General features: G+C 36.6%; 9 protein-coding genes and 2 long non-coding RNA genes across 23 annotated transcripts; 6 read left to right on the forward strand and 5 right to left on the reverse strand.

The window, feature by feature from the left end:
* Positions 1–29,315: 29,315 nt before the first annotated feature.
* On the forward strand, positions 29,316–181,378 carry LOC106051406 (uncharacterized). Of its 4 annotated transcripts, none has more exons than XM_056019782.1 (7): positions 29,316–29,474; positions 29,694–30,329; positions 174,678–174,743; positions 174,945–175,022; positions 178,086–178,195; positions 178,757–178,907; positions 179,853–181,378. In XM_056019782.1, exons 2-7 carry the CDS (start codon positions 29,816–29,818, stop codon positions 179,966–179,968), a joined length of 1,035 nt encoding a protein of 344 aa, XP_055875757.1. In that variant the 5' UTR covers positions 29,316–29,474; positions 29,694–29,815; the 3' UTR covers positions 179,969–181,378. The 4 variants fall into 4 exon arrangements, with proteins under 4 accessions (XP_055875757.1, XP_055875758.1, XP_055875759.1 ...); XM_056019783.1 differs by having other exon boundaries at positions 29,330–29,474; positions 29,978–30,329; XM_056019784.1 differs by lacking the exon at positions 29,694–30,329 and having other exon boundaries at positions 29,337–29,474; positions 174,971–175,022.
* Position 181,379: 1 nt separating this feature from the next.
* LOC106051407 (uncharacterized) lies at positions 181,380–195,639 on the reverse strand. Of its 2 annotated transcripts, XR_008776509.1 has the most exons (4): positions 195,532–195,639; positions 188,758–188,821; positions 183,476–183,611; positions 181,380–183,294 (listed from the first exon to the last, which is right to left on the reverse strand). It is a non-coding gene; the product is annotated as an uncharacterized LOC106051407 (long non-coding RNA). The 2 variants fall into 2 exon arrangements; XR_008776508.1 differs by lacking the exons at positions 188,758–188,821; positions 195,532–195,639 and adding an exon at positions 184,917–185,037.
* Positions 195,640–197,572: 1,933 nt separating this feature from the next.
* LOC106057999 (uncharacterized) lies at positions 197,573–206,555 on the forward strand. The gene is made up of 3 exons (XR_008776510.1): positions 197,573–198,159; positions 203,727–203,888; positions 205,661–206,555. It is a non-coding gene; the product is annotated as an uncharacterized LOC106057999 (long non-coding RNA).
* Positions 206,556–219,600: 13,045 nt separating this feature from the next.
* Positions 219,601–243,509, reverse strand: LOC106056028 (calpain-9-like). Of its 2 annotated transcripts, none has more exons than XM_056019786.1 (20): positions 243,269–243,509; positions 234,320–234,389; positions 231,829–231,936; positions 231,567–231,720; positions 230,348–230,522; positions 229,850–229,939; positions 229,502–229,587; positions 229,231–229,305; positions 228,762–228,855; positions 228,408–228,638; positions 228,208–228,308; positions 227,587–227,709; positions 227,370–227,421; positions 225,204–225,312; positions 225,033–225,091; positions 224,256–224,327; positions 224,011–224,089; positions 222,730–222,846; positions 220,769–220,821; positions 219,601–220,629 (listed from the first exon to the last, which is right to left on the reverse strand). In XM_056019786.1, exons 1-20 carry the CDS (start codon positions 243,404–243,406, stop codon positions 220,582–220,584), a joined length of 2,034 nt encoding a protein of 677 aa, XP_055875761.1. In that variant the 5' UTR covers positions 243,407–243,509; the 3' UTR covers positions 219,601–220,581. The 2 variants fall into 2 exon arrangements, with proteins under 2 accessions (XP_055875761.1, XP_013068036.1); XM_013212582.2 differs by having other exon boundaries at positions 219,601–220,608; positions 243,269–243,505.
* A 15,727-nt stretch (positions 243,510–259,236) lies between these two features.
* Positions 259,237–290,812, forward strand: LOC106050889 (transient receptor potential cation channel subfamily M member-like 2). Of its 3 annotated transcripts, XM_056019790.1 has the most exons (30): positions 259,237–259,520; positions 261,835–261,951; positions 264,335–264,383; positions 268,020–268,099; positions 269,205–269,611; positions 269,763–269,830; positions 270,077–270,245; positions 270,562–270,742; positions 271,509–271,675; positions 271,765–271,966; positions 272,690–272,855; positions 273,156–273,267; positions 273,380–273,461; positions 273,645–273,751; positions 273,847–273,981; positions 274,308–274,385; positions 275,551–275,677; positions 275,823–275,903; positions 278,664–278,705; positions 279,360–279,512; positions 279,609–279,708; positions 280,330–280,555; positions 282,147–282,386; positions 283,152–283,295; positions 283,572–283,826; positions 285,924–286,098; positions 287,101–287,260; positions 287,579–287,754; positions 288,245–288,377; positions 288,475–290,812. In XM_056019790.1, the coding sequence occupies exons 5-30, from the start codon at positions 269,291–269,293 to the stop codon at positions 288,530–288,532; spliced, it is 3,858 nt and encodes a 1,285-aa protein (XP_055875765.1). In that variant the 5' UTR covers positions 259,237–259,520; positions 261,835–261,951; positions 264,335–264,383; positions 268,020–268,099; positions 269,205–269,290; the 3' UTR covers positions 288,533–290,812. The 3 variants fall into 3 exon arrangements, with proteins under 3 accessions (XP_055875765.1, XP_055875763.1, XP_055875764.1); XM_056019788.1 differs by lacking the exons at positions 259,237–259,520; positions 261,835–261,951; positions 264,335–264,383 and adding an exon at positions 266,522–266,788; XM_056019789.1 differs by lacking the exons at positions 259,237–259,520; positions 261,835–261,951; positions 264,335–264,383; positions 268,020–268,099 and adding an exon at positions 266,522–266,788.
* Positions 290,813–294,550: 3,738 nt separating this feature from the next.
* Positions 294,551–329,200, forward strand: LOC106050894 (transient receptor potential cation channel subfamily M member-like 2). 3 transcript variants are annotated; one of them, XM_013205946.2, is made up of 28 exons: positions 294,551–294,593; positions 300,994–301,586; positions 302,384–302,466; positions 302,647–302,818; positions 302,935–303,115; positions 303,297–303,466; positions 303,988–304,192; positions 305,427–305,595; positions 307,669–307,822; positions 308,092–308,167; positions 308,271–308,377; positions 308,499–308,633; positions 308,813–308,875; positions 309,076–309,208; positions 309,745–309,873; positions 310,344–310,397; positions 310,538–310,702; positions 310,905–311,004; positions 312,238–312,463; positions 313,246–313,572; positions 314,048–314,191; positions 314,389–314,646; positions 315,492–315,666; positions 316,558–316,714; positions 319,517–319,704; positions 324,384–324,516; positions 325,040–325,219; positions 326,255–329,200. In XM_013205946.2, the coding sequence occupies exons 2-28, from the start codon at positions 301,062–301,064 to the stop codon at positions 326,391–326,393; spliced, it is 4,548 nt and encodes a 1,515-aa protein (XP_013061400.2). In that variant the 5' UTR covers positions 294,551–294,593; positions 300,994–301,061; the 3' UTR covers positions 326,394–329,200. The 3 variants fall into 3 exon arrangements, with proteins under 3 accessions (XP_013061400.2, XP_013061401.2, XP_055875766.1); XM_013205947.2 differs by having other exon boundaries at positions 294,572–294,685; XM_056019791.1 differs by lacking the exon at positions 294,551–294,593 and adding an exon at positions 297,383–297,401.
* Positions 329,201–335,787: 6,587 nt separating this feature from the next.
* Positions 335,788–368,739, reverse strand: LOC106050893 (uncharacterized). Of its 4 annotated transcripts, none has more exons than XM_056019795.1 (4): positions 368,722–368,739; positions 341,263–341,689; positions 340,126–340,269; positions 335,788–339,434 (listed from the first exon to the last, which is right to left on the reverse strand). In XM_056019795.1, the coding sequence occupies exons 2-4, from the start codon at positions 341,462–341,464 to the stop codon at positions 338,863–338,865; spliced, it is 918 nt and encodes a 305-aa protein (XP_055875770.1). In that variant the 5' UTR covers positions 341,465–341,689; positions 368,722–368,739; the 3' UTR covers positions 335,788–338,862. The 4 variants fall into 4 exon arrangements, with proteins under 4 accessions (XP_055875770.1, XP_055875767.1, XP_055875769.1 ...); XM_056019792.1 differs by lacking the exon at positions 368,722–368,739 and adding an exon at positions 368,024–368,633 and having other exon boundaries at positions 341,263–341,685; XM_056019794.1 differs by lacking the exon at positions 368,722–368,739 and adding an exon at positions 367,948–368,633 and having other exon boundaries at positions 341,263–341,685.
* On the reverse strand, positions 351,118–352,005 carry LOC129924664 (uncharacterized). Its single transcript, XM_056021137.1, has 2 exons — positions 351,731–352,005; positions 351,118–351,673 (listed from the first exon to the last, which is right to left on the reverse strand). The coding sequence occupies exons 1-2, from the start codon at positions 352,003–352,005 to the stop codon at positions 351,118–351,120; spliced, it is 831 nt and encodes a 276-aa protein (XP_055877112.1).
* Positions 368,740–481,360: 112,621 nt separating the features above from the next.
* LOC106051848 (adhesion G protein-coupled receptor E4-like) lies at positions 481,361–518,938 on the reverse strand. The gene is made up of 6 exons (XM_056019796.1): positions 518,818–518,938; positions 511,997–512,179; positions 499,647–500,530; positions 498,938–499,233; positions 498,596–498,818; positions 481,361–481,631 (listed from the first exon to the last, which is right to left on the reverse strand). Exons 3-6 carry the CDS (start codon positions 500,423–500,425, stop codon positions 481,484–481,486), a joined length of 1,446 nt encoding a protein of 481 aa, XP_055875771.1. The 5' UTR covers positions 500,426–500,530; positions 511,997–512,179; positions 518,818–518,938; the 3' UTR covers positions 481,361–481,483.
* Positions 518,939–554,326: 35,388 nt separating this feature from the next.
* Positions 554,327–555,274, forward strand: LOC129924665 (serine/arginine repetitive matrix protein 5-like). The gene has a single exon (XM_056021138.1). It carries the CDS (start codon positions 554,327–554,329, stop codon positions 555,272–555,274), a length of 948 nt encoding a protein of 315 aa, XP_055877113.1.
* Positions 555,275–555,874: 600 nt separating this feature from the next.
* On the forward strand, positions 555,875–556,972 carry LOC129924666 (serine/arginine repetitive matrix protein 5-like). Its single transcript, XM_056021140.1, has one exon. The coding sequence runs from the start codon at positions 555,875–555,877 to the stop codon at positions 556,970–556,972; it is 1,098 nt and encodes a 365-aa protein (XP_055877115.1).
* Positions 556,973–576,716: the final 19,744 nt, after the last annotated feature.

Below are 576,716 nucleotides of genomic sequence, written 5' to 3' on the forward strand. Positions count from 1 at the left end.
GTGCAAAACTAAAAGTAGATTTTAAACCTAAAATCTAAAATGTCATTGTGTTGGACAGCCAAAGCAATGCAATGGCATTTATTCATAAAGATTTCTAAAATTAGATTTAATACATAAATTAAAAAAAAAATTAAGGAAAATATGCATAAATTTAAATAAAATCTCCCCCCCCCCCCCTACTCACGCACAAACACATAAAAAGCAATCTATAGTTTAATCTAAATGTAAACCTAATCTAAACTTATTAGACAAAGTAGGAACTAAAATTGTAAAACTTGCATAAAAATAATTGTAATGTCCTGACACATGACGTCAAACTGTACTCATGTTTGGCACTTTGGAGCTTAAAAGTGCCCATCTTTTTTTCTATCATCATGTCTGCCTTTAACTTTCTATTAATAATTACATAAAACATAGTGCAAAGCTAAAAGTAGATTTTAAACCTAAAATCTAAAATGTCATTGTGTTGGACAGCCAAAGCAATGCAATGGCATTTTATTCATAAAGATTTCTAATATTAATTTTTTTTTAAATGTATGTATAAAATCTAACAAAAATATGCATAAATTTAAATAAAATTCCCCCCCCCCCACCCTACACACGCAAAAACACATAAAAAGCAATCTATAGTTTAATCTAAATGTAAATGTAATCTAAACTTATTAGATAAAGTAAGAAATAAAATAAAAACAAATAAATAAACTTAAACATTAATAACTTACTTTTTTAAGCAAAATGTAGAGACTAAATTTAATGATTGATTATAACTCTTTAATTCTAAATAGCCATAAAATTCTATTAAAACTGTACATTAGACTTACATGTCAAAATTAAAACAAAAAAATTTAGTTTGATCCTTTTAGATTAGTTTTTGTTGAAATGCTTTAGAGAAAAATTGTAAATCTTTTAGTTTGAAAGTATATTTTGCAGAGGTTTCCTGTTCAAGACATTCTTATATGGAAGTGAAATAGCTAGGTGAGATATTTTTGCTATTTCTTTTTTTTTATTTTAGAATTAATATATTTAAATATTTGTTGACACTAGTTAAAGGTTAAGGATTTGGTGGCTGAGTGGTTAAGCCCTTGACTTCTTAACCTAGTATATTGTGTTCAAATCTTATTGCACATTAGGATTTTAAATTGCAGTATTTTTTAGTGTTCCCCTGAGTCCACCTAACTCTAATGGGTAACTTACTTTAGTTTGGGAAAGTAAAGGCAGTTGTTCGTTGTGCTAACCACATAATACCCTGATCAAAAACATTAGCCAAATAAAAAAGATGAACTTAACATTACAGGTCTGAAAGGGGGACCTTTTTTTTTTAGACTATAGTTAGCCCCTTAATTTCACAACAAATTTTTTGAGATAAAATTATTCTCTAAGTGCAAATAAATATCTTTATATTGTTTTTAACACAATAACTTGTCTTTTCTTTTTCAGATGAAGAAACAAGAAAGTGAAGAGAGCTCTTCAGAACTCTACACGTCACTGTGATGTTACCATTAAAGGGAAGTTATTGAAACATAATTCAACAATTGTAAAATTTCTTGTTTTGCCTGTGAATTGTTTTTCGTAATATCTTTTTAATGTATGCCTATTTTATTGCTTTTTTTAAAATAGTTTTTTAAAGTTTTGTTTGATCTTTTCAGTTTTGTTTATGTTTTAATTTTTTGGAGAAAATGTCTAATTCTTTTCAGTTCGAAAGTATTTTTTCAGAGGTTTAAGGTCCAAGATATTTTTATTTGGAAGTGAAACAGGTGAGTTCTTTTTGTTATTTCTTTTTTTTTTTATTTTAGAAATTATATATTTAAATAATTTTAGACACTATTTAGCCCCATGATTCAACTAAAATTATTTTGAGATAAAATTATTCTATAATGATTTATTTTAAACTTAATAACTAGTCATTTCTGTTTCAGATCAAGAAGTGAAGTGGTATTCTGCAAAACTGAACCTGTCAGTGTGGCATTACCTTTAAGGTAAAGTTATTTTAACATTGTTAAACATTTGTAAAATGTCTTGTTTTTTTTTTTAATTGTTCTGTCTCGACTGCCCGCCCATCTGACAAAGATAGCAGTGATCAGGGTTCTAAATGACTTACTACATAATTCTGACATAGGCCACATATAATTTTTTCTATGCTGGAATTGGCTCAGCCTTCTGTATGCTAGACCATGAGATTCTCTGCCTCTTTTGGTTTAGAAGGAATTGCTTGGATCCTACATGAATGAACACACCCAAAGTGTCGTGGATCTTATACTACTTCTTAAGAGTTTTTTTTGAATCAATACTATATCTTTCACCCACACATACGTCAACTGCGCAGATTTAGCCAGATCTGACCATTTTTGACAACCAAGTCAACTAAAAAACTAGTTGTGACATTCCTTGACTACTGCAATGCTGTGCAAGCAGGTATACCTGATTATGAATCGCCAAATGCAGAATTCAGAATAATGCACGAATAGCCCTATTTAAAACAAGGCGAGATTCTACTACTGCTCTCTTGTGCGCACTCCATTGGCTTCCTGTGAAAGGAAAAATTGACTACAAGGTGACCACATTTTGTCATCAGTGCATCTTTGATAAAGAAGGGCCCCTGTACCTTATTGAGCTGATCACTCTATATATTCCTCAGAGAGCACTGTCCTCCAGGTACTCAACCTTTCTAGCGATGCCAAGTTTTTTCCTCAAAAAATTGTTTTTTTTTCAGTACTCGGACCAAAGGTTTGGAACTCATTACCCATTGATCTCAGACAGACAACATACTTCACTACACTAGAACATTAAGACCTATCTGTTTAAAAACATTTTTAGATTAGTTTGTCATTTTGCTCTCATGTTTATGTTTGTAATGTTGTCACAGTGCTTTTAGCTTACATCATGTTTGTTAACAGCACTTTATAATTATGATTATTATTTAAATATGTGTATGTAATTGTTGAGTGTTTAAATGCTTGGCCTCTAAACCAAGAGGGCTCGGGTTTAAATCCTGATGTAGAGTAGGATTTTGAATTTCGGATTTTTTATGCCCATGAGTCCACTCTAATGTGTACTTGACTTGGGAAAATAAAGGAGCTTGATCATTGTGCTGGCAACATGACACCATCTTTAACCTTTGCCCATAGAAACTACCATACTCGTGCTTTCATACAGATATTCTGTGTTCTCAAAAAATAAATTTTAATTTGGTTTTAAAAATGTTTATTTAGTTGCCAACTGTGATCTTTTTTTTTTGGACATTTTGACATAATTTATTTGAAAATCTCTCTTGTTTTCATTTTGTTACTTTTTCTGGCAGATTTATGGTTTTTATTTGGTTTCCATTTCTTAACACCACATTAAATCATATTGCTTTTTATTTTTTATCTCTTACTGAGCAAGATTTTTTAAATCTTGTCCACAAATCTCCACATAGATTAATTTATATTCATCGATTTTATAGTACTTGTATTCTCTTTTAATTTTACTGTTCTTTGACTGACCACAAGAACTTGCTAACCTTACTGATTTGTAAACCTCTTTAATTACTGTGTACATAGAAGATTAAACAAATTAATCACAAAATTAATCTTAATATTTCATATTTCAGATGTTTTGGGAACTTTTTGATGAGTTGTTAGCCTGCCTACCCAAGCTGATAGGAATTTAATGACAAGACGTTGATCTACCCAAGTTGATAGGAAGTTGATAACAAGATGATCTATCCAAGTTGAGAGGAACTTTTTAAAAGAGGTTTGAAGAAGTGCTGAAAACTAAAGGTCATGTTAAACATTTTCTATATAATATTAAAGCTAATTTTAGAATGAGTCTGCTAATCTTTGCTTTGTCTGCTTTTCTTCTTTTAAGATTGCTACATCTTGGCACACATTTGTTTGTCAAACTGATCAAACTATTTTGCCTGTTTCAATCTGTTTGCTATATCTACTATACCTCTGACACAGGTTTAGGTGGTTGCATGAATTAGGTTTATTGTGCTAACTTTTAGTGTTTAGGGTAGTAGCACTAACTGCTAGTGTTTAGGGTTAGTGCAACAACCCTAGTACTATGTGTTAGTGCAACAACCCTAGACACTATGTGTTAGTGCAGCAACCCTAAACACTGTGTGTTAGTGCAGCAACCCTAAACACTGTGTTTAGGGTTGTTGCAATAACACAGTGTCTAGGGTTGTTGCACTAACACACAGTGTTAGGGTTGTTGCACTAACACACAGTGTCTAGGGTTGTTGCACTAACACACAGTGTCTAGGGTTGCTGCACTAACACATAGTGTCTAGGGTTGTTGCACTAACACATAGTGTCTAGGGTTGTTCAACTAACACACAGTGTCTAGGGTTGTTGCACTAACACACAGTGTCTAGGGTTGTTGCACTAACACACAGTGTCTAGGGTTGTTGCACTAACACACAGTGTCTAGGGTAGTTGCACTAACACACAGTGTCTAGGGTAGTTGCACTAACACACAGTGTCTAGGGTAGTTGCACTAACACACAGTGTCTAGGGTTGTTGCACTAACACACAGTGTCTAGGGTAGTTGCACTAACACACAGTGTTTAGGGTTGTTGCACTAACACATAGTGTTTAGGGTTGTTGCACTAACACATAGTGTCTAGGGTTGTTGCACTAACACATAGTGTCTAGGGTAGTTGCACTAACACACAGTGTCTAGGGTAGTTGCACTAACACACAGTGTCTAGGGTAGTTGCACTAACACACAGTGTCTAGGGTAGTTGCACTAACACACAGTGTCTAGGGTAGTTGCACTAACACACAGTGTCTAGGGTAGTTGCACTAACACACAGTTTTTAGGCAATTTTAGGGTTGTTGCGCTAACACATAGTATCTAGGGTTGTTTCACCAGCAGATAGTGTCTAGAGTTGTTTCACTAGCAGATAGTGTACAGGGTTGTTAACACTAATTGCTCTAGTGTTTGGGGTCATTTCACTAACTTCTAGTGTTTGGGTTGTTGTACTAACACATAGTATTTAGGGTTGTTAACATTAATTTCATTAGTGTTAAGCGTTGTACTAACTATCTTCCATTTAATTCTTCATTAGTCATTCTTTTCTATCACTCGTCATTTGCCTTTTCTTTGTTCTCAAGTTTGATCAGGTAGAGACTCACTTAATATTTGTCTTATCTTTTTGGGTGTTTTTTCATAATCTGATTGGAGGGAACCATCCTCAATGCTGGTAGCATATAGTGGCTTTATCAGTAAGGGTCTTTACCCTCTGTGGGTATTGATGAACCTGCAGTGGCTGACTAGATGGGAGCCAACCCTTCAAAGATCATCAGTATTTTTTTCTTGATGAAGGTGGTAGTACATTTTGTACTCGGTGACTATTGTCATAGTTGCTCTTGGATAAGGATTGAAAGCATGCTGTCAACATCTCTGTTTTGGATATCAAGTCTTGTTACCTGTTGCTGAGCTAGTGGTGGGTACATATAGGGTGCAGTGTATTTAGAGTCTGGTTTTCTTCTCCTGAGCTGCTGTCAGTGGCGTAGCTAGGAATTCACCATCATTTGGGTGCACAGGGGGGAGGGGGGCTTGACCTCTTTAGGGGGCCCCTGAATAATATTTAATGTAAAAAAACTCATTTGGCAGCCCACCTCAAGTTATGGCCCACCTCAAGTTGGGGCTCCCTCTCAAGTTAAGGCTCCCTCATGTTTGGGCCCCTTCAAATTGTGACCCCCCCCCTCAAGTTGGGCCCCCCCTCAAGTTGGGGCCTGAGGGGGATTTTCAAATTTTCCCCCTTCCTCCCCCCACTCTAGCTACGCCTCTGAAACCAGTTTCTCAGTTTATTAGAGAGCAATATTTCATATGGCTAGACTGACCCAGTTAGGACTTGATCCTAGGCTTTATTGAACAAGAATGACAAAACAGTTTAAAATAACGCAGTACACACACACACACAAGCTTACCCTAACCAGGACATGCATATGCAAAAGGAAACCTTGAGTTCTCATCAATAATTGTCAATAAATATTTATTTTTAGTGGTAGAAGGGAGTGGTCCCTTAAGTCTCTCGAATGTTGATGTGGCATTTACTAAGCTGTCGGCAGATGGTTTATATCGGCAGATGGTTGATATAAACGAGGTTTTATCTCTGCACAGATGGGGCAATTGTTTGTTACAGTTCTTATTTCTTCAACTGCATACGGGAGATTCTTTGACCGGACGAAATGGAGCATTCGCACTATGCCAGGGTGGCAAAGTGTGTTTTGAAGTTCTTCCAAAGACCTAGGGGGGTGGTGGTTGTACTTGCACAGAAACCACAAGAAAGAGCATCGGCGGCCATGTTGTCAGCCCCCGGCCGGTAACATACATCAAAACTGTACATTGATAGTTCTATTCTCCACCTATGAATTTAGTCATTTTTAATCTTACCGTGGTGACGAGGGTTAAGCATGAAGGAAACGGACCTTTGATCCGTGGTGAGTTTGAAATGCGACCCTAACAGAAAATTTCTCCATTTCTTAATTGATTTAATGATAGCCATTGCTTCTTTCTCTACGGAGGGTTAGGGCAACTGGTCTTTTGTTCTGTGATAAGGTAGCGGATATAGCGATATCCGATGCATCTGTTTCAACCTCCAGCGGCGTTTTGTGACAACAGACATTTCTTGTTCTTTCAACGCTTGAAATGTTTGACTCTCTCAGGGAGTGGGAAAGTTTTGTTGTGTACCAAAGGATGGATCTTATCTGAGAAATGTCCTATCCAGTTGGCATAGTAGGAGAATAGACCTACAGCTCGCCTTTGTGCATTTAGGTTCTCGGAAGCTGACGCAAGGGCAATAGTCTGTTGGGGTCTGGCTTCATCTCATTATGATATCATACCCTAGTAATCTTATACTTGAAGAAGTGTATGCACACTTTTCTTCATTAAGAGTTAGTCCATATTTTTATAGCTCCAAGAAAGTTAAGAAGATTTTTATCATGCTCTTCTCTGTCCTTACCACTCTTGTTCTATGATCTTGTCGATTGTCCGTTGAAAACAGGCTACTCCGTTAGTTACTTTTTAAATGGTATCCTACAGAATTGGTATAACTTTCCTCCAGCTTCAAAGGCAGTATAAGGGCGATCAGTCTTCCTTAGAGGGATCTGGTGGTATGCAATGCGAAGATCAAGTGTTCTAAATATTTCGTATTTAGCTATTTGAGAGACCATATCATCAATGCGAGGTAAGGGATAAGCATCCCGAAGTGTGAACCGATTAACAGTTTGGCTGTAATCCACTACCATTCTTCGTTTGTGTCATTCGTTATTTGTTATTAAGACATGAGCCCGCCATGGAGATGACGAGGGCTCAATGATGCCATATTTCAAGAGTCTGTCAACCTCTAAATTGATGATTAGAGTGTCATTTGCAGAATAACGTCTGGATTTTGTGGCGATAGGTCGACACTCTTTAAGCATATTGTTACGACTTTGGAGTAGGCTAAAGATAGTTAACTCACCGATTGTCAGGTCGCCGATATCCTTCTGGTTGCAGAAGCACAATCTACTACGAATAGTCAATAATCCAAGTAATCGAAATAATTCCACAGTCCACCTAATCGAAATGTACATACAACTATTCACAAAACCGATTTAAGAAAAAAACAATCCTCCGTTGAAGAATCCACGATCATAACTCCAGTTCCTTTTTTACCTCAACACACTCGCTCAGGTCCGTTTCGCCTCCAAACATAAACAATTCAAAAAGTTCTCACGTGGGGGAAAATGGTCAGTCGGGGGGGGGGGAAGAACAAGTTTACAACACTGCCCCCTCCCTAGGTCTGTGCGTCCCGAACAGACTCTCCATCGTCTCCACAATAACGGTGCAACCGATCTAGGTGCACCACTTTGCATTTGGTTCGAGGGCCCTTCTGGATCCGGTACACAACGTCGTTGATCCTTTTCACAATCCGATATGGGCCTTCCCAGTCTTTCTGTAATTTCGGCGATCTTCCCTTCTTTCTCTTGGGGTTGTATAGCCAGACAAGATCATGTTCTTCAAACCCCGTAGAATTGGCTCCTCTATCGTATCTGGTCTTCATAAGGTCGCTACTGTCTTTTATCCTACTCCTTGCAACTGCATGAACCTCTTCTAGTCTCCTTCGAAGTCCTGTTACATATTCGCTTGCCGTTGTTGGTTGGTCTCCTGGCTGTCCAAATAAGAGGTCCGCTGGCATCCTAAGTTCTCGACCAAACAATAATTTGGCTGGTGTGTAACCTGTAGTTGCATGAACTGCTCCTCTATAAGACAGAAGGAATAGGAAAATGTAATCGTCCCAATCATTTTGCTGTTCTGCTGACATTTTAGCCAGGTGCTGTACCAGCGTACGATTGAAGCGTTCTACCATCCCATCTGATTGAGGGCGTAGTGGTGTGGTTCGCGTCTTCTCGGTATTCAGGATTTTACATATCTCCTGGAACAGATTAGATTCAAAGTTGCGTCCTTGATCTGAATGTAATTCCATTGGGACACCAAACCGACTAATCCAATGTCCTACCAAAATATCGACTATTGTTGTGGTTTCCTGGTTGGGCATCGCGAAAGCTTCTGGCCATTTACTAAAATAGTCCATTATCACGAGAATGTATTTGTTCCCTTTGTTAGTCTCAGGAAAAGGTCCAGCTACGTCCAGTGCGATTCTCTCAAATGGGACACCTACGTTGTACTGTTGCAAGGGTCCTCTAGTTCGACGTTGCGGGCCTTTAGTTGCCGCACACCGGTCACATTTCCTGCACCAATCTTCTACGTCTTCCTTGTACCGACACCAATAAAACCTTTGCCTGACTTTTTCTAACGTTTTGTTAACGCCTAAGTGACCACCTGTGGAGCCGTTGTGCATTTCATGTAGCACTTCTGGGATTCTAATCTTTGGTAAAACTAGTTGTACTCGTGTCGAGGTCCCATCGGTGGATTCCCAAATCCGTTTTAGGACGTCGTTGTCTATCACCAGAGAGTCCCATTGTGCCCAGTAAGCCTTGGTAATCTCTCCCGTACTAGAAATTTGATGCCAATCAGGGCGTTGTCCAACTTCCTTCCATTGCAAAATTGGGGCAATATCTTTGTCATCCTTTTGTTCTCTGCTTAGCGTCTCCTCAGACCAAGATGCTGACGCACTTAGCTCCAACCGCATACAATCCAGGGCATTTGTTTTCCCTTCTACTTTTGTGCAATGCTTGCACTCCTGCTTACAAGGTCGTCGTGATAAAGCGTCAGCATTCGAATGGGCGTGTCCCTTCCTGTGTTGTGTTTCGAAATCATAAGTTTGTAACCTTTCTAACCATCTAGCTACTTGTCCTTCCGGATTCTTGAAGGAAAGTAGCCATTGGAGGGCCGCATGGTCTGTTCTCAAATTAAATCTTTGTCCATACAGATATTTGTGGAAATGTTTAATGGAGTCCACCACAGCTAGCAGCTCACGTCTAGTCACACAATAATTTCGTTCAGCTTTTGACAAACTTCTGCTAAAGTAGGCTACCACTCTCTCGCTACCATTCACTTCCTGTGATAAAACAGCACCGATCCCTGTATTGCTAGCATCCGTATCAAGTTGAAACACATTACCTGGTAGGGGATAAGACAACATGGGCGATGAGACGAGAGCCTCTTTCAATCTCTCAAAAGCTTCTTGACAATCTGGCGTCCATTGAAATTGCGTCTTCCTCTCAGTCAATTGGTGAAGGGCTCTAGCGATACTGGAAAAACTGGGTACAAAGCGTCTGTAATAGCTGCAAAGACCCAAGAAGCTTCTGAGCTCATGAAGATAGTAGGTGTAGGCCAGTGCTTGACGACTTCCGTTTTTTCTGGGTCTGTGCTTACCCCATCTTTGGATACAATATGTCCCAGATATTTGACTTCCCTCTGAAAGAATGAGCACTTCTTCGGATTTAGTTTTATTCCCGCACTTCGAATACGCTGCATCACTTCCCTCAAGTTATGTATGTGTTCATCAAATGTCTTTCCGAAGACTATAATGTCATCTAGGTAGACCAGGCAAGCATTCCAATTTAAGCCCCGCAAACTTGTTCCATCAGTCTCTCAAAAGTTGCCGGTGCATTACAGAGCCCGAAAGGCATAACCGTAAACTGCCATAGTCCTTTTCCCGTGGAGAACGCTGTTTTCTGTTTGTCATCAGGGTGTAAACCTACTTGCCAGTAGCCGCTTTTGAGATCTAGGGTTGAAAATATATGAGCTCCAGAAAGAGTGTCTAATGTGTCATCGATACGCGGCAGTGGATAGCTGTCTTTTTGTGTGACGTTATTTAAAGCCCTGTAGTCAACGCAAAAACGCAGAGAGCCATCTTTTTTTTTGAACCAGAACAACAGGCGAGCACCATGGGCTGTTAGACGGCTCTATAATTCCTTGTTCCTTCATTTGTTCCAACATGTGAGCGGCCTCTTGTTGCTTTGCTAATGGTAGTCGCCGTGGTGTTTGCCGGATTGGTCTAGTGTTACCTGTATCTATCCTATGGGTTAGCATATTAGTCCGACCACCTTCATTTTCACTGTCGGGCATGATGTCTTTAAACTCTAGCAACAGTTGTTTAGCTTTATTGTACTCTTCTTCTGACAGATTCTCGCCCACATCTCCAAGCATTAGATCAACTCGAGAGTCACATAACGATGCACTAGCTACAGGGGCCACCGCACCACACGTTGCAATAAGCTCCACTGGGCAACAGGTGGCGATAACATTATTCTTTTGTAGGTTGCAAGCTTGAGTGTCAACGTTCATAACGCGAACAGGTACTCTCCTGTCTTCTCTGTTAACAACCAATATTCTCCCAACAGGCTACCTTCTGTATGCTTCCTTTGACTGCTCTACGAGGCTTGTGATAGACATGGGATCGTTGCCTTCTATTGTTCCCCATATAATGGCTTCAGACTGTGGGGGTATGATGGTGTCTTCTGTTACCAAAACCCTCTTAATCTGTTCTTCTTCCATGTTGTCCCCCAGCAAGGGAATTTCTAGATTTCCATATTGTACTGTGCCACCCCCAATGTTCAACGTGAATCCAAATAATTGCATAAAGTCTAGTCCCAGAATACACTCATCCATGATATGGGCGACCAAGAATTCGTGACTAAAACGTTGGTTAGCTATCTCAAAATTTTCAAAGGTTTGTCCTAGCTCACCACTAGCTGTTTTTAGTGAATAGCCACTTGTTTCGTGAATCACGTGGTTTTCTACGAGACTAGGGTGAATGATTGATCTTGATGCGCCAGTATCTAAGAGAAATCTGCAGAAACGAACTCCTACTTTCCCCTGTACACTCAGACTTCTATTTTTACCTAACACAGCCACTGGGATGATAAGTCTAGGGCTTCCTGTGAATCTCGCTGCCTGTCTCCGCCCCACGAGACCAGCAGAATCTAGTTTTCCTGGTTCTGAGATTGGGCGGTGGCTGCTTGCTGGTTACCCAATCCATCTCTTCCTCTCAGACGGCCTGCATTTCTTCGAGTACAGTTCCTTTGAATATGGCCAGGGGCATCGCAATTCCAGCAGCGAAAGACCGACCTGTTCTGCCTGGGCATCTGCTGTGACCGCCGGTCCTCTATCGTGTCCACCACCTGTCTGATAATATGCGTGAGGTCCTCCTCCTGCACATGGAGCCCCCGACTGAAATAAGTCGTTTTCGCTGTGCCTTTAGCTGCCTCAAAAGATAAGGCGTATATCAAAGCATCGCTCGCCTCTCGTTTCCCACTCAATCGGATGGCCTTCTTCAATTCGGGGTCATGAACACCATCGATAAACGCGTCCGTGACGAGAACGTCTAAGATCTCTTGGGTCAGGGTCGGATAAGCCAAGCGTGCCAGTCGTTCGATGTCTGCCATCAACTCTTGTAGTGTCTCTCCTGGTTTTTGCTGCCGAGTCTTCAATTGCACCCTATAAACCTCCTTAATGTGTTCGTCCCCGAATCGCAATTCCATAGTTCTAACAAGTGCCTCATAATCTTGCTGGTCGCTTACTATCTGGAGCAATTCAGTGGCCTTTCCTCGTAACGCAAGCATTAATCCAGTGGCTTTTTCTTCGTTTGTTCTCCAGTTGTTCACTTTTGCAGCCGCCTCAAATTGACTTTTATAAACTGTCCACGAAACCGTACCATCAAAGATAGGTGGCTTGACTTTTCCAGTTGCCTCGCTTGACCCTAAATTTACTTTTGTGCCTTTAACCTTGCCCAGCTCAACTCTGACTGCCTGGACCTCGTCGCTAAGGACTTGAATCTTTTGCTCCATCTGCACTGTGAGCTCCGACTTCACTGCAGCGATTTCATCCCTTAGCTTACTTCTGAATTCCTCCATATCTGTTTTCTGGCTAGTCGCAATTGTTTGCATTGACCCCTAGAAGCTCTTTTTTCATTTCACTCAATATTCCGCCGAGATCAGTCTTCACTTCGAACTCGTGAGTGTCCGGGTCGAACCCATCTTCTTTCAAGGCCTCTCTCAGACGGCTAACAAGGGCATCTTTGTTTCCTGACGCTACGATGTCTCGCCTCTTTAGCTCCTTTCGGATTTCATTAATCTGGAGCTCGTGAAGGCGTTTAGAAGTAGACATTGTAAGTAGAGTGGGCGGGGTCCCACTTGTGACACCAGTTGTTACGACTTTGGAGTAGGCTAAAGATAGTTAACTCACCGATTGTCAGGTCGCCGATATCCTTCTGGTTGCAGAAGCACAATCTACTACGAATAGTCAATAATCCAAGTAATCGAAATAATTCCAGTCCTCCTAATCAAAATGTCCATACAACTATTCACAAAACCGATTTAAGAAAAAAACAATCCTCCGTTGAAGAATCCACGATCATAACTCCAGTTCCTTTTTTACCTCAACACACTCGCTCAGGCCAGTTTCGCCTCCAAACATAAACAATTCAAAAAGTTCTCACGTGGGGGAAAATGGTCAGTCGGGGGGGGGGGGGAAGAACAAGTTTACAACAATATTTTGGAAAAGAGGAGCGGGTTCAACATTAGCAGCTTTCATTCCATTTAAGACCATTGTTGGTTTAGGTCCTTAAAAAAAAAAGTGATCTGTACACTCTCATGTTGTTCAAGGAAGTCGTGGCCTACAATAACATCCTCACAGAGTTTGTCAGGTATGTGTAGCTTGAAGTCTTTATAAGTGGACTCTTTACTCTTAATGTCAGCATTAACATGGCTGGTATTGTATACCCTGCTGAATCAGAGTTAGGTCTGTAAACTGTAGAAAGTTTTGATTTGGATACCTTTTTGTAGTGTCCCTTTTTTATTTTATTTATTACATATTGCATTTTTAGCGGGGCATTTGCTATGAGAGTGGATAGCACCTCCACAAAAGTAGCACTTGCCTTGAGCTGCTGCTATGGTAATGGGTGCCGAATCAATCGTGTCCTCTACAGCAGTGCAAAGCGGCCATTCCGACGTAGTAGATTGTTGTGCTTTTGGTGTTTGAAAAGTAGTGGCTTGTTGCCAGTTATGTCAGAATGTTTCTGTGCCATCTCCAGAGATCTAGCTACCTCCAATGACTTTGCGAGGTACAGAGATGAGTAGGGTACTCTAAAAGTCTCTGCCTAATCTCTGGTGAGGACATCTTTTAATTTACAAAGGTCTGTCCCGTTTCCTCATTGGTTTGTTTGACATAGTCTGTTTAATGTAGTTACAGCAGTTTCAAAATTAGTACAGTCAGATATCAAATAAATACACACCGTGTGAGATAAAGTTACATAGTAGATCGAACTTCTCACCTTCTGATTAATTTTAATGCGAATTTTTCAAATGTGTGAAGCCAGTGCTTCCAGATCCTTTGAGTGTCTGGATCAATCATTCAACGTTCCATACTTGAAGTTTGAAGCACAATTAATCCACAAGATTCTTGTTCAATAAATTGTAGTAACCTAATGAAACACTACAAGAAGACATGTCAACATGTCTTAATCCTACACACACGCTGACCTGGACACCAAGATGTTTTGACACACTAGAATAGATTAGTTCACAACACACAACAAGTAACATAAATGCATAACAGTATTCAAAAAATTAAATCAAAATAAACATCCTTTCGAAAGTAGTCCATGTTCCATGTGGTATAGTGGTAGAACAGATACCAAACAGTTTTATGGAACAGTTGCTACCACCACCCCCATTAGGTTATCAGGGGAAGAAAACCAGATCATGCAGAGCCATATGATACGGCTCTTGGTTAGCCCTCTATTTAACAACTTTAATCTATGTTCTAAGTAATCAAAAAATTTAATCAAAATATACATCCTTTCAAAAGTAGTTCATGTGGTATAGTGGTAGAAGAGATACTAAAACAGTTTTATGGATCAATTGCTACCCTCCCCCATTAGGTTATCAGGAGACGAAAACCAGATCATATATATTTTAACTGCAGAGCCTTTTGATAAGGCTCTTGGTTAGCTCTCTATTTAATAACTTTAATCTACGCTTGAAGTAATGAAAAACTTAAATCAAAATAAACATCCTTTCAAAAGTAGTTCTTGTGGTAGAGTGGTAGAACAGATACAAAACAGGCAGGTCTTATCACCCCCATCTATCAAGCTGACTTGTCTGCAGCCTTTGTACATGCATCCATTCATTTTTGTTAGACCATTTCTTCAAGATCAACTCCTGTCTGTACAATATCTCCTTCAAATGTCTACTAACTCACCATTGCAATTACACATAGGGTTCCTGACCAGGGCTGTTGTAAGAGAGGATTTAAACTTCTCAAGCCCATACTCAAAAGGTGTTGATTGATTATGAAGATGACTAGCAACCAATATATATGGGAATGAAATGATTAAATTCAGAACAAGTGGTGTTAATGTATGAAATCTGCTACCAAACAGACTCAATCATGTGCCTCCATAAAGTGCTCAGTTTCCAAACCATTGAAGGCTGAGATTTTGAGGTTCTGAGGTTTTAGGATGCTCCAGAGTCCACCTAAATCTGATATTAGACTGTAGCATCCTAATTTTCAATATAATTCTTTGATTCAACTGTCAATATAATTCTTTGATTCAACCATGTCCTTTAAAAATCATTTTATTCACTTCTTTGGTGCCTCTTGTAATTAAGAATGATTTGTTTGGCTACCTCATAAACTGTAAGGCCACAAGCATTGCTCAAACTCACCATATGCTTTCACCATCTACCTGGAACCTTTTTTCTTTCATTCTCATGGTGACAATGATTTGTTTCTTCCATTGTTACTGTTCATGTGAACTATCAGCATTTCATACTTAATTATATCAAAACTGGATGGCCCAGACACATCTCATCTAACTATTTAGATTTCATTTGCCAAAGCAATGACAAAATGTATTTGTAGATTAAAGTCACTTGTCTTCCTCCGGTGAAAGAGGATGAAAAAAGCCACAGACTAAATGCTTGTGGCTGTCGAGTTTTTTGTGTATGTCAGAAGGTGTGAAACAAGCTTGATCATTCTCATTTTATGCATTTTACCAAGGAAAATTTTTTTTTTTTCTCAAATGTCTTCAAAACATTCTGTCTTCCTTATTGTAGACTTGAACCACAAATGTATCTTGAAGCGAGTGTCCAGATTACTCATGAATACAAGGTCCCAGTTCTCTATACAGATAAGATTCATATAGAATTTTTTTTTCATTCACCGCTGTCCTTAACATGTTGCCTGAAATGGCAACTAATGTTTGGAACTTGCTCCCAAACAAGCTCAGGCCAACCAAATTGCTTTACAAATGTACCTTGGATATAATAGTATATATTTTTTTCTATGGTACCAAAGATTTTTTTCTCTCATCTTTGAAATCCCTAAGATGTTTTAGCTATTAAGAATTAATAAGAACTAATGCTTTATTATTCAAGAGAAAAAAATTCTTCAACTTTTGTATTTTGTCAGTAAGGGCTATTATTTAATAATTTAAAGCTTTACAATATTGTTAATGATGAAAAAAATAATTGCTCGAGGAGTAGAGCCATTAGGTTTGAGACTGAATACCTCAAGTTTGAATCCTAATAATTTGTTCATTTTTGGCTAAAAACTAAAATGTGAATTATTTGAATCATTATTTAAGAGCATGAAATGAGCTATACAAACTAGGTCAAACACCTTATCTGTTTCTCTTTCATTTTTTCTGTAACTTGGTTCTGTATCTTTTTTTTTTAATGAAGTGGTAAATGATCTTTGTATCATTTCAGAAGGGTGTTCTGACCAACTCACCTTCACCTATCCATTAGTATGGTGGTCATGGAAATACACACCACAACATCATCTGACAACTACCTCTCTCCTTTCCTCTTTGTCTTTTGCCAGGTTTAAAGTCACTTCCATAGACAGGCCCATCACTTCTTCTGCCTGCCTTTCCTTCTTTTTTCTCTGCAGAAAAGTCTTGGCAAGCCCTGAGGGTCTCTTAATTCTCATACAGTTATTTGACAGTGATCATAATGTCACCAGGCAGCGAAATTGTTACTTTTCTAACCCAAATCAGACTACAGAAGTTGAAAGGATGCCTTGAAAGGGTTATTAACTTTAGTTTGAATTATTTTGGTCTAATACTTTATTATATGAACAAGCTATTAATTTTTTTTAAAGGCAACTTAAAGAGTACAATTTTGAAAGCATCAAATGAACTATCAGACTTAAATTAAGTCCCTTAAAAACAAGAATTTATTAGATATAGAGGATTTAATAACATGGTTTACTATATCCTAGAATTTTCTATTACATTTATCTGTATTTAGTTCTTTGAAAAACAAAGTAAAAGAATTTGAATTTTTTTTCTGAGGATTATTAAAAGAACTTAAACAGTTCTCTAGTGTGTCTTGAAAGAAAATGGGTTCATACCCATAATTGATTTGCTGTGCTGATTGCCTCTCCTATGCTGTGACCAAACAAACCAAATTTGGTGTGGCTAATATTTTCTTCAGTTCATACAAAATGCTGACTTTGTCTCCAGGTTATAAGATAGTGCTGCTTACTTTTTCCTCTTGTCTATGACTGCCTCAGTTCATTTGCTTGCAGTCAGTTCTAACTATAAACTCTTAAATAAGAAATCTGTTTAACATGAAAAATTGTTCTTTTATTCTGAATTGCAGTATTCAGCTCTCAGAATTGCATATGTTTGATGGTAAACTTTTTTCTTGATGGATTAAAACCTTTCAGTATTTCAGTATCTGTGTTGACTCTTGTCTTTAAACCCAGATTAGATCATTGATATATGTGAATTTTAATCTATTTCTTCTTCTTGATCTTTTCTTGTAAGTGGTTTATGTTTCTGTGCCTTAAACCATATTCCAAAACTTGATTTATTATTACTAATTATATCATTTCTTTTATTATTTGTCCTCTTTGATTCTTTGATGATCTTTTCTACTCTTGGGGAGGAGTGGTTCTGACCAACGTAGACTCTAATTTCAATCTATTCATTTTTCTCAATGCTTTGTTGTAGGTGAAATGGCCTATTTTCTATAGATGTGCCATAAACCATATTCCAAAACTAAACTTACTATTCCATTTTTTACAACAGCTAAATATGTCTTTTTTTTTCTTTTTTTTTTACTTTGACAGATTCTTTGTTGATCTTTTCTTCTCTTGGGCAGGAGCAGTCCTGACCAACTTAGACTCTTAAAAAAACATTATTGCTTTTTAGGATTATTTCTGATGATTAAGACAACTTTCCATAAAGATGTAACATGATGTAACATCATAACTTCACAACAGGTTTTTGTTAGCTTTGTCTTAAATGATATGTTGGCTACATCTCTTTATGAAGAGTAGAATAATCTAGACAACTATAGAAGTTAAACAGGTCCTTATGAGGGCTCAACATAAAGCTGATCAAGATAAAATAAAGACTGAGAAAATAAATTGAAATATATTTATTACCAACCACAGAAGTCAAACAGGTCCTTTTGAGGGCTCAATGCATTTGAAGCTGATCAAGATAAAATAAAGAATGAGAAAATAAATTGAAATATATTTATTAACAACTATGGAAATTAAAAGGGCCCTTTTCAGGGCCAAAAGAAAACCATTTACTGTGATCCAACTATAACCAGAATAGGTTATAAAAATTCCAAAAGAAAGGTTCTTTTCAGAGCCAAAACTAAAAACTTATAGAGGTTTATGCAAGGATCAAGTAATTCTTTTTTTCTAAAACAAAGAAAATTGTGAAACAGAATACTGTATCATGATATATATTTCAAAACCCACACATCTTACCGGGATGATCAGTTTATTCAATACATTTTTAATAGTTTAGCCTTAGTATCCACCTAATCATGTACTTTCTTAAAGCCTTTCATCCTTACTTGTGTATCTTCTTTGTTTGATTTACTCTTTGAAAAACATTTGCTGTTTTCAATGTTTCCATTATTTTCATGATATTTTCTTCCAACATTAATTTCTTTTTTCTAAATTCTGAAATTCTGTTTTTGTCATGCTGAGCACTTCTCAAGTGAAAGATGGTCTTCAACATTTTAAATTGTAGCCTATCTACTAAAAGACATTTACTTCCTAGGTCTATCCTACTAGAACTTGAACTTGGTTCTTCTTGATTCAATTTTTCTTATTTGCTGATACTTTTAGTGTTTCTGATATTTTCAAGACATTCCCTTTCATTATCTATTCTATACATTTTACTTTGTTATGCTGGAAAGTGGAAACGTTTCAGATGAAAAAAAAAATTGTCTTTCGCATTTTCATCTTATACTTCTATTTTTTTAATTTTTTTTTTGTTTTTCTTACAGTGAGACCTTAGTGTGAATGGTCTAAAACTCTAAATCATAGTAATAAATACATGTTTTATGTCATAGAAAGAGTCAATAGAAACCATTATTATTAAATCATGTGCAGTAACCTGCAGAATTTTAGGGATTTACTAAAAAAGCCAAACATTATCAAATAAATATCTTATGGTTCATTTAAAAAACAACTTTCAATTCAATATTCTTTTAATTCAAAAATGTATTTTAAGGACTTAATAAAAATTCCAGAAGCTAGATCTCGCTGCTTGCTCTCATTGTCCAGTCTGTTTTTTTTAATTTAAATTTTTCTTTTGCACTGCAAGCCTTCACTCTTTTATAGCTTATAATGTGAGTTCTGACCGAATCTCTTAAACATTCTAGTTGAAAGGAAAACCTGTGAGAAATTTCCTGCTGAATTTAAATGCTGAAAAACATCTTAACTTCAATCATGAATAAAAATTTCTAGCCACCATTAGGATTCAAACTTGAGAATTCATATTTTAGCATCCAGATAATTTTATCCAATTAATGAAAAATAAATCAAAGATTTAATGGAATATTGCAACTAAAAGGCTGGCAATAAAAAAATGCTTAAAAAACATCTTAAGTCATGAATTAAAATTTCTAGCCACCGTTAGGATTCAAGCTTGAGAATTCTTATTTCAGCAGTCAGATATTAATTTATACCAATATTGTAACTAAAATGGCTGGTAATGGAAACAGAAATGAACGTGCCTTCAGATTTTGTGATTTAATTACAAAAAAACAACAGAAGGGCATGAATGTTGAACAACAAAATCAAAATATATTTCACCTGACATGTGCCCACCACATCCTCAGTGCCAGGTGACAATTCAAGATGTCCAAAATTAGGTTGTCCTCAGCACGTAATCAATCCTCACCCATCAGTGGCCATTGTAAGTGTTGTGTGCAGTGCATGATGTATGAACTTATACTTTCTCAAGAAGATGACCATTGATTGGCTGGTGCCTGACCATCTGGCTGAGCACTGCTTTAGGTTTATCAATATCTAATAGAGGGTTTAAGATTCCTGCTGGTAAAGTTACTTATGCACCAGTATTTTGGATGGGGACCTCTGAAGGTTATGAAAAAACACAGAATAGATAAGAACGCTTAAGTGTTTCTCAATTTCCTCAACATTTGTGTGTCATTCTGTATTCCAATCTTCCTGTTGATTTCTCTGAGCTTTATCCTATTTAATTAAGATTAGATTAAATATTAAATTAGTAAATTTAGAGTTGCATTAAAAAATCTAATAATAAGCACATTTTTTAAAGTATTTTTCAGTTTCCCTTCAAGACAAGAGTCAAGGATAAAAGATCAAGTGGTAACCTTAGTAACCTAACTAGTTTGCATATCACTTTAAGTAAATTGTTCTAATTTTGATTTAGAAAGTTTGTTTTCAGCCAGTCTAATTCACACATAGTATTAATTTCAGATGGTTCCACCTTCAAATAAGAACATGGATGACATCTAAAGAGTACTTAACATATCACAGAGATTAAGGTGGAATTGTTTAAACTTATTAATTGATTTATGAAACCATTGTTTAATGTCTATTATATGAGTCTTGTTTGTGGATGATAGAATGTTGTTCATCTTGTCTGTGCCTGTTTGAAAATTTATTAAGTTGTCTCCGTTTAGTTTAGTTCTTTAATCTATTGTAGTTTTTTTGGTACAAATCTCAATGATAATAGTTCTAATTCTTTAAACTTGAAAGTTTAATTTCAGATGAGGTTGTTCCCATTTCAAGTGTTAGCAAGAACACTGATGAACTCAACGTGTCACTGGGATGTTTTGATGAAGATGGAGTTATTTTTAAGTTATTAGACTGTGTTTAAAATTCATTTATGTTGTCTTGTTTATGTCTAGTTTTGTTTTTGTTCTTCTTGTTCTATTCATGTTTATGGACCTGTCCAAAGTTTTGTTTTGTGGATGTCTGACTGACTCAAAAGTATAATTTCAGATGATGTTGTTCCCATTCCAAGTCTTAGCAAGAAGATTGATGAAGACATTACTGGGATGCTGTGATTAAGGTGGAGTTAGTTTTAAATTATTAGACCATATTTTATGTCATCTGGTTTGTGTCTAGTTTTGTTTGTGTTCATCTTGTTCTGTTAATGTTTGTGGACGTGTCCAAAGACTTGTTTTTATCTTGTCTTTGTTTGTCAGACAGCTTAGTCTGTTAATGTTTTGATCTGACAATACACTTCCGCCGTGACTTATTCTATGTTGACCTGACAAAACATTTCCGCCGTGACTTTTTCTATGTTGACCTGACAATACATTTCTGACGTGACTTTTTCTATGTTGACCTGACAATACATTTCTGACGTGACTTATTGATTGTTGACCTGACAATACATTTTTGCCGTGACTTATTCTATGTTGACCTGTCAATACACTTCCGTCGTGACTTATTCTATGTTGACCTGACAATAAACTTTCGTCACATTTAGGGAGACAGACTGTTTGTGACATGGGGTGTAGGGTGATGGGAAAAGTGAATTGACAGCCATATTCTTTAGAATAGTCAGAAGCCTTAAAGGTGATTTGACAACAATATTCTTTAGAATAGTCAAAAGCTTAAAATTCCCATCTACCTAGCTCATGTATGGCTCCTCGTGCCACACCCCGGACAACAGTCTTGGCTGACTGTCAAAATACATGAGCGAAATCTGTTTTTTACTAATCAAAATGTTCAGTGTCAAATTTACTACCTTTTTTTTTTAAAGGACATATTTTTTTTTAAATGATGATTTATGTTTTTATTTGTATAAAAGAAGGAAATGTAAAGATCAACTTTACAATTTTAATTTCTAATTTTACAATCTGTCTTCATTTTTGTAATTCTATGCTTATTTTATTTAATATCAATTAATCTTGATATAAAATGCTTTCTATTGGCATACATCTCTAATAGCCTTTGTTCTTGTGTGGGTCGGATATTGGGACTGGCAGAACTGTTATCATTAACATGAGTAGCTTAAACCAGTAAAGCTTCTTGCAGGAGAGGGTCATTAACTTTGAAAAACTTTGAATCCAAACTTCTGTTACCTTTCAAACATACCCCAACATAAGAATTTGGAGTCCTATCTGAAGAAAAATCAGGAGCTGGTGACCCATAGGCAATTTGGAGCACAGAGTGCAATAATTTTTTTTTTCCTCTGGCCATAGTGTTATTAAGGAATAGAAAGAAATGAAATCAGTAATTTAACACTAAAATGAATTGTGATTTCTTGACCACTCATATTTTCTTGTTTTGATAAAACATTGTCATGTATCAAGGCCAAGTTGTAATTTAAAATATTAAATAAAATTCTGTTCAAGGTTGCCAGGTTTTCCAATGACGTTGCAAACATCCAGTGATCACGCATGTAACGTGTGATAGAAAAGTATTTGATTGGTTAGGCAATTATGTTAATGACATGAGGGCAGAACAAAGAAGTGGAATCTAATATCGTCAGTCGTGGATTGAATCTGGCAAGATGTATATTTTTCTTGAGTTATAATTACTAGAGAACAGTTTTATACCTATACTAAATCTATTAGTTAATTTAAATATTTAGTATTCTTGATACAGTTCACTTTGTAAAAGCTGTATTATATGTTCCTGTTTTCAAGTTAGGAATTAAAGTTTCTGTGTTTGAATCAAAAGGATCTTCTTCATTGAATCTAACAGTTAACATTTAGATCTAGACATTATATAGAATCTCTGGCATGTCACAGTAACTCATCCTATCAGCTGACATCAAGCAAAGCTTAGCAGTCAGCTGACAACTTCAAGTAAAAATAAACCTCCTGTTACATGTTCAGGCATCTATAGCTGTGACAATTAGATATTAAATTTTTTGAAAATTTCTACAAATGTATTAGATATTAAATGGTTTTGAAAATTTCTATAAATGTATTAGATATTAAATTGTTTTAAAAATTTTTACAAAAGTATTAGATATTAAATTAATAAAATGATCCTTCTTTTGTTGTCATTTAATTATATTGTATTAGTTTTTATTATATTGTATAATATAAAACATATTGCAAACATGTATTTGGATTTAAATAATAATATTACACACACAAAAAGAAAGTAAAACATTAGATATTAAATTTTTTGGAAATTTCTACAAATGTATTAGATATTAAATTGTTTTGAAAATTTCTACAAATGGATGGCTGCCTGGTCATGCGGTTTGCGCACTGGACTGTCTTTCAGATTTATCGGTGGTCCAGGGTTCAAACCCTGCCCGCTCCCATCTCCTGTCGTCCAGCGGGAGGTTTGGACTAGGAAGTAATTATCTTCAACTCTGAAGGAACCTCTGAAACATGTAAAACATTTTACAAACATATTAAATTGTTTGAGAATTTCTACAAATGTATTAGATATTAAATTGTTTTGAAAATTTCTACAATTGTATTACATATTAAAAAGAGATATTAAATTAATAAAATGATCCTTCTTTTGTTTGTCATTTAATTATATTGTATTAGTTTTTATTATAATATATAATATAAAACATATTGCAAACATATAGTTGGATTAAAAAAAATATTTTTTGTTACACACACACAAAGAAAGTAAAACATTACTTTAAAATTTTTTAACATATCATTTGTTAATCATTTTGCCATCATAAATAATTGTTACAAAAAAATAACAAAATGATCAGTCAATACATTCACAAATATACAGTACACAATGAAAGTTCAATATTAATCAATATTAATTACAAAGATGCCTCTAGGTAGGTTAAATAAAATACAAATCAAATAAATTAACCAAAATAAAATCATCCTCCCCCCCCTCCAAAAAAAATAAAAGTGGGAGGAAAGTAAATAAAAAACTACTGTTGTCTACAAGCTATTAGCTTTGTTATTAAAATTAACCAATTTTAAGGAAAAACCAAGAAAATAATATACAAAACCATAATAAGACCAGGACACTGTAAGACATCTGAAAATTTACTAAATTCTTGGGAACGGATAATTCTTAGGAAAATCTATGGTGCCATACAGAATGAAACAGGGTGGAGGATACACACTAACCAAGAGATATTAAAAATTAAAATCCCAGGATTCGAACCTGCGACCCCCATATCAGAAGCCAAGCACCTTACTGCTCAGCCATGGCACCACAACCACAAAATTTAAGAAAAAAAATAGATATATTTAAAAAGAAATGCATTGTAAGCCTATATTGGGGATTTTGAATTTCATGATTTGTAGGGCACTCAACTCTAATTGGTACCTGCCTTTATTTGGGAAAAGTAAAGGCGGGTGGTCTTTGTGCTGGTCACATAACATCCTGCTCTTTAACCGTTGGCCAAAGAAACCCTATAGAAATGTAACTAACCTTTTATTTCGACGTGCGAAGTAGGGTGATTTTTGTTTTGTAGTGTGTGCATGTGTTAAGATTAGGATTATGGTAAAAGTGTTGTTGTTTTTTACTGGGAGTATTGACTGATTATAGTTGGATTGTGATTCTTCTATCAGAACTCAGCGACCTGAGAATAGGTGAGTTATTTTCTTTAGTACACTCCCACGTTGTCACAATATTGAAGGCCTATATGTGTTTAATAATAATAATACTAATAATAAATAATAATCTTTATTATCCTATAGTAAAGTTGTTCTATGATTTCTGCACTGCACCAAAAAAACAACAACATTATAACTATAGAAAACCAAAATATACATTCACACCAGTGATGGTAAAATTAAGAAGCTGTATACATATACGTGCACACACAACTCACACATGGGAAGGCTCCCCGTACAGAAGTCGTTTGGGAAGGCGATTGACTGGCATGTGGACTACATGTCCCACCCATCGAAATTGGGACCTTTTTACGGTTGCTTTGATACTGTTCATGTTGAACATTTGTAGGATTCCAGTATTTGGTATGTGGTCAGACATATGAGTTAGGCAGCGTGGGTGGAAGGAGTTGATTTTTGATGTGGCGGGAATATAAGGTCCAGGACTCTGAGTGAGTGAAGGAAGAACTATAGTACTGTGATGCATATAAGAGTGAAGGAAGAACTATAGTACTGTGATGCATATAAGAGTGAAGGAAGAACTATATAGTACTGTAGACCTTCAGTTTTGTTTTGACCTCTCCGTTGCCACACTTGACTTTGAAGTCTGCCAAAATCAACAGTGTCGCGTGCAACACGAAAGTCTACGTCATCATCTAGGTTGGCGTTTGACTGATATGCTGATATCTTCCAAGATCTTCTTGTTCTGTAAAGCATTTGTGTATAATAATAATAATAATAATAATAATAAGTCTTGTCTTCGAATCCTAAGATTGAGGAATGCAGTATTTCCCGTGGTTTTGAGTATAAATACCCCCATACAAAGAGTTTTGAGGTTTTATTCAATTTTATTCTAAAACAAACTACAGTCACCAAATTCTAGGAGCGTAGGTAAGGGGGTTTTGAATTAAAAAAAAAAAAATCCACAGATTTTGACGATAAAACTTCTCTTTTCGATATACAATCTAAAGTAAACTACAGCCACCTAATTCCAAGAGCGTAGCCAAGAGAGGTTAGAAATTTCTACCAGTGGCTGGCTCCATTAATAAAGTGCAGTGAATTGAAAAAGACTTAATGTGACTCAACAAAGATGGCTAAGACGGATTTAAGGAGTCAGTTATAGAAATCGGGTCTCAATCAAGGAAATCCTATGCCAAACTGGGAGTTGACCCCTTAGTAAGGTTGTGACAGAACGTCGGTTGAGGTTTGCCGGACATGTTCTCCGACAAAATGAATTACGCATAATAAGAGTTGTGATGACATGGAGGCTATTACTAGGAAAGCGCAAAGAGGGACATCCTAGTACAATTTGGCGCCACACTCTCATGGAGGTCCTCAGAGCAGGTGGGAAGAGGCTTCTGACATTGCCAGCGACAGATTTTTGTGGAAACATTTTGTCGCCCTATGCGCCGAACGACGCGGGAGGGTCTAAGTCAGTAAGAATAGCACATGCAGTTTTAAAATAAAACGTTTTATTAGCTGGATAATGCACTGTAGATACCTCAGAAAATGCATTTTGTAGGCTTTCAATACCGGAAACAGTGCTTGGCGGCGGGGCTATATATATATATATATATATATATATATATATATATATATATATATATATATATATATATATATATATATATGCATACATAGCCTATATATATACACATATGTAGGTATATATTGTGAGACACATAGTCGTGACGTCACTAAAAATCGCGTTCAAAGTCCGTCAACTGTGGTGCGTCTCTATACAAACTAATAATACTATGTGTTGGGTTAAAGATTAATTATGTAAATATTTTTGTTAGGAACTTAGGACTTCATACAGATGGGCGTAACGGGGGGGGGGGGGGGTTTCTTACGAAATGAAATGAAATCCCCCCGCAGGGGGGGGGCGGTAGAATTTTGTGACTGATTTTCAGCTTTGATTTTGTTTATTTTAGGTGAGATTTTAATATTAAACCAGCACTTGCCCCAGCACAGCCAAAAGGGGGGGGGGGGGTGGTTACGTTTTAAATCCCTTACCAGGTGGTTTTGCGATTAGTAGACTGCAAATCCGCCAAAAGAAAAGTCCCAAACCTTTTTTTTTTAGTGACGCTGTAGTAGAAATATATTACCCCATAAACGTTATTAAATGATATAATTTGGAAAAAAAGTAACGCTACTCATCTCAGATCTAGAGGATTAGATTGATTATATATGACAACAGAGCTGTATGTGACAATATGAATGATAATTGTTTGATATTCCAGGTAACGAATCAAGACAACATTTTGCTCAGATCTACGTCCACTTGTCTCACCCTGTTCCCAAGCAGAAAAAGCGAGGAGACAAGAAGAAACCTAAATTTCCTTAAAAATAAAAAAATATATTAATAATTAAAAATGCTCGTAAATGTGCACAGCACATTCTTCATTCCCATGTGCATCACCCAGTTGCTCAATCGGTCACTCCCATTCACGTGCACCTCTAAGTGCACATACGCAACCTGCACTCCCCACCTATACGATCCTCACATGTACATTTCTCACAATGTCTCACAATGGTCATCACTACACCCTCGTGTAGTCCATCACTCCAATGCACACAGGTATTCTTTATCCTCTACATAATCCTAACCTATAGAATGGGCATCCTCACATTTTGCTAACGCTGTATCAACTAAGCTATACATCCATGTATGAAGTGGTAGAACAACTACTTAAAAAGAAACAGACTTTGGATCAAATAAATAATGAACTGGTGACAGACTACGACAAAATAGTTGCCGTTAAAAGTTTTGCACATTTATTTAAAGCAAATATACATGTATTTTAAAATATTCATAAATTACGATTCCACGGAAATTAAGAATTTGAATTCAATTTAATTAGTAAATTTGAAAACAAAAATACGGGATTTTTCGAGATAATAATTGACAGAGAATGTCAAGATGGCATCCAAAACTTCTAGGCCTAAACTCTACAATACAGTTGCCTACACATCGTGCTGGTTGTACAATTATTTAATAGTTTTAAATCAACAAAACAACAAGATATGACAACCTGCACTCTTAATACATTGTATGGTTTTTATAGGATTAGACTATTGGAATGTTACAAAATTTCAGTTGGACCTACATCTATTTATACATATACAACTCGGATTTAGACTTCATAGGCCCAAATACGTTTTTCACATATTTTTAAATGCTTAACTTATTTTTAAAGGGTTAACCATCACTTGCCCCAACGCATCCATGGGGGTATTGAGTTTAAAATCCCCCCCCCCGAGACAGTTACCAAATTCCATGAGCGTTGCCAATGGGGGTTTTGAGTTTAAACCCCCTCCAGAGGACTTTAAATTTAAAACTCCTCCAGATGGTTTTGAGTTTTAAAAACTCCTACAGATAGTTCTGAGGTTGAAAACTCTTTCTTTAATATTATTATAAGCAAACAGTCATCTAATTGTATGAATATATTTACAGTTTTTTTTTTAAATGTTAAAACCCCCAACAGATGGTTTTAAAGATAAAACTTCGATATACCCCAATTTCCCTTCCTGGCTACGCCCATGTTCATAGTAGCCTACATTGAATACACTCGTACAAGAAACCCAGACATCTGCAGAGTAATCTATCGAGGTCAGACAGCCATTAACAACAAGGGCAAGGCGTATCACAATGTATATATATAGGGTTAGGGTTATTTATAGTCCGATTTGTGATGTAACGTAAGTGTTTAATGCATCAGTCATAGTTCACAAGTCAAGTGTCTATTTCTCAAGCCTTTCTATATACTTGTCGGAACTAAATTAAGATAACCCGAATTTGAAAAAAAACAAAAAAACTGCAATAATAGATTGACAACTAGGAGAGTTTTTATGTACATAACAATTAAGGTGGCTATTTACATGAAAAAAATAATAAGATGAAAAAAAAATATAGAACACAATAATAATAAAGGAAGAATTATACAGAGTAGTACACTAGAACTTCAATGAAACCTGCCCCCCCCCCCCCGATGTCCTTTTGATGACGTACAAAACCAAGTCTCTATACAGTAAGGTTACACAACTCGCTACTTGAAAATAACACTTGGAATGGGGGATCTTTAATTCCTGATACTATAATATACATTATTACTTGACATTGATATTCAAACGAAATAATTGTTTATGCTTCAGTTCTACTTCTTGACGTTTTTGTAGGCGTATGGACTTCAATGTACAAATACAACTCTTCATCCTTAATTATTGAACTGCCCAACTAAAAGGTCATGAGGGCTTAGTGGCAGAGTGGTTAAGTGCTTGGCTTCCGAACATAGACCCTGGGTTAGAATGTTTGTGAAGAAATCTAACAGTTACCTGATTAGAGTTGGGGGAAGTAAAGGCGCTTGGTCTTTGTGCAGACCACATGACACCCTGCACGTTAACCATAGACCAAGGAAACAGATGACCTTAACATCATCTGCCCTATAAATCTGAAAGAGAAACTTTACTTTACTCACAAGGTCATATACTGCTTTCTAAATAACTTGGAAACCTAGTTTGAAATGTCTTCAACTTCTTTTGCATTTTGATTCCAATCAACGCATTGGTGCACTGTTCCCCTAATCAATAAGAATTCGTATGCATCTGGACATGTCTTTATAGAACTTGGAAAGTTGTTGTTTGTCCCTTTATAGATTCATCCGAATATATTCACATTAACGTCGATCACTATAAGAAAGAAAGGCCTTAAGTTTCTTGTTGATCGTTTAGCATTGACGTCTTCTAGAAATACTCAATACGGATGTTACGACAATGCTTTAGATTAGTGTTAGACTTTGAAGATGGTTTGGTTTTAAAATCACAACGCTCAAAATGTTGCTTTTAAAGAAACTATTATAAAATCTTAATACAATTTATTAGCAATCAATCGGCCCTTTTGGTGGTCATATCGGCCCAGTTGGGTACCGGACCACAGGGCATTAGCCCTTATAGCAAGTCCGCACCTGTTTATGAGACGTCTTTTGGGATCAAAGGAGACAGGCTACTGATAACTTTAGGGAGCACAAAGTGTGTCAATCCTTGACCCAATTTACAGCCAGTGTGTCTCATAGTAGTGTTTGTTTTTACAAGGACATTAATTATAGCAGGGTTTTTTTTTCTTTCAGTTTCGTTAGGGTTAACGTGTTTGGTATGTTAGAGTGAATGCGTACAGTGGAAACACATAAGCGATATGGTCATTCAAACAATAAGATTTCACAGGTAACTCTCTATATAGATATATAGTAGAACTATTTTTTTTATTTTCAAAATATTTTAACATTTCAACAACAATTCCTATACTTTAAAAAAATATGTTTACTGTACATATCAACAACGTTCAATCGTCCATTTCCCACCTGTTCATACGTAAGTTACATATTGATGCGTTATGGTATTGGCAAACATTTGATATACACTGTGCTATTGTTTTCTTATCAGAGTCCAAAATAATGTTTCAAAAAGAATCTGTCATGGAGTTTATACAAAGGCTTGAAAAAATAAATGTACCCAGCTTTTAGACATTTGCTGAACAACTGCACAAGATAGTGACTCAAAGAAAAATGTTTGTAGACAAAAAAGAACGAGAGGAGAAAACCACAAATTACCAGGATTGGTCATCTAGAGATAAAACATATGTCCACTCTACAACAGTGAAATTATTGTTTCATCTAGTCCTAGTTTTGTTAGTAACAGTTGTTATTTTTGCAGTATGTCTGTTTCAGCAAAACTATCGATTGCGTTCTTTGGAAACGTATTTACTTGACCAAGATCATAGAAATGTTCTAGCCGTAGCCAGAAAGAATTTAGATCTAAATCTAGCAGCAGACCAGTCAGTACAGGAGGGAGAAGTCATTAAACATATAAAAAACATTGAACCCGGACAAAGATTGTCCGAAAGTCAATTCAATTCTAAGAGTGGGAAGACTAAATCTCGAGACACAACACAGGTCACTGAAAAGTTCTTTCATAAATTAACCAGAAATGTAAGAAACGCACAAAGTACTAACTGCAAAATAAATATTCACGATGTATTACAAAACTACTGTTACTACAAAAGGAAAGTCTCTCCTAAAAGTAAGTCCAAAATAACTTTTACAAATAGAAACATTTATATTAGCATAGACTTGTGCTATACTATTTACATTAAAAACAGCTTGTTGACAAACTATTTATAATCATTCAATTCATTAATCTATCCATCTATTCTTCCTTCCGTCTCTCCATCTATTCTTCCTTCCATCTATCCATCTATTCTTCCTTCCATCTATCCATCTATTCTTCCTTCCATCTATCCATCTATTCTTCCTTCCGTCTCTCCATTTATTCTTCCTTCCATCTATCCATCTATTCTTCCTTTCATCTCTCCATCTATTCTTCCTTCCATCTCCCCATCTATTCTTTCTTCCGTCTATCCATCTATTCTTCCTTCCATTTATCCATCTATTCTTCCTTCCGTCTCTCCATTTATTCTTTCTTCCATCTCTCCATCTATTCTTTCTTCCATCTCTCCATCTATTCTTCCTTCCATCTTTCCATCTTTTCTTTCTTCCATCTCTCCATCAATTTTTCATTCCGTCCCTCCATCTATTCTTCCTTCCGTCTCTCCATCTATTCTTCCTTCCGTCTATCCATCTATTCTTCCTTCCATCTCCCCATCTATTCTTTCTTCCGTCTATCCATCTATTCTTCCTTCCGTTTATCCATATTTTCTTTCTTCCATCTCCCCATCTATTCTTTTTTCCGTCTATCCATCTATTCTTCCTTCCATCTATCCATCTATTCTTCCTTCCAGCTCTCCATCTATTCTTCCTTCCGTCTATCCATCTATTTTTTCTTTCCGTCTATCCATCTATTCTTCCTTCCGTCTCTCCATTTATTCTTTCTTCCATCTCTCCATCTATTCTTTCTTCCATCTCTCCATCTATTCTTCCTTCCGTCTATCCATCTATTCTTCCTTCCGTCTCTCAATTTATTCTTCCTTCCATCTTTCCATCTTTTCTTTCTTCCATCTCTCCATCTATTCTTCCTTCCGTCTATACATCTATTCTTCCTTCCGTCTATCCATCTATTCTTCCTTCCGTCTATTCATCTATTCTTCCTTCCAGCTCTCCATCTATTCCTTCTTCCGTCTCTCCATCTATTCTTCCTTCCATCTCTCCATCTATTCTTCCTTCCGTCTCTCCATTTATTCTTCCTTCCATCTCTCCATCTATTCTTTCTTCCATCTCTCCATCTATTCTTCCTTCCGTCTATCCATCTATTCTTCCTTCCATCTCTCCATCTATTCTTCCTTCCATCTCTCCATCTATTCTTCCTTCCGTCTCTCCATTTATTCTTCCTTTCATCTTTCCATCTATTCTTTCTTCCATCTCTCCATCCATTCTTCCTTCCGTCTATACATTCTTCCTTCCGTCCATCCATCTATTCTTCCTTCCAGCTCTCCATCTATTCTTCCTTCCGTCTATCCATCTATTCTTCCTTCCGTCTATCCATCTATTCTTCCTTCCGTCTATTTATCTATTCTTCCTTTCATCTCTCCATCTATTCTTCCTTCCGTATATCCATCTATTCTTCCTTCCGTCTATCCATCTATTCTTCCTTCCGTCTCTCCATCTATTCTTCCTTCCTTCTATCCATCTATTCTTCCTTCCATCTCCCCATCTATTCTTTCTTCCGTCTATCTATCTATTCTTCCTTCCATCTATCCATCTATTCTTCCTTTCATCTCTCCATCTATTCTTCCTTCCATCTCCCCATCTATTCTTTCTTCCGTCTATCCATCTATTCTTCATTCCATCTCTCCATCTATTCTTCCTTCCGTCTATCCATCTATTATTCCTTCCGTCTATCCATCTATTCTTCCTTCCGTCTCTCCATCTATTCTTCCTTCCGTCTATCCATCTATTCTTCCTTCCATCTCCCCATCTATTCTTTCTTCCGTCTATCCATCTATTCTTCCTTCCATCTATCCATCTATTCTTCCTTTCATCTCTCCATCTTTTCTTCCTTCCATCTCCCCATCTATTCTTTCTTCCGTCTATCCATCTATTCTTCCTTCCATCTCTCCATCTATTCTTTCTTCCATCTCTCCATCTTTTCTTCCTTCCGTCTCTCCATCTATTCTTCCTTCCGTCTATCCATCTATTCTTCCTTCCGTCTATCCATCTTTTCTTTCTTCCATCTCCCCATCTATTCTTTCTTCCGTCTATCCATTTATTCTTCCTTCCGTCTATCCATCTATTCTTCCTTCCAGCTCTCCATCTAGTCTTCCTTCTGTCTATCTATCTATTCTTCCTTCTGTCTATTCATCTATTCTTCCTTCCGTCTCTCCATTTATTCTTTCTTCCATCTCTCCATTTATTCTTTCTTCCATCTCTCCATCTATTCTTTCTTCCATCTCTCCATCTATTCTTCCTTCCGTCTATCCATCTATTCTTCCTTCCATCTCTCCATCTATTCTTCCTTCCATCTCTCCATCTATTCTTCCTTCCGTCTCTCCATTTATTCTTCTTTTCATCTTTCCATCTATTCTTTCTTCCATCTCTCCATCTATTCTTCCTTCCGTCTATACATTCTTCCTTCCGTCTATCCATCTATTCTTCCTTCCAGCTCTCCATCTATTCTTCCTTCCAGCTCTCCATCTATTCTTCCTTCCGTCTATCCATCTATTCTTCCTTCCGTCTATCCATCTATTCTTCCTTCCGTCTATCCATCTATTCTTCCTTCCGTCTCTCCATCTATTCTTCCTTCCTTCTATCCATCTATTCTTCCTTCCATCTCCCCATCTATTCTTTCTTCCGTCTATCTATCTATTCTTCCTTCCATCTCCCCATCTATTCTTTCTTCCGTCTATCTATCTATTCTTCCTTCCATCTATCCATCTATTCTTCCTTTCATCTCTCCATCTATTCTTACTTCCATCTCCCCATCTATTCATTCTTCCGTCTATCCATCTATTCTTCCTTCCATCTATCCATCTATTCTTCCTTCCGTCTCTCCATTTATTCTTTCTTCCATCTCTCCATCTATTCTTTCTTCCATCTCTCCATCTATTCTTCCTTCCATCTTTCCATCTTTTCTTTCTTCCATCTCTCCATCAATTTTTCATTCCGTCTCTCCATCTATTCTTCCTTCCGTCTCTCCATCTATTCTTCCTTCCGTCTATCCATCTATTCTTCCTTCCATCTCCCCATCTATTCTTTCTTCCGTCTTTCCATCTATTCTTCCTTCCATCTATCCATCTATTCTTCCTTTCATCTCTCCATCTATTCTTCCTTCCATCTCCCCATCTATTCTTTCTTCCGTCTATCCATCTATTCTTTCTTCCGTCTATCCATCTATTCTTCCTTCCGTCTATCCATCTATTCTTCCTTCATCTCTCCATCTATTCTTCCTTTCATCTCTCCATCTTTTCTTCCTTCCGTCTCTCCATCTATTCTTCCTTCCGTCTATCCATCTATTCTTCCTTCCGTTTATCCATCTTTTCTTTCTTTCATCTCCCCATCTATTCTTTCTTCCGTCTATCCATCTATTCTTCCTTCCGTCTATCCATCTATTCTTCCTTCCGTCTCTCAATTTATTCTTCCTTCCATCTTTCCATCTTTTCTTTCTTCCATCTCTCCATCTATTCTTCCTTCCGTCTATACATCTATTCTTCCTTCCGTCTATCCATCTATTCTTCCTTCCGTCTATCCATCTATTCTTACTTCCGTCTATCCATCTATTCTTCCTTCCGTCTATCCATCTATTCTTCCTTCCGTCTATTCATCTATTCTTCCTTCCGTCTATTCATCTATTCTTCCTTCCATCTATCCATCTATTCTTCCTTCCGTCTATCCATCTATTTTTTCTTTCCGTCTATCCATCTATTCTTCCTTCCGTCTCTCCATTTATTCTTTCTTCCATCTATTCTTTCTTCCATCTCTTCATCTATTCTTCCTTCCGTCTATCCATCTATTCTTCCTTCCGTCTCTCAATTTATTCTTCCTTACATCTTTCCATCTTTTCTTTCTTCCATCTGTCCATCTATTCTTCCTTCCGTCTATACATCTGTTCTTCCTTTACTCTATCCATCTATTCTTCCTTCCGTCTATTCATCAATTCTTCCTTCCAGCTCTCCATCTATTCCTTCTTCCGTCTCTCCATATATTCTTCCTTCCATTACTCCATCTTTTCTTTTTTCCATCTTTCCATCTATTCTTCCTTCCGTCTCTCCATTTATTCTTCCTTCCATCTCTCCATCTATTCTTTCTTCCATCTCTCCATCAATTCTTCATTCCGTCTATCCATCTATTCTTCCTTCCATCTCTCCATCTATTCTTCCTTCCGTCTCTCCATTTATTCTTCCTTCCATCTTTCCATCTATTCTTTCTTCCATCTCTCCATCTATTCTTCCTTCCGTCTATACATCTCTTCTTCCTTCCGTCTTTTTATCTATTTTTCCTTCCGTCTATCCATCTATTCTTCCTTCCAGCTCTCCATCTATTCTTCCTTCCGTCTATCCATCTATTCTTCCTTCCGTCTTTTTATCTATTCTTCCTTCCATCTCTTCATCTATTCTTCCTTCCGTCTATCCATCTATTCTTCCTTCCGTCTATCCATCTATTCTTCCTTCCGTCTCTCCATCTATTCTTCCACCCGTCTATCCATCTATTCTTCCTTCCATCAGCCCATCTATTCTTTCTTCCGTCTATCCATCTATTCTTCCTTCCATCTATCCATCTATTCTTCCTTCCATCTCTCCATCTATTCTTCCTTCCATCTCCCCATCTATTCTTTCTTCCGTCTATCCATCTATTCTTCCTTCCATTTATCCATCTATTCTTCCTTCCATCTCTCCATCTATTCTTCCTTCCATCTCCCCATCTATTCTTTCTTCTGTCTATCCATCTATTCTTCCTTCCATCTCTCCATCTATTCTTCCTTCCATCTCCCCATCTATTCTTTCTTCCGTCTATCCATCTATTCTTCTATCCATCTATCCATCTATTCTTCCTTCCATCTTTCCATCTATTCTTCCTTCCGTCTCTCCATCTATTCTTTCTTCCGTCTATCCATTTATTCTTCCTTCCGTCTATCCATCTATTCTTCCTTCCATCTCTCCATCTATTCTTCCTTCCATCTCTCCATCTATTCTTTCTTCCGTCTATCCATCTATTCTTCCTTCCATCTATCCATCTATTCTTCCTTCCATCTCTCCATCTATTCTTCCTTCCATCTCCCCATCTATTCTTTCTTCCGTCTATCCATCTATTCTTCCTTCCATCTCTCCATCTATTCTTCCTTCCATCTCTCCATCTATTCTTCCTTCCGTCTATCCATGTATTCTTCCTTCCGTCTATACATCTATTCTTCCTTCCGTCTATACATCTATTCTTCCTTCCGTCTATCCATCTATTCTTCCTTCCATCTATCCATCTATTATTCCTTCCATCTCTCCATCTATTCTTCCTTCCATCTCCCCATCTATTCTTTCTTCCGTCTATCCATCTATTCTTCCTTCCATCTATCCATCTATTCTTCCTTCCATCTCTCCATCTATTCTTTCTTCCGTCTATCCATCTATTCTTCCTTCCATATCTCCATCTATTTTTCCTTCCATCTCTCCATCTATTCTTCCTTCCATCTCCCCATCTATTCTTTCTTTCGTCTATCCATCTATTCTTCCTTCCATCTATCCATCTATTCTTCCTTTCGTCTCTCCATCTATTCTTTCTTCCATCTCTTCATCTATTCTTCCTTCCGTCTATACATCTATTCTTCCTTCCGTCTATACATCTACTCTTCCTTCCGTCTATCCATCTTTTCTTCCTTCCATCTCTCCATCTATTCTTCCTTCCGTCTATCCATCTATTCTTCCTTCCATCTATCCATCTATTCTTCCTTCCATCTCTCCATCTATTCTTCCTTCCATCTCTCCATCTATTCTTCCTTCCATCTCTCCATCTATTCTTCCTTCCGTCTATCCATGTATTCTTCCTTCCGTCTATACATCTATTCTTCCTTCCGTCTATACATCTATTCTTCCTTCCGTCTATCCATCTATTCTTCCTTCCATCTATCCATCTATTCTTCCTTCCTTCTATCCATCTATTCTTCTTTCCATCTCTCCATCTATTTTTCCTTCCTTCTATCCATCTATTCTTCCTTCCGTCTATCCATCTATTCTTCCTTCCGTCTATCCATCTATTCTTCCTTCCGTCTATACATCTATTCTTTCTTCCGTCTATCCATCTATTTTTCCTTCCGTCTATCCATCTATTCTTCCTTCCATCTATCCATCTATTCTTCCTTCCGTCTATTCATCTATTCTTCCTTCCGTCTATCCATCTATTCTTCCTTCCGTCTATCCATCTATTCTTCCTTCCGTCTATTCATCTATTCTTCCTTCCGTCTATTCATCTATTCTTCCTTCCATCTATCCATCTATTCTTCCTTCCGTCTATCCATCTATTTTTTCTTTCCGTCTATCCATCTATTCTTCCTTCCGTCTCTCCATTTATTCTTTCTTCCATCTATTCTTTCTTCCATCTCTTCATCTATTCTTCCTTCCGTCTATCCATCTATTCTTCCTTCCGTCTCTCAATTTATTCTTCCTTCCATCTCCCCATCTATTCTTTCTTCTGTCTATCCATCTATTCTTCCTTCCATCTCTCCATCTATTCTTCCTTCCATCTCCCCATCTATTCTTTCTTCCGTCTATCCATCTATTCTTCTATCCATCTATCCATCTATTCTTCCTTCCATCTTTCCATCTATTCTTCCTTCCGTCTCTCCATCTATTATTTCTTCCGTCTATCCATTTATTCTTCCTTCCGTCTATCCATCTATTCTTCCTTCCATCTCTCCATCTATTCTTCCTTCCATCTCTCCATCTATTCTTTCTTCCGTCTATCCATCTATTCTTCCTTCCATCTATCCATCTATTCTTCCTTCCATCTCTCCATCTATTCTTCCTTCCATCTCCCCGTCTATTCTTTCTTCCGTCTATCCATCTATTCTTCCTTCCATCTCTCCATCTATTCTTCCTTCCATCTCTCCATCTATTCTTCCTTCCGTCTATCCATGTATTCTTCCTTCCGTCTATACATCTATTCTTCCTTCCGTCTATACATCTATTCTTCCTTCCGTCTATCCATCTATTCTTCCTTCCATCTATCCATCTATTATTCCTTCCATCTCTCCATCTATTCTTCCTTCCATCTCCCCATCTATTCTTTCTTCCGTCTATCCATCTATTCTTCCTTCCATCTATCCATCTATTCTTCCTTCCATCTCTCCATCTATTCTTTCTTCCGTCTATCCATCTATTCTTCCTTCCATATCTCCATCTATTTTTCCTTCCATCTCTCCATCTATTCTTCCTTCCATCTCCCCATCTATTCTTTCTTTCGTCTATCCATCTATTCTTCCTTCCATCTATCCATCTATTCTTCCTTTCGTCTCTCCATCTATTCTTTCTTCCATCTCTTCATCTATTCTTCCTTCCGTCTATACATCTATTCTTCCTTCCGTCTATACATCTACTCTTCCTTCCGTCTATCCATCTTTTCTTCCTTCCATCTCTCCATCTATTCTTCCTTCCGTCTATCCATCTATTCTTCCTTCCATCTATCCATCTATTCTTCCTTTCATCTCTCCATCTATTCTTCCTTCCATCTCTCCATCTATTCTTCCTTCCGTCTATCCATGTATTCTTCCTTCCGTCTATACATCTATTCTTCCTTCCGTCTATACATCTATTCTTCCTTCCGTCTATTCATCTATTCTTCCTTCCGTCTATTCATCTATTCTTCCTTCCATCTATCCATCTATTCTTCCTTCCGTCTATCCATCTATTCTTCCTTCCGTCTATCCATCTATTCTTCCTTCCATCTCTCCATCTATTCTTCCTTCCATCTCCCCATCTATTCTTTCTTCTGTCTATCTATCTATTCTTCCTTCCATCTCTCCATCTATTCTTCCTTCCATCTCCCCATCTATTCTTTCTTTCGTCTATCCATCTATTCTTCCTTCCATCTCTCCATCTATTCTTCCTTCCGTCTCTCCATCTATTCTTCCTTCCATCTATCCATTTATTCTTCCTTCCGTCTATCCATCTATTCTTCCTTCCATCTCTCCATCTATTCTTCCTTCCATCTCTCCATCTATTCTTCCTTTCGTCTATCCATCTATTCTTCCTTCCATCTCTCCATCTATTCTTCCTTCCATCTCTCCATCTATTCTTCCTTCCGTCTATCCATCTTTTCTTTCTTCCATCTCCCCATCTATTCTTTCTTCCGTCTATCCATCTATTCTTCCTTCCATCTATCCATCTATTCTTCCTTCCATCTCTCCATCTATTCTTCCTTCCATCTCCCCATCTATTCTTTCTTCCGTCTATCCATCTATTCTTCCTTCCATCTATCCATCTATTCTTCCTTCCATCTCCCCATCTATTCTTTCTTTCGTCTATCCATCTATTCTACCTTCTATCTCTCCATCTATTCTTCCTTTCATCTCTCCATCTATTCTTTCTTCCATCTCTTCATCTATTCTTCCTTCCGTCTATACATCTAATCTTCCTTCCGTCTATACATCTATTCTTCCTTCCGTCTATCCATCTTTTCTTCCTTCCATCTCTCTATCTATTCTTCCTTCCGTCTATCCATCTTTTCTTCCTTCCATCTATCCATCTATTCTTCCTTCCATCTCTCCATCTATTCTTCCTTCCATCTCTCCATCTATTCTTCCTTCCATCTCTCCATCTATTCTTCCTTCCGTCTATCCATCTATTCTTCTTTCCGTCTATACATCTATTCTTCCTTCCGTCTATCCATCTATTCTTCCTTCCGTCTTTTTATCTATTCTTCCTTCCATCTCTTCATCTATTCTTCCTTCCGTCTATCCATCTATTCTTCCTTCCGTCTATCCATCTATTCTTCCTTCCGTCTCTCCATCTATTCTTCCACCCGTCTATCCATCTATTCTTCCTTCCATCACCCCATCTATTCTTTCTTCCGTCTATCCATCTATTCTTCCTTCCATCTATCCATCTATTCTTCCTTCCATCTCTCCATCTATTCTTCCTTCCATCTCCCCATCTATTCTTTCTTCCGTCTATCCATCTATTCTTCCTTCCATTTATCCATCTATTCTTCCTTCCATCTCTCCATCTATTCTTCCTTCCATCTCCCCATCTATTCTTTCTTCTGTCTATCCATCTATTCTTCCTTCCATCTCTCCATCTATTCTTCCTTCCATCTCCCCATCTATTCTTTCTTCCGTCTATCCATCTATTCTTCTATCCATCTATCCATCTATTCTTCCTTCCATCTTTCCATCTATTCTTCCTTCCGTCTCTCCATCTATTCTTTCTTCCGTCTATCCATTTATTCTTCCTTCCGTCTATCCATCTATTCTTCCTTCCATCTCTCCATCTATTCTTCCTTCCATCTCTCCATCTATTCTTTCTTCCGTCTATCCATCTATTCTTCCTTCCATCTATCCATCTATTCTTCCTTCCATCTCTCCATCTATTCTTCCTTCCATCTCCCCATCTATTCTTTCTTCCGTCTATCCATCTATTCTTCCTTCCATCTCTCCATCTATTCTTCCTTCCATCTCTCCATCTATTCTTCCTTCCGTCTATCCATGTATTCTTCCTTCCGTCTATACATCTATTCTTCCTTCCGTCTATACATCTATTCTTCCTTCCGTCTATCCATCTATTCTTCCTTCCATCTATCCATCTATTATTCCTTCCATCTCTCCATCTATTCTTCCTTCCATCTCCCCATCTATTCTTTCTTCCGTCTATCCATCTATTCTTCCTTCCATCTATCCATCTATTCTTCCTTCCATCTCTCCATCTATTCTTTCTTCCGTCTATCCATCTATTCTTCCTTCCATATCTCCATCTATTTTTCCTTCCATCTCTCCATCTATTCTTCCTTCCATCTCCCCATCTATTCTTTCTTTCGTCTATCCATCTATTCTTCCTTCCATCTATCCATCTATTCTTCCTTTCGTCTCTCCATCTATTCTTTCTTCCATCTCTTCATCTATTCTTCCTTCCGTCTATACATCTATTCTTCCTTCCGTCTATACATCTACTCTTCCTTCCGTCTATCCATCTTTTCTTCCTTCCATCTCTCCATCTATTCTTCCTTCCGTCTATCCATCTATTCTTCCTTCCATCTATCCATCTATTCTTCCTTCCATCTCTCCATCTATTCTTCCTTCCATCTCTCCATCTATTCTTCCTTCCATCTCTCCATCTATTCTTCCTTCCGTCTATCCATGTATTCTTCCTTCCGTCTATACATCTATTCTTCCTTCCGTCTATACATCTATTCTTCCTTCCGTCTATCCATCTATTCTTCCTTCCATCTATCCATCTATTCTTCCTTCCTTCTATCCATCTATTCTTCTTTCCATCTCTCCATCTATTTTTCCTTCCTTCTATCCATCTATTCTTCTTTCCGTCTATCCATCTATTCTTCCTTCCGTCTATCCATCTATTCTTCCTTCCGTCTATACATCTATTCTTTCTTCCGTCTATCCATCTATTTTTCCTTCCGTCTATCCATCTATTCTTCCTTCCATCTATCCATCTATTCTTCCTTCCGTCTATTCATCTATTCTTCCTTCCGTCTATCCATCTATTCTTCCTTCCGTCTATCCATCTATTCTTCCTTCCGTCTATTCATCTATTCTTCCTTCCGTCTATTCATCTATTCTTCCTTCCATCTATCCATCTATTCTTCCTTCCGTCTATCCATCTATTTTTTCTTTCCGTCTATCCATCTATTCTTCCTTCCGTCTCTCCATTTATTCTTTCTTCCATCTATTCTTTCTTCCATCTCTTCATCTATTCTTCCTTCCGTCTATCCATCTATTCTTCCTTCCGTCTCTCAATTTATTCTTCCTTCCATCTCCCCATCTATTCTTTCTTCTGTCTATCCATCTATTCTTCCTTCCATCTCTCCATCTATTCTTCCTTCCATCTCCCCATCTATTCTTTCTTCCGTCTATCCATCTATTCTTCTATCCATCTATCCATCTATTCTTCCTTCCATCTTTCCATCTATTCTTCCTTCCGTCTCTCCATCTATTATTTCTTCCGTCTATCCATTTATTCTTCCTTCCGTCTATCCATCTATTCTTCCTTCCATCTCTCCATCTATTCTTCCTTCCATCTCTCCATCTATTCTTTCTTCCGTCTATCCATCTATTCTTCCTTCCATCTATCCATCTATTCTTCCTTCCATCTCTCCATCTATTCTTCCTTCCATCTCCCCGTCTATTCTTTCTTCCGTCTATCCATCTATTCTTCCTTCCATCTCTCCATCTATTCTTCCTTCCATCTCTCCATCTATTCTTCCTTCCGTCTATCCATGTATTCTTCCTTCCGTCTATACATCTATTCTTCCTTCCGTCTATACATCTATTCTTCCTTCCGTCTATCCATCTATTCTTCCTTCCATCTATCCATCTATTATTCCTTCCATCTCTCCATCTATTCTTCCTTCCATCTCCCCATCTATTCTTTCTTCCGTCTATCCATCTATTCTTCCTTCCATCTATCCATCTATTCTTCCTTCCATCTCTCCATCTATTCTTTCTTCCGTCTATCCATCTATTCTTCCTTCCATATCTCCATCTATTTTTCCTTCCATCTCTCCATCTATTCTTCCTTCCATCTCCCCATCTATTCTTTCTTTCGTCTATCCATCTATTCTTCCTTCCATCTATCCATCTATTCTTCCTTTCGTCTCTCCATCTATTCTTTCTTCCATCTCTTCATCTATTCTTCCTTCCGTCTATACATCTATTCTTCCTTCCGTCTATACATCTACTCTTCCTTCCGTCTATCCATCTTTTCTTCCTTCCATCTCTCCATCTATTCTTCCTTCCGTCTATCCATCTATTCTTCCTTCCATCTATCCATCTATTCTTCCTTTCATCTCTCCATCTATTCTTCCTTCCATCTCTCCATCTATTCTTCCTTCCGTCTATCCATGTATTCTTCCTTCCGTCTATACATCTATTCTTCCTTCCGTCTATACATCTATTCTTCCTTCCGTCTATTCATCTATTCTTCCTTCCGTCTATTCATCTATTCTTCCTTCCATCTATCCATCTATTCTTCCTTCCGTCTATCCATCTATTCTTCCTTCCGTCTATCCATCTATTCTTCCTTCCATCTCTCCATCTATTCTTCCTTCCATCTCCCCATCTATTCTTTCTTCTGTCTATCTATCTATTCTTCCTTCCATCTCTCCATCTATTCTTCCTTCCATCTCCCCATCTATTCTTTCTTTCGTCTATCCATCTATTCTTCCTTCCATCTCTCCATCTATTCTTCCTTCCGTCTCTCCATCTATTCTTCCTTCCATCTATCCATTTATTCTTCCTTCCGTCTATCCATCTATTCTTCCTTCCATCTCTCCATCTATTCTTCCTTCCATCTCTCCATCTATTCTTCCTTTCGTCTATCCATCTATTCTTCCTTCCATCTCTCCATCTATTCTTCCTTCCATCTCTCCATCTATTCTTCCTTCCGTCTATCCATCTTTTCTTTCTTCCATCTCCCCATCTATTCTTTCTTCCGTCTATCCATCTATTCTTCCTTCCATCTATCCATCTATTCTTCCTTCCATCTCTCCATCTATTCTTCCTTCCATCTCCCCATCTATTCTTTCTTCCGTCTATCCATCTATTCTTCCTTCCATCTATCCATCTATTCTTCCTTCCATCTCCCCATCTATTCTTTCTTTCGTCTATCCATCTATTCTACCTTCTATCTCTCCATCTATTCTTCCTTTCATCTCTCCATCTATTCTTTCTTCCATCTCTTCATCTATTCTTCCTTCCGTCTATACATCTAATCTTCCTTCCGTCTATACATCTATTCTTCCTTCCGTCTATCCATCTTTTCTTCCTTCCATCTCTCTATCTATTCTTCCTTCCGTCTATCCATCTTTTCTTCCTTCCATCTATCCATCTATTCTTCCTTCCATCTCTCCATCTATTCTTCCTTCCATCTCTCCATCTATTCTTCCTTCCATCTCTCCATCTATTCTTCCTTCCGTCTATCCATCTATTCTTCTTTCCGTCTATACATCTATTATTCCTTCCGTCTATACTTCTATTCTTCCTTCCGTCTATCCATCTATTCTTCCTTCCGTCTATCCATCTATTCTTCCTTCCGTCTATCCATTTTTCCTTCCGTCTATCCATCTATTCTTCCTTCCGTCTATACATCTATTCTTCCTTCCGTCTATTCATCTATTCTTCCTTCCGTCTATTCATCTATTCTTCCTTCCGTCTATTCATCTATTCTTCCTTCCATCTATCCATCTATTCTTCCTTCCGTCTATCCATCTATTCTTCCTTCCGTCTATCCATCTATTCTTCCTTCCATCTCTCCATCTATTCTTCCTTCCATCTCCCCATCTATTCTTTCTTCTGTCTATCCATCTATTCTTCCTTCCATCTCTCCATCTATTCTTCCTTCCATCTCTCCATCTATTCTTCCTTCCGTCTCTCCATCTATTCTTTCTTCCATCTCTCCATCTATTCTTCCTTCCATCTCCCCATCTATTCTTTCTTCCGTCTATCCATCTATTCTTCCTTCCATCTATCCATCTATTCTTCCTTCCATCTCTCCATCTATTCTTTCTTCCGTCTATCCATCTATTCTTCCTTCCATATCTCCATCTATTCTTCCTTCCATCTCTCCATCTATTCTTCCTTCCATCTCCCCATCTATTCTTTCTTTCGTCTATCCATCTATTCTTCCTTCCATCTATCCATCTATTCTTCATTTCATCTCTCCATCTATTCTTTCTTCCATCTCTTCATCTATTCTTCCTTCCGTCTATACATCTATTCTTCCTTCCGTTTATACATCTATTCTTCCTTCCGTCTATCCATCTTTTCTTCCTTTCATCTCTCCATCTATTCTTCCTTCCGTCTATCCATCTATTCTTCCTTCCATCTATCCATCTATTCTTCCTTCCATCTCTCCATCTATTTTTCCTTCCATCTCTCCATCTATTCTTCCTTCCATCTCTCCATCTATTCTTCCTTCCATCTCTCCATCTATTCTTCCTTCCGTCTATCCATGTATTCTTCCTTCCGTCTATACATCTATTCTTCCTTCCGTCTATACATCTATTCTTCCTTCCGTCTATACATCTATTCTTCCTTCCATCTATCCATCTATTCTTCCTTCCTTCTATCCATCTATTCTTCTTTCCATCTCTCCATCTATTTTTCCTTCCGTCTATCCATCTATTCTTCCTTCCGTCTATCCATCTATTCTTCCTTCCGTCTATCCATCTATTCTTCCTTCCGTCTATCCATCTATTCTTTCTTCCGTCTATCCATCTATTTTTCCTTCCGTCTATCCATCTATTCTTCCTTCCATCTATCCATCTATTCTTCCTTCCGTCTATTCATCTATTCTTCCTTCCGTCTATCCATCTATTCTTACTTCCGTCTATCCTCTATTCTTCCTTCCGTCTATCCATCTATTCTTCCTTCCGTCTATACATCTATTCTTCCTTCCGTCTATTCATCTATTCTTCCTTCCGTCTATTCATCTATTCTTCCTTCCATCTATCCATCTATTCTTCCTTCCGTCTATCCATCTATTTTTTCTTTCCGTCTATCCATCTATTCTTCCTTCCGTCTCTCCATTTATTCTTTCTTCCATCTATTCTTTCTTCCATCTCTTCATCTATACTTCCTTCCGTCTATCCATCTATTCTTCCTTCCGTCTCTCAATTTATTCTTCCTTACATTTTTCCATCTTTTCTTTCTTTCATCTCTCCATCTGTTCTTCCTTCCGTCTATACATCTATTCTTCCTTCCGTCTATCCATCTATTCTTCCTTCCGTCTATTCATCTATTCTTCCTTCCAGCTCTCCATCTATTCCTTCTTCCGTCTTTCCATTTATTCTTCCTTCCATTACTCCATCTTTTCTTTTTTCCATCTTTCCATCTATTCTTCCTTCCGTCTCTCCATTTATTCTTCCTTCCATCTCTCCATCTATTCTTTCTTCCATCTCTCCATCTATTCTTCATTCCGTCTATCCATCTATTCTTCCTTCCATCTCTCCATCTATTCTTCCTTCCGTCTCTCCATTTATTCTTCCTTCCATCTTTCCATCTATTCTTTCTTTCATCTCTCCATCTATTCTTCCTTCCGTCTATACATCTCTTCTTCCTTCCGTCTTTTTATCTATTCTTCCTTCCGTCTATCCATCTATTCTTCCTTCCAGCTCTCCATCTATTCTTCCTTCCGTCTATCCATCTATTCTTCCTTCCGTCTTTTTATCTATTCTTCCTTCCATCTCTCCATCTATTCTTCCTTCCGTCTATCCATCTATTCTTCCTTTCGTCTATCCATCTATTCTTCCTTCCGTCTCTCCATCTATTCTTCCACCCGTCTATCCATCTATTCTTCCTTCCATCTCCCCATCTATTCTTTCTTCCGTCTATCCATCTATTCTTCCTTCCATTTATCCATCTATTCTTCCTTCCATCTCTCCATCTATTCTTCCTTCCATCTCCCCATCTATTCTTTCTTCTGTCTATCCATCTATTCTTCCTTCCATCTCTCCATCTATTCTTCCTTCCATCTCCCCATCTATTCTTTCTTCCGTCTATCCATCTATTCTTCTATCCATCTATCCATCTATTCTTCCTTCCATCTTTCCATCTATTCTTCCTTCCGTCTCTCCATCTATTCTTTCTTCCGTCTATCCATTTATTCTTCCTTCCGTCTATCCATCTATTCTTCCTTCAATCTCTCCATCTATTCTTCCTTCCATCTCTCCATCTATTCTTCCTTTCATCTCCACATCTATTCTTTCTTTCGTCTATCCATCTATTCTTCCTTCTATCTATCCATCTATTCTTCCTTTCATCTCTCCATCTATTCTTTCTTCCATCTCTTCATCTATTCTTCCTTCCGTCTATACATCTATTCTTCCTTCCGTCTATACATCTATTCTTCCTTCCGTCTACCCATCTTTTCTTCCTTCCATCTCTCCATGTATTCTTCCTTCCGTCTATCCATCTATTCTTCCTTCCATCTATCCAACTATTCTTCCTTCCATCCCTCCATCTATTCTTCCTTCCATCTCTCCATCTATTCTTCCTTCCATCTCTCCATCTATTCTTCCTTCCGTCTATACATCTATTCTTCCTTCCGTCTATACATCTATTCTTCCTTCCGTCTATCCATCTATTCTTCCTTCCATCTATCCATCTATTCTTCCTTCCTTCTATCCATCTATTCTTCTTTCCATCTCTCCATCTATTTTTCCTTCCGTCTATCCATCTATTCTTCCTTCCGTCTATCCATCTATTCTTCCTTCCGTCTATCCATCTATTCTTTCTTCCGTGTATCCATCTATTTTTCCTTCCGTCTTTCCATCTATTCTTCCTTCCATCTATCCATCTATTCTTCCTTCCGTCTATTCATCTATTCTTCCTTCCGTCTATCCATCTATTCTTACTTCCGTCTATCCATCTATTCTTACTTCCATCTATCCATTTATTCTTCCTTTCATCTCTCCATCTATTCTTTCTTCCATCTCTTCATCTATTCTTCCTTCCGTCTATACATCTATTCTTCCTTCCGTCTATACATCTATTCTTCCTTCCGTCTACCCATCTTTTCTTCCTTCCATCTCTCCATGTATTCTTCCTTCCGTCTATCCATCTATTCTTCCTTCCATCTATCCAACTATTCTTCCTTCCATCTCTCCATCTATTCTTCCTTCCATCTCCCCATCTATTCTTTCTTTCGTCTATCCATCTATTCTTCCTTCCATCTCTCCATCTATTCTTCCTTCCGTCTCTCCATCTATTCTTCCTTCCATCTATCCATTTATTCTTCCTTCCGTCTATCCATCTATTCTTCCTTCCATCTCTCCATCTATTCTTCCTTCCATCTCTCCATCTATTCTTCCTTTCGTCTATCCATCTATTCTTCCTTCCATCTCTCCATCTATTCTTCCTTCCATCTCTCCATCTATTCTTCCTTCCGTCTATCCATCTTTTCTTTCTTCCATCTCCCCATCTATTCTTTCTTCCGTCTATCCATCTATTCTTCCTTCCATCTATCCATCTATTCTTCCTTCCATCTCTCCATCTATTCTTCCTTCCATCTCCCCATCTATTCTTTCTTCCGTCTATCCATCTATTCTTCCTTCCATCTATCCATCTATTCTTCCTTCCATCTCCCCATCTATTCTTTCTTTCGTCTATCCATCTATTCTACCTTCTATCTCTCCATCTATTCTTCCTTTCATCTCTCCATCTATTCTTTCTTCCATCTCTTCATCTATTCTTCCTTCCGTCTATACATCTAATCTTCCTTCCGTCTATACATCTATTCTTCCTTCCGTCTATCCATCTTTTCTTCCTTCCATCTCTCTATCTATTCTTCCTTCCGTCTATCCATCTTTTCTTCCTTCCATCTATCCATCTATTCTTCCTTCCATCTCTCCATCTATTCTTCCTTCCATCTCTCCATCTATTCTTCCTTCCATCTCTCCATCTATTCTTCCTTCCGTCTATCCATCTATTCTTCTTTCCGTCTATACATCTATTCTTCCTTCCGTCTATACTTCTATTCTTCCTTCCGTCTATCCATCTATTCTTCCTTCCGTCTATCCATCTATTCTTCCTTCCGTCTATCCATTTTTCCTTCCGTCTATCCATCTATTCTTCCTTCCGTCTATACATCTATTCTTCCTTCCGTCTATTCATCTATTCTTCCTTCCGTCTATTCATCTATTCTTCCTTCCGTCTATTCATCTATTCTTCCTTCCATCTATCCATCTATTCTTCCTTCCGTCTATCCATCTATTCTTCCTTCCGTCTATCCATCTATTCTTCCTTCCATCTCTCCATCTATTCTTCCTTCCATCTCCCCATCTATTCTTTCTTCTGTCTATCCATCTATTCTTCCTTCCATCTCTCCATCTATTCTTCCTTCCATCTCTCCATCTATTCTTCCTTCCGTCTCTCCATCTATTCTTTCTTCCATCTCTCCATCTATTCTTCCTTCCATCTCCCCATCTATTCTTTCTTCCGTCTATCCATCTATTCTTCCTTCCATCTATCCATCTATTCTTCCTTCCATCTCTCCATCTATTCTTTCTTCCGTCTATCCATCTATTCTTCCTTCCATATCTCCATCTATTCTTCCTTCCATCTCTCCATCTATTCTTCCTTCCATCTCCCCATCTATTCTTTCTTTCGTCTATCCATCTATTCTTCCTTCCATCTATCCATCTATTCTTCATTTCATCTCTCCATCTATTCTTTCTTCCATCTCTTCATCTATTCTTCCTTCCGTCTATACATCTATTCTTCCTTCCGTTTATACATCTATTCTTCCTTCCGTCTATCCATCTTTTCTTCCTTTCATCTCTCCATCTATTCTTCCTTCCGTCTATCCATCTATTCTTCCTTCCATCTATCCATCTATTCTTCCTTCCATCTCTCCATCTATTTTTCCTTCCATCTCTCCATCTATTCTTCCTTCCATCTCTCCATCTATTCTTCCTTCCGTCTATCCATGTATTCTTCCTTCCGTCTATACATCTATTCTTCCTTCCGTCTATACATCTATTCTTCCTTCCGTCTATACATCTATTCTTCCTTCCATCTATCCATCTATTCTTCCTTCCTTCTATCCATCTATTCTTCTTTCCATCTCTCCATCTATTTTTCCTTCCGTCTATCCATCTATTCTTCCTTCCGTCTATCCATCTATTCTTCCTTCCGTCTATCCATCTATTCTTCCTTCCGTCTATCCATCTATTCTTTCTTCCGTCTATCCATCTATTTTTCCTTCCGTCTATCCATCTATTCTTCCTTCCATCTATCCATCTATTCTTCCTTCCGTCTATTCATCTATTCTTCCTTCCGTCTATCCATCTATTCTTACTTCCGTCTATCCATCTATTCTTCCTTCCGTCTATCCATCTATTCTTCCTTCCGTCTATACATCTATTCTTCCTTCCGTCTATTCATCTATTCTTCCTTCCGTCTATTCATCTATTCTTCCTTCCATCTATCCATCTATTCTTCCTTCCGTCTATCCATCTATTTTTTCTTTCCGTCTATCCATCTATTCTTCCTTCCGTCTCTCCATTTATTCTTTCTTCCATCTATTCTTTCTTCCATCTCTTCATCTATACTTCCTTCCGTCTATCCATCTATTCTTCCTTCCGTCTCTCAATTTATTCTTCCTTACATTTTTCCATCTTTTCTTTCTTTCATCTCTCCATCTGTTCTTCCTTCCGTCTATACATCTATTCTTCCTTCCGTCTATCCATCTATTCTTCCTTCCGTCTATTCATCTATTCTTCCTTCCAGCTCTCCATCTATTCCTTCTTCCGTCTTTCCATTTATTCTTCCTTCCATTACTCCATCTTTTCTTTTTTCCATCTTTCCATCTATTCTTCCTTCCGTCTCTCCATTTATTCTTCCTTCCATCTCTCCATCTATTCTTTCTTCCATCTCTCCATCTATTCTTCATTCCGTCTATCCATCTATTCTTCCTTCCATCTCTCCATCTATTGTTCCTTCCGTCTCTCCATTTATTCTTCCTTCCATCTTTCCATCTATTCTTTCTTTCATCTCTCCATCTATTCTTCCTTCCGTCTATACATCTCTTCTTCCTTCCGTCTTTTTATCTATTCTTCCTTCCGTCTATCCATCTATTCTTCCTTCCAGCTCTCCATCTATTCTTCCTTCCGTCTATCCATCTATTCTTCCTTCCGTCTTTTTATCTATTCTTCCTTCCATCTTTCCATCTATTCTTCCTTCCGTCTATCCATCTATTCTTCCTTTCGTCTATCCATCTATTCTTCCTTCCGTCTCTCCATCTATTCTTCCACCCGTCTATCCATCTATTCTTCCTTCCATCTCCCCATCTATTCTTTCTTCCGTTTATCCATCTATTCTTCCTTACATCTATCCATCTATTCTTCCTTCCATCTCTCCATCTATTCTTCCTTCCATCTCCCCATCTATTCTTTCTTCCGTCTATCCATCTATTCTTCCTTCCATTTATCCATCTATTCTTCCTTCCATCTCTCCATCTATTCTTCCTTCCATCTCCCCATCTATTCTTTCTTCTGTCTATCCATCTATTCTTCCTTCCATCTCTCCATCTATTCTTCCTTCCATCTCCCCATCTATTCTTTCTTCCGTCTATCCATCTATTCTTCTATCCATCTATCCATCTATTCTTCCTTCCATCTTTCCATCTATTCTTCCTTCCGTCTCTCCATCTATTCTTTCTTCCGTCTATCCATTTATTCTTCCTTCCGTCTATCCATCTATTCTTCCTTCAATCTCTCCATCTATTCTTCCTTCCATCTCTCCATCTATTCTTCCTTTCATCTCCACATCTATTCTTTCTTTCGTCTATCCATCTATTCTTCCTTCTATCTATCCATCTATTCTTCCTTTCATCTCTCCATCTATTCTTTCTTCCATCTCTTCATCTATTCTTCCTTCCGTCTATACATCTATTCTTCCTTCCGTCTATACATCTATTCTTCCTTCCGTCTACCCATCTTTTCTTCCTTCCATCTCTCCATGTATTCTTCCTTCCGTCTATCCATCTATTCTTCCTTCCATCTATCCAACTATTCTTCCTTCCATCCCTCCATCTATTCTTCCTTCCATCTCTCCATCTATTCTTCCTTCCATCTCTCCATCTATTCTTCCTTCCGTCTATACATCTATTCTTCCTTCCGTCTATACATCTATTCTTCCTTCCGTCTATCCATCTATTCTTCCTTCCATCTATCCATCTATTCTTCCTTCCTTCTATCCATCTATTCTTCTTTCCATCTCTCCATCTATTTTTCCTTCCGTCTATCCATCTATTCTTCCTTCCGTCTATCCATCTATTCTTCCTTCCGTCTATCCATCTATTCTTTCTTCCGTGTATCCATCTATTTTTCCTTCCGTCTTTCCATCTATTCTTCCTTCCATCTATCCATCTATTCTTCCTTCCGTCTATTCATCTATTCTTCCTTCCGTCTATCCATCTATTCTTACTTCCGTCTATCCATCTATTCTTACTTCCATCTATCCATTTATTCTTCCTTCCGTCTATCCATCTATTCTTCCTTCCGTCTTTTTATCTATTCTTCCTTCCATCTCTCCATCTATTCTTCCTTCCGTCTATCCATCTATTCTTCCTTCCGTCTATCCATCTATTTTTCCTTCCGTCTCTCCATCTATTCTTCCACCCGTCTATCCATCTATTCTTCCTTCCATCTCCCCATCTATTCTTTCTTCCGTTTATCCATCTATTCTTCCTTACATCTATCCATCTATTCTTCCTTCCATCTCTCCATCTATTCTTCCTTCCATCTCCCCATCTATTCTTTCTTCCGTCTATCCATCTATTCTTCCTTCCATTTATCCATCTATTCTTCCTTCCATCTCTCCATCTATTCTTCCTTCCATCTCCCCATCTATTCTTTCTTCTGTCTATCCATCTATTCTTCCTTCCATCTCTCCATCTATTCTTCCTTCCATCTCCCCATCTATTCTTTCTTCCGTCTATCCATCTATTCTTCTATCCATCTATCCATCTATTCTTCCTTCCATCTTTCCATCTATTCTTCCTTCCGTCTCTCCATCTATTCTTTCTTCCGTCTATCCATTTATTCTTCCTTCCGTCTATCCATCTATTCTTCCTTCAATCTCTCCATCTATTCTTCCTTCCATCTCTCCATCTATTCTTCCTTTCATCTCCACATCTATTCTTTCTTTCGTCTATCCATCTATTCTTCCTTCTATCTATCCATCTATTCTTCCTTTCATCTCTCCATCTATTCTTTCTTCCATCTCTTCATCTATTCTTCCTTCCGTCTATACATCTATTCTTCCTTCCGTCTATACATCTATTCTTCCTTCCGTCTACCCATCTTTTCTTCCTTCCATCTCTCCATGTATTCTTCCTTCCGTCTATCCATCTATTCTTCCTTCCATCTATCCAACTATTCTTCCTTCCATCCCTCCATCTATTCTTCCTTCCATCTCTCCATCTATTCTTCCTTCCATCTCTCCATCTATTCTTCCTTCCGTCTATACATCTATTCTTCCTTCCGTCTATACATCTATTCTTCCTTCCGTCTATCCATCTATTCTTCCTTCCATCTATCCATCTATTCTTCCTTCCTTCTATCCATCTATTCTTCTTTCCATCTCTCCATCTATTTTTCCTTCCGTCTATCCATCTATTCTTCCTTCCGTCTATCCATCTATTCTTCCTTCCGTCTATCCATCTATTCTTTCTTCCGTGTATCCATCTATTTTTCCTTCCGTCTTTCCATCTATTCTTCCTTCCATCTATCCATCTATTCTTCCTTCCGTCTATTCATCTATTCTTCCTTCCGTCTATCCATCTATTCTTACTTCCGTCTATCCATCTATTCTTACTTCCATCTATCCATTTATTCTTCCTTCCGTCTATCCATCTATTCTTCCTTCCGTCTATCTATCTATTCTTCCTTCCATCTCTCCATCTATTCTTCCTTCCATCTCCCCATCTATTCTTTCTTCCGTCTATCCATCTATTCTTCCTTCCATCTATCCATCTATTCTTCCTTCCATCTCTCCATCTATTCTTCCTTCCGTCTCTCCATCTATTCTTCCTTCCATCTATCCATTTATTCTTCCTTCCGTCTATCCATCTATTCTTCCTTCCATCTCTCCATCTATTCTTCCTTCCATCTCTCCATCTATTCTTCCTTTCGTCTATCCATCTATTCTTCCTTCCATCTCTCCATCTATTCTTCCTTCCATCTCTCCATCTATTCTTCCTTCCGTCTATCCATCTATTCTTCCTTCCATCTCCCCATCTATTCTTTCTTCCGTCTATCCATCTATTCTTCCTTCCATCTATCCATCTATTCTTCCTTCCATCTCTCCATCTATTCTTCCTTCCATCTCCCCATCTATTCTTTCTTCCGTCTATCCATCTATTCTTCCTTCCATCTATCCATCTATTCTTCCTTCCATCACCCCATCTATTCTTTCTTTCGTCTATCCATCTATTCTTCCTTCCATCTATCCATCTATTCTTCCTTTCATCTCTCCATCTATTCTTTCTTCCATCTCTTCATCTATTCTTCCTTCCGTCTATACATCTAATCTTCCTTCCGTCTATACATCTATTCTTCCTTCCGTCTTTCCATCTTTTCTTCCTTCCATCTCTCCATCTATTCTTCCTTCCGTCTATCCATCTATTCTTCCTTCCATCTATCCATCTATTCTTCCTTCCATCTCTCCATCTATTCTTCCTTCCATCTCTCCATCTATTGTTCCTTCCATCTCTCCCTCTATTCTTCCTTTTGTCTATCCATCTATTCTTCTTTCCGTCTATACATCTATTCTTCCTTCCGTCTATACATCTATTCTTCCTTCCGTCTATCCATCTATTCTTCCTTCCATCTCTCCATCTATTTTTCCTTCCGTCTATCCATCTATTCTTCCTTCCGTCTATAAATCTATTCTTCCTTCCGTCTATCCATCTATTCTTCCTTCCGTCTATCCATTTTTCCTTCCGTCTATCCATCTATTCTTCCTTCCATCTATCCATTTATTCTTTCTTCCGTCTATTCATCTATTCTTCCTTCCGTCTATCCATCTATTCTTCCTTCCGTCTATCCATCTTTTCTTCCTTCCGTCTATCCATCTATTCTTCCTTCCATCTCTCCATCTATTCTTTCTTCCGTCTATCCATCTATTCTTCCTTCCATCTATCCATCTATTCTTCCTTCCATCACCCCATCTATTCTTTCTTTCGTCTCTCCATCTATTCTTCCTTCCATCTCCCCATCTATTCTTTCTTCTGTCTATCCATCTATTCTTCCTTCCATCTCTCCATCTATTCTTCCTTCCATCTCCCCATCTATTCTTTCTTCCGTCTATCCATCTATTCTTCCTTCCATCTATACATCTATTCTTCCTTCCATCTCTCCATCTATTCTTCCTTCCGTCTCTCCATCTATTCTTCCTTCCATCTATCCATTTATTCTTCCTTCCGTCTATCCATCTATTCTTCCTTCCATCTCTCCATCTATTCTTCCTTCCATCTCTCCATCTATTCTTCCTTCCGTCTATCCATCTATTCTTCCTTCCATCTCTCCATCTATTCTTCCTTCCATCTCTCCATTTATTCTTCTCTCCGTCTATCCATCTATTCTTCCTACCATCTCCCCATCTATTCTTTCTTCCGTCTATCCATCTATTCTTCCTTCCATCTATCCATCTATTCTTCCTTCCATCTCTCCATCTATTCTTCCTTCCATCTCCCCATCTATTCTTTCTTCCGTCTATCCATCTATTCTTCCTTCCATCTATCCATCTATTCTTCCTTCCATCTCCCCATCTATTCTTTCTTTCGTCTATCCATCTATTCTTCCTTCCATCTATCCATCTATTCTTCCTTTCATCTCTCCATCTATTCTTTCTTCCATCTCTTCATCTATTCTTCCTTCCGTCTATACATCTAATCTTCCTTCCGTCTATACATCTATTCTTCCTTCCGTCTATCCATCTTTTCTTCCTTCCATCTCTCCATCTATTCTTCCCTCCGTCTATCCATCTATTCTTCCTTCCATCTATCCATCTATTCTTCCTCCATCTCTCCATCTATTCTTCCTTCCGTCTATCCATCTTTTCTTCCTTCCATCTCCCCATCTATTCTTTCTTCCGTCTATCCATCTTTTCTTCCTTCCATCTATCCATCTATTCTTCCTTCCATCTCTCCATCTATTCTTTCTTCCGTCTATCCATCTATTCTTCCTTCCATCTATCCATCTATTCTTCCTTCCATCACCCCATCTATTCTTTCTTTCGTCTATCCATCTATTCTTCCTTCCATCTATCCATCTATTCTTCCTTTCATCTCTCCATCTATTCTTTCTTCCATCTCTTCATCTATTCTTCCTTCCGTCTATACATCTAATCTTCCTTCCGTCTATACATCTATTCTTCCTTCCGTCTATCCATCTTTTCTTCCTTCCATCTCTCCATCTATTCTTCCTTCCGTCTATCCATCTATTCTTCCTTCCATCTCTCCATCTATTCTTCCTTCCATCTCTCCATCTATTCTTCCTTTTGTCTATCCATCTATTCTTCTTTCCGTCTATACATCTATTTTTCCTTCCGTCTATACATCTATTCTTCCTTCCGTCTATCCATCTATTCTTCCTTCCATCTATCCATCTATTCTTCCTTCCTTCTATCCATCTATTCTTCCTTCCATCTCTCCATCTATTTTTCCTTCCGTCTATCCATCTATTCTTCCTTCCGTCTATCCATCTATTCTTCCTTCCGTCTATCCATCTATTCTTCCTTCCGTCTATCCATCTATTCTTCCTTCCGTCTATCCATTTTTCCTTCCGTCTATCCATCTATTCTTCCTTCCATCTATCCATTTATTCTTTCTTCCGTCTATTCATCTATTCTTCCTTCCGTCTATCCATCTATTCTTCCTTCCGTCTATCCATCTTTTCTTCCTTCCGTCTATCCATCTATTCTTCCTTCCGTCTATACATCTATTCTTCCTTCCGTCTATTCATCTATTCTTCCTTCCATCTATTCATCTATTCTTCCTTCCATCTATCCATCTATTCTTCCTTCCGTCTATCCATCTATTGATCCTTCCGTCTATCCATCTATTCTTCCTTCCAACTCTCCATCTATTCTTCCTTCCATCTCCCCATCTATTCTTTCTTCTGTCTATCCATCTATTCTTCTTTCCATCTATACATCTATTCTTCTTTCCGTCTATTCATCTATTCTTCCTTCCGTCTATTCATCTATTCTTCCTTCCATCTATCCATCTATTCTTCCTTCCGTCTATCCATCTATTCTTCCTTCCATCTCTCCATCTATTCTTCCTTCCATCTCCCCATCTATTCTTTCTTCTGTCTATCCATCTATTCTTCCTTCCATCTCTCCATCTATTCTTCCTTCCATCTCCCCATCTATTCTTTCTTCCGTCTATCCATCTATTCTTCCTTCCATCTATCCATCTATTCTTCCTTCCATCTCTCCATCTATTCTTCCTTCCGTCTCTCCATCTATTCTTCCTTCCATCTATCCATTTATTCTTCCTTCCGTCTATCCATCTATTCTTCCTTCCATCTCTCCATCTATTCTTCCTTCCATCTCTCCATCTATTCTTCCTTCCGTCTATCCATCTATTCTTCCTTCCATCTCTCCATCTATTCTTCCTTCCATCTCTCCATCTATTCTTCCTTCCGTCTATCCATCTATTCTTCCTACCATCTCCCCATCTATTCTTTCTTCCGTCTATCCATCTATTCTTCCTTCCATCTATCCATCTATTCTTCCTTCCATCTCTCCATCTATTCTTCCTTCCATCTCCCCATCTATTCTTTCTTCCGTCTATCCATCTATTCTTCCTTCCATCTATCCATCTATTCTTCCTTCCATCTCTCCATCTATTCTTCCTTCCGTCTATCCATCTATTCTTCCTTCCATCTCTCCATCTATTCTTCCTTCCATCTCTCCATCTATTCTTCCTTCCGTCTATCCATCTATTCTTCCTACCATCTCCCCATCTATTCTTTCTTCCGTCTATCCATCTATTCTTCCTTCCATCTATCCATCTATTCTTCCTTCCATCTCTCCATCTATTCTTCCTTCCATCTCCCCATCTATTCTTTCTTCCGTCTATCCATCTATTCTTCCTTTCCATCTATCCATCTATTCTTCCTTCCATCTCCCCATCTATTCTTTCTTTCGTCTATCCATCTATTCTTCCTTCCATCTATCCATCTATTCTTCCTTTCATCTCTCCATCTATTCTTCCTTCCATCTCTCCATCTATTCTTTCTTCCGTCTATCCATCTATTCTTCCTTCCATATCTCCATCTATTCTTCCTTCCATCTCTCCATCTATTCTTCCTTTCATCTCCCCATCTATTCTTTCTTTCGTCTATCCATCTATTCTTCCTTCCATCTATCCATCTATTCTTCCTTTCATCTCTCCATCTCTTCTTTCTTCCATCTCTTCATCTATTCTTCCTTCCGTCTATACATCTATTCCTTCATCCGTCTATACATCTATTCTTCCTTCCGTCTACCCATCTTTTCTTCCTTCCATCTCTCCATCTATTCTTCCTTCCGTCTATCCATCTATTCTTTCTTCCATCTATCCATCTATTCTTCCTTCCATCCCTCCATCTATTCTTCCTTCCATCTCTCCATCTATTCTTCCTTCCATCTCTCCATCTATTCTTCCTTCCGTCTATACATCTATTCTTCCTTCCGTCTATACATCTATTCTTCCTTCCGTCTATCCATCTATTCTTCCTTCCATCTATCCATCTATTCTTCCTTCCTTCTATCCATCTATTCTTCTTTCCATCTCTCCATCTATTTTTCCTTCCGTCTATCCATCTATTCTTCCTTTAGTCTATCCATCTTTTCTTCCTTCCGTCTATCCATCTATTCTTCCTTTCGTCTATCCATCTATTCTTTCTTCCGTGTATCCATCTATTTTTCCTTCCGTCTATCCATCTATTCTTCCTTCCATCTATCCATCTATTCTTCCTTCCGTCTATCCATCTATTCTTCCTTCCATCTATCTATTTATTCTTCCTTCCGTCTATCCATCTATTCTTCCTTTCGTCTATCCATCTATTCTTCCTTCCATCTCTCCATCTATTCTTCCTTCCATCTCCCCATCTATTCTTTCTTCCGTCTATCCATCTATTCTTCCTTCCATCTATCCATCTATTCTTCCTTCCATCTCTCCATCTATTCTTTCTTCCGTCTCTCCATCTATTCTTCCTTCCATCTATCCATTTATTCTTCCTTCCGTCTATCCATCTATTCTTCCTTCCATCTCTCCATCTATTCTTCCTTCCATCTCTCCATCTATTCTTCCTTTCGTCTATCCATCTATTCTTCCTTCCGTCTATCCATCTATTCTTCCTTCCATCTCCCCATCTATTCTTTCTTCCGTCTATCCATCTATTCTTCCTTCCATCTATCCATCTATTCTTCCTTCCATCTCTCCATCTATTCTTCCTTCCATCTCCCCATCTATTCTTTCTTCCGTCTATCCATCTATTCTTCCTTCCATCTATCCATCTATTCTTCCTTTCATCTCTCCATCTATTCTTCCTTCCATCTCTCCATCTATTCTTCCTTCCATCTCTCCATCTATTCTTCCTTCCATCTCTCCATCTATTCTTCCTTCCATCTCTCCATCTATTCTTCCTTTTGTCTATCCATCTATTCTTCTTTCCGTCTATACATCTATTCTTCCTTCCGTCTATACATCTATTCTTCCTTCCGTCTATCCATCTATTCTTCCTTCCATCTATCCATCTATTCTTCCTTCCTTCTATCCATCTATTCTTCCTTCCATCTCTCCATCTATTTTTCCTTCCGTCTATCCATCTATTCTTCCTTCCGTCTATCCATCTATTCTTCCTTCCGTCTATCCATCTATTCTTCCTTCCGTCTATCCATCTATTCTTCCTTCCGTCTATCCATTTTTCCTTCCGTCTATCCATCTATTCTTCCTTCCATCTATCCATTTATTCTTTCTTCCGTCTATTCATCTATTCTTCCTTCCGTCTATCCATCTATTCTTCCTTCCGTCTATCCATCTTTTCTTCCTTCCGTCTATCCATCTATTCTTCCTTCCGTCTATACATCTATTCTTCCTTCCGTCTATTCATCTATTCTTCCTTTTGTCTATTCATCTTCTCTTCCTTCCATCTATCCATCTATTCTTCCTTCCGTCTATCCATCTATTCTTCCTTCCGTCTATCCATCTATTCTTCCTTCCATCTCTCCATCTATTCTTCCTTCCATCTCCCCATCTATTCTTTCTTCTGTCTATCCATCTATTCTTCCTTCCATCTATACATCTATTCTTCCTTCCGTCTATTCATCTATTCTTCCTTCCGTCTATTCATCTATTCTTCCTTCCATCTATCCATCTATTCTTCCTTCCGTCTATCCATCTATTCTTCCTTCCGTCTATCCATCTCTTCTTCCTTCCATCTCTCCATCTATTCTTCCTTCCATGTCCCCATCTATTCTTTCTTCTGTCTATCCATCTATTCTTCCTTCCATCTCTCCATCTATTCTTCCTTCCATCTCCCCATCTATTCTTTCTTCCGTCTATCCATCTATTCTTCCTTCCATCTATCCATCTATTCTTCCTTCCATCTCTCCATCTATTCTTCCTTCCGTCTCTCCATCTATTCTTCCTTCCATCTATCCATTTATTCTTCCTTCCGTCTATCCATCTATTCTTCCTTCCATCTCTCCATCTATTCTTCCTTCCATCTCTCCATCTATTCTTCCTTCCGTCTATCCATCTATTCTTCCTTCCATCTCTCCATCTATTCTTCCTTCCGTCTATCCATCTATTCTTCCTACCATCTCCCCATCTATTCTTTCTTCCGTCTATCCATCTATTCTTCCTTCCATCTATCCATCTATTCTTCCTTACATCTCTCCATCTATTCTTCCTTCCATCTCCCCATCTATTCTTTCTTCCGTCTATCCATCTATTCTTCCTTCCATCTATCCATCTATTCTTCCTTCCATCTCTCCATCTATTCTTCCTTCCGTCTATCCATCTATTCTTCCTTCCATCTCTCCATCTATTCTTCCTTCCATCTCTCCATCTATTCTTCCTTCCGTCTATCCATCTGTTCTTCCTACCATCTCCCCATCTATTCTTTCTTCCGTCTATCCATCTATTTTTCCTTCCATCTATCCATCTATTCTTCCTTCCATCTCTCCATCTATTCTTCCTTCCATCTCCCCATCTATTCTTTCTTCCGTCTATCCATCTATTCTTCCTTCCATCTATCCATCTATTCTTCCTTCCATCTCCCCATCTATTCTTTCTTTCGTCTATCCATCTATTCTTCCTTCCATCTATCCATCTATTCTTCCTTTCATCTCTCCATCTATTCTTCCTTCCATCTCTCCATCTATTCTTTCTTCCGTCTATCCATCTAGTCTTCCTTCCATATCTCCATCTATTCTTCCTTCCATCTCTCCATCTATTCTTCCTTTCATCTCCCCATCTATTCTTTCTTTCGTCTATCCATCTATTCTTCCTTCCATCTATCCATCTATTCTTCCTTTCATCTCTCCATCTCTTCTTTCTTCCATCTCTTCATCTATTCTTCCTTCCGTCTATCCATCTATTCTTCCTTCCATCTATCCATCTATTCTTCCTTCCATCTATCCATCTATTCTTCCTTCCATCTCTCCATCTATTCTTTCTTCCGTCTCTCCATCTATTCTTCCTTCCATCTATCCATTTATTCTTCCTTCCGTCTATCCATCTATTCTTCCTTCCATCTCTCCATCTATTCTTCCTTCCATCTCTCCATCTATTCTTCCTTTCGTCTATCCATCTATTCTTCCTTCCGTCTATCCATCTATTCTTCCTTCCATCTCCCCATCTATTCTTTCTTCCGTCTATCCATCTATTCTTCCTTCCATCTATCCATCTATTCTTCCTTCCATCTCTCCATCTATTCTTCCTTCCATCTCCCCATCTATTCTTTCTTCCGTCTATCCATCTATTCTTCCTTCCATCTATCCATCTATTCTTCCTTCCATCTCTCCATCTATTCTTCCTTCCATCTCCCCATCTATTCTTTCTTCCGTCTATCCATCTTTTCTTCCTTCCATCTATCCATCTATTCTTCCTTCCATCACCCCATCTATTCTTTCTTTCGTCTATCCATCTATTCTTCCTTCCTTCTATCCATCTATTCTTCCTTTCATCTCTCCATCTATTCTTTCTTCCATCTCTTCATCTATTCTTCCTTCCGTCTATACATCTAATCTTCCTTCCGTCTATACATCTATTCTTCCTTCCGTCTATCCATCTTTTCTTCCTTCCATCTCTCCATCTATTCTTCCTTCCGTCTATCCATCTATTCTTCCTTCCATCTATCCATCTATTCTTCCTTCCATCTCTCCATCTATTCTTCCTTCCATCTCTCCATCTATTCTTCCTACCATCTCTCCATCTATTCTTCCTTTTGTCTATCCATCTATTCTTCTTTCCGTCTATACATCTATTCTTCCTTCCGTCTATACATCTATTCTTCCTTCCGTCTATCCATCTATTCTTCCTTCCATCTATCCATCTATTCTTCCTTCCTTCTATCCATCTATTCTTCCTTCCATCTCTCCATCTATTTTTCCTTCCGTCTATCCATCTATTCTTCCTTCCGTCTATCCATCTATTCTTCCTTCCGTCTATCCATCTATTCTTCCTTCCGTCTATCCATCTATTCTTCCTTCCATCTCTCCATCTATTCTTCCTTCCATCTCCCCATCTATTCTTTCTTCTGTCTATCCATCTATTCTTCCTTCCATCTATACATCTATTCTTCCTTCCGTCTATTCATCTATTCTTCCTTCCGTCTATTCATCTATTCTTCCTTCCATCTATCCATCTATTCTTCCTTCCGTCTATCCATCTATTCTTCCTTCCGTCTATCCATCTATTCTTCCTTCTATCTCTCCATCTATTCTTCCTTCCATCTCCCCATCTATTCTTTGTTCTGTCTATCCATCTATTCTTCCTTCCATCTCTCCATCTATTCTTCCTTCCATCTCCCCATCTATTCTTTCTTCCGTCTATCCATCTATTCTTCCTTCCATCTATCCATCTATTCTTCCTTCCATCTCTCCATCTATTCTTTCTTCCGTCTCTCCATCTATTCTTCCTTCCATCTATCCATTTATTCTTCCTTCCGTCTATCCATCTTTTCTTCCTTCCATCTCTCCATCTATTCTTCCTTCCATCTCTCCATCTATTCTTCCTTCCGTCTATCCATCTATTCTTCCTTCCATCTCTCCATCTATTCTTCCTTCCATCTCTCCATCTATTCTTCCTTCCGTCTATCCATCTATTCTTCCTACCATCTCCCCATCTATTCTTTCTTCCGTCTATCCATCTATTCTTCCTTCCATCTATCCATCTATTCTTCCTTCCATCTCTCCATCTATTCTTCCTTCCATCTCCTCATCTTTTCTTTCTTCCGTCTATCCATCTATTCTTCCTTCCATCTATCCATCTATTCTTCCTTCCATCTCCCCATCTATTCTTTCTTTCGTCTATCCATCTATTCTTCCTTCCATCTATCCATCTATTCTTCCTTTCATCTCTCCATCTATTCTTTCTTCCATCTCTTCATCTATTCTTCCTTCCGTCTATACATCTAATCTTCCTTCCGTCTATACATCTATTCTTCCTTCCGTCTATCCATCTTTTCTTCCTTCCATCTCTCCATCTATTCTTCCTTCCGTCTATCCATCTATTCTTCCTTCCATCTATCCATCTATTCTTCCTTCCATCTCTCCATCTATTCTTCCTTCCATCTCTCCATCTATTCTTCCTTCCATCTCTCCATCTATTCTTCCTTCCGTCTATCCATCTATTCTTCTTTCCGTCTATACATCTATTCTTCCTTCCGTCTATACATCTATTCTTCCTTCCGTCTATCCATCTATTCTTCCTTCCATCTATCCATCTATTCTTCCTTCCTTCTATCCATCTATTCTTCCTTCCATCTCTCCATCTATTTTTCCTTCCGTCTATCCATCTATTCTTCCTTCCGTCTATCCATCTATTCTTTCTTCCGTCTATCCATCTATTCTTCCTTCCATCTATCCATCTATTCTTCCTTCCATCTCTCCATCTATTCTTCCTTCCATCTCCCCATCTATTCTTTCTTCCGTCTATCCATCTATTCTTCCTTCCATCTATCCATCTATTCTTCCTTCCATCACCCCATCTATTCTTTCTTTCGTCTATCCATCTATTCTTCCTTCCGTCTATCCATCTATTCTTCCTTCCGTCTATCCATTTTTCCTTCCGTCTATCCATCTATTCTTCCTTCCATCTATCCATTTATACTTTCTTACGTCTATTCATCTATTCTTCCTTCCGTCTATCCATCTATTCTTCCTTCCGTCTATCCATCTTTTCTTCCTTCCGTCTATCCATCTATTCTTCCTTCCGTCTATACATCTATTCTTCCTTCCGTCTATTCATCTATTCTTCCTTTTGTCTATTCATCTATTCTTCCTTCCATCTATCCATCTATTCTTCCTTCCTTCTATCCATCTATTCTTCCTTCCGTCTATCCATCTATTCTTCCTTCCATCTCTCCATCTATTCTTCCTTCCATCTCCCCATCTATTCTTTCTTCTGTCTATCCATCTATTCTTCCTTCCATCTATACATCTATTCTTCCTTCCGTCTATTCATCTATTCTTCCTTCTGTCTATTCATCTATTCTTCCTTCCATCTATACATCTATTCTTCCTTCCGTCTATCCATCTATTCTTCCTTCCGTCTATCCATCTATTCTTCCTTCTATCTCTCCATCTATTCTTCCTTCCATCTCCCCATCTATTCTTTGTTCTGTCCATCCATCTATTCTTCCTTCCATTTCTCCATCTATTCTTCCTTCCATCTCCCCATCTATTCTTTCTTCCGTCTATCCATCTATTCTTCCTTCCATCTATCCATCTATTCTTCCTTCCATCTCTCCATCTATTCTTCCTTCCGTCTCTCCATCTATTCTTCCTTCCATCTATCCATTTATTCTTCCTTCCGTCTATCCATCTATTCTTCCTTCCATCTCTCCATCTATTCTTCCTTCCATCTCTCCATCTATTCTTCCTTCCGTCTATCCATCTATTCTTCCTTCCATCTCTCCATCTATTCTTCCTTCCATCTCTCCATCTATTCTTCCTTCCGTCTATCCATCTATTCTTCCTACCATCTCCCCATCTATTCTTTCTTCCGTCTATCCATCTATTCTTCCTTCCATCTATCCATCTATTCTTCCTTCCATCTCTCCATCTATTCTTCCTTCCGTCTCTCCATCTATTCTTCCTTCCATCTATCCATTTATTCTTCCTTCCGTCTATCCATCTATTCTTCCTTCCATCTCTCCATCTATTCTTCCTTCCATCTCTCCATCTATTCTTCCTTCCGTCTATCCATCTATTCTTCCTTCCATCTCTCCATCTATTCTTCCTTCCATCTCTCCATCTATTCTTCCTTCCGTCTATCCATCTATTCTTCCTACCATCTCCCCATCTATTCTTTCTTCCGTCTATCCATCTATTCTTCCTTCCATCTATCCATCTATTCTTCCTTCCATCTCTCCATCTATTCTTCCTTCCATCTCCCCATCTTTTCTTTCTTCCGTCTATCCATCTATTCTTCCTTCCATCTATCCATCTATTCTTCCTTCCATCTCCCCATCTATTCTTCCTTCCGTCTATCCATCTATTCTTCTTTCCGTCTATACATCTATTCTTCCTTCCGTCTATACATCTATTCTTCATTCCGTCTATCCATCTATTCTTCCTTCCATCTATCCATCTATTCTTCCTTCCTTCTATCCATCTATTCTTCCTTCCATCTCTCCATCTATTTTTCCTTCCGTCTATCCATCTATTCTTCCTTCCGTCTATCCATCTATTCTTTTTTCCGTCTATCCATCTATTCTTCCTTCAATCTATCCATCTATTCTTCCTTCCATCTCTCCATCTATTCTTTCTTCCATCTTCCCATCTATTCTTTCTTCCGTCTATCCATCTATTCTTCCTTCCATCTATCCATCTATTCTTCCTTCCATCACCCCATCTATTCTTTCTTTCGTCTATCCATCTATTCTTCCTTCCATCTATCCATCTATTCTTCCTTTCATCTCTAGATCTATTCTTTCTTCCATCTCTTCATCTATTCTTCCTTCCGTCTATACATCTAATCTTCCTTCCGTCTATACATCTTTTCTTCCTTCCATCTCTCCATCTATTCTTCCTTCCGTCTATCCATCTATTCTTCCTTCCATCTATCCATCTATTCTTCCTTCCATCTCTCCATCTATTCTTCCTTCCATCTCTCCATCTATTCTTCCTTCCATCTCTCCATCTATTCTTCCTTTTGTCTATCCATCTATTCTTCTTTCCGTCGATACATCTATTCTTCCTTCCGTCTATACATCTATTCTTCCTTCCGTCTATCCATCTATTCTTCCTTCCATCTATCCATCTATTCTTCCTTCCTTCTATCCATCTATTCTTCCTTCCATCTCTCCATCTATTTTTCCTTCCGTCTATCCATCTATTCTTCCTTCCGTCTATCCATCTATTCTTCCTTCCGTCTATCCATCTATTCTTCCTTCCGTCTATCCATCTATTCTTCCTTCCGTCTATCCATTTTTCCTTCCGTCTATCCATCTATTCTTCCTTCCATCTATCCATTTATTCTTTCTTCCGTGTATTCATCTATTCTTCCTTCCGTCTATCCATCTATTCTTCCTTCCGTCTATCCATCTTTTCTTCCTTCCGTCTATCCATCTATTCTTCCTTCCGTCTATACATCTATTCTTCCTTCCGTCTATTCATCTATTCTTCCTTCCGTCTATTCATCTATTCTTCCTTCCATCTATCCATCTATTCTTCCTTCCGTCTATCCATCTATTCTTCCTTCCGTCTATCCATCTATTCTTCCTTCCATCTCTCCATCTATTCTTCCTTCCATCTCCCCATCTATTCTTTCTTCTGTCTATCCATCTATTCTTCCTTCCATCTATACATCTATTCTTCCTTCCGTCTATTCATCTATTCTTCCTTCCGTCTATTCATCTATTCTTCCTTCCATCTATCCATCTATTCTTCCTTCCGTCTATCCATCTATTCTTCCTTCCGTCTATCCATCTATTCTTCCTTCTATCTCTCCATCTATTCTTCCTTCCATCTCCCCATCTATTCTTTGTTCTGTCTATCCATCTATTCTTCCTTCCATCTCTCCATCTATTCTTCCTTCCATCTCCCCATCTATTCTTTCTTCCGTCTATCCATCTATTCTTCCTTCCATCTATCCATCTATTCTTCCTTCCATCTCTCCATCTATTCTTCCTTCCGTCTCTCCATCTATTCTTCCTTCCATCTATCCATTTATTCTTCCTTCCGTCTATCCATCTATTCTTCCTTCCATCTCTCCATCTATTCTTCCTTCCATCTCTCCATCTATTCTTCCTTCCGTCTATCCATCTATTCTTCCTTCCATCTCTCCATCTATTCTTCCTTCCATCTCTCCATCTATTCTTCCTTCCGTCTATCCATCTATTCTTCCTACCATCTCCCCATCTATTCTTTCTTCCGTCTATCCATCTATTCTTCCTTCCATCTCTCCATCTATTCTTCCTTCCATCTCTCCATCTATTCTTCCTTCCATCTCCCCATCTTTTCTTTCTTCCGTCTATCCATATATTCTTCCTTCCATCTATCCATCTATTCTTCCTTCCATCTCTCCATCTATTCTTTCTTCCGTCTATCCATCTATTCTTCCTTCCATATCTCCATCTATTTTTCCTTCCATCTCTCCATCTATTCTTCCTTCCATCTCCCCATCTATTCTTTCTTTCGTCTATCCATCTATTCTTCCTTCCATCTATCCATCTATTCTTCCTTTCGTCTCTCCATCTATTCTTTCTTCCATCTCTTCATCTATTCTTCCTTCCGTCTATACATCTATTCTTCCTTCCGTCTATACATCTACTCTTCCTTCCGTCTATCCATCTTTTCTTCCTTCCATCTCTCCATCTATTCTTCCTTCCGTCTATCCATCTATTCTTCCTTCCATCTATCCATCTATTCTTCCTTCCATCTCTCCATCTATTCTTCCTTCCATCTCTCCATCTATTCTTCCTTCCGTCTATCCATGTATTCTTCCTTCCGTCTATACATCTATTCTTCCTTCCGTCTATACATCTATTCTTCCTTCTGTCTATCCATCTATTCTTCCTTCCGTCTATACATCTATTCTTTCTTCCGTCTATCCATCTATTTTTCCTTCCGTCTATCCATCTATTCTTCCTTCCATCTATCCATCTATTCTTCCTTCCGTCTATTCATCTATTCTTCCTTCCGTCTATCCATCTATTCTTACTTCCGTCTATCCATCTATTCTTCCTTCCGTCTATCCATCTATTCTTCCTTCCGTCTATTCATCTATTCTTCCTTCCGTCTATTCATCTATTCTTCCTTCCATCTATCCATCTATTCTTCCTTCCGTCTATCCATCTATTTTTTCTTTCCGTCTATCCATCTATTCTTCCTTCCGTCTCTCCATTTATTCTTTCTTCCATCTATTCTTTCTTCCATCTCTTCATCTATTCTTCCTTCCGTCTATCAGTCTATTCTTCCTTCCGTCTCTCAATTTATTCTTCCTTACATCTTTCCATCTTTTCTTTCTTCCATCTCTCCATCTATTCTTCCTTCCGTCTATACATCTGTTCTTCCTTTAGTCTATCCATCTATTCTTCCTTCCGTCTATTCATCTATTCTTCCTTCCAGCTCTCAATCTATTCCTTCTTCCGTCTCTCCATTTATTCTTCCTTCCATTACTCCATCTTTTCTTTTTTCCATCTTTCCATCTATTCTTCCTTCCGTCTCTCCATTTATTCTTCCTTCCATCTCTCCATCTAATCTTTCTTCCATCTCTCCATCAATTCTTCATTCCGTCTATCCATCTATTCTTCCTTCCATCTCTCCATCTATTCTTCCTTCCGTCTATCCATCTATTCTTCCTTCCGTCTTTTTATCTATTCTTCCTTCCATCTCTTCATCTATTCTTCCTTCCGTCTATCCATCTATTCTTCCTTCCGTCTATCCATCTATTCTTCCTTCCGTCTCTCCATCTATTCTTCCACCCGTCTATCCATCTATTCTTTCTTCCATCACCCCATCTATTCTTTCTTCCGTCTATCCATCTATTCTTCCTTCCATCTATCCATCTATTCTTCCTTCCATCTCTCCATCTATTCTTCCTTCCATCTCCCCATCTATTCTTTCTTCCGTCTATCCATCTATTCTTCCTTCCATTTATCCATCTATTCTTCCTTCCATCTCTCCATCTATTCTTCCTTCCATCTCCCCATCTATTCTTTCTTCTGTCTATCCATCTATTCTTCCTTCCATCTCTCAATCTATTCTTCCTTCCATCTCCCCATCTATTCTTTCTTCCGTCTATCCATCTATTCTTCTATCCATCTATCCATCTATTCTTCCTTCCATCTTTCCATCTATTCTTCCTTCCGTCTCTCCATCTATTCTTTCTTCCGTTTTTCCATTTATTCTTCCTTCCGTCTATCCATCTATTCTTCCTTCCATCTCTCCATCTATTCTTCCTTCCATCTCTCCATCTATTCTTTCTTCCGTCTATCCATCTATTCTTCCTTCCATCTATCCATCTATTCTTCCTTCCTTCTATCCATCTATTCTTCTTTCCATCTCTCCATTTATTTTTCCTTCCGTCTATCCATCTATTCTTCCTTCCGTCTATCCATCTATTCTTCCTTCCGTCTATCCATCTATTCTTCCTTCCGTCTATCCATCTATTCTTTCATCCGTGTATCCATCTATTTTTCCTTCCGTCTATCCATCTATTCTTCCTTCCATCTATCCATCTATTCTTCCTTCCGTCTATTCATCTATTCTTCCTTCCGTCTATCCATCTATTCTTACTTCCGTCTATCCATCTATTCTTCCTTCCGTCTATCCATCTATTCTTCCTTCCGTCTATACATCTATTCTTCCTTCCGTCTATTCATCTATTCTTCCTTCCGTCTATTCATCTATTCTTCCTTCCATCTATCCATCTATTCTTCCTTCCGTCTATCCATCTATTCTTCCTTCCGTCTATCCATCTATTCTTCCTTCCATCTCTCCATCTATTCTTCCTTCCATCTCCCCATCTATTCTTTCTTCTGTCTATCTATCTATTCTTCCTTCCATCTCTCCATCTATTCTTCCTTCCATCTCCCCATCTATTCTTTCTTTCGTCTATCCATCTATTCTTCCTTCCATCTCTCCATCTATTCTTCCTTCCGTCTCTCCATCTATTCTTCCTTCCATCTATCCATTTATTCTTCCTTCCGTCTATCCATCTATTCTTCCTTCCATCTCTCCATCTATTCTTCCTTCCATCTCTCCATCTATTCTTCCTTTCGTCTATCCATCTATTCTTCCTTCCATCTCTCCATCTATTCTTCCTTCCATCTCTCCATCTATTCTTCCTTCCGTCTATCCATCTTTTCTTTCTTCCATCTCCCCATCTATTCTTTCTTCCGTCTATCCATCTATTCTTCCTTCCATCTATCCATCTATTCTTCCTTCCATCTCTCCATCTATTCTTCCTTCCATCTCCCCATCTATTCTTTCTTCCGTCTATCCATCTATTCTTCCTTCCATCTATCCATCTATTCTTCCTTCCATCTCCCCATCTATTCTTTCTTTCGTCTATCCATCTATTCTACCTTCTATCTCTCCATCTATTCTTCCTTTCATCTCTCCATCTATTCTTTCTTCCATCTCTTCATCTATTCTTCCTTCCGTCTATACATCTAATCTTCCTTCCGTCTATACATCTATTCTTCCTTCCGTCTATCCATCTTTTCTTCCTTCCATCTCTCTATCTATTCTTCCTTCCGTCTATCCATCTTTTCTTCCTTCCATCTATCCATCTATTCTTCCTTCCATCTCTCCATCTATTCTTCCTTCCATCTCTCCATCTATTCTTCCTTCCATCTCTCCATCTATTCTTCCTTCCGTCTATCCATCTATTCTTCTTTCCGTCTATACATCTATTCTTCCTTCCGTCTATACTTCTATTCTTCCTTCCGTCTATCCATCTATTCTTCCTTCCGTCTATACTTCTATTCTTCCTTCCGTCTATCCATCTATTCTTCCTTCCGTCTATCCATCTATTCTTCCTTCCGTCTATCCATTTTTCCTTCCGTCTATTCATCTATTCTTCCTTCCGTCTATTCATCTATTCTTCCTTCCGTCTATTCATCTATTCTTCCTTCCATCTATCCATCTATTCTTCCTTCCGTCTATCCATCTATTCTTCCTTCCGTCTATCCATCTATTCTTCCTTCCATCTCTCCATCTATTCTTCCTTCCATCTCCCCATCTATTCTTTCTTCTGTCTATCCATCTATTCTTCCTTCCATCTCTCCATCTATTCTTCCTTCCATCTCTCCATCTATTCTTCCTTCCGTCTCTCCATCTATTCTTTCTTCCATCTCTCCATCTATTCTTCCTTCCATCTCCCCATCTATTCTTTCTTCCGTCTATCCATCTATTCTTCCTTCCATCTATCCATCTATTCTTCCTTCCATCTCTCCATCTATTCTTTCTTCCGTCTATCCATCTATTCTTCCTTCCATATCTCCATCTATTCTTCCTTCCATCTCTCCATCTATTCTTCCTTCCATCTCCCCATCTATTCTTTCTTTCGTCTATCCATCTATTCTTCCTTCCATCTATCCATCTATTCTTCATTTCATCTCTCCATCTATTCTTTCTTCCATCTCTTCATCTATTCTTCCTTCCGTCTATACATCTATTCTTCCTTCCGTTTATACATCTATTCTTCCTTCCGTCTATCCATCTTTTCTTCCTTTCATCTCTCCATCTATTCTTCCTTCCGTCTATCCATCTATTCTTCCTTCCATCTATCCATCTATTCTTCCTTCCATCTCTCCATCTATTTTTCCTTCCATCTCTCCATCTATTCTTCCTTCCATCTCTCCATCTATTCTTCCTTCCGTCTATCCATGTATTCTTCCTTCCGTCTATACATCTATTCTTCCTTCCGTCTATACATCTATTCTTCCTTCCGTCTATACATCTATTCTTCCTTCCATCTATCCATCTATTCTTCCTTCCTTCTATCCATCTATTCTTCTTTCCATCTCTCCATCTATTTTTCCTTCCGTCTATCCATCTATTCTTCCTTCCGTCTATCCATCTATTCTTCCTTCCGTCTATCCATCTATTCTTCCTTCCGTCTATCCATCTATTCTTTCTTCCGTCTATCCATCTATTTTTCCTTCCGTCTATCCATCTATTCTTCCTTCCATCTCTCCATCTATTTTTCCTTCCGTCTATCCATCTATTCTTCCTTCCGTCTATTCATCTATTCTTCCTTCCGTCTATCCATCTATTCTTCCTTCCGTCTATCCATCTATTCTTTCTTCCGTCTATCCATCTATTTTTCCTTCCGTCTTTCCATCTATTCTTTCTTCCATCTATCCATCTATTCTTCCTTCCGTCTATTCATCTATTCTTCCTTCCGTCTATCCATCTAGTCTTCCTTCCGTCTATTCATCTATTCTTCCTTCCGTCTATCCATCTATTCTTTCTTCCGTCTATACATCTATTCTTCCTTCCGTCTATTCATCTATTCTTCCTTCCGTCTATTCATCTATTGTTACTTCCATCTATCCATCTATTCTTTTTTCCGTCTATCCATCTATTCTTCCTTCCGTCTATCCATCTATTCATCCTTCCATCTCTCAATCTATTCTTCCTTCCATCTCCCCATCTATTCTTTCTTCTGTCTATACATCTATTCTTCCTTCCATCTCTCCATCTATTCTTCCTTCCATCTCCCCATCTATTCTTTCTTCCGTCTATACATCTATTCTTCCTTCCATCTATCCATTTATTCTTCCTTCCATCTCTCCATCTATTCTTCCTTCCGTATCTCCATCTATTCTTCCTTCCATCTATCCATTTATTCTTCCTTCCGTCTATCCATCTATTCTTCCTTCCATCTCTCCATCTATTCTTCCTTCCATCTCTCTATCTATTCTTTCTTCCGTCTATCCATCTATTCTTCCTTCCATCTATCCATCTATTCTTCCTTCCATCTCTCCATCTATTCTTTCTTCCGTCTATCCATCTATTCTTCCTTCCATATCTCCATCTATTCTTCCTTCCATCTCTCCATCTATTCTTCCTTCCATCTCCCCATCTATTCTTTCTTTCGTCTATCCATCTATTCTTCCTTCCATCTATCCATCTATTCTTCCTTTCATCTCTCCATCTATTCTTTCTTCCATCTCTTCATATATTCTTCCTTCCGTCTATACATCTATTCTTCCTTCCGTCTATACATCTATTCTTCCTTTCGTCTATCCATCTTTTCTTCCTTCCATCTCTCCATCTATTCTTCCTTCCATCTCTCCATCTATTCTTCCTTCCGTCTATCCATGTATTCTTCCTTCCGTCTATACATCTATTCTTCCTTCCGTCTATACATCTATTCTTCCTTCCGTCTATCCATCTATTCTTCCTTCCGTCTATCCATCTATTCTTCCTTCCGTCTATCCATCTATTCTTCCTTCCGTCTATCCATCTATTCTTTCTTCCGTGTATCCATCTATTTTTCCTTCCGTCTATCCATCTATTCTTCCTTCCATCTATCCATCTGTTCTTCCTTCCGTCTATTCATCTATTCTTCCTTCCGTCTATCCATCTATTCTTACTTCCGTCTATCCGCCTATTCTTCCTTCTATCTATCCATCTATTCTTCCTTCCGTCTATACATCTATTCTTCCTTCCGTCTATCCATCTATTCTTCCTTCCGTCTATCCATCTTTTCTTCCTTCCGTCTATCCATCTATTCTTCCTTCCGTCTATATATCTATTCTTCCTTCCGTATCTCCATCTATTCTTCCTTCCATCTATCCATTTATTCTTCCTTCCGTCTATCCATCTATTCTTCCTTCCATCTCTCCATCTATTCTTCCTTCCATCTCTCTATCTATTCTTTCTTCCGTCTATCCATCTATTCTTCCTTCCATCTATCCATCTATTCTTCCTTCCATCTCTCCATCTATTCTTTCTTCCGTCTATCCATCTATTCTTCCTTCCATATCTCCATCTATTCTTCCTTCCATCTCTCCATCTATTCTTCCTTCCATCTCCCCATCTATTCTTTCTTTCGTCTATCCATCTATTCTTCCTTCCATCTATCCATCTATTCTTCCTTTCATCTCTCCATCTATTCTTTCTTCCATCTCTTCATATATTCTTCCTTCCGTCTATACATCTATTCTTCCTTCCGTCTATACATCTATTCTTCCTTTCGTCTATCCATCTTTTCTTCCTTCCATCTCTCCATCTATTCTTCCTTCCATCTCTCCATCTATTCTTCCTTCCGTCTATCCATGTATTCTTCCTTCCGTCTATACATCTATTCTTCCTTCCGTCTATACATCTATTCTTCCTTCCGTCTATCCATCTATTCTTCCTTCCGTCTATCCATCTATTCTTCCTTCCGTCTATCCATCTATTCTTCCTTCCGTCTATCCATCTATTCTTTCTTCCGTGTATCCATCTATTTTTCCTTCCGTCTATCCATCTATTCTTCCTTCCATCTATCCATCTGTTCTTCCTTCCGTCTATTCATCTATTCTTCCTTCCGTCTATCCATCTATTCTTACTTCCGTCTATCCGCCTATTCTTCCTTCTATCTATCCATCTATTCTTCCTTCCGTCTATACATCTATTCTTCCTTCCGTCTATCCATCTATTCTTCCTTCCGTCTATCCATCTTTTCTTCCTTCCGTCTATCCATCTATTCTTCCTTCCGTCTATATATCTATTCTTCCTTCCGTCTATTCATCTATTCTTCCTTCCGTCTATTCATCTATTCTTCCTTCCATCTATCCATCTATTCTTCCTTCCGTCTATCCATCTATTGATCCTTCCGTCTATCCATCTATTCTTCCTTCCATCTCTCCATCTATTCTTCCTTCCATCTCCCCATCTATTCTTTCTTCTGTCTATCCATCTATTCTTCTTTCCATCTATACATCTATTCTTCCTTCCGTCTATTCATCTATTCTTCCTTCCGTCTATTCATCTATTCTTCCTTCCATCTATCCATCTATTCTTCCTTCCGTCTATCCATCTATTCTTCCTTCCGTCTATCCATCTCTTCTTCCTTCCATCTCTCCATCTATTCTTCCTTCCATCTCCCCATCTATTCTTTCTTCTGTCTATCCATCTATTCTTCCTTCCATCTCTCCATCTATTCTTCCTTCCATCTCCCCATCTATTCTTTCTTCCGTCTATCCATCTATTCTTCCTTCCATCTATCCATCTATTCTTCCTTCCATCTCTCCATCTATTCTTCCTTCCGTCTCTCCATCTATTCTTCCTTCCATCTATCCATTTATTCTTCCTTCCGTCTATTCATCTATTCTTCCTTCCATCTCTCCATCTATTCTTCCTTCCATCTCTCCATCTATTCTTCCTTCCGTCTATCCATCTATTCTTCCTTCCATCTCTCCATCTATTCTTCCTTCCATCTCTCCATCTATTCTTCCTTCCGTCTATCCATCTATTCTTCCTACCATCTCCCCATCTATTCTTTCTTCCGTCTATCCATCTATTCTTCCTTCCATCTATCCATCTATTTTTCTTTCCATCTCTCCATCTATTCTTCCTTCCATCTCCCCATCTATTCTTTCTTCCGTCTATCCATCTATTCTTCCTTCCATCTATCCATCTATTCTTCCTTCCATCTCTCCATCTATTCTTCCTTCCGTCTATCCATCTATTCTTCCTTCCATCTCTCCATCTATTCTTCCTTCCATCTCTCCATCTATTCTTCCTTCCGTCTATCCATCTATTCTTCCTACCATCTCCCCATCTATTCTTTCTTCCGTCTATCCATCTATTCTTCCTTCCATCTATCCATCTATTCTTCCTTCCATCTCTCCATCTATTCTTCCTTCCATCTCCCCATCTATTCTTTCTTCCGTCTATCCATCTATTCTTCCTTCCATCTATCCATCTATTCTTCCTTCCATCTCCCCATCTATTCTTTCTTTCGTCTATCCATCTATTCTTCCTTCCATCTCCCCATCTATTCTTTCTTCCGTCTATCCATCTATTCTTCCTTCCGTCTATCCATCTTTTCTTCCTTCCGTCTATCCATCTATTCTTCCTTCCGTCTATATATCTATTCTTCCTTCCGTCTATTCATCTATTCTTCCTTCCGTCTATTCATCTATTCTTCCTTCCATCTATCCATCTATTCTTCCTTCCGTCTATCCATCTATTGATCCTTCCGTCTATCCATCTATTCTTCCTTCCATCTATCCATTTATTCTTCCTTCCATCTCTCCATCTATTCTTCCTTCCGTATCTCCATCTATTCTTCCTTCCATCTATCCATTTATTCTTCCTTCCGTCTATCCATCTATTCTTCCTTCCATCTCTCCATCTATTCTTCCTTCCATCTCTCCATCTATTCTTTCTTCCATCTCCCCATCTATTCTTTCTTCCGTCTATCCATCTATTCTTCCTTCCATCTATCCATCTATTCTTCCTTCCATCTCTCCATCTATTCTTCCTTCCGTCTATCCATCTATTCTTCCTTCCATCTCTCCATCTATTCTTCCTTCCATCTCTCCATCTATTCTTCCTTCCGTCTATCCATCTATTCTTCCTACCATCTCCCCATCTATTCTTTCTTCCGTCTATCCATCTATTCTTCCTTCCATCTATCCATCTATTTTTCTTTCCATCTCTCCATCTATTCTTCCTTCCATCTCCCCATCTATTCTTTCTTCCGTCTATCCATCTATTCTTCCTTCCATCTATCCATCTATTCTTCCTTCCATCTCTCCATCTATTCTTCCTTCCGTCTATCCATCTATTCTTCCTTCCATCTCTCCATCTATTCTTCCTTCCATCTCTCCATCTATTCTTCCTTCCGTCTATCCATCTATTCTTCCTTCCGTCTATCCATCTATTCTTCCTTCCGTCTATCCATCTATTCTTCCTTCCGTCTATCCATCTATTCTTTCTTCCGTGTATCCATCTATTTTTCCTTCCGTCTATCCATCTATTCTTCCTTCCATCTATCCATCTGTTCTTCCTTCCGTCTATTCATCTATTCTTCCTTCCGTCTATCCATCTATTCTTACTTCCGTCTATCCGCCTATTCTTCCTTCTATCTATCCATCTATTCTTCCTTCCGTCTATACATCTATTCTTCCTTCCGTCTATCCATCTATTCTTCCTTCCGTCTATCCATCTTTTCTTCCTTCCGTCTATCCATCTATTCTTCCTTCCGTCTATATATCTATTCTTCCTTCCGTATCTCCATCTATTCTTCCTTCCATCTATCCATTTATTCTTCCTTCCGTCTATCCATCTATTCTTCCTTCCATCTCTCCATCTATTCTTCCTTCCATCTCTCTATCTATTCTTTCTTCCGTCTATCCATCTATTCTTCCTTCCATCTATCCATCTATTCTTCCTTCCATCTCTCCATCTATTCTTTCTTCCGTCTATCCATCTATTCTTCCTTCCATATCTCCATCTATTCTTCCTTCCATCTCTCCATCTATTCTTCCTTCCATCTCCCCATCTATTCTTTCTTTCGTCTATCCATCTATTCTTCCTTCCATCTATCCATCTATTCTTCCTTTCATCTCTCCATCTATTCTTTCTTCCATCTCTTCATATATTCTTCCTTCCGTCTATACATCTATTCTTCCTTCCGTCTATACATCTATTCTTCCTTTCGTCTATCCATCTTTTCTTCCTTCCATCTCTCCATCTATTCTTCCTTCCATCTCTCCATCTATTCTTCCTTCCGTCTATCCATGTATTCTTCCTTCCGTCTATACATCTATTCTTCCTTCCGTCTATACATCTATTCTTCCTTCCGTCTATCCATCTATTCTTCCTTCCGTCTATCCATCTATTCTTCCTTCCGTCTATCCATCTATTCTTCCTTCCGTCTATCCATCTATTCTTTCTTCCGTGTATCCATCTATTTTTCCTTCCGTCTATCCATCTATTCTTCCTTCCATCTATCCATCTGTTCTTTCTTCCGTCTATTCATCTATTCTTCCTTCCGTCTATCCATCTATTCTTACTTCCGTCTATCCGCCTATTCTTCCTTCTATCTATCCATCTATTCTTCCTTCCGTCTATACATCTATTCTTCCTTCCGTCTATCCATCTATTCTTCCTTCCGTCTATCCATCTTTTCTTCCTTCCGTCTATCCATCTATTCTTCCTTCCGTCTATATATCTATTCTTCCTTCCGTCTATTCATCTATTCTTCCTTCCGTCTATTCATCTATTCTTCCTTCCATCTATCCATCTATTCTTCCTTCCGTCTATCCATCTATTGATCCTTCCGTCTATCCATCTATTCTTCCTTCCATCTCTCCATCTATTCTTCCTTCCATCTCCCCATCTATTCTTTCTTCTGTCTATCCATCTATTCTTCTTTCCATCTATACATCTATTCTTCCTTCCGTCTATTCATCTATTCTTCCTTCCGTCTATTCATCTATTCTTCCTTCCATCTATCCATCTATTCTTCCTTCCGTCTATCCATCTATTCTTCCTTCCGTCTATCCATCTCTTCTTCCTTCCATCTCTCCATCTATTCTTCCTTCCATCTCCCCATCTATTCTTTCTTCTGTCTATCCATCTATTCTTCCTTCCATCTCTCCATCTATTCTTCCTTCCATCTCCCCATCTATTCTTTCTTCCGTCTATCCATCTATTCTTCCTTCCATCTATCCATCTATTCTTCCTTCCATCTCTCCATCTATTCTTCCTTCCGTCTCTCCATCTATTCTTCCTTCCATCTATCCATTTATTCTTCCTTCCGTCTATTCATCTATTCTTCCTTCCATCTCTCCATCTATTCTTCCTTCCATCTCTCCATCTATTCTTCCTTCCGTCTATCCATCTATTCTTCCTTCCATCTCTCCATCTATTCTTCCTTCCATCTCTCCATCTATTCTTCCTTCCGTCTATCCATCTATTCTTCCTACCATCTCCCCATCTATTCTTTCTTCCGTCTATCCATCTATTCTTCCTTCCATCTATCCATCTATTTTTCTTTCCATCTCTCCATCTATTCTTCCTTCCATCTCCCCATCTATTCTTTCTTCCGTCTATCCATCTATTCTTCCTTCCATCTATCCATCTATTCTTCCTTCCATCTCTCCATCTATTCTTCCTTCCGTCTATCCATCTATTCTTCCTTCCATCTCTCCATCTATTCTTCCTTCCATCTCTCCATCTATTCTTCCTTCCGTCTATCCATCTATTCTTCCTTCCGTCTATCCATCTATTCTTCCTTCCTTCTATCCATCTATTCTTCTTTCCATCTCTCCATCTATTTTTCCTTCAGTCTATCCATCTATTCTTCCTTCCGTCTATTCATCTATTCTTCCTTCCGTCTATCCATCTATTCTTCCTTCCGTCTATCCATCTATTCTTTCTTCCGTCTATCCATCTATTTTTCCTTCCGTCTTTCCATCTATTCTTTCTTCCATCTATCCATCTATTCTTCCTTCCGTCTATTCATCTATTCTTCCTTCCGTCTATCCATCTAGTCTTCCTTCCGTCTATTCATCTATTCTTCCTTCCGTCTATCCATCTATTCTTCCTTCCATCTCTTCATCTATTCTTCCTTCCGTCTATACATCTATTCTTCCTTCCGTCTATCCATCTATTCTTTCTTCCGTGTATCCATCTATTTTTCCTTCCGTCTATCCATCTATTCTTCCTTCCATCTATCCATCTGTTCTTCCTTCCGTCTATTCATCTATTCTTCCTTCCGTCTATCCATCTATTCTTACTTCCGTCTATCCGCCTATTCTTCCTTCTATCTATCCATCTATTCTTCCTTCCGTCTATACATCTATTCTTCCTTCCGTCTATCCATCTATTCTTCCTTCCGTCTATCCATTTTTCCTTCCGTCTATCCATCTATTCTTCCTTCCATCTATCCATTTATTCTTTCTTCCGTCTATTCATCTATTCTTCCTTCCGTCTATCCATCTATTCTTCCTTCCGTCTATCCATCTTTTCTTCCTTCCGTCTATCCATCTATTCTTCCTTCCGTCTATATATCTATTCTTCCTTCCGTCTATTCATCTATTCTTCCTTCCGTCTATCCATCTATTCTTCCTTCCGTCTATCCATCTCTTCTTCCTTCCATCTCTCCATCTATTCTTCCTTCCATCTCCCCATCTATTCTTTCTTCTGTCTATCCATCTATTCTTCCTTCCATCTCTCCATCTATTCTTCCTTCCATCTCCCCATCTATTCTTTCTTCCGTCTATCCATCTATTCTTCCTTCCATCTATCCATCTATTCTTCCTTCCATCTCTCCATCTATTCTTCCTTCCGTCTCTCCATCTATTCTTCCTTCCATCTATCCATTTATTCTTCCTTCCGTCTATCCATCTATTCTTCCTTCCATCTCTCCATCTATTCTTCCTTCCATCTCTCCATCTATTCTTCCTTCCGTCTATCCATCTATTCTTCCTTCCATCTCTCCATCTATTCTTCCTTCCATCTCTCCATCTATTCTTCCTTCCGTCTATCCATCTATTCTTCCTACCATCTCCCCATCTATTCTTTCTTCCGTCTATCCATCTATTCTTCCTTCCTACTATCCATCTATTTTTCTTTCCATCTCTCCATCTATTCTTCCTTCCATCTCCCCATCTATTCTTTCTTCCGTCTATCCATCTATTCTTCCTTCCATCTATCCATCTATTCTTCCTTCCATCTCTCCATCTATTCTTCCTTCCGTCTATCCATCTATTCTTCCTTCCATCTCTCCATCTATTCTTCCTTCCATCTCTCCATCTATTCTTCCTTCCGTCTATCCATCTATTCTTCCTACCATCTCCCCATCTATTCTTTCTTCCGTCTATCCATCTATTCTTCCTTCCATCTATCCATCTATTCTTCCTTCCATCTCTCCATCTATTCTTCCTTCCATCTCCCCATCTATTCTTTCTTCCGTCTATCCATCTATTCTTCCTTCCATCTATCCATCTATTCTTCCTTCCATCTCCCCATCTATTCTTTCTTTCGTCTATCCATCTATTCTTCCTTCCATCTATCCATCTATTCTTCCTTTCATCTCTCTATCTATTCTTCCTTCCATCTCTCCATCTATTCTTTCTTCCGTCTATCCATCTATTCTTCCTTCCATATCTCCATCTATTCTTCCTTCCATCTCTCCATCTATTCTTCCTTTCATCTCCCCATCTATTCTTTCTTTCGTCTATCCATCTATTCTTCCTTCCATCTATCCATCTATTCTTCCTTTCATCTCTCCATCTCTTCTTTCTTCCATCTCTTCATCTATTCTTCCTTCCGTCTATACATCTATTGTTTCATCCGTCTATACATCTATTCTTCCTTCCGTCTACCCATCTTTTCTTCCTTCCATCTCTCCATCTATTCTTCCTTCCGTCTATCCATCTATTCTTCCTTCCATCTATCCATCTATTCTTCCTTCCATCCCTCCATCTATTCTTCCTTCCATCTCTCCATCTATTCTTCCTTCCATCTCCCCATCTATTTTTTCTTCCGTCTATCCATCTATTCTTCCTTCCATCTATCCATCTATTCTTCCTTCCATCTCTCCATCTATTCTTTCTTCCGTCTATCCATCTATTCTTCCTTCCATATCTCCATCTATTCTTCCTTCCATCTCTCCATCTATTCTTCCTTCCATCTCCCCATCTTTTCTTTCTTTCGTCTATCCATCTATTCTTCCTTCCATCTATCCATCTATTCTTCCTTTCATCTCTCCATCTATTCTTTCTTTCATCTCTTCATCTATTCTTCCTTCCGTCTATACATCTATTCTTCCTTCCGTCTATACATCTATTCTTCCTTCCGTCTATCCATCTTTTCTTCCTTCCATCTCTCCATCTATTCTTCCTTCCGTCTATCCATCTATTCTTCCTTCCATCTATCCATCTATTCTTCCATCCATCTCTCCATCTATTCTTCCTTCCGTCTATCCATCTATTCTTCCTTCCATCTCTCCATCTATTCTTCCATCCATCTCTCCATCTATTCTTCCTTCCATTTCTCCATCTATTCTTCCTTCCATCTCTCCATCTATTCTTCCTTCCGTCTATCCATGTATTCTTCCTTCCGTCTATACATCTATTCTTCCTTCCGTCTATACATCTATTCTTCCTTCCGTCTATCCATCTATTCTTCCTTCCATCTATCCATCTATTCTTCCTTCCTTCTATCCATCTATTCTTCTTTCCATCTCTCCATCTATTTTTCCTTCCGTCTATCCATCTATTCTTCCTTCCGTCTATTCATCTATTCTTCCTTCCGTCTATCCATCTATTCTTTCTTCCATCTATCCATCTATTCTTTCTTCCATCTATCCATCTATTCTTCCTTCCGTCTATTCATCTATTCTTCCTTCCGTCTATCCATCTATTCTTCCTTCCGTCTATTCATCTATTCTTCCTTCCGTCTATACATCTATTCTTCCTTCCGTCTATTCATCTATTCTTCCTTCCGTCTATTCATCTATTGTTACTTCCATCTATCCATCTATTCTTCCTTCCGTCTATCCATCTATTCTTCCTTCCGTCTATCCATCTATTCATCCTTCCATCTCTCAATCTATTCTTCCTTCCATCTCCCCATCTATTCTTTCTTCTGTCTATCCATCTATTCTTCCTTCCATCTCTCCATCTATTCTTCCTTCCATCTCCCCATCTATTCTTTCTTCCGTCTATACATCTATTCTTCCTTCCATCTATCCATTTATTCTTCCTTCCATCTCTCCATCTATTCTTCCTTCCATCTCCCCATCTATTCTTTCTTCCGTCTATCCATCAATTCTTCCTTCCATCTATCCATCTATTCTTCCTTCCATCTCCCCATCTATTCTTTCTTCCGTCTATCCATCTATTCTTCCTTCCATCTATCCATCTATTCTTCCTTCCATCTCTCCATCTATTCTTTCTTCCGTCTATCCATCTATTCTTCCTTCCATATCTCCATCTATTCTTCCTTCCATCTCTCCATCTATTCTTCCTTCCATCTCCCCATCTATTCTTTCTTTCGTCTATCCATCTATTCTTCCTTCCATCTATCCATCTATTCTTCCTTTCATCTCTTCATCTATTCTTCCTTCCGTCTATACATCTATTCTTCCTTCCGTCTATACATCTGTTCTTCCTTCCGTCTATCCATCTTTTCTTCCTTCCATCTCTCCATCTATTTTTCCTTCCGTCTATCCATCTATTCTTCCTTCCGTCTATCCATCTATTCTTCCTTCCGTCTAACCATCTATTCTTCCTTCTGTCTATCCATCTATTCTTCCTTCCGTCTATCCATCTATTTTTCCTTCCGTCTATCCATCTATTCTTCCTTCCATCTATCCATTTATTCTTTCTTCCGTCTATTCATCTATTCTTCCTTCCGTCTATCCATCTATTCTTCCTTCCGTCTATCCATCTATTCTTTCTTCCGTCTATCCATCTATTCTTCCTTCCGTCTATACATCTATTCTTCCTTCCGTCTATTCATCTATTCTTTCTTCCGTCTATTCATCTATTCTTCCTTCCATCTCTCCATCTATTCTTCCTTTCGTCTATCCATCTATTCTTCCTTCCGTCTATCCATCTATTCTTCCTTCCATCTATCCATCTATTCTTCCTTCCATCTCTCCATCTATTCTTCCTTCCGTCTCTCCATCTATTCTTCCTTCCGTCTATCCATTTATTCTTCCTTCCGTCTATCCATCTATTCTTCCTTTCATCTCTCCATCTATTCTTCCTTCCATCTCTCCATCTATTCTTCCTTCCGTCTATCCATCTATTCTTCCTTCCATCTCTCCATCTATTCTTCCTTCCATCTCCCCATCTATTCTTCCTTCCGTCTATCCATCTATTCTTCCTTCCATCTCCCCATCTATTCTTTATTCCGTCTATCCATCTATTCTTCCTTCCATCTATCCATCTATTCTTCCTTCCATCTCTCCATCTATTCTTCCTTCCATCTCTCCATCTATTCTTCCTTCCATCTCTCCATCTATTCTTCCTTCCGTCTATCCATCTATTCTTCCTTCCATCTCTCCATCTATTCTTCCTTCCATCTCTCCATCTATTCTTCCTTCCGTCTATCCATCTATTCTTCCTACCATCTCCCCATCTATTCTTTCTTCCGTCTATCCATCTATTCTTCCTTCCATCTATCCATCTATTTTTCTTTCCATCTCTCCATCTATTCTTCCTTCCATCTCCCCATCTATTCTTTCTTCCGTCTATCCATCTATTCTTCCTTCCATCTATCCATCTATTCTTCCTTCCATCTCTCCATCTATTCTTCCTTCCGTCTATCCATCTATTCTTCCTTCCATCTCTCCATCTATTCTTCCTTCCATCTCTCCATCTATTCTTCCTTCCGTCTATCCATCTATTCTTCCTACCATCTCCCCATCTATTCTTTCTTCCGTCTATCCATCTATTCTTCCTTCCATCTATCCATCTATTCTTCCTTCCATCTCTCCATCTATTCTTCCTTCCATCTCCCCATCTATTCTTTCTTCCGTCTATCCATCTATTCTTCCTTCCATCTATCCATCTATTCTTCCTTCCATCTCCCCATCTATTCTTTCTTTCGTCTATCCATCTATTCTTCCTTCCATCTATCCATCTATTCTTCCTTTCATCTCTCTATCTATTCTTCCTTCCATCTCTCCATCTATTCTTTCTTCCGTCTATCCATCTATTCTTCCTTCCATATCTCCATCTATTCTTCCTTCCATCTCTCCATCTATTCTTCCTTTCATCTCCCCATCTATTCTTTCTTTCGTCTATCCATCTATTCTTCCTTCCATCTATCCATCTATTCTTCCTTTCATCTCTCCATCTCTTCTTTCTTCCATCTCTTCATCTATTCTTCCTTCCGTCTATACATCTATTGTTTCATCCGTCTATACATCTATTCTTCCTTCCGTCTACCCATCTTTTCTTCCTTCCATCTCTCCATCTATTCTTCCTTCCGTCTATACATCTATTCTTCCTTCCGTCTATACATCTATTCTTCCTTCCGTCTATCCATCTTTTCTTCCTTCCATCTCTCCATCTATTCTTCCTTCCGTCTATCCATCTATTCTTCCTTCCATCTATCCATCTATTCTTCCATCCATCTCTCCATCTATTCTTCCTTCCGTCTATCCATCTATTCTTCCTTCCATCTCTCCATCTATTCTTCCATCCATCTCTCCATCTATTCTTCCTTCCATTTCTCCATCTATTCTTCCTTCCATCTCTCCATCTATTCTTCCTTCCGTCTATCCATGTATTCTTCCTTCCGTCTATACATCTATTCTTCCTTCCGTCTATACATCTATTCTTCCTTCCGTCTATCCATCTATTCTTCCTTCCATCTATCCATCTATTCTTCCTTCCTTCTATCCATCTATTCTTCTTTCCATCTCTCCATCTATTTTTCCTTCCGTCTATCCATCTATTCTTCCTTCCGTCTATTCATCTATTCTTCCTTCCGTCTATCCATCTATTCTTTCTTCCATCTATCCATCTATTCTTTCTTCCATCTATCCATCTATTCTTCCTTCCGTCTATTCATCTATTCTTCCTTCCGTCTATCCATCTATTCTTCCTTCCGTCTATTCATCTATTCTTCCTTCCGTCTATACATCTATTCTTCCTTCCGTCTATTCATCTATTCTTCCTTCCGTCTATTCATCTATTGTTACTTCCATCTATCCATCTATTCTTCCTTCCGTCTATCCATCTATTCTTCCTTCCGTCTATCCATCTATTCATCCTTCCATCTCTCAATCTATTCTTCCTTCCATCTCCCCATCTATTCTTTCTTCTGTCTATCCATCTATTCTTCCTTCCATCTCTCCATCTATTCTTCCTTCCATCTCCCCATCTATTCTTTCTTCCGTCTATACATCTATTCTTCCTTCCATCTATCCATTTATTCTTCCTTCCATCTCTCCATCTATTCTTCCTTCCGTCTCTCCATCTATTCTTCCTTCCATCTATCCATTTATTCTTCCTTCCGTCTATCCATCTATTCTTCCTTCCATCTCTCCATCTATTCTTCCTTCCATCTCTCTATCTATTCTTCCTTCCGTCTATCCATCTTTTCTTCCTTCCATCTCCCCATCTATTCTTTCTTCCGTCTATCCATCTATTCTTCCTTCCATCTATCCATCTATTCTTCCTTCCATCTCCCCATCTATTCTTTCTTCCGTCTATCCATCAATTCTTCCTTCCATCTATCCATCTATTCTTCCTTCCATCTCCCCATCTATTCTTTCTTCCGTCTATCCATCTATTCTTCCTTCCATCTATCCATCTATTCTTCCTTCCATCTCTCCATCTATTCTTTCTTCCGTCTATCCATCTATTCTTCCTTCCATATCTCCATCTATTCTTCCTTCCATCTCTCCATCTATTCTTCCTTCCATCTCCCCATCTATTCTTTCTTTCGTCTATCCATCTATTCTTCCTTCCATCTATCCATCTATTCTTCCTTTCATCTCTTCATCTATTCTTCCTTCCGTCTATACATCTATTCTTCCTTCCGTCTATACATCTGTTCTTCCTTCCGTCTATCCATCTTTTCTTCCTTCCATCTCTCCATCTATTTTTCCTTCCGTCTATCCATCTATTCTTCCTTCCGTCTATCCATCTATTCTTCCTTCCGTCTAACCATCTATTCTTCCTTCTGTCTATCCATCTATTCTTCCTTCCGTCTATCCATCTATTTTTCCTTCCGTCTATCCATCTATTCTTCCTTCCATCTATCCATTTATTCTTTCTTCCGTCTATTCATCTATTCTTCCTTCCGTCTATCCATCTATTCTTCCTTCCGTCTATCCATCTATTCTTTCTTCCGTCTATCCATCTATTCTTCCTTCCGTCTATACATCTATTCTTCCTTCCGTCTATTCATCTATTCTTTCTTCCGTCTATTCATCTATTCTTCCTTCCATCTCTCCATCTATTCTTCCTTTCGTCTATCCATCTATTCTTCCTTCCGTCTATCCATCTATTCTTCCTTCCATCTATCCATCTATTCTTCCTTCCATCTCTCCATCTATTCTTCCTTCCGTCTCTCCATCTATTCTTCCTTCCGTCTATCCATTTATTCTTCCTTCCGTCTATCCATCTATTCTTCCTTTCATCTCTCCATCTATTCTTCCTTCCATCTCTCCATCTATTCTTCCTTCCGTCTATCCATCTATTCTTCCTTCCATCTCTCCATCTATTCTTCCTTCCATCTCCCCATCTATTCTTCCTTCCGTCTATCCATCTATTCTTCCTTCCATCTCCCCATCTATTCTTTATTCCGTCTATCCATCTATTCTTCCTTCCATCTATCCATCTATTCTTCCTTCCATCTCTCCATCTATTCTTTCTTTCGTCTATCCATCTATTCTTCCTTCCATATCTCCATCTATTCTTCCTTCCATCTCTCCATCTATTCTTCCTTCCATCTCCCCATCTATTCTTTCTTTCGTCTATCCATCTATTCTTCCTTCCATCTATCCATCTATTCTTCCTTTCATCTCTCCATCTTTTCTTTCTTCCATCTCTTCATCTATTCTTCCTTCCGTCTATACATCTATTCTTCCTTCCGTCTTTATATCTATTCTTCCTTCCGTCTATCCATCTTTTCTTCCGTCCATCTCTCCATCTATTCTTCCTTCCGTCTATCCATCTATTCTTCCTTTCATCTCTCCATCTATTCTTTCTTCCATCTCTTCATCTATTCTTCCTTCCGTCTATACATCTATTCTTCCTTCCGTCTATACATCTATTCTTCCTTCCGTCTATCCATCTTTTCTTCCGTCCATCTCTCCATCTATTCTTCCTTCCGTCTATCCATCTATTCTTCCTTCCATCTATCCATCTATTCTTCCTTCCATCTCTCCATCTATTCTTCCTTCCATCTCTCCATCTATTCTTCCTTCCGTCTATCCATCTATTCTTCCTTCCGTCTATACATCTATTCTTCCTTTCGTCTATTCATCTATTCTTCCGTCTATTCATCTATTCTTCCTTCCATCTATCCATCTATTCTTCCTTCCGTCTATCCATCTATTCTTCCTTCCGTCTATCCACCTATTCTTCTTCTTTCCATCTCTCCATCTATTCTTACTTCAATCTCCCCATCTATTCTTTCTTCTGTCTATCCATCTATTCTTCCTTCCATCTCTCCATCTATTCTTCCTTCCATCTCCCCATCTATTCTTTCTTCCGTCTATCCATCTTTTCTTCCTTCCATCTATCCATCTATTTTTCCTTCCATCTCTCCATTTATTCTTCCTTCCGTCTATCCATCTATTCTTCCTTCCATCTCTCCATCTATTCTTCCTTCCATCTCTCCATCTATTCTTCCTTCCGTCTATCCATCTATTCTTCCTTCCATCTCTCCATCTATTCTTCCTTCCATCTCCCCATCTATTCTTTCTTCCGTCTATCCATCTATTCTTCCTTCCATCTATCCATCTATTCTTCCTTCCATCTCTCCATCTATTCTTTCTTCCGTCTATCCATCTATTCTTCCTTCCATATCTCCATCTATTCTTCCTTCCATCTCTCCATCTATTCTTCCTTCCATCTCCCCATCTTTTCTTTCTTTCGTCTATCCATCTATTCTTCCTTCCATCTATCCATCTATTCTTCCTTTCATCTCTCCATCTATTCTTTCTTTCATCTCTTCATCTATTCTTCCTTCCGTCTATACATCTATTCTTCCTTCCGTCTATACATCTATTCTTCCTTCCGTCTATCCATCTTTTCTTCCTTCCATCTCTCCATCTATTCTTCCTTCCGTCTATCCATCTATTCTTCCTTCCATCTATCCATCTATTCTTCCTTCCATCTCTCCATCTATTCTTCCTTCCGTCTATCCATCTATTCTTCCTTCCATCTCTCCATCTATTCTTCCTTCCATCTCTCCATCTATTCTTCCTTCCATCTCTCCATCTATTCTTCCTTCCGTCTATCCATGTATTCTTCCTTCCGTCTATACATCTATTCTTCCTTCCGTCTATACATCTATTCTTCCTTCCGTCTATCCATCTATTCTTCCTTCCGTCTATCCATCTTTTCTTCCTTCCATCTCCCCATCTATTCTTTCTTCCGTCTATCCATCTATTCTTCCTTCCATCTATCCATCTATTCTTCCTTCCATCTCCCCATCTATTCTTTCTTCCGTCTATCCATCAATTCTTCCTTCCATCTATCCATCTATTCTTCCTTCCATCTCCCCATCTATTCTTTCTTCCGTCTATCCATCTATTCTTCCTTCCATCTATCCATCTATTCTTCCTTCCATCTCTCCATCTATTCTTTCTTCCGTCTATCCATCTATTCTTCCTTCCATATCTCCATCTATTCTTCCTTCCATCTCTCCATCTATTCTTCCTTTCATCTCCCCATCTATTCTTTCTTTCGTCTATCCATCTATTCTTCCTTCCATCTATCCATCTATTCTTCCTTTCATCTCTTCATCTATTCTTCCTTCCGTCTATACATCTATTCTTCCTTCCGTCTATACATCTGTTCTTCCTTCCGTCTATCCATCTTTTCTTCCTTCCATCTCTCCATCTATTTTTCCTTCCGTCTATCCATCTATTCTTCCTTCCGTCTATCCATCTATTCTTCCTTCCGTCTAACCATCTATTCTTCCTTCTGTCTATCCATCTATTCTTCCTTCCGTCTATCCATCTATTTTTCCTTCCGTCTATCCATCTATTCTTCCTTCCATCTATCCATTTATTCTTTCTTCCGTCTATTCATCTATTCTTCCTTCCGTCTATCCATCTATTCTTCCTTCCGTCTATCCATCTATTCTTTCTTCCGTCTATCCATCTATTCTTCCTTCCGTCTATACATCTATTCTTCCTTCCGTCTATTCATCTATTCTTCCTTCCATCTCTCCATCTATTCTTCCTTCCGTCTATCCATCTATTCTTCCTTCCATCTCTCCATCTATTCTTCCTTCCATCTCTCCATCTATTCTTCCTTCCATCTATCCATCTATTCTTCCTTCCATCTCTCCATCTATTCTTCCTTCCGTCTCTCCATCTATTCTTCCTTCCGTCTATCCATTTATTCTTCCTTCCGTCTATCCATCTATTCTTCCTTTCATCTCTCCATCTATTCTTCCTTCCATCTCTCCATCTATTCTTCCTTCCGTCTATCCATCTATTCTTCCTTCCATCTCTCCATCTATTCTTCCTTCCATCTCCCCATCTATTCTTCCTTCCGTCTATCCATCTATTCTTCCTTCCATCTCCCCATCTATTCTTTATTCCGTCTATCCATCTATTCTTCCTTCCATCTATCCATCTATTCTTCCTTCCATCTCTCCATCTATTCTTTCTTTCGTCTATCCATCTATTCTTCCTTCCATATCTCCATCTATTCTTCCTTCCATCTCTCCATCTATTCTTCCTTCCATCTCCCCATCTATTCTTTCTTTCGTCTATCCATCTATTCTTCCTTCCATCTATCCATCTATTCTTCCTTTCATCTCTCCATCTTTTCTTTCTTCCATCTCTTCATCTATTCTTCCTTCCGTCTATACATCTATTCTTCCTTCCGTCTTTATATCTATTCTTCCTTCCGTCTATCCATCTTTTCTTCCGTCCATCTCTCCATCTATTCTTCCTTCCGTCTATCCATCTATTCTTCCTTTCATCTCTCCATCTATTCTTTCTTCCATCTCTTCATCTATTCTTCCTTCCGTCTATACATCTATTCTTCCTTCCGTCTATACATCTATTCTTCCTTCCGTCTATCCATCTTTTCTTCCGTCCATCTCTCCATCTATTCTTCCTTCCGTCTATCCATCTATTCTTCCTTCCATCTATCCATCTATTCTTCCTTCCATCTCTCCATCTATTCTTCCTTCCATCTCTCCATCTATTCTTCCTTCCATCTATCCATCTATTCTTCCTTCCGTCTATACATCTATTCTTCCTTTCGTCTATTCATCTATTCTTCCGTCTATTCATCTATTCTTCCTTCCATCTATCCATCTATTCTTCCTTCCGTCTATCCATCTATTCTTCCTTCCGTCTATCCATCTATTCTTCCTTCCATCTCTCCATCTATTCTTACTTCAATCTCCCCATCTATTCTTTCTTCTGTCTATCCATCTATTCTTCCTTCCATCTCTCCATCTATTCTTCCTTCCATCTCCCCATCTATTCTTTCTTCCGTCTATCCATCTTTTCTTCCTTCCATCTATCCATCTATTTTTCCTTCCATCTCTCCATTTATTCTTCCTTCCGTCTATCCATCTATTCTTCCTTCCATCTCTCCATCTATTCTTCCTTCCATCTCTCCATCTATTCTTCCTTCCGTCTATCCATCTATTCTTCCTTCCATCTCTCCATCTATTCTTCCTTCCATCTCTCCATCTATTCTTCCTTCCGTCTATCCATCTATTCTTCCTTCCATCTCCCCATCTATTCTTTCTTCCGTCTATCCATCTATTCTTCCTTCCATCTATCCATCTATTCTTCCTTCCATCTCTCCATCTATTCTTCCTTCCATCTCTCCATCTATTCTTCCTTCCATCTCTCCATCTATTCTTCCTTCCGTCTATCCATCTATTCTTCCTTCCATCTCCCCATCTATTCTTTCTTCCGTCTATCCATCTATTCTTCCTTCCATCTATCAATCTATTCTTCCTTCCATCTCTCCATCTATTCTTCCTTCCATCTCCCCATCTATTCTTCCTTCCGTCTATCCATCTATTCTTCCTTCCATCTCTCCATCTATTCTTCCTTCCATCTCCCCATCTATTCTTCCTTCCGTCTATCCATCTATTCTTTCTTCCATCTCTCCATCTATTCTTCCTTCCATCTCCCCATCTATTCTTTCTTCCGTCTATCCATCTATTCTTCCTTCCATCTATCCATCTATTCTTCCTTCCATCTCTCCATCTATTCTTTCTTCCGTCTATCCATCTATTCTTCCTTCCATATCTCCATCTATTCTTCCTTCCATCTCTCCATCTATTCTTCCTTCCATCTCCCCATCTATTCTTTCTTTCGTCTATCCATCTATTCTTCCTTCCGTCTATATATCTATTCTTCCTTCCGTCTATCCATCTATTCTTCCTTCCGTCTATCCATCTATTCTTCCTTCCGTCTTTATATCTATTCTTCCTTCCGTCTATCCATCTATTCTTCCTTCCATCTATCCATCTCTTCTTCCTTCCGTCTATTCATCTATTCTTCCTTCCGTCTATCCATCTATTCTTACTTCCGTCTATCCGCCTATTCTTCCTTCTATCTATCCATCTATTCTTCCTTCCGTCTATACATCTATTTTTCCTTCCGTCTATCCATCTATTCTTCCTTCCGTCTATCCATTTTTCCTTCCGTCTATCCATCTATTCTTCCTTCCATCTATCCATTTATTCTTTCTTCCGTCTATTCATCTATTCTTCCTTCCGTCTATCCATCTATTCTTCCTTCCGTCTATCCATCTTTTCTTCCTTCCGTCTATCCATCTATTCTTCCTTCCGTCTATATATCTATTCTTCCTTCCGTCTATTCATCTATTCTTCCTTCCGTCTATTCATCTATTCTTCCTTCCATCTATCCATCTATTCTTCCTTCCGTCTATCCATCTATTGATCCTTCCGTCTATCCATCTATTCTTCCTTCCATCTCTCCATCTATTCTTCCTTCCATCTCCCCATCTATTCTTTCTTCTGTCTATCCATCTATTCTTCTTTCCATCTATACATCTATTCTTCCTTCCGTCTATTCATCTATTCTTCCTTCCGTCTATTCATCTATTCTTCCTTCCATCTATCCATCTATTCTTCCTTCCGTCTATCCATCTATTCTTCCTTCCGTCTATCCATCTCTTCTTCCTTCCATCTCTCCATCTATTCTTCCTTCCATCTCCCCATCTATTCTTTCTTCTGTCTATCCATCTATTCTTCCTTCCATCTCTCCATCTATTCTTCCTTCCATCTCCCCATCTATTCTTTCTTCCGTCTATCCATCTATTCTTCCTTCCATCTATCCATCTATTCTTCCTTCCATCTCTCCATCTATTCTTCCTTCCGTCTCTCCATCTATTCTTCCTTCCATCTATCCATTTATTCTTCCTTCCGTCTATCCATCTATTCTTCCTTCCATCTCTCCATCTATTCTTCCTTCCATCTCTCCATCTATTCTTCCTTCCGTCTATCCATCTATTCTTCCTTCCATCTCTCCATCTATTCTTCCTTCCATCTCTCCATCTATTCTTCCTTCCGTCTATCCATCTATTCTTCCTACCATCTCCCCATCTATTCTTTCTTCCGTCTATCCATCTATTCTTCCTTCCATCTATCCATCTATTTTTCTTTCCATCTCTCCATCTATTCTTCCTTCCATCTCCCCATCTATTCTTTCTTCCGTCTATCCATCTATTCTTCCTTCCATCTATCCATCTATTCTTCCTTCCATCTCTCCATCTATTCTTCCTTCCGTCTATCCATCTATTCTTCCTTCCATCTCTCCATCTATTCTTCCTTCCATCTCTCCATCTATTCTTCCTTCCGTCTATCCATCTATTCTTCCTACCATCTCCCCATCTATTCTTTCTTCCGTCTATCCATCTATTCTTCCTTCCATCTATCCATCTATTCTTCCTTCCATCTCTCCATCTATTCTTCCTTCCATCTCCCCATCTATTCTTTCTTCCGTCTATCCATCTATTCTTCCTTCCATCTATCCATCTATTCTTCCTTCCATCTCCCCATCTATTCTTTCTTTCGTCTATCCATCTATTCTTCCTTCCATCTATCCATCTATTCTTCCTTTCATCTCTCCATCTATTCTTCCTTCCATCTCTCCATCTATTCTTTCTTCCATCTATCCATCTATTCTTCCTTCCATCTATCCATCTATTCTTCCTTTCATCTCTCCATCTCTTCTTTCTTCCATCTCTTCATCTATTCTTCCTTCCGTCTATACATCTATTCCTTCATCCGTCTATACATCTATTCTTCCTTCCGTCTACCCATCTTTTCTTCCTTCCATCTCTCCATCTATTCTTCCTTCCGTCTATTCATCTATTTTTCCTTCCATCTATCCATCTATTCTTCCTTCCATCCCTCCATCTATTCTTCCTTCCATCTCTCCATCTATTCTTCCTTCCATCTCCCCATCTATTCTTTCTTCCGTCTATCCATCTATTCTTCCTTCCATCTATCCATCTATTCTTCCTTCCATCTCTCCATCTATTCTTTCTTCCGTCTATCCATCTATTCTTCCTTCCATATCTCCATCTATTCTTCCTTCCATCTCTCCATCTATTCTTCCTTCCATCTCCCCATCTTTTCTTTCTTTCGTCTATCCATCTATTCTTCCTTCCATCTATCCATCTATTCTTCCTTTCATCTCTCCATCTATTCTTTCTTTCATCTCTTCATCTATTCTTCCTTCCGTCTATACATCTATTCTTCCTTCCGTCTATACATCTATTCTTCCTTCCGTCTATCCATCTATTCTTCCTTCCATCTCTCCATCTATTCTTCCTTCCGTCTATCCATCTATTCTTCCTTCCATCTATCCATCTATTCTTCCTTCCATCTCTCCATCTATTCTTCCTTCCGTCTATCCATCTATTCTTCCTTCCATCTCTCCATCTATTCTTCCTTCCATCTCTCCATCTATTCTTCCTTCCATCTCTCCATCTATTCTTCCTTCCATCTCTCCATCTATTCTTCCTTCCGTCTATCCATGTATTCTTCCTTCCGTCTATACATCTATTCTTCCTTCCGTCTATACATCTATTCTTCCTTCCGTCTATCCATCTATTCTTCCTTCCATCTATCCATCTATTCTTCCTTCCTTCTATCCATCTATTCTTCTTTCCATCTCTCCATCTATTTTTCCTTCCGTCTATCCATCTATTCTTCCTTCCGTCTATTCATCTATTCTTCCTTCCGTGTATCCATCTATTCTTCCTTCGGTCTATCCATCTATTCTTTCTTCCGTCTATCCATCTATTTTTCCTTCCGTCTTTCAATCTATTCTTCCTTCCATCTCTCCATCTATTCTTCCTTCCATCTCTCTATCTATTCTTCCTTCCGTCTATCCATCTATTCTTCCTTCCATCTCCCCATCTATTCTTTCTTCCGTCTATCCATCTATTCTTCCTTCCATCTATCCATCTATTCTTCCTTCCATCTCCCCATCTATTCTTTCTTCCGTCTATCCATCAATTCTTCCTTCCATCTATCCATCTATTCTTCCTTCCATCTCCCCATCTATTCTTTCTTCCGTCTATCCATCTATTCTTCCTTCCATCTATCCATCTATTCTTCCTTCCATCTCTCCATCTATTCTTTCTTCCGTCTATCCATCTATTTTTCCTTCCATATCTCCATCTATTCTTCCTTCCATCTCTCCATCTATTCTTCCTTCCATCTCCCCATCTATTCTTTCTTTCGTCTATCCATCTATTCTTCCTTCCATCTATCCATCTATTCTTCCTTTCATCTCTTCATCTATTCTTCCTTCCGTCTATACATCTATTCTTCCTTCCGTCTATACATCTGTTCTTCCTTCCGTCTATCCATCTTTTCTTCCTTCCATCTCTCCATCTATTTTTCCTTCCGTCTATCCATCTATTCTTCCTTCCGTCTATCCATCTATTCTTCCTTCCGTCTAACCATCTATTCTTCCTTCTGTCTATCCATCTATTCTTCCTTCCGTCTGTCCATCTATTTTTCCTTCCGTCTATCCATCTAATTTTCCTTCCATCTATCCATTTATTCTTTCTTTCGTCTATTCATCTATTCTTCCTTCCGTCTATCCATCTATTCTTCCTTCCGTCTATCCATCTATTCTTTCTTCCGTCTATCCATCTATTCTTCCTTCCGTCTATACATCTATTCTTCCTTCCGTCTATTCATCTATTCTTTCTTCCGTCTATTCATCTATTCTTCCTTCCATCTCTCCATCTAATCTTCCTTTCGTCTATCCATCTATTCTTCCTTCCGTCTATCCATCTATTCTTCCTTCCATCTATCCATCTATTCTTCCTTCCATCTCTCCATCTATTCTTCCTTCCGTCTCTCCATCTATTCTTCCTTCCATCTCTCCATCTATTCTTCCTTCCATCTCCCCATCTATTCTTCCTTCCGTCTATCCATCTATTCTTCCTTCTATCTCCCCATCTATTCTTTATTCCGTCTATCCATCTATTCTTCCTTCCATCTATCCATCTATTCTTCCTTCCATCTCTCCATCTATTCTTTCTTCCGTCTATCCATCTATTCTTCCTTCCATATCTCCATCTATTCTTCCTTCCATCTCTCCATCTATTCTTCCTTCCATCTCCCCATCTATTCTTCCTTTCATCTCTCCATCTATTCTTTCTTCCATCTCTTCATCTATTCTTCCTTCCGTCTATACATCTATTCTTCCTTCCGTCTTTATATCTATTCTTCCTTCCTTCTATCCATCTTTTCTTCCGTCCATCTCTCCATCTATTCTTCCTTCCGTCTATCCATCTATTCTTCCTTTCATCTCTCCATCTATTCTTTCTTCCATCTCTTCATCTATTCTTCCTTCCGTCTATACATCTATTCTTCCTTCTGTCTATACATCTATTCTTCCTTCCGTCTATCCATCTTTTCTTCCGTCCATCTCTCCATCTATTCTTCCTTCCGTCTATCCATCTATTCTTCCTTCCATCTATCCATCTATTCTTCCTTCCATCTATCCATCTATTCTTCCTTCCGTCTATCCATCTATTCTTCCTTCCATCTCTCCATCTATTCTTCCTTCCATCTCTCCATCTATTCTTCCTTCCATCTCTCCATCTATTCTTCCTTCCATCTCTCCATCTATTCTTCCTTCCGTCTATCCATGTATTCTTCCTTCCGTCTATACATCTATTCTTCCTTCCGTCTATACATCTATTCTTCCTTCCGTCTATCCATCTATTCTTCCTTCCATCTATCCATCTATTCTTCCTTCCTTCTATCCATCTATTCTTCTTTCCATCTCTCCATCTATTTTTCCTTCCGTCTATCCATCTATTCTTCCTTCCGTCTATTCATCTATTCTTCCTTCCGTCTATCCATCTATTCTTCCTTCCGTCTATCCATCTATTCTTTCTTCCGTCTATCCATCTATTTTTCCTTCCGTCTTTCCATCTATTCTTTCTTCCATCTATCCATCTATTCTTCCTTCCGTCTATTCATCTATTCTTCCTTCCGTCTATCCATCTATTCTTCCTTCCGTCTATTCATCTATTCTTCCTTCCGTCTATCCATCTATTCTTCCTTCCATCTCTTCATCTATTCTTCCTTCCGTCTATACATCTATTCTTCCTTCCGTCTATACATCTATTCTTCCTTCCGTCTATCCATCTTTTCTTCCTTCCATCTCTCCATCTATTCTTCCTTCCATCTCTCCATCTATTCTTCCTTCCGTCTATCCATGTATTCTTCCTTCCGTCTATCCATGTATTCTTCCTTCCGTCTATACATCTATTCTTCCTTCCGTCTATCCATCTATTCTTCCTTCCGTCTATCCATCTATTCTTCCTTCCGTCTATCCATCTATTCTTCCTTCCGTCTATCCATCTATTCTTTCTTCCGTGTATCCATCTATTTTTCCTTCCGTCTATCCATCTATTCTTCCTTCCATCTATCCATCTGTTCTTCCTTCCGTCTATTCATCTATTCTTCCTTCCGTCTATCCATCTATTCTTACTTCCGTCTATCCGCCTATTCTTCCTTCTATCTATCCATCTATTCTTCCTTCCGTCTATACATCTATTCTTCCTTCCGTCTATCCATCTATTCTTCCTTCCGTCTATCCATTTTTCCTTCCGTCTATCCATCTATTCTTCCTTCCATCTATCCATTTATTCTTTCTTCCGTCTATTCATCTATTCTTCCTTCCGTCTATCCATCTATTCTTCCTTCCGTCTATCCATCTTTTCTTCCTTCCGTCTATCCATCTATTCTTCCTTCCGTCTATATATCTATTCTTCCTTCCGTCTATTCATCTATTCTTCCTTCCGTCTATTCATCTATTCTTCCTTCCATCTATCCATCTATTCTTCCTTCCGTCTATCCATCTATTGATCCTTCCGTCTATCCATCTATTCTTCCTTCCATCTCTCCATCTATTCTTCCTTCCATCTCCCCATCTATTCTTTCTTCTGTCTATCCATCTATTCTTCTTTCCATCTATACATCTATTCTTCCTTCCGTCTATTCATCTATTCTTCCTTCCGTCTATTCATCTAGTCTTCCTTCCATCTATCCATCTATTCTTCCTTCCGTCTATCCATCTATTCTTCCTTCCGTCTATCCATCTCTTCTTCCTTCCATCTCTCCATCTATTCTTCCTTCCATCTCCCATCTATTCTTTCTTCTGTCTATCCATCTATTCTTCCTTCCATCTCTCCATCTATTCTTCCTTCCATCTCCCCATCTATTCTTTCTTCCGTCTATCCATCTATTCTTCCTTTCATCTATCCATCTATTCTTCCTTCCATCTCTCCATCTATTCTTCCTTCCGTCTCTCCATCTATTCTTCCTTCCATCTATCCATTTATTCTTCCTTCCGTCTATCCATCTATTCTTCCTTCCATCTCTCCATCTATTCTTCCTTCCATCTCTCCATCTATTCTTTCTTCCGTCTCTCCATCTATTCTTCCTTCCATCTCTCCATCTATTCTTCCTTCCGTCTATCCATCTATTCTTCCTACCATCTCCCCATCTATTCTTTCTTCCGTCTATCCATCTATTCTTCCTTCCATCTATCCATCTATTTTTCTTTCCATCTCTCCATCTATTCTTCCTTCCATCTCCCCATCTATTCTTTCTTCCGTCTATCCATCTATTCTTCCTTCCATCTATCCATCTATTCTTCCTTCCATCTCTCCATCTATTCTTCCTTCCGTCTATCCATCTATTCTTCCTTCCATCTCTCCATCTATTCTTCCTTCCATCTCTCCATCTATTCTTCCTTCCGTCTATCCATCTATTCTTCCTACCATCTCCCCATCTATTCTTTCTTCCGTCTATCCATCTATTCTTCCTTCCATCTATCCATCTATTCTTCCTTCCATCTCTCCATCTATTCTTCCTTCCATCTCCCCATCTATTCTTTCTTCCGTCTATCCATCTATTTTTCCTTCCGTCTATCCATCTATTCTTCCTTCCATCTCTCCATCTATTCTTCCTTTCATCTCCCCATCTATTCTTTCTTTCGTCTATCCATCTATTCTTCCTTCCATCTATCCATCTATTCTTCCTTTCATCTCTCCATCTCTTCTTTCTTCCATCTCTTCATCTATTCTTCCTTCCGTCTATACATCTATTCCTTCATCCGTCTATACATCTATTCTTCCTTCCGTCTACCCATCTTTTCTTCCTTCCATCTCTCCATCTATTCTTCCTTCCGTCTATCCATCTATTCTTCCTTCCATCTATCCATCTATTCTTCCTTTCATCCCTCCATCTATTCTTCCTTCCATCTCTCCATCTATTCTTCCTTCCATCTCCCCATCTATTCTTTCTTCCGTCTATCCATCTATTCTTCCTTCCATCTATCCATCTATTCTTCCTTCCATCTCTCCATCTATTCTTTCTTCCGTCTATCCATCTATTCTTCCTTCCATATCTCCATCTATTCTTCCTTCCATCTCTCCATCTATTCTTCCTTCCATCTCCCCATCTTTTCTTTCTTTCGTCTATCCATCTATTCTTCCTTCCATCTATCCATCTATTCTTCCTTTCATCTCTCCATCTATTCTTTCTTTCATCTCTTCATCTATTCTTCCTTCCGTCTATACATCTATTCTTCCTTCCGTCTATACATCTATTCTTCCTTCCGTCTATCCATCTTTTCTTCCTTCCATCTCTCCATCTATTCTTCCTTCCGTCTATCCATCTATTCTTCCTTCCATCTATCCATCTATTCTTCCTTCCATCTCTCCATCTATTCTTCCTTCCGTCTATCCATCTATTCTTCCTTCCATCTCTCCATCTATTCTTCCTTCCATCTCTCCATCTATTCTTCCTTCCATCTCTCCATCTATTCTTCCTTCCATCTCTCCATCTATTCTTCCTTCCGTCTATCCATGTATTCTTCCTTCCGTCTATACATCTATTCTTCCTTCCGTCTATACATCTATTCTTCCTTCCGTCTATCCATCTATTCTTCCTTCCATCTATCCATCTATTCTTCCTTCCTTCTATCCATCTATTCTTCTTTCCATCTCTCCATCTATTTTTCCTTCCGTCTATCCATCTATTCTTCCTTCCGTCTATTCATCTATTCTTCCTTCCGTCTATCCATCTATTCTTCCTTCCGTCTATCAATCTATTCTTTCTTCCGTCTATCCATCTATTCTTTCTTCCGTCTTTCCATCTATTCTTTCTTCCATCTATCCATCTATTCTTCCTTCCGTCTATTCATCTATTCTTCCTTCCGTCTATCCATCTATTCTTCCTTCCGTCTATTCATCTATTCTTCCTTCCGTCTATCCATCTATTCTTCCTTCCGTCTATACATCTATTCTTCCTTCCGTCTATTCATCTATTCTTCCTTCCGTCTATTCATCTATTGTTACTTCCATCTATCCATCTATTCTTCCTTCCGTCTATCCATCTATTCTTCCTTCCGTCTATCCATCTATTCATCCTTCCATCTCTCAATCTATTCTTCCTTCCATCTCCCCATCTATTCTTTCTTCTGTCTATCCATCTATTCTTCCTTCCATCTCTCCATCTATTCTTCCTTCCATCTCCCCATCTATTCTTTCTTCCGTCTATACATCTATTCTTCCTTCCATCTATCCATTTATTCTTCCTTCCATCTCTCCATCTATTCTTCCTTCCGTCTCTCCATCTATTCTTCCTTCCATTTATCCATTTATTCTTCCTTCCGTCTATCCATCTATTCTTCCTTCCATCTCTCCATCTATTCTTCCTTCCATCTCTCTATCTATTCTTCCTTCCGTCTATCCATCTTTTCTTCCTTCCATCTCCCCATCTATTCTTTCTTCCGTCTATCCATCTATTCTTCCTTCCATCTATCCATCTATTCTTCCTTCCATCTCCCCATCTATTCTTTCTTCCGTCTATCCATCAATTCTTCCTTCCATCTATCCATCTATTCTTCCTTCCATCTCCCCATCTATTCTTTCTTTCGTCTATCCATCTATTCTTCCTTCCATCTATCCATCTATTCTTCCTTCCATCTCTCCATCTATTCTTTCTTCCGTCTATCCATCTATTCTTCCTTCCATATCTCCATCTATTCTTCCTTCCATCTCTCCATCTATTCTTCCTTCCATCTCCCCATCTATTCTTTCTTTCGTCTATCCATCTATTCTTCCTTCCATCTATCCATCTATTCTTCCTTTCATCTCTTCATCTATTCTTCCTTCCGTCTATCCATCTATTCTTCCTTCCGTCTCCCCATCTATTCTTTCTTCCATCTCCCCATCTATTCTTCCTTCCATCTATCCATCTATTCTTCCTTCCATCTATCCATCTATTCTTCCTTCCATCTCCCCATCTATTCTTCCTTCCATCTATCCATCTATTCTTCCTTCCATCTCCCCATCTATTCTTCCTTCCATCTCTCCATCTATTCTTCCTTCCATCTATCCATCTATTCTTCCTTCCATCTCTCCATCTATTCTTTCTTCCGTCTATCCATCTATTCTTCCTTCCATATCTCCATCTATTCTTCCTTCCATCTCTCCATCTATTCTTCCTTCCATCTCCCCATCTATTCTTTCTTTCGTCTATCCATCTATTCTTCCTTCCATCTATCCATCTATTCTTCCTTTCATCTCTCCATCTATTCTTTCTTCCATCTCTTCATCTATTCTTCCTTCCGTCTATACATCTATTCTTCCTTCCGTCTATCCATCTATTTTTCCTTCCGTCTATCCATCTATTCTTCCTTCCGTCTATCCATCTATTCTTCCTTCCGTCTATACATCTATTCTTTCTTTCATCTCTTCATCTATTCTTCCTTCCGTCTATACATCTATTCTTCCTTCCGTCTATACATCTATTCTTCCTTCCGTCTATCCATCTTTTCTTCCTTCCATCTCTCCATCTATTCTTCCTTCCGTCTATCCATCTATTCTTCCTTCCATCTATCCATCTATTCTTCCTTCCATCTCTCCATCTATTCTTCCTTCCGTCTATCCATCTATTCTTCCTTCCATCTCTCCATCTATTCTTCCTTCCATCTCTCCATCTATTCTTCCTTCCATCTCTCCATCTATTCTTCCTTCCATCTCTCCATCTATTCTTCCTTCCGTCTATCCATGTATTCTTCCTTCCGTCTATACATCTATTCTTCCTTCCGTCTATACATCTATTCTTCCTTCCGTCTATCCATCTATTCTTCCTTCCATCTATCCATCTATTCTTCCTTCCTTCTATCCATCTATTCTTCTTTCCATCTCTCCATCTATTTTTCCTTCCGTCTATCCATCTATTCTTCCTTCCGTCTATTCATCTATTCTTCCTTCCGTCTATCCATCTATTCTTCCTTCCGTCTATCAATCTATTCTTTCTTCCGTCTATCCATCTATTTTTCCTTCCGTCTTTCCATCTATTCTTTCTTCCATCTATCCATCTATTCTTCCTTCCGTCTATTCATCTATTCTTCCTTCCGTCTATCCATCTATTCTTCCTTCCGTCTATTCATCTATTCTTCCTTCCGTCTATCCATCTATTCTTCCTTCCGTCTATACATCTATTCTTCCTTCCGTCTATTCATCTATTCTTCCTTCCGTCTATTCATCTATTGTTACTTCCATCTATCCATCTATTCTTCCTTCCGTCTATCCATCTATTCTTCCTTCCGTCTATCCATCTTTTCATCCTTCCATCTCTCAATCTATTCTTCCTTCCATCTCTCCATCTATTCTTTCTTCTGTCTATCCATCTATTCTTCCTTCCATCTCTCCATCTATTCTTCCTTCCATCTCCCCATCTATTCTTTCTTCCGTCTATACATCTATTCTTCCTTCCATCTATCCATTTATTCTTCCTTCCATCTCTCCATCTATTCTTCCTTCCGTCTCTCCATCTATTCTTCCTTCCATTTATCCATTTATTCTTCCTTCCGTCTATCCATCTATTCTTCCTTCCATCTCTCCATCTATTCTTCCTTCCATCTCTCTATCTATTCTTCCTTCCGTCTATCCATCTTTTCTTCCTTCCATCTCCCCATCTATTCTTTCTTCCGTCTATCCATCTATTCTTCCTTCCATCTATCCATCTATTCTTCCTTCCATCTCCCCATCTATTCTTTCTTCCGTCTATCCATCAATTCTTCCTTCCATCTATCCATCTATTCTTCCTTCCATCTCCCCATCTATTCTTTCTTTCGTCTATCCATCTATTCTTCCTTCCATCTATCCATCTATTCTTCCTTCCATCTCTCCATCTATTCTTTCTTCCGTCTATCCATCTATTCTTCCTTCCATATCTCCATCTATTCTTCCTTCCATCTCTCCATCTATTCTTCCTTCCATCTCCCCATCTATTCTTTCTTTCGTCTATCCATCTATTCTTCCTTCCATCTATCCATCTATTCTTCCTTTCATCTCTTCATCTATTCTTCCTTCCGTCTATACATCTATTCTTCCTTCCGTCTATACATCTGTTCTTCCTTCCGTCTATCCATCTTTTCTTCCTTCCATCTCTCCATCTATTTTTCCTTCCGTCTATCCATCTATTCTTCCTTCCGTCTATCCATCTATTCTTCCTTCCGTCTAACCATCTATTCTTCCTTCTGTCTATCCATCTATTCTTCCTTCCGTCTATCCATCTATTTTTCCTTCCGTCTATCCATCTATTCTTCCTTCCATCTATCCATTTATTCTTTCTTCCGTCTATTCATCTATTCTTCCTTCCGTCTATCCATCTATTCTTCCTTCCGTCTATCCATCTATTCTTTCTTCCGTCTATCCATCTATTCTTCCTTCCGTCTATACATCTATTCTTCCTTCCGTCTATTCATCTATTCTTCCTTCCGTCTATTCATCTATTCTTCCTTCCATCTATCCATCTATTCTTCCTTCCGTCTATCCATCTATTCTTCCTTCCGTCTATCCATCTCTTCTTCCTTCCATCTCTCCATCTATTCTTCCTTCCATCTCCCCATCTATTCTTTCTTCTGTCTATCCATCTATTCTTCCTTCCATCTCTCCATCTATTCTTCCTTCCATCTCCCCATCTATTCTTTCTTCCGTCTATCCATCTATTCTTCCTTCCATCTATCCATCTATTCTTCCTTCCATCTCTCCATCTATTCTTCCTTCCGTCTCTCCATCTATTCTTCCTTCCATCTATCCATTTATTCTTCCTTCCGTCTATCCATCTATTCTTCCTTCCATCTCTCCATCTATTCTTCCTTCCATCTCTCCATCTATTCTTCCTTCCGTCTATCCATCTATTCTTCCTTCCATCTCTCCATCTATTCTTCCTTCCATCTCTCCATCTATTCTTCCTTCCGTCTATCCATCTATTCTTCCTACCATCTCCCCATCTATTCTTTCTTCCGTCTATCCATCTATTCTTCCTTCCATCTATCCATCTCTTTTTCTTTCCATCTCTCCATCTATTCTTCCTTCCATCTCCCCATCTATTCTTTCTTCCGTCTATCCATCTATTCTTCCTTCCATCTATCCATCTATTCTTCCTTCCATCTCTCCATCTATTCTTCCTTCCGTCTATCCATCTATTCTTCCTTCCATCTCTCCATCTATTCTTCCTTCCATCTCTCCATCTATTCTTCCTTCCGTCTATCCATCTATTCTTCCTACCATCTCCCCATCTATTCTTTCTTCCGTCTATCCATCTATTCTTCCTTCCATCTATCCATCTATTCTTCCTTCCATCTCTCCATCTATTCTTCCTTCCATCTCCCCATCTATTCTTTCTTCCGTCTATCCATCTATTCTTCCTTCCATCTATCCATCTATTCTTCCTTCCATCTCCCCATCTATTCTTTCTTTCGTCTATCCATCTATTCTTCCTTCCATCTATCCATCTATTCTTCCTTTCATCTCTCTATCTATTCTTCCTTCCATCTCTCCATCTATTCTTTCTTCCGTCTATCCATCTATTCTTCCTTCCATATCTCCATCTATTCTTCCTTCCATCTCTCCATCTATTCTTCCTTTCATCTCCCCATCTATTCTTTCTTTCGTCTATCCATCTATTCTTCCTTCCATCTATCCATCTATTCTTCCTTTCATCTCTCCATCTCTTCTTTCTTCCATCTCTTCATCTATTCTTCCTTCCGTCTATACATCTATTCCTTCATCCGTCTATACATCTATTCTTCCTTCCGTCTACCCATCTTTTCTTCCTTCCATCTCTCCATCTATTCTTCCTTCCGTCTATCCATCTATTCTTCCTTTCATCCCTCCATCTATTCTTCCTTCCATCTCTCCATCTATTCTTCCTTCCATCTCCCCATCTATTCTTTCTTCCGTCTATCCATCTATTCTTCCTTCCATCTATCCATCTATTCTTCCTTCCATCTCTCCATCTATTCTTTCTTCCGTCTATCCATCTATTCTTCCTTCCATATCTCCATCTATTCTTCCTTCCATCTCTCCATCTATTCTTCCTTCCATCTCCCCATCTTTTCTTTCTTTCGTCTATCCATCTATTCTTCCTTCCATCTATCCATCTATTCTTCCTTTCATCTCTCCATCTATTCTTTCTTTCATCTCTTCATCTATTCTTCCTTCCGTCTATACATCTATTCTTCCTTCCGTCTATACATCTATTCTTCCTTCCGTCTATCCATCTTTTCTTCCTTCCATCTCTCCATCTATTCTTCCTTCCGTCTATCCATCTATTCTTCCTTCCATCTATCCATCTATTCTTCCTTCCATCTCTCCATCTATTCTTCCTTCCGTCTATCCATCTATTCTTCCTTCCATCTCTCCATCTATTCTTCCTTCCATCTCTCCATCTATTCTTCCTTCCATCTCTCCATCTATTCTTCCTTCCATCTCTCCATCTATTCTTCCTTCCGTCTATCCATGTATTCTTCCTTCCGTCTATACATCTATTCTTCCTTCCGTCTATACATCTATTCTTCCTTCCGTCTATCCATCTATTCTTCCTTCCATCTATCCATCTATTCTTCCTTCCTTCTATCCATCTATTCTTCTTTCCATCTCTCCATCTATTTTTCCTTCCGTCTATCCATCTATTCTTCCTTCCGTCTATTCATCTATTCTTCCTTCCGTCTATCCATCTATTCTTCCTTCCGTCTATCAATCTATTCTTTCTTCCGTCTATCCATCTATTTTTCCTTCCGTCTTTCCATCTATTCTTTCTTCCATCTATCCATCTATTCTTCCTTCCGTCTATTCATCTATTCTTCCTTCCGTCTATCCATCTATTCTTCCTTCCGTCTATTCATCTATTCTTCCTTCCGTCTATCCATCTATTCTTCCTTCCGTCTATACATCTATTCTTCCTTCCGTCTATTCATCTATTCTTCCTTCCGTCTATTCATCTATTGTTACTTCCATCTATCCATCTATTCTTCCTTCCGTCTATCCATCTATTCTTCCTTCCGTCTATCCATCTATTCATCCTTCCATCTCTCAATCTATTCTTCCTTCCATCTCCCCATCTATTCTTTCTTCTGTCTATCCATCTATTCTTCCTTCCATCTCTCCATCTATTCTTCCTTCCATCTCCCCATCTATTCTTTCTTCCGTCTATACATCTATTCTTCCTTCCATCTATCCATTTATTCTTCCTTCCATCTCTCCATCTATTCTTCCTTCCGTCTCTCCATCTATTCTTCCTTCCATTTATCCATTTATTCTTCCTTCCGTCTATCCATCTATTCTTCCTTCCATCTCTCCATCTATTCTTCCTTCCATCTCTCTATCTATTCTTCCTTCCGTCTATCCATCTTTTCTTCCTTCCATCTCCCCATCTATTCTTTCTTCCGTCTATCCATCTATTCTTCCTTCCATCTATCCATCTATTCTTCCTTCCATCTCCCCATCTATTCTTTCTTCCGTCTATCCATCAATTCTTCCTTCCATCTATCCATCTATTCTTCCTTCCATCTCCCCATCTATTCTTTCTTTCGTCTATCCATCTATTCTTCCTTCCATCTATCCATCTATTCTTCCTTCCATCTCTCCATCTATTCTTTCTTCCGTCTATCCATCTATTCTTCCTTCCATATCTCCATCTATTCTTCCTTCCATCTCTCCATCTATTCTTCCTTCCATCTCCCCATCTATTCTTTCTTTCGTCTATCCATCTATTCTTCCTTCCATCTATCCATCTATTCTTCCTTTCATCTCTTCATCTATTCTTCCTTCCGTCTATACATCTATTCTTCCTTCCGTCTATACATCTGTTCTTCCTTCCGTCTATCCATCTTTTCTTCCTTCCATCTCTCCATCTATTTTTCCTTCCGTCTATCCATCTATTCTTCCTTCCGTCTATCCATCTATTCTTCCTTCCGTCTAACCATCTATTCTTCCTTCTGTCTATCCATCTATTCTTCCTTCCGTCTATCCATCTATTTTTCCTTCCGTCTATCCATCTATTCTTCCTTCCATCTATCCATTTATTCTTTCTTCCGTCTATTCATCTATTCTTCCTTCCGTCTATCCATCTATTCTTCCTTCCGTCTATCCATCTATTCTTTCTTCCGTCTATCCATCTATTCTTCCTTCCGTCTATACATCTATTCTTCCTTCCGTCTATTCATCTATTCTTTCTTCCGTCTATTCATCTATTCTTCCTTCCATCTCTCCATCTATTCTTCCTTTCGTCTATCCATCTATTCTTCCTTCCGTCTATCCATCTATTCTTCCTTCCATCTATCCATCTATTCTTCCTTCCATCTCTCCATCTATTCTTCCTTCCGTCTCCCCATCTATTCTTTCTTCCGTCTATCCATCTATTCTTCCTTCCATCTATCCATCTATTCTTCCTTCCATCTCTCCATCTATTCTTTCTTCCGTCTATCCATCTATTCTTCCTTCCATATCTCCATCTATTCTTCCTTCCATCTCTCCATCTATTCTTCCTTCCATCTCCCCATCTTTTCTTTCTTTCGTCTATCCATCTATTCTTCCTTCCATCTATCCATCTATTCTTCCTTTCATCTCTCCATCTATTCTTTCTTTCATCTCTTCATCTATTCTTCCTTCCGTCTATACATCTATTCTTCCTTCCGTCTATACATCTATTCTTCCTTCCGTCTATCCATCTTTTCTTCCTTCCATCTCTCCATCTATTCTTCCTTCCGTCTATCCATCTATTCTTCCTTCCATCTATCCATCTATTCTTCCTTCCATCTCTCCATCTATTCTTCCTTCCGTCTATCCATCTATTCTTCCTTCCATCTCTCCATCTATTCTTCCTTCCATCTCTCCATCTATTCTTCCTTCCATCTCTCCATCTATTCTTCCTTCCATCTCTCCATCTATTCTTCCTTCCGTCTATCCATGTATTCTTCCTTCCGTCTATACATCTATTCTTCCTTCCGTCTATACATCTATTCTTCCTTCCGTCTATCCATCTATTCTTCCTTCCATCTATCCATCTATTCTTCCTTCCTTCTATCCATCTATTCTTCTTTCCATCTCTCCATCTATTTTTCCTTCCGTCTATCCATCTATTCTTCCTTCCGTCTATTCATCTATTCTTCCTTCCGTCTATCCATCTATTCTTCCTTCCGTCTATCAATCTATTCTTTCTTCCGTCTATCCATCTATTTTTCCTTCCGTCTTTCCATCTATTCTTTCTTCCATCTATCCATCTATTCTTCCTTCCGTCTATTCATCTATTCTTCCTTCCGTCTATCCATCTATTCTTCCTTCCGTCTATTCATCTATTCTTCCTTCCGTCTATCCATCTATTCTTCCTTCCGTCTATACATCTATTCTTCCTTCCGTCTATTCATCTATTCTTCCTTCCGTCTATTCATCTATTGTTACTTCCATCTATCCATCTATTCTTCCTTCCGTCTATCCATCTATTCTTCCTTCCGTCTATCCATCTATTCATCCTTCCATCTCTCAATCTATTCTTCCTTCCATCTCCCCATCTATTCTTTCTTCTGTCTATCCATCTTTTCTTCCTTCCATCTCTCCATCTATTCTTCCTTCCATCTCCCCATCTATTCTTTCTTCCGTCTATACATCTATTCTTCCTTCCATCTATCCATTTATTCTTCCTTCCATCTCTCCATCTATTCTTCCTTCCGTCTCTCCATCTATTCTTCCTTCCATTTATCCATTTATTCTTCCTTCCGTCTATCCATCTATTCTTCCTTCCATCTCTCCATCTATTCTTCCTTCCATCTCTCTATCTATTCTTCCTTCCGTCTATCCATCTTTTCTTCCTTCCATCTCCCCATCTATTCTTTCTTCCGTCTATCCATCTATTCTTCCTTCCATCTATCCATCTATTCTTCCTTCCATCTCCCCATCTATTCTTTCTTCCGTCTATCCATCAATTCTTCCTTCCATCTATCCATCTATTCTTCCTTCCATCTCCCCATCTATTCTTTCTTTCGTCTATCCATCTATTCTTCCTTCCATCTATCCATCTATTCTTCCTTCCATCTCTCCATCTATTCTTTCTTCCGTCTATCCATCTATTCTTCCTTCCATATCTCCATCTATTCTTCCTTCCATCTCTCCATCTATTCTTCCTTCCATCTCCCCATCTATTCTTTCTTTCGTCTATCCATCTATTCTTCCTTCCATCTATCCATCTATTCTTCCTTTCATCTCTTCATCTATTCTTCCTTCCGTCTATACATCTATTCTTCCTTCCGTCTATACATCTGTTCTTCCTTCCGTCTATCCATCTTTTCTTCCTTCCATCTCTCCATCTATTTTTCCTTCCGTCTATCCATCTATTCTTCCTTCCGTCTATCCATCTATTCTTCCTTCCGTCTAACCATCTATTCTTCCTTCTGTCTATCCATCTATTCTTCCTTCCGTCTATCCATCTATTTTTCCTTCCGTCTATCCATCTATTCTTCCTTCCATCTATCCATTTATTCTTTCTTCCGTCTATTCATCTATTCTTCCTTCCGTCTATCCATCTATTCTTCCTTCCGTCTATCCATCTATTCTTTCTTCCGCCTATCCATCTATTCTTCCTTCCGTCTATACATCTATTCTTCCTTCCGTCTATTCATCTATTCTTTCTTCCGTCTATTCATCTATTCTTCCTTCCATCTCTCCATCTATTCTTCCTTTCGTCTATCCATCTATTCTTCCTTCCGTCTATCCATCTATTCTTCCTTCCATCTATCCATCTATTCTTCCTTCCATCTCTCCATCTATTCTTCCTTCCGTCTCTCCATCTATTCTTCCTTCCGTCTATCCATTTATTCTTCCTTCCGTCTTTCCATCTATTCTTCCTTTCATCTCTCCATCTATTCTTCCTTCCATCTCTCCATCTATTCTTCCTTCCGTCTATCCATCTATTCTTCCTTCCATCTCTCCATCTATTCTTCCTTCCATCTCTCCATCTATTCTTCCTTCCATCTCCCCATCTATTCTTTCTTCCGTCTATCCATCTATTCTTCCTTCCATCTATCCATCTATTCTTCCTTCCATCTCTCCATCTATTCTTCCTTCCATCTCTCCATCTATTCTTCCTTCCATCTCTCCATCTATTCTTCCTTCCGTCTATCCATCTATTCTTCCTTCCATCTCCCCATCTATTCTTTCTTCCTTCTATCCATCTATTCTTCCTTCCATCTATCCATCTATTCTTCCTTCCGTCTATTCATCTATTATTCCTTCCGTCTATCCATCTATTCTTCCTTCCGTCTATCCATCTATTCTTCCTTCCATCTCTCCATCTATTCTTCCTTCCATCTCCCCATCTATTCTTCCTTCCGTCTATCCATCTATTCTTCCTTCCATCTCCGCATCTATTCTTTATTCCGTCTATCCATCTATTCTTCCTTCCATCTATCCATCTATTCTTCCTTCCATCTCTCCATCTATTCTTTCTTCCGTCTATCCATCTATTCTTCCTTCCATATCTCCATCTATTCTTCCTTCCATCTCTCCATCTATTCTTCCTTCCATCTCCCCATCTATTCTTTCTTTCGTCTATCCATCTATTCTTCCTTCCATCTATCCATCTATTCTTCCTTTCATCTCTCCATCTATTCTTTCTTCCATCTCTTCATCTATTCTTCCTTCCGTCTATACATCTATTCTTCCTTCCGTCTTTATATCTATTCTTCCTTCCTTCTATCCATCTTTTCTTCCGTCCATCTCTCCATCTATTCTTCCTTCCGTCTATCCATCTATTCTTCCTTTCATCTCTCCATCTATTCTTTCTTCCATCTCTTCATCTATTCTTCCTTCCGTCTATACATCTATTCTTCCTTCTGTCTATACATCTATTCTTCCTTCCGTCTATCCATCTTTTCTTCCGTCCATCTCTCCATCTATTCTTCCTTCCGTCTATCCATCTATTCTTCCTTCCATCTATCCATCTATTCTTCCTTCCATCTCTCCATCTATTCTTCCTTCCATCTCTCCATCTATTCTTCCTTCCGTCTATCCATCTATTCTTCCTTCCGTCTATACATCTATTCTTCCTTTCGTCTATTCATCTATTCTTCCGTCTATTCATCTATTCTTCCTTCCATCTATCCATCTATTCTTCCTTCCGTCTATCCATCTATTCTTCCTTCCGTCTATCCATCTATTCTTCCTTCCATCTCTCCATCTATTCTTACTTCCATCTCCCCATCTATTCTTTCTTCTGTCTATCCATCTATTCTTCCTTCCATCTCTCCATCTATTCTTCCTTCCATCTCCCCATCTATTCTTTCTTCCGTCTATCCATCTTTTCTTCCTTTCATCTATCCATCTATTCTTCCTTCCATCTCTCCATTTATTCTTCCTTCCGTCTATCCATCTATTCTTCCTTCCATCTCTCCATCTATTCTTCCTTCCATCTCTCCATCTATTCTTCCTTCCGTCTATCCATCTATTCTTCCTTCCATCTCTCCATCTATTCTTCCTTCCATCTCTCCATCTATTCTTCCTTCCGTCTATCCATCTATTCTTCCTTCCATCTCCCCATCTATTCTTTCTTCCGTCTATCCATCTATTCTTCCTTCCATCTATCCATCTATTCTTCCTTCCATCTCTCCATCTATTCTTCCTTCCATCTCTCCATCTATTCTTCCTTCCATCTCTCCATCTATTCTTCCTTCCGTCTATCCATCTATTCTTCCTTCCATCTCCCCATCTATTCTTTCTTCCGTCTATCCATCTATTCTTCCTTCCATCTATCAATCTATTCTTCCTTCCATCTCTCCATCTATTCTTCCTTCCATCTCCCCATCTATTCTTCCTTCCGTCTATCCATCTATTCTTCCTTCCATCTCTCCATCTATTTCTTCTTCCATCTCCCCATCTATTCTTCCTTCCGTCTATCCATCTATTCTTCCTTCCATCTCTCCATCTATTCTTCCTTCCATCTCCCCATCTATTCTTTCTTCCGTCTATCCATCTACTCTTCCTTTCCAATCTATCCATCTATTCTCCTTCCATCTCTCCATCTATTCTTTCTTCCGTCTATCCATCTATTCTTCCTTCCATATCTCCATCTATTCTTCCTTCCATCTCTCCATCTATTCTTCCTTCCATCTCCCATCTATTCTTTCTTTCGTCTATCCATCTATTCTTCCTTCCATCTATCCATCTATTCTTCCTTTCATCTCTCCATCTATTCTTTCTTCCATCTCTTCATCTATTCTTCCTTCCGTCTATACATCTATTCTTCCTTCCGTCTATACATCTATTCTTCCTTCCGTCTATCCATCTTTTCTTCCTTCCATCTCTCCATCTATTCTTCCTTCCATCTCTCCATCTATTCTTCCTTCCGTCTATCCATGTATTCTTCCTTCCGTCTATACATCTATTCTTCCTTCCGTCTATACATCTATTCTTCCTTCCGTCTATCCATCTATTCTTCCTTCCATCTATCCATCTATTCTTCCTTCCTTCTATCCATCTATTCTTCTTTCCATCTCTCCATCTATTTTTCCTTCCGTCTATCCATCTATTCTTCCTTCCGTCTATCCATCTATTCTTCCTTCCGTCTATCCATCTATTCTTCCTTCCGTCTATCCATCTATTCTTTCTTCCGTGTATCCATCTATTTTTCCTTCCGTCTATCCATCTATTCTTCCTTCCATCTATCCATCTGTTCTTCCTTCCGTCTATTCATCTATTCTTCCTTCCGTCTATCCATCTATTCTTACTTCCGTCTATCCGCCTATTCTTCCTTCTATCTATCCATCTATTCTTCCTTCCGTCTATACATCTATTCTTCCTTCCGTCTATTCATCTATTCTTCCTTCCGTCTATTCATCTATTCTTCCTTCCATCTATCCATCTATTCTTCCTTCCGTCTATCCATCTATTCTTCCTTCCGTCTATCCATCTATTCTTCCTTCCATCTCTCCATCTATTCTTCCTTCCATCTCCCCATCTATTCTTTCTTCTGTCTATCCATCTATTCTTCCTTCCATCTCTCCATCTATTCTTCCTTCCATCTCCCCATCTATCCTTCTTCCGTCTATCCATCTATTCTTCCTTCCATCTCTCCATCTATTCTTCCTTCCATCTCTCCATCTATTCTTCCTTCCGTCTCTCCATCTATTTTTCCTTCCATCTTTCCATTTATTCTTCCTTCCGTCTATCCATCTATTCTTCCTTCCATCTCTCCATCTATTCTTCCTTCCATCTCTCCATCTATTCTTCCTTCCGTCTATCCATCTATTCTTCCTTCCATCTCTCCATCTATTCTTCCTTCCGTCTATCCATCTATTCTTCCTTCCATCTCTCCATCTATTCTTCCTTCCATCTCTCCATCTATTCTTCCTTCCGTCTATCCATCTATTCTTCCTTCCATCTCCCCATCTATTCTTTCTTTCGTCTATCCATCTATTCTTCCTTCCATCTATCCATCTATTCTTCCTTCCTTTTATCCATCTATTCTTCCTTCCATCTCTCCATCTATTTTTCCTTCCGTCTATCCATCTATTCTTCCTTCCGTCTATCCATCTATTCTTCCTTCCGTCTATCCATCTATTCTTCCTTCCGTCTATCCATCTATTCTTCCTTCCGTCTATCCATCTATTCTTCCTTCCGTCTATCCATTTATTCTTCCTTCCGTCTATTCTTCTATTCTTCCTTCCATCTCTCCATCTATTCTTCCTTCCATCTATCCATCTATTCTTCCTTCCATCTCTCCATCCATTCTTCCTTCAATCTCTCCATCTATTATTCCTTCCATCTCCCCATCTATTCTTTCTTCCGTCTATCCATCTATTCTTCCTTCCATCTATCCATCTATTCTTCCTTCCATCTCTCCATCTATTCTTCCTTCCATCTCCCCATCTATTCTTTCTTCCGTCTATCCATCTATTCTTCCTTCCATATCTCCATCTATTCTTCCTTCCATCTCTCCATCTATTCTTCCTTCCATCTCCCCATCTTTTCTTTCTTTCGTCTATCCATCTATTTTTCCTTCCGTCTATCCATCTATTCTTCCTTCCATCTATCCATTTATTCTTTCTTCCGTCTATTCATCTATTCTTCCTTCCGTCTATCCATCTATTCTTCCTTCCGTCTATCCATCTATTCTTTCTTCCGTCTATCCATCTATTCTTCCTTCCGTCTATACATCTATTCTTCCTTCCGTCTATTCATCTATTCTTTCTTCCGTCTATTCATCTATTCTTCCTTCCATCTCTCCATCTATTCTTCCTTTCGTCTATCCATCTATTCTTCCTTCCGTCTATCCATCTATTCTTCCTTCCATCTATCCATCTATTCTTCCTTCCATCTCTCCATCTATTCTTCCTTCCGTCTCCCCATCTATTCTTTCTTCCGTCTATCCATCTATTCTTCCTTCCATCTATCCATCTATTCTTCCTTCCATCTCTCCATCTATTCTTTCTTCCGTCTATCCATCTATTCTTCCTTCCATATCTCCATCTATTCTTCCTTCCATCTCTCCATCTATTCTTCCTTCCATCTCCCCATCTTTTCTTTCTTTCGTCTATCCATCTATTCTTCCTTCCATCTATCCATCTATTCTTCCTTTCATCTCTCCATCTATTCTTTCTTTCATCTCTTCATCTATTCTTCCTTCCGTCTATACATCTATTCTTCCTTCCGTCTATACATCTATTCTTCCTTCCGTCTATCCATCTTTTCTTCCTTCCATCTCTCCATCTATTCTTCCTTCCGTCTATCCATCTATTCTTCCTTCCATCTATCCATCTATTCTTCCTTCCATCTCTCCATCTATTCTTCCTTCCGTCTATCCATCTATTCTTCCTTCCATCTCTCCATCTATTCTTCCTTCCATCTCTCCATCTATTCTTCCTTCCATCTCTCCATCTATTCTTCCTTCCATCTCTCCATCTATTCTTCCTTCCGTCTATCCATGTATTCTTCCTTCCGTCTATACATCTATTCTTCCTTCCGTCTATACATCTATTCTTCCTTCCGTCTATCCATCTATTCTTCCTTCCATCTATCCATCTATTCTTCCTTCCTTCTATCCATCTATTCTTCTTTCCATCTCTCCATCTATTTTTCCTTCCGTCTATCCATCTATTCTTCCTTCCGTCTATTCATCTATTCTTCCTTCCGTCTATCCATCTATTCTTCCTTCCGTCTATCAATCTATTCTTTCTTCCGTCTATCCATCTATTTTTCCTTCCGTCTTTCCATCTATTCTTTCTTCCATCTATCCATCTATTCTTCCTTCCGTCTATTCATCTATTCTTCCTTCCGTCTATCCATCTATTCTTCCTTCCGTCTATTCATCTATTCTTCCTTCCGTCTATCCATCTATTCTTCCTTCCGTCTATACATCTATTCTTCCTTCCGTCTATTCATCTATTCTTCCTTCCGTCTATTCATCTATTGTTACTTCCATCTATCCATCTATTCTTCCTTCCGTCTATCCATCTATTCTTCCTTCCGTCTATCCATCTATTCATCCTTCCATCTCTCAATCTATTCTTCCTTCCATCTCCCCATCTATTCTTTCTTCTGTCTATCCATCTTTTCTTCCTTCCATCTCTCCATCTATTCTTCCTTCCATCTCCCCATCTATTCTTTCTTCCGTCTATACATCTATTCTTCCTTCCATCTATCCATTTATTCTTCCTTCCATCTCTCCATCTATTCTTCCTTCCGTCTCTCCATCTATTCTTCCTTCCATTTATCCATTTATTCTTCCTTCCGTCTATCCATCTATTCTTCCTTCCATCTCTCCATCTATTCTTCCTTCCATCTCTCTATCTATTCTTCCTTCCGTCTATCCATCTTTTCTTCCTTCCATCTCCCCATCTATTCTTTCTTCCGTCTATCCATCTATTCTTCCTTCCATCTATCCATCTATTCTTCCTTCCATCTCCCCATCTATTCTTTCTTCCGTCTATCCATCAATTCTTCCTTCCATCTATCCATCTATTCTTCCTTCCATCTCCCCATCTATTCTTTCTTTCGTCTATCCATCTATTCTTCCTTCCATCTATCCATCTATTCTTCCTTCCATCTCTCCATCTATTCTTTCTTCCGTCTATCCATCTATTCTTCCTTCCATATCTCCATCTATTCTTCCTTCCATCTCTCCATCTATTCTTCCTTCCATCTCCCCATCTATTCTTTCTTTCGTCTATCCATCTATTCTTCCTTCCATCTATCCATCTATTCTTCCTTTCATCTCTTCATCTATTCTTCCTTCCGTCTATACATCTATTCTTCCTTCCGTCTATACATCTGTTCTTCCTTCCGTCTATCCATCTTTTCTTCCTTCCATCTCTCCATCTATTTTTCCTTCCGTCTATCCATCTATTCTTCCTTCCGTCTATCCATCTATTCTTCCTTCCGTCTAACCATCTATTCTTCCTTCTGTCTATCCATCTATTCTTCCTTCCGTCTATCCATCTATTTTTCCTTCCGTCTATCCATCTATTCTTCCTTCCATCTATCCATTTATTCTTTCTTCCGTCTATTCATCTATTCTTCCTTCCGTCTATCCATCTATTCTTCCTTCCGTCTATCCATCTATTCTTTCTTCCGCCTATCCATCTATTCTTCCTTCCGTCTATACATCTATTCTTCCTTCCGTCTATTCATCTATTCTTTCTTCCGTCTATTCATCTATTCTTCCTTCCATCTCTCCATCTATTCTTCCTTTCGTCTATCCATCTATTCTTCCTTCCGTCTATCCATCTATTCTTCCTTCCATCTATCCATCTATTCTTCCTTCCATCTCTCCATCTATTCTTCCTTCCGTCTCTCCATCTATTCTTCCTTCCGTCTATCCATTTATTCTTCCTTCCGTCTTTCCATCTATTCTTCCTTTCATCTCTCCATCTATTCTTCCTTCCATCTCTCCATCTATTCTTCCTTCCGTCTATCCATCTATTCTTCCTTCCATCTCTCCATCTATTCTTCCTTCCATCTCTCCATCTATTCTTCCTTCCATCTCCCCATCTATTCTTTCTTCCGTCTATCCATCTATTCTTCCTTCCATCTATCCATCTATTCTTCCTTCCATCTCTCCATCTATTCTTCCTTCCATCTCTCCATCTATTCTTCCTTCCATCTCTCCATCTATTCTTCCTTCCGTCTATCCATCTATTCTTCCTTCCATCTCCCCATCTATTCTTTCTTCCTTCTATCCATCTATTCTTCCTTCCATCTATCCATCTATTCTTCCTTCCGTCTATTCATCTATTATTCCTTCCGTCTATCCATCTATTCTTCCTTCCGTCTATCCATCTATTCTTCCTTCCATCTCTCCATCTATTCTTCCTTCCATCTCCCCATCTATTCTTCCTTCCGTCTATCCATCTATTCTTCCTTCCATCTCCGCATCTATTCTTTATTCCGTCTATCCATCTATTCTTCCTTCCATCTATCCATCTATTCTTCCTTCCATCTCTCCATCTATTCTTTCTTCCGTCTATCCATCTATTCTTCCTTCCATATCTCCATCTATTCTTCCTTCCATCTCTCCATCTATTCTTCCTTCCATCTCCCCATCTATTCTTTCTTTCGTCTATCCATCTATTCTTCCTTCCATCTATCCATCTATTCTTCCTTTCATCTCTCCATCTATTCTTTCTTCCATCTCTTCATCTATTCTTCCTTCCGTCTATACATCTATTCTTCCTTCCGTCTTTATATCTATTCTTCCTTCCTTCTATCCATCTTTTCTTCCGTCCATCTCTCCATCTATTCTTCCTTCCGTCTATCCATCTATTCTTCCTTTCATCTCTCCATCTATTCTTTCTTCCATCTCTTCATCTATTCTTCCTTCCGTCTATACATCTATTCTTCCTTCTGTCTATACATCTATTCTTCCTTCCGTCTATCCATCTTTTCTTCCGTCCATCTCTCCATCTATTCTTCCTTCCGTCTATCCATCTATTCTTCCTTCCATCTATCCATCTATTCTTCCTTCCATCTCTCCATCTATTCTTCCTTCCATCTCTCCATCTATTCTTCCTTCCGTCTATCCATCTATTCTTCCTTCCGTCTATACATCTATTCTTCCTTTCGTCTATTCATCTATTCTTCCGTCTATTCATCTATTCTTCCTTCCATCTATCCATCTATTCTTCCTTCCGTCTATCCATCTATTCTTCCTTCCGTCTATCCATCTATTCTTCCTTCCATCTCTCCATCTATTCTTACTTCCATCTCCCCATCTATTCTTTCTTCTGTCTATCCATCTATTCTTCCTTCCATCTCTCCATCTATTCTTCCTTCCATCTCCCCATCTATTCTTTCTTCCGTCTATCCATCTTTTCTTCCTTTCATCTATCCATCTATTCTTCCTTCCATCTCTCCATTTATTCTTCCTTCCGTCTATCCATCTATTCTTCCTTCCATCTCTCCATCTATTCTTCCTTCCATCTCTCCATCTATTCTTCCTTCCGTCTATCCATCTATTCTTCCTTCCATCTCTCCATCTATTCTTCCTTCCATCTCTCCATCTATTCTTCCTTCCGTCTATCCATCTATTCTTCCTTCCATCTCCCCATCTATTCTTTCTTCCGTCTATCCATCTATTCTTCCTTCCATCTATCCATCTATTCTTCCTTCCATCTCTCCATCTATTCTTCCTTCCATCTCTCCATCTATTCTTCCTTCCATCTCTCCATCTATTCTTCCTTCCGTCTATCCATCTATTCTTCCTTCCATCTCCCCATCTATTCTTTCTTCCGTCTATCCATCTATTCTTCCTTCCATCTATCAATCTATTCTTCCTTCCATCTCTCCATCTATTCTTCCTTCCATCTCCCCATCTATTCTTCCTTCCGTCTATCCATCTATTCTTCCTTCCATCTCTCCATCTATTCTTCCTTCCATCTCCCCATCTATTCTTCCTTCCGTCTATCCATCTATTCTTCCTTCCATCTCTCCATCTATTCTTCCTTCCATCTCCCCATCTATTCTTTCTTCCGTCTATCCATCTACTCTTCCTTCCATCTATCCATCTATTCTTCCTTCCATCTCTCCATCTATTCTTTCTTCCGTCTATCCATCTATTCTTCCTTCCATATCTCCATCTATTCTTCCTTCCATCTCTCCATCTATTCTTCCTTCCATCTCCCCATCTATTCTTTCTTTCGTCTATCCATCTATTCTTCCTTCCATCTATCCATCTATTCTTCCTTTCATCTCTCCATCTATTCTTTCTTCCATCTCTTCATCTATTCTTCCTTCCGTCTATACATCTATTCTTCCTTCCGTCTATACATCTATTCTTCCTTCCGTCTATCCATCTTTTCTTCCTTCCATCTCTCCATCTATTCTTCCTTCCATCTCTCCATCTATTCTTCCTTCCGTCTATCCATGTATTCTTCCTTCCGTCTATACATCTATTCTTCCTTCCGTCTATACATCTATTCTTCCTTCCGTCTATCCATCTATTCTTCCTTCCATCTATCCATCTATTCTTCCTTCCTTCTATCCATCTATTCTTCTTTCCATCTCTCCATCTATTTTTCCTTCCGTCTATCCATCTATTCTTCCTTCCGTCTATCCATCTATTCTTCCTTCCGTCTATCCATCTATTCTTCCTTCCGTCTATCCATCTATTCTTTCTTCCGTGTATCCATCTATTTTTCCTTCCGTCTATCCATCTATTCTTCCTTCCATCTATCCATCTGTTCTTCCTTCCGTCTATTCATCTATTCTTCCTTCCGTCTATCCATCTATTCTTACTTCCGTCTATCCGCCTATTCTTCCTTCTATCTATCCATCTATTCTTCCTTCCGTCTATACATCTATTCTTCCTTCCGTCTATTCATCTATTCTTCCTTCCGTCTATTCATCTATTCTTCCTTCCATCTATCCATCTATTCTTCCTTCCGTCTATCCATCTATTCTTCCTTCCGTCTATCCATCTATTCTTCCTTCCATCTCTCCATCTATTCTTCCTTCCATCTCCCCATCTATTCTTTCTTCTGTCTATCCATCTATTCTTCCTTCCATCTCTCCATCTATTCTTCCTTCCATCTCCCCATCTATCCTTCTTCCGTCTATCCATCTATTCTTCCTTCCATCTCTCCATCTATTCTTCCTTCCATCTCTCCATCTATTCTTCCTTCCGTCTCTCCATCTATTTTTCCTTCCATCTTTCCATTTATTCTTCCTTCCGTCTATCCATCTATTCTTCCTTCCATCTCTCCATCTATTCTTCCTTCCATCTCTCCATCTATTCTTCCTTCCGTCTATCCATCTATTCTTCCTTCCATCTCTCCATCTATTCTTCCTTCCGTCTATCCATCTATTCTTCCTTCCATCTCTCCATCTATTCTTCCTTCCATCTCTCCATCTATTCTTCCTTCCGTCTATCCATCTATTCTTCCTTCCATCTCCCCATCTATTCTTTCTTTCGTCTATCCATCTATTCTTCCTTCCATCTATCCATCTATTCTTCCTTCCTTTTATCCATCTATTCTTCCTTCCATCTCTCCATCTATTTTTCCTTCCGTCTATCCATCTATTCTTCCTTCCGTCTATCCATCTATTCTTCCTTCCGTCTATCCATCTATTCTTCCTTCCGTCTATCCATCTATTCTTCCTTCCGTCTATCCATCTATTCTTCCTTCCGTCTATCCATTTATTCTTCCTTCCGTCTATTCTTCTATTCTTCCTTCCATCTCTCCATCTATTCTTCCTTCCATCTATCCATCTATTCTTCCTTCCATCTCTCCATCCATTCTTCCTTCAATCTCTCCATCTATTATTCCTTCCATCTCCCCATCTATTCTTTCTTCCGTCTATCCATCTATTCTTCCTTCCATCTATCCATCTATTCTTCCTTCCATCTCTCCATCTATTCTTCCTTCCATCTCCCCATCTATTCTTTCTTCCGTCTATCCATCTATTCTTCCTTCCATATCTCCATCTATTCTTCCTTCCATCTCTCCATCTATTCTTCCTTCCATCTCCCCATCTTTTCTTTCTTTCGTCTATCCATCTATTCTTCCTTCCATCTATCTATTTATTCTTCCTTTCATCTCTCCATCTATTCTTTCTTCCCTCTCTTCATCTATTCTTCCTTCCGTCTATACATCTATTCTTCCTTCCGTCTATACATCTATTCTTCCTTCCGTCTATCCATCTTTTCTTCCTTCCATCTCTCCATCTATTCTTCCTTCCGTCTATCCATCTATTCTTCCTTCCATCTATCCATCTATTCTTCCTTCCATCTCTCCATCTATTCTTCCTTCCGTCTATCCATCTATTCTTCCTTCCATCTCTCCATCTATTCTTCCTTCCATCTCTCCATCTATTCTTCCTTCCATCTCTCCATCTATTCTTCCTTCCATCTCTCCATCTATTCTTCCTTCCGTCTATCCATGTATTCTTCCTTCCGTCTATACATCTATTCTTCCTTCCGTCTATACATCTATTCTTCCTTCCGTCTATCCATCTATTCTTCCTTCCATCTATCCATCTATTCTTCCTTCCTTCTATCCATCTATTCTTCTTTCCATCTCTCCATCTATTTTTCCTTCCGTCTATCCATCTATTCTTCCTTCCGTCTATTCATCTATTCTTCCTTCCGTCTATCCATCTATTCTTCCTTCCGTCTATCCATCTATTCTTTCTTCCGTCTATCCATCTATTTTTCCTTCCGTCTTTCCATCTATTCTTTCTTCCATCTATCCATCTATTCTTCCTTCCGTCTATTCATCTATTCTTCCTTCCGTCTATCCATCTATTCTTCCTTCCATCTATTCATCTATTCTTCCTTCCGTCTATCCATCTATTCTTCCTTCCGTCTATAGATCTATTCTTCCTTCCGTCTATTCATCTATTCTTCCTTCCGTCTATTCATCTATTGTTACTTCCATCTATCCATATATTCTTCCTTCCGTCTATCCATCTATTCTTCCTTCCGTCTATCCATCTATTCATCCTTCCATCTCTCAATCTATTCTTCCTTCCATCTCCCCATCTATTCTTTCTTCTGTCTTTCCATCTATTCTTCCTTCCATCTCTCCATCTATTCTTCCTTCCATCTCCCCATCTATTCTTTCTTCCGTCTATACATCTATTCTTCCTTCCATCTATCCATTTATTCTTCCTTCCATCTCTCCATCTATTCTTCCTTCCGTCTCTCCATCTATTCTTCCTTCCATCTATCCATTTATTCTTCCTTCCGTCTATCCATCTATTCTTCCTTCCATCTCTCCATCTATTCTTCCTTCCATCTCTCCATCTATTCTTCCTTCCGTCTATCCATCTATTCTTCCTTCCATCTCTCCATCTATTCTTCCTTCCATCTCTCTATCTATTCTTCCTTCCGTCTATCCATCTATTCTTCCTTCCGTCTCCCCATCTATTCTTTCTTCCATCTCCCCATCTATTCTTCCTTCCATCTATCCATCTATTCTTCCTTCCATCTATCCATCTATTCTTCCTTCCATCTCCCCATCTATTCTTCCTTCCATCTATCCATCTATTCTTCCTTCCATCTCCCCATCTATTCTTCCTTCCATCTCTCCATCTATTCTTCCTTCCATCTATCCATCTATTCTTCCTTCCATCTCTCCATCTATTCTTTCTTCCGTCTATCCATCTATTCTTCCTTCCATATCTCCATCTATTCTTCCTTCCATCTCTCCATCTATTCTTCCTTCCATCTCCCCATCTATTCTTTCTTTCGTCTATCCATCTATTCTTCCTTCCATCTATCCATCTATTCTTCCTTTCATCTCTCCATCTATTCTTTCTTCCATCTCTTCATCTATTCTTCCTTCCGTCTATACATCTATTCTTCCTTCCGTCTTTATATCTATTCTTCCTTCCGTCTATACATCTTTTCTTCCGTCCATCTCTCCATCTATTCTTCCTTCCGTCTATCCATCTATTCTTCCTTTCATCTCTCCATCTATTCTTTCTTCCATCTCTTCATCTATTCTTCCTTCCGTCTATACATCTATTCTTCCTTCCGTCTATACATCTATTCTTCCTTCCGTCTATCCATCTTTTCTTCCGTCCATCTCTCCATCTATTCTTCCTTCCGTCTATCCATCTATTCTTCCTTCCATCTATCCATCTATTCTTCCTTCCATCTCTCCATCTATTCTTCCTTCCATCTCTCCATCTATTCTTCCTTCCGTCTATCCATCTATTCTTCCTTCCGTCTATACATCTATTCTTCCTTTCGTCTATTCATCTATTCTTCCTTCCGTCTATTCATCTATTCTTCCTTCCATCTATCCATCTATTCTTCCTTCCGTCTATCCATCTATTCTTCCTTCCGTCTATCCATCTATTCTTCCTTCCATCTCTCCATCTATTCTTACTTCCATCTCCCCATCTATTCTTTCTTCTGTCTATCCATCTATTCTTCCTTCCATCTCTCCATCTATTCTTCCTTCCATCTCCCCATCTATTTTTTCTTCCGTCTATCCATCTTTTCTTCCTTCCATCTATCCATCTATTCTTCCTTCCATCTCTCCATCTATTCTTCCTTCCGTCTCTCCATCTATTCTTCCTTCCGTCTATCCATTTATTCTTCCTTCCGTCTATCCATCTATTCTTCCTTCCATCTTTCCATCTATTCTTCCCTCCTTCTCTCCATCTATTCTTCCTTCCGTCTATTCATCTATTCTTCCTTCCATCTCTCCATCTATTCTTCCTTCCATCTCTCCATCTATTCTTCCTTCCATCTCTCCATCTATTCTTCCTTCCGTCTATCCATCTATTCTTCCTTCCATCTCCCCATCTATTCTTTCTTCCGTCTATCCATCTATTCTTCCTTCCATCTATCCATCTATTCTTCCTTCCATCTCTCCATCTATTCTTCCTTCCATCTCTCCATCTATTCTTCCTTCCATCTCTCCATCTATTCTTCCTTCCGTCTATCCATCTATTCTTCCTTCCATCTCCCCATCTATTCTTTCTTCCGTCTATCCATCTATTCTTCCTTCCATCTATCAATCTATTCTTCCTTCCATCTCTCCATCTATTCTTCCTTCCATCTCCCCATCTATTCTTCCTTCCGTCTATCCATCTATTCTTCCTTCCATCTCTCCATCTATTCTTCCTTCCATCTCCCCATCTATTCTTCCTTCCGTCTATCCATCTATTCTTCCTTCCATCTCTCCATCTATTCTTCCTTCCATCTCCCCATCTATTCTTTCTTCCGTCTATCCATCTATTCTTCCTTCCATCTATCCATCTATTCTTCCTTCCATCTCTCCATCTATTCTTTCTTCCGTCTATCCATCTATTCTTCCTTCCATATCTCCATCTATTCTTCCTTCCATCTCTCCATCTATTCTTCCTTCCATCTCCCCATCTATTCTTTCTTTCGTCTATCCATCTATTCTTCCTTCCATCTATCCATCTATTCTTCCTTTCATCTCTCCATCTATTCTTTCTTGCATCTCTTCATCTATTCTTCCTTCCGTCTATACATCTATTCTTCCTTCCGTCTATACATCTATTCTTCCTTCCGTCTATCCATCTTTTCTTCCGTCCATCTCTCCATCTATTCTTCCTTCCGTCTATCCATCTATTCTTCCTTCCATCTATCCATCTATTCTTCCTTCCATCTCTCCATCTATTCTTCCTTCCATCTCTCCATCTATTCTTCCTTCCATCTATCCATTTATTCTTTCTTCCGTCTATTCATCTATTCTTCCTTCCGTCTATCCATCTATTCTTCCTTCCGTCTATCCATCTATTCTTTCTTCCGTCTATCCATCTATTCTTCCTTCCGTCTATACATCTATTCTTCCTTCCGTCTATTCATCTATTCTTTCTTCCGTCTATTCATCTATTCTTCCTTCCATCTCTCCATCTATTCTTCCTTCCGTCTATCCATCTATTCTTCCTTCCGTCTATCCATCTATTCTTCCTTCCATCTATCCATCTATTCTTCCTTCCATCTCTCCATCTATTCTTCCTTCCGTCTCTCCATCTATTCTTCCTTCCGTCTATCCATTTATTCTTCCTTCCGTCTATCCATCTATTCTTCCTTCCATCTCTCCATCTATTCTTCCTTCCATCTCTCCATCTATTCTTCCTTCCGTCTATCCATCTATTCTTCCTTCCATCTCTCCATCTATTCTTCCTTCCATCTCTCCATCTATTCTTCCTTCCGTCTATCCATCTATTATTCCTTCCATCTCCCCATCTATTCTTTCTTCCGTCTATCCATCTATTCTTCCTTCCATCTATCCATCTATTCTTCCTTCCATCTCTCCATCTATTCTTCCTTCCATCTCTCCATCTATTCTTCCTTCCATCTCTCCATCTATTCTTCCTTCCGTCTATCCATCTATTCTTCCTTCCATCTCCCCATCTATTCTTTCTTCCTTCTATCCATCTATTCTTCCTTCCATCTATCCATCTATTCTTCCTTCCATCTCTCCATCTATTCTTCCTTTCATCTCCCCATCTATTCTTCCTTCCGTCTATCCATCTATTCTTCCTTCCATCTCTCCATCTATTCTTCCTTCCATCTCCCCAACTATTCTTCCTTCCGTCTATCCATCTATTCTTCCTTCCATCTCCCCATCTATTCTTTATTCCGTCTATCCATCTATTCTTCCTTCCATCTATCCATCTATTCTTCCTTCCATCTCTCCATCTATTCTTTCTTCCGTCTATCCATCTATTCTTCCTTCCATATCTCCATCTATTCTTCCTTCCATCTCTCCATCTATTCTTCCTTCCATCTCCCCATCTATTCTTTCTTTCGTCTATCCATCTATTCTTCCTTCCATCTATCCATCTATTCTTCCTTCCATCTCTCCATCTATTCTTCCTTCCATCTCCCCATCTATTCTTCCTTCCGTCTATACATCTATTCTTCCTTCCGTCTTTATATATATTCTTCCTTCCGTCTATCCATCTTTTCTTCCTTCCATCTCTCCATCTATTCTTCCTTCCGTCTATCCATCTATTCTTCCTTTCATCTCTCCATCTATTCTTTCTTCCATCTCTTCATCTATTCTTCCTTCCGTCTATACATCTATTCTTCCTTCCGTCTATACATCTATTCTTCTTCCGTCTATCCATCTTTTCTTCCGTCCATCTCTCCATCTATTCTTCCTTCCGTCTATCCATCTATTCTTCCTTCCATCTATCCATCTATTCTTCCTTCCATCTCTCCATCTATTCTTCCTTCCATCTCTCCATCTATTCTTCCTTCCGTCTATCCATCTATTCTTCCTTCCGTCTATACATCTATTCTTCCTTTCGTCTATTCATCTATTCTTCCTTCCGTCTATTCATCTATTCTTCCTTCCATCTATCCATCTATTCTTCCTTCCGTCTATCCATCTATTCTTCCTTCCGTCTATCCATCTATTCTTCCTTCCATCTCTCCATCTATTCTTACTTCCATCTCCCCATCTATTGTTTCTTCTGTCTATCCATCTATTCTTCCTTCCATCTCTCCATCTATTCTTCCTTCCATCTCCCCATCTATTCTTTCTTCCGTCTATCCATCTTTTCTTCCTTCCATCTATCCATCTATTCTTCCTTCCATCTCTCCATCTATTCTTCCTTCCGTCTCTCCATCTATTCTTCCTTCCGTCTATCCATTTATTCTTCCTTCCGTCTATCCATCTATTCTTCCTTCCATCTTTCCATCTATTCTTCCTTCCATCTCTCCATCTATTCTTCCTTCCGTCTATCCATCTATTCTTCCTTCCATCTCTCCATCTATTCTTCCTTCCATCTCTCCATCTATTCTTCCTTCCGTCTATCCATCTATTCTTCCTTCCATCTCCCCATCTATTCTTTCTTCCGTCTATCCATCTATTCTTCCTTCCATCTATCCATCTATTCTTCCTTCCATCTCTCCATCTATTCTTCCTTCCATCTCTCCATCTATTCTTCCTTCCATCTCTCCATCTATTCTTCCTTCCGTCTATCCATCTATTCTTCCTTCCATCTCCCCATCTATTCTTTCTTCCGTCTATCCATCTATTCTTCCTTCCATCTATCAATCTATTCTTCCTTCCATCTCTCCATCTATTCTTCCTTCCATCTCCCCATCTATTCTTCCTTCCGTCTATCCATCTATTCTTCCTTCCATCTCTCCATCTATTCTTCCTTCCATCTCCCCATCTATTCTTCCTTCCGTCTATCCATCTATTCTTCCTTCCATCTCTCCATCTATTCTTCCTTCCATCTCCCCATCTATTCTTTCTTCCGTCTATCCATCTATTCTTCCTTCCATCTATCCATCTATTCTTCCTTCCATCTCTCCATCTATTCTTTCTTCCGTCTATCCATCTATTCTTCCTTCCATATCTCCATCTATTCTTCCATCTCTCCATCTATTCTTCCTTCCATCTCCCCATCTATTCTTTCTTTCGTCTATCCATCTATTCTTCCTTCCATCTATCCATCTATTCTTCCTTTCATCTCTCCATCTATTCTTTCTTCCATCTCTTCATCTATTCTTCCTTCCGTCTATACATCTATTCTTCCTTCCGTCTATACATCTATTCTTCCTTCCGTCTATCCATCTTTTCTTCCGTCCATCTCTCCATCTATTCTTCCTTCCGTCTATCCATCTATTCTTCCTTCCATCTATCCATCTATTCTTCCTTCCATCTCTCCATCTATTCTTCCTTCCATCTCTCCATCTATTCTTCCTTCCATCTCTCCATCTATTCTTCCTTCTGTCTATACATCTATTCTTCCTTCCGTCTATACATCTATTCTTCCTTCCGTCTATACATCTATTCTTCCTTCCGTCTATCCATCTATTCTTCCTTCCATCTATCCATCTATTCTTCCTTCCTTCTATCCATCTATTCTTCCTTCCATCTCTCCATCTATTCTTCCTTCCGTCTATCCATCTATTCTTCCTTCCATCTCTCCATCTATTCTTCCTTCCGTCTATCCATCTATTCTTCCTTCCATCTATCCATCTATTCTTCCTTTCATCTCTTCATCTATTCTTCCTTCCGTCTATACATCTATTCTTCCTTCCGTCTATACATCTGTTCTTCCTTCCGTCTATCCATCTTTTCTTCCTTCCATCTCTCCATCTATTTTTCCTTCCGTCTATCCATCTATTCTTCCTTCCGTCTATCCATCTATTCTTCCTTCCGTCTAACCATCTATTCTTCCTTCTGTCTATCCATCTATTCTTCCTTCCGTCTATCCATCTATTTTTCCTTCCGTCTATCCATCTATTCTTCCTTCCATCTATCCATTTATTCTTTCTTCCGTCTATTCATCTATTCTTCCTTCCGTCTATCCATCTATTCTTCCTTCCGTCTATCCATCTATTCTTTCTTCCGTCTATCCATCTATTCTTCCTTCCGTCTATACATCTATTCTTCCTTCCGTCTATTCATCTATTCTTCCTTCCGTCTATTCATCTATTCTTCCTTCCATCTATCCATCTATTCTTCCTTCCGTCTATCCATCTATTCTTCCTTCCGTCTATCCATCTCTTCTTCCTTCCATCTCTCCATCTATTCTTCCTTCCATCTCCCCATCTATTCTTTCTTCTGTCTATCCATCTATTCTTCCTTCCATCTCTCCATCTATTCTTCCTTCCATCTCCCCATCTATTCTTTCTTCCGTCTATCCATCTATTCTTCCTTCCATCTATCCATCTATTCTTCCTTCCATCTCTCCATCTATTCTTCCTTCCGTCTCTCCATCTATTCTTCCTTCCATCTATCCATTTATTCTTCCTTCCGTCTATCCATCTATTCTTCCTTCCATCTCTCCATCTATTCTTCCTTCCATCTCTCCATCTATTCTTCCTTCCGTCTTTCCATCTATTCTTCCTTCCATCTCTCCATCTATTCTTCCTTCCATCTCTCCATCTATTCTTCCTTCCGTCTATCCATCTATTCTTCCTACCATCTCCCCATCTATTCTTTCTTCCGTCTATCCATCTATTCTTCCTTCCATCTATCCATCTCTTTTTCTTTCCATCTCTCCATCTATTCTTCCTTCCATCTCCCCATCTATTCTTTCTTCCGTCTATCCATCTATTCTTCCTTCCATCTATCCATCTATTCTTCCTTCCATCTCTCCATCTATTCTTCCTTCCGTCTATCCATCTATTCTTCCTTCCATCTCTCCATCTATTCTTCCTTCCATCTCTCCATCTATTCTTCCTTCCGTCTATCCATCTATTCTTCCTACCATCTCCCCATCTATTCTTTCTTCCGTCTATCCATCTATTCTTCCTTCCATCTATCCATCTATTCTTCCTTCCATCTCTCCATCTATTCTTCCTTCCATCTCCCCATCTATTCTTTCTTCCGTCTATCCATCTATTCTTCCTTCCATCTATCCATCTATTCTTCCTTCCATCTCCCCATCTATTCTTTCTTTCGTCTATCCATCTATTCTTCCTTCCATCTATCCATCTATTCTTCCTTTCATCTCTCTATCTATTCTTCCTTCCATCTCTCCATCTATTCTTTCTTCCGTCTATCCATCTATTCTTCCTTCCATATCTCCATCTATTCTTCCTTCCATCTCTCCATCTATTCTTCCTTTCATCTCCCCATCTATTCTTTCTTTCGTCTATCCATCTATTCTTCCTTCCATCTATCCATCTATTCTTCCTTTCATCTCTCCATCTCTTCTTTCTTCCATCTCTTCATCTATTCTTCCTTCCGTCTATACATCTATTCCTTCATCCGTCTATACATCTATTCTTCCTTCCGTCTACCCATCTTTTCTTCCTTCCATCTCTCCATCTATTCTTCCTTCCGTCTATCCATCTATTCTTCCTTTCATCCCTCCATCTATTCTTCCTTCCATCTCTCCATCTATTCTTCCTTCCATCTCCCCATCTATTCTTTCTTCCGTCTATCCATCTATTCTTCCTTCCATCTATCCATCTATTCTTCCTTCCATCTCTCCATCTATTCTTTCTTCCGTCTATCCATCTATTCTTCCTTCCATATCTCCATCTATTCTTCCTTCCATCTCTCCATCTATTCTTCCTTCCATCTCCCCATCTTTTCTTTCTTTCGTCTATCCATCTATTCTTCCTTCCATCTATCCATCTATTCTTCCTTTCATCTCTCCATCTATTCTTTCTTTCATCTCTTCATCTATTCTTCCTTCCGTCTATACATCTATTCTTCCTTCCGTCTATACATCTATTCTTCCTTCCGTCTATCCATCTTTTCTTCCTTCCATCTCTCCATCTATTCTTCCTTCCGTCTATCCATCTATTCTTCCTTCCATCTATCCATCTATTCTTCCTTCCATCTCTCCATCTATTCTTCCTTCCGTCTATCCATCTATTCTTCCTTCCATCTCTCCATCTATTCTTCCTTCCATCTCTCCATCTATTCTTCCTTCCATCTCTCCATCTATTCTTCCTTCCATCTCTCCATCTATTCTTCCTTCCGTCTATCCATGTATTCTTCCTTCCGTCTATACATCTATTCTTCCTTCCGTCTATACATCTATTCTTCCTTCCGTCTATCCATCTATTCTTCCTTCCATCTATCCATCTATTCTTCCTTCCTTCTATCCATCTATTCTTCTTTTCATCTCTCCATCTATTTTTCCTTCCGTCTATCCATCTATTCTTCCTTCCGTCTATTCATCTATTCTTCCTTCCGTCTATCCATCTATTCTTCCTTCCGTCTATCAATCTATTCTTTCTTCCGTCTATCCATCTATTTTTCCTTCCGTCTTTCCATCTATTCTTTCTTCCATCTATCCATCTATTCTTCCTTCCGTCTATTCATCTATTCTTCCTTCCGTCTATCCATCTATTCTTCCTTCCGTCTATTCATCTATTCTTCCTTCCGTCTATCCATCTATTCTTCCTTCCGTCTATACATCTATTCTTCCTTCCGTCTATTCATCTATTCTTCCTTCCGTCTATTCATCTATTGTTACTTCCATCTATCCATCTATTCTTCCTTCCGTCTATCCATCTATTCTTCCTTCCGTCTATCCATCTATTCATCCTTCCATCTCTCAATCTATTCTTCCTTCCATCTCCCCATCTATTCTTTCTTCTGTCTATCCATCTATTCTTCCTTCCATCTCTCCATCTATTCTTCCTTCCATCTCCCCATCTATTCTTTCTTCCGTCTATACATCTATTCTTCCTTCCATCTATCCATTTATTCTTCCTTCCATCTCTCCATCTATTCTTCCTTCCGTCTCTCCATCTATTCTTCCTTCCATTTATCCATTTATTCTTCCTTCCGTCTATCCATCTATTCTTCCTTCCATCTCTCCATCTATTCTTCCTTCCATCTCTCTATCTATTCTTCCTTCCGTCTATCCATCTTTTCTTCCTTCCATCTCCCCATCTATTCTTTCTTCCGTCTATCCATCTATTCTTCCTTCCATCTATCCATCTATTCTTCCTTCCATCTCCCCATCTATTCTTTCTTCCGTCTATCCATCAATTCTTCCTTCCATCTATCCATCTATTCTTCCTTCCATCTCCCCATCTATTCTTTCTTTCGTCTATCCATCTATTCTTCCTTCCATCTATCCATCTATTCTTCCTTCCATCTCTCCATCTATTCTTTCTTCCGTCTATCCATCTATTCTTCCTTCCATATCTCCATCTATTCTTCCTTCCATCTCTCCATCTATTCTTCCTTCCATCTCCCCATCTATTCTTTCTTTCGTCTATCCATCTATTCTTCCTTCCATCTATCCATCTATTCTTCCTTTCATCTCTTCATCTATTCTTCCTTCCGTCTATACATCTATTCTTCCTTCCGTCTATACATCTGTTCTTCCTTCCGTCTATCCATCTTTTCTTCCTTCCATCTCTCCATCTATTTTTCCTTCCGTCTATCCATCTATTCTTCCTTCCGTCTATCCATCTATTCTTCCTTCCGTCTAACCATCTATTCTTCCTTCTGTCTATCCATCTATTCTTCCTTCCGTCTATCCATCTATTTTTCCTTCCGTCTATCCATCTATTCTTCCTTCCATCTATCCATTTATTCTTTCTTCCGTCTATTCATCTATTCTTCCTTCCGTCTATCCATCTATTCTTCCTTCCGTCTATCCATCTATTCTTTCTTCCGTCTATCCATCTATTCTTCCTTCCGTCTATACATCTATTCTTCCTTCCGTCTATTCATCTATTCTTTCTTCCGTCTATTCATCTATTCTTCCTTCCATCTCTCCATCTATTCTTCCTTTCGTCTATCCATCTATTCTTCCTTCCGTCTATCCATCTATTCTTCCTTCCATCTATCCATCTATTCTTCCTTCCATCTCTCCATCTATTCTTCCTTCCGTCTCTCCATCTATTCTTCCTTCCGTCTATCCATTTATTCTTCCTTCCGTCTTTCCATCTATTCTTCCTTTCATCTCTCCATCTATTCTTCCTTCCATCTCTCCATCTATTCTTCCTTCCGTCTATCCATCTATTCTTCCTTCCATCTCTCCATCTATTCTTCCTTCCATCTCTCCATCTATTCTTCCTTCCGTCTATCCATCTATTCTTCCTTCCATCTCCCCATCTATTCTTTCTTCCGTCTATCCATCTATTCTTCCTTCCATCTATCCATCTATTCTTCCTTCCATCTCTCCATCTATTCTTCCTTCCATCTCTCCATCTATTCTTCCTTCCATCTCTCCATCTATTCTTCCTTCCGTCTATCCATCTATTCTTCCTTCCATCTCCCCATCTATTCTTTCTTCCTTCTATCCATCTATTCTTCCTTCCATCTATCCATCTATTCTTCCTTCCGTCTATTCATCTATTATTCCTTCCGTCTATCCATCTATTCTTCCTTCCGTCTATCCATCTATTCTTCCTTCCATCTCTCCATCTATTCTTCCTTCCATCTCCCCATCTATTCTTCCTTCCGTCTATCCATCTATTCTTCCTTCCATCTCCCCATCTATTCTTTATTCCGTCTATCCATCTATTCTTCCTTCCATCTATCCATCTATTCTTCCTTCCATCTCTCCATCTATTCTTTCTTCCGTCTATCCATCTATTCTTCCTTCCATATCTCCATCTATTCTTCCTTCCATCTCTCCATCTATTCTTCCTTCCATCTCCCCATCTATTCTTTCTTTCGTCTATCCATCTATTCTTCCTTCCATCTATCCATCTATTCTTCCTTTCATCTCTCCATCTATTCTTTCTTCCATCTCTTCATCTATTCTTCCTTCCGTCTATGCATCTATTCTTCCTTCCGTCTTTATATCTATTCTTCCTTCCTTCTATCCATCTTTTCTTCCGTCCATCTCTCCATCTATTCTTCCTTCCGTCTATCCATCTATTCTTCCTTTCATCTCTCCATCTATTCTTTCTTCCATCTCTTCATCTATTCTTCCTTCCGTCTATATATCTATTCTTCCTTCTGTCTATACATCTATTCTTCCTTCCGTCTATCCATCTTTTCTTCCGTCCATCTCTCCATCTATTCTTCCTTCCGTCTATCCATCTATTCTTCCTTCCATCTATCCATCTATTCTTCCTTCCATCTCTCCATCTATTCTTCCTTCCATCTCTCCATCTATTCTTCCTTCCGTCTATCCATCTATTCTTCCTTCCGTCTATACATCTATTCTTCCTTTCGTCTATTCATCTATTCTTCCGTCTATTCATCTATTCTTCCTTCCATCTATCCATCTATTCTTCCTTCCGTCTATCCATCTATTCTTCCTTCCGTCTATCCATCTATTCTTCCTTCCATCTCTCCATCTATTCTTACTTCCATCTCCCCATCTATTCTTTCTTCTGTCTATCCATCTATTCTTCCTTCCATCTCTCCATCTATTCTTCCTTCCATCTCCCCATCTATTCTTTCTTCCGTCTATCCATCTTTTCTTCCTTTCATCTATCCATCTATTCTTCCTTCCATCTCTCCATTTATTCTTCCTTCCGTCTATCCATCTATTCTTCCTTCCATCTCTCCATCTATTCTTCCTTCCATCTCTCCATCTATTCTTCCTTCCGTCTATCCATCTATTCTTCCTTCCATCTCTCCATCTATTCTTCCTTCCATCTCTCCATCTATTCTTCCTTCCGTCTATCCATCTATTCTTCCTTCCATCTCCCCATCTATTCTTTCTTCCGTCTATCCATCTATTCTTCCTTCCATCTATCCATCTATTCTTCCTTCCATCTCTCCATCTATTCTTCCTTCCATCTCTCCATCTATTCTTCCTTCCATCTCTCCATCTATTCTTCCTTCCGTCTATCCATCTATTCTTCCTTCCATCTCCCCATCTATTCTTTCTTCCGTCTATCCATCTATTCTTCCTTCCATCTATCAATCTATTCTTCCTTCCATCTCTCCATCTATTCTTCCTTCCATCTCCCCATCTATTCTTCCTTCCGTCTATCCATCTATTCTTCCTTCCATCTCTCCATCTATTCTTCCTTCCATCTCCCCATCTATTCTTCCTTCCGTCTATCCATCTATTCTTCCTTCCATCTCTCCATCTATTCTTCCTTCCATCTCCCCATCTATTCTTTCTTCCGTCTATCCATCTACTCTTCCTTCCATCTATCCATCTATTCTTCCTTCCATCTCTCCATCTATTCTTTCTTCCGTCTATCCATCTATTCTTCCTTCCATATCTCCATCTATTCTTCCTTCCATCTCTCCATCTATTCTTCCTTCCATCTCCCCATCTATTCTTTCTTTCGTCTATCCATCTATTCTTCCTTCCATCTATCCATCTATTCTTCCTTTCATCTCTCCATCTATTCTTCCTTCCGTCTATCCATGTATTCTTCCTTCCGTCTATACATCTATTCTTCCTTCCGTCTATACATCTATTCTTCCTTCCGTCTATCCATCTATTCTTCCTTCCATCTATCCATCTATTCTTCCTTCCTTCTATCCATCTATTCTTCTTTCCATCTCTCCATCTATTTTTCCTTCCGTCTATCCATCTATTCTTCCTTCCGTCTATCCATCTATTCTTCCTTCCGTCTATCCATCTATTCTTCCTTCCGTCTATCCATCTATTCTTTCTTCCGTGTATCCATCTATTTTTCCTTCCGTCTATCCATCTATTCTTCCTTCCATCTATCCATCTGTTCTTCCTTCCGTCTATTCATCTATTCTTCCTTCCGTCTATCCATCTATTCTTACTTCCGTCTATCCGCCTATTCTTCCTTCTATCTATCCATCTATTCTTCCTTCCGTCTATACATCTATTCTTCCTTCCGTCTATTCATCTATTCTTCCTTCCGTCTATTCATCTATTCTTCCTTCCATCTATCCATCTATTCTTCCTTCCGTCTATCCATCTATTCTTCCTTCCGTCTATCCATCTATTCTTCCTTCCATCTCTCCATCTATTCTTCCTTCCATCTCCCCATCTATTCTTTCTTCCGTCTATCCATCTATTCTTCCTTCCATCTCTCCATCTATTCTTCCTTCCATCTCCCCATCTATCCTTCTTCCGTCTATCCATCTATTCTTCCTTCCATCTCTCCATCTATTCTTCCTTCCATCTATCCATCTATTCTTCCTTCCGTCTCTCCATCTATTTTTCCTTCCATCTTTCCATTTATTCTTCCTTCCGTCTATCCATCTATTCTTCCTTCCATCTCTCCATCTATTCTTCCTTCCATCTCTCCATCTATTCTTCCTTCCGTCTATCCATCTATTCTTCCTTCCATCTCTCCATCTATTCTTCCTTCCGTCTATCCATCTATTCTTCCTTCCATCTCTCCATCTATTCTTCCTTCCATCTCTCCATCTATTCTTCCTTCCGTCTATCCATCTATTCTTCCTTCCATCTCCCCATCTATTCTTTCTTTCGTCTATCCATCTATTCTTCCTTCCATCTATCCATCTATTCTTCCTTCCTTTTATCCATCTATTCTTCCTTCCATCTCTCCATCTATTTTTCCTTCCGTCTATCCATCTATTCTTCCTTCCGTCTATCCATCTATTCTTCCTTCCGTCTATCCATCTATTCTTCCTTCCGTCTATCCATCTATTCTTCCTTCCGTCTATCCATCTATTCTTCCTTCCGTCTATCCATTTATTCTTCCTTCCGTCTATTCTTCTATTCTTCCTTCCATCTCTCCATCTATTCTTCCTTCCATCTATCCATCTATTCTTCCTTCCATCTCTCCATCCATTCTTCCTTCAATCTCTCCATCTATTATTCCTTCCATCTCCCCATCTATTCTTTCTTCCGTCTATCCATCTATTCTTCCTTCCATCTATCCATCTATTCTTCCTTCCATCTCTCCATCTATTCTTCCTTCCATCTCCCCATCTATTCTTTCTTCCGTCTATCCATCTATTCTTCCTTCCATATCTCCATCTATTCTTCCTTCCATCTCTCCATCTATTCTTCCTTCCATCTCCCCATCTTTTCTTTCTTTCGTCTATCCATCTATTCTTCCTTCCATCTATCTATTTATTCTTCCTTTCATCTCTCCATCTATTCTTTCTTCCCTCTCTTCATCTATTCTTCCTTCCGTCTATACATCTATTCTTCCTTCCGTCTATACATCTATTCTTCCTTCCGTCTATCCATCTTTTCTTCCTTCCATTCTCCATCTATTCGTCCTTCCGTCTATCCATCTATTCTTCCTTCCATCTATCCATCTATTCTTCCTTCCATCTCTCCATCTATTCTTCCTTCCGTCTATCCATCTATTCTTCCTTCCATCTCTCCATCTATTCTTCCTTCCATCTCTCCATCTATTCTTCCTTCCATCTCTCCATCTATTCTTCCTTCCATCTCTCCATCTATTCTTCCTTCCGTCTATCCATGTATTCTTCCTTCCGTCTATACATCTATTCTTCCTTCCGTCTATACATCTATTCTTCCTTCCGTCTATCCATCTATTCTTCCTTCCATCTATCCATCTATTCTTCCTTCCTTCTATCCATCTATTCTTCTTTCCATCTCTCCATCTATTTTTCCTTCCGTCTATCCATCTATTCTTCCTTCCGTCTATTCATCTATTCTTCCTTCCGTCTATCCATCTATTCTTCCTTCCGTCTATCCATCTATTCTTTCTTCCGTCTATCCATCTATTTTTCCTTCCGTCTTTCCATCTATTCTTTCTTCCATCTATCCATCTATTCTTCCTTCCGTCTATTCATCTATTCTTCCTTCCGTCTATCCATCTATTCTTCCTTCCGTCTATTCATCTATTCTTCCTTCCGTCTATCCATCTATTCTTCCTTCCGTCTATACATCTATTCTTCCTTCCGTCTATTCATCTATTCTTCCTTCCGTCTATTCATCTATTGTTACTTCCATCTATCCATATATTCTTCCTTCCGTCTATCCATCTATTCTTCCTTCCGTCTATCCATCTATTCATCCTTCCATCTCTCAATCTATTCTTCCTTCCATCTCCCCATCTATTCTTTCTTCTGTCTTTCCATCTATTCTTCCTTCCATCTCTCCATCTATTCTTCCTTCCATCTCCCCATCTATTCTTTCTTCCGTCTATACATCTATTCTTCCTTCCATCTATCCATTTATTCTTCCTTCCATCTCTCCATCTATTCTTCCTTCCGTCTCTCCATCTATTCTTCCTTCCATCTATCCATTTATTCTTCCTTCCGTCTATCCATCTATTCTTCCTTCCATCTCTCCATCTATTCTTCCTTCCATCTCTCCATCTATTCTTCCTTCCGTCTATCCATCTATTCTTCCTTCCATCTCTCCATCTATTCTTCCTTCCATCTCTCTATCTATTCTTCCTTCCGTCTATCCATCTATTCTTCCTTCCGTCTCCCCATCTATTCTTTCTTCCATCTCCCCATCTATTCTTCCTTCCATCTATCCATCTATTCTTCCTTCCATCTATCCATCTATTCTTCCTTCCATCTCCCCATCTATTCTTCCTTCCATCTATCCATCTATTCTTCCTTCCATCTCCCCATCTATTCTTCCTTCCATCTCTCCATCTATTCTTCCTTCCATCTATCCATCTATTCTTCCTTCCATCTCTCCATCTATTCTTTCTTCCGTCTATCCATCTATTCTTCCTTCCATATCTCCATCTATTCTTCCTTCCATCTCTCCATCTATTCTTCCTTCCATCTCCCCATCTATTCTTTCTTTCGTCTATCCATCTATTCTTCCTTCCATCTATCCATCTATTCTTCCTTTCATCTCTCCATCTATTCTTTCTTCCATCTCTTCATCTATTCTTCCTTCCGTCTATACATCTATTCTTCCTTCCGTCTTTATATCTATTCTTCCTTCCGTCTATACATCTTTTCTTCCGTCCATCTCTCCATCTATTCTTCCTTCCGTCTATCCATCTATTCTTCCTTTCATCTCTCCATCTATTCTTTCTTCCATCTCTTCATCTATTCTTCCTTCCGTCTATACATCTATTCTTCCTTCCGTCTATACATCTATTCTTCCTTCCGTCTATCCATCTTTTCTTCCGTCCATCTCTCCATCTATTCTTCCTTCCGTCTATCCATCTATTCTTCCTTCCATCTATCCATCTATTCTTCCTTCCATCTCTCCATCTATTCTTCCTTCCATCTCTCCATCTATTCTTCCTTCCGTCTATCCATCTATTCTTCCTTCCGTCTATACATCTATTCTTCCTTTCGTCTATTCATCTATTCTTCCTTCCGTCTATTCATCTATTCTTCCTTCCATCTATCCATCTATTCTTCCTTCCGTCTATCCATCTATTCTTCCTTCCGTCTATCCATCTATTCTTCCTTCCATCTCTCCATCTATTCTTACTTCCATCTCCCCATCTATTCTTTCTTCTGTCTATCCATCTATTCTTCCTTCCATCTCTCCATCTATTCTTCCTTCCATCTCCCCATCTATTCTTTCTTCCATCTATCCATCTTTTCTTCCTTCCATCTATCCATCTATTCTTCCTTCCATCTCTCCATCTATTCTTCCTTCCGTCTCTCCATCTATTCTTCCTTCCGTCTATCCATTTATTCTTCCTTCCGTCTATCCATCTATTCTTCCTTCCATCTTTCCATCTATTCTTCCCTCCTTCTCTCCATCTATTCTTCCTTCCGTCTATCCATCTATTCTTCCTTCCATCTCTCCATCTATTCTTCCTTCCATCTCTCCATCTATTCTTCCTTCCGTCTATCCATCTATTCTTCCTTCCATCTCCCCATCTATTCTTTCTTCCGTCTATCCATCTATTCTTCCTTCCATCTATCCATCTATTCTTCCTTCCATCTCTCCATCTATTCTTCCTTCCATCTCTCCATCTATTCTTCCTTCCATCTCTCCATCTATTCTTCCTTCCGTCTATCCATCTATTCTTCCTTCCATCTCCCCATCTATTCTTTCTTCCGTCTATCCATCTATTCTTCCTTCCATCTATCAATCTATTCTTCCTTCCATCTCTCCATCTATTCTTCCTTCCATCTCCCCATCTATTCTTCCTTCCGTCTATCCATCTATTCTTCCTTCCATCTCTCCATCTATTCTTCCTTCCATCTCCCCATCTATTCTTCCTTCCGTCTATCCATCTATTCTTCCTTCCATCTCTCCATCTATTCTTCCTTCCATCTCCCCATCTATTCTTTCTTCCGTCTATCCATCTATTCTTCCTTCCATCTATCCATCTATTCTTCCTTCCATCTCTCCATCTATTCTTTCTTCCGTCTATCCATCTATTCTTCCTTCCATATCTCCATCTATTCTTCCTTCCATCTCTCCATCTATTCTTCCTTCCATCTCCCCATCTATTCTTTCTTTCGTCTATCCATCTATTCTTCCTTCCATCTATCCATCTATTCTTCCTTTCATCTCTCCATCTATTCTTTCTTGCATCTCTTCATCTATTCTTCCTTCCGTCTATACATCTATTCTTCCTTCCGTCTATACATCTATTCTTCCTTCCGTCTATCCATCTTTTCTTCCGTCCATCTCTCCATCTATTCTTCCTTCCGTCTATCCATCTATTCTTCCTTCCATCTATCCATCTATTCTTCCTTCCATCTCTCCATCTATTCTTCCTTCCATCTCTCCATCTATTCTTCCTTCCATCTATCCATTTATTCTTTCTTCCGTCTATTCATCTATTCTTCCTTCCGTCTATCCATCTATTCTTCCTTCCGTCTATCCATCTATTCTTTCTTCCGTCTATCCATCTATTCTTCCTTCCGTCTATACATCTATTCTTCCTTCCGTCTATTCATCTATTCTTTCTTCCGTCTATTCATCTATTCTTCCTTCCATCTCTCCATCTATTCTTCCTTCCGTCTATCCATCTATTCTTCCTTCCGTCTATCCATCTATTCTTCCTTCCATCTATCCATCTATTCTTCCTTCCATCTCTCCATCTATTCTTCCTTCCGTCTCTCCATCTATTCTTCCTTCCGTCTATCCATTTATTCTTCCTTCCGTCTATCCATCTATTCTTCCTTCCATCTCTCCATCTATTCTTCCTTCCATCTCTCCATCTATTCTTCCTTCCGTCTATCCATCTATTCTTCCTTCCATCTCTCCATCTATTCTTCCTTCCATCTCTCCATCTATTCTTCCTTCCGTCTATCCATCTATTATTCCTTCCATCTCCCCATCTATTCTTTCTTCCGTCTATCCATCTATTCTTCCTTCCATCTATCCATCTATTCTTCCTTCCATCTCTCCATCTATTCTTCCTTCCATCTCTCCATCTATTCTTCCTTCCATCTCTCCATCTATTCTTCCTTCCGTCTATCCATCTATTCTTCCTTCCATCTCCCCATCTATTCTTTCTTCCTTCTATCCATCTATTCTTCCTTCCATCTATCCATCTATTCTTCCTTCCATCTCTCCATCTATTCTTCCTTTCATCTCCCCATCTATTCTTCCTTCCGTCTATCCATCTATTCTTCCTTCCATCTCTCCATCTATTCTTCCTTCCATCTCCCCATCTATTCTTCCTTCCGTCTATCCATCTATTCTTCCTTCCATCTCCCCATCTATTCTTTATTCCGTCTATCCATCTATTCTTCCTTCCATCTATCCATCTATTCTTCCTTCCATCTCTCCATCTATTCTTTCTTCCGTCTATCCATCTATTCTTCCTTCCATATCTCCATCTATTCTTCCTTCCATCTCTCCATCTATTCTTCCTTCCATCTCCCCATCTATTCTTTCTTTCGTCTATCCATCTATTCTTCCTTCCATCTATCCATCTATTCTTCCTTCCATCTCTCCATCTATTCTTCCTTCCATCTCCCCATCTATTCTTCCTTCCGTCTATACATCTATTCTTCCTTCCGTCTTTATATATATTCTTCCTTCCGTCTATCCATCTTTTCTTCCGTCCATCTCTCCATCTATTCTTCCTTCCGTCTATCCATCTATTCTTCCTTTCATCTCTCCATCTATTCTTTCTTCCATCTCTTCATCTATTCTTCCTTCCGTCTATACATCTATTCTTCCTTCCGTCTATACATCTATTCTTCCTTCCGTCTATTCATCTATTCTTCCTTCCGTCTATTCATCTATTGTTACTTCCATCTATCCATCTATTCTTTTTTCCGTCTATCCATCTATTCTTCCTTCCGTCTATCCATCTATTCATCCTTCCATCTCTCAATCTATTCTTCCTTCCATCTCCCCATCTATTCTTTCTTCTGTCTATACATCTATTCTTCCTTCCATCTCTCCATCTATTCTTACTTCCATCTCCCCATCTATTGTTTCTTCTGTCTATCCATCTATTCTTCCTTCCATCTCTCCATCTATTCTTCCTTCCATCTCCCCATCTATTCTTTCTTCCGTCTATCCATCTTTTCTTCCTTCCATCTATCCATCTATTCTTCCTTCCATCTCTCCATCTATTCTTCCTTCCGTCTCTCCATCTATTCTTCCTTCCGTCTATCCATTTATTCTTCCTTCCATCTATCCATCTATTCTTCCTTCCATCTTTCCATCTATTCTTCCTTCCATCTCTCCATCTATTCTTCCTTCCGTCTATCCATCTATTCTTCCTTCCATCTCTCCATCTATTCTTCCTTCCATCTCTCCATCTATTCTTCCTTCCGTCTATCCATCTATTCTTCCTTCCATCTCCCCATCTATTCTTTCTTCCGTCTATCCATCTATTCTTCCTTCCATCTATCCATCTATTCTTCCTTCCATCTCTCCATCTATTCTTCCTTCCATCTCTCCATCTATTCTTCCTTCCATCTCTCCATCTATTCTTCCTTCCGTCTATCCATCTATTCTTCCTTCCATCTCCCCATCTATTCTTTCTTCCGTCTATCCATCTATTCTTCCTTCCATCTATCAATCTATTCTTCCTTCCATCTCTCCATCTATTCTTCCTTCCATCTCCCCATCTATTCTTCCTTCCGTCTATCCATCTATTCTTCCTTCCATCTCTCCATCTATTCTTCCTTCCATCTCCCCATCTATTCTTCCTTCCGTCTATCCATCTATTCTTCCTTCCATCTCTCCATCTATTCTTCCTTCCATCTCCCCATCTATTCTTCCTTCCGTCTATCCATCTATTCTTCCTTCCATCTCTCCATCTATTCTTCCTTCCATCTCTCCATCTATTCTTCCTTCCGTCTCTCCATCTATTTTTCCTTCCATCTTTCCATTTATTCTTCCTTCCGTCTATCCATCTATTCTTCCTTCCATCTCTCCATCTATTCTTCCTTCCATCTCTCCATCTATTCTTCCTTCCGTCTATCCATCTATTCTTCCTTCCATCTCTCCATCTATTCTTCCTTCCGTCTATCCATCTATTCTTCCTTCCATCTCTCCATCTATTCTTCCTTCCATCTCTCCATCTATTCTTCCTTCCGTCTATCCATCTATTCTTCCTTCCATCTCCCCATCTATTCTTTCTTTCGTCTATCCATCTATTCTTCCTTCCATCTATCCATCTATTCTTCCTTCCTTTTATCCATCTATTCTTCCTTCCATCTCTCCATCTATTTTTCCTTCCGTCTATCCATCTATTCTTCCTTCCGTCTATCCATCTATTCTTCCTTCCGTCTATCCATCTATTCTTCCTTCCGTCTATCCATCTATTCTTCCTTCCGTCTATCCATCTATTCTTCCTTCCGTCTATCCATTTATTCTTCCTTCCGTCTATTCTTCTATTCTTCCTTCCATCTCTCCATCTATTCTTCCTTCCATCTATCCATCTATTCTTCCTTCCATCTCTCCATCCATTCTTCCTTCAATCTCTCCATCTATTATTCCTTCCATCTCCCCATCTATTCTTTCTTCCGTCTATCCATCTATTCTTCCTTCCATCTATCCATCTATTCTTCCTTCCATCTCTCCATCTATTCTTCCTTCCATCTCCCCATCTATTCTTTCTTCCGTCTATCCATCTATTCTTCCTTCCATATCTCCATCTATTCTTCCTTCCATCTCTCCATCTATTCTTCCTTCCATCTCCCCATCTTTTCTTTCTTTCGTCTATCCATCTATTCTTCCTTCCATCTATCTATTTATTCTTCCTTTCATCTCTCCATCTATTCTTTCTTCCCTCTCTTCATCTATTCTTCCTTCCGTCTATACATCTATTCTTCCTTCCGTCTATACATCTATTCTTCCTTCCGTCTATCCATCTTTTCTTCCTTCCATCTCTCCATCTATTCTTCCTTCCGTCTATCCATCTATTCTTCCTTCCATCTATCCATCTATTCTTCCTTCCATCTCTCCATCTATTCTTCCTTCCGTCTATCCATCTATTCTTCCTTCCATCTCTCCATCTATTCTTCCTTCCATCTCTCCATCTATTCTTCCTTCCATCTCTCCATCTATTCTTCCTTCCATCTCTCCATCTATTCTTCCTTCCGTCTATCCATGTATTCTTCCTTCCGTCTATACATCTATTCTTCCTTCCGTCTATACATCTATTCTTCCTTCCGTCTATCCATCTATTCTTCCTTCCATCTATCCATCTATTCTTCCTTCCTTCTATCCATCTATTCTTCTTTCCATCTCTCCATCTATTTTTCCTTCCGTCTATCCATCTATTCTTCCTTCCGTCTATTCATCTATTCTTCCTTCCGTCTATCCATCTATTCTTCCTTCCGTCTATCCATCTATTCTTTCTTCCGTCTATCCATCTATTTTTCCTTCCGTCTTTCCATCTATTCTTTCTTCCATCTATCCATCTATTCTTCCTTCCGTCTATTCATCTATTCTTCCTTCCGTCTATCCATCTATTCTTCCTTCCGTCTATTCATCTATTCTTCCTTCCGTCTATCCATCTATTCTTCCTTCCGTCTATACATCTATTCTTCCTTCCGTCTATTCATCTATTCTTCCTTCCGTCTATTCATCTATTGTTACTTCCATCTATCCATATATTCTTCCTTCCGTCTATCCATCTATTCTTCCTTCCGTCTATCCATCTATTCATCCTTCCATCTCTCAATCTATTCTTCCTTCCATCTCCCCATCTATTCTTTCTTCTGTCTTTCCATCTATTCTTCCTTCCATCTCTCCATCTATTCTTCCTTCCATCTCCCCATCTATTCTTTCTTCCGTCTATACATCTATTCTTCCTTCCATCTATCCATTTATTCTTCCTTCCATCTCTCCATCTATTCTTCCTTCCGTCTCTCCATCTATTCTTCCTTCCATCTATCCATTTATTCTTCCTTCCGTCTATCCATCTATTCTTCCTTCCATCTCTCCATCTATTCTTCCTTCCATCTCTCCATCTATTCTTCCTTCCGTCTATCCATCTATTCTTCCTTCCATCTCTCCATCTATTCTTCCTTCCATCTCTCTATCTATTCTTCCTTCCGTCTATCCATCTATTCTTCCTTCCGTCTCCCCATCTATTCTTTCTTCCATCTCCCCATCTATTCTTCCTTCCATCTATCCATCTATTCTTCCTTCCATCTATCCATCTATTCTTCCTTCCATCTCCCCATCTATTCTTCCTTCCATCTATCCATCTATTCTTCCTTCCATCTCCCCATCTATTCTTCCTTCCATCTCTCCATCTATTCTTCCTTCCATCTATCCATCTATTCTTCCTTCCATCTCTCCATCTATTCTTTCTTCCGTCTATCCATCTATTCTTCCTTCCATATCTCCATCTATTCTTCCTTCCATCTCTCCATCTATTCTTCCTTCCATCTCCCCATCTATTCTTTCTTTCGTCTATCCATCTATTCTTCCTTCCATCTATCCATCTATTCTTCCTTTCATCTCTCCATCTATTCTTTCTTCCATCTCTTCATCTATTCTTCCTTCCGTCTATACATCTATTCTTCCTTCCGTCTTTATATCTATTCTTCCTTCCGTCTATACATCTTTTCTTCCGTCCATCTCTCCATCTATTCTTCCTTCCGTCTATCCATCTATTCTTCCTTTCATCTCTCCATCTATTCTTTCTTCCATCTCTTCATCTATTCTTCCTTCCGTCTATACATCTATTCTTCCTTCCGTCTATACATCTATTCTTCCTTCCGTCTATCCATCTTTTCTTCCGTCCATCTCTCCATCTATTCTTCCTTCCGTCTATCCATCTATTCTTCCTTCCATCTATCCATCTATTCTTCCTTCCATCTCTCCATCTATTCTTCCTTCCATCTCTCCATCTATTCTTCCTTCCGTCTATCCATCTATTCTTCCTTCCGTCTATACATCTATTCTTCCTTTCGTCTATTCATCTATTCTTCCTTCCGTCTATTCATCTATTCTTCCTTCCATCTATCCATCTATTCTTCCTTCCGTCTATCCATCTATTCTTCCTTCCGTCTATCCATCTATTCTTCCTTCCATCTCTCCATCTATTCTTACTTCCATCTCCCCATCTATTCTTTCTTCTGTCTATCCATCTATTCTTCCTTCCATCTCTCCATCTATTCTTCCTTCCATCTCCCCATCTATTCTTTCTTCCATCTATCCATCTTTTCTTCCTTCCATCTATCCATCTATTCTTCCTTCCATCTCTCCATCTATTCTTCCTTCCGTCTCTCCATCTATTCTTCCTTCCGTCTATCCATTTATTCTTCCTTCCGTCTATCCATCTATTCTTCCTTCCATCTTTCCATCTATTCTTCCCTCCTTCTCTCCATCTATTCTTCCTTCCGTCTATCCATCTATTCTTCCTTCCATCTCTCCATCTATTCTTCCTTCCATCTCTCCATCTATTCTTCCTTCCGTCTATCCATCTATTCTTCCTTCCATCTCCCCATCTATTCTTTCTTCCGTCTATCCATCTATTCTTCCTTCCATCTATCCATCTATTCTTCCTTCCATCTCTCCATCTATTCTTCCTTCCATCTCTCCATCTATTCTTCCTTCCATCTCTCCATCTATTCTTCCTTCCGTCTATCCATCTATTCTTCCTTCCATCTCCCCATCTATTCTTTCTTCCGTCTATCCATCTATTCTTCCTTCCATCTATCAATCTATTGTTCCTTCCATCTCTCCATCTATTCTTCCTTCCATCTCCCCATCTATTCTTCCTTCCGTCTATCCATCTATTCTTCCTTCCATCTCTCCATCTATTCTTCCTTCCATCTCCCCATCTATTCTTCCTTCCGTCTATCCATCTATTCTTCCTTCCATCTCTCCATCTATTCTTCCTTCCATCTCCCCATCTATTCTTTCTTCCGTCTATCCATCTATTCTTCCTTCCATCTATCCATCTATTCTTCCTTCCATCTCTCCATCTATTCTTTCTTCCGTCTATCCATCTATTCTTCCTTCCATATCTCCATCTATTCTTCCTTCCATCTCTCCATCTATTCTTCCTTCCATCTCCCCATCTATTCTTTCTTTCGTCTATCCATCTATTCTTCCTTCCATCTATCCATCTATTCTTCCTTTCATCTCTCCATCTATTCTTTCTTGCATCTCTTCATCTATTCTTCCTTCCGTCTATACATCTATTCTTCCTTCCGTCTATACATCTATTCTTCCTTCCGTCTATCCATCTTTTCTTCCGTCCATCTCTCCATCTATTCTTCCTTCCGTCTATCCATCTATTCTTCCTTCCATCTATCCATCTATTCTTCCTTCCATCTCTCCATCTATTCTTCCTTCCATCTCTCCATCTATTCTTCCTTCCATCTATCCATTTATTCTTTCTTCCGTCTATTCATCTATTCTTCCTTCCGTCTATCCATCTATTCTTCCTTCCGTCTATCCATCTATTCTTTCTTCCGTCTATCCATCTATTCTTCCTTCCGTCTATACATCTATTCTTCCTTCCGTCTATTCATCTATTCTTTCTTCCGTCTATTCATCTATTCTTCCTTCCATCTCTCCATCTATTCTTCCTTCCGTCTATCCATCTATTCTTCCTTCCGTCTATCCATCTATTCTTCCTTCCATCTATCCATCTATTCTTCCTTCCATCTCTCCATCTATTCTTCCTTCCGTCTCTCCATCTATTCTTCCTTCCGTCTATCCATTTATTCTTCCTTCCGTCTATCCATCTATTCTTCCTTCCATCTCTCCATCTATTCTTCCTTCCATCTCTCCATCTATTCTTCCTTCCGTCTATCCATCTATTCTTCCTTCCATCTCTCCATCTATTCTTCCTTCCATCTCTCCATCTATTCTTCCTTCCGTCTATCCATCTATTATTCCTTCCATCTCCCCATCTATTCTTTCTTCCGTCTATCCATCTATTCTTCCTTCCATCTATCCATCTATTCTTCCTTCCATCTCTCCATCTATTCTTCCTTCCATCTCTCCATCTATTCTTCCTTCCATCTCTCCATCTATTCTTCCTTCCGTCTATCCATCTATTCTTCCTTCCATCTCCCCATCTATTCTTTCTTCCTTCTATCCATCTATTCTTCCTTCCATCTATCCATCTATTCTTCCTTCCATCTCTCCATCTATTCTTCCTTTCATCTCCCCATCTATTCTTCCTTCCGTCTATCCATCTATTCTTCCTTCCATCTCTCCATCTATTCTTCCTTCCATCTCCCCATCTATTCTTCCTTCCGTCTATCCATCTATTCTTCCTTCCATCTCCCCATCTATTCTTTATTCCGTCTATCCATCTATTCTTCCTTCCATCTATCCATCTATTCTTCCTTCCATCTCTCCATCTATTCTTTCTTCCGTCTATCCATCTATTCTTCCTTCCATATCTCCATCTATTCTTCCTTCCATCTCTCCATCTATTCTTCCTTCCATCTCCCCATCTATTCTTTCTTTCGTCTATCCATCTATTCTTCCTTCCATCTATCCATCTATTCTTCCTTCCATCTCTCCATCTATTCTTCCTTCCATCTCCCCATCTATTCTTCCTTCCGTCTATACATCTATTCTTCCTTCCGTCTTTATATATATTCTTCCTTCCGTCTATCCATCTTTTCTTCCGTCCATCTCTCCATCTATTCTTCCTTCCGTCTATCCATCTATTCTTCCTTTCATCTCTCCATCTATTCTTTCTTCCATCTCTTCATCTATTCTTCCTTCCGTCTATACATCTATTCTTCCTTCCGTCTATACATCTATTCTTCCTTCCGTCTATTCATCTATTCTTCCTTCCGTCTATTCATCTATTGTTACTTCCATCTATCCATCTATTCTTTTTTCCGTCTATCCATCTATTCTTCCTTCCGTCTATCCATCTATTCATCCTTCCATCTCTCAATCTATTCTTCCTTCCATCTCCCCATCTATTCTTTCTTCTGTCTATACATCTATTCTTCCTTCCATCTCTCCATCTATTCTTACTTCCATCTCCCCATCTATTGTTTCTTCTGTCTATCCATCTATTCTTCCTTCCATCTCTCCATCTATTCTTCCTTCCATCTCCCCATCTATTCTTTCTTCCGTCTATCCATCTTTTCTTCCTTCCATCTATCCATCTATTCTTCCTTCCATCTCTCCATCTATTCTTCCTTCCGTCTCTCCATCTATTCTTCCTTCCGTCTATCCATTTATTCTTCCTTCCGTCTATCCATCTATTCTTCCTTCCATCTTTCCATCTATTCTTCCTTCCATCTCTCCATCTATTCTTCCTTCCGTCTATCCATCTATTCTTCCTTCCATCTCTCCATCTATTCTTCCTTCCATCTCTCCATCTATTCTTCCTTCCGTCTATCCATCTATTCTTCCTTCCATCTCCCCATCTATTCTTTCTTCCGTCTATCCATCTATTCTTCCTTCCATCTATCCATCTATTCTTCCTTCCATCTCTCCATCTATTCTTCCTTCCATCTCTCCATCTATTCTTCCTTCCATCTCTCCATCTATTCTTCCTTCCGTCTATCCATCTATTCTTCCTTCCATCTCCCCATCTATTCTTTCTTCCGTCTATCCATCTATTCTTCCTTCCATCTATCAATCTATTCTTCCTTCCATCTCTCCATCTATTCTTCCTTCCATCTCCCCATCTATTCTTCCTTCCGTCTATCCATCTATTCTTCCTTCCATCTCTCCATCTATTCTTCCTTCCATCTCCCCATCTATTCTTCCTTCCGTCTATCCATCTATTCTTCCTTCCATCTCTCCATCTATTCTTCCTTCCATCTCCCCATCTATTCTTTCTTCCGTCTATCCATCTATTCTTCCTTCCATCTATCCATCTATTCTTCCTTCCATCTCTCCATCTATTCTTTCTTCCGTCTATCCATCTATTCTTCCTTCCATATCTCCATCTATTCTTCCATCTCTCCATCTATTCTTCCTTCCATCTCCCCATCTATTCTTTCTTTCGTCTATCCATCTATTCTTCCTTCCATCTATCCATCTATTCTTCCTTTCATCTCTCCATCTATTCTTTCTTCCATCTCTTCATCTATTCTTCCTTCCGTCTATACATCTATTCTTCCTTCCGTCTATACATCTATTCTTCCTTCCGTCTATCCATCTTTTCTTCCGTCCATCTCTCCATCTATTCTTCCTTCCGTCTATCCATCTATTCTTCCTTCCATCTATCCATCTATTCTTCCTTCCATCTCTCCATCTATTCTTCCTTCCATCTCTCCATCTATTCTTCCTTCCATCTCTCCATCTATTCTTCTTTCTGTCTATACATCTATTCTTCCTTCCGTCTATACATCTATTCTTCCTTCCGTCTATACATCTATTCTTCCTTCCGTCTATCCATCTATTCTTCCTTCCATCTATCCATCTATTCTTCCTTCCTTCTATCCATCTATTCTTCCTTCCATCTCTCCATCTATTCTTCCTTCCGTCTATCCATCTATTCTTCCTTCCATCTCTCCATCTATTCTTCCTTCCGTCTATCCATCTATTCTTCCTTCCATCTATCCATCTATTCTTCCTTCCGTCTATCCATCTATTCTTCCTTCCGTCTATCCATCTATTCTTCCTTCCGTCTATCCATCTATTCTTCCTTCCGTCTATACATCTATTCTTCCTTCCGTCTATACATCTATTCTTCCTTCCGTCTATACATCTATTCTTCCTTCAGTCTATCCATCTATTCTTCCTTCCATCTATCCATCTATTCTTCCTTCCTTCTATCCATCTATTCTTCCTTCCATCTCTCCATCTATTCTTCCTTCCGTCTATCCATCTATTCTTCCTTCCGTCTATCCATCTATTCTTCCTTCCGTCTATCCATCTATTCTTCCTTCCGTCTATCCATCTATTCTTCCTTCCGTCTATCCATCTATTCTTCCTTCCGTCTATCCATCTATTCTTCCTTCCGTCTATCCATCTATTCTTCCTTCCGTCTATCCATCTATTCTTCCTTCCGTCTATCCATCTATTTTTCCTTCCGTCTATCCATCTATTCTTCCTTCCATCTATCCATCTATTCTTCCTTCCATCTCTCCATCTATTCTTCCTTCCATCTCTCCATCTATTCTTCCTTCCATCTCTCCATCTATTCTTCCTTCTGTCTATACATCTATTCTTCCTTCCGTCTATACATCTATTCTTCCTTCCGTCTATACATCTATTCTTCCTTCCGTCTATCCATCTATTCTTCCTTCCGTCTATACATCTATTCTTCCTTCCGTCTATTCATCTATTCTTTCTTCCGTCTATTCATCTATTCTTCCTTCCATCTCTCCATCTATTCTTCCTTCCGTCTATCCATCTATTCTTCCTTCCGTCTATCCATCTATTCTTCCTTCCATCTATCCATCTATTCTTCCTTCCATCTCTCCATCTATTCTTCCTTCCGTCTCTCCATCTATTCTTCCTTCCGTCTATCCATTTATTCTTCCTTCCGTCTATCCATCTATTCTTCCTTCCATCTCTCCATCTATTCTTCCTTCCATCTCTCCATCTATTCTTCCTTCCGTCTATCCATCTATTCTTCCTTCCATCTCTCCATCTATTCTTCCTTCCATCTCTCCATCTATTCTTCCTTCCGTCTATCCATCTATTATTCCTTCCATCTCCCCATCTATTCTTTCTTCCGTCTATCCATCTATTCTTCCTTCCATCTATCCATCTATTCTTCCTTCCATCTCTCCATCTATTCTTCCTTCCATCTCTCCATCTATTCTTCCTTCCATCTCTCCATCTATTCTTCCTTCCGTCTATCCATCTATTCTTCCTTCCATCTCCCCATCTATTCTTTCTTCCTTCTATCCATCTATTCTTCCTTCCATCTATCCATCTATTCTTCCTTCCATCTCTCCATCTATTCTTCCTTTCATCTCCCCATCTATTCTTCCTTCCGTCTATCCATCTATTCTTCCTTCCATCTCTCCATCTATTCTTCCTTCCATCTCCCCAACTATTCTTCCTTCCGTCTATCCATCTATTCTTCCTTCCATCTCCCCATCTATTCTTTATTCCGTCTATCCATCTATTCTTCCTTCCATCTATCCATCTATTCTTCCTTCCATCTCTCCATCTATTCTTTCTTCCGTCTATCCATCTATTCTTCCTTCCATATCTCCATCTATTCTTCCTTCCATCTCTCCATCTATTCTTCCTTCCATCTCCCCATCTATTCTTTCTTTCGTCTATCCATCTATTCTTCCTTCCATCTATCCATCTATTCTTCCTTCCATCTCTCCATCTATTCTTCCTTCCATCTCCCCATCTATTCTTCCTTCCGTCTATACATCTATTCTTCCTTCCGTCTTTATATATATTCTTCCTTCCGTCTATCCATCTTTTCTTCCGTCCATCTCTCCATCTATTCTTCCTTCCGTCTATCCATCTATTCTTCCTTTCATCTCTCCATCTATTCTTTCTTCCATCTCTTCATCTATTCTTCCTTCCGTCTATACATCTATTCTTCCTTCCGTCTATACATCTATTCTTCTTCCGTCTATCCATCTTTTCTTCCGTCCATCTCTCCATCTATTCTTCCTTCCGTCTATCCATCTATTCTTCCTTCCATCTATCCATCTATTCTTCCTTCCATCTCTCCATCTATTCTTCCTTCCATCTCTCCATCTATTCTTCCTTCCGTCTATCCATCTATTCTTCCTTCCGTCTATACATCTATTCTTCCTTTCGTCTATTCATCTATTCTTCCTTCCGTCTATTCATCTATTCTTCCTTCCATCTATCCATCTATTCTTCCTTCCGTCTATCCATCTATTCTTCCTTCCGTCTATCCATCTATTCTTCCTTCCATCTCTCCATCTATTCTTACTTCCATCTCCCCATCTATTGTTTCTTCTGTCTATCCATCTATTCTTCCTTCCATCTCTCCATCTATTCTTCCTTCCATCTCCCCATCTATTCTTTCTTCCGTCTATCCATCTTTTCTTCCTTCCATCTATCCATCTATTCTTCCTTCCATCTCTCCATCTATTCTTCCTTCCGTCTCTCCATCTATTCTTCCTTCCGTCTATCCATTTATTCTTCCTTCCGTCTATCCATCTATTCTTCCTTCCATCTTTCCATCTATTCTTCCTTCCATCTCTCCATCTATTCTTCCTTCCGTCTATCCATCTATTCTTCCTTCCATCTCTCCATCTATTCTTCCTTCCATCTCTCCATCTATTCTTCCTTCCGTCTATCCATCTATTCTTCCTTCCATCTCCCCATCTATTCTTTCTTCCGTCTATCCATCTATTCTTCCTTCCATCTATCCATCTATTCTTCCTTCCATCTCTCCATCTATTCTTCCTTCCATCTCTCCATCTATTCTTCCTTCCATCTCTCCATCTATTCTTCCTTCCGTCTATCCATCTATTCTTCCTTCCATCTCCCCATCTATTCTTTCTTCCGTCTATCCATCTATTCTTCCTTCCATCTATCAATCTATTCTTCCTTCCATCTCTCCATCTATTCTTCCTTCCATCTCCCCATCTATTCTTCCTTCCGTCTATCCATCTATTCTTCCTTCCATCTCTCCATCTATTCTTCCTTCCATCTCCCCATCTATTCTTCCTTCCGTCTATCCATCTATTCTTCCTTCCATCTCTCCATCTATTCTTCCTTCCATCTCCCCATCTATTCTTTCTTCCGTCTATCCATCTATTCTTCCTTCCATCTATCCATCTATTCTTCCTTCCATCTCTCCATCTATTCTTTCTTCCGTCTATCCATCTATTCTTCCTTCCATATCTCCATCTATTCTTCCATCTCTCCATCTATTCTTCCTTCCATCTCCCCATCTATTCTTTCTTTCGTCTATCCATCTATTCTTCCTTCCATCTATCCATCTATTCTTCCTTTCATCTCTCCATCTATTCTTTCTTCCATCTCTTCATCTATTCTTCCTTCCGTCTATACATCTATTCTTCCTTCCGTCTATACATCTATTCTTCCTTCCGTCTATCCATCTTTTCTTCCGTCCATCTCTCCATCTATTCTTCCTTCCGTCTATCCATCTATTCTTCCTTCCATCTATCCATCTATTCTTCCTTCCATCTCTCCATCTATTCTTCCTTCCATCTCTCCATCTATTCTTCCTTCCATCTCTCCATCTATTCTTCCTTCTGTCTATACATCTATTCTTCCTTCCGTCTATACATCTATTCTTCCTTCCGTCTATACATCTATTCTTCCTTCCGTCTATCCATCTATTCTTCCTTCCATCTATCCATCTATTCTTCCTTCCTTCTATCCATCTATTCTTCCTTCCATCTCTCCATCTATTCTTCCTTCCGTCTATCCATCTATTCTTCCTTCCATCTCTCCATCTATTCTTCCTTCCGTCTATCCATCTATTCTTCCTTCCATCTATCCATCTATTCTTCCTTTCATCTCTTCATCTATTCTTCCTTCCGTCTATACATCTATTCTTCCTTCCGTCTATACATCTGTTCTTCCTTCCGTCTATCCATCTTTTCTTCCTTCCATCTCTCCATCTATTTTTCCTTCCGTCTATCCATCTATTCTTCCTTCCGTCTATCCATCTATTCTTCCTTCCGTCTAACCATCTATTCTTCCTTCTGTCTATCCATCTATTCTTCCTTCCGTCTATCCATCTATTTTTCCTTCCGTCTATCCATCTATTCTTCCTTCCATCTATCCATTTATTCTTTCTTCCGTCTATTCATCTATTCTTCCTTCCGTCTATCCATCTATTCTTCCTTCCGTCTATCCATCTATTCTTTCTTCCGTCTATCCATCTATTCTTCCTTCCGTCTATACATCTATTCTTCCTTCCGTCTATTCATCTATTCTTCCTTCCGTCTATTCATCTATTCTTCCTTCCATCTATCCATCTATTCTTCCTTCCGTCTATCCATCTATTCTTCCTTCCGTCTATCCATCTCTTCTTCCTTCCATCTCTCCATCTATTCTTCCTTCCATCTCCCCATCTATTCTTTCTTCTGTCTATCCATCTATTCTTCCTTCCATCTCTCCATCTATTCTTCCTTCCATCTCCCCATCTATTCTTTCTTCCGTCTATCCATCTATTCTTCCTTCCATCTATCCATCTATTCTTCCTTCCATCTCTCCATCTATTCTTCCTTCCGTCTCTCCATCTATTCTTCCTTCCATCTATCCATTTATTCTTCCTTCCGTCTATCCATCTATTCTTCCTTCCATCTCTCCATCTATTCTTCCTTCCATCTCTCCATCTATTCTTCCTTCCGTCTATCCATCTATTCTTCCTTCCATCTCTCCATCTATTCTTCCTTCCATCTCTCCATCTATTCTTCCTTCCGTCTATCCATCTATTCTTCCTACCATCTCCCCATCTATTCTTTCTTCCGTCTATCCATCTATTCTTCCTTCCATCTATCCATCTCTTTTTCTTTCCATCTCTCCATCTATTCTTCCTTCCATCTCCCCATCTATTCTTTCTTCCGTCTATCCATCTATTCTTCCTTCCATCTATCCATCTATTCTTCCTTCCATCTCTCCATCTATTCTTCCTTCCGTCTATCCATCTATTCTTCCTTCCATCTCTCCATCTATTCTTCCTTCCATCTCTCCATCTATTCTTCCTTCCGTCTCTCCATCTATTCTTCCTTCCGTCTATCCATTTATTCTTCCTTCCGTCTATCCATCTATTCTTCCTTCCATCTCTCCATCTATTCTTCCTTCCATCTCTCCATCTATTCTTCCTTCCGTCTATCCATCTATTCTTCCTTCCATCTCTCCATCTATTCTTCCTTCCATCTCTCCATCTATTCTTCCTTCCGTCTATCCATCTATTATTCCTTCCATCTCCCCATCTATTCTTTCTTCCGTCTATCCATCTATTCTTCCTTCCATCTATCCATCTATTCTTCCTTCCATCTCTCCATCTATTCTTCCTTCCATCTCTCCATCTATTCTTCCTTCCATCTCTCCATCTATTCTTCCTTCCGTCTATCCATCTATTCTTCCTTCCATCTCCCCATCTATTCTTTCTTCCTTCTATCCATCTATTCTTCCTTCCATCTATCCATCTATTCTTCCTTCCATCTCTCCATCTATTCTTCCTTTCATCTCCCCATCTATTCTTCCTTCCGTCTATCCATCTATTCTTCCTTCCATCTCTCCATCTATTCTTCCTTCCATCTCCCCAACTATTCTTCCTTCCGTCTATCCATCTATTCTTCCTTCCATCTCCCCATCTATTCTTTATTCCGTCTATCCATCTATTCTTCCTTCCATCTATCCATCTATTCTTCCTTCCATCTCTCCATCTATTCTTTCTTCTGTCTATCCATCTATTCTTCCTTCCATATCTCCATCTATTCTTCCTTCCATCTCTCCATCTATTCTTCCTTCCATCTCCCCATCTATTCTTTCTTTCGTCTATCCATCTATTCTTCCTTCCATCTATCCATCTATTCTTCCTTCCATCTCTCCATCTATTCTTCCTTCCATCTCCCCATCTATTCTTCCTTCCGTCTATACATCTATTCTTCCTTCCGTCTTTATATATATTCTTCCTTCCGTCTATCCATCTTTTCTTCCGTCCATCTCTCCATCTATTCTTCCTTCCGTCTATCCATCTATTCTTCCTTTCATCTCTCCATCTATTCTTTCTTCCATCTCTTCATCTATTCTTCCTTCCGTCTATACATCTATTCTTCCTTCCGTCTATACATCTATTCTTCTTCCGTCTATCCATCTTTTCTTCCGTCCATCTCTCCATCTATTCTTCCTTCCGTCTATCCATCTATTCTTCCTTCCATCTATCCATCTATTCTTCCTTCCATCTCTCCATCTATTCTTCCTTCCATCTCTCCATCTATTCTTCCTTCCGTCTATCCATCTATTCTTCCTTCCGTCTATACATCTATTCTTCCTTTCGTCTATTCATCTATTCTTCCTTCCGTCTATTCATCTATTCTTCCTTCCATCTATCCATCTATTCTTCCTTCCGTCTATCCATCTATTCTTCCTTCCGTCTATCCATCTATTCTTCCTTCCATCTCTCCATCTATTCTTACTTCCATCTCCCCATCTATTGTTTCTTCTGTCTATCCATCTATTCTTCCTTCCATCTCTCCATCTATTCTTCCTTCCATCTCCCCATCTATTCTTTCTTCCGTCTATCCATCTTTTCTTCCTTCCATCTATCCATCTATTCTTCCTTCCATCTCTCCATCTATTCTTCCTTCCGTCTCTCCATCTATTCTTCCTTCCGTCTATCCATTTATTCTTCCTTCCGTCTATCCATCTATTCTTCCTTCCATCTTTCCATCTATTCTTCCTTCCATCTCTCCATCTATTCTTCCTTCCGTCTATCCATCTATTCTTCCTTCCATCTCTCCATCTATTCTTCCTTCCATCTCTCCATCTATTCTTCCTTCCGTCTATCCATCTATTCTTCCTTCCATCTCCCCATCTATTCTTTCTTCCGTCTATCCATCTATTCTTCCTTCCATCTATCCATCTATTCTTCCTTCCATCTCTCCATCTATTCTTCCTTCCATCTCTCCATCTATTCTTCCTTCCATCTCTCCATCTATTCTTCCTTCCGTCTATCCATCTATTCTTCCTTCCATCTCCCCATCTATTCTTTCTTCCGTCTATCCATCTATTCTTCCTTCCATCTATCAATCTATTCTTCCTTCCATCTCTCCATCTATTCTTCCTTCCATCTCCCCATCTATTCTTCCTTCCGTCTATCCATCTATTCTTCCTTCCATCTCTCCATCTATTCTTCCTTCCATCTCCCCATCTATTCTTCCTTCCGTCTATCCATCTATTCTTCCTTCCATCTCTCCATCTATTCTTCCTTCCATCTCCCCATCTATTCTTTCTTCCGTCTATCCATCTATTCTTCCTTCCATCTATCCATCTATTCTTCCTTCCATCTCTCCATCTATTCTTTCTTCCGTCTATCCATCTATTCTTCCTTCCATATCTCCATCTATTCTTCCATCTCTCCATCTATTCTTCCTTCCATCTCCCCATCTATTCTTTCTTTCGTCTATCCATCTATTCTTCCTTCCATCTATCCATCTATTCTTCCTTTCATCTCTCCATCTATTCTTTCTTCCATCTCTTCATCTATTCTTCCTTCCGTCTATACATCTATTCTTCCTTCCGTCTATACATCTATTCTTCCTTCCGTCTATCCATCTTTTCTTCCGTCCATCTCTCCATCTATTCTTCCTTCCGTCTATCCATCTATTCTTCCTTCCATCTATCCATCTATTCTTCCTTCCATCTCTCCATCTATTCTTCCTTCCATCTCTCCATCTATTCTTCCTTCCATCTCTCCATCTATTCTTCCTTCTGTCTATACATCTATTCTTCCTTCCGTCTATACATCTATTCTTCCTTCCGTCTATACATCTATTCTTCCTTCCGTCTATCCATCTATTCTTCCTTCCATCTATCCATCTATTCTTCCTTCCTTCTATCCATCTATTCTTCCTTCCATCTCTCCATCTATTCTTCCTTCCGTCTATCCATCTATTCTTCCTTCCATCTCTCCATCTATTCTTCCTTCCGTCTATCCATCTATTCTTCCTTCCATCTATCCATCTATTCTTCCTTTCATCTCTTCATCTATTCTTCCTTCCGTCTATACATCTATTCTTCCTTCCGTCTATACATCTGTTCTTCCTTCCGTCTATCCATCTTTTCTTCCTTCCATCTCTCCATCTATTTTTCCTTCCGTCTATCCATCTATTCTTCCTTCCGTCTATCCATCTATTCTTCCTTCCGTCTAACCATCTATTCTTCCTTCTGTCTATCCATCTATTCTTCCTTCCGTCTATCCATCTATTTTTCCTTCCGTCTATCCATCTATTCTTCCTTCCATCTATCCATTTATTCTTTCTTCCGTCTATTCATCTATTCTTCCTTCCGTCTATCCATCTATTCTTCCTTCCGTCTATCCATCTATTCTTTCTTCCGTCTATCCATCTATTCTTCCTTCCGTCTATACATCTATTCTTCCTTCCGTCTATTCATCTATTCTTCCTTCCGTCTATTCATCTATTCTTCCTTCCATCTATCCATCTATTCTTCCTTCCGTCTATCCATCTATTCTTCCTTCCGTCTATCCATCTCTTCTTCCTTCCATCTCTCCATCTATTCTTCCTTCCATCTCCCCATCTATTCTTTCTTCTGTCTATCCATCTATTCTTCCTTCCATCTCTCCATCTATTCTTCCTTCCATCTCCCCATCTATTCTTTCTTCCGTCTATCCATCTATTCTTCCTTCCATCTATCCATCTATTCTTCCTTCCATCTCTCCATCTATTCTTCCTTCCGTCTCTCCATCTATTCTTCCTTCCATCTATCCATTTATTCTTCCTTCCGTCTATCCATCTATTCTTCCTTCCATCTCTCCATCTATTCTTCCTTCCATCTCTCCATCTATTCTTCCTTCCGTCTATCCATCTATTCTTCCTTCCATCTCTCCATCTATTCTTCCTTCCATCTCTCCATCTATTCTTCCTTCCGTCTATCCATCTATTCTTCCTACCATCTCCCCATCTATTCTTTCTTCCGTCTATCCATCTATTCTTCCTTCCATCTATCCATCTCTTTTTCTTTCCATCTCTCCATCTATTCTTCCTTCCATCTCCCCATCTATTCTTTCTTCCGTCTATCCATCTATTCTTCCTTCCATCTATCCATCTATTCTTCCTTCCATCTCTCCATCTATTCTTCCTTCCGTCTATCCATCTATTCTTCCTTCCATCTCTCCATCTATTCTTCCTTCCATCTCTCCATCTATTCTTCCTTCCGTCTATCCATCTATTCTTCCTACCATCTCCCCATCTATTCTTTCTTCCGTCTATCCATCTATTCTTCCTTCCATCTATCCATCTATTCTTCCTTCCATCTCTCCATCTATTCTTCCTTCCATCTCCCCATCTATTCTTTCTTCCGTCTATCCATCTATTCTTCCTTCCATCTATCCATCTATTCTTCCTTCCATCTCCCCATCTATTCTTTCTTTCGTCTATCCATCTATTCTTCCTTCCATCTATCCATCTATTCTTCCTTTCATCTCTCTATCTATTCTTCCTTCCATCTCTCCATCTATTCTTTCTTCCGTCTATCCATCTATTCTTCCTTCCATATCTCCATCTATTCTTCCTTCCATCTCTCCATCTATTCTTCCTTTCATCTCCCCATCTATTCTTTCTTTCGTCTATCCATCTATTCTTCCTTCCATCTATCCATCTATTCTTCCTTTCATCTCTCCATCTCTTCTTTCTTCCATCTCTTCATCTATTCTTCCTTCCGTCTATACATCTATTCCTTCATCCGTCTATACATCTATTCTTCCTTCCGTCTACCCATCTTTTCTTCCTTTCATCTCTCCATCTATTCTTCCTTCCGTCTATCCATCTATTCTTCCTTTCATCCCTCCATCTATTCTTCCTTCCATCTCTCCATCTATTCTTCCTTCCATCTCCCCATCTATTCTTTCTTCCGTCTATCCATCTATTCTTCCTTCCATCTATCCATCTATTCTTCCTTCCATCTCTCCATCTATTCTTTCTTCCGTCTATCCATCTATTCTTCCTTCCATATCTCCATCTATTCTTCCTTCCATCTCTCCATCTATTCTTCCTTCCATCTCCCCATCTTTTCTTTCTTTCGTCTATCCATCTATTCTTCCTTCCATCTATCCATCTATTCTTCCTTTCATCTCTCCATCTATTCTTTCTTTCATCTCTTCATCTATTCTTCCTTCCGTCTATACATCTATTCTTCCTTCCGTCTATACATCTATTCTTCCTTCCGTCTATCCATCTTTTCTTCCTTCCATCTCTCCATCTATTCTTCCTTCCGTCTATCCATCTATTCTTCCTTCCATCTATCCATCTATTCTTCCTTCCATCTCTCCATCTATTCTTCCTTCCGTCTATCCATCTATTCTTCCTTCCATCTCTCCATCTATTCTTCCTTCCATCTCTCCATCTATTCTTCCTTCCATCTCTCCATCTATTCTTCCTTCCATCTCTCCATCTATTCTTCCTTCCGTCTATCCATGTATTCTTCCTTCCGTCTATACATCTATTCTTCCTTCCGTCTATACATCTATTCTTCCTTCCGTCTATCCATCTATTCTTCCTTCCATCTATCCATCTATTCTTCCTTCCTTCTATCCATCTATTCTTCTTTCCATCTCTCCATCTATTTTTCCTTCCGTCTATCCATCTATTCTTCCTTCCGTCTATTCATCTATTCTTCCTTCCGTCTATCCATCTATTCTTCCTTCCCTCTATCAATCTATTCTTTCTTCCGTCTATCCATCTATTTTTCCTTCCGTCTTTCCATCTATTCTTTCTTCCATCTATCCATCTATTCTTCCTTCCGTCTATTCATCTATTCTTCCTTCCGTCTATCCATCTATTCTTCCTTCCGTCTATTCATCTATTCTTCCTTCCGTCTATCCATCTATTCTTCCTTCCGTCTATACATCTATTCTTCCTTCCGTCTATTCATCTATTCTTCCTTCCGTCTATTCATCTATTGTTACTTCCATCTATCCATCTATTCTTCCTTCCGTCTATCCATCTATTCTTCCTTCCGTCTATCCATCTATTCATCCTTCCATCTCTCAATCTATTCTTCCTTCCATCTCCCCATCTATTCTTTCTTCTGTCTATCCATCTATTCTTCCTTCCATCTCTCCATCTATTCTTCCTTCCATCTCCCCATCTATTCTTTCTTCCGTCTATACATCTATTCTTCCTTCCATCTATCCATTTATTCTTCCTTCCATCTCTCCATCTATTCTTCCTTCCGTCTCTCCATCTATTCTTCCTTCCATTTATCCATTTATTCTTCCTTCCGTCTATCCATCTATTCTTCCTTCCATCTCTCCATCTATTCTTCCTTCCATCTCTCTATCTATTCTTCCTTCCGTCTATCCATCTTTTCTTCCTTCCATCTCCCCATCTATTCTTTCTTCCGTCTATCCATCTATTCTTCCTTCCATCTATCCATCTATTCTTCCTTCCATCTCCCCATCTATTCTTTCTTCCGTCTATCCATCAATTCTTCCTTCCATCTATCCATCTATTCTTCCTTCCATCTCCCCATCTATTCTTTCTTTCGTCTATCCATCTATTCTTCCTTCCATCTATCCATCTATTCTTCCTTCCATCTCTCCATCTATTCTTTCTTCCGTCTATCCATCTATTCTTCCTTCCATATCTCCATCTATTCTTCCTTCCATCTCTCCATCTATTCTTCCTTCCATCTCCCCATCTATTCTTTCTTTCGTCTATCCATCTATTCTTCCTTCCATCTATCCATCTATTCTTCCTTTCATCTCTTCATCTATTCTTCCTTCCGTCTATACATCTATTCTTCCTTCCGTCTATACATCTGTTCTTCCTTCCGTCTATCCATCTTTTCTTCCTTCCATCTCTCCATCTATTTTTCCTTCCGTCTATCCATCTATTCTTCCTTCCGTCTATCCATCTATTCTTCCTTCCGTCTAACCATCTATTCTTCCTTCTGTCTATCCATCTATTCTTCCTTCCGTCTATCCATCTATTTTTCCTTCCGTCTATCCATCTATTCTTCCTTCCATCTATCCATTTATTCTTTCTTCCGTCTATTCATCTATTCTTCCTTCCGTCTATCCATCTATTCTTCCTTCCGTCTATCCATCTATTCTTTCTTCCGTCTATCCATCTATTCTTCCTTCCGTCTATACATCTATTCTTCCTTCCGTCTATTCATCTATTCTTTCTTCCGTCTATTCATCTATTCTTCCTTCCATCTCTCCATCTATTCTTCCTTTCGTCTATCCATCTATTCTTCCTTCCGTCTATCCATCTATTCTTCCTTCCATCTATCCATCTATTCTTCCTTCCATCTCTCCATCTATTCTTCCTTCCGTCTCTCCATCTATTCTTCCTTCCGTCTATCCATTTATTCTTCCTTCCGTCTTTCCATCTATTCTTCCTTTCATCTCTCCATCTATTCTTCCTTCCATCTCTCCATCTATTCTTCCTTCCGTCTATCCATCTATTCTTCCTTCCATCTCTCCATCTATTCTTCCTTCCATCTCTCCATCTATTCTTCCTTCCGTCTATCCATCTATTCTTCCTTCCATCTCCCCATCTATTCTTTCTTCCGTCTATCCATCTATTCTTCCTTCCATCTATCCATCTATTCTTCCTTCCATCTCTCCATCTATTCTTCCTTCCATCTCTCCATCTATTCTTCCTTCCATCTCTCCATCTATTCTTCCTTCCGTCTATCCATCTATTCTTCCTTCCATCTCCCCATCTATTCTTTCTTCCTTCTATCCATCTATTCTTCCTTCCATCTATCCATCTATTCTTCCTTCCGTCTATTCATCTATTATTCCTTCCGTCTATCCATCTATTCTTCCTTCCGTCTATCCATCTATTCTTCCTTCCATCTCTCCATCTATTCTTCCTTCCATCTCCCCATCTATTCTTCCTTCCGTCTATCCATCTATTCTTCCTTCCATCTCCCCATCTATTCTTTATTCCGTCTATCCATCTATTCTTCCTTCCATCTATCCATCTATTCTTCCTTCCATCTCTCCATCTATTCTTTCTTCCGTCTATCCATCTATTCTTCCTTCCATATCTCCATCTATTCTTCCTTCCATCTCTCCATCTATTCTTCCTTCCATCTCCCCATCTATTCTTTCTTTCGTCTATCCATCTATTCTTCCTTCCATCTATCCATCTATTCTTCCTTTCATCTCTCCATCTATTCTTTCTTCCATCTCTTCATCTATTCTTCCTTCCGTCTATACATCTATTCTTCCTTCCGTCTTTATATCTATTCTTCCTTCCTTCTATCCATCTTTTCTTCCGTCCATCTCTCCATCTATTCTTCCTTCCGTCTATCCATCTATTCTTCCTTTCATCTCTCCATCTATTCTTTCTTCCATCTCTTCATCTATTCTTCCTTCCGTCTATACATCTATTCTTCCTTCTGTCTATACATCTATTCTTCCTTCCGTCTATCCATCTTTTCTTCCGTCCATCTCTCCATCTATTCTTCCTTCCGTCTATCCATCTATTCTTCCTTCCATCTATCCATCTATTCTTCCTTCCATCTCTCCATCTATTCTTCCTTCCATCTCTCCATCTATTCTTCCTTCCGTCTATCCATCTATTCTTCCTTCCGTCTATACATCTATTCTTCCTTTCGTCTATTCATCTATTCTTCCGTCTATTCATCTATTCTTCCTTCCATCTATCCATCTATTCTTCCTTCCGTCTATCCATCTATTCTTCCTTCCGTCTATCCATCTATTCTTCCTTCCATCTCTCCATCTATTCTTACTTCCATCTCCCCATCTATTCTTTCTTCTGTCTATCCATCTATTCTTCCTTCCATCTCTCCATCTATTCTTCCTTCCATCTCCCCATCTATTCTTTCTTCCGTCTATCCATCTTTTCTTCCTTTCATCTATCCATCTATTCTTCCTTCCATCTCTCCATTTATTCTTCCTTCCGTCTATCCATCTATTCTTCCTTCCATCTCTCCATCTATTCTTCCTTCCATCTCTCCATCTATTCTTCCTTCCGTCTATCCATCTATTCTTCCTTCCATCTCTCCATCTATTCTTCCTTCCATCTCTCCATCTATTCTTCCTTCCGTCTATCCATCTATTCTTCCTTCCATCTCCCCATCTATTCTTTCTTCCGTCTATCCATCTATTCTTCCTTCCATCTATCCATCTATTCTTCCTTCCATCTCTCCATCTATTCTTCCTTCCATCTCTCCATCTATTCTTCCTTCCATCTCTCCATCTATTCTTCCTTCCGTCTATCCATCTATTCTTCCTTCCATCTCCCCATCTATTCTTTCTTCCGTCTATCCATCTATTCTTCCTTCCATCTATCAATCTATTCTTCCTTCCATCTCTCCATCTATTCTTCCTTCCATCTCCCCATCTATTCTTCCTTCCGTCTATCCATCTATTCTTCCTTCCATCTCTCCATCTATTCTTCCTTCCATCTCCCCATCTATTCTTCCTTCCGTCTATCCATCTATTCTTCCTTCCATCTCTCCATCTATTCTTCCTTCCATCTCCCCATCTATTCTTTCTTCCGTCTATCCATCTACTCTTCCTTCCATCTATCCATCTATTCTTCCTTCCATCTCTCCATCTATTCTTTCTTCCGTCTATCCATCTATTCTTCCTTCCATATCTCCATCTATTCTTCCTTCCATCTCTCCATCTATTCTTCCTTCCATCTCCCCATCTATTCTTTCTTTCGTCTATCCATCTATTCTTCCTTCCATCTATCCATCTATTCTTCCTTTCATCTCTCCATCTATTCTTTCTTCCATCTCTTCATCTATTCTTCCTTCCGTCTATACATCTATTCTTCCTTCCGTCTATACATCTATTCTTCCTTCCGTCTATCCATCTTTTCTTCCTTCCATCTCTCCATCTATTCTTCCTTCCATCTCTCCATCTATTCTTCCTTCCGTCTATCCATGTATTCTTCCTTCCGTCTATACATCTATTCTTCCTTCCGTCTATACATCTATTCTTCCTTCCGTCTATCCATCTATTCTTCCTTCCATCTATCCATCTATTCTTCCTTCCTTCTATCCATCTATTCTTCTTTCCATCTCTCCATCTATTTTTCCTTCCGTCTATCCATCTATTCTTCCTTCCGTCTATCCATCTATTCTTCCTTCCGTCTATCCATCTATTCTTCCTTCCGTCTATCCATCTATTCTTTCTTCCGTGTATCCATCTATTTTTCCTTCCGTCTATCCATCTATTCTTCCTTCCATCTATCCATCTGTTCTTCCTTCCGTCTATTCATCTATTCTTCCTTCCGTCTATCCATCTATTCTTACTTCCGTCTATCCGCCTATTCTTCCTTCTATCTATCCATCTATTCTTCCTTCCGTCTATACATCTATTCTTCCTTCCGTCTATTCATCTATTCTTCCTTCCGTCTATTCATCTATTCTTCCTTCCATCTATCCATCTATTCTTCCTTCCGTCTATCCATCTATTCTTCCTTCCGTCTATCCATCTATTCTTCCTTCCATCTCTCCATCTATTCTTCCTTCCATCTCCCCATCTATTCTTTCTTCTGTCTATCCATCTATTCTTCCTTCCATCTCTCCATCTATTCTTCCTTCCATCTCCCCATCTATCCTTCTTCCGTCTATCCATCTATTCTTCCTTCCATCTCTCCATCTATTCTTCCTTCCATCTCTCCATCTATTCTTCCTTCCGTCTCTCCATCTATTTTTCCTTCCATCTTTCCATTTATTCTTCCTTCCGTCTATCCATCTATTCTTCCTTCCATCTCTCCATCTATTCTTCCTTCCATCTCTCCATCTATTCTTCCTTCCGTCTATCCATCTATTCTTCCTTCCATCTCTCCATCTATTCTTCCTTCCGTCTATCCATCTATTCTTCCTTCCATCTCTCCATCTATTCTTCCTTCCATCTCTCCATCTATTCTTCCTTCCGTCTATCCATCTATTCTTCCTTCCATCTCCCCATCTATTCTTTCTTTCGTCTATCCATCTATTCTTCCTTCCATCTATCCATCTATTCTTCCTTCCTTTTATCCATCTATTCTTCCTTCCATCTCTCCATCTATTTTTCCTTCCGTCTATCCATCTATTCTTCCTTCCGTCTATCCATCTATTCTTCCTTCCGTCTATCCATCTATTCTTCCTTCCGTCTATCCATCTATTCTTCCTTCCGTCTATCCATCTATTCTTCCTTCCGTCTATCCATTTATTCTTCCTTCCGTCTATTCTTCTATTCTTCCTTCCATCTCTCCATCTATTCTTCCTTCCATCTATCCATCTATTCTTCCTTCCATCTCTCCATCCATTCTTCCTTCAATCTCTCCATCTATTATTCCTTCCATCTCCCCATCTATTCTTTCTTCCGTCTATCCATCTATTCTTCCTTCCATCTATCCATCTATTCTTCCTTCCATCTCTCCATCTATTCTTCCTTCCATCTCCCCATCTATTCTTTCTTCCGTCTATCCATCTATTCTTCCTTCCATATCTCCATCTATTCTTCCTTCCATCTCTCCATCTATTCTTCCTTCCATCTCCCCATCTTTTCTTTCTTTCGTCTATCCATCTATTCTTCCTTCCATCTATCTATTTATTCTTCCTTTCATCTCTCCATCTATTCTTTCTTCCCTCTCTTCATCTATTCTTCCTTCCGTCTATACATCTATTCTTCCTTCCGTCTATACATCTATTCTTCCTTCCGTCTATCCATCTTTTCTTCCTTCCATCTCTCCATCTATTCTTCCTTCCGTCTATCCATCTATTCTTCCTTCCATCTATCCATCTATTCTTCCTTCCATCTCTCCATCTATTCTTCCTTCCGTCTATCCATCTATTCTTCCTTCCATCTCTCCATCTATTCTTCCTTCCATCTCTCCATCTATTCTTCCTTCCATCTCTCCATCTATTCTTCCTTCCATCTCTCCATCTATTCTTCCTTCCGTCTATCCATGTATTCTTCCTTCCGTCTATACATCTATTCTTCCTTCCGTCTATACATCTATTCTTCCTTCCGTCTATCCATCTATTCTTCCTTCCATCTATCCATCTATTCTTCCTTCCTTCTATCCATCTATTCTTCTTTCCATCTCTCCATCTATTTTTCCTTCCGTCTATCCATCTATTCTTCCTTCCGTCTATTCATCTATTCTTCCTTCCGTCTATCCATCTATTCTTCCTTCCGTCTATCCATCTATTCTTTCTTCCGTCTATCCATCTATTTTTCCTTCCGTCTTTCCATCTATTCTTTCTTCCATCTATCCATCTATTCTTCCTTCCGTCTATTCATCTATTCTTCCTTCCGTCTATCCATCTATTCTTCCTTCCGTCTATTCATCTATTCTTCCTTCCGTCTATCCATCTATTCTTCCTTCCGTCTATACATCTATTCTTCCTTCCGTCTATTCATCTATTCTTCCTTCCGTCTATTCATCTATTGTTACTTCCATCTATCCATATATTCTTCCTTCCGTCTATCCATCTATTCTTCCTTCCGTCTATCCATCTATTCATCCTTCCATCTCTCAATCTATTCTTCCTTCCATCTCCCCATCTATTCTTTCTTCTGTCTTTCCATCTATTCTTCCTTCCATCTCTCCATCTATTCTTCCTTCCATCTCCCCATCTATTCTTTCTTCCGTCTATACATCTATTCTTCCTTCCATCTATCCATTTATTCTTCCTTCCATCTCTCCATCTATTCTTCCTTCCGTCTCTCCATCTATTCTTCCTTCCATCTATCCATTTATTCTTCCTTCCGTCTATCCATCTATTCTTCCTTCCATCTCTCCATCTATTCTTCCTTCCATCTCTCCATCTATTCTTCCTTCCGTCTATCCATCTATTCTTCCTTCCATCTCTCCATCTATTCTTCCTTCCATCTCTCTATCTATTCTTCCTTCCGTCTATCCATCTATTCTTCCTTCCGTCTCCCCATCTATTCTTTCTTCCATCTCCCCATCTATTCTTCCTTCCATCTATCCATCTATTCTTCCTTCCATCTATCCATCTATTCTTCCTTCCATCTCCCCATCTATTCTTCCTTCCATCTATCCATCTATTCTTCCTTCCATCTCCCCATCTATTCTTCCTTCCATCTCTCCATCTATTCTTCCTTCCATCTATCCATCTATTCTTCCTTCCATCTCTCCATCTATTCTTTCTTCCGTCTATCCATCTATTCTTCCTTCCATATCTCCATCTATTCTTCCTTCCATCTCTCCATCTATTCTTCCTTCCATCTCCCCATCTATTCTTTCTTTCGTCTATCCATCTATTCTTCCTTCCATCTATCCATCTATTCTTCCTTTCATCTCTCCATCTATTCTTTCTTCCATCTCTTCATCTATTCTTCCTTCCGTCTATACATCTATTCTTCCTTCCGTCTTTATATCTATTCTTCCTTCCGTCTATACATCTTTTCTTCCGTCCATCTCTCCATCTATTCTTCCTTCCGTCTATCCATCTATTCTTCCTTTCATCTCTCCATCTATTCTTTCTTCCATCTCTTCATCTATTCTTCCTTCCGTCTATACATCTATTCTTCCTTCCGTCTATACATCTATTCTTCCTTCCGTCTATCCATCTTTTCTTCCGTCCATCTCTCCATCTATTCTTCCTTCCGTCTATCCATCTATTCTTCCTTCCATCTATCCATCTATTCTTCCTTCCATCTCTCCATCTATTCTTCCTTCCATCTCTCCATCTATTCTTCCTTCCGTCTATCCATCTATTCTTCCTTCCGTCTATACATCTATTCTTCCTTTCGTCTATTCATCTATTCTTCCTTCCGTCTATTCATCTATTCTTCCTTCCATCTATCCATCTATTCTTCCTTCCGTCTATCCATCTATTCTTCCTTCCGTCTATCCATCTATTCTTCCTTCCATCTCTCCATCTATTCTTACTTCCATCTCCCCATCTATTCTTTCTTCTGTCTATCCATCTATTCTTCCTTCCATCTCTCCATCTATTCTTCCTTCCATCTCCCCATCTATTCTTTCTTCCATCTATCCATCTTTTCTTCCTTCCATCTATCCATCTATTCTTCCTTCCATCTCTCCATCTATTCTTCCTTCCGTCTCTCCATCTATTCTTCCTTCCGTCTATCCATTTATTCTTCCTTCCGTCTATCCATCTATTCTTCCTTCCATCTTTCCATCTATTCTTCCCTCCTTCTCTCCATCTATTCTTCCTTCCGTCTATCCATCTATTCTTCCTTCCATCTCTCCATCTATTCTTCCTTCCATCTCTCCATCTATTCTTCCTTCCGTCTATCCATCTATTCTTCCTTCCATCTCCCCATCTATTCTTTCTTCCGTCTATCCATCTATTCTTCCTTCCATCTATCCATCTATTCTTCCTTCCATCTCTCCATCTATTCTTCCTTCCATCTCTCCATCTATTCTTCCTTCCATCTCTCCATCTATTCTTCCTTCCGTCTATCCATCTATTCTTCCTTCCATCTCCCCATCTATTCTTTCTTCCGTCTATCCATCTATTCTTCCTTCCATCTATCAATCTATTCTTCCTTCCATCTCTCCATCTATTCTTCCTTCCATCTCCCCATCTATTCTTCCTTCCGTCTATCCATCTATTCTTCCTTCCATCTCTCCATCTATTCTTCCTTCCATCTCCCCATTTATTCTTCCTTCCGTCTATCCATCTATTCTTCCTTCCATCTCTCCATCTATTCTTCCTTCCATCTCCCCATCTATTCTTTCTTCCGTCTATCCATCTATTCTTCCTTCCATCTATCCATCTATTCTTCCTTCCATCTCTCCATCTATTCTTTCTTCCGTCTATCCATCTATTCTTCCTTCCATATCTCCATCTATTCTTCCTTCCATCTCTCCATCTATTCTTCCTTCCATCTCCCCATCTATTCTTTCTTTCGTCTATCCATCTATTCTTCCTTCCATCTATCCATCTATTCTTCCTTTCATCTCTCCATCTATTCTTTCTTGCATCTCTTCATCTATTCTTCCTTCCGTCTATACATCTATTCTTCCTTCCGTCTATACATCTATTCTTCCTTCCGTCTATCCATCTTTTCTTCCGTCCATCTCTCCATCTATTCTTCCTTCCGTCTATCCATCTATTCTTCCTTCCATCTATCCATCTATTCTTCCTTCCATCTCTCCATCTATTCTTCCTTCCATCTCTCCATCTATTCTTCCTTCCATCTATCCATTTATTCTTTCTTCCGTCTATTCATCTATTCTTCCTTCCGTCTATCCATCTATTCTTCCTTCCGTCTATCCATCTATTCTTTCTTCCGTCTATCCATCTATTCTTCCTTCCGTCTATACATCTATTCTTCCTTCCGTCTATTCATCTATTCTTTCTTCCGTCTATTCATCTATTCTTCCTTCCATCTCTCCATCTATTCTTCCTTCCGTCTATCCATCTATTCTTCCTTCCGTCTATCCATCTATTCTTCCTTCCATCTATCCATCTATTCTTCCTTCCATCTCTCCATCTATTCTTCCTTCCGTCTCTCCATCTATTCTTCCTTCCGTCTATCCATTTATTCTTCCTTCCGTCTATCCATCTATTCTTCCTTCCATCTCTCCATCTATTCTTCCTTCCATCTCTCCATCTATTCTTCCTTCCGTCTATCCATCTATTCTTCCTTCCATCTCTCCATCTATTCTTCCTTCCATCTCTCCATCTATTCTTCCTTCCGTCTATCCATCTATTATTCCTTCCATCTCCCCATCTATTCTTTCTTCCGTCTATCCATCTATTCTTCCTTCCATCTATCCATCTATTCTTCCTTCCATCTCTCCATCTATTCTTCCTTCCATCTCTCCATCTATTCTTCCTTCCATCTCTCCATCTATTCTTCCTTCCGTCTATCCATCTATTCTTCCTTCCATCTCCCCATCTATTCTTTCTTCCTTCTATCCATCTATTCTTCCTTCCATCTATCCATCTATTCTTCCTTCCATCTCTCCATCTATTCTTCCTTTCATCTCCCCATCTATTCTTCCTTCCGTCTATCCATCTATTCTTCCTTCCATCTCTCCATCTATTCTTCCTTCCATCTCCCCATCTATTCTTCCTTCCGTCTATCCATCTATTCTTCCTTCCATCTCCCCATCTATTCTTTATTCCGTCTATCCATCTATTCTTCCTTCCATCTATCCATCTATTCTTCCTTCCATCTCTCCATCTATTCTTTCTTCCGTCTATCCATCTATTCTTCCTTCCATATCTCCATCTATTCTTCCTTCCATCTCTCCATCTATTCTTCCTTCCATCTCCCCATCTATTCTTTCTTTCGTCTATCCATCTATTCTTCCTTCCATCTATCCATCTATTCTTCCTTCCATCTCTCCATCTATTCTTCCTTCCATCTCCCCATCTATTCTTCCTTCCGTCTATACATCTATTCTTCCTTCCGTCTTTATATATATTCTTCCTTCCGTCTATCCATCTTTTCTTCCGTCCATCTCTCCATCTATTCTTCCTTCCGTCTATCCATCTATTCTTCCTTTCATCTCTCCATCTATTCTTTCTTCCATCTCTTCATCTATTCTTCCTTCCGTCTATACATCTATTCTTCCTTCCGTCTATACATCTATTCTTCTTCCGTCTATCCATCTTTTCTTCCGTCCATCTCTCCATCTATTCTTCCTTCCGTCTATCCATCTATTCTTCCTTCCATCTATCCATCTATTCTTCCTTCCATCTCTCCATCTATTCTTCCTTCCATCTCTCCATCTATTCTTCCTTCCGTCTATCCATCTATTCTTCCTTCCGTCTATACATCTATTCTTCCTTTCGTCTATTCATCTATTCTTCCTTCCGTCTATTCATCTATTCTTCCTTCCATCTATCCATCTATTCTTCCTTCCGTCTATCCATCTATTCTTCCTTCCGTCTATCCATCTATTCTTCCTTCCATCTCTCCATCTATTCTTACTTCCATCTCCCCATCTATTGTTTCTTCTGTCTATCCATCTATTCTTCCTTCCATCTCTCCATCTATTCTTCCTTCCATCTCCCCATCTATTCTTTCTTCCGTCTATCCATCTTTTCTTCCTTCCATCTATCCATCTATTCTTCCTTCCATCTCTCCATCTATTCTTCCTTCCGTCTCTCCATCTATTCTTCCTTCCGTCTATCCATTTATTCTTCCTTCCGTCTATCCATCTATTCTTCCTTCCATCTTTCCATCTATTCTTCCTTCCATCTCTCCATCTATTCTTCCTTCCGTCTATCCATCTATTCTTCCTTCCATCTCTCCATCTATTCTTCCTTCCATCTCTCCATCTATTCTTCCTTCCGTCTATCCATCTATTCTTCCTTCCATCTCCCCATCTATTCTTTCTTCCGTCTATCCATCTATTCTTCCTTCCATCTATCCATCTATTCTTCCTTCCATCTCTCCATCTATTCTTCCTTCCATCTCTCCATCTATTCTTCCTTCCATCTCTCCATCTATTCTTCCTTCCGTCTATCCATCTATTCTTCCTTCCATCTCCCCATCTATTCTTTCTTCCGTCTATCCATCTATTCTTCCTTCCATCTATCAATCTATTCTTCCTTCCATCTCTCCATCTATTCTTCCTTCCATCTCCCCATCTATTCTTCCTTCCGTCTATCCATCTATTCTTCCTTCCATCTCTCCATCTATTCTTCCTTCCATCTCCCCATCTATTCTTCCTTCCGTCTATCCATCTATTCTTCCTTCCATCTCTCCATCTATTCTTCCTTCCATCTCCCCATCTATTCTTTCTTCCGTCTATCCATCTATTCTTCCTTCCATCTATCCATCTATTCTTCCTTCCATCTCTCCATCTATTCTTTCTTCCGTCTATCCATCTATTCTTCCTTCCATATCTCCATCTATTCTTCCATCTCTCCATCTATTCTTCCTTCCATCTCCCCATCTATTCTTTCTTTCGTCTATCCATCTATTCTTCCTTCCATCTATCCATCTATTCTTCCTTTCATCTCTCCATCTATTCTTTCTTCCATCTCTTCATCTATTCTTCCTTCCGTCTATACATCTATTCTTCCTTCCGTCTATACATCTATTCTTCCTTCCGTCTATCCATCTTTTCTTCCGTCCATCTCTCCATCTATTCTTCCTTCCGTCTATCCATCTATTCTTCCTTCCATCTATCCATCTATTCTTCCTTCCATCTCTCCATCTATTCTTCCTTCCATCTCTCCATCTATTCTTCCTTCCATCTCTCCATCTATTCTTCCTTCTGTCTATACATCTATTCTTCCTTCCGTCTATACATCTATTCTTCCTTCCGTCTATACATCTATTCTTCCTTCCGTCTATCCATCTATTCTTCCTTCCATCTATCCATCTATTCTTCCTTCCTTCTATCCATCTATTCTTCCTTCCATCTCTCCATCTATTCTTCCTTCCGTCTATCCATCTATTCTTCCTTCCATCTCTCCATCTATTCTTCCTTCCGTCTATCCATCTATTCTTCCTTCCATCTATCCATCTATTCTTCCTTCCGTCTATCCATCTATTCTTCCTTCCGTCTATCCATCTATTCTTCCTTCCGTCTATCCATCTATTCTTCCTTCCGTCTATACATCTATTCTTCCTTCCGTCTATACATCTATTCTTCCTTCCGTCTATACATCTATTCTTCCTTCAGTCTATCCATCTATTCTTCCTTCCATCTATCCATCTATTCTTCCTTCCTTCTATCCATCTATTCTTCCTTCCATCTCTCCATCTATTCTTCCTTCCGTCTATCCATCTTTTCTTCCTTCCGTCTATCCATCTATTCTTCCTTCCGTCTATCCATCTATTCTTCCTTCCGTCTATCCATCTATTCTTCCTTCCGTCTATCCATCTATTCTTCCTTCCGTCTATCCATCTATTCTTCCTTCCGTCTATCCATCTATTCTTCCTTCCGTCTATCCATCTATTCTTCCTTCCGTCTATCCATCTATTTTTCCTTCCGTCTATCCATCTATTCTTCCTTCCGTCTATCCATCTATTCTTCCTTCCGTCTATACATCTATTCTTCCTTCCGTCTATACATCTATTCTTCCTTCCGTCTATACATCTATTCTTCCTTCCGTCTATCCATCTATTCTTCCTTCCGTCTATCCATCTATTCTTCCTTCCTTCTATCCATCTATTCTTCCTTCCATCTCTCCATCTATTCTTCCTTCCGTCTATCCATCTATTCTTCCTTCCGTCTATCCATCTATTCTTCCTTCCGTCTATCCATCTATTCTTCCTTCCGTCTATCCATCTATTCTTCCTTCCGTCTATCTATCTATTCTTCCTTCCGTCTATCCATCTATTCTTCCTTCCGTCTATCCATCTATTCTTCCATCCTTCTATCCATCTATTCTTCCTTCCATCTCTCCATCTATTCTTCCTTCCGTCTATCCATCTATTCTTCCTTCCGTCTATCCATCTATTCTTCCTTCCGTCTATCCATCTATTCTTCCTTCCATCTATCCATCTATTCTTACTTCCGTCTATTCATCTATTCTTCCTTCCGTCTATCCATCTATTCTTCCTTCCGTCTATCCATCTATTCTTCCTTCCGTCTATCCATCTATTCTTCCTTCCGTCTATACATCTATTCTTCCTTCCGTCTATTCATCTATTCTTCCTTCCGTCTATTCATCTATTCTTCCTTCCGTCTATCCATCTATTCTTCCTTTCATCTATCCATATATTCTTCCTTCCATCTATCCATCTATTCTCCCTTCCATCTATCCATCTATTCTTCCTTCCATCTATCCATTTATTTTTATTTTTTAAACTAGTTTAGCTAGCTTGCCTGCTAAATTCATTATTGAATAAATTGAAAATGGCGAATGTTAATAAATGATTGTCAATTACTAACAGATACTGCAGTTACATTTGCCACCGTGTTTGACGAACAGCTATATCAGAAGATCAACATTACAGAAGGTTAGACTTTGCATATCAGAGAACAATTTTAATTAAGTTTTTCAAAGGAGACGGTCAACTTTTTTTTTTTTTTGAAGCCTTAAAAAGTTTGTCTTTATTCTTTCATATTTATATTATTTATTTATATTTAAGATAAAGTAAAAATAATTGTATATTTATATTTCTACAATTCATTGTTGGATTTCCAAATTCCATAACTAGATCCAAACTGTGTTCTTTATGAACAGACGTTTCCTGAAAAATGGTGTATCTTCCGAACGATAGAGTTTCTAAAACAAGGTAGGCAAAATACCAAAATGAATATATGCAAATATGCCTTTTTTTGTTTTCCTTGAATCATTAATAAATCTTTGATACAGGAACTGATTTAGACTTGCCAAATTTCTACATTTTATTTTTGGATACTCAGAGGGTTAAACGGATATACAATTACGAAGTATAAGTATATAGATTTAAATGGTAAAATAAATAAAAAAAGTCGTAGATATTTATCTAGGCGTGGTATTCTGTCTCTTGTCATTGTGTCTAGGCTTGTATTTTTTGTTTAGTGTCTGGCATTGTATTTTGACGTTGTTATTAGGCCTTGTGTGAACGCACACATGAACGCACATAACGCTGTATGAATGCCTAACATAAATGCTAAACATCTAAGGCTCTGTTAAATAAATGTGATAACTGTCTCATTTCTCCCAATGCACCACATATTTATATTGAATCTACGGTTTAGTCTAAATTCTTAATTAGTGTATTTATTTTCTTATGAATACTTCGCTAAGGTGGCTAATTCAATACGAGTATCAGAGTTAATGTAACGCGAGTCTCAAAACCAGTCTCAGCGCTATTGTAACACCATTCTTAAAGCTATTGTAACACCCGTCTCAAAGTTAATGTAACACCCGTCTCAAAGTTAATATAACACCAGTCTCAAATTAATGTAATAGCAGTCTCAAACTATTGTAACACCAGTCTCTAAGCTAATGTAACACCAGCCTTAAAATTAATGTAACACCAGTCTTAAAGTTAATATAAAACAAGGTTACAAAGACAGTTTGTGTGAAAACACAAACTCAAAATCGGCCCTCGAAGTGGTACACCCAGGCAGCTAAAAAGACAGGTATCAATATTTTCAGAAAGAACATAAGATTTAAATTCTATCAAAGACAAATGACAGACAAGAATGGATAAAGAAGTTTGACAGATCTAGAGTGGTGCCAGCAGACCAAAGGATAGGTGAGAGTGAATGTGAAGTTACACATGAACATGAATATTCTTACAATGAACATCTAATTGATCTAATTGTTTTGTAAAGGGTCAATCAATTCAGGTCCTCAAAAAAAAAAACAACAACATTTCCTTAAAAAAAAAAGGTCCATAAGTGTAGCACTGCAGTTAACGCGATAATATGAAAACCTACTTATCAATTATTGATTTAAATTAAGTCCAACTTATATGCATACTAAATAGATTTTTTTTCTCTTAAAAAAAGTGAACATTATTTTTGGGAAATGTAGTAGTTTGTAGGACAGAACTTACATAACCCAAACCCTTACAGTTACATTAGAAATGTAAAAAAAAATAATTTTTTAACAAAAAGTCTAAAACCATTTGCCTAAATGTGTTAAAATGTTTATTTCAACCTATTTTTTAGATTATTTCGCCCCCCTCCCCTCTTGTGTTGGGATGGGGAGGTGGCGATGTCATCAATCCCGCCCCCGCCCACCCCCCCACTTTCGAGCGGTTCAATCTATTTGTAGAAATAATAGCTTGTTAACAGAATCAATTAAATATCTATATAATTAAAACTTGTTATTGTTATTTTAACCGATCTTTATATAATGTCGTTCCCCCGTTAGCCGATTGGGTGGTGGGGGGGGGAGGGAGGGGCGAATACTGCCATTCCAACCTAAACCTTTTGAGTGGGTGGGGGGGGCGGTCCTACTTTTATTTAGAAATCATAATTTGTGAACAAGTTGAATTACTATATAATTTTTATATCATGTCGTACACTTCTGGTATCTTAGCCGATTCGGCGAGGATTAGGGGGGGGGGGCGATTGCTTCTACTGCCCTCCTCACTCTTGTCCTCTGAATTGGGAGTTTGTCCTATTTTTGTTGAGAATCATAGTTGTTGTTGAATATCTATATAATATAAGGTACATATTGATGTTTTAACCCATTTGCACACTATGCAACATATCCGCTATGATCTCAAATTTTATCATTGGTAAAATATAAAATGAAAAAGGGTGGGAGGGGCGATGCATGCAATCGCCTTCCACCCATCGGACAAACCAATACTTTTTTTTCTTTTTGTATTTTAGTTAAGAAATTACAAATTAAAAAATGTCACTAATTAAATTTATATATGCTATAAATTAAATTCTTATATCGAGTCGCCTCATCCCTTATTCTTTAATGCCAAATGCAATCATTACCAGAAAATATAAAAAGGAGCTAGGATTAATCGTTTTCACTCTACTGCCCCTCCCCTTTCCAGACGACAAAGTGACGTTTTAAAACAGAAAAGTCAAATATGGCGACAGAGTAATTTCTGTCATACTAACTATTACATTTACAAAGTTTACTTTTTGAAGAGAAAAAAAATAGAATGCGTTTATGTGGACTATAATTTAAAACAACAACTATTAATTAGGGTTAGGGTTAGCCATCGGGCTATTCACAACCTGACAACTGTCTTTCTCCATTTCTGTCTGTCCTTGGTCTTTCACTCACTGACTGGCCTGTCCATTCTTTGATTTTGTCTTCCCATCGCTTTCTCTGTCTTCCACTTCATCTTCTTTCTGGTACTGTTCCCTGAAGGAAGGACTTTCCGAGCCATGAGGACTTTGTGATGTGACTATAAAGTTTGAGTCTACGTTTTTTGACAGTGGTTAACAGGCGATCGTGGGATCCTGTTTCAACATTAATAAATCTCCGTATACATCAGTATCGGCAACACTTTCGACGCGAGAACGTCTCTTATTTTTTGTATCGACGGGGATAGTGCTGTAGTTGGTAGTTTGTAATTCATAGTTTCTGATATTTTTTCTGAAAATTGTGAAACCTGTCTTTTTAACTGCCTGAGCTGACCACTTCGGGGGCTGATTTTGAGTTTGTGTTTCCATACAAACTGTCCTTGTAACCTTGTAATGTTTCAGGACAAACTAAAAATAATAAGTATCAACATTTCTCATTGACTTGGTTAAATAACACATACTAAGTAAGGCTAAGTACACCAACTCTTGTCTGGTGACTCCACATTTCGTGCATATGCGGCGCTAGTTTTTATTAGATTCTAAATATAAATCATAGATTGATGTAACTCTATCCTTTTCCTACGAAGGTTCGCCAGTCAAAGTGTTTAGTGACTCTCCCAACTCTAGGATCAGTTTCAATAGCTCTTCTGGGATATTTACAGTAAACAAAGCTGGAACATATCTAGTCTTTGGTTCCGTAAGTTGCCTTGTTACTGTACTTATAGAGTGGTCTTTGAGCTTGTCACTTGACACCCTAGTCAAACTTTGGCATCACTAACTGATGTTCTTTATAAACATAGTAATATTAATATATTATTATGAGTGATCTAATTTCCTTATCTTATATATTACAGACGTTACTTCAAAAAAAAAAGAAGAATGATCTAAATAATTTTAGGCTTAAAAGTTTACTTTGATCCTATATAAAGTAATACACTTGTAAAAAAAACACCTTTAAAAAAAGAATAAACAATGGGAAATATGCTATCCGCAATTAGGATAATTCCATTAAAATCATTAAACACAAATTTGAAACTCGATCACATGATAAGCTTTTAGTTGCACTGAAATGATCTTTCATCTGGATGCATTTGCTTTATGATGTGTAATTTAGTTTCAGATTATACATATTGTTTTGATCTAGTTACCAAAAGGCAGTTTATGTATAATCAACAAACCTAATTCAAGACTTCTCTTTTTTTCTTCACTGTACTGATCTATAAATATGTAACTAACCGTACAATATATATAATGGCAGATATCAATCATCAGTATCAACCAGGGTATTCAACTGCTGGGTCTACATCGTGACAACACGGCTCTAGTGACTTGTCCATCCGATGGGCTTGGAATTGTCCGTGCAGATAATGTTGAAAAAAGCCAAAAAAAACGATACTGTAACATGAATGGTAAGTTCCTTCATCTAGTACTTATGCTATCCGAACCAAACACTATTAAAAAATATGAGCTTTTAGATTCTTGAAAGACGTGTCTTAAGTCAGATTATCTCCCATTATATATGATGTGTTTGAAAAATATAATTGGGTCACAGCTTGCATTTGCCACTATGTGGAGGGGAAAGGGAGAAACGCACTTATCTTTGTCCCATCTCGTCAGTGACACGATCTTTCTTGGACAGGGTCTGAGGCATGATTTAAACATTATAACAATCAAAACCATGCGTTTAAACGAGAGATGCCTAAGGCTAAGTAGATCTACATTGAAACTGGACCCAAACGAACTAAACTTTTATTAAATTAAATATTCAATTCAATTTACCTTTCGTAATTATAGCTCTTAACACAACTATAAAATAATAACTATTAAAATATTAAAGAGCATTCAAAAAATATAAAAAAGGGGGAAATGTATATATATATTCGGGTTAGGGTTATTATATCTTTTCCATCCATTAATCCGTTGAACCGTTGAAGCCCTAAACAGCATACAAAAAAAAAAGTCAATAAATGGTTTATCGTTGGTATAGAATGACTACCATGTTTGATGTCGTGGAGCTCTACTCTGAACACGCCCACTTAAATCACCAAAGCCACCTACATCTCGTAACTCACCTAAATCAAGTGGCGGTCGTTCGCGTATTAGAGTTATTCTCAAATTCGTTTCTCATTTAGAGCGAATTTATCTTTATAAACATCTTGCCAGCCAGGGCTATGTTAATTAAGTCATTGGTTAACATGCATGACTAGATGCATGACGCGTAGGACGTAATCATCTTCTTTTTTGAAGTAACGTCTGCATTTATAAGATAAGATAAAATTTAACTTGTATGTTCATTGTTTACAATGTATTTCCAGTGTACGTGTTAACCTTTAGTATTGTCTTTCTTCTTGCAGGTGTGCTGAAACTTGAACTGGGAGACCAACTTCAACTCAAAACAATGGTACCAAACTTACAGCTTCTACTGGACCTTCCTGAGAGTATTTCATGGCTACTGCTGACAGAGATTTGACAAGAACAAGCCTTTTAACAGACATCTTTTTACAAAGCTTATATCAGCTCATTCTTTCTGAATGTCTGGTAAAAAGTGTGTATACGTAATTTCTCCCACACCCATTTCCGGATCAAGCTGAAACTTCGCATACTTATTCATTGACATAGACAAGACATGAATCAATAAAAAAACGTAACCAATTAGAAAATTAATTATTGGTAATTCCTTATTTTATTTAAAAGCAACAAAGGAAACTAATACTTTAGTATAGTATTCACATACATAATTTGTTGGGTTTAGTCCCCTTAAATAACTGTTAACGCTATTTTTCCCCCATCCGTTCATGAATCAAGTTGATACTTTAAACAATTATTTATTGTACCAAACAAATCATGACTAAATAAATAAAAACACTCTACCATTTGTAATAATTTAGGCTATTCTGTTTGATATCGAATAAAGGGAAAAATTGTATTGTTATAAGGTGATGTGATATATTTGTGAATGAATGACACATGATATACGCCTGAAAACATTATCCATCACATTGCTAGTTCAAACTTCAATATGGTATCATCTTTAAGTAACTAATTTTGTCTTCATTGTAAATTAAACGCATAGTTCCATTTTTAGTCTGAACGAATGTCAGTTCAGGTTGTGTCCCCTGAATAATTTTATAACAGTTCTGGATGAAGCCTAAAATATTTTTTTATGATTTGTCGTTTATGAACTGTTGCATAGTGTTATAAAAATCCTTCTAATAGATTTATTTAGCACAACAAATTTTTAATGATGATAAAATAAGCCTATATATTATTGCTATTTATAAACACAGTTAAATAACAATATTCTATCCAATGTAGGCCTATAAATTGTAAGGAGATAATTGCTATAATGTACAGTACAGAATTCTCCATAGATGAAAAATGGAATATCTGCAATAGTAACGATGATTAATAATCCTATGCAAAGATGAATTGTCATTTTATGAATAAATAATATCTCAAATATTAGATTGCAGTTGTATAGATTCAAAACTTTTGACTCTTCGATTGATGCTTCGATTGTTTCCCCTAATTAACTCGATTGTTTCCCCTAATTAACTCGATTGTTTCCCTAATTAACTCGATTGTTTCCCCTAATTTGTAAACGCTATTATATTTTAAGCTACACTATTTGTTTCTAACATAACATTCTTTTCTTTACATTATAACTAACAAAATGGCAAGAAAATAAAGAGAATAAAAGAATTCTAAACAAATACTGGAAGAGTATATTCCATTAATTATAATTATTAATGTTTGTAGTACGTGAATTATGAATGAAATTGAATGAGGTTTCATTTTGCGTTTCTTTCATACTGTTTATGGTTGTATTAATATGAAACTAAATGCTTCTTATCTTGAAATAAACAACATAACATTGCCACCAGAATGTCTGTATTTTATTTCACAAATGAAAAATAACTGTACACATTTACAATAAAATATAAAGTTCATTATTTACACACACACACACACACAGAATTTACAGAATAAATTAAAAACAGAAAATAATGAATATACAATGTTGAGAAAAGGTTTGAAGTATTAACATGGATACACATTGTTATGTAAGAACAAGTCCAGCAAGAATTGTATCCAAATTTATGTGCAATTATTATTCTATTGCTTTCCCTCTTTGTATAAAGAAAAACATTATAAAAAAGCTTATATTTAGCGTACTTGTATCAATTAGTTTAGATCAGTCATGTAACTAAATTTTGTAACAATAAAAAGAGCATTTATAAAAATAAATTTTAAAAAAGAGCACGACATGAAATCTAACTTGTTGACTTAAACTTTCTCAGCTCCTCGAGCCAACGCGGTAGCCACTCTGCTAGCAAAAAGTCTATGAACTTGAAGATTGTATTACATTGTATTGTTTCTATTTAACGTTTGTGTTCACTATGCCTTGGACGGCAGCATAATATAAAGGGGACTAATTCAGCTTATAACACCGCTTCATTTAAATACTATTACCAATTATTTTATATTTTTGTATTTACTCGTGCGTTGTCAGGTAAAAAGAAATAATTGTGTACATTTTCAGCGTGATCCGAGATTGGGTGTAAGAGAAACAACGTGTACACACTTGTGGTCAGACAGACAGACATGATATAAGCGTTGTAAAAAAAAGGTAGGCCTACTCTTTTCAGACCTTACAACCTATAGGGGCTAATGCTGTAAAATGCATCGGTGGTTAACTAGCGTGTCATGTGGCCAGCACAAAGAAAGCGACCAAGCACCTTTACATTTAGTTTCTCACGTACTTATTAAAGTTGTGTGGACTCAAGGGGGTCCTAAAAAGGTCTTTCAAAAGAGCGTTAAACCTATCAGCCACTTCAAAATAAAGAGACGCTTATAAATTGTCAATGACTACATGATGAGTTAATACAATACAGAAAAGAACAAAGATAAAATACAGGCCTAGATACAATGCAATGGAAGTATATAAAAAAAACAGAGAGGGTCCTACATTTGAAAATAAAAAAAAAAAGGAATCTAAAGATCTAGCATACAGTTCATTACAGGAACATGTTGCCGACAAGATACTACTCATTAGAATATAAAATAATGAGAAAAATAGCCAGCTTCAAAAGAAAAATGCTCGGAGACACACAAAAATCTATACAAATTTACAAAACTTCAAGTTTTTGCAAGCAGAGACTTCGATCATTTAATTAAGAATTTGTTGACAAAGCTTTGGGAACTTTTGTTGTTGGTTTTACTAGAGGGGCTAAACAAGAACTGTGGGGGAGGATTCTCATAAAAAAAACTATGACATATATATTTAAAACACTATTGAGAGCATGGACATTTCCATGACAGTTCTTTTTTTAAATATATCTTACTATCTACTCAATTATCAGACCAGTAATGTTTTATTTTAAAAAAAACAACATTTTCTTAATTCAAAATATAAGAAGGATTTATTTCATTGCCACTCTCCAGTCATTAAAAAGTTTGTTTTCACATTTAATTTTTACACTCATTAGAAGTTTAAATTCAATTTGTTCTCTCTCTATCTCTGAGAGTCTCTTTCTCTTGTTTTTTATTTTATTTAATTTCTAGCGTTATCTCCTCTTTCTTCACAAGCGGAAATGTGTGTTGCTATGCAATGTTTACAAACAAACTTCTAACGACTGAGGAGCCTGAGTATATTACGCCTGTTCTGAAGATCTTCTTAGTTTGTAGCATGCAACAAAACCATTTTAAATAGTGACACCTGATGTAATCTGACTGTCATGTTCTCCTCCATTGTATGGATCTGAATAGAGTCTCCAGTCTTTACATTCACAACGCCTGAATTTAAAAAATAGATAATTGTTTAATATTTACATAAACGAGATCGATACATCCATGTAATCCATCTATGTATCTATCAGTCCACATCAATCAATCAATCAGTCGATCCATCAATCAATCCATAACCCTATCTATCTATCTATCTATCTATCTATCTATCTATCATCTATCGACTCACCGTCTATGCTACACAGTCTATATCTTTTTACTGGCTCGTATGGAAGCAATAATCCTCCTTTAGGGCAAGCTAGAACAGCGTTTGAGTTGACGAGTATACCGACCGAAAGATTATTATGTTCTCCAATCATTACAATCTGGTGAGAGATGTCAAAGTAATGCTTTCATGGTGGAGTATTCGTTAGCCAACTCTACGCACAGCAATTCAATGTTGATCAACTAATTTTATCAAAAACCTACAAGCCTTTCTCTATTCTTGGTCTACAAGTCTACACTCTACGCAGTACTTATTGAACTCAGTGAGTGTCCATTAAGGGTCTAGCTTGCACCTTGACCAAAGGGAAGAATTTTACCTAGAGACCAGGAATAGAGTACGGGCTGCACCTCTGTCCTGAGGTTTCACAATAACTAAATGATCATTTTATCACATCCGTTGAGCATAGGCCTGTGTTAACACCATCCCTGTGAGGGTGGAGTGGTCCCTATCTGTTCCTATACGCTACCACCACTTATGAAATGGTGTCGTCTTTAACCTATCTAATAAATACTTTTTAGGCTCACAATGAAACTCTTAAGTCTTAAAAATGATGGTTTTGTCTGGTCAAGCTAACAAAAATATGTAAGACTTTTTCGCACTGAGTTTCATTGTAAGCCTAAAAATTTTGCTTAGTTATCCTAAAGCACTCTGACGCAGTTTTCCCTGGATCCTTCTCGTGATGTTATTTTTATTGTTTATAATTTTGGTTCATTTTTCATTATTGTTGTGTAAACATTGGTTGTCATTTGGTCCGTCTTAATAAACGTCAAAGGAGAACAATCAAAGTCAATACAGACAGAATGTTCCAATGTATGAGCAGTCTTTGAATGTCTCAAAAGCTTAAAGCTTTCTTTCTGGCATTTATCCTCAAGCTGTTTGTCCTTCTCATTATGTTGCATTTAATAGCAGCCTTGTGATGTATACTTACTTACAAAGTACCTATCCAGCTTTAACAAGGTCGATCATATCGTAGTAGTTGGACCTAGGAAGACCAATTGTTATCAAAGGCCTGAACACTGAATAGCAACGTCACAACCTCACTGTGGGCAGTGTCACAAGTCACAAGTCTATAACGAATGGTCTCGATCCGATATCCGATATTCTTCTAAGAAACTTCATCAATTCTTTGACATACTCGGCCCTCAGAACCATAGTCTGAACTAATGGCTGTTTTTTTTAGTAAGATAAATAGTCTTTATACCCAAGTATATTTCCGTTCTTAAAGGTTGCAGCAATACAGTAAGTCTTGTGTTTGCAGTGGGGCACGAAAGCGAAAACATTTAGAATATTAATAATCTTGACAAAATTCTAAACAGCAAAAGTTGTCTAAAATGCTTATCGATTTATTCATAAATTACTGTAAACATCTAATTTATCAAATTTATAATTAGAAAAAAAAAGTTACATTTAAATGTAGTAAGTATGACCCTGAAGTGACTGTCTCAAATGTTGTCTTGTTCACCATCTTAATCAGTTTGTCTGAGTAGTTGGCTTTCTTTTGATAAAAGTGAAGAGGCGAATATGGCAGTGACATAGTGACATGAGAAAGAAATCTATTACAACTTAATTGTGTACAAATAACCCATCTTGAGACATTGATTACCGGTCTTTATAATTTTATGAAATAATTATAATAAAGTAAATGTTAAAATACATTTTATAATGATAAACAAAAATATATTTGCATGGAGTCATAGGAAGCTTCATTAATGTATAGAGTAGTGTATAGAAAAGTGTATAGGGTTTTGCCAACCAACAGAGTGCTCAAAAAGCTTGTTCTATCCCAGACTAAGGATAGAACTAAATGCAGAGAGTTGTTCGCCATTAACTGCTCGTGTTTCCTGTGTACAGAGTCAAGGTTTGGCTTCCTAATTGCGAGTCCCAAGTTATTAATATACTTCTAGTTCCAAGTTATTAATATACTTCTAGTTCCAAGTTATTAATATACTTCTAGTTCCAAGTTATTAATATACTTCTAGTTCCAAGTTTTTAATAAACTTCTAGTTCCAAACTATTAATATACTTATAGTCACAAGTTATTAATATAATTCTAGTCCCAAGTTATTAGTATACTTCTAGTCCCAAGTTATTAATATACTTCTAGTTCCAAGTTATTAATATACTTCTACTTCCAAGCTATTAATATACTTCTAGTCCCAAGTTATTAATATACTTCTAGTCCCAAGTTATTAATATACTTCTAGTCCCAAGTTATTAATATACTTCTAGTCCCAAGTTATTAATATACTTCTAGTCCCAAGTTATTAATATACTTCTAGTCCCAAGTTATTAATATACTTCTAGTCCTAAGTTATTAATATACTTCTAGTTCCAAGTTTTTAATATACTTCTAGTTCCAAGTTTTTAATATACTTCTAGTTCCAAGCTATTAATATACTTCTAGTCCCAAGTTATTAATATACTTCTAGTCCCAAGTTATTAATATACTTCTAGTCCCAAGTTATTAATATACTTCTAGTTCCAAGTTTTTAATATACTTCTAGTTCCAAGTTATTAATATACTTCTAGTTCCAAGTTATTAATATACTTCTAGTTCCAAGTTATTAATATACTTCTAGTCCCAAGTTATTAATATACTTCTAGTTCCAAGTTATTAATATACTTCTAGTTCCAAGTTATTAATATACTTCTAGTTCCAAGTTTTTAATATACTTCTAGTTCCAAACTATTAATATACTTATAGTCACAAGCTATTAATATAATTCTAGTCCCAAGTTATTAATATACTTCTAGTCCCAAGTTATTAATATAAGGTCTACCGGACCTGTGTGTTGAGCACCTTGCTGTACGGAAGTGAAACATGGTCAACCTACTCATGGCAGGAAAAAAAGCTGAATGTCTTCCACCTCCGATGCCTAAGGCGGATCTTTAAAATAAGGTGGCAAGATAAGATAACCAATGAGGAAGTGCTACATAGAGCATGATGCCAGGACATCCGCTCTGTTATCAGCAGTAGACGCCTTGGTTGGCTTGGCCACGTTCGTAGAATGCCAGTAGGTCGACTTCCACAGGACATCCTGTATGGTGATCTAATAGAAGGCAGGAGAGCCGCTGGTCGCCCACTTTTACGTTATACGGATGTATGCAAACGCGACATGAAGCTCTTCAAAATCGACACTGGCAACTGGGAAGAGGTGGCACTGGACAGATCCACATGGAGAGAGAGCATAAAGGAAGGGTCACGGATTGCAGATGTCATACACAACAGAAGCAGAAAGAAGGGTGAAAATGCAACGGCGCCTGGTGGTTATTTATGCCCAACCTGCGATCGCAGCTGTGTATCAAGGATTGGCCTCTTTAGTCACACAAAAAGTTGCAAAGGGAAAAGATCGTCTCTCGAGACGTAAAATGCCACAGAGTTCCAAGTTATTAATATACTTCTAGTTCCAAGTTATTAATATACTTCTAGTTCCAAGTTATTAATATGCTTCTAGTTCCAAGTTATTAATATACTTCTTGTTCCAAGTTATTAATGTACTTCTAGTTCCAAGTTATTAATATACTTCTAGTTCCAAGTTATTAATATACTTCTAGTTCCAAATTATTAATATACTTCTAGTTCCAAGTTATTAATATACTTCTAGTTCCAAGTTATTAATGTACTTCTAGTTCCAAGTTTTTAATATACTTCTAGTTCCAAGTTATTAATATACTTCTAGTTCCAAGTTATTAATATACTTGTAGTTCCAAGTTATTAATATACTTCTAGCTCCAAGTTATTAATATACTTCTAGTTCCAAGTTATTAATGTACTTCTAGTTCCAAGTTTTTAATATACTTCTAGTTCCAAGTTATTAATATACTTCTAGTTCCAAGTTATTAATATACTTGTAGTTCCAAGTTATTAATATACTTCTAGTTCCAAGTTATTAATATACTTCTAGTTCCAAGTTATTAATATACTTCTAATTCCAAGTTATTAATATACTTCTAGTCCCAAGTTATTAATATACTTCTAGTTCCAAGTTATTAATATACTTCTAGTCCCAAGTTATTAATATACTTCTAGTTCCAAGTTTTTAATATACTTCTAGTTCCAAGCTATTAATATACTTCTAGTCCCAAGTTATTAATATACTTCTAGTTCCAAGTTATTAATATACTTCTAGTCCCAAGTTATTAATATACTTATAGTTCCAAGTTATTAATATGCTTCTAGTTCCAAGTTATACTTCTATTTTTAAGTTCTAGTTAAAAAGTATTTTTGGCGTCAGAATTTTTTTAAAATCTTCGGCTTCATAAACTAAATTGTCATTAATTAACGCTTGGCTTAAAGAAGAAAAAAAAACCTTATTTTCTTAGTTAAATGATAATTTTTATAATTTTTTTTCAGCAAAGCAGAATCACATTTTTAAGCTCTTCTGTTTGCAGCTTTGATTTAGTTGAAACATTTAAGTTTAATTTAGAGTCCTTAACGTTGTGTAGTTTATATTGAACGAACATAGTGGGTCTTCTTAGATCAAATAATCAGTCACTATCTCAAGACTTACATTTGTGAGGATATCGAATGGTTGTCACTTTACAAACTTCACACGAGTACTCTGTATCGTTGTAACACTCTTCTGCTTTCAAAACCAAAATGAAACACACACACACACAAATATTTTTTTTTCCAAAAACAAATTAATGTAAAAAAATTATTCAAATTCACTCTAGTAAAAAAAAAAAACAACAATAACATTTGCATTCAAATATATAACAATATGTAGCAATAGTAACATGAACTAATTAGCCTACACCTTTACGCCCCTACCCCAATTCAAAACTATCACCAGCAATAAAAACAAAACAAAAAGTCGATGACATCATGGTTAGTTACATGTCTGATTCAAACTTATTGATACACTTAATATAAGTTGTATCTTTTTCTAAAATGTAGTTGTGTGTGTGTGTGTGTGTGTGTGTTTTGCTTATTACAAAATAGGAACAAAAAGTTTAGGAGCAGCTAACACGACGGAGTCAAACAAAAAGTGTAGGAGCAGCTAACATGACGGAGTCAAACAAAAAGTTTAGGAGCAGCTAACATGACGGAATCAAACAAAAAGTGTAGGAGCAGCTAACATGACGGAGTCAAACAAAAAGTGTAGGAGCAGCTAACATGACGGAGTCAAACAAAAAGAATCACTACCAAAAAATGTGTGTGTGTCCTGTTTGTGCGCGCCTGTTCGTTATGTCACTAAGACTACTAATAAAAACACACACTCACACACACGATTTCAACCTACTTTTTGTAAAATTATTGTAGCTGTAGTACTTGTAAAAGTCCCCCACAAACTCCACTGTCTCCAGCTGAAAAAAAAAGTCGTTACATTCAAACATACAATAATTTCATAAGCATTTCTCTGGTACAGTTTGTATGGATTTGAGAAAGCTAGAGCCCTTGAACTTTTAACCTTTTTTTTTGTGTATAAAGACATTTTAAAAAACTGTAATATTAACTCAGATATCCCCTTCTTTCTCCCTCGAACCCTTTCCCAACTGGTCCAAATAAGTGATAGGATCTTAAAGCATTGAAAAAACTAAAAGCATGAAATTGTGCTAAACAAAAACAATTGGTAAAAATTTTTATAAATCGCACAGATTTATTATTATTAGATCTATAACAAATTGAATAAGACGACTGATCCAAACTTATAGATAAAACCACTTTTAATTTAGGCTTTGTTTTTTTTTAAAGTACTTTTTGTACATTTTCTTTTATTTTAATTCTATTCTCAAAACATCCCAGGTTGCACTGTTGAAACCTACAGCGTTACTCCAGGGACCCAGCTGGTTAGGGGAACGCGAACAAAAGTTTTATCATTTCGAGGGCACCACAAGTAAAAGTTTGAGAAACTGAAATAGTTGGATTTGAGTGAAATGTCACATTCTAATGAAATCATACTCGACTAAGCAAACCCAGTTGCGACCTGGATATTTTACTTCATCTCTCCCAAATAGATGCTGCAGACTGAGATATAAATGGATGCTTAAGACTGAGATATAAATAGATGCTGCAGACTGAGATATAAATAGATGCTGCAGACTGAGATATAAATAGATGCTGCAGACTGAGATATAAATAGATGCTGCAGACTGAGATATAAATAGATACTGCAGACTGAGATATAAATAGATGCTGCAGACTGAGATATAAATAGATGCTGCAGACTGAGGTATAAATAGATCTACAGACTGAGATATAAATAGATGCTGCAGACTGAGATATAAATAGATCTACAGACTGAGATATAAATAGATGCTGCAGACTGAGATATAAATAGATACTGCAGACTGAGATATAAATAGATACTGCAGACTGAGATATAAATAGATCTACAGACTGAGATATAAATAGATACTGCAGACTGAGATATAAATAGATACTGCAGACTGAGATATAAATAGATACTGCAGACTGAGATATAAATAGATACTGCAGACTGAGATATAAATAGATACTGCAGACTGAGATATAAATAGATGCTGCAGACTGAGATATAAATAGATGTACAGACTGAGATATAAATAGATGCTACAGACTGAGATATAAATAGATGCTGCAGACTGAGATATAAATAGATCCTGCAGACTGAGATATAAATAGATCCTGCAGACTGAGATATAAATAGATCTACAGACTGAGATATAAATAGATGCTGCAGACTGAGATATAAATAGATGCTGCAGACTGAGATATAAATAGATGCTGCAGACTGAGATATAAATAGATGCTGCAGACTGAGATATAAATAGATGCTGCAGACTGAGATATAAATAGATACTGCAGACTGAGATATAAATAGATGCTGCAGACTGAGATATAAATAGATGCTGCAGACTGAGATATAAATAGATGTTGCAGATTGAGATATAAATAGATACTGCAGACTGAGATATAAATAGATACTGCAGACTGAGATATAAATAGATGTTGCAGACTGAGATATAAATAGATGCTGCAGACTGAGATATAAATAAATGCTGCAGACTGAGATATAAATAGATGCTGCAGACTGAGATATGATTAGATGCTGCAGACTGAGATATGATTAGATGCTGCAGACTGAGATATAAATAGATGCTGCAGACTGAGATATAAATAGATGCTGCAGACTGAGATATAAATAGATGCTGCAGACTGAGATATAAATAGATGCTGCAGACTGAGATATAAATAGATGCTGCAGACTGAGATATAAATAGATATTACACAATTTTTAAATAGAACTAAATAAATGACCTATTAAAAAGGGTTGCTAATGTTAAATTTTTAAAACAGAACTTGTTTAAAAATAAAATGGAACTTAATTGTTTACCTGTTCAAAAATGAAAAGAAAAAAAAAGTTAACATATGTTAACAAATTTGGGCGTAGCCAGGATTTTTTTGGGGGGGGAGGGGGGGTTGGGGGGTTTTGAATTTACCCCCTCCCTTTTTTTTCAGCGGGGTTTGAAGCTGAACAATACCTCTTCAATATAAAAAAAGAAATTACGCACTCAATATTCTATGAGCATAGCGAAAAGGGGTTTTGAGTTTAAACCCCTCTTCAGCGGGGTTTGAAGCTAAATATACCTCTTCAATATAAAAAAAAAAGCAAATTACACACTCAAAATGAGCATAGCCATGCTAAGGGGGGTTTTGAGTTTAAACCCCCCTCCTTCAGAGGGCTTTAAAACCCCTCCAGATGGTTTTGAGTTCAAAATCTCAAATACAGAGAGTTTTGAGATTGTAATTTGCTTTAGAATAAAATTAAAGAGAGAGGTTTTCAGTCACCAAATTATATAAGCGTAGCTAAGGAGGTTTTGAATTTGATAAAAAAAAAAACTCTAGAAATTTTTTAGTTTAGCTTAACCTCTCCCCCAACAGATAATTTTACGATAAAACTTCCTAAAGCAAACAACAATCAGTTAATTCCAATTATAGAGATCGGGTCTCAAAAAGGAAATCCTATGCCGAACTGGGAGTTGACCCCTTCGCGTCGCATATATTTGCTGGGGAGGGTTTAAACTCATAACTCCTTAGCTGCGTTGTGGCAAGCGATGGTTTAGTATTAAAATCTCAGTTATGGAGGGGGGGGGTAGGAATTTCATTTCGGGGGGGGGGGGGGGGAGGGGAACCCCAAACCCACCTGGCTACGCCCATTCAAAATCCCCATGGAATTTGAAAACTGTTATTTGCATTATTTTTTTTATTTATAGAAGAGGGGGATTGTTAGTATAAGTGATGGTTAACCCTTTAAAAATAAGTAGAACCCTTAAAAATTTACAACATATTTTTAAAGTCTAAATCCAGCCTTATATAAATAGATGTAGGTCCAACTGAGATTTCGTAACATTCCGATATGCTATACGATTTATTGAGTATGCAGGTTGATATTAAACATCTTGATGTTGATTTCAAACTATTAGCACAAGCTATAGCTATACAAATGTATAGTAGAGTTTAGGCCTAGAAGTTTTGGGCGCCATCTTAGCATTCTCTGTCCATTATTAGACCATCCACCTCATAGAATCCCGTATTTTTTGTTTTTAAATTTACTATTAAAAACTGAATTCAAATGTAATTTATGAATGTTTTAAAATACATGTATTTTGGCCTTATAAATGTGCACAACTTTTAACCCAAACTTTTTTGTCTTAGTTTGTCACCGGTTCATTATTTCTTTGATGCTAAGTTTCTTCTTAAGTAGTTGTTCTGTCTATTGTTATATGGATGTGTGGCTTAGTGGATACAGCGTTTGTCTCTTAATCAAATCTCATTCTGGGGTACGAGTACGAATCACGATAAGGGTAGAATGATTTTAAAAAAAAAATTAAAATAAATGATAGTTTAATACAACTAATGGTTTATGATAATGTTAAAATATATCGAGTTAATGTATGATTTGCTACTGATCCCTGTTGGATAGCATCTGCAGAATGGTGTGAATAGGCATAAATAGATATAGATATATGTAGATAAATGTGCACATACTTATTCTCTGTAGGTTAGGATGGGGGTGGATAAGATATGGATGCATGTATGTGTTGAGAGAATGTGCAAATGGGTCCTGTAGCAAATGGGGTGAATAGGCATGGGTTAGGGATGTACATGGGATGTGCACTTATGCGGGCTCTGTAAATTAGGGATGCACATGGATAGCACGTGCATGTGAGAGCCCTGTAGGATAGAGATAGAGGGCTTGGGGATAAGCATCTGCACGGGGTGGGGGATGTAGGATAAGGATGCACAGAATAGCATGGGAAAGGGATGGATATGCTGTAGGAAAAAGATGCACATGGATGTATAGGCATGTGCACATGGGCCCTGTAGAATAGAGATGCACATGGGGTGAAGTAGAATTAGTATGCATATGGCCCTGACATATAGAATAGATAAATGGGCTTGGATGTGCTTGGATGTAGATAAATGTGCACATAGGCCCTGTAGGATTAGTTCAGATGAATGGGATGTGCACTTAGGCTCTGTAGGTTAGGATGGGGGTGGATAAGCATGTGCACATAGGCCCTGTATGTGTTGAGAGCATGTGCATATGGGTAGTATAGGGATGTACATGGGATGTGATGGATAGCATGTGCATGTGAGCCCTGTAGGATAGAGATGCACAAGGGCTCGGATAAGAATGGGCGGACCCTGTAGAATACATGGGAGTGATGGGAGGGAAGTACAGGTGGGTGATACACTCATGTAGGATAGCGTTGCACATGGATAGCCCAACCCTGCCTGTAGAATACATGGGAGTGATGCACATGGGAGGGAAGTACATCGAATGGATAGGAATGGATAGGCATGTGCATATGGGCTCTGTAGGATAGGGATGCACATGGGCGGGCCCTGTTGGATAGTGTGACAAGTCAAAAGCTCGCTGTCAGAATCACTCATACTTATTATCACAGCATTAATTATTATTTATCTTTATTTATTTATTTTATTTTAATTATTTCCCCATCCTACCCCCAAATTCTTCACGCCACCTTTTCCTCTTCAGCTTCAGCAGGCTAGACTTAGTTGACCACATTGGAGATAGCTAGGCCGCGTCTTTCGACTTATCTCATCTTGATCGGGGAAAAATAAAAACAGTCTCTTTGATCTTACCCACCGGATGTCTGAATGACGGTCGCGGTTGACACCGTCTTGGGTGGAATGCAAACCATTCTTCCCACCTCCCCCTTTTTCCACGTCTCTCTATGATCAAAGAGATTACTCTGGTCAACACGCCGCGTGACGCTCCAAGGTGCGACTCTTGTCGGACTTCACCCACGTGTAAGATAATTCTAAGCCTAGGACATTTCCTGTTTCCGCTCACATTTTCCAGGCCTATATAAAGTAGACCCAAATTAAATCAGACCCTCTTATTTCTCATTCTCGTTGAAAAGTCGAATCTGGACTATATCACTTATTCTTTCTCTTAGAGGAATACCTGGTGGTAAGCCGAACTTAATCACAAGTTCCATCTTAATTACTTTTGTGCTATTTCCACTGGATATTATCATGTGTATTTTATTATTTCATTTATATTTAATTAGTGCATTGTGTATTTCTCACTGTCGTAAGTAGAAAACATAAACATGTCATATGTATTTATTTATGTATTGCATTGAGCTATTAATGCTACGTTGCTCAATTGATCGTTGATGCAACCATGTATATATTTGTACATCTTATTTTATTTCCTTTATCTAGGCTGATCGCCTTGATAATTTTGCTAGCGCACTAATACGGCGTTTAGAAAAGAGATATGAATTATCTCCCCCTTTAGTCATTCTACTCTGACTAGAGTTGCGCACCTTCAACGGACACCCTCTCCATTCAAGCGCGCTCCATTGTTCTCGGCCGACGGTCTCATGTAAGCAAACCGTCTTGGTCGCTGACCACCGCCCATTCCCCACCCCCTTTTTCTCTCTTCCAACTTGTGTTGTTTATTTGAGATTATTAGTTATATGTACATTGTTATATTATTATTTCCCCTTTATGTACATTTTCATATTGCTACTATCAGCCATCTGTTTTCCAAATCCCATTTGTCATCATCTCCCCATTGTGCTCTAAAGCAATTTTACCAATCTGACGAATGCACCTCAGTCGAGGGCATCGATAAGATGCATGGGAGACATGTCCTAACTTGTCTTTATTTATCCGAATCCTCCCTCAAGTGTCTGCCTATTTATGTGCTTAGTGCTATTCAGCACTGCACTTGCCTATTTGCTGTTCAGTGTCTACACGACACTACTCAACTCTACTACTTGGCGCTATCGACCTTGCCCGCCTATTCGACAGTCCACATGTCAACTTGTTAGGTGCGACGTCCCTATAGACCCAGATCTGTGTGAGACGTCATAGCTACGCCAGACCCTCTGCAACTCACTGGACTAATTCTGTCAACTACGCTGCCCACGGCAGATCAGCTCTGCCCGCTGTACACTTGTGCCCACGGTAGCCGGCCACCCGCCCTACTGTGCCCACTACAGATATCAGAACTTTGGATTGAGACTCCACAAGGACTATATCACCGGCGTCCCTCAACCCGCTAGAGCGCCACCTCCAGCTGCAGAACCTCAAGCCAGGATCACAGCCAGCTGCGACACCACAGGACAACCAGCTAAGTTCGGAAGACAAAGTGACATAGTCTCATATTAAGTGCAAGAGTGATGATCAAAATTAATATCAATTAAAGATAGATGCAAACCCTCCCCCTTTTAATTATTCTATGTAAGTATTTATGTAAATAAATATTCTTTTATTTTAACTTTGTATCTATCTTTCATCGCTTGTCTCGTTGCGTGCCTGCTCCCGATTTATATGCTGACGGGTTGGTGTGTGATAGCTTTAAAGATAATCATCCCCTAGACATCAAACGCGCCAAACACAGGTCACATTTCCCCACCTGTCACAGATAGGGAAGTACAGGTGAGTGATGCACATGTAGGATAGGCATTCACATGGGATGGATAGGCATGTGCACACGGCGTCCTTGTAGAATACATGGGAATTGTGCACATGTATTTATATTAAATCGTACCAGTACTTAAATGATTTCAGCCCTGACTGTATTTTTCTTCATTAACATCTGTCTTTTCTCTCTTGTCCTTATACTTCAGAAAGTATCTCTTCACTCTATACACTTTCAATGGATTCAACAAGATCTACATGTCCTGCATTGGGATGTGGCTTGCATTGGAATGTGACCTGCATTGGGATGTGGCCTGCATTGGGATGTGGCTTGCATTGGGATGTGACCTGCATTGGGATGTGGCCTGCATTGGGATGTGGCCTGCATTGGGATGTGGCTTGCATTGGGATGTGACCTGCATTGGGATGTGGCCTGCATTGGGATGTGGCCTGCATTGGGATGTGGCCTGCATTGGGATGTGGCCTGCATTGGGATGTGACCTGCATTGGGATGTGACCTGCATTGGGATGTGGCCTGCATTGGGATGTGGCCTGCATTGGGATGTGACCTGCATTGGGATGTGGCCTGCATTGGGATGTGGCCTGCATTGGGATGTGACCTGCATTGGGATGTGGCCTGCATTGGGATGTGGCCTGCATTGGGATGTGACCTGCATTGGGATGTGGCCTGCATTGGGATGTGGCCTGCATTGGGATGTGGCCTGCATTGAGATGTGGCTTGCATTGGGATGTGGCCTGCATTGGGATGTGGCCTGCATTGGGATGTGGCTTGCATTGGGATGTGGCTTGCATTGGGATGTGGCCTGCATTGGGATGTGGCTTGCAAGATGCTAAGGAAGAGAAATAAAAACTCTGTTGAAAAATATCTGACAATGAAAGGGTTTAGGTTGAAACGATTCAATGGCAATATCTCGAGCATGGAGTAAAGAGTATGGAGTAAAGAGCATGGAGTAAAGAGTATGGAGTAAAGAGTATGGAGTAAAGAGCATGGAGTAAAGAGTATGGAGTAAAGAGTATGGAGTAAAGAGCATGGAGTAAAGAGTATGGAGTAAAGAGTATGGAGTAAAGAGCATGGAGTAAAGAGCATGGAGTAAAGAGTATGGAGTAAAGAGTATGGAGTAAAGAGCATGGAGTAAAGAGCATGGAGTAAAGAGTATGGAGTTGAACCTGCTCCGTCATTTGTAGTTAGTTGTTTTTTAAAATGAAATCGAGTCGTTATTTCTATATGTGCTGAGAGTGCCTGAGACCCTCGTTAACCTCGGCTAAAGAATCAGATGGCATTTAATCGTCTGCCCTGTAGGTCTGATATTTAACTAAATTACATAATGAATGGCATGGGACTGCTTGATAAGTTTTGTGTTCCATTATATAGGCTACGGTACTACATCATGCTAGTGCCATTTATCTATTAAATGCACCAAATGTCTTTTAACAGCGATATACAAATTAAATTAAATTATTATAATATTATTACATTTTACTCAATCGATTGGCTATTTAGTTTTAGTTTTTATTTAATAATAAAATCATTCATTTTTAGTCCAAAGATTTTACAATATCTTAAAAATAATGAACAAACACATTGAACACATAACATGTGTTCATAAAAATAGCCAATATGTGAAATGAAACGACACCGTCATTATCTCTCTCAAATCTAGGCTTTACAGCATTACGAAGTCGGGGCACCATACTTGTCTGAGTTTACTTTTTTCAACATGTTTAGAATAACATTTAAGGAAAAATTTCATTTAAAAATCATTTTCATTTCTAGTTAAGATCTGTACTAAGTTCGGCTACAATTTAAACACACACACACATTTCAAGAAACTCTGATACCTAGGAATTTCTTTTTATTTGATGTTCTAAATACATGTAGATAATGTTAATCGTACTGATATGGTCTTAGACTGGTATTTCTAAACGGTTAACTTTCTTAATGTCCTAGACTCTAACCGATGTGTACATGGTCAAAGTAAACAAAAACTTACCACTGCCCATTCCAATCTAACTGACCACTAACTTGGCATAATGGTTGAACCAATCACTCCATTCTTAAACCTACATAAACAAGGGGAGGGAACTCTACTGAAACCGCAACATAGCTAGCGGCATCGCCTAGCCACCGCCAGTTGATATATAGGTAGTTGACACCTGTTTCTAGTTTACCATTTATTGCATTGGTTGATTCGGACAGTATGGTTGAAGTCTGCTTCGTTGAAACTAGCACAGGTATATTCCAAGAAATTGTATTTACCTTTTAACGCCACATCATCGGATTGATTGTTCTTTAGCTTCCCCTATCATGATTCTCCTACTAAACGTCTGTTGACAGTGTTACAGTGGCTGTGTTATTGTTTGTTTCTCATAAGATACGAAACCAACATCGATCTAGGGCAAAGATTTCGTTGGCAAACAATAACATATAAATGACTAACTAGCCCTGGTTATAACACAGGTGTGATGACGTCACTGTCTCTGATTTAGGTAGTTTTTTTTTATTTTTATTGCCAGGAAGTTGGGTTACTAAACTGCAGTTTTGTTTGTTGTGAAATAGTAGTTGATTGACCAGATTAAGTTTTTTTTCCTTGTTTAAGAATTATTTCAATGTCCGTTTATCTCTCCTTGGCTCGCAACTTGATTGTCTAGACATTGTATAAAATAGTTTTTGTCATACGAAGCCGAAACTTACTACGTGTTTTATGTGTCAGCATTGATTTGAAACCATTTAGTGTAGGTGTCACAACATTCTGGTGGTGAGATGTCACGATGTGTTGTGATGCCGGGGATTTTATTTGAATTCAATAGTTAACAAAAAATGAAGATCTAGAATCACAATTGACAATTCTTTGATAAAACAAAACTCTGGAACTTTATTAAATACAACGTAAGTACAGTTTATGTACAAATTACAAATCAATGAGCATGGAACATATTACAAAGGCTTTTCAAACAGAGCTCTTAGAAACGTGACTAGCTACAAGGACTTAATATTATCGACTGACTTTTCTTTCTTACTACCGCCAATTCTCTGGCGCTAACTCTTTTCAAAAATGTCTTTGTTTAAATTCAAATCAACCAATAGATTTCAAACATACTAATTAAGTCCCTTGGGTAAATCCTGACTTGAATGACAAGTGTCTAAATTTGAGGATTAAATCCCGAGACTCATGTCGAGGGCTTATATTACTTTCAAAAGTGAAATGTACAAACAATTCTATAATGTAATCTGTGACATATTACCCCCCTCTCCATTTAGCATTTGTATGGTAATAGAAATGCTCATATGTATTAAAATTATTTAAATATACACAAAATACCATACATGAAATTATAGAAAAATGGTTGAGGTAACATATGACAAAATAAAGTCAACTTGGAGATAAAAAATATGTAAATGCAGTGAACACTTGTTTCACTATACAAGTGGTTATGAAAATGAGACAATGCTTGTCATGAACAATATCAAAAGTTGTACAAAGCATAAATCTTGAATTGAATAAGTTATGAAGCTTCATGATGAAATTAAAATATGACATTATAACTCATTTGTGAAAATGTGTACATGGAAAAAAATATATTGCATATGAAAAATTGACATAGAAAAAATTGATGTATACATGACAATCTTCTGAAAAAATAATACTCAATGTGAAATAAATCTCAACATGTGTGAAGCAATGAAAAATTCCAATTGTCTGTCATGTATCTGTACTATTATAATAGGATATATGCAATAATATTCGACCTGAAATAAAATACTCATGATTTAAAAATTAAAATGTCTGATGCATGTCATATGCAAAGATGCTGAAACATAATAAACAAAGTATCTTGAATGAGTGACTTTCCTCAGTGGGTTGCTTGGTGCTGAAATAAATATAACATCTGATATAGAACTCCTGTGGAAAAAGTGAGTAAACAAATTAATTTATTAATTAAATATAACTGGATAATGTTCTTCCTTGACGAGTATGAATGATAATGGATCAAGTGACACTAAATATGGTATAGTACATATATAAAATGTAAGTGTGAAGTTCAGAATCCTTCTGAATTGCCGTCATGGATGTGTGTACGCTTTTTCTAAACTTGAAGAAAAGGTCTTTCAGTTTATGAAGCTGTTGACTCCATGTCATAATGATCTCACAGATAATGTCTGATTGAACCGCGTTTGAGTTTGGTGAAAATAAGAACTGTCCGAAACCAAAACTCAATTTTCTGGTTGATGAACTTTGACGCTGTAGAACAATGGTAGCAGAATGTTTTGCATTAGAATGTTCAATAGAGCAATGACTGAACATGTCTGAGTTCAATCGGTCAATACAGCAATGTTGAAGAAGTTCATTTGTTCCTTTCTGAAGAAAAGTTGCCCCTTGAGTGGACGGAGGATGAAACTTGGTGTTGTCAATGTTATTGCTTTCTGAGTTTCTTTCAAATTGCAGTACTGGAAATGTCTCAGAAACACTGGTAAAGAAATCTGCATGGTCTGGAAACACTTTAATGTTCTTCACTGTTTGTAGTGCTATGTCATTCAGAGTGATGACCTTGGGAATGTCAATTTGATTTGATGCTGGTAATGAAACATCTATCTCAGGAATGGGTGTTGATGATGTTTCTTCTTCTTCCTCAGGAATAGTTGCTAAGCTTGTAAAATGTTCAACTTCTGCTTTGATGTCTTCATTATCTGTTTCATGGTAATGTTCAAACATATGAACATGAAATACTTTGGTTGACTTGTTGACATTGATTTCATAAAGCAGGTTGGAAATCTTTCTGGTGATGGTAAATGGACCTTGCCATTTGTAAAACAGTTTGTTACTGAAATCTGGTAACAGTAAATTGACTTGATCTCCTTGAGCAAAATATCTTGATTTCATGTGTTCATGTAATATTCTTTGACTTCCAATGTTCTTGGTTGTAATGGCTTCTTTAGTTGACTCATATTCTTTCAAATGAGGAATACTTGTATGAGTGATAGAGTCAGATTGCATAGTTTTTCTTTTGTCTGGTATAGCCAAAGTTGATTGAATAAAAATTTCTTTGTTATCTGCTTCTGGTTCATGAGACTTGTCTTGATTGACTTCAGTTTGACCAGTTAGAGTTCTTGTATCATTGCTAGAGACTCTGGGCATGTCGTCTTGTTCTTCAAAGTTCAACAATGGACATTCGGGAATTGGAGGTGGACTTATGACCGGTAGGGATGGGCTTGATGTAACTGGGGGTGTCCATGTTGAGTGTTCTTGATTGTTGCTGGCTACTGGACTAGTAAATGGTTCTGTTGCATTTTGCATAACTTGAGTAACTGAGGTAGCCATGTGATTATTTTGGCTAACTTGTTCAGGTGCCAAATGTTCTTGTTGTCTGGACATGGATCTTGTCATTACTGCCAAACATTTTTGACCTTGCTCTATGGCATTTGTACATTCAGTAAGTTCTTGAGGAGTGCATTCTTTAACTCCTTCTATGTTTCCAATGATTAGGTCCACTGGTAGATTGGGTGTTACTAATGCTTTTGTTTGACCACTGAAGAATGGTGTAGTAACATAAATGATGGCTTCAGGTAACTTGCTGACAGTTCCGTTGAATGCAGTGACTTGGACGTGGTTGCCTGTGAAACGGTTTGCGTGTACGAAGCGTTCATGTACTAATGTGGACGTGCTTCCGGTGTCACGAAGAACTTCCACCTTCTTGTCTCCTACAAAGCCTGGATAAAATTTGAGACCATTGGACTTTGCAATGACTGTCATAGTTGAGTGCTCATTGTAATAGCTTCTGTTATATGAGCTTCTGTTTGGCATATATTGTGGTCTGGAGTCCTGTGAATGACTTCTGTAGCGAGGTTTGTTGTTATCTGGTTTATTGTTTCCAGGTGCTTTGTTGAGATTGTATTGCTCTCTATTGTTGTATCTTTGAGTTGGTGATGTGGGTCTATCAAAATTTTGATTTTTAGAGACTGCTTGTTTTTTCCAACATTCATGATTTTGGTGACCCTTTTTATGGCAAAATGAACATTCTGTGGTTCTGCTGCGGCATTGAGACGTGAAATGCCCTAGTTTATGACATTTGTTGCATTTGACTTTGTCATCTGACTTATATCTTGCATTTTTGTCTTGAGCAAAGCAGACAAAATTTTCTTCAACAGATGGTTTGACTGACTTGTTTGGATAGGCTGCTCTATATTGTCTGATGATCTTGGTTAATGTCTGTATATCAGTAGGATTTCTCTCTATAATGTAGGATTGAATATCTTCTGAGTGAGCATGGGTGATGTTGTCGATAATAATATGTTGACGAAGAGCTTGGTAACTTTCTTCTATTTTTGCCATGGATACCCATCTATCAAACCACATTGACATATTAGCTACAAAAATTTGAGGATCATCATTTTGCTGTGGCCTTTCATTATAGAATTTCTTTCTATAGTTGGCTGAAGTTGCTCCGTATTGGCGCAGTAGAGCTTCCTTGATATCAGAGTAAGTGCTGCGTTCATTGATGGACAGTTGTGAGCAAATGTTGACAGCTTTGCCAGTCAAAAGGGTGAGGAGTGAGCTCGACCAATGTGCTTCAGGTAGACCGGATGTTGTAGCTATTTCTTCAAATCTTATGAGATACGAGTCCATATTGTCAATGTTTTCGTTGAAAGCCGATATTTTGTTCATTAATCTGTATTTGTCAAACATACTTGAGTGACCTTGAATTGGAATGCTTTCTTTATTTTCTTTATTTTGCCTTTCGAATTCCATTTTTTCTTTTTCGTGTTGCCTTTGTTTCTCGGCGTCTTGCCTTTGTTTCTCGGCGTCTTGCAATTTTTTTTCTTCTAATTGCATGCGTTTTTCAGATTCTTGTAATTTTTTTTCTTCTAATTGTATGCGTTTTTCAGAATCTTGCCTTTGTTTTTCAGATTCTTGCTCTTGATATTCTTTCTCTTCTTGTTTCTCTGCCCACTGGTCTGGCTTTGAAATTTGCTTTTCTTTGGCAAATTCTATCAATTCGAAGAATCGTTGTGTTCTAGAACTGGAAGCCATATTTAATTTTCTTGTTAGTTTCTTGTATTGGAGCAGAATGTTCGATATCTGGATTTTGGCTTTATCTCAGATATAATAATAATATAGATCTAGTGACAAAGTTCTTGAAGCCTCAATTGGCTAATAAATTCTTGACAGTAGACTTGTAGTTACTGGAGTCGTATGATTGATATATAGATCTATTGAGCCGATGTACTTTTTACTGGTTTAACAGTTGGTTAAATCTGGTCTTCTGTTTACTTTGTGCTGCACATATGATTATTTACTGGTCTTCTTTATAACGCCAGTTATTTGATTTACTGGTCTTTTATATTGCCAGTTATTTGCTTTACTGGTCTTTTTTATAATGCCAGTTATTTACTTTACTGGTCTTTTTTATAATGCCAGTTATTTGATTTACTGGTCTTTTATATTGCCAGTTATTTGCTTTACTGGTCTTTTTTATAATGCCAGTTATTTACTTTACTGGTCTTTTTTATAATGCCAGTTATTTGATTTACTGGTCTTTTAATAATGCCAGTTATTATGTATATTGGTCTTATTCCTTTTGCCAATTACATATAATAATAGATTTCGTGAGTTAGACGTAACTCTAACGAAAATCTTTATAAAAGAATTATCGATAACCAACTGACCTGTTAAACACAGAAATTCTGTCCTCCGTTAAATAAGAATGAAGTTCCTTTGAAGAGTTTTAGAAATTGGTCCTAGATCTTGAATAAATTTCGTTAAAAGTTGTCCGCGAACTTTTATTTGTCGGAGAGTGCCAAATATGTCACAACATTCTGGTGGTGAGATGTCACGATGTGTTGTGATGCCGGGGATTTTATTTGAATTCAATAGTTAACAAAAAATGAAGATCTAGAATCACAATTGACAATTCTTTGATAAAACAAAACTCTGGAACTTTATTAAATACAACGTAAGTACAGTTTATGTACAAATTACAAATCAATGAGCATGGAACATATTACAAAGGCTTTTCAAACAGAGCTCTTAGAAACGTGACTAGCTACAAGGACTTAATATTATCGACTGACTTTTCTTTCTTACTACCGCCAATTCTCTGGCGCTAACTCTTTTCAAAAATGTCTTTGTTTAAATTCAAATCAACCAATAGATTTCAAACATACTAATTAAGTCCCTTGGGTAAATCCTGACTTGAATGACAAGTGTCTAAATTTGAGGATTAAATCCCGAGACTCATGTCGAGGGCTTATATTACTTTCAAAAGTGAAATGTACAAACAATTCTATAATGTAATCTGTGACAGTAGGTATGACTTTATTATTTCAGGCTGGAGGTAGAAACAAAAAGATAATAGAATTTTGGGTGACAGAGCATTGCAACGCCAACTTGATAACAAAGAAAGGGATTCAACAAAAAGCTTAGGAAATGCTGAAATGTTGAATTTAGAAGCTGGAGAAAGTCAATGATTGTATGTCCAATTAGTTATTTTTTTACGGGAGGTATCGGGGAAAGCGAAAAAAGTGAAACTAGAATTCTCAGGCCAGAAGCATGTGTTTGTGTGTGGAAGGTTGATATAAGCAGGGCCGTTCTAATTCAACGTGACAAACTAGAAATCATGGGTCAAAATTATGCTAGAGGACAGTTAAAATGGAGGGGGGGGGATGGTTGACGAAACAATTATGTGAGCGTTTGATGATGCGCAGGATGTATTATTTATAAAATGATGTAGCCGATAAAGAGTTTTTGAAATAGTTTGATATAGACCTGAAAAGTCGATGAATGCTCAGAGATTCTATGTAGGACTATTTTCTAGGGCGTACGGTTGGAAATTGGGGGGAGGGGGGGGGATAAGTGATAACGGTAATCAAATTTACGAATAAAAAAGTAGAGGGGTAGCATTATAAAAGGGGGAGGGGCGGAGTACGATGTAAAAAGTAAAAATAAGTGTAGGCCCAAAAAAATATCCTAGAGGCTTTCAAATATTTCAAAATAACCTAAAAGCAGAAGTATAGTCAGTGTAAAAAAAAGACTTGCTAAGGCGGAGCGTTGGAGGGGGGGGGGAGTGAGCCGGTCCTACTTAGAAGTAAGCGAAAAAAAGAGGGGAGGGGAGACCATGTCATAGTAAACATTATGTAGCCATATGACCAAATCAACGAGCGTAGCCGGTGGGTAATTTACAATTCTCGCTCACACAATCTATGCTTACACAACCTCAAATCAATATTTATTCTATATTACCTAAAACTCAAACCAATATTAACTCTATATTACCTAAAACTCAAATCAATATTAACTCTATCTTACCTAAAGCTCAATCAATATTAATTCTATCTTACCTTAAGCTCAAAACAATATTAACTTTATCTTACCTAAAACTCGAAACGATATTAACGTTACCTTACCTAAAGTGCCCTGTGTAAAGTCATTGTAGCTAGTTGTACTAACAATAAACCGTGGGTCACTCACTAATTCCTATGGCAACAAATAAATGGCACATTTCTAGTGCTGCTGTTTCATACTTTTTAAATTGTTTTTAAAATCTAATAATCATATTTGGTTCCTAACAAAAAGACTGTTGCAACATTCTCCACTGATTTCCTCTAGGGCTTAGAATAATAATTGTGTCCTATGTTTGTCTTGTCTACCTAGAAAATGATTACTAGACATGTGCATGTATGAAAAATAGGACGCCTTAAAGTGGATAAATAAAAAGACAAAGTAAACTTTCAAGACTAGGATAGCCAGTGGCGTAGCAAAGTACTCGTGGGCCCGTGCTCAAGAATATAGACCCTCCCCAAGATTATGACAAAAACAAATCTAATCATCACGTAGGCCTATGCATTCGTACATTTTTTTTAAAAAGGCATTCCTATGTAGTAACCATGTAGGTAGGTGTAATTAATATTAATTCAGGCTCTGAAATTTCACTGACGTCAAGTTGTAGCTCCTGCTCGGTGTGTGTAAGAAGGGCGCAATCCTCCGCATGGCAAAGCCCCATGCAATCATCTCTTTTATTTTAGTTCAGGGGAGTAAACCTCAAGTTCAATTCCTGCCTTCGGTGCAGAACTTGATGTTGATGCCCGCCGCCTCAAATTATTTAGTAGACCTATAGCTCCGAAAAATACTGCGATTAGTTTTGGGGCAAGCACACGCCCTTGCTTAACACCATTCTCTACAGAAAAAATAGCAGATATGTCCCCATTTTACCTGGGTTGACCTTTTTTTTTTACCCCTATGAAGATGTTTGAGAATATTGATGAAAGTTGGAGGGCATCTGAGCCGAGATGAAAATCTTTCCCAAGCCATCGCGACTCACTGTGTCAAATGGTTTGGCTAGATCGATGAAGGTAAGTGTACAAGTCATGTTCTGTTCCCTGCATTTTAATCATTACATGTAACACTTTTGTTTTCGATTTTTCGTTAGTGCCTTTTGGGCCCCTATTTGTCATGTTCACTGAACCTTATCGTGCTACGCTACTAAGGCTAGCAATGTATTTGATGAAAGTATTCTCAGGTTGTATTTAGAACTACTATACCTCTACTACTAGATCGATATCTCATGTTCAACGGATGAAAAAAGATGTGGAACGGTATGCAAGACTTTTGTCTCAAATTGTACATTGTAAGAAGACTTTAGATTTGTCTACAACAGTGTTTTCCAAAGTGAGGTACGCCCACCCACCAAGGATACGGGAAGACTTTGGAGGGGGTACGCTTTGCACTTCATTAACTATGCTGATTTTCTTTAGTACTCATTTGTATTATAAAACTAGCGCGCTGTATATTGTGCTTGTCCATTTTCCAATGATTCTAACCCAATTTCCTTCCCTTTAGCTGTCTTTTTATGTAAGAAAAACGAATTTCAAATTTGTTAGTCAGGTTGTTGTTTTTTCCTATGTTACCCGGATGACTTAATATTTACCTCTTCCTAGAGTTAAGACTATATTTTTTGATTGGCTAAGTCTATACTAATGAGCCCCGCAATATTTATTCTGTTTTTGGAGCTAATTTATTTGATTCATAAGCCAAGTTTTCTAATTCCATACCAAAACAAAAATTAATACGGTGTCCGAATTAAATTACGATTTTCTTACCAAAATGTATTTCGGACAGCCAGTTTTGGACATCAATTAAAATGATCTTATATTATATTTGTTCTTTTGTTGTTGTTTTTTTTAATAGAGAATAAATGGGCAAATGTTTGGAGTGAGCTTGGTACATTGAATGAAGTTAAATGCTTAGATCTAGACCTACTAGATAGATCTAGATTTATATAGAGAGAATATAGAGGATTCAGTTAGGCAAGAATGGCTATCGTAACCTGTATGGGCCTACTATACTACAAAAGATCATCAGTATTAGAAATTTATTAAATTAATAAACAAAAAAAAACACAAACATTCAACACACATCTAATCATGCAAACCCCAAACATTCAACACAAATAAAATAAACAAACATAAAATAAGTCTAAAAGTCGGTGCAGAAATCACTATCACAGTGACCTAATTTTGGTAGAATAAGTGTGTTCATATTTTTATTTTTTGTGTTCGTATTTATGCATAGTTTGAAAACATCGTAATGATTTCATGTGAGGGGCTATGCCTGGGGATCTTAAAATTTAAATAAAGTTAATATAGAATTAAAATCTGAGTTTATTGATGCCTAAATATAGAGACTGTCCGAAATAAATTATGGTGTCCGGAATCAAATAATGTGGGTCAAATGTGTCCGAATTAAATGAAAACACACGGCCTCTTTGACCTTAAATATTGCTGTAACTCTGCCTACAGCGAGCCCAAAGAACATCAACGAAAGTGATAGGTAAAAACAGCAATTTAATAATAGACTAATAGTCGGATAACAATTACACATTCGAATAATAACAACACTTGTTTACATCAGCCATCTTTTGACTTCCTCTGTTCTCTATCGTATCCTCTGGTACACAATGTCGCGCCAAATGACAGTGCGCAATGTAGAGTCATAACACTGCCCCCTCCTTAGTTATGTTCGTCCCGAACATGACCAGATTTTCGACAGGGCAGTGGAATTGTCAGTGCAGATGAAGTTCTGGCAAGAAAGTTATAGTTCCACTGGAGGCCAGGCTATAAAACACACAGTCATTTCCCGCTATCTCCAGAAGGTAGGCCTTTCTACACATGTCCATTAACCACATTATCAGTGTCCAGTTTCCGCTGAAATTGATTCATCTTTTACTCTGCTTTGTGAAGGCAGACGTACACACGTTTGTCAAGTACAGACCTGTTGATGGTTTTTCTGGTATTTGTATTGTTCATTCGAGGTGCCGCCCGTACAGTTCTTATTAAATTTCTGTCTGCAGTTAGTACTGGTAGCCAAACAGGAGTATTGGATGCAGACCCAACGTTGTCTGATTTGGTCATGCCCATTGAAGCACTCATATCAAGGACATCGAAAGCAATAGTTTCACTCTGCTTATATGTCACTCTAGTTTCTTCATCTAGCGTTTTCTTTTCGGGTCTGCGCTTATCGTTAAAAAGGTTGCCACTTTCTTTATCTTGAAAGCTAGACGCATCTGATTTGTCATTATGATCATCGACGGCGCTGCCACCACCAACACTTTCCTTGTAACTACCCGTATAGCCACAACAATGATTGGTTGATGTTGCAATCTCCGCTCTTCTAGGATGTAGCTGGCCTTCCAGTTTGTTTCACTTCAGTTTGTCCCTTTTATGATACCTGTTTACTGACAGATTAGACCATTTTGGTATGGTCGTATGTTCGATTCGTTTCACCTGAATGCCTTCCACACCATCATCAAGCAATGGGAACTCTATGTGTCCATATTGTACAGTTCCACTTCCAATGTTTAGAGATAAACCGAATTCCTGCATAAAATCCAGACCAAGGATGCAGTCGTCGACAACATTGGCGATCAGAAAATCATGACTAAATGGTTGACTTCCTATTTCAAAATTAAGCCGTACCTGTCCTAGTATAGGTAACAGTTCGCCACCTGCCGTTTTAAGAGTGTAGCCATTCACTCGTATTATTTCCTGATCTCCGATCAGACTGGGTCTAACTATCGACCGCGTAGCTCCTGTGTCCAAGAGGAACCTATAAGAACCAGCGCCAATCTTTCCCTGCACTCTCAAGGTTCTGCTTTGCTCTAACACTCTGAAAGGAGTCTTCATTCTAGGAGTTCCGATTTCCTTGGCTGCCCGTTCTTGCTCCCTAAACCCGTGGAATCGTAGCGTTTGACGTTCTGATGTACGGCCTTGGCCTTGGAACAACATGTTACAATTCCTCCGTACATGACCTGGAGTGTTACAATTCCAACAACGAAAAGTCTTTTTACTACGCCTTGAGGTCTGATAATGTTCCCGTTCATTTAAAGCCTTCTCCACCATTCTTCGAATCAGCCTCGGCAGATCCTCCTCTTCCGCCACATTTAACGTCCGACAATAGTGTATGTTCCTCGCTGAAACTTCGGCCGCCTCGTAGGACATGGCATAGATGAGGGCTTCGTTGATTTTCCGTTTTCCGCTTATTCGGACGGCCTTCTTAAGTTCCGAATCTCGCATTCCATCTATGAAAGCATCTGTGATCAGAACATCCAAAAGTTCCTGTGTTGCCGATGGATAAGCAAGATGGGCGAGACGTTCTATGTCTGCTGCTAATTCCTGTAATGTCTCTCTGCTCTTCTGTTGTCGATTCTTTAATTGCATCCTGAAAACTTCCTGCAGGTGTTCATTGCCGTATCGTAGTTCCATTGTTTTGACCATGGCATCGTAGTTCGTCCGATCCGTCATAGTCTGTAACAATTCGGCTGCCTTTCCTCTGAGTGCCAACATAAGACCAGTTGCTTTCTCTGCTTGAGTATCCCATCTGTTGATTTGCGCCACCGCCTCGAATTGTAATCGATACACCGACCAAGACACAGAGCCGTCAAACACCGGTGGTTTAATCTTCCCCGTCATTTCAGTCACAGTGGCACCCGCATCTTGTTTCTTTTGCAGCTCCGCCTTCATTTCATTTCGTAATTGTTGAATTTTAGAATCAACATCTTCTACCATCCGCGACCGGGGCTCAGTTATCTCATCTCTTAATTGTTGTTTGTAATCGTCCATATCCTTTTTCAATCCAAACACAACGGATTCTATAGAGCTAAGTTTATTACCTAATTCATTTTTAAGTTCATCCTTCACCAATTTCAGATCTTCCTTTATATGCTCTTTCATCGATATCCAAATCTCCGCCGTATCGGGTTCTATTTCAAATAAATAGGTGTCCGGATCCTGTTCATCATCTATGATGCTTTGCTTCAGACGCTCCGTGAGCGCCTCTTTGTTGCCGCTTACCTTCAGCTCTCTGCATCTGAGTTCTCGTCTAAGTTCTATCAATGAAAGCTGACCAAGTGTTTTCGTTGACGCCATCCCGTATCTTTCTTACGTTGGCCTACCAAAACTTACGTTGGGTTATCCGAGAAAAAAAATGTTGTAACGGTCTTGTATAAAGACCTTGTTCCCACTTTCGTTGAGAATCCCACTTCTGACACCAATTGCTGTAACTCTGCCTACAGCGAGCCCAAAGAACCTCAACGAAAGTGATAGGTAAAAACAGCAATTTAATAATAGACTAATAGTCGGATAACAATTACACATTCGAATAATAACAACACTTGTTTACATCAGCCATCTTTTGACTTCCTCTGTTCTCTATCGTATCCTCTGGTACACAATGTCGCGCCAAATGACAGTGCGCAATGTAGAGTCATAACAATATAATAACAAATATAGGTTAGGGGAACAAATATAAGTAGTCATCCTTATTCTCCTTTAACTAAAGAAGATTTTGATACGTCATTTTCTTTTCTATGTCAAACCATGGAACTATACTAATGGAACAACAGCTCCTAGTTTTTACTAGGGGAGTGCCGTCGAGCATCTTTTTTTCGCGCATGGTGCAATATGGAGAAATTCAGGAGGATGCAAAAGAAGAAATTTACTCCTCCAGTCACTTGGACTGACCTTCAATGAGAGTAAAACTTTCTTACGCTTTATTTTATTAGATCTCTAAAAACTTCATCCATTTTCTCATAATGTTTTGTGATTTATAAAATTTTCCTGAATAAGGGATCGTCACAAAAGTTAATTTTTTAAGGCCACCCCATTAAAATAGCTGTTTTCAGTACTTTCACATTTGGGTATTTTACACAAAATCTGGATTTTTTTTTATGTACATGAAATCATTATCATCTGTCCCGCGTAACCAAATCCTCCACATTTCCCGGTCACCAATGTTCTTAACAAGATATCAAAAGAGAGAGGCTGGTCCATAATTTGCGTAGTCCAGCCAGCTTTTCTTCTGACAAACCTTTTTTCGTTTATTCTCTTGAAGGATATTTTTTTAAAGTTAGTCTTACAAAATACAATTCCAAACCAACTCATGCAGTTATCGTCTTTTCACAGTATTGGAGAGTCATCCTTTTTGCCAGCCAGATTGTTAATTGGCAAAAGTAAAAAATTCATTAGTTTAATTTTTTTAGTAAATATTCATAACTATATCTTTTATATAATAATATATTTTTTAAATAATATTATCTTTTATATAGACATGCTTTAATAGATCTAATAAATGATTAACGCGGACCTACCAATATGGGTATATTAATACTTAAATCTGGGTATTTAAACTTTCGAATGCAAATTTAAAAAAAACGAACTTATCTATAGATCTCTTATATCTAGAATAATCTAGATCTACAACACCCAGACTTAGACTATGGATCTAGATCTAGATCTATTTAAAGATATTTTTTAAAAACTACTCAATAGATCTAATAAAGTCATGAGATCCAATAAAAACCTCAGAACAGCACTTACAAAGCTCAACAAAAACAGAAAAAAAAACTGTTATTCAATGGATACCAGCTCACATACAACTAGCAGGAAATGAGAAGACTGACACACTCGCCAAGAGTGGGAGAACAAACTCACAAGTAAACTCTGCACTCCATCTAGAAGAAATAAAGAAATTAATTGTAGATAAAATAAATGAGAAATGGACGAGCTCCCATCCAAATCACAAGAAAGACGACGCTTACTATAAGCTATCCCGACAAGACCAACGTCTAATCTTTCGACTCAGGACCGGACACAACAGAATGCGACAACACATGTTCCGAAGCTCAAAATTGGAACCAGTGAAATCTGCCCATGTGGAGTATCACCAGAAAATGCCGACCACGTCTTCCAAAACTGCTCTCTCTACCAAGAGGCCCGTATAAGACATTGGCCCCAAATCACCCCAATAGAAAGAAAACTATATGGAGGGCTCCCTGATTTGGAAACCACTACGCAGTTCATCTCATGTATTGGTCTAGTCATATGAACACTCCAACATAACAATGAGAACGATGATGAAGAAGAAGAAGAAATGAGATCCAATCTATTTTCTCTAGATCTAGACCATACATGAGATCAATATGAATGTTTATAGATCTAGTCCACTCTACGTCTAGATCTATCGATCATCTATAGTCTATCCCCTGCCCTATCCTACCAAGCCTATAGTGGCTATAGTAGGCTATAGCTGTATTGTGTATTGCCTGTAGTTAGTGTAGTACCTGTACTAATATTAGTAGATGAAGATCTAGATCTATAATAATAATACTTTTTACTAGTAGAAAGTAGATTTATAATCTATCAATTCTATCTAATCTAAATCTAGACTTCACTTTCACATCACACGATTATTGATACAGACAGTGAATGAAACGAATGCAGTGATTATACTTAGTGATGGGAACTAAACTAATTTTTTTTAGTTAAACTAAAACTAAGTTTGAACTAAAAAAAAAGTAATTAAACTTTTAGTTAATCACAAATTGAAAAAATTAGTTAAACTAAACTAAGAAACTTTAGTTAAACTTTTACAAACTATTTTGACCTTTTTTAAGGACGAAACAGCCAAACATGAAAAATATAAAGCACAACCAATCTCTTTAGCAAAATGTAATAAACATTTATTTGTGCACATGAAACAAGATTTAAATGTCTTTATGGTATAGATGTAGATCTTAATAGAATTACTAGAATTAGAATACTATTATAGAAAGAAATTAGAAGTAATTGTCCAAGTTCTAATATAAGTTACCTTTAGAAGTAATGATAAAACTGCACTCTAACTCGACCTAGATTCTAGAATATTCTGGATCTAGATCTAATATCTTCTGCAAACGAAATGATCAGAAAGATAATCTGGATCTAGAATTAAATCTAGTTACTAGACCTAGATCAAATAATCAATATTTTAATCAAAAAATAATCTAAGAAATAGGGGAAGGTGGGGTTAGTTGTCACAGTTTTCAGATTTTGATGTTTTAAATATATTTAGAATTCATTGATTCTCACCAAACTTAACATGCTGCAACTTAAACATTCAGACAACAATTAGAATAAATGAAATAAACTTTATCTCTTTATTTATCAAAGTTATACAACAAAAAAGTGGCTGGGTTGAGGTTGTGACAATTTGCCCCACACCGGGGTTAGTTGACACAGGCATGGGGTAAAATGTCACACATTTAAAAAATCACCATATCTTTCTATGTCTAAAAGAAATAGCATATTAAGTCAAGACTTTGTTCTTGTAGTAGTTTCCTTGACTGGCCGTCGTGAAAGAATGATATATATGTGAAGGTTCTGAAAAGTTTTGGACCTAACAAGGAAAGCTGTAGGTTTTTCTTCAAAATAATGTTTATTTTTTCTATATAATATTTGTAAAATATCTGTTCACTTCTTCCAGCAAAGCACCCACTTCCAACCTATCTAAATAGTAGGACTAGGTAACTTCTTTCCTAAAATAAATGTTGCGCTAGGAGAACATCTTTTCTGTATGTTGATGCTGGCATAACCTTTGTAAACAGCATTATTTAAAGAGAAAGTCGCTTAATACTATTTAGGTATCTATTTAGGTCTCACCATAAAAAGGAATCAATAAAACAAATAATTATTAATAAACAAATATTAATATTAAAATTTGTTTTCAAAATGCTTAATCTTCATTGGGGTAAGTTGTCACAACTGTGACAAATTACCCCAACCTGTGTGACAACTTGCCCCACAACAATTTTCAGAACATTTATTTTAATAACATTTTATTGGGTCGAGCTTTAAGAAAAAAACTAATTTCAATGTGTAACTAATACACAGAGATATGAAACAGTGTAATGTTAGACAATCATCTCAAAATTATAAGTGTTTTTCAACAAAATTACACAAAAATAAAATTCCACTTTCCGAACAGTCAAAAACAATGAATCATGATAATTTTAAAATGTGAAAAGGTATGGACTTCATTTTATAACTATTTGTAAATGTTTCCGTAAACATCTCAGCTGTAGTTTCACATTTTTGATAGCGCATCACATTATATCGATATAGTGTTTGTGACAACTTACCCTTGTGACATTTCACCCCACCTTCCCCTACTAGTTAGGCCTACTACTACTATATCTAAAATCTAGTAGATATCTTAGTAACTCTAGATCTAGCTAGAGATTTTAGATTATTATAATTATGATAATTATGATTATAACTAGATATGGGTATTTATGTCTGTATACTCTATAGTAGTTAATACTAGATCTAGTCTAATAGATCTAGTTAGTAGATATAAGTATAATTATAATAGAAGTAGATGTAGATCTAGTCTAGAACTCTAGATTTAGTTAATTTAGTATTAGAGCTAGTAATAGTATAGTGACGACTATTATTAGTTAGTTAGATACAGTTAGTCTAGTATTATAGTCATTATAGATCTATCATCTATGCATCTTAGGTCTTAGTAGCCTATAATAAGTAATTAGATATAATATATCTAGAACTAATAATCAAATCTAGACTCTAATTCTAGAATAGTAGAATCTCTAAACTAATAGTTCTAGTCTAGTCTAATAAAGTAAAGTAATATAGATTTCAATTAATAGATCTATATTATTGACTTATAATTTTAAATTTACATCTAGATATAAGACTACTAAGAGTTAGACTCTACTTAAGACTAAAATAATTAAATATAGACTATTATGACTATAGTAGTCTAGACTAATTCTAATACTAATAGACTAGACGTCACTAGACTCTAACTCTAGATCTATCTACTAGTAAAAAGTTTTAAAATAAAATAGAAAGAGTCGACATTTCTTTTAGATCTATAGTAAAGCAAAATTCTTTGTCTGCAGCTATACAGGAACACACTGGTGTTTTTTTAAAAAAAGCAACAAAATGTTGATCAATAGAAGCAAGGAATTATCAGGATTTATCAAGCAGCGAAACTTGCTAGAATATAATGAACACGTTTATTTTTCTCGCCTTTCAAATACATTGAATTGGCGGGGTAAAGGTCAAAAGGCTTTCTAGTGACCTGTGCACCCTCTAGTTATTTCTCCTCTCTATTATTTATTACATATATTCTCCAAATTACATAGATCTAAATATTTATTGGTATGTCTGTTAAAAAAGTTTGTAAAATTTGTAATTAAACTTTTAGTTTGTAACTAAAAAAAAATTAATTAAACTAGGATTTTAACTAAACTTTTTTTTTTTAATTAAACTTTGGCCTTAACTAATTTTTTTTAGTTAAACTAAAAGTTAGCAACTTTTTAGTTAACTTTTGCCCATCACTAGGCATCATCATGGATTTCTCCACATTGCACCATGCGCGAAAAAAGATGCGCGACGGCACTTCGACTCTCTTTGGCTTTGTAAAAAACTCGAAGCTGGTGTTCCATTAGTAGGGGATAGTTCCATTGTCAAACCATTGTAAAATAATGCGCTGTCAAAGTCAAACTTTCAAATTTGGGCCTATAGGTGTCCGAATAGCATAAACTACTCTAGATCTAGAGCTACAGACTAGATGTCAATAAATCACTAGATATCTAAATCTAGATCTAATTCGTACCTTGGGTCTCAACCACTGCACGCCTACACGTTGTGCGCCTTTAAAAAGAAGATTAATATTGGGTACAAAATTGGGGTCCATGTATAAAGATTTTGTACGCAAACATTCTCTTTTTATATCATCATAAGATTTAGTCATAATGGATGAGTGAGTGATGGTTAAGATGATCTCGTTTTCAGTTTAAGATTTAAATCTAGACCTCACAAATTAATCTTTTTCAATGTAAATCTAAGTCTAGTTCAAAGCTGTATGATGTGCTAGGAACCTGAGTTCGAGTCGAATTATTATCAGAAAAGGGTGGGGGCCACTTAGTTAACTTAGTAGCCCTACATATGTGCACTAAATTAATATCACTTCCTTTCTACCAATAGTCTTTTCTGCTAATTGCTAACTTTACATAGGTTTGTGTATGTATTACAACATACACTAACCTATACAAAGACACTTTATTCTTTTATTAGCGTCCACCCTAATCTTGTTTGTTTTGCTTTTGTCTCATAAATGGATGTTATCTTTCTGAATATTACTGATGGTTTAGATATAGTGAACGTTTTGTAAAAATTTAGATGTCCTCCAAAGTTCTCTTCCACTCACAAGCAGCTTCATTGTGAACGAAAAATAAAGCAACATAGACATATATTGACCTGTCTTATCACTTTCAAACAAAATCTAATAAAATACTGAGAAAGAGCAAAGATAAAAGCACATTCCTCCTTCCATATGCGAGGACAAATCTGTACAAATACTCCTTCTTCCCTAGTGCTATTAGAGCATGAAATGGGTTGCCTGAGCCAGCCAAGAAAACCAATGACTTGCAGAATTTAAGTCATGCATGGCTAGATTATGGCGCGTAGGACGTAATCATCTTATTTGAGTAACGTTTGTATTTTATAAGATAAGATAAGAATGCCCCTACTATGTATGGTATCTTCTTTGGCTTAATACTGGGTAAAATGAGGCAGCATGCGGAGTTATGTCCCATTGGCTCCATAACAGAGGGGCCTCCAGAAAAAAAAAGATAAAAAGTAATCGAATCAGAAATTTTAAAGTTAATTTTTTTTTCGCATTTTTACCGACAATAATTAATATTTGGCGGATGACAACTGTCACGATTAGTTTGGACAAGTGTCTTGCTTTCTCCCAACTCTGTTAAGTTTGTTTTGCCTCTACTCGTCATCCTTGTACGTGGCGAGAGCGCCTTGTATTTTTTATTTTTGAATTGTTTTCTTCGTAACGAAGTCCGGTGACATTTATTGGTCATTCTTTGTCATGTGGCAGTTCACCCTCTGAAGTTGGTTGAAACGGACGGTGTGTTGCGGTTTAACCCCCTCCTCCAGAGGACTTTAAGTTTAATTTCCTCCAGAAAGTTTTAAGTTTAAAATCCCCCGACAGATAGTTTTGAGGTTAAAATCCCCCGACAGATAGTTTTGAGGTTGAAATCCCCCGACAGATAGTTTTGAGGTTGAAATCTTCCGACAGATAGTTTTGAGGTTGAAATCCCCCGACAGATAGTTTTGAGGTTGAAATCCCCCGACAGATAGTTTTGAGGTTGAAATCCCCCGACAGATAGTTTTGAGGTTGAAATCTTCCGACAGATAGTTTTGAGGTTGAAATCTTCCGACAGATAGTTTTGAGGTTGAAATCCCCCGACAGATAGTTTTGAGGTTGAAATCCCCCGACAGATAGTTTTGAGGTTGAAATCCCCCGACAGATAGTTTTGAGGTTGAAATCTTCCGACAGATAGTTTTGACCTCTTTAATATTATTCTCAAGCAAACTACCCCCAATGCCCCCAACACCCCACCCCCCTCGAAAAAAATCCTGGCTACGCCCATGATATACATGTTATCTATTCATCATTCTATAATATCATTATCATTGTATATTTAGGCCTACATATATTATCATATTATTAAATTCATAATTTAGTTATTTATATCATCTACCTTGTTGGTTACCTGTGTGTGAATGATTTTCTTGTCAGGTTGAATCTCGGGACCTTAATTTTAAGCTATTGAACAACCTAAATAACTCAGAAACCTGACACGTGGTGGCTCGTACAGGATCACATTTTACTTGATCTAAGATTTTAAAAAAATAAGATAGACAGACAGAGTGAGTTGATATATAAGCTTTGTAAAAAGAAAAAAAAAACTACTATCCCAATTTTTTAAACAAACAAAAAATCTAGATAGATCTATTTATTTCAATAGTGGCTAAGACAAACTCATGAAGAACACTGTAAAAGTGCTATTTCAGAATATTTTCTTTTTATTTTATAAAGTACAGACGTTACTTCAAAAAAGAAGATGATTACGTCCTAGGCGTCATGCATTCAGTCATGCATATTAACTAATGACTTAAATTCTGCCAAATCACTGGTTTTCCTGGCTAGCTTAGGCAACCCATTCCATGCTCTAATAGCATTAGGGAAGGAGTAGGCCTATTTGTACAAATTTGTCCTAGCATATGGGACGAGGAATGTGCCTTTATCTTTGTGTCTTTCATAGTATTTTATTAAATTTTGTTTTTGTATTTGAAGATTATGTTTCAGCGTTTTATGTATAAATGCTACTTTACTTTTGAGTCTTCTGTCCTGAAGTCTTTCTAAATTTAGTGATTTTACTAAAGGTGTTACTCTAGTCAAATGTGAATATTCCTTTGTTATGAATCTCACTGCTCTATTTTGTGTCTGTTCCAGTTTCTTAATGTTTTCTTGAGTTGAGGGGTCCCAAACAGAGGATGTATATTCTATTATTGGCTTAAGTCATTGATTAACATGCATGAGTAGTGTCACATACACTGTATCGATATTTAGCCAAGGTCTGCCGGCAAGGTCAATCACCTCGGGAAAAACCAGCCTTGTATTACTTTCATTTTCGAAATGAATTTCATTGGTTTCAAAATATTAATTATTATGTTGGGCTGCATTTATTGGTTGGTCTTGCAAGAGAAGGTTGTTGATCACGTGATGACGCTCTAAAGCCCGGATGAAGCTCTGTAGCTCCAAGTCAGTCTTGTACGGAATGTGTTAGTGTAAAGATGTACTAAAGTCGTGTGTGTAGATTTGTAGAGATAAGATCTAACTTGTATGTATTTAAGAATATATATTTTATTCGTATCAAGACTCAGATATATTATTGAATAGATCAGTTATTCAAGTACATTTAAGCATTGTAACTATTTGTGAATAGTGTTTTCAAGTTATTAATTAAAGTAATTGTTTTTGAACGAAGAGAAGTTTCTTCATTGAATTTAGATCGTACTTAGATCATATTTGTCAAGTTGTAGCTCCTAGACCTAGATGATCCTCTTATCAATTGGCAACATTCTGTATGATCGTATTATCAGCATAGATCTGTCTACTTCTATATGATCGTATTATCGAAAGATCATTTCAAGATCCTCGGCAATCACGATCATTGATGGTGCAATATAGTTCAAGTCTGATCGTGACAGTAGCATTATCTTAGATTGTGACATCAACACCATTGATGATCGTGACAAGTAGATTGACCTAGGAAAATGGGTAGGACGTAAACATCTTTTTTGAAGTAACACGTCTGTATTTTATAAGATAACAAGAAGTAAGGATCGAAGAGACTCAATAGTAATAAGAACAACTAAACTACCACGTTAATATATTTATTTTTAAAAATGATATGTAGATGTAGATAATGGTTTGCACCCTTAAATAAATAAAGAAAGCAATTGGAAGACAACCCAATAACAAAGATAGGCCTTTCACTGAAAGAAAATCTACTTAAGGCAAAGAGGAATGGAGGAAGACAGTTGACAGATCATTCATGGTGCCTCAACCTTTTAACAAACTAATGGATAGGTGAAAGTGGTGAGAGTCTTCATTGGGATTTGAACTACAGACCTTAGAATTCTAAACGGCTTATAGGCCTATGCCTGGTCGTGCAGTTTTCGCGCTGAACTGTCGTTTGGATTTATCGATGGTCCCGGGTTCAAACCATGCCCGCTCCCATACCCTGTCGTCCTGCGGGAGGTTTGGACTAGGAGGTAAATTATCTTCAGCTCTGAAGGAACATCTGAAACATGTCAAACAAACAACATTTTACAAACAGGGGAAGTTGCAAGCTTCAAACATGATGGAAGTATGTCTTTAAAACAAACTTTAAGACTTAGGTAAGTGAAAAATGCACATTTCTTGCTTTTAGTCAATGACATCTTGTAAATACACAAAACATGTAACAATTAACCAATGAAAAAAGTATTGAATAGAATATTTTATTAAAAGCTATACAATTTTAAATCTATAGTGTTATACAAAGTGCTGAATTTCTCTCTTAACAACACATTCAGATGTTTTAAAATAAAGCGTCAGCTTTTATCATTCAACAGAATTCACTCATGAAACTGTAAATTCTCAATTTAACTAATTTAATTATAATAATGAACAAATCATTACAATATTGATTAGCACCACAGGAATTTAACAATAAAATGATATTAGGACTAAACATTTAGTTTGCTAATTCACAACACAAATCATGTAATATACAATTTTCTATATCTATAACACACTTCTATATAGTAACTATCTGCAACTACACATGTGTCAATATACATAAGTACAAGATAATCAATACCTGTGCCTGAAAAGTTTGACACAGATGATGCCAGGAAAATTGATGTGGTTCTTGGATCCTCCCCCCCCCCCAACATCATACCTGTTAGAGCTACAACTTAAAGCTAGGATTTCATACTCAGGTAAAATCATGCAATCTCACCTGATGAGCCCCACCCCTTCCTTCGTTTTGAAGATAAGGTGTTATAAATAAGTGATGATTTCCAGACTAATACATGAAATAAACATTTTAAATAATACATATATACAAAAATGATACTTAGACAGTGGAGCTGTAACACCAAGTTATATATTAAATACAATACAAGGTTTATTCAAAGTTGTTTCTACTTCTGAAAGTGTATTTTTAATTTAAAAAAAAAGAAATAAAAATACCATTAAATTTGATTGACAATTTTTTTAAAAATACATGCGAAATAGTTTACAAAATGTTGAAAGATCAACATATACATACATACAAATAGAAGTGATTGTTTTGAATTGAGCAGGTCTTTAGGAGCCAAGGTTAACATCCAAAATAGAAAATTTTATTATCAAAACAAAGAAAAAACATAACTGAAATGTATATTAGAAAAAATATTTTCCAAGAGTGTCTGTGATTATGTTCTCAATCCAACAGATATCCACTGTAAAAAATAAAAAGAAATCTGTTGAAAATGATTACAAAATAATTATCTGTAATAGCTGAATCTAAAGGCTGAGTCAAATTACATTTTAGTTTATCTATTAGCATTAACAGAAAATGATAAAGAAAGAAAATTCTATAGTTATTATCTTTTAACTCACTTGGTTTAAGCTCATGGTGATTTTCCCACCTGTGCTCAACTCTTTGTAAGTTCCTGTGGATAGTAAACATTTATAAAAAAAATGGTTTTCTACAGAGTGTATGATCATTTGGACGTGCAGTATCACATATGCTTTCATATAGATATAAAAACAAATTTGATAGTCCCACTGATCTAAAGATCTCACCAAATGAAATCTTAAAGTTCTAGTACAACATGTGAGACCAGGACACATTGTCCTGATGTTCCATGTGGCCAGTCGCATGACAGGAATTTTCTTTTAATTTTTCTTCTTTTGTAGCTTGGTGTAAGTTTTCAGCCTACTTGTCGTTTTAAACTAAGCTCTAAGCACCCATTAGAGCAAGCAGGCTGTGGCGGATCAGCACCTAACTGTCTGTGGGCTGCCTAGGTTGAGGCGGGCGGTAGCTGATCAGTGAGGCGCGAAGACCTCTCCCACCATCAGAGACAACCCGTGGCATCCATACATTATGCCAATCAAGTTGGACTTATAACCCGTAACTGTAGTCTCTCTTGTTGTTTTAGCCACTTTGCAGCAGCACCAGAGTTTTAACCTGGCACGCCATAAAGCCAAAACAAAGAGACGGCGTATCTTGATTAGGGAACTGCTGTTCGCCGATGATGTGGCACTCATATCTCATTCACAAGAAGGATTGCAGAGGCTTGTGAATGCTCTGGCAGCTGCTTGTCTAAAGTTTAGCCTTACAATAAGCCTCTCCAAGACCAAAATCCTAGCACAAGATGTCATAGAAATACCAGCAATACATATTGGAAATAACACACCTATGGTGGTGCAAGAATTCAAATACTTGAGAACAACAATAGCAAAACCTAAATTTAGACACTGAGCTGACAAAAGAATAAGAAAGGCTTCTGCAGCAATGGCAAAACTCTCCAAGCCTGTCTGAGAAAATACCAAATTGACCACAGCAACCAAAATCCTAGTCTACAATGCCTGTGTTCTGAGCACACTTCTTTATAGCAGAGAGAGCTGGGCAACTTACATGAATCAAGAGAATAGATTAAATAGTTTCCACTTAAAATGCATGTGATGCATAATGTGCATCTCCTGGAGGGATCATGTCTCCAACCAGGACATTTTGAAATGGGCCAATATGCACAGCATCTATGCTCTTCTGATTCAGAGAAGTCTAGGCTGGCTTGGACATGTCACTCACATGCCAGATGGAAGAATCCCTAAAGACATCCTATACGCTGAAGTTGCGGAGGGAGTCAGACCCAAGGGCCACCCAAGACTAACCTATAGAGATGTCTGCAAGTGAAACATAAGAACCACAGGCATCAACCAAAGTATGTGGGAGAAGATAGCCCAAGACTGGGCAGCATGGATACAGACTGTATGAACTTCGCCGAGAGCAAAAGAAATGAAGAGAAAGAAAAAGAAAGCTGCCCTGTCAGCTAGCCTTAGGACAGATGCATATATATGCAGGAACTGTGGCAAACTCTGCCGCTCCAGAATTGGCTTGATCAGTCACTCAGATCTGACCCGTCTCAAGACAAAACCAAAGTCAGAGACTCATCTGGGCGCATCCATTGTCTTCTGAGACAGAAGAAGCCATATAATATAAAGTACAACATGATATTAAGTAGATTTCCAAATCAAATAACCAAATCCTGGTACCATAATAATATTATGCAGATTTCCAAATCAAATATTTTTATCCTGGTACAAGAGAAGACAACCAAGAAAGGACCAAACTAACCAAGTCTTGAATGTGCAGTCCCTTGTTTGCAGCTCTTAGCTTTACAATGTTATTTGTAGAGAAGAAGGTAAACTATCATTTAGACTGCCAAACTTTTAGGGTCACTTTGCTGGTCTAATGTTACTATGTGATCTCAAGACCAATCTATAAACATGTAATGCAAATACTTGAATCAAGTTTCAATGAAAATTCATGTTTCAAAATGAGTTGACAAACTTACTAAAAAGATGCATAGTTTTACAGAAACATTGTAAAAAGTCTTCCTCTGAGATTTTCCCATTTTTCCCCCCATATCTTTTCATGATGGCAGCCACTGCTTCAGGTCCAGCATTGAAATCTGTAATAAACAAGAAAATAGGACATTTTTCAGATTGTAACACAGGAGGTAGAGCAGTGAATTTTTTTTTTTTTTACAAATAGCTAAATACTCACTAGCTGTATACCTATGCTACACTATGGTTGAAATAGTTGGTATATATTTTTCTTTTGCATGGAACACTCTTAAACCCATCAATAAAATGGCCAGCATTACAATGCTCCCTCACCCCCAACAATTTTCTAGCCCTCATGTCCTTTTTTTTGTCTCTTTCATCCTTAAAACAAAAGGCCCACAACCCTCTATTATAGATTATGCAGTTCAACTTCATCAGTTGTAGCCCTCCATCTCCCCGCACTATAATGCCCCCCTCCCCCATTTATACACAATATTTTCAAAGAAATGCTACTCCCCCAACAAAACACATTTTGGCCATTGTATCATTTAATGAAGCAGCTGTCCTTAAATTCTAAAAGCATAACTGATACCAGGTGCTATGCTACAGGTTAAATAGATGGTATATGGGCATATCTCCTGGAACACTTTTAAATCCATCCTACCTGCCTTACCATGTTTTAAACACAGCTAACACAAAAATATTACATAATTTTTTATCATCTTTAAAAGAAAGCCCTCATTCCCAACCTCCAACTTTAAATCCGCCCCAATTTTTTTTCTTCCTTCCAATGAAATGCTAGTGCACCTGCACTACACACATTTAATATTAGAAGTAGTGTTAAATAATTTATTGAAGCTTTTTTCTTCCCACAGAGCAATTTGAAAGTTAGTCCACTCTTTATCTTTACATATATTCATTTTTGTTTAGTCATTCACAGACCTAGATCTAGAGATTTACTTTATTTAGAATAACCCAAATTCACAAATCGTATTTACCCCCCCTCCCCCCCCCCCCCCCCCCCAAAAAAAAACACACTCGTACACTCACACTTTTAATAAGCCTTCATATTCACTGTGACAATTTTAAGAACTTTTATTAATTTTTAATTTAGGATAGAGGCCTGCTACTTGTATATATCTAGATCTAATCCTTTTAAAATTGTGCTACACATTATCATTAATTGTAGTCTTTACATTTCACATTGTAGTAATTTTGTCCATACACACACACACTTTCATACAGATATAAAAACACATCTGAAAATCAGACTGATCTAAAGATCTCACCAATTGTTTCAAATAGTTTCTGTAATTCATTTGCATCAACTGCATTGTTTTTGTCAGTATCTATCAATCTGAAAGCTTTCTGGGGAATTGGATTGAAACAGAAAAACCTTTACTTTACTCAACAAAATGGGTGAGAAATTGAAAAATCTATTAATATTTTAAACTTAATTGCTCAATATAACTAATATCGTCAAAAAGCTCAATATCCAGAACAAAGGTGAATGGTTTTTAAAAAAATTACTTACTCGCCAGTTCTGTAAATCTGACCAGACTTTTCTGACTCCTTCTTTATCGATGAGTCCTTTAGAAGATTGGATCTACAGCATCCATTTAGGAAATAACTTTACAAGAGGAGTGCTTAATTCATTAAGCAAAAAACTCTGTTAAGCTTATAGCCTAGAGCTACTTCTTGCAATTAAGACATTTTGATCAGAACATGCCAAAATTATAGTCAAAAAATGAAACCAATTATCCAAAAGTATAACAAGACATTCACAACAAAACTGCTTAAGATGTAATAATTTGTTTTCAAGGAATATCTCCAGAAAATTAAAACAAATTATTTTTTTTATCTGACATAATGGATTTTCTTATTGTAAGTATGGTATCTCTATTAAATGAATCCTATTGTTAACTGTGGATAACTAACCTAAACAAAATTATTGGCTGGTTCTTGTTCCATAATAAAATTTATTAATAAGTTTATTTTATCTGTTTCACCTTTTATTTTAGATAATAAACTTAATTCTAAAGCTTAGTTAATTTCAGAAATTAGATCAGTACATAATCTACCTCTAGCCATACATTGTGCTACAATATAGAGAATACACTCTAGGCCTACATAAGTCTGTATTAAATTGTCAGTATGTTGTGCACATCAAATAGTGACATACATTGATATCATATGATCAGCAAAGAAAAGCATTAATATAATTGACTCCATATGTATTCTGCTTCTTTCAAGATATTCTTGAGACAATAATCTGTCACTAAAAAGTGCAGCTGATCATGTGTAAGGATACATCAGACAAACCAGTAATACAACGACAAGTCTCTATATTAAAACCTTTGCCTTCACCAGCTGCAAAATTGAATAAAAATAAGAATTTGTAAAAGAATTAAAAATTACCAAAAAATGAAATAGTTGATTTCTAATTGGACAAAGAAAAATAAAATAATGATATTAACTTTACCAGCTTCTAATCCAGCCTGGAACACTATAACAAGATCTGCTGCATCTATGAAACCGTCTCGTCCAACTATGCCATCGAATGCTTTCATTATAGCATATTCTGAGGTATCCTACAAAAACAATGATAAATGTTTTAATTTTAAAATAACTATAAAAGTGTAAAACTTTTTAATTTTAATCTTCAAGTCCAGAAACAAATGTTTTTTTTTAAAGGCATGAATTTAGAGTCATGTTGAAGAGTTTGGAAGTTATTAAAAAAAATTAATTATAATGCAATTAGTTTATGTCATTTAAATCTTAACACAACAGCTGCTATTGGGATAGAATTATGTGTTTAGAGTATACTACTTATGTGGCACATTGCAACAGAAAATTACCAGCCATTATTTTGTATTAAACATGAAATAAAGTGGCAAACTAATCTTAATCATTAAAAAACAGGCAGATGTTTATAGTCTTCCTTAATGTAGTGAAGCATGTGGTTTGTTTTAGCTCAATTGGGGAGAAAGCCCAAACCTTTGGGTTATGCACTGAAAGCCAGCAGACCATAACTTTTGAGGGAAAAATGTCAAACAACTAGAAGTGTTGAGTCCATGGAATGCAAGGTGCTCCGAGGGACATAAAAAGTAATATGTTCACTAAGGTACAAGGTCATGTGGATGCACTGTTGACAAAATGTGGCCACCTCCATAGAGTGCATGCAAAAGAGCAACAGAATAATAGCATCTTGTTTTGTGTAGAACTATCTGTGCAGCATACTTCTGAATTTGCTGCAGCTTAGTAATCAGCTATACCTGCTAGCATGGCATGGCAGTAGATAAGGGGAGAGAGAATGAATGTCACAGCTAGCTTTTTTGTTGACTCCATTGTCTACACAGTTACATATAGAGACCCTTGCAGACTTATCTTTGACTCAAAAGACAAATTGAGTCTAAGAAAATTTCAAGATTAGAAACTACCTGGCAAAGAGAAACTGGCAGTTTGTGAAAAGTTAATCTGTAACTCTCCACTTTTGTAAGACTGTTTTGAGTGCCACTTTTAATTCTTTCTGTCATGTTTTCATTCATTTTAAGTTTATACTCAACGATCCAGTTGTTTGTCCTTCCAATAGTTCCACTGATTTTGGTTGCCAGACATGATACCTATCAGGGTACTAAGAAATCTTTGGCAGTGTGATATGGAGAGTATGTGTGTGTTTCCAAGGTAACAAGGAAGAAACTTTAGTGGTTGATTTTAGGGGTGTAGGATGATGAAACCACAAGCTGGTCTGTCATAATTAATGATAATAGAAGTCATGTGTTTAAGAGCTGAAGGGCATTTTTTAAGAGTCGCAAGACAGAAAGGATCTGTATTTGTAGTGAGTTATGTATTAATTATCATTTCATTTGTTTCTAAATACATCTATGTATATTTGTTCATAAAAGTTCTATTGGAGTTTCTTTTTTAAAAAAAGTCTGTTCTCATAAAAAATGTAATACACCTTATCAGTTTAGTTTTACTAGTGTGTTTGTTCAAACCAAAATCAGAGGAACAATACTGTGCAAAGACATGGTATAAAATGCCAGTTGGTATAAGTGTACATATAGGAACTCTTCATGTCTTGTTCAGAGAACTTATAAAGCCAAACCCTGAATATAACCTATTTTTATTTGATCATTTTTTTTAAATAGACTTATTGTAACTTTATATTTTTTATTTTGTTTTAAAGTTTAAAAATATTATTTTTAAAATTATGATTAACAGTTATCTTTCTTTCCCTTGAAGTTCAACATCACTTAAACAACTGGAAAGAGTAGTTTGATATAAAGGAACAATTAGGATATATAACAAAATGAATATGATTGGTAAATAAAAAAATTAGATTTCTAATTTTTGCTAAAAATGTTCTAGAGTCATAAAGTATTTAAGTATTTTCAAGCATCAAGTATTTTTATCTCTCTAAACTTCTGATGAGGACATTGAAAGCTTGAATATTTCTCTATTGTAGCATCTGAGTTCAATGGCAACACATAAATAACTTATTTGAAAAGAAAATGGTACAACATATTTTAAGGATTCCCTAACTTAAGGGTACAAAGTGATTCAGCGCAGTTACATTTGAATAAGATAATTAGGATTTAAAGCAAAATTTATAAAAATCAATTGAAAAATACTATAAATTTTCTACCTTTGGTGATGACGGGACAATGTCAGCATTATTTTTGGGAACATTCACTGGCCTGAAAAAAAAATAAAAATTATCAATTTAAAAGTAATATACTTGTACAATTGTGTTTATTTAAAGAAAAACTAAAGTTATTTCCTCTACCTTACAAATTATGTTACTTTATGATAAAATACAAATATCTACAATACGCTTGTATGAGAACTGTCATAAAACTTACTGAGAATCTATTGGTGTCTCAGCAAATACCCTCAGGTAAAATTCAGCTTCAAGACCAGCTTTAAATGTACAAGGAATAATGATATGTTCTCCTGGTTCTAAAAGGTATCTTTTAGTTCGCTCTCTGAAATATGAGGACATTTTTAGTTTACATATATGTTAGTTCAATGAATGAAAACTAAAAAATCTTTGATACTCTATGCATTACATTAAGATCAAAGTTTAAAGAATATGATGCTGATATTGATTAATTGCTTAACATTTCTAACTTAAAGGTTTTTTTTCTTTGATGAGCACTTACAATTGAAAAAAAATGAAAATATTTATGCAAAGCACATCATTTATGCTTTAGCATGCTCAGTATCTTATGGTCCAATCTTTTTTGTGGGCATATGGGGGAAGGGGAATCTTGGAAAGGCTGACTTAAGCCGCACTACATAAACCTCTTAGCTTAATTCGGGATTCAAAATCACCCCCTTGATATGTAACCAAGATATTTTATGCTAGTTAACCATATGCTAATCAGCCATACATCCTTATAGAACATAAACACATATAAATGTGTACCAGTCTGTCTCTTCTAAATTTAGGTTCTGATTGATATTTATTCTATTCAGATTACCTGTAAGGCCAATATTTTCCAGATGTTTCTACAAGACGAGGGGCATATTCTGAAAAGTTCTCTGCAGTTATTCTGCTTGGTTTACTACGCACTCGATTGTGCTGCCATGAAAAAGAAAAGGAAGAATTTTTTATTTTAAATCTACTATTCATATATTTTTCAATTTTCCTTAGGGTGGCATTAAATCCAGCCTATAATACCTTCAATATGACAAAGCCAATACTAATGTCTTCAGCAGCTCTTCTAAGTAGATCATCTACTTCAAACAGGGATATGATCACAGTTGTGGGTTTGTTAGCATGTGACAGGCTTAATTCAAACTGTGGGTTGATCCAAAACTTTCTAGATGTGAAACTCAGAGGTGGTCCACCAGCAGAAACTCCACTGACCCATGATCCATAATGCTCAGTCACTGCCCACTGAGAGCGATCCTAGAACAAAACCCAAGACCAAAAAAATTAACCATATGTTTCATTTTCATTTTTCAAAAATATAAATGCCTTAAATACTTTTTTATTAAATGTTAGTGAGAATAGTTCTAATAAAAAAAATACCAAGTTATGGGATATTTCCTCTGTAAAGGCATCAGGAGTCAAATGACAAATTTCCAATTCATCAAAGTTTGTTCTGAAGTCTGTTAAACTAATCCTAGAAGAAAGTTAAATCAATTTGGTTGTGTATTATAACATGTTTGAAACAACACATTACAAAAAAAAAAATATAAAGTGGATTTTGAAATATTTGATTGTTTAGTCCATTATTTAATGTCATGTACTTTTATATTTAAACCTTTTTTTCATTTTCACAATGCAATTCACTTTTTTTTATATCACTCTGGGCATTTGTAGACATGATTTTTAGGTGTTAATGGGTTAATAATTGTATTTTACTAGATTCTAAATTATTTCCTTTTGGCTAATTTATTTAATTTAATCTGTGACTATTTACATGTATAAACATTTACATTTATAAAAGTTCCAAAAAATTTCTATTTACAAAAAAAATATTACTATCTGATTTTACCAAAATTCACCATCATCTTTAGTTTTTAATGTGGCGTCTTTATCAGCTTGACTAAGCAGATTCCATTCAGGTGATCTAAAAAATAAAAACAAATATACAAAATATTTAGGGATACATTTTGAATATAAAAAAAAAATTTAAAAAAAACAAGAATTGTTTAATTCTTTAGACAATGAGTAATTAACATCAAGTCTTCTAAACAGCTGATTGCAGTTATTCAAGAAAATTGATTATCAGTAGGTGTAAATTATTAAATGTATAAATGCTTTACTTGTCACTAAATGGTCCATTCCATTCACCATGACCCCAAGGATTTCTCAAATGCAATAATGTGACTGTAGAATGCTTTATGTTTACCTAGTAGAAAGTAGAAATAAAATTTTTATTTATTCAAAATACAAACTTCATAATTCCTTAAGAAGTGAAGCATATTTTATTAGCATATATTTCCAAATTAATGTTGACATTAATGGACAAACAGTTTCACATTACTATCATTCAATAATTTTGTTGTTTTTCTATTGTGGATCTACCTTGCTATAATTTTAATAAATTATTTTACAATTACATTTTGAATATTTATTGCAATCAGAAAAACTAAACAAAAATGTTCTTATACCTCTTTAATATTTATAATTGCATATGCATGACCTTCATACAGCCCTGTATCTCTTTTTAACTCTCTTTCACCTGGAACAGCCAATTGATTCTGTTGAGAATAACAAAGCTCTGTTAGTAAATTGATGATTTTAATTTTCTTAATTGAACCAAAACAGTTAACTAATATGCAAGACATTAATAAAGTAGATTTGAATCTATTTCATGGTAGAGTGATGAAGGATGCCTAAGACTACAATCAATTCACATACGCAAAAAAAACTTCTTAGCAATTATCTAAATAATCAAATTTTATAAATGCACTGTGAAAAAAAGAGTAAATAATTTTATCTCAAAATAGAAATATGAACAACATCTATATATGTATCACTGGTGTTCATTTTCCTTTAGTCAAATTTTAAATTTCATTTTTTAATAAAATTATTGTGCTTAAATCAAAAGATAGCCTATAATTTAAGTGCACTGTATTATTTCATCTAGACCCAAGTCAAATTCTTACAAAGATTGCAGCTCCCATGATGCTGTTCATCTTAGAGCAATTAACTAAAATATTCCTCAAATCTCTATCAGCTATTTCCTGCCTGAGTGGCACCATTTCACCAATACCTCCAGTCAGGTCCACCAGTGAGGAATGAATCCTTCCTCCATCAATAACATCATAGTTTCCATGAAGTCTATACAGATATATTTGGATTTTTATTGACACATTTTCATTAATTTTACATGTTACTTTTTAATAAAATAATAAAACATTTAAGAATAAATATTCTTAATGTACACAAATGTATAAAATTACAAAGTCTAATTAATTTGGCGTTTAATAATTTATATTACTGTAAATGTTTCCCAATTAAGTCATAGAGGCTATATCTTTTAAACACAATCAAATGGCAAAAAAAAAGTTAGTGAGTTAAAATACAATTCTAAATAGAATATAAGGACATAGAACATAAGTACATTGAGGTGCTCTAGAAGCCAATGAATTTAGAATGATAATTAACATAAGCAATTATATTGAAGCTTGCTGGAGGAAAACATCCAATTATTAATTAATGGCCCATATTATAAGAGGTAGGATAGTAAAGTAAAAAAAAAAAGGTCGCCTTTCAGACCTTGTGATCTATAGGGCAGATGATGTTAAGGTCATCTGTTTCTTTGGCCAACGATTAATGAGCAGGATGTCATAGGCCAGCAAAATGACAAACTGCCTTTACTTTCCCCAACTTGAGTCAGATATCCATTAGAGTTGGGTGGACTCAGGGGCACCCTAAAAATCCCGATATTAAAACTCTTTACCAAAATTCGAACCAAAATAAAATACTTTTGTCTTTTAAATTCTATAACATTTGTAATCTTAAGGGCTACAAATGATAAGTCAAACAAGTGTGAGAGGTATACTATAAATAAATGTAAGGGTTGCTCAATGGACTGTCCATGACTTCCAATGGAGGATGCTTAGTAAATGCATTATGCCTTTTTGCTTTTTTTTGGTCCTAAATGATCGGCCAACAAACATGTAAAAATGCTGATGGAGGTGGGGAGACTATAAATTGTGGAATAAAAGTACATTTCAAACTGTTTGGAGAAAAAGGTATTTAGTCCTTGTGAGCTAGAATTTATAAGCCAAATAGGATTAAAACTTGGATATTAGCTAGCATTATAAATTACCTTCTAGAACCTGATATAAATTTACATAAAATAATACTTCATTAACCAACTTGGCAAATGCTTTTTCCAGAAGAGAGCACCAAAATTCATTTGGATTCTTCTTGTTGCATCCATAGATGAGTTTACCATTGTAAGTAGGCAGTCTATCATCCACAACAATTTCCACCCACTTGCCATATTGCCAAAAGTTAAATCTGAAAGCTCCTGGCAAAATTAGATACAGAAATGTATTAAATTAAGCCAATTTGTTTTTTAAATCTATAAGGCACCCACTAAATAAATTACTTCTACATATTTGCATTAAAAGCTTACCAAAATAATCTTTGTCAAAGTTTTGATCTGCTGGTACAATTCGTTTTAAAATTTCTTTATGATCTGAAGCTGACAAACAGGCAACTGATGCTATAAACCAACAATTACCTAAAATACAAATTAAATGATCAAATCATCTACATTTTATTTTAGCTTACCTAAATTCTTCTATGCCCCTTTTTTTTATGATATTTCTTAAAATATAAGCAAAGAAAATATATTGCTAATTTGTTGATAAAAGGGATATGTTACCCTTACAAACAAAAATAAATGAATAAACATTTTTTATTTATAAGATGGAATAGTAAAAAAAAAAAAATGGACATAAACCTAGCAGTAACACTGAGATACAGTTATAGCTCACATGACCACCAAAAATAAATAAATAATTAGTGTTTCAAATCAATATTTTCTGATAGGGAGAGAACAAACTGTAATAATAAATGGCTCTAAATCAACACCGATAACAGTAAACTCAGGTATACCTCAAGGAACAGTCTTGGGTCCACTACTATTTTTAATTTACATAATGATTTACCCAATTGTATTACTTCAGGAACAAAAGTCAGATTATTAGCAGACGATTGCATAATATATAGAACAATAAAAACAACACAAGACACAGATATTTTACAAAGAGAATTAGATGAATTACAGAAATGGGAATCAAATTGGATCATGTCTTTCCACCCAGAAAAATGTCAGTTAAGAGTAACAAAAAAACTAAAACAAATTAATTCCACTTATCTTATTCATGGCAAACCAGTAACACAGACTAAAAACGCAAAATACCTAGGTGTTGTAATAAATGAAAAACTGTCATGAAATCCACATATTGATGAAACTACAAAAAAATCAAACAAAGCATTAGGATTTATTAACAGAAATTTCTATAAATCAAAAAAGAACATAAAACTAAAATGTTATTTAACCTTGGTTCGACCAATAATAGAATATGCATCCTCCGTTTGGGACCCCTCAACTCAAGAAAACATTAAGAAACTGGAACAGACACACAATAGAGCAGTGAGATTCATAACAAACGAATATTCACATTTGACTATAGTGTAACACCTTTAGTAAAATCACTCAATTTAGAAAGCCTTCAGGACAGAAGGCTCAAAAGTAAAGTAGCAATCATACATAAAACACTGAACCATAATCTTCAAATACAAAAACAAAATTTAATTAAATACTCTGAGAGACACAAAGATAAAGGCACATTCCTCATCCCATTTGCTAGGACAAATTTGTACAAATACTCCTTCTTCCCTTGTGCTATTAGAGCATGGAATGGTTTGCCTGAGCTAGCCAGGAAAACCAGTGACTTGGCAGAATTTAAGTCATTTGTTAATATGCATGACTAAATGCATGACGCGTAGGATATAATCATCTTCTTTTTTGAAGTAACGTCTGTGTTATATAAGATAAGATAAGATAATATTGTAAACTATATAGTCCAGTACCTGCCACCCAGAGGTCAATCAGGATCCACCCAAACCCTGCCTACACACTGAAACACTCACTTCATCACAAATCTTAACAAGACCATATATGAAATCACAAGTTTCTTTTATTACAAAAAAAAAAAAAAAAGACCCTGCTTAAAGAGCAATTCTCTCCACAGTACAGCGTGACAGGATGAAATAAAGGCAAGACTTGATCAGGGCAAATTAAACAACAAACCTTTCTCTCAATAAAAAAAATGGTATCCATTGCTGCCAATAATTTATATGTAATTTATTTAACAAATTTATCATTTCATCCCTCAGTTACACATTAATTTTCTAAATATTTTTTTGCAAACTGTTGCTACCTGTGGTGCAGGCCTATTTATGTTGAACAACAGGATTTATAAACTCATTATTAGTGGGTTTTCTTTTACTTTACCATCGTTTTGATAAAAATATGTTTCAAACGTAGACCATTAAATCAAATGAAATAAGGGTCAGAGGGAGGGGAGCTTCAAACTAAACAAAAAACATCTTGAGGGAGGTTTTAAATTCAAACCACTACGCTCAAGGATTTTGGTGACTTTTTAAATTTTAGTTTTTCATTGAAGAGGGAAGATCTAGAGTATTCTAGAGGCTACTTCCATTGAGGAAGTGCTACGAAGAGCAGGGTGCCAGGACATCCGCTCTGTTATCAGCAGCAGACGCCTTGGCTGGCTTGGCCACGTTCGTAAAATGCCAGTAGGTCGACTTCCACAGGACACTGTATGGCGATCTAATAGAAGGCAGGAGAGCCGCTGGTCGCCCAACTAATTTTACGTTATAGGATGTATGCAAACACGACATGAAGCTCTTCAAGGATTGGCCTCTTTAGTCACACAAGAAGTTGCAAAGGGAAAAGATCGTCTCTCGAGACGTAAAATGCCACAGACTTATTGAAATAAGTCTAGACATAGATTATCCATCAAACTTGCCAACTTTGGTGAAATTAAAAAATGACCATTTCTTTATTTTAGCTTTCAACGTGTAGGCCTTCTTACCTAATCCACCTTGATCAAAGTCATTGTAAGCGAAACCGTCTGCAATAAACTGGGGATTCTTGACCAATTCCTGCCATGGAAAACAAACAAATGTATATATATATATATATATATATATATATATATATATATATATATATATATATATATATATATATATATACATATATATATATATATATATATATATATAATATATATATATATATATATATATATATATATATATATATATATATATATATATATATATATATATATATATATGCGTGTGTGTGTGTGTGTATTAAAGCGACTAAATAATAAGATTATTGAGCCCCATGGTCACATGCTGCTGCTTTAGTTTTTACGGAAGAAGGAGGTATAATAACAAATCTCCTGGAGGGGAGCTTCAAACTAAACAAAAAACATCTTGAGGGAGGTTTTAAATTCAAACCACTACGCTCAAGGATTTTGGTGACTTTTTAAATTTTAGTTTTTCATTGAAGAGGGAAGTTTTCAATTTAAAACCTCCTGGAGGGAGGGGGTTTAAACACAAAACCCTCTGGTGGGGTTTTCAATTCCAATTTTGATGAATGAAGTTTGGTTTGTTTATTTTTTTTAAATTTAAAATGGGGTTTTAACCTCAAAACCCCTTGGAAGGGGTTTTAGACTTAGAAACCCTTTGGCTACGCTCATGGAATTTGTTGACCTTACTTTGCTTTAAAGATTTTTTATTGAAAAGGGGGTTTTAACCTTTAACCCCTTAAACAACGCTGGGACAAGTGATGGTTTAACATAAAAATCCGCACCCCCCTACCCAATAAAAAATAATAATTAAAGCAAAACAATAGTCACAAAATTACACCCCGCATCCACCCCTGCGGGAGGGATTTCTTTTCAGGGTGGGCAGTTTAAACCCCGAAACCCCTTTGCTACGCCAATGCTACACACTAATACATTCTAGCTGACCTATACTTGTAAGACTACATACAGTTAGTACGTTTGTCCAGAATCTTTCATAAATGTAAGTCAAGGAACGTTGAGTCTACAACTTAATCTACACACGAATTGTTTGAACATGACACACTTGTACAAACAATCGTTTGTTAATAAATGTTTAAACTGCTTCTTTTTTAGCTGTCATATTATTCTAACCTATTTTCTTTCCTTTTTTTCTTGACTAAAAATGGAAATATGAAGATCTTACGACCTCCTTTATAGACTAATTAGAAAGGAGCTTTTTACTTCAGTTAATGATATAATGAAAATTGTATGGCTTTATATGGATGAACTGGAAGGTAAACTCCAAGATTCGAACCTGTTGCTTTAAGACGAGCACAGATCTGCATCAAGTTCAGGATGCATACAAATGTAAAAAAAATAATTAAAAACTTAAAAACGATTCCAGTAGATTTGCAGGGAGAGAGAGAAAATAATTAAAGGTATATTTGGGACTTTTTTTCTAATTAAAACCTAACCCTGTGCACGGAAAGCAGGCACTAAAGGACACTACTGACTGCCGTACTAAACACAACTCTAACTGGCAATTACAAGATAGTGTAGTGTCGAGCGATGAGTTAAAGAGCAAGAACTGTTTGGGACTAGGACAAGTAGGCCTAACAAGAACTGTTTGGGACTAGGACAAGTATGCCTAACAAGAACTGTTTGGGACTAGGACAAGTAGGCCTAACAAGAACTGTTTGGGACTAGGACAAGTATGCCTAACAAGAACTGTTTGGGACTAGGACAAGTATGCCTAACAAGACCTGTTTGGGACTAGGACAAGTATGCCTAACAAGACCTGTTTGGGACTAGGACAAGTATGCCTAACAAGAACTGTTTGGGACTAGGACAAGTATGCCTAACAAGACCTGTTTGGGACTAGGACAAGTATGCCTAACAAGACCTGTTTGGGACTAGGACAAGTATGCCTAACAAGAACTGTTTGGGACTAGGACAAGTATGCCTAACAAGACCTGTTTGGGACTAGGACAAGTATGCCTAACAAGACCTGTTTGGGACTAGGACAAGTATGCCTAACAAGAACTGTTTGGGACTAGGACAAGTATGCCTAACAAGAACTGTTTGGGACTAGGACAAGTAGGCCTCTAACAAGACAGAAGAGAGAACAGGTAAAGAAAAATAAAGACGGAAAGAAAGATGTTCAGCAAAGTAAGACTACATACAACTCTCAAGCTCGTCTCAGCGTGGAAGGTTTGAACACAAGTAGAGACGTTTCTACTAACTTGCGTTTCGCGGATGACACAGATGGCCTAGCAGAGACAGAAGAATTAGCTGACTTGGTAATGCGCATAGACAGACAAGACTTCCTATAATATGCAAATAAATCCCGAAAAAACAAATTATGACCAAAAGCCAAGATGTCAGCAGTGTAGGTGAAAAGCTGACAAGTGTCAGTAGTTACAAATACCTCGGAGCTGTCATCTCAGATGAGGGAGCGAAACTTGAACTATTGGCCCGAATTGCACAGTCCACAGCAGAACTTGCAAAACTCAAAAAAATATGGAAAGACAAAGGCATATCCCTCGACACCAAATTCAAACTGATGCGCTCCCTGAACATGGCCTCATTCTTATATGCCAGCGAATCTTGGACGCTGACTGAGCTAGAGAGAGGATCCTAACAATGGAATTGAGATGCTACAGAAGAATCCTAGGTCTCACATTTAAAGACCGCATCACAAACGAAGAGACTAGAGACAGGGTTACTCTAGCGATTGGACCCGACGTTGACCTGAAAACTAGTGTAAGAAAAAAAATGCAAACTAAAGCTCTATGGCCATACTACAAGGTCTTCGGGGCTCGCAAAGGGAACAGTACCAGGAAAAAGAAGAGGAGGCAGACAGAGAAAGCGATGGGAAGACATCAAAGAATGGACGGATCTGCCATTGAAAGAGGTTCTATCCAAGGCAAAGTACAGTGAGGAACGGAGAAAGATGGTCGACAAATCTTGCGTGGTACCCCAACGGCACAACAAAGGGATTGGTGAAGGTGAAATAACCTACATTTATATGACGAAAGACTCTTCACGTTGAGACTTAACCAGTTGATATGTAAATAAGATTTATAGCCGAAGAAAAGCTCAACGGTTAATGTGGTTTCTGTAAAGGTCTTCTAAAAATACTTTTAAACATGATCAAGGCGCATTATGAAGATTTAATATTTCAGTTCGTAAATCGTAGCCTATTGATTATTATCACTATTTCTGTTTAATTTCATTGTTTGGCTTTATATTTTACTCAGTGGATTTAGTTTTAAATGATTAACCTTCAATTAAAAATCTGTTCCATTATAACAACATATGCACCTTTTTAATTTATAATTTAACAAATTAGCATGTGAGGTGTGGAATTGAGAAATAATAAGGAGACAACCATTTAAATAAAATAGCTCTCAAAGAAAACTCACGCCAAAATTCTCGATAAGAGTCAATTTGCAGTCTGAAAAATCTGACAGAGCTAAGCACATTTTAGCAGGGAATATTTATAACAAAATAACACAAGAAAAAAAATTCCGAAGAGAATTGAGATAGAGCAGTTGGTTTTCTTTTTTTTAATAAGATAAAAAAAAATATAGGTCAGGCTAGCAGTTTTTAACAGGTGTGAACACTTTCAAATATTGGCAGCTTTTTTTTAAGTTTTCCATTTCCATTCAGTAAAAATTCAAATGGAGAAGGCAAAAAATGCGCCTAAGTGTCTGGACTAAGAAAATCTTTCTTTTTTCCCCACAGAAAAACTTGAATCCTAGACTGAACTCTTTGGCGGCTGTTTTGTTTCTCTACACTTCTCTCTGACTTCCATTTCCTTGAGCTGTGCAAGCAAACACACGAGCCCCTGCAGCACATACCTGGCCAAGTGAAGTCTAACAGCTATAGACCTATCTATCTATCTATCTATCTATCTATCTATCTATCTATCTATCTATCTATCTATCTATCTATCTATCTGTCTGTCTGTCTGTCTGTCTGTCTGTCTATCTATCTATCTATCTATCTATCTATCTATCTATCTATCTGTCTGTCTGTCTATCTATCTATCTATCTATCTATCTGTCTGTCTGTCTGTCTGTCTATCTATCTATCTATCTGTCTGTCTGTCTGTCTGTCTATCTGTCTATCTGTCTATCTGTCTGTCTGTTTGTCTATCTATCTATCTATCTATCTATCTATCTATCTATCTATCTATCTGTCTGTCTGTCTGTCTGTCTGTCTGTCTATCTATCTATCTATCTATCTATCTATCTATCTCTATCTATCAATCTATCAATCTATCAATCTATCAATCTATCTATCTATCTATCTATCTATCTATCTATCTGTCTGTCTGTCTGTCTATCTATCTATCTATCTATCTATCTATCTCTATCTATCTATCTATCTATCTATCTATCTATCTATCTATCTATCTATCTATCTATCTATCTATCTATCTATCTATCTATCTATCTATCTATCTGTCTGTCTGTCTGTCTGTCTGTATCTCTTTATCTCTCTCCAACTCATGCAGGTGATTGTAAATACCAAATAGCTGTATCAACCTGGGACTGTGTATTAAAAAATGAAAGGGAAGTATTGAAGGCTAAATCTGCATCTAGATAAGGAGGAGCCAGACTCAGGGAGTTACTGTGAAAACAAAACTCAGAAGCGGCCCCCGATGTGTCTACCCAGGCAGGTAAAAAGGCAGGTTTCAATATTTTCGACAAGACTATCAGAAGCTATGAACTTCAAAATATCAACAACCAGAACTCTATCTCCTTTAATACGAAAGAGAAACTTCGTTTGCAATTTTTAGATGTTACTATGTAAATGCTAGCGAATGCTCCCTCCGCTCCACCCTTATGAGAGAATGTCTCAACATTTAACAACTTTTTCTCCGTTCTGAAATACTTGCACGCAGGGGCGGACTGGCTATATGGGCATTCGGGCAATGCCCGGTGGGCCGGTACCGAATGGGCCGGTCTGGTCGTGACCAGAGAATGTTTTTTTCAATTAAGACAACTTTAAAAAAAAAAAAAGTGACAGCAGCAAAAAAGAGATTTTCAAGTTTTTTTTTTTTGGACAATTAATTTTGTTCAAAATTCAACTAGAATATGAAAAACTTTACACTATACTTATTATCATTTGCAAAACGTCAGACCGTAATTTTTTGTTATGTACGAGCGCCATGGACTTCAGCACTGCTTTGACGTCTTCGAGGTTGTGTTTGGTCTGATCATTTTGCTGGTCGACATGTACAAACTTCTGCTTAGTTCAAAGTCATTAAAGACGTAAATTCTTATACTAATGAACTGGTTTTATATAGCGCTGTTACATCCGCTATTTAATGAATGTAGATTTATATTTTAAATAATCAGGGCCGGAATTAAGGGAGGGCATGCGGGGCTACATCCCCGAGGAAATATATATGTCGGTAGTTCGACGTCTCTAAAACTTTTAATTATCTTTTTTTTTTAATTTTTAACGCTAACACTTTAAAACTTAGGTCGGCTGGCAACGCTGTCGTTAAGTGTCCGCTTGTGGCATGCTCGTAATATATGAATGCAGCTCGGAATTACGGCAGCACATCTACCAAGGGCCTTACCGGCCCTTACCCTCCACAAACTCAAAAAATTATACACTTCTTAAAACTAAAATTTGCATATTAAATGTTTTAAAAAATGCAAAGTGAGACTAAATTTAGCATGTTTTTAGATATAAGTATTTTTATTCCTAAGTGGAATTTCATGAAAGCTTTTGAAAAACTGTAGGGGGCCTCCACAAAACCCTGCCCGGGGTCACTACATACTTAAATCAGGCCCTATAAATAATGGGTCATGGTACATTCTTATAAAATTCGCGTTTTTTGAGAAAGTACTAAGACGAAGCAAGAACTTTTCACATTAAGAGGTATTTGTTTTACAAGATATTAGACGATCACAACATAAAAGTCTTATGAGTTCATTTAGCTGCTCTGGCCTGCAGGGTTCACTGGCTCCGCCACTGCCTTCCACTAACATACACCGTTCACTGCTGCCGCCTATGTCTTAACGTTCCAACAGGGCTCTCTATCTTGCCACTAACACAGGTCACATTACGTGTCTCAGGAACAAATGCAATAGTATACATACACTAACAGGAATGACCCTTTCCAGTTTCCTCACAAGACTTCTTCCTGACCAGACAAACTACATTGCTTCTGACCTGCTTACCACACTGGCAATGATCCCTTCTACAACTCAGGCGGTTCTAAGCTTCTAACCTATCTCTATTCTGTCTCTCTATCTACTTGGCTGGAATCAACAGTCCACCATCTTGTTTCTACCCACTCACTCGTCTTTAACAGTGCCCTGGTGCGCACCATACGCTTCAATGTAGGAGCAGAGATATAACAATATATTTATTTCAAACTTATTAAGACTGCTATTGTACTGTTAATAGTTTTCAGACTACATACATGTATAAATAAAATACAGTATGTAATCCTACGCAAGCATACACCCAGTATATAATGCATTATCAAACTTTATCTACATATATTACACACATATAATATGACAAGTCACTTGTGGGCTGGGTTATATGGTAATGCCCGGGCCGATTTTGACACCCAGTCCGCCCCTGCTTGCACGACTGCCTCAACCAACAAGTTGAAATAGTCCTTACATTTCATAATCTGTTACAGCCTTACACATATTATGAACACTTCAGTTTAATGACACTTCCAGGTGTGCACTTTGAGAAAACCTCAGTTTGAAATACGTCCCATGGAATATAGAAGACTAGAACGAGACACTAAACAAGACACATTTTTTTTAGCCTGAGATGAGTCTCGAGTTAATGCAGCCTAACCCTAACCCTAACCCTAACCCTAACCCTGTGTACTTTATGAGAACAATTGCACCATGATTCAAAAGAGTTTTTACCCAAACCGTGTCTTTAAACCAGTGGTTCATAATCTCTTTGGATAACTTGTCTGGTGTCTTGTAGGACTTTATCTTTAAATACAATGTAGACCTTTTAAAGACCGAGGTTTATGATAAGCATTGATTAAAAAATAGCTTTAATATTAAATTAATATTTTGCATGAAGTCGCGATGTAATAGTCGTGCAGGTAAGAAATGTATCAAGTACATTTTTTTATATGTTCTATGCCGTATGGAGATGAACACAAGCCAAGGGCGATCTTTATAGTGAGTTTAGACGTGGAAGACGTTCCGGAAACGTTATAAGGATCAACACAGTAGCCATTTTGCCCTGCTGGCATAGAGGAAAGCAGCTAGCAGCAAATGGTCTTTGAAAGAGACAGCTAAAAAGCCCCTGCTAGGGTCTCGGAACAAATTTGAGACCCTAATAAAAGCCCTTGCCGAAGACGCAGGCAAGGAAGAAAATAAAACTTATATCCCGGTGGACAATGACTTTGTCTGAATAATGCGTAGCAAAATATGCAGGTTGAACATTCATTTTCGTGATCATGTGAAATACTGCACTCAGCATTAGCCTCCGGAATTGAAGCCATTGCATTATTTAAATGTTGTATCTAAGCAATTCATTTATTGTAGTTTAAAATGCTGAGACATTAACGCTGTATTGTTCTAGAATCTAGATCTAGATCCGGAAATTACATAGAAACATGAAGTAAAAAAAAAAGTAAGGCCTTGGTTCTCATTAAGGTGAAGTGTGTATACTTGCTAGCACTAGGCGACAGTTGTTTGTAGTGCTAAATGACACATGATGTCTTTACGGTTCATTATGCTGAACTAATGTGCCCTTTCTACTTAGATCTTCTACTCACGAATACTTGTATTTGCTCAGTGGCAGTCCAAATCATGCAAGCTACTAGATCTACCTTGACCTACACATGCAGCAGGACATAGGCCTACACATTGTCAGGATACACTTGTATGCAAGTCATTAAATATAAACAATAGGCAGCCATTTTGTTAGAAACTCCAGTGAAAATAATCTGTTTATGCTCTTTGCTTTGCCATCTGTAACAACATTAGTCAGTGGCAACAGGGCAAGGAGTGTTACGTTTTATAGGAAAACCAAGTTAATAGTGTAGAGTTGTTTTTTTTAACTTAAAACAAACTCTAAATATTTGTTACTGGCAGAAGTACTCGAATTCTCTCCCTTTGCTAATTTCCACCATCTGTGTTTATACTACAGGTATCGATCGATTTTGTTACGTGGGGCATTTGTTCTATTTCAGTTACGGACGTGTTAACTAAAACTAGACATAAGCTAGGTTCTCTCTAACATCATAGAACTATCAGATGGCCTACAGGGCAGGGCTAAGATAATTGGAGGCCCTTGGTGAAGTGAATTTTGTAGCCCCCAAATGAAATTTAAATAAATAAATAGCGAACAAATAAAATTACGCAATTAATTTAGAACCTTCTCCTCCAGCAATAATATTGTGCACAAGTTTCGCTATTGCCTCTATAAAAAATTGAGAGTCCTGTACGAGAAGGCTCCCGCCAATCGGAGGCCCTAGGCGGCTGTCTAAAAATGGACAATGAATATTTATAAATAGGTTTACGAAAATGTAAGGATTTGTCACACAAATAGGAATATGTCTACACTTGATCTGTTGAGGATGTTTATTACATGGCCCTTAAATCCTTTCTATTCCCCCACAATAGATCTACATTTTAACTCTTAATATAAAGTTGACCAAAAGGTCAGAAATTAAACCCACTGAGGTGGGCGAGGGGTGGACTAAAGAGAGACGTAGTGAAAGATAGGCCAAGAGAATGCGCAGTCAGACATTATAGATGTTAGGGCGACAAAAGGATGCATTGGGGCGAGTGAGAGAAAGAAACCGAAAGCGATGTAATACTCTTAATAAGAATAACATTTGCTAGTTTGCTAGAGAGAGAAACCAACTAGACTTTTGTGTTATCAAGCATCTAGATCTATAAAATAAACTAGAGATTCAAACACTAACTCTATAAACAATGTCCTAATTACCTTTGGTCTCAGCCACTTGACACCAAAACGCGGGCCTCCTTTAAACAGAAACGTAGAGTTGGTCAGAAACTTGGGATCCTCGTACAGTTTGTTACTTTTCAAATATTGTTTTTTTAACTCTTCGTACACGCTAGCCATGTTTTCTGAAGCGGTCTCCTGTACGGTTGTTACCTGTCTGACTCATGTAGCGGGCAGACAACTCTGTAGTGTGAGGTTACCACTAGTCTGTCTTTTGGCTTTGCGTCATTTAATATGTGACTTCCCACTCCCCGCACTCTTTTTTTTTTAATAGTAGGCTATTGTGGTAATCTGAATGAACATTGGTGTCAAACATACCGGAAGGAGATTTGACAAAAGTTAAACTAATTCTAAAAAAAAAAAAAAAAAAGGTTGGGAAGGTATGAAAAGAGAATGGTAAGTCAGCGATGCATGACGATTAGACTACAGGCAAACTGGTGAGCGTATTTATGGCGCCACGTGAAAGTGGGTGCAAAATAAAAGCACAAAGAATGTTTTGTGCCCAGATCAGACAAAATATTGGGCATCGAAAAAAGGTCTATGTTCAAATGATGAACCCAGTTCCATGATGAACCTAAATAAAAAGAGATCTCCTGAACTTTACAGCAGCGCCAAGAATGTGAGAGCACACTTGGATCATTTTCCTGAACACTTCGACTGAACTCTGATCTCTAACGAAATAGAGGCGAGATTGATTCCTAGGCCATATTATATCAAGATTTTCCAAGAAAATCCAGTGAAAATAATCTGTTTATGCCGTCTCAGGGAAATGTCGCTTGCATTCAAAGTGACCTGAATCGAATAAGCTCGAAGAAGATATTAATGACAAACAGAGCAATACAATTAGTTAAAGCTTCAATGTCTAGTGTTGTTGTTTTATTGAATCTTAGTGTTGTGAAGACTTGTCGAACACGTCAATGTCTTGGGATAAACATTAAACAGAATGCAGTAACCGTTCTATTCGTTTCAAATATAAACATCTTAATATTTGTACTGTTCCTGTAGAAAAGATTATTTGAAACATTGCATAAACCCTCCAAGACAGCAGGTAGCTGCAGGTAGCGGCAAGGTTCAAACTCTGGCTAATCTTGACGATAGTTCGGAATGTCTAACATACTACCAGGTGACCTTGGCTGCTACAAACACACAGAGGGAATAAAACATTATCAGCAGAAGCAGTTACATTTATTTTTAAAATCTGAATTTACAATTCCTGCTACTAGCTAGCACATTCTTTATAGGTTCAAAAAGGACACTGTGTGGAAATTACTGCAAACCAGAGTGGAGGTATTCAGTTAGGCTGTCACAGTATCCCTACGAGGAAAGTTATTGGGCAGATGAGATGAGTTTTTCAATATTTACGTATTCCGTACCCCGTATACCCAAAAAAAAAGTTGCTATTTTTACTACTTATGATATACTTCTCCATTTTAAGAAAATGACCATAACCACTGCATAAGCATACTTTTAAAGTATGTCTATGTCATCAAATGTAACAAGACAAGCACAAGGACAATTAGCGTAGGAATCGAGATCGACAGGTTGGGCATAGGAAATCACACACACACGCACACACACACACACCAAATGGAACGAAAGTAAGTTGAGCACCAAAAAAGTGTTAAGTGCATAAAGCGGAAGGAAATATATTTGAGTGCTTGAGACATTTAAATGTCGACTTTTAAACCATATTGGGTCCACATTGCAAATAAAAAAATCGTTTTTGGTATAACTGTATGCCGCTGCGATTTCGATCGGGATAATAGCTTAGTAAAACTTTATTATTTTATCGACCATGACAGATGGGATAATAAGTGATTACCAGTGAGTGAGTCATCCGGATCAATAATTTTATATCGTAGAAGTCAGTAGAAGACTATTATAAAAATGTATTACTAATACTTATTTATAATTTATTTAATTACTGTTTTTTCCATATACTTGGATCAAGGGAAATCACTGCATCGCATCTACATGTATTTTGTAAGCGTAGTAGATTCCCTTTAGCTGGCCTACATCCTAAATGTGTACATTTTCATAACAAAACCTTTGGGTCAGGATTTTGTGATTTTACCATCACAAAAGAAATACAAGACACCGATAGCAAAGACAAGCAGACACAAACACTCTTTTGTTCCCCTGGCAATCAAATCATTAAATAGAAACAATCTGATATAAACTTTTCACATGTAAATTATGAGTGAGTCTGGTGTGAATGTACACTTTGTTTTTCTATAGTTATAATGTTTTGTTTGGTGTAATGCACAAATTGTAAGACAAATTTTCATACGGACAATAAAGATTATTATTATTATTATTATTATTATTATTATTATTATTATTATTATTATAAATATATTCACACTGACAATACTGAACTAGACTGTAACTAAACATGTTTCTCTCCAACATTCCTTCCTTGAAATAGACCCTGCTTTCTATTGAACCTGTTAAAATAAAAATGGGAACGAAGAGAATTTGAATGGATTTAGAAAGAGCTATTTTTAACTAATCAGGAATATCTTCTGAGCTGGGGTAAGTGATGATAAAATATTAAATTCTCACCTACAATAAAAAAAAAATTAATTTAAAAAAAAAAGTCACATAATTCCCTCCCCCTTCTGAGATTTCATTTCGGAGGTGGCTTTAATCCCGAAACTCCCCCTGGTTACACCCTTGTAAGATTAGAGTGTGTGTGTGTGTGTTGTATGAGAAGAGCACTAGCACGTTGATTCTTTATTGGTCAGCAACCACAACATTACTGAATACCCGACATCATTACAATAATTTTAATTTAAAATACCAGTTTCAATGTTACACCGAATAAATTGAATCCTATTGGAACGTCAGATAGACAGACAGATAGATAGATAGATAGATTAGATAGATAGATTAGAAAGATAGATAGATAGATAGATTAGAAAGATAGATAGATGATGGATTGATTGATCTAGAAAATAAGTTTAACAGCGTCAAGTCCTGCTTTGAACACAGAAACAAGTGCTGCAGCGTCAACAGTTCCATTGAGACTCACTTTTTTGAACTTGTTGGTAATAGCAGCAACTACTGGATTCTGGGCTCAAACATGACAGAATGAACAACTTTTCACATGTAAATTATGAGTGAGTCTGGTGTGAATGTACATTTTGTTTTTTTTTTATAGTTATAATGTTTTGTTTGGTGTAATGCACAAATTGTAAGACAAATTTCCTTACGGACAATAAAGATTATTATTATTATTATTGATCTAGAATGTTCAAATGATGAACCCAGTTCCATGATGAACCTAAATAAAAAGATATCTCCTGAACTTTACAGAAGCGCCAAGAATGTGAGAGCACACTTGGATCATTTTCCTGAACACTTCGACTGAACTCTGATCTCTAACGAAATAGAGGCGAGATTGATTCCTAGGCCATATTATATCAAGATTGTCCAGGAAATGATCAACAAAAATAGACTGAGTGCAAAGAAATGAATTAAAACTGCTTTTTATACAAAATTTCTTTTGCATAACGAAAATATCTCTTTTATAGCATGCTCAGAGACTCAGTGCGTAATGGTTAAATCTCTTTTGTGGATCCATGGGTGAAGGGGTATCTGGGAGAAGGCTTCCGTTCTGGCGCTCACCAAACACAATTCTGCTCGAGTCAAGATTCTAACTCAAGCCCCCATGCGTGTTTTTTTTTTTTTACCCAGCCACACATCTTAAAAGATTTTTTTGTAGTATTTTGTAGTACCACTAATTCATTCGTAATCACTAGATCTCCCACTTTCCCTGGACCACACAGTACGAAAAATTAACATACTCTTGACTTAACTTAAATAAATGTATACTAAAGCCACTTTCAAGATTGAAATAGAAGCCATTACATTTACAAAAAAAAAATTATTCGCAGTTTCTACCAAATATGTCTTTAAAAGTTGACATTCTAATGTCTAAAGTACAAAACTATAATTTAATAATAATATATACGCTTTCAGTAGACCAACCATGGAATTAGTATAGTTCCATGGACGAACTTATTAACAATTTTTTGATGCGTAACTTTCTTTAGTTTCTTTTTTTTTCCCTTTTTGTTTATTTCTTCACAGATCTAGATCTTAACTCTAATTTTAATCTAGGTGTAGATAATTGTCTACGGGATTATCAAATGGGTTTTTACATCTTTAAGAAAGCGTGTTTGTGTGGAGAAAATTACTCCAGTTAGAAATGTAAAGACTGTAGTTAATGATAAAAAGTAGCACAATTTTAAAACGACAAGATCTACATCTACAAGTAGGCCACTATTCTTAATCAAAAATTTAAAGTCCTAAAATTTATCCATTGAATATAGATTTAGGGTTTTATTTAAAGTGTCAGTGTGTGTGTGTGTATGTGTGTGTGTTGAGATATAGAAAAAGGTTTGTAAAGATGGGTATTCTAAATACGGTTCCTCTCTAGATCTCAATCTAAGACTGACAAATAAAAATGTAATCAAGAAAACTGTGACAAGTCAAAAATTCGCTGTCAGAGTCACTCAAATTTATCACAGCATTAATTATTATTTTTCATTATTTATTTATTTTATTTTGATTATTTCACCATCCTACCCCTAAATTCTCCACCCGCCCCACCTTTTCCTCTATACCAGGCTAGACTTAGTCCACCACCTTGGAGAAAACTAGGCCAGTCCTTTCATTTATCTGCCCTTGATCGGGGAAAGATAATCACACTATCTCCTTTGTCTTATCCGCCGGATGTCTGACTGACGGTCGCGGTTGACACCACCTTGGTTTGAATGCAAGCTAATCCTTCTCCCCCCCTTTCTCTCACGTCTCTCTTTGATCTAAGAGATTACCCTGGTCAACACACCGCGTGATATTCCAAGGTGCGACTCCCACCTCGAGTCAAATCCACCCACGTGTAAGATAAAACTTAGCCTAGGGCATTTCCTGTGTCCGCCCGCACTTTCCAGGCTTATATAAAGTAAACCAACTCTAGCCAGACCCTTTTTCATTTCTCATTCGAGCTGAGCTATCGAGTCTGGACTATATCACTTATTCTCCCTCCTAGAGGAATACCTGGTGGTAAGCCGAACTTAATCACAAGTTCCATCTTAATTACTTTTGTGCTATTTCCATTGGATATCATCATGTGTATTTTGCTTAGTTCATTTATATTTAATTAGTGCATTGTGTATTTCTCACTGGCGTAAGTAGAAAACATAAACATGTGCTATGTATTTATTTATGTATTGCATTAATCTATTAATGCTACGGTGCTCAATTGAGCATTGATGCAACTATGTATATATTTGTACACCTTATTTTATTTCCTTTATCTCGGTTGACAGCCTTGATAATTTCACTATCGCACTAATACTGCGCTTAGAAAGGAGATATGAGTTATCTCCCCTGTAATGAATTATCTCCCCTTTACTCATTTTACTCTAATGAGAGTTGCGCCGCTTGAACGGACACACCATTCAAGCGCGCTCCATTGTTCTCGACCCACGGTCATATGTAAAAAAATCGTCTGGGTCGCTGACCACCGCCCATTCCCCCCCTCTCTTTCTCTATCCACCTGTGTTATTTATGTACATTCCCTTCTATGTACATTTCTATATTGCTACTATCTGCCACCTATTCTCCAAATCCCATTTGTCATCATCTCCCCTTTTGTGCTCTAAAGCAATTTCACCAATCTGACGAATGCACCTCAGTCGAGGGCATCAATAAGATGCATGAGAGACATGTCCTAACTTGTCTTTATTTATCCGCAGCCTCCCTCAGGTGTCTGCCTATTGCCTATTTACCTGCCTATTTATTGGATCAACTATTTGTTTGATATCAAGAATCACCTACTATCTTTGTGCTTAGTGCTATTCAGCACTGCACTAGCTCACTGACCTGCCCCTATTTATTCATTGGATCAACGATCTATTTACCTGCATTTGTGCTTAGTGCTATTCAGCGCTGCACTTGCCTACTGAGATCTACTCAACTCTACTACTTGGCGCTATCGGCATTGCCCGCCTATTCGACAGCCCACCTGTTAAGCTATTAGGTGCGACGTCCCTATGGACTCAGGTCTGTGCGAGACGTCATAGCTACGCCAACCCTCTGCAACTCACTGGACATATCCTGTCAACTACGCTGCCCACGGCAGATCAGCTCTGCCCGCAGTAACCTTGTGCCCACGGTAGCCGGCCACCCGCCCTACTGTGCCCACTACAGATATTAGATTTTGGGGATTGAGACTCCACAAGAACTATATCACCGGCGTCCCTCTATCCGCTAGAGCGCCACCTCCAGCTGCAGAACCTCAAGCCAGGACACAGCCAGCCGCGACATCAACAGGACAACCAGCTAAGTCAGAGGACAAAGTGACATGCTCTCTCATTAAGTGCTAGAGTGATGATCAAAATACCTTACTAATTAGAGATAGATGCAAACCCTCCCCCTTTTTATTCTTATATGTATATTTATGTAAATAAATATTCTTTATTTTAACTTTTGTATCTATCTTTCATTGCTTCGTCTCGTTGCGTGTCTGCTCCCGATTCATATGCTGATAGGTTGGTGTGTGATAGCTTTAAAAATAATCATCCCCTAGACATAAAACGTGCCAAACACACGTCACATTTCCCCACCTGTCACAAAAAAACATAAAAATACTTTTAAAAAAAGCTTATACGAAGTGTAGTTGTATCAAATAGTTTTGTTAAGTCATGTAATTAAGTTTGTAATAGACCTAGACCAAGACCAACAACAATAAATCTGTGGGATTAGAAATATTGTTACCAATTGTTTTAGTTTAGCGCTATTTCATGCCTTTAGCTTTCTCATTACGCTATGATCCTATATCACTTATCTGGACCAGTTGGGACAATGGGGAGGGGAGAAAGAAAGAGAGATCTGGGTGACTTTTACAGTAATCGTTTTTCAAAAGCATACAAAAATGGGGGGGGGGGGTAAACGCCCTGAATTCAAATTCATGATTTAACTCTTTCTCTCCGTAATTATTTACCACATTCTGGTGGTATCAACGCTGGTATCATCAGTTAGGAGAGAAAGAGTTAAGCTTCCTCAAGCCGACATTCTAACTACTCTGCTAGTGAGGTGCGTATGAAAATACAAGGTTGAATAGTTATGCATTGTTTGTTTGAAACATTCTTTAAAGCGACGACCTACAAAGGGGACTATTTCAGCTTTGACCACCTCAGTCAAGTACAGTTTCTTTCCTTTGTTCGAGATATCTAATAAATAATTAATTATCAATAGTAATTTTTTTTTATTTAATACTTGTGTTTTCAGCTTAAAGAAATAATTGTACAAAATTTCAGATTGATCCTAGGTAGGGTGTCGGAGAAAAAACGTGTACACACTTTTTACCAGACAGACAAACAGACAGACAGACAAAGTGAGCTGATATAAGCTTGGTAAGAAAGGACTAAGAGAAGAAATGATACTTTGTAGCATTCAAAAGAGGTTACATAAACGATTACATTGATATCTTATATTTAGAGGACACATTACAAAATAAATGTAGTGTGGGTTACAAGAAAGAGGCATTTAATTATGGCCTTTGGATGATACTTTTTTTTCCTTCTTGGCCTGAAACTGATCTCTAAAGAAATATTTGCGGTGCCACCGTAATTTGCTTGCCTTGTGATTAAAGGGTGAAAAAATAGAGAAAGAAAAACTAACCAAAGGTGCTTCAGGTTGAATTCAAAAGCTAACAAGCATAATATAAAAAAAAAACTTTTTTTTATAAAAAAGGTTATCTGAAGGGGAAGAACATCCATAAACTATATCTACCAATAATGTACAAGTTATTTCCCTTATTCGAAAATTACAAAGTAATTAATTACCAATAATTAATTGACTAATTGAATATTTTTGTTTATTCGTTCATGTTTTGTCAGGTACAATATATAATTGATTAAAGTATCAACTTGATCGGAGAATGCGTGAGGGAGAAATAGCGTTAACAATTATTTAGGGAGACTTAACCCAACAAATTTAGCCATATCTGTAAATACTGAAGTATTAGTTTCACTTGTTGCTATTTTAAACAACAATGAATTACCAGTAATTAATTGTCCAATTGGTTACTTTTTAAAAATTAGTATTCATGTCTTTGTGAGCTTGTGCTCCCAGAGCTATATTTTTATATATTTTATTTTTATAGGCTAGTGCCAAACTTATTATTTCTACTTCCGCTTTTTGTGTATAAAAAGTGATGCCACGCTGTTTTAAAACAGTTCAGTGTACAGTTGACCAGTGGTCAGTACCATATCGGTCTGTGTGACAGCTGAAGATATTTGTGGTCTGTCGTCTAATTATATTTTTATTCCTGTACTTGGGACGGCCTGCTGTGTAACTGCTGTGTAACTGCTGTGTTACTGCTTTTAACTGCTGCTGTTGAATATTACTGTTTATAACTGCTGTTGTTAGATCTATTCTAGTTCTAGGGAAGCTTAAGCTAGTGTTATTTTGTTTCTTTATTATCGCCTTAGTAAACTTAGTTATATTTATAGTCTGTTTCTCAGTTCTGTTCTTAGTGAATAGTAAGGTACTGAGCCTAAGGATAAGATATTCTTGTTTTAGTGTTAGTGTTATGAGTGTAATAGTAGGATATTGTAGATCTAGACTAGTTTATTGTAGTGTGTTGGTGTAGGTCTAGGTCTAGTGTAGTAGTTGTAGTGATTTTGTTAGATAGTTGGTTTGATCAGTTTGTGTTAGTTAGTTTGGTTAGTTTGTTAGTGTTTGTAGTGGTGTCGATTTAGAGGGTAGTTTATAGTGGTTAGTGTATATATATATATATTATATTTTATTATTATTTGATTCCATGTAAATAAAGTTTCATTTTGTTTATTTATACTAAACTAAAGTTTGTTATCTTGTTTCCGATTAGTTTAGTATGTCTGGTTACTTAGGTGACTCTAGCCCCTTGGTCGTAGACTGAGGTGTCACAGATGAGCCCACCCAGTAGCGCAAACATCTGCCTACTGTTAGGTAAATTTTAATGTCGAGCAGCAGAGAATAGGTCCCCTCTCTATCCCACTCGCGCCTGCCTGGCCTGCCCACATTTTTGGTGTCAGAAGTGGGATCTGTGCTTGAGTGACCAGACTTGTATTTTTTATTGGGATAGATTAGGTTTTTGTACGAGTTTAGGCAGTGATAGGAAGTAGTGATAGTGTATAGTTCAGTTTTCTTTGGGCGTTTGTTAGAGAGGTTATTAGGCTTTAGTTTTGTTGAGTAGTTGCGTAGATGAACAGCGAGGCAGCAGCAGCAGCAAGAATGCAGCCGTCTCAGACAGTGATCTTGGTGCCTAGGACAGAGATGAGTATCCGGCGCTTCCATGGTGATGGTCCTGCCAGGGAAATTGAAGAGTTCCTTCAAAATGTTGAGAGAACTTGGAAGTCTCAACACATGGTGCATCCAGAGGAGAAATGTGACTTCCTCTTTGCACATCTAGGTGAGGCAGTGAAGGCCGAACTTAGGTGTCACCCTCAGACGACAAGGACATGTCCAGATGCCCTTGTACAAGTTCTACGCTCCACTTATGGAGAAAGGCGGAGCATCAACTGTCTGATTGGGCAACTGTTCAGAATAAGCCAGCACCAGTATGAGTCTGTCCGCACCTACTCACACCGTCTCCTTCAGGCATTTGAAGCACTCACAGACAGACAGAGAGCTCTATCTGAAACTCCCTTCAGCGAGTCTATCCTGAGGGACCAGTTTGTAGAAAACCTCAGTGACAGGACCCTAAGGAGAGACCTGCGAGAGAGACTACTTGACAGGCCAGAAACTGAATTCCTGACGTTAAGAGACATGGCCATCAGGTGGGCACAGGATGAGGATGTCGCACCGCAAGTCAACGTCACATGCAGTGAGATAAAGATTGAAGGCCAGCTAGCTGCGCTCTCCAAGCAAGTGGAGGAGCTTACAGCCCAGATTGTGCTCCTACAACTTTCGGGACAACAGAACTCTAACTGTCCCCACTGCAACCACCATCAACCTGATCACATTAGCGGCAAGGTGAGACAGATTGCCTCACAACCAAAGCGCACTCTTAACCATAAGAGGCCAACGATGAAGAACAGGAAATGCTACACATGTGGCAAACCTGGCCATCTTGCAAGAAATTGCAGGCTGCAGAACAGGTTCCAAGGTCAGCGAAAGAAGCCAGGGAACCGGGCTCACCAGCAACACCCTTCTAGAAGCAACTGCTCGAATTGTGGAAGCCGGGACCATTTCACCCGAGCTTGCCCTGATGTCACTGCAGCAGTGAATCACGTTCGGGTTGCCTCAGTGGAACAACCACAGGCAGTACAACTGCAACCTGCCCCCAAGCCAACAGAATTGTTGGTTGAGGTGCCACAGAATCCTAGGCGATCCAACACTGCTCCTGATTCAATTGTTCGCAGAAACCAACCCGCAGTGGCAGAAATGATGTCGATCCATTCAGAAGTTGCCTCACCTGACACTTCCAGTAATCATGCAGAAGGAGGTAGGGAAACAAATCCTTTCCTACAGTTTCATCCGGTCCAACTAGAATCCACCTTGCTTTCCCATGAGGTTCCTGAGTTGCAGAAAAAAAGGAACGACCTTCTGAACATTGGGTGCAGAGTTCTTGTGGAACAGAGAGTCAGAGGCCAGGGAAGAATGTTCATGCAGTATGAACCCTCTTGTTTCGTAATTACTGCAGTACCCAAGTATGCTTCTGGCTGGTACATGGTGGAGGCAGAAGACGGCAGTACTTACCGATATGTAAGAGAGGAGGAAATGAAGTTTGTTTCCTCACCATACTAGCACAATTCTTCATTTGTATATTTGTAATTTTTATTTAATATGTTGGTTGCATTCCTATGTAACAATATGTATTAGTTGTAGTAACTCGAGTACATGTTATCTACATGTGTATTTAAAAGCTTTTTTTAAAGCTTAGTAGTTGCTATACCTATTTGAGAATGTACAGAATCAAGAGTATTTTCTTGTGTTTTTAGCTGATGAAGTGTATATATATATTTTTTTGCTTTTGTCCTTGTAAAGCAATGTAATTTAAGTCATGTCATGGAGATGTATATTTTTGTGTGAAATAGATTTTAGTGTGTATTTTCTTTGATGGTATAATATGTCAGCAGTATGTATGTAATGCATTTTAAGTAGTTATTTAGTATTTTGTTTTGCGAGGACGCAAAAAATTTAAGGCGGGATGAATGTGAGCTTGTGCTCCCAGAGCTATATTTTTATATATTTTATTTTTATAGGCTAGTGCCAAACTTATTATTTCTACTTCCGCTTTTTGTGTATAAAAAGTGATGCCACGCTGTTTTAAAACAGTTCAGTGTACAGTTGACCAGTGGTCAGTACCATATCGGTCTGTGTGACAGCTGAAGATATTTGTGGTCTGTCGTCTAATTATATTTTTATTCCTGTACTTGGGACGGCCTGCTGTGTAACTGCTGTGTAACTGCTGTGTTACTGCTTTTAACTGCTGCTGTTGAATATTACTGTTTATAACTGCTGTTGTTAGATCTATTCTAGTTCTAGGGAAGCTTAAGCTAGTGTTATTTTGTTTCTTTATTATCGCCTTAGTAAACTTAGTTATATTTATAGTCTGTTTCTCAGTTCTGTTCTTAGTGAATAGTAAGGTACTGAGCCTAAGGATAAGATATTCTTGTTTTAGTGTTAGTGTTATGAGTGTAATAGTAGGATATTGTAGATCTAGACTAGTTTATTGTAGTGTGTTGGTGTAGGTCTAGGTCTAGTGTAGTAGTTGTAGTGATTTTGTTAGATAGTTGGTTTGATCAGTTTGTGTTAGTTAGTTTGGTTAGTTTGTTAGTGTTTGTAGTGGTGTCGATTTAGAGGGTAGTTTATAGTGGTTAGTGTATATATATATATATTATATTTTATTATTATTTGATTCCATGTAAATAAAGTTTCATTTTGTTTATTTATACTAAACTAAAGTTTGTTATCTTGTTTCCGATTAGTTTAGTATGTCTGGTTACTTAGGTGACTCTAGCCCCTTGGTCGTAGACTGAGGTGTCACAGATGAGCCCACCCAGTAGCGCAAACATCTGCCTACTGTTAGGTAAATTTTAATGTCGAGCAGCAGAGAATAGGTCCCCTCTCTATCCCACTCGCGCCTGCCTGGCCTGCTCACATCTTGTCTATGTCAATGAATTATTGTGCTTGATCCGCGAATGGGTGTTGGAGAAAATACATGTACACACTTTGTACCAGACAGACAGAGTTAGTTGATATAAGCTTTGTAAAAAGTGTGTGGTGAAGGGTCATTCAATGCTTGCTAAAAAAAATGTTAGTTGTCGTCATCGTAATAAAAAAGGGCCCAAACTTTTAAAGCAGGTTGTGTTTGTGTTGGGCTTGGTTACGGTCGAAAAGCAACAGAGGTTCTATTTAATGTTGTATTGAGAGGCCGAAGTTAAGTCAGAGATTGTACGTAGGACAAAAGTTTGTATTGAGAGGCCGAAGTTAAGTCAGAGATTGTACGTAGGACAAAAGTTTGTATTGAGAGGCCGAAGTTAAGTCAGAGATTGTACGTAGGACAAAAGTTTGTGTTGAGAGGCCGAAGTTAAGTCAGAGATTGTACGTAGGACAAAAGTTTGTGTTGAGAGGCCGAAGTTAAGTCAGAGATTGTACGTAGGACAAAAGTTTATGTTGAGAGGCCGAAGTTAAGTCAGAGATTGTACGTAGGACAAAAGTTTGTGTTGAGAGGCCGAAGTTAAGTCAGAGATTGTACGTAGGACAAAAGTTTGTGTTGAGGGCATGATGGAGGCGAGTGAAAGTAATTCATGGGCCAAAAGCATGTGTGTCTTTTGAGGGGGGGGTGGGTGTTATGAAGGGGGTCGTTCCAAACCAAATCAAAAGTTATGATGCACAGGGGGAAAAAAAAACTAAGATAGGTTCCAGAAAGAGAGAGAGAGGGAAAGAGGAAAACAATAATTCAAGGGCTAAAAGGTATGTTTAGGGGGATCGTTAAAATGTGGCCCATTTACTAAAATTTCAACAGAAGTTAAGGAAGGGATGTTTCCGTCATAATAAACCTTGTAAAGCCTGGGAACAAATCACTCAGCATAGCCGGGTTATATTGCTAGTATATAATATGTAAGCCAGCTTAGGGAAGTCACTTCTGCATTCTGTATGGTTTTCATCCACACAGAGTAGATCACCTGACAGTGTGGTGGCTATATATCGAGCTGGCTCCTATTCCAAGCCCTGCCTTTATTTGTGAAGAAAAAAAACAACTCTCGACGTAGTGTGTTTAAACATTGTGCAAGAACATAACACATCGTGCTGGGCCTAATAGATCTATCAATGAACAAGAGGTCGATTATAATGATATTGATAAAGGGGAAGTGGGAACGGTAGTTATAGTAAATACCTTCTTATAGTATTTGATATCTAGGCATATATGTCTATAGAAGGTCTTTTTTTTTTAAAGTTGTACTAGATCTATGTAAACCAATCGATAATCTTCCTCACCGATATTCTCTGCAGATTTGAGTTCGTCCATCACATTGACTCGTAACATCTCGTCAAACCAGTTTCTCTGAGAACATCCACACGCCCATTTTTTCCCAAACAGAATTTACAGTTTAGTTCATTTTTAAATTTGTCAATGTGAACTGAGCAAAAAAAAAAAAAAAGAGGGAACAATTAGAGATGTAATTGAGAACCTGATCCTACTAGTGGAAATTTAACATTAGTAAAATAACGAGTTCATCTCAACTGAAAATAAATAAATAAATACATTAATAACTATAACTATATATCATAATTAATTAATTAATTACCACTAATGGATTAACTAATTGGTTGATTAACGATAACTAAACTATACAGGATTTCTGAGAATGGGAACTTGCTAGAAACGATTTGTAGCCTACAACATTCGTAAAGAATAATTTTTGACTTTAATATTTTTCAAGTAAAAAAAATGAAATAAATTTAACTTTGGCTAGAGATCTAGATATAGGTCTGTATCCAACATCGGTTTTGAAAGGACAATTGTTTTCGTGAATGCAAGGCTTTTCTGACTGAAGAGTTTGTTTAATTAATGTTCAGGAACAATTAGCGCATCATTTTATATGTTTAGATCTAAATGCTTATCACTGGAACATTATAAAGTTTACTAGATCTATATATTCACTTAACCAGGACTCTTTCTAGGGAAGAAGAGGGGGGGAGGTGTAAAAGAATGTTCTATCGTTTTTTAATCTAACATTCATTAATTTTTAAGAGAAAGACAATAAGTTTCATAAAGGAGGCATTGTCTTTCAAAAAAAGTATTATTAATGTTTTTCTTGATTTATTTTAAAAAATTTTTGTATGTTTTCTTTAGTAAAGGGATCCTAAGCAGAAGATATATATATTCCAGTAGGCTATTGATCTAGTTGTATGTAAATAAATAAATGTTTTTATTTCTGATATTAGAGAGAAAAAAAAAGTTATAAAATCCTTCTTCTGAGGTATAAGCGGTACTACGCCGCCTCGGACCATCTGTCCCGATTTTCATAAAATTTCCCGTTGCAAATCCCAATGCATTCAATGTAGATCAATGTTCGCATCTATTTAAAATTCTTTTCAAGCATGTTAAAGTTACCACCTTCTCGATTCTTTATTTCTTTCGCTCTGTGAGCAGACATGTGTGACTCTAGTGGCGTTAGAAGTTCAAGTTTGGAAATAAAATCCCTTCTAGGAGTAACAGCAGATTTTATTGGCCTGATTACGAGTTAACAAAAACTGTAAGTTTTTTTTTTTTTGTTGTTTAACCGACAACGCTAAAATTATTAATTATGGAGGTCTGAAACGGTGGGGAAACAATAATTTGATAAACTTCAAAATTCAGTCGAAGAACTCAAAAGATGACAAGAAACTCTAGGGTAGTGACTATTCTACTCAGATGATACAAAACGTCTTAAAAACTGTTGCAGATTGTCTGTCAATAGACGTGGAATTTTATTATTACTTTTGTTACTACTCCGTTGGCGCAGAGTCTTTAAAAGAATTAAACGAGGTTGTCAATGTGGCTACGGAAATCTCAGATGGTAAAGAAACTGTAAAAATTAATTTCCTTGTTTAAAATCATATTGAAACGTTCTACCTTAATCAAAAGCTTCTTTGAAACCCCGTGAGCTGAAATGGGACTGCATTTTTGTACACAACTTTAGGCTACAGTAATTACCCATGAAACGGTTCTGCTCTTGTAACCGCTAAAGCTAGAAATCAGTTAGCCTGTACATTACCTAGCTAATCTGCAAATTAACTGATTTGCTCCGTTAATGTTTGGATATAGAAAGCACAATTGCTCGGTAACATTAGAGCACATTATTTTTTGGTAGAACTATGTAGGAATCTCCCATGATCTAGGCCTCCGGCCTTGCCGGCTAATAGAAACCAGCGCTGCTCACGGAGGAGTGGTTCACAATAATAAATAAATGATCCTCTAGTTGTTGGAAAGTGGGGTCGGTCAAGAGCAAAGTCCTGGGGGAAAATATTTTCCTTAAGTCAAGGCCATAATTAGGCGCAATACAAGGGTCACATTACCTCAAACCAAAAGCAGTTTCTGTTTCTTGCTAAAAAAATTTAGTTTTGAAATTGAAAATACAAATGCATCTGAAATACTTTTTTAAGCCAGGTAAAAATATATTTCCTGTGTAGGGAAGGCGATTGGGAAAGGGGACGTTGAAATGTGCCTGTTTCCAAGTGAACCACATTGCCACTGTGCCTGTTTCCAAGTGAACCACATTGCCACTGTGCCTGTTTCCAAGTGAACCACATTGCCACTGTGCCTGTTTCCAAGTGAACCACATTGCCACTGTGCCTGTTTCCAAGTGAACCACATTGCCACTGGATTAGACGAAAGTGGAAAAATAAAGGAAGATAAGGTTTTTTTTCTAAAACATATTGGCTAGTAAACAAAATACATCGACCAGATAAACGACTCCAGCGCTATTGACTTAACCTACTTCTCCCTTATCAGCACCGTAATAATTTCAGTTTTATGTTACCTTGTTAAGATTGGCCTGGTCTGTGTTTACTACATTATTAAACCAATGACAAAGATATTCTGTATGTACCATAATGTGTTGTCATTCAATCTGGACTTGTTTATAAAGTTACTTTGCAGTATTTAGGTTTAGTGATGGATCTTAATTTGCACCAAGTTAAATATTTACTAACAAATCTATGGTCGCAGCAATGTTTTAACTTAAAGGTAGGTTTGTAACCTAAATATTTGTTAAAAGACGTACAATTTATACAATTGTATTATTATTTCTTCTTGATTTAAAGGTCAGTAAAGTATTATCTGCTTATTAGTTCGAACACATCACTAAAGGTTTTAATGATAAAGTCAAGGCTTATGTATAATTATTAGGGGAAAAAAGGGAAAATCTTTGCTAATTGACCACATTAGCAGGATTCAAGCTGTACTGTTATAGGTGTTAAAATTAAATGATCCTCAGAGTTATGTACAATCATTTACTTGACTCTTTTTTTAAGAAAAAAAAATGTGCGCTGTATGACGTCTTTCTTAACAAGAGTAGGATCTTTCCACCAAGACCTTTACAAACGTACATTCTCAACTGCCAAGAATGTATATCGTATTTCAGTATCAAAACTTTCCGCTATTTTTACAAAGCTTATATCGACTCACTCTGTGTGTCAAAAAGTTTGAGCATATTGTTTCTCCCATTTTTCCAACCCTCGGATGAACTTTTCACAATTATTCATTGTACCTGAACATGAATCAATAAAAAAAAATTAACCAATTAGTAAATTAATTATTGGTTATTAATTATTGTGTCTGATATTGAAATAAGGGGAATAACTGCTACTAAATGAAAGATGTGAATGTATATATGGATTTAATCCTCTTAGTAAGTTATGACACGTTTTTTCTCCAAATTCCCATTGTCGGATCAAGTTGAAATTTTGCATAATTATTCATAGTCAATTTCAATACATGAATCAGTCCAAAATTTATCAATTAGTTAATCAATTAGTATTAATTAATTATTTTTTTTTATATGGCAGAAAGGGCTAAACCCTGCCATTTTAAAATAACTGGCAGTAATTAGCGGTTCTTTCCCTTAGATAAGCTTTGTTTTTTTTTTTTAAAGGATCCTTTTTTTTTTCTTTTGCTTGTTAAATTTAATTTTATTTGATTTGCGGTTTTCTGATTCAAAATACTGCCCTATAAACCACGTAGGCCAAAATCGATTTTTTTTTTATTCTGTTGCTAAAAGCAATCTCTACATACCTAATGAACAAAGACACGCACTATATGCAGTGGCGTAGCATGTTACCCGTGGACCCGGGTTCTAGAATATATTGGTAGGCCCTCTTCCACAATAAGACGAATACAATGTTTGGCAAAACAATTGAGTAATGTGAAAGTATCAGTACATTGACCAAAAGACATTACAATGCAAGTAGAGAAGCGTTTTAATCCTCTTATTACGTCTAACTCAGAACTCCAACACGAAGTTAAAGTCAATGTTTGTGTAATTTTTGATTAGTATTAAACGAGTTAACGGAGTTTCAAATCTATAAAGAAATGTTTTATGAGTCCAATTTTCCATTCTACACATTGACATTCCTAATACACTTCTTGGTGTCAAACTTTGAAACATTGATACAAACTAGTATTTAGTTCTACGTCCATTACTTAACAGTAAATAGTTGGAACATTTACTTACTGAACATTTCTCTGGCCTTCTAAGTAGCAAAGTAAGAAACCAGTGCATCAATTTCTTAATTCGAGAGCGGCTTCTTCTGAAGAAACAATGCCCAAAGGTTCCAGTCATATTAGAAACACCTTCATAGCTTTAGCCTCGTAGTTTATTTAAGGATAAATGTTTTTTTTAAAGTAATAAGATCATTTGTTCAGCTAATTTTGCTGACGTCTTATTCTCATATATATGAAACCTAGAAATGATTATCTAATTTCTATTTCTTTGGATGTTACGTCATCGAAGATCACTAGCAGTATCAAAAAAATAATACAAATTTAATATCAACTTTTTATTTGTCTTGACTGCTGGCACCAATGAAAGAGACAAATGGTGCAGAATGGATGTCCTAAAGTACAGGTATTTTTTCCCCGAACTGCATTTCCCAACAGATCTATTATCTCGTCTTGAATCTGTTGAGCTTTGATTTCCTGTCAAATTTGAATATTCATAGCAATTTTCTGAGGTTTTTGTATAAATATATGGCGTTAAATTTCTTTAAGAGCTATGAACCAAGTTTCAACCAAATACTAGTCATTGGTCAGAGAATGACACTATTCCATGATAAATGTAGTTATCTCTCTAACTTCTAGATCTTGTTATAAACCTGATCCCCATGTCGGTTACCTCCTTAATTGTAATAACTCAAGCAAGTTCAACTTGAACGATTCCTAAGTTAACACTCTGATGATTCTTTGGCTTGCTAAATATTTAATGTTATTTTTATTTTGTTTAGATTTCATCTCCTTTTTATTCTGATATAATGATTACAATAAAATTTTGTATGCAATACAGAAGACAACAAAACAATGCAATGAAGACTTTCGAGGACGCATCGTCTTGATTGAATGTCTTACAGTATCTCACAATATAAACTTCATCGGATTAAATAGTTGTTTTTTTTATGTCAGAGTAAGTAAGATTGGAAAAACGACTGTTTCATCATATGCCACAATGCAATGATGTTATTACATATTTTAAATACAAACCAAAATAAAAACATATTAAGTTTTGAGAAAATTGAATAATTTGCAGCTTTATCGAAATTTTAATTATAATTAATGACAATCAGGATTAGTCCTGATACTTAACCAAACTCTCCCCCCCCCCCCCAATCCCTGTACTACTACCAATAGCTTTATGAACAGACAAGGAAAAAAAAAAGAATGGGACGATATGGAAACGATTGTCACCTCAAACGCACGGCTAGGGCTAGCCACCATTACCATTGACAAAACCTGATGCAAAGCAAATCCGTACAATAAAGCTTAAAACCTGGTTTTGAAGTTCATACTAATGTTGGTACAACGATCAGGATATTTTGAGGGAGCTTTTCAAATTCTATTTTTTATCTTTTTTTTACAAAAGTGCATTTATGTTTTCACTTTGGTGTCATCCCAAAGTTCTAAATAAGTCAAGAGTCATGGGCCCAAGCGCAGTAGGCCCCTCATGGTCGTGGGCCCGGGTTCATTGAACCCCTTCGCGCCATGGATGCTACGCCACTGACTAGATGGCGTTCATAGTAAGTCGTAATCAAATAAAAGTTTCCCATTTTATTCAGTTGATGTAGGGCCGGCCTTAGGAATTGCAGAGATCAGTTTAATGGATGCTTGCGAGGCCCCTCCCCCTTCTAATTATTTTGTTACAATAACAACTATAACTATTAATTATATCATGTTTTCAACTGTGGGTCCCAGAAGAGGAATAAATGTATACTGAAATTGTTAGGATAGGTTTGAGTTTGTTTTTTCTAGTATCCTCCTTTAAAAAATAATTTGGATTAAACTGAACTACACGTCTAAATAAAGATAATAGTTTCTCAGCTTTTGTACTTCTTGCATCTTGAACTTATACATTTTTAAAGTTTAAGTATTGTAGAGGATGATTTGGTTTAATTATATAGATCTTTAGGAAGGTTAATGTTCGTTGCAACAGATTAGCCACCGTAGCAAGATTGAATTAAAACAGATAGATTATAAAACTGTTACTTGTACACGATGGAGCATCGGTGTCCCTTTTTCAAAAAGAAAAACAGTTTAGTATTATGTAGTCCAGAGGTGGGCAACCTTATTCTATCGAGGGCCGCATTACATTGTTTTTTTTTTAGAAATGGGGGGGCCGCATATATGTAATATGCATTTACAACTTAGAAAAATACTCGAAATGTCTTTTAATTAACATGTAAACTGTATTAAAATTTTACATTTTTTAAAACTACCAATTGAGGCATTACAAGTTTTAGCGATTTTTAAAGACTAATTTAACGAATATTTGTTTATAATTTTGTTACCGTATTTTTACTTCACATCAATTCATCACAACAATTCATTTGTACAGTTGTACTTAATGTGAAGTATTTAACTGTTTACACTCGTGCAAAATGTTCCGAAACTGTGGTATTAGCTTACTAGTTCTTATCCTTGTGACTTCTGTCAAATTACAGTCAGTCAGCATCGACACTTGTTTTTTTTTTCAAACAAAATAAAAATTCTTGTTCACTGATGTATGTGGATCCAAATATTACAAAAAGTTTAGCATAAAGTTTTTTAAGTATGGAAATACAGCTTCTGGCACCCATAGAACTCCAGTGGAAGAACTGACTGGAACTTTTCTTTCAAGTCATAATTTGCTTGGAAGTATTTCCTTTGGAGCTTGATCAGCTTCTGTACACAATTGTAAAGTAAGGGTACTGAAAGTTGGTTTTAATATTCTTGAAGTCTTAAAATTTGCTTTCAAATTCCACATGTCTTGTACTTTACAAGCATTTTACTATAAATAGTTTCACCTTTCAACAAAGAAATCTGTTTTCACTTGTTTGCCTGGAGAAACGGAAAAGCTTTGTTTGAAAAGATGCACATACATTTTATGTGCAAGCAACCCATTGCAATACTTCCGATAAATAACATGAAGTCTGTCTTCCACTCTTCATTATGAATTTTAGTAACAAAGAGACAGTCCTTTAAGGAACATAATAATTTCTTCCTTGAGATCCCATATTCTTTTCAATACCTTGCCCATGCTAAGCGTATACTACTGTGGTACCGAACATCGGAATGTTTTGTTTCCATATCTTGAAGTAGTTCTCGAAGCTGCCTGTGGTTAAGACCCCTAGCTACGATACGTTTAATTGCTGAAATAATTCAGCCAATAATATATTTGATATTCAATGCAGCTTTATGCAAACTTTTCAGTGTAGAGTTAATGGTTGGGACAGGAGATCTGTATATTAGTTTTCAAAAGATTTTAATAATTTCCGAATATTTCCAGGACATTTGCGTATATTTTGTAATTTCAGGAGATTTCCAGGAGCTTCTGGTAAATCAGGAGGCCGCGGGAAATCTGTTGTAAGTTATAAAATGGTTTAATTTAATAATTTACATCTAGAATTAGAGCGGGTCTTATGAAAGTGCGGGGCCCACTGCGGTCGCATAGGTTGCAGTGGCCTAAGGCCGGCCCTGCAAAATAACGGCGTATGCTACGCCGTGGGTCGACAGTTCTATATATGTTGTGTTGTTTCTAGAAATCGGGGAAATTGTCAAAATAAATGTGAAGGATTATCCACTGACCTACTGGATTATCCAATGTGTTCTCGGGTGTGGAGGTTGTTGTTATTTTATAAAAGTATGTTGGCTTCCTTCAGTCATAGAACGACTATGGTTCATCTTGAACACTTTTTCATGTGGCTGTGGAGCTCTATTTTGGAGAGACACTCCCGTCCACAAATAGCGCAGGTTTAGGTGGCTTTTGCTTTGGTGGTAGAGGAGCTGAGGCATCTACAACGCAAAATCGTATGCTTCTAGAAACAAAAGTGCAGCTGAAATTTCAAATCTGCTAATCAGTCCTCTTCATTATCCCAGTTGTTTGGGGGGGGGGGGGGGGGAGTTGAAAACCTCTCTCAGCTCTCATGAAATTTTGTTTTCTAGAGGCCTATAATTTTGTTCGTTATTTTTTTGTTTTGTTTTGTTTGTTGAATGAACCTCAATTATCACCACTTTGACTTAAGTGTCTGTAGTTTGCTTTAGTCGCTGTTACTTTACTAAAGGAACCCGGTCAAATTCAGGTAACAGAGTATATAAAGTACTGACAGATCGAGGGTGCTCTAGGGGCGGTCGCCCCCCCCCCCACACACACACACACATTGAGCGTAAGATATATTTGATAAGATAGATCAATAGATAGATCTAAATATCTAAATATCTTTATAAGTTGACAAGCTTATGTGGAATGAGATGGCTAAGTGACTAAGCGCTGCTTTTCTTTCTTTTTTTTTTTTTTGTTTGTTTCTTGATGCTGCCAGTGCCCCGTTGATCTAAATCAACATTTTTACTCCGACGAGCAGTGCATCTGAAAAACTTTCTTTCTGCTATCGACGCCCATCGTAAACTGTTGGACTGTTGTTGTTTTTTTTCGGTATTTTAGCGAGCGCTAACATCGACAACAACTCCGCAAGACGTAAATACATTTATCAAGATGACTGCACTCTTCACTCATGCTTAAAGGAACTTTCAAATTTATCACATCGAAAGACGGCTGTCAATGATTTCTCCTCCAAGGCAAAAACATTTATCACATTCTAGGCCTAATAACTTAAAGAGTAGGCCTATAATTATGTGCAAATGAAAACATAGCGTCACTATACTAACGTTCCATAGAGTAGTTCACACGTGTAAGTGTGTTTATACATATATAGGATTATAATAGGGTTTACATGGGGTTAGGGTTTGGAAAAAATATCCCCCCTTCCCCTGCACTCCAAAGTTCTGGATCCGCTAGTGTGTAAAATTCTTTTTACATTATCAACCCGAGTGTGTGTACTGACATTAAGATTATACAGGTAGGCCTAAAACTTCGGACTGGTGTCCAGTTTCAGTTTGCCCGTCTTCGTCCTCTAAATGTTTACATTCCTTTCACGAAAAATAAAAAAGAGAAAATATCCGTCACCCTTATCTTATATTATATGCTTCAAAAAAAATTACATCCTACGCATTTCATGTGTCAATCATTTACTGGAACGAGCCTCGGTTGACCAGGTACTAGATCAAAATCTATACGGAATAGCTAGCAGAACAATAGGCCTACTCCAAGGCCTTGAGATTCGATGATTTGTAACCTTTGCGTACCTAGATCTATTATATGCCCTAGGCCTATATAGACCTACCAATTTGTAAAATTCAATGATATGGCCTTTTTTTTCCGTTCGCATATTTTAAAACAAGCATAAGTCAATGTCTATTGAAAACGTACTTTACTAGATCTAGTAGATTATCTAGATTTAAATTTCTCTTATAAATTTTAAGGTGTGGCAATAACCCTGTCAAACTTCACATGTTCAAGTGTTGACTCTGACGTCTGCATCCGAGTTCTCTCTCTCTCTCTTACTCTTTTTAAATAGAAGAAAGGTTCCTTTTTATATGTCGTCATTTTTCTTTCCGCTTAGTTAAGCACGAATAATAATAAGGGGCCCAAACGTTTAAAAAAAAAAAAAAAAAGGTTCCAGGTCATCGGGTTCGCTAAATCTAGAAACTTAGCACTGATTGAAAGAGGAGCCCTCACCTGTCGCGCGCTGATTCACGATCTATAAACAATGTGTCGCCCCTGCATGAGTTGACGTGCCTTTAGTAGGCGCACACATCAAGCAGTATTTGAAATCAATGATTCTAGACCTATTCAATCTTGATCGCTGGAAGTAATCTCACTCTAGATCTAGTATATATCCCGAGTCGGCTCAGTTACGAAATTCGTTTGTCAAGTAGGCCCTATCAAAAATATTACTTTTTACTAATTTAATTTAACTAATCTAGTTACTAGTAGGCCTACCTGCCTGTAGTATTAGATTATTATTTATTATGGCCTAGGCTCTATTCTATAGTAGGCATATCTAAATTTAGTTAAACATAAATCTATTACGCCTATGATTATAATATACATCTAATAGTTATTTTTAATTTTTAAATTTAGCAAATTTATAAATAGCCTACAATAGGCCTATATAGTGGCTATAGTCAGTATACTAGTATAGAGTCTATAACTATAATACAAAGGTTATAGACTATAGGTCTATAAAATATATAGTCTAGTAGGCCTATAGATCTAGAATCTAGAATAATTCTAGTCTTCTAGATATATTATCATATATGTAAATCAGCCGTAGACCTGATTTGCTGATAATATAACAAACTTGATTGTGATGGACTGATAGTAATAGATAGAAATACATAATATATATAGCCTAGCCTAAGCTATAGATCAAATTATTAAATTGATATTGACCATTTAATATAAATGAATCTAGATTTTGATCTAGAATTACTTATTCAATTTAGTCTTAGATCTAGATCATATAACTAGACCCTTTAACTGGTATAAGTTATTAAAGTTAGGCCTACATTATTAATTAACCTAAATCTGTCAGTGTGTTACAGACAACTATATAGTCTTTTATCATAATTATATTCTTATGAATTACAGACATTCCTTCAAAAGAGAAGAAATCCTATGCATATCCATGTGTTGATCTTGTCATGTTAACATGCTCATTAGAGACTTCAATTAATAACTCTGCTAAAAGTAATTGGTTTTCCTGGCTGATTCAGGCAACCTGGACATTCCATTCTCTAATATATGCACTAGGGTCACTAGGGAAGAATTAATGAGCACATGTTGAATTTGTCCTAGCAAATGAAGTAAACCCCCTTGAGGGGGGGGGGGCCCTTGACTATAATATGCCCATATGGAATTTGGTTATACTGTTGTATGCTTTAGTTTTTACTAGGCTTATATCAACACACTCTGTCTGTCTGTCTGGTAAAAAGTTTTTACAAGTTATTTCTCAGACACACAATCTCAGATCACTCAGATCAAGCTGAAATTTTGCACAATTATTTTTTTTATCTGACAACACAAGAATTGGTAAAAAAAAAATATAACTAATTAGTAGTTAAGCTTTGGTAATTAAAAATTTTGTTTGGTATCTTGGACAGAGAAAAGAAATTGTGCTTGACTGAAGTGGTTGTAGGCCTATAAGGTGAATTAGCTCCCTTTATAGGTCGCCGCTTTGAAAGTAAGTTGGAAACAAACAAGACATAACTATATAATCTACTATAGTCATAAGCATGGTACCTGTGTTAATATTAGAAGATATTACGTCATTGTTTGTTGTCTATGTTTTATGCGAAAGCAAAGAATCGGACGGAAATAAAAAGTTAGTTATATATGTCTACCTTGATCAAGACAGTCTCGTTATTATCATTATTAATTAGTAACGTCTACAGTAATTCATTATTAATCTGTGACTACAGAACAGTACCTCACTAGCAGAGTGGTTAGTATGTCGGCTTGAGTAGGCATGAGTTTGAATTCAGGTTGTTCCCCCCCCCCCCTTTTTTTTATGATTACTTTTGAAAACTGATTATGACAAAATTGACCCAGATATCCCTTAAAGTTCTTTCTCCCCACCCTTCCACCCCTTTTTCCCAACTGGTCCAGATATTTGATAGGATCATAGGGAATTGAAAAAGCTGACAGCTTGAAATAGCGCTAAACAAAATCAATCGGTAAAAATATTTCTAATTACACAGATTTATTGTTGTTGGTCTGGTTCTATTACAAATTATTATTACATGACTGATCCAAACTAATTAGTACACTTTTGGTAAACTTTAATGATAAAAATTTAATGAACCTCTACTAAGACCTTATTTAGACTTATTTTTCTATTTTGGTCTTACAAGGCATCAAAGTATGTATAATTTTCAGACTTTGAAAGATAATAATTGGATTATTTTCTTTTTTTCCTGTGTAAATATTCTCATAATTAGTAACCTTTTATTTGCACAATCACATAGGTCTACTATAACATTGTGATTGTAGGCATTCTAAGCATTAATTTGCCACTTTTATAGAGAAATCCTTTTTTACAGTAGTTTTTGTTAAAGGACACTAATATGGAAGACAAAATTTATTTTTTTAATGAATTGTTTGTTAATTACTAATTTCTTGATTTGTGATTTTGTGTATTTATTGCATTTTATAGAGTTAAACTGAATTTCATTTTAAAGTTGTGTTTAGTGATAATAGAGTGTATATATATCTTACATGCTTTTGGTTTAGTCTACTATATATATTTTGAAAAATATTATTTTGATGTTATCAATAATTTTTTCCAGGAAAATCAACATAATATACAAAATGAAGCTACTTCTTGTTGAACTAGAAGAATTCACTTATCTAGTTTTCCAAAGAACTATTGATAATGAACACAACGTCTGCCAGTTTGACTTTTACTGAGACTCAAGATAAATATAAAAAACATTTAAAAGAAAAAGCCTTAACTTCTAAAACTTCAGAATGGAACATAAATTACATCAAAGATAAATCCGAACAAAAATATATAGAAAAAGTTACAGAAAATTTGGAACATGTTAATACAATTAACACTAATACACCTTCTACACCATCTTTAAGTACTTTAGTCTTAGAAAACAATTTTGAAGCTAAAAGAATGTCATCCAGTGAAAACAGAGAAGAACCAGATGGAACTTCATCTTCACAAGGGAGTTTTTATTTAAATTCAGTATGTTAATACTGTTGTGTTTGTTACTTTTTGTATAGTAATAGCTTAATAGAAATGTGTTAAAATATTAGAATTTAAAAAATGTATTTATAATTTTTACAAGAAATATTTAAGACCAATGATTAATTAATTTTCTTTTCTTGTTTGTTAGATAGAAACAGCAGAATTTATCAAACAAAATATCCACCAAAGAGAGTGTATTCTTTTTGTACCTAAAGAGTAAGTATAGAAGCAAATAGTTCCATAGTTCAATGGTGTTGATTACTTAACAAATATAGAGATGCCTGTAAAATTAATTAATAAGTCTTTATAAAATTAGATAGTTTATACATAATTTACTTATAGATTTTATAACAGTTTAAATTGATTTAGATTGGTATTTTGCAAATTTAGTACACATCTTATGAATACATTTAATTGTACTGATAAATACTGATGCTATTGATGACATTATTTTGTTAAAAGGGCAAATAAATGTAAATGTGGCAGAGCTGAAGCAGAACATGTTAAGGATGTGAAGAAAGCTGAGCCCTCCTTTGAATGGAAAGCCAAAGATCACACCAAAACAATGCCTTGCTTTTGTTTTGGACAAATACAATTTAGAGGTTTTGGAGGCAGCATGACAACACCATTAGTATGTATTGGACTTGATGTCTTTGTTTTAGAATACAAATTAATATGATTGAGTTAAGCCTGTTATTGTTTGCTCAAGTGGGAAAAAACTGAAGAGCATAAGAATACATTTTATAGGCATGCTTAAATCCTTAACATTTTATGTAAGTATTTGTAGAAATCACAATTTCTGTTTAACATAAAATTTTATTTCCTATGCTCCTCTTATAATATTATTTCTTAAAGCCTTTCACAAATAATACCAATATTATTATTATAGTTTTAAAAATGTATTTTGGCTAATTTTTTAATGTACTGACTAATTATTATCAAAACAGTATGCTTGCATAGATACAGACAGTAAATGTCAGGATGTATGGGAACTTATGATTGAAAAATGGAAAATGCCAATACCTCGGTTGTTGATATCCGTGACAGGTGGTGCTCAGAGATTTGAACTGAAGCCAAGACTCAGTGCTATTCTTAAGCAAGGACTAATAGAAGCTGCTCTTAATACAGGTTTTATTGCTATTTTATCTTTGAGAAATATACTTAAAATGTAGATATACATAAATTAGATAGAAAAGAAAAAAAGGGAAACTTTTTTTTTTTACCAGATATTTTATCAGTCAATGAACATCCCTACATTCCAATGCTGTCTTATTGGTCATTGTAACTGATGCATAATCATGTAATGTTAGTTGTCTGCACACGATGCTGAAAAATATTTTGGTAGCAACTGGGTTTGTGTAGTCATGTGAAACCCTGCACTCATCCTTAATCTTCGGAATCGAAGACATTGCCATTAATGTTGACTATTACATTTTTTTTTTATTGATAAATTTTGTAACATATAGGAACAATACTAGACTATATCCATGATACACATAACACAATATTAACCTGAAAGCATAAAATTATTAGTGCTGTAAAATGTTTTACAAAGACAGTCCAGTGCGCATACCGCAGGACCGCTTGAAACATACACTACGCATCATATAAATTTGTAATAGTAATTATTGAGGGCTGCTAATTACAAATATATTTAAAATTAAATATTATTAAGCAATCAGAAACAATTAATATTTCAACTGTATTAGCATTACTAGCACTAAATAAACTTATTTACTTACTGTAATGAATATTACATTAGATGGTACTATCCAATGATGTAAATTATTTTTTTAGTCAAGATTTCTACTATAACTTTTATCTTGTCACAGGAATGTTCAACATAATTTTCTTAAGAAATATTTTTTAAAGTCTACAATATATTTCTTTCAAGGTGCTTGGATAATAACTGGTGGAACAAAATCTGGTGTGATGGAGTTTGTTGGGGAAGCAGTTAAAGATCACATGACTATAAAAGGCAGTAGTTCAGATGATATTCTCGTTGCTCTTGGTGTGGTCACTTGGGGAATTGTAGGAAATAAAGACGCACTTAAAGGAGGGGTAACTCATATATTTGGTTTGGCAATTAATGTTCCAGATATATAAAAAAGACAAAAAATGTGTAACTACTATTTTTTATATTTTTTAAGGATGATGGATTTGGTTTGTGGCCTGCAGAGTATGAATCTGGTAAACTTTCCCCTAAAGCCACAGCTCTTGACCCAAACCACACCCACTTTCTTCTGGTAGATGATGGATCAGAAGGCATGTTTGGGCGGGAGATTCCTTTCCGATCAAGATTTGAAAAGTTCATCTCTGATTTGAATCCTCCTGGTGTTTCCAAAGATCAAGGTGAAAGTTTGCTTATATTCTAAATTATTTTTTATTGGTAAAGAAAGCAATGCTTTGATATATCAATCAATTTTAAGCATTACATTACAAAAGTTACAGAGGCATGGCTTCTGAACTGGGCTTCTGGGATTGAAAAGACTTGGATTTTTTATTTTGGGTGCATCTGAGTCCACCCAGCTCTAATGGGTACCTGACATTAGTTGGGGAAAAGTAAAGGCGGTTGGTCATTGTGCTGGCCACATGACACCCTCAATAATTATGGGTTACAGAAACAGATGACCTTTACATCATCTGCTCTATAGATCGCATGGTCTAAAAGGGGAACTTTACTTTATATTATAGTAGTTGCTATTGATTTATTATCTTAATTTTTATAATGAAAGTACAGAAATATATATGTAAAAATCCTTTTTTTTTTTACATTTTTTATTTGTTGTTTTTGAAAATTCATATTCCTAATGTGTTTGACATTAGGAAATTCATATTCCTAATGTGTTTGATTTCAGAAATTCATATTCCTATTGTGTTTGATTTCAGAAATTCATATTCCTATTGTGTTTGATTTCAGAAATTCATATTCCTAATGTGTTTGATTTCAGAAATTCATATTCCTAATGTGTTTGATTTCAGAAATTCATATTCCTAATGTGTTTGAATTCAGAAATTCATATTCCTAATGTGTTTGATTTCAGAAATTCGTATTCCTAATGTTTTTGATTTCAGAAATTCATATTCCTAATGTGTTAATTGTTGTGGAAGGAGGAGTTGGAACAATAGATACTGTTAGAGAATCCTTAGCTAATGAAACTCCAGTAGTTCTTATCAAGGGCTCTGGTAGGGCTGCTGATTACCTTGCAACAAGCTTTGATGATGCAACCAAAGATCCAGAGTATGTATAATAAGAATGCTTTTCATAATAAACTTTCAAATAGTTTTTTTTTTTTTAAATAATAATAATAATTGTATTATTATTATTATTATTGAGGAATGTGTCTTACAATTTTGCATTACACCTTTAGTAACAGGCAGAAAGAAAAGTGTTGTTTTTTATATTTAATTAACATTGTTATCAAATTATTTTCTAAAACTTCTATTTATTTCTCTGTACAATTTTCTAATGTTGAAGCATTAAAAATAGGAAATTCGATAACAATTTATGAGCCTTAATAATTTCTAATATATATTTCAGATTAAAATTTGTGAAAGAAGCAGATATCAAAAAAATTTTTGATCTTAAAGATGATGAAAAAGTAAAAAAATGTGTCCAGAGCCTCAAAGATTGTTTCAAGTCAGATAGAATGGTGAATACCCATTGATTTCATATCTAGAGTAAATATTTGCCATTTAAAGATTTGTTCTAATTCAAAGTAAACTCAATTAGAAGGAAAGACATTGTTTATTTGTCATTCACAGGGTTATCTTAACATTTTTGATCTAGAAAAATCAACTTCCTTTAAAGATATAGACAGAGAAATTCTTTATGCATTGTTAAAAGGTATTTATAAACTATTATCTTTTTTGTTGAAAAAGAAATGTAACAAATATTTGTGAAGTTTTCTCTTTTACTGTTAGTTGCAGAATTTTTTTTTTTTTTTTTTTTTGCTACATTGTCATGAATTTAAATAATAAAAATTGTGCTCTAAATGACTTCAAATTCTGTTTTTCATTTCTTGACCAGCTAATAAATCAGATTGCAAGTCTCAGCTTGCTTTAGCCCTGGCATGGCGACGCTGTGATGTTGCTCAACAACAGATATTTACTAGTGAGAACAGATCGCAATGGACGGTAAAATCAATGTTAAAGTTCTAAAACAAATATAAACTATTTTTAATACTTGTTCTTGACTTCAACAAGTACTAATGAACCTATTTATTTAACAGCCTGATGTCCTGAACAATGCTATGTTCACTGCCTTAGTTCAAGACCAGACAGACTTTGTTCAGCTACTCCTTGACAATGGAGTAGACATCAAAAAGTTTCTGACACTAGAAACCTTATGGAATTTGTATTACAATGTAAGAAAGTTATTAGAAAAATGGTACATCTTTTTATTGATAGAACCCCCCCCCCCCCCCCATCAACTGTTGTATTCCATATGAAAATTGTGATACTGATCAATGCTCAGAGCTTTGATTTTATGTTTGAATTGTGTGTGGTTATTGCCTTATTTTTTATCAAATACTTCGGATCAGTATACAATTTTTGTTACTGTTAATTTCTTCACAATATTTTATGCTAATTATTGCTTTCTACTTATAGCATTTGTATAAATTATATCCCAACTACTTTTTTGTTTTAATCTCTGACCAGAAGATTGAAATGCTTTTATTTATGTTTTTAGTGCATTAATTTACACACTACAGAAGCAGCAATCATGAAAGACATGATTAAAAAAGTAAAAGGGAATAATGTTAAAAAGGTAAATTGTAACTATTACAATACAATTTTTTCTCATAATCATCATTAATTAAAAATACTTTAAGATTGTCATAGAGGCTATAATTACAATACAATTTTTCTCATAATCATCATTAATTAAAAATACTTTAAGATTGTCATAGTGGCTATAGTTTTTTTTTTTTGGTATTTCAAAGACGAACATGATTTATTAAAATCTTCATGCTTACTAATAATTGAAATAACTGCTAGAATTAGGGTGAATACAACAATGCAATATGCAACAATGACCAGTTGTCACCACATCAAAGTAGGTGCCATATACAACTCACGTTTCTGAAGGTAAACACTTTTAACCTTGAGCTATCCAGTTACTTGATAGCAGTCAGTAAGTGCAGTCTCTAAGTCATTATACACAAACAGTTAGTAGAGGCCAGTTATTATAAGCAGTCACTATAGAGTTATTATAAAGAATTAGTTCAGACTTCTACTAGTTACAATATTTGTCAAGTATTTCTATAAAGTATTATCACTGATTATACTTGGATATTGTGTATCTCATTCCTATGTGGTGATTCAAGATATTGTAAATATTAAATGCATTATTTGTGTCTGTGTTATGAACATAAAGATAAGAGAGTGAAAACCATGTCTTCATAGTATGGCTTTAATACACTGAATGACTACACAACACACATTTTGTGAACACATTCTTACGGACGAGTTACAAGCACATGTAAACATAAGAACGATAACCGATACAGAATATAATTTTCATAACAGTCTGCTTTATAAAGTATTATTTCCTCATTTTATGCGAGATGTCAGAATGTAGAAGTATTCATCCTGATTAGACCTACTTTACAACTATCATCCTGACAAAGCCTACATTGTAATACTATAATATGAACCCATTGTCACCCAATGACCATCCAAAAATAACCTGGTGACACCAGTCAATTTGTGTAACTGACACATTTTAGGAAGAATTGTGCTAGACAAAAAAAACATTATTTCAAGTAATTTTTTTTTTACAGCTTATTTTAATTAGTAAGCCTACTTGTTCCTCACACAATGTAATATTCTAAACAAATTTATTGGTAGATATAAAACAAAATACAAAGTGTTTACTATTTTCCACAATATTTGCAGATGTTTGTATTTGATCTGTTTAGTTTACATTTTAGTGTCATTGGCTGTCTTGTTTGTGTTGCTGTCCAAGTGAACTATCAAATGTGAATTCTGATCTACTAGTCAAAGTCAATAGCACTGTTGCTAACTTACTTGAGGATCAGTCTTTTAATTTTTATGAAAGTAAGTGTAGCTTAACTTTTGTCTAAATGAACAGATGTATATTTCAGACTTAGAAGGAATTATTCTTAAATAAGTGATATGCTATTAAAATATTAAAGTATTTGACAGATTTCCTTTGACTTAAAGCTTCCATTTGTTACCAAAGGTGAACATTTTACTATGCATGGAGATGTACCAACAAAACCAGAAATGAAATGGTTGGCTAAAGAATCTTCTAGGAAACAGTGTAAGTGAAGTTTTTAATTAATAAGGGATATCTTGCTAGTTAAAAGTCATTAAAACCAGGCTGGGCATTTTTTTTAACTATCATGAAACTAATTAACCAATTATACTTAATATTTCCGACAAGTAAGTGTATTAGAGGAGCCATTGTGCAGTCAATGCAATACTTTAATGACTCTGAACATGCTTAGAATGCTTTAGTATTTCTTCCTATGCTTTTCAAGTTAAAATATTTTACTTAGAATAACAGGAAAGCTACATTATCATCAAAATGTGTTGCCATGGATAGTATACAATTAGCCAATGAACAAACTTCACAAGTCACTTGTTGATGCAGATCTTTTTATATACATTTCCTTTTTTACTCTAATTTTTTTTTGTTAGTATTTCAATTAGTAATTTAGAACCCTTCCTTTGAATAAGTCATGTGTCAGCAATGTGTTAGAGGTTAACAAAAGGTAATCATGAACCCAGTTACCCTTTCAAAAAACTTAACGTATATTAGGAAAAATAAATGTGGTTCATCATTGTACATCTATGCTGAAAGTAGGCCATAGAGACAGGTCAACAATACTTGTTCTAGTTTATAGATTATAAGTATGGTATAAGGAAGCTGCATTATATACCATTAGTTTAAATCTGAAAAATATTTTGATTAGTAAAAATAATTGTATGTGCTTTATTGAATTTTTCAGCCAGTAAAGAAGGTACCAGTGGAAAATTATAAGAATCAATTTTATTTTAATATTTAGCTTTGGCTTTGACCACTAAAATTAATTAAGTATTCGATTAAGCTAGCAATTTTTTAAATTAATCCATCAAGCCTCAATTTATCAAACAGGATTATTTGAAAGTCCCAGTTATTTAATGTTTTTCTTGTCGCTGCCGAGTTACTTTGTAATGAATGTGATATAGTTGCTTTTGTTCTTTCTTATTTTATTTTGTTTTAAACATTTGTGACAGATCTAGGAGTGATTAAATATATTATCTATGAATATTGGAACACAAAATTAGTATAAAATCATATGCAGTTAGAAATACATAGAGGATATGGCATAATTATTGTAGACCACATTTTGAGACAAATTTTTAGTAAATACCAATCGGCTATAAAGATTAAAGCATAAAATCTGGTACTGTCAACCACATGATAGTCACATAGCTATGTTAGAATCTAAGAAAATATATCAGTTACAAAAGAAAGAAATTTTCTTAAAGAAAGTCACAAAGTTATACTGTCTCTCTTCAAGAAAGGAAAGATAACTTAAAAACATTTTAAATATTGTAGGGTTAATAAGATAGCAATATACAATTAGCACAGTGAAGCTTAAGTACTGAATCAGTAGCGACTGCTTAAACATGAAACAGTTGGGATGGTTTAAACATGAAACAGTTTGATGAGAGGAACATAATATTGGAAAACAGAGAAATCAGGACCAGCTTTAATTCATGAGCTAGTGAAATTCAAACACAAAAATATACTACATTTTTTTATGTTAGTAGTTACCTTTATCACAGTGAACGAGGGAAATCTAACTGCAGTTACTAAACATAGAATTTATTATTGTTGTCTGCCTTGACTTCAGATCTAGCTTGTTGCTTACTGTAATGCACTAGTTTAGATTTGACTATATGTAGGAAACATCATATTTGTCATAAAGAATATATTATCAAAATCCTGTATTTCCAACAAGTTGAGACTGCTATTTAAGTTTGATAAATTGAGGTTTCACTCTATATAATACTATTCTTTTTCTAAAATTATAGATTTTTTTCGTGGTGACTTTATAATATCTAGTCATTAAACTTACAAATATATAAAGTTTTCTTGTCTAAGCCTTTATTTTCTTTCACTGATATTCACACAAGATGTTTCTAGATAAACATCAAATATCGATTATTACTTGTAGTGAAGTTGCACTATAGTTTATCATGTCCAGAGTATTTTGCACAAATTTCCTTTCTGAATTGACAATGCACAAACTTGAAAAAGCTTCCTTGATGCACAAATAATATTTATCTATTGCCTTTCAAAGAAAGAATATTGAGTAAAGTCTATTTTATTATTTGAATTGGAATGTGTTTGAACAAATTATTCTATGTTCAAGAGTTTCATTTGATAAATGCTGCGATTGGTAAATACTATAACAGAGAGGGGTGTTGATAACATGGGAGGAATTAATTGATAGGCTCTCAAAAACAAATATTATTATTAGTCCTTTTTATGGAAACATCTACAATACAGTTACAATGTTAAACATTTAGTTAAATAATAACTATCTGTAATTATCATAACATATAAATGTTTGTAAAATCTTGTATATGTTTGGGATGATCCTTCAGAGTTGAAGATAGTTTACTTCCTAGTCCAAACCTCCAGCAGGATGACGGGGGATGGGAGCGGGCAGGGTTTGAACCCTGGACCATCAATAAATTCAAACGAAAGTCCAGTGCCCAAACCTCATGACCAGACAGATATATAGGTCTACATATAAGGATCTAATTTACATTGGAGATATAGCAGTGAGCAATACAATAGAATATAGCATAGATAATATATTTAACATATTTCAAATTTTGTTGACATAAGAATTCAAAACTGTATTTTTCTTACATTTATACAACTTTGGAAGTATCTTTCAATATCTATTTAAAAATATTAGTTCATTTATTGACATGATAGCATTCACTTGATCCAACTCATTGCATGCACTGATATAATGTTAATGTTTGTCTTTCATGTCATACCACTGTTATCTTTCAGCTCTTAAATTTGAACAGAATAAGGATGAGTATAGCTCTTTAGGTTGTAACTAGATTGTCTGTTTCCAGCAATCGTAGTAACATATTCCGTAGACTTGCTTTTACTGTTGATCCAAACAAATTTGTTGTGGAAAGATATAGATTTAATAAAGTTGTCAAAAGTACTTTGATTGTTATGTCGTTATTGTGTAGTTATGCAAAACAAATTGATAGCATTTTCTAACTAAAATAAAAAATTTTTGAGGAAACATCCACAACCCTGGTGAAATGACTCATTTTTTAAGCAAATGCATTTACCTCAGATCACAAGTGAGGATCAATACAAATTTAACATATTCATTTTTTTTTTTTAGTTTTATTTTATGAAATATACACATATTTACTAATGATTTTTTAAATCTATTCTCATTAACTTTACTAAATAAAATATTCTTTTTTTTTTTAATATATATTTTAAGATAAAAGAAAAAACATTTTAAAAAATTAGACATCATTGTTTCTATAAATCTTATAAGTAGATGATGCTTGCACAATGTAAAACAAAAAGATTTATAATTTGCAGACAAATTTTAATATTTGTATTAATACTAGAGTGAAAATGCTTTGCAAACAAAATAAATTTACTTTATCTTGTTATAATTGAAATCAGCTCATCTAAATTGTATAATGTTTGATTCACTTCATGTGTTCCTTATAGAATTTGCTGCTGCATACCAAAATGTGCCACTACTTAAGGATCAGGTGACTAGTGACTTTGAATATCCAGCAAGAGATCTGTTTATCTTTGCTGTTCTTTTTAATCGACAAAATATGGCAAAACTTTTTCTAAAAATAGGATCTGACCAAATAGGTAAATGACTTTAAAGAAGTAGCAAATGTATTTTATCATTAGTCAAAAAATGTTTTAATTAAGAAAAATGTTTTATTTTTTCTCCCTTATAATCAGGAATGTCATTACTTGGAAGCTCCATATTGAAAGCATTATCTAAGAAAGCAGCTGGGGATGAAGAAACTGCATTAAGTGAAGATTTGCTTGCTCATTCATGGTAAATAAAAAAAACAAAACAAAGTGTATCTTTTAGACTTTTATCCAACACCTACTATGGTTAGAGCTAATGGTTAATTTTCTCAATATTAATAAACTGTTGTAATTCTCAGCAGTTTTTTACTTGTAGATTTACTTCTGAGTCCATGTAATGGTAACATTGTTGTTAATTGTTGTTCTCTTGCCATGCAACAGGAACTTCCATCTGTTTTACAGTCCCTGTTGAGTTTCAATACAAATACCAAGTGAATTAAACTTTTGACATTTTGTTTTCAAAGAACTTGTGTACAATTACACATGTCGACTAAGTCTATTTAGACATTAAAAAAAAATGCAATACATTTTAAGCACTTTTACATGCTGCAGTAGTTTAAATTTTAAGCTGGGGCTGTGCATCAAGATAATTTTTGTCTTTAAAGTCTTGGATTGCTGCTGCCTTAAAGGATTGCTGTAGCACTTTGGTTGTATTGGTGGTGCTGAGTTAATGTTATAATAACCATCATCTCCTGCCTTTGTACAGTATGGAAGTAGAAACATCTGCTATGACTAAATGAACAAAATTAGTCATTATTATCATTATGCTAAATGGCTATACAAATTCTTTTAATGTATATTGTTTCAGTAATCTTGAGTTGTTTGCCAAGGCAGCATTGAATGAATGCTATCTACGTAGCAAACAAGATGCACACACTCTGCTGTACAGAGAGATGAAGCAACTGGGAAATATGTCTATTCTTCTGTTGGTCGATAGACAAGATTTAATGGACTTTGCTGAGCATCCAGCATGTCAGACAAAACTAACAAGCTTATGGAAAGGACATCTGTCTCCGAAAACATCAGTTAAAAAAGTATGTACATTAGTGGCTCCGAAAACATCAGTTAAGAAAGTATGTACATTAGTGGCTCAGAAAACATTAGATATATTTTAAAATCTACTTTGCTTAATAAATATAACTATTACTAAAAAGTTAGTTTCAATATAAAGTATATTTGAAATAACTTCAAGCTGGTTATATTTTAACAAAATTAAACAAAACTGATTGTAATGAATAGATTTTATAAGTTGCTAAATTCCTGAAATCATCTCCCTTTTCTCATCCATTGGATTTAAGTTGTTCTAATACTGTTATCACCTTAATTCCATTGAGGAAGAAGCAGTACAAATATTTTGTTAGAAAAAAATCTTTCTCACTCTAAATGAAAAGCTTACCGTGAGATGTATATTTGATCTGGGATTCCCTATGTATTAATAAACAAGTATAAATGATAGGAAGAGGAAGTCAGAGCACAAATAAAAATATTTCTAACCTAATACTGTCTGAAATAACACTTTAGATGCTCTTTAATGGATTTTTAACATAGAAAACAAAATCAAACAATTATGCAAGCACACTGTTATGAACTAGGTATAATTTTAGTGGAGTGCAAAGCAATGCCTCCAACTGTCAATAACGTTACAGATGTGACACTAAATGAGTTACTGATCTTTTAAAATATAACATGTGCAGGTGGGTTGTGTGTGATATGGCTTAGTTAGGTTTAGGTTTCTCTAGGATTCTCTGTTTATAGTTAACATGAAGGAGATGTCACACTCAGCAAAGGAGTAAAAACTTAATATTTATTTACAGCAGATGTGGGTTATTGATATAGTAATTACACTTCATAAGACAATAAAATAATAAGTATTAAGTATGCCCAGATTGATGTATTACCCAGTATTTTAAGCAACACACATAGAAGGCATAATAAGTACCCTCTTACTCTAGAAATGTATAACCAAAAAAACAACCAGCTCCCAACCCAGACCTGGTCAGCTCTCCAACTAACTATTAGTCAAACACATAATAACCTCCCCTGAATAAAATACGGTGTTGAAAAATAATTCACAACTCACTATAAAATAAATAAAGAAACATACACACACTCTCACATCTTACACACCACTGCTCCTTACAAATATATATATATATTTTGTGAAGAATCAGTATGGTAGCAGTAGGGACACAGAAAAAGGAAAGAAAATTGGGAAGGTGAAAACAAATGATATAAAACTAGAGACATCTGTAAATGAGAAGGGGAGGAAAGAGGAGGAGAAAATTTTGTATCTTGTGTTACATATATATTGGCCTCCTTCAGTGGTAGAGTGACTATGGTTCATCTCAAACACATTTTCATGTGGCTGTGAAGCCCTATTTTGTAGAGTCACTCCCGTCCACAAATATTGCAGGTTAAAGTGGCTTTCACTTTGGTGGTAGAGGAGTTGGCCATTTTTTGCATGGCATGCTTTTCCTCCAGAGCTGAGTCCCTGTTTTTTTCACTGTCCATAGCTTTCTTGGTCCCTGTCTCTCTCCATCTAGTGTGGTCTAGGGCTATGTTGTTATACATAATAACAATACATAATAACAAAAAAAATTTTCTTCATTTTCTTCTGTTTTTCAGATAGTCCTTACCTGTTTTTTCCCAATACTTATTCTAACTTTGAAATTCCTTCAACCAAAATATGAAAATTCTACAAATATGAATAAAGTCAGTCCAGTTCGCTGTCTGCCTAGAAAAAAAGAAAAAAGCTTTTCTAAATACACTGAAGTGAAAGTTGGATTCTCAAAGGACACAATCAATGTATTTAGTGCAATATACAAGTTCTACTCTGCACCAGTCATTAAATTTACTAACAATATTGTAAGTATGTTTAACACTAAAATAAAAGTAAATTAAAAAATACCAAGATATTTAAAATAAATTAAATAAGCAACTTCATTCTAAAAGAAAAATAGAAAATATGTTGAGATGAAATTGCAACAACTAATCACAAATTTATTTTCCTTCCTTGTCTTTGTGTTTGTTTGAAACAATTAGAATGTACAAACTTGGACTGAATTGAATGTTCTGTTATTTCAACTCCCTATACATTCAATAAATGAAACTAATCAGAGAAAAATATCATGTACACCTAACTGTTTATCATTTAACTATGTATATTTAAATGTTTATCTTTCACTATGGTATCACAAGATTGTACTAGATACCCAGACACCTTTCGCTATTTTTCTTTAACTATTTTATTGAACTCCCCTTTAATATTGTTGAATAGTGACATTATTAAAGAGAAATTCTTTTGGGATAATAGAGTATATTAATAACATCAGAGCAAACGCTTAGAATGAGGTCAGCATATTATTTTTTTACTTTATACATTCTTCTATCCAACTTAAAGGTAATGAGAAAGCTGTAAAGATCAGTTACTATTTAGATATTCTTAATTATATAGTTTCAATGTGAACTGTAAAATGTCTGGGATTAATTTTTGACCATTTTAGCATTTATCATTTATTTGACTCAGGAGTGCTTAAAATGTCTTAAATGTCTTTAAATTATTAGCAATTGGCTTTACAAAGTGTAAAAAAAATATTGGCATCTAATTTTGCATTGTACACTTTGTATCAGGTCGCCTACCTAGTGCTCCTTGGATTGTTCAGCTACTTTCTACTGACAAACATGTCTCCTGTTAGTCAATCTGATTCTCCTTCAATCATTGAATACATTGTCTGGGCTTGGTTCATAACTCTTTTTCTGGAAGAAATAAGACAGGTAACACTACCAAATTGAACATTAGTGGGTGATAGTATTGAGGATAAATGTTTTTACCTGCATATTTAATAGTTTGTCATTTGTAACATTTTATTAAGTAATTTTATGGTGGAAAAACTTATTATTATTATTATAACACTTGACATTCAAAAAGAGATTCTAGCAAAAATGTAGAATTAACTTGTAGAAACAGACTGGAAGTTTGTGCCTATCTTTGTTGTTTATAAACATGTATTATCATAACATCCTTGATTTTTTCCCTTTATTTAATCCCAGGTTATTGAAATTCAGCAAAAATCATTTTGCTACAAGCTAAGCATATGGTGGAACAACAGCTGGAATCACTTTGATCTTTTGATGTATATTTTAATGATTGTTTCTGTTATCTTGCGCTACATTCTAGAAGGGGAGGATTTTGTCTATGCTCGTATTGTCTACTCCATCACCCTGGTAATGCTGTATCTTAGGTTCATGCAGTTTTACTTTGCAGAGCAAAACATGGGGCCTAAAGTGATCATGATTAGAAGAATGGTGAGAAATTATTCATTTTTAAGTTTTCAATGTTGCATGTCATTTACATCATCATTTTTCTCAAATGTAGTTTTTCTGTGATTGTTAGAATTAGTTTTAAAAGGCATGAATAAAATATGTAGTTAAAAATATCTCATGCATTAACATTTTTTTAACTCTTTGGCTCCGCACCAACGCACAGGGCGTTGATTTTAAAAAAGGGGAAAAAAGTCGGACCAACGCTGGGGGCATCGGCTATTTCAAATTTATTTTTTTCGTTTCCATTTCTCCAATTCTTGTTTTTTATTGCTTAATTGTTTATCTAGAATAGTTTCCCTTTGCTAAACATCCAGAATTTCCTTCATTTAACGTGTTTTTATTTTGTACGAAGTTTGTAAAGAGATGACATTTATTTTTTCTGTGTGCATGTTTTTTAACATGGAGCTTCAACCAAGGCCATATAAACTTTGTAGATCTAAATATTTCTTTGATAAAGAAGTATAAGAATTCAGATGACAGTGGTTTTGTTTCATCTGATGGTGATATTGATAAATCTAATTATATAGATCTAGATCTAGTAAATTAATTTATAGGTCTAGACCTAGGCCTAGGAATGATGAAGTTTATCAGCTGATGAAGCAGCTCCACCCCCAGCTAATGTTCAATGTAGATCTAGAACTAGTTTAGCTGTCTCTACATTATCTAGATCTAAATCTAATCAGATAGATGTAGATCTCTAAATCTATCATCTAGGCACTGAAACAGAACAATGTCAGATTTATTCCACCAAGAAATTGGGTTGTCAACCTAGACTTAGTTAGTCAGCACTGCATCTAATGAGATGGAATGTTTTTTTTCATTGACAATCTTGTCATTGATAGTCTTGTTAGCAAAATAAATAGCTATGCTGACCATAGGATTAAATGGAACACCCCTGCTAGAATAAGATCCATTTTCAGAGAATGGAGACCTATAACTATAAAGAAAGACAGAGTATGTAAACACTTTGGGTCAGGGAGAACGGTTTATGTTTGCGCTGGATGGGAGTCGAACCCACACATTCATATTGACTGCTTCCATGAATATCACAACTAGAAGGAATATTTATATACTAAGTACATGAAAAACTTTAGAAGAAAATACTATAAATATATATATGCTGTACAGTTGGACTAGTTTTAGGGTAAAAGTGTTTTGTTCCAAGTGTGTTGCTTTTTTTATGGGCTTTTTCGTTAAAATAGTGACATTGGATTATTAGTTCCAGTTTATTATTTTTTACATCTATTGCTGTTTCTTCTGTGGTGTTCTGTAAACAAATGGATAAAAATGAGAAAAAAAGCTATTTGGATTTAATTTGAACAATAAATTTCTTTAAACATGCACTTGGATGGATATTTTCAATGTCAGTTGGTGAGTTTTTCATTTTTAATTTTTATATTCAAAACCCAAAATTACAAAAACAACATAATTTGCAAACTAGAAAACATAAGAAATGGAAAGAGCATCCATTTCTCTTTATATCTATATCAAGTTTATTATTTTCCAATAATAAATAAAAAAGTTATACAAGTTATATCGAAGCAAAGTAGCGCACTCTGAAATGGCGGAAAAATTAATTCCGTCCAAAAGTGGCAAATAATTCCGAATTAATTCCGGAGCCAAAGAGTTAAATGGTCATTTGGGCATGATGAAATCTTTTAGGCAGCTTCATGGGCCAGAAAATTAGTCAATGACCAGTTACACTGTATATACTGCAGCATCCCTTACTTACTATATTGTTAGCTTGTATTCTGTAAGATCATGATGACAATGTCATTATTGGGTGACCATTGTCCTAGGCTTTATATAATCTGCAGTACCAGTTGAGAGTCCATGCCATCTTCAGATGCGCTTTGTGAGTCCAAGGCTTTCTAAACCTCACCAATCAATTTGGCTGTGACAGCTAAGCTGCAGATATATTCACTATGTCGATAGTCAGAGTCAGGAAACTCAATAGATTCCATAGTTCCATACTGTCACAAAAAATGACATGAAAGAAAGGCAGTTGCTAGAAAATGATTGTTTTTAGAGTAAATAAAATGTCATTGCAATTAAATAACTTTTTTTGTCCTTCCCCAGTTGACAGATTTAACATTCTTCTTCTTCATACTCATAGTATTTATTCTTGCATTTGGTGTGGCATATCATGTCAACATGTTTCCTAACCAAACCAAAGACTGGTCAATATTGTATACAGTCTTTCTATATCCCTACTTCCAGATCTATGGGGAGTTATTTCTTGATGATCTTAAAGGTAGCTACTTTTTTTTTTATTATTATGATGTAAATTACATGAGTTGTTATTAAATTTTGCCTTCTATGACCAACAAAGCAGACGTAGACTAAGTCACCTATATTTATCCAATTTTGTTAAATCTTTTATTTATTACCTACCATTTTAAAAGAAATAGAAGAGAATGAAGCAGTAATTTTATATTGAATAAATATTTTAAATATTTCTTTAATATCCTACTGAGATTAGTTAACTGGATCATATCTTATCTTATATATTACAGACATTACTTCAAAAAAGAAAATTACTTCCTACACATTTCATATGTCAATCTAGTCATGCATGTTAATCAATGACTTAAACTCTGCTAAGTCATTGGTTTTCTGACTTAATCTCTGCTAAGTCATTGGTTTTCCTTGCTGATTCAGGCAGCCCATTTCATTCTCTAAAGGCACCAGGGAAGAAGGAGCACTTGTACAAATTTGTTCTAGCATATGGAATAAGAAATGTGTCTCTATCTTTGTATCTTTCTGAGTATTAGGTTATTAGGTTCTGTTTTTCTATTTGAAAATTATGGTTTAGTGATCTTAGATCTTAAAAGACACATGCTATTGTATAATTCTTTTAGTTTAATGATCTTTCAACTTCTTTAAGATTCTAAAAAATCCAAACATTTTGGGTCAACTGTTTTGTGTTTTAAAAAGATTCAAGCTAGTTGACTATTTTGTACATTTTCACCTATATGACATTGATAAATAAGAGAAGTCGTTTTAATACGTCAGTGAAGAATTAGTGTTACAAACAGTGTAATGGATATTACTTTATCAGAAATGTGCTTATTTGAGAATGTTGATATATCAACATCTTACAAAAAATTCAATGTGATCTTTATATAAATATTTTTAGGCTATTTTTCTTAAATTCTAGGAGAGCAGTTTGGTTTCTATTGCCATTTTTTATTTTCAAAATAATTTTATGTGAACTTTTCCTTTTTTTTTTTAACAAATTAAAACTATTTTCTAGGCAAAGATGATGGTGATGGGTGCACAAAGAATCAATCCATTTGGGAAACTGATCCAACACAAAGATGCCCAGAAAAGAATGCTATAGTCTACATCTTTTTATCTATATATTTAGTCCTGATCAACATTTTGTTAATTAATCTTCTTATTGCCATGTTCAGGTACATATCAAATCTTTTGAGATTGAGATCTAGTTATTGTTTCCATTTTAACTCAAAAATGTATTTAACACTTTGAACAAATATGCTCTAAGAACTAGGTAAAGATGCTTACAAAACATAGCTTACATAAGAATAGGACTAACATATTATCTATCTTTAAAATATGCTTACTTTTTTAAGCCTATATCAAAGGAAGAAAAAGTATAAAAAGAAGAAAAGTATAAAATAAGATTAAAACTAGGATAATGTCAAGCTCAATTAACGTATAGCTATTTGTTATTTGTTAGTCACAAAAACTGTTGTGTTTTTCTCCTTCAGCTACACATTTCAGAAGGTTCAAGACAATTCTACTAAGGTTTGGCGCTTTCATCGTATCTCACTAGTGAATGAATATTTTGATCGGCCATCATTAGTGCCACCACTTATTGTAATCAACCATTTGTGGAGAATATTGTGTTTCATTTTCCCTTGCTTTGGAAAGCATGAACATTTTGGTAGGTTTTATTTTAGGAACTTTATAGTAAGGCTTCATTTGTTTTAGAATTTATATTCACTGACTCAAAATTTACAGAAGCATTGAATTAAAAATATACTGCTACCAGATTTTATACTGTCTTAACAGGTGTCAGCATTGCAATGTCACAAACATAATAAATTAAATGTGAACTGTGCATTCATAATTTAAGCAAAATGACAATTTTATTATGCCTTAAATTTGATTCTCCAGAACTAAGTTCTATATATAGATGTCCAATGGTTATTTGCAATATATTAAATAATAGTTCTAAAAAATGTATGATAAGAATAAACTTTAATTTTAATCTCATCAACTAATTGATAACAAATCTAAAAGAAAATTATTTTATATTTCATTATTGAGCAAGTTATTGTTATTATCCTTGTTTACAAGCTAGAGCTGCTAGTTCAATCACTAGTTGTGGTGAATGCCTGTGTATGTATTTAAAGGTTAGATGCCTATTTTAGGTGTGAAACTGTCAGAGGATGCCATTAAACGTCTCAGGCTATTTGAGAAAGCTGCAGTGGAAACTTGTTTGTTGCAAGCAGCCACAAAAGAAAAAGATCTTTTAGAAAATCAAGTAGCTTCCACAGTTTCTAGGTAATAATGTTTCTGTTTCACATTTTCCAGTCTCTTTCAAAGTTTTCAATGGTATAAATTTCATTCCTAGCAAATAACTTTTGTTTTTCTTCCAAAGACTAGACTATGTCATGGATGAACTGCACAGAATCAAAGAGATCATACAGAACAAATAAAAGTTGAACAAGAGAAAGCAAGAAAGAAATATTTCCCTAAAGTTGATTTCATTTTGACAAATACTAGGGTCTAAAGAATTTATTTTCTTTTATTTCATAATCTTTAACAATAAAAATAAAAACAAAAGAAAAATTAAAATTTATTAAACTATGTGAAATTAAGAAAAAAAAAAAAGGTTATTTTAGTTTCTTAAATTACTCAATTAAATTGTATGTATGTGTTTTTGAAATGTAGTGGTATCCTTTTCTCTACTACAGAGCAAAAGTTAAAATCTGTACTTCCATACCATGACATTTACCCTACATTTTGTTGCTCTCAAAATTTCTTTATTAATGGTCTTTCAAATTGGTTGATTTCTTGATTTTTTAATAATGACTTTCATGATACAGAGAAATTCTATTGCTCTTGCAATAGTCTGATATAATGGATTTTGTATAGCATGATTCTTTTGATTATTTTTGGACCTGGCAACTACTTGATGTTTTCATTTTAACTTTTGCTCTGACACCAGAAAGCCTTTGTCTCATTCAGTGATTGTTTAACTTAAATTAAGATTTAAATTAATTTCTTTTTATTTTATTTATTGTTGCTTATGGTTTAATTGTTACTAAAACTATTTTTAATGTTTTAAAACTATTACTAATTATTTAAATGCTGTGGATTAATGTTATATGTTTTTTATAATTTTTTAAACAATTTTTGCTTCTTTGACTGTCTGCTTGTAAGGCTTGCTTTACTTTAGCTTGATCCATCTTGTCTTCCTGTAAGCTGTCTTGAGGTAATATAGTAGATGCTCTTTTGCTAGGGGTGAAAATTGATGATGACCTATTTGGACATGGTGTTTCTACTTCATCACTTCAATATTATTTAGCTGGACAATTGGTATTTTTTATTGAGCCATTAATTGTTTATTACTAGGGTAACAGCTATTATTCTGATGTACTTTCTTATGTGATCTTGTCAATATTTGTCCTGACTTTCTGAAAGCATCTTATTTCTTACCAGGTCAGACATTAGTTTTATCTTTGTTGTAAGATTCAAAAGCTAGTTCTTTGTTGCAATGCTTCTTCGAGGATGTTGCAAAGAACAATTGGTATTTTTTATTGAGCCATTAATTGTTTATTACTAGGGTAACAGCTATTATTCTGATGTACTTTCTTATGTGATCTTGTCAATATTTGTCCTGACTTTCTGAAAGCATCTTATTTCTTACCAGGTCAGACATTAGTTTTATCTTTGTTGTAAGATTCAAAAGCTAGTTCTTTGTTGCAATGCTTCTTCGAGGATGTTGCAAAGAACTTAGTTTAGTTCTTAGTGGGGTGCAATACAATGTCCCCAACTGTAGAACATTAAAAGTACACAATTATTATGGGTTAGATACTAAATGTATAGAGCAATGAGTAGTGGTATAACAGGTGCAAGTGTTTTGTGTGTAATTAGTACCCATGGCTCAGGATATGATTGTCTATTTATATTCAACATGAAGGAGATGTCAAGAGGTCGACTCTCTGATATTACTTATTTATTGTTATAGATTTCACTCATCAAAGGAGTAAAAACATTATGATTGGGTTAAACATATAACATGTAATTACACATCATGATATAATAAAGAGGATTACATATGCCCCAATTGATACTCAAGGGTGTTAGACTAAATTCAATAATGAATCGTTTCAATTTCAATGTATAATTTCAATGTATCGTCAAAGACCATAACATTACTAAATATTTTAAGTACCTGTAACACACATAGAAAAAAATAACCAAAAACAACAACCCAACTCAGACCAGGTCATCTCTCCAACTGACAAAATTGACCCACTGGCTACACTTATTACCCATCTTGAAAAACCTATGCTAAAATTCAACTCACAACAAATAAACATACACACACTCTCACATCTTATAACCCCTGCTCCTGACAGATGTCTCAGGAGCAGAGTTGTCTGACAGCTTATTTAATTACTGTTGTTATTTTAAGTAGTTATCTTAAAATCAAGATTTTCTTCTCTTTGGTTTATGGGTTAATATTACAATACACATTTTTGTCTAAATGTTTGAATGTTGACTACAAGAAAATGTTACATTCACTTTTTTTTTTTTGTTTTCTTTGTACACTTTTTAGCATCTTTTTATGTTATGCCATGTTCTCAGAGCAATTACCTCAATGTTTACTGCAGGAATATATTACTTTTTTTTGGTCTGTTCACATTTGAATATTTATTGTATTACATATTATTTTATGTTAATTAAAATATAGGGTCTATTTATTTTTAGTATGTACTTCAATTTATCATTCTAATTTAGCATAAGAACATAAAACTAAAATGTTATTTAACCTTGGTTAGGCCAATAATAGAATATGCATCCTCCGTTTGGGACCCCTCAACTCAAGAAAACATTAATAAACTGGAACAGACACAAAATAGAGCAGTGAGATTCATAACAAACGAATATTCACACTTAACCAGAGTAACACCTTTAGTAAAATCACTAAATTTAGAAAGCCTTCAGGACAGAAGACTCAAAAGTAAAGTAGCAATTATAAATAAAACACTGAACCATAATCTTCAAATACAAAAACAAAATTTAATAAAATACTCTGAAAGACACAAAGATAAAGGCACATTCCTCGTCCCATATGCTAGGTCAAATTTGTACAAATACTCCTTCATCCCTAGTGCTATTAGAGCATGGAGGGGACACGACAATTCGTTCACTGACATTTCGTTCACCGACAAATCGTTCACGACTTTTTCGTTCACGTGACTATTCGTTCACCAGACATTTCGTTCACCCGACAATTCGTTCACGCGACTATTCGCTCACGGACTATTCGCTCACAGACAACTTGTTCACCGACAACATGTTCACCGACAGTTGGTTCACGACAAATCGTTCACGCGACAAATCGTTCACTAACAATTCGTTCACAGACAAATTGTTCACAGACAAATCGTTCACTGGATATTTTTAAAAACTAAAAATTGCTAGAGATCGGGCCTTAGCCGAAATTCTTTGTAAATTTTTGTTTGTTTTTTGTTAATATTTTGTTAACGAGGACAGTATGTGATACAAATTTATACCTAAAAGAAAAAAGAGATCTCACAAGCAAGCTGAAAAATTTAAATGGGACCTCACTTTTCTATAGGTAACATTTTTACTTTCAACATGTAGGCCTTCTTTTACACTCATGTCCATCATGTGGTCTTGTTCGACCTACCCATATTTGCTTAATTTCTTAATAGCGGTCCAGATGTTTAATTAACATACCCATTTTATTGATATCTTATTAACAAAAACAAATCTTATCTTATATAATACAGACGTTTCTTCAAAAAAGAAGATGATTACGTCCTACGCGTCATGCATTCTGCCAAGTCATTGGTTTTCCTGGCTAGCTCAGACACACTAGTATTTTTTCCACAATCCTTTCAGTGTTTTTACGAGAGATAATTTAGATTTTTAACAATGGTACTAGATTTGGTACAATATATGGTTTCACTGTTCAACTCTGAACGTCACATACTAGATACAGATCTAAGGTTAATACTTAGGCCTATCACTTAAGACATCTAAGGAAAAAAACAACGAATTACATATACAACACAAGGAAATATTTTGATTCCCTATCAAAAAAATTTAATTTATCGCAATACAACAAAATAAAAATGTTTCAATAAATTTGTTATTGAAGTCCAAGCAATCAAATTAGCTGTCTACCAATGGGTGGTCACATATAGAAACAAGTTAACTAAAATAAAAATAAAATAAAACTTCTTTTAAACTTGATGGAAAGTACTATACTAGTGTCTAGTAGATATTTTCAATGTTAACAGATTGAACATGTGTATAGGCAATGTCCAATAAAGTTTTATTACTTCCAGAGGAGCCAGTCTGACTAGCACTCAACTAGGTGTTAACTAGAGTATCCAGATGAATGGGTAGATTCCCGGTAGATGAAAAAAAAAAGAGGGGGGTGTAAGGTATATTAAAGGTGAAAGTAAAAATGTTACCTATAGTAAACAGTAAAGTGAGGGCCCGTTTACATTTTTCAGCTAGCTTGTAAGATCTCTTTTTTTTTATTTTAAGTATATTTTTTATCACATACTGTCCTCATTAACAAAATATCAACAACAACAACAACAACGAAATTAAATAAACTCGGATTTGACCTGATCTCTAGAAATTTTTTGCATTTGGAAATAATAGCTACAAAAGTTTTAATGTAAATAAATTAAACACGCGACGAGAATATATAATATTAACAATATGTTACTATCCAGTGAACGATTTGTCTGTGAACAATTTGTCCGTGCCGTGAACGAATAGTCGCGTGAACGATTTGTCGCGTGAACGATTTGTCGTGAACCAACTGTCGGTGAACAAGTTGTCGGTGAACAAGTTGTCTGTGAGCGAATAGTCCGTGAGCGATATGTCGCGTGAACGAATTGTCGGGTGAACGAAATGTCTGGTGAACGAATAGTCGCGTGAACGAAAAGTCGTGAACGATTTGTCGGTGAACGAAATGTCAGTGAACGAATTGTCGTGGAACCGAGCATGGAATGGGTGCCGGCCTGAGCTAGCCAGGAAAACCAGTGACTTGGCAGAATTTAAGTCATTGGTTAATATGCATGACTATATGCATGACGCGTAGGACGTAATCATCTTCTTTTTTGAAGTAACGCCTGTATTATATAAGATAAGATAAGATAACACTGCCTAAATATATTATAGGTTAACATTTCTATTTGTTCAAAATCTTTATGACCAATGTTGATGGGGGTAGGCCTACTGGGTACCTGCATCCAATATGCATAACTTTGAGAGGGCGTCTTATATTCGTCATATCGTGTATACAATTAATTATTTTTCAAAGTCATGCTTTGTCATCTGCAAAATTCTACTGGGTTTGGTTTACGCCATGGTAAAGCGAATGCAGCCTGTCGAAAGAGAAATGGGGATAAGATAAATCCTAATATATCCGTCTCGATGTTGAAGAATTCCACTTTCTGTTTTGACACAATATCTTAATTCGCTTTAGTAGGCTACGTCACTGAATCTGGACAAATTGTTGTAAGATGCCTTATTCTCTTGCTTTTTTTCCCAGAGTGATTCCGCGATGGTCGCTATAAAACTTTATTTTAAATCTACAATACTGATCAACATCCTTAGTTGGTATTCCAGGCTTTGCACGACGATGTTTCGCAGTACGAACATCTGTTCAGTGCATGATTATAATTTTAAGCCTTTTCAGAAGTAGCTGAGAAACACTGGTATAATTTTAAACCATTTCCCGTAATGAGCTCTTAAATAATCTCTAATAAAAATGTTCAAATCACTTTTGATAAAATGAGTGTAAAAAAGTGTAACCAATCAAATAATTAGCTTACATGTGCAGTTTTATATATGGTTCAACATAAAAGACAGTAGGCCTAGTTGTTTTTTTTTTAGGGGGGAGATTATTTTTATCCTTATGGGAGGGATTGACACCCTGAGCTTACCGCACCAAGTGATACCACTGTTTACAATCTCACGTTTGCAGTTAGACCGCATTGGAAAAAATGCAGATCAGGTAGAAGATATGTTAGGCCTACTTTAAAACTGGATGTTGCAGTTGGAGCTCAAGTTGCCATGGAAATCAGTGTTTACGAAAAAAAAAATTGTATGCCTACATAGTGATCTAATCTAATACATATTATACACACAGTGACAGTAAATAGACTCTTCTAGAATTGCGTTGGAGATGGTAATACGAGATGTTGTAGGCCTATACAGTTGAATGGCCAAAAGTAAATCATTTTAAAAACATATATATGTTTTTAAAATGATTTATATTGGGTCAATGGATAAATAATAAAATAAAAAAAAAAAAGAAATACAATAAAAATATGACTAATCCGACTAACTCAAGTAACAAGTAACATTTTTTAGCTGCGTTTATGCACTTGTTTGGCAATCTCTTTAAATAATTAGCGAAATAATTGAGGAAGATTTAAAATACCGAGACAAATAACCCCCAGACATCACGTGACAAGATGGCCGCGCATTACTAATGTAAATAATTCTGTAGCTAAGAAATAGATTCATTAAATCATTTGCTAGATCTAGAAATAGATCTAGTCTAGATCTAGTCTATGTCTATCTTGGTAAATTTAGATCTAGACACTGAAAATAGATAATATTGGTCTACTAAGTAGATCTATATGTTGATCTAGTCTAGAATTAGATTAATTAGATCTAGAGTAGATCTAGACTCTAGAGAGTCTATATCTAGACTCTAGAGTAACTTTAAACTTACGACACTTACGTTTATGATACTCAGTATTGATAGTTTATCGTTAAGCTCAGTCGCCGACATTTTTTATGTTTGAATTTGTGTATCTCCGTAAAAATTAGACCTAGAAAAAAACTGATTGTATCTATGAATTCCTCATCCATTTTTCTTAAAAGTAGACATGTTTTACTACTTACTACTACTTACTATACTACTCAAAGTTAAACTTATATTTGATGTTAAAGTGGGTCAAGTCGATGCTTTCAAAAGCTTAAATTATCGAGCACTATTTTACCTTTATCTTATCTTATCGAACATATTAAGAACTTATCGAACACACAAGAAGTATGGTGTTTTAAAAGTGTTATAATCTTAAAATTTTGTGAAAAGTATGGTGTTTCAAAAGTGTTATAATCTAAAATTTTTTTAAATTTATATCATTTTCTTTTTACAAGACAGACAGATTTTAATCATTTTCACATGCTCCACATCGAAGGATACTATCACTCATCAGCTATGCTTAGAAATAACTGATGGTGCTAAGCCCAGTAACGCATTACCGACACATCTCCGTACCAGTACTTATTTAGGTCTAAGCTATTTTGAGATATAAGGCCATTAATAAATCCAGATATTATTTATTTGGGGGAGAGCCTAATAAGCTTTGGTAGCCAATAGATAATCCCGCCCTCCCCAAGTCATTGCAGGACACAACAGTTTAATTGGTTGACCTAAAAACAAAACATACGGTACGCGGCCCTACGTAACTAGCCGCCAATCTAGCACGCTCAGTGTATGTAACAGCCCAAAAGTCAGTGCTAGATATTTTTCATATTTGTGAGCTGTGTTACCTATAGATGTAGATAGATCCGCCCTCCCTAAACCACCTTGTTGACCAAAAAAAAAAACACCGTATTTTAGAGCACACTTAGTATTTGTCACACAAACAACATATCTATATATACTACGTATCTATCATGCCTAGTGTTTGTGACCTAATTAGCGGCTTGACCGTAGGTACTCTACTGATGGCTCCTCCCTTACTACAACTTGAACAATGTTTTGGGACTGTGTTGATGGCCTGGTTTACACCTGTGTGTTACGCTATCACTGACCTTTTTTTTTTTTTTTTGTTGTGTGTTAGTCTGGTGGCTGCGTTTAGATTGAGTCTTGATATTTACGTTGTTACTTTGCACTGAAAAAGTGTGAATGTTGGACAGCGGAAGCGCGGGTAAGGGGGTGTAGGCAGAATAAGAGAGTGGTTAAATGTGTTATTGTTATTATTTTGTGTATTTGTGATGTTTCTAAGGAGTGTCTTTGTAGCGCATTATGAGCTTTATCATACTTTATGGCAATATATATATATATATATATATATATATATATATATATATATATATATATATATATATATATATATATAATTTTATAGACCCTGCACCACACGTCTAGATCGAGAAGCACAACTGACTATGTATTTGAGGCTGATGTCACATTTTAATGGTCGATCAATTATTGATGATCTCTTGATACAGTGTCTTGACTGTTTCTCTCCCCCCCCCCCCTTTTTTTTTTACCTACCAAAAACATTATTATTTCAAAATACCATATCTACATTCTATACCTCCCCCTTAGCCCTTTCGTTTTATTAATATCTCTTTACATCAAGCACATGCACTAGGTATTTGTTTATAACACATAATTCAGAAGTTAAATCTTTCTCTCCTAACTGACGATACCAGTGTTGATTCCGCCAGAATGTGTGTGGTAAAAAATTACAGAGAGATAGAGTTAATAGAATGGGGCAAAGCACAACTGGATACACTCTGCGATAACGCAGGGTCAAGCAAATCATAATAGCATCAAAGTATATGTGTCATAAAATCAAGATTCTAAAATGGGTACAATTTGTGCATATCAATGTAAATCTATTTACTTAGAAAAATATAGCACATTTACGGTAAACCACAAATAGCTGATCTGATACAAATTTTAACACATGAGTAATTTATATATGTACTTTGCATTACATTATTTAAAAAAATAACAATTAAAAAATATATAATTTAAACATTTTGTCTTCTTTTGGGTTATGTCCCTTTGATGTTTATTTTTAACATTAAAATGGTGTTTGATATTTTACGAAGCTGAGATTGCTTATATAAAAACAGCTACTATCGACACCCCCTATTTAAACCTCAATTTTCATGTTTGGGTAGCAAAGGACACTTTCAACAAATAGTTGCAAATTATTTTTCAGCCTAATTAGAAGCATATTATATAGGTTTTGTTTAGCTGAAGCATCAATGGCATTAAAAAAATACCCTTAACCCGAGACACACTTCACTTTTCCCAAGAGGTAAAAAAAAGTGAAATTTTTATACTAATATATTACCAATGCAATTTGAATATAATTTAAAAAGTTATCCTCGGGTGAAAATGAAACTAAATATAACTTAACTATAAAGAAATGGACAATGCACAATATGAATAGACTAGTTTCTTCATAATCATCGAAATAAAGGAGAATTTTTAAAAATAAAATGGGGTGTTCGATAAGTACCTTAAAATGAAGGTGTTCGAAAGATGTAAGTTACTCTATATACTATATATTTTATAACTATATTAATTAACTGTTATAATATATATAATATATATTAATGATAATAATTATTATTATATAATAATATAATTGGTAATATAATTTTACAATTCTATTAATTGTGAATATTCACACTATAGTCTACTTATTATCATTGATTCATTATCATTATGATACTGATAATACTGATACTTAGACTGACTTAATGAAATAGTAACTTACTTTACTAAGTTTAACTTATTATACTTATTATTTATTATTTTTTTTTAGCGGAAATGTTTTTTTCTTCAGGATTTGAATAAGAGATGAACCTTTACAAAACAATTAGATTAATTATAAGACATGTTAGGCCAGGTTCACATCTAACTTTACATTCACTTTCACCTATAAATCCTTTGGTCTGCTGGACCGCTGGGGCACCACATAACATCTGTCAATCTTCTTTCTCCATTCTTCTCTGTCATTTCATTATGATTTTCCTATCTGAAAATATTGAAACCTGCCTGGGTGGACCACTTCGGGGGCCGATTTTGAGTTTATACTTTTGTTTTTTATAACTTTAAATATTGAGTGTAATGTCCTCTGATATTAGATCGAATATACTATTTGGTCATGAGGCAGTAGGTAGTAGGTAGACTTTATTGACTTTAAATCTGAGAGTCAGGGTTTAAGTCCCTAATTGTACGATAACTATTTATATTTTTTTAAAAGCGTTTTTCACACAATGGCAATTTAATTTTAATAATTTGATCTAGTGTACATTAAAGTTGAACAGGAATTTATATTTATAAACACAATCTTACGATGATTTTTAACACTTGATTTAAAAATTGATGTTTTTTTAAAGCAGAATCGACTAAAAAGAGCTAATTTTGTTCAGAAATCACAGAACCTTAAAAAGAAATACCACTTAGGAACTATAAATATTGAGTCAGCATACTGCTTCTCCTCCCTGGGACCAGAGTTCCCTACCTCCTATTAGAGACAGCATCGAAAGTGTAACAAAAATATCCAATCACAACCAAACAGAGCTCAAGGAATTGGTGAACTCTTTTCTAAAAACCCATTACACCAACAACCAATGTGTCAGAGTTTACACAGATGGATCCTCTCAAAAATCCAATACAAACGGAGGAACTGACATACTAATTGAATGGCCGAATGGTGTAAGACTGAAAAAGCCAATTCCAACTAGCGATCTCTCAGACAGCCATGGAGCAGAAAGGCAAGCACTGGAACTAGCACTACCATACTAATAAACTACCCATGTACACCTAACAGCCAAATTGTGTTAATGACAGATGCCAAAACAGTCCTTCAAAACCTAAAAACTCAGATACTTCTTATATAAAGCAATTCATGACAGCTCTTATAAACCTTAACATCAACAGCAAGGAAACTGTTTTTCAATGGATTCCAGCACACACCGAATTAGAAAGCAATAAAAACTCAGACATACTGGCCAAAGATGGAAGAACGAACAAACAAAAGAAAATCCCTCTCTACCCAGAAGAAAAAAATGAAAATAATAGAGTGTAGAATAAACGACAATTGGACCATCTCACATCCCAACTACAAGAAAAATAACACTTATTATAAGCTATCTGGATATGACCAATGCATAATTTTTCGACTCAGAACTGGACACAACAGAATGAGACAACATATGTTCCGGAAGCTTAAAGTCGGGACGAGCAAAATAATCCCTTGTCACCAGAGAATGCTGACCATGTCCTTCAAAGCTGCATACTATATCAAGAGACCAGAACAAGGCTCTGGCCCCAAAACCCTACTATATAACAAAAACTATATGGAGAACTGCCTGATCTGGAAACCACTGTGTGGTTCATCTCAGATATAGGATTACTGATTTAATCCTCCAACATGTAAAATGAGAATGAAAAAGAAGAAGAAGCATCAGATAACTTTTCCAATAGGCCCTAAGCATGTGTATGTGTCTGGGATGTTTTATGAATTGTTTCTTACCATGTCAAGTCAAAAGTTTTTGTCTGAGAAATTAAAATGTGCAGGTTAAAAAACAAAACAAAATGGGTGTTTCAGAGAAAGAGACAGAGTGCAGGTTTCATTTCATTTTAACAAAGATACAATAAGTAACAGGCAAAACAGTATGTGATAGGGATTGTTAAAATGTGACCCATTTATTGAAACTTCAATAAAAGAAAAGGAAGGGATGTTTAGGCCATAATAAAACTAAAAAGCCTGTGAACAAAACTTGTGTGTGCTACTAGTTTATACATAGTATATAATATATAGATTCTTGATCTATCTAGATTAGTAGAAGTACAAATAGCAGAAGTAGTAGTAAATTCTTACAATTTATGGGATAAATGATGTAGAGGCTGTTGGTTGACAAGTTGTTTTTGTATTTGAAGATTATGGTTCAGTATTTTATGTATAATTGCTACTTTACTTTTTTTTTTTATCCTGTAGGGTCTCTAAATTTAATGATCTATCCTATGCTTAATCTATATATATAATTCTCTTTATGGCTCAACCATTCCTGACACCAAGAAGTAAAGGAAAGATCACTCTTTTATTTCTGCGAGTCAGACTAGAGTTACCCCACGTAACTTTAGCGTACAAAAAAAAAGAGGGAGGGGAGAACAAGTAACCTACTCTGTATTCACCCCTCACTAAATAACAGGGCCAAACTTAACCATTGTGTGGCCCTATGCAAAAATGGATTTTAAGGGGGCCAAGTTTGGGTAGGGATACTGATAATAAGTGAAAATTAAGAGATTGTATTAGAAAATAAATTTGTCTTTGCATTTTATTCATTCTTTACTACGTACAGAATTACATTACAAGCCTTGCGTGTAACGAAGTCATACAGTAGATCATAAATAGATCATAGATCACGCTCAGTAGCAAGAATTGTTTCAATCTCGAGAATCGTTGATCTCAAGTAATTCTTTATTAGTTTGAGGCGCGAGAAGCTTCTTTCACCAGATTCGACATTTATGGGTATTGCATATGCCTTTTTTTTTTAATCGCGCGTAGGACTGGCGTTTTCCATATTGAATGACACCCCAAAATGACAACTTTTGTCTATATATCTTAGAAGATTTTTATGAGTTTTCAAAAGATTTTAATAATTTCAGGAGATTTCCAGGAGCTCCTGGTAAATCAGGAGGCTGTGGGAAATCTGTTATAAGTTATAAAATGGTTTAATTTAATAATTTACACCTAGAACTAGCACGGGTCCTATGAAGTGCTGGCTCACTGCGGTCGCATAGGTTGAAGTGGCCTAAGGCCGGCCCTGCAAAAAAGCAGTGTATGCTACGCCGTGGATCAACTGGTATACAATAAAATAAAATCCCTATCTAACATTTATAATTTGAATAATTTCTAATTTATATAAATGTTACAATCTCTGAAATGGTGAGACTATTTGTATGCTGTGCTGCTAGGTCAATTAGTTTAATATATTTTTCCTGCTGCATATTAATTATGAATTTATTTTATATATTTGACAAATTTCTTCTTATGTTAACTATTTATTATAAATGTTTCTTAAAGATGAAATTAAAAAAAGAGGCCTACATTTTGACTTTCAGTTTATGTGGATTGTATCTGCCCAAGTCACCTTAGATGAAGCAGAATCTTCAGTTCAGCTCATTCTACCATGTCCAAGTCTGACTCTAGTGACAGTGTTTCAAGACTGTCCTCTAGCAAATCTTTTGAGGCATCACTAAGCAATGTATTACCCCATGTACCAGATGAAGGCAGTGCAAACAAGCGCACTGGCTCAAGGAAGAGAAAAACACAGAGAAGACACGAGAAGCATTCATCTGTAGAAAGTATTTTAGGGGCCACAGTTGGGGCAGATATAACTGAAAGAGCAGAGATTCCATCTAGAGCATTTCTCAAACTGCCAAGCATACCTAATCCCAACTCAAAAGTTGATCTAACTATTTCAAATAATGGACAAGAGCTTTCTGCCAATAGTTCTAAAGATGAAATTGATATTTTAAAAAGTGTGAAAGGTTCTTTAGTTGAGGCCTATAAGAAAACTAGTGAAAAGGATGAACACAGTGACCTTGAAGACACACTTTCAGAATCCCATAGACAAATTCTTACTGACATTGAGAAATTCCAAAAAGGAAAATTTGTTAATACAGCCAAACATATTCATGATGTAATGAATCAGGTAAGTTCAATTTGTTAATCATTTTAGGCATATATTATATTTGAATAAGATTATTAATACATTATAAATCATAATACATTTTTGATTCATAAATTTTTTGTCAACTTAAGATCTGAATTGGAGTCTCTTTTATGTTGACTGACCCACATACAACAAGATTTTTGTGCAGTAGCTGTTCTTGCTGTCATGTGTACATTAAATCTTGAATGTATTACTTTAAAAAGCTCTTTAAGCTAAACATGAAATAATTTAAAATAACATTGAAAAATTATTTGAGCAGTTTCAAATTATGTAGTCACAGCTTGAAATAATTTTTTCTCAAAACTTTCAAATATTTTGTCTTTTTCTAAATTATCTGAATTTTAAAATTAGTCTCTATTGGGAGGATTTTTAAGTTCAAGGAAGGATTGATTATTTAGTTTTAAAAATGTGATTATAATTAACTACTTTTAATTACTAGACAAGTTAATAGTGTCACTTAGCTGAAGTTGTCTGTTATTGTAAGTTTCCTTTACAAATTTATAGGTGAAGAAAATTGTCTCATTTCATATTTGCTTCACATGAGTCAAACATAAACCTTATGTTTTGTTTTTTTTAAAGTAGAGTGTTGTACACTTGCTTTATCAGAATATAAAAGTAACCAGGCTAACATTGCAATAACAAAAAGAAATATTTAATATAGGGTAAAGAGAAACAAGAAGATAATATGCATTGTGAAAAGCAGCTTTTTCTTAGTGTCTCATGTATTGTATATGTGTTGATTCAATGGCAGCTACTTTTTCATTGTCCATCTATAGAAAGAAGTCTCTAGATACATCTCTGGTCATATTAAACAAAGAGAGTGTTGTCATTTTGTGAGAAGTAATACGATAAATGATAGGTGAGTCTATGACTTAGAAGTGATATATATATCATATACTACAAGAACAGCTGGGCATTTCAATTGAATAAAAAAAAAGTAAAAAAATTCAATAATAAAAATATTTCAAACATACAAATACATACAATATGTATACATATATTTCACGACTAAATATTTATACCATTTGTTTCTATTTAGCAATATTTGTGCATGTGGGAGAGATAAAAAGTGGCATATAGATCGTAACTTACCAATTGATGATAGCAAAGGTCACTTGTGGCACCAGAAGACTCACACTGTGGAAGAACCTTGTGACTCATTTGGAGAAATACATTTCCGTGGCTTTGGAACTATTGTTAGCAACTCTCCAGTAAGATTTGATGTTTTAGAGATTTTTAGTTACATAGCATGCTTAGCTCATTACATTACAGAGTTCTTGTGATAGTCTTTAGCATTAGTTGCCAAAAGATATTATGAATTTTTCAGTATGTGCGAGTTGACTTTAAAACAAAACCTGAAATAGTATGGGAACTGCTGATCAAATATTGGACGCTGCCCCCGCCAAGGCTTCTCATCTCAGTGACAGGGGGTGCCCAGAGGTTTGAACTCATGCCACGTTTAAGCTCACTCTTAAAACAGGGTCTGGTTGAAGCTGCTGTCAACACAGGTAGAAAATGAACTGCACATTTATTTTTTTCTTCATTTACATTCTTTTGTTTTTTAAAGAGCTTTAGTGAAAAGTAATAAATAGGACTTTTATGTGTCTTTCATAAATAGGACTGTTATGTGTCTTTAGTAAATTGGACTTTTAGGTCTCTTTAATGAATAGGACTTGAATGTGTCTTTAGGTGCATGGATTATTACTGGAGGCACAGCCACAGGTGTTATGGAGTTTGTTGGTGAGGCAGTCAGAGATCATATGACTGTGCACAGTGGCAACCACGAGGATATGTGTGTGGCTCTTGGTATCGCCACATGGGGCTGTGTGGCAAATAACTTGGCTCTTGATGGAGAGGGTGTAAGTTGGACAACTTCTTTCTCTTTCAAGTCCATGATTAAAACAAAGATCTTTAATCTACATGAGATAATTCAGCAGATATTTGATTTACTTTGAAAGAGTATTTCTCAAAAGGAAAATTAAAAATGGTTTAATATGTCTTACATTAGATTTTGCTCTGACAATCTTGGTCTTGAATTCTGTTGCTTTCATAAAACTTACCTTTACCTGTCCTTAGACAATGTGTCAAGTAAAAAATATTAAGATACTAAATGAAAGTTTGTGACTTGTAAAAACAAAATTCTGCTTTAGGGCCACATTTCAACAATCTTTATGCCTAAAATTATCTCCATCATTTGAAAATTAACTTTGTAGTTGAGGCATCATCCAATAAGTAACAGAAATCTTATAAGATCTTATAAATTTCTCATCTAAACCTTGTCATATGACCTTTAAGTTATGCATCAATAAGCTTTTGTTGTTTTGTAAAAACCTCAACCACCATTTGATTTCTATTTTGTATTTTATTAATGTTGCAATAGGATAATGGTCAGTGGCCAGCTAACTATGCCATAGAAGATGTCATACAAACACAAAAAGGTTTCAGCTCATTGGACCCTAACCACACCCACTTTATTCTTGTTGACAATGGCTGTGTGGGGACATTCGGTGCTGAGATAGAGTTTAGATCTAAGCTAGAGAGCTACTTCTCTTCATCAGCTACAACTGGAGTGTCAGAAAGTCAAGGTTAGATTTGTTGTAGCATTGTTTGAAAGAAAATTACAATTAAATTACAAGTTTTTTTTATATGTGCATTCATGAAACATTGTTATTGAGTTTTACATGTCCACATGAAACCTTTCTTATGCAGAACACTTTTATGTATTAATGTTAGTGTGATGATAGGTTTATCCTAAATCAATGAAATAAATCATTTAATTTCAATGTTATTTTCAATAGTCACATACACTAAACAGTTCTTTATTTAGTTGTCAAAAGTCAGCTATTTTTTTTTAACTAAATAAATTTTAAGATTTTGTTTTAGTTGAAATCTTTTGAAAGGAAACAAAAAATTTCTTGGAATTTTAAATTCTGTCATAGCTCATTGAAAGATAAAACTAAATTTATTGTTTAATTTTTTTAGATTAATATTCATTTCTTTATGACATTGGGATGAAATGGTCTGGACAAAGCTGATAAATTTGAAACTGCAAAACTTTATATTGACCTCAAAATTAAATTATAGGGACCAAAAAAAACATCAACTTTTTTTAAACAAAAAGAGAATTTTAAAGGAAATCAAACCTTATTTGAATTTTATTCATTTTAAAATGTTTGCCTTGTGTAAATCATGAAGTATATTGTATCAAGACCACTTATATTTTTTAAAAATTGAAAGTGATTAGATATCATATTCTCATCTTGTTGAGCTACTTTTGAAGATTGTTCAAATTATTTGTAGATCTAGATTGAGATCAGTTTATTACTAACTATCCATTTTGACCATAGTCATAAAAACAACAACAGATTAGCAGACTCCTCCATAAAATCTAAAATCCCTGACATTCAATGAGATTCAACCTCATGCTCTTCACAATCTCTCAAACATTTCCTTGTTCACATTATCAATTTCATTCCACCAAAAGCTACGCTTCTTCTTTTTAAGTTTTTGAATCCTGATTTCCCTTCATTTCTTGGATTTGTTCCCCTTGACTTGAGATCAAATGCACAATAGAGCTACAGCAATGAAACAAAATATTTGACCTGGATCCTTTTCAGTTAAGGAACTGAAAATAAAATCCTAATATCAAGAAAAGCATGTTGTTAATTAAATTTAGAAATGAAGTATTAAAATAAATAATAAAGTATTATTTACCAACTTTAAAAATTATGAAACTCAGTTTAATTTCTTTTTGTAATATATATTAACATAGTATTTGAAATAAATGTCTTTACTTTGTATTGACAATTTTTGTTTCAGTTATAAATACTCCAGTGGTTCTAATAGTTGTGGAAGGAGGCCTAGGAACAATGGAAACTGTGCACCAGTCTGTTAAGAGACATACACCTGTGGTTGTAATTAATGGTTCAGGCAGAGCTGCAGATTTAATTGCATTGGCAATAAAGATAACATCTGAGAATCCTAAGAAGTAATCCTATACTCTAATCTGAGCCATTCTTATGTGTGTGTGTATATGTATATATATTATCTCAGCTTGTGTGTTTATATGTATATATATAATCTGAGCTATTCTTGTGTATATATATATTAGCCAAGCATTACCTGCTGCCTGCGACCTTAGTTTGTGTATTACTAATCTCTCTCTCTCTCTATATATATATATATATATTGTTACGTTCTCCACTATCCAGGCTCTCTTCAAACTGCACCACACGACACAACGAACTTAAAGATTCTCACAACTCGGGGCTCCAAAGTAACAGTAACAGTTTAATTTCAAATACATCACAAACACTGTACAGTTGGCAACCACATTACACTGACTGTCCAAAAACCAAGCCTCTCTCCGGACTGACTTCACACACTGACTGCTGTTTCTGACTTCACCTCGTACTGGTCACATTGCGAGGTAACATGAAGTGTCTTGATTCTGACAAACTTGCTCTTATATAGGGTCTCTACTGGCCTTCACAAACCGGATGGAACATTGCTTGACCACTCCAATTGATCACTTTCGCATGACTTGCGTGCGAAATATTTACACACAGGTCCTTGCCAAACTGGCTTGTACTGTCACTGGTCACAGTTGACCGCTCGTCTAGCGCTGGACTGGGGCGATTTGCGTAGGCTAAAAACACACACAGCCTACGACCATCAGTGTCACCACCAGGTTTATAACGTGTATTACTAATCTCTCTCTCTCTCTCTCTCTCTCTCTCTCTCTCTCTCTCTCTCTCTCTAATACACAAAAATTCACCATCAACTCATCTATCTCAGAAAGCTAAGAAAATTTAACATCGACAAAACAATTATTAAACTTTTTTATACAGCAACCATCAGCAGTCTAATTAACTTTGCCATCACCTCCTGGTATGGTAATACTTCACTGGCACAAAGACTTAGACTAAATAGACTAATTAAAAAAGCATCGCATATCACTCAAATACAGCTGCCATCTCTTATCTCTTGAAGAGCTTTTTCACGAAAGATGCCTTTCCAAAACACTCTCGATTATTAAGGACAAATTGCACCCATTAAACCACTGTTACATAAGATCTGAACGAAGTGGTAGTCTCCTTTCCATTAGGACTAAAACAGAAAGATTTAAAAACTCCTTTATCCCACTTTTAGTCAGATGTTACGAGATCAGCTGTCGTCTATGAGAAGTACATAGAAGTCAAATTCATAAAGCATTGGTTGTGAATGTGTATGTGTTTTGTTTGTGAATGTTGTTCAAATTTTTCACCTATACTGTTATTGTACAGTAGTTATGCTGATGTTGTCAATTGTAGTCAAACTGAATTTCCATTTTTTCATTATTATAGCTTTTTATAATATTAAAAAAATGATTGGATTTGATTGGATCAATAAAATTATCTTATCATATATATATTTAGATATAGATAGATGTATAGATAGATATATATAGATAGATATATAGATTGATAGATATAAAATATTATTTCCAAAAATGACTCTAACAATTTTCTTTAAAATTAAATTTCAAGTTGTATATAAATATAAATGAAAAAAAAAGCTGCATTGCGAAAATTCAAAGTTGACCGTTACTGAGGTTTGAAAATGTTTCGTTATCATAAAATTAATTTTGGCTTTAAATTTCACAAAAAATTGACACTTTTTGTTTCTTTCATGACTTCAATGGGAATTACCACTCTCGTCCATCTAAATAGTCACACACAAACATTTCTGAAAATGAGCTCTTGAAACAATTTATTCAACTGAGCGAGGCTTAGTCATCTGGTACTAGAAAGTGTAAACACAAATATAAGTGCATAATTTTTTTTTATTTTTTGCAATCCTGTTTGTTTTTAAAATGTTTGACATGTTTCAGATGTTCCTTCAGAGTTGAGGATAGTTTATTTCCTAGTCCAAACCTCCCGCAGGACGACGGGGGATGGGAGCGGGCAGGGTTTGAACCCGGGACCATCAATAAATCCAAACGACAGTCCAGCGCGCAAACCGCACGGCCAGGCAGACATCCATCCTTTTCTATGACAAATAATTATGTTCTACATTTCAGCCCTGACCATTCCAAGTTACCAAGTAGTTTTGATGAGACAATACGGACAGCTGTTGAACATAATTTTGTTTGGAAATCACATGACAATAGCAAAGATAAAAGCATTCAGAAATGTATTGATACATTAAAAGTTTGCTTGCAGCATAGAACTTTGGTAAAGTCTAGAAGTATATCATTGTACCTTGTGGTAAACTTAAGTAGGAAAAATAAATGTTAGATTTTGAGCATTTAGCATGTACAATATAAAGTTTATTAACAACATTTTGTTGGACAATTTCAATATGTAATAGAAATATCTAGTTGTATTATTTTAATTTTAAATAGGGATATTTAATGTACTTATTTTTAAATTGCTTAAAAAAAACAACAAAAATAAACACTTGTATGAAATATTGTTCCACTCACTTGTTGTTTACTCTGCAGATCAATGTGTATGACCTGGATAAGTCTGAGTCAGCTCAAGATATTGATCGTGCTATTTTGTGTGCTCTGTTAAGAGGTAAGGCATGACACTATTGTGACTTGAAATTTAGAAAAAAAATTGCTAATATTTTTGAAATTAAAAAAAAAAAGTGTTGAACTAATTTATTTATTCTGTTTAGCTAACAAATCCAACTGTAGTACACAGCTTGCTTTGGCTTTAGCTTGGAATAGGTGTGATATTGCACGGCAACAAATTTTTACTTTAGAAAACAGAAGCAGATGGTCGGTGAGAATGTAACTTGTTTTTAATGTTATTAGTCCAGTGCAGGCTATACACTATGTTACCTATTTCAGATGGAAGCAGTTATAGACATCTAAATGAAAGGGAAAGCTTTTTGTGTTTTCAGATCAAAGATTTGTACGATGCCATGTTTACAGCCCTTGTACAAGATCGACCAGATTTTGTTCATCTTTTTCTAGACAATGGTGTAGACCTTAGAAAGTTTCTTACAGTGAAAACATTATGGAATCTCTATTGCAATGTAAATATTCAGTTTAATCAATTATCATTGAATTTGATGCTAGTTCATTTTTTTTTCTTTTTATACAAGATTCATTTTTGACACAATTTTCTAAAAAGAAGTTCAGTTTAGCTACATCCGATTTAGAATTTCAAAACAAAATTATTGATTATTTTGTGTTTTTTTATTCATTTGATCAGTGTTTGAATGTAGAAGATGATGGTGAAGCAGCTATATTGCGCTATATGATTATGTTTCTGAAGGTACAATCTTAATGAATTATTTAACTTCCTTAGATTCTTTCTTTCTTTAGTTCAAAGTGTACATTAGTGTTTTGTTTCTAAAGCTATTATACACCTCACCCAAATTATTGCCTATATGTTTTCCTGGGAAAGACATATTTAATAAGTATTCCCATTATTATGGGATTATTATTTTTATAACATTTTAATTTAATTTCCAGCAAAGTTGGGTTGCTTATCTTAGAAGACAGGCATTTGAAGAATGGAAAGACTTTCCAAAAGAGGACATATTATGTAGCATCAATAAGGCAGTAATACATCTGTTAGGAGATGAGTGCTTTAATTTCTATTTAGGTATATACATTATCTTTCTCTACTTATTGTGTACATGCAGTGACACAAGTCCCACTGAATAATTTATTTCATGAATTCACAGTTTCTAATTGTGTTCCTTTAACGCAACTTTGTGCCTTTTGAAATGTATAGACTTCTTATTAATAGCGAAGCCTTCATTTGTATTTGACATGATTACTAATTATATTAAAAGAAAATAAACGAAGAGAGAGAAACATCTTAAAATTTTATATTCCAAACAGTTCATAAAATATTTAAGGTCAATTTTGAATATTTAGTTTTTCATAACTTTTCCCTTTCTATAGATGTTAAAAATATCAAATTTGTAATGGAATAATTCAGATAATTAAAATACTCTTATTGAAATAAAATATATATTTTGTTACAAATAAGTACAGATTGATTTATTTTTGGACAAACTTTTTGGAAATTTTTGTTAATAAGCATAAAATCAAATTGTTCGAAAATTCTAAACTACATAAATCTGACAAGTATATTTGTCTGTCAGTTAATACTTAAATAAAATTGTCATTTAGACGGAGACAAATACACTGTCAGGGATGAAAAAATCAACATGGAATGGAAAGGAGATATAAATACTATTTTACCCTTGATGTCTCGAATGAAACCACAAACCACAGAAGCTACCTTACCTGAAGATACAGGTTAGTTGTAAAGTTTTTTTTTTCTATTTTTCACATTTCAAAATGCAAACATATGGAGCTTTAACTTTTTTTTTTAAACTTTAGAATAATATAATTGAAACTGCACAAAAAATTGAAAGATTTTGAGAAATAATTTTCTTTATTTTATGAAATTTTGCAATTTTAAGCTTGCAATAGAATATCCAAAGCTAAACTAGACATTGTTGATTTAAAACAATATAGAACTGGCTCTTGTCTATCCTAATCTATTAAACAAAAGTCAGTTAAACAATTGCTTTTTACTGAGAAAAAATTGAATTAGTGCTTTGAGTTCTATCACATACAGATGCTTTTTCAAAAATATGATTTTTTTTTCAATATTAAAAAGTAGCAAATTAGCTTTAACAACTATTCATTAAAAAGTATTTTTTTTTTACTTGGACTGTTTTGTTAATGAAAGTATAATGTCTATATTAACTTTATATTTTTAGGTGTTGAAAGTAAAATTGGCAGTGGTATGCAGCATTCTGAAAGTGAAATACATGGTACATATTTTACATGTTTGACTTTTTTGTTTTGGTATATGTTTGATTATTGACTTTTCTTCTTGTTTGTTTTTTTCTCTTTTTGAGCTATAATCTTTCTGAAACCTAGTCATTAAAAATCTATTAACAAATCCCTTTAGGAAATTTGGCACACATGTCACGTAGCAGAAAAATCAAACTGAAATTGAAGATGAAGGAATCCTATGATTTTGATTATCCAGAGAGAGATTTGTTTCTATTTGCTGTTCTTTTTAACAGACGTCAACTGGCTGATCTATTTTTAAAACTTGGAGTTAATCACCTTGGTAAGATGTGACTTTTATTATTTCATGACCCTATAATTTGTTTCTTATTTACACTACTTCTAATAAAATGCTCAGAAATAGCAATTTAATTATCTAGGGGGTTTTTTGTTAAATAAAAATGAAATATTTTTTTGTTTTAATTATTTTAATTAATTTTTATTTTTCAAATCTCTTGTTAATTTTGGCAATATCTATGCTCTAGGGACAGCTTTATTTGGAAGTTCACTGTTAAAGGCCCTCTCTGAAAAAGCTGATACAGATGAAGAGACTAACACAAGCTTAGATTTGATGCAACATTCTCAGTATGGTTTCTGTTTGTAAACAAAATAATTTGATTTGTTGAACTGATGTAGCTAACACCTTAGTTGTCAAGAATTAGGGTTAGGTTTCAGCATATTTCTCCATTTTATGCATTATTTTTATTGTAGTTTCTACTGTCAGATCCTATTCTTCTTAATATAAATATTTGAACACTATATTTCAGTGGTTCTCATGCTTAACAAGTTGCACTTAAGAATGTGATGAATTAGAAAAGAAAATTACAAACATCTAATAATAAACTAATTATCCCTTTTTTTTTTGCATATATATTTATAATATGTTTGAAATCAAAATTTACATAATCAATCTTTATAAACAGGTTTGCTTAATCTTTATTTTTCTGGAATAGTGTTTGATAGATAATTATAAGTATTTTATAGACTAAAAAAGTTCTTGTATTGCAGGGGCACCAGGTTCCCAGCAAGGGGGTCAGGGGGAATGTTGTAAACTTGGTGATAGCCAAGTATTGTCTAGTGTTCTGGGCTTCAAAAATTCATTCTCCTGGCATCTACAACATTTTTTCTCATACTAAGAAGAGCGTATGTAAAAAAGGTTTACATAAAATAGGGGTGATACGAGAAAATACACATGACAAATTTAAGTCTAATAATGAAGGACAGCACTGGTCTGTACAGTTATTGGATAGACATTCAATGTATTTATAGCACACATTTGTCTGTGATGGGCATGAAAGTTGTAAGATCATCTTCAAATTAAGTAAGATGTCTAGTCCCTAACCCCTTTTTTTGTTAATGCAAAAGGCATCAACATTATGTTACACCACAGTCTGAAGACATTCAACCATTCTGAAGTAAGAAAGTAAAGAAGCTTTGAAATGACTTCTTCAAAAGTTTGAGTCAATATTGTTGCTTGTACCTCATTTGTACTTGGTTAATATTCAAACTTGAATTTATAACTACATTGAAAATGCAACATAGTTTTTGTCCCTGGAAAAATAAATTGACTGGCCTTGTACCTACCCTCTCTGTTAGAATGTCACCTGCTCCCTGTAACGGCCCACATTTTGAGAAAAACTGAAATTTTCAGTTTATCATAATTTGGGATAAAATTGTCAAAATGCTATTTCAATAAAATTTCAGGAAAAATTATCTGTACTTGTGATAAAACTTCTTTAGCTAGTGTGTCTTGTCATGCATTTCAATGATCACACTAGATTATTAATATTGAATCTTCTTTCATTTTGATTTAAACAGAACTTTAGAAAACTTGGCAGTGAGTATTTTGGATGTCTGCTATTTGCGTAACAAGGTCAATACTCACATGCTGCTGTGTCGGAAGATAAAAGAACTAGGGGACAGTGCCCTACTTATAATGGCAGACAGGCAAAAGTTGATGGATTTTGCTGAACATTCATCCTGTCAAACAAAACTGACCAACATTTGGAAAGGTTCACTAGCTCCTCACACTTCACAGTTGAAGGTGGATTTTTAACAAAAATCTTTTTTGTTATTTAAAAATTTGCTTCAAATGCACTTTGATATATTAATGAATATTGACTCTTAATTAAATAATATATGCTCATTGGTTATGTACTTTTCTTTAATTTAATTTTTCTTAGGTAAAAACTCTATAGTGATCTTTTTACCAGACTATTTAACTTTTGTCTTTATGAAAGTACTTTACTATTAGTAGCCTACATGAATTGCCTGAAAGTAGGAGTCTTAGAGAGTAAAGAATAGATATGAACAAAAGCAATGACAATGGCCTTTTTGAAATTTAATTTCCTAATTGTAAAAATAACTTTTTTTGTGTGCAGTCAACTTATAATACTCATGACATCTATATATTGAAAAGACCATGTCTCTCAGTTTCCTAACCAACTTGTGAACTCATTAAGTCTGTTCCCTTTCTCCAACTATTTTGGTGATGATTTCAATGTTTTAATTTGATTCAAATATAAGAAATGAATTTCTGATTTACACCTTACCAATAAGGTCTTTATTGTCAGCAGCAATTAAACTGTTAAAGAGAAACCTAATATTACAATTCTTTTGTTCTCTGATAGAAACATTATTTTGGTTGGTGGAACTTGATATAAGAATGTATTTAAAAAAAAAATAGAAAGAAAAAACATAAAATTATAACCTTTATTAACATTTATATTTAATACTTGAATTTAAACCCTCCAGCTACTAAATTTGTTTCAACACCATACTGTAATACATTGCAAAGGTTTCAACATTTTTTTTGTTACATTTCAGATTCTCTTCACTATATTTTTCCCTCCTCTGATCTACTTTCTGAAGTTTAACAAGGTCACAAAATTTAATAGATTGTTGCATCCATCAGAGGTGGAGCCTGAAGCCATAGCAGAGCACCTGGCACTGGAAGTCAACAAAAACTCTAACATCAAAGATAAAACTGCTAAAATTGGTTTTGTACCAGCCAAACAAAAAACTACAGATAGTACTGTCAGGACTAAATTCCAGGAAGTCAGACTTTTGTGTGGTCAAGAAAACAGTATCAGCCTGTTCCAGGCTGCGTATATGTTTTATAGAGCCCCAGTGACCAAGTTCTTGAATAACATTGTAAGTGTTTTGTTATTGTTTACATTTTAATTTATATCATTTTTTTTACATTTCAATGTGTCAAAAAATAATTTTAAAAACAATAATTTTTCTAATGTTGAGGAAATTTGGATAATAAGCCTAGGAAATGAAAGTAGCTGGTTAGGGCTCAAAGTGTATCTGCATCTATTCACTATTTAAAAGTTATTTTATTTCAAATATACTTTTACATTTACTAACTGCTTGAAGTCACGGACATTCGGGCCATTATCTGCTTTTCAAATATTCCATTATATTCTGACTTCTTTTTAGTTTGCTTCTATCTGGTCTATCTCAATTGAGAATTTTTCAATTGTGCTTCACAAAACTATATACTCTAGCACCTAGTAATTTTTGGCTTATCATGTTTCTTTCTTTTTTTGACTTCCACACTGTAATGCACTATTTTAGAACTCATTGCAATAACTATTCCTTTTCAAATAATTTTTCTTCTCAGATTGCTTATTTGATATTCTTGGGTTTGTTCAGTTACTTCTTGCTGACCAATGTGAACCCAGCGAATGAACCAAACTCTCCTTCAGTTGTGGAGTATATTGTCTGGGTTTGGTTTCTGACTATGATGATTGAAGAAATAAGACAAGTATGTAGCATTTAGACATTTAGGTTATTACTTTTTGAGGCTTTACAGGAAGAGCCACTTCATATTTTTTTGTTGATCTTACAAAAATGTACATTCTACTAGAGTGCATTATATCAGTAATCACTCATAAATATGAATTGATCAAATCATGAATTCTAAAGAAATGAATGTCAAAAGTTTATTAAATGGTCTAACAGGTGATCATAGGTGATCAGAGATCATGGAAGTACAAAATAAAAAATTGGTGGAGTAACTTCTGGAATCAGTTCGACTTTGTCATGTACCTGCTGGTCATAGTGTCTGTCATTCTGAGGTTTGAACTCTTCACTGACTTCCATTTTGTCTATGTAAGGATCGTCTATTCCATCACTTTGGTCATGACTTATCTTAGATTCATGCAGTTCTTCTTTGCTGAAAAAAACATGGGACCAAAGGTCATTATGATCAGAAAAATGGTGAGTTACTGAACAATTAAAGAAAGTATTTTTTTGTTTTTTTTTACTGCACTAGTGCTTTATTACAAAGTAACAAAAAGTAAAATTACCCTTTCAGGTCTTGGGTTAGGGTTAGAGCAGGTGATGTTAAAGTCATCTGTTTCTATGGCCGGCGGTTAACAATATCATGTGGCCAGCACAATGACTAATGGCTTAACTTTCCCCAACTGTCAGGTACCTATTAGAGTTGGGTGGACTCAGGAGCAACCTTAAAATCCCATAATTAAAAGCCCCCCCCCCCTTTTTATTGAAAATAGTTGAGAGAAATATATATAGGCATTGTCTTCAAGTCCGAAATTTATGGATGAGTGCAGTTTAAGACTAAGCTGATTCAAAATGTTAGAAAGTACAAATTATTTTGTTTCCATGCTAGTAAATAAGTTCTACTTCATCACACTCATCATATTTTTTATTTGTATGAACTAACAACACTTATCTATGTCTTCATACACTATGTCTACACTTACTGATCAATATCTAAACATGCATGACTAGATTGACACATGAAATGTGGGAGTCATAATTATCTTCTTATTTGAAGTAACTTCAGTAATGTAATGAAATTACAGAAAACCACTATCTTGGCTTTATTCAACAAGATTAGGCTACAGTAAACAGTGAAAGAATACAAACATGTCTCACATGACATTGTTAAAGTACTATGAACACACACACACACTGGATATGACCTTCTGACTCACTGGACACACACAGAAAATAAACAACTTAGTTACACTATAAGTAAACATAAAGATAAGAAGCTACACACTGATATATGTCTACACAACACTGATCTATGTCTACAGTTGACAGATCTGATGTTTTTCTTTCTGATTCTCCTGCTGTTCATCCTGAGTTTTGGTGCTGCCTATCATATCAACATGTTTCCCAATGCACCAATCAACTGGTCAATTATGTACTATGTACTTTACTATCCTTACTTTCAACTTCATGGGAACTTGTTTCTGGAAGACATGCAAGGTTAGTCTAGAGATTGACATTTATAGATTGGGTATAGTATATGCTTAGATTCCAATATTTTCAATATAAAAGTGTATAGATTTTAGAGGCATGCAAGGTGTATGTGTATAGATTATACAAGCATGAACGATAAGTGTATAGATTCTAAAACATGCAACATGTATTTTCTTGAGAAAAATTTAAACTTTAACTATAGAAGAATCATTGTATAGCTCATTGGTGAAAAGTTTTGGATTTTATCAGTGCCACATTCCCAAAACTTTTGAGCTTCCTAAAAACATTAAAGAAAGATCTTTTTTTTAAAGTTTTGAACTAACCAAATGGTACCTTCAGCTAAAGCACATGTTTACTTTACTTTTACTTTGTCTTTGGTATCAAACTATCAGAATAGCCAGCTTAAAGCTGAGACTGTTGAACTTTTTTTTTTTTTATAAAACATGTGAAGACATTGATGGAAATAATACACCTTCAGAGTAGATATAGATAATAATAATGACATTGTCTTCTATTCCAAAGATTAAGGAACAGTGCAATGTTTCACATGACTATGCAAAGCCAGTTGCGACCTGGATATTTAGTCACATCTAATGCAGACAAAGCCGTTGTCCACCAGGGGTCTATTTAAGTTGTTTTTTTTTGTTCCGGTCTTTGGCAAAGGCATTTCTTTGGTTCTCAAATGGGTGTCCCATCATCTTCTAATGATCTCTTCAACTGTCTCTTTCAGAGGCCAACTGCTGCCAGCTAAGCCAGTGAGGACAAAATGACACCTGGGTTGATCTTTATTGTGATTTATTCCTTCAGGAAATCCTTGTAGAATAAAAACTTAAATGTAGATTCCAGCACATTTGATTTGAGTATTTTCTTTGTTCAATACTGTATAATACTTTTTAGGGGAAGACACCAGTGGCTGCACTAGAAATGAAACAATTTGGAGAAATGATCCAATGAATCGTTGCCCTGAAAAGAATGCCATTGTCCCTATTTTGTTAGCAGTGTATATGGTGCTTACCAATATACTACTCATCAACATCTTGATTGCCATGTTCAGGTTAGTCTATCATTTAAATGTTTCTACATGTTTTAAAATTCTTAACAGTATCCTACTTGAGTAGTCTTTGTCAAGTATTACCTTCTTGTTTGAAGGCTGAGTGCTAAAGGTCTTGGCTTCCGAGCCAATGGGGTCTCTGGTTCAAATCCTGGTGAAAACTGGGATTTCAAATTTTGGGATCTTAGGACACACCCCTGAGTCGACCCAACTCTTAGGACACATCCGTGAGTCTACCCAACTCTTAGGACACCCCTGAGTCTTACCCAACTCTTAGGACACACCTGAGTCTACCCAACTCTTAGGACACCCCTGAGTCTTACCCAACTCTTAGGACATCTCTGAGTCGACCCAACTCTTAGGACACCCCTGAGTCTACCCAACTCTTAGGACACCCCTGCATCTTACCCAACTCTTAGGACACCCCTGAGTCTTACCCAACTCTTAGGACACTGCTGAGTCTTACCCCTACTCTTAGGACACCCCTGTGTCTTACCCAACTCTTATGGATATCAGACATTAGTTGGGAAAAGTAAATGGGATGAGTCATTTTGCTGGCTACATGACACCCTTGTTAAGCGTATGTAATAAAAATACACAGTTTACACTGTCTGCCCTGTAGATCAAAAGGTCTGAAAAGGATACTTTGTTTTATGTTCAAGCTAGTTGAGTTGATCTGTTGATATGTTTCATGTAGATTACTTGTCCTCATATAGACTTTAAATTAACTCATCAAGGAATACAAATTCTATACAAATTAATTAATTGGCCACACTGAGAAAACTCTAGTTTGACCATTATAATTTTTCAAAGTATAATAAAAAAAATTAATTTAAATTTGGCTAGAGGTCTAGGCAATCTTTATTTTGAATAGAATTTTATAAACTCTTTGTAAGATTTATACATTGGATTACAAGGATTCTTTTTGCCGGTAGGAGAAATTTGGGCGAGCTAAAAATGTTCCATTTTTGTTTAAATCTGTCATTTATTAGTTATTAAGGGTAAAATAATTTTACAAAATGGTCATCAGCCTCATGAAGAAGGAATTGTCTTTTTTTTTTTAAATTATTTTTTATGTTTTACATATTTACAATATCTCTATTCAACTTGCAAATTCATGGGAACTGGGAAATACCTAAATATGAGTCTCGAAGACGGCTCTAACAATTTTCCTAGAAATTTGATAGTTTGATGTCTATCTTTGGAAAAATAATTGGCCACACTGGAAAAACTATACTTTGACCGTTATAATTTTAAAAATTATTCTAAAATTGAATTTGTTCTTGAAAATCTTTATCTTGAACAGACACATCATGTAGGCCCTATTCATTAAAGAGTAATTGAAAACATTCAGGAACATTTTACATTTGTAGATGTGGATTTATAGCCCAATCATTAGAACTTTATGTACTCTTAGTGGAAGGGGGAATCATGGGTGGGTAAAAATGTTCAATTTTTTAAATCTATCATTCATTAGTTATAAAGAGTAAAATAATTGCTCATACAAAAAGTTATCAGATTCTTAAAGAAGAAATTGTCTATTAAATTATTTTTTTGTTACTTGTCTTTTTGGAGGACAAAACCATGCTTCAATTCAACTTTTATAACTTTTTTGTTTGTTACTAGAAAATGATATGTCTGGTATAGAATTAATTGAGAATGCATGACCTTTTTATATAAAATACATGAATGTTTATCTAATAAAAAATTAGCTTAATATAATTTATTGAGAGTTTAAATGAAAACTGCGGTAAAGTCTCCAGGCTCTAGATCTAGATTAGATCTAAGTAATATTTAAAGTGAATGAAGAAACCATTATTTTAGTTAATATTTATCCATATTGTCACAAAACTTTAGAACTATCACACAGTTAAAACACATAAAAGGAAAATCTTGAGCTTATTATTTATGTCACTACCATTGGGAAAATGAAAACTGACCAACTGTATTTTTATACCATATTTATTCATATTTTAGCAAAATGTTACATATAAGCATAAATGATTGTTGAGCTCATTATCCCATATTTAATCTGGAAATAAAGCCCAAACTTTTTAAAACATTTTTTTCTGTAAAAACATATTGAAAGATGGAAATCTGGATGTTTACAAAGGGAGGCTAAAGTTGTAATATCATACAAAGGAAAAAAAAAAGCACTGATGATGCCATCGTTAATCTGGACACTATGGCTAGGTCAAGTCAGTGTTGGGAGCGTTGTTACGGACTCGTAGAGTAAATGAATCAATCCAATAAGAATAACTTTACAAATCCAAAATGACAGTTTAGAGTCACAAAGTTCGTTAAGCAAAACTAATCCTATAAATTAAATGAATCAACTATATTGACTTCCCCAACAACTAGATTGCATTCTGCACACCTATATTTACCCTTTCTAGTAACTATGAGAGAAAAATAGAGTAGAAACTTCCATTCTATTATATTGGTCATAAAATTGTATTCGAAGACCTGATAAATAAACAAGTACAAATAGATTAATTCCCTTTTCTCTTGTCATGTCTTTGACTATTCACATAGTCTTGGACTATTAACATATATGAAAAGCTAATGTTTCTTCATTAGCATAATCTCAATAGGAATAATTGAAATGAGATAGAACTGTTAACTGTAGATTCAAGGGGCTTTGAGAAAATAGACATAAAACGAAGGTCTAAATAATTTCTGTCTAGAACTCCCAACCCTTCATGTGTACATAAACTACAAGTTTAAAAACCTGACATATTTTTGAGGAATGAATGAATCTTCAATATTCCACTGATGTTTACTAATGTTTTGCTGTTTTGTTAGTTACACATTTCAGAGTGTACAAGACAATTCCACTAAGGTCTGGCGCTTCTACCGCATTGCTCTAGTCTATGAGTACTTTGACAGACCAGCTCTAGTCCCACCTATCATAATATTTAACCATATATGGAGAATATTGAGATATATTTTGTATTTGAAAGGACGCATGACCAAGCGACACAATGACTTTAGTAAGTATTAAACAATTTACATTTCGAAGCACTGCATAACTCACTCTGTCTATCAGGTAAAAAGTTTGCACACATTATTTCTTCCACACCCACTCTCGGATCAAGTTAAAATTTTGCACAATTTTTTTTTTATACAAAACAAGAATCAATTAAAAAAAAAAAGAATTAATTAATTGGTAATTGTTATATATCTTTTGCATTTTTCAGTTTTAAATTAAACTGACATTATTAGGCTATAATTGTAAGTGTGCCTGATAAAAAAAAAATTCTGCACAAAAATACGGGTAGTTGACATTATTAGGCTATAATTTTAAGTGTGCCTGATAAAAAAAAATTCTGCACAAAAATACGGGTAGTTGGGGATAAAACCCAATAGATGTTATAAAAAGAAAAGACCTGAAACAAGCGCCTGAAACTACACATTTACAGTACTTTATTTGACAAGTCTTTTATCCAAGATCTGGGTATTTTTTTTTAAGACTAGCTTACTTCAAGTACCCAGCATTTTCCAATACACAATTTCACACACAAAAATAATTGTAGATATAAAATTTTTGTGATTTTAAAACTTTTAATGATTTTTTTAAAGGGTGTTTTTAAAAAATTGTTACTGTAATAAAATGTGAATATTCATTTGTTACGAATCCCACTGTCTATTTTGTGTCTGTTATAATTTCTTTATGTTTTCTTGAGTTAAAGGGTCGTATTTTCTCCTGATGTTTATATCTGATCTCTGTTGTCAGCCGTTTTGAAACATTGGTCCAAAATAATGCTAAGCTTAAAAATTAAAAAAGAAAATTGTGAATATATGAATGAACTTGTTTTAGATGAAGCCCATTAATTATAGTTGCTTTGAAAAATTTATCTCACACATGGACCTTGTCATAATAGTCATAGACATAATATTCATAAAATCTAGTTATAATCTGTAATCTATATAATCATAAATATTCATGTTGAATTCCAATTGTAACTATAGAATCAGTATAGATCTACTTCTAGAATATATATCTAGGTTATAAATATAGTAGAAACAGAATCTAAGATAATCAGAATTTACTCTAGACTGTAACTCTAGGCAGTCTAGATCTAGAGTCGTAGAATTAGTCTTGATTTTAGACTAGATTTCAGTCTAGTATACTGTATATTATATAAACCTATATATACACGGACCAAGGCTTTCAACATGGTCAGTGGTTTATGGAGGAATTTGGCCAGGTTTGGATGCTGGGTAGGGCACGTATCCCGTATGGGGGATGAACGTATGCCAAAAGCAGTCTTTTTTGGTGAGCTAAAAGATGGTTGACTTAACAGAGGTGCCCCACGGAAAGACCAGCTTACTTGCCATAGCAGACATAGAAGAGAGCCCCTGGTTGCATGCAATCTCAGAACAAGACAGACAGCTGGAGGTCACTCACGAAGGTCGCAGGGTGCACATTTGAGACCTAAAGGAAATCTGCTGCTGAGGACAGACACAGTTGGCGAAAAGAAAATCTTAATCGACCATAGGCTTGCCCTGTTTGTGGGAAGATTTGTAGGTCACAGCTGGGGCTGCGTATATGGGCCCCCCCGCAGGATTTTTGCACAGGTGGGTGCAAGCTGCCACCTATGGCTCAAAGTCGTAGCCTCAACTTTCTTGTTATAATATTAAAGAAAAGAACTGCCCTCTATTTGAGCCCTCATACCTAATCAATATTAAGTGCACAGTAAATACTTCTATTTCATAAAATAAAAAAATAAGAAACTAAAAACGTGAACAAAGTATTCACTGTACACATTGTTAACTTTATCTTTGAGGACCGTGGTTCCCTACGTTCGATCAAAAACTACAAGCGTTGACTGTGGCTGCCGAAACTGTCAATAACTTTACAAATGCATTGCTTTTCATCGTGATGGACAAGATAGCGATGAATGCTTATCATGCAGTTTTGATATTCTTCTTTGCATTGCAGCTTTAAGAATGAAGACAAAACAAGTTGAACTGACCATTATTATTGCTCGAAAAGCGAGATGTAATGAAGAAACTTAAGAATCAAGATATGTAATGTAAAGCCGTGTTCTGTAATAACTCACAAAATCCAAACGTGTTGTTTTTTCTCAGTGTGTCTGTCGACTGCCAATTCTCGGCAGCAGCAACTCAATATCCGGTATCAGGTTTTTCTGCCAGCATTCTCTCCTTCCTCAAGATGAATTTCTGACGTGTTCCTCAGGATGGTCAAGTTGGTTTTTGATTATGTCATTAAGGACGTGCTGTTGAGTGGCCACTATGTTAAGTTGGAAAGACTGCAACACCATGGAAACTGGTTCAAGAACAGATGACTAATTAACGACAATGAAAAGACAAATCAGAAGCAAGAGGAGAGACATTTACTACACATGTGCAGTTTGTTTGGTTTGACTTGCAGTCGTTATTTTAAGATCCACCAAACTGTCAAAGATCTCAAAGTTGAGAGGGGGCAGCCTTGGCCAAGTATTTTATCCATGTCTAGACTGTACAACGACATTAGACACATGCAGTGCGTCTCCCTGAACCACAGGAACTATACCAATGAAGTCGAATACAATCGCAATCAATAAAACGAACACTCAGTGCCTGAGATATCTACAATTTCTTCACTAAAATACCCAGCAAATGCAGTTAATTCATGTTAATTCATGTTGTATTTTTTGGTTTCTTGCTGCGTTGATCCAAATCAATGTTTTGACTTGGACGTTGGTATGTGAAGAACTTTCTTGTATCTCTTCTTTTGTAAACTGGTGGATGTGTTTCACCTGCCATTTTATCCAGCGCTGCGACCGACCGCAAGACGTTAATACATTTACACTCTTGACTTTTGTTCAATGAAACTAAAACATTTATCACATCGAAAGATAATTGGCAAGGATTTCTCCTACAAGGCAAAAAAAAATATTCTAGACCTTAACTAAATATTATAAAAAGTAATTGTGGCATTTTACGTCTCTTCACCAGAAAATGCCGACCACGTCCTCCAAAACTGCTCTCTCTACCAAGAGGCCCGTATAAGATATTGGCCCCAAATCACCCCAATTGAAAGAAAACTATATGGAGAGCTCCCTGATTTGGAAACCACTGCGCAGTTCATCTCCTGTATTGGTCTAGTCATATGAACACTCCAAAATAACAATGAGAACGATGAAGAAGAAGAAGAAACGTCTCTTGACGATTTTTTCCTTTGCAACTTCTTGTGTGACTAAAGAGTCCAATCCTTTATACTTTACAATAACAATGTTATTAAATCCGAAGATTAATGATGAGTGCAGTGTTTACTATTTATTTGAAAGTTTCACAATCTGAATCTAATGTGTCCATGTGGTGATATGACTACGCCTACGGTATACGCAGAACCGTGAATTTTGTGAACTGTATACGCAGAACCTATTGCAACTTGATGGCTTTTGTAAGTTTGTCTGCTGTGCTGCACGAGATGCCAAAAAAAAATATGTAGATTCTAAAATTCTAGAACAATAGATCTATTCCACTAAATTTATTAACATAAATCTACTAATCTCATTTATAATTTGTTGCTCTAGATCTACTATATTACCAAAGCATTCATTCAGATTTTAATATAAAGATTTAATTATACTAATAAAGAGATGTAATTTAGATCTATACGGTGTTAGCGAATAGCGTTTCACAAAAAAAGAACCTGGGTTTTTCTAAAATCTGATGCTTGGTGTGTAATAGTAAAACAGCACCTACCTAAATAAATCGTAAATAGAGAGCAAATACCTATATTTATTGTAGTATATATAGGTCTGTGGTTTTATATTATATAACTTTTGTAACTTCTTCTATAGAGAAATGACTTTTGTAATTTCTTTTACTGAAAATTTGGGCTATTTGCATCTGACGCGTATATAATTTTTATGTGCAACATTAATTTATTTGTTTGGTATCAAACAAGGGAAAGAAATTGTACTTCAAAGATTTGATGGCATAAGTTGAAATAGTCTCCTTTATACTTTGTGTAGAGAATTAGGTCTTGGCTTAAAGGTTTGAAGCTAACAATAGGTAACTATATAACCTTCTATTTTCATAAGCACTTTGCTGGTACAGTGGCTAGTGTATTGGCTTGAGGAAGCTTGCGCCCTTGAATTCAATTTGGACAACTTTTTTTAAATTTATAAAATGCATTTAAAAAGCTATTCCGGTAACATTTAACAAGATACCTCCTTCTTACTTCCCCCTACCCCCTTTCACAACTGGTCCAGACAAGTGATAGCATCAAAGGGCATTGAGAAAGCTAAAATTATGCTAAACAAAACAAAAACAATTGGTAAAAATAATATTGAATTGCACATATTTATTATTGTTAGTCTAGTTCTATTACAAATTTAATCACGACTAATCGAAACTAATTGATATCGCTACACTAAATGTAAGCTTTGTTTTTTTTTATAATTATTTTTAATGTTTTTCTTGTTCTTGTTATATATCTACATACAAGAAAATTTAATCTTAAGTTCTCAAACATTTCATTTGAGTAAATTGTGTAAATAAAGGAAACAAATTTGATATTGCAATGAAATAAATAAAATATCACAATTTTCATGTTTTTATTTGATTGGAAAATTAACTTTGACAGTGTCTTTCTTTAAGACTATGCTCAAAAAGTTTGAGGTCTGTATCTTGAAGAATGTTCCTCTTGTTCCAGGTGTACACTTCAATGAGGAGATAAACATGCGTCTGACTTTATTTGAGAAGGAAGCAATGGAAGTACATCTGGCTCGGTCTTCAGTTCGAGAAAAGGAACAGCTAGATAGAAGAGTAGCTTCAACAGCTGAAAGGTAGACTGTTGATTTTGATTTAATGAGCTTTGAATATATTTACTCATGAAACTCAGTATAGAGACAAGTGTTTGGCCTTCTTAAAACAATGCACCAGATCTTCCATTTCTCATTTTGTATTATGTGAACACCTCATGTATTTGACCTCATTCTTCAAGACATATCACAAACTGTTGTAAGTCTTCACAAGTTTTTTGTAGGTTCTTTTAGATCTTTTGTGTGTATGTGTGAAGGAATTTGATTTCTCTAATTTAAATCATTTCCCTTAGGCAAGGCATCCATGAGTCTTTTTATCAATATCTTAGCTTGAAGTAAATAACCTACTCTTAGTCATTGGGTTAAAGAGACAATATCTCAAATCATCTTTTGAATAATAAAGTAACTTTCCAAAGTTAATGTTATTTTAGATTCTCAGTTGCTTCTAGATGTTTTAAGTCTTAACCAACAGGTTTTGTAACATAATGTACCAGTTGTACTTTTGCTGATTGAAAGACTTATATAAAATATCTGTATTTTTGAATAGACTTGAACTTGTAATGGATGATCTACAAAGAATTAAAGAGGCTGTTCAACAGCAAGAAAAAGGTCAAGGAGTAGCTGATATCATGACCTCAGACAGATTAAATATCCTTTCTGCTTCACCAACTGTTGATAGTATCATGACACAAGTCTCTCAGTCTGAAGAGAAACTAAAAGCTACCAGGTAATCATTTTTGTTTTTTTCCTGTTGATATCAGTTCATTGATAGAATGTATTCAAGAAGTTTTTGTGCAAAAAATTTTTTAATTGTCCATTTTGATTTGTATACACTTGTTCATCCACAAATAGTTGCTTTTGTTTTAGTTCATCAATACATTTCTCACATATCCACATCCTTCATTGAGCTACAGAACACTTCCTGAGAGCTATCACTGGGAAGAACTGTCATACTAGAATAGTTTTTGTCATAATCCTTTTGTTTATTTCCCGTGCCTAATGTTAATTTTCAGGCAAAGAGCATTCAATAATTAGATGTCATTTATCCTCATGGATAGCACAGCAATAACATATATTGTGACCAACTATATGAGTACTTTAAGTATAAAGAGAATTTACTTAAATAGAATTGATTTTATTGATTTCTGTTCATTGTATTTAGATATTGACCAAATAATTTTGAACATATGAACCAAAGTAACAGTAAATAAACATTCTTTATTATCTAATAAGTATATTTCACCATCTTGTCCTCCTTCAGTGAAAAGGAAAGCTAACATTTGACCTATAGGTATTTCCCCTTGCCCAATCTTACCTGAATATTCATTTCCTACTAGAAGCTTAAACTCTGTTCATGGGAATATGTTGGAATTAGGTTGGGTGGGTTGAAAGTCTGAAAATTACAGAAAATGGCAGCAAAGTTAATAAAGTGTGATACTAATAATGCAAATGTCATTGGTTCCATTCCATTACTGGCTAGCTGTTTCATTTTTTCAATGATGATCTGATAAGATCAGATGCATTCTGATCTGATCCAATTTGAATCTGATTTAATCAGATCCAATCTGATCAGATCCTATCAGATCTGATTCGTAGCCAATTTAATCCAGATCAGATATAATGTTATATGAATAATTTTGAAAAATATATATATATATAAAAACAATTAAAGTAATTCTAGGTTAATCTTTTTCCAGTAATTTCTTCAAGAAGCAATAGGATATCAATCTTTTGGATATTTATTCAAAACTTTCTGTTTCAGTTTGGACTCAGATGAGGTTCTAAAATTACAAAATCAGCTAAACAATTTGCACCAACAGACAAAAGATAACTTTGCCAGACTTGAAGAGATCACTGTTTTGCTGCAACAAGTTATTCAACAGAATAATGAGAGACTTTGAGAAGTTTTGAAGCCAGTCTTGCTAAGAACTCACGAAAGTATATTATATAAGTGTATTATTTTTCTTTAGCATTCACTGCTCAAGGCTATCAATGTATTCTTGTTGCAATAATTTTCAAAATAATTCAAGCAAATCAGATGTTCTTAGATAACTTTTGCTCAAACTATTTTATTCTCTAAGCTGTTTGGTTAGCTCAGTGATGCCCAATATACAACCATCATGCCAGATCTGGCCCGCAATGTGGGTCCATTTGGCCCGCCAATAGGTTGACACAAAGTGTACAAAATCCCCAACCCTTTTTTTCCCCCAAAAATGTATATTACCTACGCTAGGGCCCTCACTTTTACTTTGATGGATTGATACCATGACCTTTAAAATTTGAACATTCATAAAATGGGAGAGCCAATGAAACTACAATTGGACAATTGGAATTTAGAATCTACAAGGAAAAATGGATCTTTACTTTTTTTTTGTGATTTGTTGATTGCACTATTAAAAAAAAAGATTGATTCTAAAAAAAAAGAAGAATATTGTTTTCATAACTACTACAAAAATATCTTACTATTCACTTTTTTTCAGTGTTTTAATATTTGTGATAAAAACATTTGTTTTTACTTGTTTTCTGTAATTCACATATTATATGTAATCAAAAGAACTAAAATATTTGTAAATGATCTCAGGTTATTTATTGTTTACTTTTCTATGCATCAACAAGTGATATTACAACTGTTTTATCTCTACATTATTGTACTGTTGAGATAGATCTATAGAGTAGGAGACGTTGATTGCGGTGGAGTACTAAAACATATCAAGAAAGATCTTTGAAAGATAAATGATTTGGTGGTTTTTTTTACACTTGAAAGTTTTTCTACTCTGCATGTGTCTCTTAGAAAGTCATGCCCTTTTTTAAAGTCATGCTGATTTTTAAATTAATGTTCTTTTTATGCTTTTGGTAATTGTGTTTTATTCTATCTACAAAAATCGAATAGCTCTAATTATTTCTATTGTTTACACTAGATATGTTATTGCATTTTTCATTTTCAAGGATAAATTGTACAATTTTTTAAATATTTATTTTGTGATATTTACTTTGCGTATTGTATATATGTGCTTTTTTTTAAATTATATTTTTTAGTCTATTTTTATTAAACTTTTTCATTCCGGCCATTATACAAAATGTTTTTATTTTAAACAAGTTTTTTATTTGCTTTTTATATTTATTGCATTCTTAGATTTATATTTACAGGGTCATTGTCTAAGATCCTTATGGAGTGCTCCAATGTTTCCTGTTAACTGAATACTGCTATTCCCTGTTATACAGACTGAGTTTCTTTTGGTTCTGGACATTGGTGTTGATATGTAAATACCGAAACAAAACATTTTATCCAGACGTGGCTGAAGGCATTTTTATGTCATGTTCCTTGAAATATTCTTATATTTAAAAAAATAACAACCTTAAATTCTTGTTGGACTCTTATGAATTATTTCTTTCCATCTTTCAAATATTTGATGATGGCCCAAAGGATATCATTCTAGACAGCTGATTTCTTAGGTGCAAATTTATTTTTTTTTAAAGGAATTTTGAAAGTGAGGTCAAACACAGAATTATATTGAGCCAAACTTGTTTATTCTAAAACGTTAGCCTGATGTAACAATGTAGAGACCAAATTATTAAGGTTAATTTTTTTACCTTTTTTTTTTTCAAGGTAATTGAACTAGTTTTAGGATACTATAGAACTAAATTGTTGGCCTCCCTCAGTCATATAATGACTGTTTCATTTCATAGACCACTTTTTCATTTAACTGTGGAGCCCTACCTTTACTCGAGAGACATTCCTGTCCACATGTATCACAGGTTAAGGTGGCATGCACTTTGATAGTAGAGGAGCCAGACATTTTTCTTTTGGCACACTTTTCTTCCAGAGCTGAATTATTTATGAATTAAGCAGCATACAGTTGGCCAGAGACCACTAACGTAGATCACAGTTTTACATTTACTTGGAAGCTGGCACTTGCAGACTTTCCAGTTTGCTCATGGCAGTGGATGTCAAGCTTAAACTAGTTTTTACCTTTTTAATTGACCTTCCATCTAGTGTTAGGTTTGACCCTAGATATTTACATCTTAAAAAGAGTTTGCCAGCAGCTATAAACATTACATATTTATTGAAGAAAAAAAATTGTTTTACTCTAATCTTTTTATTTATTTAATTTAAAATATAACTTTGATCTAATCCAATTCCAGTATTTGTTCTGTTGTTGATTTGCCTTTGTTAAACCCCAACCTTGGTATTTACTCTGTTCAAGTCACTTAGAATGATTATAGAACTAAGTATTCACCATGAAATCTTTCTCCCGTTCTTATGCAGGCTGATGAGTGACATGGGTGAGCTAGAACTGATGGTTGATTTCTGTGTTTCTAATCATTGCTAAACTGACATTTGAATTTAGAGCAACTCACAGTCATTAATGTTCTATGTCTTAATATGTTGTTAAAGTCACATTTAAACTTCTAGCAAATTACAACTCACAATCATTTGAATTGTCACAGTATTTAGTTTAGACACTTTTAACTTTAGAGCAGCTCACAGTCATTTCATGTTAAACTTTTGATTCATTCTTAAATAAATCTTGGGCACATTGTCAAACTGTTTTAGCATTTTATAGCTGAAGAAATATGCAATTGATGTCTTGTAAGGGCTGTCCACTGTGCACCACACTTGAATGCAGACAGGTCTCCATAAAGTTTGATGTCAGATAAAGTATGTTTGCTTACCTGTAGACTCACACAAAATGTTTTTTTTTTTTTTTCCAAACTGTCTGAAAAAAAAATTCATAAAGCTTAGAGCTTGTCAAAAATAAAAGAATCAAATTTTGATTGATAAAGGATGTTTTTTCTTCAAGATCTTTTTGTGTTTGTGTTGTGGTGAGTACAAGTTAAATACATTTGTATGCCAGTAAACAAGTTACAAAGGATCCATCATACTTTTCTCTTTTAATTCACCTCTTTTACATATAAATATTTATAACATCAAATGCATCCTGATTAATATTCAAATACCAATATAAAGTCTTAGAAATTTTATAATAAAAATAGATCACAACATTAAAGCTCCTTCTAACAAAACAATGAATATTTTTGCTTGATAATTTAGTGATTATGAAAATTTAATAAAATGACATTTTCTAATATCCATCCTGAACAAACCTCAAAGATTCTTATTCCGAGAGTTGTCACATCATTAAAAACTTCCTCAGTAAACTGTTAACACAACTACAAAGGATATTCATTTCCTTGTTTATGAATCTGAACTTGTCAGTGGCAAACAGAGAATGTTAGCTTATATGTATGACATGTTATATCTCTAAGGAAATTTGTCTTTCAATTGTGCATTTTACAAAACTAACCAACTTTTTTAAATTAATAAAATAACATTGGAAATATATACGTGAAATAACATAATTGAATTCAATCATAGTCAAAATTTCATATTTGAACTTATAGATTGGTCAAAATTTCATATTTGAACTTACAGATTGGTCAAAATTTCATATTTGAACTTACAGATTGGTCAAAATTTCATATTTCAACTTACAGATTGGTCAAAATTTCATATTAAAATTTACAGATTGTATTGTTTTTGGGCTGGTAGAAGAAACAAATTAAAAAAGAGAGTGTTTGTTAAATGTTTAAAATCCAGGGAGTTTTTTTTTTCAGTTATTATTTTTAAAGGAAATACTTGATGATTTGTTTGATGTCAATGATCTTACTAGCAGGATTTTTGAGAATTTATGTCATTTTATTATTGTTCAGATTTGCAAACCAGGTGAATTTGTTGAAAGTCAAAATACTAACGATGTTAACTTTTAAGACAATGACAAGCCTTTTACTTGCATTGGGAATTACAATTTTTCTCTAACTACTGTTCATGTGGTTTGCACTTTGGACTGAAATCACAATGGTACTGAGTCCAACGCTGTTATTCTGAAGAAAGGTTCAAGATGTGTAAACATGCAAAATACTGAGACTTCAATGTTTTGAACTATTTCTATATATTTCTATATTCTATATTGTCCCACCAATGGGACAAGATTCATTTTTTTCCTTTTTCTTGTGAAACTCAGTTATCGTTTCTTTAGATTATTTCCCATCTCTAGGTTGACAGTTCTGCAGCACTGTATCAAGTTCTTTATTTATTTCATCTAGATACTTTGAAACAACCAATGAGGAAGCGCAACGAAGAGCTTCTGGGTGCCAGGACATCCGTTGGCTTATCAGCAGCAGACGCCTTGGCTGGCTTGGTCAAGAGCAGGGTGCCAGGACATCCGTTGGCTTATCGGCAGCAGACGCCTTGGCTGGCTTGGTCACGTTCGTAGAATGCCAGTAGGTCGACTTCCACAAAACAATCTGTATGGCAGGAGAGCCGCTGGTTGCCCAGTTTTACGGTATACGGATGTATGCATGAAGCTCTTCGAAATCGACACTAGCAGCTGGGAAAAAAAGTGGCACTGGATAGATCCACATGGAGAGAGAGAGCATACAGGAAGGGTCTCGGATTGCAGATGCCATACACAACAGCAGCAGAAAGAAGGGTGAAAATGCAATGGCGTTTGGTGATTATATATGCCCAACCTGTGACCGCAGCTGTGTATCAAGGATTGGCCTCTTTAGTCACACAAGAAGTTGCAAAAGGAAAAGATCATTTCTCGAGACGTAAAATGCCACAGATACTTTAAAATGGTTTTTGGAAGAAAAGCCAATTGCTTGCAAATTTTGTTAGGGTGTTTAAAGCATTACTTGAATTATAATCATGTATTTCTAAAATAAACCAAATTGAAGCACCTAAAGTAAATGTTACATAACTTTATGATTAACTTTCATTCAGGCCAGTTTGTAAGATGAAATACTTTTCCTTGTATTAAAAGTGGATGAAAAATAAAAAACAAGTTGTGTATATATATATATGTATATATATGGCTCCTTTTGTCTCGAAAGGCAATGGATGCGCCCAAGTGAGTCACTGGTTTTGGCTTAATCTTGAGACGGGGCAGAATCTGGTGTGGCTAATCAAGCCAATTCTAGAACGGCAGACTTTGCCACAATTCGTACATTTGTATGCCTCTGATTTAGGGCTAGCAGACAGGGCAGCTTTCTTTTTTTCCCTCTTGATTAAAGCCGCTTCAATTCTTGTGTTCTCAGCAAGGGTTGTCCCAGCACGCACAGTCTGTCTCCATGCACTCCGGTCTTTGGCTATGTTTTCCCACATACTTTCACTGATGCCTGAGGCTCTCATGTCTCGCTTGCAGACATCTCTATATGTTAGTCTTGGGCGGCCCTTGGGTCTGACTCCTTCCACAAGCTCAGCATATAAGATATCTTTCGGGATTCTACCATCTGGCATGCGGGTGACATGTCCGAGCCAGCGTAATCTTCTTTGTGTCAGGAGAGCATACATGCTGTTCATATTGGCCAGTCTCAAAACTTCCTGATTGGAGACATGGTCCCTCCAAGAGATGCCCATTATGCGTCTCAGGCAGCGCAAGTGGAAACTATTCAATCTGTGCTCTTGGTACATGTATGTTGACCAGCTTTCACTGCCATAAAGGAGAGTGCTCACAACACAGGCGTTGTAGACTAGGGTTTTGGTCGCTGTGGTCAATTTACCATTTTCCCAGACGCGCTTGGAGAGTTTTGCCAATGCTGTGGTAGCTTTTCCTATCCTTTTTGTCAGCTCGATGTCTAAGTCTAGGTTACTGACAATTGTTGAACCTAAGTAGGTAAATTCCTGCACCACGGAAAGGGTGTGGTTCCCAATTTGTATTATAGGTATTTCTGCAACGTCTTGTGCCAGGATTTCGGTCTTGGAGAGACTTATAGTAAGGCTAAACTCTTGACAAGCAGCTGCTAAGGCGTTCACTAGCTTCTGTAGATCTCCTTGTGAGTGAGATACGAGTGCCGCGTCATCGGCAAACAGCAGCTCCCTTATCAAGATACGACGCCTTTTCGTTTTGGCTTTAAGACGTGCCAGGTTAAAGAGCCTTCCATCGGATCTGCTATGGATGTATATTCCGTCTTCCAGGGATTTAAAAGCACTGGATAGTACGACTGAGAAGAAGATGCCAAAAAGTGTAGGGGCCAGTACACATCCTTGTTTTACACCGCTCTTAATGGAGAATGGCCTGGAGGAAGAACTTTCAAACTGAACGGTGCCCTGCATATTTTCGTGAAAAGCTGACACTAGTTTTCTTAACTTATTTGGACAGCCGATTCTCTCTAGTACAGCAAACAGACCGCTTCTGCTAACAAGGTCAAAGGCCTTGGTCAAATCAATAAAAGCTATGAAGAGGGGCTGCTTTTGTTCTCTGCTCTTCTCCTGTAGCTGCCGCAGAGAGAAAATCATATCTGTTGTAGATCTTCCTGCCCTAAAGCCACACTGCGACTCTGGATAAACACGATCTGCCAGGATCTGTAATCGCTTTAGTAACACTCTAGCAAAAGCCTTTCCGACTATGCTAAGCAGTGAGATGCCTCTGTAATTGTTACAATCAGAGCGGTCGCCTTTATTTTTATAAATTGTAACAATGTTGGAGTCTTTCAATTCCTGGGGGACCATTCCTTGTTCCCAGCACAAGCTTAGCAGTTCATGGAGTGGTTTGATTAGGGCATGTTTTCCAGCCTGAATTACTTCAGCAGGAATGCCATCTCCTCCGGGTGTTTTCCCATGTGCAAGCATGTCAATGGCAATGCTCAGCTCCTTTACTGAGGGCGTTTCGTCTAATTCCGTCAAAACTGGAAGTGATGGGAAGTTGGAAACAGCATTTGGTGAGATGGCGTTTTCAATCTGGTAGAGTTCTGCATAGTGTTCTACCCACCGTTCCATTTGCAGCGCACGATCGCTGATGATTGAGCCATCTTTTGACTTGAGCGGAGCACACTTGCTGGTGTGAGGTCCAAAGGCTTTTCTCATGCCCTCATATAGTCCTCTTATGTTACCACAGTCGGCACAAGATTGAATATCTTCGCATAGCTCCTGCCAGTATTTGTTAGCACATTGTCTCGCTACTCTTTGGGCATTGTTACGTGCAGCTCTGAGCCTTTTTAAGTTGCTTGGGGTGGGATCCTTCTTGTAGATTAGCATGGCTGCTCTCTTGTTCGTAGTGGCAGTTTCCATTTCTGGTAGACTAGCTTCAAACCAGTCTTCGCTTTTCTTGGTTTTGTTTCCAAAGACCAGTGATGATGTTTGGTAGATTGTATCACGCATAAACGTCCAGCTTTTTTCTACCTCAGTCACAGAGAAGTTTTTAAAAGCTTCCTCTAATTTGTTCTCAAATTCGGTGCAAAGATCAGGATTTTTTGTGCTAGTAGTATTCAGGCGTGATTTTCTTTTTCCCTGTGAAGTGTGGATCTTAGTTGGCAGCAGTCTTGTCCTGCATGACACTAAAGTATGATCAGTATCACAACCGCGCTTTGGTAGCTACGTGTCAGCAGTATATTTCCAATGTCCTTTTTTCGTGTCAGTATCATATCCAGCTGGTGCCAGTGCCCAGACCTAGGGTGCCTCCATGAGACACAGTGCTGTGGTTTTGTTCTGAAGTATGTGTTGGTAATGCAGAGCTTATGGTATGTGCAGAATTCAAGCAGTCTTTGTCCGTTCTCATTCATCTTTCCGATTCCAAAAAGCCCAAGACAGTCTGGCCAGGTAGTGTGATCTGATCCTACTCTGGCATTGAAGTCACCTAGAAGGATCATATGTTCTTTTTGAGGAATGTTTGCAATGGCTTCTTTGAGGTCTTCATAGAACTTGTCTTTGTCCTCCTGAGGCGAGCATAGTGTGGGGGCATAGGCACTAATTAGAGTGACTTTTCCAGATGCTGTCATCATACTTATGTGTATATATAATACATTAAGAAATATATAAAATACTATGGCGTAGCCTGTCAGTTGGAAAAATGGGGGGGGGGGGGGGCGGGGGAGAAAGACCAGGAGATCTGGATAGACTTCACCATGATTGGTTTTGAAAAGCATATAAAAAAAAGTGAAGGGGGAACAACCGGAATTTAACCTATGGTTCCCACCCAGGGGCGTAGCTAGGAATTTTCTATCGTTTGGGGGCCCCTGCATTTTGCGTCATATTCCATTTTTAATCTAAAAAACACTAATTTGGGGCATCCACTTAATGGGAGGCCCTGAATCCCCCTCCTCCCCCCACCCTAGCTACGCCACTGTTCCCAACTCCTGCTAGTGAGAGAAGATTGTATAGTAATGTATAGTTAGGGCCTATATATTGTTTGTTTTAATTTAGAGCGGTGACCTATAAAGGGGACAATTTCTTTCCCTTCTTTGAAATACCAAACAAAATAATTATTTACCAATTATTAATTAACTAATTTTTAGCAGAAAAGATATTAAAAATCTGACATCATATTTTAGACCTTTCAAAGTTATCTGATGCAACGGCTTATTATTTTTTTCTGAAAGCGAAAAATTTAATTTTTAAAATCAATTATACAAGCATTTTTTTTTTCATAAAAATACACCATTTATAAAACTAACAAACACTGGAGGCAATTTAGCGAGGGAGACGACTATTTACCATAGTTCTAACACATTTATGCAAACAGTTTTAGATTTTTTGGCAAAATTATTTTTTTTACAATTGTATTGTTAAGTTCTGTCATAATGACTACTACATTTACAAAAAAAAGTATGTATATAAGTGGAACATAATTTAAAACAACAATTACTAAGTAGTTTTTCATATTATCACATTTTTTTTTTATGTAGATATTTAATGTTTTTCCTTGAGACTTTCAATAACAAAACAAAGGGATTAAATATAGAATCATTATATGACATCAGTTAGGCCAGGTTCAAATCAAACTTCACCTTCACTTTCACTTAACCCTTAGTCTGCCGTTGGGACACCACCCAATATCTGTCAACTTTCTTTCTTTCTGAACATATTGAAACCTGCCTGGGTGGACCACTTCGAAAGCTGTCTTTGTAACATTGTTTATTTTTAATTGATTATTGTGTTGTCAGGTGAAAGAAATAATTGTGCAAAATTTCTGCTAGATCCAAGACAGGATGTCAGAGAAATAAGGTGTACAAAACTTTTTACCAGACAGACAAACAGAGTGAGTTGACATAAGCTTTGTAAAAAATATTCTTCCTTTATTATATATAAATAAAAAATCTGTATTTGATTAGCAAAGAAATGTTTTAGAAATAAAAACTTACAAAAAAAAAGCTTTATATATACTTTTGCTTTCTAAGGTAGGGCTACCTCTTAAGCCAATGTCAGCGTTACCTGATTTAATAAATTGTTAACAATAAATTAATTAACTAATGGATTTGCTTTTTACATTCCTTCACTAATAAAACAAGAACACTTGATAAATATATTCACCTTTTTATTACTTTTTATAAAAAAAAATGCAATTGTATAATTGTGTTGATGTGGAAGTGATACAGAGATGATAAAATGACAGGATTATCTGATTCTTTTTTATATCAGAATAAATAATTCAAAAGGCCATTAAAGATACATATAAAAAGAAATACAAAAATATGTAAGTCTAAATACTTTGGTTGTAGGTAACTAAATGTCAAATCATTGATTCAAACAAACAAACAAAAAAACTATACAAACAATTTTTTTTAAGGAGTTAATCTAATTTTGATTCAACAAAACCAGACAATGAAAGAGATTGTTCTTGAAAATATGCCAAATGCTTTTTAAACTAGCTTCTGAAAAATGTCATCAGAATGACTTAGGAGCAAGAATTATTGGTATAACTTCAATATCATTTACAAGAGTTGTTCAAGGATTTGTCTACATGTTGTTGTATACACATGTTTAAATAAACTTCAATATGAATGATAACTATTAAAAACTAAAAAAAATGCATCAAATTTCACAATTTGTAGTTTCTGAAAATATGAATTTTAAGAATAGTTTACTGAAAGAAAAAAGTTTATAAAAGTATATATTGTAAGATAATAAATTAAATTATTATGAATTGATATTGGCATCATGTAGATAAAGCAGATAGTTACAGCAGTACATGGGGGCAATATTTACATGGAATCACTTCAGGCTTTTTTTTTTTGGTCATTGACTTAAAACAATTTTCATAAAGAATGAATTCTTAAAGCATTTTTATTTTCACAAAGGTCAGAATGAAGACATGTACCTATGAACATTTGGCCTGGGTATTGATACTGATATGTTGAAGCAGATGTATCTGGAACTGATATGTTAGAAGGCAACAATTCAAATGTATCATATATATGTATTAATATATACAGCGACAACAACATCAACACTAGGAATGTTCAACTATAATCTCATTCAAATGACAACATTCACTAAGATTGAAATTTTGCTTGAATAATTTTAAGTCTTAAGGATTCCAACAAGCAACAAAGTTGTTCGAATAACTGAAATGTGTAATTCATTATCTCAGTGCCTTACAGGGTCACCCACAAAAACATATGTTTGTAATGCAACATTTGCCTCCTTATGCCTAATTCTATGCATGCAAACACATTATTTACATAGTACATGATAAGTCAAGATCTAATGGATGTCACTATTCTAAACTTCTGCAGGAGGACAGAGCTTAGTTTAAGATGACAATCTAATAAGGATTGTCAAGTTATCTATCACCATAAACATAGAACCATCAATATCAGTATGAATTTTTTAGAAATGTAAGCTTATTTATCAGAACATTTTATTTTCATCAAAAAGGAAAGATGAAAAAAAAATGAAACATTAATTAATTATTTGTATTGACAATTATCTGTTTCAGAATGATTTAGTTTAGGACTGCATACTTACCATTTGATTTCTACAATGTATACACTATTTGGTTTGTTTTTTTAAACTAATTTTTGTCAGTATCTTCTTCATATTGTCAAACCAACTATATAAATAAATATTATATATATATTGATCAATTTAAAGAAGAAGTTTTCATTTTTGAACTTTTGATATTTCACAAGTAGCAAAACAGACATCAATAAACCTCAGCCCACAGTTCTTGACCAATAAGTCATATATACACCTAGGTCCACAGTTATAGACCTATAGGTCTTATATATAGGCCTACACCTAGGTCCACATTACTAGACCAATAAGTCTTACACACCTAGGTCCAGAAAGCAGAATAATGCAACAAAAAAATAAGGTGACTTGTAATATATTATAAGTAAAGCAACTTCAAAATCTTCTACAGATGCTTTAGAATTTTAAAGACCCATCTTTTTGTATCAGAAACCCAAGGAAATAGAAACTAAGGAGAAGTTCAAATGTTAATACAGTTTCATAATTGTATTAAATATCTTTTTTTTTTTTAAATCTCAAATTAAGCTACTAATTTAATCATAGTTTGTACACAGCCTTTAAATAATGTCAACATAATAAATTAGATATTAATAATAACATAGGCATGAGAATAGACAAAAACAGATTGAAACAATGACATTTGCATAGATCACAATTGTATACATAGTACTGGCTCCACTGAAATTGACACATAAAGCTGAGAGATATAATGGAACTAAATAAGCGCTACACATCTACTGTATGTTTGATTTAAAACATGATGATTTTGTATTGCATTTGTTTCCTAATTGAATGTAATCACTCATTTTGTGTCTCGACTTCTAAAGACCAATTTTAACCTCTAGATTTTTTTGTAAAATGTACAAACTGGTAGGTACAAACAGATTTTTAAAAATTCTAACACATTTTTTTTATTACTCAAAATAGTAATTATGCTTTTTTTTTAATTAAATGAATTTTTAAAATGCATCTTTTGTCTTAGTAATTTTTACAGTTGTTATGTAATCTAGTGTAGTTTTATCTTAAAATCAAATTTGGGGGATTTGTGTCTGAGAGGCTAAGTATGCTTGGGCTTGGCTTGGATACCTATCAAGGGGGCTTAAAGTTTGACACCCTACTAGAGCAGAGTTGTGTTTACTCAGTGCCTAAAGGCAGCATGGAAAAGTTCCCAGATTCCCCTCCCCCCACTGGTGCACAAATGAGATTGGATCATAGCTCTGAGCATGCTATAAGGATGAAATATGTGCTATATAAAAGCTTTTGAAAAAAAAAATGACCTTAATTCTTGCTGTAAATCAATTTAACTTTTATTTCATATGAGCTGATCAGAGTTTCAACATAGGCTGTTAATGTTATTAACATTTGTTTAATGCATATTTTCATTATTTTAACTTAAAACCCTTTTTAGTGAAATAGCCTAAATAAATTAGGTTATGATAGTCTAGATGGGTGGCGACAAGATTAGGCAACCTGTTGTTTGCTGTGCACATTAACAGATCATCTCCAAGGAATTTACTTCCTTAAGGTTATTGCCTAAGTATGTGTGCAGAAGTAAAACAGAACAAAAAATATTTAGAATCTCAAACAGTAATAGATCAGATTATATCAGTGTAGGAGTTTTAATAAGGCCTGCTGCCATTCATCTGGTAATCATTTCTTGTTAATCCTGCACCATTTGGACCCTGAAGATTTCTGGTTAGTGTTTGCTCTGCATGTAACAACTCAGGTGTGTAGCCATTGCTCAGGTCAGCTGACTCGGCTAAGCTGTGTCTTTGGTTGGGACGACTCATGTCATAGCCATTTCCAGGGTATTTCTTGCCATTGCTTTGGTACTGGAGGCTATTGGTGCTGTAGGGAGCACTAGGGTACATGGTGTATGGATTTGGGTTAGGGTTTGGGGTGAAGTGGTGTGTGACACCATTTGAGAGGGGCAAGTCTTCTCTGGTGTATCCCTGGTTGGTGAACTCCTGGGTGTATGGAGCAGCTGTGCGATTAAAGACATAGTCAGCAGTACGAGCTTTCGTCTTGTCACCAGACACAATATTACAGGTGATGAGAAGTACCAGAGCCATAATGAGTGCCAAGCCACTGGTGATGCAAGCTAACATGAAGCCCCAGAAGTATTCACCTTGAACAACATTAGTTTCCACCTCCACAGCCACAGTAATTACACCAGCAGCACCACAAGCACCTGAAACAGAACATTAACATATTATTAAGTTATCTTATAATCATGGTTAATCATGTCAATTCTTATCCATACTTAAGCATCATTTTCTCTATGCTGTTAGGGAATGACAGCCTATGATTTTAAACCCTAGAAAACATTACTGAGCCAAGATGGAATCTTATGGGAAGTCAGTAACTTATTCTTAAGCTATATTTCCATTTTGATAATAGCAAAAATGAAATGAATAAGTGGTCAGTCTTACTGAGCAAAACATTATTTGACTTGTAACTTGTTCCTAGATCAATTCTTGTGTTGCTCATAGTACATACAAATATGAAAAGCATTTAGTTTTAAGCAAGCAAGATGGCACAGACCTAGCAGCAAGATAGTACAGACCTAACAGCAAGATGGCACAGATCTAGCAGCATGATAGTACAGACCTAACAGCAAGATGGCACAGACCTAACAGCAAGATGGCACAGACCTAGCAGCAAGATGGCACAGATCTAGCATCTAAGATTTTGAAAGACAATATGATTATATGATATATCTGCACAATTCACTCCATATTGCACACCTAGGCCTTCCTATTTTACAAGCCACCTATCTGAAACACAGCAGACCTAAAACAACAGTGCAATAAAATAAACCTAAATGCTAAAAATGTTATACTTTTAGCCAACTAGCTAGAAGTAAACCCAGAGCTACCTACCTGCTAAGAGTGTGAGTATACCAGTCACACCATAATCTCTGCTTCCTTCTTTGGTGCAACAGTTTTCAATCAAACTATGTAATACAGCTAGAACATAGCATGCCATACCACCAATCCAAACTCCCCTGACACCATCCATCCAAGCTAAAATAGACAAAGTTACAATAATAAATGTAAAATTAATTAAACTTTTTTTGTTTTAATTTTTCTGTACAGATTTTTTTTTACGTTAAAGCACAAGAACATTTTAAACAGTAGGCCTACATGTAAGTGACATTTAATTAACAGGTGTAAATATAATGTAATTAAAATAGACAAGTTGATGTTCCTGTAATAAAATTATAGGACAGAGACCAATCTATTAAAATAATTAGTTTCAATTTAAGTATAGTCCTCTTAAAAATAAAAAGACTACCCAGAACCAAGATGCCTGGAGGAAGTGGTTGGTGGCCTAGCGCTATGCCACAGACAGGATCACAGGCAGAAATGATGATACTCCAAAGTGATATATTATAGGTAACTTATTACTAATAATTTGATTCACATAGTACTAATAATTAAGATTTCTTAGCTATAATAATTTATCACCACAAAACAGCGTACATGGTTTTGAGGAAAGGATCTAAACCCCTTGTCAAGTACCACACTGATTTATTTATATTTAAAGTTATAACTTACATTTCACATTTGATTGCTTATATTGACAAAGTTAGCAAATTGTTGAAAGGTTTTAAGTGGTACACTGAGCATTCATCTGTATTGGACTTAGCTAGCTGTTAGAAATGCTATTGAAATGACTTTTTTTTGTCAACGAAGCAATCTGCATACATCATTTTTTGCACAAGATAACAAAAGTCATGCAATATCATTTAAAAAAAAAAATGAATAAAAAAAAAAAATATATATATAGATATAGATAGATAGATAGATAGATATATATAGATATATATAGATATATATAGATATATATATATATAGGTAGTGATTCTTTAATTCCCCTATATCAAATTTAGGGTAATTAAATAATATGATATTGTGTCTCAAGAGGAACATACAAAGAAAGCACACATTTTTGTTTGTTGTTATTAAAACAAGATACATGAGCAACACATAAATATTTGTTCTAATTTTTCTTACCTGAATCACTGCCAAACGCTTTTACATTGCAGCCAGTCATAATTGAAGTATCTGTGCCAGAACATGCAACCCACAATCCTTGAAAATAGTTAATGCCCCACCAAGTGGGAATGGCAAAGGCCAGTCCATAAACAAGAAAAATAAAATAATTGAACAGCAGTGTTACTCTGTAGATGACAGATCTCTCACTCCATTTAGCCATGATGTCTGAATTGAAGTATTGACCAGAGAAACTCTGATCTATGGGCTTTAGTGTTGACTAAATAGAAGAAGAATATCTGATCTTTAGTGTTGACCAATGTTAGACTTTAATTAAGTCAAGATGGTGTTTGTTCTCTGCCTACACCTGATACAATGTAAGGGTTGGAAACCTTAGATGCACTGCTGGTTAACTTGTTCAATACTCTCCCTTACAGTGTAGATCTACCTATTAAGTAATAAATGAACAAGAAAATTATAAACAAAGGATGTTAGTTGCGTAAAAAAAAAAGAATAGTTCAAAATGTCAAATTTAATATCATTTTTTAGAACAAAGAAATTCAGCATTTAGTAATGTGAAGTGTAGCTTGTGTCTTTTATTTATTTAATTTATAACATATAGAATCTATTGCCATTACACACACAATGGACCAGATTCTGAAAGATTTCCAACTTTTTCATCACCAAGTGACAACCTCAAAGTATTAAAACACGTTAATTGTGTAAATGTAACAATAACTGCCAATTATAGGAGACTCAATAGAATAGAAACATTTTCAAGTGTTACTTAATGCAGCTCCTCTCATTGTGTGTGTCTACAATTTACTGACCAAGTCTTCTACTAACAATTTCAAAATGTCCAGTGAAAATTTCATGAAGTAAAAAATAAAATTAAAAAAAATTAACATTTGAACTAAATATTTCATTGTGTTAACAAAATATTAGCTTTTAAATTGAGCTCTTGTTTAATCATTTTTTTTTTTGTTTGGCATTTTCGTGTGTACTATGGCAGTCAACAGTGAGAACAAAGTTGAGAAGTCAAAAAGAAGTGCACACACAAGTCATGTTGAAACATAAACACAGCCGCTGATAGAAAATATTTGCACCACCATTGATGACACCAGATGTTTGTTGATGGCTGGGTGACCAGTGGGTCATTGGTCAGTAGACACTAATGAAAGAGGGGCAGGGGGAATTGATCAAATAACAAACCTCTTCTGTTGTAGGACATATTGAAATAACCAGTTGACGATCTTCAACTGGGGAGCATCTAAATAGATAGGCTCTAACATAAGGTGAAAGGTTGAACATTTGTTGGTCAATACAAAAATGTTAAAATGCAATTCCTAATTTAGTCACAAGGATACTAAAGATGTGTTGTTATTACTATCACTAATAATTTGGTTTTGTGTTTAGAAGTAAAATTACTCAACAAAATATTAGAAATGACTATATTGACGCATGAAATACATAGGACATTAGGACAAATTATCTTCTTTTTTGAAGTAACATCTGTAATATACAAGATAAGATGTTATTAGATAGATATAGGTTTACTTTAGTTTAGACATATGAAGTCTTAATATACTTTGTTTGATAATTTTAATATGATATATAAGAATCATGAACAGAAAATAATAAATAACTCTTGTAAAATAAATGAGTAAAAAAAAAATGATTTTTTCTCATTTCGATGTGTATAGACTATAACATGTATATTAGAGCCAGATAAAAGAGGTATTGTCTACAATAGTAGACTACCAAATAAAACTAATTCCGTAGTAGAACAGTCTGTGAAATAAAATAAATTTTAATAAATCAATAATAGCCTACTCTGGCCATACCCACAGTTTTTTTTTATGTTGTTATGAAATATATTACGTTTTATTTACTCAGTCAATTAGAGGACGGGGTGAAACTCAGTAACTCTAGGTTGAAGTGTGGGATATGTTACTCTTACCTCCATTCCAACTTTCTTAAGGAGTTCCTTCTCCCCCACTCCTCCACCTCACCTCGAAGTATATATATAGCTCTTCTCCTCCCCCCCCCCCCTGCTTCTTTTTAATTTTGGGTGTGATTGGTGTTGGCCTAGCCCAAATATGTCAAGCGTGTATTCTGTAAAACATGTTTAAACATCCTGAATAATTCACTATAAAGCCTACTGTATACTGAATCTTACTATCTTTGTATTCCTGCCATTGATGATGTACCTACATCTATTTCACTGATTTGATTTGATTTTTGATTTGAGGCACATCGGCACAATTTAGGCCATGTCGTACCTGCAGTCCCTTAAGGACTACTCTCTCTCTCTAAACAACAAGGGCCAGATTCTATACAGTCATATCATTAAAAATCAAGGTCTATTCACAGTTAAAATAGTAAAGGAAGTAAAAATGTAAATATTTGGTAAAAATCTAATGTAAATAGTGCATGTTCACAAATTCAGAAATCAGATCTTCGTAGATAGCCCCACTTCCCGAATAAAGCCCAGTACCTTCCCAGGGTCGACATTATCAAATAGTGTTTTTAAATTAGTGGCTCTAAAATATTTCGCCCTGACATCCTGGTATCTGGGGCAATCAACGAGGATATGTTCCACGGTGAGGCGAGAGTCACAGTACTCACAAATTGGGGGCTCCTCTCTCTTCAGTACAAAAGAGTGCGTGATGTAGGTGTGGCCAATCCTAAGTCTAGACATGGTCGTGCTACCACGCCTTGTCAGACCCTTAGTTGTGGGCCGCCACCTGACATCCGCCACAATCTGCCTGAGTTTACTGTGAGTCTTAGCCTCCCATCGGTTCTGCCACTCTCGATAGGTGGCAGAGGCAATACTTTGTCTCAGGTCCGAGTAGGGAATTTTTGTTCCTGACACCGCATGATTTAGGGCTCTCTTGGCTTCTCTGTCTGCGGCTTCGTTTCCCTCAATGCCAACATGGGAGGGGACCCAGGTGAAGGTGACATCCCTACGGTCGGCTGTTATTTGGTCCAACAGCTTCAGGCTCTTATGTCCCAATGGGATGTCAGTCTTCATCCGCCCCAAAGCTTGCAATGCAGATTTGGAGTCGGAGCAGATTATAAATTTCCTCCTTTCTGATGCTTTTACGGCCATAAGTGCAAGCAATATTGCGTGCAATTCGGCCGTAAAGATGGAGCAGCCATCGGGGAGTCTACGGGAGATTGTTTTGTTCCGAAAGGAGCAGGCACACGCGACCTTTCCCTCCATTTTGGATCCGTCTGTGTAGATGGTGCCACAATCTCCGTAGCTCTCCTGCAGTTCCCTAAAGTGGACTTGTAGTATGCTTGGGTCTGTATTTTCTTTTTTGAAATTAAGGAGGGATAAATTTAATTTAGGTTTATTCATTAGCCAAGGAGGATTCTGAGGGGTTTCTATTTTAGAGATTTGGTCAATGGGTGGGGTTAAATTTTGGATGGGTTCTCTCATTCGAAGGCCCAACGGCTGTATGACGTTAGGCCTTCGATTGTATAATTCTACCTCTGTGGGGTTAAATATGGAGTCAAAAGCAGGGTTCGTGGGGTTGGATTTTAGCTTGACTATATACTGCATTGCAAGCTTTTTCATTCTTATATCCATGGGGAGTTCTCCAGCCTCCACATGGAGACTTGGGATAAGTGATGTACGAAACGCGCCGAGACAGAGACGCAGGGCAGCATTTTGTATTGGTTCCAGTATTTTTAGGTACGACTTCCTTGCTGCTCCATATATTATGGATCCGTAGTCTAGCTTGGATCGAATTAGACTCCGATAGCAAGGTATCTCTGTCAGCTCCCCAGTCCGTATGGCTGAGTACTCTTAGTATGTTTAATGACTTTTGGCATTTCTTCTTAAGTTCCTTAATGTGGGGGAGAAAATTAAATTTGGAATCTAAGATGAGGCCTAAAAATTTTGTAGTTTTCACGACAGGGATCTTCTTTTTGTGTATAAATAGTTCAGGGTCTGGGTGGAGTCCCCTTAGATTACAAAAATGCATACTAACTGTTTTGGAGTCTGAGAATTTGAAACCATTATAGTTTGCCCAACCCTGAATCTAGTCAAATGTTAATATTCGTTTGTTATGAATCTCACTGCTCTATTTTGTGTCTGTTCCAGTTTCTTTATGTTTTCTTGAGTTGAGGGGTCCCAAACAGAGAATGCATATTCTAATATTGGCCTAACCAAGGTTTAAATAACATTTTAGTTTTATGTTCTTATTTGATTTATAGAAATTTCTTCTAATAAATCCTAATGCTTTGTTTGATTTTTTGTTTATAGTTTCATCAATATGGGGATTCTATTACAGTTTTTCATTTATTATAACACATAGGTATTTTGCGTTTTTAGTCTGTGTTACTGGTAAGTGGAATAAGTGGAATTAATTTGTTTAAGTTTTTTTGTTACTCTTAATAACTGACATTTTTCTGGGTGGAAAGGCATGCTCCAATTTGATTCCCATTTCTGTAATTCATCTAATTCTCTGTAAAATTTCTGTGTCTTGTGTTGTTTTTATTGTTCTATATATTATGCAATCGTCTGCAAATAATCTGACTTTTGTTCCTGAACTAATGCAATTTGGTAAATCATTTATGTAAATTAAAAATAGTAGCGGACCTAACACTGTTCCTTGAGGTACACCTGAGTTTACTGTTATTGGTGTTGATTTAGAGCCATTTATTATTACAGTTTGTTCTCTCCCTATCAGAAAATCTTTAATCCACTGATGAAATGGTAATGCCGAAATATTTTAGTTTTTTAAGCAAACTATGGTGGTGAACTTTGTCAAAAGCCTTGGAAAAACCTAGTAAGATTTGCTCACTATTATCTAAACCTTTTGAAAAATCATCAATTAATCCTATTAGTTATGTTTCACATGATCTATATTTCCTAAAGCCATGTTGGTATGGAGTAAGGACATTATGTCAGTCTAAGTGGTTTATGATGTTCCTACATATTATGTGTTCTAGGATTTTACATGCGATGCTTAAGTGATACTGGTCTGTAGTTTTCTTGGGTCAGATTTTTCTCCTTTTTTAAATGGGGGGGGGGGGGGGGGTTGACATATATAATATCAATCAATCTATTTATAGAGATAGAGATTCATATATACATACATATAACAAGAACTGAATCTAGATGTGGGAGAATGATTTGATGTAGACAAGAACTGAATCTAGATGTGGGAGAATGATTTGATGTAGACAAGAACTGAATCTAGATGTGGGAGAATGATTTGATGTAGACAAGAACTGAATCTAGATGTGGGAGAATGATTTGATGTAGACAAGAACTGAATCTAGATGTGGGAGAATGATTTGATGTAGACAAGAACTGAATCTAGATGTGGGAGAATGATTTGATGTAGACAAGAACTGAATCTAGATGTGGGAGAATGATTTGATCTAGACAAGAACTGAATCTAGATGTCGGAGAATGATGAATTGGAACGGAAAAAAGATGAAATAAAAAAAAGTGATGAAAATGAATAATTTATTATGTGCTCTCTACCCAAGCTACTTACAAATGTAATCTGATTCACTTAGTTGACTTAGCCAAAGGCGTAGTTAGGGTGGGGGAGGGAGAGAATTTGAAAATCCCCCCCCCGAGCTCCAACTGGGGGCCCCAAGTGAGTGTTGTTGTTTTTTTACATTAAAGAGTCCCAAAGAGGTCAAGCCCCCCCCCCCCCCCAGGGCCCCAAATGATGGCGAATTCCTAGCAACTCCACTGCACTTAGCGCAGTTGTTAGCGTAGCATAGATAGTAAGAAATACGAATGTTTAAACTTTTAACACAAACAATATCTATGTGATATATTACGTACTTAATCTATAAGTTTGTTAAGTTAAAGAATAATATCTCAAAGTCAATCAAACCTTGTTTGTTTGTAGAGTGAAATCATCCTTTAGAAAATAGTGTCCTTATGTCCTGTATATCGCTGCTACAAATAAACTGCTACTCGTGGTCTAATGTTAGAACACAACTTTATCTCAATACTATCCAATGCATGGAGCTTGAGCTTTTGAACGTCACAGGACTGAAATGTCTTGCGTCATGTGCAGGTCCAATAATACAAGAAATTGAATGTTTGGATTCATACCCCACCCCGCCCTGTGACACACGTGTGTGTCCTTCCTTAACACACACACACACCCACCCACACATGTTCCCACTGATTAGGTTTACCTTCCGTGACCGGGGAAAAGATATGAACATTGGTTATTGATTAATAGGTAAATGACCTACATCCAGGGTGATTAGACAAATCAGTAAGGCGATAGTTGGGTTCTTATTCTCGCAAGCACTCACTAATATCAGGTTGTTTACCTTTTACAGTACCTTCGAGTATAGAATAAAAGCTTCGGTGTTGAATGAAGATAATCACAACCTGTGATTTAATAGCGCTTTTATATAAAGGCACAACCTGTGAATTAGTTGCGCTTTTATAGGAAGGCACAACCTGGAGTGGTGTTTATATGAAAAATTAATATGTGATTTCACCTTCATCTATCCCTTAGTGTGTTGAACCGTTGGGCCACCACCCAAGATCAGTTGACCGATCCTCTCCATTCCTCTCTGTCTTCAGCCTTGAACAGAATCTCCCTCAACGGTAGGCCTGTCTATTCCTTTAGGTCGTCTTCCCGTCACTTTCTCTGTCTCTAATTTGTGAAGCAAACTATGGTGGTGAACTTTGTCAAAAGCCTTGGAAAAATCTAATAAGATAGCATATCTATTTGCTCACTATTATCTAAACCTTTTGAAAAATCATCCATTAGTCTTATTAGTTGTGTTTCCCATGATCTATATTTCCCAAAGCCATGTTGGTATGGTGTGAGGACATTATGTTTGTCTAAGTGGTTTATGATGTTGCTACATATTATGCGTTTATTTATTTTAATAATTGAAACTGTTACTTGCTCAAACCATTTTACTTTCAAAAATAGTGAATTAAGAAAACGGATTTGCAGTGTCCTGCATTAACTTGGCAATTCCAGGTGACAGCGGATACTGTTACATTTGTATTTGATTAAACAATCGGATGGGTCAATAAAATAATCTTCATCAAATGTAGGGCATAGATGTTTTTTTCTATAAAAAGTGACTTCACTGTTTGAGCGTATGTCCCCTGCATCGAGTTTCTCTTTCTGGTAAGCTTAGCTTCCAAACGTTAAACCAGCCCAGCAGTGAAATGTCAACACGCACTGTCAGAGAGATTCTGAAGGAGATTAGACTTTGTGCATAGAATCTTCTGACTCACTCATGGGAGTTGCCTTCTATTCAGCTCAATGACTCATTGTAACATTACGTCTGGTATTGCGCTCGTATTTTGGTGTGGGTTATCAGACGTCTGGCAAATGGAGGATATGTCCTTCTTTTGGGGGTCGTTTCTTTCGTCCAGCAGGCCTTGGCTTAAATTGCGTAAAAATTGCTTTCGTTATATTGTTTACTTTATTTTTGAATTTGTTCAATTACAATAGTACATATCTTCTGGTATTAACACAAACTTTATAAATATCAGAAACATGACACAAGTGTCTTGGGCATTGACTATCCCCCCCCCCTTCCCCTGAACGATTGCTCAAATAGTCAAAAGAAACCTAAGACTTATTAATCATTATTAGGCCTATGACTTATTAATCATTAGGCCTATGCCTTATTCATCATTATTAGGCCTATGACTTATTCATCATTATTAGGCCTATTATTTATTCATCATTATTAGGCCTATGACTTATTAATCATTATTTGGCCTATGACTTATTAATCATTACTGCGCCTAATCCTGACGTTATTTTTGCATTCCTGGACAAGAAGCTAATGCCAAGAACGATTGCGTCAAAAAAAAAAAAAGGTCAAAGGAGACAAAACAGAGAAAGACTCTACATTGACTTTCTGAATGAAGACCATTTTGTAGGATCTTTGCATGACTTTGTTTTTAAAAAAATATTTTTTTCTTGTTATTTACGCAAAGATGATAAAACTGTGCGATTAGAAATATTTATACCAATTGTTTTAGTTTAGCGCATTTACATACTTTTAGTTTTCTCTCAATGCGCTATGATCCTATCACTTATCTGAACCAGTTGGGAAAGGGGATGTAGAACGAAGGGGGTATCTCTGTTAATGTTACGGTAATCGCTTTTTTTGTCCTTCTTTGTAAGGTTCCATCCTCTTTTTGCCCTCTTTTATAAGTCTATCCTCCTCCGTTTGGTCAGACTTTGTAAGACTATCCTCCTCCGTTTGGTCAGACTTTGTAAGACTATCCTTCTCCGTTTTGTCAGACTTTGTTCGTATAGGAGTTTGGTAACGCTATGGAAAATAAAAATGGCCGAAAAAACATCTGTTTTAACATATTGACCTCCTTCAGTCGAAGAGCCCTTTTTAATGTGACTTTAGAGCTTTATTCTGAAAAGACATTCTCGTCCATATAAAACGCAGGTTGATGTGATATTCGCTTTCGTGGTAAATACATAATGTACAAAAAAAAAGGCATAATAAATTAAAACCTAATTCAATAATTAATGAAGTGATCTTTCTGATCACAGCACGAGTTTAGGTGCGAAGTTTCCTCTGGATAGGATCACGTAACGTTATCAAATGATTCCAATTTGTGACGGTCGACAGGAAAGTGAATATTGGAAAAAGCAAAAATGATGCATGTTTAAAGAGATACATTGAAAGAGAAACAGTCTAAGTTTCGAAATAGATGCACTTGTTGCTGACACAGATGCACTTGTTGCTGACATAGATGCACTTGTTGCTGACATAGATGCACTTGTTGTTGACATAGATGCATTTGTTGCTGACATAGATGCACTTGTTACTGATGCATTTGTTGCTGACATAGATGCACTTGTTGCTGACATAGATGCACTTGTTGCTGACATAGATGCACTTGTTGCTGACATAGATGCACTTGTTGCTGACATAGATGCACTTGTTGCTGACATAGATGCACTTGTTGCTGACACAGATGCACTTGTTGCTGACACAGATGCACTTGTTGCTGACACAGATGCACTTGTTGCTGACACAGATGCACTTGTTGCTGACACAGATGCACTTGTTGCTGACACAGATGCACTTGTTGCTGACATAGATGCACTTGTTGCTGACATAGATGCACTTGTTGCTGACATAGATGCACTTGTTGCTGACATAGATGCACTTGTTGCTGACATAGATGCACTTGTTGATGACATAGATGCACTTGTTGCTGACATAGATGCACTTGTTGCTGACATAGATGCACTTGTTGCTGACATAGATGCACTTGTTGCTGACATAGATGCACTTGTTGCTGACATAGATGCACTTGTTGCTGACATAGATGCACTTGTTGCTGACATAGATGCACTTTTTGCTGACATAGATGCACTTTTTGCTGACATAGATGCACTTGTTGCTGACATAGATGCACTTGTTGCTGACATAGATGCACTTGTTGCTGACATAGATGCACTTGTTGCTGACATAGATGCACTTGTTGCTGACATAGATGCACTTGTTGCTGACATAGATGCACTTGTTGCTGACATAGATGCACTTGTTGCTGACATAGATGCACTTGTTGCTGACATAGATGCACTTGTTGATGACATAGATGCACTTGTTGATGACATAGATGCACTTGTTGCTGACATAGATGCACTTGTTGCTGACATAGATGCACTTGTTGCTGACATAGATGCACTTGTTGCTGACAGATGCACTTGTTGCTGACATAGATGCACTTGTTCACTTGTTGCTGACATAGATGCACTTGTTGCTGACATAGATGCACTTGTTGCTGACATACTTGTTGCTGACATAGATGCACTTGTTGCTGACATAGATGCACTTGTTGCTGACAGATGCACTTGTTGCTGACATAGATGCACTTGTTCACTTGTTGCTGACATAGATGCACTTGTTGCTGACATAGATGCACTTGTTGCTGACATAGATGCACTTGTTGCTGACATAGATGCACTTGTTGCTGACATAGATGCACTTGTTGCTGACATAGATGCACTTGTTGCTGACATAGATGCACTTGTTGCTGACATAGATGCACTTGTTGCTGACATAGATGCACTTGTTGCTGACATAGATGCACTTGTTGCTGACATAGATGCACTTGTTGCTGACATAGATGCACTTGTTGCTGACATAGATGCACTTGTTGCTGACATAGATGCACTTTTTGCTGACATAGATGCACTTTTTGCTGACATAGATGCACTTTTTGCTGACATAGATGCACTTGTTGCTGACATAGATGCACTTGTTGCTGACATAGATGCATTTGTTGCTGACATAGATGCACTTGTTACTGACATAGATGCATTTGTTACTGACATAGATGCACTTGTTGCTGACATAGATGCATTTGTTACTGACATAGATGCACTTGTTGCTGACATAGATGCACTTGTTGCTGACATAGATGCACTTGTTGCTGACATAGATGCATTTGTTACTGACATATATGCATTTGTTGCTGACTTAGATGTACTTTTTGCTGACATAGATGCACTTTTTGCTGACATAGATGCACTTTTTGCTGACATAGATGCACTTGTTGCTGACATAGATGCACTTGTTGCTGACATAGATGCATTTGTTGCTGACATAGATGCACTTGTTGCTGACATAGATGCACTTGCTGCTGACATAGATGCACTTGCTGCTGACATAGATGAGATGCACTTGTTGCTGACATAGATGCACTTGCTGCTGACATAAATGCACTTGCTGCTGACATAGATGAGATGCACTTGTTACTGACATATATGCATTTGTTGCTGACTTAGATGTACTTTTTGCTGACATAGATGCATTTGTTGCTGACATAGATGCATTTGTTGCTGACATAGATGCACTTGTTACTGACATAGATGCACTTGTTACTGACATAGATGCATTTGTTACTGACATAGATGCACTTGTTGCTGACATAGATGCACTTGTTGCTGACATAGATGCACTTGTTGCTGACATAGATGCACTTGTTGCTGACATAGATGCATTTGTTGCTGACATAGATGCACTTGTTACTGACATAGATGCATTTGTTACTGACATAGATGCACTTGTTGCTGACATAGATGCATTTGTTACTGACATAGATGCACTTGTTGCTGACATAGATGCACTTGTTGCTGACATAGATGCACTTGTTGCTGACATAGATGCATTTGTTACTGACATATATGCATTTGTTGCTGACTTAGATGTACTTTTTGCTGACATAGATGCACTTTTTGCTGACATAGATGCACTTTTTGCTGACATAGATGCACTTGTTGCTGACATAGATGCACTTGTTGCTGACATAGATGCATTTGTTGCTGACATAGATGCACTTGTTGCTGACATAGATGCACTTGCTGCTGACATAGATGCACTTGCTGCTGACATAGATGAGATGCACTTGTTGCTGACATAGATGCACTTGCTGCTGACATAAATGCACTTGCTGCTGACATAGATGAGATGCACTTGTTACTGACATATATGCATTTGTTGCTGACTTAGATGTACTTTTTGCTGACATAGATGCATTTGTTGCTGACATAGATGCATTTGTTGCTGACATAGATGCACTTGTTACTGACATAGATGCATTTGTTACTGACATAGATGCACTTGTTGCTGACATAGATGCACTTGTTGCTGACATAGATGCACTTGTTGCTGACATAGATGCACTTGTTGCTGACATAGATGCATTTGTTGCTGACATAGATGCACTTGTTACTGACATAGATGCATTTGTTACTGACATAGATGCACTTGTTGCTGACATAGATGCATTTGTTACTGACATAGATGCACTTGTTGCTGACATAGATGCACTTGTTGCTGACATAGATGCACTTGTTGCTGACATAGATGCACTTGTTGCTGACATAGATGCATTTGTTACTGACATATATGCATTTGTTGCTGACTTAGATGTACTTTTTGCTGACATAGATGCACTTTTTGCTGACATAGATGCACTTTTTGCTGACATAGATGCACTTGTTGCTGACATAGATGCACTTGTTGCTGACATAGATGCATTTGTTGCTGACATAGATGCATTTGTTGCTGACATAGATGCACTTGCTGCTGACATGCAATTAAGGCCAGAAAAATAATTGGAGCTGGTATCAGCTGTTGGAGAAGAAGATTCTCTGGTGTCTAAAAGTGTATATCTAGCAGGAAGAACATGAAGCAATGCCAAACTGATCACAAGCCATTTACGTAAAACTAAACACTATAAGAACGACGTAGCTCTAAATGTCTCAGAAAGTTTTTGATGATTTTACAGACTATCCATAAAAGTATGTTTTCAAAGACAACGCATTGGAGTACCACCTTGGGCGTTAGAAGTTATGCTACTGAAGAAATGCAAAGTATTTTTGTATGGGATACCCAGTGTTGGATTTTACGACATGTTGTTACTTACATAGAGTCTTTATCTGTGACATTTTTGATAAAATAGTAGGTCTATCTATGTATTGTAATATAATCAATAATACACGACTTCATTCTGACTTTCTAGAGACATGATAGGAGACAGATGATTGGATGATAGGAGATATGATAGGAGACAGAGGATTGGATGATAGAAAAATGATAGACAGATGATTGGATGATAGAGACATGATAGGAGACACATGATTGGATGATTAAAGACATAATTAAACTAAAACGTTAATATTTATTTTGGAAGTTTTGTCACGTTGATAAGTTGTCACGCTGATAAAACTGTCTTAACAGTACATGCTTTTTGTTTCAATCAGAGGTGGGGAAACAACGGACCACGAGGAGCCAATCCGGCATGGCGTAGTTTCTGCATTGGGAGAGCGAGGGTTGAATCCCCACACCAAGGTCAGGGAGACAAAAGATAAAAATAACATCTCCTTTCAGTTTTCTTCTTTAGCCTTTCCATGTCTCACTCCACAGACAGAGACATTTCCACAGAGACGCCAGGTTGAGAACATAAAAAGCTGGGATACTCTAGACACAGACGTCAACTGGTAAGAGCTATGTTGTGTTGTTATGGTTCAAGTATTCCCAGGTTTGTGCCTCGGGCGTAGGAGGTTCACTAATAGTTCAACATTTGCTATATCAGTTTATCTATAGATAAAGTTGATCAAAATATTAGTGTGTGTGTGTGTGTTTCATGGGCGTAGCCAGGATTTTTTTCGGGGGGAGGGGGTGGTTCCCCCCCCCGACCCCACTCCCCCCAGCGAAAAAAATTTATATGTATTTATGTGTGTGTGTGTGTGTACATAATCTTTATTACATTCTGACTCTTAATTCTTTTGGAAGACTTTTATTGTGCCCTAGAATACGTTCTTCCATGAGTTGGTAGAAAAAATGTAGATTCCGCGCCATTACTAGCAATGGGGTCTGGGGGAGCGCTAGGAGCGCCCATGTGTAGAAGAAAAGCAGTTTGATTTGATTTGAATAGAACACGAATAGACTACAGTTCTGAACAATAAAAGGCTAATAGATGAAGTGTGGCGATGCAACGGTTAACACTATGAGACATTTTCGTCCTTCTCAGTCTAAAAACAGACTTTAAATTGTAGAGTTTTAAACTAAACGAACTTTGGACTACAGTGGATATCACGAGAGTTTGAGCATGTAACTTGATCAGGGTTTGGTTTCAGGTCACACAATGTACAGATCAGAAGAAACATAAACAAAGAATGAAACACCAGTGGAAATGTTGTACATCAAATGTTTTTTCTTGCATTGTCAACATTTGGTTGGAAAGTGAGACTAGAAGAGTTGGCAAGTCAATTCACGACCAAGAGACTGCACTTATATGGTCTCAAGAGTGAAGACAAGTAAATCTAACCAAACAGAATAAATATTATATATGAGGAACAGAATAAATGTATCATATGAGGAACAGAATAAATGTATCATATGAGGAACAGAATAAATGTATCATATGAGGAACAGAATAAATGTATCATATGAGGAACAGAATAAATGTATCATATGAGGAACAGAATAAATGTATCATATGAGGAACAGAATAAATATATATGAGGAACAGAATAAATGTATCATATGAGGAACAGAATAAATGTATCATATGAGGAACAGAATAAATGTATCATATGAGGAACAGAATAAATGTACCATATGAGGTTATAACGCATAATGGTTATAAATGAAAAACCTACAAAGACACCAAGAACATCATCTGTTACATACTAATATTGTTGTTTTGTTTTTTTGATGGCTATACTCAATATGTTGCAAAAACAAAAACAACAACCCCACGTTGACATGTCCTCTTGCCCTGGACTGAGATAGTTCGATTAGAGCAGGAGTGTTGGGAGTGATGACAGAGTGCTGAGAGGGCAGAGTGCTGAGTGGACAGCGTGACTCACTCTAGACTGGTCATCATTGGACAAAATAAACAAGTAGAGTGAACTTTGACTTAGGATCTTACTGTTGAATCTTTAGTAGGGGCCTATTTGTATCCCACAAAAGAATCACAAATGCCAATCACAATGAAAGGTTTTCACGTAAAATGTTTGACACCTTTAGGATGTTCCTTCAGAGTTGGAGATAATCTCTACCCTAGTCCAAACAGGACCACGGGGATGGCAGCGGGCAGGGTATGAACCCGGGACCTTCGAGACGACCGAAGGACAGTCCAGCGCACATATCGCAGAGATAGGAAGCCATGTAGTTTTATAAAATGTATGGAGATTCAATTTACATTTTATTTATTATAATCGTTAACATTTTGTGTATTGTATGTGTATTTTATATATACATATCTATATATATATAATTCTCTACATGGCTCAAGATATGGACACGCAAGCAAGAAGTAAAGGAAAGATTACTCTTTTATTTCTGCAAGTCAAACGAACTAGAGTTACACCAGGAAAAAAAAAGAGGGGGTGGGGGAGAACAAGTAGTATTCTAAATAGTCACTAAATAGCAGGGCCAGACCATTGTGACCAAGAAAGATTATTCTTTTTTTTTTATTTCTACCTCAGGTAGCGGCGAAAAAAGAGGGAGGGGGGGGGGCGAAAACAATTAATCTACTCTGTATTCACCTTCGCTTAAGAGCAGGGCCGGACTCAACCGTTGTGGGGCCCTATGCGAAACGGATTTCGCGGGGCCAAGCTTGGGTAGGGATAAGGATAATAAGTGAAATTTAAGAGTTTTTATAAGAAAATAAATTCGTCTTTGCATTTTATTCATTCTTTACTACGTACAGAATTACTTTACGAGCCTTGCGTGTAGCGAAGTCATACAGCATATCAAAAAAATTATATTTCCTACATAGATTACGCTCAATAGCAAGAATTACCAAATGTTTGAATCTATCTTCGAGAATTGTTGAACTAAAGTAATCCTACATTAGTTTGAGGCGCGAGAAGCTTCTTTCACCAGATTCCAAAATTACGAGATAATGCCGCTTTTTTTTATTATCGCGCGTAGGATTGGCATTTTCCGTATTGAATGACACCCCAAAATGACAATTTTTGTTTATATATTTCATGAGATTGAATTGTATGTGTTTTCTAAAGATTTTAATAATTTCCGGATATTTCCAGGACTTTTTCGTATATTTTGTAATTTCAGGAGATTTCCAGGGGCTCCTGGTAAATCGACAGGAGGCCGCGGGAAATCTGTTATAAGTTATACAATGGTTTAATTTAATAATTTATACACCTAGAATTAGCGCGGCTCCTATGAAAGTGCGGGGCCCACCGGCGCCTTCGACATAGATCGAAAACAATGTTCGCTGACCTACTACGTCACGAACCAGTCTAATGGCCTGGGAGTCACGGGCCCACTGCGGTCGCATAAGTGCGAAGCCCACTGCGGTCACCTAAGGCCGGCCCTTCAAAATAGCGGCGCATGCTACGCCGCCGGTCGACTAGTAGGCTTTTATTATAATAATCTTTATTATCCATAAAACATTTGTCTTACTATTTAGTATTTGTGCATTGCACCATTACAATATTAATAATTGATGAGTATTGAGATTTCAGATTTCCAGATTGTGAAGATTGTGAAGTTGCCCCGAGTCCATCCAACTCTAAGGAAATAAAGGAGGTTGGTCATTGTGCTGGCCACACTTTCGTTAACCATCGGCAATAGAAACAAGGAGAGATTTCTAAGGAGATTTTTATAATCTGCTACCAAAGATCGCAAGGTCTGAAAGGGGTACTTTTACTTTTTTCTTTCAAGTATTGTTAAATCTACGCAAATATTGATACAAAGTGCAGTAATGTATTACACGCTAAACATGTCTCAAAATTATCGATCGCATCATTAAAAAGCAAATGCCAATGTTAATACTTTTATGCCAGCGCTTCTGAAACTGTGGAGGGCTCGATGCCCTGATAAAGAGGGAGGGAGGGAGGGGCGAAGTAGCTCAATTTATTTTTCTAGGACCCCCAAAAAAAAGTTTTATTTAAATTGTTGTTATCAATCCATGCTTTAATATTAATCAGGTTCAATGGGGGAGGGGGGGGGGCACAGGTCGAAGTTTGAGAAACACACACTGGCTGTCTTGAATTTGTTAAAGATTTCAAAATAAAAACAAAATGTTACAGATAGAAATGAAGTGAAGAGGTTAGGGCTAGGGTTAGGGTTAGGGCTAGGGTTAGCAAGAGCATGAGACATGAATATGCAAATGTGTGTCATCATGTCTAGTAAGCAACCTTCCCAACCCCTCCTCGGCACACAGTAACACATACTCAGTGACAGTAGAACGGTGTTAGCAGTGCCGGTTTATCAAGATCTAACAAGAGAGAAAGGTTTATTAAATAAAGGAGACGAAAATCTTGACCTATTGGGACGTCTAAATAATCGAGTTCCTTGACGTCCTATTGGTAACACAAAACTTACCGGCAATGAAAAAACTTGACGTCCTACTGGTAACACAAAGTTTATCGGTAATGAAAAAACTTGACGTCCTACTGGTAACACAAAGTTTATCGGTAATGAAAAAACTTGACGTCCTACTGGTAACACAAAGCTTATCGGTAATGAAAAAACTTGACGTCCTATTGGTAACACAAAACTTACCGGCAATGAAAAAACTTGACGTCCTATTGGTAACACAAAACTTACCGGAAATGAAAAACCTTTAGGTCCTACTGGTAACACAAAACTTATCGGCAATAAAAAAAATTTGACGTCCTATTGGTAACACAAAACTTACCGGCAATGAAAAAACTTGACGTCCTATTGGTAACACAAAACTTACCGGAAATGAAAAACCTTTAGGTCCTACTGGTAACACAAAACTTATCGGCAATGAAAAACCTTTACCAGGTTTCAATAAAACCAGACAATAACTAAAGACTTGAAGAGCCGAAAGAACCAAATTTAAACTGGGAGGGTTTTAAAAGCAAGACTCTGAATAGGGGAAAACTTGTCTTATTGATTTCCGACTTCTTGGAGCTTGCTATGTGCAACTCTATGTAGTAGATAAGAAAGACAAAGTAATAAAGTCTAATCTCTAGGTACACTTTATGATCATCTTAAGATTCTTAGATAACAAAATGTTTTTTTTTTGTGTGTAAGAGAGAAAGAGATGAAATAACAGTCTGTGGCCTACAAAGTTAGTCTGGTGTTTTTACATAACGTATGATTATCTTACTATGCAGTGATGCACTAATTAGCTTGAAGGTATACGTTCTTACACGTGTGACATAGTTGTGTGCTATTGGTATGTGTGCACACGAGACAAATTTGTTTGTCAATAAAAAACAACAACAAGATAATACATTTAAAGACCAAGCAATTTTGTCATTGTCACTCTGTTTCTAGAAGTAAGTAGTCTAATGGTCTCTAGAATGAAACGAGTGTCTCTAGATATTAGCTAGTTTTAAGTAATAACTTGAAGATTAAGCAATGATTACCTCAAATATGTATCTATACCCCTCTTGAAATTCAATCATTATCTCTAGAATTGTTATATGAAACAAAGACTTACTACTTAACAGCAGCGACGAAAATAAAGGAATATCCACCCTACGTATGTGTCTAAAAGTGTAGCCGTGATGTATGCAAGAATGAAATAAAACTTGATGTAACAGGGCACACTTCATGTCAAAGGTTATAGGCAGATGTAATGTAACAGGGTACACTTTATGTCAAAGGTTATAGGCAGACGTAATGTAATAGGGCACACTTTATGTCAAAGGTTATAGGCAGACGTAATGTAACAGGGTACACTTCATGTCAAAGGTTATAGGCAGACGTAATGTAACAGGGTACACTTCATGTCAAAGGTTATAGGCAGACGTAATGTAACAGGGTACACTTTATGTCAAAGGTTATAGGCATACGTAATGTAATAGGGCACACTTTATGTCAAAGGTTATAGGCAGACGTAATGTAACAGGGTACACTTTATGTCAAAGGTTATATGCAGACGTAATGTAACAGGGCACACATTATGTCAAAGGTTATAGGCAGACGTAATGTAATAGGGCACACATTATGTCAAAGGTTATAGGCAGACGTAATGTAATAGGGCACACTTTATGTCAAAGGTTATAGGCAGACGTAATGTAATAGGGTAGTTGTAATACATAGACTGCTATTGGACTTGTATACTCCATTAATCGAGTGACATGGCTGAGTGGATAAGCGCTTGGCTTTCGAACCGGGGGTACATGCTTCGAATCCTGGCGAAAACTGGGATTTTTACTTTCGGAATCAATGTTATGGCGCCTCTGAATCCACCCAGCTCTAATGGGTACCTGTCAGTAGTTGGGTAAAGTAAAGCTGATTGGTCGTTGTGCTGGTCACATGAGACCCTCGTTAACCATGGGCCTCAGAAACAGATGAACTTTACATCATCTGCCCCATAGATCACAAGCTCTGAAAGGGGGGAACTTTACTTCAATCGTGTGATGTAGGTATACTCTTACTTTCTTAGCAACTTAGCCTCTTAACACGACATACATCTAGAAAAAAATCTTTGACATATTACACTCCAGTTTTTTTGTCGGCTTATTTGTATGTCTATCTCATTTATTTACTCATCATGATTTATGTCGCAGTTTAGGTTAAAATTAATGTGTTAGTATTTATTATGAATGTTATAAACACAAATTTCAATTGAAATCAAATTGAATTAAACTAAATCACCAATAATCTTGGAACTGTCGTAGAACAAGTTGCATGCACTTTTAGAACCACTACAAGATCGGTGGAAAATGTGGGTCCAGTGATCATCTCCAGGACAGTGTCAGTCAGTCAGTCACCTCTAGTCAAATAGAACTTCAAACTTGACCTTCCGTTGCTCAATTGGTGTGATTACTTCGTACTTTGCTAATCATACATTCCAGCAAGTCTGGGCAGGTCAGAGGGGAAAGGTCAAACTGAACTGGTCACCAGGGACATTTTTTAGTAAATACATTTATTTTACAAGAACAAGATGGTGTTTTGTTTTGAACTTCAAATAATTACCTATAAACATTAATGGAAAAAAATAAACTATTTAGATGTCGGCTTTTTTAAGTGACATTTACTATAACGGTTAAAAGTAACAAGATATTTTTCGCTAAATACTTAACAAATTAGACTGTGCAAAATAGATACTTAAATTTTTAACGTAAATTTATCCAGCAAGAATTACTATGTCTACTGGAGATAGATTGATAGTAGTGACTGCGACATTCTGAATGTTAATAGCAGTTATAATATATATAATTTATTTTTTACATTTCCATTTAAGTCCATATCTTTTTGAATATTTCATAGAAGTGAAGTTCACATATTTAATGTATATATTTTTCAATGTATTTGTATATGTAGAACTTTGTTTTATTTTTTATTCTATAGTCTTACTTTTCATTTTATTTTAAACGTCGAACAAACAGAAAGTCTTATAGATTTTACCCAAAGTCTGACTAGATGTTGTTTTACATCGTAATATAAAACTTTGTATACTTTAAAGACTGTCATTCAAATACAATTGAAATGAATTACACATTTTTATTAACTTTATGAGAGAGCTCAATACATGTGACATATTATACGGTCAATGGAATATGTCAACTATCAGAATGATTAGACTAACACAACTAAGTTTCTAGCAAAGTTTTATGTAAAATTAATATCTAAACATTGATTTTGTTCAAACTATTTTGATATATTAGTTCTCCTGTGGCATTTTACGTCTCGAGAGACGGTCTTTCCCTTTGCAACTTTTTGTGTGACTAAAGAGGCCAATCCTTGATACACAGCTGTCTAGTATCTATTACATAATAATATAGTATAAGTATGGAATGGAACAATTGTATGTTTAGCAGACAAAAATGAATCTTTTCATTCTTCCATAAAACTTATAGGTTTTGGCTTGCTTTGTGTTTTTATTATTATTTTTGTAGCATTAGATTTTCCAGTTCTTTCGTTTCACTTTTGTTGAAGAGATTCAAGCTGGAAGCTACTTGATTACCGCTACATAGGTAATACATTTTGTTGAAGAGATTCAAGCTGGAAGCTACTTGATTACCGCTACATAGGTATTACATTTTGTTGAAGAGATTCAAGCTGGAAGCTACTTGATTACCGCTACATAGGTATTACATTTCCGTCGTTAAATATCCCATGACCTAACTGTAGCCGTTTGTTCGGCTCGCCAATGATTCTCTCCCCTCTTGTTGTCTCTGTGTGCTTGTGTGTATCCCAAAGATAAAGTAACGCTGAATGTATCCTTGAATTATTTGTATTGCTTCGGATGTACGCATGACGCGCTCTAATAGTTTATACGTTTATAGAAAGGCGGTTCCCTTCTTGACGTTGTAAATAATGCTGGTCATTTTCTGAACGTTACACCGTAGTCCTCCTTCTGGCGCTAGAATTTCTGGGCCACAGTTGAAAGAATGGCGGCCACGCCCACATAAAGTTGTGAATATTAAGATCTATTTATAGACACGAGTTCGACATGTGCCGAGATAACAATGGCAATTTGGTTTTTAATTGCTAGTTCATTTTCCTTGCAACATTGTATTGACGAGCACCAGACAATGACATACAGGGGGGGAGTGGCACAGGGAGGACAACAAAAAGGAGAAAGAAAAACAGAGATCAAGGAAGTGACATTTTTTTTGTGTCCAAATTGAAGGTAGACCTTCTAGTAAAACTAACAATGAACCTGATCTCCATGTATACAGAAATACAAAATGTTCTGCAGCTTTGGTCAACAAAAGAGAGAGCTTAAACTGATTTAATTGGTGCTGTCTGGGGGGAAGGGAAGTTTGAGACCAAGCTAATACTCTGAGACAATGAAAATTAGATGTGTTCATATGCAGGTCAGTTGGACGTATTCTAAAAGACATCCTTTATTAAGAAGAACTTAGTAAATCAGATCATAGGAATGTCTAAACCTCAACAAAGAGGGTTCTATTTCACAAACGTGTTCCCAGACTGCCAGTGAGACTATTTGGGCAGCGTTTAGAAAAGAAAAAGATAAGGACATTGGCGGTAGGGATGTTCACATTCAAAGAGAATCACAGTGAAATTCTCTTTAAAGAACCTGCATACGTTCTTTAAACAGTCAAATACAGTAAAAGAGGGAGAAATAAAGAGAAAGAGATACGAAAAGATGTGGTAGCGATGTTACCTTAGGAAACAGTTTTACAAAATGAAAAGAGAAAAAATCGGTAGAAATTTTGAAATAAGTAGACAAAATAAATGACATTAAGGATACCATAATGAAAGATCACTTTTACCAACATAATAAAAACAAGGTAACAAAGATAGTGCGTGTGGAAGTAGAAACTCAGAATAGGCCCCCGAAGTGGTCCATTTAAGGAAGGTAAAAAGGCAGCTTTCAATATTTCCAGCAAGACTATCAGACGCTATGAATTACAAACTCTCACCAACCACAGCACTCTCTCAGACGCTATAAATTTCAAACTCTCACCAACCACACAGCTCTCTCTCAGAAGCTATGAATTACAAACTCTCACCAACCACAGCACTCTCTCAGACGCTATAAATTTCAAACTCTCACCAACCACACAGCTCTCTCTCAGAAGCTATGAATTACAAACTCTCACCAACCACAGCACTCTCTCAGACGCTATAAATTTCAAACTCTCACCAACCACACAGCTCTCTCTCAGAAGCTATGAATTACAAACTCTCACCAACCACAGCACTCTCTCAGACGCTATGAATTACAAACTCTCACCAACCACAGCTCTCTCTCAGACGCTATGAATTACAAACTCTCGCCAACCACAGCTCTCTCTCAGACGCTATGAATTACAAACTCTCACCAACCACAGCACTCTCTCAGACGCTATGAATTACAAACTATCACCAACCACAGCTCTCTCTCAGACGCTATGAATTACAAACTCTCACAACCACAGCTCTCTCTCAGACGCTATGAATTACAAACTCTCACAACCACAGCACTCTCTCAGACGCTATGAATTACAAACTCTCACCAACCACAGCACTCTCTCAGACGCTATGAATTACAAACTCTCACAACCACAGCCCTCTCTCAGACGCTATGAATTACAAACTCTCACCAACCACAGCACTCTCTCAGACGCTATGAATTACAAACTCTCACCAACCACAGCACTCTCTCAGACGCTATGAATTACAAACTCTCACCAACCACACAGCCCTCTCTCTCCGCCAAGACACAAACAAGACACGTGTACTGGCCGATATTATTTTATTGTTAGGCCGCGACTGACGACAAGATACGGAGATACGAGCCTATATTAATTTTAATTATTACATTGTTAATATTCATGTGTATTCAATGAATTGATGATTAAGAAGATATGGTTCAATGTCAACCTGGCTTATCTGATCTTATTGAATGATTATCTAATTCATCATTCTCTATAGAGCCGATGTTACATTCAAGGCCTCAAGGAATACACTTTTCCCTTTGGTTAAATCTCTTAATCGTTTCCTGTGGTAGTACATTGCACTGCAAGTGCTTAAAATGAAACAATGCTTATTAAATGATTTTTTTTTAAATATATAGGATTTTGTATACATATCAAAAACATTCATTCACTTTTGAAACAAAAGTAAAAAAAAATTTTACAAACTAACAAAAAAAATTAGCATAAATATTTTTGAAGTATACTGGAATAAGAATCTCCTCAGTAATATATTCTCCCGTGTTTTTTTTTATATTAATAGTTAATAGTTGTAAAAAAAAAAAAGGTAAATTGTTTGCATATTTAAATTTTTTAAAAACTAAATGATTCCCTTTCAGAAAAGAAAAAAGCCGCTACATCAGAGCTTTGAAAGATCTAAATCATCGCGATATCGGATTTTCGATATCTTTTCTAGTTTCTTTGTTTAAACGGAACGGACGGACAGACAGATCACAAATAACTATTAGCGACTATTCCCCTTTTGAGGACCGCTAAAAAATACTTTACTTGATTCCACCGTGCTGAAACATAACTTTGCTTAGAACTCATCTCAATAATCCAAAACAAACAGAGGAGGAGGCATGCTAATGGAGTGGCCCAATGGAGAAATACTAGAACAGTCAATTGTAAGGGGAGCACTAGCAGGTAGCACTCTAGTAAACCACTTCAGCAGGCCGAACTGAGAGATAGTCTTACTGATCAATGCCAGAACAGTTCTACAAATCCTGAAAAACTCTGAAGCTTCCAAAAGAAAATAATTCAGAACAGCTCTTGTAAACCTCAACAACAACAAGATACTTTTCTCCAATGGGTCCCAGAACACAATGAAATAGAAAGAAATGAAGAAGCAGACATACTGTCCAATGAATGAATAAACATTTTAAAATGCCTCTCTAGTCGGAAGAAATGAAAAAATAGAGAGCAAAATAAACGCGAAATCGACCAGCTCTCACCCAAAGTTCAAGAAAAACGCCACCTATTGCAAGCTGTCCGACACGACTAACTTAGAATTTGTTAGACTCAGAACCGGACACAACATAACGAGACGACATACGTTCTGGAAGCTAAAAATAGGGACACGTGAGATTAGCAATTGTGGAGCATCACCAGAGAATGCCGACCATGCCATTCAAAGCTACAGACTCTATCGAGAAGCCCAAATGAGACCCCCCCCCATCCCTTTCGTTTAGAGTAAAAATACTATGGAGAGCTGCCTAACTTGAAACCACTGCGCCACAGATAAAAACTTCTAGCCTGAACATGAGAAGGAAGAAACGATTCCAATACTTCGCTTATCAATACGTCCGTGTTCTGTGCATTGAATTGTAATAACTTAGAATTAGTTCAAGATAAGCCGAACACTAGGTCAGATATACCTTCAAGTTTGGTTGCATTGTGCTAGAAACATTGTGCGACAAACTAAGACAACAACACACAACTTCATTAAACACTCTGTCCACCAGGTTTTAAAAAACAGAGAAAAGTTTCAACAATTTCATTACAGCCATACTTGACAATTTCATTACAGCCATACTTGACAATTTCATTACAGCCATACTTGACAATTTCATTACAGCCATACTTGACAATTTCATTACAGCCATACTTGACAATTTCATTACAGCCATACTTGACAATTTCATTACAGCCATACTTGACAATTTCATTACAGCCATACTTGACAATTTCATTACAGCCATACTTGACAATTTCATTACAGCCATACTTGACAATTTCATTACAGCCATACTTGACAATTTCATTACAGCCATACTTGACAATTTCATTACAGCCATACTTGACAATTTCATTACAGCCATACTTCACTTATGATTATTAAAACTGAGATCAACTAAAATTTATTAGCTTTTCCATTTTTCTTCTTTATTACTATTGACAACTGACAAACTCATGTAGATCTATAGGTTTATCAATTTGACTGAATTAGCAGCAGTCTAAAGTTCAGCTGAGTTCATGAAATACAAGAGCCTGTTATTTCTAGACAAAGTTTTTATTCATCTTAAAATGCAATCTAGAAATCTAGAGCTAGAGTTGAAACTTGTCTAAGAACAAAAAAAAAAAACAGACATTATTTCGTAAGCTAACAGCTTCATTTATTTTCGCAGCTAAGATATTTTTCTATAAGCTTAAAAAAAAACATTTTAAAAGGATGTGATACAATGTAGTCCTTTTTGTACAAAGGTAAAGTATTTAAGTATGTAGCGAATGTCTAAATGTAGGTGTGTGTGTGTGTGAGAGAGAGAAAAAAAAAGCGAGAGTGTGTTACAAAATACAGTCAGACTGTTGTGAACAAAAAGACACTTGGCTATGTTTACTGTCTTAACATTTTTAAGGGCGTTAACAGAGACATATCTTTATGTCTTGTCACGTGTATAAGATTGAATGTCCCTCTCTGAAACAAACAAGTTGACTCAAGTCCGTGTGTTCTATCCTTTCAACATTGGACATTCGAGGCCTACAACTATAAATGATGAGATTTTCAAAGGCTAATCTTTGTGTTTATGTTTAGGTATCACGGTTAGTACAGAAATAACAAGAGGGCCAATAAAGATAACAACCAGTAGGTTCTAGGGTTCAAATCCTACTTTGGTTTTAACTTCTTTTCTTGCTTCCACTCGCATCATACCAAGGTTTTATCTACACCAGAAATGATGACATAGAGATATAGGTCACATTAACCGGGTCTTCCAAAGGAAGTCAAATAAAGAAAAGTTAAATGATGATGTTTTATCTTTCAGAGGGATTCTTACAGATAGACGATCATCAAATTGTAGATATGACAGTAGAGAGAGAGACAGATTGAAGCATAAGTGCTAAAACATTATCATAATACATGCATGTTCATGTCAATCTATTGGTTGCTAGAAAGTGACATTATAATGTCAGAATGTTGAACAAAACAAATGGAAGCAACTCATATGTCAATACACAATTTATTGTAAGTGTAAATATGTTAAATTACTTCCATGATAGAAGGCCCTAGTTATAACTGTACATAAAAGGGGGGTTAGTTCATCGCATATCAAATAGTTCTAACTACTGCTGGGTTAAAGTTATATATATATATATATTATCTAAGCATTTTAGGCCCAACATTCCTTCAACTTTACAATTATAAAAAAGCCGACATACAAATTGATAGGCTTTTATATGTAAGCGGTAATGAGGGATCATTTAGCTCTTCATGTTCAGTATCTATTTTGTTGAACTTCCTATCCATGTCTGGACATAAATGACATAAAAGTTAAAGCCAAGATCTAGATCTATCAAACAAAAGAACTACACACATGTCACGGTCACAAGGTTAAAGTTAGCACACTTCTATGAAAACATTGCTAATAAACTTGTAGATCTAGATCTAGTAGGGGGGGGGGGGATATAACGATATAAGGCAAGGTATGCCTATATATAGCCTATAATATAATATATAGGCTCTTAAATATAATGTGTTGTAGACTTTAATCATTTTATAAAAGAAGTACGGCTCTATTGTATAAATATTTGAGCTAATGATAATAGTAATAGATCTAGAGGCCTACTTAATAATAATCAAATAATACATAAAATGTATTCAATATAGATTCTAGGATATATAGGACCTAGACTACATAGATTTATATTGCCATTTAAAATTAGAATTTACATCTAGATCTATACTCTAGGTTTAGTAGATCTAGATCTAGGTGATAACTAGAAAGTAGAAACACAGTTTTCAGAATTTAATAAAGTAATCGAAACTAGTTCTAGATACCATGTTATTTTACTAAATGTAGATATAGCTCTACTAAACCTACCTTTTGTTAGATGATAGATCTAGGTCTAGATACCATGTTATTGTACTAAATGTAGATATAGCTCTACTAAACCTACCTTTTGTTAGATGATAGATCTAGATCTAGATTTGACGATGAAGTTCAAGTCTCTTTATTCCTGTCAAACAAACGTTTGGATGTTTTCGCTGAACCCTAAAATCCGGGGGGGGGGGGGGGGGGGGGGGGGTTGTTTCTGAATGACACAAAAGTCGATAGCACGAATAACTATTACTATTAATAACACGCTGACTGTTTATTTTTTATTGCTATCTGAAAATACTAGCCGTCTATTTAGATTTAATAACTTGTGAATAATGATGTTTCAATGTAATACTTTTGTGACTAAATATAATTAGACCCAGAGCTATCAGCAGGCTTACGACTTCTGTGTCATTTCCGAGTCCGCTATCAAGTCATTGTAGCCTATTAATAATAGTCCAATTACACGTTCAAATGGACACATGTAAGAATCGTACTTCTACAGCAGTGATTTTCAGTACTTCCCCTAGAAAGAAATAACAGCCTTGTCGTGCCAGTAAAGAAACATGAATGTAACTGGTCAAAACGAACCATCTATTTTGGACTTTTCGGGGCGTCACTCTGGCCTCTAAAAAATGTCACCGGTAGACGCGTGCAGGTACTGGCCTGGACTGTTTGTGAGACTGCGACACCGCGAGCCCGTGTGTTTGCGTTTGTGAGTGTGTACTTGTAGGCTTGTAGTGTGTGTGTGTTTGCTCAGCCATTTAGCTTACCTTTAAACACTGGAATGTCTCGCAGTTCAAAATAAGATGTTTGTGTTACACCCGTGTAACGTATGTAGGCCCCTACACAGTGTAGACTACATAGGCCTGCAACTACGTAGATTGAATCTATTCAGCTCTGATAATTGACAGGAATGTCACTATTACTCTGTGCAGCAGTAAAGACTAAAGTTTAAACCTAGTTTATCTACTTTTACTAAACAATAGAACTAACTAGTGTGTTCATAGGCCTCACAGGCGTAGCCAGGGTGGGTTTAAAGGGAACCCCCCCCCCCCCTCTTTCACGAAATGAAATTTATAGTCACTTGTTTTTTTCGTTGTTTTTTTTTATACTGAAGTGGAGATTTTAATATTAAGCCACCACTGACACAGCGTTGCCGACAAGGGTTTGTAATAAAAAATTCCCTCTTCAATAATAATAATTAAAAAACTACACGGGGGAAGGGTTAGTTTACTCAAGGAAAGTTAGCAGGGTTTAATCTCTAATTATCAAATGTGGCCAAGGGGGTTTTGAGATTAAACCCCCTCTTCCAATAAAAGAAACGCAAAGCTAAAGTCATTAACTTACATAAGAGTAGCTACCCCACACACACACACTTAGATGGATGCAACTGTATATATATATATAATTCAGTGGCGTAGCTACCAATGTGCGGGTGGTGCGGGCCGCACAGGGCACCAAGTGGAGAGGGGCACCAAAATTCCCCCAGTGTGTATTAATTTCCTATTTCCCCGAGCGTTTCAGTAAAAACGACTAATTGTATGGACACGAACAAACATAAACTACTGTATTTTAAACATGAACTAACGATTTATAAACTAGTCATGTCGCTATTTTGTTTCATCTCCATGACTATTTCTTCCATACAATGTAAGCTCTAGAACAGTTTGAATCTAATTTACTAGATTTATTTCGGACACACGGTACATGTTGTTACTACACGGATCAATGCTCTGTAATATAAAGAAGAAGATAGGCCAACCTTTTTTTTTACTTCATTGTTTAGTCCATTGGTTTAATCTAGAATCTAGATATTGAGTTTACAAATATATTTCTAAACTCTAGCTCTAAACAATTGTCTTAGTTTATTCATTTCTTTATGATTCTTAATAGTTTAATTTTTGAAATAATTATATTGTAATGTCAATTTTTAAAAATAAGCTAACCTTTGTTTTCTACGAGTTTTTTTTTAAAACTAACTAGTTAATTGTAATACTGTAACGTAAACAAAATGATGAACAGTGCCCAAGACTGACTAGTCTGGCTGGCGCCTCAAAACCCTTTTAAGCTCAGACGGAGAAGTCGGCATCTCTGGTTCTGTCCAGTCTGTGTAGTCTATAAGGGCCCCATACCCAGATCTATCGGGGTCCCTCATTACCGACCCATCGGTGTAGCAGAAAATGGCATCTGATGGGAAGGACTTTAGTGTAGCTGATGCCAAGTTTTGGAGTATGGCAGGTGTTAATCGCCTCTTGGTGGCTCCCTCTTGCCCTATAAGGGACATGTTTATTTGTGGGGCTGGCAATTAAAATTTAATCTCCTCCACGGAGGGCAAGTATTAATTTTTCTAATAGGAATTCTATTAGTGGAGAGCCCAGATGATTTTGACAAATTGGCCGCAATGTGGAGGAACGATCGCATTTTTATGCGGTTCCTCTCTCTCCACTGTTGCACTAAGATTGTGGTGGGTAGCCTAGAGTCGCCCCTTTTGTAGCGCTCGTAGGCCGTAAGTACCGCCCTCTCCCTCCTTAAATGTTAAGGTGCCACGTTTGTTAAGATTTCATCATCTTCATTTAAATCCAAAGATAGATTCAATAAGTGGTGGAGGTTATCCCCGAAAATAGAAAAACATGAGACCAGCAGAGCTCACATTCAGTCATCGCTTGCTTGGAGGGAACTTGAAGTTCGCCTGAGAGTAGGAAACAATATGGACAAGGCCCAAGATTTGATTATACAAGAGACGAAAACCTGGAGAGTTAGTAAATTTACTATCAAAGTACGATCCACTCTTGACGGAGCAAATGCTTCGAACTAACCTTTGTTCCAGACCGAATACATACATGTCTCCACAAATACAAAATGAATTTATTACAAAATTGGGGGATCACGCTAAAAAACAAATCATACAGCAAGTAAAACAAGCCAAATATTTCTCTATTATTTTTGACAGTACACCTGACATCTTAAAGCTGGATCAAACTTTCCAAATTTTACGGTACGTTGTCATGGAGAATGACGGGGTGCAGGTTCGTGAGTCTTTTATTGACTTCATCGACACAAAGGACAAGCATGCTGCTGGAATCGCTGAGATGATTCTAGAGAAACTGCGTTCGGATGGCTTAGACATAATTGATTGCAGGGGTCAAGGCTATGATAATGCTGCGGTCATGAAAGGTCAAAACTACGGTGTCCAAAAACGTATTCTAGAAGTCACTATTCATTGCCTGCTAAAAGTTTGGAGACATTAACTAGCAGAGATGAAAATTCATCGACTAGATCTGAAGCAGGTGGATTATTGGTTGCTGTTCAGTCTCTTAATTTTCTCACCTATCTTGGATTTTGGGCTCCTGTATTAACTGAAATTAGTGATGCGCAATTCTACCTTCAAAAACAAGGATTGTCTATTCGAGACTGCTCACTCAAACTAAAAACATTAGAAACATTTTTAAGTAGTAATCGAGAGGACATTGCTGAAGCCAGCATTACCTTTGCCGAAAGCGTGTGTTCAGATCTGAGAATCAGTACAGAACCTCAAAAACGTATTGGCCATAAGAAAAAGATGCCTGGTGAGAAAAGTGACTACTCTGTACTTACACACAAAGAAGAGCAAGGAACGAAAATTTATTCTATCTTGAACAGGATTGTTCAAGAAATAATCACCCGATTCGAGCAACTTCATGATGTAGCAGATAGATATGAATTTTTGTCGCCTTCCCAGCTATTAAATCCTCAGGTCGAAATCAATCTCGATAGTACACCTAGCGACATTGATAAAAACGAATTTCTGCTGGAGCGAAAGAGACTTCAACGGTTTGTCACAGTTTCATCTGAAGCCTCCGAATTTCCAAAATAAAGACCTATTGAGCTCTTGAATTTTATAAATAAATATCAGCTAGATGATTCAGTCCCGAATATCGTCCTAGCTATTGAATCCTTAGGTCGAAATCAATCTCGATAGTACTCCTAGCGACATTGATAAAAACAAATTTCTGCTGGAGCGAAAGAGACTTCAACGGGTTGTCACAGTTTCATCAGAAGCCTCCGAACTTCCAAAACCTGTTGAGCTCTTGAAATTTATAAATTAATATCAGCTAGATGATTCAGTCCCGAATATCTTCATCATGATTCGCATATTTTTTGACTATTTTTTTCCATTGAACAATAGCTGGTGGAAAAAATGGATTTCGATAAAATTATTGATACTTTTGCCAGCAAGAAAGCGCGTAAAATTCATTTGTAGTATGTTTATGTAAAAGTGATTTTTTTTTGAATTAACAATATTTGATTTATGAATACATATTATTTTGAACAGGTTTTGCAATGTTATTAATTAGTTGTTTTTTTTTGGGGGGGGGGGGGGGGGCATCAAGATGAGGTACCGCACCAGGCATCATATACTCTAGCTACGCCACTGATATATATATATATATATATATATATATATATATATATATATATATATATATATATATATATATATATATATATATATATCATGGGCATAACCAGGGGGGGGGATCAACCCCCCCCCTTTCGAAATGAAATCCCCCCCCCCCCCCCCGCAGAGAAGGATTGGAATTTAATGACTGATTTTTTGCTTTGATTTTGTTTATTTTAGGTGAGATTTTAATACTAAACCATCATTTGCCAGCACAGCCAAGGGATTTTGAGTTTAAAACCCCTTACCAGGGTGTTTTGAGTTTAAAACCCCTACCAGAGGGTTTTGAGTTTAAAACCCCCTACCAGGGGGCTTTGAGTTTAAAAACCCCTACCAGGGGTTTTAGCAGTTAAATCCCCCTCTTCTATAAAGCAAAACTAAAAAAAAATGCAAATTCCCAAATTTCTAGAGCACAGTTAAGGAAGATTTTGATTTTAAAACCCCCTCCAAAATTTACGATAAACCCCCTCTTCAATATAAAAAAAGCAAACTACACACTCAAAATTTTAAAGGGATTTTTGAGTTTAACCCCCCCCCCCCCCTTTTTTTTTTCTTCACTAGGGTATGAAGCTAAAAAATACCTCTTCAATTTAAAAAAAAAAAAAGTTAATTACACACTCAAAATGTTATGAGCGTGGCTAAATGGGTTTTGACTCAGTTTTGAGTTTAACCCCCCCCCCCCCTTTTAGCGGCGTTTGAAGGTAAAAAATACCTCTTTAATATTAAAAACAGAGCAAATTATGCACTCAAAATTTTAAGAGTAGTCAAAGGGGTTTTGAGTTTAAACTCCCCTCCAGTGGATTTTAAAGCTAAAAATACCCTTTCAATATAAAAAAAAAGCAAATTACACACTCTAAAATCTGTGAGCGTTGCCAAATGGGTTTTGAATTTAAATCCCCACCAGCGGGATTTGAAGCTAAAAAATACATCTTCAATTTGAAAAAAAAAGCAAATAACGCACTCAAATTGCTATGAGCGTTGCCAAAAGGGGTTTTGGGTTTAAACCCCCCTTCAGAGGGGTTTGGTGCTAAGAAATACCTCTTCAAAATAAAAAAACAAACAAATTACACACTAAAATTATTTGAGCGTAGCCAAGCCAATAGGGGGTTTTGAGTTTAAACCCCTCTCCTACAGATGGCTTTTTTTTAAAGTTTAAAACCCCTCCAGATGGTTTTGAGCTTAAAATCCCCTTACTGAGAGTTTTGAGGTAGAAAACATTTATCTTCAATGTTATTCTAAAGCAAACTACAGTTACCAAATTCTATGAGCGTAGCTAAATGGGGTTTTGAATTATAAAAACAAACAAAAAAAAAACTCCAGAAATTTTTAAGTTTTGACGACAAAACTTCCCTTTTCGATATAAAATCTAAAGCAAACTACAATCACCTAATTCCAAGAGCGTATTCAAGAGAGGTTACATATTTCTAAAAGTGGCGGGGCTCCATTAATAATGTGCAGTGAATAGTCATCTGCGAAATTGAAAAACACTAAATGTGGCTCAACAAAGATGGCTAAGACAGATTTTAGGAGTCAGTGATAGAGATCGGGTCTAAATCAAGGAAATCCATTGTTGACCCCTTAGTAAGATTGTGACAGAGCATCGCATGAGGTTTGCGGGACATGTTCTCCGACAAAATGAATTATGCATAATAAGAGTTGCGATGACATCCTAATTAAGTACATTTGGCGCCTCACATTCAAGGAGGTCCTCAGAGCAGGTGGGAAGTGGCTTCAGACATTATCAGTGACAGATTTTTGTGGAAACAGCTTGACGGCAAATGTGCCGAACGGCGCGGGAGGTTCTAAGTCAGTAAGAATAGCACATTAGGTTTTTGAAATAAAACTTTTTAATAGCAAGATAATGCACTGTAGGTACCTCAGAATATGCATTTAGTTGGCTTTCAATACCAGAAATAGTGCTTGGCGGCTGGGCTACGCCCCGCGCTGGGGGAGCTCTCAGCGCACCTCCAGACCCCCATGCTGGCAAGGGCAAGGATACAATTTTTTCACTAACTCCAGGAAGAACCTATTCAAGGACACAATAAACGTCTTCCAAAAGAATGAAGGGTCAGAATGTAATAGAGATTAATTATGTACACACACACACATCCATCCATACAAACATATATATATATATACAGAGAGAGAGATATATATAATTTTCAGGGGGGGAGGGGAGGGGGGAAGAAAAAAATCCCCTCCCTCCCCCCCCCCCGAAAAAAATCCTGGCTACGCCCATGATTGTTTGAAATTTATTTTTTTTAGGATAGCTGATAGATCGTCGGTAAAGCATAGGCTCCCACCACCCCCGCGAACATCAGCTCCGGCGCCATCTTGCTTTAACGAAGAGAGAGCAGGCGGCTTGAGAAGGAGACACCTGGAGATCTCTTCCCAAGTCCACATGATACACGTTTGAGAACATAAGGAAATGTACTGCAGAGGACAGACGTAGATGGCAAAAAGAATACTTCAACCGATCTGTTTATAGGCGGACAGAGGTAATGTCTTCGCTGGATGTGGCAAAATGTGTAGATCACAGCTAGGACTGTTAGCCAAGTAAACTACTGCAGTCTCTCCTTAATCTTCGGACTGGAAGTAGAGATGGGAATCGAACCCAACTTTTAAAGTTCGGGTTCGGTTCGGTTCGGTCAGATTTAAGTTCGAGTTCGGTTCGGTTCGATGACGAGTATAGTTCGGGTTCGGTTCGGTTCGGTCAGGTCTAAAGTTCGGGTTCGGCTCGGTTCGATGTTATGAAATTATGTAATAGCAAAATTAAGTTATAAGGTTTAATGCAATTTATTAGTTAAAACTTTTTTATTTGAATTTTTACATAAAACAAATACTTTGCAATATATAATAGGCCTATGGGCAATACTTTTGCCAAAATAATGTTGCCTACATACATTTAAAGCGTTGTAAAAATTTCTTAATGGAGATAGTTAATGGAGATAAATGAACATGCGGCAGGTTTTCGCTCAAGTCGGCAAGTGGTTTAATTCAGGGCGTGACTCGGCGCTAAGCGAATTATTTAAAAAGGCTAATATCGATGTGCTTTCTTTCAGAACGCACTATTCATCATAATAAAAAAAAAGTCGAGGGCCATATTAAATCTAATAATAAAGAGGCAGACCTGGCCAATAGAATAATGCAAGGGACATTCTAGGTAGGCCTACATATTGCGCACGTACTTCTATAATGGGCGTGATCTTTTTAAAGAAATAATCTTCGTGTAAAGACGTCTCTATCGAGGATTTTTTTCACACATAAGTCGTCACTATTATAAATTGCAATATACGGAAGAAATTCGACTATTCTGAGACGAAAAAAAAATGCAAAAGAATCACACTAGCGGGGATGTTTTAAAATGTTTTCTTCAAAACGTTTTGACCCATATTGTGCATACGCGCCTCGCAAAAAGCAGTATACAGTTGACAAGGTCTTATTAGAAGATAAAATGACATCTCCACTTAATATATTTTAATTTTTAAACATGTAATTATACTAATATTCAGATAAGTTACAATAAAAATAAAACTTTTTTTTCGATGCCCCCTTTCTTTGTTAGTTGGTCGTTGGTTTGTCGCTTACGAACAGCTAGTACAATTGAACCAATATAGGCGTTTTATATTTTTACCGGTAAGGATAGTATAGATGGACTTATTATGGTCCGACAGTTACGCTGGGCAGGGCACGTATCCCGTATGGGAGACGAACGTATGCCAGAGGGAGTCTTTTTTTTTGGTGAGCTAAAAGGTGGTCGACGTTACAGAGGCGCCCCACGGAAACGCTTCAAAGACCAGCTTAGGCGTCAACTTTCCTTGGCTGACATAGAAGAGAGCACCTGGTCACATGCGGTCTTAGAACGAGTCAGTTGGAGTTCACTCCCGAAGGCCGCGGGATACACATTTGAGACCAAAAGAAAATTCGCTGCCGAGGACAAACTCAGACGCGAAAAGAAAAACTAAATCGACCACCTGCGAACAATGGTTATGCTTGCCCTGGATGTGGCAAAATATGTAGGTCACAGCTGGGCCTGCGCAGCCATGGGAAAAACTGCATTCCTCACTAATCTTCGGGCTCGAAGACAAGCCTTATAATAATATATAAACTTAATAAACTTTAAAATAAAGTTCTTATGTGAACAACTAAATATAGCCTAACTGTTATTACAATATTCACATATTTAACTTGAGATAGAGGTGTAATACTAATGAAATATACTGATATTTAAACAAAATCTAGGTCACCACAAAACAACGTCTTTACTCTTTCATGTCTTAAGATTGTCTGCCGTTTCACATTTGCATTACGCTAATTTCATCATCCTTAATGCATAAACACCAATCAATCGCTTAACCTCTTCTTACCGCCACCAGAAAAAACACACACACACTTTATGACACCCTTTTTTGTCAAGAAGTTGCATCTCCCCATCCCCCAATTCAAGGTACTAACCATTCCCACCCACGGGAGAGGACCCAAAGTTTGAGAAACGCTGCATTAAAAATACTGATGATCAATAATGCAAAACCAAATAATAGTAACAAATATTCAGGGGCGTAGATAGGGATTTTTCATCAGTTGGGGGCCCGGGATGGGCTGGACCTCTTTGGGGGCCCCTGCATTTTGCGTAATATTGAATATTTATTGTAAAAAACACTAATTTGGGGGCCCGGGGGGATTTCACATTTCTCACCCTCCTCTCCCTCCCTTGCTACGCCACTGATAATATTCCAATATAGAATACTTCACAATTTTGTAAAAATAAATCACTTAATAGAAGATAATTAAAATTTATTTTAAACTAGAACACAAATGAACTTATTTATATCTACACTCTCTAATCGGCAAAAAATATTCTACTCTCAACTAACAGCCATCTCAAATAAAAGTGACAATATTTTAATGTCAACTTTCTACTAACTAGGAACTTGAATCTAGATCTAGATCTAATTAGAGGGCGCCTATTCGACTCAAAACCAATATTGCAAACAGCCCGCGAAAATTCAAGGTTAGGGGAGAGTCGGCACGTACGGAAAAACCCATGGAAATCAAAGCGAGCCGCTTTTTTTTTTCAAAATACCACCACCACCCCCTCCCAAGTTTTCAAAGTATAATGGAATCATTAGAATTTAAATAAAATATTTAGGTAATTTTTTTTTAAAACCCAAAATATAAAAAGGGATGTAAAAATTGCAAAATTAGTTCGGTTAAGAAAAGGAGGGTTCGTTCGGTTCGGTTCGTACCAAGCAGTTTCAAAGTTCGGGTTCGGTTCGGTTCGGTCATAAGTGAGGTTCGAGTTCGGTTCGTTCGGTTCGGGTTCGGTTCGTTTCCCATCTCTAACTGGAAGGCAAGCCTTATTGTTGAAAACTAGTCAAACTAAGACTATAGGCCTACACGATATAAGTAAGTAAGTCCTCATAGTGTTACTCATTTTTTAAAATGTAATTTTTCATTTTGAAACACTTACTTTGTATTGCTAGTGAACAATACAAAAAAAAAATACTAGTGTGTATCCTAATAGTGACTTTTACAATATATGAGTTGCAAAGTCAACTTTGACTGTCTTTGACATATTCTAATATTTGGATTCTTGCCCTGGACTATGGATAAATTTGGATTAAAGTAGAAGATTTGGAGTTATGATGACAAAACTCTGTGTGGACATTGTGACTCACTCTGTAACGTAACTCTGTGTGGACATTGTGACTCACTCTGTAACGTAACTCTGTGTGGAAATTGTGACTCTCTCTGTAACGTAACTCTGTGTGGACATTGTGACTCACACTGTAACGTAACTCTGTGTGGACATTGTGACTCACTCTGTAACGTAACTCTGTGTGGACATTGTGACTCACACTGTAACGTAACTCTGTGTGGACATTGTGACTCACACTGTAACGTAACTCTGTGTGGACATTGTGACTCACTCTGTAACGTAACTCTGTGTGGACATTGTGACTCACACTGTAACGTAACTCTGTGTGGACATTGTGACTCACTCTGTAACGTAACTCTGTGTGGACATTGTGACTCACACTGTAACGTAACTCTGTGTGGACATTGTGACTCACACTGTAACGTATCTCTGTGTGGACATTGTGACTCACTCTGTAACGTAACTCTGTGTGGACATTGTGACTCACTCTGTAACGTAACTCTGTGTGGACATTGTGACTCACACTGTAACGTAACTCTGTGTGGACATTGTGACTCACTCTGTAACGTAACTCTGTGTGGACATTGTGACTCACACTGTAACGTAACTCTGTGTGGACATTGTGACTCACACTGTAATGTAACTCTGTGTGGACATTGTGACTCAAACTGTAACGTAACTCTGTGTGGACATTGTGACTCACACTGTAACGAAACTCTGTGTGGACATTGTGACTCACACTGTAACGAAACTCTGTGTGGACATTGGGACTCACACTGTAACGAAACTCTGTGTGGACATTGGGACTCACACTGTAACGTAACTGGGAAACTTAACTGGCAAACAGGAAGAAGGAAATTATTTTGAATTAAAATCTAATACGAAACGTTAGAAAGAAGTTTCCCTCCTATTGAATTTATAGTAGGCCTTAGAGCTCATCAAATATAATGCACGCTAATCAGACTTGAGTTGACTCATATCAGTAGTTTAGGTAGTTAGAAACATTTTTATAAATGTTACGATTGTTCGATTATGATATTGATATGTCGGAGCATTTGTTTCAGATGAAGGAACCAAACCTGAGCTACTGGCCAGAATTGCACAGTTCACAGCTGCAAAACTCAAAACATTCTTATATGCTTGCAAGTGTTGGACGCTAAAACTCGATCTGAAGAGAAGGATTCTAGCAAAGGCAGTGACATGATATAGAGAGATCCGAGGTACCTCTTACAAAAACCGCATCACTAATGAATAGATTATAAACAGTATTAATACAGCAATTAGACTACTGTCAAAAAACGCAAAATTTATCTTTATGGCCATATCGCAATGTTCTCATTGCTTGCAAAGACCTTCCTTCAGGGAACAGTACCACGAAAAATAAGAAGAGGCAGACAGAGTAAGCGATGTAAGACAACATAAAAGAATGTACAGGCCTGCCATTTATAGAAATTCTATCCAAGGCAAAAGACAGAGGAATGGAGAAAGACGATCGACAGATCTTGTGTGATGCCCCATAGGTTCAAAAGATAGGATAGGTGAAGAATCTTGTCATTAACATTATGCATGTTATTAGATTCTTTTTTTTTTTAATGTATTGCTTAATCTCTGCTAATATTATTGAGTTTATTGAAGCTCTGAACAGAAATAGGGGCGTCGTGCATAGATCTAGCTCAGACATGAGGGTGGAAACCGTGGAGTCGCTGTCTATTTTAACAATTTCCCCCTTATTAGCTAGACAACTCTTCATGACTTAAAGCTCTGTTTACAACTAAAAAAAAATTCTGGCTACGCCCATGATTGTTTGAAATATTTTTTTAGGATAGCTGATTTTTTTACAAAGCTTATATCAACTCACTCTGTCTGGTAAAAAGTTTTTAGAATTTTAGAAAGCACAAAAGCACGCAAACATGTGTATCATTATCTCCGTTAGGCGTCTGGTGAAAGGTTTGTACACGTTATTTCTCCTACAGCCAATTTCGGATCAAGCAAAAATTTTTCACAATTATTTGTTTTACATGACAACACAAGAATCAATTAAAAAAAAAGATTAGTTAATTAACTATTGGTAATTAATTATTTTGTTTTCTGATCTCGATCAAGGGATAGAAATTGTACTTGACTGATGTAATGGTATAATCTGAATTTTTTATAGGTCGTCGCTTGAAAGTTTGTTGCTAACAAGAGATAACTATTAAACCTCCTATTTACATAAGCACTTCGCTAGAACAGTGGTAGAGTGTCAGTTCGGGGAGGTTTATGCACTGAGTTCCTTTTTTTTTAATTTATAAAAACATTTCAAAAGTGATCATCCTTTTACCTCCTTCCCTCTCCTCCTCGCTACTTTTCCAAACTGGTCCAGGCAAGTGGTTGAAGCACTAAACAAAAACATTTGGTAAAAAAATTCTTATCGCACAGATTTATTATTATTAATCTAGACCAGTGATTCCCAAAGTGGTCTATATAGACCCCCAGGGGTCTACGAGGACTTCCAAGGGGGTCTACGAGACAAAAAAGTTTGGGAACCACTGGGTTAAACTTAAATGCTGGGTCTACGAGACAAAAAAGTTTGGGAACCACTGGGTTAAACTTAAATGCTGGGTCTACGAGACAAAAAAGTTTGGGAAACACTGATCTAGACCCATTAGAAATGTACTTAAATGACTGACCAAAACTAATTGATGCAACTACTCTTAGTATAAGCTTTGTGTTTTTTTTAAAGTATTTTTCCTATTTACTTGTTACTTTGTTTGTAATGAGCCCGACAGCAACTACAAACAAACACAAGAGAGAAACAACAACAATTGGTGACTTGAAGGTAAACAATGGACAGGTGGACTCAGATACAAGTGTGTGTTGGTGTGGACAGGGATATAAACTATGTGCTTAACATTTCAGTTGTATTTACAGTCAACTGTCAAGTTGCTAATGCGATGCTCGGCTCAATGTTTCACAGTACAGGCAGTGTGTTCGTTTCACTTACACCTAGAGCTCTAGTAACTCAAGAAAATCATTGTTCACTTTGTAACCGTATCTTTTTTGTGTGTGTGTAAAAGGGGGTGGGGAGATTTTTAGATTCTTCCTCGGGAGGTGGGGGGTGTTGGTCAGCAAGTCATAAGGATGCAGAGAGTTGGAAAATTTAAACAAGTTTATAAATGCCTATATTAACTAATAACGCAGCTTTTGCATCGATTATGAAGGTGTAAACTTTCTCAAACATGCACTTTGGTAGACAAAGAAGATCAGAGAATGTTTTAAGATCAAACTGTCGAATTATATTCGTATCAGAAATCTGAATCAAAGTGGAGAATTTAGTTCCACCCAGTGTTAAAGTCATTCATTAACATGCTTGATTAGATTAACACATAAAATGGCGTAGGAAGTCATTATCTTATTTTTTGAAGTAATGTCTGTACAATATAAGATTATGCCAATCACCTAGACTCGTAGAGTAAAATAAGAAACTAGACAGAAAGTACGCTCATTTCATTGTATATAGCACAGCTCTGAGAGATGAAATAGCTTACGCACTACTTACTACAATCTACCAAGCTCGCAGTATAAAAGTAAATCTAAGATCTATTACATATTATGTATCGGCTTTAGTTTTAGTTTTATTATATCCTAATGATGATAAATTACATGGATGTTGTCGTTAACACTAATCTCAGTATATGCGTCTACAAATATTGTAAGGGAAATAACTTCTTTCTTTCCCCCCCTCAAAACATGAAATGGTTAATGCCCATTATTTACTTGTCAATTGTTATAGCACCATCACGGTTGATGTACAGGAAAGGAATGGGGGGGGGGGAGTTTGCCGGTATGCTCGGACTTCGGTTTCGCCTGTTAACCTGAGCAATTTAGGATTCATGCCATCGGTGACTGGGATGTAACAAATAATTATACTTCAATCACTCCAGGGTCTGAGAGATGAAAGTAGTTCCGACTGGCCTATGTAGGTGTGCTTCTATGGGCTTAGAGTTATAGTCTCTCCACTTTTACGACAATCACACACAAGAAAGACGAACAAAAGCTTTACTTTGATTCTTTTGCAAAGTGTAACAGTTCTCTAACATTTTAATGGACTCACTACTCGTCTAGGAGTCCCTTGGGTTCACCTGCAGACCTATATATATGAGACAGCTGGAGGTCACTCACGAAGGCCGCGGGATACACATTTGAGACCAAAAGAAAATCCACTGCCGACGACAAACGTAGACTGTGAAAAGAAAATCTAAATCGACCACCTGCGGACAATAGTTATGCTTGCCCTGGATGTAGCAAAATATGTAGGTCACAGCTGGGGCTGCGCAGTCACAGGAAATGCTGCATCCCTCACTAATCTTCGGACTCGAAGACAAGCTATATATATATATATATATATATATATATATATATATATATATATATATATATCATGGGCGTCGCCGGGGGGTGGGTTGGGGTTCAATCCCCCCCCCCGAAATGAAATCCCTCCTGCGGGTTATATATATATATCATGGGCGTAGCCAGGGGGCCACCCCCCCCCCCCCCGAAATGAAATCCTCCCCTGAGTTTAAAACCCCCTAACAGTGTGTTTTGAGTTTAAAAACGCCTACTTGGGGTTTTGAGTTTAAAACCCCCTACCAGGGGGTTTTGAGTTTAAAACCCCTTACCAGGAGTTTTAGTAGTTAAATCCCCCTCTTCTATAAAACAAAACAAAAAAAAAATGCAAGCGACAATCCCTAAAATCCAATAGCACAGTTAAGGAAGATTTTGATTTAAAACCCCCCTCCAAAATTTACGATAAACCCCTTTTTCAATATAAAAAAAGCAAATTATGCACTCAAAATGTTATGAGCATAGCTAAATGGGTTTTGACTCAGTTTTAAGTTTAAACTCCCCTCCAGTGGAGTTTGAAACTAAAAAATGCATCTTCAATAAAAAAAAAAAAGCAAATTACGCACTCAAAATGCTATGAGCGTTGCCAAAATGGGTTTTGAGTTTAAATCCCCCTTCAGAAGGGTTAGATGCTAAAAAATACCTCTTCAATATAAAACAAGATTACAAAGAGAGTTTGTGTTACACAAACTCAGAGGCGGCCCCCGTCGAAGTCGGATCCCTGTCGGATCTGCATATTCGCAAATAATATTCAAGAGGTGCTTTAATTTTGATGGTCAAAAGTAATAATGTTTCAAAGATTCATTTGCCGTAAATTTAAATTAAATAAAAAATAGTAGATTAGTTTTAGTATATTAAAACATTGCAATATTGATCAAAACGTTTGGAAATGAAAATTTACACTTTTTTTTACACTTTAAGTTTAGAAATTGAAATTCTACATCTTAATCTAGTCTATTTTAGTCTTAACTAGATCTAGAAATTGTAGATCAAGACTCTAAAATAATTTTAATTAGAATATAAATCCAGATCTAGATATACTGTAATAAAAATCTAGATCTAGTTTAAAAAATCTAGATTAGATCTAATTCAAGATATCATTCCTTTTTTAAACGCGAGTCACATAACGAGGCTTAATAAACATTACAATACCGAGTTCTTTTTTCATTTCATTTAAAGAATTCATTCCACATGACACCAAAGGAAAAAAAAAACACTACGTCACACGGCCTAAAAATCGTCTTCATCATTACGAGCCATTTATCGAGTGTTCATAGACATTAGTGCACCGAGTGCGTTCTTTTAGCATTTCTTTTAAGGAATTCATTCCATATGACGTCAAAGGAAAAAAAAACACTACGTCACACGGCCTAGCTAGACTAAAAATCGTCTTCATCATTACGAGCCATTTATCGAGTGTTCATAGACATTGGTGCACCGAGTGCGTTCTTTTAGCATTTCATTTAAAGAATTCATTCCATATGACGTCAAAGGAAAAAAAAACACTACGTCACACGGCTTAGTTAGACTAAAATGTGTTTGTTTGTAAAATGTTTTACATGTTTCGGATGTTCCTTCAGAGTTGAAGATAGTTTACTTCCTAGTCCAAACCTCCCGCAGGACGACGGGGGATGGGAGCGGGCAGGATTTGAACCCTCGACCGTCGATAAATCCGAACGACAGTCCAGCGCACAAACCGCACGACCAGGCAACCAACAAAATATGTTTTCATCATTACGAGCAATTTTCGAGGGTTAATAGACATTGGTGCACCGAGTGCGTTCTTTTAGCATTACATTTAAAGAGTCATTCATATGACGTCAAAGAAAAAAAATTCCATTACCTCACAATAGGCTAGTACCGGTACAATAAAAATGTCTTTATTTACACGAGATATTTAACGAGGGTTCATAGACATTGGTGCACTGAGTTCTAATAGAATTTATTTAAAGAGGATCAAAGCCGCATTGTTTTTTGCGTTTTGTCTGTCAGTCGGTCTGTCCGTCATCTTGATATAAAATAAACAACAACTAAAAGTTATTAAAAATTGATTAACCTTTATTTTACGTTTCAAAACATCGCAATGATTTTTAGGTATGAACACAATTGAAAAGTTTATATAATAGATTGTTCCGGATGTTTGTATAAATAGTAAAAGAAAAAGAGAATTTCAGATGAATGTAATACCGTTAATTAAATTTTTTGGATGGTCTCGTATAAAAATTAGATGTACTACAGCCAAGTGGAGAGATTTTCATACCTTACTTTGGTGTTTGGATTCTGTTTTCCTTAAAAATCGGAACATAATATTAACGATAATTAGATTTTTTAAAGTTTTAGGTAGAAAGTTAAATGTACTGTAAGAGAGTAGTGAGTTAAAATATTTTTCATAAAAATCCGTAAAAACATTATTTCGTAAATGAGAAGATTATTTGTTTATTAATTAGAAGAGGGAGTTCAAACAATTATTTGGCGTTAGTAGATTTTTTTTAAAATTCGGAACTTTCTGGCGACGATTTGTAAGAAACAAAATCCGGAACATTCTTTATCGATTACAAAACTTCTATGTTATGTTTCAGCAAGAAAATTAAATGTCTAAAAAGTAATGTTCAGTAATCAATTCTAGTAAATTACTTTTTTTTAAAGCCCTGAACAACCTATTGTCGATATTTTTAAAATTTGTTTAACGATGAAAATACGGAACAATTTGATATTGATAACCAAATTATAGTGACGCATTGTCAAATAATATAAGTGTAATATTAGTAAATTATGCGATTTCAAACAATCATTAGGCATAATTCATGTTTTATAAAACAATATCCGGAACATTTTTACACTTAATGAAATATAAGTCAGTATAGAGATTTTGATTTAGCATTAATATGCTATTTACATAAAAAACGGAACAACATATTATTGATAATGTGTTTTTGCAACGTTTAAGCATGGAAATTGAATGTAATATAAATTAGAAGAGCAAACAAACATTTGTTGGGGTTGATTAGTTTTGCACAAAAAAATCCGGAACAATCAATTTTTAGATAATTAAAACTATTGAGATGTTACGGGAGGAAAATTAAAGGGTAAATCAGATTTTCAATTGCTTTTAGAGTTCTAGTTTTTTTAATTTAATCGTGACGGACAGACCGACCAACAGACAAAATGCACAAAAATAATCTTCTTTTATTCGGATGGGGGCACTAAACAAAAAATAAATAAAATCTGATTTTTTTTTTAAAGTTTAAGGAATTTGTTTAGCACCTGATCATGTTGCGACGTTACGCTACTGCACGAAAATCGCTGAATAAAAAGTCCATTTAAAAAAATGTGCGTAATATTTACATACAAAGTGCATTATTAGCCTTTATAAACAAACAGAAATGTTTTCTTTTTAATTTTAGCAGCTAGTTGACCAGAAAAAACATCTTTAACTATTATTTATATTTGTTGTTAACATTTCCTGTACATTTTAAAAATATATTTGACTTAGTGATACTGAAAATACTCAACAATTGTCCATCTTTGTTAGCATATTGTAACATTGCTTCCCTTACATTTACGTAATTGTTTTAGAATTGGTGTATTTTTATGAAAAACTCGCTTGCATAATTAATTTTATAAATTAAACGGTTTGCTTTTAGAAAACCAAAAGTAGCCGTTGCACCTAAACTTTTAAATCCGCATTTAATGATGAAATAATATTTTTCATATCTCTTCTAGTTTTTGAGATCTGAGTGTGACAGACGGACAGACGGACATTTTGCACAAACCTAAAAGCGGCTTTTTCCCCTTACGGGGGCCGCTAAAAAGCAAATTACACACTAAAATTATTTGAGCTTAGCCAAGCCAATTAGGGGTTTTGAGTTTAAACTCCTCTCCTTCAGATGGTTTTGAGTTTAAAATGTCCCTACAGAGCTTTTTGAGGTGGGAAAACCTCTTTCTTCAATATTATTCTAAAGCAAACTACAGTTACCAAATTCTATGATCGTAGCTAAATGGGATTTTGAATTAAAAAAACAACAACTAAGTCCTGAGATTTTTTAGTTTAAAACCCCCAACCGATGATCTTGACGATAAAACTTCCCTTTTCGATATACAATCTAAAGCAAACTACAGTCACCCAATTCCAAGAGCGTATTCAAGAGAGTTTACACATTTCTACCAGTTGCGGGGCTCCATTAATAAAGTGCAGTGAATAGTCATCTGCCGAAATTGAAAAACACTAAATGTGGCTCAACAAAGATGGATAAGACAGATTTTAGGAGTCACTTATAGAGATCGGGTCTAAATCAAGCAAATCCATGCCGAACCCCTTAGTAAGATTGTGACAGAGCGTCGCATGAGGTTTGCGGGACATGTTCTCCGACAAAATGAATTACGCATAATAAGAGTTGACATCCTAGTACACACATTCATGGAGGTCCTCAGAGCAGGTGGGAAGAGGCTTCAGACATTACCAGTGACAGAATAGCACATTAGGTTTTTGAAATCAGACATTTTAATATCAGGAAAATGCACTGTAGATAACTCAGAATATGCATGTTGTTGGCTTTCAAAATCAGAAATAGTGCTTGGCTCCGCCCCGCGCTGGGGGAGCTCCTAGCGCTCCTCCAGACCCCCTTGCTAGCAATGGCTGTGAGTCAACAATTTTTCCACTAACTACAGGAAGAAAAATATACGGGCACAATAAACGTGTTCCGAAAGAATGAAGGGCCAGAATGTAATAAAGGTTATGTACACACATACATACATACATATATTTTTTTCGCGAGGGGGGGGGGAAGAAAAAATCCCCCTACCCCCCCCCCCAAATAAAATCCTGGCTACGCCTATGATATCTATCTATCTATCTATCTATCTATCTATCTATCTATATATATATATATATATATATATATATATATATATATATATATATATATATATATATATATATATATATATATACAGTAGCGTCACTAGGGGGTGCGGTCCGCACCAGGTGAAACCCGTTAGGGGGGTGACACCCAAGTGAAAAAAAATGCACTTTTAGAATAACTGACAATTTTAAAAAAAAGTAAGTGTCATTTGCTAAACATTGGAACATGTTATTCACAACTGATAAATATTTACATTTTTTAAAATTGAAATTCTACAAATAGTTCATAACGTTTCATCATACTTTATATTAAAAGCAGATGTGAAACCTGACTTTTAGAGGCATATCATCTGCATGTATATAAAAACTAATTTAGTTTTTAACAAGGTCGTAATCGAATCTATTGAAATAGTAGCTAGCATCGTAATATCAGAATGCCAACCAAATAGTCACTGTTTAACAAATGACGACATTCTCCAGGCATATGTAAATTTGGTTTAATAGGAAATTAATTACGCCACAATTGAGATTTCTGAAGATGATGATGTAATTTAAGAACTTGAATGTAAAAGAAACTCTAGCCAAGAAGAAGGAAAGGTTAAAATGAATCAGTGGAATAATATAGATCTCAATCATTATATCTAGACTGGAAACCGGAAATAAATTCTTATCCGCGACTGATCGATTCACAGACCTATACATATATAGATTTTTATGTACGTAAACTCTTTTTTCAGGCTCTAAGGGTTACGCCCCAATCAATCATTTCTGTCATAGATAATGATCTTTACTTTTCAAAGTTTAGAAATAATGCAAAATCATTTCTCAGATATTCACGCAAATATATGAAACAAAGGCATTTCCTGTTTGTTTCCATTGAGATAATGTTTCAAAAATCCTAGATGGAAATAATTCATGTTGATTTAAATCATCTTGTGTACATTTAAATAGATTGATTACCTAGATCTTTCTAGATTATGTATCTAAAAATTGCAAAATAATAATTATGAGACGAGAGTACTCTTATTTTTGATGTTCAATTACTAGATCTAGATCTAAAAATTAAATTATATGTTACATAGGCTAGGGTTGAAAAAAATACAACTTTTACTTCATTACAATACAAAACAACGCCTGGATCTAACTTTCTAAAACATGTTCACGACATTTTTTGAGTGTTAAGAAATCTCCATGTCCAGTCTAGATCTTTTCTATATATAAGTCTATGATTTCAATATTTGAGGAGATTCTTTTTGTCGTGTGCCAATGTCCCATAAATTGCGCAGAAAATTATCACGAGGTAAAGTAGACCAGTTGTTAAAATAATGGTTCTGATGCTTCCTGTTGAGGATAATTTAGTCACTTAAAAGTAAGAAATTGTTGGGTTTTTTTTGTTGTCAACTATTTTCAACTAATTCTATAGAAATGAAATACAAATTAGTTAGGCCTACTTCATAAGTGGTGGATATAAAGTCCGAAATTGGAATATCAAAAGACGTATGATGAATAGTCATCATGATTGGAAAATCGGAAAACAATGGCATCTGGGTACTAATACACTTGACAAGGAAGTCGTCGCTATGATTGAGAAGGATATATTACACAGACTGCTTCTATAAAATCAGAATATTTGACATTTTGTGACCATATTAACGACGATTCTTTATTGAATATAGAATTTCCATTAGATGATGTAACTGTGGTGTACACAAGACCCGTAACTGAAAGTGTATCTATAATGTTGAAAAGTTTATAACTGTTTTAAAAAGATATACGTATAAGATTCAAAGTTACTAGAAGCACCTTTGTATTTTGTTTGACAGCACACCTGACATACCACACACTGATCAGATTCATAAGTTATACTATTGTAATGGGAATAAAGCTGGTGAGATCTACTTAATATCTTTCAATGTCTAGAAAGGAGTGAACTGGAATATCTGATAGATAGAGCTCAGGAATAGAAACAATGCAGCTACGGTGTATGGAGCCATAAGGAGTACAGAACATTTTAAGAACCAACAGAAAAACTATTTAATACATGTGTATAAAAGTTCCCCATTCAGACCTTGTGGTCTAAAGTGCAGATGATGTAAAGGTCATCTGTTTCTGTGGCCTACGGGTAATAAGGGTGTCATGTGGCCAGCACAACGACCAACCACCTTTATTTTTCCCCAACTAATGTCAGGCCCCCATTAGAGCTGGGTGGACTTAGAGGCGCCCAAAAATCCCGAAATTAAAAATCCCAATCTTTACCAGGATTCGAACCTGCCACACAGGGTTCGGAAGCCAAGCGCTTTACCTCTCAACCACTGCTCCTCCAATACATAACATTCACTTAACCTATGTGGTCATTCGTTAAATTTTGGTGCAAAGGAAATAAAAAAAAAAATAATAATTTGGTTATCACGAACACAATATTTTATTATCTCACATGGCATATCCACACACTGGCCTCTCTGTCCTTGTCTAAAACACATTTCGGTCATTCGCGCATACGTTTCAACCAGGATTTATAATATATAAGTGAAAACAGATTATACACCCATACACACAGTCATCCGTGACACAAATACAAAGATTTCAACATATTTAAGCAACATTTACTAAAGAGATATTTCATCTCAACTTTTCCCATAAAAAATAAAAAACAAGCCGCGAAAGACAAGAAATAAAGTCCAAGACCTATGATATGTCAGGAGTAACAGCTAAACAATGTGACAATGAGACTCTACATGGGTCTGGCTCTGTTGGAAAGGGGCAGGGGGAGAAAGAAGGATGTATCTTGGTGATCGCATTTCAAATGCATTCATAAAAAAAAAGGTGAACGCCCTGAATTCGAACTCCTCATCCTCCTCAAGCCAATACACTACACTACAATACACTACACTACAATACACTACACTACAATACACTACAATACACTACACTACACTACAATACACTACACTACACTACACTACAATACACTACACTACACTACAATACACTACTTTACAATACACTACACTACACTACAATACACTACACTACACTACAATACACTACACTACAATACACTACAATACACTACACTACAATACACTACACTACAATACACTACACTACACTACACTACACTACACTACAATACACTACTTCTATTATGAAAACAGAAGGTTGTAGAGTTATCTGTTGTTAACTTCAAACTTTATGGCTGCTACCTACAAAACATAAAGAGGGTGAATTTAACTTGTAGGCCTACCACCACATCAGTCAAGTACAATATCTTTCCCTTGCTCGAGATACCAAACAAAATAATTAATTACCAATAGCTAATAACTATTTTAAAAATGTATTCTTGTTTTGTCAGTTAAAAAGAAATAATTGTGAAAAATTTCATCTTGAGCCGAGATTGGGTGTTGGAGAAATAAAGTGTACAGACTTTTTAACAAACAGAGTAAGTTGGTATAAGCTTTGTAAAATGTCTTACTGACTTCCTAAGACATAGATCTGAATGTCATCTACATAGTAGAGAACCTTATAACTGTATGTATATCTTACCCTCGACATAAAATCTTGACTGTAGTAGTGATTGGTCTGAAAATGATGTGAATACTGCAGACATGATCCTGAGAGATTTACTAGACGAGGGATTTTACATCAGATCTTCCACCAAGATTGTATCATATTGTCACTAGTAAACTATATAAATACTACACCTTCTTCTATAGACAGAGATTCTATTACTCTGATATAATTTGATATATTATTTTTTTAAACCAAAGCACCGCCTAATCACTACCATGGTATGCTTGGGCGTAGCCAGGATTTTTTTTCGGGGGGGGGGGGGGGGTTTGGGGGGGATGAATTCCCCCCCCCGACACCCCCCCCCCCCGCGAAAAAAAAATTATATGTATTTATGTGTGTGTGTGTGTGTACATAATCTTTATTACATTATGACCCTTCATTCTTTCGGAAGACGTTTATTGTGCCCTAGAATAGGTTATTCCATGAGTTAGTGAAAAAATTGTAGATTCCCCGACATTACCAGCAAAGGGGTCTGGGGGAGCGCTAGGAGCTCCCCCAGCGCGGGCGAAGCCCCGCCACCAAGCACTATTTCTGATATTGAAAACCAACAAAATGCATATTCTAAGGTATCTACAGTGGATTTTCCTGCTATTAAAAAGTTCTATTTCAAAAACCTAATGTGCTATTCTTACTGACTTAGACCCTTCCTCGTCGTTCGGCGCATTTGCCATCAAGCTGTTTCCATAAAATTGTTGACTCACCGCCATTAATAGCAGGGGGGTCTGGGGGAGCGCCAGGAGCTCCCCAGCGCGGGGCGAAGCCCCGCCGCCAAGCACTATATCTGGTATTGAAAGCCAACAAAATGCATATTCTGAGGTATCTACAGTCCATTTTAATGCTATTAAAAAGTTTTATTTCAAAAACCTAATGTGCTATTCTTACTGACTTAGACCCTCCCACGCCGTTCGGAGCATTTGCCATCAAGCAGTTTCCATAAAAATCTGTCACTGGTAATGTTTGAAGCCTCTTCCCACCTACCATGAGGACCTCATGAATGAGTGGCGTCAAGTTGTACTAGGATATCATTGCAACTCTTCTTATGCGTAATTCATTTTGTCGGAGAACATGTCCCGCAAACCTCATGCGTCGTTCTCTCACAATCTTACTAAAGGGTCGACTCCCAGTTCGGCATAGGATTTCCTTGATTTAGATCCGATCTCTATAACTGACTCCTAAAATCTGTCTTAGCCATCTTTGTTGAGCTACATTTAGTGTTTTTCGATTTCGGTAGATGACTATTCACTGCAGTTTATTAATGGAGCCCTGCCACTGGTAAAAATGTGTAACCTCTCTTGAATACGCTCTTGGAATTAAGTGACTGTAGTTTGCTTTAGATTTTATATCGAAAAGAGAAGTTTTATCGTCAAAATCTTTTGTTGGAGGTTTTCCACCTCAAAATGCTCTGTAGGGGGATCTTAGACTCAAAACCATCTGGAGGGGTTTTAAACTTCAAAAAAAAAGCCATCTGTAGAAGAAACTCAAAACCCCCGATTGGCTTGGCTACGCTCAAATAATTTTAGTGTGTAATTTGCTTTTTTTTTTATATTGAAGATGTATTTTTAGCACCAAACACCTCTGAATGGGGGTTTAAACTCAAAACCCCTTTCGGCAACGCTCATAGCATTTTGAGTGCGTAATTTGCTTTTTTTCTTACACTGAAGATGGCGGGGGGGGGGGGGGGTTAAACTCAAAACCCCTTTGACTACGCTCATAGATTTTAGAGTGAGTAATTTTCTTTTATTTATATTGAAGAGGTACTTTTTAGCTTCAAACTCCACTGGAGGGGAGTTTAAACTCAAAACCCCATAGACTACACTCATAACATTTTTAGTGTATAATTTGCTTTTTTTTATTATTAAAGAGGTATTTTCTACCTTCAAACCCCACTGAAGTGGGGTTTAAACTCAAAACTGAGTCAAAACCCATTTAGCTACGCTCATAACATTTTGAGTGCGTAATTAGCTTTTTTTTTATATTAAAGAGGGGGTTTATCGTAAATTTTAGACGGGGTTTTAAAATCAAAATCTTCCTTAACTGTGCTCTTGGAATTAGGGGATTTTCGTTTGCATTTTTTTTTTGTTTTGTTTTGTAGAAGAGGGGGAGTTAACTGCAAAAACCCCAGGTAGGGGGTTTAAAACTCAAAACCCCTGGTAGGGGGTTTAAAACTCAAAACCCCTAGTAGGGGTTTTTAAACTCGAACCGCTCTGGTAGGGGTTTTAAACTCGAACCCCCCTGGTAGGGGTTTTTAAACTCGAACCCCCCTGGTAGGGGTTTTTAAACTCAAACCCCCCTGGTAGGGGTTTTTAAACTCAAAACCCCTTTGGTTGTGCTAGGGCAAGTGATGGTTTAGTATTAAAATCTCACCTAAAATAAACAAAATCAAAGCAAAAATCAGTCACTAAATTCCGATTCCCCCCCCCCCGGGGGGGATTTCATTTCGGGGGGGGGGGTTGAACCCCAAGAACCCCCCCCCCTGGCTACGCCCATGATGGTATGTCCATTATGGAGGGATCGCCTATGGAAACGTTAGAGAAGTCTTAGATGCCTCTGTGTTGAGAACCACTGTTTTACGAAAATTTATTTTTCTTGGTAAGCAAAGAGAATTATTCCGGCATGGTCTCACTTGGAGGCCATCTAAACCGCTATTAGCCTTAACCTAGCGATTATCTATTAGTTTGGACAGTTATGCATCATTTGACACTGTGCATTGGTCGACAACATTAAGGATTTAGCCATTCACACTGATTTATGGAGCTGAGTTTGTTCCTTTTGGGACAGATGTAGCATTACGTCTGTTTTCCTGAGGCTGATAGACAAAAGTATCTGTCGCATCGTAGCTACATAGAAGATAAAACTTTCATTCAATAAGACTACATGATATGTCATAAAATCTATTATATTCGATTAGGTGTTATTTAGTTGCTATTTGTATATAAAAAAAAAAGGTTTACATTTACATAATTGAGTAAGAAAAAGAAAAAAAAAAGGTTCACTTTTAGATGGTTAAAAAACACCACAAGACTAATTGCATTTGCCTCCTTTTAGAAGCCAATAAAAAACATTAGAATTTTGAATCGAGCAAAACGTAGACAGTGGAGATAAACGTGGAGAAAACGACTGGCGGATCCAGGGGGGGGGGCGGTAGGGGCGATCGCCCCCCCCCACTCGGCCGACCCCCCCAGGGGGAGGGGCGGGCGAATTTTATTATAGAATTCACACAAATTGTATAAGAATTTATTACTTATGTTAAAAATATATACTAATTATTTATTTTTCAACCTATTTTTAGATTATTTCGCCCCCCCCCCTCTATTATGTTGGCCAATTTGGTGGGGTCAAGAGGGGGCGATGGTATCAATCCTGCCCCCCCCCATACACTTTCGAGTGGTGGGGGCGGTCCAATTTATTTGTAGAAATCACAGCTTGCTAACAGAATCAATTAAATATTTATATGATTAAAACTTGTTATTGATATTTTAACCGATCTTTATATTATGTCGTTCCCTGTTTGCCGATTGGGGGGGGGGGCGAATACCTCTACTGCCCTTGCATGTACTGCCCTCCCCACTCTAGCCCTCTGAGTGCTGGGGGGGGGCGGTCCTATTTTTGTGGAGAATCATAGTTTGTGAACAAAATTACTTAAATATCTATATAAACTATGTATTGATGTGACCCATTGTATATTATGTCGTACCACACTCTAATCTCAAATTGTATCATTAGTAAATTTAAATGAAAAAGGTTTGTACCAGGTGGGAGGGGCGATACATGCAATCGCATTTCCCCCATCGGACAAATCAATACTTTTTCTTTTTGTATTATAGTTAAGAAATTACAAAATTTAAAAAATCTGTCACTAATATAATTTATATATACTATAAATTTAATTCTTATATCGAGTCGCCCCACCCCTATTCTTTAATGCTAAATGCAATCTTTAGCAGAAATTATTAAAGGAGCGAGGATTAATCATTGTCACTCTACCGCCCCTCCCATTTCCAGACAGAGTTTATGTAATTTCACATGAATTTATCATAATTATTTTAAGAAAGACTTCTAGTTAAATAAATTTGGGACTATAAATCACAATTTATATTTTAATTTTCTTGAATACTATTTATCGCGATCCTCAAAGCCAAAATCTAAATATGTGGGGTATCTTATCTTTTCAAGGAACAAATCGGTTTTATTTGCAATGTATTTAGGGCAGGAGAATGCGTTTCTGCAGTGAAGAATGCAAGAAGACGCTTTCGCCCCGAACTCCATTGATGAATAATGAGCTGTAGATGTCATGAGAATGCGTTTCTGCAATGAAGAATGCAAGAAAACGCTTTTGGCGTCGGGGCTTCGCCCCGAACTCCATTGATAAATAATTAGCTGTACTTGTCAGGAGAATGCGTTTCTGCAATGAAGAATGCAAGAAAACGCTTTTGGCGTCGGGGCTTCGCCCCGAACTCCATTGATAAATAATTAGCTGTACTTGTCAGGAGAATGCGTTTCTGCGGTGAAGAATGCAAGAAAACGCTTTTGGCGTCGGGGCTTCGCCCCGAACTCCATTGATAAATAATGAGCTGTAGATGTCAGGAGAATGCGTTTCTGCAGTGAAGAATGCAAGAAAACGCTTTTGGCGTCGGGGCGAACCCACTCTGGAACCTTCTAGCGCTGCCCCAGTTGTTTTGTTTTTCGACGAAGGTTGAGAAATGTTGCTTTTTTTATTCTCATATATATATATAAATATGTGTGTGCGTGTGTGTGTATGTGCGTGTGTGCGCGCTGTACGCACGTTTATGCATAGGGCTAGGGTTTACTGGGCGTTAGGGTTAGGGTTTGGAAAAAAATCGCCCCCCCCCCACTCCAAAGTTCTGGATCCGCTAGTGAGATAAACACGCCCAGGCTTGTAATACTTTTTGTCAACAGGGAATGCTCGAACTTGGAAGAGAAGCTCATGAAATCATTTCGGCTGAATAAAGAACGAGAGAAAGTAGGAACTAGTGGGACAGACGGGGGGAAACAGCCAGGAAAGGACTAAGAGAGAATACAATTTGTAGAAGTAACAAAGTTAAAAATGAATATAATGTTTAATGAAATCCTGCAAAGTCTACATTGACCGTGGCATAGTCTACACTGACTTAACATTGAAGAGGCTACATTGAATCAACACTGATAGATTGCATAGTCTACACTGACTTAACATTGAAGAGGCTACATTGAATCAACACTGATAGATTGCATAGTCTACACTGACTTAACATTGAAGAGGCTACATTGAATCAACACTGATAGATTGCATAGTCTACACTGACTTAACATTGAAGAGGCTACATTGAATCAACACTGATAGATTGCATAGTCTACACTGACTTAACATTGAAGAGGCTACATTGAATCAACACTGATAGATTGCATAGTCTACACTGACTTAACATTGAAGAGGCTACATTGAATCAACACTGATAGATTGCATAGGTTACATTAACTCGACACTGATCAATACACACTTACAGACAGAGGCTACATCGATTCAACACTGATCAATACACACTTACAGACAGAGGCTACATCGATTCAACACTGATCAATACACACTTACAGACAGAGGCTACACTGATTCAACACAGATCAATACACACTTACAGACAGAGGCTACATCGATTCAACACTGATCAATACACACTTACAGACAGAGGCTACACTGACTCAACACAGATCAATACACACTTACAGACAGAGGCTACATCGATTCAACACTGATCAATACACACTTACAGACAGAGGCTACACTGATTCAACACTGATCAATACACACTTACAGACAGAGGCTACATCGATTCAACACTGATCAATACACACTTACAGACAGAGGCTACATCGATTCAACACTGATCAATACACACTTACAGACAGAGGCTACACTGATTCAACACAGATCAATACACACTTACAGACAGAGGCTACATCGATTCAACACTGATCAATACACACTTACAGACAGAGGCTACACTGACTCAACACAGATCAATACACACTTACAGACAGAGGCTACATCGATTCAACACTGATCAATACACACTTACAGACAGAGGCTACACTGATTCAACACTGATCAATACACACTTACAGACAGAGGCTACATCGATTCAACACTGATCAATACACACTTACAGACAGAGGCTACACTGATTCAACACAGATCAATACACACTTACAGACAGAGGCTACACTGACTCAACACAGAACGATACACACTTACAGACAGAGGCTACACTGACTCAACACAGATCAATACAAACCTACAGATAGATGCTACACTGACTCAACACAGATCAATACAAACCTACAGATAGAGGCTACACTGACTCAACACAGATCAATACAAACCTACAGACAGAGGCTACACTGACTCAACACAGATCAATACAAACCTACAGACAGAGGCTACACTGACTCAACACAGATCAATACAAACCTACAGACAGAGGCTACACTGACTCAACACAGATCAATACAAACCTACAGATAGAGGCTACACTGACTCAACACAGATCAATACAAACCTACAGACAGAGGCTACACTGACTCAACACAGATCAATACAAACCTACAGATAGAGGCTACACTGACTCAACACAGATCAATACAAACCTACAGATAGAGGCTACACTGACTCATCAAAGATCCATACAAACTTACAGACATATTACATTGACTCAACACAGATCAATACAAAGTTACAGACAGAGGCTACATTGACTCAATACAGATCAATACAACTTACAGACAGAGGCTACACTGACTCAACACAGATCAATACAAACCTACAGATAGAGGCTACACTGACTCAACACAGATCAATACAAACCTACAGACAGAGGCTACACTGACTCAACACAGATCAATACAAACCTACAGACAGAGGCTACACTGACTCAACACAGATCAATACAAACCTACAGATAGAGGCTACACTGACTCATCAAAGATCCATACAAACTTACAGACATATTACATTGACTCAACACAGATCAATACAAAGTTACAGACAGAGGCTACATTGACTCAATACAGATCAATACAAAGTTACAGACAGAGGCTACATTGACTCAATACAGATCAATACAACTTACAGACAGAGGCTACATTGACTCAACACAGATCAATACAAACTTACAAACAGAGGCTACATTGACTTAACACTTCAATACAAACTTAAAAACAGAGGCTACATTGACTTAACACTTCAATACAAACTTACAGACAGAGGCTACATTGACTTAACACTTCAATACAAACTTACAGACAGAGGCTACATTGACTCAACACAGATCAATACAAACTTACAGATAGAAGCTTGATTGACTCAACACAGATCAATACAAACTTGCAGACAGATGCTACATTGACTTAACACTATTCAATACAAACTTAAGACATGATAAATTGACTCTTCACGGACCAGTCCTACATACACACAGAGGCTTTTTCAATACAAACTTACTGACATAGGCTACATTGACTTATGTTCAATACAAACTTACAGACAGATGCTACATTGACTCAACACTGTACAATAGAAACGTACACAAGGTTGTTGCATTGACTCACCACGGATCAATCCACACTTCCAAGCCCATTAGTAGAAGAAATGTCGAGGAAATAAAGAGCAGTAAATTGTTGACTAAAAGATTGTGATGGTCCTGACCATCAGGCTTTACAGTTTTCTGCTAATCCAACTCTTCAGTGAAGTAGACACTTAGTGAGACAAACTAACAGTGGATCAGACAGGTGTACCTACTACATTTGGAGATGACACAAACAGAACATCCTACAAGCAATAGAGTTTAAGTCACAAAATCGACAACGACAAGCATATTTTACTCACCTTAAGGCTAGAAGGGTAAACAATTGGATCATTGCAAATAATGGGGGCAGCCAGAATTTTTTTTCGGGGGGAGGGGACAGGGGGATATATATATATTCATTTTTAGGACCCTAGATAGAATTATTTCTGTTGTAGAAACCCGTCCCTTGCCAGCTAGGGGCTCTTGGGGAGCTTTGAGAATTCCCGCATAGGAGTCCGGGCATTATTTCCTGTGTTTTGATCAAAAAATACATAGTCTGAGGTGTCTACAGTGCAATATCCTGCTACTCTTCTATTACAAAATTGTAGGTCAGATATTAAATCTGCTATTCACTGCACTATATTAATAGAGCCCAGTGACTGGTAGATAAACTGTTCAATGTGTGAAATGTTTTATTTGGGGTAGGGTAGAACCTCAAATGACTGTAGTTTGCTTTAGTTTTTTTTTTTTAAATCTGTGACTTGAATTCTCGTAGATTTATTTTATTAATAGGTTCCAGTAACTGGCAGATAAGCTCCATTGCGAGGATTAAATGGTAGCTATAGTTTTGCTATAGCTTTTCATTGGCTATTTTACTTTAGGGATTTAGGCCTTACCTATCATTGTATTGAAAGGAGGGTCTTTACCTCAAAACCCACCTTACCTACACTCATGGTATTTCTTGACTATAGTTTCTAATCTAAAAGCTTTCTTGGCTAAGCTCATAGAATGTAGTGGCAGTAGCTTTGCTTTTTTTATATTGGATGGGAGATCTAGACTTCCATTGCAAAGATTATGAAATTTGGTGATTAGTTATCCTTTACTTTTTTATTGGAAAAACTTGGCTACACTTATGGAATTTAGAGACTAATTTTCCATTACGTTTTTATATGTGTGCCGGGGGGGGGGGGGGTAAACCCAAACACCTATCTCATGGCTGCGCTGATAGAAGATGGCGACAGTTTATTTTAGTTTTTTATCGAAGAGTGGGGTTGTGGCTTCAAAACTTCATGAAGAGAGTTTTAACCCCAAAACCATCTGTATGGGGCACTCAATACAAGCCTTGGCTCGGCGCTCATGCAATTTGGTGGCCGTAGTTGTGTTTTTTTTTTTTTTTTTTTTACTGAAGAATGAATTTAAACTTCAAAATCCCAAAGAGGAGTGTTTAAACTCAGAACCCTCTGGAGGGTTTTTTTAAACTCGAAACCCTCTGGAGGGGGTTTTAAACTCTAAATCCCCTTGGCTACACTCATGGAATTTGGCAAATATAGTTTGCTTTAGTTGTTTTTTTATATTAAAAAGTCTTTTTTTTTAACATCAAACCCCTTCGGCAACGTTGAGGCAAGTGATGGTTTAAACATACAAAAATAATAAAGTAAATCATTATCCGTTTTAGGTAGGGTTGAACTCTGAACCCCCCACCCTCTCTAAGCTACCCTATGATGCAAATGATGAAAAAAAAATTTAGGCTAAACGGGTGAGGGAATTTTACATAGAGACAGAAAGAAAGAAAAATAATTCAATGTCAAATTTGTAAAAATAACATGTTGTATTTTAATAGTAAAATAACAGATCAACCTGCTTCTATTTATTAGTGAGCCCGAGTGCTAGTAATTAAGGGGGCTCAAGTTTGAATCATGCCTCGAGCTGAGTTGTAGTTGCTGAGCAGAGGCATCACGGGTGGTGGGCGGGGGTGTTCGGTATCAGTTTGGACCGACAGAAACTTACCTTTGGGAGGAGGCATATTTTAGGAAGAAATTACAAAATTAGTGTAAAAGAAAAATCTGTCTCACACACACACACACACACACACGCACACACACACATACATATATATATATATATATATATATATATATATATATATATATATATATATATATATATATATATATATTACATTGTAATATTGAGTCACCCACTCGTTGTTATCAATGTTATCAATTGCAATAATTAGTAATAAGTATAAAATGGAGAGGTGACCCTACCTAATTAATCATCTTCGTTGTATCGCCCCCTTGTCAAATATGGTGACAGTTTATGTAATTTTATGTAATAACATTCTTATTCTCTGGATGAATTTCTGTTTTGTAAAAAAAGGTGCCGGTACTCAGTGATGTATTGCGTTACTTTTAACTACTAATAAATTAATAATAAACGTTAAAATACAAGACAAGGATTAATTTGTCCCCCCATTGAAAAAGGTGCTGCTACGTAACGCCGCAAGAAAGCACTGTACCCAAATAGTTTTTTTCTAGTCGAATTTCTACCTTTTTAATACAATACCTCTATTTAAGTCAGAACTTTATGGAACCTTAATGATCCTGGAGGCGTACCGCGGATTTCAAAAATGGCTCTAACGATTTTCCTAAAAATTTAACAGTCGATGTAGCCTATACTGCTTAGAAAAGAATTTCTAGCTCGATAGCCACAAGGAGAAAACTTTAGTTTGACCGTTATAACTTTTCAAAGTAAAAATAAATAAATGTAAATTTGACTTGAGTACTAGACTTTGACGTAGGTCTAGATCCAACATTGATTTTGAAAGGACCATCAAGTTCTTGAAAAAGACCCTCGCGTTCGGGAATGTCCGAATGTAAGGCATTATTGAGTCAAGAGTTGAATCAATTCATGTTCAGGAACATTTAGCGCATCGTCTTCTTAGTCTATATTTAAAGGTCTATCATTGGAATTAATAACTAGTCGACCGGCGGCGTAGGATTGTTAAGAGTAACAAAAAAAACTAAAACAAATTAATTCCACTTATCTTATTCATGGCAAACCAGTAACACAGACTAAAAACGCAAAATACCTAGGTGTTATAATAAATGAAAAACTGTCATGGAATCCACATATTGATGAAACTACAAAAAAATCAAACAAAGCATTAGGATTTATTAAAAGAAATTTCTATAAATCAAATAAGAACATAAAACTAAAATGTTATTTAACCTTGGTTAGGCCAATAATAGAATATGCATCCTCTGTTTGGGACCCCTCAACTCAAGAAAACATTAAGAAACTAGAACAGACACAAAATAGAGCAGTGCGATTCATAACAAACGAATATTCACATTTGACTAGAGTAACACCTTTAGTAAAATCACTAAATTTAGAAAGCCTTCAGGACAGAAGGCTCAAAAGTAAAGTAGCAATAATACATAAAACACTGAACTATAATCTTCAAATACAAAAACAAAATTTAATAAAATACTCTGAAAGACACAAAGATAAAGGCACATTCCTCATCCCATATGCTAGGACAAATTTGTACAAATACTCCTTCTTCCCTAGTGCTATTAGAGCATGGAATGGGTTGCCTGAGCTAGCCAGGAAAACCAGTGACTTGGCAGAATTTAAGTCATTGGTTAATATGCATGACTAAATGCATGACGCGTAGGACGTAATCATCTTCTTTTTTGAAGTAACGTCTGTATTATATAAGATAAGAAGATAAGATTTTGAGGGGGCGGCCTTAGGCCACTGCAACCTATGTGACCGCAGTGGGCCCCGCACTTTCATAGGACCTGCACTTTCATAGAACCTGAGCTAATTCATGGTGTATAAATTATTAAATTAAACCATTTTATAACTTAAAACAGATTTCCAGTGCCCTCCTGTCAATTTACCAGGAGCTCCTGGAAATCTCCCGAAATTGCAAAATATACGAAAAAGTTCTTGAAATACACGGAAATATATAGACAAAAATTGTCATTTTGGGGTGTCATTCAATATGGAAAACGCCAATCCTAAGCGCGATAAAAAAAAAACAACAAAAAAACGGCATTAACGCGTAATTGTGGAATCTGGTGAAAGAAGCTTCTCGCGCCTCAAAGTAATGAAAAATTACTTGAGGTCAACATTTCTCAAAAATAGATTGAAACATTTGGTAATTCTTGCTATTGAGCGTGATCTATGTAGGAAACAAAATTTTTATGATATACTGTATGACTTTGCTACACGCAAGGCTCGTAAAGTAATTCTGTACGTAGTAAAAAATGAATAAAATGCATAGACAAATTTATTTTCTAAAACAAATTCTTAAATTTCACTTATTATCCGCTTCCCTACCCAAACTTGGCCCAGCGAAATCCGTTTGGCATAGTGCCCCACAATGGTTAAGTCCGGCCTTGCTATTTAGTGACCTGTAAATGCTATTTAGTGTTTGTAAAATGTTTGCTTGTAAAATGTTTTACATGTTTCGGATGTTCCTTCAGAGTTGACGATATTTTACTTCCTAGTCCAAACCTCCCTCAAGACGTAGAGAATTGAAAACGCCAATCCTACGAGCAATAAATAAAAACGGCATTTCTTTTTACGTGAGGTAGAAATAAAAAAAAAAGAGTGATCTTTCTTGGTCACAACGGTCCGGCCCAGCTATTTTGTGAATACTTGTTCTCCCCACGCCCCCCTTGTTTTTTTGTGGGGTGACTAGGCGCATAAATAAGAGAGTGATCTTTACTTTACTTCTTCTTCTCGTCCAAACTCTTGAGCGACGAAGAGAATTATATATATAAATAATAATAATTTTAAAAATAAAAACATGGCGTAGTCAGCCGTAGCGTACTGAAATTATGCGATAACTGAGTAAATTTAAAGTTGCTTCAAGTTTATTGAAAGAATATCAAACTTTTAAATATATCTTTTGACGTAATTCTAATATACATTACATTCATATTCTTGATCTAGATTTAGACAAGATCTTAAGTGTTCTACATCAGAAGTCTAGGTCTAGTGATAGATCTAAATGTCCATCTAATGATTGTATCAATAAAGAATCGCTAAACGTTGCCTTGCCCCCTGGTCCACTTGGTAACACGACCGCGAAGCTGTCGGTGTCTCACGGGTGTCAGAGCAAGTTGGAACCAACAAAAAATTTAAATTAATTTCTTTTACTAGTCGACCCACGGCGTACCATACGCCGCTATTTAGCAGGGCCGGCCTTAGGCCACTGCAACCTATGCGACCGCAGTGGGCCCCGCACTTCTGTAGGACCCGCGATAATTCTATGTGTACATTATTAAATTAAACCATTTTATAACTGAAAATCTGAATTTTGCAAAATATACGAAAAAGTTCTGGAAATCTACGGAAATTATTAAAATCTTTTGAAAATGTCATTTCGGGGTGTCATTCAATATGGAAAACGCCAATCCTAGGCGAGATTTTTAAAAAAGGCATTATGCAATACCTGCAATTGTGTAATCTGGTGAAAGAAGCTTCTTGCGCCTCAAACTAATGAAGAATTACTTAAGGTCAACAAAATTCTCGTAGATAGTTTGAAACAGTTGGTAATTCTTGCTTTTGAGCGTGATCTATGTAGGAAATAGAATTTTTATGATATAGGCCTTATGTATGACTTCACTACACGCAAGGCTCGTAGAGTAATTCGGTACGTAGTAAAGAATGAATAAAATACAAATTTATTTAAATACAAACTCTTAATTTCACTTATTATCCGTTTACCAACCCAAACTTGGCCCCGCGAAATCCGTTTCGCATATGTAAGGGTCGGTAACCTGCGGCTCGCGAGCCACATTCGGCTCTTTGGATTTTAAGCTGCGGCACTTTAGTTCCATATTCAAATATTATCTATTTTCTAAAAAAAAAAATTAAAAAATCTTTCTGATTCGATTAACGAGGATTGGCATCGATTCTATCCCTCAGCCACTTGTACTCGCTTTCAGCGCACCCATACTCCATGTCTTCAAATGTAACATATTTGCAGGTGGAAGATATTCAACTTTCTTCTGCTTTATCACTTGATATAGATGAGTCATGCGACATAAAAGACACTGCACTAGTTGGCTTTGTTGTTAGATATGTCTTTCCAAGGTCCAGAAGAAGAACTTTTAGGATTGCTACCGATCTCGTGACAAACTAGAGGAGAAGATATAGTTTATGTCGTGGAAAAATACCTTGAAGACAACATAATCAATATAAATAAAATCGTTTCAATAGCAACTGATGGAGCCAGAAGTATGACATGAAAAAAGGGCAATTACGATTCTTTGGAGCAAAATAAACCAACAAATTCGTACGTTTCACTGAATAATACACCATGAAGCGCTTTGAGTCCAAACATTTCCAGACGAAATTGTAGATTTGGTAATCAAGATTGTTAACAGCATCTTGTCAAAAGCACTCTACCATTGTCAGTTTAAAGAACGAAACGAAGACTCTGTATCGCGACCTTCTTCTTTCCAATATAGACGATGACTTTCCAAAGGTACAGTGTTGAAACGTTTTGCTTTGTGCTTGAATAGATTAAATACATCCCTAAATGATAAAAGTATAAATCACCCTGAATTAGAGAACGACAAATGATTGCAAGCATTTTATTTTATGGTTGTGACAAGTCGGATTAAAGTATTGGCCGTTTCGGGTGTCTAGGGGATTTTATAGTTTGAGAATCCTTACTTGCACATATAAACTACAAGCACAGCGTTATAATGCAGGCAACAAATACTATATTTAGATGTAAACGTATGTACAATTTATTATACAAAATAAGGTAATGAAAGGTGAAATGCTGTACAGTTGCTAGAATAGGATCTAGCGTATTTACATGTAGGAGACTATCATCATCAGATATTAGAACCAAGTGGTCTGAGTGTCATTAGGCTGCTTGCTTAGCTTTAGGTCCGGTGCTGCACTGATGAGACGGGTGTGGCTGGTACTGATGCTGTCTGCTGGTGGGCTGGTGTAGTGGATCCAGGCTCCGGGTGCAGTCCAACTTGTATGGTTGCAGAGCTAAGCTGCGTCTACAATGCAGTCATGCCAGTGACGAGTCTGTGGCTAGCGTTGTTACTTGGAATCTTGAAGGGTGAGTGGGACTGATGTCTACAGATCTGGTGCCAGCAAATCTGTTATCAGCTTTAGGTTGCTAAGATTTCAGGCGGATGTAGCCTATAGATAAAAGCTGCAACGATATGAGGTGATAATCGGCTTAGCCATAATGATAACACTGGGTGGTAGATGCCTTTTCGTGAAGGACATCTTCAGAATGATGTATAGAAACTATAAGCTAGTTTCATAATTATCAAAGGGACCTAACAAATGAATATAGTGTCCCATCAAGGGAGATAAAAATAATAATGGGGACTCCCATAAAGGGAAATAACAAACAGTAATAAGTGATATGTGATAAGTAATATAAGTGACGCTCACCAATCACGGTGAATAGCAAGTACATGCATCACTAAGATAAATGAGATGAAAGGGGAAGAAGAGATCAACGTTTGATACTCGCCCATGTTCCCACATAAGTAAACATAGAGCACAAGTAGATACATACTCAGTAATAAGACATGTTTACAGAAATGCTTTGATAACTCCCAGCCAAGGAATTAATCAATGATAACATATCAAAAGCTCGTGCCGAGCGCTAATACATCAGAGTTAAATTAATAATAGTTAAAGAGCTAAATACATCTAGTAAGAATTGTTAATAAACTCTAGTCCAGCTGGTTTGAACATTTAGCCACAAAAGTCATGATATAAAATATAAGTATACAGTAATCTACTTACATTATCCATGATAAGAATGCACAAATAGGTACACAAATAATGTAGTAATAAATGCACAAATATATATATACATTACTAAGTAAAATGGTTCTCAAGCACTTTACAAAGTTACATACCACCAATCCAAAGTGAAATCAGGGAATGAAAATAGTCTAGAGCTCAAGAAAGACTTGGCAGAATTTAAGTCATTGGTTAATATGCATGACTAAATGCATGACGCGTAGGACGTAATCATCTTCTTTTTTGAAGTAACGTCTGTATTATATAAGATAAGAAGATAAGATTTTGAGGGGGCGGCCTTAGGCCACTGCAACCTATGTGACCGCAGTGGGCCCCGCACTTTCATAGGACCTGCACTTTCATAGAACCTGAGCTAATTCATGGTGTATAAATTATTAAATTAAACCATTTTATAACTTAAAACAGATTTCCAGTGCCCTCCTGTCAATTTACCAGGAGCTCCTGGAAATCTCCCGAAATTGCAAAATATACGAAAAAGTTCTTGAAATACACGGAAATATATAGACAAAAATTGTCATTTTGGGGTGTCATTCAATATGGAAAACGCCAATCCTAAGCGCGATAAAAAAAAAAACAACAAAAAAACGGCATTAACGCGTAATTGTGGAATCTGGTGAAAGAAGCTTCTCGCGCCTCAAAGTAATGAAAAATTACTTGAGGTCAACATTTCTCAAAAATAGATTGAAACATTTGGTAATTCTTGCTATTGAGCGTGATCTATGTAGGAAACAAAATTTTTATGATATACTGTATGACTTTGCTACACGCAAGGCTCGTAAAGTAATTCTGTACGTAGTAAAAAATGAATAAAATGCATAGACAAATTTATTTTCTAAAACAAATTCTTAAATTTCACTTATTATCCGCTTCCCTACCCAAACTTGGCCCAGCGAAATCCGTTTGGCATAGTGCCCCACAATGGTTAAGTCCGGCCTTGCTATTTAGTGACCTGTAAATGCTATTTAGTGTTTGTAAAATGTTTGCTTGTAAAATGTTTTACATGTTTCGGATGTTCCTTCAGAGTTGACGATATTTTACTTCCTAGTCCAAACCTCCCTCAAGACGTAGAGAATTGAAAACGCCAATCCTACGAGCAATAAATAAAAACGGCATTTCTTTTTACGTGAGGTAGAAATAAAAAAAAAAGAGTGATCTTTCTTGGTCACAACGGTCCGGCCCAGCTATTTTGTGAATACTTGTTCTCCCCACGCCCCCCTTGTTTTTTTGTGGGGTGACTAAATAAATAAGAGAGTGATCTTTACTTTACTTCTTCTTCTCGTCCAAACTCTTGAGCGACGAAGAGAATTATATATATAAATAATAATAATTTTAAAAATAAAAACATGGCGTAGTCAGCCGTAGCGTACTGAAATTATGCGATAACTGAGTAAATTTAAAGTTGCTTCAAGTTTATTGAAAGAATATCAAACTTTTAAATATATCTTTTGACGTAATTCTAATATACATTACATTCATATTCTTGATCTAGATTTAGACAAGATCTTAAGTGTTCTACATCAGAAGTCTAGGTCTAGTGATAGATCTAAATGTCCATCTAATGATTGTATCAATAAAGAATCGCTAAACGTTGCCTTGCCCCCTGGTCCACTTGGTAACACGACCGCGAAGCTGTCGGTGTCTCACGGGTGTCAGAGCAAGTTGGAACCAACAAAAAATTTAAATTAATTTCTTTTACTAGTCGACCCACGGCGTACCATACGCCGCTATTTAGCAGGGCCGGCCTTAGGCATCTTTGACAAAGAGATCCTCGCTTGACCGTGTCGGCGTTTCCGGGGGATAGACATTGCGCGAAGGCGCGAGTTGAAAGTCCAGGAAATCAGTCCAGGTGGTCAGAGAACAAATAGAGGGGGGTGATCGGAGGTGACCAGGGCAAGGTAGATTGCACCTTGATACTGGCTTTGCGCTAGACGAACGGGGAGACCGCCGCCCGAGGTGTCGAGTTGAATGGGCTCTTTGAAGTGACCAGCCGCTCCCCACAAAGGGGGGGGGGTCAACGGATGTTTGCCAAGATAGGAAAGGGGAGCGTACCCTTGTCCAGAGTCTAGTGTGACACGTGTCAAGGTGGGGATAGTAAAATGTGACATCGATGCCAAAGGGGGTGGGGTTGGATTGAAGGGGTGGTGGCTGTGTTTTTAGCGCTTAAACGCTAAATTAGTGCAATTGATGATTAATAGCGAGTATATAAATTAATTAAATGCTTAGACCTGAGTGATACCTTGAGTGAGCTAAAACGGTTCGTCACAATGGTGAATATAACAATTAAATTGAATGAGACTAATTCTAAAACTGCAAGGAAAGGAAAATACATCCTGTTTTGGTAGAAGAATTGATTTGTTTTGAAGATAAATTAATACTTTTTTGCAGAAGATATCCAGAGAGGTCAATTGCTTCATTTTCAATTTGTACAGCAATATTGCGCTTAAACCAGTGTTACTGTGGGCACGAGTTACTTCAGTACAGTTATCAAGAAATATCAAATATGAATTTACTGACAGATTTGAGCAATTCAAGACAAATAAAACAATTGTAGCATTTATTTTTAAAAAATCCTCTCAACACAAATGGTAACGAAATCCACATTGAGCCATTTGGAACTGATACTGGATCTCTAGAAATGCAATTGATCGATTTCAAAAGTAAAGCTTTGTGGAGTGGAACATTGACAGAGTTGAAAAGCAAGTTCGAAGTGTTGGAGGTCGAAAAATGTGTGTAACACAACAAAAGTGGACAGCTTAAAAAGAAATGCCGCGAGATGAGGCTCTAATATTTGAGCATGGAACAGTCTTCCAGATTGTTATAGTTAGGTGAAAAAGTTGGAATTTTGGAAGGCTGACTATCTTTGGATCGGCATATTCGTGCGAGCAAGTATTCTCTTGCATGCTTTTAATTAAAAGCAAAGTTAGAATCGGAAAAAAAATGTAGAGTCTAGTTTGAAATTAAGAACAAACGTATCGAAACTTTCTAAAAGCATGCAAAGCTGTTGTGTTTATAGTGAGTCTATAATGTTGTGTTTATAGTGAGTCTATGATGTTGTGTTTATAGTGAGTCTATGATGTTGTGTTTATAGTGAGTCTATGATGTTGTGTTTATAGTGAGACCACGATGTTGCGTTCTTACTTCAAAGGACCCTTTGCTTATTTTCTTAGAGACGAGAGCAAGCTGGGCATCGAGCTAAATATATTACATCTAGATTGTGCTAACTTACATCTAGACGGGGCACCGAGCTAACTTTCATCTAGATGGGGCACCTAGCTAACTTACATCTAGACCGGGCACCGAGCTAACTTACATCTAGATGAGGCACCGAGCTAACTTACATTTAAACAGGGCAACGAGCCCAATTTACATCTAGACGGGGCACCGAGCCCAATTTACATCTAGACGGGGCACCGAGATAACTTACATCTAGTCGAGGCAGCGAGCTAACTTATATCTAGACGGGGCACCGAGCTAACTTATATCTAGACGGGCACCGAGCTAACTTCCATCTAGACGGCCACCGAGCTAACTTACATTTAGACAGGGCACCGAGTCAAGCTACATCTAGACGAGGCACCGAGCTATTTTACATCTAGTCGAGGCAGCGACATAATATATATCTAGACGGAGCACTGAGCTAACATATATCCAGATGGGGCACCGAACTAACTTATATCTAGACGGGGCACCGAACCAACTTATATCTAGACAAGCACCGAGCTAACTTACATTTAGACGGGGCACCGAGCTAACTTATATCCAGATGGGGCACCAAACTAACTTACATCAAGATGGGGCACCAAACTAACTTATATCCAGATGGGGCACAAAACTAACTTACATCGAGATGGGGCACCGAACTAACTTATATTTAGATGGGGCACCGAGCTAACTTTTATCCTGATGGGGCACCGAAATAACGTACATCTAGACGGAGCACCAAGCTAACTTATATCGAGATGGGCCACCGAACCAACTTATATCTAGACGGGCACCGAGCTAACTTACATTTAGACGGGGCACCGAGGTAACTTACATCCAAATGGGGCATCGAGCTTACTTACATCCAGATGGGGCACCGAGCTAACTTATATCCAGATGGGGCACCGAGCTAACTTACATCGAGATGGGGCATCGAACTAACTTATATCTAGATGGGGCACCGAGCTAACTTATATCCTGATGGGGCACCGAACCAACTTATATCTAGACAGGCACCGAGCTAACTTACATTTAGACGGGGCACCGAGCTAACTTACATCCAGATGGGGCACCGAGCTAACTTACATCGAGATAGGACACCGAGCTAACTTATATCCAGATTGGGCACCAAACTAACTTACATCCAGATGGGGCACCAAACCAACTTATATCCAGATGGGGCACCGAACTAACTTACATCTAGACGGGGCACCGAGCTAACTTACACCCAGATGGGGCACCGATCTAACTTACGTCGAGATGGGGCACCGAACTAACTTATATCTAGATGGGGCACCGAGCTAACTTATATCCTGATGGGGCACCGAACTAACGTATATCTAGACGGAGCACCAAGCTAACTTATATCGAGATGGGCCACCGAACCAACTTATATCTAGACGGGCACCGAGCAAACTTACATTTAGACGGGGCACCGAGGTAACTTACATCCAGATTGGGCACCGAGCTTACTTACATCCAGATGGGGCACCGAGCTAACTTACATCCAGATGGGGCACCGAGCGAATTTATAATCAGATGGGGCACCAAACTAACTTACATCCAGATGGGGCACCAAACTAACTTATATCCAAATGGGGCACCGAACTAACTTACATCTAGACCGGGCAACGAGCCCAAATTACATCTAGACGGGGCACCGAGATAACTTACATCTAGTCGAGGCACCGAGCTAACCTATATCTAGACGGGGCACCGAGCTAACTTACATCTAGATGGGGCACCGTGCTAAGTTACATCTAGACGAGGCACCGAGCTAACTTACATCTAGATGGGGCACCGTGCTAAGTTACATCTAGACGAGGCACCGAGCTAAGTTTCATCTAGATGAGGCACCGAGCTAACTTATAACTAGACGGGGCACCGAGCTAACTTACATCTAGACGGGCACCGAGCTAACTTACATTTAGACAGGGCACCGAGCCCAAGCTACCTCTAGAAGGGGCACCGAGCTAACTTACATCTAGTCGAGGCAGCGAGCTAACTTATATCTAGACGGGGCACCGAGCTAACTTACATTTAGACGGGGCACCGAGCTAACATATATCCAGATGGGACACCGAACTAACTTATATCTAGACCGGGACCGAGCTAACTTATATCCAGATGGGGCACCGAACTAACTTATATCTAGACGGGGCACCGAACCAACTTATATCTAGACAGGCACCGAGCTAACTTACATTTAGACGGGGCACCGAGCTAACTTACATCCAGATGGGGCACCGAGCTAGCTTACATCGAGATAGGGCACCGAGCTAACTTATATCCAGATGGGGCACCAAACTAACTTACATCCAGATGGGGCACCAAACTAACTTACATCCAGATGGGACACCGAACTAACTTACATCTAGACGGGGCACCGAGCTAACTTACACCCAGATGGGGCACCGAGCTAACTTACATCGAGATCGGGCACCGAACTAACTTATATCCTGATGGGGCACCGAACTAACGTATATCTAGACGGAGCACCAAGCTAACTTATATCGAGATGGGGCACCGAACCAACTTATATCTAGACGGGCACCGATCTAACTTACATTTAGACGGGCACTGAGGTAACTTACATCCAGATGGGGCACCGAGCTACTTTACATCCAGATGGGGCACCGAGCTAACTTACATTCAGATGGGGCACCAAACTAACTTATATCCAGATGGGGCACTGAACTAACTTACATCTAGACGGGGCACCGAGCTAGCTTACATCCGAACTAACTTAGATGTAGAAATTATATTTCGACAGTGAAAGATACAAATGTACTTTTCTTACTAATAGCTATTTCATGAGGTCGCTCTTCACCCTAAGTAATGGAGTTTAAATTAATTTATAAAAATTAGTTTTTAAATAAAAATAATAAAAAATCTTTTTTTTTCAAAGAGGTAAAAAATAAATAAACAACAACAAACAAACAAACATCTGAACTCTTATTAATGATTATAAATCTGATGACAATTGTTTCTCCTTTAATTTGTTTCAGACTTGTCAAGTGTTATCGAACTGAGTGGACATTTTTTTAAACCCTAGTGAAAAATTAAACAAACAATGATGGTTACTGTAAAACTCTTATTCTTTTTGTTTCTTTTTGACAAAACAACTGCTTTAAAACAACGAAGTTCTTGTGAGATATCTGATCCTAACAGGTCCATAGAGGTCTGTGATGATGGTACAATAATTTTTCATCATTCCGATTTAACCCAGCTGAATCTATCTTATTTCTTGTGGAACAAAACTACCATGTCGCCGACTGATTACCAAATGAGCATCTGTCAAGAGAGATGTCATAATGGTGTCAAGGTATTTGAGCCAGAGACCAGCATGAATATTCAATGTTTCGATTGTGAATGTCAAAAACCAGCTTGTGAAATTTATGACATTTGTTGTGCTGAGTTGTCCGGAAACCAGATCTCGTCACGTGACTCACTGCCTTCACCAGCGCCGCCAAAATTATACTGTGACCAATCGACAGTTCGAGATTTTTATTTTCTTTACATACGCTCATGTCCAGAAAGTTACCCTGGCAAGAATGAGACTAGAAGGCTTTGTATAGAAGATGTCAGTGTGTCCGAGACAACGACAGAGACATTTATGCGAGTCATAGACACAGAGACTCAAGTTGTCTACTACAATATGTACTGTGCTAGGTGTAACAACGTCAGAAAGGTTTGGAATGTTTTAGTTTTATTTCATGTATTTAAGTGATCCTTTTAAATCGTCAGCAATTCCAATGTATAATACCCTTCTAATATATAGATCTAAATAGATGATATCTGATGACATCAACAACATCGAGTATTTGAAGCTATTGAAAAACCATTGTGATAATATAAAACATAACACTTTGGCTCAATGGTTAAGGGAGGGGGGGAGGGTCTTTGTATCTGAGTGCCATCAGAATCGATTGATCTCAAATTCGAATATCGGTAAAGATTTTGTTTGATTTTGTGGACGCCCCTAAGTCCACCCAGCTCTGATAAGTACCTAACTTACTTTTGTGTAGTAAAGTTGGTTTGTCATTGTGCTGACCACATGACACCCTCGTTAACGTCGGCCATGTAAACAAAGGCGACCCGAAGATTAAAAACGTCTCTTTCTTTAATCTATAATTTTCTCTTTGAAACATTGGTCATTTTGTCCGTTCTACTTTTTACATTTGTAATTCTGAAATTAGAACAAGGAAATTAAGATAGAACTAGTCAACCGTCGGTGTAGCATAGGCCGCTATTGCAAGGCTGGCCTTAGGTCACTGCAAACTATGCTACCGAATTGGGCCTTCCACTTTCTTAGGAACCACACTTTCATAGGACCCTCATTAATTCTAGGTTTAAATTATTACATTAAACCATTTTATAACTTATAACAGATTTCCCGCGGCCTCCTGATTTACCAGGAGCTCCTGGAAATCTCCGGAAATTGCAAAATATACGAAAAAGTCATGGAAATCTCCGGAAATTATTAAAATCTTTTGAAAACTCAAAAAAAAAAAAGGTTCCTGAAATATATTGTTACGAATCTCACTATCCAGGCTCTCTGCAAACTGCACCATACTCCACCAACTTAAAGAACTTGACAACTCAGGGCTCCAAAGTAACTGACCACTTTAATAGTTGAATAAATAACAGCCAATACTGTACAATTGGCAACACGTACACTGTACAAATATCTCTCCGATAACACCGTAGCGCCGTATCAACTCTTGCACTGGCCTCTCCGTCTCGTTCCGGACTTGCACTGGGTTCAACATTTCAGGACTGACTTCACACACTGGGCTCGTTGTGTCGGACTCGATCGCAGACCAAGATCATCGTAATGCTCCGTAAAGAACCACACCGTTAAACTGTGCCGTAATCGACCGTGTTCTGAACCCCTGTCGTGAACCGTCTTGACTGCGACACCTCTGCTCTTTATATAGGGTCCCTAATGGCATTCTAGAACCGGGCAGAACGTCGCTCGACCATTCTGGGTGGTCACATAACTACATTACTCGTGACGCTCCTGAGCTCTGTTCACGACCCCGATCCTTCCCGAACCGTCATGTTGACACTCGTCTCGGCTGACCGTCGTAACTCGTCACGGTTGACCGCTGGTCTAGCGCTGGACTGGGGCGATTTGTGTCGGCTGACTACACACATACCACTACCCCCCCAGGTTTATAATAATATAGACAAAAATTGTCATATTGGGGTGTCATTAAAAATGGTAAATGCCAATCCTAAGCGCGATGAAAAAAATCGGCATTATGCAATACACCTAAATGTGGAATCTAGTAAAAGAAACTTATCGCACCTGAAACTAATGAAGAACTAGTTGGGGTCAACAATTCTCGAAGAAAGATTGAAACATTTGGTAATTCTTGCTATTGAGCATGATGTATGTAGGAAACATAATTATTATGATATACAGTATGGCTTCGCTACACGCAAGGCTCGTAAAGTAATTCTGTAGAATCAAAGAATGAAGAAAATGCAAAGACGAATTTATTTTTAATACAAATTATTAGTTTCACTTATTATCCGTAACCCCCACCTAAATTTGGCCCCGCCAAATCCGTTTGGCATAGAGCCCCACAACGGTTGAGTCCGGCCCTGCTATTTAGTGGCGGGTGAATACAGAGTAGATTACTGGTTCTCCCCTGCCTCTTTTTTCCGTGGAGTAACTCTAGTCCGACTTGCAGAAATATAAGAATGATCTTTCCATGACTTCTAGGTCACAATGGTTATGTCCGGCCCTGCTATTTATTGACGGGTGAATACTACTTGTTCCTCCACTCTTATTTTTTAGCGCTAAAGTTACGTGGGCAAACTCTAGTCGGACATGCAGAAGTAAAAGAGTGATCTTTCCTTTACTTCTTTTTGTCCAAACTGTTGAGACATGAAGAGAATTTGTGACTGATTTGTTTGCTTTGATTTTTCATTTTAGGTGAGATTTTAATGTTAAGCCATCACTTGCCCCAGCGCTGCCAATAGTGGTTTGAGCTTAAAATCTCCTTGCATGAGGTTTTGAGGCTAAAATCCCCCCTCTTCTATAAAACAAACAAAAAATGCAAACGACATGAGCGAAGCCAAGGGGGATTTTGCCATAAACCCCCTCTTCAAAATAAGACTAAAGCATACAGCAGTCACCAGATTCTATAAGGGTAACCAAGAGGGGCTTTGAATTTAGACCCCCCTTCAGAGGGCCTTAAGTTAAACCCCCTCCGGAGGACTTTGAGTTTAAACCCCCCTCCAGTGGGGTTGGAAGCTAAAAACCACCTCTTCAATTTAAAATCAAAGCAAACTAAAGTCACAACATTCTATGAGAGTATCCAAGGAAGGTTTTGAGTTTGTTAAAAATAGAAACGTTCAGAGATTTTTTAGCTGAAAACCTCCCAACAGATGTTTTTACGATAAAACTTCCCCCCTCCCCGAAAAAAATCCTTGCTACGCCCATCATCATCATCATCATCATCACTCCTTTGAGTTCCTCATGGAACACAGGGCCTCGACAAAAACACGACACTCTCCACAGTCTCTTGCTAGCTTTTTGAAGGTTTCCCAGCTCTTCCCGGTCTTCTCTGCTTCTTCAAGTACACTGCGTCGCCATGTTCTTTTTGGTCTTGTTCCCTGGGGGTTCCACTCTAAGGCCTGCCTAGCTCTGTTGCTGGTATCTTTTCTAAGGGTGAGACCAATCCATCTCCACTTCCTCTCTAAGATCTGCACTTCTATATTTTTCTGTCCATGCTACAAACTAAAGCTTTTCTCACTAAACGAAAACGTGAAACTGGCACTTGTTTCAACTGGTTACTAATCAGCACAAAAGTAAAACTAGAACTGGTCATCATATATCTTGACTTTAAACAAAAACAACATAACAATGCCGAATTCGTTTTTGTTGTATGTTACATATCTGCATTACACCAAAGCAGTTCAATGTTTTAGGAAAATGAGCCACATATTGTCCTATACATCTTAAGACTTTTGGTCTTCTACGTATGTTAAAGTTTTGGCTTAAATAATAAAAAACTCTTTCTCTCTCTCTCATATATATATATACGAATAATCTTTATTGTACGTATTGTAAACAAAGAAATCTGATAACCTTTATGTACTCTGTTCACTCAAGTGTTCCCTACTAGCTGATGTATCCCTTCGAAACACATAGCAATTGCTGGGACAACAATTTCGAGGACATGCGAGTGTTGTATCAAATCTTAATTAACTTTCAAAACACAGACGAGGAAATAAGTGATGATTCTCAAACGAAGTGTAATCAGACAACTTGGCCTTCACCTAATGTTTGTTTTTTCTTCTAATCAGATTAGTTTTAAGAAAATAGCTGAATTTCTCTCTTTTATTCCATTATAAATATGTAAAAAAAAACTAGTTTGATGTATTTAGATTTAGTTTTTTTTTGTTTTAATTTCAACAAGGGTGAATGCCTACAACTTCGTTGTTCATCTGGAAAGACCTTAAAGAATGGAACATGTACTACAGTATTTATACATATAACAGGCCTTAAGTATACACTGAGACTCCTCATTTTAATACAATGGAACAGCTTAAATGAAAATTTGACAATCAGCAATATATTGGATGTTACTGAAAGAAAGGTATTAGAAATGTCAATAGTGTTATGAGTGTCTAGTACTGCTACTCATGATAACTTTTATAAAAACTAAATTAAAAAAAAACTAAAAATATTGAGTTCTACATTTAGGAATAAATTATATTATTGAATTTTACAAAGAAAACTAACATGAAAACATAACAAGAATAACAAAAACAGAATTTTAAAAAAGATAATTCTTAATATGAAGCTCATGAATTTTTGAAAGGGTGATTATTTTATTTATAATAAATAATGAATGATAGATTAAATAAAAGGGAAACTTTTTGTTTACTCAGTGCTATTTTTTTAAACGAACACATTCGGGAATGCCCGCTGATGTAAGTGTGTTTAAGTAGAATGTATAGACCGCCAGACCAATGTCGTGCGCGCGTGAAGTTTTCTTTGTATTTAATATCTGTGTTTTAGTGTATAGGAAGTAGTTTATTTTAGGTGCGTTTTGTTGTCTAGAATATTTTTTGTGTGTATGTGTGTGTTTACGTCATCCTTAGTTCCCGCAAAAGAGAGAGAGCTTCTGTTGTTTGCTGGTTTGCTAGTTTTTCTGTTTACCCGTTGTAACGGGTGTTAGGTTTGGGCTAAGGGAAAGATTGTCACTTTTCCGCCCTTGGAGCCGATCGTAACCATCGTTGTTTAGTGGTAGGAAGTTGTTGGTTTGTAGGGCGTTGCGATTCCTGTTTGACTGTGGCACCACATTTTAAAGTGTGCTGTAGCTATTGTAAATAGTTGTATTATGTGTAACTATATAATGTTGTAACTACCATTAAGATTTCATCATTTTATCATAATCTGTTATCTGTTCATTAAATTGTTACATTTCCGCTTGGGTTGTTAACTAATGTCAGTTCACTTAGTGTTCACATTAATAGTGTTCGTATTGAACAATTGCCGTTTACTAACTGTCTAGTTGACTAACATTTATTTGGTGCTCGTAGTTCTGTATGTTATTACCTTTTTGTTCTTGCTTCAGGGTGGGATACGGGACCGTCATATCATACTCTCTATAAGCAAATAACCCACCTGACAACCAAATGTAATTATTAGATTATTTTACTTTAAAAATTATAACGGTCAAACCAGTTTTCCCATCTAGATACACGTTATTTTCAGCTACATAATCACTATCTAATATTTACTGTACATATCCGAAAATGATTTTTTCTTAGTCATACTGTTTATATTTAGTAGCGATAGTTTTTTTGTTACACAGGTTCTATCAACTCACTCTGTCTTTCTGTCTAGTACAACGTTAGTACACGTCATTTCTCCCACACCTAATCTCTGCTCAAGCTGAAATTTTGTACAATTATTTCTTTTACCTGTCAACATAAGAATGCAATAAAAAAAACAATATGAACCAATTAGCTATTAAATTAGTAATTTAATAATGTCCCGCTACTCTCAAGCTTGTAAAGAGTATGGCCTAACCATTAGCACAAAGAAAACTAATGTTATGGGACCACCTGCTACAGCACCATCCTCCATCCTCATTGACGATAACAAGCTGGATGCCTTAAATGAATTCTTCTATCTTGGATGCATAGGTAAGGCGCATCGACCTTTGCAAGACTCCGACCAAAAAAATTCGGAAAACCAGAAGCTCTCTACAGAAACCAAAATAGAGGGTTACAAGACATGCGTTCTTAGCATGCTACTGTACGGCAACGAGTCGCGGACTACCTACACAAAACAAGAGAGAAAACTAAACTCACTCCACTTGCACTGCCTTCGAAGGATCTTAAAAATAACATGGAAAGAAAGAGTGTGCAGTAGTGAGATCATTGTGAGAACGGGCCTTGCTAGCTTCTTTACACTCCTCAGACAACGTCGCCTGCGCTGGCTTGGACATGTTCGCCGGATGGAGGACAATCGCGTCCCGAAAATCATTCTGTACTGGCAACTTGCTTCTGGCTCAAGAAAAACTGGTCGCCCCCACGTCCGTTACGTGGATGTGATAAAACGCGATTTAGAATCAGTGAACATTGATACTGACCATTGGGAAGACATAGCCCTAGACCGCACTAGCTGAAGAGTAACGGTGACCAAGTGTGACAACACGTTTTAGCTCACTCAAGGTATCACTCAGGTCCAAGCATTTAATATTCAATTTCACATGTTAATTATCAATTTTATTAAACTTAACCCATCGAGTACTAAAACACACTACCACCACATCTCCAATCCACCACCCCCTTCCCCAGGCACGGATGTCACATTCATCATTATCATCATCAAACTCCATTAGAGTGAGGGCTTGAGAGGCTCAAATCCTCTCTTGCAAAAGCCCTGGACAGAAACCCTGCTGTCTTGCGTAGTGCATAGATGTCGCCATACAGGTCGAGAAATTTGGGTTTACCAGACCTGCCGAGACGTAGATCAGCAAGTCTGGGGCAGTCAAACAGAATATGAGGCACGGTTTCCTCTTCTTCCCCGCTGCTAGGGCACCGTGAATCAAAATTTGGCCATAGCCGCGAGAAATATGAGCCAACAGGACAGTGGCCTGTCCTGCACTGTGCTACGCCTGGGTGGCTGCCCAGGTTCTATTTACGAATGCCAAGAGCACGGCCCTTCCTTTCCCCCCTACATGATGTCACATTTACCTTCCCTATCTTAATGCATACCATTCTAGACTCTTGACAAGAGTACATTCCCCTTGACCCCTCCTCCAACTCACTGGACCAACGTGGACTGGAACTCCCCCCGCCTCGATGCCAGGTAACGCTTTCCCCTGCTGGCCCCCTCCTCGGGAGCGGCTGGTCACTTCAAAGGTCCAACTCAACTAAACGCCTCGGGTAACAGTTACCCTGATCGACTGGCGCTGACGTCAAGACGTAATCTCGCTTGCTCTGGCCAAGCCCTGATCATCTCCCCTTCACATTCTCTGACCACCTGGGCAGAGAGACAAAGGGACGCAAGCAGACCAGTTTCCTGGTCCACTAATTTACGCCTTTACGCAATGTAAACATGAGATGTAAACATTCGTCCCGATCAAACGAGGACTTCTTTCTCTATGACGCCAGATAGTCTACATCACGTATGCGCCTTATCGCCCCACCGCTCTTGCTACACCCCCCTCTCCATCTTTATCTGGACATCTCATCCCAAACTTCGCGGTCCGAGTCATTCTTGCTCGAGACCTGATTGGAAGCGGATCTTTATCTTGTTTGAGCTCTATATATTTTTGTTCCATTTCTTTGACTTTGGATTGGTGGTATGTAACTTAGTAAAGTGCTTGAGAACCATTTTACTTAGTAATGTGTATATATTTGTGAATTTATTTACAACATTATTTGTGTACATATATTTGTGTATTCCTTATGGATAATGTAAGTAGGTTACTCTTATGTTTATATTTTATATCATGACTTTTACGGCTAAATGTTAAGGTCACCCCCTTTGTCTAGACTAAAATATATTTTACTAGTTTTCACATGTATTGAGCTCTTTAGCTATTGTTAATTTATCGCTGATGAATTATCGCTCACTATGAGCCCTTAGCGTACTATTAATGATTAATTGCTTGGCAGGGAATTATCATAATATTTCTATAGCATGTTATATTACCGAGTATGTTTTTACTTTCATTGCCTTGTAAGGAATCCCTATATTATTTATGTAATCAATTTTACCGGCCTTGTTGGCCAAGATTTATTACGTTGGTAAAACATGTCTATTTACTTATACTCTATTATTACTTATGTGAAAGCATGGGCGAGTATCAGCCGTTGACCTCCCCTTCCATTCATCTCATTTATCTAAGCTATATGTAATATATCTATTCACCGTTACTGGTGAACATTACTTGTATTACCATATCACTTATTACTACTCGTTATTTCCCTATAAGGGATTTCCCATTATTATAGTTTTCTCCTTTGATGGGATCAAATATTTATTTGTTAGTTCTCTTTGCTATTTATGAAACTAGCTTATGGCTTCTGTATTAAACTATCATTATGAAGATGTCCTTCTCAGAAAGGCATCTACGTCCCAGTTGTGTCACTGGGGCTAACCGACTTCTACATCATATCATTGCAGCTTTTATCTATAGGTAATCTGCACTTGATGACTTATCCACTCACTGCTGATACCAAGTTCGTTGATACCTGATCTGCTGATACCAGCCCTCATATACATCACCAGCGTCCAAACAACAACGCTCTCCAAAGACCCGTCACTGGCACACTGACAGTAGTCGCAGCTGATCCCTGCCCCTACAAACAGCTGGACTGCCCACGGCCTGGACCGACCACGCCAGCCCACCAGCAGATAGCGTCAGCATCAGCCACACCAGTCTCCTTAAGGCAGCACCTGACACATATAAGCTAAGGAAGAAAGCTTAATGATACACAGTCCACTTGGCTCTCATATCTAATGATGATATACCTATATATGTAAATACACTTTACATCTCACCCCAGTCCATTCATTATCTTATACCTAATCTTTCCTTGTACAATAAACCTTGTATATATTTCTATACATATATAGCATTGTTGCCTGCATTTATAACGCTGTGCCTGTATGTAAATTTGTGCAAGTGTGGGTTCTCAAACTATAAAACCCCCTAGACACATAAAACGGCCAACTTTTAAACCACCTTGTCACACCAAGAAAGCTATGGACAGCGAGAAAACATGGGTCTCAGCTCTTGAAGAAAAGCTTGCCATAGGAAAAATGGCTGGCTCCTCTTAGTGAACACAACATGAAAAATAGGATGAGATTATAAAAACAATAGATAAGTATACAATCTACCATGTTTATAAGCTCTCTACTAGCAAAGTGGTTAACATGTTGGCATGAGAATGCTTAAGCCATAATTTCGAATTCAGGTCTTTTCCCCCATTTCTTTTTCAACGTTGCAGCAAAGTATCTTATTTAACTGATTCTTGTTTTGTCAGACAAACCATAATTGTGCAAAATTTCAGCTTAATCCGAGATTTGGTGATGGAGAAATAACGTGTACAAACTTTGTATTAGACAGAGTTCGTTGATATAAGCTATGTACAAATATTTCAAATAGTCTATATCTATTACAAATTTAATTACGTGAGTGTTCCAAACTAATTAATACAACTACTCTTTTAAAGAAGCTTGGTTTGTATATATATATTTTTTTTTTCTTGTTATAAATCTAAACCTAGTTATTTATTATGTTATTATTTTTAAAGTTTTGCTTTTTGTTTCAGATAAGAAATGATATTGAAACTCTAAGTGATGGCTACTCTTATCAAGTCGGGATTTTTCAAGAGGAGACTGATTCTGATATTGAAAACACAATTCCTGTCTTATGGGCTAACGTTTTTATCTTAGCTTCAAAAAGTCTGACTAGAGATTCGTTTGAGGGCATGGCTGCAGATACTTTCTTTGGAAATAGCTTGGATAAAGAAGGAAATATGTTTGTGTATTATACAATTTTAACTGATGATATCTATAATAAATATAGCTCAACGAATGACGTGACTCTACCAATACATGAGCATGATGACGTCAATTTAAGATATCAGGAGTCTTGGGAAGGAGGTTTTCAACACAGTATCAACCTTTCATCAACTCTGACTTGTACTTTTGTTACGTTTCAAAGGTCCAATTTCTCTGTTGAATGGAACACTACTAAAGACGTTGACAATGTTGTAGTGACACTAAAAGTGGCTGGCATCAAGTTCACCATCTCGAACATGTCAGATGTCAATACCATAGAAGTCAAGTTCACCATCTCGAACATGTCAGATGTCAATACCATGGAAGTCAAGTTCACCATCTCGAACATGTCAAATGTCAATACCATGGAAGTCAAGTTCACCATCTCGAACATGTCAGATGTCAATACCATGGAAGTCAAGTTCACCATCTCGAACATGTCAGATGTCAATACCATGGAAGTCAAGTTCACCATCTCGAACATGTCAGATGTCAATACCATGGAAGTCAAGTTCACCATCTCGAACATGTCAGATGTCAATACCATGCAAGTCACCACAACAAACGAGCTGCGTATCTGTGCAAACATCCTGGACAGATACCTCAAGAAGTCTAAGTCTCGTTCTATAAGACAAATGGACATAGCTGAGTATAACATGGCCTTTAGACTTTCTTATTAACTTTATTTCAAAAATATCTCTCTATAAACCAGATTAACTCTCGACCCTTTTAAAAATATTCTTTCAAACTTGCTTATATATTGATATAATAACTGAAGGGAGGCAACTCAACGAGACAAAGACGTTTATTTACACGGAGACATGACAAACACAAAGGGCATCTGCCTTGAGTACAGCATCTCCATATTGGCTCTCTACTTGGGCGGAAATCGTTTCTCCCTAATGTCAACATCCGACTTGTTTAGTCACAGATAGTGCGCACCTTCTTTCTGCACTATCTTGGATGGTGGTGCGCATGGCAAAGTCATAACAATATATATATATATATATATATATATATATATATATATATATATATATATATATATATATATATATATATATATATATTATTTATATATTTGAAAACAATTTGGTTCTGTTTACAACAAACTTATGATTCTTAAGAATTTCTCTAACGCAACTTTTGAACTGATATATCAACAGACCTACTTTAAGTTCCCGCTGTGCCGGTATCGGTATTGTGACACATTTCTTGTGGCTGTGGCACTTCACTTGGAGTTTTCTATGTAGTCTTCTCATGTTTCAAGTTTTTACTGCCAAGATTTCAACACACTCAAGGAAAGATTCTATTTCTATTCATATCTATAAATTTGTATCAATGTCATTGATTGGTCCAGTCTTGATAGTGTCTGTGGTCATTATTTCATGTCACCTCAACAACTATTGGTTATGGTCGGAATTCCTGTTCTCTGGACTCCGCCTTTCTACTCGGTAAGTATTGGCTACACATTATTTGAAACGTGTACTTTCTATTCCATACACGTTCCTATTCAATGCTGTACATTTCCAGGTATATCAACCGTTGCTCCAGTTTGTTTGGTTTCGTTGTGCAACGTCACATTTATGTCTAGAACAGTGTCCAGTAGACACAGGGGCTAGGAACACAAAATATTAAACTCCATAAAAACTGACCAGTACAAGAATCTTATCCTCTATGTCAAGTTGTCCTCTGTGACCGGTGCCTTCTGGGTTGTGACTATTCTTGCTGAGGCATTAGACAGTGATGCCATCAGGTAAATATATAAATTAATTATTACTTATATTATTTGACAAGTTTATTAAACTCGATTGTTGTTTACTTCAAACATTTAGAGTATATTTCTTTACCTCAACTGCTTAATTGATTAAACAAATATATCTTTATATATGTATACTATACGGTTCAGCCTCTGAGCCAAAACAACAAAGCACACACCTTTTTTCTTACTAAAGATATTATGAGACCATTTTCACATGCATTAATGATATTTTTACGTATTTCTGAATCTTCTGGCTAGATGTACTAGTAGGCACACAAATAAAAACACTGCAAAGAACTTGACGACTCAACTTTCAGCTTCATATAACTTTATTGACTATTAACTCTAACAATTAGTTGCTGTAACATGTAGCGTAGAAGACTGTACAATATCTGTCAGTTTACAGTTAGCTATACTTCGTTGCAATTCATCTCTTTACTTCGTTGCAATTCATCTCTTCTCAACTTGCATCGAGCCGTATTCCACAGAACAGACCAACGACACACTTCCCAGTGTCGCTCCAGGTCTCCCAAAGCTGAACCAAGTCGTACTCAAAGTCTACGAATCAGAGCCGCACACGTCTTACATCGACTGTATCGACTGTAACGGCTCACTCATGACTGACTTTTACATTAACTCTCTGGCTTATATAGAGTCCCTAATCGGTCCTCCAAAGTTGCACAAACACTGCTAGTATCATCTGGAACAACACGTGAGGAAACGTCACATCCTGTCTTTGTTTTTACATGTAGATTCCAAAGAAAACCTGCTCCAGTGTCATCAAGCTGGGGTCACACTTACTGACCACTATCTGTCACAGTTCATTAGTAACTGCCCCCCTACTTAGCCCTGGAACAACACGTGAGGACACGTCACATCCTGTCTTTGTTTATACGCGTAGATTCCAGAGAACACTGGCTGCTGTGTCATCTCGCTGGGGTCACACGTTTACCTCTACTTGTCACTGTTCATTTGTAACAATATTTAATGCTTTTAATGGTTTAAAATAATCATCTTATGCTTTAGATTGTTTTTAAAATAAGTGAAAAAAAAAAGCGTCCCCTTTCACAGGTCAGTGTGGAGGTCAGATGATGTAATAGCTAATCTGTTTTCCATGGCCGGCTGTTAACGATGGTTTCATGCGGTCAGCACAATGACCAACCGCCTTTACTCACCAAACGAATGTCGGGAATCCATTACAATTGGGTGAAAGTGATGCCCAAAATATCCCGAATTTCAAAGTTCTAGTCTTTACCAGGATTCAAACTCGCGACCTTCGGTTCGAAAACCAAGCGCAAATCATTCAGTCAGCACCCTCCATTGAATAAATAACTAGCATATATATTTCATTTAAAATTTATAAAGAAATGCTCCTTATGTAACAATAGTTTACAAGCAATAGAGTACATCTGTTCTATGATCTATCAATTGTGTACACACTTTCTATAATTATGAGCTATTCTGAGGACACTTGTTAGCTAATACTAAATAAATATGTATTATTTGACAATAGTCTAAAAATATTTTCAATGTTCTCTACAGAATTATCTCCATATTATTGAATGTACTTCAAGGCCTGTCCATTTGTGTATCTTACACTTGTAACAAGAGAGTCTACCAACTGTACCATGAGAAATGTAAACGACTTTTACTTAACATTCTGTCTCGGCCAACACAGTGACTGACTTTCAATTGACATTCTGTCTCGGCCAACACAGTGACTGACTTTCAATTGACATTCTGTCTCGGCCAACACAGTGACTGACTTTCAATTGACATTCTGTCTCGGCCAACACAGTGACTGACTTTCAATTGACATTCTGTCTCGGCCAACACAGTGACTGACTTTCAAGTGACATTCTGTCTCGGCCAACACAGTGACTGACTTTCAATTGACATTCTGTCTCGGCCAACACAGTGACTGACTTTCAATTGACATTCTGTCTCGGCCAACACATTGACTGACTTTCAATTGACATTCTGTCTCGGCCAACACATTGACTGACTTTCAATTGACATTCTGTCTCGGCCAACACAGTGACTGACTTTCAATTGACATTCTGTCTCGGCCAACAAAGTGACTGACTTTCAATTGACATTCTGTCTCGGCCAACACATTGACTGACTTTCAATTAACATTCTGTCTCGGCCAACACATTGACTGACTTTCAATTGACATTCTCTCTCGGCCAACACAGTGACTGACTTTCAATTGACATTCTGTCTCGGCCAACACATTGACTGACTTTCAATTGACATTCTCTCTCGGCCATCACATTGACTGACTTTCAATTGACATTCTGTCTCGGCCAACACATTGACTGACTTTCAATTGACATTCTGTCTCGGCCAACACATTGACTTACTTTAAATTGACATTCTGTCTCGGCCAACACAGTGACTGACTTTCAATTGGCATTCTGTCTCGGCCAACACAGTGACTGACTTTCAATTGACATTCTGTCTCGGCCAACACAGTGACTGACTTTCAATTGACATTCTGTCTCGGCCAACACATTGACTGACTTTCAATTGACATTCTGTCTCGGCCAACACATTGACTGACTTTCAATTGACATTCTGTCTCGGCCAACACAGTGACTGACTTTCAATTGACATTCTGTCTCGGCCAACACAGTGACTGACTTTCAATTGACATTCTGTCTCGGCCAACACAGTGACTGACTTTCAATTGACATTCTGTCTCGGCCAACACAGTGACTGACTTTCAATTGACATTCTGTCTCGGCCAACACAGTGACTGACTTTCAATTGACATTCTGTCTCGGCCAACACAGTGACTGACTTTCAATTGACATTCTGTCTCGGCCAACACATTGACTGACTTTCAATTGACATTCTGTCTCGGCCAACACATTGACTGACTTTCAATTGACATTCTGTCTCGGCCAACACAGTGACTGACTTTCAATTGACATTCTGTCTCGGCCAACACAGTGACTGACTTTCAATTGACATTCTGTCTCGGCCAACACATTGACTGACTTTCAATTGACATTCTGTCTCGGCCAACACATTGACTGACTTTCAATTGACATTCTGTCTCGGCCAACACAGTGACTGACTTTCAATTGACATTCTGTCTCGGCCAACACATTGACTGACTTTCAATTGACATTCTCTCTCGGCCATCACATTGACTGACTTTCAATTGACATTCTGTCTCGGCCAACACATTGACTGACTTTCAATTGACATTCTGTCTCGGCCAACACAGTGACTGACTTTCAATTGACATTCTGTCTCGGCCAACACATTGACTGACTTTCAATTGACATTCTGTCTCGGCCAACACAGTGACTGACTTTCAATTGACATTCTGTCTCGGCCAACACAGTGACTGACTTTCAATTGACATTCTGTCTCGGCCAACACAGTGACTGACTTTCAATTAACATTCTGTCTCGGCCAACACAGTGACTGACTTTCAATTGACATTCTGTCTCGGCCAACACATTGACTGACTTTCAATTGACATTCTCTCTCGGCCATCACATTGACTGACTTTCAATTGACATTCTGTCTCGGCCAACACATTGACTGACTTTCAATTGACATTCTGTCTCGGCCAACACAGTGACTGACTTTCAATTGACATTCTGTCTCGGCCAACACAGTGACTGACTTTCAATTGACATTCTGTCTCGGCCAACACAGTGACTGACTTTTAATTGACATTCTGTCTCGGCCAACACAGTGACTGACTTTCAATTGACATTCTGTCTCGGCCAACACAGTGACTGACTTTCAATTGACATTCTGTCTCGGCCAACACATTGACTGACTTTCAATTGACATTCTGTCTCGGCCAACACAGTGACTGACTTTCAATTGACATTCTGTCTCGGCCAACACAGTGACTGACTTTCAATTGACATTCTGTCTCGGCCAACACAGTGACTGACTTTCAATTGACATTCTGTCTCGGCCAACACAGTGACTGACTTTCAATTGACATTCTGTCTCGGCCAACACATTGACTGACTTTCAATTGACATTCTCTCTCGGCCAACACAGTGACTGACTTTCGATTGAACGTTTTACAGTTGATAAAGGAAATATAATTGTGCAGCCAATCAAAAAATCCCAAAAGATTGATAATCCAGTTCAATTTTAAAACACATCATTTGAAATTGTTCATCCTCAACTCAAGAAAATATAAAGAAACTAAAACAGCCGCAAAGTAGAGCCGTGAGGTTTCAAAGAAACGAACAATCACGTTTCAATAGAGTAACACCTTTAGTAAAATTCATTAATTTAGAGACACTTCAGGACAGAGGCGACACATTCTGAGTCTAACACATACATTCATTTCTTTTACAAATATTACTCGCTCAATGAACAGCGCACCTGCAAATATTCACTTTGATGATTTGATTTGTTAGCAGACTTGATCAGTATGCGTTGGCGTAGCCAGGAAGGGGGGTTTTGGGGTTCACCCCACCTCCCGAAATGAAATCCGGAATTTAGTGACAGATTTTTTAAATTTGATTTTGTTTATTTTAGGATAGATTTTAATACTAAACCATCACTTTCCCCAGTGCAGCCAAGGGATTTTGAGTTTAAAACACCCTACTTGGCAGTTACATCCCCCCCCCTCTTCTATATACAAAAAAATAATGTTAATGAATTCCCCAATTCCAAGAGCATAGCTAAAAAGGGGGGGGGTGATTTTAAACCCCCCACTTCAATATAAAACTATCCATAATTAGTCACCCGATTCTATGAGTGTAGCCAAGAGAGGTTTTGTGTGTAAACCCCCTCCAGCGGGGTTTGCAGCTAAAAAACACCTTTTCAATATAAAAAAAAGCAAATTACACAATCAAAATTCTATGAGCGTAGCCAAAAGGGGTTTTGAGTTTAAACCCCCTACAGCGCGGTTTGAAGCTAAAAAATACCTCTTCAATATAAAAAAAAAGCAAATTTCGCACTCAAAATGCAATGAGCGTAGACAGAGGGGGTTTTGAGATTAAATACCCCTTCAGGGGGGTTTGATGCTAAAAAAAACCTCTACAATAGAAAAAAAGCTAATTACACACTAAAAATTCTATGAGCGTAGCCGATCCAAGGGATTTTGAGTTTAAACCCCTCTCCTCTTTTTTTGAAAGTTTAAAACCCCTCCAAATGGTTTTCAAGTTTTGAGATTAAAATCCCCCTACAATGAGTTTTGAGGTTGAAAACTTCTCTCTTCAATTTTTTCAAAAGTAAACTAAATTCACCAAATTCTATACGCGTAGCGAAGGGGGTTTTTAAATTGTTAAAAAAAACTCCAGAAATTTTTAGTTTACCCCCCCCCCCCCACATAGATGATTTTCACAGTAAAACTTCCCTTTTCGCTATAAAATCTAAAGCAAACCTACAGTCACCTAATTCCAAGAGCGTAGCCAAGAGAAGTTACAAATTTCTACCATTAATAAAGTGCAGAGAATAGTTATCTGCCGAAATTGAAAAACACTAAATGTATCTCAACAAAGATGGCTAAGACGTGTTTTAGGAGTCAGTTTTAGAGATCGGGTCTCAATCAAAGAAATCCTATGCCGAACTGGGAGTCGACCCCTTAGTAAGGTTGTGACAGAGCGTCGCATGAGGTTTGCGGGACATGTTCTCCAACAAAATGAATTACGCATAATAAGACTTGTGATGACATGGTGGCACTAGCGGATCCAGAACTTTGGAGTGGGGTGTGGCGATCTTTTTCCAAACCCTAACCCTAAAGGGGAGGTATCCCTAGAGAAAATCGAGTTTTGGGTCTAGGATATCGATTTTTAAATAATAACATAATTAAGTAGATCAATCATTTTTCATTACATTACAATCATTTTTATTGCTTAAATCTGTTTCTAAAACATGTTTTTTTTTAATGTTTTTGTAAGGGTTATGAGACAAAATCTTAATAAAATTTATACTTTAAACTCATTTTTCTCAAAATGTTAGTTTTTGCACATGTCATTATACCTTACTAGGAATTTCTCCTAAACTACTTGATAGATTTTGATGAAATTTGAAACACTTCTTAAGGACATCATTTACTTTACTCGTACAATGAGTTTTTTTCAATATTTTATTTACTTTTTTTTAAAAAAGTAATTTTAATTAATATTTATCCTGTTTTTAAGGTCTAAAATATACTAAAAAAACAAAAATTTGTAAAAAATTTAACATACTTAAATCTTTAATTCTGACGTTGCATCAATTTAGAGGATCGTTTTTTCTTATATTTTAATTCAATTTCATCTATTTTTGATCAATAGTTTTTACAAAATTCTGAGTTTTAATTTGTATATAATAAACAAGATGGCCGCCGTTACCATGGCAACCATCATTCAAAAAAAATTTTTTTTAGTATTATTTATTTTAGAATATCATTATATGTAACCATAACAAATTTCAAAGGCCTAGCTTTAGAAATAACAAAAATAAGATTTTCAGGGATACCTCCCCTAAAGTCGAGTAAACCCTAACCCTATGCATAAACGTGCGTACAGCATATATATATATATGTGTGTGTGTGTGTGTGTGTGTGTGAATAAAATAGAGCAGTGTTTCTCAACCTTCGGCGAAAAAATAAAAAAGTCATGTTGAGGCCTTTCTCTTGCAAGCTTGGGGGTTTGGGGGAACGCTGTAAGATTCCCCCAGTGGGGTTCTGGGCGAAACCCCGACGCAAAAAGCGTTTTCTTGCATTTTTCACTGCAGAAACTCATCCTTCTGACATCTACAGCTCATTATTTATCAGTGGGGTTCGGGGCGAAGCTCCGACGCCAAAAGCGTTTTCTTGCATTCTTCACTGAAGAAACGCATTCTCCTGACCTAAAGCTCATTATTCATCCTATTTTATAGGACCTTTTGAATAATGTTGAAAAATATTCTAATATAAATATTTACGCCCTTAATACATTGCAAATAAAACCGATTTGTTCCTTGAAAAAATAAGATACCCCACATCTTTAGATTAAGGCTTTGAGGATCGCCGCCGAAAAAAAGTTATTCGATAAATAATATTCAATAAAATACAAGCATAAATTGTGAATTATAGTCCAAAACTTATTTAACTAGAAAAATATCAGATTAAGTAAAGGTTGGAAAAAGGCGACTAGAAAAAAAATTATTTGGGTTTAGAACTCATCTCATTCGTGACTCTTATACTGAAAAAATTCGTTTGAATTAAAACTTTTCCAAAGCAAAGTCTTTCTTAAAATAATTAAGATAAATTCATGTGAAATTACATAAACTCTGTCTGGAAAGGGGAGGGGGTGATAAAGTGAAAATGATTAATCCTCACTCCTTTTTATAATTTCTGCTAATGATTGCATTTGGCATTAAAGAATAGGGTTGGGGCGACTCGATATAAGAATTTAACTTTATAGCATGTATAAATTATATTAGTGACAGATTTTTTTTTTATTTTGTTAATTCTTAACTATAATACAAAAAGAAAAGTATTGGTTTGTCCCATGGGGGGAAGGTGATTGCATGTATCGCCCCTCCCACCTGGTACAACCTTTTTTTTCATTTTATATTTACTAATGATACAATTTGAGATTAGAGTGTTGTGCGACATAATATACAATGGGCTCACGTAGTTTATATTATATACATATTCAACTAATTTTGTTCACATACAATGATTTCTCCATAAAAATAGGACCGCCCTCCCCACTCAGAGGGCTAGAGTGGGGAGGGCAGTACATGCAATTGCCCCCCCCCCCCCACCCCACCGAATCGGCAAAAATACCTGAAGGAGAGCGACATAATATAAAATGTATATATTAATTCAACTAATTTTGTTCACAAACTATGATTTCTCCGAAAAGTAGGACCGCCCCCCCCCACTCAAAGGTTTTAGGTGGGAAGGGCAGTAGAGGTATTCGATCCCCACCCCATCGGCCAGGAGGGGAACGACATCATATAAAGATCGGTTAAAATACCAATAACAAGTTTTAATCATACAGATATTTAATTGTTTCTGTTAGCAAGCTGTGATTTCTACACTTAAATTGGACCGCCCCCCCCCACTCGAAAGTTTAGGGGGGGGGGAAATTGATGCCATTGCCCCCTCCCGACCCCACCATGTCGACCAACATGCTAGAGGGGTGGGGGGCGAATTAATCTAAAAATAGATTTAAATATAAATGATTAGTATATATTATTAAAATAAGTAATAAATTCGTATACAAATTGTGTGAATTCTATACTAAAATTCGTCCGCCCCACCGCCCCTTCGCGCTGGATCCGCCAGTGCATGGTGGCCATTACGAGGAAAACGCAAACAGGAACATCCTAGTATAACTTGGCGCCATATTTTCATGGAGGTCCTCAGGGCAGGTTGGAAGAGGCTTTAGACATTGCCAGTGACAGATTTTTGTGGAAGCAGCTTGCAGCCCAATGCGCCGAATGGCGCCTGAGGATCTAAGTAAGTAAGAATAGTAGATTAGGTTTATGAAATAAAACTTTTTAATAGCAGGATAATGCACTGTAGCTATCTCAATACCGGAAATAGTGTTTGGAGGCGAGGATTAATTATGTTTACACACACGCATATATATACTAGCCGGACATTACCCGCGCCTGCGGGCCTTAGTTTGTGTTTACTAATCTATCTGATTGAATTTAGATGTATTTTAAACTTAGCTAATTATCCTTTCAAGTTTTTCTCTTTCGCTACGAAAATAAAAGTAGTTTCGCGAAAATGGGTTTACCCGAAGCCGATACATTAATAACTATTAAAATCGAAAGACGCGATAGATGAATAGGATATAAAGTACAATTAAAACGAGTTTACCCAATTTGTTAAATGAATGGGATTATAAAGTAAGTCAGGACGTCTGAATTCACAGATATATGGAACGAATTGATGTAGAAATGCTTTTGAAACACAAAATTGAAGGTTAATTTTATTACGTAATGAAATCAATAAACTATCTTTAGTATTTTCATGTGTCAAAGTAAAAAACTATCTGCGCAAAGTGTAGTTCTTCAAATTAGATCTAGATCTAGATCCTTTTGATCTTTTCTTATGTAAACATGGCCTAGATCGATGAAGTTATAATGCTTTCACAGAGTTGGTCAATTTTCTTTTTTGAGGGTCTTAAGTGTGATTTAGGGCTACAATACATACACTACGGTCTAAGTTAGTACCCAAGGAATATTTCTGCCAAGTTGTATCAAGATCGGTCAAACGGTTTTGATTTCTATTCGTAACATACATACATACATACATACATACATGCATACATACATACGCCTTACTTTCTACTTAATAGTATAGATATATATTGCCACCAAACCCCATCCCCCCGAAAAGAAATCCTGGCTGTCAGTGTGTATACTAGGCTGTCAGTGTGTATACTAGGCTGTCAGTGTGTATACTAGACTGTCAGTGTGCATACTAGGCTGTCAGTGTGTATACTAGGCTGTCAGTGTGTATACTACGTAATTCTTCAAAATGACTATAAACCATAGAAACTCAATCTTTACATTTACAAAACTTTCAGTTCAAAACAAGAAAGCTACAGAGTCTAATAGTGTCTCAATATTGCTTAGTTTTCAGTTTCAATATATTAAAGGGGCAGAAATGTTTACAGCTGCTATTAAAGTGTCATCAGATGTAAAGTGTGATATAGCAAAGAATGGCTTCAATACAGTTCGAGTGACACCAGCAGTGAATGTGTTGGACGGTAATGCATCCAGAGAGCATTCTTTTCAATTAGTATATCTCATACGTGCAATCCACAAAGTTCATGGGTTATAGGTCATGAATCGATTCTGTGACCTCATTCCTACCTATTCCAGAGACGGAGTCAGGTCAAAGAAAGTCACAGGAAAGTCGTTAGTTACCTCCCTTAAGGTATTACAATATAAGTCAGGTGTTTAAAGAATTTTTCTGCTAACTGTGACTTCTAAAAAAATATACCTGTTTGATGGCCATGTCCATCATCATTTTCTTGTTTGTTATGTTTTCTTTAGTACTAGACATGTTATTGAGGACTAACAGAGCTCTTACTCTATAGACCAGGCATGTAATCTTTGATTGTAAACATCATCATAAATATAAAATCGTCACAAAAAAGTAGGCCCTAAAAACAGCAGTTTCATCATTGTATTTCTTTTATTAAAAGAAAACAACATGAAATCATTACAAGAACTTTGCTTATCAGTTGGCTGTTTCAGACGTATTTGGTACTGCTGTAGTAGGCTGAGATGAAGTCTTGTGGAAGTACAGTTGGTAGACCCTTTTAGTACAGATGTACGAGAGAAAGATTGACACGCCTTGAAGTCCGTTCAACAAAATTGAGATCATTCTGCACAGGAGACGAACCAGAAGAAACATATGCATTATGTCACAAATACACCTTTATTTTTTTTCTTTTGGAAGTTCAATTTGTATTGACTATTTGTTACAAACCTTTTAGAAAACTTGACATAGGCCTATACATTTTCATTGGTATAATATTGATATAATATTGGTATAATATTGGTATAATATTGGTATAATATTGGTATAATATTGAAAAAGTATTTTAAAAATAAAAACAAAAAAAAATACAATTATAATAAACTAAATCTAGGATGTTTGTCATATCATTTCTTATTTTACAATATCTCTAGTCAAGTCGGATCTCAAAAACGGCTCTAACAATTTTCCTAGAAATTTAATAGTCGTTTCATATCGCTGAGAAAATAATTACTAGCTTGTTGGCCACAAGTGGAAAATCGTTTGACCGTGATGCGTTTTTTTTTAAAATCTAAGATTCATTAAAAGGGATTTCATAGAAAAATGTAAAAGAAGTTTTGTCTATTTCTTAAAGAGTATTTGAAATGTTTTTCTTGTAAGTTTTCAATGAACGCTACTTCAGATGTTGTGTCCCAAATGTGAAACACGTTTTAGTTATTCATTGAACTGCACAAAGCATGAAATATGTTTCTTTATAGTTCAATAAATAATGATGTATCGTTCCTTAAATTTTAACTTGTACACATATAACAATCTACATTCCCTCAAACACTAAATACTAGAATATTTTACCTCATCGCATCATTATCTACTGCCTCAGCAACAATGGTCACAATCCAGTAAATGTTAGTTACAGATGATAGCTTGACATAAAGGAAAAGATTTTTGAACTGGTCTCTTTTGAAACCATCGAACGTTACAAGTGTATTGACTCTGTGAATACTTGCAACTGTTAGTGCCAGAAATGTTAAGTTACACAAGGCAACCAAACTTACTGGAGCTACCACCGAGATACCTAAAATAAAATACATTGTTTCAAAAGGTAACTGAAGCTACCACCGAGATACCTAAAATAAAATACATTGTTTCAAAAAATAACTGGAGCTACCACCGAGATACCTAAAATAAAATACATTGTTTCAAAAAATAACTGGAGCTACCACCGAGATACCTAAAATAAAATACATTGTTTCAAAAAATAACTGGAGCTACCACCGAGATACCTAAAATAAAATACATTGTTTCAAAAAATAACTGAAGCTACCACCGAGATACCTAAAATACAATACATTGTTTCAAAAGGTAACTGAAGCTACCACCGAGATACCTAAAATACAATACATTGTTTCAAAAGGTAACTGGAGCTGCCACCGAGATACCTAAAATAAAATACATTGTTTCAAAAGGTAACTGGAACTGCCACCGAGATACCTAAAATAAAATACATTGTTTCAAAAGGTAACTGGAACTACCACCGAGATACCTAAAATAAAATACATTGTTTCAAAAGGTAACTGGAACTACCACCGAGATACCTAAAATAAAATACATTGTTTCAAAACGTACTATAAAAGATATTGTTTCAAAACATGTCTGTAAAATATATCTTTGTGTATAAGATACAAATGTTACAAACCTATTAAAAATGCGGAGTCCAGATAACAAGAATGCTTGCCATAGCCAACACTGCCAGTCGTCCAATAGGATGAGCAGATACTTACAGCCACTATTGAGAGTGGACCAATCAATGACAGCGGCACAAGTTTCATGACACGAACACATTGGGTATCACGTTTGGATAATTGGTTTGGAATCTTGGCAGTAAAAACTCGAAACATGTGAAGACTGCACAGGAAACTCCAAGTGAAGTGCCACAGCCACAAGAAATGTGTCACAATACCAGTATATGTACACAGGACACTAGGTCCTTGTCTGTAGATAGTTATATAAAGTTTAACTAGGTTACAAAATCTGAAATATATGGTCTATCATTCTATATATTGAAAAAAAGAAAGAAGAGTATGTAATAAACTGAACGCTCTTTAATCTATGTTTTGTTAAATCCTAATTCAAATTTGTTATTGCAAGTGGTGACTAGCAATGTATAAACCCTAAGCTATAATGTAACCTGTTTGTTGAAAACTGTCCAATCAACAAGTAATTAGCATTTAAATAGAGAGAGAGAGAGAGAAGTGATAATTCCTTTTACAATTATTAATAAAAGTCATACATTGTTATGTCCATGATTTTTTTGTGTTTATGGAATAACAAATTATTTACAAAAAATAATTATTATAAAAATAATAATACTCAATGAAACAAGAATCGACCAAACACTGTAGAAGGATTGAAGTAGAAACTTGATCGTATATTCATTGGGCCTGAGAAACATATCTCTTTCCAATGTACGCAGAAAATTATTTTTCCTTTGTTAAATAGAAATAGGGAATGTTTTTGTTTTTATTTTATAAGGAATTTTTTTTTTCAAATCATTGTAAAAAAAAAATTATGTCCGATCGTCCAATGAAAACAACAACAAACCAATTCTTTTTTTTTTCTTTGATATATTGAAAAACAAAATAATTCTGTATATGATGAGGTTAAGTGGAGCCTATAGGTGAGAAAAAACATTTCTATTTTATCCTAAAAGGCTGCAATAAAATTTAAAAAGTATTTTGTATTGGGACTCAATTGTTTAAGTTATAGGGTTGTTCATTGCAGGTGTAATGCAGAAATCTTTTGTTCAATTGGCCCAATAATTGAGAATGTAAGTGTAACATTTGAATTATAAACATCCTATAACTAAAGGAACATTGAATGTTCTTTTGCATTGGCTTAAGAATTGTACAGCAACTTATTGATAGTGGCTACCATGAGTTGTGTATTAAAAATAAAACTTACATGTTGGAGGTGACACTAAGCGCCAACTGTGCAAGAAGCAAACTTAAACTAAGACAAATATTGTTTATGCCAGGTACAGTTCTCAGCTCAGAAAATCTAAGGTACGTAATCAAAGTCAACAGAAGACATAACTCTGAGGCACACATACACGAGTACGTCAAAATATTTAGAGCCACGCTTATTAGCTTCATTAAGTAACTTGATTTGTTAGATTTGTTGAAATACTTATCTAGGACATTAAGACATATGTGTAATTCCCTCTGTTCAGTCACCTCCATGCTATTAATATCAGACACAGTAGAAATGTTTATCTTGGTCCCACCAACATCTAAAGTCACCATAAGATTATCTACTTGGTTGGTTCTGTTCCACTCTATCGTAAAGTTATCTTGTTGAAATGTGAGAAAACAGCAAGTCAGAGTTGAGGACAGAATAATGTTATGCTGGAAACCAAAATACAAAGAATTATAGAACGTCAGATTTACGGACATCTTTTCACGCTTTGGCCATATCAAGCTATTTATAGAACTGTAATAGCCGTAGAGCTCATTGGTTAAAAGATTGTTTAAGACAAAGACATTGTCTTCTTCACGATGTTCCCCGAAGAAAATGTCTAAAGCAATGTTCTCAAAAGAATCTCTAGCTAGACGTCTTGAGGCTAGAACAAACAAATCCAGCCATAAGACTGGAGTCACCTTGTCAGTGAGATTAACATCTACCTCCTGGACTACTCCTAGTTGATAAGAGTAGCCGTCACTTATACTGGAGACATCTTTTGTTATCTGAGGAAAAAGGATTAGTCAGATCTATTACACATGAATTGCTTTCATAAAGAAAATATATTTGATCAGTTTGAAGTTAGTGTAAAGAAGGTGAGATCAGCTGAAACAAAATATTTGGTCATTTGTGGATGAAACTCAGGTCATTGTTGTCCATTTGTGGATGAAACTCAGGTCATTGTTGTCCATTTGTGGATGAAACTCAGGTCATTGTTGTCCATTTGATCTGGGAGTATTGTTAGAAGGTGAGGGAGAACCAGTGGAAGAGTTGTTTACAATGGATGCTAACAATCCTAAAATATCATTAAAAGGCCGCTGAGCTACAAAAATTTGATTCAATTAGCCGCTACAATCCCAAGAAATTTTTTTCCTCGTTGAGACCCTACGAATAGTTGTTTTAAAGGCCGCTAAAACCCCACAAAACATTATTTGAAATGGCCTCTGAAATTTCATGTTAAAATGTTTTGAATATTGTTACTTAAGGCAGAAATTTTAGATAGTATACGATTTGAAACAGCTAGACTTGGTTTATAACAGGCCACATTGTCAGCTGAGATCACAAAAGTATATATATATATATATATATCAGTGGCGTAGCAAGGTACCTGTGGGCCCGGGTTCAAGAACATCTTGGTGGGCCCCCCTCCAGCAAGTAAAACAAATTCAGTGTGACAAAAATGAGTAATCTAAATGTAAAGACATTCCAATGTAAAGATCGTACCTTTTTCTTTAAAAAATAAGTAATTCGAATGGATGGTTTTAAGGTCATACGATATGAATGTGTGGGTATTGCATCGTATTGGTTTCAAAATCAACCACCACTAGAAAAGAAAAAAAAAATTCAAATGGATGGTTCTGAGGTCATACGATGTGAATGTGTAGGCATTGCACTGTATTGGTTTCAAAATCAACCACCACTAGAAAAAAAAATAAATTCAAATGGGTGGTTCTGAGGTCATACGATGTGAATGTGTGGGCATTGCACCCTATTGGTTTCAAAATCAACCACCGCTTGAATCCGCTGTCAGAATAATTTAAATCGGCACTCCAAGAAAATATTTAATATTTATATTTCATTTGTCCTTGACAAAATCTGTTTAGTATGGGGAATGGAACCCAGGACTTGCGTGTCAACAATCAGTCATTCTAATATGTGCAGCATTTTGTTTTTGAAATAAATGATTCAGTCTTTTACAAAACCTAGATCTGAATGTGTCTAACATGTTGGTTCTAGAATCTATTTTATTTCTTTTCTGTTCTGAATCTGAGCTACTGCTTTTGGAGATTTTGGAGAGTATGGCCTCATGACAAATCTACCCACTGTCTCGCGCCCCCAGCCCCTCCCCACCTCCGAGTTGCTGTCGGTGATAACGTTTAGAAGCTTAACGTGTAGGACAAAAGGTTGGTTGCCACCTAGAGCCAACGAGTTACTCCTGCCCGAGGGAGAAGGAAAACTCAGAATTCAAACCTCTGCTGCCTCCAGATAAATATGATTTTTAGATCAAGGTATACTTGATATGAGATACAGTGCGCGATTTTTTTTTCCTCGGCGCTATTTTAAAGACACCATTTTGTCAGCGCTACTTTGTTGTACGAAATTTTGGTATGTAACCCAATTTCAGTTATGTGTGCTTCTTAAAACAAGATTAATTCTAGCCAGTGCTATTTATTATGCAAGTCCATCCTCGGTATGAGCATGAAAAGAAACACATAATGTTGTTGTCTCTTTGTTTCAAGTCTAAAATTTTACAAATCATATAATGTTCACGTCGGATCTATTCAGCCAAGGTTAGCAGGCAGGAGCTTTTGATTGGATTGTAAACTATCGCAGCAGGGCCGGATTTAAGAGAGGGCAGAATAGAGACGCTTTGAGTAGAAGACTCGACGACCATTTTCCTTGTAATTAAACGTTTTAACGGATTACTAAAGTGATATCCAAATCTTTCAAGAGCGGACTCGCATGTGTGTTATAACTCTTGATTGGAGCATATCAATTTATCGAATGTGATAGCAGAAACATTAGAGACTGAATTAGACAGAGCTTAAGGGACCATAAAGACAGGCTCGAGCTAAATGGGAGATGGCATAAACACGTCTTGGTGTTGGACCGAATTGATGTTGGAAATCAAGTGCCAGTGCTTCTTGTGACTGAATTAGAGACAGTATTATAAGCGCACATTCTTAAAAACACGGGATAAAACGATATTATTAATTAATATCTATTCGTTTTAAGACACATTAGGAAGTAATATGTAAGCATGTAGTTTAAATATTGGATTATTAGTGTTAGGTTAAATTTTAATTTAGGTGATGGCCAGAGGCGGTAGATCTCTACGATCTATACGACGTAACTACTGCCTGCTAAAAAGTAAATATCACACTAGTACTCCGGGTTCAAGAACATCTTGATGGGCTCCTCTCCAGCCAATAAGACAAACTTAGTTTGTGACAAAAAATGAGTAATCTAAATGTAAAGACATTCCAATGTAAAGATCGTACCTTTTTCTTTAAAAAGTAATTATCTCATAACGTTTGATTCAGTTAGGACTGCATATAAATTTCTTAAAAGTCAATGTTCTTACTACTTCTTTACAGAGTTAAACTACTTCAAAGTGTTTCAAATGAACAAAAAAACGTTCTACCTAAGTTCTAATGTGGGCCCCAACTGACCTTGAGCCATGAGCCCAAGCGTAATGATCTCCTTCGCGCTATGGTTGCTACGCCACAGCTGTTGGCCCCTATTGCTTGTGGGTCCGGTTTCACTGAACCCCTTCGCGCCAAGGATGTTACGCCACTGAATATAATATATATATAATATATATATATATATATATATATATATATATTGTCTCATAGATTTTAAAATCCTGCCAGTGCTTGTTTGTGATTAATTAAGTCCTAAAGTTATTGTTATAACCCTGCCATGCACACCGCCACCCAAGCTAGTGCAGAAGGTGCGCACTGTTGAGAGACAAGACTGAGAAGGTGCGCACTGTTGAGAGACAAGACTGAGAAGGTGCGCACTGTTGAGAGACAAGACTGAGAAGGTGCGCACTGTTAAGAGACAAGACTGAGAAGGTGCACACTGTTGAGAGACAAGACTGAGAAGGTGCGCACTGTTAAGAGACAAGACTGAGAAGGTGCGCACTGTTGAGAGACAAGACTGAGAAGGTGCGCACTGTTGAGAGACAAGACTGAGAAGGTGCGCACTGTTGAGAGACAAGACTGAGAAGGTGCGCACTGTTAAGAGACAAGACTGAGAAGGTGCGCACTGTTGAGAGACAAGACTGAGAAGGTGCGCACTGTTGAGAGACAAGACTGAGAAGGTGCGGACTGTTAAGAGACTAGACTGAGAAGGTGCGCACTGTTGAGAGACAAGACTGGGAAGGTGCGCACTGTTAAGAGACAAGACTGAGAAGGATGTTGGCATTACAAAGAAGAAAACGAAGTTCCGCGCAAGTCTAGAATTTATGGAGAGACTGTGCTCGAGGCAGATGTTATTATTATGTGTTTGTGATGTGATGTTATGTTAATAAACATCAATATCGTTGAGTTACCTCCTTTAAATTATCATGATATTCTTGTCTAAACATAAGAATAAATTATTAATTAATTTACTAAATAAGTTAGGTGTTAAATTTTCTTCCTCTAACTGTGACTTTTAAAAAATACCTGTTTGATGGCCATGTCCATCATTTTCATTGTTGTCATGTTTTCTTTATTACTAGACATGTTATGGAGAAATAACAGAGCTCTTACTCTATAGACCAGGCCTGTAATGTCTGTAAATATGGAAGAACAAGTTCCATTCGTTAAAGTCTTGCCTGGAGAACATCGCAACTGGAGACAGTCTCCCTATGACAAGCAAAGTATAACAGAAATAAACATATCAGGCGAACTTCATTCCCAATCTAAAACAGATTACTTGATATATATATATATATATATATATATATATATATATATATATATATATATATATATATATATATATATATTGTTATAAACCTGGTGGTGGCACAGATGGGGGTAGTGGTGTGTGTGTGAAGTCAGACGACGTAAATCGCCTCAGGCCAGCGCTAGACGAGCAGTCAACAATGACGAGTTACGACGGTCAGCCAAGACGGTTCGAGAAGGATCGGCGTCGTGAACAGAGCTCAGGAGCGTCACGAGGGCTGCAGTCATGTGATAACTAGAATGGTTGTGTGATCTTGCGTTCAGTTCTAGAAGGCCAGCAGGGACCCTATATAAAGGGCGAAGGTATCGGAGACCAGGAGTCATGACTCCTCGATCTACAGTTCGTTACGACGGCTCAGTACAAGTCCGAGACGAGACGGGGAGACCAGCGCAAGAAATGATACGGAGATATATTTGTACAGTCTTGTGTTACGTGCTGCCAATTGTGCAGTATTGGCTGTTTTTTATTGACATTAAACTATTACTTTATTTGGAGCCCTGAGTTGTCAAGTACTTTCTTATGGTGCAGTTTATAGAGAGCCTGGAGAGGGAGACTAGTAACAATATATATATATATATATATGTTACGAATCTCACTATCCAGGCTCTCTAAAAACTGCCCCATACACCACCAACTTAAAGAACTTGACAACTCAGGGCTCCAAAGTAACGTAACACTTTAATAGTTGAATAAATAACAGCCAATACTGTAAATTGGCAACACGTACACTGTACAAATATCTCTCCGATAACACCGTTCCGCCGTATAAACTCTTGCACTGGCCTCTCCGTCTCGTTCCGGGCTTGCACTAGGTTCAACAGTTCAGGACTGACTTCACACACTAGGCTCGTTGTGTCGGACTCGATCGCAGACCAAGATCAAGACGCCAGTCGTCTCAACTGTACTTGACAGTACTCCTCACTGAACCGTCGTAATGCTCCGTACAGAACCACACCGCTGAACTGTGCTGTAGTCGACCGGACTGTAGTGAACCGGGCTCTGAACCCCTGCCGTGAACCGTCTTGACTGCGACACCTCCGCTCTTATATAGGGTCCCTACTGGCCTTCTCGAACCGGACAGAACGCCGCTCGACGTTTCTAGGTGGTCAGATGACTACAACTCTCGTGACGCTCCTGCGCTCTGTTCACGACGTCGATCCTACCCGGACCGCCGTCGATCCTTCCCGAACCCGAACCGCCGTGTGACACTCGTCTCGGCTGACCGTCGTAACTCGTCACGGTTGACCGCTCGTCTATCGCTGGCCTGGGGCGATTTGCGTCGGCTGACTACACTCACACCACTACCCCCGTCTGTGCCACCACCAGGTTTGTAACAATATATATATATATAATTATGTGTATTTATATTTGTTCTATGTTAAAATTTTATATAATATCTATAAGAAAGAAAAGAGAAATGACATTGCTCGGAGAAGCCCAAGTCGTCTCGTTACAAGTATGAACTAAAGTATTTTCCTGTTCTTGGTCTATATCATGAAAATGTATCAACATCTGGTAGAGAATATTTGTGTTGTGTCCAAAGTCATCCACACAAAATGCTTCATTTAGAAGAAAGGGATATGTCATCTAAACACAGAAACAAAGGAAAATATAAAAATAAAAAAGAAACAAAAATAAAAGCTTATCTAAAATGAGTAATTGCTGGAATAAGCCCCCTTTTTTTCTATATAAAAAACATGATTACCTATTATTATATAACTAATAGATTAATTTCTGAATGTTTGATGTATTTTCATCGATTATGCATAATTATTCAAAATTTCAACTTCAACTGATAATGAAGAGAAAAGAGAAAAAACGAGTACAAAACGTAATGAGGTGAATAATTCCATATATACAGTCAAATCTCTCGATGAGCACCATTTATTCCCCTTTTTTTTTCCCCTATACACAATAATTAATTACCAGTAATTAATTGATTAATTTTTTAATTCATTTATATTTTGTTAAGTTTCATAGCATGAACAAAATTTGTACCAGACAGACAGAGTTGATATAAGCTTTGTATAAATGAGTTTCCTGCAATGTGTTCCATAGTAAGACATATCATTACAATTCCAATAAGCTTAATATTTAAATGAAAAAATTGTATTTCGAACTTTCAACATAATTTAGCCGTAATAGTGGATTTGTCCAGATGCCAAAGTTGTTCTTTTTTTTAATCAATCTAAAAATAGGACAGTGTAACAGATATGCTTTCCACAAGCATTATTAACATCAATTCAATCGCTATGTCGCCCTCACTGCCATAGAGGAATGCAGCTTGGCAGAAGATTGACAATCAATATGACAGCTGGAAAGCTCTGACATAGATAGCGGGACACATTTGAGACCCAAAGAAAAGCCATTGCAAAAAAACAACAACAACAAAATGGCGAGGGCAAATAAAATCTTAAAATGATCCCATGACAGAAAACAGCTAAGACGTGTCCAAATATATTTACTGACTAGTTACTTACCAAATCACAAATGGAGCAAAAAATATTTTTGTAATATGTATTTCTATATAAACTGTATATCTGATACTTTGTGCCGTTGATTTGATCGCATGCCTCTACAATATCTGGATCAATCATTTTCCGAGGATCATCTTTATCACATTGATTGATCTGGTATTGACTGGACAATTTAAAAAAAAAAAAAAAAAAAAAAAAAAAAAAAAAAAAAAAAAAAATTTACCAGGTACAGATTTATACAGTTTTCAAACAGGTCTATATAAAAGGTATTACACATTACAAATTACATTTTTTAAAAAGTTCATTACACTTGCTATTTGTACTTTAACAATCTTTTGAAGATAAAGAAATAAAATATCAAAAAATATGTTTAAAACAAGACAACTCCTTTATACAGCTTATACAGCGATACTTTGCTGTTAATTACTATCGAATGTTAGATTTTATTTTTAAAAAGTAACATCTTGTTTCACCCCGCCCCATCAACCGAGAAATACAAATTGGTGAAGCTACTGTATAAGTTTAGTTGAGTTTTTACAATTCTCACGATCTTAGAGAGACGAAGCGGGAGCAATGTTCTAGAACGTCTGGTAATTGTTTAAACTCTTTTATGAATGGGACCAACATGTATCGATTCCCAAAGACGTATTCTAGGTCAAGATTATCTATCCTTTAGCTAAATTAATTTTTTTTTAAAATTTTGAACCACTATAACAGTAAACTAGAGTTTTCCCAGTGTGTCCAAATTTAATATATAATTCTCTTCATCACCCAACCATCCGAAACACCCTGCTATCACGCCGAGCCTTTAACCCTCGGTGAAAAAGTCATGAAAAGATAACTCTTTTATTTCTGCAAGTCAGACTAGAGTTACCCCACGTAACTTACGCGGCGAAAAAAAAAAGGGGGTGGGAGAACAAGTAATCTTTTTTTTTAGACGTTACTTCAAAAAAGAAGATGATTACGTCCTACGCGTTTAGTCATGCATATTAACCAATGACCTAAATTTTGCTAAGTCACTGGTTTTCCTAGCTAACTCAGGAAACCTATTCCATGCTCTAATAGCACTAGAGAAAGAGGAGCATTTGTTTCAATTTGCCCTAGCATATGCAACGAGGAATGTTCCTCTGTATTCACCCGTCACTAAATAGCAAGGGCGGACTTAACCATTGCGGGATCCTATGCGAAACGAATTGCGCAAGGCCCAGTTTGGGTAGGGATACGGATAATAAGTGAAAATTAAGAGTTTGTATTAGAAAATAAATTCGTCTTTGCATTTAATTCATTCTTTACTACGTGCAGAATTACTTTAAGAGCCTTGCGTGTAGCAAATCATACAGTATATCATAAGAATTCTGTTTCCTATATAGATCACGCTCAATAGCAAGAATTACCAAATGTTTCAATCTATCTTTGAGAATTGTTGACCTCAAGTAATTTTTCATTAGTTTTAGGCGCAAGAATCTTCTTTCACCAGATTTTACAATTACGGTATAGTATAATGTAGTTTTTTTATCGTGCGTAGGATTCCATATTGAATGACACTCCAAAATGACAATTTTGGTCTATATATTTCAGGAGATTTGCATGAGCATTCAAAAGATTTTAATCATTTTTGGAGATTTCTAGGACTTTTTCGTATATTTTGCATTTTCAGGAGATTTCCAGGAGCTCTTGGTAAATCAGGAGACCGCTGGAAATCTGTTATACGTTATAAAATGATTTAATTCAATAATTTACACATACAATTAGCTGGGGCCTATGAAAGTGCGTTCGGCTACGCCGCCGGTCAACTAGTAGCTATAATTCTTTTCCCAAAGATATACTTCAATTTTATTTCTAGGGAAGTCGTTAGATCGTTTTCGAGAAGCTGACTCGAGCAACTACAATAAATTCAGCAATCTGATAATTTATAGAGTAATATAGATACATTTCTAACATAATTTTTTTTTTATTCAAAGAAGCCTCGACATGAATAATAGTTATGTCAAACCACAGTTTATAAAATCAACATCTAACCTGAATTGTCCATCGTAACAAGATAGTGGCCTTAAGTTTGGTTGAAACTTCTGATAAATATGACAATGCTTTGGGTCTAACAACATCAGTCTAATGAGATCATTGATGCTCTCTGCCATGTAGACCAGCATATAACTTGTACATGAGACGTTAAGGTCTAAACGTATAGGCTGCAAGACAACACAAATAACATCAAAAAATACTATTTTTAACAAGAAAAACATTTTAAAAATTCCTTTTATTTTAAAAGACAATAATCCATTTAACGACTTAAAATAGAATGAAATATACAAAATTAAAATTAAATTAAATGTTGGTTTAAATCGGGTATCGAACCCGTGACAATTGACAGAAACTTTTGCTTGATCGAACGATGTTACCCATTTGATGCAAACTTGAGCAATTCTTTGTTGGTACTTTCAATATATGGACATCTAGATCTAGACTAGCTTCTGATTTAGAACCCGTAGGACCTAATCTTAGTTCTAGATCTAGATCTACTTCTATATCTAGTACCTAAAAGTAATATACACTATATTTGCGCAAAGATATAAACAAAGCTTAGGTTTATCCTTTCAATAAACTTAAAGCAACTTTTAATTTAACAACCCTCAGTTCTCTTTACACAACCGTTGACTACGCGCCATCTTTTTAGTATTATTTAATAATTCCAATGGTAGGCCCTTAAATATAGACTTAGAACACGATGTGCAAATATTTTCTTGATGCCTGAACATTAATTTATTAAACTCTTGAATCAATAGTGCCAAACATTTGGAAATTCAAGGGCGCGATAGTCCTTTCAAAACCGTTGTTGCTTCTAGATCTAAGTCTAGACTCGCACCAAATTTTCAATATTTTGTTTTAACTTGAAAAATTATAACGTTCAAACTAGAGTTTTCCCAATGTGGCCAACGAGCTAGTAATTGTTTTCTCAGCGATATACATCAGCTTTTAAATTTCTAGGAAAGTCGTTAGAGCTGACTTTGAGATCAGCATTCCAGGTTCCTGGTTCCATGAAGTCCTTATTTGAATAGATCGGTATTGTTAAAAAGACTATACCTCTTTTATACAATTTATATTTAGATCTAAATCTCGAAGTTGCAAATTGTTCATGAAGATTAATATATTCAACTCTTCAAGAATACAATTCTAAATGCGGAAGAAAAGAAACATTTTAACAAGCGAAACATTGACACGAGAACTATAAGAAAACATTCGAATACAAAAGTGCCTCAAAACATCCAATCAAGAAATGTTTCTCAAATTCTGTCAACAACATGTACATCACTTACCATTGTGACATTGTGACACCTTGCACAGAAGTAATTGTAATAGACAACTTGAGTCTCGTTGTCTATCACCCTCATGTATGTGTCTAGAGTTGTCTCTGTCACATTGACATCTTCCAAACAAAGTCTTCTAATGGCTTCACTCTCATTGTAACTTGCAGGGCAGTCGCGGAGGTAGAGAAAATTAAAACTTGGGTTGGACTTTGAATCGCAATTCAGTTTTGACAACACTGTCACTGAAATAGAACGATTTGAAGAGCTCTGGGTGTCGGATATTTCCTCACAGCAGATGTCATAGATTTCACATGCCGGTTTTTGACATTCGCATTCCAAGCATTGAATGTTTGTTGTGTAACTTGGAGCCATTTTCTTGACTCCTTGATCACATCTATCAGCACAGAAGTTCTTGTGATAATCCACTGCAGACACGTCAGTTTTATTCCAAAGATAATAAACAGAAAGAGGATCATCATGATAATATAATTCCAAATTGGAGATACCAGGAGAGAATGGAATGGAACAGCTTGGTCTAGTTTTCAAAGAAATTCTGTTTACTAGACAGAGTAGAAGAAATAATTGTATCTGGAGTTGGAATTCTATCATATTTTACCTTTATTTTTTAAATCGCATAGATTTCCTTCCAAGGTACTTAAGACAAGTGTCTCTTGAAATATCAAGATATTTGCTCTTTTATTGCAGGTATTCATATAAAAAGAAGTAAAATTAATTAAATTAAAAGATTTATATAAACAGTAAATATTTTTAGATGATTTATAAAGGACATAATTTTTCAGACAGTTCAACACAAACTTTCTCAAAAACAAAATAAAAATGAAACGTCTAAAATATAAATACTAATTAATGATTGCGTCTCTTTAATAACATTTAACTTTAGCCCGGAGTTTTAAATAGAAAAAAAATGCGAAAAACACAAATTAAAAATTGACAGCAAAAACAAAAACAACAACAACAACAAAAAAAACAAGATGACACAGAGTGTTTGTGTTTCCACACAAATTCAGTGGCGGCCCCAAACTGGTCCACTCATGGGTCAAAATGTAGTTAAGAAATTCAAAACTAAAGATCGTTGTTTCGATATATTCAACACAAAGTTCAAACTGTTTATTCTCCCAAAGATTTATCTCCCACCCTTCATACAAAATGAGGGTTTGAGTGTCTCAATACTAGTCTAACCCTTTTAAATCTTGTTTTAGAAAATGTGTGAATATATCAACAATGATTGTGCATTCTTATTTTTTTTATTTCACAACTGTTTTTGGTGTTAACATTTTAGTAATAGATATTAATATTAGAACAGTAAGTTAAAAGATTACAACTCCAGCCTATCAAATAAAAAGCAAAGTTCCCATTTCAGAGTTTGTGATCAATGGAGCAGATGAGGTAAAGGACATCTGTTTCTGTGGCCAACAGTTAACGATGGTGTCATGTGGCAGCACAACGACCAGACGCTATTACTTTTCCCCAACTAATATCAGGTCTTCATTAGAGCTGAGTGGCGCTTTAAAGAATCCGAAAGGATAAAAAAAAACGGGACCTACGTTTGGATGCCAAGCGCTTTACCACTCAGCCACTGCGCCACCCTACCCCAGAGGTCGGCAACCTTTTGAGTCGGAAGAGCCAAACATTACAATTTACAAAATTTTAACGTTTTTAAAGAGCCACAAATTTTTTTCTTGCCAAACAATAAATAGTACTTGCATAAAGTTTTTTTGATTAAACAAAAAGGAATCTCTTTATTCATTAGAAATATATACATGATATTATTAGATAATTATTTACTATATAAGTATATAATTTAAACAATTAAACATTTACATCAAACACTAACTTGTACAATTGAACAAAGGAATTCAGTGGGATTTTTGGCTTTGCATATTTTTTAGAAAGTTTCGATACGTTTGTTCTTAATTTCAAACAAGACTCTAATTTTTTTTCGGATTCTAACTTTGCTTTTAATTAAAAGCATGCAAGAGAATACTTGCTCTCACGAATATGCCGATCCAAAGATAGTCAGCCTTCCAAAATGCCAACTTTTTTACCTAACTATAACAATCTGGAAGACTATTCCATGCGTCAAATGATAGAGCCTCATCTCGCGGCATTTCTTTTTAAGCTGTCCACTTTTGTTGCGTTACATACATTTTTGGACCTCCAACACTTCCAACTTGCTTTTCTACTCTGTCAATCTACCACGCCACTTTTGAAATCGATCAATTGCATTTCTAGAGATCCAGTATCAGTTCCAAATGGCTCAATGTGGATTTCATTACCATTTGTGTTGAGAGTATTTTTTTTAAATAAATGCTACAATTGTTTTATTTGTCTTGAATTGCTCAAATCTGTCAGTAAATTCATATTTGATATTTCTTGATAACTGTACTGAAGTAACTCGTGCCCACAGTAACACTGGTTTAAGCGCAATATTGCTGTACAAATTGAAAATGAAGCAATTGACCGCTCTGGATATCTTCTGCAAAAAAGTATTAATTTATCTTCAAAACAAATCAATTCTTCTACCAAAACAGGATGTATTTTCCTTTCCTTGCAGTTTTAGAATTAGTCTCATTCAATTTCATTGTTATAGTCACCATAAAAAAAATGCTTGCAACCATTTTTCGTTTTCTAATTCAGGGTGTTTTATGCCTTTATCATTTAGGGATGTATTTAATTTATTCATCACAAAGGAAAACGTTTCAACACTGTACCTTTGGAAAGCCATCGTCTATATTGGAAAGAAGAAGGTCGCGATACCGAGTCTTCGTTTCGTTCTTTAAACTGACAATGGTAGAGTGCTTTTGACAAGATGCTGTTAACAATCTTGATTACCAAATCTACAATTTCGTCTGGAAATGTTTGGACTCAAAGTGCTTCATGGTGTATTATTCAGTGAAACGTACGAATTTCTTGGTTTATTTTGCTCCAAAGAATCGTAATTGCCCTTTTTTCATGTCATACTTCTGGCTCCATCAGTTGCTATTGAAACGATTTTATTTATATTGATTATGTTGTCTTCAAGATATTTTTCCACGACATAAACTATATCTTCTCCTCTAATTTGTCCCGTGATCGGTAGCAATCCTAAAAGTTCTTCTTTTGGACATTGGAAAGACATATATCTAACAACAACTTGTGCAGTGTCTTTTATGTCGCATGACTCATCTATATCAAGTGATAAGGCAGAAGAAAGTTGAATATCTTCCACCATAAAATATTTTACATTTTAAGACATGGAGTAGGGGTGCGCTGAAAAGCGAGTACAAGTGGCTGAGGAATAGAATCGATGCTTAATCGTCGTTAATAGAATCAGAAAGATTTTTTAATGTTTTTTTTAAATAAAATAAATAATATTTGCATATGGAACTAAAGAGCCGCAGCTTAACATCCAAAGAGCTGCATGTGGCTCGCGAGGCGAAGGTTGCTGACCCCTGCCCTACCCTATGTGTTTCATAATTAATTTTTTCCTTAGTATGTTTTTTTTATGTGACTATGTTTAAAGAACTTGACATTTGTGCTTTCTTTGGATAATTTTCTTTTCAAAAGTTTTGACCAAGTCTTATATTATTTTAATATTAAATTATAGTGGCCTATTTCAAGATCCAAACAAACAACCAAGCCTGACCTTCAGCAGTTTGACCACTACCAACTGAACCTAAAGTTTCTTAATCAGCTGTTCCCAAACGTTTCTTTTGTTTAATGGAGCACTTCACACATTCGGAAAAGCGGAACATTTTGTTCATGGTATAAATGTGATTATTTCTTATTTGTTTCAATCAAACATATTCTAAAGGGGGAGTGGTGTCTGAGTTGTAAAGCGCTTGACCTCCGAACCGTGAGGGTTGGGTTCGATATTGGTAAAAGATTGGGTTATGATTTTCTGGATTTTTCGTGACGTTATTTAGTCCACCCAACTCTCATGGCTACCTGTCAGTATTTGGTCGTTGTGCTGGCCACATAATGCGCTCGTTGACCATTGAAACAGATGACCCTTACATTGTCTTCCCTAGTTTTGTCCTTCGAAAGCTTCCTTGTTATTGGTAAGCTGAATTGTTCTAATTTTATGTTACAGCATAAGAATAAAACCCTGCTTCACACCAAGAGATTGTATAAAATGAAATAAAAATAACGACACAATTGTTTTGAAATATTCAAACTCGAACCAAAATCGTGTTTGTTCCTTTGTATATTTGTTTCAAATTAAACTCACTGATTACTTTCATCACGAGTAAGTGTTTTTAAATGGAAACCTGTTCGAATTCAAAATTTAGCTCAATCAAACATTTGATATGGCAAATATATTGTGACCATCATTAGATACAACCGTTTCAATTTTTTAAAAGATTTAATTGTATTTTATTTTTGGTAATAAAATTGTAATGTGTTGTTCTAATAATGATTTGTGAAATTTATTGCACTCGATACAAATATCTACCAGATATTCATGTTTTATCAACCTTGAAGGTTAAAGCTTTAAATCAAATTTTGTCCTAAATTATGTCTTTAAGAAAACCGAAAGCTCACCTAGTCACCAGTGTTTCTATTTGTAAAACACAATGACTGCTTGAGACCCTTGTTGCTACATCTGGAAGACCAGCCATTTCTACTATCATTAATGTTTAGTACAAAGCCACTAGATAGACAATTTTTTGCTCAAAGTGAGATAGATTTTTAATCAGTTCAAACTTTACAGGGATATTTTAGAATTACATTATTCATGGTAGTGGCTCCATATGTTTATTATTCCAAAGTAGCGGCCCCATATGTTTATTATTCCAAAGTAGCGGCCCCATATGTTTATAAGAAGTTCATTTGTAATATTTTAAAGTTTTTTTTTAATGAGTCACAAACCAGGTTCAAGTATTATAAATTTAAGGTTAAATTTGGCTAACTTTAACAAAAACCAGCTAGTGAGAGACTGGCCAATAGGTAGCACGAAGGGATTAAGATCCTGATCAACTGGTAAACGTGAATGGTAGTAAGGAGAGTATATGAATATTGATGAAGAGGTTTACGAGACTTTTACAAAGCTTGTATCAACTCACTTTGTCTGTCTGGTACAAATTTTGAACATTATTTCTTAAACACCCACTTCGGGACAAGCGAAAACTTCACACAATTATTTATTTTACCTAACAAAATGTGAATAAAAAAAATATGCAAATAGTCAATTAATTAAGATTAATTAGTTATTTTGTTTGATACCAAAAAGGGACATAAATTATATATTATTGAGAAATTTATTGCCATTGTGAAGTTCTTCCTCTTAGATAAGCAGTATTTTTTTTTAATTTTATTTATTAAAAGACAATTTTTTTCAACAAATCTTATTTTATTAACTCCATCTGACTGTCTGGTTGGTTTCGTCTACACATTTTTTTGTCTGCCACTTCTAAACCCTCGGAACAATTTGAAACTTTAAACAATTATACATTGTCAAAAATAATACAGGAATCAATGGAAAATTAAACAATTACTTAATCAATTTTTGGTAATTAATTAATTGTTTTTTTTAGAAAACCCTATAGGGGGCCTCAAAACATCTGGTAAAGAAATAAATCTGAATGTGGCTTTCTTAATAAGCCAATCACTTTCCCCACCGTTCACAATTAATGTTGCCTGTTATTTTGTCAATTGATTACGAAGCTTGAAGATTAACTCTTGCCTTGCTAAATGTGGAACACTTGAAAGGTTTCAATTTTCCCTCTTGTTTATGTGCGTGGGATGTTCAATGCTGACATTACTGATGCAAAATGTATTTAAAATAATTCAACTTCTGCTCTGTTTATGTGACTGACTGTGATTGTTAGATATGATTGAAATCTATTTAGTTATTTTGTCCAAAAGTATAAATTACTCTATAAAGTGGTGAACGTTTACAAACCACAAATCGAAAGCGCCCGTAACAAATATTCTCAACGTGTTTTGACTAACAAAAGAAATATTAAAAAAAAATAGCTTTAGAATAAAAATAATTAACGCCTTTAGAAATTTGATTTAATTAGTTTCTTAACCTGCATAGCTTGCAGGTTATATTCGTATGATGAAAAGAATTTTTTTTCTTAATAAAAATCAATTAATAACAAAATTAAAATTGAACATAAAAAAAAGAAACCATATGACATTTGATTTTTAATTTTATTCATTATAAAATGTAGATTTAATTACAAAACTTGCTTGTAGGAGAATTTTAAAAAAATTAAAATGTGGTCCTGTTCCCTGAAGCAGATTTACACATTTTAATTCTCTGGAACAGGTAGAGAATTCCTTGACGCCTTAGTATACAGCTAATAGACTTTCTTGTTGCAAGTGTAAGAGAGAAATATTGAAATACCTTGAAGTCCATAACATTAATGTATCAATTTATCACAAGCTTGGGTATTTTACTTTGCAAGACTTTTAACGTCAAGAGGCTTTTCAGCCTATTCTATAAGCATTTCAACATGCAAAGTTCTTTCACAAGTTAAGTGCGTAAGCACTAACTCTTAAGCCAAGCTTATGATTACAAAACCACACTCCCATATCAATAATTTGTACTTCTTCTTTAAAGTTTAGTAACAACCATTTAAATAGCCACACTGAGACAGGTCTCTTTGCTCTCACCTCCTCCGCTCACAACAGTCAGCGTTCTGTTCATAGTCTTTGATTCCCTTTCCCATATTTCTAGTCATAATCCTTAGTCATTCAATCATTGCGTATGTTCTAATTCTTAGTCATTCAATCATTGCGTATGTTCTAATTATTATTCATTCAATCATTGCGTATGTTCTAATTCTTAGTCATTCAATCATTGCGTATGTTCTAATTCTTATTCATTCAATCATTGCGTATGTTCTAATTCTTAGTCATTCAATCATTGCGTATGTTCTAATTCTTATTCATTCAATCATTGCGTATGTTCTAATTCTTATTCATTCAATCATTGCGTATGTTCTAATTCTTATTCATTAAATCATTGCGTATGTTCTAATTCTTATTCATTCAATCATTGCGTATGTTCTAATTCTTATTCATTAAATCATTGCGTATGTTCTAATTCTTATTCATTAAATCATTGCGTATGTTCTAATTCTTATTCATTCAATCATTGCGTATGTTCTAATTCTTATTCATTCAATCATTGCGTATGTTCTAATTCTTATTCATTCAATCATTGCGTATGTTCTAATTCTTATTCATTCAATCATTGCGTATGTTCTAATTCTTAGTCATTCAATCATTGCGTATGTTCTAATTCTTATTCATTAAATCATTGCGTATGTTCTAATTCTTATTCATTCAATCATTGCGTATGTTCTAATTCTTATTCATTCAATCATTGCGTATGTTCTAATTCTTAGTCATTCAATCATTGCGTATGTTCTAATTCTTATTCATTCAATCATTGCGTATGTTCTAATTCTTATTCATTCAATCATTGCGTATGTTCTAATTCTTATTCATTCAATCATTGCGTATGTTCTAATTCTTAGTCATTCAATCATTGCGTATGTTCTAATTCTTATTCATTAAATCATTGCGTATGTTCTAATTCTTATTCATTCAATCATTGCGTATGTTCTAATTCTTATTCATTCAATCATTGCGTATGTTCTAATTCTTATTCATTCAATCATTGCGTATGTTCTAATTCTTATTCATTCAATCATTGCGTATGTTCTAATTCTTATTCATTCAATCATTGCGTATGTTCTAATTCTTATTCATTAAATCATTGCGTATGTTCTAATTCTTATTCATTAAATCATTGCGTATGTTCTAATTCTTATTCATTCAATCATTGCGTATGTTCTAATTCTTATTCATTCAATCATTGCGTATGTTCTAATTCTTATTCATTAAATCATTGCGTATGTTCTAATTCTTATTCATTCAATCATTGCGTATGTTCTAATTCTTATTCATTAAATCATTGCGTATGTTCTAATTCTTATTCATTAAATCATTGCGTATGTTCTAATTCTTAGTCATTCAATCATTGCGTATGTTCTAATTCTTATTCATTCAATCATTGCGTATGTTCTAATTCTTAGTCATTCAATCATTGCGTATGTTCTAATTATTATTCATTCAATCATTGCGTATGTTCTAATTCTTAGTCATTCAATCATTGCATATGTTCTAATTCTTATTCATTAAATCATTGCGTATGTTCTAATTCTTATTCATTCAATCATTGCGTATGTTCTAATTCTTATTCATTCAATCATTGCGTATGTTCTAATTCTTATTCATTCAATCATTGCGTATGTTCTAATTCTTATTCATTAAATCAATGCGTATGTTCTAATTCTTATTCATTAAATCATTGCGTATGTTCTAATTCTTATTCATTCAATCATTGCGTATGTTCTAATTCTTATTCATTCAATCATTGCGTATGTTCTAATTCTTATTCATTAAATCATTGCGTATGTTCTAATTCTTATTCATTCAATCATTGCGTATGTTCTAATTCTTATTCATTAAATCATTGCGTATGTTCTAATTCTTATTCATTCAATCATTGCGTATGTTCTAATTCTTATTCATTAAATCATTGCGTATGTTCTAATTCTTATTCATTCAATCATTGCGTATGTTCTAATTCTTATTCATTAAATCATTGCGTATGTTCTAATTCTTATTCATTCAATCATTGCGTATGTTCTAATTCTTATTCATTAAATCATTGCGTATGTTCTAATTCTTATTCATTCAATCATTGCGTATGTTCTAATTCTTATTCATTAAATCATTGCGTATGTTCTAATTCTTAGTCATTCAATCATTGCGTATGTTCTAATTATTATTCATTCAATCATTGCGTATGTTCTAATTCTTAGTCATTCAATCATTGCGTATGTTCTAATTCTTATTCATTAAATCATTGCGTATGTTCTAATTCTTATTCATTCAATCATTGCGTATGTTCTAATTCTTATTCATTCAATCATTGCGTATGTTCTAATTCTTATTCATTAAATCATTGCGTATGTTCTAATTCTTATTCATTCAATCATTGCGTATGTTCTAATTCTTATTCATTCAATCATTGCGTATGTTCTAATTCTTATTCATTAAATCATTGCGTATGTTCTAATTCTTATTCATTCAATCATTGCGTATGTTCTAATTCTTATTCATTCAATCATTGCGTATTGTCACGATCATCGATGTGCTAGATGTCACGATCTCTTATATGCCTCTTAATACTGTCACGTTGAAGATGAACTTGATCTGAATTGCACAACTAATTTTCGTGATTGCCGAGGATCTAGAAATCGTCAGTTGATAAGATGATTATTTAGAAGTTGCTAGTTGCTAAGATGATCATCTAGAAGTTGTCAGTTAATAAGAGGATCATCTAGAAGTTGCTAGTCGATAAAAAGATCTAAGTATATTATTATTATAATCAATGAAGAAACTTCTGCTCCATAAATACAAATACTTTAATTAAAAACTTGGCAAAGCTATTCACAATAATTACAATGGTTTACTGTGATTGAATAAAACATATAATATATATTTCTACTAGTTTAAATGATCTACTCAATATAATAATTATGTCATCTTCCTTTGAGTTCCAACACGAGACTCTAGTACATCTTATCTCTAACACGTTCCTCTCGACACTGGCGGTAATATTTCCAAGCTTCCAGATCATCAGGCGTTACCACGTGACTAATATCTCTTTTTTGCATGGCCGACCAATAAAATACAACTTTACATACAATAGTTAACATTGCTGACCAATTACATTTATTCTAATAAAAGGTTTCTGTCTACTTGGATATCCCCGAGCTAGCTGAAATCTTGCCGACAAACCTTGAGCTAAATATAGACAAAGCGTACGTGACATGTATATTATAGATTCCGACTCTAGTAAGTCAAGTGAAACTCAATTTTAATTTCAATCACTACTATTTCGCGATCGAATGTTGATTCGAGTCACTTTTAAAAGGCTGCGACAGTTGAAGACATGTATGTCTATACTCAGGAGGAATTGAAGGGTTTGTGGATATGAGTCAGTGTTTCTAAGTTATCTGACGTAGCTCGCTCTCCAGACTATATGGCGATGTGAACGTTCCTTGGTGAACGTTATCATTCTGAGATTCATCAAGGTTCATGAACCAGTTGAACCAAACTGGCGAGGCAATCCGTCAATTTAACAGAGGATTCCAGCATGTTGTCATTTTGATGTCTCAATTCTTCTCCTCCTCAACACCCTTTTCTTTCCATAATTGCGTCAAACTGTAATTTGTGGAAGATTTCGTACCGAGGAAATCCTGGGATCTTGTTATGAACCAACCTATTTTGAGCTAATTTTGGTAACAGTTGATCAAAAGATAACTGCATACAATAATACCACCATTGTAATAAGAAACTCGGTACCCATTTATATATTCTGCGTCACATTATAGATTTAAATATATGTAGACAATAGGTTCAGATCTATAAGCTATTAACTGAAAACGACATTAAATAATCTTTATAATTATCTAGATAGAAAAAAAATTCACATTTTTAAATTAATATAATACAGAAAAAAAAAGTCTAGTTATGTAGAGCTTGATGTAAAGATTACGACACTAAGATTATCTTTTTGTGTCAAATGGGAGAGAAGTTAGTGCATTTTTATGGGTATGAAATTGAGCTATAGAAAATGTCCGAAAAAGTGTGATGGAAAAATGAATTCGTATGTCATGAACTCGTCCTCACTTTGTGACCATGCAGCTTGACATTTGGAACACTTCTACTTCATTATAGGCTTTGAAAGTTCATTGCTTTTACGTTAGATGCGAACTAAAATTGTAATAAAATAAACCATGTAGAGATTTAGAACATCAAGTTCAATAACGATTCCTGAGTTATTATTTAATTACTTAGATCTATATATAAGCAACGGACATCGATTAATTTAAATAAAAACCTCTTAGAAACGCGATAAGATATTTATATGTTACCAATCATAAATTGATATATATTGAGATATATCTATTGGACCGCGTTCATGAAAACTAATACTGCTAGGCAAAGTCCAGGAGGCGCGGTGGCTGAGCGGTAAAGTGCTTGGCTTGGGTCCGGGGTTCCAATGAAAACTGGGATTCTTAATTTCGGGATCAAGCCAGCTCTAAAAGATACCTGACATTAGTTGGGGAAAGGTGGTTGCTCGTTGTGCTGACATCCACATGACACCTCATTATCCGTGGGCCACAGTCTATGGGGCAGATGATGTAAAGTTCATCTGTTTTTGTGGCCTATGGTTAACGAGGGTGTCAATGACATGCCAGCACAACGACCAACCGCCTTTACTTTTTCCCCAACTAATGTCAGGTGCCCATTGGAGCTGAGTGGACTCAGAGGCGCCCAAGGATTCCGAAGTTGAAAAACCCAGTCTTCACCAGGATTCGAACCCGGGACCCCGGTTCGGAAGCCGAGCGCTTTACCGCTCAGCTACCGCGCCTCTCCTGGCCTAACTGAAGTCTTATAAATGATGTAATTGTTTTAAAAAGGTTTAATTTCTTACACGAATCCTCAAAAAAAAAAAAAAAAAAAAAACTCTGCATATGACAAATTTTCAAGAAAATGCAGTTTACAAGATTACCATTCGTCTTAAATTAGGTCTAACTTATAATGCATACTAATGAGCCTTTTCACTTTAAAAAAACTGCTTGCATAAGTGATTTAAAAAATTAGATTTTTCGCTTTCAGAAAAAAAAGTGGCCGTTACATCAAAACTTTGAATGGTCTAAAATATTGTGATGTCGGATTTTCACTATCTTTTCTAGTTTACGAGATATAAACGGGACGGACGGACAGACATTTCACACAAAACTAATAGCGTCTTTTCTCCTTTCGGGGGCCGCTAAAAAGCTTATTTATGGGAAAGAACCTCTAATTATTGCCAATTATGTGAAAACGTAAGTATGATCCTTAATGATCATATGAATGTATGATTACAAAGACACTAAAATGATCTTTCTGCGTTATATAGGACAGGAGTTACGGCGTTTTATGTGTTGCTTAGGAAACAGGACTCAAGAAAATGTCTGGAGAACTGTCATCGAAAAATGAATTCATGTGTCTTTAACTGTTCATAAATTTTTAACCATGTCGTCGGATCTCTTTGTCACCATCATATTATCAGGAATGCTAAATAAAAGACAGTTTGCAATGGTATTCTACTCACAATATAATTTTGGATGCCCTAGTGAAGTGTTTGATAACTTTGGTTTGCTGGAGACGTCCTCCTAAGAGATGGCGTAAATTTCACAAGCTGGCATTCACACTCCAAACATTGAATGCTTAAATTTTATTTGGGCTCACCAACTTTCAACCCATGATGATATCTGTCGGTACATAGTTCCCTTGTGGTAATTCTCTAAAGACTGAGAAGTTTTATTCCAAACATAATACGTCACGTCAGGGTTGTCTTGATAACATATTTCATTGTTAGTGTTTTAGCCTCCCGTGTTTGTTACAATTAATAGTGAATCGTTGTAATCGGTGTATTTTTATGAAAAAAAAAACGCATGCATAGTTGATTTTAAAAATTAGATTTTTCGATTTCAGAAAAGAAAAAAAGCAGTCGTTGCATCAGAACTTTGAATGGTCTAAGATATTATGATGTCGGATTTTCATTATCTTTTCTAGTTTAAGAGATCTAAACTAAAAGCGTCTTTTCCCCTTTCAGTAGGCCGCTGAAAACGTATAGGCCTACATTTATTTCTAGCACAAACACATCGCAAACTCAAAATTTCTAGCACAAACACATCACAAACTCAAAATTTCTAGCACAAACACTTCACAAACTCAAGATTTCTCACACAAACACATCACAAACTCAAAATTTCTAGCACAAACACATCACAAACTAAAGATTTCTAGCACAAACACATCACAAACTCTATATTACTAGCACAAACACATCACAAACTCAAGATTTCTAACACAAACACATCACAAACTCAGAAAGACACAAAGATAAAAACACATTCCTCGTTCCATATGCTAGGACAAATTTGTACAAAAGCTCCATCTTCCCTTGAGCTATGGAATGGGTTGCCTGAACTAGCCAGGAAGACCAGTGACTTGGCGGAGTTTAGGTCATTGGTTAATATGCATGACTAAATGCATGACGCATAGGACGTAATCATCTTTTTTGAAGTAACGTCTGTATCATATAAGATAAGATAAGATAAGATTTCTAGTACAAACACATCACAAACTCAAGATTTCTTTTTGCTTTTGTGCGAACGTTTCCTTGTCTTTGTTTCCTTGTCTTTTTTTCCTTGTCTTTGTTTCCTTGTCTTTGTTTCCTTGTCTTTGTTTCCTTGATCTCAATCTTGAACGTGTAGAGTCTAGCATCGCACTGGCTACCTTCTTGTAATAACAGTTTCACTGGAGACGTCACGATACTATCGTAATACGTGATGGACAGTCCGATGTGTCCTCTGTGAACATAATAATAATAATAATTGTATTTATAAAGCGCTGTTAACAAACAAAATGTAGGCTCAATGCGCTATGATAACATTACAAACACAAGCACGAGAGCTAATATGACAAACTAATCTCAAAAAGTTTTAAACAGGTTGGTCTTAATGTTCTTCTTGAAAGTTGAGTAGAATGTTGTCTATCTGAGATCAATAGGGAGTGAGTTCTAAACCTTTAGTCCGTGCACTGACAAACTGAAGTACATTACAGTCACAGCCCATCAGCGTAGACATGAGAGAATAGATTGATTTCCCTTAATCAAACAGTTGCGTCTCAAACCAACAATGGAGCCTTATTTATTTATGTTTTTGTTTTTATAAAGCTGTTGATTCTTATGTTTTTCAAAAGAGCCTCGCTATCTTTATAAAACAAGACATGTTGGCTTTTATCGGTACCAAGCCTTTTACCTAACGTAGGGAAAGATGATTTTTGTCAAACTTTTTTTTTGTGGAGACAGGATTTAGCATATTTAAAAATCTAACATCATGAGATTGCGCTTAACAAAAACAAATGGTAAAAAATAGTTCTAATTGTATATATTTATTATTGTTAGTCTAAATCTATTACACATTTAATTATATTACTGATCCAAACTAACTGATACAAGTACGCATAATATAAGCCTTTTAAAAAATGTTTATATGTTTTTCTTCTCTTCAAAATATAGTTCTATGTTACCAACTTCAAATGAGAGTTAAGTCACAAAATTTAGAACCCTGGTATTTTGGAAACTAATTAGGCCCTATTAACCTTGTTACTTATACAACGTATTGTGTTCTGTTCGTTTTGTAGAGCGACCAGAACATTGTGACAATTCCACCAGTAATTCGAGCCGTCTGGACAGTACAATGTCATGAGTGCAGCTTCTTGTCGAGTTGGAGACTTGGAAACTCTTGAAAAGTTTTGTTCAAAATTCAAGAGACAAAGAGTTTTAGTTAGGACGTAGTGGATTCAGTTTTCAATTCTCTGCATCAATGTTCGTGTCTTCTAGTCAACTATTGTAGTCAACAAAAAGTTTGTTTCTATTGCACGTGTAGTTCGAACAAATGGAAGCTCAAGTTCTAGTGTATTCTATAACCAGCAAAGAGTTCAAGCAGCTCGCTACTGGAGAAGACTTGTCATATTCTTTGTGTTTGTTTCAATGTAACATAAGGCTCGTGTCCTGGACATGTCAGCCTGCAGAAATCAAATGTCAAGCAGACATTCTCTTGAATATCATTAAATATTCAATCTTGTAAAATAAGTACCAATGAAATGATTGGTCCACTTGGATGGGTGGTCTAGACGTGTTGACGTGGGATCGCGAAGGCGTTTTTTTTTTTTTACTGAGAGAAATTGTCTTTTATTTGCAGTGTGAAGATCGATAAATATATATTTTTTTTAATATTCAAATGCATTAAAACATTGTTCAGTCTACCCGCCTTTTCTTAAGAAGCGTGGTCGAGAGGCTAAGTACGATTGAACTTAGCTTGGCTTGGCTACTTATGAAGGGGGCTCGCGGTTCGACACCTGACTCGAGCAGAGTTGTGTTTACTGAGCGCCTTAAGTCAGCAAGGAAAACCTTCTCCCAGATACCCCCTACCCCCCACTTGTCCACAAATGGGATTGGACCATAGCGCCCTGAGCATGCTATAATCATGAATGTAGCGCTATATAAAAGCTAAACATTATTTTATGTTCTTATTTAAGAATGTTTATATTGCTCCCGCATAATGTGACTGCTCATAGAAAGCTTGCTGAACACGAGAACCATCTTATGACGAGTGTACGTCCTCACCTGCCTCGAATATATCTTGCACTTCTTTTAGTTTTGTCATTTCATTTGATTGAACTCTTACTAGGAGAAGTAATGAGTTGTAGACGTCAGGAGAAGAGAATTTTTGAAGGTCAGATATAGAAGAAAGCTTGGAGCCAAAAGCCTTGAAGAGTGAGCTCGCAGCATTCTCCCAGACCACCTAAATGGCCAATGGAGCGCTAATGGGCGGTAGGGGCGATAGCCCCCCCCCCACTCGGCCGACACCCCCCCCCCCCGAAGGGTGGGCGGGACGGACGAATTTTACTATAGAAGTCACACAATTTTTATACGAATTTATTACTTATGTTAATAATATATACTAATTATTTATATTTCAAACTATTTTTAGATTATTTCGCCCCCCCCCCTCTAGTATGTTGGCCGATTTGGTGGGGTCGGGAGGGGCGATAGCATCAATCCGCCCCCCCCAACCATAAACTTATGAGTGGGGGGGTGGTCCAATTTATTTGTAGAAATCACAGCTTGCTAAAAGAATCAGTTAAATATCTATATGATTAAAACTTGATATTTTAACCGATCTTTATATTATGTCGTTCCCCTATTGTCCGATTGGTGTGTGTGTGTGGGGGGGGCGAAACCTCTACTGCCCTTCCCATCTAAACCCTTTGAGTGGGGGGGGGGGGCGGTCCTACTTTTATGGAGAAATCATAGTTTGTGAACAAGATTAGTTGAATTGATATATAAATTTGATATTATGTAGCTCTCCTTCTGGTATCTTGGCCGATTCGGTGGGGTAAGGGGGGGGGGCAATTGCATGTACTGCCCTCCCCGCTCTAGCCCTCTGAGTGGGGAGTGGTCCTATTTGTATGGAAGAATCATAGTTTGTGAACAAAAATAGTTGAATATCAATATAATTGATATGTGAAACCATTTGTATATTATGTCGCACCACACTCTAATCTCAAATTGTATGATTAGTAAACATAAAATGAACAAGATTACAAAGAGAGTTTGTGTTACACAAACTCAGAGGCGGCCCCCGTCGAAGTCGGATCCCTGTCGGATCTGCATATTCGCAAATAATATTCAAGAGGTGATTTAATTTTGATGTAAAATGTTTTACACGTTTCGGATGTTCCTTCAGAGTTGAAGATAATTACTTCCTAGTCCAAACCTCCCGCAGGACGACGGGGGATGGGAGCGGGCAGGGTTTGAACCCTGGGCCATCCATAAATCTGAACGACAGTCCAGCGCGCAAACCGCACGACCAGGCAGCCATCCGATGGTCAAAAGTAATAATGTTTCAAAGATTCATTTGCCGTAAATTTCAATTTAATAAAAAAATAGTAGATTAGTTTTAGTATATTAAAACATTACAATATTGATCAAAACGTTTGGAAATGAAAATCTACACTTTTTTTTTACACTTTAAGTTTAGAAATTGAAATTCTACATCTTAATCTAGTCTATTTTAGTCTAAACTAGATCTAGAAATTCTAGATCTAGACTCTAAATAATTTTAATTAGAATATAAATCCAGATCTAGATATACTGTAATAAAAATCTAGATCTAGTTTAAAAAATCTAGATTAGATCTAAATCAAGATATCATTCCTTTTTTAAACGCGAGTCACATAACGAGGCTTAATAAACATTACTATACCGAGTTCTTTTTTCATTACATTTGAAGAATTAATTCCATATAACGTCAGAGGGAAAAAAAAAACACTACGTCACACGGCCTAGCTAGACTAAAAATCGCCTTCATCTATAAGAGCCATTTATCGAGTGTTCATAGACTTTGGTGCACCGAGTGCGTTCTTTAAGCATTTCATTTAAAGAATTCATTCCATATGACGACAAAGGAAAAAAAAACACTACGTCACACGGCCTAGCTAGAATAAAAATCGCCTTCATCATTACGAGCCTTTTATCGAGTGTTCATAGACATTGGTGCACCGAGTGCGTTCTTTTAGCATTTCATTTAAAGAATTCATTCCATATGACGTCAAAGGAAAAAAAAACACTACGTCACAAGGCCTAGCTAGACTAAAAATCACCTTTATCAACACGAGCCATTTCTCGAGTGTTCATAGACATTGGTGCACCGAGTGCGTTCTTTTAGCATTTCATTTAAAGAATTCATTCCATGTGACGTCAAAGGAAAAAAAAACACTACGTCACACGGCTTAGTTAGACTAAAATATGTTTTCATTAATACAAGCAATTTTTTCGAGGGTTAATAGACATTGGTGCACCGAGTGCGTTCTTTTAACATTACATTTAAAGAGTCCATTCATATGACGTCAAAGAAAAAAAATTCCATTACCTCACAATAGGGTAGTAGTACCGGTACCATAAAAAAAATGTCTTTATTTACACGAGATATTTAACGAGAGTTCATAGACATTGGTGCACTGAGTTGAGTTCTAATAGATATTATTTAAAAAGGATCAAAGCCACATTGTTTTTGCGTTTTGTCTGTCAGTCGGTCTGTCCGTTATCTTGATATAAAAAAAACAACTAAAAGTTATTAAAAATTGATTAACCTTTATTTTACGTTTCAAAACATCGCAATAATTTTTAGGTATGAACACAATTGAAAAGTTTATATAATAGATTGTTCTGGATGTTTGTATAAATAGTAAAAGAAAAAGAGAATTTCAGATAAATGTAATACCGTTAATTAAATTGTTTGGATGGTCTCGTATAAAAATTAGATGTACTACAGCCACGTGTTTGGATTCTGTTTTCCTTAAAAATCGGAACATAATATTAACGATAATTAGATTTTTTAATGTTTTAGGTAGAAAGTTAAATGTACTGTAAGAGAGTAGTGAGTTAAAATATTTTTCATAAAAATCCGTAAAAACATTATTTCGTAAATGAGAAGATTATTTGTTTATTAATTAGAAGAGGGAGTTCAAACAATTATTTGGCGTTAGTAGATTTTTAAATAAATTCGGAAATTTCTGGCGACGATTTGTAAGAAACAAAATCCGGAACTTTCTTTATCGATTACAAAACTTCTATGTTATGTTTTACAAGAAAATTAAATGTCTAAAAAGTAATTTTCAGTAATCAATTCTAGTAAATTACTTTTTTTAAAAGCCTTATGCGATTTCAAACAATCATTAGGCATAATTCATGTTTTATAAAACAATATCCGGAACATTTTTACACTTAATGAAATATAAGTCAGTATAGAGATTATGATTTAGCATTAATATGCTATTTACATAAAAAACGGAACAACATATTATTGATAATGTGTTTTTGCAACGTTTAAGCATGGAAATTGAATGTAATATAAGTTAGAAGAGCAAACAAACATTTGTTGGCGTTGATTAGTTTTGCACAAAAAAATCCGGAACAATCAATTTTAGATACTTAAAACTATTGAGATGTTATGGGAGGAACATTAAAGGGTAAATCAGATTTTCAATAGCTTTTAGAGTTCTAGTTTTTTAAATCTAATCGTGACAGACAGACCGACCAACAGACAAAACGCACAAAAATAAGCTTCTTTTATTCGGATGGGGGCACTAAACAAAAAATAAATAAAATCTGATTTTTAAAAAAAGTTTAAGGAATTGGTTTAGCACCTGATCATGTTGCGACGTTATGCTACTGCACGAAAATCGCTGCATAAAAAGTCCATTTAAAAAAATGTGCGTGATATTTACATACAAAGTGCATTATTAGCCTTTATAAACAAACAGAAATGTTTTCTTTTAATTTTAGCAGCTAGTTGACCAGAAAAAACGTCTTTAACTATTATTTGTATTTGTTGTAAACATTTCCTGTACATTTTAAAAATATATTTGACTTAGTGATACTGAAAATACACAAAAATTGTCCATCTTTGTTAGCATATTGTAACATTGCCTCCCTTACATTTACGTAATTGTTTTAGAATTGGTGTATTTTTATGAAAAAATCGCTTGCATAATTAATTTTATAAATTAAACGGTTTGCTTTTAAAAAACCAAAAGTAGCCGTTGCACCTAAAATTTTCAAGCCGGATTTAATGATAAAATAATATTTTTCATATCTCTTCTAGTTTTCGAGATCTGAGTGTGACAGACGGACAGACGGACAGACGGACAGACGGACATTTTGCACAAACCTAATAGCGGCTTTTTCCCCTTACGGGGGCCGCTAAAAAAGGAAAAAGGTGGGAGGGGCGATACATGCCATCTCCTTTCCCTCGTCGGACAAAGCAATAATTTTTCATTTTGTATTATAGTTAAGAAATTACAAAATGTAAAAAAAATCAGCCGCTAATATAATTTATATATGCTATAAATTAAATTCTTATATCGAGTCGCCCCACCCTTATTCTTTAATGCCAAATGCATTAGCAGAAATTATAAAAAGGAGCGAGGATAAATCGTTTTCATTCTACCGCCCCTCCCATTTCCAGACAGAGTTTATGTAATTTCACATGAATTTATCATAATTATTTTAAGAAAGACTTTGCTTTGGAAAAGTTAGAATTCAAACAAAAATTTTCAGTATGAGTCACGATTGAGATGAGTACCCTTTTTTCCAACCTTTACTCAATCTAATATTTTTCTAGTTAAATTTGGGACTATAACTCACAATTTATGCTTGAATTTTATTGAATATTATTTATCGAATTTTTTTTTTCGGAGGCGATCCTCAAAGCCTTAATCTAAATATGTGGGGTATCTGATCTTTTCAAGGAACAAATCGGTTTTATTTGCAATGTATTAAGGGCGTATAAATTCAAATTAGAATATATTTCAAGTACAACATTATTCAAAAAGTCCTTTTTTAATAGGGTGAATAATGAGCTTTAGGTAAGGAGAATGCGTTTCTTCAGTGAAGAATGCAAGAAAACGCTTTTAGCGTCGGGGCTTCGCCCCAAAACTCACTGATGAATAGTGAGCTGTAGTTGTCAGGAGAATGTGTTTCTGCAGTGAAAAATGCAAGAAAACGCTTTTGGCGTAGGGGCTTCGCCCCGAACTCCACTGATTCATAATGAGCTGTAGATGTCAGGAGAATGTGTTTTTTCAGTGAAGAATGCATGAAAACGCTTTTAGCGTCGGGGCTTCGCCCCGAATCTCACTGATGAATAGTGTCGGTGCGTAGATTATGGCATTCTAGCACCAATGTGTATTAAGTGCACTATTTTTGAACGCACTTTCTTTTTGTTGCCTTGCTTGTAAGTTGATGGAGTGTTTTTTTTGTTCTGCTGGTGTAACGTTTGTTGAGATTCTTCTGTGTTCCCCTGTTTAGGGTGATTATCTAAGGCATAACTGCGTTTCGCAGTTGTTTCGATGCCATAGTGATAGTCTACTAGACCTTTTTAGTTTGTCTTTACTTTGTCCTTACAGGGAGTTAGCTTGGGATTGGAAGTCTACGCGGGTGAATAAAGACAGCAGTGTGTTGTGTTTTCGAACATTAATGTGTACGTTGTGGGACAGCAAGGTGTAGAATTATTATTTAATTAATAAATTCACAGTATTAAAATGTTCCAAATTCAATGTCATTACTCCATTAGTTTGTCATCATACTTATATTTATATCATTAAATATTTACATTGTTACCAGTGAGTCATTTATTTATTGTAAGCACGAAGGTGCCTGGTTGAATGTCAGGGGCCCGGGCAAACGAGCTAAGGCCTTAACATAACCCTGACAAATAGTGAGCTGTAGATGTCAGGAGCAAGCGTTTCTGCAGTGAAGAATGCAAGAAAACGCTTTTGGCGTCGGGGCTACGCCCCGAACTCCACTGATGGATAAAGAGCTGTAGATGTCAGGAGAATGCGTTTCTGCAGTGAAGAATGCATGAAAACGCTTTTAGCGTCGGGGCTTTGCCCCGAATCTCACTGATGAATAGTGAGCTGTAGATGTCAGGAGCAGGCGTTTCTGCAGTGAAGAATGCAAGTAAACGCTTTTTGGCGTCGGGGCTTTTTCTTTTGAAAAAGCTCCGAACTCCACTGATGGATAAAGAGCTGTAGATGTCAGGAAAATGCGTTTCTGCAGTGAAAAATGCAAGAAAATTCAGAGAAATACTGTTTATTTATTCTTATATACCTGGTGGTGGCACAGATGGGGGTAGTGGTGTGTGTGTAGTCAGCCGGCGCAAATCGCCCCAGGCCAGCGCTAGACGAGCGGTCAACCGTGACGAGTTACGACGGTCAGCCGAGACGAGTATTAACATGAAGGTTCGAGTAGGATCGTCGTCGTGAACAGAGCTCAAGAGTGTCACGAGGGATGTAGTCATATGACACCCAGAATGGTCGAGCGACGTTCTGTCCGGTTCTAGAAGGCCAGCAGGGACCCTATATAAAGAGCGAAGGTATCAAAGACGGGAGAGAGACAACTTCTCGAGCTACGGTTCGTTACTACAGCTCAGTACAAGTCCGAGAAGAGACAGAGAGACCAGTGCAAGAGTTGATACGGCGATTAACGGAGAGATATTTGTACAGTCTTATATTACGTGCTGCCAATTGTACAGTATTGGCTGTTATTTGTTGACATTAAACTATTACGTTATTTGGAGCCCTGAGTTGTCAAGTCCTTTCAGTTGGTGGTGTCGTGTGGTGCAGTTTGCAGAGAGCCTGGATAGCGAGATTCGTAACACTGGTGTCAGAAGTGGGATTGGATCGTATCGGATAGGAACGGATCCGCTATGGCTACTACGAAAACGTTAGACCAACTCCTTGTGAAGGAACTGAAGGAAGAGCTCCGTGGTCGAGGCCTGAAGACGAACGGCAACAAAGAAACCTTACAAGCACGCCTTCGGGAAGAACTGGTGAAGGAAAAAGAAGATCCGGACACATATCTTTTTGAAGTCGAACCGGATTTGCTGGAACAGATCAATTACAAGATAGATGCCATGGACACCAAGATAGACACGATGGACTCGGGAATCAAAACGGAGTTATTGGCAATGAACCAACGCATACATGCTGTGGAGGAGAGAATCACCAACATTGACGAGCAGATGAATCAGAGGGTCGACGCAGTGGAGAAGGCCATCGACGAAATGAAGATACAAGTCCAACGCAAGCACACAAATGTACCAGAAGCAGATATGACGTCATTTGTACCTGAAGTCTCCGGGAAAATGAAGCCCCCCGTATTTGATGGTTCCGTGTCCTGGTCAGTATACAAGAAGCAATTTGACGCAGCAGCCAAAGTTAACAAATGGAACAGTGAGGAGGAAAAAGCAACAGCCCTTGTGTTATCCCTAAGAGGAAAAGCCTCCGAATTGCTACAGTCTCTACCGAACCAGCAAGACTTCGCCGCCCTAGTCCAGGCTATGGAACTCCGATACGGGGATGAACATCTGCAAGAAGTATATCGTGTGCAACTAAAGACCAGACAACAGCGCCCCGATGAAACACTACAGGAACTAGAGACAGACATCGAACGCCTCGCACATCTGGCATACCCAACAGCATCACAAGATTTTCTGGGAGTCATTATTACAGACGCTTTCATTGACGCGCTTCGAGACCCCGAGTTAAAGAAAGCCACCAGAGTTAGTGGTAAACGTAAGGCCAGTGAAGCCCTCGTATACGCTCTCTCATATGAAGCCGCCAAAGACGCATCAGGGAGCACTCATCAAGGCCGAAGGTTAGAAGTCAAAGAGGAAGAATTTGCACAACTTGTGAGAAGGGTGACAGAGGCACTAGATGAACGACGAACAAACCAAGTACCAGAAAATCAACCTAGGGTTCCTGTACGATGCTGGAATTGTGGTGAACTCGGTCATATACAAAGAATCTGCACTAGAAGATTTCCACAAACCGGAACCCATCACAGATCAGAAAGGTATGCACGACCGGGGCTACCAGGGAAACTAGCACGCGCCGGCTTCAAGGGGCTGAACCCGGCGACACAGAGAATGATATATATGCTTTACGCACATTTATGCATAGGGTTAGGGTTTACTGGGCGTTAGGGTTAGGGTTTGGAAAAAAATCGCCCCCCCCCCACTCCAAAGTTCTGGATCCGCTAGTGTCTAGGGATGTATCACTTGGTAAACATTTGAGAAACACTCGCTTCAACCCATTGATGGTTTTCACGGTGCACTTACAAAGCCATATTCAGCTTCAAATTCCAACTAAATAAAAAAATAAAAACAGTAAAATAAAAAAAAAATACTTTTTAAAACATGCTTATATTGAGTGTCTTGAATTAGAGGTACGATGGGATACAAAAGTACACAAGTTGTAATTTGCATAATTGTTGACCGTTGAACAAAAACCTTGCTTGTATGCACGTATGAAATATGTCTAAATATAAACACAAGACACACTATAAGGCTGTAAAGAATTTATTTGTAAGAGATTTCAAATGTACAAGAAGTGAAATCCAACTGATGAAGATGTAAATTGACCTGAAAAAAAAGCTTGTCTAAAAAATATGTTCAACTCTTTGAGATTGTCTAGAAGATCAATATTATTTTCTATCTGTTGAAGATTTTTGCAACTCTGCTCTCTTGAAATACAGTTGGTAGATGTGTTATTACACATGTACGATACAAATATTAAAACACCTTGAAGTCCATTTAATAGTGTAGAGATGAGCCTAAGAGAAAAAAATTGTTGATAAATCTAAACTTATATCTCTGATATAAAAATGTATAATTTCAAAATGAATTGCAAATTAGTTAAATAGTAGCTTAAATGTTTTCAAAGCCGATAGATCAAAATGATTGGTCAAGTTTTGGTTAACACACGACATAATAATTGAACTCAACTTTCAGTTTCAGCTTTATACAATCTTATATTTTATCTTAATTACATCTCATATTTAAAGTGAAAAAAAAAAAAAGATATTTTCAATAGATCATTAAACATTGGACATGTCTGAATTTTGGTATAGATTTTAATGAAGAAATAATCTTAATTATTTCTTAATTATCCAAAACTAGAGTTTCAAAAGGACAAAAGTAAAAATCCATATTTTACAATTTAATTTCTCTTTCTTAGAAAATATTTGATATTTGATTTGAGACTTCAATAAATTAATCAAAGACTTTTCTAAGACTTTTCAAAACCAAGGCTCGTAACATAGTTGATTTATAACTACAATCCCGAGGCATAAGCACACTACATATTAGGAAAGTAATGTGATATAATGTAAAGTAGAACACACCAATCACATGTGAGCTTATACAACTTCTCGAAACAGCAGATACTTAAGAAAACTTTTTTTTTCAAAGCTTATATCAACTCTGTCTGCCCGAAAGTTTGTACACGCTATTTCTGAGATACTCGGATCAAGCTGAACATTGTGGACATTTCTTTTTACCTGACAACACAAGGATCAATGTTTAAAAATACCAATGAATTAATTAACTATTGGTAACAAATTACTTTGTTTGGTATCTAGAACAAGGGAAAGAAATAGTACTTGATTGAAGTGGTGGTATAAGCTGAATTAGTCCCCTTTTTAGATTGTCATCTGATGCTAATTACAAATTTAATTACATGACTGATCCAAACTAATTGATACACTTAATATAAGCTTTGTTAGTTAAAAAATAATTTTGTATTTTGCTTATCTCATGTCCTCTCTAACCGAATCAACTTTTCTGGTTCTTGATTAGAACACTGAAAATAAAAACTATTGACTAATTGTACTATGCAATCTAATGATTATGATCTGATTCTCTAACACATTACTAGAATATATTTCCAATGATCTATTTTAAAGTTTATTTACAGAATAAATAGTATTCGATATAGTCATATAAATTCATATTTAGAAATACATTGATACTTCTTTTTTTTTCAAAAGCAGGATGATTTTATTTAGTAATATTGATGAAGTCAAGAAATGAACAATTATACAAGTCTTTAATAGACTGTAGGGGTCTGTGGCAAGCCCTAAATGCTTGAGTGACATCACAACCCAAGCCCTCACTCAAATGGAGTTTGATGATGATGGGGGAATTCTTATGGTCCGACAGTTACGCTTGGCAGGGCACGTATCCTGTATGGGAGACGAACGTATGCCAAAGGCAGTCTTTTTTGGTGAGCTTAAGGGGGGTCGACGTAACAGAGGTGCCCCATAGAAACGCTTTAAAGACCAGCTTAGGCGCAAACTTGCCTTAGCTGACATAGAGGAGAGAACCTGGTTGCATACGGCCTCTGAACGAGACAGCTGGAGATCACTCGCAAAGGCCGTGGGATACACATTTGAGACCAAAAGTAATTCGACCACCGGCAGACAATAGTTATCCTTGCCCTGGATGTGGCAAAATATGTAAGTCACAGCTGGGGCTGCGTATCCACGGGAAATACTGAATTCCTCATTAAACTTCGGAATCGAAGATAAGCTTTGTTATTATTTTAGCCATCCTTCTTATTCGCGTTAACAGAATGTCCAACTGTGACCTTCGTTTTCCAGAACTGACTATTCTGTAGAAAATGACTCGACTTGATCTTTGACCGTTGTCATTTCAATGAAATTCCCATCTGCCTCAACACATTCAAATTTCATCCAATTGACTCCCATTCTTTGTAATTAATATTTTTTAAAATCAGTTATCTGTTTCATTTGGGATTGACTGGCTGTTGCACTAGCCACGCTTTATCTGTTAGGTGACAGGTTTCAACGAATTTTGTATTATTTCAGCATGATCGTTGATTACTGTTAGTGGGCAACCTTTTTCCATCGAGGGTTGCATTAAAACAATTTTGGGAATGGTAGGTTGCATTAATAAAATATGTACTACATTTTAGAAACATACGCTACCTAACTGTGATGTCTTTCAATTCCAATTGATATGGTATTATACATTTATATTGCATCTTCTACACTTGCTATTGAAGAATTAAAGAATCAGCAATTTCTGAAACTAATTTTACAAATACTTTTTTGATATTGTCATTGTCAACATTTTATCACAAATGTAAAGTTGTACTTAATGTGAAGTATTTAACTGTTTACACCCGTGCATAATGTTCCATAACTGTGCAACAAGTTTACTTATTTTTTATCCTCCTGACTGCTTTCAAATTACAGTAAGCCAGCATCGGCCCTTTCTTACACATTTTATTTTCAAACAAACAGATGTAGGTGGAACCAATAAATGTTTAAGTTTAGTAGCAAAGCTTTTTCAGTGTAGAAATGCACCAAACAAAAACAAGTCCCGTGGAAGAACTGACTGACTCTTTCAGGTCATAAATGGCTTGGACGTATGTCCTGTGGAGACCCTGCACCAAATGATGAGCTGAGGGTATTGAAAACTGGTCCCAAGTTCTTGGCGTTTTAAATTTAGATTTAAAATTCCACAATCAAGGAATCCTAAAAATTATTGTACTTTTCAACCATTTCACTAAAAATAGTTCCACATTTCAGCAAAGAAAATGACAAAACCTGTTTTCACTTGAATGCCTGGAGAAATGGAAAAGTTTTGTTTGAAAAGATTTAACATGCACATACATTTCATGTGCAAACAATCCATTTTCCGATGAAAGAGATGAAGTTTGACTTTCACTCTTCATTAGAAATAGTAAAAATAGTCAAAGTCAATTTTCTAAAGTAACATAACAATTTTTTCCGTAAGAGCCCATATTCTATTCAATACCTTGCCCATGCTAAGCCAGCGGATGCAGCTGTTGTACCAAACATCGGGATGTTTTTATCCCAAATGTTCAAGTACTTCTCAAAAACTGCCTCTGGTTAAGACCTCTAGCTCTAAGTGGATCAAAAATATGTCTGATATTCAATGCAGCTTTTGCTCAAACTTTCCTGCTTAGAATTTATGCTTGGAATATTGTTCTGTAATTCATTAAAAATAACCGTTTTTTCTCAGTCAAAACACGGCTACGTCGCCATTTTGTTCCATGCCTAACAGTTCATAATAGCATTGAATACATACTGGCTTGAGTTTGTTTCTTTGATATTGCCAATGATAAAATTCTGTACACATTTTAGAATGATATGTAGAGACAATGTTTCTTTGATATTGCCAATGATAAAATTCTGTACACATTTTAGAATGATATGTAGAGACAATGTTTCTTTGATATTGCCAATGATAAAATTCTGTACACATTTTAGAATGATATGTAGAGACAATGTTTCTTTAGCCTCTCCAACATTATTGATAAGAATGAGAAACTTCAATCATTTATTTTAATAGAGTTGCATTTTATATGTATAATTTGTGGGTACTACTGATTTCTGTCCGCTGGCCTCATAAAACACTCAGCGGGCCGCATATAGCCCGCAGTTCGTCATTTGTCCACCCCTGATCAATGCTCGTGGTTACTTGAATGACCTTCCCTTTTATTGTATATGTGAGTGTGTGTGGGAGTATAATGTTATGGCACGATTAGGAATTAATGATTTGTTTCGAAAACAGTTGAAGTTTAAACTTCGTGACAATGACGTGACCAGTAGAACAAGGATCGGGTTTTTAGAGACAGAACGAAATAGAAGTCGACGTAGACAGACACTTCCAGGACAACGTAGAACTAGGTCGCATTTTATAAGCGTCTAGAGTTAGCTGACATTTGACAGTTCCCTTCATTGTTATCTAAACTTGTTCGACATTCAGTATCAGCGTCGGCTAACTTCTAATCATGTTCGGCCTTTCGCCGGTGTTAGGGATTCTGCATTACGTTGAGTGTTACCTTCATTTGGTTTATTTGTATTAGACACCACGGAAGCGCTTAACAATATTTCCCTTGAATTAATACCTAGAGAAAAAAGGGCTACTTTAATTTTTGAAAATTCTAATGACATTTTTTTATAACATTAAAAAACAGTAAAAATGAAAAAAAAAAATGCGTGTGTGATTAAAAGTCTAAAGTGCTCATAGCATTTATTGTTATATTGTTATTTTCATACAATTTGAAGAAAATCGTGTTTAGAGTAATAATGATTTAAAAGTTTGTAATTTTTGCGAGATGGTTGAACGGTAAAGTGCATGGCTTCGAATTGAATCAAAGGAGTTTTGGATTCACATCCTTGTAAAACACTGGGGTTTTGAATTTCTGAGTCTACCAAATTTTAATGTGTCCCTAACATTAGTTTAGAAAAAATTAAGACAGTTGGCCAAAGTTCTAACCATATTATATACTTTATAATCTTGAATCACTAAAATAGATTTCCTTTACATCATCTGCAAAAAGTAATGAAAGCACTACTTTCCTTTTTTATGTGTTTATAAAAAAACTACATATTTATTTAATTCATGTACATATATGTATAAGCATACTTACATGTTAGAGGCAAGGACAAATACAGTCTGGGCTAGAATGAGACTCAAACTAAGAAATATATTGTTTATTCCTGGCACAGTTCTTAGCTCACGAAATCCAAGGTAGGTAATCAAAGTTATCACCAGGCAAAGCTCAGAAGCACTCATGCATGTATACGTTAAAATATTTATTGCCAGGTCACTTTGTTTCCAACGACGTTTTTTAGGTTTCGTGACAAATGTGTTCAAAATGTGCACACAAACCTTCAAGTTACCGGTCTGATCCAGTTGCAAGTCAAAGATATCGGACATGCTAGAGATCGTTTGTTTGGTTCCAGCAACGTCTATAGTCACAAGGATTCTTTCTACTCTATTCGTTTCTTTCCACTGCACAGTAAAGTTAGATTGGTGTAAGGTGATAAAACTGCAAGTCAATGTTGAAGACAGAATGATACTATCAAAAATTTTACTTTGTAAGTGTTTCAAAGATTGTATCAAGGAAATTGAAAGTTTTCTACGTTCGTTTGACATTTGAGGAAAACTTTCTTTGCCTACCTTATGATTAAACATTTTGGTTTCATTCCCAAAATATAAAAGATCATCTTTATTATTCTCATGATATAAAATGTTGGTTTCATTCTCAAAGTATAAAAGATCTTGGTCAATCTCGTTAGTTAAATTATTGTAACAGAAACACAGAAAACTCTTTCCATCTACATCAAAACTTCTTCCACAGAGTGAATTCAGAACAAAGTTTTCAAAAGTGTCTCTGTCTAGTAATAATGAAGCTAGAAAATACATTTTGGCCCAGGCAAACTGAGCTGTTAGTTGAAGCTAGCTTCTTCCTGGACAGCACTCAGTCGATAGTAGTAGCCGTCGGTTATATTGGTAAAAATATTTCTTAGCTAAGAAAAAAAAGAAAATCGTAAATGATATTTTTAACGCTTATAAAATTATGATTTTATATAATAATAATTATAATTAATAAAAGTAATAATAGCAATACTGACAATTGTAAAAAAATTCGGAGACGTAAGCCGAGTCAATAGAAAATATAATGTCATGTTCTTCATCTTTGTCAGAATCTGCATATCTAGATAGGTCGCCTTAATCAACTTGCGAAAATAATACTTGGTCTTGAAACGACCTGATTTGAAAAATCCCCCCCCCTTAATACAAATCCTGGCCACAGGTTCTTGAATTAACTATCTACTATACTGGGATGGATCTATTTTGAATAACAAAACGTTTGATATTAACCGACCAGATGAGGCTTTATTGACAAAGAAAAAGACAAACGTGCAAAGATCTTCGACATCCCATAATATTAGAAAAACAGAAAAGAGAAAATACAACAGCAAAATAGGAAAACGTAAACTGAAAGGCTTAGAAACTATAAAACTATGGAAACTATCTACCAAAAAGTATACACTGTTGTAATATCAGGCGAGGGGATGACAACTGTCCTCTTAGCATTCCTAAGTAGATCCTCGTTACATGTCAGAGGGCAATATTGCAGCTGACCTGCCACATCATCAGAAAATTCTTAAGTTAAGGGGACTTCGATACATTGTCTCTTTAACAAAACTTGGCCTTGGCAGTGCCAGAGAAGGAAATTTTATAATAATAATAATAACTGCTATAAATAGCTGGGCCGTCCAAATGCTCCTTTACACGTTCGGTGTCATTAAATGGACTGACACCGACCTACATGGCATTGACAGGCTAACGATAAAATAACTAACCAAGTTTTGATGTTAACACCCTGTGACGACTTGTTTTAGCTCACTCAATGTATCACGCGGTCCAAGCATTTAATTATTTTAATTTTACATGTTAATTATCAATTTTCTTAAACTAATCCATCGAGTACTAAAACACACTATCACCACACCTCCAATCCACCCCCCTAATCTAGGCACTGATGTCACATTTACTTTCCCTATCTTGACACGTGCCACACTAGACTCTTGACAAGAAAACTCCTTGGTCACTTCAAAGGGCCAACTCAACGCAACGGGCAACAGTTTCCATGATTGACCTGCGCTGACTAGTGTCAAGTCGTCATTTCCCTTGCTCTGGCCAAAGCCTGATCATTTCCCTTTCACCTTCTCTGACCACCTGAGCAGGAAGACAAAGGGACGCGAGCAGACCGATTTTCTGGTCTCTCAATTCACACCTTGACGCAATGTCTATCCCCGGGAAACTTTCAACTCGATCAAACGAGGACTCCTTTTTCGATGTCGCCAGATAGTCTACATCACATTTGCAGCTTATCGCCCCACCGCTCTTTCTCCACCCTTTCTCCATCTTTATCTGGACGAACTTTGCGGTCAGAGCTCTCATTTTTGCTCGACTCGATTGGAAGCGGATCGTTATCTTGTTTGAGCTCTATATATTTTCGTTCCTTTTTTTTGACTTTGGATTGGTGGTATGTAACTTAGTAAAGGGCTTGAGAACCATTTTACCTAGTCGTGTATATTTTTGTGAATTTATTTACAACATTATTTGTATACATATATCTGTGTATTCCTTATGAATAATGTAAGTAGATTACTTTTATGTTTTTTTTTCTGTATCATGACTTTTACTGCTAAATGTTCAAGTCATCCTCTTCATCTGGACTAGAATTTATTACTAATTCTTACCACATGTATTTAGCTATTTAGCTATTATTAATTTATCGCTAATAAATTATCGCTCGCAACGAGAATTTAGTATACTATTATTGATTAATTTCTTGGCAGGAAATTATCATAACATTTCTATAGCATGTCCTATTATCGAATATGTTTTTTACCTATATTTCTTTGCAAGGAATCTCGTAATCGTTTATGTAATCAATTTTACTGGCCATGTTGGCCAAGATATATTACTTTGGTAAATCATGTCTATTTACTATATGTTTACTTATATGAAAGCATGTCGTTGATTTCCCCTTCCCTTTCATCTCATTTATCCAAGCCATATATGTAATTGCTATTCACCGTGGCTGGTGAACCTTACTTGTATTACCTTACTAAAATAACTACTTGTTATTTCCCTTTATGGTATTCCCCTTTATTATTATCTCCCTTGGCTCGACAAAATATTTATTTGTGAGTTACCTTAATCTGGAAATTGATGACCATTTTTGCTATATTGGCTCCATCATATCCAACAATGCTCTACTTGGATAAAGACATTAATAACAGGATAGCGAAGGCAATGGGAACTATGTCAGGATTGAAGAAAAGCGTGTGGGACAATACCCATGGCAGGAAAAAATAAAATACCTTAGGCAGATCTTTAAAATAAGGTGTCAAGATAAAATAACCAATAAGGAAGTGCTACGAAGAGTAGGTTCATAGAACGCCAGAAGAATGACTTCCACAACATATTTTGTATGGTGATCTAACAAAATGCAAGAGAATTGCTGGTCCTCCACTTTTACGAAATACGGATGCATGAAGCTCTTCAAAATCGGCACTAACAGCTGGGAAAAAGTGGCACTGGATAGGTCCACATGACGAGCGAGCATAAGGAAGTGTCCCGGATTGCAGGTGCCAAACACAGCAGTAGTAGAAAGAAGAGTGAAAATGTAACGGCGCCTGGTGATAACCGATGCCCAACCTGTGACCACAGCTATGTATCAAGAATCAACCTCGTAAGTCACACAAGAAGTTTGCAAACGTTAGGGCTATACACTACAAACGTAAAGTGCTACTGTTAGTATTACCAAGCTTAAATCTGTTGTTTACTCGGGAACGTTTTTAAATAGTTCATATTGTATTTCAACTGTTTATTTCCTTGTATTTTACCTTATGTAATATTTAATTACTACCTTGGTTTACTTGAATAAATTTAAGATCATAGCTTATCTTTGATTAGCATCGGCCGAATTAGGAATCATAAGTTATTCCCCCTTTTCGTATTTGATTAGTGTTACTGAAATGAAATAAGCTCTATGCTTCACCTGCAAACTCTAATGGATTGCATTGCATAAGAGAGTTCCAATCTATTGCCACCTGGAAGGTTCTATGCGCTTGTACCACTACTAGATATACACGTCTACCTCAGCTAGATCTCCCGCATCGATTAAAAAAAGATCTGCAACTCACTAAAACCCGAAACAAAAAACCCAAACACCCACCCCCATCTGTCAGCGAAAAGATATCTCCTTAGTACCCACAGACGTCGAAAAGAAAATATTTATCGACCACCTGCGGGCAATGGTTACTCTTGCCCTGGATATGCCAAAATATCAAAGTCACAGCTTGGGCTGCGTGGCCACTGGAAATACTGCATTCCTCATTAATCTTCGGACTCGAAGACAAGCCTTATTATTAGTGGCCAATAAAATAGGCTCCTTAGCGCCTCCTACCAATTACCTACTAACCAGTGGCTAGAGACTTTTTTAATGTTACATGTTGGATTGTCAAGTGTGCACATATAAGGCTCAGGGCAACTTAGTGCACGGATGATATAGATATACTACTGAGAGAAATAACGATATGCGTCATTAGCGTAATACTCGGGAAGTGGTAGACTGAAGGTGAAGCATTTCACTTCCGAGAGGTCTCAAGTTTAAATCCCGATAAAAATTGAAATGCTAAAATTTTAGACAACTGTAAGCTCAATAGCTATCTACACATTTGTTTTCACATTTTGTATTCCTAGTTGTATTAGCTCTTGCCTAAAGAAAAGCTTTAGTTATGTTATTTAACATCATATAAAAGTGAATAATTAAATAATAGGTATACAAGTCAATTTTTCTCATAGAGTATAATTTATCTCAATATTTGTTTTTAAATCCATTTCTAACGTTTTTAGTGTCAACATTGGGTATTGTTGTAATTGTAAAATCTCATCACATAAACAAAAAATTGTTAATAAAAATAAAAAAACATTCGAACTTATCAATAAGTATTTTTTAAATAAATATTTTTTTTATTAATAAACTGAACAACACACTACAATGCTGTCATACATTTATTCTAAAGAATTTTAAAGTATAAGTAGGATGTATACAACTTATGAAGAGTTTTTTTTTAATATACTAGAAGTTGATTCAACTCCTGAAGGGTAAATGAAACAGCTTCGAGATCGGTTACATTCTAGAAGATCGATTTTTTTTGACTGTTGAAGATTGTCGCAACTCTCCTCTCTTAAAATAAAGTCCATAGATTCTTTTGTTACACATGTAAGATACGAATATTAAAACACCTTGAAGTCCATTCAAAACTGTTGAGATGAGCCTAAGAGAAACATTAGTTTTAGAGATGTTATTCTATAGTTTTATATGATAAGCAGTAGTTTGAAATGAAATTGTAATAAACAGTTGCATACGTTTAAATAGAATCTGAAATGTCTGGAAAGCGAGAGGCAAACAAATGTAATGGTAAATACATGACACAACAATATAACTCAGTTTTAACTTCTAGCTTTATATAGTCTAGCTCTTCGAATTTCTTTTCAAGTGAACTGTGAAACCATATATAGACCTAAATATGCATGAATTAAATTTCAATGCAGAAGTAATCTCAAATATTTATTTCTGAACTGTTCAAAACTAGAGTTCTACAAGGACAAATGTCAATATCAAGATTACAAAATTGAATAACTCTTGCTTAATATTACAAAACACTTAAGACTTCAGTAAGTAAACCAAAGAGTTTTGCAAAGTCAAGGCTCGTAATATTATTAGAGCTGATCTACAGATACAGCTTTGACACATGAACACAAAACAAATTGAGTATTATTGTGATACAATGTAAAGCAGATCAGACCAATCACACGCGAGCTTACACAACTTCCCGAAACAGCAGATACATAATTGTTCGTTCTATACAATTTATATTACATAATTTATATTACAGAACTTATATTACAGAACTTATATTACAGAACTTATATTACAGAACTCATATTACAGAACTTATATTACAGAACTTATATTACAGAACTTATATTACAGAACTTATATTACAGAACTTATATTACAGAACTTATATTACAGAACTTATATTACAGAACTTATATTACAGAACTTATATTACAGAACTTATATTACAGAACTTATATTACAGAACTTATATTACAGAACTTATATTACATATTACTATTATTGTTGTTCGTGCAGTCTCTCAGTAGCCTCTAAAAAATAGCTGACCTCATTTCCTATCTAACCCTAACAACTTTTCTGGTTCTGGATTAATTCTACCATACTATTATGATTTATCTCTATTTCAATTGTTCGCCATTCTGGCGTTGCCTTGTTTCTTTCAAAACGTATTGATACTATTTTTAGAAAAGTTATTACTAACAACACACACACACCCTCTAATTATTTCATTTACTAAATAGTATTTTGAAATGAGATCTCTTTAAATTGTTGTAAGTCTCATCACCAACCGCTTATCGATACATCCGTTGACATTCGCACAGTTATTTTATCCAGCCTGCTTGGTTGGTGTTGACAAAATGCTAGAATGTGACCTTCTTATCTCAGAATTGACAATTTGTGTAAATAATGATTAGATTTGATCTATGCCGCATTTGTAGTCATTTCAATGACATTCCTTTCTATTATGCCATTACTTCACCTGTTGTAATTAAACATTCCCTTTTCGTAATTTTCATATCAATTAAATCTTATCGACTGGCCATGTTTTTAATTATTATTATTTTTTAAATCGTCTGCTCCAGTCCGATCGCCTGGCCTTCTCTAGGTTACGTTCTGTTTGGTGACAGTTTTTAAATGATTTGTATTATTTCAGCATGTTCGCTGATTCTCGTTAGCAACTACTCTCATGCTATAGGCTCTTGACTCTGTGCTGCCATTCATTTAAACAATAATGCTTCGATAGTTCGTGACTCTACTCACGGTAGATTGATTGACCTTTCCTTTTATTGCTTTCTCCCCTGCGGAGTAATAAAAAAGCTCCCAAAACCTTGTCACAATCCAGGCGCTGTTCCTCAAGGAGCCATTACATAAATGGCGTGTCCCGCATGGTTAGCCTGGTATAGAAAAGGAAAATGGAGGGGGTCTTAGTGTACGCGGCCTCTTGCCCTGAGTCTGACCCACACGCCAGACAGAACAGTGTACACTGTTCTCATTCAGAAGTATTAGTACTCATTAAGTAACCGTTATGTTTATTAAATCTAATTCATTTAATTGATCTACATAAAATTATTTTAAGTATCTAGGTGCTAATTGATCTGATTAACTTCTCACCATCTATATTGGTTTGCTCTCTAGTTACAATTTATTTAGGTAGGTGCCGTTTTACTATTGCACACCAAGTATCTATCTGTGACATTTTACGTCTCGAGAGACGGTCTTTTCCCTTTGCAACTTCTTGTGTGACTAAAGAGGCCAATCCTTGATACACAGCTGCGATCGCAGGTTGGGCATATATAATCACCAGGCGCCGTTGCATTTTCACCCTTCTTTCTGCTTCTATTGTGTATGACATCTGGAATCTGTGACCCTTCCTTTATGCTCTCTCTCCATGTGGATCTGTCCAGTGCCACCTCTTCCCAGTTGCCAGTGTCGATTTTGAAGAGCTTCATGTCGCGTTTGCATAGATCCGTATAACGTAAAAGTGGACGACCAGCGGCTCTCCTGCCTTCTATTAGATCGCCATACAGAATGTCTTGTGGAAGTCGACCTACTGGCATTCCATGAACGTGGCCAAGCCTGCCAAGGCGTCTGCTGCTGATAACAGAGCGGATGTCCTGGCACCCTGCTCTTCGTAGCACTTCCTCATTGGTTATTTTATCTTGCCACCTTATAGGATCAGGTATGCCTACACAGCTTACTTCACGCATATTACTATTGAGAAATGATCGACATGTCACCATTATGTCTAATATTGACTTTTTGTCCCACATGAAACTGCTTGAGAATGGATAGGCACGTAGTTGGGCATCTGAGCCTGGCCAAAATCCTCAATTAACCATTGACCGTGTCGAAAGTCTTGGTGAGGTCTACGAAGGCAGCGTATATTCTAATATTCTAGATCAAGACTTCCTAGAGTACCAGTAAATCCTGACTATCTTAGATTCTGTTTCTACTATATTTATATCCTAGATACATATTCTAGAAGTAGATCTATACTGAATCTATACTTACAAATGGAATTCAACGTGAGTATTTATGATTATATAGATACAGATTATAACGAGATTTTATAGATCTATAACTATTATGACAAGGCCTATGGCATGTGTGGGATCAATTTTTCAAAGCAACTATAATTAATGGACTTCATCCAGGGGCGGACTGGGTATCAAAATCGGCCCGGGAATTACCATATAAACCGGCCCATAAATGGCATCTCATATATTTTCGATGTGGCGGGGGGGATTTTAAGCCCCCTCCGCAATTTGTATATATATATTAGTGTGTGTGTGTATGTAATTAATCTTCATTACATTCTTATATTTCATTCTTTTAAACGTTTTTTCTACCCTAGAATAATCTCTTCCTATAAAAAGTGAAAGGCAGTACACACCGCCAAGGGACAGCTAGGGAGTCTGGGGGAGCGCTCTAAGCCCCGGATCCAAGCATTATTTCCGTTATTTTAAGCTTTAAAAAAATGCATATTCTGAGGTATCTACAGTGCAATTAGCCAGCTACTCTTCCGCTAAAAAAAAACACAAAAAAACTAAATCTTCTATTCACTGGAGTCTGCGACTGGTAGAAAATGGTAAAATCCTTTAGTTTTGTATTGGATGGGGGGGGGGGGGGAAACCACAAAACCCTTTTGGCTACGCTCATGAAATTTGGTGACTTTAGTTTGCTTAAGTTGGCTGTACTGAGGAAGTAAGTAGTTTCCCTTTCAGACAATGAGATCTGAGGCCAGTGATGGTTTGAACTCCTCCCCTCTCGTCTACACCCATGTGTTTTATCATAGGTGAAAGCCTAATTCTATTCAAAATATATAAAGTTTGATAACGCATCGAAAACTGGATGTATGCTTTCGTAGGCTTATATAATGTATTCTATTTATACATGTATGTAGTCTGAAAACTATAAACACAACAATAGCAGCCTTAATGAGTTTCAAACATTTTGATATTACTTATAGATTACAGACGTTTCTTCAAAATACAGTGATAAAAAATATAAAATAAATAATTAGGTCCTACGCATTTCACGTGCCAATCTAGTCATGCATGTTGATCTGCGACTTAAAATATGCTAAATCATTGGTTTTCCTGGCTGACTCAGGCAACCCATTCCTTTAAAGGGATATCACCACAAATACAAAACTAGGGGTCTATCGAGCCGTCATCCTCCCTACATTGCTCTATGCCTCAGAAACATGGATAGTGTACAGTTAACATTCAAAGAAACTGAATCACTTCCACATGAAGTCTGTGAAAAATACTGAATGTCAAATGGCAAGACAAAATAACAGATACTCAAGTCCTTCAAAGAGCGGGTCTGCAAAGCATCAACACAATCCTGATGCAGTCACAGCTGCGATGGGCAGGTCACGTCTACAGAATGGAAGACCACCGCATCTAAACGACTCTTGTATGGCCAACTAAGCGAAGGAAAGCGCTCGCAAGGTTGTCAAAGAAACAGCTTCAGGGACACCCTCAAAGCTTCTCTGAAGGCGCTCAGCATTGACCCAGCCACCTGGGAGACAGAGGCACATGACAGAGCATCATGACGTCACGCTGTGAAAACCGGCGCACAGGTTGCTGAGGAAAAGAGAACAATGCTGGCAGAAGAAAAACGCCAGAGAAGAAAAGTAAGGCCAATGACATTAGCTCCAGCTGGAATAACCTGCCCAGTGTGCGTCGAACATTCCGGGCTCACATAGGTCTCACCAGCCACATGAGGAGACATAAAACCCAATGCTAAGCCCTCAGCCCCCTGGATGACAAAGTGGTCATAATCGAACTACGATGGCCGAACTATATATATATATATATATATATATATATATATATATATATATATATATATATATATATATATATATAGAGAGAGAGAGAGAGAGAGAGAGATAGATAGATAGATAGATAGATAGAGATAGATAGATCTATATATATTCCTTTAAAAGGTAAGAGAAAGCAGAACGGTTAGAGAGGTACTTCTAAATGTGAAAAGCTCTTGCTTAGTCCTAGTACATTCTCAAAAACGAGATTTGTATGTGAATATATTATTTAAAATATAAATGATTCTAAATCTCCTTTCATTAAATATCGGATGTGACAGCGCTAGATAAATTATTTTAATTACTGTAATAATTACCAGTATTAATGACTTCATACTAAGCATAAGTTAGCCATGAAAGATAGTGGTATTGGAGTGATCTAGATGTAGATTTATATTTTAATTAAATAATATTTTTTTTTGTAAGCCTTAATTTACTTTTTCTTTTCAAATCGCAGAAAGTAGAACTTTATACCCATATTGAGCTATGAATAAGTTGGGTGGTTTGCAATTTCGCGGCAGTGTGTATGTGTTTGTTAACTTCTATTAAGTTTTGTTAAAGAGCTAATTGTCTCCCCTTTTGCCGCGTTATATCAATGTTTTCTAACTTAACCTCTCCCATCCCTCTTTTTCAACTTTCATGGAACCATTAAAAAACGGGGGAGGGAAGGAGCAAAACAAAAATAGGAGTGCTATCAAAGGCCCATGCCGACCAGCAAAATGATCAGGCCAAACACAGTCTCGAAGACATCAAAGTAGTGTTGAAGGCCATGCCGCTCGTGCATAGCAGAAAGTACGTTCTAACGTTTTACAAATGATAACACGTACAGTGTATAGTGTAATTCTTTAATTTTATTCTTGTTGAATTTCAAACAAAATTAATTGTAATAATAATTAAAAAAAAAAAAAAAAACAAGAAGATAACGTGTTTGGGCCTTTGTGTCTTGCTGCTGTCACTTTTTTTTTTAAAGTTGTCTGCATTTAATTTTTTTTTTCTTTGGTCGCGACCAGACCGGCCCATTTGGTACCGGCCCACCGGGCATTTGCCCGTTTGCCATATAGCCAGTCCGCCCCTGACTTCATCTAAAACAAGTTCATTCATATATTCACATGCGATTTTTTTTTATTTATAAGCTTAATATTATTTTGGACTAATGTCTCACAACGACTAATAAGAGAAATCAGGTATAAACGTCAGGAAAAAACACGACACCTTAACTCAAGAAAACATTAAGAAATTAAAACAGACACAAAATAGACAGTGAGATTCATAAGAAACGAATATATACAATTGATTACAGTAACACCTTTTTAAAAATACCTTTTAAAAAATCATTAAAAGTTTTAAAATCACAATTTTTATTTTTATTATTATTTTTGTGAAATTGTCTATCGGAAAATGCCGGGTACTTGAAATAAGCTAGTCCTAAAAAAATACACAGTTCTTGGGTAAAAGACTCATCAAAAAAGGTACTGTAAATGCCTAGTTTCACGATCTAGTTTCAAGTCTTTTATTTTTATAGCCTCTATCAGGTTTGATCCCAACTACCCGTATTTTTGTGCAGATATTTTTTCCCTATCAGGCACACTTAAAATTATAGCATAACAAGATTACAAAGAGAGTTTGTGTTACACAAACTCAGAGGCGGCCCCCGTCGAAGTCGGATCCCTGTCGGATCTGCATATTCGCAAATAATATTCAAGAGGTGATTTAATTTTGATGTAAAATGTTTTACACGTTTCGGATGTTCCTTCAGAGTTGAAGATAATTACTTCCTAGTCCAAACCTCCCGCAGGACGACGGGGGATGGGAGCGGGCAGGGTTTGAACCCTGGGCCATCCATAAATCTGAACGACAGTCCAGCGCGCAAAACCGCACGACCAGGCAGCCATCCGATGATCAAAAGTAATAATGTTTCAAAGATTCATTTGCCGTAAATTTAAATTTAATAAAAAAATAGTAGATTAGTTTTAGTATATTAAAACATTACAATATTGATCAAAACGTTTGGAAATGAAAATCTACACTTTTTTTTTACACTTTAAGTTTAGAAATTGAAATTCTACATCTTAATCTAGTCTATTTTAGTCTAAACTAAATCTAGAAATTATAGATCTAGACTCTAAAATAATTTTAATTAGAATATAAATCCAGATCTAGATATACTGTAATAAAAATCTAGATCTAGTTTAAAAAATCTAGATTAGATCTAAATCAAGATATCATTCCTTTTTTAAACGCGAGTCACATAACGAGGCTTAATAAACATTACTATACCTAGTTCTTTTTTCATTTCATTTGAATAATTAATTCCATATAACGTCAGAGGGAAAAAAAACACTACGTCACACGGCCTAGCTAGACTAAAAATCGCCTTCATCTATAAGAGCCATTTATCGAGTGTTCATAGACTTTGGTGCACCGAGTGCGTTCTTTAAGCATTTCATTTAAAGAATTCATTCCATATGACGTCAAAGGAAAAAAAAACACTACGTCACACGGTTTAGCTAGAATAAAAATCGCCTTCATCATTACGAGCCTTTTATCGGGTGTGCATAGACATTGGTGCACCGAGTGCGTTCTTTTAGCATTTCATTTAAAGAATTCATTCCATATGACGTCAAAGGAAAAAAAAACACTACGTCACACGGTTTAGCTAGACTAAAAATCGCCTTCATCATTACGAGCCTTTTATAGAGTGTTCATAGACATTGGTGCACCGAGTGCGTTCTTTTAGCATTAGCATTTCATTTAAAGAATTCATTCCATGTGACGTCAAAGGAAAAAAAAACACTACGTCACACGGCTTAGTTAGACTAAAATATGTTTTCATTAATACAAGCAATTTTTTCGAGGGTTAATAGACATTGGTGCACCGAGTGCGTTCTTTTAACATTACATTTAAAGAGTCCATTCATATGACGTCAAAGAAAAAAAATTCCATTACCTCACAATAGGCTAGTACCGGTACCATAAAAAAAAATATCTTTATTTACACGAGATATTTAACGAGGGTTCATAGACATTGGTGCACTGAGTTCTAATAGATATTATTTAAAAAGGATCAAAGCCACATTGTTTTTGCGTTTTGTCTGTCAGTCGGTCTGTCCGTTACCTTGATATAAAAAAAACAACTAAAAGTTATTAAAAATTGATTAACCTTTATTTTACGTTTCAAAACATCGCAATAATTTTTAGGTATGAACACAATTGAAAAGTTTATATAATAGATTGTTCCGGATGTTTGTATAAATAGTAAAAGAAAAAAGAGAATTTCAGATAAATGTAATACCGTTAATTAAATTTTTTGGATGGTCTCGTATAAAAATTAGATGTACTACAGCCACGTGGAGAGATTTTCATACCTTACTTTGGTGTTTTGGATTCTGTTTTCCTTAAAAATCGGAACATAATATCAACGATAATTAGATTTTTTAATGTTTTAGGTAGAAAGTTAAATGTACTGTAAGAGAGTAGTGAGTTAAAATATTTTTCATAAAAATACGTAAAAACATTATTTCGTAAATGAGAAGATTATTTGTTTATTAATTAGAAGAGGGAGTTCAAACAATTATTTGACGTTAGTAGATTTTTAAATAAATTCGGAAATTTCTGGCGACGATTTGTAAGAAACAAAATCCGGAACTTTCTTTATCGATTACAAAACTTCTATGTTATGTTTTACAAGAAAATTAAATGTCTGAAAAGTAATTTTCAGTAATCAATTCTAGTAAATTACTTTTTTTAAAAGCCTTATGCGATTTCAAACAATCATTAGGCATAATTCATGTTTTATAAAACAATATCCGGAACATTTTTACAATTAATGAAATATAAGTCAGTATAGAGATTATGATTTAGCATTAATATGCTATTTACATAAAAAACGGAACAACATATTATTGATAATGTGTTTTTGCAACGTTTAAGCATGGAAATTGAATGTAATATAAGTTAGAAGAGCAAACAAACATTTGTTGGCGTTGATTAGTTTTGCACAAAAAAATCCGGAACAATCAATTTTAGATACTTAAAACTATTGAGATGTTATGGGAGGAACATTAAAGGGTAAATCAGATTTTCAATAGCTTTTAGAGTTCTAGTTTTTTAAATCTAATCGTGACGGACAGACCGACCAACAGACAAAACGCACAAAAATAAGCTTCTTTTATTCGGATGGGGGCACTAAAAAAATAAATAAAATCTGATTTTTAAAAAAAGTTTAAGGAATTGGTTTAGCACCTGATCATGTTGCGACGTTACGCTACTGCACGAAAATCGCTGCATAAAAAGTCCATTTAAAAAAATGTGCGTGATATTTACATACAAAGTGCATTATTAGCCTTTATAAACAAACAGAAATGTTTTCTTTTAATTTTAGCAGCTAGTTGACCAGAAAAAACGTCTTTAACTATTATTTGTATTTGTTGTAAACATTTCCTGTACATTTTAAAAATATATTTGACTTAGTGATACTGAAAATACACAAAAATTGTACATCTTTGTTAGCATATTGTAACATTGCCTCCCTTACATTTACGTAATTGTTTTAGAATTGGTGTATTTTTATGAAAAAATCGCTTGCATAATTAATTTTATAAATTAAACGGTTTGCTTTTAGAAAACCAAAAGTAGCCGTTGCACCTAAACTTTTCAAGCTGGATTTAATGATGAAATAATATTTTTCATATCTCTTCTAGTTTTCGAGATCTGAGTGTGACAGACGGACAGACGGACAGACGGACAGACGGACAGACGGACATTTTGCACAAACCTAATAGCGGCTTTTTCCCCTTACGGGGGCCGCTAATAATTTCAGTTTAATTTAAAAAAAAGAACTGAAAAATGCAAAGATATTTAAGGAAAAAAGGCACTTCCGGTCCAATTTATGAGTCTACTTTTTAATCAAAGAAACGAAACGCATTAGTCTAACATTGCCCAATAGAAACAACCAAAATAAATACTTATCGCTCTTAATATTATTAGCAGAAGATGTAGAATCAAACCCAGAATTTAGATCTAAAAATACATGAAACATGTGACACCAGTGATGAATGGCGCTAGGCATAATGTCTCCATATGAATACACCTGTGTATTATGTATTAGGAAACAAAGACGCACAGTGGCACTGTGTACCGTGTGGGTTATCTCAGCTTACATCAGGACTGTTTGGATCCTATGATAATAATAAGGCTTGTCTTCGAGTCAGAAGATTAATGAGAAATACAGTATTTCCCGTGGCTGCACAGCCACCTGCATATTTTGCCACATCCAGGGCAAGCAAAAACATTGTCCGCAGGTGTTCGATTTAGATTTTCTTTTCGTCGTCTGCGTTTGTCCTCGGCAGCAGATTTTCTTTTAGTCTCAAATGTGTATCCCGCGGCCTTCGTGAGTGACCTCCAGCTGTCTCGTTCCGACGCCGCATGCAGCCAGGTGCTCTCTTCTATGTCAGCCAAGGAAAGTTGACGCCTAAGCTGGTCTTTGAAGCGTTTCCGTGGGGCGCCTCTGTTACGTCTTTTTTGGTGAGCTAAAAGGAATCCTTTGATACAGTCACTTCTAACCCATACAACATCTTTAACACCATCTCAAATCAAGATCTCCAACCGCTATACAAATTCAATAGCTTTAAACTAAATAAGAAGATCCTATATACTTTGTACGGCGCGACTATACAAAATCTGCTAACATACGGAGTAACTTTTTGGCAAGGCAACACATCATCTAAACTGTTGCGCCGTCTAGAAAACATCATAAAAAAAGAGTATCAGTCACAAAATTATCATATTTAAACGAAATTTTTGAACAAAATTGTCTAAGAAAAATGGAAAAAATCTTGGAAGACAACGGCCACCTGCTCCATTAGAACTACGGGCGGCTTCTGTCAACCAAAACAAGAACAGAGCGGTACAAAAACTCGTTCGTACCTCACTCGGTCAGACTATATCAACGCCACTCGTTGATCAGGAAAGATGAAAAGGACCAAGATGCCTGTGTGTAGTCGCTGAATGAACTCAATGTTGTGTCTGTTCTAAGTCCTTGTAATCACAACAAATTTCCATAAGGATAAATAAAGCAGTCTTAGTTTTAGTCTTAAATCTTCTAAAACTAATACAAACACCCCAACCAATAAACCTAATATAGCAGTAATACCAAAGTACCTTAAAACCTTAGTAATAAATTTTCAAAGCATTGGGAACAAATCAGCGGACTTAGAAATCTCATTTATAAGTGAGAAGCCTGGCATAATTGCAGGAACAGAAACTTGGCTACATCCTGAAATTTGTAATACGGAAGTTTTCAATAGCGATTATGAAATTTTTAGAAAAGATAGGACAGATAATCATTGGAGGATTTTTTTTTTAGCAATAAAACACTCTTATAGCAGAAGAAATGATCTTACCATACCTTATAGTTAGTTGAATTAGCTAAAAAAATGATGGAGTAAAAAAAATTAAAACTAACTAGTATAAATTAGACCTAGATGCTTGACCTTGGTCATGCCAATGTACCACTTTGTTGCCTGACCACTCAACATACAATAAACACTATTCCTTAGCGCGCAAGAAAAAAAGCGCAAAGTCTTGTCATCACTACCCACTAAAATAGACCAGGCCTTCATGTGTACGTTCATCTGACCATGTTGTTACAATCAGTCGGATAAAGCCTTTTGTTTTTATTTTGGGAAAAGAGGGTGTGGATGAAAAAGTGTTTTTTTTTTAGATATGATTATCCTAATACATTGGATCTAACTGTAAATCTAAACCTGTCTCGCAAGAAGTGTCCTGTATACTAGAATCTGTTCTACAAGTCGGCACCATCTATTTAAGATTAAAGCAATAAAAAAGATGTACTTGATGTTCCTGAAAAAAAAAAGTGTCTGCCGTTAATAAATCAATGTAAACCAATTATTATCGACCTAAAACGCTTCAAATTATTTAAATTTAGATAAACTCTCAGAAGTGAAACATCACCAAGTGACTCAGAAGAAATAGGGTACAACACCATTCCCGAAGGAGAGAAAGCTTTACTCTGGCTTTTATTAAAAATCGTCAATAGAAATTTCCTAACGCTGCTACGTTCAAGAGCTGATAGTGGCTCCATAACTTCTACCTGTATATTTAGCAGTTCTTCATAATTCAGACCGTGAAAAATAGTTGTCAATTTAATATTGTTTGATAATCAAAAGTGTTGGTATAACATTTGTTGAAAACAGGGATGTGCGTTTCATCTGCTGCCACATGTTGAAATGTTTACACCATAGACTTATATATTATAATATTAGATCTAGACTGGAAACCGGAAACTAATTCTTAATTTTATGTAGTAACTCTTTTTTTAAGCTCTAAGGGAAGTCGCCCCAATCAATTTTTGTTTGTCTTAGAAAAGCAATGATCTTTAGTCTTCAAAGTTTAGAAATAATGCAAAATCATTTCTTGGATTTTTTTTTTTTGGAATGGGCTATTAATCACAGAACTATAATTTCACGCAAACATATGAAACAAAGCCATTTCCTGTTAGTTTCCATTGAGATAATGTTTAAAATATCTAAGATAGACTTAATTCCAGTAAGTTGATTTTAATCATCTTATGTACATTTAAATAGATTGATTACCTATACCTAGATCTTTCTAAATTATGTATCTAAAAATTGCAAAATAATAATTATGAGACCAGAGTACTCTTAGTTTTGATGTTTAAATACTAGATCTAGATCCAAAAATAAAATTATAAGCTACATAGGTTAGGGTTGAAAGAAAAACAACTTTACTTCTTATAACTACTTTACAAAACAACGCCATGTTTCAACTTTAAATAAAAACAAATTCACGACATTTTTTGTAGTTGTCGAGAGGCCAAGTGCGCTTGAACTTGGCTTGGCCTCCTAGAAGGGGGCTCGAGGTTCGACACCCGACTCGGGCAGAGTTGTGTTTAGTGAGCGCATAAAGGCAGCACGGAAAACCAACTCCTAATACCCCCTCCCCCCACCGGTCCACAAATGAGATTGGACCAAAGCGCTCTGAGCATGCTATAAGCATGAAAGTAGCGCTATACAAAAGCTATAATAATAATAATAATAATAGTTTTAAAAGATCTCCATGTCCAGTCTTTATACAATATATAAAAGTCTATGGTTTTCACATTTTTAAAATTGAACTTTTATTATGTAACTAAAAAAACTTAAGTTTGATTTTAACTAAACTTTATGTGTGTCATGGGCGGACTGGCTATATGGGCAAACGGGCAAATGCCCGGTGGGCCGGTACCAAATGGGCCGGTCTGGTCGCGACCAAAGAAAAAAAAATTCAATACAGGCAACTTAAAAAAAAAGTGACGGCAGCGAGATACAGATGCCCGAACACGTTTGCTTTAAAATTATTATTACACTTAATTTTGTTTGAAATTCAACATAATATTAAAAATATTACACTATACACTGTAGCCTACGTATTATCATTTGCAAAACGTTAGACCGTACTTTTAGCAATGCACGAGCGGCATGAACTTCAACACTGCTTTGATGTCTTCGAGGTTGTGTTTGGCCTAATCATTTTGCTGGTCGGCATGTACATTTGATTGCACTCCCTTTTGTTTTTGCTCCTTCCCATGCCCGTCTTTTGATGATTCCATTCCGAGAGGTTAAGTTAGAAAACATTGAAACGCAGAAAACAATAGGGTTGACAATTAGCTCTTTAACGGTTACAATTGATACCAGTACATATAGAACTAGAAGGAAATGAGAAGACACACTTGACAAGAGTAGGAGAACAAACTCACAATTAAACATTGCTCTCCACCCAGAAGAAATGAAAAAACTAATAGTAAAAAAAATAAATGAGAAATGGACAAGCTATCGTCCGAATCAAAAGAAAGATGATGCCTATTATAAGCTATCCCGTTAAGATCAACATCTAATCTTACGACCCAGGATCGGACACAACAGAATGTGACAACATATCCTTCAAAACTGTTCTCTTTACCATGAGGCCGTACAAGACACTGGCCTCAAAACACCCCAATAGAAAGAAAACTATATGAAGAGCTCTCTGATTTGGAAACCATTTCGCAGTTCATCGCATATATTGGTCTAGTCATCTGAACGCTCCAACATAAAAATAAGAAAGAGGAAGAAGATCTTTAACAATACGTAATTGAAATAGACTTTAACACACACAAAGCCGCGAAATTGCAAATCACCCAACTTATTCACAACTCAATATGGGTATAGAGTTCTTCTTTCTGAGATTTGTACAGTAAAGTGAGTTTTCTTTTTGTTTAATTTAATAATATAGATCTAAAAATACTTCACTTAAGGCTTACAAAAATATATTATTTAATTTAAAAAATCTAGATTTAAATCATTTTTTACTAATATAACTAATGGTAAATTTATACATAGTATGAAGTCATTAATGATGAAAATACTTATACTAATTATAATAATTTATAGGCCTATACAGTGGTTTTTTTTGGTAAAAAAAATAGGTGCCAGTACTCAGTAGTTCATTGCCTAACTTTTAATTACTAAAAATTAATAATATACGTTTAAATACAAGATGCCTATAGCACTGTCACATCCAATATTTAATGAAAGGAGATTAATATTTAAAAAAATGGGTCATGGTATATTCATATATGTGACAAGTCAAAAACTCGCTGTCAGAGTCACTCAAATTTATCACAGCATTAATTATTATTCTTCATTATTTATTTATTTTATTTGAATTATTTCTCCATCCTACCCCTAAATTCTCCACCCGCACCACCTTTTCCGCTCCAGGCTAGACTTAGTTGACCACATTGGAGATAGCTAGGCCACGTCTTTCGATTTATCTTCCCTTGACCGGGGCAAAGATACACACAGACTCTTTGATCTTATGGGCAGGATGTCTGACAGCCGCAGTGGACACCACCTTGTGTGGAATGCAAGTCAATCCTCCCCCCCCTTTCTCCCACGTCTCTCTTTGATCTAGGAGATTACTCGAGTCAAAGTGTCTCTCGACGTACCCATATGCGACTCCCATCTCAAGTCTAATTCACCCACGTGTAAGATACTTCTAAGCCTAGGACATTTCCTGTTTCCGCCCACATTATCCAGGCCTATATAAAGTAGATCCAAATCAAATCAGACCCTCTTATTTCTCTATCGCTGAGCATTCGAGTCTGGACTACTTCATTTATTCTTACTCCTAGAGGAATACCTGGTGCCTCCCTCAGGTGTCTGCCTATTTATGTGCTTAGTGCTATTCAGCACTGTATTTGTCATCGAGAATCACCTACTATTTACCTGCTATTTATTTAGTGCTATTCAGCACTGCACTTGCCTATTTATCGGATCACTTGCCTATCTGCTGTTGAGTATCATCTCCCGCCTACGTGGATCTACTCAACTCTACTACTTGGCGCTGCCCGCCTATCCAACAGCCCACCTGTCAACTTGTTAGGTGCGACGTCCCTATAGACCCAGATCTGTGTGAGACGTCATAGCTACGCCAACCCTCTGCAACTCACTGGACATATCCTGTCAACTACGGCCCACGGCAGATCAGCTCTGCCCGCAGTAACTTTGTGCCCACGGTAGCCGGCCACCCGCCCTACTGTGCCCACTACAGATATTAGAACTTGGGATTGAGACTCCACAAGAACTATATCACCGGCGTCCCTCTATCCACTAGAGCGCCACCTCCAGCTGCAGAACCTCAAGCCAGGACACAGCCAGCTGCGACATCAACAGGACAACCAGCTAAGTCAGAGGACAAAGTGACATACTCTCTTATTAAGTGCAAGAGTGATGATTAAATCTAGTATTATTTAGAGATAGATGCAAACCCTCCCCCTTTTTATTCTTATATGTATATTTATGTAAATAAATATTCTTCATTTTTAACTTTTGTATCTATCTTTCATTGCTTGTCTCGTTGCGTGTCTGCTCCCGATTCATATGCTGATAGGCTGGTGTGTGATAGCCTTAAAAATAATCATCCCCTAGACATTAAACGCGCCAAACACACGTCACATTTCCCCACCTGTCACAATATACAATTCGCGTTTTTGAGAATGTACTTGTAAGTGCCCCTCTAACTGTTCTGCATTCTCTTATCTTTTTTATCTTTTAACGAAATGGGTTGCCTGAGTCAGCCAGGAAAACCAATGACTTAGCTAATTTTAAGTCATAGATCAACATGCATGACTAAATTGGCACATGAAATGAAGAAACGTCTGTAATCCATAAGTAATACCAAAAAGTTTCAAACTCATTAGGGCTGCTTTTATATTGTTTATAGTTTTCAGACTAAATGCGTGTATAATTAAAATACATTGTGTAATCCTACGCAAGCATACATCCAGTTTTCGATGCGTTATCAAATTGTATATATTTTGACGAGAATTAGGCTTACACCTATAATATTAAACATGGGCGTAGCCGGGAGGAGGGGTGTTCAAATCATCACATACCTCAGACCTCATTGCCTGAAAAGGAAACGTTACTTAATGCCCCATTGCAGCCAACGTAAGCAAACTACAATCACCGAATTTCCAAAGCGTAGCTAAAAGGGGTTTTGTGGTTATCCTCCCCCTCCAATACAAAAACTAAAGCCAAACTATAGTTACCATTTTCTACCAGTTGCTGGACTCCATTGTATAAGTGCAATGAATAGCAGATTTGGTTTTTGAAATGTTTAGCGGAAGAGTAGCAAGCTAATTGCACTGTAGATACTCCAGAATATGCATTTCTTTAAAGCTTAACATAACAGAAATAGTGCTTGGGTACGGGGCTTCCCCCCGACTCAGCTGGGGGAGCACACAGCTCTCCCCCAGACTCCCTAGCTGTCCTTAGTGGTGTGTACTGTCTTTCCACTGATTAAAAAAGAACCTATTCTAAGCTATAAAACAAACCCCGAAAGAATGAAAGGTCAGAATGTAATGAAGATTAATTACATACATATACATGGCAGAGGAGTAGAAAAAAAAATCCCCCCCCACCGAAAAAATCTTGGCTACGCCCATGATATAATGACATGCCATTTATTTGTGGGCCGGTTCATATGGTAATGCCCGGGCTGATTTGTGCCTGATGTGTGCCTAAACTTTGGCCTAGATTACTGTATTCGACTAAACGTATTTAGCTTTTTAGTTAACCTTTGGTCATCACTAGTTATCTCAGTTATTTATTTATATTTTTTCCCATTCAAATTTAAGAAAATCGTTTTAAAAAATGATTAAAAAGTTTGAAATCTTTGCCGAAGATTAAATTTGAAATCCTCACCTTAAAACATCACTGTCTACAGCCTCAGCAACAATCGTTACAATCCAGAAAACACCTGTGACAGATGACAGCTTGACGTAGAGAATAAGATTCTTGTACTGGGCTTTCTTCATGGCATCAAATGTCACTAGTCTATTTACTATGTGAATACTGGCAATAGTTAGGCTCAGAAATGTCAAGTTACACAGAGAAACCAAACATATTAGACTGACCATTGAGACTCCTGAGAATGTAAAAGGATTAAGTTTAATACCTGCCTATTAAAAATAAAATCAGTCAGTTCAAAACCAATACCAGCTTTTGAAGACAACTGGAGAAAAACAATTTATTATAGCATAATACCTATAAGAAATGCGGAGTCCAGATAACAGAAACGATGACCATAGCCAATAGTCTGTGACTTCAAGTATGACGAGGTAATGACTAAAGCCACTATTAAGACCGGAACAATCAATGAAAGTGACATCATTTGTAAAGCGTAGATACATGCGCTATTATGTTTCCATGGATGGCTTGGTATCTTGGTACTAAAGACTCTGTACATGTGAAGACTACACAGGAAACTCCAAGTAAAGTGCCACAGCCACAAGAAATGTGTCACAATACCAATACATGTACACAGGACACTAGGTCCTTGTCTGTAGAAAGAAAAGACATTTTTTTATCTTATTCCAAAAGAATAATTTTTTTAAATAGTATAACTACCACTAAACAATTTTAGAACTTATGATTAGCACATGGTAGCATTAACATAATTACTCGAAATGTAAACTTTAAAAAGAAAAAGGTGGCTGAACTGTCAAGCGCTTGGCTTCCGAATATTCTTCCAAATCCTGTTAAAAACTGGGAATCCCAATTTCAGAGTTCAGCCAACTCTAATGCGGGAAAATATGCAAACCACATTACATACTCATTAACCTTGAGCCACACAGATTAAATTACCATTATCTGCCAATAGAATTCAGGGTATGAAAGCGTACTTTACTAATTAAAGCGTTAAAAAGTAGAAAAAGATATAAGTTCATGTAAATGTATGTATAAGCATACTTACATGTTAGAGGCAAGGACCAATACAGTCTGGGCTAGAATGAGACTCAAACTAAGAAATATATTGTTTATTCCTGGCACAGTTCTTAGCTCACGAAATCCAAGGTAGGTAATCAAAGTTATCACCAGGCAAAGCTCAGAAGCACTCATGCATGTATACGTTAAAATATTTATTGCCAGGTCACTTTGTTTCCAACGACGTTTTTTAGGTTTCTTGACAAATGTGTTCAAAATGTGCACACAAACCTTCAAGTTACCGGTCTGATCCAGTTGCAAGTCAAAGATATCGGACATGCTAGAGATCGTTTGTTTGGTTCCAGCAACGTCTATAGTCACAAGGATTCTTTCTACTCTATTCGTTTCTTTCCACTGCACAGTAAAGTTAGATTGGTGTAAGGTGATAAAACTGCAAGTCAATGTTGAAGACAGAATGATACTATCAAAAATTTTACTTTGTAAGTGTTTCAAAGATTGTATCAAGGAAATTGAAAGTTTTCTACGTTCGTTTGACATTTGAGGAAAACTTTCTTTGCCTACCTTATGATTAAACATTTTGGTTTTATTCCCAAAATATAAAAGATAATCTTTATTATTCTCATGATATAAAATGTTGGTTTCATTCTCAAAGTATAAAAGATCTTGGTCAATCTCGTTAGTTAAATTATTGTAACAAAAACACTGAAAACCATTTCCATCTACATCAAAACTTCTTCCACAGAGTGAATTCAGAACAAAGTTTTCAAAAGTGTCTCTGTCTAGTAATAATGAAGCTAGAAAATACATTTTGGCCCAAGCAAACGTCACTGAGCTGTTAGCTGAAGCTTCTTCCTGGACAGCACTTAGTCGATAGTAGTAGCCATCAGTTATATTGGCAAAAATATTTCTGAGCTAAGAAAAAAGGAAAATCGTAAATGATAATTTAACGCTTTTAAAATTCTTACTTTAATAATAATAATAATAAGATATTGACAAACGTCGAAAGTGCTAAAATCTGACGTGACGAGTGTATTTTAATCAATAAAATTGTGTTTTTATTGTTAAAATGGAAACTTCTGCAATGGTCATCGACATCACAATGCTACTATCCCATAATACAAGATTTCAAATAGAGTTTGTGTGGTTACAGAGGCGGCCACTATCGAAATTAAACAAATGGACCAATGACTTTTCAAGCCATAGTCTTGTTTTGAGCGTTTAAAATGATAACATAAAAAAACCTTTAGCGTTATTTTTCACATAAAAGCAAACAGGACAACACATCTTCTTTGATGAAACTTTTCTGGAATAAGTAGAGTAGCGTTAACTGATCACCTAAAAACGGAATGGAAACCTTTCAGACAGTGTTGGTGGCACCTGGTACGGTAGCACAGGTTGACTCCCCTCCCCCATCAAATTTCTTCAAATATATTCCAATAAACACTATTGCTAGTTAGTTCTATTTGATGATCAAATAAAGTGAGCTGATTAACAATTTTTAGCGGCCCCCGTAAGGGGAAAAAGCCGCTATTAGGTTTGTGCAAAATGTCCGTCTGTCCGTCTGTCACACTCAGATCTCGAAAACTAGAAGAGATATGAAAAATATTATTTCATCATTAAATGCGGCTTGAAAAGTTTAGGTGCAACGGCTACTTTTGGTTTTCTAAAAGCAAACCGTTTAATTTATAAAATTAATTATGCAAGCGATTTTTTCATAAAAATACACCAATTCTAAAACAATTACGTAAATGTAAGGGATGCAATGTCACAATATGCTAACAAAGGTGAACAATTGTTGTGTATTTTCAGTATCACAAAGGCAAATATATTTTTAAAATGTTCAGGAAATGTTTACAACAAATATAAATAATAGTTAAAGATGTTTTTTCTGGTCAACTAGCTGCTAAAATTAAAAGAAAACATTTCTGTTTGTTTATAAAGGCTAATAATGCACTTTGTATGTAAATATCACGCACATTTTTTTTAAATGGACTTTTTATGCAGCGATTTTCGTGCAGTAGCGTAACGTCGCAACATGATCAGGTGCTAAACGAATTCCTTAAACTTTTTTAAAAAATCAGATTTTATTTATTTTTTGTTTAGTGCCCCCACCCGAATAAAAGAAGATTATTTTTGTGCGTTTTGTCTGTTGGTCGGTCTGTCGGTCACGATTAGATTAAAAAAACTAGAACTCTAAAAGCTATTGAAAATCTGATTTACCCTTTAATGTTCCTCCCGTAACATCTCAATAGTTTTAAGTATCTAAAAATTGATTGTTCCGGATTTTTTTTTTGCAAAACTAATCAACCCCAACAAATGTTTGTTTGCTCTTCTAATTTATATTACATTCAATTTCCATTCTTAAACGTTGCAAAAACACATTATTAATAATATGTTGTTCCGTTTTTTATGTAAATAGCATATTAATGCTAAATCAAAATCTCTATACTGAATTATATTTCATTAAGTGTAAAAATGTTCCGAATATTGTTTTATAAATCATGAATGATTGTTTGAAATCGCATAATTTACTAATATTACACTTATATTATTTGACAATGCGTCACTATAATTTGGTTATCAATATCAAAGTGTTCCGTATTTTCATCTTTAAACAAATTTTAAAAATATCGACTATAGGTTGTTCAGGGCTTTAAAAAAAAGTAATTTACTAAAATTGATTACTGAAAATTACTTTTTAGACATTTAATTTTCTTGCTGAAACATAACATAGAAGTTTTGTAATCGATAAAGAATGTTCCGGATTTGGTTTCTTACAAATCGTAGCCAGAAATTTCCGAATTTATTTAAATTTCTACTAACGCCAAATAATTGTTTGAACTCCTCTCTTCTAATTAATAAACAAATAATGTTCTCATTTACCAAATAATGTTTTTTCGGATTTTTATGAAAAATATTTTAACTCACTACTCTCTTACAGTACATTTAACTTTCTACCTAAAACATTTCTTTTACTATTTATACAAACATCCGGAACAATCTATTATATAAACTTTTCAATTGTGTTCATACCTAAAAATTATTGCGATATTTTGAAACGTAAAATAAAGGTTAATCAATTTTAATAACTTTTAGTTGTTTTTTTTTTTATATCAAGATGACGGACAGACCGACTGACAGACAAAACGCAAAAACAATGCGGCTTTGATCCTCTTTAAATAAATTCTATTAGAAATCAGTGCACCAATGTATATGAACCCTCGTCAAATATCTCGTGTATATAAAGACATTTTTTTAGGGACCGGTACTAGCCTATTGTGAGGTAATGGAATTTTTTTTTCTTTGACGTCATATGAATGAATGTTAAAAGAACGCACTCGGTGCACCAATGTCTATGAACACTCGATAAATGGCTCGTAATGATGAATGCGATTTTTAGTCTAGCCAGGCCGTGTGACGTAGTGTTTTTTTTCCCTCTGACGTTATATGGAATTAATTCTTCAAATGAAATGAAAAAAGAACTCGGTATAGTAATGTTTATTAAGCCTCATTATGTAGCTCGCGTTTAAAAAAGGAATATCTTGATTTAGATCTAATCTAGATTTTTTAAACTAGATCTAGATTTTTATTACAGTATATCTAGATCTGGATTTATATTCTAATTAAAATTATTTTAGAGTCTAGATCTAGAATTTCTAGATCTAGTTTAGACTAAAATAGACTAGATTAAGATGTAGAATTTCAATTTATAAACTTAAAGTGTAAAAAAAAAAGTGTAGATTTTCATTTCCAAACGTTTTGATCAATATTGTAATGTTTTAATATACTAAAACTAATCTAAAAAATTTAATTTAATTTAAATTTAAATTTACGGCAAATGAATCTTTGAAACATTATTACTTTTGACCATCAAAATTAAATCATCTCTTGAATATTATTTGCGAATATGCAGATCCGACAGGGATCCGACTTCGACGGGGGCCGCCTCTGAGTTTGTGTAACACAAACTCTCTTTGTAATCTTGTTTTTTTTCAGGGTTTTAAGTTTGTTTTAGGGCTACAATACATACACTACGGTCTCAATAGTGTTTGTTGCTGAACATAAAAATTATATATGTGTCAGACGCGAATAGCCCAATTTTCAGTAAAAGAAATTACAAAAGTCATTTCTCTATTGAAGAAGTTACGAAGGCTATATAAAATACAACCACAGACCTATATATACTACAATAAATATAGTTTTTTTATTTCTAGTTACGATTTATTTAAGTAGGTGCTGTTTTACTATTACATACCAAGTATTAGAGTTTAGAAAAACCCAGGTTCGTTTCTTGTGCAACGCTATTAGCTAACACCGCATATCATCTCTCCATTAGTATATTTAGATCTATAATCTAATTCTAATCTAGATGACTAGATCTATATATAAAAATCGAATAGATCTAGTAATAGTATAGATTCTATCTTGAGACTAGATTGCCGAGTCTAGCCTATGCTATGTCTATAGTCAGTTTTTATTAGAAAAAAGTCTACATATTAATAAAGACTAAAGTTTTTTAATTATTAGATATAGACATAAGACATAGATCTAATAATACTGTAATACGTTTACTATACTCTATACTTAATCTACTAAACTAGAGATCTATCTATAATCTAGTCAATCTAGATCTATACAATATTCATTACAATACTTCCACTTATAATGACTTATTTAATAAGTTAGTACTTAGACTTAGATCAGGGTTGGACTGGGTGTCAAAATCGGCCCGGGCATTACCATATAACCCGGCCCACAAATGGCATGTAATATTATATGTGTAGAATATATGTAGATAAAGTTTGATAATGCATTAGATACTGGATGTATGCTTGCGTAGGATTACATACTGTATTTTATTTATACATGTATGTAGTCTGAAAACTATTAACAGTACAATAGCAGTCTTAATAAGTTTGAAATGAATATATTGTTATATCTCTGCTCCTACATTGAAGCGTATGGTACGCACCAGGGCACAGATAAAGACGAGTTGGTAGAAACAAGATGGCGGACTGTTGATTCCAGCCAAGTAGATAGAGAGACAGAATAGAGATAGGTTAGAAGCTTAGAACCGCCTGAGTTGTAGAAGGGATCATTGCCAGTGTGGTAAGCAGGTCAGAAGCAATGTAGTTTGTCTGGTCAGGAAGAAGTCTTGTGAGGAAACTGGAAAGGGTCATTCCTGTTAGTGTATGTATACTATTGCATTTGTTCCTGAGACACGTAATGTAACCTGTGTTAGTGGCAAGATAGAGAACCCTGTTGGAACGATAAGACATAGGCGGCAGCAGTGAACGGTGTATGTTAGTGGAAGGCAGTGGCGGAGACAGTGAACCCTGCAGGCCAGAGCAGCTAAATGAACTCATAAGACTTTTATGTTGTGATCGTCTAATATCTTGTAAAAAAATATCTCTTCACCTTTACCTTTCGTGGAGTGTTTGCCCTCGGTTATAATAGTATTAAATGTTACGTTATGATATTACTTATAGATGACAGATGTTACTTCAAAAAAAAGAAGATAATTGCGTCTTAGGCATTTCATGTGTCATACCACCGGGTGTCTGATAAGACGTTGGTTTTCCTGGCTGATCCTAACAACCTATTCCATTTAAAGATTAGAGTAAGCAGAACGGTTAGAAAGGAACTTAATGTGAAAAGCTCTTGCTTCGTCTTAGTACTTTCTCAAAAAAAAAACGCGAATTTTATAAGAATGTACTATAAACATTTAATATGCAAATTTTAGTTTTAAGAAGTGTATAATTTTGAGTTTGTGGAGGGTAAGGGCCGGTAAGGCCCTTGGTAGATGTACTGCCGTAATTCCGGAGCTGCATTCATATATTACGAGCATGCCACAAGCGGACACTTCACAAGAGCTTTGCCAGCCGACCTAAGTTTTAAAGTGTTAGCGTTAAAAATGAAAAAAAAAAGATAATTAAAAGTTTCAGAGACGTCGAAATACCGACCTATAGGCTATATTTCCTCGGGGATGTAGCCCCGCCTGCCCTCCCTTAAATCCGGCTCTGATTACTTAAACTATAAATCTCCTTTCATTAAATATCGGATGTAACAGCGCTATATAAAACCAGTTCATTAGTATAAGAATTTACGTCTTTAATGACTTCAAACTAAGCAGACCAGCAAAATGATCAGGCCAAACACAACCTCGAAGACATCAAAGCAGTGCTGAAATCCATGGAGCTCGCACATAACAAAAGATTACGGTCTGACGCATGGGCGTAGCCCCCCCCCCGACCCCCCCCACCACAAAAAAAAATATATGTATTTATGTGTGTGTGTACATAATCTTTATTACATTCTGACCCTTCATTCTTTCGGAAGACGTTTATTGTGCCCTAGAATAGGTTCTTCCATGAGTTAATGGAAAAATTGTAGACCCTCCCACGCCGTTCGGAGCATTTGACGTCAAGCTGTTTCCATAAAAATCTGTCACTGGTAATGTCTGAAGCCTCTTCCCACCTACCATGGGGACCTCCATGAATGAGTGGCGTCAAGTTGTACTAGGATATCATTGCAACTCTTCTTATGCGTAATTCATTTTGTCGGAGAACATGTCCCGCAAACCTCATGCGTCGTTCTCTCACAATCTTACTAAGGGGTCGACTCCCAGTTCGGCATAGGATTTCCTTGATTTAGACCCGATCTCAATAACTGACTCCTAAAATCTGTCTTAGCCATCTTTGTTGAGCTACTTTTAGTGTTTTTCGATTTCGGTAGATGACTATTCACTGCAGTTTATTAATGGAGCCCTGCCACTGGTAAAAATGTGTAACCTCTTTTGAATACGCTCTTGGAATTAAGTGACTAGTTTGCTTTAGATTTTATATCGAAAAGAGAAGTTTTATCGTCAAAATCTTCTGTTGGGGGTTTTCCACCTCAAAATGCTCTGTAGGGGGATCTTAGACTCAAAACCATCTGGAGGCGTTTTAAACTTTTAAAAAAAGCCATCTGTAGAAGAAGGGTTTAAACTCAAAACCCCCGATTGGCTTGGCTACGCTCAAATAATTTTAGTGAGTAATTTGCTTTTTTTTTATATTGAAGATGTATTTTTAGCACCAAACCCCTCTGAATGGGGGTTTAAACTTGAAACCCCTTTCGGCAACGCTCATAGCATTTTGAGTGCGTAATTTGCTTTTTTTCTTACACTGAAGATGTATTTTGTATCCTCAAACCCCCCCCCCCCCCCTGGCTTGGGGTTTAAACTCAAAACCCCTTTGACTACGCTCATAGATTTTAGAGTGAGTAATTTTCTTTTATTTATATTGAAGAGGTACTTTTTAGCTTCAAACTCCATTGGAGGGGGAGTTTAAACTCAAAACCCCTTAGACTACACTCATAACATTTTAAATGTATAATTTGCTTTGTTTTTATTATTAAAATTATTAAAATTTTTACCTTCAAATCCCGCTGAACTCAAAACTGAGTCAAAACCCATTTAGCTACGCTCATAACATTTTGAGTGCGTAATTAGCTTTTTTTTATATTAAAGAGGGGGTTTATCGTAAATTTTAGACGGGGTTTTAAAATCAAAATCTTCCTTAACTGTGCTCTTGGAATTATGGGATTTTCGTTTGCATTTTTTGTTTGTTTTGTTTTATAGAAGAGGGGGAGTTAACTGCAAAAACCCCAGGTAGGGGGTTTAAAACTCAAAACCCCTGGTAGGGGGTTTTAAACTCAAAACCCCTTGTAGGGGTTTTTAAACTCGAACCCCCCTGGAAGGGGGTTTTAAACTCAAAACCCCCTGGTAGGGGGTTTTAAACTGAAAACCCCTTTGGTTGTGCTGGGGAAAGTGATGGTTTAGTATTAAAATCTCACCTAAAATAAACAAAATCAAAGCAAAAAATCAGTCACTAAATTCCGACCCCCCCCCCCCGAAGGGTGGGGGATTTCATTTCGGGGGGGGGGGGGTTGAACCCCAAACCCCCCCCCCTGGCTACGGCCATGCAGTCTGACGTTTTGCAAATGATAATAAATATAGTGAAAAGTTTTTGATATTCTAGTTGAATTTTAAACAAAATTAATTGTCAAAAAAAAACCTTAAACATCTCTTTTTTGCTGCTGTCACTTTTTTAGAAAGTTGTCTTAATTGAAAAAAAAAATATATCTGGTCACGACCAGACCGGCCCATTTGGTACCGACCCACCGGGCATTTGCCCGAATACCCATATAGCCAGTCCGCCCGTGACTTAGATCTATTATAGTTTATTAATAGATTTACTTTTCAATGCCTAGACCTAATAATAAAATTGCGAATGATGTCTATAATGGCTGATTATTTTTTATTTATTTTTTTATAATAATAGGCCTACTAATTCTAGGTCTAGACTCTACTTAAATCTAGTCTAAAATAATGACTGTCTAAGACTCTAGATGATTGAGAAGTTCACATAGAGGTGTTTTTAATAATACGGCATGTCGGCTGTGTTTTTCGATTTCGGTAGATGACTATTCACTGCAGTTTATTAATGGAGCCCTGCCACTGGTAAAAATGTGTAACCTCTTTTGAATACGCTCTTGGAATTAAGTGACTAGTTTGCTTTAGATTTTATATCGAAAAGAGAAGTTTTATCGTCAAAATCTTCTGTTGGGGGTTTTCCACCTCAAAATGCTCTGTAGGGGGATCTTAGACTCAAAACCATCTGGAGGCGTTTTAAACTTTTAAAAAAAGCCATCTGTAGAAGAAGGGTTTAAACTCAAAACCCCCGATTGGCTTGGCTACGCTCAAATAATTTTAGTGAGTAATTTGCTTTTTTTTTATATTGAAGATGTATTTTTAGCACCAAACCCCTCTGAATGGGGGTTTAAACTTGAAACCCCTTTCGGCAACGCTCATAGCATTTTGAGTGCGTAATTTGCTTTTTTTCTTACACTGAAGATGTATTTTGTATCCTCAAACCCCCCCCCCCCTGGCTTGGGGTTTAAACTCAAAACCCCTTTGACTACGCTCATAGATTTTAGAGTGAGTAATTTTCTTTTATTTATATTGAAGAGGTACTTTTTAGCTTCAAACTCCATTGGAGGGGGAGTTTAAACTCAAAACCCCTTAGACTACACTCATAACATTTTAAATGTATAATTTGCTTTGTTTTTATTATTAAAATTATTAAAATTTTTACCTTCAAATCCCGCTGAACTCAAAACTGAGTCAAAACCCATTTAGCTACGCTCATAACATTTTGAGTGCGTAATTAGCTTTTTTTTATATTAAAGAGGGGGTTTATCGTAAATTTTAGACGGGGTTTTAAAATCAAAATCTTCCTTAACTGTGCTCTTGGAATTATGGGATTTTCGTTTGCATTTTTTGTTTGTTTTGTTTTATAGAAGAGGGGGAGTTAACTGCAAAAACCCCAGGTAGGGGGTTTAAAACTCAAAACCCCTGGTAGGGGGTTTTAAACTCAAAACCCCTTGTAGGGGTTTTTAAACTCGAACCCCCCTGGAAGGGGGTTTTAAACTCAAAACCCCCTGGTAGGGGGTTTTAAACTGAAAACCCCTTTGGTTGTGCTGGGGAAAGTGATGGTTTAGTATTAAAATCTCACCTAAAATAAACAAAATCAAAGCAAAAAATCAGTCACTAAATTCCGACCCCCCCCCCCGAAGGGTGGGGGATTTCATTTCGGGGGGGGGGGGTTGAACCCCAAACCCCCCCCCCCCTGGCTACGGCCATGCAGTCTGACGTTTTGCAAATGATAATAAATATAGTGAAAAGTTTTTGATATTCTAGTTGAATTTTAAACAAAATTAATTGTCAAAAAAAAACCTTAAACATCTCTTTTTTGCTGCTGTCACTTTTTTAGAAAGTTGTCTTAATTGAAAAAAAAAATATATCTGGTCACGACCAGACCGGCCCATTTGGTACCGACCCACCGGGCATTTGCCCGAATACCCATATAGCCAGTCCGCCCGTGACTTAGATCTATTATAGTTTATTAATAGATTTACTTTTCAATGCCTAGACCTAATAATAAAATTGCGAATGATGTCTATAATGGCTGATTATTTTTTATTTATTTTTTTATAATAATAGGCCTACTAATTCTAGGTCTAGACTCTACTTAAATCTAGTCTAAAATAATGACTGTCTAAGACTCTAGATGATTGAGAAGTTCACATAGAGGTGTTTTTAATAATACGGCATGTCGGCTGAAAGTATATAAAGTGCTTTTTTTTGTAAAAATAAAAAAGAGGCTCCTGTACTCAGTGATAGATTGCCTAACTTTCAACTAATAATAAATTAACAATTAACGTTGAATTACAAGAAAAGCAATCATTTTTCCCGACATTGAAAGGTGCCGGTACCCCGTACCGGTGCGTACCGTCACAAAAAAATATGTATATCTCAATCTTCTTTCATTTAATTTTTTTTGCGGGGTTATTGCTACTTCAAAACCGGATTGATACCGGATCGATTTAAATAGGGCCTAAGTATACAAGCAGGATTTCGATTTATTTTGTGTATGAAATTGTGTATCGGAAAATGCCGGGTACATGAAATAAGCTAGTCCTAAAAAAACAACACAAATCTTGGGTAAAATACTCATCAAATAAAGTACTGTAAATGTGTAGTTTCACGCGCTAGTTTCAGGTCTTTTCTTTTTATAGCCTCTATCGGGTTATATCTCAACTACCCGTATTTTTGTGCAGAATTTTTTTCTCTACATGGCACACTTAAAATTATAGCACAATAATGTCAGTTTAATTTAAAAAGAGAACTGAAAAATACAAAGATATATAGAGAAAAAAGCGACTTCCGGCCCAATACTTTTTAATCAAAGAAACGAAACGGACTATTCCAACAAACCCTATTGGTACCCAAGGAACATTCCTGCCAAGTTTTATCAAGATTGATCAAGCGGTCTTTATTTCTATACGGGGACATAAAACATACATACATACGCCAAACATTCTGCTTTTTATAATATATATATATATATATATATATATATATATATATATATATATATATATATATATATATATATATATATACATACATACATACATACATACATACATACATGCATACATATAAGAATTGCTCGCTTAAGAATATAGGACACAGAGTCTACATTTATTTTATTTATACACTATCTATATATTACGCCACAGTAAAACTACATAGCATAAGGTACTACAAGTTTAGAGCCTAAAAATAAACACATCTGGTGTAAAATCTATGACAAAGAAATACTAATGTGTTATTTCCATTGTTGTGTTTCACGTCTTCTAGAATTCTAACTTGTATCTGATTTTGATTTCAACACTATATAAATAGTATTGCTAATATATTTTTCTTCTTTCAATCAGTTACATTGATATTTATAGCTTAATACCGTGCTTTCAATAGAACAAGAAAAACACTTACAATATACATTTAAAAAAAACAATAACTCCATAATACAACTTGAAATATTTAAGGGAATTATTTTTTTTTAAATATGAAGCTAAAATTGGGCATGCAACTCGTGATGTGGAGGACACCATTAGCTTCCAAATTTAGTGATTCTACCAATAGGCTAGCGGGCATTGTATATCTATTATATCTATCTATATTTTTTGTATTAGTACGTTTCTTACACGTAGAGCTCTGAAGATCTAGTCTAGATCTAGATTTAGAATCTAGTTGTTATCTATATTAGATTTACGTCAAAATTAATGAAAAAATTATTTAACTATTAAATCAACAATACATTACATTCGCAAATTCTCGAAAGCGAAAGTCATTTCAAGAATGCGAAAGTACTTTTAAAACCGATGTTGGATCAAGATATAAGTGTAGTAATCAAACTAAATTTACATTTATTTATTTTTTACTTTGAAAAATTATAACGGTTTAAATAGAGTTTGCCATATGGCCAACGAGCTAGAAATTCTTTTCTCAGCAATATACATTGTTAGAGCCGTTTTTTTAGATCAGCTTCTATGCAGCTTTCATCGTTTTGGTTCCAGATTTCATAACGTTTAGATTTGAATAAAGATATTTTAAAAATAGCCCTGCAAAATTAACAGAATATACGAGGAAAAACTAACTTTTGACACAAAACTAACATTCCCAAGATATGCTAAACGAGTACCAATATCGACCATTAAATAAAACACAACATTCTGATGTACATTGCACAAGTACTGAACGTAGTATTTGTGTGTATTGCATTGTTATGTGTAATGCACAAGTGTAAGATAAATTTTCTCCAGCATAATTAACATTGCTCTTATTATTATACAACAAACATTAACATAGATTAAAAATGCAGTAGAATAAATAACTTTTCCAAATGTAACTAAATAGTACGTTGTATACTAAACAAAGCCAAAGTAAGATCACTAGCTATGAAAATAATATGAAAAGATTCAAAAATTAACCTGTTTTTCAGCAAGGTCTAAAATGATTACTTTTATATTATTGACATCAGTGCTCTTCCATTCTGTTAGTCTAACTAGAACTCTGACTTTATATATCAATCCTCTAATATTAGGAAATACGCTGGAACATGATCCGTTCTTCAATAGTTTTCCAGGTGAACATCTCAGAGGTAGACACTCACCCTAGGATATGTATACATGAAATATCTAAAATATTTGACATTTATAATCGTTATTGATTTTCTAAGTTAGTAACAATTTGTTTAAAATAAGATGATTAACATATTCTACACATATTAGAATCAACATAGTCTGCTATATTCATAAGACAATTAACTTGGGATATGTAATTAGTCAAATAGTATGCTTGTGTTCCGTCCATCACGTTCAAGTCTAAAAAAGGTTCAACGCTACTTCTTGACTTCTGAAAGCAAGCGATCAGTTTTGTTTCAAAAGTATGTACATGTATGTAAGCAGTAGTACATAAAAAAGGAATGTATTTACAAAACAAATAAAATATTTATTTAGTGTTTTCTATTGAAAGTAATGTGTTACATTGATTTGCTAATGAAAATATACATTTTTTTATCGTAGCGTTTTGTTTTATTTGTTAAGGTAATAATATAAAAAATATATATGTATCTTTTGTATACTTTTCTATAGTAGCCATTAATTTATACCGAAACGTTTTATTTTTGTTTTAAAAAAGTAACAATAAATAATGACATTATAAAAGCCATATCCGGGCGAGTCACCAAGTTTACCTTTACCTTTTACCTATCCCCTTAGCTGTTGGGCCTTTGGGGCACCATGCAAGATTTGTCTTTCTCCATTCCTCTTTGTCTTTTGCCTTAGACAGAACCTCTTTCAATGGCAGGCCCGTCAATTCTTTTATGTTGTCTTCCCATCGCTTTTTCTGTCTGCCTCTTCTTCTTTTTCCTGGTACTGTTCCCTGAAATAAGGTCTTTGCTAGCCCCGAAGACGTTGTAATATGGCCATGGATTTAATTTAAGCTTGCATTTTTTTACGATAGTTAGTAGGTCATCATGGGGTCTAATCGTTGTAAGAACCCTGTCTCTAATCTCTTGTTTTGTGAAGTGGTCTTTAAATGTGATACCTAGGATCCACCAGTAGTTTAGTTAGCTCAAATCTCGCAGATAGCCTACAGATGTTACTATCATATTGGGGGAGTGTCCTTTCCCTGAATGTTCTGTCACTGCATTGGTGACTATTTGTCATTAAGCTGAGAGGCTATAAGTAACATGATATTTATAGTTCCTCCAGACCAGCTACAAAAATAAACTGACAGATTTATGAGTATTTCAAATGTTACAGGCAGAGGCGGACTGGTTACCTAAATCAGCCCGGGTATTACCATATAATCCGGCCATTAAATGGCAGACCATATTATATATGTCAGTCTAATTCTCTTTAAATATAGTGTAACGTTTGTCACTATCAAGGCTCTCTGCAAACTGCACCACACGACACAATTAACTTAAAGAACTTGACAACTCAGGGCTCCAAAGTAACGTTAAAGTTCAATGTCAAATACATCACAGCCAATACAGTACAATTGGCAACAACATTACACACTGTGCTGGTTCAGACTTCACCTCATACTGGTCACATATCGTCCCTATAGGCCTTCTAGAACCGGATGGAACATTGCTTGACCACTCTGGTCAGAATCAAGACAGAGACAGATAGAACGATGCAAACACTGATTCAGTATATCCTCAATGGATGGCTAGACAAACATAATAGTCTACCTGAACTCAAACACTGATTCAGTATATCCTCAATGGATGGCCAGACAAACACAATAGTCTACCTGAACTCAAACACTGATTCAGTATATCCTCAATGGATGGCCAGACAAACACAATAGTCTACCTGAACTCAAACACTGATTCAGTATATCCTCAATGGATGGCTAGACAAACACAATAGTCTACCTGAACTCAAACACTGATTCAGTATATCCTCAATGGATGGCCAGACAAACACAATAGTCTACCTGAACTCAAACACTGATTCAGTATATCCTCAATGGATGGCCAGACAAACACAATAGTCTACCTGAACTCAAACACTGATTCAGTATATCCTCAATGGATGGCCAGACAAACACAGTATGCTGTAGGCTCTATCACTGATTCAGTATATCCTCAATGGATGGCCAGACAAACACAGTATGCTGTAGGCTCTATCACTGATTCAGTATATCCTCAATGGATGGCCAGACAAACACAGTATGCTGTAGGCTCTATCACTGATTCAGTATATCCTCAATGGATGGCCAGACAAACACAGTATGTTGTAGGCTCTAACACTGATTCTATGATCCCGCTCAACAAGGGTTCTCCTTAATTCTTTTTTGTAAGGCAATATGTATCTTTCTACACGGCAGAATCTTGGGCTTAATGCTGCTATCAATCTTTAAAGACACTTCTCCTAAATCACCCAAATCACAAATAAACGTTGGACGTCTTCTCCTTGGTTAGTCCCTACTGATGCGATGAAACTATGTTTATTGACGTTGATTTATTTCAAACTTGCTCAAGTTTCATGACCTAGAAGGCATGGCTAGATTGTTTGGTACCACTATATATTGAATCTTAAATGTTTCGTTCGTTGTCTTATTTCTCGTCGTTAGAGTGGCTTTCCCTATGGGGTTCATTTCAGTCTTATTCCACATTAGTAATCTTTGCGTTGCATTTTCTATCTGATTCTTATTGACGTATGGTATTTACATCAGATCCACTATCCATTTGAAACCTTAAACGGTGACCATTCACTGTCATAACTTCTGTCATCCTTTTCGTTTAGCGGTTCTCTAAAGATATCAACCATTTATTTTCTATCATCATGACTCCATCTATTTTGCCGATTGTAGCTGTCTTTCATCGTCAGACATATCCTCTGACACCTGCTGAATAATTTTCTTTTTCAACATCACTGCAAAATGATGTCTCTCCTTGCACGTCAGACACGTTTTACCCTATGCTGGGCACTTTTCCGTTGTGTATTCGTGAATTCTTCTACAATACCTGCATTTACCTTTCTGAATGTTTGTTGATACTTTCTCAATGATTGGAGGGTTGGCGTATTCGTCCAGATCCTACGACACCTTTACAGTCAGTCTAGTTGCTGCATTAAAACAGAAGAAGGAACAACCGAGTTTTTTACAATCGAGACAGGTGTGAGACAGGGGTGCATCTTATCTCCCTTCCTTTTCCTCCTAGCCATCGACTACATAATGAGGAGAGCAATGAACCAGACTGCCTTTGGTATTCCATAGCGTGAACAAAATCAAATAACGGACTTGGACTTTGCTGATGAATACAAATAAAGGCATACAGGAAATGACGCAGAGCCTAGATAAAGAAGCACCCAAAATTGGCCTCCGCACAAACTTAGATAAGATCAAAATTTTGCGAGATGGAAATGCCTACCATGATGTAGCGTGCCGAATAGGAAAGGCAAAGAGCATTTACCAAAGGCTGCAGTCTATTTGGACAAGCCAAGCCATTGGTCTCGAAACAAAAATACACCACCTTGTCAACACATTTGTCATCCCAACTGCAACATATGCATGTGACACATGGAAGTCATCTGTCAAAAATGGCTGAGATGGATTTTGGGAATCAGTTACACAGATCGGGTCTCAAACAAGAAAATCCTTTGCCGAACTGGGAGTCGAACACTTAGTGAGGTTGTGACAGAGCGTCGCATGAGGTTTGTGGGACATGTTCTTCTACAGAATGAACTACGTATACCAAGAGTTGCGATGACATGGAGGCCAATAGAAGGAAAGCGCAAACAGGGACGTCCTCGTATTACTTGTCGCCACACCTTCATGAAGGATCTCAGAACAGTGGACACCAGGTGGGAGGAGGCTTCAGACATTGCCAACGACAGATCTTAATGGAGACAGCTTGCTGCCCAATGCGCCGAACGGCGCGGGAGGACCTAAGTCTAAGTAAGTCTAAGTTAAGAACCTAAAGCTTCTCAATATGGACTCTGAGTATGACAACCCAGATGATACGCTAATTGATTTGATCATTAAAGGAGTCATACAAGTAAAAGGTAAAATTAAAACTACTTGATCAGGGACAGAAGTTGACCCTTAGCAAGACTATAGAAATTGGACAACAATATGAGATGTCGCAAAGCCAAGTGAAAATGTTTAGGGGCCAAGAAGTTCTAGCAATCAAGAGACAGTCACACAATGTACTCAAGAAGAAGTCTAATGTTAAAGACAACTCAGATAAATTATGCAGTAACAAGAACCACGAAAAGGGAAAATGTCCAGCAATAGGAACCACATGCAATTTCTGCTAAAAGAAAAACCACTGGTTTGAAATGTGCAGAAAAAAATGCACCCTTAATCTGGCAGAAGCTGACAGCCACAGTAATGAAGTTATTGTACACATTAGTAGTGCCAGTATAGAAAGGCTAAAAATGAGAACATCAATGTCGTTGAAGACGAGTGGACTGTAAAACTAATCGTACGTGGCAAGACATTCATTTTCCGCATTGACACTCGTGCAAGGTGTAACATTCTTGTCATATCATAGTTTGAAAAGCTCAAAGATAAAGTAAAACTTTCTTATTCAGCAAAGTCACTCAAGTCTTACAGTAATCACGTCATTAAAACTTTAGGAGCAGTGGCGCTACCTTTGAAGAATAATACTCAAGAAGTGAAAGCAAGGTTTGAGGTTGTAGACATTAGACAAGAGAAAATTTTGAGTGGTGACACAGTAGAATGCTTAGGACTACTACAACGAGCCGATACGCAGACGTGTGAATTTATTGCATATGATCTCTGTAAGCGATTCGAAATACAGTGAAATTCTAGACTGTACAAGCAAAGAACTTTCAATACTTCGGGAAGTAATTATGACTGGTTGGCCAGACACAAGAAGTGAGACTCCAATTGAAGTCAGGCCATATTGGGATTCAAGAGACCAGTTATCAGCTTCGGATTGTATTATATACAAAGGTGTGAGAATAGTCATGCCACCAAGCTTACGTAAATACATGCTAAATCTGATTCACAAGTCTCACTTAGAAATAGTGAAGTGTAACCATCGAGCCAGAGAAGTCATGTATTGGCCAGGCATGAATGCAGACATTGAAGTGACAGTTAGGGATTGTAAAAGGTGTGCTGAACATCAGAATCAAAATGTCTCAGAACCACTAATGCTTACTAAGATACCAGACCTTCCATACAGCATGGATGGATGTGATCTGTTTAACTTTGAGGGGAAAAAGTATGTACTTCTAGTTGACTACTTCTCAGAGTTTATTGATGTCAAAGAACTGTCACAGGAAACTACATCAGATGAAGAAAATATTCGCATGCCATGGAATACCTAGAAGACTAAGGTCAGATAGTGAGCCACAATTCGCTTCGAGAGAATTCCTTAATTTCTGTAAATCGTATGGAATAGAGCATAAATGTAGAGTCCTCATTTTCAGAGTTCAAATAGCGAGGCTGAAAGAGCTATACAGACAGTGAAGAAAATGTGGAAGAAAAGCTATTAGACTACAGAACTACTCCTTTGACTAATATTAATTTGTCGCCAGCACAATTTCTCATGGGGCGCCGACCCAGAAATCTGTTACCTTCGAGCGAGGAAATACTCACACCTAAGACACCAGATCTCAAGGTGGTGAAGAAACACTTTGACTCCGAGAAACAGTCTCAGAAACATTATTATGACAAGAGGAAAGGAGTTAAGAGTCATAACCCACTACAAGACGGAACGGCAGTCAGAATGCAACTTAATACTAAGTGGAAACCATGAACAATAATTTCGAAACATTCTAAGCCTAGATCATATAATGTCAAAAGTGGAAATCAGGTCTACAGAAGAAACAGGAAACACATCAGAAAGTCGTCTGAGAAAGCAAATAGATTTGAAATAATTTTGACTTTCCAGATGACATCTCAGCACAACTAGAACCACAATATCTAGAGAGTTCAAGATTAGCCTATGCTACAAACTACGCTAGATGTAGAGCCGCCACTACACACTGCTTATTCTAACAGCTCTAGAACACATGAAGCTTACGTAACACGCTCCGGCAGAATAGTTAACAAACCCAAGAGACTTGATTTGTGATGAACTGAAATGGATTTCTTAGTTGACTAGTTTGTTAGTTATTCTGATAAATAGATTTTCTGAATTCAAGAAGAGAGATGTAACATATTGGTATCATATGTACATTTGCACACTAGCGCGTCAGTGCAACACCGCTTGTGTTTACGTAATAAATGGAATTCCTAATATGTCTTCCCTCTTAAACACTAGTTTGTTATTTGTGTAATACAAATATTCTAAAAAATCTTGTAATAATTTCATGCCTAACACCAAGAACTACTCTGTCTCTAATTAAGCTATCTTCCAGACGTTCAAAACAACACATTTTTGCTAGTCTTTGATTTGTTATGTACTTTTCAATGTCCTCGCTTTCTTCCTGTTCACGAGTATTGAAAACGTAGCGCTCATAGGTTTCATTCGTTTTTCCAATGCAAAAACTTTGATATTTGTTCAGTAATTCTTCCATCTTTCTTTCTTTTCCCTTCTCAAGACCTTCATATATGTCCGTCGCTTTAGTCCTTATAATTGTTAGAAAGGTGGCCACTCTGATCTCCTCTGATTTTTACGCTAATTTAGTGGCTACGGCGAAACGTTTGTCAATTAGCGGGTACAGAAAGGAAATTTCAAGCTGCCTTTGTACGTCGCAATCCTGTAATGGCCTATTTATTATTGCAAGCTATACAACTTTATATACTGATTAATGTTTACCTGTGATCATTACTACACCGCTGCCACCATGTTAATTAAGATCTAGGTTCACAGTCAGCAATCATCCAACAAGAACCATCAGTGTCATGGCGGAGAACAACACTTTATTATCTTGAACGAGTTCACCTTTGCGCAGCATAGTCCGCCCCTGTTCATGACTTAGTTTTTGCATCTACTTTCAACTAGGATTGAGTGGTCTCTTAATGCCGCCTAGTATTACAGATGTCAAGGTAGGGTTCATTTTAATGTAAAGTCAACATTTTTTGAATTGGGTAAAAATAATTTCTTCTATTAGTGTTTTTTTTTAATTGCTAACAGAAATCCTCACTGAAAAAAACGCGATAGACGGATGGACAGATAGGCCACACAAAAGTAATAACGACTTATAGTATAGTCTGTTCAAATCTACACTTGGTTTCACTTGAGAACATGACTACTTCCTACTTACGTTAGGTCCAGACCATGTTGTCTCGTTACACTGGTTGGGGTTACCGTCGTTCGATTCGTCGCCCATGTCGTCAAAGTTGATTAACATTTTATATAGAGTTTGTTTATCACCAATGGTAGATAAAACACAATTTGGCAACGTTTTTATTAACTCAAATGGATATGACATCTGATAAAAAAGAAAACAAGTTGAATGCATTATTGAATAAATAATAGATATACAGTAGTCACTTGACATTCGCGGGTTTGACGTTCATGTTTTCAAACTATATAAATTAAAAAAAAAAATACTCCACATTTTTTTATCACCACGAACTTTCCCGTGGCATCCCAATGATTATGTTCAGTAGGGGTCTCAAACACGTGTCCCAAAATGGCCCGCGAAACAAATTTGTGTGGCCCGCGGCCACGTCCGCGAATTAAACAAAAATTGATGACATTTACAATGACCACTGCAAGCGAAGATTCTGTGAAGGCAAGCTTTGTTGTTAGCCAGATGGCATCACGACCATTCACTGAAGGCCAGTTTGTAAAAAAGTGTATGCTACAGGCATGTGAAATTGTCTACCCGAGAAAAAGAAACTCTTCGAAGGCATAAGTTTGTCTGCGATCACAGTTGCAAGCAGGATCACCGAGTCAGCGACTAATGTTCAACAGCAACTGATTGTAGCATACCCATATTCCATTGCACTGGACGAGTCTACTGGTGTAACAGACACCGCATACTGTGCCGTATTCATTCGTTGGGTCGACGAAAACTTGAACATTGTTGAAGAGCTATTGGACTTACTCCCCATGAAAGGAACGACGACTGGACGCGACGTGTTTCAAGAACTGGAAGCTTGTATTGGCAGGTGTGTGGGCTACGTGGGAAAAACTTGTTGAAGTGGCTACGGATGGTGCACCAGCAATGTGTTCAGAGAAGGTTGGTGTTGTTGGATTAATGGTAGTGAAACGGTTTCAGCTCAGCTTGGCGTGACCTTTTGCAGCCATACACTGCATTCTGCACCAAGAAGCACTCTGTGGCAAAAGTCTACAAACGAAGAACGTGATGGATGTTGTCGTGAAGACGGTGAACTTCATACGTGCACGGGGTCTCAACTACAGACAGTTTGTGTCATCTAGCTGACTTAGAAACGGAATACGGAGAGTTGCTTTATCATATGGAAGTCAGATGCTTGAATCGTGGAAAAGTGCTGCAGAGATTTTTTGAACTGAGACGGGAAATAGCATTGCTCATGGCAATGAAAGACAGAGACATACCTCAGCTCAGTGATCCACTGTTTTGTCGGATCTTGCTTTTCTTACTGACATCACCCAACATCTCAATGCACTCAATTCACAACTACAGGGCACAAAGCAGCTGATTACCGTGATGTTTGACCGCATCAAATCATTAAGATACAAGATGACTTTGTGAACACTCAGCTGGCAGATCGAAACCTGGCTCATTTGTTTTTTCTACAGAGCATTACGGTTGAACCACAGCGCCTGAAAGACTACGTAGACATCCTCTTCAGACTAATGGAAGATTTTGAACACCGCGTTCAGCAATTCACTGCTCTCGAACCACAGTTTTTCCTTGTTGCCACTCCGTTCGCATTTGAAGTGAAAAACGTTCCAGAGGAAGTCCAGATGGACCTGCAATGTGACACTGTTCTGAAGCAAAAATACGCTGATGTTTCTACCAGTTTCTTCCCAGAGAGAAGTTTCCACACTAATTCTGCGCAGCTGCTAGAATTCTAGCGATGTTTGGGAGCACGCACGTTTGCGAACAGTTTTTTTCAAGATTGAAGATAAAAGAACAGCATTACGATCAAGACTAACTGATAAGCATCTGAGAGCAATCTTACAGCTTGCCACTACACGCGACCTCAGGCCTAACGTTGATGGTCTGGTCTCTGCCAAACGCTCTCATATGAGTGGACAGAAACATGAGTGACGAGCCATCTGCAGTAGGCCTAGAAATTATCGTCAATGCCAAACATTCCGGTTACTGATTGAAGGGATTGGCATTTAGTGCATTAACTAGTTTATGGATATTATAACAAATCTTTATATTATGTCGCCTCCTTTTCTATTAAATTGGTCCATACCGTGGGATATAGGCGATAAAATCTACTGTGGGCGTTCCAATTTTGCACAGAATTCATACTTTGTGTACAAAATTAGTTTAATATCTATGTAATATAATTTTTATATTATCTCGCTCTCCTCTGGTATTATAACCTATTCAGAGGGATGGGGTGGGGGCTATTGCATCTACTGCCCTCCACATTCTAACCCTTTGAGGGGGGGGGGGCGATCCAATTTTATGCAGAAATCGTAGTTTGTGAACCAAATTAGTTGAAAATCCATATAATATAACTACTTATTGATATTTGAACCTATTTGTATATTATGTCGCACCACAGTCAAATCTCAAATTAAATCATTAGTAAACATAAAATGAAAGAGGTAATATCGATTTTTGAGAGATTCGCAGCTTGAGAACCGCTATTCGTGAAAAACCGCAAGCTTTGTATTTTATTTTCGGTATTTCCCCAAAAGGTCGCAGTCTAATTTGAAAGTATTTAAAAATATATAATCTTTAATAGTCCTTTCGTCATTTCCACTTCTTATTAGAAGCGGTCTAAATAAAAATAATACTAATAGCATTATTGAGATTCTTCTTTTTCTTCTAGTCAGCTTTTGCTGCTGAGCTGTGGGCTCGTTTGCAGACTGTGCTTAAGAGAAATAGTGTGCTGTATTCTTCAGCTTTTCAGCACTTCAGTGCATGGTGTTGGTTATGTTGGGCGGTAGTAGTAGTGGGGTCTGCCTAAGGTAGATTTGGAAGGGGCATTGAAAAAGGATAGGGTTTACGGTTTCATAAGGGTGGGCGCGGTGTCTACAAAGGGGGAGTTGTGTGGAATTTATTTTATTGAGATGGTAATTAAACTTAGGTGTGTGTCCTGTCCTAAGTTGGAAGATTACAGATTGCTCTTTGTGGGGGAGGAAGTTAATACTGTCCAGTTTGTTGGCATGTTCATTTCTTTGTACATGGCTCTGCCTTTGTTTCCTGGTGCCCTTTGGTTGCTCTTTGTGGTTGTTGATTAACATTGACCTTGGGGTGAGGTAATTAACAGGTCTATCTGGTTGTTCCATAGATGATCCTGCCTTTGAAAGCCTATATGCCCTTTCATTTCCCCTGACGCCAATATGTCCAGGGATCCACTGTAATGTGATATTGATGTTTAATTTTGTCATCATCTGATGTATTATCACTATTAGTGTTGTCAACACTCTTTGTCTTTTTGAGGTGCTGCTGTTAAGTGCTTGAAGAGTGGATTGGGAGTCTGTAAAGACAACAATATCTGATGGTGATTGTATCCCTTCATATAATTTGTTTTTGACTGTCTGCAAAGCTTTGGAAATTGCCTCAATTTTGGGTTGCAAGTTTGAGCAGTAGTTGCCATAGGTTGCACTTATTTCAAGTGTTTATTTGGGAGGGGGGGAAGACCAGGATAGCACCTATACCAGCATTGATGGTGGCTTTGAAGGCCGATCCGTCGGTGTATATATGGATGGATGTTTTTAGATAGCTTTCAATTGTTTCGAGCGTACCTACTTAGAGCTCCAGTGGATTTTATTCTTTTGTTAGAGTATTATTTATTAAATGTGTTTTAATGGTTGGTTGTTTGTAGTTAAGTCTAGGAGCTATGTTTAAGAATCTGGTATTTTTTTCTCTGTTATTGGGTAGATGGTGTTTTAGGGCTAGTTCGTCAGTAAGTTGGATCAGAGTTCTTTGCTTTTTTTGCTTGTTTTTCTTATTTCTCTGTGTTATTTTATTTGGATGGTCGTCCTCCAACCTTCTGTATCTCTCAATAGCTTCTAATGCTGCTCTGTTGCGCCTTAACTTAAGAGGCTCAATATTGGAGTCGGGCTGTTGTGGGAGTAGTTCTCAAACCTCCACTGATTAGACGTTATGAGGGCTCTGTTTAATTTGGATCTAGTCAGCACTGGATATTTCTCTGTAGTCCAACTTAAAAGGTCACCTGCGTAAAAATGCCTAATTGAACGAAATGAAGTCCGGGAGGTCATTCACTCTGCACCTGTCTGCTTACTTTTTGGGTTAGGTGTTTAATTTTTATGTACTTTTTATAAACTCTTTCTGCCTTAGTTTCTTTCAATTTTCTATATAGGTTTTCCTTTTGTTTAGAAAGCTTTATAAGTTTTTATTAAACCAGCATTTATTTATTTTGTTCAGTGTCATTGTAGTTGGTATATGATTTTCTATAATGTTATTAGGATAGTTTTTAATGAAATTAGAGAGGTCATCGACTGCTTGGTTAATGTCTTTTTCTGATAAGAATGATTGTTGAAAGTTTAATGCAGCTTGGTGTAGTTGTGTTAGGTTGCATTTATTCCAGAGTAAGATTTTTCTTTTTGGTTTTGAATTGGCTACTGCTTTTATCTGGCTGTGTATTTTAATATATCATGGTCTGATTGACCAGGAATAATATGATCTATTACTAATCCAGGTCTGTTGGTTAAGAAGAGATCTAACGTGTTGTTTAACCTAGTTGTTTTTTTAATGATTTGATCTAAACTTAAGATGTGTAAAGTTTCTATGAAAAGCTCATTTATGTCCTTAAGGTTTTGGTGTTTATCTATGTTTAGTGTTTTCCAATTTATATCAGGTAGGTTGAAATCACCCATAATCCAAAAAACTGCATTTTTTTTCTTTAAGTGTAGTTAACTGATTACATAGTTCCTGCATGTACTCTAAACTAGAATTTGGTGGTCTGTAAATACTGCCTATTATTAGGGATGTTGAGGTGGTGTTGATTTTACAAAATGTTGATTCTATATTGTTTGAGTTAGGCAAGGTAATTTCTTCTGCTATAAGAGTGTTTTTTTATTGCCAAAATAGCTCCTTCATCTGCCCTATCTTTTCTAAAAATGTCATAATCACTATTGAAAATTTCTGTATTATAAATTTCAAGATGTAGCCAAGTTTCTGTGCCTGCAATTATGCCTGGTTTCTCACGTTCTAATAAAATGCTGTTTTGTTCCTAATGCTTTGAAAATTTATTACTAAGGTTTTAGTGTATTTTGGTATTACTTGTTTAGTAGGTTTATTTAATGATGGTGTTTTATTAGTTTTAGTAGATTTAACAGGAGTGGATCTGGCTAGTGGTTGGTGAGTTAGGTTTGAGATGGTGTTTAGGATGTTGTATGGGTTAGAAGTGTCTGCATCAAAGGAGTCTAACTGTTCTGATGTAAACTGAGAAAACCCACACGGCATACAGTGCCACGATGCATCTTTGTTGCCTAATGCATAATACACAGGTATGCTAGGGCACAGCCTTGTATTACCCCGTTTGATTCTTCAAAGGGCTCTGATGGTTCTCCTCTTTCTTGGACACAAGCCTTCATGCCATCATGAAATAGTCTACCATGGTTATGAATTTTCGTGGACATTCATACTTTGACATAATCTTCTCTGCTAGCAGTGTCAAATGCCTTTGTTAGGTCGATATATATTGAGAAGAGATTAGCATTTTGTTCTTGGCAATTTTCCTGAAATTGCCTTGCCACAAAGATCATGTCCATGGTACCACGCTCTTTTCTGAAGCCGCACTGGCTTTCTGGTAGTAGACCATTTTCTATGTGTTGCATGAACCGATTTAGTAGGATGCGTACAAGGATTTTCCCAGCAATAGAGAAAAGAGATATTCCTCTGTGGTTGTCGCAGATCTGGCGGTTTCCTTTTTGCTTGTATAAATGGACAATTGTGGCATCTTTAAAGTCTTGTCGTATTGACTCTTGTTCCCATATAATTAAGAACAGCGCATGGAGTCTTTTAATCTGGACAAATCCATCTTTTTTGTAGACCTCTGCGGGAATGGAGTCCGCTCCTGGGGCTTTTCCGCTTGCGAGCTGTTGAAGATCAGTTTCCTTTAGCGTTGGGGGGTCATCCATTTTTTCATTTATTAATACTTGCCTTAGCCTGTCAGTGGCCGCTTTATTTACAATTGAAGGTGTATTGAGAACCTTTTCGAAGTGCTCGGCACAGAGTTTTAGGATTTCTTCCTTATCTGTCCCATCAGCATTTAGTAGAGGGGATGAGCCTGACTTTGTGGGTCCATAGACTTCGTTTATGGCATGGAAGATGTTCTTCATATCGTGCTTGTCAGCAAATTCCTGTATTATTTCCATTTTCTTGCTTAGCCAGGTATCTTGCATTTGGCTTAACTGTTTTTGCACATTTTTGCGGATGTTTGTGAATGCATCTTTAGTGGACTGGGAGTTTGGGTTGTTCAGATACAATTTATGAAGCTTGTGCTTTTCATCTAATAGTTTCCTGATCTTAGTACTTATTTCATCAAACCAGTCCTGATGCTTTCTCTCCATATGACCGAGTATGCATAGTGCTATGATATGGATAGCTTCTTTGAAGCACTCCTAGCTTTTATCTAAAATTGATTCAGCTAGAGGGTTGGACTTGAGGCAGTTCTCTATCGCATCTGCAAATGACTTTTCAATTTTGTCATCTGCTAGTCTGGCCGTGTTTAGCCTTTTTAGGGGTTTAGATTTTCGCAAACGTCTCTTTCGTTGAATACGAATGTTTAGTTTTGTGATGATGAGGCGGTGGTCTGTTCCACATTCTGCACCACTGCAAAATTTGGTGACACGTATGTTCTGACGGCCAGATTGCCTGGCGATGACGTAGTCTATGAGGTGCCAGTGTCTTGAGCGTAGATGCGTTAAGGAAGTTCGCTTTCTTATTGGAAGACTGAATACTGTGTTTAATATCAGCAGGTTGTGTTCAGCACAGGTCTGCAGTAGTAATAATCCGTTGCTGCTGCACTGACCTATCCCGAATTTGCCTAAGACTCCTTTCCAGATGTACCCGAACGAGGAAGACAGGCATGACGGGACAGCACATTAGTGATGGGGGCAGCCCAGCTTTAAGGCGGGCTTTAGCTGTCCATTTGGATCCTAGGATCCCTCCAACCAACGAAAGTGGTTCCTGGCGCTCTGTTCTACGTCAATTGAGCGTTTGAGCTATAACTGATAACTGCCACTTCCAGTTTTTGGCCGACGCCAAAGGCGAAGCTGGAGAATCCTCTCCAGTTTTTGAATATGGGCTTTGAGTAAGCGAGATGAAAGCCTGGGAATTGTCTATGGTCGGAACGATGTCGCTCACACGGCAGTTTCCCCTCTCTCCGCGCAGCTGATGTGACCAAAGGAACGGAATATCCAATACAGTTTGAGATCATACAGTTTGGGATCTGCCAGGCTATAGTACAGTGTGCCGCAATCTACCTAAGGGTAACCAGCTCTTTTTTTTTCTCAGGGTTGTTTCCCGAAGCCTTTTTCTTGTTTGGGTATAGCCGCGATGCAGCGGAGGTTTGGATTCAGAGTTTTCCTTCTCCTAGATTGGTAGTCAACCAAGGATAACGAGCTCCTTCTGTATGCGAAGCTTACTGGTTAAGGCGCCAGTTGCTCGCCTTTGCCCCTTCTCTTGTTAATGATAACAGTTCCGAAAGGCTCAGTATCTGAACCATACGTGAAGGCCAGGAGTTGGATTGGTTGTCAGAGGCTATACGAGACGTGTGCCATTAGAAACATTTTATACGTAATGGTGGGCTTAGAACCTTTACCACTTTCGGATATGACCCGCGGCCTACAGGTGTTAGTTTAGGTATTACTTATCTTGTGGATAGAATTTAGATCTGACATACATGGAGAATTTTCACTTCATTTTCTTTTTTAATTTGCCACAGAATCTGAAAATGGGTTTACCCGTTCATATAAAATATAAAAGAATGTAAAAACGGGTTTACCCGATTTGATAAAGAGTTTTGCTCTTAATTAAATAAACAATTAGGTACTTTTTGTATATTTTAAGGGCCTTGTGGTTTTTGGAGAACATAAAACATACACTACGTCCTCTGCCATGATCAAAGGAACACTTATGCCAAGTTTTATCAAGATTGGTCAAACGGTTTAGATTTTTATTTGGAACATACATATATACATATGCCTTAGGTTTCTGTGTGTCCACGCTTTATAATATGATTAGGTCTTACTGGGCTTTAGGGTTGGGGGTTTGAAAAAAATCGACCCTCTCCACTCAAACAAATTTGGATCTGCTAGTGCATGAGCACATACATATAGTCACTATAGAACTTTAAGAGTTTTACATTAGTAAAATATACATGTATATATCGAAAAACAATTTACAAACATTAATTAGTAATATCTGTAAATAAATTTTGATCAACTTCATTCATCATTAATGCAATAAGTTGAAAAAATGTAAAACAAAATTATGAAACAGGTGTGCTATTTAGAAGTTTAGCAAAATATTCAGTCTATAGCTTATTACTAGATATGTAGGTATTGTATCCTGTTATCTTATTTACTATCCGGCAAATATAAGTGTGTTTATACATAGGATTAGGGTTTTCATGAAGATAGGCTTATGGTTTGGAAAAAAATCACACACCCTCACAAAGAAGTTCTGTATCAAGTAGTTCTTCAGAACATAGGGGATTGATCGGGCAGGGTTCATGGACCAATGTGACGACAGCCCAAAGCGCAATTTACACGACCTTATTTTTGTGTGTGTTGCACTGATGGCATAAAAGCTATTATAAGTATCAATAGCTTGAAAGTCAAATTAATAAAGTTTAAATGCTTTTATGTGGAAGCTACATACTATATAAAGGCCTACAAATGTGTATGTTTATTCAAATACATATTTCAAAAGTAAAAAAAAGAAGTAAAGGCTGTTTACAGATAAATATTAACAACAAAAAGAGGACGATTAGAAAGAGAAAGAGAACATAAAATTAATTTATCAATATTCCTAAAAAATTAAATATTTGCTCTAACATTATATAGTCTTGAACTCTTCTTACCATATCACAAATATAGCAGAAAATGTTTTTATAAGATGTGCCTGTAAAAGAGCTGTATATCTGATACTTATATCCACTGAGTTGATCACAGGCTTGTATGACATCTGGATCAATCCGTCTACATGAGTCACGTCTGCCATACTCGATCACCTTATCGTTTCTATAAGCAAACAAATACAAATTCTTTCTAGAAAGAAGAACAAATTATTTAAAGCCATATCTCTTTTTTCAATATAAAAAATAAAACTATCACCACTAATTCAATCATTAATTTGTTAATTTTTTATTGTTTTGTTCATTAATGAAGTGCAATTACTTCTTGTATAAACTTGATCTGAGAAGTGGGAAGTGAGATAACTAACGTGTACAAAACTGAACTGGACAGAACGAGGGACTGGACTCTCCTTGTCACCTGGCCGTTTAGGACTAGATGAGTGGACTCTCCTTGTCACCTGGCCGTTTAGGACTAGATGAGTGGACTCTCCTTGTCACCTGGCCGTTTAGGACTAGATGAGTGGACTCTCCTTGTCACCTGGCCGTTTAGGACTAGATGAGTGGACTCTCCTTGTCACCTGGCCGTTTAGGACTAGATGAGTGGACTCTCCTTGTCACCTGGCCGTTTAGGACTAGATGAGTGGACTCTCCTTGTCACCTGGCCGTTTAGGACTAGATGAGTGGACTCTCCTTGTCACCTGGCCGTTTAGGACTAGATGAGTGGACTCTCCTTGTCACCTGGCCGTTTAGGACTAGATGAGTGGACTCTCCTTGTCACCTGGCCGTTTAGGACTAGTGCCATGAAGCAAGAAAAAGAGGCCTAGAAGGTTGGGTTTAACTGGGTTTTTCAGTAGTGACGTGACGAATCATTAAACAGTAAAAACAGAAATAGATCATCAACTGGCAAGGACGAAGAACGAGATAGAGACGACAAAGACAATGCCCTTTTTATTCATTCAATGGTTCTAAAGTTATAAGCTCAAGGTATTTAATTTATCTATTGACTGTTTCTGTTGAGTTTGTCTAGTCTGAACTATATAATTTTTATATTATACTTCGAGAATCTTATCCAATTCCGTGAGGTGGTTGGGGGCCATTGCTTCTACTGCCCTCCCCACTCTAGCCTTCTGAGTGTGTGGGGGGTGTCACAGTCTTAGTTGACATTGCATGATCTAAAGTTCACGTCATGTTAAGAGTTAAAAGACACGTGGAATTCCTGATGTAGAAAACAGGAAGTAGAATGAATAAAGTTGACTTTGAGTTAAGTCAAGTCAAGTCAGTGAGGTCTTGCTCCCGGTCCAGGAAGGTTGGACGTTGCTTCCTGGACTGGTGTATATATATGTATATAGCATGAAAGTCGATGGACTAGTGATTGTTGATTAATAATATTTGAGAGTTGATTTCATTATGTGTTTATTGGATATTAAGGTATTATTCGTATTTCAATGGATATCTATAGTTGAAGCTCCAGTGTCACTAGTAGTAATTGTTCTTATTGTTACCCGCTGAGATGCGGACGTGATTGATACTTTTGATACCGCTGTTATGCGGATAGGATTATTATTTCTTGACTTGTAGCACTAACAAGGAGTGCAGTATATTATTATTATTTTAGTAAAATAAACTTCATGTTGTCTGCTGAACGGACTTGAGTCAGTCGTATAGTGTTTGTCTTGTCACGTGTCTAGAATACTTCAGGAAGCAAGAACTCAGTATTACACCAATCAACGTTCATTGACAGGGGGGGCGGTCCTATTTTTATGGAGAAATCATAGTTTGTGAACAAAATTAGTTAAATATGTATATTATATACGGTACATATTGATGTTTTAACTCATTTGTATATAATGTCGCAGACAGACTCTGATCTCAAATTTTATCATTAGAAAATATAAAACGAAAAAGAGTTGTACCAGGTGGGAATGGTGATACATACAATAGCCTTCAGCCCATCGAACAAACCAAATCTTTTTTTCTTTTTGTATTTTTAATTAAGAAATTACAAAATTTAAAAAATCTAATAGAATTAATATATGCTATAAATTTAATTCTTATATCGAGTCGCCTCACTCCATATTCTTTAATGCCAAATGCAATCATTAGCAGAAATTATAAAAGAAGCGAGGATTAACGTTTTCACTTTACCGCTCTCTCCCCTTTCCAGACGAAAAGATGACGTTTTAAAACAGAATAGTCAAATATGGCGACAGAGTTTATGTAATTGCACACGAATTTATCTATTTTTAGAAAGATTTTGTTTTGGAAAGTTAAAAATTCATACAAAATTTTTCATTATAAGAGTAACAATAGAGATGAGCCTTAACCCAAATACTGTTTTCCTAGTCACCTTTTTCTAACCTTCGCTCATACTGATATTTTTCTATTGTAAAAAAATTTTAAGACTATAATTAACAATATATTTTGAGCTTTGAATTATAGTTCTGTAACAAAACAAAGTTACAAACATGCCTATTAAACACAATTTGTCAGTTACAAATGAGATGAGTTCTGAACCCAAATATTATTTTCTTAGCACCTTTTCCCAACTTTACTCATACTGATATTTTTATAACTATGCTTGAATCCTAAAATTGCTAATAATTTTTTTGTAGAATCTAATTGGCCCATTTAATTTCTCCTCTCAATTCCATTTTTTAGAGCTTTGAAATATAGTTCTGTAACAAAACAAAGTTACAAACTCGCCTTTGAACAACATGTATCAGTTACAAATGAGATTTTAAAAAAATAAATATTTTTCGAATATTTTTTTTTCTTTCGGCGGCGATACTCAAAGCTTTAATCTAAATTTGTGGGGTATCATATCTTTTCAAGGAACAAATCGGTTGTATTTTCAATGTAGTTAGGGCCTCTAAATTTATATTAGAGTATTTTTCAAGTAAAATTATTTTCAAATGGTCCTTTTTGAATGGGATGAATAATGAGATGTAGATGTCAGGAGAATGTGTTTCTGATGGGAAGAATGCAAGAAAACGTTTTTGGCATCTTCATTATCATCATTATCAAGCTCCATTTGAGTGATGGCTTCAGAGGCTCAAATCCTCTTTTGCAAAAGTCCTGGACAGAACCCCTACTGTCTTGCGTAGGGCATAAATGTCGCCATACAGGTCGAGAATTTTTGGCGTCGGGGCTTCGCACCGGACTTGACTGGGGGAAGTTTACATCACCCCCCTTCCCCCCCGACCCCCTAGCTGTCAAGAGGAAGGTGTCATCAAGGCTGTTTTTATTAATATTTTTTGTTTCTTTTTTTTTGTATCCGACAAAGGTTGAGAAACACTGGTTGTTGTTGTTTTTTTAAATCTTATATATGGTTCCACGACAATTCGTTCACCAGACATTTCGTTCACCCGACAATTCGCTCACGGACTATTCGCTCACAGACAACTTGTTCACCAACAACTTGTTCACCTACAGTTGGTTCACGACAATACGTTCACGCGACTATTCGTTCACGGCACGGACAAATTGTTCACAGACAAATCGTTCACTGGATAGTAACATATTGTTTATATTTTATATTCTCGTCGCGTGTTTAATTTATTTACATTAAAAATTTTGTAGCTATTATTTCCAACAAAAAAAAAATTTCTAGAGATCAGGTCAATTCCGAGTTTATTTAATTTCGTTGTTGTTAATATTTTGTTAATGAGGACAGTACGTGATAAAAATATAAAGAAAAAAAAAGAGATCTTACAAGCTAGCTGAAAAATTTAAACGGGCCCTCATTTACTATTGGTAACATTTTTACTTTCACCTTTAATATACCTTTACACCCCCCTCTTTTTTTTGTTCATCTACCGGGAATCTACCCATTCATCTGGATACTCTAGTTAACACCTAGTGGAGTGCTAGACAGACTGGCTCCTCTGGAAGTAATACAACTTTATTGGACATTGCCTGTACACATGTTCAATCTGTTAACATTGAAAATATCTACTAGACACTAGTATAGTACTTTCCATCAAGTTTAAAAGGAGATCTATTTCATTTTTATATTAGTTAACTTGTTTCTATATATGACCACCCATTGGTAGACTAATTTGATTGCTTGGACTTCAATAACAAATTTATTGAAACAATTTTGTTTTGTTGTATTGCGATAAATTTATATTTTTTAAGAGAACCAAAATATTTCCTGGTGTTGTATATGTAATTAGTTTTTTTTCTTAGATGTCTTAATTGATAAGTATTAACCTTAGATCTGTATCTAGTATGTGACGTTCAGAGTTGAACAGTGAAACCATATATTGTACCAAATCTAGTACCATTGTTAAAAATCTAAATTATCTCGCGTAGAAACACTTGACAGGATTGTGAAAAAAAAATACTAGTGTGTCTGTGCGTATATTTGTTTTTGTTAATAAGATATCCATAAAATGGGTTAACAAAATATTAACAACAAACAAAATAAAATTAACAAAGAATTTCGGGCCCGATCTCTAGCAATTGTTTTTTGTTTTTGGAAATATCCAGTGAACGATTTGTCTGTAAACAATTAGTCTGTGAACGATTTGTCGAGTGAACGATTTGTCGTGAACCAACTGTCGGTGAACAAGTTGTCTGTGAGCGAATAGTCCGTGAGCGATATGTCGCGTGAACGAATAGTCGCGTTAACAAATTGTCGGGTGAACGAAATGTCTTGTGAATGAATAGTCGCGTGAACGAAAAGTCGTGAACGATTTGTCGGTGAACGAAATGTCAGTGAACGAATTGTCGTGTCCCCCTTATATATATATATATATATATATATATATATATATATTAGGGGTGCACCGGATAGTTGCTCCGGCTCCGTCTTCTGCCGAATATTCGTCATTTTTTTCACTATTCGCCTAATATTGCCTAATATCGCCGAATCGCAGTTCTGTAGTGTAGCAAAGCATTTGAAGTTACTGTAGCCAATTGTGTTTATTGGCTGTTGTTGTCAAGTTGATGTTTTAGATGTGTTGTGTTTTTGGGCAGTGTTTGCAGAAGGCCTGATAGAGAAGATCGGAACACTGGTGTCTTGAAGTGGGATTTCTTATGGCTTCTGTGAAACTGCTGGTTGAACTTGATCTAAAAGAATTGAAACAAGAGCTTCGATGTCGTGGACTGAAATGCTTTGAAAGAAACCATGAAACTCTTAAAGAACGCATTCGACAAGCCTTGCTGGACGATGGTGAAAATCCGGGCACCTACCTGTTCGAGCTAGAACCCGATGTTGTAGAGCTCTTGATCACCTTTCAAGAACAGATGTTAGCTGGCTTCCAGAAGGTGATCAACGGTGACATTCAGAAAGAGACCTGTGCCAAAGTAGACCAGATAGGTACCAGTACCTCGCTGAACAAGATTGATGAAACGTTTGATACCGTGATGAACAAGACTGACGACCAGATGGCTACCATGTCAAGAGGTATAAACAATCCGTTACTCAACGGAGACGCTGTTGATGGTAGCGCTGTCTATGACTGTGATAGCGAGCCGTGCAAGCTTGGCTCCTACGACAAGAAGGCTGACATTTGTTGTGACAGCGCTGAGCACAGATCTGATCATGTCAACGTGATTCCTGCCTGTACCCAGGCGTTCAACAAGAACTGTGCTGACAGGGCCGCCTGGCAGGGAGGGTACGAGCACCGGAAGTCTTGCCAACAAAGTCTTTACCAAACCGACGTTTGTCCTGATACCAGTATCAGCAAGAGAAGCGCTGATGGTGGTGCAGCAGATGGACTTGTACACACAGGACGTTACCCACGTGCCCCACAGACATGTCTTCCAGACACGCTTGAAGATTTTGCCGTGTCTGACAACCGGGCCTCCTGGGGACCTACGGTTCATCTAGAAAGCCTGCTGAAGCAACGTGTAAGACCAACGGTCTTGATGCCCACTGCCATGACATCAAGTGCTCCGCTACTTGCCACGAGGCTGCGATCGGCGGCGACTAACAGAAAGGCCAGACAACGTGCTGCACGACGTCATCTCAACCAAAGGACAACCAACTGGTGCAGGAGGAAAAGACATACACAGGCAGCAATGCAGATGACCCCATCGAGATGGCAATACAGGCCCACTGCCATTCCCACTGATAGACCCCCACCTGCGTCGATAAACCTCCAACGCCCATGTCGTGAGGTAAATTTTGTCCGGGACGGACAAATCTGAGAAGGGGGCAATGCTATAACCCTAGTGGCGGACTGAAAGGGTTAATGTTTGTGCGGCCTACTGACACATATGATTCATGCCAATCACACAGGTCAAGGGCTGTTGAACAAGGGACATTACTGCTAATGCACGCATTATGACCAATTTTATGGTCATGTGACCACAAAGCCTTTACAGACGAGAGACAGTGTGTTAGAAAGGACAGTAGAGTCCAGGACAGCAAGCAGTAAAGACTGTGTGCTACGAAGTGAGTCCTCGAAAATTTAGCTGTACGAGCTAGAGAGACTTGTAGTGATTAGTTAGGCAGTTCTGTAGTGTAGCAAAGCATTTGAAGTTACTGTAGCCAATTGTGTTTATTGGCTGTTGTTGATGTAATTGTAAATAAACCGCCACCTTGTTTATTGAAGCTCTTGTTGTCAAGTTGATGTTTTAGATGTGTTGTGTTGTTGGGCAGTGTTTGCAGAAAGCCTGATAGAGAAGATCGTAACAATATAAAGGTAGCTGATAAACGATGTCGAACAAAAAGTTGAATACTCAATGAAGGAAATCGTCGAATGTCGTCAAACTAAATCTCCACGTCAATACAAATATATCAATATTCATAAAGTGGACATGATTCAGTAATGTCAGTTCTGAAATACATTCACGTTTTTGTTTCAAATAAAAGAATTTGTTTTTAAAACAATAAGCTATGACTATGCACCAAATATCTTTTAATAGGCGTGTGAGTCTAAATAGAAATAAAACTTTACATTATAAATTCGCATTACAAACGTAGCAGCAATCTCTGGCACATTTTAAAAATTGTCTTGACCTTTGAGTGGTCTAGTAAACATGTAATATTCCTTAATTACGTCACGCTGATAATCTGTCTAGATGTGCGGAGGTAGAGATGAGCAACCCCCACCTCCTTTTGTTTGTTTAGTCTATGTGACAAGTTGGATTAAAGTATTGGCCGTTATAGGTGTCTAGGGGATTTTATGGTTTGAGAACCCACATATAAACTACAAGCACAGCGTTATAATGCAGACAACAAATACTACATTTAGATGTAAAATATGTACAGTTTATTATACAAAGGATAATTAAAAGGTAAAATGTTGTACAGTTGCTAGGATGGGATCTAGCGTATTTACATGTAGGAGTCTACCATCATTAGATTTGAGAACCAAGTGGTCTGAGTGTCACTAGGCTGGTTGCTTAGCTTTTGGTCCGGTGCTGCACTGATGAGACGGGTGTGGCTGGTACTGATGCTGTCTGCTGGTGGGCTGGCGTAGTGGATCCAGGCTCCGGGTGCAGTCCAACGTTGTATGGTTGCAGAGCTAAGCTGCGTCTACCATTCAGTCAAGCCAGTGACGAGTATGTCGCTAGCGTTGTTACTTGGACTCTTGAAGGATGAGTAGGACTGATGTCTTCAGATCTGGTGCCAAGGGAATCTGTTATCAGCTTTAGGTTGCTAAGATTTCAGGCGGATGTAGCCTATAGATAAAAGCTGCAATGATATGATGTATACGTCAATTTAACCATAATGATAACATTGGGAGATAGATGCCTTTCCGTGAAGGACATCTTCAGACTGATGTAGAGAAACTATAAGCTAGTTTCATCAATGTCAAAGGGAACTAACAAATGAATAGTGTGTCCCATCAAGGGAGATAACAAAAATAATGGGGATTTCTCTAAAGGGAAATAACAAACAGTAATAAGTGATACCTGATAAGTAATACAAGTGATGTTCACCATTCACGGTGAATAGCAGGTACATACATCGCTTAGATAAATGAGATGAAAGGGAGGGGGGGTCAACGTCTGATACTCGCCCATGCTCTCACATAAGTAAACACAGAGCGTAAGTAACTACATACTCAGTAATAAGACATGTTTACAGAAATGTTTTGATAATTCCTTGCCAAGGAATTAATCAATGATAATATACTCAAGGCTCGCGTTGAGCGCTAATATATTAGAGTTCGATTAATAATAGTTAAAGAGCTAAATACATCTGGTAAGAATTGTTAATAAATTATAGTCCAGATGGCTTGAACATTTAGCCACAAAAGTCATGATATAAAATATAAGTATACAGTAATCTACTTACATTATCCATGATAACAATGCACAAATATGTACATAAATAATGTAGTAATAAATGCACAAGTATATATATACATTACTAAGTGAAATGGTTCTCAAGCACTTTCTTAAGTTACATACCATCAATCCAAACTGAAATAAGGGAATGAAAATAGTTCAGAGCTCAAGCAAGAGATAGATGTGCTCCCTGTCAGCTCTCCAGCGAGAATGAAAGCGGACGATGAAGTTCTGTCCATATACACGTGGAGAGGGGGGCGGGAGATAAGTGCAAAGGTGGTCTGGACTATCCGGCGTCTTTGACAGAGAGATCCTCGCTTGACCGTGACGGCATTTCCGGGAGATAGACACCGCGCGAATGCGCGAGTTAATAGTCCAGGGAATTCGCCCAGGTGGTCAGAGGATATAAAAAAGGGGGGGGGATTATCAGAGCTCGGCCGGATCAAGGGAGATTATACCTTGATAATGGCTAGGGCTAGACGGACAGCGTTGCCCGAGGCGTTGAGTTTAATGGGCTCTATGAAGTGACCAGCCGTTCTCGGAAAGGAGGGGGGGGGGGGGTCAACGGATGTTTGCCAAGATAGATGGAGGGAGTGTACTCTTGTCAAGAGTCTAGTGTGGCACGTGTCAAGGTGGGAATGGTAAAACGTGACATCGATGCCAAAGGGGGTGGGGTTTAATTAGAGGTGTGGTGGCTGTGTTTTTAGCGCTCGATCGCTAAATTAGTGCAATTGATGATTAATAGCGTGTAAATAAATTAATTAAATGCTTAGACCTGAGTGAAACCTTGAGTGAGCTAAAACGGTTCGTCACAGTCTATAACATTGAGTTCACAGATAGACAGCTGACCACATTAAGCCAGATGTCGACGTGTCACATCTTATGAGGGAACTTTAGTAGTTTATTTAATTCGGACATTACATGAATTCGGACATGAATTAAATAATTATTTTAATATGTATTATAAAACTAGCGCGCTGTATAATGTGCTTGTCCATTTTTCAATGATTCTGTCCCAATTTCCTTCCCTTTAGCTGTCTTTTTATGTAAGAAAAACGAATTTCAAATGTGTTAGTCAGGTTGTTGTTTTTTCCAATGTTACCCGGACGACTTTACCTCTTCCTAGAGTTAAGACTATATTTTTTGATTGACTAAGTCTATACTAATGAGCCCGGCAATATTTATTCTGGAGCTAAATTATTTGATTCATAAGCCAAGTTTTACAATTCCATAAAAAAAAAAATTAATACGGTGTCGGAATTAAATTACGATTTTCTTACCAAAATTTATTTCGGACAGACAGTTTTGGACATCAATAAAAATGATCTTATATTATATTTGTTCTTTTGTTGTTGTTTTTTTTTAATAGAGAATAAATGGGCAAATGTTTGGAGTGAGCTTGGTACATTGAATGAAGTTAAATGCTTAGATCTAGACCTACTAGATATATCTAGATTTATATAGAGAGAATATAGAGGATTCAGTTAGGCAAGAATGGCTATCGTAACCTGTAGGGGCCTACTATACTACGAAAGATCATCTGTATTAGAAATTTATTAAATTAATATTTCATGTGAGGGGCTATGCCTGGGGATCTTAAAATTTAAATAAAGTTAATATAGAATTAAAATCTGAGTTTATTGATGTCTAAATATAGAAACTGTCCGAAATAAATTATGTCCGGAATCAAATAATGTGGGTCAAATGTGTCCGAATTAAATGAAAACACACGGCCTCTTAGACCTTAAATATAATAACAAATATAGGTGAGGAGTACAAATATAAGTAGTCATCCTTATTCTCCTTTAACTAAAGAAGATTTTGATACGTCATTATCTTTTCTATGTCAAACCATTGTAAAATAATGCGCTGTCAAAGTCAAACTTTAAAATTTGGGCCTATAGGTGTCCGAATAGCGTAAACTACTCTAAGTTTGTTTACTTGGAGAATAATTTTTATTGGGGGGGGGGGGCTGGACTACAAGCCATATCTCTATAAAGTTAACCTGGTATGATTTTGTTGATTATGAGATTATATTTTAAACTGTTGACCGGGTAATAAGTTTGTTTACTTTGAGTTAAGTCTCAATTAGGGGGCTGGACTACAAGCCAAACCTCTTCACTGTTATCAAGATTGCTAACTTGGAGATAAATGTCAATTAGGAGGTTGGACATAAAACACACCTAAAGATTGATTTTTTGCAACCCTAAAACCAAGAGAATATATTATTAATTCTTGTATTTTATAGCTTAGTAATTTAGGAACTTATTTTAATGTAGATACAAATAGAAAGGATCTGTGTATATTAGCATAGAAGACACTGACCAGGGGTATCTTTAAAGGCAGGGCTCAACAGACTCAAAACCCTCAACTTCTTATTTTTTAAATCAATGACAATAGACATTGACTATTCTTAAGCCAGAATGGATTAACGCAAATGGTTAAGACATATCGACACTGTCTAGAGGTCACTAGTATATAAATGATGATACTAAATTGTTTACTTGGAGAGAAACGTCATAAAGGGCGCTGAACACACGTTCGTTGAACAATACAATAAAAGATATGCTGTTTTTTTGCCTTATCTTATCTTATCTTATATAATACAGACGTTACTTCAAAAAAGAAGATGATTACGTCCTACGCGTCATGCATTTAGTCATGCATATTAACCAATGACTTAAATTCTGCCAAGTCACTGGTTTTCCTGGCTAGCTCAGGCAACCCATTCCATGCTCTAATAGCACTAGGGAAGAAGGAGTATTTGTACAAATTTGTCCTAGCATATGGGACGAGGAATGTGCCTTTATCTTTGTGTCTTTCAGAGTATTTTATTAAATTTTGTTTTTGTATTTGAAGATTATGGTTCAGTGTTTTATGTATGATTGCTACTTTACTTTTGAGCCTTCTGTCCTGAAGGCTTTCTAAATTTAGTGATTTTACTAAAGGTGTTACTCTAGTCAAATGTGAATATTCGTTTGTTATGAATCTCACTGCTCTATTTTGTGTCTGTTCCAGTTTCTTAATGTTTTCTTGAGTTGAGGGGTCCCAAACGTAGGATGCATATTCTATTATTGGCCTAACCAAGGTTAAATAACATTTTAGTTTTATGTTCTTATTTGATTTATAGAAATTTCTTTTAATAAATCCTAATGCTTTGTTTGATTTTTTTGTAGTTTCATCAATATGTGGATTCCATGATAGTTTTTCATTTATTATAACACCTAGGTATTTTGCGTTTTTAGTCTGTGTTACTGGTTTGCCATAAATAAGATAAGTGGAATTAATTTGTTTTAGTTTTTTTGTTACTCTTAACAACTGACATTTTTCTGGGTGGAAAGACATGCTCCAATTTGATTCCCATTTCTGTAATTCATCTAATTCTCTTTGTAAAATATCTGTGTCTTGTGTTGTTTTTATTGTTCTATATATTATGCAATCGTCTGCAAATAATCTGACTTTTGTTCCTGAAATAATGCAATTTGGTAAATCATTTATGTAAGTTAAAAATAGTAGTGGACCCAAGACTGTTCCTTGAGGTACACCTGAGCTTATTGTTATCGGTGTTGATTTAGAGCCATTTATTATTACAGTTTGTTCTCTCCCTATCAGAAAATCTTTAATCCACTGATGCAGTGGACCATTAATGCCGAAATATTTTAATTTTTTAAGCAAACTATGGTGGTGAACTTTGTCAAAAGCCTTAGAAAAATCTAGTAAGATAGCATCTATTTGTTCACTATTATCTAAACCTTTTGAAAAATCATCAATTAGTCCTATTAGTTGCCTTGTATTAAAACCTTTAGAAAGAAAGCTAATTTCATTGTTTAATTCTTTTGACTTAATATGTAAAGGAAAACCTTGCAGTAAAGTTTAACTTAGCAGAAAAAAATTGATCAAAAGCACCACAATTAGATCTAGCAAACAAAGAAAAAATATGCTGGAATGTTAAGAAACACTTGACCTCTGTAACTAGGGTACAGATATAATTTATCTAGGCCTATATGCTTGACTGAACATGCCAATGTGTTATCTTTTTTTTTGTCTGACCACTCAACACTATTGCGTATGCCCAAGGAAAAAAAACGCGTGAAGGTGAACACATTCAACTATACACACTACACTAAGACTACATGTGTAGGCTCACTAGTCTATCTGACCAGGTTGTTACCATCAGTCGAACACAAAGTCTATTTTATGGTTTTTTTTGGTAGGGAGGGTGTGAGTGAGTTTTTTTCTTCTATAGTTGGTTTTACTAATTCTCTTAGATTTATATAACAATAGATCTAAATATAGATATCAATAATAGGCCTACAGACTACAATTAAATAATGCTTCGCAACATCTAAGGTTCAAGCTATTAAAAGGTATAATTGATGTTCCCGCTGTTAATAAAATAACGTTTGCCGCAAATGGATTAATAAATATATGACCTACTACGCTTTAGATTCCAACTATTAATTAACAGCTATCAGTATTAAACCCTTGAAGCCAGAACCAGAAGCGGTCTTTAGACTTTAAATTACGAGTCTGATGACCAGGTTGTTGGTCTGAAATTCTTGAACACATACATCCAACCACTATACAAGCCAGATTTCACTTTACTTTGAGAGATTTACATCAGTAACTAGTTAAATATATAATAACATATTTTACATGGACTCTCCCACACGCAGCCTTTAAGGTTGGTGGCCTCGTACATACACAAAGACACGTTCATGCTACACAGATTAATTTTTGGTTATAAATACTGTTAATCTTTAATAAATCAATCAGTAACAGAGTTTAAAACAATAAGGTATATAAAAGGGAAAACAATAATACCAACCAATATAAGTATGTTATTTAACAGTTTCGTAAAACGTTCAGCAATACAGTCTATTAACAATACGTGTAGGTATTCGATCCGGCTCCGGCCGAATACTATGTTTTGCTATTCGGCAATATTCGGCTCCGGCCGAATATCAAAATGTACAATCCGGTGAACCCCTAATACATATATATATATATGTATATATATATATATATATATATATATATATATATATATATATATATATATATATATATATATATGTGTGTGTACGTGAGTGTGTGTGTGTGCTATACGCGCGTATATGTTCAGGGTTAGGGTTCACTGGGAGTTGGGTTAGGGTTCGGAAAAAAAAATCGCCCCCCCACTCCAAAGTTCTGGATAAGCTAGCACTGATTAATATAAACATTAACAAGCTAAACCAAGTGATCCGTAACGTCTACATTGTATTTGTACGTACACATATTCTAGAGGAATTATTATATTTTCTACTTTGTGCCATTTGGTGTCGTCAACAGTATAGCCACATTCCAAAATGTTTGGGCAAGCTGCTACAAGGAATCATATGTGGATAATATCTGTATCTACACAAACAGGCGGAGCACCTTAAGACACTTGAGACAGTCATGTTAAGGCCAAAATTTCCCAACATGACTCTAGCACCTTGCAAACTAAACATAGGTCAGGATAAGATAGAATTTCGGGTAGAATATTGAATACCATACCAACACACCAACATCAGCAAATATCACTAAGCCAAGATTAAGGAACCCAAGACAAAAAGTGGCATAAAATCACATCTATTGGAGATTCGTACCAAAATATTATAATATTGTTCAGTCTCTTGTATATAAATGTATAAGGGAAACAAAATAAATTTAGATGACAAGAGTATTAAAAGACACTACAAACTCAAAAAAATAATTTGTGAAAAACTACAGTTATCTACCCCTGACAGCCAAAGAGTTGTTTTTGTTAAAGGTCTAAAGGAGCACGAAAAATATTTTTCCAGGTGACTGGTATCCTCAATAGCCCATATGGAAGATTATGCTATAAGTACAAAAATTGCACAATAAAATGGGTATTCAAGATTTAAGTATTAATGTGCAATTCATAAATATTAGTTGCTTTTTATTTGTATTTTAACAATGTCAAAAAAATTGTTAACAATTTCTCTTCCAATTTCTACTTATTAATTTATTTGTCTACATTTATTTTATTGTAGCTCTTGAAAATATATAACAGCATTGTGATTTTGGTCCTATTAAAGAAGTACCACTTTTACAAACACTAATGCAGATTCATTCATTAAGAACAAAACAAAGTCATAAAAAACAGATATCGACGAGGTCTGTTTATGGTTATTGTGTTTGGTGTGATTTCTAAAAGTGTATACACTTTATACACAAGAGCCGTCAAAAGGCTAAAAAGATGTTGTGCAAATGGTAACTTTGTTCATTACAACCTGTTCATGTTTGCGAAGACATGTTTTAGTGTACTGCTGTAACTCAGTGACGTGGCGGTGACAAGATATGTTTATTTTGGTGATGTAGGCCGAGTGTCTTTAGTGATGTCAAGTTTAATTTGTTGATGAAGCCGAGTGTCTTTAGTGATGTCAAGTTTATTTTGGTGATGTAGGCTGAGTGTCTTAAGTGGTGTCAAGTTTATTTTGGTGATGTAGGCCGAGTGTCTTAAGTGGTGTCAAGTTTATTTTGGTGATGTAGGCCGAGTGTCTTTAGAGATTTCAAGTTTATTTTGGTGATGTAGGCTGAGTGTTTTAAGTGGTGTCAAGTTTATTTTGGTGATGTAGGCCGAGTGTCTTTAGAGATTTCAAGTTTATTTTGGTGATGTAGGCTGAGTGTCTTAAGTGGTGTCAAGTTTATTTTGGTGATGTAGGCCGAGTGTCTTTAGAGATTTCGAGTTTATTTTGGTGATGTAGGCTGAGTGTCTTTAGTGATGTCAAGTTTATTTTGGTGATGTAGGCCAAGTGTCTTTAGTGATGTCAAGTTTATTTTGGTGATGTAGGCCGATTGTCTTTAGTGATGTCAAGTTTATTTTGGTGATGTAGGCTGAGTGTCTTTAGTGATGTCAAGTTTATTTTGGTGATGAAGCCGAGTGTCTTAAATGGTGTCAAGTTGTTTTTGGTGATGTAGGCCGAGTGTCTTAAATGGTGTCAAGTTGTTTTTGGTGATGTAGGCCGAGTGTCTTTAGAGATGTCAAGTTGTTTTTGGTGATGTAGGCCGAATGACTTTAGAGATGTCAAGTTGTTTTGGTGATGTAGGCCGAGTGTCTTTAGAGATGTCAAGTTGTTTTTGTGATGTAGGCCGATTGTCTTTAGAGATGTCCAGTTGTTTTGGTGATGTAGGCCGAGTGTCTTTAGAGATGACAAGTTGTTTTTGTGATGTAGGCCGAGTGTCTTAAGTGATGTCAAGTTTATTTTGGTGACGTAGGCCGAGTGTCTTTAGAGATTTCAAGTTTATTTTGGTGATGAGGCCAAGTGTCTTTAGTGATGTCAAGTTTATTTTGGTGATGTAGGCCGATTGTCTTTAGTGATGTCAAGTTTATTTTGGTGATGAAGGCTGAGTGTCTTTAGTGATGTCAAGTTTATTTTGGTGATGAAGCCGAGTGTCTTAAATGGTGTCAAGTTGTTTTTGGTGATGTAGGCCGAGTGTCTTAAGTGGTGTCAAGTTTATTTTGGTGATGTAGGCCGAGTGTCTTTAGAGATTTCAAGTTTATTTTGGTGATGTAGGCCAAGTGTCTTTAGTGATGTCAAGTTTAATTTGTTGATGAAGCCGAGTGTCTTTAGTGATGTCAAGTTTATTTTGGTGATGTAGGCCGATTGTCTTTAGAAATGTCAAGTTTTTTTTTGGGGTGATGTAGGCCGAGTGTCTTAAATGGTGTCAAGTTGTTTTTGGTGATGTAGGCCGATTGTCTTTAGAGATGACAAGTTGTTTTTGTGATGTAGGCCGAGTGTCTTTAGAGATGTCAAGTCGTTTTTGGTGATGTAGGCCAAGTGTCTTTAGAGATGTCAAGTTGTTTTGGTGATGTAGGCCGAGTGTCTTTAGAGATGTCCAGTTGTTTTGGTGATGTAGGCTGAGTGTCTTTAGAGATGTCAAGTTGTTTTGGTGATGTAGGCCGAGTGTCTTTAGAGATGTCCAGTTGTTTTGGTGATGTAGGCCGAGTGTCTTTAGAGATGTCCAGTTGTTTTGGTGATGTAGGCCGAGTGTCTTTAGAGATGTCCAGTTGTTTTGGTGATGTAGGCCGAGTGTCTTTAGAGATGTCAAGTTGTTTTGGTGATGTAGGCCAAGTGTTTTTAGAGATGTCAAGTTGTTTTGGTAATGTAGGCTGAGTGTCTTTAGAGATGTCAAGTTGTTTTGGTGATGTAGGCCAAGTGTCTATAGAGATGTCAAGTTGTTTTGGTGATGTAGGCCAAGTGTCTTTAGAGATGTCAAGTTGTTTTGGTAATGTAGGCCAAGTGTCTTTAGAGATGTCAAGTTGTTTTGGTAATGTAGGCCAAGTGTCTTTAGAGATATCAAGTTGTTTTGGTAATGTAGGCCAAGTGTCTTTAGAGATGTCAAGTTGTTTTGGTAATGTAGGCCAAGTGTCTTTAGAGATGTCAAGTTGTTTTGGTAATGTAGGCCAAGTGTCTTTAGAGATGTCAAGTTGTTTTGGTAATGTAGGCCAAGTGTCTTTAGAGATGTCAAGTTGTTTTGGTAATGTAGGCTGAGTGTCTTTAGAGATTCAAGTTTGTTTTTCTTTGATGCCATTCCAAACCCTTTCATTCATAAAAAGATGCCAAGCCGAAATTAATTATTCGATAATGAGACATGTTTAAACCAAAATAACGGTCCACCTCAAGTTTTCGCAATGTGGCCAGTGAGTGGAGATTTTGTTTCTCATTTATATGCATATATCTTGATATTTTTTAGAACATCGTTAGAGCCGTTTCTGTTCTCCTTGTTTAGGTTTGTTAGAGCAGTTTCTGTTCTCCTTGTTTAGGTTTGTTAGAGCTGTTTCTGTTCTCCTTGTTTAGGTTTGTTAGAGCCGTTTCTGTTCTCCTTGTTTAGGTTTGTTAGAGCCGTTTCTGTTCTCCTTGTTTAGGTTTGTTAGAGCTGTTTCTGTTCTCCTTATTTAGGTTTGTTAGAGCCGTTTCTGATGTCCTTGTTTAGGTTTGTTAGAGCCGTTTCTGTTCTCCTTGTTTAGGTTTGTTAGAGCCGTTTCTGATGTCCATGTTTAGGTTTGTTAGAGCCGTTTCTGTTCTCCTTGTTTAGGTTTGTTAGAGCTGTTTCTGTTCTCCTTATTTAGGTTTGTTAGAGCCGTTTCTGATGTCCTTGTTTAGGTTTGTTAGAGCCGTTTCTGTTCTCCTTGTTTAGGTTTGTTAGAGCCGTTTCTGATGTCCTTGTTTAGGTTTGTTAGAGCCGTTTCTGTTCTCCTTGTTTAGGTTTGTTAGAGCCGTTTCTGTTCTCCTTGTTTAGTTTGTTAGAGCCGTTTCTGATGTCCTTGTTTAGGTTTGTTAGTGCCGTTTCTGTTCTCCTTGTTTAGGTTTGTTAGAACCGTTTCTGTTCTCCTTGTTTAGGTTTGTTAGAGCCGTTTCTGATGTCCTTGTTTAGGTTTGTTAGAGCCGTTTCTGTTCTCCTTGTTTAGGTTTGTTAGAGCCGTTTCTGATGTCTTTGTTTAGGTTTGTTAGAGCCGTTTCTGTTCTCCTTGTTTAGGTTTGTTAGAGCAGTTTCTGTTCTCCTTGTTTAGGTTTGTTAGTGCCGTTTCTGTTCTCCTTGTTTAGTTTGTTAGAGCCGTTTCTGATGTCCTTGTTTAGGTTTGTTAGAGCCGTTTCTGTTCTCCTTGTTTAGGTTTTTTAGAGCCGTTTCTGATGTCCTAGTCCAGGTTTGTTAGAGCCGTTTCTGTTCTCCTTGTTTAGGTTTGTTAGAGCCGTTTCTGATGTCCTTGTCCAGGTTTGTTAGAGCCGTTTCTGATGTCCTAGTCCAGGTTCGTTAGATCGTACCCCCAGGTTGTATTAAGTTAAGACTTCAATAGAGTTATTTTGTAAAAAGGAATTACAGAAATGTTTTGTTTAACAAGTGACACGATCATTGAACTAGTAGTGTTGTCCATGATCATTAGAACAACAGATTGTTTAGATTACAAATCAAGTTCTTGTCAAGTGGTGTCTTCAAAGTACTTCTATTTACCTTGATCATCCATAGTCTTTCTCTTTCAATCTTCATGCCAAACAGTATGAAACATCTTTGTATCAACTATTTACCTATCATAATAAAGTTGTACACCTTAGACAGTTGTAATTTTAAAACAAACTTCACTTTTTTAAAAATCAAGACTAAATTAATTAGATTTCTAACTAATATATTATCCCAATGAAATCCTAGAATCAATACAAAATCTTAAATTACACTTTGCCTGACTATAGAATGGAGAAATCATTTCTTTTTTGCCTGAAATATTCAAACAATCTATTGGCAAAAAAAATTTCATAGAGCCTATCAAATATTCTAAACAGGAACTTAAAGCAGACAAATAGTCATAGAGTGTAAATAAGTCTAGGCCCTATGTGTTACAAAGGAGATATGTTGGGGGGGGATAGACTTTGCTGTCTAAAAGTAAAAGGACAAATAATGTAACGGATCATTTGAAAAAAGAATATATAACCTGGTCAGAAATCAACGGGTGAAGCTGCCAAGCTGGTGGATAATTCTAGAAATAACTATATGTTTCACTATTCTATAATTAAATTAGAAAATAAGTTCTATTTGCATGAATACGAATTAAATTTTTTTGTATATTAAACCAAGTATTTAACCAAGTAATATATTTTATAGTTTTATAAACATATACGTATTATGGCGAAATTCGAATCACTATTAAGACAGACGTATTACCCGTAGATGTAGTAACATTCCAGCGGGCTCGAGTTTTTTGGAAAAATTTGTAATGCAAGACAATCCTTTTCATGAAGCAACACCAGCCGTAGTAATTGATCAATGTTGTCTGCCATGTAGATTTTCATGTAGCTCTCACAGGTTACATTTAAATCTAGATATTTGGGCTGAAAGAATACATTAAAGTTTGTAGTTACTTACTCTGAATTTCAAAAGTTAAAAAGCTTAGTGCATTAGCATGTGACGATAGACCTAGATGAAGACTTACAAGATAGCGCCACAATAATACAATAATTTAAACTTGAATGCGATGCATATGTGAAGAATTCAAACCTTTGAGTAAATGCTACAAACAACAATGTGGTATCAGATACACGTGAAAGACGAGAAATTACTTTATACTGTTTCAACTCTACACTAAGGCTTAAGTCTGGGTTAAGCTGTAATTACAAAACACTGAATAACTAGGTCAAGACGAACACAAAACGTTTTTACTCTTGATAGTATATATCACACACAGACCTCTGTCTTTGTCTAAACTTACACACTTTCGGTCATTCACGCATACATTCCAACCATATAAAAGTAAACATTGATTATACATGTACACACATACACAAATTCATCCGTCATATATATATATATGTATATATATATATATATATATATATATATATATATATATATATATATATATATATATATATATATATATATATACCTTAACCCAGTGCTTTCTATGATGGGGGAAAAATTATTACTTTTCTTCTATTTTAACGTTTATTGTTAATTTATTAGTAGTTAAAAGTTAGGCAATCCATCACTGTGTACCGGCACCTATTTTTGTTTACAAAAAAAAAAAAAGCAGTGCCTTTACCTATCCCTTAGTCTGTTGGACCGTTGGGGCATCATGCAAGATTTGTCGAAGTCTTTCTCCAATCATCTGTGTCTTTTGTATTAGAACCTCTTTCAATGGCAGGTCCGTCCATTCTTTTATGTTTTCTTCCCATCGCTTTCTCTGTCTGCCACTTCTTTTTTTTTCCTTGTACTGTTCCTTGAAGGAAAGTCTTTGCGAGCCCCAAAGATCTTGCAAAATGGCCAGAGATTTTTAGCTTTAGTTTTTTAACGATAGTTAGCAGGTCGTAGGGTTCAATCGCGGTACCCTGACTCTAGTCTCTTGGTTTGTTATATATATATATATATATATATATATATATATATATATATATATATATATATATATATGGGAGTAGTCAGGATTTTTTTCGTGGAGGGGGGTTGGAATTTTTTTCTTCCCACCCCCCTCCGCAAAAAATATACGTATGTATGTGTGTGTGTGTGTGTACAATAATCTTTATTACATTCTGACCCTTCATTCTTTCGGAAGACGTTTATTGTGCCAAAGAATAGGTTCTTCTGTAGTTAGTGTGAGCATTGTAGACTCCCAGCCTTGCCAGCAAGGAGGTCTGGAGGAGCGCTAGCCCAAGCACTATTTCTGGTTTTGAAAGCCAACAAAATGCATATTCTGAGGTATCTTCACTGCGTTATCCTGCTATTAAAAAGTTGTATTTCAAAAACCTAATGTGCTATTCTTACTGAACTAGACCCTCCCGCGCCGTTGGGCTCATTTGCCGGCAAGCTGTTTCCACAAAAAACTGTCACTGCCAATGTCTGAAGCCTCTTCCCACCTGCTCTGAGCACCTCCATGAAAGTGTGGCGCCAAGTGGTACAAGGATGTAATCGCAACTGTTATTCTGCGTAATTCATTTTGTCAGAGAACCTGTCCCGCAAACCTCATCTGACGCTCTGTCACAATCTTACTAAGGGGTCGACTCCAAGTTCGGCATAGGATTTCCTTGATTTAGACCCGATCTCTATTACTGACCCCTAAAATCAGCCATCTTTGTTGAGCCACATTTAGTGTTTTTCAATTTCGGAGGATGACTATTCACTGCACTTTATTAATGGATCCCAAAGACTGGTAGAAATGTGTAACCTCTCTTGACTACGCTCTTGGAATTAGGTGATTGTAGTTTGCTTTAGATTTTATATCGCAAAACTTTTATCGTCAAAATCATCTGTTTGGGGTTTTAAACTAAAAAATCTCTGGAGTTATTTTTTATAAATTTAAAAACCCTATTTAGCTACGGTCATAGAATTATGACTGTAGTTTGCTTTAGAATAATATTGAAGAGAGGTTTTCCACCACAGTACGCTCTGTAGGGGGATTATAAATTCAAAGCTATCTGGAAGGGTTTTAAACTTTAAAAAAGCCACCTGGAGGAGGGGGGTGTTTAAATTAAAAAAAAACAGCATTAGCTTGGCAACGCTCAAATAATTTTAGTGTGTAATTTGCTTTTTTATATTGAAGAGGTATTTTTTAGCAACAAACCCCTCTAAAGGGGGTCTAAACTCAAAGCCCCTTTTGGCTACGCTCATAGTATTTTGAGTACGTAATTCCTTTTTTTTTATATTGAAGATGTATTTTTTAGCTTCAAACCCCGCTGGAGGAGGGTTTAAACTCAAAACTTCTTTGGCTACACCCATAGTGCGTAATTTGCTTTTTTTTATACTGATGAGGTATTTTTTAGCTTCAAACCCCACTGAAAAGGGGGGGGGGGGTTAAACTCAAAACATTTTTGGCTACGCTCATAGAATTTTGAGTGTGTAATTTGCTTTTTTTATATTGAAGAGGGGGTTTATTGTAAATTTCGGAGGGGATTTTAAAATCAAAATCTTTCTTAGTTGTGCTCTTGGAATTTGGGGATTGTCGTTTGCATTTTTTTGTTTTGTTTAGTTATATTGAAGAGGGGATTTAACCGCAAAAAACCCTTTTAGGGGACTTTAAACTCAAAACCCCTTTGGCTGTGCTGGGGCAAGTGATGGTTTAGTATTAAAATCTCACCAAAAATTTAAAAAATCAAACCAAATTCCTACATACACTCCTGCGGGGGGATTACATTTCGGGGGTAGGGGGTTGAAACCCAAACCCCCTCCTGGCTACGTCCATATATATATATATATATATATATTGTTATAAACCTGGTGATGACACAGATGGGGGTAGTGCTGTGAGTGTTCTTAGCCTACCCAAATCGCTTCAGTCCAGCGCAAAACGAGCGGTCAACTGTGACCAGTGACAGTACACGCCAGTTCGGAAACGACCTGTGTGTAAATATGACGCACGCAAGTTACGGCGATTGTGATCATTCTGAGTGGTCAAGAACGTTCCATCCGATTCTAGAAGGCTAGTAGATACACTATATAAGAGCAAGTGTGTTTGAGTCAAGACACTTCACGTTACCTCGCAATGTGACCAGTACGAGGTTAAGTTAGAAACAGCACTCTGTGTGAAGTCAGGCGGAGCAAGGCTAGGTTTTTGGACAGTTAATGTAATATTGTTGCCAACTGTACAGTGTTGTAATGTATTTGAAATTAAATTGCTACTGTTACTTTGGAGCCCTGAGTTGTGAGGTTCTATAAGTTCGTTGTGTCGTGTGGTGCAGTTTGAAGAGAGCCTGGATAGGGAGATTCGTAACAATACATATACTAGCAATATATTACTTGCAGCCCCGGGTCTTAATTTGCGTATCACTGGCGTAGTGTATTAGAAACAAATAAACAAATTAATAATGTTATAAGTAAAGCGAATGTAAATGTAAAAATAGTATGAATGGAGCTATTAAAAGGAAATCGATCTAAATCCATTTCTAGATCTAGAGTCTGGATACTATTATAATAGTGGAAGATCTAAATATTATTAGAGTCAGTTGAAGGGCTCAATAAGCTCATTAATTATTGTATGTTAGTATATTTGATATCCCTCATGTAGCCTGTCCACTCCTAATGTGTATCAACACGGCTAAAGTCACATTACGCAGCAATAGCTAACGAATGTATGTAAAAATGCTTTAGAAACACAAAATTTGAAGGTTAATTTGATTAAAATATGAAATGACTGAGCTTTATTTTGTATGTTCATGTGTTAGAGTATAAAGTAGATCTATCGTCTTAGAATTAAATCTAGAGTAAGATTAGGATCTAGAGTTAGATGTAGGCTTCAAGAGATTTTCTTTCTGCGCGTTTGTAAAGCCTTCGCTCTTCGCACGCGGGACTATCTTGGTGTTGTCTCATGTCAACATGGCTATATGACCTAGATCCATGACATAGTAATACTTTTATAGAGTTGGGTTAGGAGTAGGGTTAGGTTGTCTTAAGTTTGTTTTATGTCTACTTTACATTTCATTACTGTTCCAGTTAGTATGCAAGGAACAGTTATGCCAAGTTTACTCAAGATTGGTCAAACGGTCTTGATTTCTTTTCCGAACATATATGCATACATACATATTTACATACATACATACATACGTACATATATACAGACAGACATACATACGCCATTACTTTGTAAAATTAAGAGTAAGACTAATGCTGGTTTATTATTGTTTAGAAGAATGATATTATTCGACATAAAATATAGAAACTGCTCCGCCAAAGTTTTCTGTTTTCGTCATACCACAAATACAAATAAAAATAAAAAATATATAAATACTTAGATAACTTAAATTCAAGACTACTAGTGAAGTCAAAACTCACCTAAAGAATATTTTTATAATGCTAAAAAAACATAAAATAGAAAATCCCCTAAAATAAAAGTTTAAAGCGTTTACCTTGATAGCTTTATTGCACCTAGCACAGTACATATTGTAATAAACAACTTGCGTCTCTAGGTCTATGACTCTTATAAATGTGTCTCTTGTAGTCTCCAGGATCGTGATGTTTTCTATACACAGTCGTTGGATTTCTTCGTTGTCATGGTAACCATCTGGACAAGAGCGAATGTAGAGAAAATGAAAATCAAAAATAGTCTGGGTATCACAATATATTTCTGGTGTCCCTAGTTCAGATGAGTTTGAAGGCGCTCGTGCTTCTGACAATTCTTCGCAACAAATGTTATAGATTTCACAAGCAGGTCTTTTACATTCACAGTTTAAACACTTAATACTTTTACCTATAGAGAATTTCCTGACCTTCACCCCATGATCACATCTGTCTTGACAGACTTCCATGTGATAATCCTTTAAAGACATACTTGTTTTATTCCAGACATAATATGATGCCTGTGGGTTGTCTTGAATAAAAGTCGTACTGTTGGAGTTACTAAAGTTATAATTTGTTTTACAATTTGGCATGTAAATTACAGAAATAGTTTTGATCAAAATAAATAAAAGTAATCCTTTTAGCAAAAACATTTTTGAAGAGCTTTTTCTTCGGTGTATTTAGAAATACATTGATCACTTGATGAAATTTTTGAATGCATGTAAAAGTTTCATGGTATTTGCTTTGTTTTCAGTGCAAAGTTCGAGATAAAAGTAAAAAAAACAAACAATATTGTCCTCTATTTTAACAGCTTTGGAGATTATTTAATATAAATTTTAAAAAAATTAACGGATCATCTTCGATGCAATGGGTAGAAAGCATCTAACAGCATGTGTGAACGATTATAAGAGGAACATTCCTACTGTCAGATGATTACATATCTAGTGGACACACAGTAGCCTCTACTGTCAGATGATTACATATCTAGTGGACACACAGTAGCCTCTACTGTCAGATGATTACATATCTAGTGGACACACAGTAGCCTCTACTGTCAGATGATTACATATCTAGTGGACACACAGTAGCCACTACATAATTTAGCAAATTTCATTCTTGGTTCCCACTCCGAACTAAACACTCACATGTGACTCCCTGTAGTGTAAAATACGCAGTGGACACACCCCGGAAACGGCTTTGATTGGCTGGATCAACCGTGTGGGAGGATATCTGACGTTTTCACTTTTTTGTTCAGTTAAACCTAGCAACTGAATTTAACTTAACAACAAGAGCCATTGTAGTCCGACTGCACAGTGAAGCGACCAAGTGCTGACAAAACACATAGCATGTCTAGTGTAGCTCAAAATGACAAAACACGTAGCATGTCTAGTGTAGCTATAAATGACAAAACACGTAGCATGTCTAGTGTAGCTATAAATGACAAAACACATAGAATGTCTAGTGTAGCTATAAATGACAAAACACGTAGCATGTCTAGTGTAGCTATAAATGACAAAACACGTATCATGTCTAGTGTAGCTATAAATGACAAAACACGTAGCATGTCTAGTGTAGCTATAAATGACAAAACACGTAGCATGTCTAGTGTAGCTATAAATGACAAAACACGTAGCATGTCTAGTGTAGCTATAAATGACAAAACACGTAGCATGTCTAGTGTAGCTATAAATGACAAAACACGTAGCATGTCTAGTGTAGCTATAAATGACAAAACACGTAGCATGTCTAGTGTAGCTCAAAATGACAAAACACGTAGCATGTCTAGTGTAGCTCAAAATGACAAAACACGTAGCATGTCTAGTGTAGCTATAAATGACAAAACACGAAGCATGTCTAGTGTAGCTCAAAATGAAAAAACACGTAGCATGTCTAGTGTAGCTATAAATGACAAAACACGTAGCATGTCTAGTGTAGCTATAAATGACAAAACACGTAGAATGTTTAGTGTAGCTATAATGACAAAACACGTAGCATGTCTAGTGTAGCTATAAATGACAAAACACGTAGCATGTCTAGTGTAGCTCAAAATGACAAAACACGTAGCATGTCTAGTGTAGCTATAAATGACAAAACACGTAGCATGTCTAGTGTAGCTATAAATGACAAAACACGTAGCATGTCTAGTGTAGCTATAAATGACAAAACACGTAGAAAGTCTAGTGTAGCTCAAAATGACAAAACACGTAGCATGTCTAGTGTAGCTATAAATGACAAAACACGTAGCATGTCTAGTGTAGCTCAAAAGGACAAAACACGTAGCATGTCTAGTGTAGCTATAAATGACAAAACACGTAGCATGTCTAGTGTAGCTATAAATGACAAAACACGTAGCATGTCTAGTGTAGCTATAAATGACAAAACACGTTGCATGTCTAGTGTAGCTATAAATGACAAAACACGTAGCATGTATAGTGTAGCTATAAATTACAAATCACGTATCATGTCTAGTGTAGCTATAAATGACAAAACACGTAGCATGTCTAGTGTAGCTATAAATGACAAAACACGCAGCATGTCTAGTGTAGCTCAAAATTTAAAAAAAAAGTAGCATGTCTAGTGTAGCTATAAATGACAAAACACGTAGCATGTCTAGTGTAGCTATTAATGACAAAACACGTAGCATGTCTAGTGTAGCTCAAAATGACAAAACACGTATCATGTCTAGTGTAGCTATAAATGACAAAACACGTATCATGTCTAGTGTAGCTATAAATGAGAAAACACGTATCATGTCTAGTGTATCTATAAATGACAAAACACGTAGCATGTCTAGTGTAGCTATAAATGACAAAACACGTAGCATGTCTAGTGTAGCTATAAATGACAAAACACGTAGCATGTCTAGTGTAGCTATAAATGACAAAACACGTAGCATGTCTAGTGTAGCTATAAATGACAAAACACGTAGCATGTCTAGTGTAGCTATAAATGACAAAACACGTAGCATGTCTAGTGTAGCTATAAATGTTAAAACACTAAGCATGTCTAGTGTAGATTTAAATGACAAAACACGTAGCATGTCTAGTGTAGCTATAAATGACAAAACACGTAGCATGTCTAGTGTAGCTATAAATGACAAAACACGCAGCATGTCTAGTGTAGCTCAAAATGACAAAACACGTATCATGTCTAGTGTAGCTATAAATGACAAAACACGTATCATGTCTAGTGTATCTATAAATGACAAAACACGTAGCATGTCTAGTGTATCTATAAATGACAAAACACGTAGCATGTCTAGTGTAGCTATAAATGACAAAACACGTAGCATGTCTAGTGTAGCTATAAATGACAAAACACGTAGCATGTCTAGTGTAGCTATAAATGACAAAACACGTAGCATGTCTAGTGTAGCTATAAATGACAAAACACGAAGCATGTCTAGTGTAGCTCAAAATGAAAAAACACGTAGCATGTCTAGTGTAGCTATAAATGTTAAAACACGTAGCATGTCTAGTGTAGCTATAAATGACAAAACACGTAGAATGTTTAGTGTAGCTATAATGACAAAACACGTAGCATGTCTAGTGTAGCTATAAATGACAAAACACGTAGCATGTCTAGTGTAGCTCAAAATGACAAAACACGTAGCATGTCTAGTGTAGCTATAAATGACAAAACACGTAGCATGTCTAGTGTAGCTATAAATGACAAAACACGTAGCATGTCTAGTGTAGCTATAAATGACAAAACACGTAGAAAGTCTAGTGTAGCTCAAAATGACAAAACACGTAGCATGTCTAGTGTAGCTATAAATGACAAAACACGTAGCATGTCTAGTGTAGCTCAAAAGGACAAAACACGTAGCATGTCTAGTGTAGCTATAAATGACAAAACACGTAGCATGTCTAGTGTAGCTATAAATGACAAAACACGTAGCATGTCTAGTGTAGCTATAAATGACAAAACACGTTGCATGTCTAGTGTAGCTATAAATGACAAAACACGTAGCATGTATAGTGTAGCTATAAATTACAAATCACGTATCATGTCTAGTGTAGCTATAAATGACAAAACACGTAGCATGTCTAGTGTAGCTATAAATGACAAAACACGCAGCATGTCTAGTGTAGCTCAAAATTTAAAAAAAAAGTAGCATGTCTAGTGTAGCTATAAATGACAAAACACGTAGCATGTCTAGTGTAGCTATTAATGACAAAACACGTAGCATGTCTAGTGTAGCTCAAAATGACAAAACACGTATCATGTCTAGTGTAGCTATAAATGACAAAACACGTATCATGTCTAGTGTAGCTATAAATGAGAAAACACGTATCATGTCTAGTGTATCTATAAATGACAAAACACGTAGCATGTCTAGTGTAGCTATAAATGACAAAACACGTAGCATGTCTAGTGTAGCTATAAATGACAAAACACGTAGCATGTCTAGTGTAGCTATAAATGACAAAACACGTAGCATGTCTAGTGTAGCTATAAATGACAAAACACGTAGCATGTCTAGTGTAGCTATAAATGACAAAACACGTAGCATGTCTAGTGTAGCTATAAATGTTAAAACACTAAGCATGTCTAGTGTAGATTTAAATGACAAAACACGTAGCATGTCTAGTGTAGCTATAAATGACAAAACACGTAGCATGTCTAGTGTAGCTATAAATGACAAAACACGCAGCATGTCTAGTGTAGCTCAAAATGACAAAACACGTATCATGTCTAGTGTAGCTATAAATGACAAAACACGTATCATGTCTAGTGTATCTATAAATGACAAAACACGTAGCATGTCTAGTGTATCTATAAATGACAAAACACGTAGCATGTCTAGTGTAGCTATAAATGACAAAACACGTAGCATGTCTAGTGTAGCTATAAATGACAAAACACGTAGCATGTCTAGTGTAGCTATAAATGACAAAACACGTAGCATGTCTAGTGTAGCTATAAATGACAAAACACGTAGCATGTCTAGTGTAGCTATAAATGACAAAACACGTAGCATGTCTAGTGTAGCTATAAATGTTAAAACACGTAGCATGTCTAGTGTAGCTATAAATGACAAAACACGTAGCATGTCTAGTGTAGCTATAAATGACAAAACACGTAGCATGTCTAGTGTAGCTATAAATGACAAAACACGTAGCATGTCTAGTGTAGCTATAAATGACAAAACACGTAGCATGTCTAGTCTAGCTATAAATGACAAAATACGTAGCATGTCTAGTGTAGCTCAAAATGAAATTTCATTTTCTCTTTTTACTGGCTTTTAAAGAATGATATAATAAGTGCTGAATCTATTAAAATCACTGGCTTGATTTAAAAATAACAAGGTTACAAAGATAGTTCGTGTACAAACGCAAATTTACAATCGGCCCCTGAAGTGACCTGCTCAGGCAGGTAAAAAGGCAGGTTTTAATATTTTCAACAAGAATATCAGAAACTACGTATAATAAACTTTCAATAATTAAAATCTTATCTCCATAGATACACAAAGAAGAGACAATCACGTGACGAAAGTGTTGCCGATACTGTTGTAGTGTTAGTTCGACCAACAACATGATACCACGAGATACGGAGATATAATAGAGTTATTCAATCAGCAAAGATTACGATTACTTAGAAAACTGTCCTCGTTTAATGTTATAAAAATGGCCTTGGCTATGTTTTATCACGCTCACATCTACAATATTTTAAGTTTTAATAATACTGCCTGGTATGGCAATCTGAGCATCAAAAATAAAAAAATAAACTCCATAGAATCCTAAATGTTGCTAGTAAAGTCATTGACAAAAAACAAAACCCCATTTGGGCAGCTGTTTGAGACAAACATTCATAAAAAAGCTAAAAAGATTATAGAAATAAAAAATCACTCGTTGGGTCAGGATTTTGTTATTTTACCATTACAAAAGAGATACAAGACACCGATAGCAAAGACAGACACAAACACTCTTTTGTTCCCCTGACCATCAGATCATTAAATAGAAACAATCTGATATAAACTTTGTCACATGTAATTATGAGTGAGTCTGGTGTGAATATACATTTTGTTTTTTTATAGTTACAATATTTTGTTTGGTGTAATGCACAAACTGTAAGACTAATTCCCTTGCGAAAAATAAAGATTATTATTATTATTATAAAAGAACGTGTATTCATTCTCTGGCGAAGCCAGGGTCGAGTTTCATTAAAGGGAAACACAATTCATCGTAGTCCCTTTATCAGTTTCAACCGAGGAATTTTCTGGTGATGTGGCAGGTCTGCAGAAGTACCGCCCTCTGACAGGCAACGAGAATGTTCCTAGGAATGCCAAGGGCCTTGAAGGTATATGTGAAGTCAGTTGTTATTATCCCCTCGGTTGATATGACAATGGAGTCTATTGTTGTTTTAGATAATTTCCATAAACGCTTAATCTCCAAGCCAAGGTTCCCATATTTTAGTTGTTTTTCCAGCTCAGTTTTTTTTTAAATTATGAGATAGTGGTACGACGATGTCAATAATGGTAGCGACCTTTTCTTTTTTATCGATGAGCAGCGTTTTGTCATTCAAAATAGGCCTATCCCAGTACAGTAGATGATTCGTAGACTCGAGAACCTTTTGTGGTGAGTATTTGTAATATGGAAGAGTATCCTTACCCATCAAATTGTGTGTCAAAGCCAAGTGCTGGTGTATTAGCTTTGCAACTTGGTTATGGCAACCTAGGTAGGCAGATTCCGATAGGGCTGAACATCCTGGCATTATGTGTTCAATTGATTCACCCAAATTTCCAAATTTGTCAACACTATTGAGTTTTAGGATATATTTCTCGTAATTTGTTGTCCTAATTACTCTGTCCTGTAGTGCTGTGACAAAGCCTTCAGTTTCAGGGTAGAGATGACCTGCTTTTAGCCATGCTAAGGAAGCAGCCTTGTCAATGTTGTCCCCATCTAATAAAGCCGGGAATTTTCCGTGGAGTGTTTTTTCTTCCCATTGGCGAATCTCATGCCCGACGTCGTCCAAACCGACATTAACATCAACATTGTGTAGGTTCAGAGGGGTTGCATCATAGTCATATTTGCGTAGGAAGGAAACTAGTTCATTGCTGGAGGCGTGCAGTTTTGATCGTATTTTGGAAACTTGCGTCTTATACAGTTTGAAGATGTTCTGCAATCCACGGCCTCCATCCTTTCGGGCCCGAAGCTTACTGGTTTAGGCGAGAATTGCTCACCTTTGCCCCTTTTTCTGTTAGTGATAACTGTTCCGCCGAGCTCAGCATCTGAACCACACGTGAAGGCTAGGAGTCTGACTGGTTTCCAGAGCCTATTAGAGACGCGTGCCGTTGGAAGCATTTTATAGGTAATGGTGGGCTTAGCACCATTACCACTTCCGGCGTTAACAACATCAGTTAGGCCAGGTTCACAGTTAACTTCACCTTTACCTATCCCTTAGTCTTTTGGACTATTGAGGAACCACACAAAGTCTGTCGTCTTTTTCCATTCCTTTCAGTCCTTTGCCTTTGATAGAATTTAATTCACTGACAGGCCGTTCATTCTTCCCATCGCTTTCTCTGTCTTCCTCTTCTGTTCTGGTATTGTTCCCTGAAGAATGGTCTTTGCTAGCCCTGAGGCCTTGTGAGGTGACCATAGAGTTTGAGTTTATGTTTTTTGACAGTGGGGTCCAATAGCTGTATCAATCTTGTTTCTAATCTTTCATTTTCGATGTGGTCTTTGTAAGTGACACTTAGGATTTAACTACATCTTTGTAACTTTTGGCTCGTCTAATACGTATGGATAATAACAATGTAATAATAATAACATTAATAAATCTCTGTTTCCTGTGGTATCAAGTCGTTAGTCGAAGTAACAATACAATTGCACGTCTCTTCATTTTGTATCGACAGAGACAGGGTTGTAGTAGTTGATAGTTTGAAGCTCATAGTTTCTGATATTCTTACTGAAAATATTAAACCCTGCCTTTTTATCTGCCTGAGCGGACCACTTGGAGGGCCTATTTTGAGTTTGTGTTTCCACACAAAGTGACTTTGTAACCTTGTTTTACAAAGCTTGTATCCACCAACTTTTTCTGTCAGTTATTCGTGAACAAATGTTGAGCCCCTTATTTCCTTACTTTCCATTTTCGGAGGTAGATGAATGTTTGCATATTTATTTATATATGGTTCATTTCCGCATCGTAATAATGGTCTGTCCAATGGCTGTGTGAAGCGTCTAGTGTGGTAGCTTAACTTGTTGCCACCGCTGGCTAGCATCTTTGAAAGGGGAGCAATTTTGTAAGTCTCTCTTGCCAGTACATAGCCTCTCCACAGCAAGTCCTATGCAGTACCTCCTCGTGGTGGCAGATGGAAACTGAGGCTGCGAAGCCTTAGGCTAAACTGCAAGGGTCTCGGAGGAGGTTTGGCCCCAAGATGTGAGGCAGGCATGGCCCGTCGGCGTGCGGACACGCCCTGTTGCCCACAAACCAAACCCCTAGCTATAGGTCAATAGCCGCACTGCCTTGTGTGTGTGTCCCTGTAAGGTCTAAGGCTAAGGGAGTAAACCCTAACAGAAAATCCGGTCCTGGAGCCCCGTAGGCGGGGGGACAGTAGTAAGACTACTGCTCTCTGGCAAACTCCTGCAGCCACCTGTCCCTAAATTGTGATGGCTCGCCATCCCTTTGGACCCGGTCAGTATGGAAGAGAGGCGGGTGCTGACGTGTGGGCAGCCCAGCACTCGCAAATTTACCGCCCAGGCTTTCCCCCAGCAATGGAGAGGTCACTCCATCTCTGACAGTAATGTCTTTGAAAAAACACGGAGAGTGATAGTTACCGGTGATAAGTTCCTAGCTGATTGGCGTAAGCTGGAACGCCAGGGACCACTCTTGACGGTAGGAGGGGCTTTTTAGCCTCACTGGATAGCTACTGCCTGCCTTTAGCCGAGCAGCCCTCGGACAATAAAGTGCTATCCCGCCACAGCTTGCCGCACCACTGGGTGCTTGGTGCTAAGACAAAATCAAAAAGCAAGCTGCTCACCCGCACCTGCAAATAAAATGAAAAGAAAACCCTCAACATTAATGCGTTTAGCAAGCTGGAACATACGGACAATGTGTCCTGGCTTCAATACTGACCCTGAACTCGTCACCGACATGCGACAAACAGCTATCATCGACAGAGAACTCAGCAGACTAAACATTGATGTGGCCTGCCTGCAAGAAACCAGACTGGCAGACAGTGAATCTCTTACAGAAAGCAACTATACATTCTACTGGCAAGGAAAACCAGAACAAAGCCCTAGAATACATGGCGTCGGCTTTGCAATAAGAAACAGTCTCGTCCCCTGCATTGCAATGTTTCCCATTGGCAATGAAAGAGTAGCACACATGAAATTTGCATCACCGCAAGGCAAAGTTAATATAATCTGTGCTTACTCACCAACCCTTGCTGCACCAGAAGAGGACAAAGACAGATTCTTTCAAGCTCTAGAGGACGTAATTAAAAGTATTCCAAAATCCGAGCACCTTTATATAAATGGAGACTTTAATGCCCGTGTTGGTGATGGAAATGATGCATGGCCAAAATGCTTGGGACCTCATGGTGTTGGCAAAATAAATGACAATGGCCAAAGGCTACTCGAGTTCTGTAGCTCTCATGAACTGTGTGTAACAAATACATTCTTCTCTGGCAAGGAACGCCATAAAGTCTCTTGGCAGCACCCACGCTCAAAAAGGTGGCACCAGCTTGACCTCTGCATCACCCGAAGGATGGATCTGAAAAGTGTCATCCACACCCGTTCATACCATAGTGCGGACTGCAACTCAGACCATTCACTAGTGCTAAGCAAAATCAAACTACTTCTCAAGAAGGCTTACACTTCCACTCAACCCAGAACTAGGCGAATAAACGTCAACCATGTAGGTGACCCAGAGAAGTGTGCACTCTTTGGCGAGCTTCTGAACAGTTCAATCCCCTCGTTAAGTGATGAAGAAGACATCTCGATCAGATGGGAGAAATTAAGAGACGTAATCTACAGTTCGGCAATCACCGCCTTTGGGCCTCAAAAACACAAAAATGTAGACTGGTTTGAGGCGAATCTAGCACATATGGAACCTTGCATCGAGAAAAAACGATCTGCACACCTCGCTCACAAGACAAAGCCTAATCCAAAATCTTTGGAGGCCTTCAAAAGTGCTAATAAAGAGGCAAAACAAATGGCTAGAAAATGTGCTAACAACTTTTGGAGGGATACCTGCAACAGAATCCAAGACAGTCTCCACTCAGGAAATAGCAAAGCTCTATTTGATGTCATTAAAGCGGCCCTGGGTCCAGCAGTGTCTAAGCCTGCCCCCCTTCTATCCAAATCAGGAGAAAAAATTACAGATCAAACCAAGCAGCTAGAACGATGGACAGAACACTACCTCGAAGTCTATTCCACACAGAATACAGTAGACGATGTCGCCCTGGCTTCTCTACCAGATCTTCCAGTACTGGAATGCCTAGATGAGCTTCCGAGCCTTAGTGACCTCAAAAAAGCAATTAACTGCTTAAAAAATAGAAAATCTCCTGGGAGTGATGGTATCCCAGTGGAAGTAGTGAAAGTCAACGAATCACTCCTGCTCCCTGAACTCTATATTCTCCTCTGCCGCTGTTGGGAAACAGGTCATGTCCCACAGGACATGCGTGACGCAACTATAGTCACAATATACAAGAACAAAGGGGATCGGAGTGATTGCAACAACTATAGGGGTATCTCTCTCCTCAGTATAGTGGGCAAAATCTTTGCTAGAGTGGCACTATCCAGGCTGCAAGTGATAGCTTCTAGAGTCTACCCAGAGTCTCAGTGTGGATTCAGGAGTGGTAGGTCCACTATAGACATGATATCTTCTCTACGACTACTGCAGGAGAAATTTAGAGAGAGAGACAGACCCCTTTACATTGTTTTTGTCGATCTGACTAAAGCTTTTGACATGGTCAGCAGAAGTGGCCTTTTCAAACTCCTGAGGAAAATAGGTTGCCCTCCCAAACTACTGAAGTTAATTGAGTGTTTTCACGAGGAAACTAAATGTACTGTCAAATTCAATGGAGCCCAATCAGCACCTTTTGAGGTTTGCAGTGGTGTCAAGCAGGGATGTGTGCTCGCACCTACTCTGTTTGGCATATTCTTCTCCTGTCTACTGCATTATGCGTACAGCGACATAAACGAAGGTGTGTTTCTCCATACAAGATCCTCTGGAAAACTATTTAATGTATCAAGGCTGCGGGCAAAAACCAAGGTTAGGAAGCTACTCGTCAGGGAACTCCTGTATGCCGATGATGCAGCTATTGTGGCTGATTCTGATATTCAGCTACAGTCCATGGTTGACAAACTATCTGCTGCTTGCCAGAAGTTCGGCTTTAACATCAGTCAAAGCAAGACTAAGATACTTGTCCAAAACACAAACACTGCACCTCAAGTAAGCATTAATGGCCAACCACTAGAAATTGTTGATCACTTTTGTTACCTTGGCTCCATCATATCCAACAACACTCTACTGGATAAAGACATAAACAACAGGATAGCCAAGGCAATGGCCACCATGTCACGGTTGCAGAAAAGAGTCTGGGACAACATATTGCTGACTAGCAGTACTAAAGCCCTAGTCTACCGGACCTGTGTGTTGAGCACCTTGCTGTACGGAAGTGAAACATGGTCAACCTACTCATGGCAGGAAAAAAAGCTGAATGTCTTCCACCTCCGATGCCTAAGGCGGATCTTTAAAATAAGGTGGCAAGATAAGATAACAAATGAGGAAGTGCTACATAGAGCAGGATGCCAGGACATCCGCTCTGTTATCAGTAGCAGACGCCTTTGCTGGCTTGGCCACGATCGTAGAATGCCAGTAGGTCGATTTCCACAGGACATCCTGTATGGCGATCTAATTGAAGGCAGGAGAGCCGCTGGTCGCCCACTTTTACGTTATACGGATGTATGCAAACGCGACATGAAGCTCTTCAAATTCGACACTGGCAACTGGGAAGAGGTGGCACTGGACAGATCCACATGGAGAGAGAGCATAAAGGAAGGGTCACAGATTGCAGATGTCATACACAACAGAAGCAGAAAGAAGGGTGAAAATGCAATGGCGCCTGGTGATTTTATATGCCCAACCTGTGATCGCAGCTGTGTATCAAGGATTGGCGTCTTTAGTCACACAAGAAGTTGCAAAGGGAAAAGATCGTCTCGCGAGACGTAAAATGCCACAGAATACTGGGATTTCTGTTAGTCTCGGCCTCTTTGCTGTGACCCCTGATTTTATAAAGTCTACTAAATCTATACATTCGCGTAACCAAGATTTTTTTCTTCGGGTAGGGAAAGGGGCGGGGTTAAAAATGTTACTTCTAATTCTAACATTAATTAGTTATTAAAAGCAAAAAAAATCGCTCTACAAGCTGTACAAAGGAGGTGTTTTTAAGCGGCTCCCGAAACTGGAAAAGACGCTATTAGTTTTGTGTGAAATGTCTGTCCGTCTGTCCGTCCCGTTTAGATTTTTTAAACTAGAAAAGATATTGAAAATCTGACATCATAATATTTTAGACCACTCAAAGTTCTGATTCAACGACTACTTTTTTCTTTTCTGAAAGAGAAAAATCGAATTTTTAAAATCACTTATGCAAGCTGTTTTATTTTTCATAAAACTACACCACTTTTACAGCTATTCACTATTAATAGTGACAAACACGGGAGGCTCCATAGTAGAGGATCGACAGTTTACCATATTTTAAACACATTTATGCAGAAGGTTTTAGATTTTTGTCAATTTTTTTTTTACATTTGTATTGCAAAGTTAAGTAAGGTACTAACTACTACATTTACAAAAAAAAAATATTTACTTTTTTTAAGAGAAAAAATCTATTTAGTATGCATATAAGTTGGACATAATTTTAAACATCAAATAATAAGTAGTTTTTCATATTATCGCGTAAAGTTCACCGCTGCTCTATAGCAATAGTACACTAAACTAAAGGATTTTTATTAAGGAAATGTGTTTTCTTGAGGAATAAGAGATTATCCATTTTAGAAAACAATTAGAGCAATTATACATTCAGTATAAGACATTAGTTAGGCCAGGTTCACATCTAACTTCACATTCACTTTCCCCTATTCTTTGGTTTGTTGACCACTGGGGCACCACACAAGATCCGTCAACCTTCTTTTTCCATTCTTGTCTGTCATTTGTCTTTGATTGAATTTCATTCTGATGTTCTATCGGAAAATATTGAAACCTACCTTTTTACCTGCCTGGGTGGATCACTTCGGGGGTCGATTTTGAGTTTGTGTCTCCACACAAACTGTCTTTGTAAACTTGTTTCTTTTTTTAATTTTTTTTGTTGTTGTTTGAAATCAAAGTAAATGAAAAGTGTCTCATTGTTGTACCGAAGCTTTATCAAAATATTCTCTTATTTCAAATCACTGTCAGGCATTGTTTCAAAGTAATACAATATTTTTCACAAACTCAATCTTTTTTTTCCCCTCCATTCTGACGCCTCAGACAAAGGAATCTCACATTATGAGAGTTTTTGTTCTCTACAAAAACGTATTTGACATGTCACGATTATAACACTCAACAGATCACATTCTTTCTTGACTGTAGCTTTCCTTCTAGTTCTTCTCTTTTTACAAACCTTATATTAACTCTCACTGTATGTCTGTAGGTCTGTCTGATGCACGTTTTGTTAAGTTTATTTCTCTCATTACCCATTGTCGTATCAAATTGAAACATGTGCCCCAGTTATTTATGGTGTCACCCTTAAGCGTGTAGGCGAGACACAAGTTCAAAGTTCGTCGGAAGAATGTGACGTTGCTTAGGCAGAGGATCATGATGCAGGTTCATGTGCCGCGTGAATTAGGTGAGGTCACAGAAAGGCGTAAAAACAAAGGTAAAGGTTCAAAATGCATGGTCGAGGAAGGAAAGGTTAGAGACGTTTTTGAGGACAAATTCTAAAAGAGATAGTTGACGTTTTCAGTTTTAGAGGCTCCCGTAAGTGCAAAAGCCGCTATTAGGTTTTGTGCAAAATGTCCATCTGTCCGCCTGTCACACTAAGTTCTCAAAAACTAGAAGAAAAATACAAAATATTATTTTACCAGGCTTGAAAAGCTTAGGTGCTACGGCTACTTTTGGTTTTCTAAAAGCAAACCGTTTAATTTATTAAATTCATTATGCCAGCGATCTTTTCATAAACTACACCAATTCTAAAACAATACAGACATGAAAGGATGATAATGTATGTTAACAAAGAAAGACAACTTTTTGTGTACTTTCAGTATCACTAAGTTAAATATATTTATGAAATGTATTAGAAATGTTTACAACAAATATAAATATTAGTTAAAGATGTTTTTTCTGGTCAACTAGCTGCTAAAATTATAAAGGCTAAGAATGCACTTTGTATGTAAATATCACACACATTTTTTTAAATGAACTTTTTTGTGTAGCAACTTTCGTGCAGTAGCGTGAGATGCAGCGGCAAGACAAAGTACTAATCAGTTCCCGTAAAAAAATTTAAATAATCAGATTTTATTTATTTTTTATTTAGTGCCCCCATCAGAATAAAAGACGCTAATTTTTTTAATTTTTTTTTTGCGTTTTGTTTGTCGTTCGTTCTGTCCGTCACGTTTAAATAAAAAAACTCTAAAAGGTATTGAAATTCTAATTAAACCCTTAATGTTCCTTCCGAAACATCTCAATAGTTTTAAGTATCTATAATATATTGTGTTTTAAGGGATTTATAAGTTGTTTATACTTTAATTACGGAGAGCCGTGTAGGTGGCTTTTACTTTTGTGACAATGCTAAAAGAGCCTACAATAAGATGGTGCGCAAATGTTTAATTTTGGTCTATTGATTCATTAAAACTTGTTCATGTTTGCAGAGAAATGTTTTACTGTACTGATGTAAGTCAGTGATGTAAGTAGTGTCAAGTTTTTTGCCTTTCTTGTTGTAGGCCTAGTGACGTAGGCAGTGTCATGTTTTTTTTTTCTTTTTCTTTGACGTCACTTGAAACCCTTTCATACTTCAAATATCCTAATCCTAACTCTCAATGCTTCCCCAGAACCCTAAGCTGGGATGAGAGGTCCTTTACCTCATCCATTTATGTTTAGAAAAAAACATCTTTGAGAAAATTGACGGACCGAGGTAATGAATTGTCGCTGCCTGGTTTTAGTTGTAGGCGTGACGACGCAAATGTGTCTGAGTGTTGTAGATATTGTTCCTTAAGTAGATACTCTCTCATACGCACTATATTTGCAGGTGCGTGAGCATACTAGCGTACTGAACTCTCCAAGCATATAAATATTAGTTAAAGATGTTTTTTCTGGTCAACTAGCTGCTAAAATTATAAAGGCTAAGAATGCACTTTGTATGTAAATATCACACACATTTTTTTAAATGAACTTTTTTGTGCAGCCACTTTCGTGCAGTAGCGTGAGATGCAGCGGCAAGACAAAGTACTAATCAGTTCCCGTAAAAAAAATTTAAATAATCAGATTTTATTTATTTTTTATTTAGTGCCCCCATCAGAATAAAAGACGCTAATTTTTTTATTTTTTTTTTGCGTTTTGTTTGTCGTTCGTTCTGTCCGTCACGTTTAAATAAAAAAAACTCTAAAAGGTATTGAAATTCTAATTAAACCCTTAATGTTCCTTCCGAAACATCTCAATAGTTTTAAGTATCTATAATATATTCTTCTGGATGTTTTTGTGAATGCCAAGGAATGTTTGTTTACTCTTCTAACCTATATTACATTTAATTTCCATGATTAAACGTTGCAAAAATACATAATCAATTATATGGTGTTCCGTTTTTTTTTAATGTAAATAGCATATAAATGATAAATGAAAATCTAAATGAAAATAAGAAATAATTTACTAGAAACCATTATTGTGAAATAACTTTTTAGACTTATTTTACATTAATTTTCTTGCTGAAACATAACAAAAGTGTTTTAATTGGTAAAGAATGTTCCGGAGTTTGTTTTGAAAAAGAAATCGAATTAAATTACTTTAATTTTCTTACAAATCGTCACCAAAAATTTCCGAATTTTATATGAAAAATCTACAAACGCCTTATAAGTGTTTGAAATCCATCTTCTAATAAATAAAACAAATAATCTTCTTCTCGTTTACGAAAATAGATTGTTCCAGATTTTTTATGAAAAATATTTTAACTCTGTTTAAATAAAATCTCACTTCTTTCTTAGACTATATTAAATGTTTAGCTAAAACGTTACAAAATCTAATAATCATTAATATTATCTTTCGATTTTTAAGGAAAACAACTTTCTAACACCAAGGTATGGTATAAAAAGTCTCCCCACAAGGATATGGTACATCTAATTTTCATACCAGACCATCCCAAAAATTTAATTAACAATATTAGATTTATCTGGTATGCTCTTTTTCTCTCACTATTTATACAAACATCCGGAACAATCTTTTATACATACTTAAAACTATTGCGATGTTTTGGAAGGAAAATTAAAGGTGAATCAAATTTTCAATAGCTTTTAGATTTTTTTTTATATTAACTTGACGGACAGACAGAATGACAGACAAAACGCACAAAAAATGCGGCTATAATCCTCTTTAAATAAATTTATTAGAACTCAGTGCACCAATGTCTATGAATCTCTCGTGTTGATAAATATATTTTTTAGGTACTAGCCAATAGTGACGTAATGGATTTATTTTTCCTTTTCCTTTATATAAATGAATTCTTTAAATGTAATGCTAAAAAAAAGTCCGGAGCACCAATGTCTATGAACCCTCGAAAACTTACTCATATTGATTATCCTAATTAAAATCAATGTGGATTCTAGATATACTATTTTTAAATTCACTGTTACAATCAGTCTACGGATAGATTATCTAGGCTCTTTTTTTGTGTGTGCATAAATTAAACCAAAATTACATTCAAATTATTCCAAATTTTTATTTTAGATCTAGATCTAGTAGAGAGTGCTAAACCAGATGTTTAGGTTAGGTAGATCTACATCCTCATTCTAATTCCATTTTAATGAAAATGTCAATACCTCTGTTGTTAACTGTGCTGAGACATCGAAGTACAAGCAAGATATATATATTCTTCTTTTTTTTTATTTACAAATCAATGCTGAAAGATTATTTAAAATCGCTCGTCTGACATATTGTACATATCCGGTAGATTTTCATTCCGTAATGTGTGATATATCTCTTTATCAATAATAGGCTATTAGTTTGTTACCAGTTTGTTATTAAGTTAACAGCAATGCCTGGACGTGTGGTTAGCGTTACAACGGCAAATGAAACTTTGAAACATTATTACTTTTGACAATTAAAATATAATCACATCTTTAAGGTAATATTCCTTGCGAATAGGCTGATCCGACAGGGATCCGACGAGGCCGCCTCTGAGTTTGTGTGATAGCACAAACTTTGTTTGTAATCTTGATTAGTTAAGAGTCAGGTAGAGTTACAACTTGGAAAATGAGAGCTTAATGTCGTTAGTTAAGGTAAAAAATGGTTAGTGTACTTAATTATTACTAATCGTAGTCGTGACTGTGGTTGTCTTGGGTTTTATCCCACTTCCCCGAAATTAACCCCACAGGCGGGCAAAGTGGAATTTTATAACTAGTTGGGTTTTTTTGCTGGAATTTTATTTATCATAAGTGAGATTTTAAATTTAACCATCATTTGTTCCAGCGCAGCAAAAGGATGTTTTGATTTTAAATCGCCCTCATCGGGGTTTTGAGCCTCTTTAATAAAAGAAAACAAAAAATAACCTATAACAGTCATCAAATTCCATAAGCGTAGCCAATGGGGGAGTTGAGTTTAACACCCTCCAGAATTATCTGATGTTGAAAACCCCATCGTCAATATAAAACTAAAGCAAACATTAGCCACCAGATTTCGATGTTTTTAAGTTTAAAACCCCCTAAAAGATGGTTTTGACGATATAACCTCCCTTTTCTATAAAAAAATCTAAAACAAACTTCAAGGACCTAATTCCATAATGAGCGTAGCCAAGAGTGGTTTAAAGGTCCCCCCCCCACCCTTTTCCAGCAAAAGAAAAAGCAAAGCTACAATTACTAAAAGTCAAATGAAGTTTTACGGTGTCCTTCCCCTCTCCAATAAAAAAAAATAATTTAAACTATTGTACCTTTTTTCTATAGTTGGGCTCCATCAATAAAGTGAAGACAATATCAGATTTGGTTTTTGACCTAAACTTTTTCAATAGAGAAAAGCAAGATAATGTACTGTAGATACCTCAGAATATGCCTTTCTTTTCATTTTAAATACCGGAAGTAACGCTTGTTACCATGGCTTTGCCCTAAATTCAACTGGGAGAGCTTACAGCGCTTCTCCAGATTCCCCTACCTGGCATAGGCGGGGTGTTAACTTTCTTTCGGTATAAAAACTGTCCGAAAGAGTAAACGGTAAGAATGTATTAAAAATTAATTACGTTTACACACATACATATGTAAATACGTACACATCTTAATATATACACACTCATATATCTATAAATATATAGTACCTGGTGATCAAACCTCGATCCGATGAATGATTTGTCAAGGAAAGTTGAAATTTATTCAAATTTATTTAAAAACATTTTTGTAAAGATGAAATTGAGCGATCAGTCATTTGGACTGTTAATTTGTTCTGTTAGTTCACAATGTCATTGTTCATAGCGTTTTTAAGAAGAGAGTGAGCTGGGTACAAAAGATCATTGTTAAAATATATGTCGATAATTTTCAATTAAAAGTGTACTAAATCAACCTGTTAGGCTAATCTAACTCTTATATTTAAATTTTCATCATTAACTAATACATATGCCTACATATACCCAAACTCTATGCATTACAATAAAAAGGCTTGTCCGAATATTAATGAGGAATTCATGATTTCACGTGGCTGCGCAGTTCCAGCTGAGACCTACATATTTTGCCACATCCAGGACAGTCATAACCGTTGTCAGCTACTAGTCGATATAGATTCTATTTTGCCGTTTACGCCTTTCCTCGTAAGTGGATTTTCTTTTAGCTGTCAAATGTGTATCCTGCGGTCTTTGTAAGTGATCTTCAGCTGCCTCGTTCCAAATGCCGGCAACCAGAAGCTCTGTTCTATGTCAAAGCAACTGTGTGTCTAAGGTGGTCTCTTAAGCGTTTCTTGACACCTCTGTTACGTCAACAACAAAAAAACTGCCTTTGGTATACGTACGTCTCGCATTCAGGATACGTGCCCTGCCCACAGTTCCTATTGGAATTCGCAAGAACAGCCTAGTGACGTAGGCAGTGTCATGTTTTTTTTTTCTTTTTCTTTGACGTCACTTGAAACCCTTTCATACTTCAAATATCCTAATCCTAACTCTCAATGCTTCCCCAGAACCCTAAGCTGGGATGGGAGGTCCTTTACCTCATCCATTTATGTTTAGAAAAAAACATCTTTGAGAAAATTGACGGACCGAGGTAATGAATTGTCGCTGCCTGGTTTTAGTTGTAGGCGTGACGACGCAAATGTGTCCGAGTGTTGTATATATTGTTCCTTAAGTAGATACTCTCTCATACGCACTATATTTGCAGGTGCGTGAGCATACTAGCGTACTGAACTCTCCAAGCACAAACGTTCTGAATTACTAATAAACGCTCTTGTAGCAGACAAATATTTTATTATACATAAAATATAGATCACAAAGGATATTGGCGACTTCAGCCATCACAAGATATAAACCAATAAATACTGGCTGCTCATGCCATGTAGAATAAGTAATCACATCAATAAAATGTTCACAATATAAGTCCCAAGAAATCTCTCAAGTTAATATAAGATCAAATTCATTAAGGTACATATTACAGACAGAGAAAATCGTACCTCCACTCTCTGCTGGAGTTCTTCACTAACTAACTAACATTGACCCTTATTTCAGAGTCCTTTAACTTATTCACATAACCTCGTGCTTGCCCGCACGGAATATTACAATAGGTGACTGAGTGTCACTTCATGTCACAGAGGTTCTAAAACTGGTCTGTGACATACGCCCCACACTCCAAAAAAGGTTTTTGTCCAAAAATCTTTGACAAGTATATTTTACATCAATATCACTGTACAAATATATATATATGAGCTTAGTCCATTATTCTATCAAGTGCTGTAAGTTCACTTCAATTGTTCATATCATCTTATATAATCTTAGTAATTATGTGTAACATCATATAAATTACTGAGTCCAAAATGTATAATCATTTATATACTTAATTCACTGAGAGCAAAATCACTGAAATGTCACACTAATTGTAATGAAAAGTACCTCCATCAAGTGTTAACAGCTTTACGCATACATTTGTAATGAAAAAATTTGTACATGCAATCACATGCTAATCAATATCAAAAGGAAAAATATATGTTATTTCACCTCCAATGTTTTACTATAATTGTAGATGCACAACATTATTAATGTGTAGAAGATGTCCTTCACGGAAAGGCATACACATCCCAGGAGTATTATTATGACTAAACCGAGTTGTACATCATGTCATTTTAGCTTTTATTTATAGACAACACCCGTCTGAAGTCTTAGCAACCTAAAGCTGATACCAGATTTGTTGGCACCAGATCTGCAGACATCAGTCCTACTCATCCTTCAAGAGTCCAAGTAACAACGCTAGCCACAGACTCGTCACTGGCTTAAATGATTGGTAGACGCAGCTTAGCTCTGCAACCATACAACGCTAAATTCCATCCTAGCAACTGTACAGCTACCTTCTTTTGTATAATAAACTGTACATAATTTTACATTTAAATATAGTATTTGTTGCCTGCATTATAACGCTGTGCCTGTAGGTTATATGTGCAAGTGTGGGTTCTCAAATCATAAAACCCACTAGACACCCAAAACGGTCAAATATTAATCCACCTTGTCACACTCCCTCCTATTGAGTGCCCCCAAAACTTTAGAAAAACCGAAGAATATCATGCAAGTTTGAAATGGACTTTTTGTGCTAAGATCATCCTCATGTATAGCAAGGTGGGCCTGTTTTATTTACGAAAAAAAAACCAACACCAATAGTACGTTGGTAAATTATTCGGGAGAAATTGTTTTGTTCAGAGGTTAAAGGGAGATAAACTGAAGAGGCATTAGATGTTTAGCTTTAAAAGAACTTTTTCAAACGATCTTGTTGCTAAGGTTGAAAGGCTCGAATTAATAGATCAAACAACGACCCTTAAATCAATCATTTAATTTCTTAACCTGCAACCATACGAAATGTCAATACGTTTGAAACAGGCACTAAAGGGATACAAATCACTTTTCCTTTTGACGTTGTTGCGAACAGTGTTGTGTATTTATGTATCTTTATTGTGTGTTCTGAACATATCTGTACTGGTATGTCCCAATGACTTTGTGTCCAGGTCAGCTTGTATGTGTGGACTGTGCCTTTTATCAACCATCTGCCGGCAGCTTAGTAAAAGCTACATCTCCATTCGAAAGACTTAGTGTTAACTTTAAGGGACCACTCCCTTCTACCTCTAAAAATAAATATTTATTGACAATTATTGATGAGTACTGAAGGTTTCCTTTGGCATATGTATGTCCTGACATTTTAGTCAAACAGTAACTAGATGCTTGAAAAACCTATTCAGCAATTTTCGGGATGCCCTCGTATTTACATTCTGACAGGGGATCAGCCTTCAAGCCTGAAGAGCTATGATCTTTTATCAAAGGTAAAAGCATAGTAACAAGCAGAACCACTGCATATATTGCCAAAGGAAATGGGCTAGTAGAAAAACTGAACTCGACTTTCTGGGAGTCGATTTTTCTTGTCGTCAGATCACATAATACACAATGGGAGTTAGCCCTAAACGACGCACTCCATTCAATTAGATCTCTACTATGTACTGATACAAACATGACACCTCACGAAAGACTATTTTCCTATAAAAGAAGGTCCGCCTGTAGTGTCTCTCTACCGACCTGGATGTCTGTTCCAAGGCCTGTCCTGATGAGAAGACATGCAAGGCAATGCAAATATGATCCGCTGGTAGATGAAGTGGAGCTTATTGAAGCTAATCAGAACTATGCCCACATACGTCTTCCAAATGGACAGAAACTGCTCTGTCTCACTACACCATTTGGCTCCGAGAGGTGACTCATCTTCAGTGTCCGTATTACATGATTTTGCTCCGAAAGATGTTGAGACATCTTGTAAGGGGTCTCAACATCTATTGGCTCCTGGTACAACGGAGACTTCGCTGGGTGTCTCCCAACACTCAGTGGCTTCTAGGGTTGACATGGGGACATCTGCGAGAACTTGGTTCAACTCGCTTTAAGAGCACAGGAAATATCATTGAAAATGGACAAAAATCACTTGCCAGAGATACGCCAGTACAGCACTTGTATAATCTTAGAAGTAGAGCGAAAAGAAACTAAACGGGGGTGAATGTTATGTATTTATGTTTCTTAATGTGTGTTGAGAACTTATAAATACTGGTGAGTAAAAATGTCTTACTGTCCAAGTCAGCTTGTGTGTGTGTAATGTGATATTGTGAACAGTTCAGTCATTCTTGTACAATAAAGCCTGTAGTGTTTGATAAAGCAACTACATACAGTAACCTCCATGAGCCAGAGGGATTGACAGTGTTTACATTTTTTTTTTACTCCCTGAATCTGTTGTACCGTTGGGGCACCATGCAAAATTTGTCGACTGTCTTTCTCCTTTTTTTTTTTTACATTTTTAAAAAGCTTAGCTTATATCAACTCACTCTGTCTGTCTGTATGGCCAAAAGTTTGTACACGTCATTTTTCGACAAACAAACTCGGATCAAACTGAAATTTTGCACAGTTATTTCTTTTACATGACAACAAAAGAATCAATTAAAAAAAAACAATAACAAATTAGTTAATTTAACTATTGGTAATAAAGTACTTTGTTTGGCATCTAAAACAAGAGAAAGAAATAGTACTTGAGTGAAGTGATGGTATAAGCTGAACAAGTCCCATTTATAGAATGTCGCCTGAGGCTTATTACAAATTTAATTACATGATTTATCCAAACCAATTGATACACTGAATATGTTGGCCGATTTGGTGGGATGGGGAGGTGGAGATGGCATCTATCCCGCACCCCCCCCCCCACCATAGCTTGTTAATAGAATCAATGAAATATCTATAGAATTACAACTTAATATTGACTGCGTCTACTATCATTCCCACTCTAGCCCTCTGAGTGGGGGGGGTGATCCTATTTTTATGAAAAAATGTAGCTTATATAATATAAGCTACATATAGATGTTTTAACTAGGGGTGCACCGGATAGTAGCTCAGGCTCCGGATTCTGCCGCATATTCGTTCTTTCTTTTTTCACTATTTGGCAATATTCGGCTCCCGTCGAATATTACCTCCGGATAGTTAAGATAAGATAATTTTTATTGATCCAATCAAATGGAAATTCAGTTTGACTACAATTGACAATTTCAGCGTAACTACTGTAACAATAAGATTATAGATGCAAATACGAACAACATTCACACACGAAACACATACACACTAACAACCAGAGCTTAATGAATTAAACTTCTATGAACTTCTCGATGACGACAGATGAGATGCTCTTGTAACACTCTGACCGACAGTGGGATGAAGGAGTTTTTAAATCTTTCTGTTTTAGTTCTACTGGAAAGGAGACGCCCGAATAGAGTTGGCCGAATAGTAAAAAGTGTGTGACCTTGGATCTATGGAATATGCATAACATGGACCACGTTCGATGAATGTCTGTTACAGAATATTGAAATGTTTATATTTAAAACATAATAATGTGCTTAAAAATAGGGCCTACATGAATATGCACCAAACATCTCTTATTACAAAGACAAGGCGTGTGAATAGAAGCATTAGCATGTAGATTTACTATACCCGTACACTAATTACAGAGGTCAAGTGTTTCTTAACACCCCAGCAAATTAACTGTAATATTTATTGTTAGCGTAGTATGCTGTCTAGTATGTTGTGTTTATCCGTTGTAGCTAAACAAATGTCAACGTCTATCAATAAATTGAGTGCCAAGGACTTAATAAATCAAATAAGGAGTAGGGGGGGGGGTGTTTAGCTCTCCCTTTAAAGATAGGTCGTGTCTTTTACGCTAATATACACAGTTCTTAGTATTGTACTTTTTTCTACAAATTAATTAGTTACTGGCTTACTGGGATTTGAAATCTCGCGATTAGTGTTCTGTGTATCAAAAGGTTGCTCGTTTAGGTGTGTTATCAATAGTCCATCTAACTAATTGAGAATTATATCCAATTAAGCAAACTCGGTACGTACTCTTGTAGATGTGTGGCCTGTAATCCAGTCAGGTGAATGAGATTTCTTTCCAAATAATCAAACTCATTGTCCGGTTACCCAGGTAGAGGTGTGGCTTGAAGTCAAGCCCCCTAATTAAGATTTACTACCAAGTAAACAAACTCAGTTCCCTCGTGAGACTTCTAGAGCGTGCATACGTCCATCATATTTGACTGGGTCACCTGTCTATCAATGAACTTACTGTGACGGACTAAACAAATATAAGGGGTGGGAGTAGTTCATCTCTACCTCTGGCTGGTTACAAGTGTAGAGGTGTGGTTTCGAGTCCAGCCCCCTCCCTAATAAAGATTTACTACCAAGTAAACAAACTCAGTTCCAGTGTAAGGTGTGACCTTTAGAGTGTGTCAATATGCTGACATTTTGGTCACCTGTCTATCAATAAACTAAATGTGATAGACTAAACAAATAAAAAAGGGGTGTGAGTTGTTCATCTCTACCTGTTGAGATATACCCGCACAGCTAGACAGACGTCTGGTCAGCGTGACATTTTCTAAATATTTTAACTAACCCACGCAAAGGTCAAAACAAAATGAAGAAAATGTACCAGCCATTGCTGCTCTGTATGTAACGCGCATTTATAATTTAAAGTTTTATTTCTGTCCTCGTTTAATGTTAGTGAAAAGTGCTTGGCTATGTTTTATCACGCTCACAACTGCATTATTTAAAGTTTTAGCATCACTGCC

Source organism: Biomphalaria glabrata, chromosome 2 (genome assembly GCF_947242115.1).
Source record: "Biomphalaria glabrata chromosome 2, xgBioGlab47.1, whole genome shotgun sequence".
Lineage (NCBI taxonomy): Eukaryota > Metazoa > Mollusca > Gastropoda > Planorbidae > Biomphalaria > Biomphalaria glabrata.

What these genes read in the sequence shown, in the direction of transcription:
- LOC106051406 (XM_056019782.1), top strand. Translation starts at nt 29,816, where the DNA reads ATGTTTGTAGACAAAAAAGAACGAGAGGAGAAAACCACAAATTACCAG. An exon ending in GATAGAGTTTCTAAAACAAG is followed by an intron (nt 175,023 to 178,085) that starts GTAGGCAAAATA and finishes TTTCCTACGAAG; the next exon opens with GTTCGCCAGTCAAAGTGTTT. An exon ending in ACGATACTGTAACATGAATG is followed by an intron (nt 178,908 to 179,852) that starts GTAAGTTCCTTC and finishes TTCTTCTTGCAG; the next exon opens with GTGTGCTGAAACTTGAACTG.
- LOC106056028 (XM_056019786.1), bottom strand. Translation starts at nt 243,406, where the DNA reads ATGGCTAGCGTGTACGAAGAGTTAAAAAAACAATATTTGAAAAGTAAC. An exon ending in GAGACACCAATAGATTCTCA is followed by an intron (nt 227,422 to 227,586) that starts GTAAGTTTTATG and finishes TTTTTTTTTCAG; the next exon opens with GCCAGTGAATGTTCCCAAAA. An exon ending in CCAGGCTGGATTAGAAGCTG is followed by an intron (nt 225,092 to 225,203) that starts GTAAAGTTAATA and finishes TCAATTTTGCAG; the next exon opens with CTGGTGAAGGCAAAGGTTTT.
- LOC106050889 (XM_056019790.1), top strand. Translation starts at nt 269,291, where the DNA reads ATGAACACAACGTCTGCCAGTTTGACTTTTACTGAGACTCAAGATAAA. An exon ending in GGATGAGTATAGCTCTTTAG is followed by an intron (nt 278,706 to 279,359) that starts GTTGTAACTAGA and finishes TGTTCCTTATAG; the next exon opens with AATTTGCTGCTGCATACCAA. An exon ending in TGGAAAGCATGAACATTTTG is followed by an intron (nt 287,755 to 288,244) that starts GTAGGTTTTATT and finishes TGCCTATTTTAG; the next exon opens with GTGTGAAACTGTCAGAGGAT.
- LOC106050894 (XM_013205946.2), top strand. Translation starts at nt 301,062, where the DNA reads ATGTCCAAGTCTGACTCTAGTGACAGTGTTTCAAGACTGTCCTCTAGC. An exon ending in GTGCTTTAATTTCTATTTAG is followed by an intron (nt 309,209 to 309,744) that starts GTATATACATTA and finishes ATTGTCATTTAG; the next exon opens with ACGGAGACAAATACACTGTC. An exon ending in ATCTTGATTGCCATGTTCAG is followed by an intron (nt 316,715 to 319,516) that starts GTTAGTCTATCA and finishes CTGTTTTGTTAG; the next exon opens with TTACACATTTCAGAGTGTAC.
- LOC106050893 (XM_056019795.1), bottom strand. Translation starts at nt 341,464, where the DNA reads ATGGCTAAATGGAGTGAGAGATCTGTCATCTACAGAGTAACACTGCTG. An exon ending in AGCGTTTGGCAGTGATTCAG is followed by an intron (nt 340,270 to 341,262) that starts GTAAGAAAAATT and finishes TGTCTATTTTAG; the next exon opens with CTTGGATGGATGGTGTCAGG. An exon ending in TATACTCACACTCTTAGCAG is followed by an intron (nt 339,435 to 340,125) that starts GTAGGTAGCTCT and finishes GTTCTGTTTCAG; the next exon opens with GTGCTTGTGGTGCTGCTGGT.
- LOC129924664 (XM_056021137.1), bottom strand. Translation starts at nt 352,005, where the DNA reads ATGTCAGTAACAAGTGCATCTCATCTATGTCAGCAGCAAGTGCATTTA. An exon ending in TGCATCTATGTCAGCAAAAA is followed by an intron (nt 351,674 to 351,730) that starts GTACATCTAAGT and finishes CATCTATGTCAG; the next exon opens with CAACAAGTGCATCTATGTCA.
- LOC106051848 (XM_056019796.1), bottom strand. Translation starts at nt 500,425, where the DNA reads ATGTATTTTCTAGCTTCATTATTACTAGACAGAGACACTTTTGAAAAC. An exon ending in TTGGTCCTTGCCTCTAACAT is followed by an intron (nt 499,234 to 499,646) that starts GTAAGTATGCTT and finishes TTCTTTCTACAG; the next exon opens with ACAAGGACCTAGTGTCCTGT. An exon ending in GTAGACAGTGATGTTTTAAG is followed by an intron (nt 481,632 to 498,595) that starts GTGAGGATTTCA and finishes TGTTTCTCTTAG; the next exon opens with GCTCATCTCAACAGTTTTGA.
- LOC129924665 (XM_056021138.1), top strand. Translation starts at nt 554,327, where the DNA reads ATGTCTAGTGTAGCTATTAATGACAAAACACGTAGCATGTCTAGTGTA.
- LOC129924666 (XM_056021140.1), top strand. Translation starts at nt 555,875, where the DNA reads ATGTCTAGTGTAGCTATTAATGACAAAACACGTAGCATGTCTAGTGTA.